Raw genomic sequence first — 501049 nt, forward strand, 5'->3', positions numbered from 1 at the left:
TTTATAAAAGGCAGTAACTATTATAAATAATTTAGTAATAAAAAGTCTTTTAAAACTGTTAATTATAAAAGACTTATTAGTTCTAAATATAATAATATTAATTAAAAAGTAAATAAAGCCCTTTAAATTTATATATAAGGCTTTACTATTTATTTTAATAAAGTATTTTAAAAAACTTTTAAATATATTAAAAGCCTTTATATAAAAGATAAAGTATAAAGTACTTTTACTTTAAAACCTTATTTTAATAACCTAGCTTTAAATAAATATTATAGCTTTATTAAATAAAATAAATAAGCCTTATATAAAGTATATGCAGAATAAAAAAAAAGATAGTAAAAAATAAAAAGAGGAGAGATTATATAAAAAAGGAGATTAGCTAAAAAAATATAAAATAAATAAAATTAAAAATAATATCCTTAATATAGTATTATAAGAAATATTACTTTACTTTAACTACTAGCTTAAGTAAATAAAGTAAATATAGCTAGTAGAATATATTTACCTTTTTAAATAGATTTATAAAGCCTTAAACCTTAACCTTAAAAAGCTTAAATTAAACTTTAAGGGGGAGAGCTTATTAATAAAGAAATCTATAGTAATAGTATTATTAATATAAGTTAAAATATACCTTTTATTAGCTATATAGGCTGCTGTAAATAATATAATAGTTTATATAAAGGTGCTGCTAACCCCTTTTTAAATTCTTAAAATAAGCTTATTTAAGATAAATAGGCTTATATACTTATATATTATAAATATAGAAATTACTTTAATAGGCCTAGAAGAGGTTTTATTAATAGGACTACCTTTATATAAGTAACCTTATACTTTAATTAAATATCCTATTATAAAAGTATTTTAGCTAGTTTATAAATAAAGATTATTAATAGTATTTTTAAAGAATTATAAAATAAAAATAAAAAAGATAGTAAAAGCTATATAAAAGTTATAAGATTTTATAAAAGAAGATAAAACTATATTTACTTTTATAATTATAAACCTTATAATTACTATATCTATTTTACTAAAGCTACCTTTTATAAACTTTATTAATATTATAATAAAGCTAGATAATAAAATAAAAGTAAATAAAAAAATAAAAGTAAATAAAAAAAAAACTAGAATATAAAGAATAATTTTTTATTAAATACTTTTAAGTATATTTTATTAATATTAATATAGCACCCCTTAATTTATTAGAAATAAATTAATAAAGTAAAAATATATTATAACTTTTTAATTTTATAATATATTTAGCTTATACTTAAATATATTTTAAAAGTAGCTAATAATAAAATATTAATACTATAAGGCATAACTATTCTACTAATTATTTTTAAAAAAAAACTAATTCTTATAGTATAAACTAGGATATTTAATTTATTAATCTCTACTTTTATAATTTATATATATAAAATAAAGTTTAAGGCCTTAATTAAAAATTAAATAAAAATAAATTTAAAAAGATATATAGTCTAGTATTATAAATAGTTTATATTAAGAATAAGATATAAAAAATCCCTAAATTACTTAAAAGCTATAGTAAAAAATTATATAAAAAGAGAGTAAAAAGATACTAACTATATAGTAAACCTTATAAAAAAGCTAGCTAAAAGGGTCTACCTTAAGCTTTAAGACTACCTGCTAAAACTTCTAATTACTTTAAAGTATATAATAAAAATAAAGGATATTAAGGTTAAAGGAAGCTACTATTTATAAAAAACCTAATATATACCTTATATTTATATTAAGAATAAAGCTATTACCTTTTTAATTTACTATTTAATAAAGTTACTATATAAATATAAAGGCTTATTTAGTATTTATTAATTACTTATAATTTAAGAAATAATTTATATTATAAAGGTTACTTTTTAATATTTTATAAAGTCTTTTAATAACCCTTTAGTATAGTAAATTAATTAAACTACTTTTAAAAAAGTAAGGCTAATAAAGATTTTAAATATAAATATAAAGGAAGCTAAAAATTAAATAAAGGATAAGGGATTAATAATTTATTTTAAAATCTTTATTTTATATTTAATAAAAAATATTTAAGGGCTGCATTTTTCTTTTTCCTTTATATATAAAGGGGATAGTAAGAATAGTAGGCTAAAAGCCCTTTTTAAAAAGGTTAGTTATATAACTATAAGGAAGGTTAATAAAAAGCTATATAAAGGCTATAAGGATCTAGTCTTTTACTTTTATATATACACTTACTAGCTAGTTAATTAATTAATTTTATTTTATTAAGACCTCTTTTCTACTAAAGACCCCTGCATCTTTATTATATAGCACAGGTACTTTACGCAATATACTTTATTTACATAACATACCTATTATACTAATTTATCTTACTACCTATAGTAGGTACCTGACGCTAAATCACAGGCAGCTTCACACAGCCTGGTACTTTCACTCGTGCCTAAGATATTAATTCAACACAGGATAAATCAAAAGAAGACATACAACGACATGTTGCTACTTCCATTGTCTTGTAAATTGTACATGATTTGTGAAAGTCGAGATGGCAACCACAAGCGAGTCCAGCCAACTGCTCGCAATTACCTAGCTGTAGATCTCGGCAATAGCCAGGCGGCTATTACTCCAACTCCGACTCCACGATGCTGCGAGTCCATGTTCAGAAACAGGTTAAACGGTAAAATTCCGTCGGGACTTCCGACCACAATGAAACCTGAACGCAATAAGCGGTCAGACGTGGGCACGAATGCCTTGTCAATACTGTGTAAGCCTAGGTACGAATATCAAGCTGGGACTTAGGGTAGTAGCATGCAAAATCGTGTCATCTCGGAGCGCATTACACCATGATTGGAAGTTGGGGGTGAAAGGAGCAGAGGAGGAGTTTGGCGTTTGATACTACATAACACGTTGTCTCTAGACAGGTTTAAATGTAACTAAAGTGCATAAAAGCCAACCACATTACTGCCTCGCATCAATATGAATATATATATATATATATATGTATGTATGTATGTGTGTGTGTGTATACATAGATCTATCATTTAGTTCCTCTAGCCTCGACTCGGGTTCCTTGTTGGCCCGAATCTGGCTACCACGAATAGTTCCTTTAGGTAATGCTTCTCCTGCAACTCTAGTCCAAGACAGCTTCTTCTCCAGGCTAGCATCGACACACCTTTTAGGTGATGACCATGATGCAGTGTCGAGGTGACGGATGCGTCTAGTTGCGGAACCGCCAGAATCAGTCAGCCTTATAGCACTGCCCAGATTAGACAATGGCCTGATACTGTTCTATTCCAAATGCTTCGTCTTACTAACACCACTCCTCTTGTATCAGACGGGACAACCATCCTTCCGGAATCCTACAATGCAGCCACAATCATAGACCAGAAAACGTGTTCACGCGGATACTCCCATCGGCCGTGCACTCAAAGCTTACCCATCTTGGCTGTCCTCTGCTCGAAGTAATACGCTCAGGCGTGATCCAGTACCGATCCAGCTACCTCGTGTGCCATCTCCCGGAGCCTCTTGACCGTGCACTGCAGTCCAATCCACCATTCCCGTAGATCAACCCCAGCTCCAGACATTATGAAAAGTCAATGTTGAGTAGCTTTGAAGTTAGAGTGCTGTAAACTGCGTTAGGGGGCTAAGCAGCCCCTTCAGCATATGAATTTGGGTGATTCGAACAACTAAAAACAAATGTAGAAGCCCTACTGGCCGTTCACCATGGTCCTGCTGCTGTTCATGGAGGCTAATTGGAAGTGTAGATGAAGTCTTCTCTATAGCAGTGCTTACACTACACACCGGCATCTATTTCCAGAAGTATTCGGCGTTTTGATCGAACCCTATTTATAAATTCATCGGTGTAGTCATGAGTAAGCTGGGAGAATGCCGAACCGGCGTCAAGATCAGTTCTTTGCGAGGTGAGACTTCACCATGGACTTGATAAACTGCATACCTAGGTACAAGCTCCTCTACAATGACGTACCGGTGCGGCAACGAGAAGTATATTCCGCAATGTCCAATATCCCGGAGGGCACAACTGTCTCACACAGGCTATCTAGTATACGAGTTACCCATATTCACTGGTTTCGATTCGCTTCGTGATCCAAGATCTTCCCGCCCCTGTCGCTTCATACCGTCACCCCCAACTTCCGGCATCCGGAATGTATAATAATCAACAAAGTCATATTCGCCATGCTTGAGTTTCCGAGGCCCAATAAGATATATATTACTAGTTCAACCTGGAGAGGCTGGAATAACCGATCGTACGCCAATGTGTCGATCTCCCTCATGTCGTATACGCTCGCGGTCTCACGACTGGCCATGGATTATACGCGCGGTAGAGACAGGTATACCCTTGTCCGCGCAAGATTCATCCAACAAGGACCATGGTGAAATACCCATGCACAAAATACGGACAGAATCATTTCGTCGCTTACCAACAGCTAGGGTAGTCTTACATGCCTTGCAAATATGTAGTCAGAGGACGTTGACATGCATGGATGTCATTAGAATGCTTCAACTTGAATTACTAGGCCATTTGTTATCAAGCCCAGATTCAGTAGCCATCAAACTATCACTCTACACCTTTCATTTAGGTGTGCAATTCTTGAATTGTAACATTTGCAGACACATCTCAGTTTGGACATAGACCAGCAAGTCAAACATCATGAATAAGATTCCAGGTACTCGCCCGGTTCCTAGACTTCAATGTTGTTCCGTTGAACGAATCCTGAATTCCATATTACAAAGCAGACCACATCTTCTCCTAATCTCATTTCTTATTTCCCTCGTCCACAGCCCATACTGTGTCCCATCAGCTTAGCCGGCTCTTTCGGAGCCCTCCGTTTGCACACTAAGATCCTCCCCGCCGCCTCGACGATCTCCCAGGATACACCCTGCTGTCACCCACGCGACAAGTGGAGCACGGATTTCCCTTCCTCTCGCCGGGTGGTTGGCCTCGGGCGTCCGGTGGCACAGACGGCGCCGCACAGCCCTCCCTCCCTCCCTCCCCTCCCCCCTTTCGCTGTTCGCGATTCGCTCAGGACTTTTGGGAGACCGGACCATCGGGTCGGCGCCGGCGTCAGCCTCTGTGGTCCTTGGTGGCTGTTCTAGTTTCCCATCTATTGCTTGTTTAAATGTGGGTTAAACTCAGCTCACCGAGCGTTCGGGGGACGCAATGAGAAGCCGGTGGTTTCCCTCGCGATGATTTATTCTATTCTATTCAATTCTATGTTTGTACGTAATTCGAGAGTCGTATGCGCCATTGCATCCCGATGACGGTATTGATTGCTGCTATTTCTCTCTCTCTCTCTCTCTTACAGAGGAAAAAAAAAAAAGATATTCATCAGCAAATCCAACGATCTGTCATACGACGAGGGCTGGTTCGGAACTCGATAGATGGCATGGGCGCATTCACGAAGACTAGAGTCATACAGCAATAGTAGCAGTATAACAAAGATGTATATGGATTGGTTCGCGGGGAAATGCTGGGTAGTCAATTCGAGGCGCTGGCTACCACTGTGATACAAGTGGTAGAGAGGCTCAAAGACTTTGCTTAGATAGACTCCTGCTGAAGATAAACCACCTAATGTCAGACTCATACACTGCCGCAGAAAAAAAATCCTTCGGATATATGCTGACGAGCTGGTCCCCCGAATAGCCATGTGTTCATAGTCAACCCTTGGTATATCGCCTATCGGCGTTCAAAGCCAAGCCACCAACAGCAGAAACAAGGAAAACACCCACCAAGTGCTTACAAGTGAAACACTTTCGATACTGGCTGTCACGACTATCGCTTGGTAGTGTCGGTAATAATCACAGGCTCTTATGTCGCTCAGCCAATTCCAGGGCTACAGTATTAGTACTAGGACAATCCCTGAGTCCCCGGTAGTCTAGCAAGTCTAGGTATGGAGTCGATCGAGTCCGTCGCTGCCAAGTCCGCAATCCAGGAGTTGCAAAAGCGAATCTCACTCCGCGCGTGTGTCGAACAAGACCCAGGGACGAATGTGGGCGATAGATCTAGTGATCTAGTGACAGCTTTCGACGACTCGCGTTCTTTTAGTCGGCGATTACTAGCGTCGACGATTGGGGTGTGCTTGTCTGGTCCTCTCACTTGCTGTATGCAACTTGTAAGTTCTTATGAATCATGCAAAGCAAACAGGCCTGGAGCATTAGCCGCTCTCGCCAAAAAGGCAATTGGAAATCATGATGACCCGCGGGACGCAAAGTCCATTGATCTCGGCCGAGAAAGAGTAGGGATGGTGATCCCGGGACACCTTCTGACAACCCTCCCTTTCTCGTACTTGTACTTGCAATGACCCTTCGTGAGACAAACCCCTAGTCTGGTTGCTCTGTGCCAACAACCACCGACTAGGAGGATCGATCAGGAGGGCTATTACTACTGTAATAATCGAGCGATAGTCTTGAGCCGGCACGACGATTCTGCGCGAGCAAGGGTATGCCACCCACCATCCCGTCGAGCGAGCCAAGCCTTCATGTGCGAGAATGTCATCGTCGCCCGCAAGGCAGCAAGGTTAAATGAGGGGTACAGTAGCACCGAGAGACCAACAAGGCTGGCAACAATCTTCCGAGTAATATCCCCCAAGGTATCAAAACAGCGATTATTTCTCGCACAGGCCACTACGCTCATAATGCCCAGGATTATATACTGTGCATCCTCTCGGTAAGTGGGCGGGGAGTCGACTCCGGACACTGCTATCATCACCGAGGGGCGGCGCGTTCTTGATTCTGGAAGGGGGGGGGGGGGGGGGGGGGGAGACCTTGAGGTTGACAGCTCGTTTGTAAGAGTATCTCTGTAGTTTCTAGACATTATTATGCAGTGTAACTGCTTGCAAGGAAACCATTCACGCGCACTTCGAGGCGGGACAGATTGTACGCGCAGCAGTATACCTGGTGAAACTGTCTCCCTCTAAGCGTCTCATGCCATTAACTAGAGAGCAGAGTGCTACTTCTCGCCAAGTAATTCGAAGTCTTGCAGTCTCTATTTCTGCCCTTTCATCTCCAAGCAGCCTTGATAAAGCTGGGTTGCCAGCTATTGTCACGTCAAGTTGTCTGCAGCCGGCAACCGTAGCCGAGCAGAATGAGACACGACATCGCTATCATTCCTACTATTGGAAGAAAGATTCAACGCCCAAAAAGCACCCTGAGCCATCTAGATGCTATTCGTGATTCACAAATGATGGAGGATTGTTGGCTTCGGGGTTGAGGTGGACAGATGACAGCATGGGGTATCTGTGCTGTATTCTCAACGGACTGCGCCAGTAGATGCCTGGAAATACTACGACGTGCATGAGGCTTCTGAAGCTTCACTTCGCTTGCTACTGACATACCAATGCCGACGACTTCGAGATGAACTCCCGCAAAGACCTGCAACGGGTATGTGGCAGTGGAGTCCCACCGGGGACACGGCTTCGCACTCCGACAGCATCGTCAAGAAATGAGAAACTCGCGTATAGTATCCCGCGAAAGCCTACCAACCCCGGGTATTACTGGATGAATCCTTCAGAAGATCGCTCTTACAGCTGCCTTGTCGTTGCCTAACGAGGCCTCTTCCCACCGGAGGGCATGGGGCCTGGAAAGGCAAAATAAGGCAAAAGACCTGAAACCAGGGGCCCTTTGCCCAGTCCGTTTTGACAAGCACCGCTTTTCGCAGCCTTGATGTAAATCACCGGTCCCGTTCCCACAGTCTCGGCAACACTCCGAGCCCAAAGTCGACGAGGGAAGGGGAGGGGCAAGATAGGGCCGTTTAGCGAATCCTGCCAACTGGGTTCTTGGGACTGGCTTGTCAGCCTGAAGACAGCGCTTGGGGCGAATCGGTCTGGTGCAACTGGGAAGCTGTTGGTTCTGGTTGTAATCACCACAAGCCCGAACCCGGCAGGCATCCGTTGGATTTCTATGCCAACTTCCATTGTCACACGGCTTCCGCCCCCTTTTTTTTTCTGCGAAAACCGTCAGCAGACTTGAAATCGCCGATGCCATTGACCCATGTCTAGCCATGTCAGCAGGCAAGCCCGTACCTGTTACTCCATGTTGGGCGGCGGTTTCGCTCGGAGACGGTGAAACTGTTCCTAGATGAACATCGTCGCCTATCACAAATGATACGATGCTTCTCCCTTTTCCACAGCCGATGTACGGGATCCATGATTGGGCGGCAATAATGCCTTGCAAATGCCGGGAAACTCCCCGTTTGGGAGGGATGGACTGGAAACTGTAACTCGGCCACATGCACTCTCTCTTTTTATGACAACAAGGCTGAGATAACGGCGTACATACATGCCTACACAGGGGGAGGGGGGGTAGAGAAGAAGAGACATACTACTCCTGCGAGCAAAGTTGTCCACCCAACAAAGATATTGGAGTACCCACAGGCCGACGGAGAAGAAGGACCCGTGATGATATTACTTCGGCCACTCCCCTGGGGATTGGGTGAGCATGTAATCTGACCGATCGACTGGAGTGCATCTTGGCATCCCTGGAGCTGCGCCGCGCTTGATATCGGATAACTTCCAGTTGGCTGATTCCTGCATGGCGTTGTACAGTTGGTACAGGCGCTGGTCGCAGTACATGTGCATGCAGTCTAGTAAGGGAGTAGTAGTACTATGCACATTCTTGATCCTTCCACCAACGTAGCTAGGTAATACTGAGCGAGTGTCCATCTCGTGTCGAAGTGGCAATTCGTATCGGCGACCATTCTGACAGGACGCCGTCCACTCGACCTCTGGGGGCGACTAGGAACCCTCAAGCTTGATGAGATTACTTTTTGACATCTGACGGCGCCCAGGGGCATGACAGTCGTCACATGAGCCAGCATATATCTGGATCAAAGCAGAGCGGTGTCGATTCCCGTGCCGCTGCTTGGCTTCTCATGAGGAACAGCGGCGGGTGTGTGAGGAGCGTTGGGCCACCCCAGCTGTGGAGATACTTGTACAGAAATCGTGGTACTAGCTGTAGTTGCCTTGCATGATGTGGTTGGGCTTCGGGGAGCGAAGTCGAGAAAGTGTTAGGCTCGCCCGAAGTGACAATGACAACAAGGTCACGCCGTACGAAGCTGTGGCCGGAGTAATTTAAGGGTGGTTGTATACTTGTGTTCACATGAAGACGCCTCTCCCTTGGTGACAGCTGATAGCCGGAGTAGTTGCGATAGATACGGGGTGAGTGTGGTCCCGGTCCGGCGTATCCATCTGCAGAATCTTGTCAAGAGCCCAACTTGATCCGTTCAAAGAGACACAAGCAGGAAATGATGTCACCGCGATTGCTGAGCACTCGCAAATTGCTACCATACAGGTGTTAGCTGTATGTAAGTATGAATGATAGAGAGACGAAAACAAGATTTACATCTCGTATTAGAAACTCACAGGGGGAGGACCACTCAGGTATACGTTCGGTGTAGACACGTCAAGTCCACAACAGCAAAGTATACTGTGTAAGGTGGTTGAGATTACGGGACGCGAGAATGATTATCTGGTTCAGTTGTTCGAGGTGACATATCATGGATAGAGATACATACTAATCACAGGCCACTAGATTTGGATAAATTGCTAATAGCAGGTTGTGTATAGGAAATGATTTATCATTAAATTGCTCAGATTTCTCCTGTGTAAAATTACAGAAGAGTAAAACAAGTAAAGAGGCACAATACAGGATATTGAATCCTTAACGAAGTCGCGGTTGAGCGTACCGATCCCATGAGGATAGGCAGTAGAGTTAGGAATTTTGCAGGAGGTCTCTCTGCTAGACACTAGAACTTTGGGGTATCAGATGAATTCTCATCTGAATTGGAAATTATTTTTGTGCTGTGTGAAGAGTGTGAGACAGACCAGGGCTTTGCCTCGTTTACACCGCCATTGTTTGGGGTTGCTCCAGGAATGGACCTTTAGTGTGCAATGGCAACTGACAGTTTATGCCCTTGATTCTCCCTCATGACAGAGTATACAGAACAAACAAATTAGAGGAAGAGATACCGAGAGAGCAAAGAAGAACAGCAGGGGATCTACTTTGGAATGTTTGTAGACGCTCTCGACTATCACCTGATATACAGGAGGTGTGTTTGAAAACCGGCCCTGTTATATTGAGGAGTGTGCAATATACATGTACATAATATACTGATAAATGCACGCAAAAAAAGTCGACTCGAGAGCATCTCTTATCTATTATTGAACTCTGATTACAAGAGAGCAATTATCCTCTGTTGGGTGCCTCGGGTAAGGTCTGGTCTTTGGTTCGAACTGGTCTGATCATGGGCAAGTTAGAGACGCATGAGCATGAATCATGTTGGTGGTTTCTCATCTCCATCCGATAATCTACTAGTGGGCAATACGTCAATCAAGCATTCAGCTCAGCTCAACTCGAGTTGAACCTCAAGACGCTTCACAACCATTACCACTCATTGCTGGTATCTATATGCATGTAGGTATTATATAGATCCCAACGCGATCAGATATCAATCTCGACACATTAGTTCAACATCTGCCGCCGCAGCCGCTGCGATCCGAGCCTCGGAGAATCGGACCACTGTTCCGGCGCCGGTCTCCCGCAGCCCCTAACGCGCGACTTGCGCCTTGGCTTCCCAGCTGGGGCTAGCGGTGACTTGTCATCAAGGCTGAGGCGAGATTCTGTCGAACTGCCTGGCACCTGTCACAGGCTCGCCAAAATTCACCCAGACATACTGACTGCTTCACCACCAGCCATTTGTCGTCCGAGTCCTGCCCTGTCATGCGTGGTCAGGCGCTCCACCGATCCCCTTCCCGGCGAGTGCTCAAGCGTCGCCGTCACCATGGGCTCAGGCTCAGGCTCCGGCTCTCCCTCCGGCTCTCCCTCCGGCTCCCCCTCCGGCTCACCCCCGGGCTCGGCTCCGGCTCCGGCCCAGCCCGTCCAACCACCCACCAAGCCGTGCCACAACTGCCGCCGCCAGCGGCTCCGATGTGATCGCTCGTACCCACACTGCAACAAGTGTGCCGCTGCCGGCAAGGAGTGTCTCGGCTACGGCAAGCTTTTCCGCTGGACGGGCGCCATCGCCAGTCGTGGGAAGCTCGCCGGCAGGACCTCGAGCGCGCCGGTGGAGGCAGGGGCACTGCAAGAGGCCGACTCCCGGGCCGGATCCGGATCCGAGGGCAACGGGGTGCAAGACGCAGGAACCTCGCCCAACCTGACTTTCAGGAGGGCATCGTCGGCAGTCTCAGGGACGCCAGGATCGCCAGGATCGCCGACATGGCCACTATCTCCCCGGCGGCCTGCCACTGCCACTGCCTTGGCCTTGAACCGTACCTTTGCATCGACGTCGCCAACGGGAATCTTCTCCCATCCCGCGTCTCATATTGCCGGTCCGAGCATTGCTCGAACGCCGGTCGATCCCTTGTTTCAAGATCTCAGCCCTTCCCATCGCTTCTACCTCGACTACTGTGCGTATTGAAAAAATTCGAATGAGTCTGAATGAGTCGCAAATGGCCATTCGGCTTTCATGTCGTCGCTGGGCTAACGTCACCCCACGCCAGTCACAACTCGCGTATGCAAAGACCTCGTGTCCAACGATATGCTAGGATTCAATCCCTTCCGTAGCCTGATACCGCTTACTGGCGCTCACCCGCTGCTGCAGCACATCATCGTCGCAGCTTCGGCGGCTCACATGTCAAACCTCATCAGCATGGGCCTGCCCTTTCCAGATGATGGCGGATTCATCCCCGCGAACCGCCCTGCGGCTTCGGCCAAGGCACTCAATGATGCCTTGGTTGCCAAGCATACAGCGCTGAAGCTCATGTCTGCCGCTATTCAGAATCTTCATGCAGTCGATGGTGATGTCGTGCTAGCAGCGTCGCTCTTCTTCATCAACGTGGAGCTGATCGAGTCTGGGAAGCACGGCTGGAGGGCGCATCTCGAAGGGGCAGCCAAGATCATGTCCTCCTTGCAGCTTACCCAGGCCTGGGATAGCTCATTACGGGACTACCTGCTCTCAGATTGCTTCATGTGAGCCTCCTATCCACCCTTACCTTTCTCTTCTTCCCTCATTTTGCTTTTGACTGACCGTCCAAGTTACTTTATCCTCGCTTCTGCCTTCATGCCCGCCCGGTATGCGACGTCGCTCCAATTTGAGTCTTCCCAAATACCCTTTGTGCTCGGAAAGACCGTGGCGAATAGTTATTTGTGTTGCCCACCGGAGTTGATGGAAATATTACACGCTGCTTCCCAACTGTCGAGTGAATTGGTCCATGATCAGACGAGCGAAGAAATCACCGCGGCTGCAATCACACTCGTCAATCGTGCCCAAGCGTACGATATCTATTCATGGGCGCGCGACACTTCAGGAGTACTCGAACTGCCAAAAGATGTCATGAAAAGCCGGATGCACGCGGGAGCCAGCCACCGTTTGGCTGCGTGCATATATATATTGCAGGCAATCCCGTCTGCTGGAGAGAGGCTTGGTCCAGCATTTGCCGCCTTCTTGGCGGACGACTTGATGGCACATCTGAATATGATGCCCGTGGATGACCCCAACTTCAAGGCAACCACATGGCCAACATTCATTATAGGCGCCGAGACGAGGGAGCCGGAACGACAAAAGTTTGTCATGGAGAGACTACGGATCATGACCACCGTTTGTCCTTGGGGCTTCATCCATACCGCCATGGAAACGCTCCAGGTAATCTGGAACCTACCGGATGAGGAAAGGGGGTCCAAGACCTGGGTACAGATGCTCAAGGATCCGGAGATGAATTTCTTGATCGTCTAATCGCCTGACATGCCGACCCGTCATCTCGCATGGACCATAGCACGGTCGAAACGGGGGTCAAGGGACCAGATGAAGCCTCTTACACAGCCTTGATGTGCTTTCGATACCCTCCGGGACAGCTCTTTTGTCGATTGAGCCTCGATCTGTCAGTTATAATGCTGAAACCGGGCTACAAGTCGGCGACGGACGGGTCCGGGGATTTCCAGCTGGGCCTTGCCGGATAACTTATTGTCAAGGCTGGCATATAGCAGTACTTTTCGCTGTCCTAGCATCAGCATGCCAAAAGCCTGCGAACTCAGGATAGGCGTCTTCATGATAGACATCCTGTACTGATTACAATTGCCTACGATGAACTTGGCGTGGCCGGATCTGTTATGTTACTGCCATGATCGTCATTATGGCGATGCCTCGACCGCTTCAGTCTTCCAGATGACGCAATTGAAGATGAATCTGGTCAAGAAGCCTATTGGGCACTGCTTCAACATGTGCTTCAACATGTGCTTAAACAACCATTCACCACCACTACTCAACTGATAGCTGCCCTCGACACAATCGTCAACACGCTCCACAGTTCTTCCGGGACGGCGAGCCACTGCGAAACACTCAGAGAAGCCGTAGAGCATCACAAGGACACAATCGCCGACACGCTCCGCAGTTCTTCCGGGACGGCGATAATCACCTCCGCACGCCTTTGGCACTTACGATGGCTCCGAGCAACGGCATACTCAGGCTCTTCGCATGCATCTTGCAGCACTGTTCTTATATTTCGATGAACTCAGTGCGAAATTTGACTTGGAATATACTGGTCGTTCAGTGAACTTCTATGATATAGGGATCTCTAGCCCTGAATGGAGTTCGTCCCATGCTTAGGATTCTAGGTCAGCGCCGTGAACTCTCGTGGGAAAAGCTGACGCCGGAAAACAGACGCGGAGGGACGATGCTGCTCATGGCACTCCCTGGACTTGACGAGACGCAAGGGTCCCGCGCCACTGCTTCCCGATCTGAAGCCCGAAACTATGCAGCGAGAGATGCTGCGAAAAGACATGCATGGTGTGTTTCTTCTTTTGAAGGCGGCGGCGAGGCACCGGCTGTGTGGACGGGGCCTGGGGGCTGCGGCGCATCTCAACGGGGATCCTGGTGTCAAGGTGCTTCTCTGCTGTGGATGGCGGCTTCATTGGCCGGCAACAAGGAGCGGTATCTTCTCTGCGACGATACGCAACGGTATTGGGCGGACAAGTGTGAATGCTTTGTGGAGAGGGTTCATTCGGGAGGTTGGACGAGAGGGAGCTTGAGGGGTGGCGGGAAGCGATGGTTTGGTTGCTTGAGGATGTGCGTTCCTGATACGGAAGGGAGGATATTCCCATCACTGCTTCATCGTTTCATATAGTAGACATTCATGATACTGTAGATCTAAATGCAAGGAGAACGATGGAAAATGCAATCTTTCTCTAATACCATTTTTTCCCTTACAATTTCTGAGCTATCTCGAGGTGAATCTGCTTGTACAGCTCATCAAAACACACTTCACCAACATTGTCGCACGTGAATTGCTGACGCGCAACTAAAAGCCTCGGTAAGAAGTCGAGAAATAACAATCTTTCTCGTCCTCTCCATCGTATCGTAGCCTCACACTGCGTAAACGAGATGCGTCACTGTGCAAGCAGTTAATTGGATAGGCTGATGCAATGATGCCTCAGCGTGAAACAAGGGGAGAAACAGTCTCTTGACGGCATTGAAACCTGGAACCCGCCGCCAAGATATCCATCAATAGTACTCCATACCAAGCGGCTTCAATATGCGTGAGATTAAACATCTCAGTAACGCGAGTTCAAGCTTATAGTCACATGCAGTGACGCCACCGTCGCACAAGCGCGCTGTGAGGCAATCGATTGATGCAACACAATGGCAGTCACTTGACTGGATGATGCTTCAGAAGGAGCCTGTACTAGCATTACTGTCATTGGCTGGACTTTCAAAGGACTTCCCGGGAGGGTGTCTTGAGCCGAAGGGTAACAAGCTCTCTGAAATTGAGAGGCCGAAGAAGTTCCTTTCAGAGAGGGTGTGCGGCCTTGTTCTAGAATGGCACGGCGCAATTAGGCGGTTCGTGAATAGAAGCCCGTTCGCAACGACGGAGGATCAGCCAAAAGAAGCGAGCTGGTAGTGGCACAATGATGTGCAGCTTTCGCAAATTGTTCGACTTGAGTGGCCCTCAAAGGAAGATCCTTTGACTTTGCCGAGCCAGTGGCATCAAGTTGAGCTAAAGGCGGAGGGAAGCTGTCATGAGGCTTGCCCGTGGTTACATGGGGCTACCAAAGGCATCAAGCTTCTGCACGCTGCTGCAAGCCGCGCAGCCGGCCGGAGGGTGATTTGCATAAGGGCCGCTGCAGGCGATCCCGCGTGCGCATCTGATGCAAGGCGGGCCGGCGCCCGATATGGCGGAGGCTGGATGCGGTGCGACTTGGTCAACGACGAGGAGCAACGGCTCTTGCGACTCGGGAACTGCGTCGGTAGTAGGGTCAGTGAGGCCCGACATGTAATGACAAGAGATAGGCATGTATTCGTAGGGCAAACGGCACGCGAGTCTGCCTTTACCAGAGAGACGGGACACTCGCTCCACAAGCAGGGCGGGGATGCGCAACCACGACAATGGTCCTGAGCCAGACAAGCACGCACTCATACTAAGGCATGTCATATATGACGATCGCGCATTCACCAAGATGGCACAACAACAGGGAGGGGCTCCTGGGTAGGGCAGAGGGTAGCCTCGGGCCAAAGGGGAACGGGAGAAGCGCATCTCTGGACGGGCTCTCGCATGTGCCTGTGCATATCCGTCGCATCCAAGATTCTGGCGGATGGGGTCAAGTCAGAGGAGAGGCAGCAGCCCGCGAGGCGACGTAAGGAACCGGGGCTGCTAAGGTACGGATAGTGTAGAGAGTATCAGGTACCGAGGCATAATGCTGTGGTATTGTGGCCCGCATGGCGCCACTTGGTGTTGCAGGGCGGGCGAGACGTATCGGCGAAGCGAGAGGAAAAGGATGTTGAAGCGCCCAAGATGCTGGACATGGAGGTGAGGGGCGGGTTGGCGCTTGTGGCCGTGACGGACGAACTGGTGGGCGGTGATGGCGATGGTGGTTGGGCCAAGCTGCTGCGACGGACGAGGGAGGCATGAATGGCCGTCCCAGGATTGTATCTGGTGGTGTTGTCCAGGGAGAGGACAATGCGAAGTAGACGATGTCGTTGGATGAGAATGATGGTTGTGATGATGATGATAATGGCGATGCTGGTGAAGATGATGGACAGATGAGAGAATGGCGGAGAAGGAAAATACCTAGGCAAGGGAGATGAAGAGGTGAAGAAGGGAGAGCTGGCGAGGTGGAAAGGACTGAAGGTACCTTGCTTCATGTACATGTAGGTATCTTGCAGGCAATTGATTGCGATGGTGCCGCTGCGGCAGGAGCCTCTTGGAACAGTCTTTCCCAGGCCAGGTGGAGGGGCCTGTCCCAAGGGCAGGAGCGTGAAAAGCAACGCCCCTCGTGATCGCCTCTCTTTTTTTCCCTTTTCCCTCCTCTCGCCCTCGCTTCTCCTCCTTGGCTCACCATCCGTAATTAATCTCCCCTTCTCCAGCTAACGTTTGGCGCTGACCGTCACACACCATCTTCTGGCCGTCCGGCCGTTTGGCTTCGTCCCGGCGCCCCCTTCTGTCTCAGAGCCAGCTTCCTATCCGGTCGACGATGGTCCGTATACCATGGTCTGGTTCCGGCCGGTTCCGTCTGTTATCCTCCAACATGAGAGAGAAAGAGAGAGAGGGTGGGCGGCGGTCTTCGTTGCCGTGTCTTGTCAGTGACGACGAGCAGCAGTTGCCGCATCTTGCAGGCTGATCTGATGCGACGCCGAGGCCACCAAGTCGACCGTGACCCCGAGCATGTCTCCAGCTTGCTCTGTTACTTCGTACCTACCTGGTACTTGTAACATGGCCGCTCTGCTCCGTCTTCGTAGGTACCAGCAAGCCCCTCGAAGCAAAGCATCTTGCAATCTCGGTGACGGTCCAGCAGAAAAGACCCCGCGAGCCATGGATTCAGCCTTTTCGACTCTTGCCGGGCAGCTCGCCCACCCTCCCTCAGCCAGCCAGCCTCTTATCGACGAGCAGGAAAACCGACAGCGCCAGACAGGTAGATTGCCATCTCGATGGGCGGAGCGCAAAACAGCCCCCAAAGACCTACCTATTACCCGGCGTGCAGCGGTTACCCCTGCAGTCATTGCATGCTGGTAGCCGTCAAGATCAAACGGCCTGGGGCTAGCTATTCGACAATGCTTCTAGTGCCATGTGATTGGCAGCCGTCCACAGCCCTTTGAACTCTGATACCTAGCCGCATAGAATATGCGAAAAATAGCTCCTGGCGGCGGGAGTGTAAACAAGCGCGGAGGAGGTTGACCCTTTGCGGCTGGCATCGCACTCAAGCTGTTCCGAAGTCGTGGTTCGGTCACTTCTGGTTGCTGCTTGACAGACAGACAGACAGACTCGGAGGGCATTCAGACACCTTTTGGCTACCTAGTGGAACGTGGGGTCGACTGCAGGTCCATCCATGCCTCAGACTCGCCTCTGGACACTAATACTTGGCCGCCCGCACCGCTGGAACCGGGCTGCCTTCAAACAGGCCATGCAAGGCCGTGTCCCGTCACTGGCGCCGGGCCATTCACCTCCTCGACCAGCCGTTTGAGCCTCCGTTTGGGCTCTCGCTTTGAGCTGCGGCTTCGTTTTCCTCTCCCCATCGACAGCAGAATCACACGCCTCCTTCACCATTGCCGGAGCACGGGCTGCGTCACTGCTGCGGCTCCTACGGTGAACGTCCGCCAGCCGCCGGCCAGAAGCAACGACCGCCTTTAAAAACCCCCCCACGATCCTGATTCTCCAATCACAAGCTCCCTGCCTGCTCAGAGATCCTTGGATAAGGTCTGCGCCAAAACCTGGCCACTCCGGGGGTTCAGTCTCAAACCACTCGCGCGCCGCCGGCTCTTGATCCAATCTGCGGTGTCATGCAAATCGCTGCCGTCATCATCCCGAGACCATGACCCTCGGTGCATCGAAACTGCCGGACAAGACGCCATCGTCACTCGAGCATTCATGCGCAGTCCTCATCTCGCTCTCCGTCGCAGCCCTCATCGTCCTACGGCATCATCGATCCGACTTGCTGTGTCGTCCACACCCACCGCCGTTACCATCGTTGTCCCATCCACCAGCCCCGACTTCGATTCTATAGCCATTCATTCGCCTTGCTGCCGCTGCTAGCCTCGTCACCGCGCCGCGGGTGGCTCTCCCTGTCCAGGAGGCGCCGTAGCGCCTTGCACGACAGCCAGCCATGGCCACCACAAACGCCGTGCCAGACACGCAACTGGGGCTCAGTGCCGAGGAGCTCCAGCTGCTCCGGCAAGGCCAGGCGGCTCTGGGAGGCGGCGGGGGCTCGGCAAGCTCTCGGGCAGCCAGCAGAGCCAGCAGCCAAGGCCTCCTGATGCTGGACAGCACGTCGCTCTCGGCTCTGGGGCGATACTTTGATCGATTGATGGCCGGCATCGAACAAAACATTCGCTATCTCAGCGAACAAGCCCAGATGTTCACTCAGGTCCAGTACGACCGAGCCGGCAACATCATTGACGGCGCCGATGCCGAAATCGCACGCTATACGGATATCCTGCGACAGCTCGATGAACTCGAGGTCGATTTCGACAGGATAGCCCACATCAAGGAAATCGTCAAGGGATACAGATCAAGGGTTGAAACACTGGAAAGAGACTTGGAGAGCAGCGGTGGCTCGTCAAGTCGACACAAACATTCACCGTCACATCACCACAAGCACTCCCACAAGCACAGCTCCTCTCGCCACAAATGATGGAGGGTGCCAATTGCACCATTTTTTCTTTTTTTTGCTTTTCTGTTTCTCTTCCTCAGTCGGGCTGTCCAGAGCGACCTACAGCCGATAGCTTTGACGGCCAAAACTTCGGACTCTGGGACTCATTGTATGAGACGATGAGGCACTGTGGGCTTGCCATGAGAGAGATCCCCGAACCCTGGAAGCCATCTGGCAAGTTTCCAGCGGACAATATTGGACATTTCACCAGGGAACAAGAAAAAAAAAAAGTTTTGCTTCAGTTGCCCTAGCAGGCCAAATTGGGGCAAATTGTGTATCGTTCTCGAGATTGCGGGATTACGGCAACGGAAGTTCTTTACAGATGGGTGAGGCCTCGCGGCTGGGCAAGAAGGGAAAAGCCTCACGGCTCGTCATTCAGTCTTTGATTCGGGTACTGTTGGTTTGGCGTTCAAGTTGCGGATTGCATTGATTTCGGATGGTTTGCTGTTCTTTTGTTCATGTTTCTTCTCCTTACCCTTTGGCCATATCCTTTGCTACATTACAGACGCTATCAATTCTTCTTGCCATGCGGGTCTACTCCCCATACTATGGAATGGAGGGATTGGGGGTGCCGCATGCATGTATATGTATGTTGGGATTGGCTTGGTTCACCAAGGCAAGCGAAGAAGACACACGGATATTGTTTATCAAGCGATACCGGAGATACGGCGTTTGCGGTTTTTTTCCTGCTATTCTTTTCTTCTTCTTATACCCTTGGGCAGGATGAGTCGGGGAGTGATTTTGGTCTCCCGTCAGGCGTCGACAGAAAGAGAGGCACAATCTCGCCTTGATTAGGCAGCGAGCAGCCTAAACGGATGGTGTTTCGACTCTTAGCTACCGGGACGCAATGCATCGATCCCCTCCCGCGGGATGGGGGATGGACCGCTGCTCACTCGGACGAGCGAGGGCGGTATGCGGGATGCATCGAGATGCGTTGCTAGTCATTGCTAAGTCTTCTAGAGTAGTGAACACGTAATGTTGAGCTGGCGCAGCTACAAAAGGCGCCGGCATAATCAGTTCCTCGTCCGTCTCCCACTTGCCCCTCTGGTGGTCGAGTGTCAATTTCGGTGTAGACCGGGATGGTGGTTGGCTGTGGAGTGTCAGTCACCGCATCGATGGCTGCATGATGCAGTTGTATCGATCCAATGGATGAAAAGCGTGAGGAGTAATAAAAGGAGAAGCAGAAGAAGAAGAGGGAGAAAAAAGAAAAAAGGAGAGGCGAGAGCGATTTCATCATTACCGCGTCGGGACTGAGCCGGGACAAAATGGGAGAGTTTTGTCTGCCATGGTGGTGATTGGGCTGCTGGAGGGGAAGCGCATATCAGAGCTGCCCGTTTCCCTCCCCCCCCCCCTCTTGTGTCTCAAATTATGATATAACAGTGCATCATGGGGGGATGGAAAAAGTTGAGGTCATGACTTGGCTCTGACCATGATCTGAGACTGGTGAAAGAAATGAAAAAAATATTACAGTTTCGGTGTCTCAAGTTTGGGGGATACCTACTATGGAGAGAGGAGGAAAAGGGGGGGGAGGAGGGGGGGAGGGGGGGATTAGTATGTCGTTTTGGTGGCTGTTTCTCTGAAGCAAGTCATCCTGGCCTGATGGATTGATTGATTAATTGGTTACGTCAATGGTTTGTCTCTTTGGGTCATTACGGTGCATTTAGGGAGGTAGGTATGTGCATGCGTGTGGGATACGGAGCTTATATACCTAGCCCTGACTTGGCTGATGGTGCATGATTGAATGACTGAGTCCGTCTTTACCCACGCCGAGCTGGGAGACTAAAGGTATGGAACGTGAGATGTGGCAAGGGCATGTGGGATATTCTTCAAGGTGTGTCTTCATCCCACAACGCCTTTATGGATTCCACTACATCTGTTACCAGTAATCGGCATCAAAGGAACATATTGTCCAATGACTCGAAAGTCATCAGGATCACCGCTTCTATATCCCTCTGCAAAACAATGCCGTCCTCAGCTTTTCCCATTATCCAAGCATATACCCAAATACATTACAGCACGGTATGCTTCTTTCCGGCAAGCAAGGGTACAGATTTAAAGCAGACTCAACATGCACCAACCACCAGACAGCTCGTTGAAGACAACGTCCTGTTGTTTCATGCTTCTTTCAGATAAATTCTGCATCATCATCATCATCATTTCTCTCCTAAACGCCTAAAAAACCAGGCCAAGCCAAAAGACACGGCATAACGGCCAAGACCAACAGAAACAGCAAAGAAGTGACAACCAGCCCCTCAAAACAGAAACCAGCCGGCTATATAACAAAAGCCCTTAACCCCCCCTTGCGCGCCTCATTTCTTCATAACAGACACTGACAAAACAGTGATCCAAAAAAAAAAAAAAAAAAAAAAAAAAAAAAACACACACACACACACACACACACAAAGTACATGACAAGAAGAATGGGAAACACAAAGTGAAAAAGAAGGGGGGGATGTGGAAGGGAAAAAGAAAAAAAAACTCCAATGGCGTGAAAAAATGCGATTGTGCCAGCTTCTGAATGACTTCCGCGTCTATGTGCATGTGCTTCTTCTGTGCACTTCTCCTTCTCCACTGGACCAACATACGGCAGAGGCATTTCATGGCAACTTGCGTCGTCCACGCATTCCATGCTTTGTCGTCGTCCCACAACTCCGGTGAGTGAATGCCAAAAGTACCCGCGGGTTCCATATAAGTAACAGAAGAGAAAAGGGGGAAAGAAGAGAATGATTAGAAAAAAATTGAAACACAGGAATTACAAGTCCATGTGTTTGATGCTATTTTTGTCATGCTGTGAATGATTCAATGCGTAAAAGGGGGGAAATAACGCGAGTTGCCAACGCGGATAGTGGCTGCCAAGTTATGCATGACAAAAGCAAGCAATGCATAGCCACATCGAAATGGCAAGAGACATAATGGTATCCATATGTATGTTGCTGACTCTCTTTTTTTCCCTCTGGTGATGTCGATGAGACATGTCCGTCTTGTTGACAGCCACGCGTGGGATAAAGTTGCACGACAGCAGCCCATCCAGGAGATAGGGGGTGAGCCACACTTGCAAAGTCGCCAAGGCAGCTCAACACAAGGCTATTTGCCCCTAATTTCGTCCGAACAAGCCCATCACATCAAGGACTCCTAGACCCTCGCAATGCGGCGCCGGTCCAAAAAGGGACTCGGCATCTCGTCCGTCTCCGGGTCCCACACGGCCACCGGCCCGTATCCGGTGCTGGCCACGCGCTCCCGATATGCTGCGATCCCGGACCTCTTAGGGCTCACGTTCTCGCCCAGCGGCACGCTCGGGACGCTCATCGGTCGACCTCCCGCGCGGGCCTGCGATAGCTCGATGAGCGTGCGGCCCTTAACGTTGCTCTTAGCTATCCTGCCCGCCGACTCGGCTGTCTCCTTCCTAGCAGACAGCCTGCGCGCCAGGCCGGAGGACGACGATGACGACGATGAGATGGGTGAGGGGGTGTTGGCCTCGCTGGCATTGGTCGGCTGCGTCATGTTGGCGACGGAGGGAATCTTAGTCAACCTGCCAATCGGAGACCGCTTCGGGCGACCTGCCTGGTTATTCGGAGGAATGGCAGCCTTGGACACGAAGCCGCTGGAGGTGGTCGCGGTAGTTCTAATACGAGCGGTAGCACTCGACGACTTCTGTGAGAGGAACGGCCGGTTCTTGCTGGTAAAGGGATTCTTAATCGATGACCTGTGCTGCGTCGGCGAGGGAGGGCTGGCATCTTCGCCGTCCGAGTCCTGGGCGGCGCCGTCTCTCGCCCAATCGTCCGGGTTGCCAGCCGCCTTGGCTCCCGGATTCGCAGCGAAGATGTTACCCTGGTGCGTCAGGAGCTTCTTGTGGCGGCGCGGCGACAGCGACAGCGACGCGATGGCCATGGGACTGGGCGACTGCATCTCGATGTCCATCGGAGTGCCCATCTGGCCGACATACATGGTCTGCGCCCGCTGAAAGGGCGTCCGCGCAGCTCGCTTCAAATCCTTGTTGAGGTCCGGGCTCTCGGCCGAGTACGACAGCTCCGTGATGTCCGTCGTGGAAGGGAACTCGTCGCCGCTCCCATCCGCGGACGAGTTGTGTGCCCGATCCGACTTTGCCATGGGCGAGTCAATCCGCACGTCTTCCACCGGAGGCGGAGGAGGCGTTCTCTTACGGCGGCTCTCCAGCTCCTTCTCCACGCGATTCCTGACCTCTTCTTCAAACTGCTTCTTGAGCCTCTCCACCTCGGCGCTCACCTGGCGGTCAATCTCCAGCCGGGCCTTGACCTCCCACTCCCTTCGAACCGACGCATCCAGCTCCTGGCGCATCAAATGCTTGTCCTTGTCCAGATTCACCAGCCGCAGGTTCAGGTCCGCCTCCTTTTCGCGAAGAATCTCCTCACGCGCCTTGAGCGCCCTGTTGAGGTCGACCACCTCCTTTTCCTTTCTCACGAGCTTCACAACCGGCAGCTGAAGCAGCTGTGCAGTATCCGGTCTTCTATCGGGATTGACCTTGAGACAATCCTTGATGACCTGGTTGAGCTCGGCAGAGTACATGTCGGGCAGGGGGGGCACTCGGCCCTCTTTAATCTTCTGCACGAGTTGGTAGTGCGACTTTGCGTTGAAAGGGGGCTCGCGAGCGCAGAGCTCGTAGATGATGCATCCCAATGACCAAATGTCGGACTTGAGCGTGTATTTCTCGGCCGCGCAGATCTCGGGCGACATGTAGAACGGGGTTCCGACGTATGTGGAGGCAAAATCGTGGGACTTGATCATCTTGGACAGGCCAAAGTCGCCCAGTTTGACCGAGTTGTCTTCGCCGAGGAATACTATGTTGTAGAAACATCATGTTAGAAGGCTTTGATGGCCACGAGGAAACCCCTCCCCCCAACGCTGCCTGAACATGCGCGCGTGTCAGGATGCTCACCGTTTTCGGGCTTCAAATCTCGATGCAGAATCGTCACCGCTCCAGCCGGAGTCTTGGGCGCCGCTCCGCCCGCCGTGCCCAAGACATTGCCGCCAACATCTGGAGGGTCTACTCCGTAATGGCAGCGATACAGGGCCAGGACCAGCTGGCTAAAGATGCTCCAGACGAAGCTCTCCTGCGCCCTCTGGCCCTTTGTCTGCAGCTCCTTGATCACGCGGCCCAAGTCGCCGTTGCCGCAGTATTCCATGTACAGGTGAAGGTCCTGGCTCGCCTTGAGGTGCTCGCGGTGGTAGTAGGCGACGATGTTGGGGTGCCGGAGGTGCGAGAGGATCTGGAACTCGGAGTGCAGCTGCTCGCGTTCTTTCTGCGTCATTCGGAGGTAGGAGATTTCTTTGCGGCACATGATGAAGCCGTCTGCCTTGCGGCGGACCTTGCGGATGATGCCAAAGGAGCCATGGCCTAAGGAGAAAATGGCGCAAAGCCAGCGTTAGCAGGACCCTTTCCGCAAGTCATGTGCTTTTTCGATCTCGTCGTCGTCGGTTCCCCGTTTGAGGTCATTCAATGGTGGTGGCTGGAGGATGTCGCTTCGGCGCTCGCACTCACCAATCTTCTCCAGCGTCTCGTATTTGTCCTCGGACGACATGTTGCGTCGTTATAACGGTGCTGCCAACAGTGCTTGTCCGCTGCCGAGCCCCATAAAGCAAATGATTCTGACGAGAAGAGCGATCCAAAAGTTATGCGGAGGTGAGTCGGGAGAAGAGAGAGGGGGGGGAGAGGAGGGGAGGAGAAGATGGGGAGGTAGGCGAGAGCGTGTAAGATCAAAGTCCTCCCCAAAAACTGCTGTTTTGCTGCGTAGGTAGGTCTCGTCTGACGTAGTAGTTCCAAAGCCTAGAAAGAAAGAAAGAAAGAAAAGGGCTAAAAAAAAAAAGGGAAAAGAGGAAAACGCTAGGAGAAAGTTTGTTCTGGCGATGCTGGCAATCAAAGGGGACAAAGAAGTGCACAATAATAGAAGCGGCTGGAATCGTCGGGTGCAGCGAGTCGTCGAAGAGGCTTGTTGTAAAAAATAACGTCGGCAAGGTTTAAGTGCAAGACAGCACGCGCACGGCAACGAAAGCAGGCGGCTTCTCACCACCTAAATGGACGGGGCAGGTCCCCTGTATCTATCTAGGTATTAGTTTAGCCCAGGCAGAATGACGGAAAACAGCTCCGAACCTGATCAAGGCCCTGTGTTTCCAACCCTCTTTTGCTTTGCAATAGTTTGCTTCTTCTGTGCTCCCCCTCTCTCTGTCTCTGCGTTGATTCTTTTGCTTTTCCTTTTGCTTTGGCAGCAGAGACAAATGGAACTGACTGATAGAGAGAGACAACAGCAGCCAAAAGGGATTCGAGACTGGATCCTTTGCGCCGCCAATTCGCTGGCCGCTAAAAAGCACCGTGATTCTCCGGCAAGCTGGACGTAAACAGTTGGTGTTGCTATAGCAACAATCAGATTTGCCGGGGTATACCCGCTTATCGATGGTGGAAAGCGACGATGACTTGCACGACTTAGTGGGGACCAAGAAATGCGTGGCATCCTGTGAGGCGTCTGTTTGCGTGTGGCGTCTGCGTGTGGCGTCTGCGCGTGGCAATGATGCAGTCGATTTGTGCTGCCGCGGCTTCTCGGCTTTAGGGTAGCAGATGAGCTGTCGAGACGGCAAAGACCAGCACAACCAAGCACAGAGATCTGATAAGATACGAATAGTCAAGAATCACAAGCATCGCATTTTTTCGACAGGCTGGTGATACAGGTACAAGAAGGCCGAGTAACAGCCTTACCGGCTCGGTTCCGCAATGGCAAGTTCCGGTGACGTGCAGACGATGATGAGCGGCAAAGTCGATTATCTCCGTGAGAATGAGGCGGGTTTACATAAGCCTGGACGACTTATCGCCATCTCTCATTTCTGTCTCGTCCCAACTTGTATGTAATATTGTAAACCTCTCATAGCAAAAGTCGATCTGTCAACTCTAGACTCATTCTCTCATTTCTTTTATTTGGTTTACATATTGTTTGTTATATTATGTCAAGTCTACAAAAATGGTGCTGAAGAAACACGAGCTAGAAGGCAAATTGGGCGAGGAAAGCCTCCTAATCAAGAGCGGCGTGCTGCGAGACGAGAACCCTCTCGATACAAGTGCAGAGTTCCACGAGTTCCTGCTGGCGTGTCGGCGTGGCGATTTGAGAAAGTGCCAGGAACTCATTGGCATGGGCGTCAACATCAACGGCAAGGACAAGTTTGATTATACGCCATTGATCATTGTGAGTTCATGTTTTCTGCATACATGTATCCCAAGTCTGGACCTGGCCGGGGGTATAAGACAGAAGACTGACAATGATATACGCAACAAGGCCAGTCTGTGTGGTCACTATGAGCTGGTGCAGCTGTTATTAGAGTCCGGTATGTTTCCTCTCTCAACGCCTCCCATATCTTGCCAGCAGAGCCTCGAGGCTGATGAGACAACGCTTTCGCAGGCGCCCTCGCCGAGAGAAACACCTTCCAAGGAGAGCGCTGCATATACAACGCCCTCAACGACAGAATCCGCAACCTGCTCCTCCAGTACGACTTCTCCAAGAGCTCAGACCCCTACGTCTACTGGTCCTCCCACATCTCCAACCTCTTGGGCCGCTCAAGCCCCCAAACGGCAGACATCTCGCTCGACGCCGAGACCCGGTCGTTCAACCTGCACAAGTTCCTGCTGGCCTCGAGAACCCCGTACTTTCGCAGGAAACTCGAGGCAAACCCCGAAACAGCGTCATGGAAGCTCTCGTCGACCATCCCCGTCGAGGCCTTTCAGATTGCCGTCCGGTACATCTACCTCGGTGAAGTCCCCAGAGATCTTGCGCCCCCGGGGAGCTCCGCCACGGAAGAAGACGTCGCCAAGGGCCTCGACAAAATCAGCAAGCTGCTTGAAATCGAACAGCTGTGGGAGGCCATCCTCGTCGGCAACGACCGTCGCTTGGCTCGCCAGCGGTACCAAGACGAAGTCGCCAGAGCCCTGGGCCAAGTGACCGACTTCTTCCAGCAAAGCGTCCTCGCCCACAAAATGGTCGTCGACACAGACCGCGTCGACCAAGTCCGCTGGCGCCACGACAACTCCATCTTCGCAGACATTCTGCTCCGCGCAGACGAGCCTTCGGCCGAGGACACAGACGGCATCCTCCTCGCCGCCGATTCACCATCTGCCAATCATACCAGCGCCGGCATCCCCATTGGGCCCTCTCATGAAGTAACAGCAGCAGCAGCAGCAGAAAGCAACGGCGTCAAGAAGCCGAGAAAATCCGTGCTGTATCCCGCGCACAAGGCTATGCTCATCCGAAGCGAGTACTTTGACAAGATGTTCTCGGGCGACTTTGTCGAGTCCAAGAAGTCGGACCATCTGCACGTCATCACCGTCGACTGCTCGCCGCCCGTGCTAGAGCTCATCCTGTCGTTCCTGTACACGGAAAACGCATCGTGTCCGCTTGAATACGCTCTGGATCTGCTATACGCAGCAGACATGCTCTTCCTCGACAGCCTCAAGAACAAGGCCGCCATCGCAATCAGCACCCTCGGAAGCGGCACGGCAAACGTCCTCGTCGACCGCACCCACAACAACAACAACAACAACACCGACACCCCAAACAACAACAACAACAAAGACCACCCCGTCTCCGAACCCGAGCAAGTAGTCGAAGTCGAGCCCATCAACATCTACGACGTCATCCACGCAGCCTGGGACCTCCGCGTCCAGCGCCTCGAAGAGTTCGCCGCCCGCTACCTCGCCCACCGCCTCGAGGACTACATCGACGAGCCCGACTTCCACGAGCTCATCCGCGAGAGCGCCGACCGCATCCACAAGCGCGAGGAGACGGACACCATTGAGCTGCTCGACGACATTCGGTATTACCTGTCCGAGCGGTTCAGGCTGCGCTTCGAAGATGCCGGGCTGGAGGAGATGATGGATGAGGAAGGGGAGATGAGTGCCGAGGTGGTGGCTGCGCTGGTGAATGGTTCGTCGGGGGATGCTGCTGCTGCTGCTGTTAATGCTGATGCTGTTGGGGAGACGAATGAGAAGAAGCTGGTAGATGGAGGTGACGAGGGACAGGGGCAAGAGGGTGTGAGGACGTTGAATGGAGAGGCGGCGGAGGATGAGTTTGCATCGGATGCAATCAATTACCAGATCTTGTTGCACAAGATTGATGCCATGTTGGAGGGACTAAAGTTGGATGCATGAGGTTGCTATCAAGAGAACAGGGAGATGCGTTCATATCTATCTATGCTATGTCTATAAGAGTTGGCCTCACATGCATTATACAAAAGCACATGGATACAAATACAGAGGCAGCAATTCTAAACACATCTGCATTCTGAAGTCATCGACTCGCTGTCTATACAACTTTTTTGGCATAAACCTTGCTCCTCATCACGGCATGTCATCCGCATCAACGACAAAGTCCATCTTTGCAATCCGCGCCGACAAAACAAGACAGAAAAAGGAAAACAAAGCAGAATCAGAGCACCGTCTCTATCGTACACGGAATACCCGGTCACTCAAATGCCCCCGCCTTATTGATACTTGACAAGCTTGATCCTCGCTCGCAACGCCTCGGGCAGCTCCTCCAACTTGACCAGCCCCAGCTGCACCACATCTCCCCAGAAAAACATGGCCCTGTCCTGGGCATAGCTCAGGTAGTCAAAGTCGTCGGCGCCAAGCTCCTCGTTGGCAGCCATTCCGTCCAGACCCGGCACCTTGGCCTGCACAATGCCCCAGGCGATCCACTGGGCGCTGTTGGCCGGCTGCCACAGCCGGGCCTCCTCGATGAGCTCCCGTACCTGCTGGTCGACCTGCTCCTCGCGCGCCTTTTCCACTGCGTTCCAGTCACCTCCGGGGTAGCGGGCGTCGAGCATAAAGTCAACAATCGAGCTGCTAGACGCCGTTGGGTGGAGCGAAGGCGTGGCCGAGCCACTGGCGGCTTGGCTGTCGATGGGCGTCAGGCGAGGCGTTGAGTTGGAGTGCTGGGAATAGGGGCGGTGTTCCACGTAGGCCTTGATGAACCGCTTTTGCTGCTCGAGGCTTGGGTAGCGGTCGGGGTTGCAGGCCCAAGGGACCAGCGGGTCATGGTAATTGTACATCCACTCGGTGAAATGGTTGGCAAACTCAAGCCCGGCGGTGTTGGGGGCCGCATATTCAAAGTCAATGACAACCAGCTGCTTGTGTTTGTTTGCCGGCTGAAGGAGGGGTGACTTTTCGTCGTCGGGGCGGATCCTGAGGATATTGCCGTATTGAGTCTGTCGTAGCTGTTAGCTCTCTGCAGCTGTGGTGATCCAAGCAAAAGAGAAGGACGAGTGTATACTCACATCGTTGTGTGCGAACACGAGCCGGTCCCTGATGGACCCGTGGCCCTTGTAGCAGTTGTTGAGATAGGCTCTATACTTGTTCACCATCTCTTTGAACTGCTCCCAGGGGACGCCGCACACATAGCCGTTGGCCTTCCACCCATGAACGAGAGAGTCCTTCCGGGCAGCTTCGGGCGTCTTCTCCAACTCCTGATCCAGGAAACTGGTGATGCGGCCGACATTGTCTACCCACTGGTCCCAGTTCTTCCACACGCCGGGCCCGCTCTCTCGTTCGTGCAGCAGCACCTCAACACCATCGTGCAGCTCTCGCATACGCTTCGCAATCTGCCTCGACGTTTCAGGCTCTCGCAGATCCGTCGGGGTCAGCGTCTGGGCATTGAAGAACTGCTCGAAGCGCCCATTCTTGAAGGTCCCCAGCAGCCGCGGACCAATCTTCTTGCGCGCAAGTCGCTGCAGCACCTGAAGCTCGTTCTCCCGATCAATGAGGTGTTCCACCTGCGGTCCGTAAACGCGAAGCAGCACCTTGGTCGGCGGCTTCTTGCCCTCCAGCTGGGGCATGTCGGCTGGCGGCGTAACGACATAGACGGCGTTTGTCAGAGCACCGCTCAGTCGCTCAACAGACAGGGCCTCGCCGCTGCCTAGTGGGATCCTGCGCCAGCCCTTGAGCCTCAGAGTATGGGCTATGCGTAGAATCTCATTCTTGAAAATGGTCCATGCCTCCCTCTCCTTCTCGACCTTGGTGACTTGAGTGGCTACATCGTCCGTGCTGATGCTGGCTCCTCCCGTGTAGCTCATCGTCTTGGAATTGTCCAGCCAGGCATCGCAGCTGGGCACAATGGCGTCGCCGTCGACATAGTCCGTGTCCGAGGAAGCAGCGCGCTGGAGCGACGTTCGCGAAGGCGGCCGCCGGGGCTTGTTGCCAACTCGCGGGCTGAATTTTGGCAGCGAAGTGAGTCCGATGGACGCCATTGATGTTCGCAGGATATGCTCCAGGCCGTCAAAGGAGATGTCGCTGGACTGCGAGCTCGTGGAACCCGATCGCTCGCGCGGAGATTGGCTGGAAGCCGGAGCCGCGGCGCCTTCTGCGGCCTGTGTCTGGTCGGACGGGGGAGACTTGGACTTGCGCCGACGGGGCTTCAGCTTCCTGGCGGCTGCCTTCTTGCGCTCGCGCTCCAGCCATTCTCCCACCTGGGCCAGGATCCTCTCGCTCTGGTGGTTTCGACGGTGGTGATGGTGGTGTCCCGAGAGAGTCGCATCGTCCACAGGGCGCAAGGCCGGCGACGCAGTGGCAGACAGCCTGCCGCTGAGCCGACGAGAGGGAGGAGCCGCTGCGTGGCCCCGGCGCTGCTTCGCATGGTGGGAATCGTCCTCGATGTAGTCCTCGGGGACGGGGTCGGCAATCTGCACCGCTGTTCGAGTCGTAAGCCCAGGTTCGCAAATCTCGCGTACGTTTGCCTCGCCCAGCTCCCTTCTTTCGATATTTCCGTGTTCATTTCCCTTCACCTTTGCTCCTCAGCTATGCAAAGCACAGCAGCGTAAATCAACAGGTCATCCACCCCACCAGACGAGCCCCGCGACAGCAAGCGAGTCCATCGTCATCGAACCACCATGGGCGGCGCACAAACAGCACGCGCAATCATCCTCCAGCGTTCGACGGCGGTTGACGGACATCTTCGTCCTTCCAAGCGATGCGTCTTCCTTCGACCCTTTCAACTGGATATATCCGTTCAAAGTAACGTACCTTTCAGCGTGCCACTAGCAGGCGGAGTGCGCACAGCCTCGTCGTCCATCTTGAGGGCGGAGCGCAACGCCGTGGGAGGGTGAGTTGGTGTCTCGGGCATGGCGGCGAGGACAATGCGCTCTCCTTATGTAGTCTGGCGAAGAGGATTATCCTTGTAGGTTGTTGCAGCCGAGGCACCTGGTCCAGATGATAATCCTCAAAAGATCGAAGAGTTTCGTCGTGACAACAATCAGAGAGGCGCTGCCTGATGATAGGGCGATGTCTCGAGCTAATAGAGATCCTGTTCCTGGATGAGACAGACCACCGGACGTCACCAATAACACAAAGAGCGGCTGAGCTGAGCAACAAGATTGAGTCCAATAAACGCGAAACAGTGTCTCAAGCAGCAGTAAGAATAAGATAAGGCAAGACAAAGAGGATGCAGGAAGGAAGAGGATCTGGGGAAGGACAAAAGAAGCCCTCGTGACCTGTGACGACGGCAGGCTGTGGGGGAAAAAGAAATCAGGACAAGGTTCTAGGCTCTCAAATGTTGAGGACACTAATAGCGGACGCCACGCTGTTTTATTATTGGGGGGGTGTCACTGTATTAGCCCCAGAAGAACATAGTCGATTCTCAAAGGGACCTTGAGAAGCTGTTTTGCTTGTGGTTGCGATAAGGGATTTTCCGACTTGTGAATTAATAGGCCAGTGCCCGTTTTGTGTGGTGGTTCGTTGGTGGTTTCTGTTAGTTGATGGATTGATTAGGGGGGGGTCCCTAGAAAGAGGATAAGTACCTAGACAGAGATAAACGACTCGGTGAAACACAGAGATAGTCGGCTTATGACGTAGGAAAGCGGCTTCGAATGTCATTTTGGTTTCTTTCGGTGAACCGACTCATGGACTCTGATATCATCATACTACTAGTATCTATCTTCTTAACAATGTTCCTCAGGCACCGTCCATCCTTTTTCTTACTGTACAAGGTTCAAGCCAAGGATCGACGGCCCGTCGCGCAGGCAATGAATGACAAGGTGTCCAATTTTGGTCGATTATTCGCTTCTGCCTTAGCTGGCGGACATGGAACCAACCAGCAGACATGTGATATTGGGGGACGCTATCCACAATTCATTTGTTGCTCCCTGTCAATGCATATTACCTTATCCATACACTCCCTTCACAGGTAATACGATAATAAGACGAAAACTATTACTACTACCTACCTAGTGATACTGCAGTATGTAGCAGTAGCTGAGCCTCCCCTCCTTGCATGATGCAACTGCATGTGTTGCGCCAAACATCCCTGGCAAAGGAAAAAAAAAAAAAAAAAAAAAAAAAAAACCATTGTTCTCGGTCGCCGCATGAGGAAATCCCAAGCGTGCCTCACCTGCATCCTCTGCTCGCGTGCGCACTTTGTGGTCCATGTAATACGAAGCATTGGCTCTAAAAGGGGGATCTATGTCGGCTCTATGTATGTGATGTGGCAGAGTCTGGCCATTCAGGGCTCAAGGCGGCAGAAGAAGAATGTGATACAGCAACAACTGTAGTAACTGTAGCCCAACAAAAAGAAAAAAAGAGAAAAGAACCACAGAGAAAAGGACATCCATCACTACTCACACCCAGTCCTCCTCGTTGGCCAGCCACTCCCTCGTCACGTCCACCCCCTCGTTCCTCATCGCCCACACAATCGCATCAACCACATCGTCCACCACCACCGCCGGCCTGTGCCTCGGCTCCCTCTGCGCCGCCGTCTCCCGCCACACGCCCGTCCTCACCAGCACCGACACCCACTGTGTCCCGTCCTCCGGCGCAAACTCGTTGGCGCCCCGGATGTCGCTCTCCGGGTTGTCGCCAATCATGTAGACCCTCCGCAGCGGCCGCTTCTTGTCGCCCTTGCCGTGCGGCTGCTCCGGCGCGTGGTGAAGCAGCCGGTCGTGCGCGTACTCGTACGTGTGCCGCGACGGCTTGCCCAGCGCGTTGAACTGCAGCTCCGCGCCGCCCGTCGACGCCGCCCACACGCCCTTGAGCGCCTCGACAAAGGCCCCCGTGCCGAACCGGTTGACCGGGTACTCCGTCTTCCACAGCAGGTCCAGGTTGGAGACCCAGAGCTGCGGCTGTCCGTCCTGCTGCCAGCCGTTGTTGGGCAGCTGCGCGTTGCCGTTCTTGTCGGAGATGGTGCCCAGATACCCGCGGTGCGAGATGAGCAGGTCGTGAATCACCTGGATGTCCAGCGACCAGTCCCGCGGGTCGTTCCACACCAGGATCTGGTCAATCTTGAGCGCGTCCGCCGGCACGTCCTTGCTGTAGGGGTCGATGTCGTTGGAGACAACCTTGCCGTCGGGCAACGGCCGCGACTCTCTGTGAAGGCTCTCCCGCAGGTTGTCAAACGGATACACCTTGTCGTTGGCCGCGATGATGTCCGCCGGCGTCACGGCCCTGGCAAACCCGTATCTATAAGTCTCCGTGTTAGTAGACATCCCGATAGTGTGTCGCAGAGAGAGAAAGAGAAATCATGGGGATGCACCGACTCGTTGGCCACCCTACGGGCAATCTCTGGGTGAGATCCCGTAATCAGCACCGTTCCATTCTTCTTGAGCTGCTCATCCCAGCCGCGCATCGGCGTGTGCGACAGGATGACCCTGTTGCGGATCACGTCCTCGTCCTCCGACAGCCCAAGGCGCTTGGACAGAGATTTGACCTTGGCATCTTCGTGAGTGCCGCCGCCGTTTGTCAGGAAGACGTATCGGACATCGTGAGACCTGATCTTCCTAAGCATCTCCCTGGCTCCGGGAATGGGCCTGTGGCCCTGGTACAAGACTCCATCGATGCTGTGATGTATATCTTGGTCATTATATGCTCTTAAGTGCAGTATCCATGAAAAAGGCAACCAGGGGTTTGTGAAGGCTTCACCACGTACTCGAACGCAAACGCAATCTCAGACAGCGCTTTCCGCGCGACGTCATCCACAATCCGTTGTTGAAGTGTTTTGGGAGGAGCATTGGCTTTCTCGTGTAAAAGCGATGCTGCATGGAATCGCCGCCTGTCGGTGCTCGCTCGAGCCGCACTCACGCCGAGGCTGCGGAAGGCTGGCCATGGCCGAGTGACGGGACTGAGGCGCGATGCGGACATCGGCCGGCATCGGCTCAAAGCCCGTGTGCGCGACATGTAGCTGATTCGAATTCTCCCAAGTTCAGGCCGTCAATCTGTAAGATGCAAAAAGATGGGGAGTCTGAAAGAGGACTTTGCAGTGAATGCGCTCCAGTGAAGATGATGTAAATGACAGGATACCTGATGCTGGGGCAAGTCCCAAAGTGACCCAGAAATGCAGCTCGCCGATACTGGCCGGGATTGCGCCGTATCCCCACTATGAGCTCTTCGGCAGCAACATCACCAAAGCCGAAGAATCCGCCATGGCCTCGAAACGAAGATACAACACTTGGTTATCACTCATTTGCTCGAAATACGCATTGTGTTGATGACACCATGAAATCAAATTCAAGATATATAAGGTATATACAGGTTGAGTGGTTCGTTGCTACCTTAGTTTGCCTTCCGTCCTTCTATGACTTGGTGTTACACTACTGTTACAGGCAGACTCCATTTTACATGGCTTCCCTCACCTCCGCAGCAGCAGTATCAATGGCTGCTCTTCCAGTCCTTGATATGGTCGATAATCAGCTGCGCCGCCTGTTCCGGCGAGTGCTGTCGCCCCAGCGCCTCCACGAAATCACCCTCTGGGTCCATCAGGTAAAAGTATATGCTGTGGTCGACCAGGTAATCCTGCCCGGGCTTCACATCCCGCGGCGTGCTAAAGTACACCCTATACTTCTTGCACAGGTCCTTGATCTGGTCGTATGTGCCCGTCAAGCCAATCAACTTGGGGTGGAACTCGGCGAGGTAGGTCTTGAGCGCCGCGGGATCGTCTCGCGCAGGATCGCACGTCACAAAGATGGGGAGCAGCTGGTTGTTGGGGAGCTTGGCGTCGACAATGTCCAGCATGCGGGCCATCTTGTCGAGCTCTTCGGGGCAGATGTCGGGGCAGCGCGTGAAGCCAAAGTAGACCTGGTCCAGTTAGACCGACCTGATCCTCAAAACGTAGTTCGTCCACTGCGAGTCTGCTTACCAATGAGTGCTTGCCCTTCATCATCTCGCTGGTAAAGGGCTTCCCGTTCTGGTCCGTCAGCTCAAACGTTCCTCCAACCTTGGGACGGCCGACACCCTTGGTTGCCTCCGCGATCCTCTTCCGCTGCATGCGCTCCTTCTCGTGCTCAAAGTACCAGACCAGTCCACCGCATGTGATCACGAACAAGACGGCCGCTTTCCACGAAAAAGGCTGCGCAAGGCATTAGTACAGCTCGTAAACCAGCAGATCAGCAAACCATCTCTCCATACCCCTGTGCTATACCGGCTCTTGGCCTGCTCGATCGTCTTGTACTTGGTTCGCTTCTGTGTAATCGGCTGTCTGGACTGGACCGGCGATCGAGGGACGACCGGCCGGAGCTGCTTCGGCTGGAATGCGCTGCTGGAGAAGCATCGCCGGCATTGTTGCGCGGGGAGGCTGCGCAGGGCGCCTTGAATGGCCCTTGACGAGGCGGCTGATTGCGACATGTTGTTTGCGCCTCAATGGTTGTTCCTGCGCGACTCTGATGATGGAACAAGTGAGGCCGAGAGCTTTCGGATTGCTAAATATCGACAGATGATGCCCCACCATGGGCTTCCGCGAGGTGAGCAAGTTTGCTGGCAGCAAGCATTACCTAATCACATGCACTTCTGGTGCTTCCCTTGCCACTTGGATGCTGAGTCAGGCTGAGATTCCCGTCTTTCAATACCTGGTACCTTATCAAACATCGTACTGGAACGCGTCTGAACGAAATTTCATGCAAGAGAAACTCATATAATTTGATAATCTATTGCCAGAGAGAGTTTGCCTTTCACCAAGGCGACAATGACTCTTGTGTGGCCGTGCTGAGTTCGTCCTGTGTTGCAGAAGCTTGGATCACTCAGCTCGCCTTTACAGGCTGGGCCAACTTACCTGTAACCGTTGATGCTTCTTCACTCACAACGCCTCTACCTTGCCAATGGATGCGGCGCGGACAGGCGCAGGACCGTTCATCATGGAGACCCGGTTCGAGCTCATCGACGAGGACATCAAGAGTGAGAGCGCGGTGAATTCACCCGCTCCGCTGCACTCTGATGCGCTTCCGGCCTTTAAATCCTCGACTCCCTTGCCCTCCACAGAAACCGCAGATGTCACGGACCCAGCACCTCCAATGGCCGGCTCGTCCGCAACAAAGAAGAAGAAGGGCACAGCTTCCACCGTCAAAAAGAACCCCAAGCGACCAAAGTCGACACGGGAGCCCAAGAAGCCAAAGTCGGCGCGCTCAGCGGTGGGGAGTGAGGCCAACAGCACCGCGGCGGAAGATGCATCCGACGAGGACGACGAGTCCGACAATGGGCCATACTGCATCTGCCGAGGGCCGGATGACCACCGCTGGATGATTTGCTGCGAGAGATGCGAGGACTGGTTCCACGGCGAGTGCGTGCACATCAGCAAGGACATCGGAGAGAGCCTCATCGAAAAGTTCATTTGTCCAAACTGCACGTCCGACAATCTGGTGACCATCTACAAGAAGACGTGCACGCTGGCCTCATGTCGAAAAGCAGCCCGCCTGACTCACAGTCCGCCAAGCGTCTTTTGTTCGGATGAGCACGCCCAGCTGTGGTGGGAGCGGATGCTGGCCAAGCTACCCAAGGCCAGGACAAAGTCTGCTCTCAGCGATGAGCTGTCACAGGAGGAATTCATGGCTCTGCTCAGCAGCGACCTTGCTACTATTGATGGCGATGGGTCATGGACTTTGCGGGCTCCTTTCTCAGGAAAGCCAGCAGAAGTGAATGGAGATGATACAGGTAGGCATCCGTTCAAGTGTGTAATTGCTGCAAGCAGCCGACTAATAACATCTCCCGATCAGCTGAAGAGCGCCTCGCGCATATTTTGACAGACGAAGAGAAAGAATACTTGGAGAAGAAGGCAAACGCGCGGTTCAAGCTTGCAGAAGAGACTCTGCTCTGCCAGAAGATGATAGCACTCGTCGAAATGGTGCATGAACGCCGCCGAGCAGCCATCAGCGCCGGCCGTATCGGAGAGGACATTTGCGGCTACGACCAGAGACTCGACTCCATCGGAGCCAGAGACGCGTTTGCCGCCTTTGTCAAGTCTCCCGAGGGTGAGGCCATTTTCCAAGCGTCAAAGGTCGACGATCCTCAGGGAGAAGGCGATGACGTTCGGGGCATGTGCGAGCGGAAGCGGTGCAAGATCCACAGTGGCTGGCATAAGATGCTGCTCCTTGCTGTTAAGTACCAGATCAAGGAGATGGCGGACCAAGCGGCCGAGGTTGGCGAGGATGAGCGCATCCTCCGGGAGGCTGCAGAGGAGAGGTGGAGGAGGAGACAGGCTGAGAAGAATTGGGTGGAGGTGCTGGATGGGTAGCTGTGTGAGGTGTCGAAGGGTTCGAGCCATGCATCGATTTGTTTCTACAAGGTTTGTTACAGACGGGTTAAGGGAGTCTGGCGTCGAGCACATGATGAGCTCGGTTGAACGAAGCATATGCTTCCTAATTGATCTGATCGTCTCTTATATCGTGTCTAAACTTTGTGTCTAAGTCGAAAGGCGCTGATGGTCTCTACTGCTCCAGTAGAACCATCGCTTGTGAAACACGAGGCAATACTAAGGTACCTTTTGTCAATTCTTGAGAACATCTCATCGCGGATCTCCCTTCAACGGTGATATCCCAGGCTCTTGATGTGCACAGAAGCAGTAGTAGCAGCAGCAGCAGCAGCAGCAAGCTACTCCCTGTTCGTACCTAGTAGGTACGCACAGGATACCTATGGTGGGGTTCTCGATCCAATGGCGGGGGAGGGGTCCAAGGCCGAAAAAAAAAAAAATTCCTTACAAGCATCAAGACGCCGGAAGATTTCTTGCTTATCAAGCAGCAAGTGACATCTTGGCTCAGCGGAAGGACCAGCTGAATCTTTATCCGAATCGCCTTATTTTCTTCTTCCTCTTGTCTTTTCTCTTGCCAAGCTCCTCTTCCTCTACTCCTTCACATCTATACGGCGCTCGTTCCTTGTTGCGCCTCCTCCAACACTTTCATTCTTCTTGATTACGCCTTCGCATCGCTAGAAAACAATGTCTGCTTCAAACCACGCCGACGACGAGTTGGACGACAACCTCCTCGACGCTGAAGAGGTGGGAGAGGTGGTCGCCAACGGCGTTGACCAGCATGGCCATGACGAAGATCACGAGATGGACTCTGACGATGAGGAGGAGCTCGAATTGCAAAACGACTCGATCGCATACTTCGACCTGCCCCAAGACTCCCTCTTCACCGTTGCACAGCACCCCGTCTGGGGCTCGCTTGTCGCTGTTGGCGGCTCTGCCGGCCAGGAAGACGAAGCGCCTGGCGCGGGCTGGATCTTTGATATCTCCTCGGCTCCCTCGCGACCGGTGCTGCCCCCGAGCTACGCCAGCGGCGCCGTTTCCGACCCCCAGACGAGCCGACTCGAGAGCCTCTTCTCCCTCGAGGGCCACACAGATTCCATCACCAGTCTGACCTGGACTCTTCCGCAGGGCGAGGTTCTGATCAGCGCAGGCTTGGATGGCAGGGTCAAGGCCTGGAAGACGGACGTGCAGCCGCCCATCGGTATTAAGGTGACTCCCCTGGGCGAGGCGCAAGAAGTCGACGAGGTCAACTGGGTTGCAGCCTGCCCTTCGCCGACACATCCCAACACCATTGCCCTCGGCGCCAAAGACGGCTCTGTCTGGGTCTACACAATCGATCCTTCCGACCCTTCCAACGCCCTCCAGATCGTCCAGTCCTACTTCTTGCACGGCGGCCCTTGCACGGCCGGAGCATGGACACACGACGGTCAGCTTCTGGCTACCGTCTCTGAAGATGGCAGCCTCTATGTTTGGGACGTATGGGGGGCTGCTGCTGCGCAGGGCCTTACCAACGACAACGGCATGACCATTGTGTCCCTCACAGCCGAGGATCAGCGATTCGAAGTCCTCGGTGGCCTTTACTCCATCGCCATTGACCCCAGGGACACGTTCATTGCTGTCGGCGGTGGTGACGGTTCCATCAAGGTCGTGTCCCTCCCCCGCCTTGGAGATGCGGCGCCAGCAAGGGCAACCGGCCGAGGAGGTCGAAATGCCCGATCTGGGGCTGATCCCACCGCTGGAGGACAGATTCTGGCCTCCCTTCAGAATCATACCGATAGCGTCGAGACGCTGTCCATATCGGTTGCTTCGACCAGCCCGCTCACCGTCCTGCTGGCCGCCGGCTCTGTCGATGGTGGCATCACCGTGTTTGATGCCACGCGCAGCTTCTCCATCCGGAAGCACTTGGTAGCCGTTCACAATGAATTTCCCGTTGTCAAGGTCGAGTTTATCCCTAACACGTGGGTGCTTACGAGCTGCGGCATGGATGGCGTTGTGCGGAGATGGGATGTGCGGGCGAGTGGTACCACAGACACTTCCAGCAGCGGCTTGTTGCGAGAGTGGAAGGGCCACAGGGGAGACGGTGATGGAGGTGGTGTGATGGATTTCGTGCAGGGAGGAACTGGGCAGCGAGTGGTGACGGCTGGTGACGATGGTATCTCATTGGTTTTTGAGTCTACATAGACGGCTTGGTGGAGGGGAGGGGAGTAAATCATGTGGATAATTTGACATTGCTTGTAATTTTGGCTCTAGATATTGGACCATGGCCTTGCCTGTTTTCACGATGCTGTCTGTGAGGGTTGGTGAGATGTACTCTAAGGGGAGCTGTTCAGGACCCGGGTCGACAGCTGAGTTCGGACCCGAGATGTGCATGTATCTCAAGTAATACCTCAATTCTACACAAAGAAAAATGTCTTCTTTGATTGATTGAGAATTCTCATCCGAATGCCCGAAATTATTACACCTTCATAAAGCAGGTGTGATTTGTCGCCTCATTGTTCGAGCTGCTGGAGCTGAGCGCCGGCTTATCGATTGTGTCCGGGGTTACTTTGTTCCCACAGCTCCCCGAGTGGGGGCGGCTGGTCAAGGCCGGGATTACATACGCTGCTGCTGGCTGAGGACGTCAGGCAGGTGCCTCTTGCGTTACCCACAGCAGCCTCGCCAATCAACCAAGCACCAACTCTCTCGTTCCACGTCCTCTGCAAACACCATCGAGTCGACTCTGGCACCTCAATCCGCGAACAAAGACGCCCAGGATCCGAATACGAGACACACACATACCGCACTTCTTCCCATCCTGCCAAGTCGACGCAGCACGCCGCCACAATGTCCGAGGCAACCCTCAAGCCCGAGAAGGACTTCTCCAAGGAGGTCGACCAGCAGCTCCCAGAGGCCGAGGCGCTGGCCAAGGTAACGCGCTCTCTTGGGGATCCGTCACTGGTAGCGTCCGTGAGCTGACCCGTTTGAGCAGACGAACCTCCAGGGCGCAATCGAGAAGCTTGCCGCTCTTGAAAAGCAGACCCGCCAAGTAAGCCGTCCAGCAACAGCTCTAGCTTCGAACGAGCTCTCCCTGACTTACTTGCGCAGGCCTCTGATCTCGCCTCAACATCCCGAATTCTTGTGGCGATTGTCACATTATGCAAAAATGCCGGCGACTGGAGCTTAATGAACGAGCAGACGCTGGTGCTGTCGAAGAAGCACAGCCAGCTCAAGCAGGCCATTACCAAGATGGTCCAGACCGTCGTCGGCTTCCTCGACGAAACGCCCGACCTCAAGACCAAGCTCTCCGTCATCGAGACGCTGCGAACGGTGACCGAAGGCAAGATCTTTGTCGAGGTTGAGCGCGCCCGCGTCACCAAGATCCTCTCCGACATCAAGAAGCAGCAGGGCGACGTCAAGGCGGCCACAGAGATCCTCTGCGAGCTCCAGGTAGAGACATTTGGATCAATGGATCGACGGGAGAAGACGGAGTTTATCCTGGCCCAAGTCGAGCTCTGCATCGAGAGCGGCGACTGGACGCAGGCGGCTATCCTGGGCCGCAAGATTAGCACAAGATACCTGGCGCGGAAGCCCAAGAAGACGGCCGAGCAGCTGGAAAAGGAGCAGAAGGAGCGCGAGAAGAAGAAGGCCCGCGGAGAGGAGGTCCCGGAAGAGAAGGAGGACGACACAACGGACTTGAAGCTGCGCTACTACGAGCAGCAAATCACACTGGCCAAGCATGAGGACAAGTACCTGGACGCGTGCAAGCACTACCGCCAGGTGCTCGATACTGAGGCTGTTGAGCAAGACCCCGCCAAACTGCGCCCTGTAAGACTCCTTCACCCACTGTTTCTTTCGATCATAAGCTAATTACGTTGTTTTTAACCTAGGTCCTGCAACGCATCATTTATTTTGTCATCCTTGCCCCATACGACAACGAACAACACGACCTCCTTCAGCGCATACACCGAGACTCCCGAAACTCCCAGGTCCCTCTCGATGCCGAGCTTCTCCGCCTCTTCACAGTTCACGAGCTGATGCGATGGCCGGAAATCGCCAAGAAGTTCGGCCCGCACCTGTGCGAGACCGACGTCTTTGACGCTCAGCCTGGACAGTCTGCCGATGAAAAGGCCAACCAGAGGTGGGAAGACCTGCGCAAGCGCGTCATCGAGCACAATGTGCGGGTCATTGCCAAGTACTACACGCGCATCCAGATGGGCCGTCTTACCGAGCTGCTGGACCTTGCGGAAGACGAGACGGAGAAGTACATTAGCGAGCTGGTGACGTCCAAGACTGTGTATGCAAAGATTGACCGGCCGGCACGAATCGTCAGCTTCGCCAAGCCTAGGGACGCAGACGATGTTCTGAACGAGTGGAGCCACAATATGAAGAGCTTGCTGGGGCTCTTGGAGAGGATCGATCACCTCATCACCAAGGAGGAGATGATGGCACGCATTCAGCCAACGAGCTCCAAATAGAAGGGCCAGAACCGGGGTAGGTGGGTAGTCGCGGCGTACTGCAAAAGGGAGCAACATCACATGAATACATGCACGTCTTTGGGTGGGGGGGCTTTTCGACAGCTTGTAACGATACAGGTTAGATAGTCCTTAGAAGAAAATCTGAGGCCATATAAACCATGACGATGCTTGTATTCCAGTTGTCTATACTATTCACCCTGACTTGCCTTTTTTCTTAAGGAAATGCCCTTCGGTAACAAAGTCTAACCTTCTAGTATATATGTCTATCTCTACAAGTCTCAGTTCGCACTCCCACTGACATGATTTCTGATGAACCCAGCCAGGGGCATCACCCACTCCTTTGACACGGGAACATGATGGCCCCCCGGATGAACCACCACTACCGGGTCCTCACACCTCTCCACCAGCGCCCGACTCCGACTCTCATCCACAACGACATCCAGACTCCCGATATAGTGCAGCGTCGGCGTGGCAATCTTGGGTTCATACAGCCACTGCAGCTCCTCAACGCCCGTAGCATAAAAGCCCGACCACGACACGGCGAACTTGACGGGCCTGCCACCGTTGGCATCACGCAGCTGACGGGCCCAATCACCGCTAGGACCATCGGGGACAGCGCGCGCAGGCTCCAGAGCAGCGGCGACAAAGGCCGCCATTGCGCCGCCCTGGCTGAAGCCGCATACGCCGTCTATGCCGCCTGCTTCGCGGATGGACTGGGCGATTGTTGCCATGCCCTCGTTGAAGAGGCGGTAGGTGTTGTGTGCTTCGTCTTTGCGGAACCAGGCCCAAGTGTCTGGGAGGTCCTCTTCTTTGGCGTCACCACCATTGGGAGAGTAGGAGTCGCCGCCTTCTTGGGGCGCGGCCGGGGTGAAGCCCGGGTAGTCGGAGGGGAGGAGGCGGTTGGGGGCTGTTGGGTAGAAGAGGACGGGGAGGAGGGAGATTGGGGAGAGGGTTTTTGCGAGGAGCTTTTCGAGGGCGCGGGTTTTGGCGCGGAAGAGGGGGCCTGATTGGGTGTATCCTGTGCGTGAAAAGTTGTTAGTATGTTGCTTGACTATCAGGGGGAGTGAAGCAGTGAAGACGACAGATCTCCCGAGATGAGATGATATGGGATGAGATGAGATGGGATGAGATGGGCAGCAAGATATAGAGCTTTCGGGAAGAGACAGGTAGGATGCTAGCTGGGAACTAGAATTGGCGGATATTATACGCATATCTACATACCGTGAATCATCAAGATCTTGACTTCCTTCTTTGCGCCATTCTTCTGAGCCTGCTGTTCGGGCCGAGGCGTGCCAATCGGCGTTGATGCGGATGACATTGTTCGGAAATGGAAAGTCGACGGGCGAGATGTATGTGGTATATATGCGCAAGAAATAAAAGAACAAGGCAGTCTATATATGCGCGATCGGGACAAGAAAGATTGCATTTACAGTGTTTCCCTGATTTTTTGTAAAAGAGTGTTGCAAGTGAGGGAGTGAGATGGTGTTTTGAGTTGATAAGAAGGCTGTGTGAGTCGGAGTTTGACTGACCTATCTTAGTAATACAGTGTTGGGTGAGGAAGGGAAAATTTGGGAGTTGCGGCTTGTTCCGTGGGGATTCCGAGATAAGCTCGGTGTGACTGACGACCTCTTTGCATGCACGGTAATATCTCAGCAGGGTATTATACTACCTTGATGGCCGAGAATAGGAACGTATTCCAGTGGTGCTTATTGGTTTTGATCTTGGAATCAGAATCTCAACATATGGTTTACTTTGTATAGCCCGAGACAAGGGCCAATTCCCAGATTCAAGTCGAAGTAGACGATATCACAGGGTAAGGTAGCTCGTAGCAAACACACATTCAGTCTCTGACGGTCCCAGTCTGCCGGCATTCCTTCTACTCAGGGAGCTCGTAGCAGAAAGAGAGGCAAGACCCTCAATTGCCGAGTTCCTGAATGCCCTGGATATCAAACGTCATGATCCGTTCCTCGTCGCTTGATCACAAAGGTCTATTCAGCCCTGAATGCGAGTCTATGATACAGTGCAGCGACAATACCGGGCTGCCTTCTGTCGAGTCGTCCGAGTATGCCCCCCCCCCCCCCCTCCTCCTTGCAGCCTCCGTCTCGATCCATTTTTTTGATTCCATCTGTTTTATAATATGACTTAGTGGGCCTTGTTGCCGGCCTTGACGCTGGGGTTGCGAGGGTCGTTCTTCCACTCGTCGGCTGTGTCGTCGTCGTCAGCATAACTGCAGCTCCAACAATGTGTGATTCAGGGTCGCATACAGGCCATCATGGCGTTCTGGGCAGAGTTGGCGCCATAAGCGATAACCAGGCCTGATTTCCCACGTTAGTCGAGTCTTGTTTCCCCCGAATACACCAGCAAATCCGGCACACAAATCGGCGCAGAGTCGGAAACATGTGCCGTCGAAATCCATCAATCGTAGTCGCCAATCACATACCGGCGGCGAAGAAAGGCCAGTAAGGCTTCACTGCAGCAAAGTTGTCAGTTCCCATCTTGTGTATCCCATGCTTTTTTGCTCGTTTCTAGGAGGAGGAGGAGGAGGAAGGAAAATGGCCCGCGGGACTCGAAGGGCGAATGGTCGGCAGACGTACGGAAAGGAGCCGGGAACTTCTTGAAGGGGGCGACGCCGAACCAAGACATGACTGCGGTTGTTTGCGGGAAGGACTCGCGCGGGGAGAGGCTGAGGAATTGAAGGCGAGGAGCGTCGGCGGAAGTTGCTTGGTTGAAGGTCTTTCGAAAACGAGCCTTTTTTCCTTTGGTCCAACCAGACAGAGGCTTTCCGAGCACAGTTGATGCGAACGGCTTAGCGGACCGGGGTGGTTTGCCTGAGGCACCAACTGGAAGTGAGCTGGGCTGCCGGTACGGAGGTACATGCATCTGCTGGGGGAAAGTACGTAGCTGAGGTGTCACATGCAGAGTCACATGACCACATCTTACATAATCAGAGCAGCCCCTGCCTGATGGGGCTAGTGTGACATCATGCCCCCCCCCCAATCCTGCTTGTGCCTTGTTCTCCGCACCGAAAAGCGGCCCAGCTGGTACAGTACAAACGCCCATTGGGAAGAGCTCCATCTTTCCCCAGGTTTCCTCCGTCCTTGTCTCGACTCTTCCTTACCTTACCTTGCCTTATATATTGCTCTTGACATCACGGTACCTGAATGCTCTGCGCCTCACCCTTCATTCATCCAATTGATTGCAACTCTCTTCTTCTTTCACGAGCAAGTTATTACCCTTCTGATACATTACTTGCAGCAGTGCCACCAGCTGCACCCTCTCAACCAGCCGCCGTCCAATCGCCTCGCAGGCATTTGATCGTGCGGGGTGAAGCTCCCCCGGCTGCAACGTGCCTCGCCTCCTCTTGGCTGCTCCGAGCTCCAACAACCTCCTCTTCCTGCCACCGCGCCTAGTTAACACCGTATCCAATCGGCCCTTCAGCCTGCCCTCCATCAACGCTGCCCGCCTTGTGCCTCCCGCCACTCAAACTGCTCTCTGCTCTGCTCCCCCCTGCTCTCTGCTCGCAGCTCGTTTAATCGACGTGCCGCCTCTCAAGCTGCAACCAGCAACAACCTGCGCCTCGGACGCTTTTAGGCTGCAGCTCTAGGCGACTTTTGTCTCGTCGTCTCTGAGCTCGTTCTTTGTCTCAAAGAAAGCCTCGCGCATCGCCCTTGCGTCTTTGCTCGAAGACCGCCACTTAGTACATACACTTGATTCCTCGTCGCGACCTCACCATGCTTTCTCAGAGGTTGTATCGCCACGCCGCTGCGGCAGCTCCGCGAGTCGGCGTGCGCGCTCTGGCCACGACAAGCCTGAAGCAGACGCGAGCGCCGTCCATGGGCGACATCAACCCCACACCGGAATCCATCGAGACCTTCAACGAGAGGCAGAAAGCATTCAGAGAGCAGCTGGTGGAAGCGCAGAAAGAACGGGGAGCTCGTGCGTTTGGTTCCCAGAAATTGCCTGACTCGACTACTCCTGACCAAAGCTCACCTCAAACTGCTGCAGGCGCCACAGCCGCTGTCAAGGACAACGAGCCTGATCGCAAGCAGGGCCCGCTGACCAACCTCATCTATGGCACCAAGGAGGGCAGGGAGATGGAGGCCCAGATGGAGGCCAGCTTCAGCCAGGTGCTTGCCAGAGGCAAATACGTCCATTCCATCGTCTTCCACGAGGTCCAGCCCGACAAGGTGGACGAGTACGTCGCGCTGACGGGGGAGTTCTACCCCAAGATGGCCAACACTCCCGAGAACAAGGTCCATCTGGTCGGCAGTTGGCGGACAGAGGTTGGCGACTGCGACACCTTTGGTAAGAGCGGCTGCGCGCATATATGTTGACCTCTACTAACGCTTGCCCATCACTTATACAGTTCACATTTGGGAGTACCAGCGGTACGAAGGCTACCATGAGTCTCGTTACTCCATCTCGCACCACCCCGAGTTTGCCGATTTCAACAAGAAGCTCAGCAAATTGATCAAGTCTAAGAAGATTTCCTTGATGCAAGAGTTCTCTTTCTGGCCCACCACGCCCCCGCGCCAGCTCGGAGGCGTTTTCGAGCTCCGATCATACACCCTGCACCCCGGCAACCTGCTGGAGTGGGAGACTCACTGGAGAAGGGGCCTCAAGGCTCGGAGGGAGGTCATGGAGGGCGTCGGCGCATGGTTCGTTCAGATTGGCGAGCTTAACACGGTTCACCATCTGTGGCAGTTTGCCAACCTCGAGGAGCGAAGGACGCGCCGAGAGAAGAGCTGGTCGGTTGAGGGATGGAGCGACACGGTGCACAAGACGGTGCCTCTGATTCAGTCCATGCAGTCTAGGATTCTGATTCCCATGCCCTGGTCGCCCGTAGCATAAGGCCCAGTCGCGCGCATGCTTTTGCATCCCATGTTTTATACGTTTACCTTGGTATTTGCGGCGTCATGGAGGGCTTCATGTATGAAGGAGTTGGCATTTTATATGCGACAGATAGGCATGACTTTAGCATCATGTGTATTTGAGACTTGTTTGTTCTTCTATCAGGTTGCTTCCAGTTAAATCAGAGCACCCAGCTGTTCCTTGCTGCTAAGTTTAAGTATGACAAGATGTCCAACTAGAATAGGGTAAGCATCTTTTGTTAAGGGGTATACATTTATCAACACGCTGCAAGCAACCAGAGAGGTAAGCTTAATTGCATATGTACAGTATCGCCAAGGCAAACATCGGCAACAGTCATGACTCCTCCGTGTACGTCTTCAACTGCACACTCATCACGGCATCCAAATTGCACCGCGCCTGCTCCAGCATGATGCTGAGATACCCCAGCTTCGAATACAGCGAGATGAGGCTCGGGTCTGCGCTTTCCACCCGCACCTTTTCCCGCACGTACACCTCCTCCAGCTGGCTATCCGAGAGCTTCCTCGACGCCGCCGGCGGCTCAACAGTGTGGTTCGCGGACACGCGCTTGGTGTCGGAAAGTTCGTCCCCGCCGGGCTTCCACTTGAAGACGATGTCTGCCTCGTCGTGCTCGAGGCGCCGGTACGTGCCGATAGCGAGACCGAGCTTGGTGCCGAAATGGACGGGCGCGTCGACGGGCTCGAGGGCGCGCAGGACGAGCACGATGCTGCACTCCTGGAGGGTGATGTAGAGGCTAAAGTTGGGTATGAGGGGCGGCGAAAAGTGTCCCGGCGGGCACGACTGCGTGGTCCATCTCGTGTCGGGCTCGTTGATGGGCGGGCCCTTGAGGAGAGCGATGGAGGAGGAGATGGAGTCGGCGAGGAGGCGCAGGCCCGAGGAGAGGGATTGCGCGGTGCTGTTGACGGTGGGGGCTTCGATGCCGCCGGGGGTGGGCGGCTTGCTGTTGGCGAGGAGGAGGCCGAGGAGGTCGATTGATTCGTTGAGGTGGGTGTGGACGGTGTCGAGGGCGTGGATGTGGATGGGGACGGAGTGCGAGAGGGTGAGTGCTTGGGGCGGAATTGTTTTGAATTGGAGGCCGAGAGTCTTTTTATATGTTGTCGCAAAGTATGACTGTTGTAAGTAGATGTGATATGGAGGTTAGTTTGGTTGTCGCTGCGGTCGACTCACCCCTTTGACGATGCGCGTCCCGACCCGCGTGATGGTGCCCTTAACTCGCTCGTTGCGCGGCGTGCTCATCACCAGCGTGCTCCCGGGATCGACCGGCGCCAGCAGGGCGTAGCAGTCTTCCAGCCCATGCTTGAGCTCCTCGCATATCTCGAGTGTCCTTTCGACGATCCAGGCCAGCTCGCGCCTCTTGAAGGATATTAGCATGTTGAAGACGTCCTCAGGTCTCACTTGCTGCCGCATCTGCTTGTGCCTTGCGCGCCTTGAGATGAATTGCGCAGTGTACTGACCTGGGTTTCGGCGACCTTTATGGCGAGCTCCTCTGGAGACACGGGAGGCCAGATGTCCAGAGACATGGCTGTTCAGCTCGTCGCGGGTTGGGAACGGTCGGAGCCTGGGAGACAGGCAGCCATTCCCTCCTAGCTAAGCACGAAAAGAGGCCAGTTTTCGAGAGGAGGTTCTTGGGAAGGGGAAAAGAAGAAGCTTCAGCCGGAAGCTCAACCAGCACAGGGAATGAATGAAATGCCGTTCCCGTGTCGCTACAGGTGCAGCGAGGTCCGCTAGTGGTGGGGCTGTGCGATAACGGCAGCGATAAGGAAAAAGCGGGTTGAGAAGAACGAGGTAGTAGGAGGCAGGTGCTAGGCAGTCGTCGATGAAAGTCTCCCTCATCATTATTTCATACCTACTAGTACCTCAAGACGACATTTCTTCACCATCACGAGAACTACACTTCAATCTATCACCATTCTCCCGACCATCTTCTTCACTCAACTTGCTGGGTTCTAGCTCAATCTGAACCGTGCATTTGCGATTGGGAATACCTGCATCCCTCGCTTAAACACCACCGCTGGTTCACTCTCACCATGACACAACCAGAAAACGCCCCGTCTAAGCTGGTGCCTGGGGAGACTAGGAAGATGGCCCCAATCCCAGACGGCAAGTTACACTTCTTACAGCCGATCGGGGACACGTTGAACTTTTCTCTGACAGACGGGCTCTAGGCGCCAGAATTCAGAAGCGTCCCCTCACCCGGCGCCAGCTCCCTGCGTCGTCCAAGACGCCCGTCATCTACGTGTCCTCAAGCTCCCCCCTCATGTCTGTCGTCAGGCGGACCAGGAAGTTCCTGGACAAGGCCCTGCGTAGCAATGCTTCTGCCGCCAAGAATGTGTCGCTGCACGCCCGCGTCGAGTCACTCAAGCGAGGCAACGGCAGTGGGACTGCTCGTGGAGCTGTGGTGACGGTCATGGGCACAGGAAAAGCCATTGAAAAGACACTGAACGTTGCGAGCTGGTTCCAGCAGCAAGGAGACTGTGTTGTTGAAATCAGGACGCGGACTGTTGGAACAGTAGACGATGTCGTCACAGGCGACGCGGACGACGCGTTTGGGGCTGACAGCGAAAGTCGACTCCGGAAGTTGAATTGCTTGGAAGTTGCCATCAGTCTTAAGTGAGCCGTTCTCGGACTCGGCCACCTCTTGGAAACCAAGAACATAATGGGGCTACTTGGTCAAGCTCGCTCAAGGACGATGTCTATTAGCGATGCGGACATGCAGTGAGCTTCGATGCAGCCATCATATGAATCTCGCTGACCAACCCGCCAAACAGCGGATAAGCATCGAACAAGGCCCCGGAGCCGAGATGAAAGACATGTTCTCACCAAACCCCGAGAACGTCTCAGAGAATCTCACATTGGCAACCAGCAGATGCCTTTAGAAGTGTCGAGTGAAGAAGAATTTCCGCTTCAAAGTCCAACCTGCCAAGCAAGATGCCGCCTCATTAAACAAAGATATGAAGAAGAGAGCAAAACAAGATCAAATAAAGGATCCATACTCCGATGCCGATGCAGCCATTTACCGCCAACAAATACCCAAAATTTCCAGAACAAACTCCTACGCTTCCAAACTCCGCAGATCTGCCGTCGCCCAACGAATCGTCGCAAAACCCGCAATACCGTTGAGGAAAATCGAAAGAAAAATCAATCCGTTCTGCGCCGCTTCCCTATGCTTTGTGTCGCTGCTCTGCCTCCAATCCGCGAGTCCTTCCAAGACATTTTCGTTTGATGCTCGCAGGCGTTTCTTTCCGATGAATGGTCTCATGGCGCCACGTTCATGTGAGGCGATAGGCGCTTGGATCCCGGTTAGCCCCTGCTTCGGAAACCGACTAACGGCAATGATCACGGCACGGTTGGGTGATTGCTGTTTCAACTCACTCGATAATCAGCTCTTCGCCTCGCCACACACCACTGGCGACCCAGAGCCCACAGTTGACGAACTCGGCATAGCGCTTGTCCGCAGTCTTGACCGTGGCAAAGGTCCGAAAGCCGTACTGCCGGGGATCGATGTTGTCCTTGGTTTCCCGAGCGCTGAGCAGGGTGTCGAGGATGTCACACGGGCCCGATAAGGACCCTCGCGTGCGCATCTCCAGCATGGCCGGAGGCTGGTCGGTGGTTTGCAGGACAAATGCGCCCTCGACGATGCGAATCGGACGAAAGCCCCGTGCCTGCCCGAGATCATACCCGCCCGCCTAACGATTTGTCAGCTGATGTTGTTCATTTTCCAGCAATACTGCCCTCCACGTCCGTCTGGGTCTGGGCCGGGATGGGTTCGGGAAACCCAGGGTGCATCATACCATGACTCGGCCGTTGCCAAATGAGCCGGACCACCTGCCTCCCTTGATGGTGGTGATCTCCTTTTGCACGCGGTTCTCGATCCGAGAGGGCTCCGGGTTGAGCGCGACGGCGATGCGAAAGTCAAACTCGAGAGTGGGCATGGAGAAGGAGACGCTCGGGCAGGGAAAGTGTTCGAGCGAGCGCTTGCACGCCTCCTCTACGCTCCTGTAGGAGGACAAGAGGGTGGATGTCAGCCAGCAATCGGAGCCCGACCTGCGCTTTGGAGGCCGATCGCACTCGTCAGGTGTCGGCTGTGCAACGCACTTGCCCGTCGCCGTGGCATCGCCTCCATGATCCTGCTGCTGTTGAGGCTGCTGTGTCTGGTGCTGAGGGCTCGTCGCGGAGTTGCTCGGGCCGCCCAGCTGGGCGGGAAAGTGAAGGCTGGTGGCGATGCCCGTGTCCCATTCATCGGTACACCACTCTCTCTTCATTCCGCGGCACTGATGCTCGTCGTGAGGCAGGCACGTTGACGCGGCGACCTCGGTAGGAGCCGTCGTGGTCGGCAGAGAGAGCGTCTCTGTGTCGGTCGCCATTTCAGAGCCCAGTCGAGGATGCGGTGCCGACCTTGTCTCTCCTTCTCTCTGTGCCTGTGTGCGCGTGGGTTGACGTTTGGTGAGCTCGAGCTTGAGCTGAGGTGAGCTGAGGTTGAGGATCGTCGGTTCGGCCTATGTGATTGCGCAAATCTCCCGTGTCACGGTATCCAGGACGTCCTCGGAGACGCGATCGAATTTGATCCGAGGAATCGCGATGGCACCCTTTACAATATGGTCGTCTGGCGTTGTTGTATGGTCAAGCGCATCAAGCCTCGAGGCGACGGGATGTGTGAGATGTCGTCTGTTTTTGGTAGGGGAGGGGATGGTTTATCGACCAAAGGCCGGTCGGCAGCGGAGAGATGGGTATATGAATCTCACAATCAGGCTCCGCTTTTGGATAATCCCGGTGGGGGGTATGAGCGAATGTGTACGAGGGTATGTACTGTAGCCGGTACGTCCCGGGGCAGAACACGCTTTATACGATACGGCCCAAAGAGGAGCTGGGTGCCGCTGTCGCTGCTGAGTGAGCGGTGCGTCGGTGCGTGGTTGGGGAATTGGTAATACTGGATTACTTTGGTGGAGGGGCAGCTGAGGACCTTGGGACGGGCTTGATGGGACGGGGGCAAGGTTGGAAGGGCTTGCAAGCTATTGCCGGATGTCCGTCAGTCCCGGCCGAGAGAGAGAGAGGACGAGGGACGAGGGCGAGACGGCGAGCGAGGGAAAAGGCTGGGCAGCGATGGCTTTTAGAAAGCAGAACAAAGGTGTCTTGGATGGGAAATCGAGTGGCGTGCCGTGTCTAAGTGGTAATGTGTGTGAGTGGTACGTGCGTGCATGCGTGTATGTGTGTGTGTATTTCTAAGGCACGTAATAGAGCAGAGCAGGCAGCTCAGGGCCCGTCGTGCTTTTTTTTGCCAGCGAAGGCGAACAAATCTCTTTGTCGGAGCTGGGAGGGTACATGCGGACTCGCGTGCCTTGGTATGAGGCAGCAGGTAGATAGGTAGGTAGATGGGTGGCGCCGCCGCGAGGCAAGTCAGATAAGGTAAGGCGGACGGATGGCCACCCAACAGCGCCTCGTACAAAGCTACCTAGTAGGTACTTGGCACAAAGTACGCGCGCGTGTTCAAGTTGTTCAGCCTCTGCCACTGTATTAGGCACCTCAGGTACCTAGGTAGGCAGGTAAGGCACTTGGCCACGGGCTTTAGGTAGGGTACTTGCCAGCTACCTGGATATAAAATCCGAATGATGATTTCAAATGCGGGTCGCGGATTGGCGCAGCAGAGAGGTAATACTAAGCGAAACTAAGCGCTACGTGTGCTGTGGCAGGATGGGGGGGATGAAATTAGCCTCTTTGCGCCGTTGATTGTGATTTTGATTTGATTTGAATAGGGAGGGAGACAACAGTTGAGTATTGACTATCGGGTGCGTTGTGTTGCGTTGTGTTGCGTTGCGTTGCGTTGCTGAGTGCAGGATGCAGGTAATAATGATACTACTACCGGAGTGCAGATGTCGAGGCCTAAAGCGTGTACTGTAGTAATAATACCTTAGGTACCTAGGTAGTAGTAGATGGACGGGCTGTTGGTGCTACGCTGGTTGGGCTGGAGTTGCTACTGTGCTATCTGGATGAAACTCTTACATGCAGGCGACCGATTTTTTGATGTCATGTCATTATGAGAATGGGATGCTGGTGGTGCTGGGTTTGAATCGATTCCGGTGGGTTGGGCTTCTGTAAACGGAAAGTACCTGGTCTTGAGGTTCCTTGTGCTATTCCCTCCGAGGCCAGTAATAGAAGAAGCTTGACTGTGGGATCTGAGACTTGGCGGTACCTGATGGGTACTTTAGATGCCTTTTCGTCTGTACTACCTACTACGAGTACTATTACGAGCTCTAGGTGTGTACGAGGCAGATGCAGCAAAAGATGGAGGAGGAGGAGGAAATAAAAAAGATGTCCGGTGTCCGAGGTGGGTTTGGCTTGCTTGCGGTGGGTGCGAGGTGCGGGATGATGGAGGACTGCGAAAGGAAGGGGGGAGGTGGGAGGGAGAAGAGAATCTCCACGGACTTTGTGGACTTGTTTTTTTGCGGCGTTTTATTTAGCGTTCTGTGGCTGAGATTTGTTACTGAGATTATTACACAGGATTTAGTTCTATTCAAGATATGAACACTACACTACTGCTTTTGAGAGTACAGGTGGTGATGGGTGAAGGATAGTGAGGTGAGGCGAGATGTGTGTGGCCTCTCGCGGAGTTACCTAGGGATGATATCCGTGCGGATGTAGGTACCTACGTAATACGTACCTACGTCTGAAAGAGCGATGTGTGCGAGTACGTGTGAGGAGACGATGAACCGGAGAGAAATACCTAGAGAGAAAGAGGAGAAAGAGGACTAAATGGAAAAAGTTGGCCGGTGCGGTGCCTTCGGGGTGCCGAACCGGCGGGTTTTGCGGACCGAGGATGAATGCGGTAATGGGGGGGGGAGAAGACTATGGATCGACCAAGCTGTGCCAAGTAATTCATAGTACATGCCTACCTTTAGTACATACTGACGAGGTATGTACATACATTGGAAGAGAGAGAGAGAGAGTGTGTGTGTGTGTGTGTGTGCACTGACGGGTTGTCATGGTCGGTCGAGATTCTGCTGTGACTGGTTTACCCCGGAATTTGAAGAGAGATGGGGTCATTTGGTTGACCGGCCGGGACTGAATCTCGCTGGGTTTAAGGGGAAACTTGAGATGGAGTTTATAGGTCGGTACGAGAAGAAGCATACCTTACCTTACCTTACCTTACCTTACCATGTACTGCAAGTAATACCTAGGACGTACCTTGGCATTTTTCCATCTTCAAAAGGGCTACTAAGGAACGAAATAGAATTGCTTACAGGGAAAGAAGGGAAGAGAGCATGGGAAAGCATAAAAAAGCACAGATCAAGTCATCTCCTTTGTAGCCTTTTTATGTCCCTACCTGCCAGGTAGGCGCGTGTATGGATGGATGTACCTCGTGCTATTTCGGAGGAAAAACACGACTCCAAAAGAGGATATTACATACCAACCTAGGTACCGATAATTCAGCAAGCAGCTGTTGGAGTACCACTTAAAGTGGCTTGCAGCGGCCGCGGATGGAAATTGTAAAAAAATGGCGGGCAAAGTACCGCAGCGGTACCTTTTCCACTTCTCCCCCTTTCGTCGGAGCATTCTCGACTTGAAGAGGTGGATTTCTCAGAAAGCTGTCTTGTCGGCGCGATTGTCGACCCGGGAAGTACGGACTGCCTTGTGTACCTAGGTACCCTTGATGGGTGGGCTGGGGGAGGAGAGAGAGAAGCGGGTAATCCCCGATGGCCCCAAGGCGGAGGTACTCGGAGGGTACTTTTGGGCTTGGGAACTTGGAGATGGAGATGGAGAGGAGGTTTTCAAGTTGCTGTTTGCTTCTTGGCATGATGGGTGAGGGTGTTTATGTGTATATGTAGATATTTGAGTATACGACGAGTATTCTTGCCGCTTGGACGTGGTTTTGGATCTTGGAGTTGAAGTACGGGGAGGGTACAAAGACATGCTGTGGCGTGGGACAAGGGGAAGGGAAGATGCAAGTTCGGAGTCCGAGATTGGGGGACATGGGATGTCGATGCGAGTACCAAGAGTAATCCTATGGGATACACAAAAGCATCTCCAATCAACACCTCATTGACAAAATGGATATTCTTTTCCATCCACATGAGTTGCATATACGTCAATCGACAGTATTTCGACAGTAGTTTGACAGATTTTGTTTCAAACAGAGCAGTCTCACCAGCAGCACGCAAGATACCTACCTTACAACAATAATACCTCCTTACAGTCAGAGATGGATTTAGGAGCAGTGACATGCCGGTCCCAGCAATTTGGAGGCGTCGGAGAATGACAGCCCTTCTCGGGGTCCATCTCCGCCTCTGGTGGCGCTTCCCAAGTACTACATATGTACTTTTCTCGTACCTGTGCCATCATCACGTCTCGTCTGATTCAAGCAAACGGGCGTAATAACTGTGTGATGCTGCAACCAGGCCCTGGCCCTTGTCCATGCTGTATGCAATAACTTGGTCTTTTTTTCTGATCAGAATCGTGGACCAGATCTCTCTCAGCTGGAACATGTGCATACAGTACATACAGACCCCCATGTTTTGTCGCTCGCACTTTTTCTTCCAATGACACTGCAATCCGATTCCGAGGTGGACAAAGAACAAGGTAGGTACCTTATACAGACAGTGTAACCGGCACCTCCTCGTCCTCTTTTGCTTCTCTCGCATACCTAATCGCTCCTCTCTTCGATACCTTACGTGAAATACTTTCAAAAGAAACCGGCTACATTTGCATGCATTGGCCATCAATCCTTCGCTCCATCGTACCGAAACCCAGGACTTGGCACACACTTTGACTCTCTATTTGCTCTTGTTTCCGTTGGCATCGTCATCTCGCCCTGTCGGCCTTTTGCCACATCCCGAACCGTTGCGGGCGGGCGGGCGGGGGGTCGATTGGGAATCTCGTGAGGGATGCGGGAAGAGTCGCCGACCGACAGCGAACGTGCGGGAGCTCTGTTCATTTGATAGATGTCCCTTTTTGGAGCTCGCTGTTGTTGCATTCAGGTTCATGCAAAGCCGGATGGCCGACGGTGATGTCTGTCCAGTAGCTGCAGCTTGGGGAGAACCGAAGCCGTCTATGATTCCGTAGTATGAGAGAGGGCATTCCGCTGTGCTACTGTACAACCCCCCATCTCATTAGGTACTACCTAGGTCGTGGTAATGCTGTAGGTTTCAATGCCGAAAGAGTGGCTTCTCGTGTCGGAATGAGAAAAGATGGCCCCCCAAAAGCCCCGGAATTACAGCACAAACTGCGGCGGCACTGCGCGACAACAACAAAGTCCGGAGCCCGATAGAGAGAGGCTTTACTAGGTATTGTTTCCGCCGGCTGACGTTGCTCTACCTGTACACACTGGTTTGTCTTGTGTGCTTTCGTATCCCGCCAAGTATTTCTTTTTCATCTTCGCTATTGCTAATAAGCCCCCAGACATGCCCGCCTTCTATGCGCCTTTCTTTCCGCGACGCCGTCCGGCTTGGCCATGCCTCGTCTGATGTGCTGCCGGTTGACGGTACCTCTGGGACAGCTGCTGGACTTGTTCCAGTCGTCGGCGTGCAGAGTCGAGAATGGTGTTTACGTCGCTGCTTGGAAGGACAAACGTCGTAACACGCAGAACATATGTGTATCTTTGAGCTCCTGCCACGGTCTGTTCTCGAGATGACTGTCGACAAGGCTTTTTTTTTTTTTTTTTTTTTTTTTTTTTGATGATGATGCTGCTCATACACACAGACCGTGTGCTGCTTGCTTTAATGCCCACTGAGTCGCTACGTTATATACACATACACACACTTACACCATGCGCACACACTTAGACGACAAGTGCAGAAATACATCGCTGTCTTTCTTATAGCCCGTTTAGAAGACGTCCAGCCATACATTCACGCTCGCTGATACATGAATCAATTAAGAAATGGCTTCAGGCTTCATTCACTAAATAAGTGCAGAAGCGAGCTATTCGCACCTTGGCACCGCCTGTAGGATTCCACCCCTTTGATGCGCGAGCTTGAGGCAAAAGTCAGTGAGGCGGGAATGGCTAGTAAACTTCTTATATAAAACTTGATTAATCAAGATTATTGATTAGAGCTGCGACAAGTTTATTGCTGATTTTGCCGTTTGTGGGAAAATGCGTCTGCGGCCTTAAAGAACGTGGAATCACGGGGCTTGATGAGCAAGGAGAAAGCAGTCGATCGATCGATCAGCTTGGCCTTTTCCCAGATCGTCATCTTTAATTATTTCTGCCTCGTCCTTCCTTTCTTCATTTCCCTCTCTCTCTGTCTGTCTCTCATCCTCGTAATGTGTTTGTCATGGTTTTAGGATTTACCGGGAGGAGCGGAGAAGCTTCTTGTCGGTGACTCTCTTTATATGTCATCCAGCAGATGCCAGAGGCCGATGAGCTTCTTAGTCTCGTGTCTTGGTTTTGCGTGTCAGAGTATAATGGAGCTTTACGCACCTATTGTCATTCATGGCCGAGTTTTGTTCGGACTTTTCTTGTTGCTTCTGCTTGGGAGAGGGACATGTGTTAAAATGTCCGGCTGGGCCGTGTTGTAAGCTCCGAAGCTACGTCTCTTCTGTGCCCGTTTGTATCTTTTACTCCTGTTGTTCCTTTTCCTGAGACGGCAATAAATCATTTCATTACTAGGTAACTGTGTGAAGTTCGACGACTTGCAACAATCGGTATATATGCATAGCTTATCTCTTGCTCCATGGACTTCCTATGCCAAATGTCTGGACGTGATGCCTTTCCCATCCCCATCATCTCCGACTCCTCGGATGCGGCAACTTCCGCTCCCTTTAACATCTAGCTGAGCTCAAGCTCCTTCAAGCCCCCCCAACTCCACTTTGCACTTTCGCTTTCATCTCCATCTCTCTGTCGGTCATTCAACATGCACACTGTACCTTCTCGTATAGGGAATCCTCTATTCTCCAAGAGACTTCTTTCTCCGACTCGTTGCCTCGGACATGTTGCTTGTTTCCGTCCCCCCCCCCCCTTAAGAGAAGACGGCATAGGTAGCCAGCCGTACTACATGTAGTCTTCCTCCTGCCTTCTCCTCCCCTCCACATCTCTCTCAAGGCGAAAGCATCGCCTGTTGCTCACGTAGAATGTCCAAGGCCTCCCTCCCTCCCTCCACATCTTTCTCTCTTGGGGGGCGCACGCCCTCACGCGACCTTCCTGGCCCCCCCTCACAAACAATTCCTTTTCACACGCAAGGCTAACTCTCTATCCCCCCCTCCCTCCCCCCCTCGCCTCACAGGCGACATATTTTTCCATCCACCAATCCTATGCCTCCTCACATGCTCCGTCGTCTCGTCAGATACTCACGAACCAAGAAATCGCCTAAGACGCCCCCCATTCATCCAACTTCTTCCACCCTAAAAGGCCGTTCTATAAAAACTCATCACCCCTCTCATCCCCCACCATCATCGGCACAACACCACACCGAACCTCAAAAGCAGATGCACAGACAGCAATCATGTCCGACTGCTATTCGCAAGGGACGGAAACCTTTAGCATCGGTAAGCCTGGTGGCCGGCGGGCGCACATTTCCCCTCCCCATAGTAATAGAAACAGGGCATTACAGTCGAGCTTGGTAGGGGTGTCCTCGAGACTAGGTAGCTGACACCATTACATCTCTCGGGGCAAACGACAACTTACGCCAACAGAGACATCATCTGCATCATTCAAAAAAAGACGTCGTCACACTCGTAAATGACATCACGATCCTCTTCTCGCAAAGACATGCCTTAAATATAAGCTTGATTGCATTCGTGCGTGCATACTATCTATGGCCATTTCATCTATTCACACAAACAAAGTATAAGCACCTCCGTGCCTCCATATATAAAATGAACCAAGAAAGAAAATTCCCTAGTGTCAAGGCCCTATGAGAACCTCCGTCGTCAACGCTCATCGAGGACAAGATTGTTCATCCATCGACGACGTCTTCGACAGCAGCCCCGCAGGCCCAAGAATCGAAATGCCCCTCCGTGCAAGTCCGGCACACCCGTTGGGCATCATCCCAGCCCGATAGCGCCCCTTTGCCAGCCTGGATCCGTCTGTATAACTCATCATAATCGACGCCATGCACATTCGAGTTTGATCGTGAAGCCAAGGAGATGCCACCGAGAGTCGGCCAAGAGAGCCGCTCCTGGCGCTTGTGGGAAAGGTGAAGTAATAAAATCAAGTCCAGATTGTCAAAAACGACATCGCGTAAGATACAATGAGAAGCGAAAAAGAGATTTCGTCAAACGTTTCGATAGTCCGAAACCCTAGCCATACGTCCTTCCCCGGAGCCCGACCGCCACCGTTTGCTACGACCGAGTCCCAACAAAGTCTGCATGGATAGGAGAATGAGGCAAGTGCCAGATGGAAGTCTCCGTCTCCGCTTAGATTCGGACGGTGGGCTGGCCCAGAGGCTTGAGAACGTTCTCAGCGTAACGGCCACCAAAGTTTCCTGAAATTAGACGGTCAGTTTTGTCAGAGGGCTACTTCGGGTCAAGGAGTACTCTGGACTTACCTGGGGGGCTGTAGTTGCAGACAGTGTACCAAGACTGCATGGAGAGGACGGTGCCAGCAGGGCACTTGGCGGTGTAGCATCCGACCTTGGTGGACGACTTCCAGATGAGCTGGGTGTAGTGGCCCCAGGAGTCCAGGTTGGTGCCCGAGGGAGGGTTGGCGAGGCCGTAGAAGGTCCAGTTCTCCATTTCGTCGTTGTACCACTGGTCGGTCACGCCACGGCGAGCAGCCTCAAGCTGCTTGTCGTCAATGTCGCCAGTGGAGCCCCAGCTGGCAAGGTTCTGGCCGTAGCCACCGCCACCCTCGCTCCTATAATCATGTCAATATCCCAATCTCATCTCGATTCGGTTTGTGTGCTCTCTACTTACATATCATGGGCAAACACGCAGCCCTGAGCGGTGATCTGGGCATATCCAGCAAGAGTGTCGTCCCACTCAAGGGCGGGGGAGGAGTGGTTGGCACGGTGGACGTTGTGCTGGTCAACCATGATGGAACCGTAGTCGCTTCCACCAGAGGAGGGAGCAGGAGCCGGCGCCGGCGCAGCAGACGAGGGAGCAGGCTTAGGAGACGGAGCTGGCTTGGAAGACGGGGCAGGCGAAGGCTTGGCCACGACCGGCTGAAGAGAAGGAGCCGGCTTGGAGGATGAAGCCGGAGCCGGAGGAGGAGACGGCTTCGCAGGGACGACGACGGTGGTGAACACGGGCTTGGGGGCTTCCGCTGGCGGCGCAGCAACCGGCTGGGGAGCGGGCTGAGGAGCGGGCTCGGGAGTCGCCGAAGGCTCGGGGGAAGCGGAGAGGGGAGGAGCGGGAGCGTAGACGGGCTTGGGAGCCTCGGCTACGGGCTCAGGAGAGGCGACGGCTGGCTTCTCCGAGACGTTCTGAATGAAGACTCCACCGGCGGTTGGCGTAGCAGAGGGGCTCGCATTGGGGTCGACAGTCACGGTGACGGTGACAATGTCGGTGACCCAGTCCGTCTCCATAACTCGCTTCTCAAGGGGCACGGCCGAGACCAACAGGGCACCCGCGGCCAAAAGAACGGCGGACTTCATGTTGAACAGCTGGATGATCTTTGCTTGGAGTTGTTGATGTCAAGTTGAACTTGCTAAGGAAAAGAGTTAGCTGTTGGGTTTATTCGAGGCGGCCATATCACAATAGAGACAATGCATATTGGGCTTGGTGCAGACGACGAAACCATCAAACAGCTGGCTATTATAGGGCTCTGAAAGCGACAGTGAATCACAGTAGACCTGCTCAATCAAGAGTTTGTGCGTCATCCCACAAAATGTCAGAGGCTGGTGATGCCCGCTGGAACGCGGGTTGGGCTGATGAGGAATGTAGCACCAGGGCACAGCCGTCGAAAACGGAACAATGTGCCACGGTCTGACACCGAGACTCTGGGGGGGAAAAGGATCTTGAGGAATGGACAAGGCGGTGCTGGGACAACTTGCGCACGGGCACTTGCTCAGCTGTTTTAAAGCCAGAGAGGAGGAAGGGGGAAGGATGGGGCGAAGAGGGTCATGAAGCCCTCACATGTAGGATGATGAGAGGTTAAGACTAGGTAGCTGATGGCTTGACAAAAGAATAACAGAAGCCAATCATGATTCGTAATAGATCTTGATATAGACAAAACAGGGTGTGAAGGAGTTGTCGATCACTGCCTTACCTTGGAGAGTTGATGATGCAGCGATACAAGGCTGGAATCCAAACGGGCGGTCGAGGAGGATTTATATCGGGCGTGCGTCAGAACCAGTCTGGGGCAGCGCTGCTTTCGAGGATCCGGCAAAGAGAACCGAGGGGCAGAGGGCGGACGCAGCTGCGGTCGGCGAGACAGGCAACTCAAGAGGCTCGACGATGTTCGTGGAGCGCGGTCGACAGAGAGAAAGGAGCGTGTTCAGTCGGCGGCTGGGTGCACTCGACCTTGTATGTAACGTGACGGAGGAACCGGATACCAGGCCGATAAATAACGAAGTGAATCAGATCGGGTCTCAGAAGAGGAGAGTGGAAAGGAGTGGAATGTGCCGTCGAGGACACGGAATAAGGAGCGTTTGTGGGAAGAAGAGGGGGGGGGAGGGAAGGGAAGAAGATGGTCGCAAAGGCCAAGATTTCTCGTCTCTGGGAGTGGAGGACAAGGAGACGCAGGATGGCGGCGGGCGACGTTAAAAAGGAACGAAAGGCGGATCGACGGACCAGGAGGCGCGCAGAAACGAACGAGGCGGCGGTACCAGGTAGAGTGCAGCAGCGTGTTGATGGCAGGGAAGCGAGAGGCACGAGGTGGAGGAGGCTACTGGGGAGGGGAGATGAAGCTGGGATTGCTGGACTTTGCAGTGTTTCGAGATGCGCACGCCCCCCGCCCGGGGCCAGGGGGGGTTCAATGCTCCAGGGCTGCCTTTAGGCGGCTCTGGGTGCTGGAGCACGAGGGATGGGGGGGTGAGGGCCCTGTAAGTGTACCTGCATAGAGGGGACGATTCAGCGATGGATTGCTGGAAGTGCTGCTGGAAGCCAGCTGAGCAGAGTTGAAGCCTCGTCTGCGCGTGCATCCAATCTGATAAGTGGGTGACGACTCGAACTCTTTCTCTCCACCATCGATCGTCCTGTTATTATAACTATTGCTACCATCCACTGCTTCAGACAGATTCATCAAAAATGCTCAATCAGAAGTTCACAAGATGCATTACGAGTCCCCATGGTCACACGCACTGACCAGCTGTTGGCTTAGACGACAATTGCAACGGACAGACAGACAGACAGACAGACAAACAAACAAACAAACAGAATGGAAGCCACCCCTCCCCATGCCGGCGTGTTCCTGGAAATCGCGTTTCTGTTTCTGTTCCTGTTCCTGTTCCTGACGCTACGAAACAGCCAAGTTGCTTAGCACTGCACCTTATTACTGTGGCCGGCTGGTCTAGCCTTGTTGGGCTCGCGGGGGAGGGATGCACAGGGCGTGGCTGTAGTGACAGCAACTTGAACTCGAGAGGGACAAAACACAAACACACCCGCCCGACAAAAGATGCGCAATTCCTTCGAGAGTCAGTCTGCTTCCGGCGTCTGCGCAGACTCAGCAGCTGCAGATGGGTCTCAGATTTGCTAACGATTCCCTGGTGCGTGCAACCTCGAATACGGACTGCAGAACCTTGGAGGGAGACGTGGTACGGTGCCCCTGTACGCCGAATAGGTCGTGGTACCAGCAGCAGACGACTCATTCGGACGGGTAACCCTCCTTGAGTCGATGAATGATATTACTATTCACAGTTACCAGCTGCGCCCACCATACGACAGTCATAATTCTTTGCTTTTTTCGGCCTCTTCAAGACTAGACGCATCCTTCTAGACGGTCCGCCTCCAGGCCCGCGCTCATCTTGCGCCGGACAAGGCTCGAGATTAAGACTGCCCCCCCCCAAATGCCAGCAATTACCGCCTTGGCCAGGTCCAACTGCCGGGGTGAGAGATTCGCCAAGCAAGCTTCTTCCTGACATCATCCCCTACCCATCCTTTATTTTTTTTCTTCTTTTCTTTCTTGTGTTTCTTTTCTTTCAGGACAGTCAGCCTCGAAAGCGTGGGCCTCTCGAGGATCACGCACATCATTGACGATACCTGTACTCTATGTCTGAGATCGGATGGCGCAGCCGCACTAGCGAGAGGGCAAGAAGAGGAGAAGGGAAGAGACAGAATGTCTCTGGGAAAGGTCTCGTGGAGCCCCGCAAGTCGACGCCATCACGTTTGCATCCTGCGTGAGGCTTGTACTTTGTATCTGAGGCAAAGGGCTGCTTCGTATCGCGAAACCATTGAGATGAGATACGCGTGGCTGGCACAGGTCGCTTTTCTGTCGTTGGCCGACGAATGCCTTCGGCAACTCTAGACGCGCCACTTTAGCTTCTAGACCTGCACTTGGATGATCAATGCAGCTTCTCCAGAGTTAAACTCTCCGTTTGCCATGCTCGCAGTCCGTGCTCTGCTTCGATCATGAGGCGCGCACGCAGATGATGGCATCGATCTGTTGGTGTCGTTCAAGTCCTACCCCTTGATTTTGGCCTGACCCGCCGTCTACCGAATGTTCCATTTCCCTTCCGTAATGTGCTCAGAGTCTGGAGTCTTTCTCAGCCCTGAATCGGCGCGATTATTCGCCGAGTCCGCCTTTCTCGTGTATCCTGCAAGCATGCTGGGGATCAAACGTCCCTAAGTATTCTGCTTGTAGCCTGGTCGTGGATGTGTGTGACCGCTGTCCAAATCAGGTACCAAGTATCGAGCAATATGGGGAACGTACCCATTGGAATCACCGCGGAGAGAGAGTCGCGATGCTGCATTCATAAGCAGTGAGCCCTTACCTAAGCATCATTGAGAAAATACCTATGTCACTACCTATACATGCAATGTCCATTATTTCAGCTTGCATCCAAACTGTCTCGAATTCCTCTGGCCATATCCCCAGGTACCGCTACCCGCACGCCCCCTTACCCTTGCGCCTGTCTGCTCGTACTACTCCGTACTCGTCCATCAGTGCTTTTTTCCTCCTCTCACAGCGCTGTGCCTTGCAGCAGCAGCTCCAGCGGCTACTTTTGCCCTCAGCCAACCAGCGCCGGCGTCTCCATCAAACAAGCTCCAGGCGGTCTTGCGGGACTTTTTATCCCTGAAACGGCACTAATCGCTCTGTGTCACCCCCTACCTCATCTCCAGCGCTCTTTGTCAGCCTATCGACGGCCTGCCATTGGGCTTTTATTGCTGGTCAACGGGGGGAAACCCTTTTTCTTTGACATGGACGACGGGAGGCATCAAGTACGAAGTATCCATGGAATGGGGCAGGAGGAGTGATGAATGTCACTCATTTCACCCTTGGGTCTCCTATTGATATAATCCGGTGCTGTTGCTGCTTGTGACTTTGGCGCTTGTCAAGCCTATGAGGGAGGTACCTAATACTGACCTGCTCTAGGTAAGTCTAAGAGGTACATGTAGGTATGGATCTTCTGGAGCATCGTTTCGACCAGCAAGAGAAGATTTGCGCCCCGGATACCGGGCGATGCAACGTGAAACAGCACCGCAAAGGACGCCGTTCCCAGCGGTGGGATGCGCAGGCCTCACAGGATCGAATCTGATGGGATGCATCGCTCCCGGCCCGCGTGCGCCGACATGCACAAACAAAGTTGCATTCTTGCGTCCTTGTACGATGCATGAACAGTTACCAGCGACTTCCAATTGACAATGCCAGACCAGACCGTATTAGACGCAGATCCCAATTGTCCAGATGCGGGGTCCGCCAAAACGGCAACCGCGCTTGGCAGGCTTCACCTTCTGCCAACAATATTTCCATTCTTTCCTCTCTCTTTTCTTTCCTTTTTACTTTTCTTTGCTTCTCTTCTCTTTTCTCCTTTTCACCTCCCGTCTTCATACATTCACTATGACGCCTTTGACAGTTCGCCTCGTTGCACGGACTATTGGTACCCGTTCCCAGGACGTGGCTTGCTTCAGCCTCTTTGTACCCCCGTCTCATCAAGCGCACCGTTTGGACACACGAGGCCGAGCGAGGCCCCAGCTCCTGGATAAACCAACAAACTGCCGCCGCCCTTTTTCCCACTTCGTTTTCCCTCCGTCTGCGCAAGTTGATTACCTAGGATGTCATCGATGGCTCCCCCTTGCCGCCGAAGCCGTCGTCTGGCGGGGCTCAACAGCACATGGCTGTCGGAATCCAGGGCAAGACATTTATTGTCTCCCCTTGCGCAGTCTCGATTCTGGATTCATCTACACCACTAGTGCTCCTTGTTCGTGACTATCTTGGCTCCATTCCGGCCGAGTAGCCGCCGTCACTCCCTGGTGGCTCCCTGATTCCCTCCGGCTGCACGCCGTCTCCTGCCCACGAGCACCATCACGTCTGTTGACTTCAGAGTTGTCCTCACTAATGAGGTAGCCCGTCGGTACGTCGGCCCATCTTGCCTGATGGTCCCACAGCCTTGATCGAGTGTATCCGCTTGATGCTTGCCGTGCTGTCTATCCGCATCCCCTGGTGAATCAGATAGACAACCGCTGCCACGATGCAGTGGTCCCTGGATCCCCTTGTCCGCGTCGCTCGGAAGCACAGCTCCTACGTCCGGCCCGGAGTGCCTTGAGTCGAGACCCGACGGACTCAGCTCCGCATCCACGGTCGAGATGTTCTTAGGGGCTCGTCAGAGTCTTACAGGCGCCTCCTTCGCCCGTCTACAGGACTACATGAATCTCAGCAGCAGTGTCCGTTACATCTGCCGCTAACCATCAGCATGCAAGACAGACGCCGCGCAGCTGGTCATCTCTTGGCGCCCTGAACGGATCTGCTCGCGTGCTCGACTCGAGCAGAATGTGTGTTGACCTGCAGACAAAGGCCGTTTGGTCTGCCGCTCCAGATTGAGTGTAAGATTAACTCCACCAACCCCACGACTTGTCATTTACTTTGATTGACAAGGTCAATTAGGCATTACCAAACCGAGGTTTATTTTTCTACGCTTTGCCTCGGACGCAATTAATCATACCACTGACAGTTGCTTAGCACTTCTAGCTGGAGACGCTGGCAGCTGTGTCTTGCGTAAATGAGAATCACGTAATGAAGGGATTCCAGGCAATTTCCATTCATATCCATCACGGTCAGGTCAGCCTCCTGGCAAGGTGCCCGGCCCTTCCAGAACATTGCCAGGACGGGCACGAATCCACCAATTCTGCATCCACGCCCAAGCCGATGTCGCCGTCTCCCAAAATGATTTATTAAGTTTGCTGGCTGGTGGTCCCCCGTGAAAGACAACCTGAGCCTCAGATATCCTCACGTTGTCGGCCAAAGCGATAGACGGCAACAATCCGAGCGGTCAACGCCCCCCCAGGCCACGGGCTTTCCGGGCCTGCGGGACTGGCTACGGGCCTATCTGAAACGAGCCGCCGCCGACACCTGTCTCCGCTTGGCCCTGCTTCACTCTCTTCTCGCTGTTTGCCTGTCGGCTCTTTTGACGTGGCTAGCCTGGCAAATATGGAATGCACATAAGCGCCGCTAGGAACCGATGCGTAAGTGATTGTGTCGCCCCCTATTCAGCTTCCTCGGCGTGGCTGCGTTTGTGCATGTTGAACGCAACAGCTGCTCTGTCCGTGCTGTCATGAGGAATCTATCCATTTCAGCTGAGTCTAGGAGCCTCTATCCTGTCGCGCTGAGGCTTGGATTCACACGTAGTACTCTATACAATTGTGAGGAATAGATAGGTAGTCGTTGGACCAAGTATAAGGTAGGCTGAATCGGAGCTATCCTTTTGCCACGGCCAACGGGTACCAAAGGCTCAGCCGGCGCGATGTGGCTGAAACATCAAAGACGTGTTGTTTCTTGCGGTCTCTCTTTTTTTTCTTTTTTCTTTTTTTTTTCTTCTTTGTTTTGGTGATCATTCTGGTGTTTTTTTTTTCCCGGCCCGTCTATTGATCTTGTCTAAAGTGTTGTGTTGTGGAACCAGGCGGTTTCATATTAAGCCATCGCTCAGAGCTTTGCACTCTAGAAACTATTTGTCTGTATCGGTTGCATCGTACCTTGCCTTGCTGTAGAGTAGGATGTCCCCAAAAGGTGCTAGGTTTGCCGGTTGCTGGCTTGGAAGGGAGGCTGCTTCGCGGATATGCGGAGAGCCTTGAGGGCAAAGCAGGTGGTGGTTTGCTGGTGGTTGAGCGCTGCCACGTATGAACCAGCAAATGCTACGGTATGACTACTTTAACAATGTAAATCATGCAATCTATTCATCGAGCTCTATATTTGTCATCGACTGCGTTTATTGAGTCCTGCCTTTGTTTGTGTGTTGCCCAGTGGCCTTACTTGGGTGTTCTGTAGGGTAGCAGTGCCTCCATGCAGTAACTCCAAGTCGTCCCCTTTGAATGACTTGACCCCTACGAATGCTCGAGTAGAACTTCGTGTTATTGCCATGCAAGAAATGACGATTGACTCATCTCAAGGCTCATGCATCTGCCCTGTGCCCTTTCTTATTTCAAATACGTAAGCCCCCCCCCATCGTGTTACGACATCTCCAACTGACGGCTGGGAAGGGACATGCATATGCGACGAAAACGCCAACGCAGACGTCCGTCAAGTCCTCGAGCCGAAGCCGAACAAATCCAAACCTCCCAAACCAGACAACAGCTCCGTTAAGCAAACCCCGCAGTTTTCAAATATGACGAAATTGATGCATGTAATTCTTGGCTGTCAGCTTTCCCCGAGTTAGATAGTGTCACCACCAGATAGAAGAAAAAGCGCTGTAGACATGTGTCATACGTCGTCCCTTGAGCGGGTGGCAGGAGTAGTGGCAGCAAGTCCCCGGGCCTGTTGACGAGATATATCTCGTGTTGAAATGTCTCGGCTTTAGTGATGCCAGTAGCCTATATGTGCCTTACTTACTTGGTACTTACGTGAATGACATTGACAGTTTAGCTTCAGCTCGTATACGGAAGCTTGCTGGTGACAAGACTCTCAGAAAAGACTGAGGGAACGAACCCCCTCATTTTAGGTACTGCTTTGTTCGGTCAATTTAAAGTTTGGCTGTTGTGTCAAGGTGTCATTCGTGATTCCATTCCCCCTTTCTTGTGATGCCGGGGGGAGGCTTTGCCCGACGACTGACGACGAGTACAACATGGCCGAGATCTTCGTGTGAACTTGGGGGAGAGGGGGAGGGGGAGGGAGGGAGGAAACTGAGTAATGGTCTTTGTGGATGTGTGACCTGCATGCACTATTACTATGACTTGACCCTTGAGAGCGGGGGTTTGAAGCCGCGTGCCGTAGGAGAGAAATGCGAATGCCCGCGGGGGGAGAGGGGAAGGGCTTTGCGGTCCGACGGAGGGAGGGAGGGAGAGATGCTGAGCTGTTCCGTGTAACACCTGGGGTTGGGTTAGGTTAACCTTTTTCTATTTTGGGTGTCGTGGGTGTGTTTGTGGCATCGATGTCTCTGCGTCAAACGGCGTTGCCTTCATGGTGTTTCGGTCCGGAGTTCCCAGACATTTCCTGACTGTCATGGGCTCTTCGTCAAGGCCACGTCTTCTTTTCACGAGGGGTCCGAGAGTCATATTGAGAGTCACATGTTGCCGAGCAAGTGAATTGCAAAGGGCATCGTATGTAATATGTTGGGTTATTTTTTTTTTTTTTTTGTCTCTTCAATTTCAACTCAGGTGGCGGAAAACTGTACACGAAGCAGCCCCTGGTTCCCACCAGTTCAACCCCCCCTCCCTCCTCTCTACTCTTATCCTTTCCTTCCCCTCACCACTCACTGTGAAGCGCCAGACTGCGCGGGGACAAATGGCTTGCCGTCTCCGGGGCCGATTCTCACGTCGGCGAAGATTTGTTTCGGCCGCAGCTCAACGGGGGTGACGTTGGCGGGCTGATCGGGAATCTTCTTTTCCAGTTTCTAATATTTGGCGAAATTTCGTTCAGTAAATGTTTCACGGGCGTATTATTGCAAATGGTGAGGAAGGGGGACATGTATATATGGGGAGATGTCGGTTGTTTTTTTATTAAGGGGAGACGTACCAGGTTCTCGTAGACGCACTTGCTGAGCTTCCACTCGGCGGGGCGGCATTGCCAGAGCTGCTGGTTCCGGTTGTCGAGGCATTCCCAGTGCTTGCGGAACTCGGCCAGGCAGTGTGTGTTGATGTCGGTGAGCCTGTATGCAATCTCGTCCATCAGTTATTCCATCCTTGAACAGGCGGATTCGGCCCCTCTCTCTCTCTTCCAAGCCCAGCTCTCCGGCATATATGTCTCGCTTCGGTCCTCCCGCAAATTGATGGGGTTTCGCTCATGAGCATCAAGAAGGAAAACGTACACGCTCTGGGCGCAGCGGGTGACCCTTCGGCCCTCCTTGAGGCAGTTCAGCTCGCCCTTGCCCGGGTTCTCCGTCTTGCACTGCATGTAGTCATCGTTGTAGTCGCGGCATCGGGCGCCGATGAAGAAGGACGCAGACAGCAGGGGCGCGGAGCTGGCGCCAATCTCCTGGACGGGGGGGATGCTGTCGGGGAGAGGCGTGGTGTCGATGAGCACCTGCTGGTGGAAACTGACGAGTTCTGTTAGCTGCTGCTGCTGGGTTCTCGCGGGAGGGGGGATTGTCGCCGGTATGGGGTGCCGGGACGACTCAATTGCGTCGCTGCTGGGTTCTCAAGGGGTTGGTAAACGTACTGAGACCGTCGTGATGCCATGGTTGCCGGAGGTTCGCGGTCGACACCTGTGTGAAGCCTGGAGGAGGATAATGGAGCTACAGTATGAGGTCTCTTCGGATGGGCTTAGTTGAAAGATTGTAGGTTGCTTGCGGCCAATCAGAGGCGACCGGGGGGTCAGCAAGCGCAGCCTCGTTGGTGTTGTCGCGGGGTACCTGGAATGCGTGAGAAATACCTGGCCTGCTGAGATGCGATTGTTTAGCGGGACCTGAAGCCTGCTGCAGCTGCTGATTTTGCCAGACTTTGCGCTATAATCTCTGTGAATTAGTGGTCGTGCGGTTGCTGATTAAGAGCGGCAGGTACTGCAAGTAGCTTCCATCAACGATGGCCGGAACTGCTGACTCATCCAAGTAAGAAGTCTTCTCTTGCATCAACTTCTTGCATCTTCCCTCATCCTCAAGTCCTATGAGAGGATATCGTTAGGTTCGGCAGAGATTGGACCCTCTCATTATACCAATCTGCAATTGCATCTTCTATCTGCATCATTCGGCTGTTGCGCCCTTCAGAGCTGCGTGCCGCGATTTGACGCTGATGACGAGCTGTGATTGGCTGAACGGTGGACAAGGCTGAACTGCGTGGCAGCTGGTACCTCCTGCATGTACCGCTGAGCGCGACCCTGGCAGCAATTTTGTAGCAACCTGAAGTCAACAAACTGCCCAGCGACGAGAAAAACATCCGCGCATCAACCTGGACGGCCCTTGACGCTGCCAGCCATTCGCCAAACGACAACCACCCCCCTGAACCCCGGAAACACGCATTGCAATACATTTTGCGCCTTGTCGCATTTCTTCGGCTATTCCAAAGCTCCTCTGAGGAGCTCGGCAGACACCCCTACGAGACCTGCGGTCTGCCTCTCTGCACCATGTCGCTGTTCGGACAAACGAAGCCTCTGGGCTCGGGAGGGCTCTTTGGCTCGGCCCAGACGGCGCAGCCCGCCCAGCAGACGCAGACATCCGGCGTCTTTGGCCAGACCCTGGGCGCAGGCCAGCAGGCGCCGGCGATTGGAGGTTCGCTGCTCGCCCAGCCCCAGCAGACACAGCAGGTGCCCGCGCTGTCGCAGTCACAAGCCCAGCTGTCGAGCTCTCTATGGCAGCCCGGCCAGGAGACGCCGCGTAAGTTTTCCTTGTTCCTTCTCTCATTGTTGCTTACAGGAAGTGTCGCGACAAACTACTGACGAGCCATGGTGATGTGGACAGACCAGAAGCCGATCCTGGAGCAGATGAAGCTGGTGACGGAGAAATGGGACCCTGCCAGCCCGAGCTGCGTGTTCAAGCACTACTTTTACAACAAGGTCGACGAAGCACACATCCCCTTCTACAAGCCCCAGCCGCACGAGGACCCTCGGGAATGGGAGGAGGCGCTGCAGAACAAGCCGGCGCCTGGCTTCATGCCCGTGCTGTGCGCGGGCTACACGGGCGTGGCAGACCGGCTCAAGACGCAGAAGCGCGCCATTTCCGAGTTCAACACGCGGCTGCACCAGATCAACGGCTGCCTGGATGCGCTGCTGCAGCGGCACGAGCTGGAGACGGAGACGCGAGCCCTGGCTGCCCGGAGGCGGCAGACGATGATCTCCAACCGGTGCCTGGCGCTGGCGGCCAAGGTGCAGATCCTGAGGAACAGGGGCTACGCGCTCAGCGGCGACGAGGACGATCTGAAGAGCAGGCTGCAGGCTCTGGAGCGCGACGTGCAGGACCCGGCCGTTGGCGCGCGGGAAGAGGAGCTCTGGAGCAGGCTGATTGTCCTGAGGGAGTACTCTGAGAGGCTGAACAAGGAGCTGGAGAAGCCGGCTGGGGCTGAGAGCGAGGGGCTGGACGAGGAGACACAGGCCAAGGCGAAGCGAGTAAGTCGAGGCTCTTGTCAATCGATGCTTGGGTCATGGGGGTATTTGGTGGCTAACAAATGGACTACAGGTACTGGAAGATTACGAGAAGCAGCTCCAGCATCTGAAAAAGGAGCTCGAGGCGCTCAACGCGGACTATCAGGAGTGGGAAAAGAGCAGGAACTCGACGTCGCGGTCGCGATGAGAGCTTCTTTCTGCGCAATCGAAAAGGTGTCGCGAGGAGGGGGCTTTGATTTCTTTTTACTGGAGGCATGATGCTACTGGTGTTAATCTGGAGACTTTTTTTTTTTTGTGTGTTTTTGACGTAAACCGGATGGGAACGTTGGTAGGCAGTTTTTGGTTGCCGTAGAAAGGCGGTTTGAGGCAACTTGGCTTTCAGCAGCTGTACCATGCTGTAGAATTGAATGAATCCAAAAGCGTCTTGTAAGGCATACGCCAAGTACTTGAGTGATTTGAACGAAGCATCATTTTCTCTTGGTTTGCCGAGTCGAGCGCTCCTTTCGAGTCTGTCACCACATATTCACCAACAGATATAGAGCATGTGGTTCTTGATTTCCCGTTTCTATCGTGCGTTTCGGTTCGTCCAATGTTTGTCCCAAATGACCCAACATAAGAATTCGTCTCTTGTCGTTCGACCTCGAGCGGTCAAGTCTATCGTACAGTGAGGAGATGAATGCCGTTGCTTGGAGTCGTAACCCCATCGGCAGCATTTACCTAGGTATCAACATTTCGCCAATCGGAAATACCGGCGCGGGCATCCGCCAATGGATCATGTGCCGGAGCGAGAAGCAATGTGGTGTAAGGTAGTGTTACATGATGTTTTCGTTGGTCTATATACGAATGTTTGGTCTTCTTTCGTGCCTTTTGTGGATGCGGGTTTAGAAGATGCGGCTGATCATGTCAACGGCGAAGGGAGCTGTTCATCTTGCGGTCAGCAACGGCGCACAATGTACGATTCATAAAAAGACATTGGTGCGCAAATAATAGGACATACAGAGGTAGAGCATGATGGCCGTGGCAGCGACCTGCTGGACGGTAAAGGTCGCTTCGGCCTCCATGGCGCGAATCTCCTCGGGCGACTGCTGCGGGGGGGCGACTGGACAAGGGCGAGAAAGACGTCGTCAGCACAGTTCACATGATCACGATGACGCGAGCTCATGAAGGAGAAATATTATCAAGTCTCTCGCCCATGATGCTGCTCTGTCTCTCGTGGCAGAGCCAGGGTTGGTTTCGGAGTTGGGCTGGATCTGATCGGGGTTGGGCGGCGCAAGGTAAGGTAAGGTAGGTACGTACATCCTCCAAACATGGTGATGTGATGGGTGCTTTGTTGTGGTTGTTTGTTGAAGTTTGAGTGCAAAAGGTGACGGATCGTTACGTAAAACGTGTGCGATTTCGGATGCGCGCCCACTAATTCTGCTGGGTGTACAAAAGCAATACAGTGTGCGATAAGGGAGAGAGAGAGAGGAAACAGAAAACAAGAGGCCTGGGGTTGGTGCGAAATGCAGAAGACAGGTCGGAAGAAGAGAGAGAAAAAGGTCAAGGTTTCTGGAAGAACTGATTGATGACCCTCACACATGCATCGAAAAAAAAAATATGATGCAGGGAAAAAGCTTGGTGCTTATCCGGGCTGGCGAATCAGATGCGGCGGCGTGATCGCTCAGCGTCGGGCCGTGAGTGGCCGATGTCGTTTGTGGTCAAGCGCGCACAGTGGAAAAAAAATTGGGAGAAGCTGATGATGGCAATGGGATCAAGGACCAACTGTCGATTATCATTTGTCTAACCGAAAACTTCTAGCCTGAGCACAAAAGAAAAGAAATGTTTTCGGAAGAAAGATTAAGCTGGCCCATTTGATGATGGATTTTTCTGATTGTTACTCGTACTACCAGTATTACTATCAATGTGGGCATGATTCATGGAGGGGCACTTGGACTATCTGGCGCTTGCGACTATGCTCCAAGCATATAAGTCAAGGGACTCTGCGGAGCCGAGCGGCTCCAGTATTTACGGAGTAGCAGTGCGAGAGTGTGAGATGCTGCCTGTTGTAGTAGTAGTTGTTGTTTGGTTGTATTACCTGTTATTGTATGTCCGGCTGGACAGGAGCTAGGACGGAGTACGGAGTAAGTCGTACAGTTGATATGCCGCGAGCTGATCCGGAGCGAGTCAATGCTGCCATATTCGGCTCTGGGGAGCCGCGGATAAGGGAGGGTAACGAGAGAATAAAGACAAAAAAGTGAGTTACAGAAGACAGTACCGTAAGACGATGCAAGGGACGGTGACAGACCGAGAAGGGCAAAAAAAAAAAAAAGTAATGAAAAAGTGAAAATGAGGCCCATCAAAGGCCCCCTGTGATACCCCGATCCCGTTCGGCGCTTTGTTGTTGTATTATCAGGTATTGACAGATAAGAATGGCCATTGATCCTCCGCAGGGCCAGCCAGCAGTCGGAGCGAAAGGGAAGGAAGGGGACCTGAACTAGAATTGGAAATAGCCTCACCGTCTTCTTCTTCTCTTCTTCTTCTTCTCATCATTTCTCAATTCTTCTCCTGCATCCTCCTCGCCTCCTCTAGCCTGCCTGTTTCCAGCCGCTCTCCCATCTCTCTCCAAAGTGGTCTGATCCAGCCCTTGTCCAGACGAGACCAGACGAATATAAGACGGGCTGCTCGTCGTCCTGGTCCGCTGCCGGCGAGGGCTTCCACGCTCTAGCGCTATCACGGCTGCCGGGCTGCCCCACGAAGATCCGCCACGGACAGCCATTCACGGGCCTGGAGAGGCGACGGTCATCTGAAATTTTCTGGGGGGGCCTGCGTGAGGAATTCGAGGCTACCAAGCGGCTACTCGAAATCGCGGCCGTCCGGGCGGCGTCGGTTCAAATTTCTTGGGGCTGGCGGCGGCTTGTGCGAGCGAAGTGAGTGAGTGAGTCCAGGCGCAAAGTGATTGTTTGTTCTGATTCTTATTCTCCTCCTTCTCCTCCTCCTCCTCCTCCTTCTCCTTCTTCTTTCTCTTCTTTCTCGTTGTCATTCCCTTGTCTAGTCGTGCCTCGTCCTCATCCTCCTCCTCTGCTTCGAGCTATCGAGGGAGACGCCTGCTTTCTCCGAGGCTCTGCTGCCGAGCATAGCATCTCTCTCTCTCTCACCCACACAGCCAGCCCGTCCCTCTTCCAGTGCCATTCACAAAACATCGTGGCTCGCCATGGCCTCCCGGCTGGTTCTCGCCCGAGGGGCTGCCCTTCGCCCCTCGCTCGCCCTGGCCCGCCATGAGGCGAGGCTTTGCGCGCCTCGTGTGGCTGCTTCTGTGTCTGCTGTCCGCAGCCTCACCAACACTGCCAATGCGGCCGCCGACTTGCACCGCGGCGACCGGCGTGCGGCGTACGAGGCGCTGCAGGATGACCCGACTTACAGGGAGATGCGCCAGATCCGCGCGGCCAACAAGCTGCCGTGGAAGGACTTCAGCGCCCGCCACATTGGCCCGCGCGACGACGAGATCGAGCAGATGCTCAAGGCGCTGGGCCCCGGCGCTGAGACGCTGGACGCCTTTGTGTCGCAGGTGATTCCCGCCGACGTGCTGGATCCGCCCAAGAAGACGATCCAGTCGCACGTCTACAGCGAGTCGGGCATCGTCAAGGCCTTCAAGAACATGAACGCCCACAATGACATCCGCGTCTGGATGAACGGCGGCGGCTACTACCCGGTCGAGATCCCGGCCGTCATCAAGCGCAACGTGCTCGAGAACCCGGCCTGGTACACCAGCTACACGCCCTACCAGCCCGAGATCAGCCAGGGCCGCCTCGAGTCGCTGCTCAACTTCCAGACCATGGTGTCCGACCTGACGGGCCTGCCCGTGGCCAATGCCAGCCTGCTCGACGAGGGCACCGCCGCCAGCGAGGCCATGACCATGTCCCTGACCAGCCTGCCCGCCTCGAGGCAGAAGCGCTCCGGCAAGACGTACGTCGTCTCGCACCTGGTGCACGACGCCACCATCCGCGTCATGCACGGCCGTGCCGAGGGGTTCGGCATCCACATCCAGGTGCTGGATCTGGGGGCGCCCGACGCCCAGGACAAGATCAAGGCCCTCGGCGACGACCTCATTGGCGTCATGGTGCAGTATCCCGACTCCAACGGAGGCGTCTCCGACTTCCGCGAGCTCGCCGAGCTGGCCCACGCCCAGGGCACCCTGCTGAGCGCCGCCACCGACCTTTCCAACCTGACGCTCCTGACGCCTCCTGGCGAGTGGGGGGCTGACATTGCCTTTGGCAACGCCCAGCGGTTTGGCGTTCCCCTGGGCTACGGAGGACCTCACGCCGCCTTCATGGCGGTTCAGGAAGGCAGCAAGCGACGTCTGCCCGGCCGTCTGATTGGCGTCTCCAGGGACCGCCGAGGAGACCGGGCCCTGCGTCTGGCTCTGCAGACGCGGGAGCAGCACATTCGACGAGAAAAGGCCACGAGCAACGTCTGCACTGCCCAGGCTCTTCTGGCCAACATGTCGGCCATGTACGCCATCTACCACGGCCCCGAGCAGCTGCGGGAGATGGCCATCAACAACCTGCGACACGCCCGCATGATCCAGGCCGCCGCCCAGCACTACGGCCTCAACGTTTCGACCCGCTCCGTCGACGCCGACGGCAAGGTCCTCTCCGACACCGTCGCCCTCCACTTTGACGACCCCGTTGTTTGCCGGGCCCTGCGCCGCGAGCTCATGGATCAGGGCATCAGCAGCGGCAAGGCCTGGCAGCCCAACGAGCTTGTCCTGGCCGTGCCCACCACCTTTACCCTCAAGCTCTACGTTCGCGTCGTCAAGGCCTTCCAGACGGTTGCCTACAAGAACCACAGCGACGCCGACCTCGACGTCTCCGCCAAGTACTGGAAGGAGGGATTCGCGCAGTCCTCGGAGGAGCTCATCCAGAGCCTGCCCGAGTCCGTCCGGCGACAGTCCAAGTTCCTCACCCACCCCGTCTTCAACTCCCACCACAGCGAGACGGAGATGCTGCGCTACATGTACCACCTCCAGTCCAAGGATCTGTCCCTGGTCCACTCCATGATCCCCCTCGGCTCCTGCACCATGAAGCTCAACGGCACCACGCAGATGGAGCTCATTGGCCTCGAGAATGCATCCAACATCCACCCCCACGCCCCCTACAGCTGCGCCAAGGGCTACCAGCGACTCTTTGATGCCACCTCTGCTCAGCTGGCTGCCCTGACCGGCATGGACGGCACGTCTCTACAGCCCAACTCGGGTGCTCAGGGTGAGTTTGCCGGTCTGCGGGCCATCCGCAAGTACCACGAGCAGCAGCCCGGCCCCAAGCGCGACATCTGCCTGATTCCCGTCTCCGCCCACGGCACCAACCCTGCGTCCGCCGCCATGGTCGGCATGCGCGTCGTGCCCATCAAGTGCGACACCAAGACGGGCAACCTCGACTTGGAAGACCTCGAAGCCAAGTGCAAGAAGCATGCCTCCGAGCTGGGCGCCATCATGATCACCTACCCCAGCACCTACGGTGTCTTTGAGCCCCAGGTCCGCAAGGTCTGCGACATTGTCCACCAGTACGGCGGTCTCGTCTACATGGACGGCGCCAACATGAACGCCCAGATCGGGCTCACCTCGCCCGGCGCGCTGGGTGCCGACGTCTGCCACCTGAACCTGCACAAGACGTTTTGTATCCCCCACGGCGGTGGCGGTCCTGGTATCGGCCCCATCTGCGTCAAGAAGCACCTCATCCCTTACCTGCCTCACAAGAGCACGCAGACGCCCGTGTCCAGCGCCGCCTTTGGCAGTGCCAGCATTGTCCCCATCAGCTGGTCCTACATCTCCACCATGGGTATGTTTACTTACAACCTTAGATCTTATTCATCGCTTGCCCCAACTGTCTGCTAACTAATTCAATCCCAGGCGATGCCGGTCTGCGCAAGGCCACCACCGTCGCCCTCCTCAACGCCAACTACCTCCTGACGCGCCTCAAGGACCACTACCCCATCCTCTACACCAACGACAAGGGCCGCTGCGCGCACGAGTTCATCGTCGACGCCCGCCCCTTCCAGAAGACGGCCGGCATCGAGGCCATTGACATCGCCAAGCGCCTGCAGGACTACGGCTTCCACGCCCCGACCATGAGCTGGCCCGTGCCCAACACGCTCATGATTGAGCCGACGGAGAGCGAGAGCAAGGAGGAGCTCGACCGCTTCGTCGACGCCATGATTAGCATCCGCAACGAGATCCGCGAGATTGAGGAGGGCAAGCAGCCGCGCCAGGGCAACGTGCTCAAGAACGCGCCGCACCCGCAGCGCGACCTCATCCTGGGGGATGCCGAGGGCAAGTGGGATCGCCCCTACTCGCGCGAGAAGGCGGCGTATCCGCTGCCGTATCTCTTGGAGAAGAAGTTTTGGCCGACGGTTGGTCGTGTGGACGACAGTGAGTTTCACCTCCCATTCAGCAGGACACTTTTTACTTCAGTGTGCTAACCCTTTGATAGCCTATGGCGACACCAATCTGTTCTGCACATGTCCTCCCGTAGAGGACACCACCGGTTCCGCTTAAACCTAACTTCTTGACCAACAGAAAAACTAGGCTCCGAGCCTTTTTCAAAAGGGTCTTTTCATTCATCAAACATTTCAGCAATCACGTAAATATCACTGCCACGACATACATAGAGAACTATTTCTTGGGAGGAAGAACAAAAAAACAAGGGAACGGGAAGGGGAGTATATAACCATCTTAACATGGTTCTGTTTTTTTCAACATTCATAAGACGGCGCATAGCGGGGATTTGTCAAAACTTGATACACAAAAAAGAGAGAGAGGGAGAGATTTTCGGGTGTATCTTTGATTTAACAGGTTTTATAGGATGGGAAGCGCCGGCTAATCTCAACATTGGGACATGGGATGATGTGAGAGATTTCGTGTTTTGATATTTGTTTTTACTTTTGTTTTTAGATGTATGGTGATGGGGGATTGGGTTCAATTGTTTTGACCTGATGAGCAATACAAGTTAAATCAACTTGAAGGATGACTGCGATTTGTGTGCTTGTGTTCCCGCCTACCTGAGACTAGTACCTAGTAGGTAGTTTGACGCTTTCGGCCCAGTCATCAAGTCACCTCATTGCCACAAGCACTCGGCATGGCCAGGTTGGGAAGTGGGATCTCAAGTCCACAGTCATCATGACTTGCTAGGATATATCCATCGTATATGTACACCCCAGTTCCCATCAACCAATCGTTCACAGACTTTGTGTGTTCCATACGCTTCCCATCCTTTTGATATCGATAATTCACCGCCAGCTACACTTTCATGAAGACGGCAAAGACCCTTTACCGCGTGCTGGTGCCAAAAGACTCGTGCAATGTATAGGGCACTCACTCTCGCACATCGTCAGACGGCACAATGACTCTCAGCGAACGTCCCAGCCTGCTGGCAACAACGGCCCTATGATCCCTCGGATTCGGCAGGGCAATAAACGGCCCTTCAGATCGCATGCTCGTGTGGCTTGGCTCTGCTAAGCTGATGGGGGACATGGACGCCAAAAGGGGCTCCGACGATAGCGACGTGGGCGAGAGCAGTGTGGCATCGGAGTCAGAATCCTTTCCGCGTGGAGATGCCAGCAGAAGAGACCCGGAAGCAGATTGTGTCAGAAGCCAGATCTGCGGCTTCTTGACCTCCTCCTCGTCATCCGCAGCTAGTGTAGCCGTGGTGTCGACCGATGGGTGCCTGTCTGCGTCTCCAAGAAGGCAAGGCGACTCTGCGCTCTCCTTGTCCGCATCATCCCCTTCGCTGCTCTCTTTTTCACGCCTCGCATTTCGGCGGCGTCGATATATAACGTAGAGGGTGAGCCCCAATGTGTACACTGTCAACATTATCAAAATGGGGATAACAACCGGTGCGGCCCAGCGACGGGGAGGGTGATGCGACTGTTCTCTGGTCAACAACTGATGCTAGTCTAGTGGCAGCGATTCAAACTCACATGTTCTTTCAGCCTCCAAGGCGGAGAAGCCGTCCAGCTTGCGCGAGAATCTCGAGAAGATGAAAGCCAGAGGGTATATAATTCATCATCCAAGTGGTTTGGTGTCCATAAACACGTCGCATTCGCATTATTCATACCATCTGAAGAAGCCAGTTAACACGAGTTTTGAGAATGATCAAACTGGAGGACATCGTGATACATACCTGTCAGATTCGAGACCAGCTCATATACAACATCGCCGTTTCTGGGGTACGTAATCCTGAATAGTCCAAGCTCAGGTAATCGATCTTCATCTAGGGACTGATTCCACTGAATCGTAAAAAGATGGCCATTCGAGATACTATCGTTCCATTCTTCATTCAGAAATCGAAGACCAATACCCTCGGCGACAGGTCCACTAAGGTGATCTGGTCTGTAGCTCATAATGCGAATATCCCAAGGTCATGTCGTGGAGGACCGCAGCTGCCGTCAAGGAAGCAGTGGGAGCTGTAGCCTGTAAGTCGTGGTTGAGGAGGCAGTAGGTACCTATTGACCAGTTTAATTCTGCAGCGTAGGTAAACACCGTGTACCAGAACTGGAACTGGCTAGGACATCGTAGCTGCAGAAACCAGGAAGCCCAGCTTTAAAGTAATGATCTTCACTGCGGCGGGCGCTGAAAGGCTAGCAATCGAAGAATGGCTGGTGCACAAGACGTCTCAGTCGACAAGGGAGAAGCACTGCGCATCTAGTCATGGAGTTAGGGCGTCAAGTGCCGGAAGGGGGGGTGTCGACTGAGAGCGGCGTAGCCGACTGAGAGATATCGTGAAGAAAGCAGACAAGCAAGACGGCGCATACGAATCGAGCGGCACAAGGCGCTTCTCTGGTTGGACGAGGTCACGATGGTATCTCATCGCTTGTTAGCTCCATGCAAAGAGACACAGGTCATTTCACGATGGCTTCGCTCGCATGCCTGACCAGAGTCACTAGCATATGTGCCGCAAAAGGTACCCCCAAGGGGGCTCGGGTTAGTGGTGCAGCCATTGGACCAACCGGAGGGACATTCGTCCATGACTCTTCACGATGCGTCCCAATTACGCCTCCCACGCAGACACATCCAAGGCAAGCTGTGGAAACATTGCGGTAGAGAAGGGGAGAGGCAGTGCCATACGGCAGCAACACGAGGCTATAAGTTTCGCCGATGCAGACGGTTCCACCGTTGGTCCCGCGGATCGAGATGGTTTACTCCGAATCTCGTATTGACTATAAGGATCTTCGCCGTCTTGCGTCAGGATGAACAATGAGTTGCCGAGATTCGGGTAAACGACGTTGGAACAAACGGCTGAGGGCACATCGAGACACCAGAGGAGAGACCTGGGACCGGCCGTCTGAAGCAAGGCTGGAGCAGGCTGCGGCGATGCTCGTCGAGAGCGCGTGAGGATGATGTGAGAGAACCATCATCTGGTATGTAGTGGCGACATTCCAGAGCCATCAAGCGCTGGGCTCAGGGATGAGACATGACGAATGAAGAGGGACCGTTTGAGCACTTGCAATGGGGGCGTGTGAAGCAGAAACAGTTGCTTCTTGATCATGGCAGGAGGCGTGTCTTTGAGCAAAAGAACCTGGAAGATGACGAGAAGAAGAAGAAGAGAGAGAGTACCTTGGGCAGTTCTAGATCTTGTTACTCTCAGCTCACGTGCTAGCAGACTCGAGCAGTGCCTTCCCTTTGTGGTCCTGTCGACGTCCAGGAAGGAGGCTAGTACCCCACAGCACCGCAGCGTACCTGCCGAGCACCGCGGCAGCTGGAGTGGGGCTGCTGCTAATCGACAAGAACAAACGGAAGGCGTGCATGTGCTTCTACTAGCACCAGATTCTGGCGGGGCATCTCGACTTCCAGTTCCTCTGTAAACATCAACATCCACCATCACCAGCTTCAGCTGTTCATGTCAGCATCGCCACCATTTGGCTCGGATTAAAGCAGAGCTGATACCTTGACAGCTAAAGAAGACTAAAGACGTCGATATCAAGAAGAACCCGGATACGACTGCTGGTAGTTGCTGCCCAGTTCTGGAGCCAACCGACTCCCAAACAGACACGCACACGCATCAGAGCGCGAGACAATACGAGACCGCCAATCTCCAAGCATCGTCCCCACATTCTCCAGCAAGACCCTGCCCGCGAATCGGGCCTGGGCTCAACCTTTGCCTCCTCGCCCTCCCAACTCCTCCCGTATTCTCGGCATCGTGAAGTCCGGGCCCCATGGCTTCCAGGACGGGCCCCCCCGGCGGCACAGCTACCTATGCCGACTGCGTCGATTCGCTACGCAACTCGCTCAAATTCCTCGAGGCGTCCGTGGAGACGATTGACCGCGGCGTATCGGACTTTCCTCGCCTCATGACCGTCCTCAAGACAGTCCGAGTATGTGCTCTCCCCTCTTGCCCGGCTTGCAGTCACTGCAATGCAATGCACTGTACAGCGTCGTTGACCTGGCCACCCCTCTGTGGTTACCGCTTATAGCATTACGAGCTCATTCCCCAACCCACGCTCGCTGCGGCAGAGGCTTCTCTGCGCGATGAGATTGGGCCTTACATCGCCTTTCTTCTCAGCCGTGCCGATGCTCAAGTCGAACGGCAGGAACGTCGCATTGAGACGCTTAAAGCTCGCGCTGAGCTGCAACAGGGACGGCTCGCCAGGTCTGATGACCTCATGCGTGGCGTGCCAAAGACGTCTAACAAGAGCCGGCAGCTCCGTGGCGAGGACAAGCTACGCGCCCGCATCGTGCGCCAGCGCAAGGAAGCCCTACGATATGGCATCGAGAGGTTGGAGCTGGAAGTGCTCCAGAAGGAAAGAGAGTTGAGAAAGCGTCTGGACAGCCGGTAATGAGGTACTCGGTATAAGCGATCAAACATCCCACGACACTCTAAAGACGGCTCTCTGGATTGCGCGACTGCAAGACTGCCCTCCCCCTGGGGTTAAGTGAACAACTAGAGACACTACCGAAATTACCATGGCACTCCCTCCACAGCCACCACGACCATCCCGCAAGGTCGGCTTTCACGATGCCTTCATTTCCGCGAAAATCTTGCCTGCATACCGGCCTGATGAGTAGTGTCAGCCCTCCGATTGCGCTCTGGCCTGACCCGCCTCCTGCGCGCTCGCGCCACTGGGGCGAGCCATTATGTCTCGCCCCTTCAGCTTGGAGAACTTGGATTGAGCGCTGTACTACTCCCTTGTCTCGAAAGAATCTGGTCTGGGCCCTTCATTTGCTTGTACGGAGTCGGCTATGGTGTGGTTGGCTTTGCAAGCGCCTCCTTGGTTAGATGAACAGACTGCATTTACCACACCTCCTTGCGTGCCTCGTGAGCTTCCGGATTAGGAAATCAGACTTGTTATGACAATGTCACTGGGCTCTCATTATCTCCCTTGTGTTTAACGATGCCAATGCTCCCTTGTATGGGTACTCCGTATATCTATCTAGTCGTTCTTTGATGAAAAATTGATTTCCTCCTGCAATGTATCCAAAGAGGGGCAAGAAAGATAGGGAATGCTTTATCGGTCGGTTTAAAGCCCGCGAGGCAACATTGACGTAAGACGTTCAAGATTGTAAACTCGAACAGTACTTAAGGTACCCTTGTTTCTTCACCAACCTACTATCGTTATTGGTAATAACAAACACTTGAAGTCGTTGGTTCGTATTTCAGAACTTGGCATTCACAGCCCAGTTCGTCCACAGACCTGGATATAGATCACTTCACGATAAACTCTCGTAGCACGCAATCCAAAATAAAAAGAGAATCAGGTATCATTTTGAACTGTCATTCCAACATCAACTCCTTCCCTCCCCCCGAAAAATCGCATGGTATGGGACAGACATTGCCCGCTTGACCTTTTGAACTTTTTCAACTTACCTACCTACCAAACAAGGAGACTGCAGCGCCCCGGGTTTTCCGTATCAGCTTGTCTCGATTTCTTTTTCCTTTCTTTTTATCCCCCTGCAGAGTCCCGAAGTGCTTGTGTCCTCGGGGCGAGACTTGGCATGCATGCATACGTGCATACACGTCTGGCCTCCTTTTTCCTCCTTGTCTGCCTGGTCCACGCTCTCGCCATAGAAGAGAAGAAAAGGGAAAAGTGATAGAGAACAACAATAGATCGCAGCCTAGAAAAGGGGGCTGAAGAAGAAACTGACCGCGCCTCGCTGCTTTTTTTTCTTTTGACGACACCGCGTTCAGTTGACTGGTCCAAGTAGAGTCAATGAACGAACGCAGCAGTAAATGGCAAGCGAACAAGAAAGGGAGAAATACACAAGGGACAAGAAGAACAGCGTCTCGTACGTCAATGATAAAATGGACAAAAGAAGAGCAAAAACAAGAAACGAATCAGCATTGAGAATAAGAAGAAGAAAAAGGAAAAAAGAAAAAAGAGACAAGAGCCCCCACAAAACAAGGGATGCTTCTGATCGCATTGCCCGTCCAGTAAGGCCAGTCTCCAGTAATTGGTCTCGTCCAAATATACTCCATCCAATATATAACCCTAACCCGATTGCGCAAAGAAATCCCCGGGAGTCGTGACTCGAGGCGTGAACAGAAACAACCAACGCGGCATCAACGGAGGCGAAAGAGAGAGCGGGAGAAGAGGGGAATAGGAGGAAAGGGTAGTATCATGAGATGAATGCGACAAGGGAAGCCCTGACACGTAGGTGTCCTGCTATCCCTATCCAGCGATTGCTCACATCTGGCAACCGTGGTGGCTTCATCTCCTCTGAAGGGCACTTCCCGCTCAATTCTTTCGTCATAGCTCATAACAGAATGAGATAATTGCTGGGCGCGATACCCGTCTCTCCAGTCTCTTTCCGCGCTTGCCACCATCGTCCGCTGACATCGGATACTTCCAGAATTTCGTGCTTCGCAAAGGAGATTTCGTTCGCGTCGTCGGGATTGGCTTCGTAGCTGTAGATCGCCTTTGCTCGGTAAGGGTATTCGGTGGGTGGCACTACCTCGGCGTCGGGGCCGGTCACCTTGATCTGCGCTGGCCCAGCACCTCCAAAGCCGGGCACGTTGGAACCGCGTCCGCCACCGACCTGGGAGGCGCCGCCAACAGGCGAAGGATTTTCGAAGCCATTGAGCTGCGCAGAGGTATACATTTGCGGCGGCTGGACCGAGTTGGACGTTTCGGGGCGTCCCATGCCTCCAAAGTTGCTCATGGTCTGTCGCCCCATGTTGGCAGTAGACTCCTTGGTCAAAGCAAAGGAATCCAGGAAAGCGCGGGGCGTAGCGGAAGGCGTCGAACCAAAATACAGAGTCCACACAATCTATGCGCGCGGCGCATGTTAGCATACGCGCAAAACGATGACGAACGACCTGACAACCGGGCAGAAAAGGCGCGTTTCCAGCTCGAGATGGGACAACGTACCACAACCATGGAGAGAAGGATGAAGCCCGCAGCCGCGGCCTCTCTGGCGCCGCTCTTTGAGTACACCAGCGAATTGACCGACGACGTCACCAGCACCATGCCTCCGGCAGTATAGCCCGTAATCGCCACATGGTAGGTCTGGATCGTGTCGCTGCCGACGACGTAGAAGATGCCGATGATGAGGAAGAAGCTGTATATGCTTGCCCACCAAGCGAACTTGGGGAATGGGTCGTCGGTCGTTTCCTGGATCTGGCCGATAACACAACCGACAATGGTGATGAGCCACGCAAGCTAGGGCTACAGTTAGCTCTGACGCTTACCACTTCGTCGCAGACCTGTCAGCGAGAAAGGGGGGGGAGGCAGCGGGACGGGACGCACAAATGCAATGGACGTGGTGGCGAGCGCAAACGGATCGCCCAGGATGTTGCCCGACTGAAAGCCTCGTCGCCTGTAGATGTTGGAGTTGTCCATTTTGTGAAGTGACGGCGAAGTGACCGAGTAGGGGGGCATAAGAGAATTAGCCAGCTTGTCGGTTTGGGGGGCGAGCGGCCGGATGCGACTGTCGACGCCGCGATTGGATGCGCTCAGGGCAGAGAATGTCGTCGAGCGGCGCGCCGGTTGTCGATCAGACGGCGGTTTGTCACTTGGAAGGACGTGTTTTTTACTTTGGGTCGATTGGAATCCGCGTAGCTGGTGTCCGGCACAGCCGAAGGGAGAACGAGTGAAAGAGAGAAGAGAAGGAAAAAGAAGGTAAATGCGACCGCGACTGAGGTCTCGCGTGGTTCGCCGGATCGTCAAGATGGAGATTGAAAGAAAGAAGAGAAGGGAAAGGAAAAATGGGGGGAAGTCGATTGCAAGATGGAGAAAGAAAACGGGACTGAAGGGGAGGAAGAGGAAACGAAACGGCTCCGGGCGAGATGCGGCTGGTGGAGTTGGTGCGACGGGGTCAGAAAAATACAGACAAAAATACAGGCAGCTGTGGATTTGAATGTTTCGCAGCAGATCCGCAGAGCCAGAGGCGGCACAGAATTCCTAGGGACGGCGCTTGTGGCTGGAGGGATGGATGGATTGGCGAGCAGCGCAGTGCAGGACCGAGGAAAGGAGAGCAGACGCGGCGACGATGCGGTCCCCTAAGCTGCGAGGCTGTTGCTGTCTGGTCCCTGGTCTGTCTGTCCAGTGTTTTCGCGAGGAAACAAGGAGAGGAGAAGAGAACAGAGGAGGGCCGACAGAGGAGAGAGGCGTTGCAGGAGGATTGGAGGACGACGAGAGTGGAGGTACACGCAGAGTACCTGGCGAGGGCGAGTGCGCAAGCCGCCAGGCATTGATGCAAGCACTGCAGCGGCGCCAGCTAGCGGCCTGTGCCTGGCCTGGATCGCTCAGTCAGCGCCCGTGCCTGGGCCTGTCCAGCGCCAGACACCACCAGACAGCACCCACTCGTGCCTGGACCGTGGCGGGTGCGGAGCCCTGTGCGCCGGGGCTAGGCAATTCACGAGGTACCGAGCAAGTACCTGCCATCAGCGCGGGACAACGCTGGCAACGCAATCAACCGTAACTGCGCCTGTAGGCAAGGTAAGATTCGGGAGGAGTCGGCAGCCCCGTAACGCTTCGCCAGCCGGGATGAGGCCTGGGCGGGCGGTTGGTGCAGGGCCTGGAGGTGCCGTTGATGCGGCAGGGTTCATACAGTGCCTAGGTAGTGCCAGCGTCCCGGTGCTCTGCAGGCTGCGGTTGCGTCGCATCGAGGCTGTGCGAAATGAAGGGCTCAACAAGCATGGAGGCTCTCTGTTGTGTCGAGTGCCTGTCTGGCTCAGGTATGGACGGGATAATTACCTACCTGGCGATACATGCAGGCTCTCTGATTAACAAGGTAAGATACATGTACCTACCTAGTAGAAGTATAGTAGGTAATCACACTTGCAGTGAGGGCCTTCGGACGCTCTGCGTTTCAATGTCGATGACATCCATTCTTCCTCATCCAATATTCATCGGCCATCTCGCGCTCCTCTCCATCCTTCCGCCCTGTCTTTCTGTTCAATCTTTGATGACATGTGAGACCATTGGATCTGAACTGATCCAGTCTCCCCCCCATGACGCGCCACGCGAACACACGGAAGTCAGCCTGGGCTAGGAATGACAACACGTGGAAGCTCTCCCGCCTTGGAGCTGTGCCCTCCCTTAGGAATGCACCCCACGATTGCTTCACCGCGACAATCGCCCTCCCGCGCCCGTCTGTCGTCATTCGCTTCTCCACCAGACGTGAGATCCGCAGCTGTCCACGCCACGCACTGCATGCGCACCAGCGAACCGCCGGGGAAACGAAGCTGCGGGTTGAACTCGAAAGATTCGCGCACGCCGCTTGTGCCTGTACATATGCCGTGCCCTGCCACACGATATGCGACTGCCGACTGGCCACGAGATGAGGCAAAATCGATACCTTACAATGCAGAGGCACATGCAAAGATGACACCAAGCAGTTGGACAAAGCCACTTGTGCTCCGTGCTGCGTGCCGACAGTCGTCGTCGTCAATGCTCTCCCGCGCTTCCGAGAATCTACTTCTCCTCTTCCTCCTCGCATGCTCACTGACAACCCTCCATCTCTCCAACCGCTCTGCCGCTCTCACCAATCGGACGATGGCCATGGCGATGGTTTGAGATTCGGCACTAACAGAAACAGGCTCACGATTCTGCGGGCAACCCCAGCAGAATGCAGGGGAGTTGAGAGCTCCTCCACCGAGTTTCATGCTTCGTCTGGGCAGCCCCACCGGACACGGGTCTGCAGACATGGAAGACTGTCAGCCAATAAAGTCGAGGCCTTGGACGGCTCAGCGATTGAACGGAGTCCATATGTACAAGTACGTGCATTGACGACTGTCACCGGCAGGGTGTTTCTCGACGATGCGCGTGGTGTGAAGCCGACCTGTGCACAGATACCACAACGGAAACTTCCTGCAGCCGTCGAGCCGTTTTCCTACCTACTGGCCAGCAGACTGTTTGATGGCGTCGAATGACTGGCTCAGACTGCTGCATGCCTGAGGCGGCTCACCAGATAATGCGCAGAGAGATGTCGTGCATCCCTTTGGCCCCTCTCCGTAGACGCTGCGGCAGGCATGAGACGGCAATACATAGCTGGACAGGTTCCAATGACTGCCACGCAACTGCACTGCGCAGCAGATCTGCATGAGGCGGTCGTACTGCCCGGCTTGTGTCCCGGCTTACAGGCGCTTGAGCTGAAGTATTGACGAAGAGCCATTGCGTGTGATCGCCAGGAAGACGTACTGACTCTAGGATTTCATCGAGGTTGTTTTGTGATTGCATGTGCGGTGGAAGCTCTGTCGATATTCTCAACTGCAACGTCAGCGTGGCAGTGGCACGCCGTGGCCGCGGTGCAGTACATACAAGTATGCATCCAGTGTGAGACAAGCACGCGATGAGCCACTCGTGGATGGTGATACGAGAGCTTCGATGCAGCTGGACAATGGCCATACACTTTGATGGAGGCCAGCCAGTATGCGCCATGTTTTTCCTGATCAGATGCAACTATTGGTGGTTTCGTCACTATCACAAATCAATGTGTTGCTCTTGGACGCACATCACTTCACAGACTTTCACCCCGTCACCACCCTCTTTCCATGTATCGTGATGCCAAATAACCTAATCAACTGGTGAGGATACTGGAGGATATTTGACTTTCCGACGAGAAGGTAACAGAAGCACCTAATTTAACCTGTCCGGCGCCCATCACTCAAAGATATCTCAACCTTGGCTTTTTCTTCCTTGCAGTACGATAAAAAAGTATGTTGTAGTGTACAGTACTCGTAGTCATCGAGCGACTTCAAACTCGCGTCGTCGAAATTGAAACTGGCCCCCGTTCTCCATCATACTTTACCTACCCCTGACTAGACCCGTTCGGCGGCCTCTTTTCAAGGGCTTCCAGTTTTCTTGGCCCCATGCGGGAACTGGGAGTACGTAAGCAGAATAAGCAAGCGATTTGTACGGGTACCTTAGTAAGTAATAAGCCGAGAACGAAGAAAACATGCGCTTACATGAAAACCAACCATGTGCACACAAATGCGACCTTAACCACCACAGACTCTACCCAAACGGTGCTCGTGTTAGTCTAGTGTGTGCCTAAATTTCCTCTGCACTCCCTCCCTACTTTTTTTGCAGAAGCCCGCCGGCCTTTATTGGCTAATGAGCAAGCACGTGTCAGAAATGGTGGGATGTTCTGACTTATTCCTCTTTGGAGGCTCAGTTTCGAAGCTTGGCTTTTTGCGAAAAGTAAGACGCCACCGTTCTTATTGTTGGCAGAGAACAACTTTCTTTTCCTTGAGTTGAACTTGTTCAGCCTTGGTGGTGGTGGGTGGTGAGAAGATTCTTGGTGTTTCTATTGTTGGATCTGTGAAGGATGTGTATCACGCGGTCTTCTAGACTGGGTAAGTCGGCAGAGGAGACGGACTTTAGTCGTGAGAATGGTGGGAGTCTTGCATTGCGCCTTGGGACCATCTCACTGTTGTCGGACGTGCCGAAACGCGAATACATGTAGAGAGGATGATGCATCGTGATGTTGTAGTTAACTGGTTCGGGCTCTGCAACATCTGCTTTGAGCAACATACTTGGCACAGGGTTTTATCGGCGTTGGAGGTTTGTCGCATCACATCACCCTTACAAGTTGATGTTTCTGTGACGGCATGGCCGGTTGGGGTTCTCATGAACGGATCATTCCGACTGGCAGAGCTGTCTAAAAGTTTGGCCGACGTCTTGTCCTGATCGGCCTTGGAATACATTGGAAGCGTGAATCGTGGCAGTGTCTATTCTATTGGGGGTATCTGTCTTTCATTATGCGTTTCTCCTTGTATTCAGGGCAGCAGTGCAACAGCTGTCGATGTCCATACGTCGTGTCTACGTTCTCCTGAGAGAACGCCCATGGTCATTCCTCCAAGCTGCTTGGAGATAGTCTCTGTCCCCTCTGACAGCCTGATCCGCTAGCTTACTTTCAAGCAATGCTTGTGATAATGCGAGTGCGGAGCTGTATCCGTCACCCTGATTGAAACATGGTCGTGACTGGACAGCTACAAAATCTGCTCAAGATAATGTAGCTTTGGTGCTCATGGTCGAGTAGTTAGTTGGTACCACAGCCAGCTGCCTCCGCTCATTCTTCGTGCTTCTCCTCTTCGAGTAATCGCTCTCTCCTCCTCACTTCACGCTCAATCCTCTGGATTCTGCTCTCCGAGTGCGCCAACACTTGGGAGCCCACCACTGCCCCGTTCTCGTACCACGATCGCACAAGCGCCTCGCTTCTACTCCGGAGCGCGGAAATCTCTGCGGTCTGGGCAATCTGCGTAGCTTCAATGGCCTTCATGCGCTTGGTGAGCGCGATCAGGCTGGCGCTGGCGGAGGAGTCGGGGATGGGAATGTCCTTGACGGCGGTGAGGGCGGAGAGCGTGGCGGGGAAGGATGACGCCGAGGAGAGGACAATGGATTGGACGGCGTCGGAGTCGAGCTGCGAGGGTGGCTGGGACGGAGGAGGCGCGTGGAAGAGGTCGGGATTGGACCTGTCTGCATTTGCGAAAAGGTCAGAGGCGATGCGCTTGTGTAAGGTAGCTTCGAGGATAGGTCAAGAAGTAGGCCGCGAGAAAGCTGCACTGACAGATCTTGAGAAGCTCCGCGTAGACGCGAATTTGGGAAGTCATTCTGGTAAATCGTCGCTCTAGGGCGTCCATCTTCTCGACCGCGGTCTCATGCTGGCTCTGGCTGGAGAAGGGAGAGGCGGTGGTGCCGTAGAGGAGATGCTCGATTCGCAGGAGGCGCGATTCGAGGAGGGAGATGGTCGCGAGAGTGGTTCTGTCGAGGGGGTCGTCCATTTCCGCCGACATTGTGCGCTGAATTATTGTGGACTGCGTATGAGGGTGACGATTGAGTGCGTTTGCTCTGTGGTTTGCACGGCACGGAGGTTCAGTGAAAGGATGGGAATATGGAACCAGTTTGTATGTCATTGGTTGCACGAGGTATGACGCTCTGGAGGAGAAGAAGCTGTTCGCTTTCGGGTTGAAGCTCCCCGTCCGGTAGCGGGCTAGTGCCGTGCGCTGTGATTCGTCGGTTTTAAGTGCGCGTTGATGCTTCATGCTGGTCCTTGAATACCTACCTCAGGTACCAAAACGAGCTTCATACAAATATAACTTCATGAATAAGTGCCTTCCATGATCATGAATAGGCTTTTTACGTAGTGAGAGCAATGTTGTAACCCCATGTTAGTCGTGGCATCGAAGGCTGTTACAAGATATCGCCAAGACTCGGTGTATCAGAACACGCGTGCCTCCTTTGATTCCGGCGCCTCCAGGTGCTACATGCATCTCCCGCCTTTACAGAGAGAGTATGGATCGCCATGAGACATGTCTGTAGACTACCTACATAGGTAGAGCTCCCACACAAATCAGGCACAGCCATTATACCGTGTTTTCGTGCGGTTCGTGGATTCAGATGACAGACGAGATGAGCCCTCGATTGCTGCTCTAAACATGAAGATACATAGGTACCTTACCGTATACAAACAAGTAAGGTACAAGAACAGTGGCATGTCTGCATGGAGTGGGCCATGGATAGTGACAACAGGTTCACTTGAAGCGCAACACGCACCCCGTTGGATGATGTCAATACAGAATCTACTCTCCATCAATTCTGTTCTGATTCTATCATCAATTTGGGTCAATTGTCTTTATCTGCCAGATGCATCATCGGACAGAAGACGGAGTGGCGCAATCGCAGTCGGGTTCGGGGTTCACTGAGTGCCACAGGCTCCAGCCATTCTGATTGGCTGCGGGTGCCGGCCGCCAGGGTCCGGGGCACACCCCCGCTGTAAAATGCACATGCAGTCCACTGGCCAGCCAGCACAGCGCCTCTCTGCCCCCCCGTCAGGGCCAATTTAGCAGTGAGCCGCCGTCACCTCTATCGTCAACCTCACCTCATCCTCGCCTCGCCGCACCTGGCAGCCAGACGCCGCTCGTTTGCCATCGCTGCCCGTCCCGCCGACACTCGCTCGCTCATCCGACAAACGACTCATCGCAGCGCCTCCGGACAGCGGCGATCAGATACCGCCGGCCCCTGCTGCTGTCGCACGATCGCGCTTCCGTCTGCTGCACCCAGAGTTTGGCATCGACCGCTGGTCACCCGACCAACTTCCGGCTGCGTCTCAGAGGCCGAGAGACACCTGCTGGGAGAGTACATCCAGAGGCCGCTGAGCAGCGCGACTGCCCGCCGTCTATGCTATAGCGAGACTGGCTATGACCAACTACCAGACCATCCCAGACAGGATCGCCTCTCCGGGGGGCTCCAGTAGCATGTCAAGGTGAGCAACAAGGCCGCGGTGGTGCGCATTCAGACGTTAAATGGCCGACTGACTGACTCGTCTCTTTCCGACTTACAGATCGCGGCGCCGAGGTGGAAAAGATGGCCATGGCGGGCAGGCCACGATGATCAGCAGCATCATCAACCTGCTGAATACCAGTTCGCGACCCCCCGCGTCCCAAGCTTCGATGGCGCATGCGCGAGCGCATACACTAACCTGACGGTGTGTAGTCGTTGGAGCCGGCACGCTTGCTATGCCCTCCGTCTTATCGCACATGGGAATCATGCTGGGAGTCCTCCTTATTCTTTGGTCGGGCTTCACCTCTGCGTTCGGCCTCTATCTCCAGTCCCGTTGCGCCCGCTACCTTGACCGCGGATCGTCCTCCTTCTTCGCCCTGTCCCAGCTGACGTATCCTAATGCGTCCGTCATCTTCGACGCGGCTATCGCCATCAAGTGCTTCGGCGTCGGAGTTTCGTACATGATCATTATCGGTGACCTTATGCCAGGCGTGGCGTTGGGCTTCAATAGCAACGCCGAGAAGATCCCCTATCTTGTTGACCGAAACTTTTGGATCACTGCTTTCATGCTACTGGTTATACCCCTGAGTTTCTTGAAGAGGCTTGACTCTCTCAAGTACACCAGCATAGTTGCCTTGGTGTCCATTGGATATCTCATCGTTTTGGTCATCTACCACTTCTCCGTCGATCCTCACGCCGATCCGAGCGACATCCGCGTTATTCAATGGGCTGGAGCCGTCGAGACGCTCAGTGCCTTACCGGTAGTCGTATTTGCCTATACTTGCCACCAGAACGTGCGTTTTCTGCTCTCTCATTTCCCCTGAATATCGCTAATTATTCCCAGATGTTCTCCATCCTCAACGAGATCAAGGACAACACCCCAGGCAGCGTCGTGCGAGTCGTCGGATCTAGTATTGGGTCTGCAGCGTCCATCTATGTTTTGGTGGCCATTACCGGATACATCACGTTCGGCAACTCCATTGTTGGAAACATTGTTTCAATGTGTAAGAACCTCTCTTGACCGGCACCATAAGGCCCTCCTACTAATGCGATGTGTCAGACCCCACTGGAGTGGCATCTACAATTGGAAAGGCTGCGATCGTTATCCTCGTATTGTTTTCTATTCCATTACAGGTCCACCCTTGCCGTGCCTCTCTCGACGCCGTCTTCAACTGGCGACCAAATAGGGGAAACACGAGCGGCGGCCGAGCTGGTTCCCCCCTGCTGACTTCAGCACCGGCGCAACGCGGTGACCATGGCAGCACTGCACCGATGTCCGATCTTCGATTTGCGCTCATTACTACGATTATTCTGACCCTAGCTTACATCACGGCTCTCTCCGTGAGCAGTCTCGACCGTGTCCTCGCCTTTGTGGGGAGCACAGGATCTACATCCATCAGCTTCATTCTCCCCGGCCTCTTTTACTACAAGATCAGTGATCCTGAGAGCATCCATCATCAGCGTTTGGCCAAGGGAGACGATGACATGGGCGGCTCAGATGAATCTGACAACGAAGACTCTGGCATGCTTGCCCAGAGCAGCCACAGCATTCACAGTGCCACCAGTGCCACGAGCAGCCAGAGCCCAAATGCATGGCGCTGGCGCAGAAAGTGGCGATGGGACCTGGAGCACCTCGAGCACGGCCTCTTACGCAAGATGGCATTGGCACTGGCGATTTACGGAATGATTGTGATGGTGGTCTGCTTGGTTATGAATATCTTCTTCGCCGTCTCTCATTAACTATGATACAGCACAGTGTTGCCCCTGTGGGGTCATATCCACATATCCACGGAGAGAGCGAAAGAAAGAAAGAGCGAAATTGAGAAAGAGCGAGAAGAGAGCTAGAAGAGAGTGAGAGAAGCTGGTTTATTCGTTTCTTTTTGGAAAGGCGTTTCTTCCTGGTCATGTTACAGTTTTATTGCAGAAGTTGTCGACATGCGTGGAGTTTAGACAAGGGTAGTCATTGGCGTCGAATCGTTTCCTTCATTTTTGCATTCCCTCCTTAAATTTCTGCTTTTGTTTCTCTTTTTGGACACGAAGGCATACTAGCTACGGGGAAAACGTACAGAGAACTATATACTTACAATTTTTCGGGGACGAGTTTCATGATGTCGCGGTGCTATGTGCCTTATCAGAGGAGACGTGGATTGACAATCATCAAGGTACTTAGGGAGAATGAATATGCTAAATGATGCACTTAATGACTGACTCAAATTAGCCATCGTTCTTCTGTCTTTTCCGTTATGTTAGCCTGAAAGACGATAGGGCAGCCTTCACCTCGAATAGGGGGTGTCCGATAGGGTGATCTCAGACATAACAGCTGCAAGTGGACGAAGCGATCTCTTGTATGGATATCACATCCATGTATGGCCAAACTGTGACTCGCTTCCCAACTTCTCTCAATAACGCCCATATCACATCGTGAGTGGTTACATGCCGCTTTCAACCCCCCATCAGATACAATCCAAGCCAGCTTCACACTGTTTGAAACAAGCTTCTTGTGGTATTCGCCCTCTATGTCAAACCGTACCCAACGCCGTTAAATGCCCAAAATCACATATCATACAGATCATCCCACAGTCGAATTTTCACATCCTCTCGCCTTGGACGGCCCTCCATCTCCTTGCCCTCTACCGAATCCTCACATCGCCCGCCTGGACACTACCCTTGGACTCGTTCTCTTTGGGAGCAAAGTTGCGCTTCGGCAAGATGCCAACCATGGAGAGCAACCGCCACGCCGTGTCGGTGGGCTGGGCGCCGACGCCGATCCAGTAGCGCGCGCGCTGGGAGTCGAGCTTGATGTCCTTGTGCAGCTTGCCGGAGTTGTCGTAGGGGTCGGGCTTGGGAATGGGATCGTATGTGCCAATAACTTCGAGGGGCCGAGAGTTGCGCGCAGTGCTGGGAAGGATCCCGTCAGTCAAGCTTCGGACTTTGAACTTCAATGGGAGCTGCCATCGTTCGAGGTGGAGTGGAGTTGATGCAGTTGAACATTGGCTGTGTACATACCGAGCATGGGCCACGACGATGTTGTAGAAAGGCGAGTTTCGGCGCCCAAACCGGGCAAGGCGGATCTTAACGACCATGGCGTATGTATGGTAGGGGCAATGCGAGGCGATGCTTCACGAGGCAGCGAAATCTCGGTAACCACAAGGCGATTGGCCCGTTGGTGGTGGTGTTTTGCAGATTGGCAGCAAGAAAACGTCGTTCGATCCGGAGCAGCAGTTTCGCCGCCCCCACCAATCACAGCGCACGCGGAGCAGGACCCGAAAATCGCTGACATCACGCTGGTGTTATTACGGAGTACTACTACCTTAGTATAAACGGCAAGTTCGCTTTCCACGACATCAATGACCATTCCGGGCAGCGACTCAAAAAGCAGCCTTTTCATCTTCAAGAGACACAATCGCTGAAATCGGAATCTCACAGCTTTACGACCTCAAAGACTGTCCGCACTCGTCCTTACCGGATTACACCATGGCTATCAAGGTCTGCCCCCATGCTTCTTCTCTCATGCATCTGCGTCGCTGCTTGGCGCTAACCGTTTTGCTGCGCAGACCCTCGGCGCAAAGGCCGCGGCCGCGCTGGACCAGGAGCTCATGAGCACTGGCGCCTTCTCCATCGACCAGCTCATGGAGCTCGCCGGGCTGGCGGTCTCGCAGGCAGGTGAGCGGCAGACGGTTCGCTGAGCGGGAGCATGACAGGTCTACGGTGATATGACCTGCACCCCCCCGGAATGGGATTGCTAAGGGTCACCTTGCTAGTCTACCGTGTCCAGCCCTTGGACAAAGGCCCAAGAATCCTGGTGGCGTGTGGGCCTGGGAATAATGGTGTGTTGTCCCGCGCCTTATCTCCTTTTTGCCGATGTGCAAGAGATCTGACCGAGATCTGGAAGGCGGGGATGGCCTTGTCGCCGCACGACATCTCTTCTATTACGGGTACAAGCCGGCAATCTTTTACCCCAAGAGAAGCAAGAATGAGCTCTACCAGGTAGGTCTGCCTTTTTTCTTGCGTCTGCTTAAGCTTGGCCATGCTTGTAGAGTATCGAATTTGCGAGCACATGCCATGTTTGAATAATGTTTCTTTTATCAATGTGTGCTTATAGGGGTATCTTGAGTGGTGTTTTGTCTATTACTCACCCGTCAAGAGTGAGCGTTGCTGGACAATGTTGGTTTTTCTGGCATTCGACTATGCGTCGTGGACGATAAAAAGTCGATGCCCAGTTGCTCTCAATCCTGCTTCGTGTTCCGTCCTTCATCCCCTTTTGACTTTCCCCTGCTCTCTGAATTTCGGCCCCCGAAATGGTTTCTCTTCATCTTCCCTTGCTCTTTCTCTGAATTTCACCCCTCCCAGAACGTTTCCCACGCAGTTGCCAAAGTTGCTAACCGTTGCTCGCAGCGATTGACGAAGCAACTCGAAGATCTCGAGATCCCGTTTGTGGATGACTTTTCGAAAGCCATGAACTCGACGGACCATGTAGTGGATGCGATATTCGGTTGGTGCCTTTTGCTTCGTGAAGCCACAAAAGATGGTCTTCTTTGATTGACGCTCGCTTCAGGATTCAGCTTTTCAGGTGAGGTTCGGGAACCATTTCCGTCCGTGATCCAAGCTCTCCAGGAGACCAAAATCCCCGTCACTTCAGTGGATGCGCCGTCGTCGTGGGATATCGAGAATGGCCCCCCAAAGACGGGATTAGGAAGTTCTTTCATGCCGACAGCTCTTGTCAGCCTTACGGCTCCTAAACCGTTGGTCAACCACTTCACTGGCCGGCACTTTATTGGCGGACGGTACGTACCTCTTGGCCGTTGTATGCGCTAATACGTCTCTCAGGGCTGGCGGGCTAACCAGCGGTTACAGGTTCGTGTCTCCATCGATTGCCAAAAAGTATAACTTCGAGGTCCCTCCATACCAGGGCGTCGACCAGGTTGTTGAGGTTGGGTCGTCTGAGCAGAAGCTCTGAATGAGCTCATCCAGGGGGTCAGTCAAATCCCGGCGCGTCCCGAGTGTTGCGTCCTTGTCGTGGCTCTCTGTATTTCCTTTGGTTTCGGCTGAACTTGGGTGTGTCTTTCCTTGATTGTAATCGTGCTAGTTGTTACATCACTTGGCAGCCTCCTCTCAGGCTGTTGGGACAGACGGGACTCGGACATCCGCCCTCACGCATTTCCTCGTTGACGATGGTGACCCCCTGAGGGCAGTCGCTGGAAGGCGGCCGGGAATCCGGACACAGAGCAACCAAGAGAAGATATTCTTTCCCGCAGACTGGGCATTCAGCCATATGCGCCGTGCACATTTATCTCGAGTAAATTGTCCGTCAAGCACGTTTGGAGACGGGGGTCAAAGGATGGTCAGGGGCAGGGCGAAGTTCTGGTCCTGGTGTTGGCAACATGAGCGAGACGACGCTTGGTTCCAGCTGCTAAGGAAGGTGGCCGACGAAGCGTGGCAGGATGGTGTATGCCCGGTAATACGGCCGTCTGAAGCTGAGCTAACCAACGAGCAAATGCGAGACAGGCTCTCCCGAGGAGATGGCCGGACCTGAAGATTTAAGGGAGGATCGGGGCGGGATGTGGCTTCAGGCAAGGAGGATTGCACTGGAGGTTCCTATCCGAATCGGAGATGGAGACGGAGACAGCTACCAACCGTTGCCACTGCCCTGGCTCCTCAACTCCTAGAGACAAGCCACAGCGGTCTTGAAGGGGGGGGGAGTGGACAGGCGGGCTTGCTTGCAGTGGCCGTGTCCCCTCCGTTGCGGCGTCCAAGATGCAAGATTCGCCGGCAGGAGGCACACGGGAGTTGCAGCGGCGAGGGAGAACCATTTTGACAGATAAAATCGCGGTGCACCACCCGCATTTCTTTGTGCTGGCTTGAGCCATGTGTGATCCGACGTCCAAATGGGACACAGCAACGAGCCCGGAGCAAAAGCTCCCTGCCCGCTGTGATAGGCCGGGGCGCCAGGCCGCGCTTACAAAACCGAGGCGAGCCCCAAGACGGTCCGCTTTTTCTAGAACTACCTACTGCCTTCAGGAACTTTTCATCATCTTATTCCCTCCGTTTCCTGCTCCTGACGGTACTGACGCCTTGCTGCAGAAGGATGGCTCCGGGGTCTGGGTCGGGGCTTGAGGCTTGGGCGTGGTTCGAAAGCCCCCCCCCCAAGCCCCCCTCGTGGCTGAAAATTCACCCTGGATGGACCCTGGCAGTCGCGAAGCACCGGCCATGCCATGCCGATCTGGATGTCCGGCTCTGCCCTCCTGGTGATGCCATTGGCGTCTGCCATGACATCCGCGGTCGGTGGCTCTTCGCAGCTAGCCATCGGCACATGTCTCTGGACGAAGCTGGTTGGGAGGGAGACACCGAATGGCTTACGCAGGTCGATGGCTACCTTGGTCGAGAACCGGGACGTGCTTTTGGTGCCTGCCCTGCAGAGCCTCGTGTGGCTGTCGAAGGGAACCATGGCGCCTGATAGCTACACTCGTACTACTACAGGACCAAGCTTGCTTCCTTGGCCAGGGTCGACCACCCCACACGGCCCAAGCCAAGCTATGGAATTGAAGGCGCCACGGGGTGGCGTTGTGTGGAGCTGTACCGCGTACGTGTACGGAGGGTGTTTGCACTCAGAGCAGCAGCATATGGCCCCCACCCGGTCGGTGTGTTTGGAGTCCGTTTGAGGAGCTGCTACAACCGTTCTCAAACGGTAGCCAGGGCGCGCTGGCTGACCGTGGCCTATCATGGGCAGTCGTCCCGTCCTCCTGCAGTCGCTAGTAGCAGCCCTGGTCGACGGACTGGATGGAGAATGAGGGCAGATCACCCTCGTGCGAGTATGACGATTGGCGCTTAACAACATCAGCATCACTTTCCATGAATGGTATATACCAGGTTCGACTCGCATCTTCGGCTTTCCCTCCCAACAGGCCATGTCTCATTGGGGCTACTGTACAGACGTGGTGATCAGACACAGGATGGCTTGGCAGGGTGTGATGAATGTGTTCACATGCTTCAGCCACAGCGGCGAGGGAGCATCGCAGCACAGGCATCAGCGATGGATGAGCAAATGAAGGATGCTACCTATGATTCAGTGCCGAGCAGTGCAGACGTACATACTGATCATCAGCTTGGCAGATATTTTCTAGGGCGACAGCAGCATCATATCTCTGTCTCTGAGGTCGATCAATGCCGCTCTCTCCAGCGCAATGACGCCAACGAGGAGACACATACGAGTATAGAAGAGCTGCACATCATCCAGCAGCTCATCAATACCGTTCTCGTATCTAGATGGCCATACGGTACATACGGGACGTGGACCAGGGACTAACGTCAGCCACATGTGGCGCCGAGCCGGGCAGCCCATCTTCCATATTGATCTACTCGATGCTAGATCCATCCAGGGACTTCCCGACTTCTAGCCAGGCGGAGTTCTCGAATTGGCTACGACATTCCATGGCCATGCAGCGGAACATTAATAATGGCGACCGTTGTGCCGGCGCCTCGGGACAGGTCGCAATGCAACTTCAACCTTTGTTCTTCAAAACTTGCCCGTGGGTTTTGGGCGACTACCGATCCTGAGTGCCTTGTCAGGATCCCGTTGGACCCCTGCAGGGGAACCCAACACAAAGCTCGACTTGACCACGGCGCTGCGTCCAAAATGGTCCGCCTGGAGCCAATCAGTGAGCGAGCTGGTGAGATTGCCCAGGATGTCGGCCCTTGCCTTGCGGTGTCTCACAATGCTGCCACTGCATGTGCTCGGTGAGCCTTGTCGCAGAGGCAGATCCGCGGGATTGTGATCAGACTGTCCGCACATTGCGGCAGTCTATGTATGCTAGTACTATTCTCGTGCTGAACAGCTTGCAGATCACGATCTCCTCAATCCTGAGAGTATCATACATACAAACATACCAACATACATACAACCATACTTACAGTATATACATACATACACACATACAACAAGTGCATACGAGGCCGTTTCGATATCCTCACAGGCCTTCCGTCTACCCACCCAATGAGCTGCCGTCACATGTCCTTCCGATGGCCATCAAGATGCCTCTGCCCGGCGATCGACAGTGGCGCCGGCTTGCCACCGCGGGCGCTATCAGAAAAATTTACACGGTCGCCACAAGTGCGGCTTGTCCCTTGTCCAGCTTGCGTGGCTTTGCAACCACATGCTTACAAGGCAACAAGCCTTCTCATCATCAGCCCATCAACAGCCCTCAGGACAAGGAACCGTTTGAACCGTTTGAACCATCGTCGAGCACCCATCCCGCCTTAGTCAGCCCCTTGGTCGAAGCTCCGTTTGCGCGGCTGACGAAATTTTACCCTCGTTCCCCCCCATTGGAGGGCGGAGAACGTCGCCGGGCTGGCGGTGAACTGGGGACTCGTTCTCGTTCGGTCTTCGGTTTTGCCCATCAATGCGCGCGTCTGAGACGGATCTCTGGGCGCCCGGAGGAATTGCTCCTTGCCTGCCAGGCTTGTACGCAAAGGGGAAAAACTTTTTCGCCGGCTACTGACGATTTTCAACGCCAGGGACGACGGTGATTACATAAGGTCGAGGTCTGGACTGAGACGGCTTCATCAACGACGGGGAACCGGGTGGATGGAATGTGAAAGCGCGAGTCTGGCAGAGCGGAAAGTGGGATATCAGCTACGGACCGAGGTCGCTCGTTGGAGGAGCTGTTCGATTAAGGTTTTTGCCAGGAAGGTGCCTGTGGCTTTGATTTTGACCTGGCTTCACTGGACGGCCCTTCAGGGGTGGGTCTTTATGAGTCTGCTCTCTCGAGGCTTATACGTGGCTAAGGGCTTCGTTGCCACGAGGTATCATGGCCTCATCGTGGCCATATTCTAGAACCTCATGGACGCAGTAACAGCAGTGTTAATCACACCGGGTGGTACAGTCGTTGAGGATGAACAGGTCTGGAATTGTCTCTTGAAACCCGACTGATCGACTTCCACGCAAACTTCGTCGTCAAAGGATGACGCCTCGAGCAACGGCTTCCAACCCCTGGTGGACACGAGCAAGCGGAAAGCCTCGCCTTTCACGTTCATTCCCTCGGCGGGATGCTCTTCTCTGGACTCTGCCATGTCGGCCAGACTGATCCGGCTTCAGGGATTATCAAAGCCGAGTGGCAAGCGGCCTCGGGTTGACGACCTGGCTGGAGAAACTTTGTCAGTTCTCTCTATGGAATTATACCCTGATGGCATATCTGGCCTCTTTTCCATCGTGTTGATGTGGCATGTATGCCGTACTTTGGTTTTGGTGTCGTCCCTGCCCCACTGATCATTTGAGAAGACGTGCCCTTAGCTGTTGACAGGCAGGATGGTTTCGCGTTACGGTTCTCCGACCGGACCTCATCTCCGGCTTGGATCCCAATGGGACGGCATATACGGTTGCATCAAGTGCTGCAGCACAGCCGATGTGTCAAACATGCCATCCATTGCCGCCGTCTCCAGTCGATTTGGCACATGACTGTGTGAATGAGTCGGACTCAAGGGGGCTTGCTAATGCTGCAAGGACCTTTCGGGGCATGACAACCCGCGTGCTGCCTACGGACACGGTGGCATTTGATGCCAAGTAAGAGCTTGAAAGGACGCTTCTTCCGGAGGATTCTCTTGAAGAAGTTGCTAATGCTTCTCCTAGGGCGTGGGAGGTTGATAGATGACACATCGATAAGCTTGGATTTGTGTGTTCCGCCGAGGCGGGCTTGCAGAGCGGTATCTTTCGAACGTCCTAATGACGGCCCTGAAGAGGCAACTCTTGCGAATTTGGAGGTGAAGCGAGGCATCCTTGTTGCCGCAAACGGCTACGTTTATCTTCAGGGACAAGGTCACTTGCCGTCGACGCCGAAGCCCCTCACGGAGTGAAGACTGCCATCGTGCCGTGGCGGTGAGTCCACTCGCTTGGGTTGCAACCTCTCGGCCGCTATCTTGGGCGCAGTGGGTATGAGGTGAGGAGAAGCCCTGACTTGCGAGTGCGAATCGGAACAGGAAGCCGCGCTAGAGAAGCAGTTCTGCCCAACAGACGTTGGCTTACGGGGAAGTCAGGGGGGGTTTGGTACATGAGCTCTTTTCCCTCTCGGCCCCTTGCAACGGCCGCCGTCTTCGCATGCGGTGGAGTAACTTTTGTAATGGGAACTTTCTCCTACTGACTATGTTTTGGGAGGGGAGAGGGAGGGGGGAGAGGGGGAAGGGTAAGCGTGGAAGGATTGAGGATGAGGAAGGACCTGTTGGGAGGGGACTTTTGCCTGTTGTGGGCTTATCAGATGCCGGGTGTTCAAACGGCTTGTTGCTCGATATCATGATGGGTGCTTACTTTTGGTTGAACGGCGAGGGTAGGTGGATGATACCGGGTGAATGGAGATTTGGGGGATGCTGAGTTATGAGGAAGGGGTTGTGAAGTTGTGTGATGATGGGGCTGGAGAATGCCGGGATGGTTGTCTCATTGCTGTGGTTGGGTGGGGATGAAGATTTATGAGAAGTGTATGGTTGGAGGCCGCCCTTGAGCAACTCTGTTTGCCGTTTCCTCATATTGATGCCCTCTTTTCACTTTTGAATTTTACTCAGATGAGGAGATATCATGTGAGGTTTTCTGATGTCATATGGTAGAGACGGATGGATCTTCATGGGTGAGGTGGAGATGCTGGTTGGTAGAAGGTAGGATCAATGTCCTGTCAATGTGGGCGACGCATATGATGGATGGTTGAATCGGTAAGATGGCAACTATCAGATGGCTACTCGTAGGGTCTAAGATGATGGTGAATAGACTGGACTGGCGTTTGGGAGAGAAATGCCTGTTCGGGCGGTCGTTTGACAACGACTCTCGGGAAGGCAACCCTGGGGGGGTGGGCTCAACGATATGCTTCAGTGGGATACGAGAAGCCGGAACTTTGCCTTGAGAATCTGCGTACGACTACTAAGAGGTGTATGAGCGGTTTGTGAAGTCAAGTATCGGGCATGAGTGATAGACATGAAAGCCAACCTTGTGAAAAGAGCAGACATCTGCTCAGCTAGGATCGCTTAGGTGACACATTTGTTGTCAAGACTTACAAGATGTCCCTATGAAAGAACAATGCCTAGCATACTCGAGTCCCCTTTGCCTTTGCTATTGCTAGCAGGCAGAATACGATTAAAATTGCCATATCTTGTTGCCTGGGGGCGAAAAGCCCCCTGCCGGACGGGTGAAAGACGGTCTCGGCGGAGGGGAAGTGGATACGGATTCGCCGTTGCTCCGTCCGGGTTCGGGGGGGTTGAAACGGCCCCGCCGGAGATGGGATGAGCGGAGGGAGTGGTGGGAGCGGATATACTTTGCGCTGCGACTGAGGTTTCACACTGTTCAATGTACATGTTTCTTTCAAAGATGGATTTTGTTATTTTGGGTTCTTGGGTTGTTTTGGTTTTGGAAGTGTCTTGGCGTGGTTGTCGTGTGGTTCTTGAGAATTGGCGGTTTGGAGAGGGTGGGTGGTTTACCCGGGAGGAGGACTGGCTTTGGAAGTTTGGGAAGATGTAGTGTTTGGCTGAATGGACGGCATCTTTTCTCTGTGTCAAGTATGTCTATCAAGTACTTTTCTTGTTTAATGCCAATTGACAGTATAGGTAGTTTTGTAGGTAAGTGATATACTGGCTTAGCCTGGGCCGTTGTATAGCATCTCTGGGATATCTGAGCTTGTGTCACTGACGTTCCTTGAAAAAACAGACAGACAACCCCAGACTAGGTCATGATAGGGGGCGTTGTGAGGCTCTCTCTTTTTTTTATTGCTAAAGGTAGCGGTTCTTCACCCAAATATGTCCGAATGTTCAGAGGGAGGGGGGGGGGCGTCATATGGTTCATGCTTACAGTACTGCTGATATGTGTTCCTTTTTAAAGAGTCAACTGAGTGTTTTGGACTTCCTGCTCTTCAATAGTCGAACCATTCAAGTTGAGACTTAAGGGAATGTGATTCCTTATGCGTGACGTTATTATCTGCATTCTTGGTCTATATTGATATGGGAAAGCGCATACAGCAGATCATGGTGCAAACATTGCTTGCAGCTCTCATAGGTACTATAGGACAGGACCGGTATATGAATGAAGAAAAGTCGAAGTGAACTAGACAAGGATCTCTGAAACATACCATTGAAGAATCTATTGAGTCGATGCATGAGCCTGTAAGGATGAGCTTTCGCTGCCTGGCTGGACCTGCTCTTGTGAGTCCATGATTTAGCGATTTCGTTTACCACTTTACGAGACTAGGGTTCTAGTTCTTTACTACAGCTCGGACGAATAAACGTGTCTTTTCTCTCTTCAACAAGCGAAGCGCAATGCAGCATCAAAGCAGCGAACCGTTCACGAGGGAACATGACTTCGAGAGGTCTCGCATCCTTTGATCACTTATATTGATCAGCACCCAGTTTGTCAGACACCTCGCCTGAGCTCATCTTGGCCAATCAGCCTTCCAGCCACACTTGACATTTGAATCTGCAACTTCTATCTTTTGCCAACTCGAGTAAATCATCTCTCATGTTTGATGCTGGTTCCAAGCCACAGACGTCAGGGCGTCGCGCACTAGTTGTTTAATATGTCTTAATCTAGGTAGTGGTATATATATAGCTTCGAACAACTCACCTCAAAAGAAATGCGACGAAGCAAAGCCGTGCAGCGCCCAGAATTAAGCGGAGCTGTCATTCACGCATATTATATACCTAGTGCTTCATAGAAGTACAGCCAACTACTTGTTCGATATGGCGTTAATGATGGCCCGTATGTGCTTCGTATACGCCATCAAAACATCAAGCTCTTCTACTACACACTGGCCAACCCTATCCCCCCTTGCCACTAAGTCATAACTGCACTTTGCATGGATATAATGACGCTTGATCGGCAGTTATCAGTATGTGTCCAAACATCCAGGCCATGGGGAAAAAGGTATGGATTCATTGTCTGGATGTAACAAGCAATTGGATAAGGCTGAGTTTGGAACGACATTACCCGCTGCAGCCCGTTCGTCGTCAACCCTGCTTGGAGAAAGGCGAGTCTCAAGTCACGAGCCAGAAGCATCGTAGGCCAATGCCGTATCGAAACCAGCCACTCTTGCACGTTCCCGATGACGTTGGCCAATCCCCAACACTGTTGGCACTTCTCCCACTCCCGTTCTATTTGCGCTCTAGCTACGTCTTTGGCATCCACTCCGTGGGTGCAGTATGTGGCCGCATTAGTTTACGCATCTGTACATTGGCGGGTAAGAGTATTTAGCATGATGTCAAGGGCGGGTTCATCAACCAAGGTTCACAAGCAGTGGTGTGATTATGCTACGAAGACAAACGGTTCATGATAGAAAGCTGGGGGAGGGGCGCATGGAAGCTAGAGACTCTGGATACACTGTAGAACCACAATACACCACAAACCTTTCCGAACTTCTGGGGCAATTTCAGGTGTTCTGTGACGATAGTAAGAGAGGATCTATGCCACAATCAGAAGAAGGCTGGTGGTACCGGTTGCCCAGACCTAATGCTACAACTTCCTGGTCACTGAAGATGAGTATTGTTCGCAGACTATGGAAGGAAAGAATGGTTCTAGAAGTCACACTTTGTAGAATCCTTGTTATACCTAGTCTGCTGCCGAGACCTTTTGTTTCCCCGCCCCTTGTCTCGCACTCACACAGGGACCCTCTAGAACTGCGTGGCAGGTCCGGGAAGTTGGGGCTAGGTGATGCTGGAGGATGTGCCGTCTCGCCTAATTGAGGTTGCACTTGTCGACGCCGTGGCTACCGGAAACCAACACATACACGAGAGCTCTTGAAGAGCTTCATGTTGTCTTTGAACCATGGAGAGATTTAGCACCAATTTCCATTTCGCGGCTCGGACGGCTTACGTTGTCGGGCTCGAGGGGTGCTCTCTATTTGCAGAGAGCGTCCTGTCGTTTCATCGTGTAACAACGTCAATTTGGTGAAGCTTGGCCGCCGGCGTAGTCGAGGTGTGATCGCTTACACCATTCATTCTATGCATTACTCGTGATGAGCCTGCTTGTCCTCAAAAGTGGCTCTGTTATTACTCAGGCTTGGTCAAGATCTCGATGAGCATCCCATTTGGAAAGAAAGGTAATACTTCCGGGACAGTGGAAGGCTACCGTTGCACCCAGCTCGGGCTTCCACTGGAGCGGTTCTTACAAGTATGCCGGTCCGCTGGCATGCAGTCAACACCGGATAAGTGCGATGCAGATGCACAGGCTATGTTACATGACAAGTGCATGGTAGCGGGTACGCGGTTGTTTAGGTATCTACCTTACTTACGGCATGACCACGGGACAAATTTGCTGTATAGCAGCTGCTGTTTCCCTGAGGTCATGGCGAAAGGCACAGGTACTGTAGCTTTGATGTGGAATAGCCTGCCGGCAGTTGGCCGTTGATTGCAATGTTTATGGAGCATGAATGCATTGATGCGGCGGCCGCATGATACGGGCTCCAGCCATTATGTGAGTCCGCAGTATGGGGATAGTCTTCGCCAATGGTCACCTCTCAACCATACTTTGTTCACCCTCTTAGTTATCACGTAGCTCATCTTCAAGACAATACGAACCCGCAGTGTAAGATGTATTCATAGTAGTAGAAACATTGTGGCTTTACCTAACACACACTTGAAGATTTACCCATGTGCCCCAAGGTCGTACAAAGGCATACGTTTACCGATGTGTAGCACACATAGTGATGCTTTCTACACAAAGACATGTTTTCCGACGCTTCCAGAGCCTTTCTGGGCCTACAAAGCAGTGACCGGGTACGGGCATCTCCGTGCTTGCAGGGTGCCAGGCAACCCGCCCAAACGGGCCGTTCAGGGGGGGACGGACCCGGCAACGGGGCGATGGGTCGGCCGCAAAGCTCCTCCATCCGTTTCAACCAGCCTCTGAAGACTAATCCTGCAGATCAAACTGACAAGCGAACAATCAGTCACTAGCTGCATATGATGCTTCAGAGTGTGGTGCTTTGCCGCTGCAGTAACAGGGATGTAGACGAGGTTAGCTTAGTACAAATCCCGCATAACGGGACACGAGCGAGTCGAGGGGATCAAGCTCAGGTACTACCATCACAGGCTGTATAGGTAATCAAGCTGTAAGAAAGGTCTGTTCCTCCGACAAACGCGAGGGTTGATATAGTCGCGCTTTGGATCAGTGGTGCTTTCCGTTGTAACAAGGTAAGGGTCATGCCAGCCCAATTTGTAGCTTCATGGTGCCTACCGAATGCGCCTTGATATTACATACTACCTACGTGTAGAAACCGGTTCGGCATGCATGCGTCAGTTGTCATGTTCTCAATTTTGGGGAAAAAACATCCCATAATGTCTTAACAAGGGCAAAGACCGACGCTCGACTTGTCCCTGACTTCTCCGTTTGGCAAATACCGCCGATGCAGCTGCAGGTTGGCCGAGAGGGAGGCCAGGAACAAGGGCGAAGAGCGGAGTTGCGCGGCATATTCGTCGGTATTAAGACGTTTTCTGGAGGCTGTGGATAATTTCCGATAAAAGCTGACGTGCAGATAGACACTGTCTGATCAACTGTGCTTTCGAGCGTGAGGCAAGACGATTTGCATACCAGAACTGACACGCCTTGTGGGCTCTATAGCTCCCACGACAAGTTCTAGCTGTGCCCACAGACTCTGGAAATGTCAGCATTGTGTCTGAATCCGTCGCAGAGCACGTTTGCATCACGACGGTCCGCCCGTATGACGAGTCGAGTCCGAGCTGCTCCGCGAACCCGGTCACCAACAGTCTTTGGCAGCGGGGTTGTGCGTTGGCATCTCACCTATGCGGCCGGCTTCCCAAGCCGCCGTGGCGGGATGCATGCAGTTGAAAGCGAAGGGAGCTTTAGACGGGCATGACAGGTCAAGATGTCAAAGATTGATACCCCCCGTCAGGGCTCGAGGTCTGCAACTTGAGGCACGCGAAGCTCCACTAGCAGGACGACAACCATCTGTTGAAGTCGACATGTCGGATGCAAGCAAGGGACCAGATACTGTACATGATGCTTCAAAAATACAAAGCACGCAGACTGCTGCCTCCAAGTTGCTCGGGGCCGCTGAAGCACTCGGGAGGCAACCCACCACACGCAGATAGCATTCTCATGGAAGGGACCTGCCGGGCTTCAGACCCTTCGACGTTCCTATCCGACCGTATCCTCGAACAAGACGAGTTGTCGCTCCGTCGATTTGATACATTCGATAGCAGCAGCCTGCCACAGCTACCTGGCATTTTGTCAGTCCAAGAAGGTGATGACGGGCCAGGTCAGTGGAGGTAAGCTGTTGGTCCTCCATCTACTCGATGATTCATGTCAGCCTCCCATACTGCTTCTCCATTACCGAGCATGCAAGTTGCCCCGTACACCATCCCAGGCATGCATGGGCGTGCTCAAATACGTGCATGTCAGACCAACCACACCCGGGGATTCCGTTCGAATCTCAGGACTAATACTCTCCCCCGTCCTCTCCGCCAGATGATGGAGAGCAGAGCTTCAGCGTCTTCCTGCAAGCTTCGTGCAAATTCGGTAACGACATGCAAACTGACTGGTAAATGCCATGCAGGAACAGGTCCGGTTGGAAACCAATAGGCGTGTTCGCTTGTCCTGAAATGCGACGGAATCCTTCATGCAAGCACATACATACAGCAACGCCAGTGCCTGCATGGCCTCAAGCAGGCCGATGGAGTATGAGTTTCGTATTGCAGACGTTGTGATGTTGCATTTGGCACCAGGGCCTCCTTCTGATCACTCCACTTACACATATATACATGCTTCATTTTAGCCACGACGCAGTACTGCATGGCCTGGGCCTGCCTGCGCCCTCGCTCGCCATTTACACTACGATACTACTCAACCCGTCTAGCACCCAAGCATGGGTGTGGGCATCGAATGAAGCTGATGTCAAAACAAGGATACTTATAACGCCTATCAACTTGTTTACTTCTCCATTGCTGGCAGCATATACAGCACCGTTATCCACAGACACCACAGTTTCCACACCACTTCGTCCCATCGCTGGCCTCGCTTCTGCAACGCGAGCACCGACATGGTGCTGCCAATGCCTGTCGATGCCGCCCATCCCCACAGAGACGCATCCCAGAACAACGGGCACGTTACAGACCAGAACATGACCATGGCTGCCAGCGAGGCTCGCGCCGCGGTCTCGCCGTACGTCAGGGGCATCGTGAGCCGCCCGCGGGCCATGTCGCCCTCAATGTCCGGCAGGTCTTGGGCGTGGACCGTTGTCATGATGACGGCCCCCGTCACCAGAATCCAAGCGAAGCCTCGTGGCAGCAGCTCGCCGCCGGAGAGCGTGGCGAGGGCACCCCAGCTGAAGCACATGAGGCCACCCGCGTTGAGGGCGTTTCGGATCCATATGCCGCTGCTGCTGCCTTCCAGGTCGTTGTACATCCAGATCAAGACCATCAAGGTGATGCTCGCGCTGTAGCCGCCAAAGAGAGCACTCAGCCCAACGGCAGCCATGATGGAGACGATGAGCCAGTCTCGAGCTTGCTCCGGTGTAAGTCGGCGTGAAGGTAGCGGTCTCCATGGCTTGTTGACTGCGTCTTCTATGATTGCCCCTTCTAGCCGTTGGTTGGCAATGTCTTCGACCAAGAGATTGAGCCATAGCCACGCAAGCATCAGAGGCACGCGGGAGACTACACCCCAACCCTTGGTGGCATCGGGCCCCTCTGGGCCTGCCGTTGTCAGCTGTGTTTTTGACAATGCTGCCGTAGCGGCGAATATGCTCTGTGGGACAATGACGGTCTTGAAGTCGCTTTTGGTGAAGAGGAAGAGAGTCTTCAGCTGGTAGAATGGGCTCCGCTTCTATAACAGGGTTGCAAAAGTCAGCCGCTGGCCTACAAGTTCCGAGAAGCAGGCGAAGGACGAATGCCAGCTCTGATTCAAATCCTACTTACGGAGACATTAAGGATTTGTCCAACATCTGCATCAGGGGTTGTGACACCCTTCTCCAACAAGAAGTCTCTACCCATAGCTTGCATCTTGAAGAGAAAAGCAGCTGCGGCTTGCCTGAAAACCAAAGAGCCTATGACGAGAGAAGATGGCGTTATGCCTCCAAGGATGAAGCAGATACAGTGTTGTCAGGATAAGCGGTTCGGGAGTGGCTATATGTAGTAGTATTCGTACCTTGCGCATGTTGGCTTCTACATCCGCCCATTCCCAGCAATGGCAGACCACGGACACCGAGAAGGATATTGCAGTACTTCACGACATGGCCCCGACTCTAACATGACCAGGGCCCAGAGTCTTTGATCCAGACTCGCGGTCCGGTATCCCGGGTCTGTGCCATAGAAGTACATGTAAGTAGGGGTATTGTGCACCCGACATGCGATAACTATGTTGGAGAGGGTTGGCGACGGCCAACGACGACTTCACAATCCAAGCTCTACCCAGGCTGTGAATCACTAGTGCCTCTGAGCTGAGGTGGTATTCTCATGCAGTGCCCGCTCCACAATAGACATGGACGGGGGCTTCTAGATGGGGTCGGATCAAGAGCCGGCTTGGGGTTTTTGATATGCAGTTGTCGCATCGAGCAGCCAACAATAATCGTGACAACCTACATGCATTGTGCGGTGAACCTTTCGACTGTGATACTGAGGCACAGACCTCGTCCTCCTCCTTCGCGTTTTATCTGGTTCATTCGTGATACTGTACGACGTACGGAAAGCAATGGCAGGGATCCCGGTCTTCCTGAATGGTTCACATGCATACTTCAGATCGTTTCTCGTACACCTAATATAAGAAATTAGCCCACCTCTGACCTTCCACCCCGGACTCATGCACTTTTCTCTCTCTCTCTCTCTTTACCACTCAAGTCGATCCCACAGTACTGTACCTACTCAAGACCCTTGACGAGACAAAGGCCGATCTCAGCAGAGGGTCAACTTCCTTCTTACACGAGAAGCAAAGATCACTTACTGCCCATGACAGCGGCTTTGTCGGTATCGTTGCATTGAGGAAAAGAATGTCACCCATGAATGCCTTTCACGCCATCCCTGCTTGCGGCTTCGCAATTGCCTGTCTAGGACTGAGCAAGCTGCTGTACTCTCACTTGAGACATTTCGAGCTTCTTGCCATTCTTTGGTGGGCGCAATTGGTGTTTCTTGGTCTTCTAACATGGGTATGTGAAATGCGCTTTAACTGAACGTCAGTCTGTCTGTCTCAACCGAGATTTCTATCACAGCCTATATTCTCTGTATAAGTCACTGGAGAGGCAAATTTAAGATCCATTACTCGCGCAACGGTACCGTGGAGCAACAGACGCATATGAGACTCCATTTCTCACTTTAATTGAGTGCCGCTGCGCATCACATCGATCATATCATCGGCGTGGGACCCTAGATCTGTATGTGGGCTAATTTTCTATATCCGTAGCTTTGCGGACGCTGTGTTTATAGGTTGGCCTTCCATCCTCTCGCCAAATATCCTGGACCCTTGATCGCCGCTCTCACAGACTGGTACACTGTTTACTGGATTGCTGAAGGGGGCCGCCATCTGGAGCTTGATAAGCAGCACAAGCGTTATGGTGAGCTTTCTGCGTCTCTCGATTTTCGATCCGCCGTGTTCCTCTTTCCGAACCATCGCAGTGAGGCTTGAAGCTGAAGGGAAACAAATTACCTGGTCATCTCAAGTCATCGTTGACTCGGATACTCTCTTCTGGGTCCCTTCTTTCAACGAGGTCATTTGCAACTGACCGGCTGTTCGTGTTGCAGGAAAACATGTTCGCTTTGGACCCAACCGCCTCTCGATCAATTCTGCACAGGCATCTAAAGACCTTCACGATGTCCGCAAAAAGACCAACAAGGCCGACGCATATGCCTCTTTCAAGCGTTTCTTTGGGGCCGAGATGTCTCTGACTACCGTGGATCATAAAGAGCATACATTCAGGAGGGCAGTCAACCAAGCCGCCATTACGCCTGCTGCCGTAAAAGACTTTGAAGACCAGGTAACGCCTCACGTTGAGGACTTTATCAGCATCATTGCTGAGGGGGCAGGCAGCAAGGCACAAGGCGAGAACGGATGGAGTTCTGGCAAGGACATGTCTTACGCCGTCGCTTTCTGCCTTGCCGACATCATGGGCTCTGTTACATTTGGCCGGACATGGAACGCCCAAAGGGATCCCCAGTATCGGCACTTTATCAAGGATTTGCCCAATGGTGTTGCTGGTATTCATTTGGTAAGTTGATTTTGAGACCATAAGCAAAGCCTCTCTTACTCCGGGCTTGTTGCAATGCCTTACTGACTGTCCTGGACAATCCAGGTCGGCCACATGCAATCTCTTTTTTTCGGCAACCTTCATAAGTTGTTGTTCAAGGAGCTCATCACCGGCGTGGGAAATCTGATGAAAGTGAGCAGATCCTTCGCTCTGTGGCGCCTCGAGCAAGAGTCAATGCCAAACAGAGATATTTGGGCAGCTCTTATTGCAGCAAGGGATCCCAAGACGGGCAGGAAATTCACTACTGATGAACTCATCTCGGAGGCCAGTCTCTTCATCATCGGTGGCACAGATGGCATGATCACTTCAACGACCGCAACGCTGTTCTACCTCACGCACAATCCTCGTACTCTCGAGCGTGTGACGCGCGAGATCCGGGAGGCCTACCCTCTGGAGGTCGAGGACATTGGTAAGAAGGCCTTGGACGTCAAGTGTCCCATACGGTTTGCTTCTGCAGAGCTCCAGGCGATTGACTACTTGACTGCTTGCATCGACGAGGCCATGCGCCTTTCGCCTCCGGTGGCAAGCATCTTGCCGCGCGAAGTCGGCCCTGACGGGCTCATGGTTGATGGCGAGTTCTTCCCGCCTGGTGTCAACTTGGGAATACCGCACTATTCCATGCACCACAGCGGAGACAACTTTGCTGAGCCGCTCAAGTACGCGCCTGAGCGCTGGATCCCCGAGGAGCGCAAGAGGGGGGCCAAGGACGGCTCCGTGCCTGTGTCGGGCAAGGAGCCTGCCACCATGAAGGCGGCGGCTGGACACACTGACGGATTCACCCCGTTTGGTGCTGGGCGGAGCAGTTGTATTGGGAAGTACCTGGCCTACCAGGAGATGTCCATTGTCTTGGCGCGTCTTCTTTGGCTATTTGATATTCGTCTGGATCCCAACAGCAACTTGGGCGAGGGGGTGGGGAATGACTTGGAAGGTCGGGGTTGCAGGAACGAGTTTCAGCTGTATGATCGGTTTGTGAGCTCCCAGAAGGGCCCGATGCTGCAGTTTCGGTACCGAGAGGAGTTGATTGCCTGACCTTGTGGCGCAGACTTGGCGAGTTTTCTTTCTTCTCTTTCTTGAAGGCTAGAATTATATCAGTATGTCAGCTGATGCGTATAGTTGATGATGCCGTGATTTGTGCTTCGTGCCGTATTTTGTGTCTTGGTCTGTGTTCCAGTCATTACGTATATGTTTCTTGATGCTATTCTTGAACAGTTTGGTAGGCCAGATGCTATACACAAGGCAAGTTTCCTTGTGTGTTGGTCTCTCTGGATCTCTCGATATTTGAGCCAATCTGCGGGTCCCGAAGTACTACTCGATCCTCATTACACAAGCCATCAGGTCCATGCCAATCACATCTGGACGATCGATGGCCATTGTTGTTGGTCCCCATCCTTCATTGTCAGGGGAAGTGGATATACCAGTTTCCAGGAAATTGGACGTCTGATGGAGTGAGCCCCAATGCTTCCCAAAGATTGGTACTCGCTTGATGATTCGCTGAGCGTGCCTCGTCTATGCGTCAGTGCTTGCATACCGCTGCGTGCGGTGTCCATAAAACTTCCCAGATACTTGGATTTGGGTATGGGGATGCGATGTGTCTTGTTGGCCTGTGGTATTTCGTGTGGGTTTGCGGCTGAAGCCTGATGCGTGGCATGCCTTCCTGAGGGTGTGCTACAAGTTCATAGAACAAATTTCTTTTAGACGATTAATATAACATACTGAGGTTCCGAATATTTACATGCAATGAGATAATAGAAAAAGTATTGACAGTGCTAGGTTCTCCTCGTAAAAAAAAGCCCGTTCATTGACGAGGAACAAATTCCTAGCGTGATACACCAGATACACAAGAGTAACCAATCCGCTGCTTGGATCTGTATCTTCGACTATCGAGACTCAAAACAAAAAGAGCATCCAACGACACGCACTTGGTAGGGGCCGTGCCGCATCAAGGCGCTACGTGATGCAAACCTTCGGCATGTCAAAGCAGGACCCGCCTTCTGGCCCGATGTCGATTACGCTGTTGGGCCTTGTTCTACTGTAGCTCAGATACAGGGACTAGCGGAGGGATTTTATTATGCTGTTAGTTGGTGTCGAGATACGGCACACTTGTGATAAGGCCCTGTCTTCCGCGTCCTTGGGTATGGTACTGAAGAGTGTGGCGCCTGGGAGATTTCGGGAGGGCTGTTCCTAGTAAGGTAGCTCGGGCTAGGTTGTTGGTCTTTGGAGCGATGTATCTCAGCTCAGGCTGCATGAATGAATGCTTCATCTTGAGTGATCAGGATTCGTTGAATAGACTCCTATTGTTGGTACCTTGATTGGATGATGGAGGCTAGTCGCTGAGAGTAATGACTTGTCCCTCTACAGCTTTGTGTGGATGAGTGTACAGACCAGGGCTCTCTATAACACAAAGTGCTCTCTTGATAGATGGTGGATGGTGGAAGCCGCCGTATACGATGTGATTATAGAAATACAACGGAATTTGCTTCTAGGAGCTGCACTCAGGCATCGAGAGCTCCCTGATAAGCAATGAACATTGGATGGATGGAGATGTTCATATTCTTTCTCCCGACAGACTTCCAGAACTGCAGAGCAAACAACTACATATCGGAAACTTTTCCCAGACGGAGGGCTGACTCTTGAGCCACCTGCATGAACAAGTGTCATTCCAAGCCCTCAAGGTAGGAGTACGTAGCAACATCTTTATTAGACTTCATGGACATGTATTACCATGACCTAACAAGTATACCAAGGTGCATTAGTGAGAATGAGGAGGGCCATTGTCAATAAGAGGAACTGTAACACTAGGCTCAGCTTAACGGCATCAGGATCCTCTTGCACTTCGAGGTTGACCCCGTCAAGGAACTCAATAGTTTGGCCCTGTCGTTGGGCATCTGTAGGTCGCAACACAAGATCTGCCTGTGACTGCTGCCTACAACCTTGTCTTTGAAGGGGAGAAAGAAGAGAGACTACCGATTATAAAGCTCCATCGGCTCCAGTTGAACCAGTATGATAGGTAGAGAACGTGGGATATCTGACTTACTGGCTTCAGTGACTCTTCGGTGGGGTTTAACTCGGGTTCCCCGGATGGCGAGACTTGGCAGGTTGGGTATTCGAAGGCGTGCATGTGGGCTCGCTTTGACGAATTGCTTCCCCAGCCTTTATAGTGTCCAAGGAGGAGCTTGCTCTAAAGTATCATCCGCAGTGAGAAGCGAGGACGTGTCAGCAGGATGTAAACATATGTTACCATGTGAGCACTTGGGCCAAGATCTGGCCTTGTTCCACGCTACGCATGAGCCTTGATCATTTAACAGGGCATTTAGTGGACATCCAAGACCAACTCAGCAGAATGTTTGCTATTAGGAAGGCTTCTTGACTTCCCAAAGGAGTGCATGGGGTAGGTTGATGTCCATAGTCCAACCAGTTACTCCCGAAAACATAGCCCTAGAATAGAGTTGATACTGCCGACGGCGGCCGCACGATCTCCCGGGTGAGTGAAAGGCATGCCTCATTATTGTCGTAACAGTATGTAACCGCACGATTATCACAAGTTCATTTTGTGACTGAAGCTTCATAAGGTATGTAGGCCGCCCATAGAATTCTGACTCACACCTTCCAAAGGCACTTCTTGACGTCGACTCACTATTTGGCTCGATTCGCTCCCCTGACACTGTGGCTAGGTATGGCAAAGAACTGAGTCAGTTACCTTGTGTGTTTCTGCTGGCGGGCATGCGTTGTCCTGTTGAAGAACTTGGTAAACCGAGCGGCTAAGTACTAATATATCTAGTAAGAGTAAGCATTGAAAGTCATTTCCAACAATTCCTTACCTACGCATGAGGAGGAGAGGGATGAACCAGACCTGGATTCTCGACCATCAACCGAATTACTGTGAGTAGGCCAAATCTGCATATACCTGATTAGGCAAGTGCCATTTCAAGCAACAAGCCTGTCTTCATGGCGCAGTTGGCTAGCGCGTCAGTCTCATATTCCTCAATATGATCCAAACCATTAGTTTGGGCAATCTGAAGGTCGTGAGTTCGAGCCTCACTGAGGACATTACTTTTGCCATTTCTTTCTTTTTTGCACCTCATTCCATGTTCTCAATATGTCACAAAGGGTTATGGGTCTCAATTCCAAACAGAAGCAGATATAACGCCATTGTCCAGCCTTTTCAGCATCCAGTTGCACCAGCATTGCCCCTCCTCCCCCACTTCATCTTCTTACCTACTACCCATGGGCGAATCTTGTCTGAAGCTGCTCATGCGAAGATGGGCAGCTGAGGAGTCGAACGCCGGCCCGGCCCGAATCTATGCTCTTCCTTGATATACTGTCTTTACTACTCTCGGGGTATCTTTTCAACGTGTCCCACCTCACCGGTGCGGGCGTTCGAGTTGCCATTGGAAAGCTCAGCGTCTGTTGTAAAAGAGCATCAGCTGGTGGCACGTCCCTGACGCAGATCTCGAAGATATTACCTACTGAAGCTCGGTTTAGCACACCACGTTTACTTATTGACCGGGAGTAGGGCCATGCGAGCTTCGGCGCTTCTTGTTTGCAATCTCCGACAGCTCCTGTACAACTCGGTCGTCGAGTAGAGGCACCGGCGTGGCCGTATATGGACGCACCTTTGATGAGGAACCGCCCGAGGGGTTGAGCTTCCTGGCGTAGTACTTTGCCTTGTCCTTCAGGGTAGGCTCGGGGACCTCGACCTGGGTCTTTTGATAGCAGTGCTTGCACATCACGTCTGAGATGTTGTCGGGACCCTGGTGGCGATCGCCACATGTCTGGTGGGCGACGAGGACCTTCTTGCAGGAGACTACGTTGCATTGTATAGTGCCATAGCACACGGGGCATCGGGTAACGATGATGAAACACATTTGTTGTCTAAGATCGACTGGCCACGGCTTTACAGGTAGACTAGCTGATCGATGGCGCGAGGATCCTTTTTCTTCCTTGGGCTCTATTGCAGAAGCGCTGCGGCGGGATATGCGGACTCTGAGCTCTACTGGTTCTCTTGATCCATCGACAAATGAAACGAAGCCACGAACGATGGACAATCAGTTATATTATAGCCTTGTGCCTCCGAGTGAGACGGTTCTGATTGTGAGCAAAAGGTAAAAGTTTCCCAGCTGTTTTGTGCATCATTGCTTCGTGCCTTTTGGTGTTGCTGAGGGCCACGACTTTGTCTGTTGTACCGCATTTGTGATTCAAGGCTCATGGATGCCAACGTGCTCCGATCAGGAGACTTTCTTCTACCACTTCAAAGGGTGCCGATGGGTCCCCATTGCGGGGTTATGGCGGGTGTAGCTCTGGAACCTTGACGTTTGACAACCACGGTTGTGGGAATGAAGAGCGAGTCGACTGTCAGGATGCTGTGGACGTTACACTGGCCAGCTGGAACGGGGCATACACTGTCAAACAAAGAGCTTGCTCTTATTTGAGGTGAAACGGGATCGTGATAAGCACTGATAAGTCTACTGTTCTCAGATGTAGCCTGTGACGGAACCGAATATCATTCGCTGAAGTCTCTGAAGCCTATCAATGAGAAGTTGTTGTGGTGTAACTAGCACACAGACATATGGCTTGTAGCCTGATGAGCAATATCTACCTATATACTGGTCAACTAGTGGCATATCTACTAGGTATCACTAAGATGAATTGTCTAGAGACAGCTTTGATCGAAGTAGTGCTACTCACTTCAAAACTCATTCTTGGCCCTGGATAGACGAGGAGCTCCTTGGTGATGATACCCTCCAACACGCGTATATGCGAAGGCTCTCAGCAGTTAGACGAAGAAACTTTCAGAGCAATTGAATTGAGAAGCTGCCGGATATGCTATTCGTCCGTCATTGTCTACAAGTGGAAAGGCACTAGATTACCTATATACACCTATGTAAATGAGGTATATACTTCCAACTCCAACAGATGCCGTCCCAATGATACAGCTCAATACGACCTAGCAGTGAAGCCTAAGATACAGCTTGTGTCATGTAAGTATCGGGCAGAAGACATCAGATAGATTGCTGCGCCTAGCTCCTGGCAGCCTTGGTGTGACCCATGCTCTTTGTATCCAGGGCTCTCCAAACTGGTCAGTGAGGATGACCTCAAGTGTTTCAGTCATCTAGCTCAACGCATCTGTGGAAATGCCAGGTAGGAGGGTCACAGCATCAGATACAGATTCGAGGGTGCAAATGTAGAGTGTGCAGCCACAAGGAATGCAGCGCACGGGAAGCGAAACTATCTTATGATTTGCCCTATTTCGAGTTGATTCACCATTCAAGGCCTGATGCGGCCGATGATTGTGATCATGTGTGGTTTGTAAATTTCTCAGCAGAGCTCAAGGCTCCTCACTATTATAACCATGTTGCGAGAGTCGGTTGCATCGAGTCTGTGAGTGCTGGCTTTCACATGCAGGATCTCCTGTCCCACAATTTCTGGAGTAGTGGAATCGAGGACAAATTCTATCGCCCATTGCCAATATTCTGGAACTGCGCAAATATACCACAAGAGTTCCCTTACAGACCAGCTTGACAAGCATTGCCACCGATCGACCTACAAGCTGAACTTTCAAACCGTAGCTTGACCACTCCAATCCAGAGCGCAGTCACAGACAGATGCGCGCGAAGGAGCCTTCTAGTATGTATATGTAGGGGGGCTGAGGGTGGATATTCGTCTGAAGACGAATCATCACGCGACATATCATAGCCATGTCCAAGGGCACACGATGAATGAGGCTCATAGAAAAGGGCATCCTGACTCACCTGGGAAGCTTAGGGGCCAAGCCACGCACATCTCACATAACCTAGCCTACCTAAGGCAAGTAATAAGTCGTAGCTTTGGAGAAGGGCGACGTGGCTATACCTTGCCACCCCGAATGAGCATCCATTCACAATGCTTTCGCCTCCGTTGTAAGGAGTATATCCTCCGCCCGCCTGGCGCGGCCCGCGTGAATCGGCCCGCCAATGCAAGGGGAAATAGGTGTAGCCGTCGTTGTCTAGCTTCTCTCACAAGGGCGGAAGACTCTCCTCCGTGGTGGTGATGTAAGATGGATTTTGGTGATGCCTCGATCTGTCATAATCAGCATGTCGCTCTGCCATGTGCCAGATATCACGGACAATGAGAGGCTTGTCTATCGTTCACAAGCAGTAAGCGTCACGTCAGGTCGTCTTCCCGGGGTCCCAAAAGAATGTCCGTCAGATGCCGAGCCTCCAAAGAATGGAAGCAATGCAACCATGCAGCAGCTACTGCCACAGGGCTCTCCCGGTGTGTGGGGGGGCGAAGTCGACTAAGATGAGCCACACACATTTGTCGATCGACAGACTGGCAGCCAGGGGCCGTGAATCCTCCAAACACTAATGCTTACATCTACTCGTATGCATACGGTGAGTGATCTATGACTGCTCCCCCGGGGCTATACACTCTAAAGCATTTGCCAACACTGATACTTCGTCAAAGTACTCTTGCCGGCGTCTTAAAGTCCAGTGATACGGAGGCCGCACGTGTTCTAAGACCTGAGAGGAATGCAAAGTTCTTCTTATTCAAGGCCTCCATGGCCTATCCAGTTGATAATAGAAGTTGAGATGGCATGTCCTTTGTCAGGCCTAAATGCTATCTTTACTGACGTTCTGTGAAGCCTGTAATGGCCGACAACGTAGGAATAATGCAGTGACTCAAAGCGCCCGGGCTCCAAATGCCGGGATTCACAAGACAGCCGAGCAGGATTATGCAATAGTCTGATCGTGTGACCCAGATGATCAGGATGTGTCTGATACAGCAAGATTTAGGCTCCCGAGCGACTCAGGAGATGCAAGGAGATAGATGTTGCTACCGTGAAGCTATTCGTATATGTGCTCTCTGCAAATAACAAGAGAATATATGGAGTTGGTACAGCAGGATATAAGATTCCCGAGACAAATAAGATTAACAATTACTTATGCGGAGCTGGTAGTGGGAGCCTCCTCTCTGGCGTGTCTTAGTTCCCGAGGCACATGGGCATTATTCTGAAGATCTTGAAGTCGTCAAGGCAGAGGATCGATCAATGTGTCCGTGGTCAGTTCTCACCGCTTGATGGAATCTGCAAGCGAGCCCGCTTCAATGTGTTCACCTTTCTGCAGCCACTTTGACTTAGCAACGCCACCATCGGCGAGGTTGAAACTATCAAGACACTTCAGACCGATCAGATGCTGCAAAGTCTCTATTAGCAGGACTGATCGACAAGACAATGCTTTTGGATGGACAATGGCGGGCTCGTGAGCCAAGGGACAGAGTCTGCCCTTGAACAGAGATGCAGAAGAGATCTCGCTAATCTCGTTCAATGTGTGGAATCAATGACAAATGCAACTGGAACCGGGCTCGCGTTATGTAGCAAGGCATAATGCCACAATGTAATGTATAACAGCGTCTGCCAAGTAGTCATATCGCCGTAGTCAGACGATACATTACCTCGGATGATACTCGCAGAAATAGAGGCCTGCACCTTTGTGACGCGATGTTGAGATTCTCATACACAATGGCATGCTTGCCACCCAGCACTCCATGTTATGTTGTAGCTGTTCACCAACTTCGCCTTCTCAGGTACGTCTTACCGTAATGCCCAACTTCTGACTACATGATGAGACGACATAGAGACTCAAATTTATTGGCTCGCGGAGTTTTCGAACGGAAGCTTAGGACATCAGTATCATCCGTCTAGGGCATTGCAATCGTTTACTCTTTAGCTCTTTACGATTGGACCCAGTTTGCCACTCATGCTTGTTGGCTTGGAAACCATTCTATGCTAGAAACCCTCAGTGTCTAAGGTAGGTCTTGTTAGTTGCTGGTTACAAAGAGGTTGTTTAGCTACTCGACTATCGTAAAAGACAGCGGAACTATCTGATGAATTAGAAACAGACAGTACTCAACTCGGAATTGATCGCATCCGTGTTGCTACAAGGCATACTCCCGGGACAGTTACTACCTCGTCAATGCACTCTGTAAAATTCGCTGCGGCTGACCTTTCTCACTTGCAGATGAGGAGTCGTATCCATGCAGCCACCAGTTAGTCCGCGGCTGAATACTGAGACATGCTCGATAGGTGGCGAGTTATGCCTTCCAGCTGGTCTAATTCCAAGAAAAGCCAACTGGGGTCTGAACTCGCAATCTGTAGGTCCCTTGCCATCTTGGTCACGATCCTCATGTCTCATGCGGCCATCCCCATAGTAGAAGCAACGAAGCTATCGCTCATCTACAATCATCCCAGACGCGATCTTGACATTACGTGAGCGTGCGGGATTGGCCCGAGCCTTGTCCCGTATACACTGACAGCTCCTGAGGATAACCCCGTCGTACCTTACAGGCCCTCCGCGAGCTACGGCGATTTTCTGAGACAGAACATCACGTTAAAACCAATCCCATCTTGCCTCGTACTTAATTACACTGCGACGATGCCACGCGCATCCCATAGGTAGGTAGCCAGCGTCCCGTACGCCGTACCTTGACAGCCGTTGCGCACCACCACCACCATCCACGACATGCAAGTCCCGGAAGCGCCATCGACGTTCCCACGTAATATCTCCGCGCGGCAGTTGTCAGACAAGGAGTCCGGCGTCCAGAATAGGCAAAGCTCGTGATACCCATGGCAGCCTTCGAAGCCGTCTGACGGGTGGTGGTGGAGAATATGCGGTCTGTTGCTGTGGAGGAGCTGCCAGCCTGACAGGGGGGAACCCCTTGGCAGTATTACTACCTAGTACAGTGCTTATTTAAGCATACTTTTCGTGCGAGCTCGGAGGAGCGACGGCCGCCAGTGTCTCTTGTTGCGTCGGGTGCTTCTTGTGTGAATGTAGGGAGTCTGCAGCTAGAGAATGTTGCTTCCCTTGCGTTGTTGAGATGAGCTGAGAAGCCACTGTTCCAGATGGTCCATCAAGGTTGACCATGGCTGCTTCGTATTCTCGTGGACCAGTCTAGACAAGCCATGTTTGCGATGCCTCCGAATTGCTGTCACGATTCGTAGAGTCCTCATGCAGGCAGGGGCCGATATTCACGGTGTTTCTTTATGCATCCGGCTGCCACGCCCTACTGAAGTGGTGTGCAGGATGAGTGTAGACTTGTGCTCTCAGCTCACGTACTTTTTGATGTTGTATGCGTGCACAAGTACCTATGATCCATACCTAGCAAAGATTGCGGAAGAACGAGAGTAGCCTTTCCATTATCCTACCTTCTATCAACACCACGCAACTAGTGCGAACCGACTCTACTGTCAACCTCGAAACATACAATTACCAGAGCTTTTCAGACTCGACAGACGGAACATGTAGAGTTTCGAATCCCGTGAGTGGCTGCAATGATGTATTTGTTGTGTTGCCGGTTGTGGTCTTGCGAAAACTGCAGGGTAGCCTTTACTCGATGAAAGTCCGACAGAGGCGCCTTGACTGAGCCAATCAGTTGCTCAACGTCAACCGATGTGTCAATGGAATGTGGATATGTACTTCTGTCGTCCAGTCAGACGAGAGTCGCTTCTTCCCATGTTGGAGCCTTGCCTCCAGAGTCCTCACCGAAGTACGAGTACCTGCTCATTGACTAGGTACCTTAGGTATGTGCTCTACCTAGGCGCCGAACCCTCTCTACTTCTCCGGAGCCTTGCTGTTTGGCGCCCGCCAAGCAACACACCTGCATAGACATCCCTGTCCAGTTTGAGTCGTCTCCAGTTTTCTCTCCCCGGCTTCATCTCCAGCTGGCCCGGGGGGACCCTGTAAGACCCTGTCCCTGAGAGGCAAAGCTGCCATCCTGCTTCCTGGGCTGCTCATCAGTGCTGCTAAAGCTGACTTGTTATTCACCGATACAGGTCGAATGCTGACTACGAACGCCTCTTTCTCGCATACATTGGTCCTGAACATTGTCTAAGACAACCACCCCCCCTTGCCGCGGCACAGCTGACCATCAGCCTAGAGCCAGCCTCCCGTCTGTGGGATCTGTGAGGGATCCTGCAATGGGCTGATCCTGGTTCTGCTTCTGGACTGAACCCCATTGAGTCTCACGCGGAAGAAAGAGTGTGCTACCTCGGCCAGGCCTCAAACACTGCTCTGTAGCTGTAATACGACTGCTGGGTATTATTATTGATGGCCGGGAGGAACCGAGCCAGGGCTGCACAGTGTCGACGGAGGTACCTCCTCGTGGGAGCAGCGTATCCGCTACGGATACCCCAGCATATGCATCAACCTCGTAATAGGTAGCGACTGATAGACTTGCATATTAATAATATTCGGTGTATACTGTCACCAAAGGCGAGACTGTGTCTCTGTATCATAATAGCGGTGGTGAATTGCTGCTTCGCCCAAACCTCGACTCTCCATATCGAGATTCTCGTTCGCCTAACGGGTACGCAAATGTGCTGCTTCTGAAGCACTTCGCCTTCTCTCGATTAAGGATCCCACCGCTTGGATCCAAACACCATTCAGTCGAAAAGACGGCCTACCGCCTCGTATCGACATCTACGCTTTCGATTGCTTCGACACTCGCTACTGTTTCGAAGAAAGAAGTAAGGGAGAGCTTGAAGAGGGATCGACATTCGAGCGAATCGATCATCCGTTAACAGACCATACGATTCTGATTAACGACGAACTCAACAGTCCATTTTCCTTTCATTTCTCGACATCTTGGAATACACATAATTGTTACAATATAGAACGGAAGAACATAAAAAAAGGACGAAGATAATTCTGTACAAATTTGGAGAAAAAAATGGCGCCGAACACTACGTACGAAGATGGGAACAAATCCCTCATCCCAATTGCCATCTGCGGCGTTGGCATCCGGCTTCCTGGTGGCATTCGCAATGCCGAGCAACTCTGGGAGTCCCTCGTCAACGACCGTGTTCAGCCGCGTGTGGATGGCAATGAAGAGGAAGAACTAGACGCTGTTGATGCTTCGTTCTTCTCCTTGACCGAGGCAGAGCTCGAGAGCTGCAGCCCTCTGCAGCGGAAGCTCTTGGAGGTGACTCGTGAGTGTTTTGAGGATGCGTGCGAGATCGACTTCCGGGGCGAGGATGCTCGTGTGGGCTGCTATGCCGGTAGTATTGGAGAGGACGATGTGTCGATGGTGTCACTGAAGCATGATTTGGGAGGCCCGAGGTTCGTTTACTATCCGGACTGCTGTCCTCCCTCCCCCCTTTGAGTATAATTTCTGGGTTGCTAACGAGTTTTTTGGGCTTAGCATGGCGATTAGAGAGTCGACGTCGTCATTTCTCGTGGCTCTGCATGAGGCTTGCTCCGCTGTTCGATCTGGCAGTGCCAAATCTGCAGTTGTTCTGGGAGCTGCCCAGAATGGCGCTGTGGGAGGCGAGGCCGTGTCAGCTGTATATATCAAGACACTGCCTGATGCCATGCGCAGAGGCAACCCAATTCGCGCCATCATTCGAGCTTCTAGCATTATGACGCTCAGTGGCCGAAGTTCTGTGGCTGAGGCCCATGAGGAGCTCATTCGCGAGGCCTACGATGCCGCGGGCCTAGATATCCGATCAGCCCTTGTAGTTGAGGTGGGTGTAACAATGACCTGATTGAAGCATCATGAACGAGAGAATGTCTAATATGCTAACTTGAATGATAACTAGTGGAGCGGAGATGCCGAAGCTGAAGTCTCTGCAATTAACAGCGCCTTTGGCGAGCAGGGTATCTATTTGACCAAGGGTGCGTCGGGCTTGACGAGCTTGGTCAAGGCCGTGGTAACATTGGAGAACCGGACAATCTCTCCGAATATTGTATCTGGTAAGTTTCATGCTGCTCAAGTCCGCCGAAAAGTCAGGCCCAAGTCTCTAACGTAAAGAAACATCAGCATCCTCTACCCCCGGAGCGCTCGTAGCTACGCAGGCCATTCCGTTCCCGCATGATCGCGCAGAGAGAGCCAGCATCATTGCCTCTGACGCTGAGGGACACAGCGCTCATGTTATCGTCGACTCTCACCCCCGGCCTACTCCGCGAGTATCTGAGTCCCGGCCGCAACTTGTTCTGTTCTCTGCGAACAACCCAGCTTCTTTGGCTAAGCAGATCGAGCTGCACCGCCTGTATGCTGAATCTCACCCAGACGATGCTGCCGACATCGCCTATACTCGCGCTCTCCGACGCGAGGCTCTGGACTACAAGGCATTCTCCATCCTTTCGAACTCATCCTTCGTCAACACTTCCAACTACGCCAAGTCTTCCGCGCGGGCTCCGGCCATCACCATGGTGTTCAACGGCCAGGGTGCTCAGTGGGCGGGAATGGGCAAGGAGCTCATCTTGACCGACTCAAGCTTCAGGGAAGACATCAGGAAGATGGATCTGGTTCTGAAGGGACTGAACATACCCGCAACCTGGTCGATTGAAGAGGAGCTTCTCCGTGATGCTGCCGACCCCGACAACAGGATCAACACCTCAAAGTTCTCCTACCCTCTCAGCACGGCGCTTCAGATTGCCCTGGTCAACTGTTTCAAACGCCTTGGTGTTACGCCCAAGGCCGTCGTTGGTCACTCCAGTGGTGAGATTGCTGCTGCCTATGCTGCGGGCTTTCTCTCTTTCGAAGACGCCATCACAGTCGCTTACTACTACGGCCATATTACTACCAGGGACCAGAAGGACGGTGCCATGGGCGTGGTAAGCTTAGGTGCAGAGGAAACGGAGGGGTTTCTCGAGCAGGGCGTGGTCATTGCTTGTGAGAACTCACCCACTAGCACCACCATTTCCGGCGACCGTGAGGCGGTTGAGCGAGTCTTGAAGTTTGTCAAGGCAGCAAAGCCTGAGGTGACTGCTCGTCTGCTGAAGGTTGATACTGCGTATCACTCTGAACACATGACTCAGCTTGCCGATGAGCTGCTTGACCTTTTGACGGCGGAGAAGATTGCTTCGCATGCAACCAGGAAGAGCGAGGCCATCTTTATTTCTACCGTCAGCGAGAAGGTTCTGAAGGAGAAGAGCGAGTTTGGAGCAGCGTACTGGGTCTCCAACCTGGTGTCACCTGTCCGCTTCAGCTCGTCCGTCTCCAACCTCCTCGGCATGTCATCTGAGGAAACTCTGTTCCTGGAAGTTGGACCTCATTCTGCCCTCTCCGTGCCTCTGTCCCAGATCTGTGCCGCTGCAGATGTCCGATGCAATTATGTCTCGTCCCAAACTCGTGGGGCTGATAGTGCAGTGAGCTTTCTCTCTGCTGTTGGAAGGCTGTGGCAGGAGTCGGCTGTGCCGAATCTCGCCCCTTTGTTCTCCCACGGCAGGGCAATTTCTGGGTTACCTCAGTATCCCTGGAGTTACGGAACCTCTGATGAGGACTCCGATGCTACTGCTCTATCTGCCCGTGAGAAGCGGGCTCGTGTCTTTGCAGAGGACAGCTCTCTGGAGAGCGAGCTCGCCGACGAAGAGGCTCCTACCACTGAGGTGGAGATTGTTCTTCGAGCTGTCTGGGTTGAGATCCTCCGGGATGTGAACCGAATCCGTAAGCAGGACATTGGAAAGAAGCACAACTTCTTCCTGCTTGGCGGCGACTCTCTCACAACCATCGAGCTTGTTACTGCTGCTTATCAATACGGCATTCGTCTGAGTCCGGCAGCCGTATCGGACAACGCTGAGCTTGCCCAGATGGCAGCTGTGGCAACCATCGAACACGACAGCGCAATGATGGCTGAGACAAAGCCCTTCAGCTTGATTAGCAGTGAAAAGGTTGATGATATCAAGCACCAGATCCGGAAGGAGTGCAAGCTTGCCCCTACCGAGACTATTGAGGATATCTATCCTTGCACGACTCTCCAGGAAGGTTTCATGGCCCTGGGTATGAAGCAGCCTGGCTCTTACATCCACAGAGTCGTGTACAAGCTGATGCCAGAAATTGATGTTGATCAATTCAAGGCTTCCTGGGAGGCCACCATCAGCCAATGCGGAAGCTTGCGTTCGCGAGTAGCCCTTCTCGGCGGTCGAGCTCTCCAAGCTGTGATGACGGAAGATATTGCTTGGGAGCAGCCTGCTCCAGGCCTGGACATCAACGCTTATCTCAACCGAACGCGAAGCATCAGCATGAGCTACGGCGAGCGCCTGAGCAGACATGCCCTGGTACGAGACAGCAATGGCGGCGTCTACTTTGTGTGGCTCATTCACCACGCCGTGTTTGACGGTCTCACCATGCGAATCGTCCTGGACGCCCTCTACAACGCTTATCATGGCAATGACGCCAAAGCCTTGCGTCCGTACTCCAACTTTATCCGCTATGTCGAATCCATTGATTCCGCCGCGTCTACCGAGTACTGGCAAAAGCAGCTTGATGGTGCTCAGCGCGCTCACTTCCCGCCCGCGAGACTGTCTGCCACATCTGAAGACCGAGTCATGAAGAGGACTATGCCTTTCCATAACGCGAAGACCTCTTCCGTGACCACCGCTACGATTCTTCGTGCGGCTTGGGCTCTCCTTCTTGCGCGCTACTGCGACTCTGATGATGTGTGCTTTGGTACTACACTGTCGGGTCGTCAGGCTGCGGTGCCCGGATTGAACGAGATTCCAGGACCCATGATTGCGACTGTGCCTATCCGAGTCAAGATTGATCGTGGCATGACTGTGTCCTCTTTCCTCGAGAAGATTCAGACACAAGCGGCAGACATGGTGGCCCATGAGCAGTACGGTCTTCAGAACATCTCGAAACTGTCCCAGGACGCCGAGGAGGCATGCGACTTTTCCAACCTCATCGTCATTCAGCCAAACAACCATCTGACGTCCATGGCTGATACTGCTTCTGATGCCATCTTGCAGCAGGGATCCCGCGAAAAGGCTCTCTCGGAAGAGGCTATGCGCAATTACTTCAACTATCCCCTCGTTTTGCAGCCTCGCATTGGCGAGGACAGCATCGAGCTGGACTTGACGTATTACGCTGATGCCATCACTGAGGGCCAGCTTGAGGCTCTGTGTGTTCACTACGAGCACATTGTTCAGCAATTGCTTGCTCCGACGGACATGCCCCTCAGTGACCTTTCGGTATCTGGCTCGTGGGACCTGGAAGAGGCGATCAAGGCCAACGACGAAACACCAGAGATTGTCGACATGTGTCTTCATCAGCTTATTGAGAGACAGTCGAAGGCAAACCCCGATGCCCCTGCTATTCATGCCTGGGATATGGAGCTGTCTTACTCGCAACTCGATCGTGCTGCCAACCGCCTCGCTCATCATCTCGTCAAGTCCTGTGGCGTCAAGGATCAGGACTTCGTCCACGTCTGCTTTGAGAAATCGGCCTGGTTTTTCGTGTCTGTTATTGCTGTCAATAAGGCTGGTGCTACCTGGGTTCCCTTGGATCCCTCGCACCCGCTGCAGAGGCAGCAACAGGTTGTCTCGCAGACAAAGGCGACGCTGGCCTTGGCTTCCCCTAGCAATGTCGAGATGTGTTCTGAGTTGGTCAATACCGTCGTTGAGGTGTCTTCAGCCCTGGATGAGAAGCTATCTAAGACCGAAGAGAGCTCTTACGGACCAGTACGCAATGTGTCACCAGATAATGCAGCCTATGTTCTGTTTACTTCTGGAAGTACTGGAACGCCAAAGGGTCTGGTCATGCAGCACAGGGCTGTCTGCACCTCGCAGACCGCTATTACCAAGCGCCTGGAAATGACCTCTAGCGTAAGGATGCTTCAATTTGCATCCTTTGTCTTCGATCTCTCTATCGGTGAGATTGTTGGTCCCTGGGTGGTTGGCGGCTGTCTCTGCGTTCCGTCTGAGGAAACGAGGATGAACAACCTGGTGGACTTCATCAACACGATGCAAGTCAACTGGGCCTATCTGACGCCCTCGTTTACGCGCACTTTGAACCCTGACGACGTTCCAGGCTTGGATTTGCTGTTGTTTGCTGGCGAGGCTGTTGGCCGAGATGTGTTTGAAGCTTGGTTTGGCAAGGTGCGGCTGATCAATGGTTGGGGCCCTGCCGAAACTTGTGTCTTCTCAACCCTCCACGAGTGGAAGAGCTTCGAGGAATCTCCGTTGACGGTCGGTAAGCCGGTTGGCGGATACTGCTGGATTGTTGATCCGCATGATCCGCAGCGATTAGCCCCTGTCGGAACCCTTGGAGAAGTTGTCATCCAGGGGCCGACGGTTCTTCGCGAGTATCTGGCTGATACTACCAAGACTGAGGCCTCGCTGGTGCGTAGCCTCCCCGAGTGGGTGCCAAACCGTACAGCTGCGCACTGGGATCGATTTTACAAGTCGGGTGACCTGTGTCGGTACAATGCGGACGGCACCATTGAGTTTGGATCTCGTAAGGATAGCCAGGTTAAGATTCGAGGCCTTCGTGTCGAGCTTGGAGAAATCGAGCATCATATCCGCGAGTCTCTGGAAGGCGTCAAGCAGGTCGCTGTTGATGTGGCAAAGGGAGATGGTGGCGCGATCATCGTGTCCTACTTCTCCTTTACCGACGAAACCCGCACTGCTGGCAAGAACTCCGAGACGAGCGTCAGAGATGTGTTCGTCCCGATGACTCCTGAGCTCCAGAGTCAACTGACAGCCTTGGTTGGCCAGCTGAGCGTTACACTTCCTCGATACATGATCCCGACGCTATTTATCCCCTGCCACTACATGCCCTTTATCACTTCGACAAAGTTGGATATGAAGCTCCTGCGACTGGCAATGTCCAATCTTGGTAAGGACGACATTGCGAGGTATTCCCTTGTGGATAGCAAGAAGCGTGCTCCGGAAACGGAGATGGAGACTCGTATCCAGGCGATCTGGGCGGATCTCCTGAAGCTGTCGCCCGAGTTCATCGGTCGAGATGATAGCTTTTTGAGAATGGGCGGTGACTCTATTGCTGCCATCTATTTTGTGTCTGCGGCTCGCGATGCCGGTATTTCCATCGCTGTGAAGGACGTTTTCGACGACCCCCGATTGTTCCAGGTGGCCTCCAAGGCTACCCTCCTCTCCAACGCGGGCCGTTCTTCTCAGACTGAGCCCTTTACCCTGCTTCCAGAATCGTTGAGCAAACTCATGCAAAGCGATGCTATTCGATCTCGCTACGGCCTGGGACAGCGCCAGACGATCGAGGACGCCTATCCTTGCACCCCCCTCCAGGAAGGTCTCATGGCCCTGACTGCCAAGCAACGCGGCTCATACGTCTCGCAATGGTTCTACCGAATGCCTAGACATATCGATACCGCCAAGTTCAAGGCTGCTTGGAACGAGGCCGTTGAGCGAAATGCCACTCTGAGGACTCGTATCATGCTGGAGGAAGGTTCTGCAGTGCAAGCTGTCATTTCGAATGACGGCGATTGGGAAGACACTGAGGGACTCAACCTTGAGTCCTTCAAAGACGTAATCTCTCAGCTGGACATTGGCTATGGAACTCGTCTGACCAGATTTGCTCTTGTTGAGGACCATGATGACACTTACTTTGTCTGGATCATCCACCATGCTATCAACGACGGCTGGAGCATGCGCATCGTCCTCGATAGCGTTTACAACAGCTACTACGGTCAGAAGGTCGCCTCCCTGACGCCTTACTCCAACTTCATCAACTACCTGAGTAATATAGATGGCGAGGCAGCGGCAAACTTCTGGCGATCGAACCTGGCTGGTGCTCAACGGCCTATCTATCCTGCTGCTGGCAGCTACTCAACTGCTGACAGCTCTGGAGACTCAACCCGTGTTGTCGATCGCTTGGTGTCCTTTTCCAGCCATGAAGACGCCTCCATTACCATGGCCACTATTATTCGAGCGGCCTGGGCAATTGTGCTTGGCAAGCATTGTGACGCCAGCGATGTCTGCTATGGCGCGACGGTTTCTGGTCGCCAGGCTGATATGGACGGCCTCTTGTCAACTCCCGGTGCTGTCATTGCCACCGTCCCAATCCGAGTCCCTTTGGAAGCTGATCAGCCTGTGAGCCAGATGCTGCAGGACTTGCAGGGTCACGGTCTGGATATGGTTCCCTATGAGCAGTATGGTCTGCCCAACATCGCCAAACTGAGCCCGGAGGCCCGCGAGGCTTGTGACTTTACCTCCCTGCTGGTAATTCAGCCCAAGGAACAGGAGAGCTCCATCTTCAACTCCAAAAATGGTCTGCTGCAGTCGGATGCTGAAGAAGATCACCTGTTGATTGAGTCTATGGACAAGTACTTCAACTATCCATTGGTCATGCTCAGCTACATGACAGAAGACAGCGTGAATCAGAGGTTTATATATAAGCCTGACATGCTGTCCGAGGCTGAAGTCGAGGCCCTCTCTTATCAGTTTGAATACGTCGTCCAGCAGCTTCTGAGTCCTGACCAAAAGCTTATCAGCGACATCTCTCTTGTTGGAGAGCGTGAGATTCAGCATGCCGCTGACGTATCTCGATATCGCCCCGCCACCGAGTCTTGCACTCACTGGGAGATTTACAAGCAGATTGAAGCCCAGCCAGATGCCCCTGCCTTTGACTCCTGGGACGCCAAGCTCACATACCGTGAAGTCGGTGTTTTGGCTACTCGCTTGGCCGCTAAGTTGCAGAGACTTGGTGTTGGATCGGACGTTATGGTGCCCATTTCGTTCCCCAAGAGCACCCCGGCCATGATCACCATGGTTGCTATCCAGATGGCTGGTGGTGCTCTTGTGCCGCTTGACCCTGCAGCTCCATTGGCCCGTCTGCAAAGTATCGTTTCTGATACGCAGGCGAAGCTCATCGTCACCCATCCTTCTCTCGAGGAGAAACTTCAAGAGCTTGGCGTGGACCTCCTGATTGTGGACCTGTCCATGTTGGATAAGTTGCCCGATCCCAGCACCAAGTTCATCTCGTCAGATGCCACGCCAGAGAGTCTTTACGCTGTCTTGTTTACGTCTGGCTCTACCGGCAAGCCCAAGGGCATTCGCATTCCGCATAGCAGTCTCTGCTCTGTAAGCGATGCCCATGCTGCGGAAACCGGCGTTGGGCCTGGCAGCAGAGTGTTCCAGTTTTCGGCTTACACGTTCGATATCGGCATTCTCGATGTCTTGGTCACTCTCATGCGCGGTGGCTGCGTCTGTGTGCCTTCGGACCACGATCGCCTCAACAACCTCGCGGGCGTCATCAGTGCTCTCCAGGCCAACTGGGTTTTCTTGACGCCTACTGTCGCCGACATGCTCAACCCAGCAGACGTCCCTTGTTTGACAACCATCAACCTGGGAGGCGAAGCCGTCAACAAGAAGTCATCCGAGAGGTGGCAGGGCTACACTACTCTGAACGGCCTTTACGGTCCTGCTGAGGCCTCGATTTGCGCTCGCAACGCGGATGTGCACAACGGTGCATCTACTAACTTGGGCTTTCCTCTGTCCAGTGCTTTCTGGGCTGTCGAGCCAAACGACCCAAGCCGTCTTGTGCCCATCGGCTGTATCGGCGAGTTGCTCATCCAGAGTCCTATCTTGGCTTACGGATACCTCAATGCCGATGCAAAGAATAATGCAAATTGGCTGGAGGATATGACATACGACTGGCTTCCAGCCAATGGGCCAAAGCGAGCCTATCGAACTGGTGATTTGGTTTGCCGCAACCCTGATGGCACGTTCGAGTACATGGGCCGAAGGGACAACCAGGTCAAGATCCGTGGCCAGCGTGTCGAGCTGGGTGAGATCGAATATACTGTCCTGACCAACCTTCCCGGCGCGAAGCAGATCCTGGTGGATGTCATTAACAATGACGAAGCCGGTCTCAGCCTCATCACCTATTTATGCTTCAACGACGACACCAAGGGCAGCGACAAGAACCTGGAGGATATCTTCCTGACCACCACTCCCGAGATGAAGCAGAAGTTCTCTGACATGCTTGGCCAACTGCACATCACCCTTCCTCACTACATGATTCCGACCATCTTCGTTCCGTGCAAGTACATGCCTATCAACACTTCAGCTAAGCTGGACCGCAAGGCTCTCCGCGCTTGTGCGGCTGTCCTGAGCAAAGACGAGCTGGCGGCTTACACGCTCTCTGATGATGAGGACAAGCAACCACCCGAGACCCCGATGGAAGCAAGGCTGCAGCAGATCTGGGCGGACACTCTCAAGATTTCGCCTGGCTCTATTGGCCGCGGCTCCAACTTTTTGCGCTTGGGTGGTGATTCCATTGCAGCCATTTACAGCGTGATGGCTGCGAATGAGGCTGGAATCATCTTGACAGTGAAGGACATCTTTGACGACCCGCGATTGTCAAAGGTTGCTCTCAAGGCTGTTGAGGTCAGTGGAGATGTAGCCCAGCAAAACGCCGTCATTGAGCCTTTCAGCCTTCTTGACGCACACAGACGCAACTGGGCCATGAGCGACGAGGTTCATGGCTTGTGCAAGCTGCTTCCGCACCAGACTGTTGAAGATGCTTTCCCTACTACCAGCTTCCAAGAGGGCCTCATGGCTATGGCTGTGAAGCAGCCGGGATCTTACATTGCAAAACACGTTTACAAGATCCCCAAGCATGTTGATCTCCAGCTCTTCAAGGAGGCTTGGGAGCAGACTGTGAAGCTGTGCGGCATTCTGCGTACCAGGATCGTGCTCAACCAGGGGTCGTCTATTCAGGTTGTTATCAAAGACGATGTTGCCTGGGATGTGACTTACGGCCAGGACGTAGTCTCCTATATCGACTCAACAAGGAACATTGAGATGACCTATGGCTCACGCCTGTGTCGCTATGCCCTTATCGAGGAGCGCAGCGGCGACAGATACTTTGTCTGGACCATTCACCACACTGCCTTTGACGGTTGGACGATGCAAATCATTCTTGAGACTCTGCAAAGTGTCTATCGTCAACAGAACCCCTCTCCACCTCGGGCATACTCCCACTTCATCCGGTACACGTCCGAGATTGACCAAGCCGAAGCCAAGGACTTTTGGTCTTCTCAACTCCAGGATGCTCGTCGTGCTGCTTTCCCAGCTGCCGGCTCGTCTTCCGCCCCGTCGACCACTCGCGTCATGAAGAAGAGGATCTCAATTCCCAGCCTGGAGGAGACATCCATCACAAAGCCATCAATTCTGCGCGCTGCTTGGGCTATTGTTCTTGGCCGGTATAGCGATGCCGATGATATCTGCTTCGGGACAACAATTTCCGGTCGTCAAGCTCCTCTGGCAGGCATGACTGAGATTGCCGGCCCTGCCGTAGCCACGGTGCCCGTCAGGGTCCGTCTCGATGGTTCAAAGCCTGTGGCCCAGTTCCTCCATGACATCCAGAGCCAGGCCTCTGAGATGGTAGCCTACGAGCAGTTTGGTTTGCAGAATATTGCCAAGGTCAGCGAAAGTGCTCGGGAGGCTTGTGACTTCTCAAGCTTGCTTGTCATCCAGCCCGGCCACTTCCTGCAGTATGGCGATGAAAGCACTGATGCAATTCTCATTGGCGACGACAAGAGCATTGAGGAGGAGGTCATGCAGAACTACTTCACGTATCCCCTCATCGTGGAAGGTGTCTTGTACGAAGACCATGTTGAGCTTCTTGTGATTTACAATGCCAACGTCTTGGCCGAGTCGCAAATCACTGCCTTGACGTATCACTTCGAGCATGTCACCCAGCAGCTTGCTAGCCAGGAGGGTCTTGTGATCGGGGATGTCTCTGTTTCCGGTTCTTGGGATCTGGAGCAGAGTCTCCAAGCAAACAACGAGGTTCCTGAAATTGTCGACTCTTGTATCCACGAGTTGGTCGAAAAACAGGCCCTCGAACGTCCCGGCGCCCCTGCTGTTGTGGGTTGGGACCGGGTTTTCACCTATGCTGAACTCAACGAGGCCGCTAACCGGTTGGCCCATCATCTCACGCAGACCTTTGCCATCAAAGCCGATGAGCTGATTCATGTTTGCTTTGAAAAGTCGGCATGGCATTTTGTCGCGATCCTGGCTATTAATAAAGCTGGTGCCGGATGGGTTCCCCTTGATCCGTCACATCCTGAGCAGCGGTTGCGCCAGATTGCCAGCCAGACCCGGGCAAGAATCATACTAACATCACCGGCCAATTTGGATATTTGTGCCCGTCTTGGCTTGTCTGTCATTGAGATCAGCCCGTTCTTTGATCAGAAGCTTATCAAGAGCGGCATGAATAGCAGCGCTGGGCCAGACGTCAAGGTGACGCCTCGTAACATTGCTTACGTCCTCTTTACCTCCGGTTCTACTGGTACTCCTAAGGGACTGGTCATGGAACATGGCTCTGTATGCACGTCACAGACCGCTATCAGCCGGAGACTCGGATTGACTGCCGATGTTCGTATGCTGCAGTTTGCAGCCTTTGTTTTCGATCTTTCTATCGGTGAAATCGTTGCGCCACTGATTTCAGGTGCTTCTTTGCACATCCCTGACGAAAACACTCGATTGAATGACCTGCCCAACTTCATCCAGAAGAAACAAATCAATTGGGCCTTCCTTACCCCCGCGTTCGCCCGCACTCTGAAGCCAGAAGACGTCCCTGCTCTAGACCTCTTATTGCTAGCAGGAGAAGCCGTTAGTCGCGATGTGTTTGAAAGCTGGTTCGGAAAGGTCAGACTTATCAATGGCTGGGGCCCAGCTGAGACGTGCGTTTTCTCGACTCTTCATGAGTGGAGGTCTATCAACGAGAGTCCCCTAACTGTCGGCCGGCCGGTCGGCGGTTTCTGCTGGATTGTCGATCCGGAACACCCTGACAAGCTGGCTCCCACGGGCACCGTCGGCGAGGTCGTTATCCAAGGCCCGACCCTGCTTCGGGAATACCTTGCAGACGCTGAGAGGACCAAGCTGTCGACCGTCTATGACTTGCCCGCTTGGGCACCCCGCCGCGAGTTACAGCATTGGAGCCGATTCTACAAGTCCGGTGACTTGTGTTACTACAACCCGGATGGTACCATCGAATTCTCAACTCGTAAGGATACGCAGATCAAGATTCGCGGCCTTCGTGTTGAATTGGGCGAAATCGAGCACCACCTGCAGCTTGCCCTTGATGACATTCGTCAGGTCGCCGTCGACGTGTTTAAGGGTGAAAGTGGCTCAAATCTCGTGGCCTACTTCTGCTTCAACGAGGAGAGCAAGACGGCTGATGCTCGTGTTGCGGGTGACGATAAGGGTCCTTTCATGCCCATCGATGAAGACCTTCAAGCCCGCCTTATTGCAGCCTCGGGTGAATTGAGGGTTGTTCTTCCGTCCTACATGGTGCCAACCTTCTTCATTCCCTGTAGCTATATGCCAACCAGCACATCGACCAAGCTTGACCGCAAGGAGCTGAAGCGGTATACCGCTGCCTTATCCGTCGAAGAGCTATCGAAATACTCCCTTGTCGATGGCAAAAAGAGGGCACCCGAGACTCCGATGGAAAGCCAGTTACAGCAGATATGGGCTGAAATTTTGAACATTCCTATGGAGTCGGTTGGACGCGATGACAGCTTCCTTGGCCTCGGCGGTGACTCTATCACGGCCATCCACTTGGTTAACGTCATGCGGGAAGAGGGTATCTCGTTGACCGTCAAGGACATCTTTGATGACCCTCGCCTGCTGTCTGTCGCCAGCAAGGCTATAACCACCGAGGAGGTACTTGAACTCGATGAGATTGAGCCATTCAGCCTCCTGGAAAAGGAGATCCGTGATGCTGTTCTATCAGAGGATCTTCGACAAGAACTCAAGCTCGCCAAGTGCCAGCTTGTCGAGGATGCTTATCCATGCAGCAAGCTCCAGGAAGGCCTTATGGTCCTTTCTGTGAAGCAGCCCGGATCATACGTCGCCAAGTACACCTATCGTCTTCCTGCCCATGTCGACCTTCAACGCTTCAAGGAGGCGTGGGAGTACACCTCGTCTGCTGTTGAAGCACTCCGAACTCGTCTTGTCATGATTGACGGTTCTTGTGTCCAGGTCGTCATCAACGAGGAGATCCCCTGGGAGACTACAAAGACGGATGATATTCGATCGGCCATAGCATCGGCTCAGTCTCTCCGCATGACATACGGCTCATCTCTGTCGCGCTACACAATCCTCGAGGACCAAGACGGCAGCAACTATTTCATGTGGGCTGTCCACCACTCTGTCCATGATGGTTGGTCGATGAGGATAGTCCTGGAGACGTTGCGGCGAGAGTATGAGGGCCGGGCATCGGCCCCGGTTATGCCCTACAACGGATTCATTCGCTATACCCTTGGTCTCGACCTGGAGGCCGCTGCTGAGTATTGGAGCAGCCAGCTGGATAACGCCAAGCGGGCCAGTTTCCCTGCTGCTGCCACTACCTCTAGCGAAACGAAGCACATCACGCGAATGATGACAAAGTCTATTCCATTCCCTGCTTCCATGAACCCAGCCATCACAAAGGCCACAGTTTTGCGAGCTGCTTGGGCCGTCATCCTAGCTCGTTACTGCGATACAGACGATGTCACGTTTGGGTCTACCATTTCTGGTAGGCAGGCGGCAGTTCCAGGCCTGACCGAGATGGCTGGTCCAGCTGTTGCCACTGTTCCCGTCCGTATCCGTCTCGATAAGCAGCAGCGCGTGTCCAAATTCCTTCAAGGTGTACAGAGTCAAGCCTCTGAGATGATCCCCTTCGAACAATTTGGCCTGCAGAGCATCTCCAGGCTTGGTGCTGATGCGAGGGATGCGTGCGACTTTACTTCCCTGATGCTAGTTCAACCCATGCAGCATCTTGCTGGCGAGGATCTCGACAGTGTCATGGTGCCTGCTCTTGAACAAGAGACACAAGAGGATCAATTGCAGAATTACTTCTCATACCCTCTTGTTCTGCAGGGCCATATCCATGACGATCGAGTTGAGCTCGTCTTGATCTACGACTCTGTCGTTCTTCCAGAACCACAGCTTGTTGCCTTGTCACATCAGTTCAATGGCGTTGTCCAGCAGCTTCTCAGCGGCAAGGATTGCAAGCTTGGCGAAATCTCAGTGGCGAGCCCCTGGGATCTCGACCTTGCACAGGCTTCCAACGGCGATGGCCCTGAAATCGTTGATGATTGTGCTCATCTCATAATCGAGCGGCAAACGAAGCAGACTCCCCATGCCCATGCTGTACATGCTTGGGATGGCTCACTCACCTACAGTGAGCTTGATCTTGCTGCCAACAGGCTCGCCAATCTCTTGATCCAACGTCACGGGGTCAAGGTCGGCGATGTCGTTCATGTGTGCTTTGAAAAGTCTCTTTGGTATGTGGTTTCGGTCCTGGCCATCAACAAGGCTGGAGCTGCTTGGGTGCCAATGGACCCGGCACACCCATTCCAACGGCTTCAACAGGTTGCCAGTCAAACTGGTGCAAAGCTCGCGCTCTCATCTGCTATCCACAGCCCCCTGTGCTCCAAGCTTCTGGACACGGTTGTTGAAGTGTCCTCAAACCTGGATGAGCAGTTGAAGAGTGACGAGACCATCAGTCATGTCAAGCCAACCACTAAGGTGACCCCCAACGACGCTGTCTACCTGCTCTTTACTTCCGGTAGTACTGGCGTTCCTAAGGGTATCATTATGGAACATGCCTCTCTTTGCACCAGCCAGCGTGATATCGCAAAGAGACTCGGCCTGACTAGCAGCGTCAGAATGCTTCAATTCTCGTCCTTTGTCTTTGACGTTTCCGTGGGAGAAATCATGCTTTCCCTTATGCATGGTGGTTGCATTTGCATACCATCTGACCACGATCGTCTCAACAACTTGGATGGATTCATCCGAGACGCCGAGGTGACCTGGGCATTCCTGACACCATCGTTTGCACGCACACTCCGCCCTCAAGACGTTCCATCCCTTGAGCTCATTGTCCTTGCCGGAGAGCCCGTCAGCCAGGACGTCTTTGACCTCTGGTTCGGTAAGGCAAGGCTTGTCAATGGTTGGGGACCTGCTGAGACTTGCGTTCTGAGTGCTATCCACGAATGGAAATCCGCAGACGAATCGCCGTTGACCATCGGACGTTCGGTTGGAAGCTTTGCCTGGATTGTCGACGCAGAGAATTCGAACCGTCTAGCCCCGGTTGGATGTATCGGAGAAATCGTCATGCAGGGGCCTACTCTCCTCCGTGAGTACTTGGCTGACCCGGCCAAGACGGCCTCATCGACCATGACCTCTTTGCCGAACTGGGCACCCCGCGCCAATGACAAGAAATGGGGTCGTTTCTATAAGACTGGCGATCTGGGTTTCTACAACCCTGATGGAACGATCCACTACTCTGGCCGCAAGGATACACAGGTCAAGATCCGTGGTCTTCGCGTTGAGCTTGGTGAAGTTGAGCATCACATTCGGAATGCACTTGAATCCATCCGACAGGTTGCCGTTGATGTGTTCCGAACAGAAACCGGAACGAACCTCGTCTCATACATCTGCTTTAGCAGCGAGACGAAAACTCCCGGACCAAACACCGACCCCAATGGTGATGACGTTTTCCTCTACATGACTCGGAACGTCCAGAGCGATTTGAACATCGCCATCAACAAGCTCAACGCCCTGCTGCCTAGCTACATGATCCCAACTTACTGGATTCCTTGTGACTACATGCCGCTGATTTCCTCCGGCAAGTTGGACAGGGTCAAGCTCCGCAAGCAGATGGCTGCGTTGACTCAGGAGGAGCTGGAGGCCTATTCACTGACTGATGCCGACAAGCGCGCTCCGGACACAGCCATGGAAGTGCGACTGCAAAGCATGTGGGCTGAGATCTTGAACATTCCCGCTCAGACCATTGGCAAGGACGACAACTTCCTCCGTATTGGTGGTGACTCAATCGCTGCTATCAGATTGGTCTCGATGGCTCGCGAGCGCGGCATCACCCTCACGGTCAATGGCATTTTTGAAGATCCGCGCCTGTCATCTATGGCTGCCACTGCCGGGGCGGCTGATGGGGATGATGAGCTTCTGACTCCTATTCCTGCTTTCTCCCTCCTGGATGACAGCACTCGAGACCCGATCCAGGCTCCCAGCATCTACCAAGACTTGGGCCTGAATGTCACACAGCGGATCGAGGACGCATATCCAACCACCAAGCTCCAAGAAGGCCTCATGGCCCTCTCCGCCAAGCAGCCCGGATCGTACATTGCCAAGTTCCTCTATCGTATTCCCAAGCACATTGAAGTCGCTCGCTTCAAGGATGCCTGGAGACGCACGGTTGATGCTTGTCCCAACCTTCGCACCCGGATCCTCCTCACCGAAGGAGGCCACAGCACGCAGCTTGTGATTAGCCACGATTTCGAGTGGGATCTCGTCGAGAATGAAGACCTTCACTCCTATCTCCAGCTGACTCAGGACTTTGAGATGGGTTACGGTTCGCAGCTTTCTCGGTACGCGCTGATCAAGCACACGGATGGCGAGACGTACTTCATGTGGAGCGTGCATCACGCTGTTTTCGATGGTCTGTCTACTCAGAACGTATTGAACATTCTTGAGAAGGCCTATCAAGGCAAAGACGTCCTAGAAACGCCTCCGTATGCCCGCTTCATCAAGTATACCCTTGGACTGGATGCAGAGGCTGCAGCAACATACTGGAGAGAACAATTACAGAGCTCTCGCAAGGCCACTTTCCCTGCGTCAAGTGAAGTATCCAACAAGCCTGGCGCCACTCGTGTCCTTGAACGATCCATCGAGCTGCCCAAGATGGCCTCATCGGGCATTACTCTCGCCACCGTTGTTCGGTCTGCTTGGGCCATGGTCCTCGCACGCTACAGCGATTCGGAAGATGTCACCTTTGGTACAAGCATCTCAGGCCGTCAGGCCCCAGTACCCGAGTTGATGGACATGGTTGGACCCATCATCGCAACCGTCCCTGTGAGGGTCCGCGTAGACCAAGCGCAGCTGGCTACTGACTTCCTTCAAGCTGTCCAGAGGCAGACACTCGAAATGGTTCCCTACGAGCAGTTCGGTCTACAGAGTATAGCCAAGGTCAGCGAAGACGCCAAGGAGGCTTGTGACTTTACTTCGCTCTTGGTGATTCAGCCTATGCAACACGTGTCCGACTCTGAATCCGCCGATTCTGTCCTTGTACACGCAGATGGAGCGCTAAAGGAGGAGGCCGAATCGATGGAGAACTATTTCTCGTACCCCCTCATTGTCCAGGCTCATCTGTATGAGGACCGCATCAACATTGTTCTCATCTACGACTCGACTATCCTGGCCAAGACACAGCTAGAAGCCCTCTCTCAACAGCTTGGACATGTTATGTGCCAGCTTGCGGCAGCCACTGACGAGAAATCGTTGGGATCGGTATCCATTACTTCTGACTGGGATCTGGAGCGCGCTGTTTCATTTAACAGTGACGTTCCTGAAATCGTTGATGCTTGTGTGCATGACCTTGTTGCACGTCAGGCTGAGCTTCGACCAGATTCTGTCGCTATATCTGCGTGGGATGCCGAGCTCACATATAGCCAGCTTAACCTCGCTGCCAATAGACTGGCGAACCACATCATCACAGCCTATGGGATCAAGCCTAATGACTTCATTCACGTGTGTTTTGAGAAGTCAGCTTGGCACTTTGTTGCCATTTTGGCTATCAATAAGGCTGGAGCCGCTTGGGTGCCTCTTGACTCTTCTCATCCAGAGCAGCGTCTTCGTCAAGTGGTTAGCCAGACGAATGCCAGGCTGGTTTTGACGTCTCCTAGCAACTCCACGCTTTGTTCCGGACTACTTGCAGACGTCCTTGAAGTCACACCAGCATTGGACCAAAAGCTAGCTGCAACAGTTGGCTCCCAGGCTCCCAAGGTCGCTGTGACGCCTGAACATGCTGTGTATGCTCTGTTCACCTCCGGATCTACCGGTACCCCTAAGGGCCTCGTTATGCAGCACCGAGCTGTTTGCACCTCGCAGACGGCCATTGCCAAACGGTTAGGTCTGTCATCGGACATTCGACAACTTCAATTCGCTGCGTTCGTTTTCGATCTATCCATTGGTGAGATTATCGCGCCATTAATCAGCGGAGCTTGCGTTTGTGTTCCTTCTGAAGACGTCCGGATGAACAGCATTACCGAGTACATTCGTGACCAGCGCATCAACTGGGCATTCTTGACCCCTTCGTACGTTCGTACCTTACGGCCAAAGGATGTACCTGGCCTGGAACTACTTCTTCTTGCCGGTGAAGCTGTACCTAAGGAGATCCTTAACACATGGTTCGGGAAATTGCGCCTTGTCAACGGCTGGGGGCCAGCCGAGACCTGTGTCTTCAGTACCCTGCACGAATGGAAGTCAGTCGACGAAAGTCCTCTTACCGTTGGCAAGCCAGTTGGAGGCTTCTGCTGGGTTGTCGACCCGGAGAACCCCCATAAGCTAGCCCCTGTTGGCACTTTGGGCGAGGTTGTCATCCAAGGTCCGACCTTACTTCGCGAGTATCTGGCTGATCCAGAACGTACCGCGGCTTCCTCAGCCACAGCCCCTGACTGGGCACCGCAGCCTGACTCCAAGCATTGGGGGCGCCTTTACAAATCTGGTGATCTCTGCTCCTACAACCCTGATGGAACTCTTGAGTTCTCGTCCAGAAAGGACACACAGATCAAGATTCGAGGCCTTCGTGTGGAGTTGGGTGAGGTGGAACACCACATCCAAACGGCGATGCGCGGCCTGCGCCAGATTGCTGTTGACGTTTACAAGGGCGAGAGCGGAACGAATCTTGTGGCTTATCTGTGCTTTACCGACGAGACCCGAGCCTCTTCTGCTGACCACAGCCCATTCATGTCCGTCGACAAGAAGCTTCAGAACCAACTGAATGCTTTGGTCGGCGAATTGGGAGTTACGCTGCCGCGGTATATGATCCCCACGCTTTACATACCCTGTAGCTTCATGCCGTCAATCACGTCGACCAAGCTGGACCGCAATGAATTGCGCCGTCGTACCGCCAGCCTCACCCGCGATGAACTGTCTCAATATTCCCTGCTGGGAGGCAACAAGAGGGCTCCGGAAACCGACGTGGAGCGCGCGCTTCAACGGATCTGGTCCGGCATCTTGGGCCTCTCGCCGGACGCAATTGGCCGAGACGACAGCTTCCTCGGTCTGGGAGGTGACTCGATTACTGCGATACAGCTTGTTGGGGTTTGTCGTGATCAAGGCATTTCTCTGTCGGTCAAGGATATCTTCAACGACCCTCGGCTTATCGCTGTGGCCAAGGCTGCTCAGTCGCTGAGCTCTGTTGACGATGTCGCTATTGAGCCTTTCGGCCTGTTGGATGATGAACTGCGTCGTCTCGCTACGAGTGAAACCGCCAGGGCTCAGTGCCATCTTGCAACAGAAGCCGTCATCGAGGACGCCTATCCTTGCACAAAGTTCCAAGAAGGCCTTATGGCTCTCTCCATCAAGTCTCCTGGATCATATGTTGCCAAGTATGCCTATCGGCTGGCGGATGATGTTGACATTGAGCAGTTCAAGTCAAGCTGGAAGAAGACCGTTTCTCTCTGCCCTACCCTGCGCACACGCATCGTGCTTCTTGGTGACCGCTGCGTGCAGTTGGTTGTCAAGGAGGATGCAGAGTTTGTATCATCTACCGCTTCAAGCTTCGAGTCAGCCATGCTTGAAGCTCGTAATGTGCAAATGACATACGGCACGCCGCTGTCACAGTATACTCTGTTCCAAGGAGAAGATGGCTTCTACTTCATCTGGGTTGTTCATCATACGGTTCACGACGGATGGACCATGCGTCTTGTGCTTGAAACGCTGCAGAACCTCCACCAGGGCTCGACCACCAGCTCGCTGAAGCCGTATTCAAACTTCATCAAGTATGCGATGGATGTTGTGCAAGACCCGGCTGTCGAGAAATACTGGTCGCAGCAGCTGGATGGAGCAGTCCAGGCGTCCTATCCCCCTCGCCCAAGGTCTGACAAGCAGCACAAGGCAGTTACCCGCATGATGACCAAGACTATCCAAGTGCCAAACAACACTCAGTCTTCAGTTACCATGGCGACTCTCCTGCGTGCCACCTGGGCTATCATCCTTGCTCGTTACTCCAACACTGACGATATCTGCTTTGCCACGACGGTGTCTGGCCGTCAAGCCTCTGTTTCGGACATCTTGCAGATACCCGGGCCTATCGTTGCGACTATCCCAGTGCGCGTACGACTCAATGGCCAGCAGACTGTGCTGGAATATTTGGAGAGTGTGCAGCATCAAGCTACACAGATGATTCCCCACGAGCAATACGGGTTGCAAAACATTTCCAGGATCTCAGAAAACATCAGCGATGCCATTGACTTCTCAAGTCTACTGGTCATCCAGCCTCGATCGCACCTGGACTCTGGCAATGGTGACGGAAGCAATGAGAACATTCTTATTCCTACCGTTGAGGACGATGAAGCTGTAGCAGACCTTCTGCAAGATTACTTCACGTATCCTCTGGTTATTCAGGGCAACCTGTTAGATGACCATATCGACCTGCTCCTGACCTACGATAGCACTGTCCTGTCCGAGGTCGAGCTCAGCCGATTGGCTGTGCAATTCGAACACGTTGCTCAGCAGCTCCTGGATTCCGATCATGTCAAGCTGGGAGATCTCTCGTTGGTGCCCCCGCAAGACGTTCAACAGGCCATTGCGTGGAACACAGAAGACCCCGAGATCGTTGAAGATTGCATCCACAAATTGGTCGAACGACAAGCCATTTCTACTCCGGATGCCATCGCCATCGACTCTTGGGATGGGAAGCTGACGTACGCCCAGTTAGACGAGGCTGCGACACGTTTATCTCATCACCTCATCAAGACATATGATGTCGCCCCTGATGATCTTGTCCTTCTCTTGTTCGGGAAATCGTTGTGGTACATCATCTCGACAATTGCCGTCAACAAGGCTGGAGCAGCCTGGGTTCCCCTTGACCCAGCTCACCCCATGCAGCGTCTGCAGCAAGTTACCAGACAGACGAAAGCTCAGGTGATTCTCGCGTCATCTCTGCAATGCGAGCTGGCTCAAGAACTGCTGAACACTGTTGTTGAAGTCAGCCAAGCCCTGGACGATGCCCTCACCACGGCAGGCTCCACGCTCCGCACTCCAGATGCCATGGTTTCCTCCAGAGACAAGGCCTATGTCCTGTTCACTTCCGGCAGCACCGGAGTGCCAAAAGGTATCGTGATCAGCCACGGATCTGTCTGCACGAGTCAAACTGCTATTTCTAGCCGTCTGGGCCTGCACAGCGGTGTTCGGATGCTCCAGTTCTCTGCCTTCGTCTTCGATGTCTCTGTTGGCGAGATATATGGCTCGTTAATCCGCGGCGCTTGCGTTGTTATACCATCCGACGAGATTCGCATGAATGACCTGACCAGATTCATGCGGGAGAAAGAGGTCACTTGGGCATGTTTCACCCCTTCATTCATCGAGACTCTTCATCCAGCTGATCTGGAAAATCTGGAGCTGGTCATCCTAGAGGGTGAACCTTCTAAGAGACATATACTAGAGGAATGGTTCGGCAAGGTCAAGCTGATCAATGGCTGGGGCCCTGCGGAAACCTGTGTATTCAGCAGTATGCACGAGTGGAAGTCAGCCACCGAAAGCCCTGTTACTATCGGCAAGCCTGTGGGCTGCTTTGCGTGGATTGCTGATCCCGACAATCATCATCGCCTTGCTCCAATCGGTACTGTTGGCGAGATTGTGCTCCAGGGTCCGACACTGTTGTGCGAATACCTCGATGACCCTATGCAGACGCAGGCCAGTATCCTCAAGTCAATCCCAAGCTGGGCTCCACGCCGCGAATCGCAGCACTGGAACCGGTTCTACTTAACCGGCGATCTAGGCTGCTATAACCCTGACGGAACCCTCGCGTATCACGGCCGGAAGGATACTCAAGTCAAGATTCGAGGCCTTCGCGTGGAATTGGATGAGGTCGAGCACCATATCCGCAGCCTGCTAAGTGATGTTGTTCATGTCACTGTGGACGTTCACAAGTCCGAGGCAGGTTCGAGTCTGGTTGCCTATCTTGCTTACACTGAGGAGAGTGTGGACGACGAGGATGCACTGTTCCTGCCCTTGACGAACGAGCTGCAAAAGGATCTGGATGCCATGTCCAGTCAGCTTAGTGTCTTGTTGCCTCGGTATATGGTACCAACTCTCTATATCCCGTGCTCGCACATGCCTTTCCTGTCATCTGGGAAGACGGATAGGGCTCAGTTACGCAGACTTACTTCCGAACTAAGCCAAGAGCAGCTCGAGGCCTATGCGCTGGACGATACCAAGAAGGAGGCTGCCGAAACAGAGGCTGAGTTGCGTCTTCGAGATGTCTGGGCCAAGATTCTGGGCCTTTCTGCTCAATCAATTGGTCGTCACGATAGCTTCTTGCGTATTGGAGGCGATTCAATTGCAGCCATCCAGCTGGTCACCGCTGCCAGAGAGGCCGGCATCATCTTCTCAGTGAAGGATGTCTTTGATGACTCCCGACTTTGGAAGCTGGCTGAATTTGCCTCATCCAAGACGGAATCGGAAAAGGTTGTGGAGGCCATTGCACCATTCAGCCTGCTTCGCACTTCCCTCAACGAGACAGCTGTAACTGCTATTCTGCAGCAGCAATATGGTTTGACCGACAGTGTCGTCGTTGAGGATGCCTATCCCTCTACGAAGCTTCAGGAGGGTCTTATGGCCATCTCTGCTAAGCAGCCTGGAACATATGTTGCAAAGCAGGTCTACGGCCTGCCTGAGCACGTTGACCTTGATACCTTCAAGGCAGCCTGGGAGCGAACAGTTGAGCTTTGTGTCAATTTGAGGACGCGTCTCGTCATCGCCGGTGATGCAAGTGTGCAGGTGGTTATTCGGAACGAAGAAATCGAGTGGGAGACTTGCAATACAACCGTGCAAGCCTACCTCTCCCAGCAGTTCAACATGGGATACGGTTCCCGACTGTTCCGTAACGGAATCGTTCATGAGCCCTCGGGGCAGAACTTCTTTGTCCTGAGCATTCACCATGCCATCTTTGATGGTTGGACGCTCCCGATGCTTATGGAGACACTGGACTCTGCGTATCGCGGCGTCGAAGCTTCCGCCCTCCGCCCATACGCTGAGTTTGTCAAGTATATCCTGGACATTGATGAGGCAGCTGCTGGTGACTACTGGCGAGGCCAACTCCAAGATGCCAAGCGTGCCTCGTTCCCGCCGTCGGCCCCGGTTCAATCATCTCAGACGATTACCAGGATCCTTGAGAAGCCCCTCAACTTCTCTCACTCAATCAAATCCGGCATCACCAAGGCATCAGTCCTCAGGGCTGCCTGGGCCCTGGTGTTATCCAGGTATTCTGATAGCGATGATGTGACATTTGGTGTCAACGTTTCCGGACGTAATGCCGCAGTTGCAGGCATTGAATCGATGCCCGGCCTTGTTGTCGCCACGGTCCCGGTCCGCGTGAGACTGGACCCCGAACAAACGGTTTCCCAATTTGTGGAAAGCATTCAGTCTCAATCGACTGATATGATCCCTTACGAGCAGTTCGGTCTACAAGACATCTCCAAGCTTAGCCCCGAGGCGAAGGACGCTTGCGATTTCTCATCCCTCATGGTCATCCAGCCCATGTCTAGCATCGCCAACAACAAGTCTGTTCTTGAGCCTCCCCCAGAGGACAAGGCTGCTGCTGAAGAGAGCTTGCAGAACTACTTCACTTACCCTCTGGTTATCCAAGCTCACCTGCATGATGATGGTGCGGTCAATCTGCTGCTGATTTACGATGCGAATGTGCTCTCCGAGGATCAACTTCAAGCACTATCCATCCAGTTTGATCATGTGGTGCAACAATTACTTGGCCAAGATTCCGGGGCTAAGCTAAGGGATGTCACCATTGCCGGACCATGGGATTTGCAGCAGGCTATGAGTTACAACGTCAAGGAGCCCGGGATCGTCAACGCCTGTGTACACGAGCTTATTGCTCAACAAGCGGCCCGAGATCCCCATCACGAGGCTATCTACTCAAGCGAAGGCACAGTTACATATGCCACCTTGGATCGTCTCTCCAGCCTCTTGGCCCACCACCTACATGCTCATGGAGTACGGCCTGAGTCGGTGGTTCCATTCTGCTTCGACAAGTCTGCGTGGGCCATCATCGCGATGCTCGCTATTCTGAAGGCTGGTGGTGTTTTCCTCCCCCTTGACCCCTCACACCCGCGCAACCGTCGTGAGGCTCTGATCGAGGAAGTCGGAGCAGAGGTCATGATTGTCTCTCCCTCGTCGTCTGTCACCTGCGAGGGTCTAACTCCCACCATGGTAGAGCTGACGACTCCGCTACTTGAGCAGCTTTCATCGACCTATGATGCCTTCCAGCAGATTCATCCCAAGCCAAAGCCTAGCAATGCAGCCTACGTCCTTTTTACATCAGGCTCTACCGGCAAGCCGAAAGGTGTCTTGATGGAGCACTCGGGCTTTGCCACCAGCACCCTGGGACACGGCCGGGTGTATAACCTTGGCCCGACTTCTCGTGTCTTCCAGTTTTCCAACTATGTCTTTGATGGAAGCTTGGGTGAGATCTTCACCACGCTCTCGTTTGGCGGCACTGTTTGTGTGCCCTCTGAGACTGAAAGACTCCAAGAAGCGCCTACCTTTATGCGCAAGTCCCGTGTTAATACTGCCATGTTGACGCCTTCTTTTGTTCGGACCTTTACGCCCGACCAAGTCCCGTCGCTCCAATTGCTTGTCCTCGGTGGTGAAGCCTCGTCAAAAGATCTCATCGAGACTTGGTGCGACCGCCTGCGTCTTGTCAACGGCTATGGACCAGCTGAAGCTTGCAATTACGCGACAACGCATGACTTCAAGCCGACTGACTCTCCTCGCACGATTGGCCGCGGCTTCAACAGCGCATGTTGGATTGTTGAGCCAACCGACTACAATAGGCTGACCCCTATTGGATGTGTCGGAGAGTTGATTATCCAAGGAAATGCTCTTGCTCGCGGCTACATCAACGACCCCAAGCGCACTGCAGACTCGTTTGTCACTGCTGTCGACTGTCTGCCCAGAGACATGATTTCCGGCCCTCACAGGTTCTACCTGACCGGCGATCTTGTTCGGTACAACTCCACCGGCGAAATGGAGTATCTTGGTAGGAAGGATACCCAGGTCAAGCTCCGCGGCCAACGTCTTGAGCTTGGCGAAATCGAGTACCAAGTCAAGCAGTCATTGCCTGAGATTGAGCACGTTGCTGTCGATGTGGTTCATCGCGAGACCGGCGATGCCCTTATTGCGTTCGTCTCGTTCAAGGACACGGCTTCTTCTGCTTCAAGTGACATACTCTCCCTTGATGACGAGATGCACTCTACCTTGGCCACAGTCATGGAGCACCTGAAGAGCTCTCTTCCTGGCTACATGGTGCCCAGCACTATCCTTCCCTTGAAGAAGATGCCATTCATTACCTCGATGAAAGTTGATCGGAAGAGGCTTATTGCTGTTGCAGCTGAATTATCGTTGGAAGAACTTACCTCATTCTCCCTTGTCAAGCGTGACTTTGCTCCGCCCACCACAGCCATGGAGAAGAAGTTGGCCGACCTCTGGGCTCAAGTCCTTAAGATTGATGTCGGCAGCATTGGCAAGAATGATAGTTTCCTTCAGATTGGTGGTGATTCCATCACCTCGATCCATCTGGTCACGCTTGCGCAAAAGTCTGGCATCAATCTGACGGTAGCCGGCATCTTTGACGACTCTAAGTTATCATCAATGGCACACTCAGCTGGCGAAGGCGATATTGAGCCAGTTTACGAGGTGGTGCCATTCGATATGGTTGCCACACACAATCTGAGCTCTCTGATGGAAGAAGTGCGCACCAAGTGTGGGCTGCCCGGTTCTGCGGTGATCGAGGATATCTACCCTGCAACAAGCTTCCAGGAAGGCCTCATGGCACTGGCCGTGAAGCAGCCTGGCTCCTACATTGCCAAGCAGGTCTATCAGCTGCCAAGGGGTGTTGACGTTGCTCGCTTCAAGGCCGCCTGGGAGACAACTGCGCGCATGTGCAGCAACCTCCGTACTCGGATCGTTCTTGCTGGTGATGCCTCTGTCCAGGTCATCTTGAAGGATATTGGCTCTTGGGAAGTCACTTCAAACATGACACTCAAGTCGTATCTTCAGGCGACTCAGAAGATTAACATGGACTATGGCTCTGCGCTGAGCCGCCACGCGCTCATTGAGCAGGCTGATGGCAAGAACTACTTTGTATGGTCAATCCACCACACTGTATTTGATGGCTGGACGACTCGCCTGGTACTCAACACCTTGCTCTCTGCATACATGGGTGAACAGATTGTCCCGCTTGAGCCGTATGCCCGCTTCATCAACTACGCCATCAATCTCAATATCGATGCCGCCAAGTCCTACTGGACCGAGCAGCTGTTGGATGCCAAGCGGGCATTATTCCCTGCTGTCTCCAACGAGGTTTCCCGCAACAAGACGTCAAACACTCGTGTGCTCGAGAAGGCCTTGGATCTGCCGCAAGTGAAGCAGACCTCGATAACCATGGCCTCGATCTTGCGCGCCACATGGTCCATCGTCCTTGCCCAATACTGCGATACAGACGACGTGACGTTCGGCACAACGGTATCCGGACGACAAGCCCCTGTATCGGGTATCACTGAAATGGCCGGGCCAGTTGTTGCTACTGTCCCTGTACGCGTTCGACTCGACAGAAACGCTTCGGTTCCAGAGTTTCTCAAGGGCATCCAGACTCAGGCTTCCCAGATGATTCCATTTGAACAGTTTGGTCTGCAGAATATTGCCAAGTTGAATGTTGAGGCCAAGGAAGCTTGCGACTTCAGATCACTCTTGGTCATCCAACCAATGAAGAAGCTGCTTGACACTGGCGATCGCGAAGCCATCATGGAGCCTGTTTCAGCGACTACCCGGGATGAGGAAGACTTTATGCAAAACTACTTCTCTTATCCCCTCGTCATCCAAGGCCATGTGTATGAGGAATCGGTCAATCTGGTCCTGATCTATGATGCGGACATTCTGCCTGAGCAACAGCTGCTTGCTTTGGCTCATCAATTCGAGCATGTCGCACAGCAACTTGTTGCTAAAGGCAACCGTACTACCAAGCTTGGAGACGTATCTGTGTCTGGTGCTTGGGACCTGGATTTCGCTCTGCGTCAGAACAGCGAGGTGCCCGAGCTCATCGACTCTTGCTTCCACACCCTTGTTGAACAGCAAGCTGTCGTACGGCCTGAGGCTCCTGCAATCAACGGATGGGATGCCAAGTTCACGTATGCCCAGCTCAACGAGGCTGCTAACAGATTGGCGAACCACCTTGTTGCAGAGTACGAGATCAACAACGACGAGCTTATCCACGTCTGCTTTGAAAAATCTGCTTGGTTCTTCGTTGCAATTCTAGCCATCAACAAGGCCGGCGCAGCTTGGGTTCCCCTAGACCCCTCCCACCCATCTCAACGCCATCAACAGGTTGTCAACCAGACAAAGGCCCGCCTTGCCCTCGTTTCGACCTCCCACATTTCGACTTGTGTCGACCTTGTGGACGACATTCTAGAAGTATCATCCACAACCGATGAGCTTCTTCGCAAGTCGCAGTCTTCTCGCCATGGTCCTACTCGCAAGGTCTCGCCGTCCAACGCTGCGTATGTACTCTTTACCTCGGGCTCAACCGGCACACCAAAGGGCCTTGTCATGGAGCACGGAAGCGTTTGCACATCACAAACAGCCATTGTGAAGCGCCTGAACATGACGCCCAGTGTCAGGATTCTGCAATTCGCTGCCTTTGTGTTCGATCTGTCGATAGGCGAAATTGTCGCACCACTGATTACCGGTGCATGCATCTGCGTGCCTTCAGAGCACGCCAGGATGAATGCGCTGCCTGAATTCGTTCGGCAGAACAACGTCAACTGGGCCTATCTCACGCCATCATACATTCAAACCCTTAGCCCGAAGGACGTGCCCGGCCTTGAATTGGTGTTGCTTGCCGGCGAAGCTGTGAGCAGGGACATCTTGGATGCTTGGTTTGGCAAGGTTCGTCTGGTTAATGGCTGGGGTCCAGCTGAGACGTGTGTGTTTTCCACTCTTCATGAGTGGCGGTCCAAGGATGAAGAGTCTCCTCTCACGATTGGCCGCCCCGTGGGAGGCTTCACTTGGATTGTCGATCCCGAAAACCCCCAGAAGCTCGCACCCATCGGAGTTCCAGGTGAAGTTGTAATCCAGGGACCAACAATCCTCAGGGAGTATCTGGATGATCCTGTCCGCACCTCAGACAGCACCGTTTACAGTCTCCCTCCTTGGGCTCCTAATCGAGGAACCAAGTGGAACAGGTTCTACAAGTCTGGTGATCTTTGCTCGTACAATGCCGACGGAACGATCGAGTTCATCAGTCGCAAAGACACTCAAATCAAGATCCGAGGCCTTCGAGTCGAACTAGGCGAAGTCGAACACCACGTCAAGTCTGCTTTGGACGTCCGACATGTTGCTGTCGATGTGCTTCGATCCAGCAATGGTTCGAACCTGGTGGCCTACTTCTGCTTCAGTGATCAGACGAGAATGAATGGTACTCGTGGAACTTCTGATGGAAGCGGATTGTTTGCTGAGATGGACGACGAACTGCAAACTCGTCTTACTGCCGTGATCGGCCAGTTGAATATTTCGTTGCCGCGGTATATGGTGCCGACTTTCTTCATCCCTTGCCAGTACATGCCTACCATTACCTCCACGAAGCTGGATAGGAACTACCTGAAACGGCAAACCGCGGCGCTCAGCCAGGAAGAGCTTACCATGTATTCTCTTCTACAAGGAGGGAAGAAGCGTGCACCAGAAAAAGACATGGAGAAGCAACTCCAGTCTATCTGGTCTCAGATACTTTCCATTCCATCTGAGAGCATTGGCCTTGACGATAGCTTCCTTGGCCTAGGCGGCGACTCAATCAGCGCTATCCGCCTCGTGGCTTTATGCCGTGAGGAGGCCGTCTCGCTTACAGCGCAGGATATCTTCGACGACCCACGCCTGTTTGCTGTTGCGGCACGCGCCCAGAAGATGAACGTAGTTGTGGAAGAATCTCTTGACATCGCTCCCTTCTCTCTCCTCAGCGAGAAGTCCCAGGAACTGGTCAAGGCCGATGATGTGCGCGCTCAGTGCAACCTGTCCTGGGAAACCGTTGTCGATGCGTACCCCTGCACTCCTCTGCAAGAAGGTCTCATGGCCCTCTCTGTCAAGCAGCCGGGATCGTATATGGCAAGATACGTCTATCGCATGCCTCGAACCGTGAACATTGCGCGGTTCAAGTGGTCCTGGGAGCGAACCGTTTCTCTCTGCGACAATCTTCGCACCCGCATAGTTCTCGTCGGCGGCAGAGCTACGCAGATTGTGGTCGATGGGCCTATTGATTGGGATGTCAGCCACGACTTGGAGGCGCATCTCTCGGCCATGAAGTCCATCAAGATGACCTACGGCTCTGCCCTTTCGCAGATCGCCCTGGTCAAACAGGACAATGGCGACATGTTCTTCACATGGGCCGTCCATCACTCTGTCTTCGACGGCTGGACAGTTCCCATCCTGTTCAATACCCTGCAAGCTGTCTACCAGGGCGTCAAGCCCATCCCACCCGCTCCATACGCTCGATTCATCAAATTCACCATGGGTATCGACAACGACAACACTGTCCAGTACTGGAAGGATCAGTTGCACAATGCAAAGAAAGCCACATTCCCTCCAGCTGCAGCCCAGTCGGGCTCAGTACAAGTGCTGGAAACATCGATCAACTACACACAGGCGCCTGGCTCGTCTATCACCAGAGCCACCATCTTGCGTGCGGCATGGGCCCTCGTCCTAGCCCGGTACTCTGAGAGCAACGACATCACCTTCGGCACCACGATCTCTGGTCGACAGGCGCCTGTGGATGAGATCACCAACATGGCTGGCCCAGCTGTGGCCACGGTCCCTGTGCGAGTTCGTCTTGAGAAACAGCAGACTGTATCTGCCTTCTTACAGGGAGTTCAAAGCCAGGCCATGAAGATGATTTCCTATGAGCAGTACGGTCTGCAAAACATCTCAAAGGTTAGCCTGGATGCCAAGGAGGTTTGTGACTTTACGTCCTTGTTGGTCATCCAACCCGTTGAGGACTTGGCGTACCTTGATGATGATGCTCTCCTAGTCAATGCCGGACCGGAACTCACTGGCGAGACAGAGATGATGCAGAACTATTTCTCGTACCCCCTCATTATCCAAGGCCATCTATATGAGAATAGCATCAAGCTGATGCTTGTGTATGACACTCAAGTCATTTCGACGGGCAAGATGGACGCATTGTCCCACCACTTCAACGCTGCCGTTCAACAGCTCACTCGCAATGGCAACGCCCTCCTAGACAATGTATCACTTGCGAGTGAGTGGGATATGGAGAAGGCAATCGCCTTGAATAGTGGCTCACCTGATGCTATTGAACGCTGTTTCCACGACATGGTTGATGAAGTCGCTTTAGTACGAGGTGACGCTCCGGCCCTTTCTGGCTGGGATAAATCCTTTACGTACAAGGAAATGACTGAGGCGACGAACCGTCTTGCTCACTATCTCGTCAATGATTATGGCGTCAAAGTGGGAGATATCATTCATGTGTGCTTCGAGAAGTCGGCTTGGTTCATTATCGCGACTCTGGCCATCAACAAAGCCGGTGCAGCCTGGTCAACTCTCGACACGTCTCACCCCATCGAGCGGTACCAGAAGATTGTCAGTCAGACAGGATCAAAGCTGGCGCTGGCTTCCGCTGCCAACTCGTATCGATGTGTTGGCGTGTTGCCTCACGTTATCGAGCTTACTCCTGAGCTTGATGCTAGGCTTGCCAAGAACACTTCTTGGAGCGCTTGCGGACCAGCTGTTGCAGTTATTCCCAGCGATATGGCTTATATCCTGTTCACCTCTGGATCTACTGGTGTGCCCAAGGGTGTGGTCATTGAGCACGCCACGCTTTGCACCAGTCAAACGTCTCTGTCACAGACTCTTGGTTTCCACGAGGAATACAAGGTTCTTCAATTCTCGTCTTATTCGTTCGATGCCGCGGTGTTTGAGATTGATTCAACTCTCCTGACTGGCGCTTGCCTGTACGTGCCCTCGTGGGACGAACAGATGAATGAGTTGGTGGGCTATATCCGAAAGCACACAATTACCTGCACGCTCCTGACTCCAACTCTGGCTCGAACCCTCCGCCCCGAGGATGTTCCGTCTCTGAATATGTTGATATTGGGTGGTGAAGCTCCCACTCGAGATATCCTCGATATCTGGTTTGGCAAATTGAAGCTCGTCAACGGCTGGGGTCCGACCGAGGCATGTGTTATCGCGTGCCTCCATTCGTGGACTTCGGTAGACGAGTCTCCCAGCGTCATCGGTCGACCAATTGGTGGCTCTATATGGGTTGTTGATCCGGATGATGCCACTCGCATGGCCCCCGTGGGAACGGTCGGAGAGATTGCAGTTCAAGGCCGGAACTTGTTCCGTGGATATCTCTCTGATCCCGTCAAAACGGCTGCTGCTACAGTGACAGGCCTTCCGGAGTGGGTTCCAAAGCGTGATTCCTCTGCTCACTGGGATCGCTTCTATCTCACCGGTGATTTGGGCTTCATCAACGAAGCCGGTAACGTCGAGTACTGCACTCGCAAAGACACCCAGGTCAAGATTCGAGGACAGCGACTCGAGCTTGGGGAGATTGAGCATCATATCCAAGCCAACCTCGAAGGTGTTCGACAGGTCGCCGTGGACGTCATCAAGTCCGATGCTGGTTCTACGCTCGTTGCTTTTGTTAGCTTCTCTGATGCCACGGAACCAATAGACTCTGACACATCGGCTTTCCTGCCACTTTCCGGAGATCTCCAAGCAACAATCACCAGCCTGGTGGGAACTCTGGGCACTCTGATGCCTCGATACATGGTGCCAAGTGCCTTTATCCCATGCGCTTACATGCCCCTCGCAACGTCCACCAAGTTGGACCGCAAGAAATTGAAAGAGCTTGCTGCCTCCCTGAGCCAGGATGAACTGTCTATCTACTCGCTCGCCAATGAACAAAAGGCCGCTCCTCAGACTGCTATGGAGAGCCGTATCCAGGCGATATGGTCCCAGGTCTTAAACGTCAGCATCGATTCTATCGGACGCGACGATTCGTTCCTCCAGATTGGTGGTGATTCTATCCTCGCTATTCAGCTCGTTTCCGTTGCTCGGGATGCCAACGTTAAGATTACCGTTGGCGACGTGTTTGATGATCCCCGGTTGCTCGCTGTTGCCGCAAAGGCCACTGAACTTGACGATAACGGCGAGGTCATTGCTAACATCGAGCCTTTTGGCCTTTTGGATGAACCCTTGAAGGACCTGGTTCTGAGCCAGCGCATCCAAGAGCAGTACAGCCTTCCAACTGATCGCGAGATTGAAGATGCCTATCCGTGCACGAAGCTCCAGGAGGGTCTCATGGCTCTCGCCGTCAAACAGCCCGGTTCTTACATTGCCAAGTTCCTCTACCGCCTCTCCAGCAACGTTGACGTCTCGCATTTCAAGGCTTCTTGGGAAGAGACCGTTCGTCTCCTACCCAATTTGCGCACCAGGATCTTCACTGCCGGCAACATGTCTATTCAGGCCATCCTCAAGGACGACATCTCCTGGCAACCAACAGAAGGCGACTCTCTGCGATCATACATGGGCTCAGCTCAGAACTTTGAGATGACCTATGGTTCGCCGCTGGCTCGATATGCCCTCATCGAGGACAATGGAGATACTTATTTCGTCCTGTCGATGCACCACGCTGTCTTTGACGGTTGGGGCATCAGGGTGTTGATGAGCGTTTTCCATTCTGTGTTCCGCAAGCAAGCCCCCGTTATCGAGCCGTATGTACGTTTCGTGCAGTACACCATGGATGTCAACAACGATGAAGCTTCAGACTACTGGCGGTCTCAGTTCCAGGGTGCGAGACAAACCATCTTCCCGCCCAATGCATCTGCATCAGAGAGCAGGAAGAACAGCACTCAGACGGTCGAAAAGATGATTGAGCTGCCTAGCATGAACAAGTCGTCTATCACAAAGGCCACCATGCTCCGAGCTGCCTGGGCTATTGTCCTTTCCAGGTATTGCGACAGTGACGATGTTACTTTCGGCATCACCATCTCGGGCCGGCAGGCGCCTGTACATGGCCTAATCAACATGACGGGTCCTGCTATCGCAACTGTTCCCGTGCGTGTTGCTATGGATCGCAAGACGGTTGTCAAGGATTACCTGCAGGCCATCCAGAGCCAGGCAAATGGCATGGTTCCCTTTGAACAATTCGGCCTGCAAAATATCTCTCGCCTTAGTGCTGAGGCTAAGGATGCCTGCGACTTTGGCAGTCTCCTTGTCATCCAACCCATCCAATCACTGGCCTACGTCGATGAGAGTGCAGACACTGTCTTTATCCCGCTTGACGTGGATAAGGAGGTTACCGATACCGTCCAGAATTACTTCAGCTACCCCTTGGTCATCCAAGGCCACATGCATGAAGACTTCATCAACCTTGTGCTCATCTATGACACAGGTGTGTTAGCAGAGAGCCAGATGGTTGCCTTGTCTCACCAATTCGAGAATGTCCTGAAGCAACTCGCGTCCAAGCCCGATCTGGAGCTGGGCTCTGTATCAATGGCTGGTGACTGGGATCTTGAATTCTCCAAGAGACAGAACAGCGAGGTTCCCGAGATCCTTGATGTTTGTGTTCATCAGCTTATTGAGAAGCAAGCCGCTGCCCAGCCAGATGCCCCTGCCGTCCTGAGCTGGGACCATAGCTTTACGTACAAGCAGCTCAACGAAGCATCCAACAGGCTGGCACATCTCCTTGTCAACAAATACCACGTCAAGCCCAACGACCTGGTTCACGTTTGCTTTGACAAGTGTGCTTGGCATTTCGTCGCAATAACTGCCATCAACAAGGTTGGCGCAGCTTGGGTGCCACTTGATCCCTCGCATCCTGAAATGCGACTTCGTCAAATCGTTTCCCAGACTCGGGCCACTCTGACTCTTGTGTCTTCATCTAATGCATCTCTATGCTCTTCTCTTACTGAGAGGGTCATAGAAGTCAATGCAAGCCTTGATAACGAGCTTCTGGCAGTGGAAAGCGGTGAATATGGCCCTTCTGTGGACGTCTCCTCGCACAGCGCCGCCTACGTGTTGTTCACGTCCGGTAGCACGGGCGTTCCAAAGGGTTTCGTTATGGAGCACGGCTCTGTATGTACGTCGCAGATTGCTATCGCCAGGAGACTTGGACTAGGACCAAACGTTCGGATGCTGCAGTTCGCTGCATTTGTCTTTGACTTGTCCATCGGCGAGATCGTTGGTCCGCTCATCTCAGGTGCCTGCATCTGTGTTCCTTCAGAAGACACTCGTATAAATGGCATCGTTGCCTTCATTAACGAGACGAAGGTTACTTGGGCCTACATAACACCATCCTTTGCCCGTACAATCAAGCCGTCCGAAGTGCCTCACCTAGAGCTCCTGCTACTGGCTGGTGAAGCTGTCCCCCGGGATGTTTTCGCAACTTGGTTTGGCAGCACTGTCCGCCTTATCAATGGCTGGGGGCCAGCCGAGACCTGCGTGTTCTCTACTCTCCACGAATGGAAGTCTGCTGATGAAAGTCCTCTGACAGTCGGTCGTCCGGTGGGTGGATTCTGCTGGATCGCTGACCCCGAGGATCCTAGTCGACTTGCAGCAACCGGTACCCTAGGTGAAATCCTTATCCAAGGACCTACAATCCTTCGGGAATACCTCTCAGACGTCGCCAGAACGGAGGCTACGGTCATCAAGTCCCTTCCGGAGTGGGCTCCCTTCCGCAACGAACCTGGCTGGGATCGGATGTATAAGTCAGGAGATCTTGGCTTCTACAACCCTGATGGAACCATTGAATTCTCCAGTCGCAAGGATACCCAAGTCAAGATCCGTGGTCTGAGGGTCGAGTTAGGTGAAGTTGAACATCACGTTCAGGTCGCTTTACCCGGCGTTAAACAAATCGCTGTAGACGTCTTCCAGGGCGAAAACGGTACCAACCTCGTGGCCTTCTTCTCCTTCAATGATGAAACCCGCCAAATCCATGAAGCAGATTCGTCCGGACCTTTTGAGCCGCTCGACGACAACTTGCAGGATCGCCTTACTGCTGTCGTCGGTGAGCTTAGTGTATCTCTGCCCCGATACATGATTCCTACCCTCTTCATCCCTTGCAAGTATATGCCGTCTATCACGTCCACCAAGCTTGACCGGAACGAACTCAAGCGTCGCAGCACAGCACTTAGCCAGTCTGAACTCGCTGTGTATTCGTTGCAGGGCGGAAAGAAGAGGGCTCCTGAGACACCAATGGAGAGCCTCATCCAAGCCCTTTGGTCAGACATCTTGCACGTTCCGGCCGATTCTATTGGCCGTGACGACAGCTTTTTGGGCCTAGGTGGCGATTCAATTACTGCAATCCACCTGGTCAGCATTGCTCGTGAGAAGGGCATTCAACTTGTTGTGAAGGACATCTTTGACGATCCTCGTCTCTTGGCCGTGTCCAGTAAAGCCAAGGAGATGGACATCGAGGCTCGACAAGAGCTGCTTGAGGTATCGCCGTTCAGTCTTCTGAATGCTGAAACTCATGATCTCGCTATCGGTCCAAGTGTCAGACAGCAACTCAATTTGCTCGAAGGCCAGACGATTGACGATGCGTACCCCTGTACCAAGCTTCAGGAAGGTCTCATGGCCTTGTCAGTTACTCAACCGGGATCCTACATCGCGAGATATGTCTACCGTCTATCCAGACAAGTCGATGTTGCTCGCTTCAAGTCCGCCTGGGAAACCACTGTTGCTCTGCGTGATATCCTACGAACGCGGATCGTCATGATTAACGGCACATGCATTCAACTGGTTGTCAAGGGTGGTGTCGTCTGGGATCTTATCGATTCCGAGAGTCTGGAGGAAGCTGCCCACAAGACGCACTCTCACACCATGACCTATGGCTCGCAACTATCCAGAACCTCCATCTATGAGACCAAGACTGGCGACAAGTACTTCCTGTGGACTGTTCATCACGCCATCCACGACGGCTGGTCTGTGCCTGTCATCTTCAGCACTCTCTATCAAGCTTATGAAGGTCTGGAACTGGGGACTCCCAAGTCTTACTCCGGCTTCATCCGATACACTTTGGAGCTTGATCAGGAGGCTGCTAGCAATTACTGGAGAGAACAGCTGCAAGACGCCAAGCGGGCCAGTTTCCCCAAAACCGGACTCACGACAAAATCCGCCGACAATGAGCAGAAGATTCAGGTCATGTCGACTTCTCTCAGCTTCCCTTCATCATCCAACGAAGCTGTCACTAAGGCTAGCGTCATGAGGGCTGCCTGGGCGGTTGTCCTTGCAAGATACTGCGACAGTGATGACGTCTGCTTTGGTGCCACCATCTCTGGAAGACAGGCACCTGTGCATGGTGTACTCGAGATGGCCGGCCCGGCAGTTGCAACTGTGCCTGTGCGTGTGAAGCTGGACAAGGGCCAGAGCATCCCTCAGTTCCTTCAAGTCATCCAGAACCAAGCCCATGAGATGGTTCCATATGAGCAATATGGTCTACAAAGTATTGCGAAGCTGGGAGCAGATGCAAGAGATGCTTGCGATTTTACGTCTCTCTTGCTGATCCAGCCTGTTCAGCGCCTTTCTTCGGGCGTTGCAGATGAGGAGGGCCTCTTGGTTCCTGCTCAGTCAGAGATCAAGGACATGGTTCAGAACTACTACAGCTATCCTCTCGTTATCCAGGGTCACGTATACGATGACCGAGCTGATCTCGTTTTGATCTACGACTCAACGGTTGTTCCAGAGCCCCAGATGACTGCTCTTTCTCACCACTTTGACAATGTGGTGCAGCAGCTGTTGGCTGTGGATGGCAAGTTGGGCGACATTTCTGTTGCTGGTTCATGGGATCTTGAGCTTGCACAAAAGTCCAATGGCGACGGACCCGAGATCATTGAGGACTGCATCCACTCCATCATTGAGAGACAGGTCCAACAGAGGCCAAACTCACCTGCCGTCGATGCTTGGGACGGACGTCTGACCTACAGCCAGCTGGATCACGCCGCCAATAGGCTCGCTCACCTGCTTGTTGATGACTATGCGGTTCAAGTTGGCGACATTGTGCACGTCTGCTTTGAAAAGTCGATGTGGTACATTGTGGCTATTCTCGCGATCAACAAGGCCGGTGCCGCCTGGGCACCCCTCGATTCTGCGCATCCTTTCCAGAGACTCCAGGCTGTTGCTAAGCAAACCGGTGCCAAACTGGCCCTTGCTTCGACTGCAAACGCCGGACTCTGCAAGCAGCTTGTGGATCGTGTGATTGAAGTGTCGGCAGCTCTCGACGAAAAGCTCTCGTCCAACGCCGTCAGCAGCGGAAAGGGACCTCAAGTCAATGTATCCCCTCTAGATGCTGCGTATATCCTGTTCACATCTGGTTCCACTGGTACACCAAAGGGTATCGTGATGCAACATGGAGCACTCTGCACAAGTCAAACGGACATCAGTCGATGGCTGGGCCTTGACCACACCGTCAGGATGCTGCAATTCTCATCGTTTGTGTTCGATGTGTCTGTCGGTGAGATCATGGAGCCGTTGATGAACGGTGCCTGTGTCTGTGTTCCTTCGGACCACATGCGTCTCAACAGCCTCGATGTCTTTGTCCGCGATTTCAACGTGACTTGGGCGTATCTGACCCCGTCATTTACGCGCACCTTGAAGCCGGAAGACTTCCCTGGACTCGAGCTTCTGTTGCTTATCGGAGAAGCCGTCACTCAGGATGTCCTCGATACGTGGTTTGGTCTTCCTAACACCCGCTTCGTCAACGCTTGGGGTCCTGCAGAGACGTGCGTTTTCAGCACACTGTATGACTGGCAGTCCAATACTGAGTCTCCCTTGACGATTGGACGAGCTGTTGGTGCGTATGTGTGGGTTGTGGATGCTGAGAATCCCCAGCGGCTCGCTCCTACAGGCTGCTTAGGCGAAATCGTCGTTCAAGGCCCTCCACTCCTCAGGGAATATCTTGCTGATCCTTCGAAAACGGCGGCTGCTACTGTGACGGAGCTCCCTGAGTGGGCTCCCCGACGAGAATTGACCAAATGGAACCGCTTCTACCGGACTGGTGACCTGGGCTTCTACAGTCATGATGGTCTGCTTCACTATGCCAGCCGCAAGGACACTCAAGTCAAGATTCGTGGATTGCGTGTTGAGTTGGGCGAAGTTGAACACCATATCCGAAGCTCGTTGGATGGTGTTCGCCAGGTTGCTGTCGACGTCTTCAAGACTGAGACGGGAGCCAACTTGGTGACCTACTTCTGCTTTACCGATGACACCAAGACTCCTGGCCCTGACACCGATCCTGAGGGCAAAGATGTGTTCATGTCTATTGACGCTGCCCTACAGGAGAAGCTGGGCAACATGTTGAGCAAATTGAACTCATCACTGCCTGGGTACATGATTCCAACACTCTTTATCCCTTGCGACTACATGCCTCTCATCTCGTCTGCCAAGTTGGACCGTGTCAAGCTTCGTCGCATCACAGCCGAGCTCAGTCAAGATCAACTGGAATCCTATTCGTTGCTTGACACCGATAAACGGGCGCCCGAGACGGAAATGGAGATTCGTCTCCAGAAGCTCTGGGCTGAGATCCTCAACTTACCGGAATCCTCGATTGGCCGAGACGACAACTTCCTACGAATTGGTGGTGACTCGATTGCTGCTATTCGTCTTGTTTCAATGGCCCGCGACGTCGGAATCAGCCTGACAGTTGACGACATCTTCAATGACGCTCGTCTGATTTCAATTGCTGCCAAAGCTGTTGATGGCGATGTATATAGCTCCATCATGGCGCCGATTGATGCATTCAGCCTCTTGTCACCCGGAACTGGAGACTTGGTTCTGCCCTCAGCTCTCCCCGAAGGGCAGGTTATCGAAGATGCTTACCCTTGCAGCAAGCTTCAAGAAGGTCTCATGGCTCTCGCTGTGAAGCAACCGGGCTCATACATCGCCAAGTATGTCTACAAGCTCCCAGAGCATGTGGACGTTGTCAAGTTCAAAGCGGCTTGGGAGCGCACAGTGGAGTTGTCCAGCATCTTGCGCACTCGCATCATCCAGATCAACGGCCGTTCGATCCAGGTTGTCATCAATGGTGATGTAACCTGGGATGAGACTGATGGCAGCTTGCAGCCGTGCCTTGCTCGTGCTCAATCTCTCGAGATGGGCTACGGTGATCGTCTTTGCCAGTACGCTCTCATTCGAGATGGCAACAGCACATATTTCATGTGGAATGTGCACCATGCTGTCATTGATGGTCTGTCAACTCAAAACATTCTGGCCACGCTTTTCAGGCTCTACAGCGGCATCGACGTGTTGTCAGTTCCCCCATTTGCGCGCTTCATCAAGTACATTCTCGGTCTCGATGAAGAGGTCACAGCCAACTATTGGAAGACGCAGCTGTCCAACGCCCGCAAGGCCATTTTCCCGCCCTCAAAGGATGCCTCCAATGACAAGCCAGAGGCTACTCGAACGTTGGAGACGTCTATTGATCTTCCTTCCAGCATCAAGAACTCAACCATCACAATGGCCACAGTTGTCCGATCTGCCTGGGCCATCGTGCTTGCGAGGTACTGTGAGACTGACGATGTGACATTTGGTACTACAATCTCAGGTCGGCAGGCTCCTATCCCCGAGGTCATGGAAATGGTCGGTCCTATTATTGCCACCGTGCCAGTCCGCGTCCGTATTGATCGCCGTCAGCTCGTCTCGGAGTTCCTCGAAGGCGTGCAGAAGCAAGCTGTGGAGATGACGGCCTTTGAACAGTACGGCCTTCAAAATATCGCCAGGCTGAGTGAGGACGCGCGTGATGCTTGTGACTTTGGCAGTCTTCTCGTGGTCCAGCCTATGCAGCATCTTGGTGGCGCCGGCAACGACGATGCCATCTTGGTCGATGCTGCAATTCCGGACAATAGTTCTGCTGAGTCTCTCCGGAACTATTTCTCTTATCCCCTTGTCATCCAGGCTCACTTGTACGATGATCATGTCAACCTTGTGCTGGTCTACGACTCGAACGTCATCCCAGAGGCTCGACTGGTGGCATTATCGCATCACCTCAGTCATGTTATGACACAGTTGACCACCACTGAGCCAGCTGCCTTGGACACTGTGTCAGTCTCTTCGCCATATGACGTCCAGAAGGCATTGTCATTCAATACTGAAGTCCCAGAGGTCATTGACGCCTGCATTCATGAATTGTTCGAACAACAGGCCAGTTTGCGTCCGCAAGCGCCAGCTATTGCCGCTTGGGACGGCAACTTAACCTACGACGAGCTTAACAAAGCAGCTAACAAGTTGGCTCACCACCTCGTCAACGTCTATGGTGTCAAGCCTAACGATTTCGTACACGTTTGCTTCGAGAAATCAGCTTGGTACATCGTCTCGATCCTTGCAATCAACAAAGCTGGCGCCACTTGGGTCCCCTTGGATCCCTCCCACCCTGAGCAACGATGGCAGTCTATCATCAGCCAAACAAAGGCCACTCTTGCTCTGGTCTCGCCGGGTAGTGTTGGCCCCCTATCACGCTTGATCGACAATGTTGTCGCGGTTGATTCGAACCTCGATAGCTTGCTTCCTGAACATGACGCGGCACGAGGCCTCAGTGTGTCAATCTCCCCTAGTACAGCTGCATACGTGCTGTTTACTTCGGGTTCAACCGGCACTCCCAAGGGATTCATCATCGAGCACAGGTCGATATGCACAAGCCAGAAGGCGTTCAACAAGAGGCTACGCTACCATGAAAACGTGCGCGTCTTACACTTTGCGGCTACTGTTTTCGATCTCTCGATTGGTGAAATCATCATGTCGCTTCTAAAAGGAGCGTGTCTATGTGTTCCTTCTGAGCACACTCGATTGAATGGCATCGTCGACTTTATCCGCGACATGAAGATCAATTGGCTCTATCTCACGCCCTCTTTCTTGCGAACGATAGATCCAAGCCAGGTTCCCAATGTCGAATTGATTCTCCTGGCAGGCGAAGCTGTGCCGCGCGAGGTTTTCGAGACCTGGTACGGACGCGTTCGTCTGTTGAACGGCTGGGGTCCAGCGGAAACATGTGTCACGAGCGCCATCCATGAGTTTGAATCTGCTGACGACTCACCGTTGACCGTCGGTCGCCCTGTGGGTGGCTTCTGCTGGATTGTTGATCCAGAGAACCCACAGCTTCTTGCGCCGACAGGGACCGTGGGCGAGGTCGTCATCCAAGGACCAACATTGCTTCGCGAGTATTTGGATAACCCCGAAAAGACGCAAGAGACAACAGTCTATGAGCTACCTGACTGGGCACCCCGTCCCGATGAGAAGAACTGGAGTAGGTTCTACAAGACGGGCGATTTGTGCTTCTACAACCCGGATGGCACTATTGAGTTTTCCTCTCGTAAGGACACACAGGTCAAGATTCGCGGTCTCCGTGTCGAGCTTGGCGAAATCGAGTACCATGTTCAAGCATCGCTGGAAGGAATCCGTCAAATTGCTGTGGACGTCGTCAAAACCGACAACGGCTCTCACTTGGTCGCTTATCTGTGCTTCAACGATCAGATGCGTCAACCTGACGAAGCTGAGGTCAACGGGCCATTTACCCCTATCGATGCTGAGCTTCAAGACAAGCTCATTGGCGCAGTCAGCATGTTGAATGTGACGCTCCCGAGGTATATGATTCCGACATTCTATATCCCGTGCAGCTACATGCCCTACAACACATCTGGTAAGCTGGATCGAAGGGAGCTCAAGACGCAAACTGCTGCTCTAGGCCAGTCCGGACTGAGCAATTTCTCACTACACGGCGTTGATAAGCGTGCCCCCGAGACGCCGATGGAGATTGAGCTACAGAAGGTCTGGTCAACGGTCCTGTCTCTCCCGACCGACTCGATTGGCCGTGATGATAGCTTCCTTGGCTTGGGCGGTGATTCAATCATGGCTATCCATCTTGTCAGCGCGTGCCGCGAAGCTGGCATCTCCCTTACCGTCAAGGACGTTTTTGATGATCCTCGCCTGTCCGCGGTTGCTTCTAAGGCTTCCCGCCTTGACTCTACGGATCAAGAGACCTCCGTCGCGCCTTTCAGTTTGTTGCCCGACCGTATCCGCGAGATGGCGCTCAGCAACGATGTCCGATCACAAGTTTCATTGTCCGCCAGCGACTCAGTGGAAGATGCCTACCCTTGCTCAAAACTCCAGGATGGTCTGATGGCCTTGTCCGTCAAGCAGCGAGGCTCCTATGTCGCACAGTATGTGTACAAGCTGTCGACCAGTGTCGACCTCGAGAGATTCAAGGCTGCTTGGGAGAAGACACTCCAGCTTTGTGCAAACCTTCGCACCCGTATCGTCATGCTTGATGGCATTTGCGTTCAACTACTGATCGATGGCCCGGCGGAATGGGACGACCAATCTCCAACGGACTTGAAGGCCACTGTTGATGCGACTCGCACTGACATGACCTACGGCTCTCGTCTTAACCGTTTTGCTCTTGTCCAGGATCCCGAGTTTGGCAACCACTTTGTCTGGTCATCACACCACGCCGTTCATGACGGTTGGACCCTTAGAATTGTCATGAATACTCTGTACGGAGTCTATCTAAACCAAACGGCACCTCGTCTTCTCCCGTATTCCGCCTTTATCCGCTACACAGTCAACATCAACGCGGACGATGCCAATGCCTTTTGGAGCGAGCAGCTGAGGAACGCGAAGCGTGCCACGTTTCCACCAATGCCCCGTATCGAGTCCCATGCTAGCATCACTCGCATGATGAACAAGACGATTTCCTTCCCTCCCTCCGTCAAGACAACGACTACGAAGGCTACTATTCTCCGTGCTGCTTGGGCCATTCTCCTAGCCCGTTACTGTGATTCTGACGATATCACGTTTGGAACCACAATTTCTGGCCGTCAAGCTCCTGTGCCGGGCCTCACGGAAATGCCAGGCCCAGTCGTTGCAACAGTCCCGATTCGCGTTCGCATTGATGCCAGCCAGCCAGTGTCTCGCTTCCTGAGCAAGATACAGTCACAAGCAACTGACATGATTGCCTATGAACAGTTCGGTCTGCAGAACATCATCAAGCTGGGTGCTGACGCTAAGGATGCCTGCGAGTTCTCTTCTCTTCTCGTCATCCAGCCTCGAACTCACTTGGATGCAATTGAGAGCAAGGAAGCTTCTGATCCCCTGATGACGACTTCGGTGGCGGCAAAGGGCGCTGAGCAACTCATGCAAGGCTATTTTACGTACCCCCTTGTGATCCAAGGCCACGTTTTTGACGACTCTATTGAGCTCCTTTTGACGTATGACTCGACCATCCTGTCGGAAGTCGCCATGGAAGCTCTTTGCCATCAATTTGACGTTGTCTCTAACCAGCTGGTCAAGGAATCCAATGACCCTCTTGGTTCCGTCGCCGTCTCTGGTGAATGGGATCTCGAGCAAGCAAAGAAGTGGAACGTTGAGAATCCCGACATCCTCGACACATGCATCCACAACCTCATCGAAGAGCAAGCACGCATCAGACCAGACGCACCGGCCATTTGCGCTTGGAATGGTGAGATGAGCTACAGCCAGCTCAACTTCGCTGCTAACAAGCTTGCCCATCACCTTCTCAACGCCGGCGTCAAGTCCGAGGACTTGGTACACGTTTGTTTTGAGAAGTCGCTGTGGTTCTTTATCTCCATTGTCGCAATTAACAAGGTGGGCGCAGCTTGGGTGCCGCTTGATTCATCTCACCCTGAGCAGCGTCTGCGCCAAGTCGTGAGCCAGACTCGTGCCCAATTTGCGTTGTCTTCTCCTACCAATGCCGCTCTTTGTGGAAGCCTCGTCGACAAGGTCATCGAAGTGTCACAAGGCCTCATCGACAGTTTCCCGTACGATGGTGCCAATGGACCGGCCATCAAGGTACCATCAAGCAACGCTGCATATGTCCTCTTCACTTCGGGCAGCACAGGAACGCCAAAGGGTCTTGTTATGCAGCACCAAGCCGTCTGTACCAGTCAAGCCGCCATCGCTAAAAGGCTTCGCCTGACGCCTGATGTGAGAATTCTCCAATTCGCCGCATACGTCTTCGATTTATCGATTGGAGAGATCGTTGCTCCCTTAATCCATGGAGCTTGTGTATGTGTGCCATCGGAGGAGATGAGAATGAATGGGCTGAAGGAATTCATCCGGGACGCATCCATCAACTGGGTATTTTTGACGCCTTCCTTTGTTCGAACGCTGCGGCCTGAAGACGTACCCAATCTTGATCTACTGCTCCTTGCCGGTGAAGCCGTGGGAAGAGATATCCTCGACACATGGTTCGGTAAGGTACGCTTGGTCAATGGCTGGGGTCCTGCTGAAACGTGTGTCTTCTCCACGCTACACGAGTGGGCTTCCATTGACGAGTCTCCATTGACTGTTGGAACACCTGTCGGAGGTCACTGTTGGATCGTGGACGCCGAGGACTCCAGCAAGCTGGCGCCAATCGGCTGCTTGGGTGAAGTCGTTCTTCAGGGCCCAACGCTACTTCGTGAGTATCTTGCTGATCCTCAGAGGAGCAAGGAGGCCATCATCACCTCGTTGCCGTCATGGGCGCCAAAGCAAGACAGTCAGCCTTGGAGCCGCTTTTACAAGTCCGGCGACTTGTGCTACTACAACCCTGACGGCACGCTCGAATTCTATAGCCGCAAGGATACCCAGGTCAAGATTCGTGGCCTCCGTGTGGAACTGGGCGAGGTTGAACACCACATTCGTGAATCGCTTGAAGGTGTCCGACAGGTGGCTGTAGATGTGTTGAAGTCAGAAACAGGTACTAACCTGGTCTCATACCTCTGCTTCAACGACGACTCTCAGCCCGTCTCGTCAGAGCTTCAAGCAAGCGATGTCTATCTCCCCCTTGATGCCGACATCCAGACTCGCATCACGGCCATGGTTGGCGAGCTTAGTGTGACCCTTCCACGGTATATGATTCCCACGCTGTTCATTCCTTGCAAATTCATGCCTGTCATTACCTCCACCAAGTTGGACAGGAAAACACTCAAGGCAATGACGGCGTCCCTAGACAGGGATCAGCTAGCACACTACTCGCTGATTGATAGCAAGAAGAGAGCTCCCGAGACCGAGATGGAAACCCGCCTCCAGGTCATCTGGGCCGACATCCTCGGTCTTCCTGTCGACTCGATTGGCCGTGACGATAGCTTCCTCCAGATTGGAGGTGATTCTATTACTGCAATCTACTTGGTGTCTAAGGCCCGTGAAGCCGGCATCTCGCTTGTTGTCAAGGATGTCTTTGAAGACTCGCGTCTGCTTGCCGTTGCTTCCAAGGCCGTCTTCTCGGAATACGCCCAAGAGGATCAGGAGCCCGTCGTACCCTTCAGCCTCTTGAACGAACAGACCCGTGCCCTCGTGCTTGGCGGCGAGGTTCGCAAACTGTGCGGCCTTGCTGAAGATCAGATCATCGAAGATGCTTATCCTTGCACGTCACTGCAGGAAGGTCTGATGGCCTTGACCGTGAAGCAACCGGGCTCGTACGTTGCCAAGTATGTTTACAAGCTTGCGCCCTTCGTCGACGTCGATCGCCTCAAGGCTGCGTGGAGCCGCACTGTTGAGCTCTGCGGCAACATGAGAACGCGAATCGTTCTGCTAAATGGCTCGCCTGTCCAACTGCTCCTTAAGGAGGACAGCCAGTGGCAGTCACTGGAGGCCGAGACACTTGCCTCAGTTGCCACGTCTTCTCGCGACTTGATGATGGGCTATGGATCACCTCTTTGCTGGTACGGAATTCTCGAAGAGAACGATGCTCGATATCTGGTGTGGTCGGCCCATCATTCCATCTACGATGGCTGGGTGATGCGTATCCTGGTGACTACCCTATACACGGTATATCACGGCGCGGAAGTCACGCCTTTGCAGCCCTATTCCGGCTTCATCAAGTACAATATGGAGCTGGATAGTGCTTCTTCCGCTGAGTTTTGGCGAGAGCAATTGTCAGGCTCCAAGAGGGCGGCATTCCCAGCCCGACAGCCCGCTGCCACATCATCGTCCTCAACGCAGATATTCAAATCCAGCATCAGCATTGGACAAGCCAAACAGAGCAGCATCACAAAGGCCTCTATTTTAAGGGCTGCCTGGGCTATCGTTCTTGCGAGATACTGCGATACCAACGATGTTAGCTTTGGTGCGACTGTGTCGGGTCGCCACGCTCCTGTGGCTGGTCTCGAGACCATGCCCGGTCCTATGATTGCGACTGTCCCAGTTCGCGTTCACTTGGATCGTGCTTCCACCAAGTCCCAGTTCCTTGCAAGCATCCAAAGCCAGGCCCACGAGATGGTTCCTTATGAACAGTTTGGTCTTCAAAACATCTCAAAGGTAAGCCAGGATGCTAGGGATACTTGCGATTTCTCAAGCTTGCTCGTCATCCAACCCCCTGCGACCACCATCTCAGAAGAGGACTCCAAGACCAACATCCTCGTCTATGGTGACGCGGAACAGAGCCGCACGGATGACGCTATGCAAAACTACTTCAACTATCCTCTCGTCATTATCATGAACACCTTTGAGGATCACATTCTGCAGCGCTTCTTCTACAACCCAGACGTCCTGGACGAGGCTCGAGTGTCTGCTTTGTCGCAGCACATTGGCCATGTTGTTGAGCAGCTTCTGGCATCAAGCGATGAAGCCCTCGACAGCATTGACCTCGTCAGCGACTGGGACGTGCAGCACGCTGTGGAATCCACACGGCTGAAGCCGTCAACCGAGTCATGTACGCATTGGCTCATCCGAGATCGCATTGAGAAGCAGCCCAGCGATCCCGCTATTGCTTCTTGGGATGGCGATCTCACATATGAAGAGTTGGGCGTCTTAGCATCCCGTCTTGCGTGGAAACTTCAAGGCCTCGGCGTTGGACCCGAGTCCCTCATTCCATTGTGCTTCCCCAAGTCTACCTGGGCAGTTGTTGCAATGGTTGCTATTGAGATGGCTGGTGGTGCCTTCGTTCCCCTTGACCCTAAGGCGCCTGTTGCTCGTCTTCGTGGTATCATTGAAGACACCAAGTCAACCCTGGCAGTTGCCAGCCCGTCATGCCAGGATGCTCTTCATGAGATTGGCATCGATGTGTTGGCCGTCGACGAGGCTCTCCTGCTGGAGTTATCCGACCCCGTGGAGGGCATTCAGTCAAAGGCAGGGCCAAAGGACGCAAGTGTTGTGTTGTTCACCTCAGGATCAACCGGAAAGCCCAAGGGAATGGTTATCCAGCACAACAGCTTATGCTCATCTGGAAATGCGTACGGCCAGGACCTCAACATCGGACCTGGAACGCGTGTCTTCCAATTCTCTGCCTATACCTTCGACGTTGGTGTACTTGACTGCCTCGTTTCTCTCATGCGGGGTGCGACGATATGCATTCCTTCAGACCATGCTCGCCTCAATGACCTTGCTGGAGCTATGACTGCAACCAAGGCCAATTGGGTGTTCCTTACACCTACGGTTGCGGATCTTCTTTCACCAGCAGATGTTCCATATCTCAAGGTCCTCTGCTTGGGTGGTGAAGCCATTAGCAAGAAGTGTGCAGACCGATGGATCAACTACACTGAGCTCCATGGCTTATACGGCCCTGCTGAGGCTTCCATCTGTGCCTGGAACCCAAGTGTTGGCAAGTCTGGGCGGTCAACCAACCTCGGAAGACCGATATCATCAGCCTTCTGGGTAGTCGAGCCCAATAACCATAAGCAACTTGTCCCCGTTGGTTGTATTGGTGAGCTCTTGATCGAAGGGCCAATGCTCGCTCGAGGATATCTCAACGTCAGTGCCGACGTTGCTTCCAACTGGATGGATAACGTCGACTGGCTCCCGGGAAGCGACAAGAAGAGAGTCTACAGGACAGGTGACTTGGTTCGCCGCAACGCTGACGGAACGTTTGAGTTTATGGGCCGTAAAGATACACAAGTGAAGCTCCACGGTCAACGTGTTGAGCTTGGCGAAATCGAGGCCCGTATCCACGAATTCCTCCCCAGTGACATGGCTGCTATCGTCGCCGTTGTCAAGGACGAACACGGCCATGACAGCTTGCTTGCTTTCATGTGGTACACCGAAGGGGTCGTTGCCTCTCGATCGACCGCCCATCTCATGGAGGTTGTCTCAGACGAGGCGCGTGCCACCATCTCTCATGTTGACTCTTCCCTCGAAATGGTGCTGCCTTCATACATGATTCCATCGTCTTATCTGGTATTCGAGGGCAAGCCTGAACAAACCGTCAATGGCAAAGTTGACCGAAAAGCACTGCTGGCTCACGCTCAGAACTTATCAACACAAGATCGTCTGCGATTCGCGCCTGTTGTTGGCAAGAGTGAGCCACCGAGCACCCCCATGGAGTTCAGGCTCAGAGACCTCTGGGCTCAGGTGTTGCAGATTGACGCTGAGTCTATTAGCAAGAATGATAGCTTCCTGCGTATTGGAGGTGACTCTATCAGCGCAATCCAGCTCGTCTCTTTGGCCCAGCAGAATAACATTGGCCTCACGGTAGCTGCCATCTTTAACGATCCTCGCTTATCCCACATGGCTGAGGCTGCCAACGTTGACGACATCATGCCCGTCTATGAGACTAAGCCATTTAGTATCATCCCGGCTTCGGCTATGGATGAGGTTCTCGCCCAAGTACGCTCTCAGTGCGACAATCTCTCAGAGACAGCCATCATCGAAGATGCTTATCCCTGCACTCGATTACAAGAAGGGTTGATGATCCTGGCTGTGAAGCAACCTGGGTCATACGTCGCCAAGCATGTGTATCGCCTTTCTGATAACATCAACGTCGCGCGATTCAAGCGCGCGTGGGATCAGACCGTTGAAGCCTGTGCAGCGCTGCGGACGCGAATCGTCCTTGTTGACGGCTCAGCTTACCAAGCCGTCATCAAAGACTCTGTGAAATGGCAGACAGCATCCGACATTCGTTCATTCTCCATGTCTCCGGACAACACTCAAATGGGCTACGGCTCCCCTCTATGCCGGTACGCGCTTATTGAGCAGAATGGTGAGAGGTACTTCGTTTGGAATACTCATCACACGGTATATGACGGGTGGACTTTGCCCCTGATCATGGGCACGCTTCACGCTTTCTACAGCGGCACTGATGCCCCTCCACTCCTCCCCTATTCTGGCTTCGTCAAGTATGTGACGGAAATGGACTCTGCGGCTGCTAGTGAGTATTGGACTCAACAGCTTGAGGGTGCTAGGAAGACTACTTTCCCTCCTGGAGCTGAAGCCGTCAAGACCAAGAAATCGCAGATGTCAACCAGGGTCATGCGCAACACGGTCCAATTCCCACGGTCGACTAATACGTCAATCACGAAGGCTTCTGTCCTTCGAGCCGCCTGGGCGATTGTGCTCGCACGGTATAACGATACTGACGATGTCTGCTTCGGATCTACAGTCTCCGGCCGCCATGCTCCTGTACCAGGAATCGAGCGAATGCCTGGCCTTGCGGTCGCGACTGTCCCTGTCCGCGTCAAGCTGGATCAGAAGCAGTCCCTGGATGCCTTCATGGAGGGTATTCAGTCGCAGGCCTCTGAGATGGTCGCATATGAGCAATTCGGCATTCAGAACATATCCAAATTGAACGCCAAGGCTAAGGAGGCTTGCGATTTCACCAGCTTGTTGGTTGTACAACCGACCCAGCACATCACTTCGACTGGAAACGCCAGCGAAGAAGCCCTCCTTACTGCCGCAGCAACGGACGACATTGCTGCTGACGAGATGCTGGACAACTATTTCAACTACCCCTTGGTCCTGCAGTGTTACGTGCTTGATAACCAAGTCGAGCTTGTCCTCGTCTATGACTGCGATGTCATTGCTGAGCATCAACTCGTTGGCTTGTCCCACCAGTTCCAGCATGTAGTTACCCAACTGCTTAGCCAGGATGGTCCTCTATCTGCTGTTTCTGTAGCAAGTGAATGGGACCTTGAGTTTGCTCAGGCGTCCAATCACGATGAGCCTGCTGTTGTTGACGACTGCATCCACAACATGATCGAGCAACGAGCCCTGATGAACCCCAACGCTGAGGCCGTCAGTGCCTGGGACGCCCGCTTTACCTACGCTGAGTTGGACCGGTCTGCTAATATACTGGCAAACCATCTGATCCAATCAAGGGGCGTTCAAGTAGGCGACTTGGTCCACGTGTGCTTCGAGAAGTCGGCTTGGTATGTCGTATCAATCTTGGCCATCAACAAAGCGGGTGCAGCTTGGATTCCACTGGATCCGTCACATCCTGCCGAACGCCACCAACAAGTGGTTGGGCAAACTCGCTCCAGATTGGCCCTCACGTCGCCCGCAAATGCTGCCAAGTGTGCCAACCTTGTAGCCAACGTTTTGGAGGTGACGAGAGGGCTCCTCGATGACCTGGAAACGCAAGTCAACCATGCAAGGCCAGTCACAAGTGTCGGTCCTCAAGATGTGGCCTATATACTGTTCACGTCCGGATCGACTGGTGTTCCCAAGGGCGTTGTTATGGAACACGGAGCTCTCTGCAGTAGCCAGACGTCCATCAGCAAGCGACTTGGCTATGCACCTGGTGTGCGGATGCTTCAATTCGCCTCGTTTGTCTTCGACGCCTGTATTGGCGAGATAATCGCTCCACTGATCTCGGGCTCCTGCGTCTGTATCCCGTCATGGGAGACACAGATGAACTCACTGACCAGCTACATCCGCGAGGAAAATGTTACTTGGGCCATGCTCACCCCGTCGTTTGCCCGTACCATGGATCCTAGCGAGGTACCTTGCTTGGAGCTCCTGATCCTGATCGGCGAGGCTGTCAGCCGCGACGTATTCGAGCTGTGGTTCGGCAAGCTCCGTCTACTCAACGGTTGGGGTCCTACGGAAACGTGTGTCTTTGGTGCTCTGCACGAGTGGCAGTCCATCGACGAATCTCAGATGACCATCGGTCAACCAGTCGGTGGTTACTGCTGGATAGTCGACCCTGAAGATCCGCAGAGATTAGCCCCTACAGGCACCTTTGGTGAGGTTGTTATTCAAGGGCCTAATCTGCTTCGCGAGTATCTTGCCGATGAGGTCAAGACGGCTTCATCAACTGTTCCTGTCCTCCCAGAATGGGCTCCCAACAGGCATTTGCGTCATTGGAACCGGTTCTATAAGACAGGCGATCTGGCGATGTACAACCCAGATGGAACCATTCAGTACTACAGCCGCAAGGACACGCAGGTCAAGATCCGAGGTTTGAGAGTGGAATTGGGCGAAGTCGAACACCACGTACGACAGAATCTCGACGCCGTCCAACAAGTTGCTGTGGACGTGTTCAAGACGGATTCTGGCGTCAACCTCGTTTCGTTTGTGTGCTTCAACAACGACACCCTCCCGGCCAGCATGACTGGCGATATCACCAGCAAGGACATCATCACGCCCTTGACGGGCGAGCTCAAGGAGAGCATCAACAGCCTTCTGGGTCGTCTAAACGTCCTCTTACCGGGATACATGATTCCTACGTTGTTCATCCCATTCAAGGCCATGCCACTCGTCACATCTGGCAAGCTTGATAGGAAGCTTCTGTTGAAGCTTACTGCTTCGCTTGAGAAGGAGCAGCTAGAGGAATATGCCCTCACTGGCGGTGACAAGAGAGAGCCCGAGACTGAGTTGGAATACCGCTTACAGGAGCTATGGGCTACTCTGCTGAATATGCCAGCTTCCGCCATTGGCCGCGATGACAGCTTCCTGCGGATTGGCGGTGACTCAATTGCCGCCATCCGCCTTGTCTCCAAGGCCCGTGAGAGCGGCATATCTCTCAGTGTTGATGACATCTTCAGTGATCCCCGCCTCCTAGCTGTCGCAGCTAAAGCTACCGACTCAGCAGCTGAAATCGAGGATATTGTCCCAATTGAGCCGTTCAGCCTCATTAATGAGGCTCAACACTCCATGGTCCTTAGCAGTTCCTCGGACTTGCACCTGTCAGCCGACATGGAAATCGAAGATGCCTACCCCTGCTCAAAGCTCCAGGAGGGTCTGATGGCTTTGGCTGTGAAGCAACCTGGCTCGTACATTGCCAAGTACCATTACCGCCTGCCTTCCCACATCGACGTGGCCCGGTTCAAGCGTGCCTGGGAGATGACTGTTGAGACGTGTGCCAACATGCGGACTCGCATCATCACCGTTGGTGGGATGACGATTCAGACGGTCATCAAGAACGACATTGCTTGGGAGGATACTACTGGTATGACTCTCATGTCGTATGTACGTGCCACCCAGAAGACCGAGATGGGCTACGGTTCTCGTCTCTGCCGTTACGCCTTGGTCGAAGAGGAGGGCCAGGATGTCCAGTTTGTCTGGAGCATTCACCACGCCGTCTTCGACGGTTGGACAACGCCCATCATCATGAGCGCTTTACACAGCGCATACAGAGGTCTGGAGATGCCCAAGATTGAGAACTACGCCAGGTTCATCAAGTATACGATGGACATCAACTACCAAGACGCCAGTGAGTATTGGATGAGGGAGCTTCACGACGTGAAGAAGGCTACTTTCCCGTCGTCTGTTTCCGTTGAAGCATCGGACAAGGGCGATGTCACAAAGTTCATGGAGACCAGAATCGACCTGCCCCGAAACGACGTCGGTGTCACAAAGGCCACTATTCTTCGTGCTGCTTGGGCTGTGGTCCTTGCACGCTACTGCGATACCGATGATGTTTGCTTCGGCACAACAATTTCAGGTCGACAAGCCCCTATTGCCGGGCTCATGGAGATGCCTGGTCCAGTCATCGCGACTGTGCCAATCCGCGTTCGATTGGACCGACAGAAGACCGTTGACGACTTCCTTCAAGGCGTGCAAGACCAAGCTACCAAGATGGTCGCCTACGAGCAATTCGGCCTTCAAAGCATCGGCAAACTGAGCGCTGACGCAAAGGACGCGTGTGACTTTTCATCGCTCCTGGTTATCCAGCCTCTCCAGACTCTGATCTACAACGACGATGACGAGCAGGCTCTACTGGCTGCTTCAGCAGCTGCGGCTGACACCAAGGACCAGGTGATGCAGAATTACTTCTCATATCCATTGGTCATACAAGCGCACTTGCATGACGATCACATCAGCCTGGTCTTGATCTACAACTCTATGGCCCTTCCGGAAGCCCAACTGTTTGCCCTGTCGCAGCAGTTCAAGCACGTCGTGGAGCAGCTAGTATTGGAACCTCAGCTTAGTCTCGGTTCTCTGTCTATTGCCTCCGGCTGGGACGTTGCACAATCTCTCAAATTTAATGCCGAAATCCCAGAGATTGTCGACTCTTGTGTCCATCAGCTCATCGAAAGGCAAGCTGAGATCCGCCCTGACGCAATGGCAATAAGGGCCTGGGACGCCGAATTGACGTATCGAGAATTCAACCGTGCTGCAAATCGTCTTGCCAACTATCTAACGGCATCCTACGACATCAAGCCGGATGAGCTGATCCATGTCTGCTTCGAGAAGTCCGCTTGGTTCTTTGTGTCTATCCTGGCCATCAACAAGTCGGGTGCCGCATGGGTGCCCCTCGACCCATCTCACCCAGAGCAGCGACTTCGACAAGTTGTGTCTCAAACGCGAGCCAGGATAGCACTTACTTCACCTTCGAACCGTGACCTGGTTACCGGCTTGGTTGACTCTGTTGTTACTGTGGACTCTCAGCTCGATGTGCAACTGTCAAAGGTTGACGAGCACAGCCAAAAGGGCCCGGAAACAGCCGTGTCGTCAGACAACGCCGTTTATGTTCTCTTCACATCTGGATCAACTGGTACACCCAAGGGCCTTGTTATGCAGCACGGCTCGGTGTGTACGTCTCAGACGGCTATTGTCAAGCGGCTAGGCCTAACCCCTGACGTCCGCATGTTGCAATTTGCTGCCTTTGTATTTGACCTTTCTATCGGAGAGATCATTGCACCCCTTATCACAGGCGCCTGTCTGTGTATACCGTCGGACCATACGAGGATGAATGGCCTTACACAGTATATCAGGGATACGGGCATCAATTGGGCGTTCCTTACACCCTCATTCATCCGGACAATCAACCCTGCCGAGGTTCCCGGCCTGGAACTCGTCTTACTAGCTGGCGAGGCCGTCCCGCGGGACGTCTTGACTACCTGGTTTGGCAAGGTCCGTTTGGTCAATGGCTGGGGGCCTGCCGAGACGTGTGTGTTTTCAACACTCCACGAGTGGCAATCAGTTAACGAGTCACCCCTTACGGTTGGTAGGCCTGTCGGTGGTTTCTGCTGGGTTGTTGATCCCGAAGATCCTCATCGCCTAGCTCCGACCGGAACGCTTGGAGAAGTCGTCATACAGGGTCCGACGTTGCTACGAGAGTATCTCTCTGATCCTGAACGAACACAGGCCTCTACAGTGTATGACCTTCCCAAGTGGGCACCTCGCCCCGACTCCAGACACTGGAACAAGTTCTACAAGTCCGGTGATTTGTGCTATTACAACCAGGACGGCACAATCGAATTTTCGACTCGTAAAGACACTCAAATCAAAATCCGTGGCTTACGGGTAGAGCTTGGAGAGGTCCAGCACCATATCCAACAGGCACTGCCTTCGGCCAGGCAGGTCGCCGTGGACGTGTACAGGGGCGAAAACGGTACGAACCTGGTCGCCTATCTGTGCTTCAGCGATGACACCCGCACGGCTGGCATCAGCGGCGGTGCATCTGACGGCCCATTCTTGCCGCTCAGCGAAGATTTGCAGTCGACGTTGGCGGCCGTTGTTGGGCAGCTCAGCATCTCGTTGCCCCGGTATATGATTCCGACCATGTTCATCCCCTGCAGCTACATGCCCTTCATCACCTCAACAAAGCTTGACCGTAATGAGCTGAAGAAGCTCACAAGCTCACTGGACAAGGCCCAGATCGCCCAGTACTCACTCCTTGGCGGCAAGAAACGCTCGCCAGAAACGCCAATGGAAGTGTTCCTGCAGAAGCTTTGGTCCGAGCTACTTGGTGTGCCGGTTGAGTCCATCGGTCGTGATGATAGCTTCCTGGGGCTTGGTGGTGATTCCATTACTGCCATCCACATGGTCAGCGCTGCCAGAGAATCCGGCGTCTCGCTTGCAGTCAAGGAAATCTTTGACGATCCGCGCTTATCGGCCGTTGCAAGCAAGGCTCGCGAGATTGAGCAAGATGAGCAGACTTCACTCGTCGACGCTACTCCCTTCTATCTGGTAGACGAATCTATCCGCCAGCTGGCCATTGGCGATGAAGTTCGACAACTCTGTGACCTGACAAACAACGAAGAAGTCGAAGATGCCTATCCGGTAACCATGTTCCAGGAGGGCCTCATGGCTCTGTCAGCGAAGCAGCCGGGCTCCTACATTGCCAAGTATGCCTATAGATTGTCTGAGCACGTTGATGTTGCTCGCTTCAAGGCCGCTTGGGAGACTACTGTTTCATTGTGCCCGACTCTGCGCACCCGACTCGTCCTTCTGAATGGCAAATGCACGCAGGTAGTCGTCAAGGGGGAAACCGGGTGGCAGTCTCAGGAACACACGGATGTTCACGCTGCTATTCAAGACGCTCAGACGGCTGAAATGACCTACGGCTCTCATCTTTCTCAAGCTATCATGGTCAACGATGCAAGCAACGGAAACAACTACTTCATCTGGACAGTTCACCATGCGGTTCACGATGGCTGGACGGTCCGTCTCATCATGACCACTTTGCAGAATGCCTATAACAACCTCGAGGTACCTGATCTGAAACCGTATTCCGGCTTCATTCAGTACCTGGGATCTATCAAGGCTGATGACACCATCAACTTCTGGACTCAGCAGCTACAAGGTGCCAGCAAGGCGTCTTATCCGCCATCCAAGCCAGCATCCGCACCTGAGTCGGTCACTCGACTCATCACCAAGACAATCCAAGCCAGCTCCTCGGCCAATGCTGCCATCACAAAGGCCACCATCATGCGGGCGACCTGGGCTATACTGTTAGCCCGCTACTGCGATACCGACGATGTCACTTTAGGTACGTCCATCTCTGGCCGACAGGCTCCAGTGTCTGGCCTCATGGACATGCCCGGCCCTGTGGTTGCGACTGTTCCCGTACGAGTCCGTCTGGACCGAAGTCAGACAATCAGCAAGTACCTCCAGGCCATCCAGAGTCAGGCCCACGAGATGGTGCCATACGAGCAGTATGGCTTGACAAACATTGGCAAGATCAACTCTGACTTCAGAGATGTCTGTGACTTTACGAGCTTGCTGGTTGTTCAGCCTCGAACGCACTTGGATTCTCGAAGCAAGGGCACGTCTACTGAGTCTGACGCTTCGTCGGCCGCTCTGCTTCTGCCTGCCAATGTCGAAGGCGGTTCGGTCGAGGACTTGATGCAAGGTTACTTTTCGTATCCCCTTGTTATACAAGGCCACCTGATGAGTGACTCCATTGAGCTGGTCATTACCTATGACTCTTCCGTCCTCTCCGAGGCATCCATGGAAGCCATGTGTCATCAGTTTGAGCATGTGGCTTCGCAACTCTTTGCGGACGAGGGACGTACATTGGGCGACTTGACGGTTGCTTCCTCCTGGGATCTCGAACGCGCGAGAGCCTTTAACTCTGAAGCCCCAATGGTCATGGATACTTGCATCCATCACCTCATTGAAGCTCAAGTCAGAAAAACTCCTGATCTGCCAGCGGTCTGGGCCTGGGATGGGCAGTTGACCTACCGCCAGCTTAACGAAGCGGCCAACCGGTTAGCCCACTATCTCATCAACGAGCACAATGTCCAGGTTGAAGATCTTGTCCACGTCTGCTTCGAAAAATCTGTTTGGCACTGGGTCTCTGTGCTTGCCATCAACAAGGCTGGGGCCGTATGGGTTCCTCTGGACCCATCACACCCTGAGCAGCGCCTTCGCCAGGTTGCCTCTCAGACTCAGTCCACGCTGGCTCTGACATCGGATACTACGAAGAGCCTCCTGTCTCATATTATTGATCGGGTGGTCGAAGTCTCTCCTGCATTGTTCGAGCAGATTGATGTCCGACTCGGTGAAAAGGAGCCTCAGGTCTCGGTCTCAGCCAGCAATGCTGCGTACATTCTCTTCACCTCTGGATCCACGGGTACGCCCAAGGGTCTGGTCATGACACACGGTGCTTTGACAACCAGTCAGACCGCCATCAAGAAGCGAATGGGCACCGGCACTCATACCAGAGCCCTCCAGTTTGCTTCGTACGTGTTTGACATGTCTGTCGGCGAAGGCTTCGTACAGCTTATTTCTGGCGCCTGCATTTTCATTCCATCGGAGCACACCAGAATGAATGGCCTGAAGCAGTTCATCACCGAACACAGAATCAACTCTCTGTGGCTGACCCCGTCCTTTATCCGGACTCTCAGTCCAGAGCAAGTGCCAACGGTTGACTTTGTGTTCTTGGCTGGTGAAGCTATTCCACGCGACGTGTTCACCACTTGGTGTACCAAGGTCCGCTTGTGGAACGGTTGGGGCCCTGCTGAGACTTGCGTCGTCAGCTCCTTGCACGAGTTTACAAGCCTTGATGAGTCGCCATTGACAATTGGTCGTCCTATTGGAGGGTACTGCTGGATTGTTGACCCTACGGACCATACGAAGCTTGCCCCTATCGGCACAATGGGCGAGGTCGTCATCCAAAGTCCCACGATTCTGAGGGAATACCTTGCCGACGTCGAGCGCACCAAGGCCTCTACGGTATATGAGCTACCTGAGTGGGCGCCATACCGAGACCAGGCTCCTTGGTCACGATTCTTCAAGTCCGGCGATCTGGCGTCATATAACCCTGACGGTACACTCGAATTCGCTAGCCGAAAGGATACCCAAGTCAAGATTCGCGGTCTGCGTGTTGAGCTTGGAGAAATCGAGCATCACGTCCGCAGCAGCCTCACAGACGCTCGTCAAGTTGCTGTTGATGTTTTCAGGACCGATGCCGGCACAAGACTCATTGCGTACTTCTGCTACTCTGATGTGACGCGCACTGCCGGCAATTCTCAGCCGGATAACGATGACATCTTCCTGCCTGTGACGGAAGACCTTCAGAGACAGCTCACCAGCATGGTCAGCCAGCTGCATGTCACGCTGCCTCGGTACATGGTGCCCTCGCTCTTCATTCCATGCCGTTACATGCCTTTCATTACGTCCACCAAGCTTGACAGGAACCGGTTGAAGAAGCTTGTTTCCGAGCTCAGCCAAGAAGACCATGCGGCGTACTCGTTAAGCAACGGCGTCAAGCGCATGCCTGACACTGAGATGGAGGCCCGTATGCAGGAGCTTTGGTCCGTCGTGTTGCACATGCCCAAGGAAGAGATTGGCTGCGATGAAAGCTTCCTGCAAATCGGTGGTGATTCTATTACTGCCATCCAGCTCGTTACCAACGCTCGTGAGGCTGGTATCTCAATTGCTGTCAAGGATATCTTTGACGACCCTCGCCTTTCGAAGCTTGCCCTGGTGGCTGCAGCCAACTCTGATCAGAGCAATGCGTCCACGATAGTCGAACCCTTCAGCCTCCTGGGAGACTCCCTTACTAAGGAACTGGTCACAGAAGCTGCCAAGGAGCAATGCAACCTCGCCGGGGATGACCTGCTTGATGATGCCTATCCTTGCACAAAGCTACAGGAAGGTCTCATGGCCCTTGCAATCAAGCAACCCGGATCTTACATTGCCAAGTATGTGTATCAAATTCCCGACCACGTCGATGTTTCCAGATTCCGCAAGGCCTGGGAGCGTACCGTCCAGAGCTGTGCCAACCTTCGCACACGCATGGTGCTTGTCAACGGCATTACCGTCCAAGTTCTGCTGAAGGACGACATTGAGTGGGATAACACCGACGATACTTCGCTCGAGACTTATGCTCGCTCAACGCTCCACATAGAGATGGGTTTTGCCCAGCGTCTGTGTCGCTATGCCCTCATTGAAGAAGAGACTGGTAACTACTTTGCTTTCAGCATCCATCATACCATCTTTGATGGTTGGTCTCTTCCGCTGGTGATGGGTACCTTGTCTGCGGCCTACTACGATCTTGAGCTTCCTTCTCTGCAGTCATATGCAGCATTCGTCAAGTACACCATGGAACTCGATCACGGCGTCGCTTCCGACTACTGGGAGAAGCAGCTCAAGGGTGCCAAACGCGCAAGTTTCCCGGCGCCGAGCGATAAGTCAGGGTCTTCTCAGACGCGTGTGGCGAACAAGACCATTGGCTTCCCCAAGTCAAAGACGTCCATCACAAAGGCCTCTATTCTGCGCGCCGCTTGGGCCATCGTATTGGCCCGCTACTCTGACAGTGATGATGTCTGCTTCGGCACCACAGTCTCTGGTCGCAATGCCAATGTGGCTGGTCTTGAGGCTATGCCTGGTCTTGTGGTCGCCACCGTTCCTGTTCGTATTCATGTTGACAAGCAGAAGCCTCTTTCTGGATTCCTGCAAGATGTTCAGAAGCAGGCCAATGACATGGTTGATTTCGAACAATTTGGTATCCAGAATATCTCCAGACTTGGCTCCGACGCAAAGGACGCTTGCGACTTCACCTCTCTCCTGGCTATCCAACCTGTCCAGCATATGAGTGCAGACAGCGGCAATCCTGCTGACCAGGGTGCTATTGTCATTCCCGCTGCCTCGCCCCATGTTAATGCTGAGGACATGCTGCAGAACTATTTCTCTTACCCCTTGGTTATTCAGTGCCACCTCATGGATGACCATGTGAATCTGGTCCTCGTCTACGACACTGATGTCCTTGAAGAGACACAGCTGAACGCGCTCATGCAGCAGTTCGACCATGTTGTCCAGCAACTGAGTGCCCAGGGTAATGAGCCATTGGGCGACGTCAGTATCTCAGGGCCTTGGGATCTTGAACAAGCTCTGCAGCTGAATAGCAGGAAACCCGACTTTGTCCACACTTGTCTTCACGACATCTTCTCAAAGCATGCGCTGAGTTCTCCTCACCACGAGGCTATTTACTCGTCCGAAGGCAGCCTTACCTATGGTGAACTTGACCACCTGACCGATATCCTCGCCACGCATCTGAGCTCTCTAGGTGCCGGCCCCGAGACAGTGGTGCCCTTCTGCTTCGAGAAATCGATGTGGGCGGTGGTTGCCATCCTAGCAATTCTTAAGGCTGGCGCCGCGTTTGTGCCCCTTGATCCTTCGCATCCAACCAGCCGTCGCGAGGCTTTGGTCAAGGAAGTCAGTGCTCGCGTGCTTGTGGCTTCTTCTAGCGCTATCGCCTCATGCAAAGGAATGTTTGAGCACGTTGTTGAGCTGTCACCCAGTGTTATGGCTAAGCTGGCCGCTTCTGTAACGCCTAGGATCCTGCCAAAGGTTGGACCGAGGAACACGGCATATGTCCTGTTCACCTCCGGTTCGACGGGCAAGCCCAAGGGCGTTGTTATGCAGCATGGCTCATTCAGCTCTACTACTATTGGATATGGCAAGGTGTATAACCTGTCACCGTTGTCGAGAGTGTTCCAGTTCTCCAACTATATCTTTGATGGTAGCTTGGGCGAGATCTTTGGTCCGTTGGCCTTTGGTGGAACAATCTGCATCCCCAGTGAGGACGAACGCCTCGGTAGTGCCCCTGCCTTCATGAGCACGTCAAAGGTCAACACAGCCATGTTGACCCCGTCCTTTGTGCGAACCTTTACGCCTGACCAGGTGCCGCATCTGACGACCCTTGTTCTTGGCGGCGAAGCTGCTTCCAAGAGCACCTTGGAGATGTGGGTTAACCGCGTCACTTTGTACAACGGATACGGACCAGCTGAAGCTTGCAACTACGCGACTACACACGTCTTCAAGTCAAGTTCCGAGTCTCCTCGTATCATCGGATCCGGATTCAACGGTGCTTGTTGGGTCGTTGAACCTGATAACCACAACATCCTTGCCCCTATAGGTTGCACAGGAGAGCTGGTTCTGCAAGGCCACGCTCTGGCTCGCGGCTATCTCAATGACAAGGCGAAGACAGAGCAATCGTTTGTTAGCGACATTAGTTCTCTTCCATCATCTTCGCTGCATGAGCCTAAGCGATTCTACCTCACAGGAGACTTGGTCCGCTACAATTCAAACGGTAAGCTCGAATACCTGGGACGAAAGGACTCTCAGGTCAAATTGCGTGGTCAGCGTCTAGAACTGGGTGAAATCGAATACAACATCACTCAGTCACTCAAGAGCGTGCGAGACGTCGCTGTTGATGTCATTCACAAAGACACCGGTGACTTGCTAGTCGCGTTCATTTCGTTCTCTGGCAACGCGGACGCTCAGTGGGATTCGGATAACCTGCTTCTGAACCTCCTTGCTGCTGATGAGTCCATGAGATCCCTGCTTGATGGTTTGAGAGAGGGCTTGAAGGCCTCTCTACCAGGCTACATGGTACCAAGCATCATTCTCCCTCTTCGATGCATGCCTTTCATCACATCAATGAAGCTCGACAAGAAGCCGCTTCTTTCGCTTGCCCACAGCCTCTCTATCGAGTACATTGCTGCCTACTCGGCATCCAAGAGAGAAAAGGTCGAGCCCGCGTCTGACCTCGAGTTCAAGCTCCGTGATCTGTGGGCGCAAGTCCTCAAGCTAGAGCCTGGCGAAATAGGACGCAACGATGCCTTCCTGGAAATTGGCGGTGACTCGATCTCTGCTATCCACCTGGTGACTGCTGCACAGCAAGCCGGAATTAGCATTACCGTTGCAAACATCTTTGCCGATTCTCGACTTTCATCTCTAGCAGCTTCGGCAAAGGTCGGATACGTCGCCAAGAGCTTCGACGTGAAGCCCTTCAGCATGCTACCCGGTATCAGCATCGAAGAACTGACCAGTCTGGCCCAAGCTAAATGCAATTTGCCAAACTACCTTGCCCTTGAGGATGCTTACCCTTGCACAAGTCTTCAGGAGGGTTTGATGGCAATTGCAATCAAGCAACCTGGATCCTACATCGCCAAGCACGTCTATCAGTTGCCCCCTCATGTCGATGTTGGTCGCTTCAAGACCTCCTGGGAGCGTACTGTCGAGGCTTGCAGCAACCTGCGTACCCGGATCATTCTTGTTGACAAGAAACATGTTCAAGTCGTTGTCAAGGATGACATCTCCTGGGACTCTGGCCTGGGCCACGGCCTGGAGTCTTACATCCGCGCTTCTCAAAGCCTTGATATGAAGTATGGATCGCGACTTTGCCGATATGCTCTGATCCAAGATGAGGAGACCGGCGACAACTTCTTCTCCCTCAGCGTGCACCACACAATCTTTGATGGTTGGAGCTTGCCTCTTATCCTCGGTACACTGAATGCTTTCTACCGCGATACTGAGGTCCCAGCCCTGCAGCCTTACTCTGGCTTTGTCAAGTACACCCTTGACCTTGACGAGACGGCTGCTGTCAACTATTGGACCACGCAGCTGTCTGGAGCTAAGAAGGCTGCCTTCCCGCCCACTACGGACGTCATCGGCCCCGACTCTGTCAAGCCTGCTTCTCAGTTCCTGAACAAGGTCATTGAGTTCCCGCGAACGACGAACTCATCCATCACCAAGGCGACCATCCTTCGAACGGCATGGGCCATTGTCCTTGCCCGCTACTCCGATTCAGACGACATCTGCTTCGGCACAACTGTGTCTGGCCGTCACGCGTCCGTCCCTGGTCTTGAGGCTACTACAGGCTTGGTCGTTGCTACTGTGCCTGTCCGCGTCCGCCTTGACACACAGCAATCGGTAGCCAAACTCCTCCGCGATGTGCAGATTCAAGCCTCGGAAATGGTCGAGTACGAACAATATGGCCTCCAGAATATCTCCAAGATTGGTGCCGAGTTCAAGGACGCCGTTGATTTCAGCAGCTTGCTGGCTGTTCAGCCTATCCAGCACATTGGATCAACGGGTGAAAGCTCCGAGGAGGCCCTCCTGGTCGCTGCTGATTCCGAACTTCTTCGTGCCGAAGAGGCGCTGCAGAATTACTTCAACTACCCTCTGGTCGTCCAGTGTCACGTATACGATGACATGGTCAACCTGATGTTCATCTATGACCCCAGCGTCTTGTCTGAGCACCAACTCCAGGCCATCTCACAGCACTACGATCACGTTGTGCAGCAGCTGCTGACGCAGAGCGAAGAAACTCTCAGTAGCCTGTCCCTTGCAGGCCCTTGGGACCTTCAGCAAGTCCTCGGGTGGAATGCCAGTGCTCCGGAACTTATCGAGGCCTGTGTCCACGACTTGATTTCCGACAATGCCCAGCGCGATCCCAACCATGAAGCGATCTTTTCGTCTGAGGGTAGCATGACCTATGCTGCTCTTGACCGGTTAACCGACGTCCTAGCAAGCCATCTTTGCCAGCTGGGCGTTGGTCCAGAGACGATTGTTCCCTTCTGCTTCGAAAAGTCCATGTGGGCTGTCGTCGCTATTGTCGGTATCCTCAAGGCGGGAGGTGTCTTCGTTCCCCTGGACCCTTCGCATCCGATCAACCGCCGTGAAGCCCTCGTCAAGGAAGTTGGCGCCCAAATCATCATTGCATCCGAGTCGGCCGCTGCCTCGTGTGCTGGCATGGCTCCTCGCATTGTCCAGCTTTCGTCCGACTTCATGGCTCGCTTATCTGCCCCAAGCCAAACCCTCGTCGAGCCCAGACGCCCCAGCCCATCAAATGCAGCCTATGTGCTGTTCACTTCTGGCTCAACGGGCAAGCCTAAAGGTGTGGTCATGGAACACTCTGCTCTGACAACAAGCACAATCGGTTACGGCCGCGTCTACGAGCTCAGCCCTGCATCCCGCGTGTTCCAATTCTCCAACTACATCTTTGACGGCAGCTTGGGTGAGATTCTCGCAACACTGACCTTTGGCGGTACTGTCTGTATTCCAGACGAAGTCGAACGTCTGCAGGATGCTCCAGGCTTTGTACGCAAGGCCCAGATCAACACTGCCATGTTGACGCCCTCGTTTGTCCGCACGTTTACGCCTGACCAGGTTCCCAGCCTCAAGACATTGGTACTTGGTGGTGAGCCTGCTGGTAGGGACATTCTTGATGCTTGGTGCGATTGTGTGAAGCTCATCAATGGTTACGGACCTGCCGAGGCTTGCAACTACGCAACGTGGCATCCATTTTCATCGAGCAGAGACTCGCCGCGTGTCATCGGAAAGGCATTCAACAGTTCTTGCTGGGTTGTCGAACCGAACAACCATCACGCACTCACTCCCGTCGGTTGTGTTGGTGAACTCGCCATCCAGGGCCATGTGCTTGCCCGTGGGTACATCAATGATTTAGAGAGAACCAGAAGCTCCTTTGTCACCGAGATTGCTTCCTTGTCGTCAGTCATCGCTGGTCCTCAGCGCTTCTACCTGACTGGTGATTTGGTGAGATACTGCAGCGACGGCTCTCTCGAGTATCTTGGCCGTAAGGACACTCAAGTCAAGCTTCGTGGCCAACGTATCGAGCTCGGCGAAGTTGAATATCATGTCCAGCGAGCTCTTCCAGATATCGAGCATGCGGCTGTGGACATCATCACTAGAGAAGCTGGACAAGCCCTTGTTGCCTTTGTGTCGTTTGCGGGCACTTACGACGACAATGAGACTACCAGCTTCTCTGATAACCTGATCAAGCCAAGTGACAGTCTTCGTGCTGCCATCGTCTCCCTTCTCGACAACCTCAAGGCTGTGCTCCCCGCTTTCATGATGCCCAGTCTTGTCTTGCCGGTCCGAAACATGCCCTTCATCACATCGATGAAGCTCGACAGGAAACAACTGCGAACTCTCGCAAGCTCTCTGTCTCCTGAGGAGCTCGCCACTTTTGCTCCCAGCAAGGCAGACAAGGTTGAGCCGACCACTGACATGGAACTCAAGCTGCGCGACCTTTGGGCCCAGATCCTTGGGATCCCGGCGGAAGAGATTGGCAAGAACGATAGCTTCCTACAAATCGGAGGTGACTCCATCTCAGCCATCCACTTGGTGACTCTGGCTCAAGAAACGGGCATCTCACTCACCGTGGCCACCATCTTTGCCGACCCGAGACTGTCCTCAGTTGCTGCATCGGCCCATCTCGGCGGTATCAGTGATGCCTACGAGGCTGAGCCCTTCAGTCTGATCCAGCATTCTGAGAGCGATGCCATCACTCGTGAGATTGAGCAGCAGTGCAAACTCTCTGCTGGCCAGTCGATCGAGGATGCTTACCCAACAACCAAGCTGCAGGAAGGTCTCATGGCCTTGTCCGTCAAGCAGCCCGGCTCTTACACAGCTCGCTACGTGTACCGCCTTCCTGATCACGTCGATGTTGAGCGATTCAAGGCGGCTTGGGACAAGACAGTTGAGGTTTGCCACAACCTTCGAACATCCATTGTTCTTGTTGGCTACACCGCTATCCAAGCCGTCATCAAGGACACTTCAAGGTCGCTGTGGGAGCCTGCCACGGGCGTTTCGCTGCAGTCCTACATGAAGAAGGCGATTGGATCCTTCAACATGGGCTATGGCTCTCGTCTCTGCCGCTATGCTCTGATTGAAGATGGCGGCAGCACTTATTTCGCCTGGCACATTCACCACTCGGTGTATGACGGTTGGACGCACCCGCTCATCATGGGCTCGCTCTACGCCGCTTACTTTGGCACCGAAATGCCTCCTCTACGGCCTTTCGCCCGCTTCGTAAAATACACGACGAGCATCGACCAACACGAGGCCGCAGAGTACTGGAGACGCCAACTTCACGACGCCAGGCCGGCTTCGTTCCCTGCCGTTGACCAGCAGTTGACTGCTTCGAAGAGCAAGGCTGATGTGACCCGAATCTTGAGAAAGGCTGTCGACTTCCCTCGCCTGACCAACTCATCCATCACCAAGGCCACAATCATGAGGGCAGCTTGGTCTATTGTCTTGGCTCAATACTGCGGTGTTGACGACGTGTGCTTCGGGACTACACTCTCGGGCCGTCACGCACCAGTTCCAGGATTGGATTCTATGCCTGGTCCTATGCTTGCTACCGTTCCTGTCCGAATCCGTTTGGCTCAAGATCAGCCAGCATCGCGGTTCCTGCAAGACGTCCAGATTCAGGCCGCAGAGATGGTTGCCTATGAGCAGTTTGGCCTCCAGAATATCGCAGCTCTAAGCCCTGACGCCAAACAAGCATGCGACTTTTCGAGCTTGCTGGTCATCCAACCTGCCCAACAGCAGATTTCCGACGACAAGGCCGTGTCTGAAACGGACATGATCCTATTGCCCGGCGACTCTGAAAACTCTGCTGAAGAATCGATGCAGAACTTTGCCAATTATCCCTTGGTCCTTCAAATTGCCATCATGGACAGCCATGTCGAGCTGCTGCTGATTTACGACACCAATGCTCTGACCGAATTCCAGGCTACAGCCATTTCTGAGCAGTTTGGCAACGTTGCAAGACAACTCGTTGCCCAAGATGAGACTTTGATTGGTGATGTCAAGGTAGCTGGTTCATGGGACCTGCAGAAGCAGCTGGAATGGAACCACGAAATCTATGGTCCTTCAGAAACCACTCTGCACGATCTCTTCTCGAAGCAAGTTGCTCGCAGACCTGCTCACCAAGCTTTGTACAGCAGCGAAGGAAGCATGACATACAGCAAGCTGGATCGACTGACAACTCAGCTTGCAGTCTACCTCAGCAGTCTTGGTGTTCGACCCGAAACCATCGTGCCTTTCTGCTTCGACAAGTCCATCTGGGCCATTGTCGCGATGATTGGTATTCTCAAGGCCGGTGGTGTTTTCATGCCCTTGGACCCGTCCTACCCAGCAAGCCGCCGCCAGGCCTTGATAGACGAGGTCAACGCCCAGTTCATGATTGTGTCACCCACAACCGCCCCTGACTCTCAAGGCATGGTTCAAAACATGATTGAGCTCTCGCCATCTCTGATTGCCTTCTTCTCTACAATCGACACCGGCGACCAATCGTTTATCAAGTCAGGTCCCAACAATGCCGCCTATGTCTTGTTTACATCAGGTTCAACTGGCAAGCCAAAGGGCGTCGTCATTGACCACAAGGCCATTTCCGCAGCCCTCCTCCGACAACGCGAGGCCTTTTCATTCAACGACGACACAAGGACGCTGCAATTCGCCAACTTCGTCTTCGACGCTTGTATCGCCGAGATCTTCTCCGCGCTGGTGGCCGGTGCTACCGTTTGCGTGCCCACAGAGCACGAACGTGTTCACAACACTGCAGCTTTCATCCGTGAGGCTCGCATCAACCACGCCTTCCTGACTCCGACCTTTATCAAGACTCTCTCTCCGGAGCAGATTCCCGGTATGAAGACTGTCATTCTTATGGGTGAAGCGCCCTCTCAAGAAATCATCGACACCTGGGCCGACGAGATCGACCTTCACAACGGCTATGGCCCAGCAGAGGGCTGCGTTGGTTCGACCAACAACACGTATTCGTCGTCGATCAAGGTATCAGTCACCAACGTGGGTCGTAGCTTTACCCACGGACTCTGGATTGTCGACCCTGATAACCACAACCGCCTCATGCCCATCGGCTGCGTTGGTGAGTTGCTGCTCCAGGGTTCGTCTCTGGCACGCGGCTACATCAACGACGAGGAAAAGTCAAGACAGTCTTTCATCGATCAAGTCGAGTGGCTACCAGCGAATGTCAATGTTGGTGAACGCCGCTTCTACAAGACTGGTGACTTGGTTCGCTACACTCCAGATGGATCGATCGAGTACGTCAGCCGAAAGGACACGCAAGTCAAGATCCGCGGCCAGCGTATCGAGCTTGGCGAGATCGAATACCACGTCAAACGCTCCAACGCTTCTATTGAGCACGTTGTTGTCGACATTACTCGACAGGCCGGCCGCGAGTCTCTTCTCGCCTTTGTGTGCTTCAGCTCGCATCAAGAGACGGAGAGTGCTTCCAAGGAGACTCGCCTCACGGAGCTCACCAGCGAACTCCGCGAGACGCTGTCTGACATTGCTACAACTATCGCATCGACGCTCCCTAGCCACATGGTGCCCAAGTATCTCATCCCTGTCGACCACATGCCTCACAACGCTGCCGGCAAGTTAGACCGAAAGATGCTTCTCGCATCCATTGCCAACCTTACGCCGGATGATCTTTCGAAATACCTCGCTGGCCAGCGTCTGCCCTTCCGTGACTGCTCTACCGACGTCGAGTTCTGGCTCCGTAACCAGTGGGCGTCTACGCTTGATCTTCCTGCAGAGACCATCGGAATGGATGACAACTTCTACAGTCTGGGCGGTGATTCTATCCGCATTGTCACCATTTCCAAGGCTATCCTTAGCCAGTATGATGTCTCACTCGGCATGTCCCTTCTCAACTCGAAGCATACCACGATTGCAAACATGGCCAAGCACATCGACAGCGAACGCAGTGGGCAAGACGGCGCAGAACTTGGAGTCGTCGATATCAACGGCGAGATCTCATCTCTCTCACGCTCGATCCTGGCTTCTGGTGATCTTAACGTCGTTTCCCACTCTAAGACTGAGCTGCCTGAGCAGGCCACCGTCTTTTTGACTGGTGCCACTGGCTTCCTCGGTCAAGAACTCCTCAGACAACTTCTCTGCAACGACTCCATTGCCTCCATCATCGCCCTGGTACGATCCAAGTCTGCCAACCACGGAATGGACCGTCTCCGCGACACTGCGAAGATTGCAGGCTGGTGGCGCGAAGAGTACACAAGCAAGATTGAGATTTGGTGTGGTGATCTGAGCAAGAAGCGCATGGGCCTGAGCAGTTCGCAATGGGCTCGCCTGGCCGGCCAGTCCAGCAACAACAACGTCGATGCCATCATCCACAACGGTGCCATCGTCAACTGGAACGCCGACTACGACAAGATGCGTGCCGCCAACGTTGATTCCACGGTGGATCTCCTCAAGGCTACCGTCACCTCGCCCGCTTCCCCCAAGTTCGTCTTCGTCTCCGGCGGCATCAAGTCTGATCCCACCACCGACCGCACAGCTCTGGGCCAGTATCTCAACAACTCGACTGGCTACATCCAGACCAAGTTCGTCTCCGAGGGCATCATCCAGGAGGTCATCAAGACCCTCCCGGCTGACCAGAACCGCATTTCCACTCTCAAGCCCGGCCGCATCATCGGATCTCCTGAAACTGGTGTGGCCAACGTGGACGATGTGCTGTGGCGAATTGTTTCCGCCGCCGCTTCTCTTGGAGTCTATCCTGCCGAGCCCGAGGACCATTGGGTCTACATCTCCGACGTTGACACTGTGGCATCATCCGTGCTCAGCCAACTTTACAGCAAGCAGGGCATCGCTCCCTACGTCAGTGCCACGGGCGGCATGCCGGCAACAGTCTTCTGGGATCTCATCAACAAGGAGCTGGACGTCCCCTGCGAGCCTCTTTCTCAAGATGAATGGACTCACCGTGCGTTGGAGTCGATGAATCAAGTCGGCGACAAGCATCCTCTGTGGCCTGTGCAGCACTTCCTTGGCAACCTTGGCACTCCTCGATCTGCTCAAGACATTGAGATCGAAGGCAGTGAGCACAAGCAGTGGCACATGGCTGTAAAGATGAGCATGCGCTACCTTATGAAGGTCGGCTTCATTCAGACGTCCACTGATGGCTTTGCTCAGCCTCGTCGGGCGGACACTTTCCAGCGCCATGGCTGAGGAATTGTGCCTGGCTGTTGAGTTTTTCTAAACTGTTCCTCAACTTTTCCTTTTTATTTCCTTCCTGTATTTTCACATTGTTTCTATTCCTATTTATATCAAATTGTCTTCAGTCGTGGATCTGTTATTTGGCACATGCATTTCCTTACCATCTATCTATATGAGTCTCAACACTCATCGATTTCCTTTACTCTATTTCTGTATAGTCCACTGAATCTCGGGTTCTTAGCAACCCGCAGTTTCTTAGTCTAGTCATATCAAATTGTTGTTGTTCAAATAACGTGCTTTGGATATAAGTGACCCTTATGGTAGATTACATGATCAGTTATTATTATACACAACCTCGTAAAAGTTCCTAACGCTCTCAGTCTGACGATTCCAAAATGCCCTCTTCAACAACAACCACCTTGACCTTCATTCCCCAGGGATCCTCCTTTCCAATCCAATGCTTCTTCTTCCCAACCTTTTGAATCAGCTTAACATTGTCCTCCAGCGCATGCTTCAGCCTTGCGGGATCGTCCTTCTTCTTCTGTACCGACAACGTCAGCACCAAGCCCTCCTTGTTCTTCTTCTTGCCCAATGTCCATGACCACTCTGATGAAAAAACCACCCTGGGCTTTTTGGTGTCGATTTCCCCGGATGGATACAGTCGCGTGATAAGGTATCCGACTCTGCCGAGATACGTTGTCCACCACACCTCCTCTGGCGTTATGAGAGAGCGCAGAGCCTCTCGGAATTCCATCTCTCGCGGTGGCAGTTCGCCTCGGTATCGAGATTCGAGCATCAATGCAAGTCGGGCGCGGTCTTGGTGGGACACTCCGTGCGTAGAAGACATCATGCCCACACTCGTCGAATAGAGCGCGGCTGTCGATGCCGTCTCCTTCGACATGAACATGTGAACGTATATCGTATTGGCAAACGAATTGATGACATGCTCTCCAAATTCGTCCGGAAACTTCCTCGTCTCGTGTCTCGATGGCGCTGGGATGGCTCGCTTGATCAGCTCTTGAATACTGCGATAGGACGTTGGCGCGAGATTCTGCGTTGCCACTTCCAGCGGCGATAGTTGCCGGATCTCTGGCGGCAGAGTGCGGAAGAGGTATCCTTCTCGCACACCCCCCTGGCAAAAGTGAGCCTCCCGGATGCCGTGGGGAATGGCTTCGGCCAGGACGTTGACTAAGAAGGCCACTGCGGGAACCTGCGAGCGACGGCGATCCGAAACCCGGAAGACGTCCTTTGCTGCCTTTGCAATCTCCTTGACTCTTTCTGTATTCTCGAATTGGTCTCGCCCGACTGTGTACCCATTGATGATGGAGATTGGATAATGCTTGCCGTGGATCTGGTTGAGATACAGCAGCAGATAGCCCCAGCCGCGGAACCCGCCACCTGACAGATATATGCGGAAGCCTCCTTCTCGCTCGGCCTTTTCGACCATGCTGTCCGGGATCTGCAGATGTTTGTACGCAGACCTAAACTTCTCAATCATCTCCTGACGAAGCTGTGCGACGGCGGCTTCCCCCTCATCCTTCTTCTTTCCCTTTCGCAACTCATGAAGCTGCCTCGACAAAGCCGCCGCTCCATACGGAAAGCTGAAGCTGCCCATAGGACTGATTCTGATGTAGCCTCCTTGGCTAATCATCCATGTAATCTGCGTACTGCCTCCTCCGAGGTCCATCACAAGGCCAGACAGAGTATCGAATCCGCTCGCGATGCCCAACGCTCCGACTTGGCCCTCAACCTCGCTGGCGAGCACTTCAACAGACAGGCCGGTCTGCTTCTTGATAGTCTCCAGGAATTTGGCTGAGTTGATGGCCTTGCGTGTTGCCTCTGTTGCCACGACATGGATATTCTTCTTCTCGACTCCCATGTCCTCGCACACGATCAGAAAGCGGGAAAAGACGGTCACTATGTGATCGATTACATGATCCGGGATGGGAACTTGCTCCCCAGTCTCGGGATCGAACTGCGAGTCATAGAGCGATATGCCGGATCGATAAGCCAGCACCGTCGGCAGGATACGCGCTCTGTCAGGGGTCAGGTCCGTGATTGAGAATCGAATTCCATTGCTGATTGCGCATAGTTTCGGTTAGCAATAAGGGAACCTGTAGGCGGTTGGTTTGGCTTGTCAGAATGGCTCGCCTTCCCATATCCACGATGCCGACCAGCTTGTCTCGTCGTCCCTCCCAAGGCGGACGAGGCCCATCGCCTTCTCTGTAAGATTTTGCAGAAACTGCTGGCGTCATGTAGGGCTCATCTGCTTCATTGTCGTCCTCGGCATCGGAACTGATTCCGAGATCTTCAAAGTCCGAGAGGTCCATGGCGGCCTTTGGCTTGATTGCAGCGATAATGTCTTTGATGGAGCCGGACAGTGCATCCGCTCTACGCGTTCCGGTCCTTGGAGGATCGCGATCCCTTATAAACAGAGCTGAGAAGATGGAACTCTATTTCTATGGAGGTTTCAGCGGTTTCAAGCCTTCGTGACGTCACATTCAGCGGTGAGAAGTCTGAATCTCTAGCATCTATCACCTGCGTCGTGATATCATAATGATCTTTGAAACCCTGTCCGAAATCTATCACGCGATTTGGCTCCATGCAGAGGCATTATCAACGCGATAACAATCCGCGTTTTCCGACGCGATGCCACTGGTTTTCTTCTTATTGCAACGTCAAATTGAAAAGTGAGAAGTTGTCAAATTGATAGAGCTCTTGTTATATGGAAGCGCTGACGGCTTCTGGAGATTGCTATTATTACCGGCTGCGGGGGAGATTCTTCTAAACACGCCGCATTCAGCCTCGCTGAGATCTCTAACCAATAGCAGGTTGAACGAATCAGCGAGTGGCGATGAAAGTCAAAGACTAGAGAAACCAGAGGCCTATAATGATATTCAGCTGTGAAGAGATGTAGAAACTCAATTCCCACGCCACTTCAGATGTTCGGTCAATTCACAAGTTATTGCGTTCAACTGCGATCTTTTTTGCCTTCATAATGCTCTTCACAACACGCAGCATCATGATGCGACGAGACAATGCTACCCTATGATCTATCTAATGCGGCAATCAACAAATGGCAGCTGCTCCCTCCGATCCCAGATATTTTACTCTACCAACCCCCGTCCTCAATCAAGATGTAGAGCAGCATCCTTCTCTCATGCCTGGCTCCGGTTCGTGTCGGCGAGGGCTTTGGGAGGTGGCCAGGATGCTCACGCCGGGCAGCTACTCGAATATACTCCTGGTCTTCATCCCCTTGGGAATAGCCTATGGTATCAAAAATGAAACCCCGGAGCTCATATTCTGGTTCAACTTCCTCGCCATCATCCCGCTGTCGAAGTTGAACCTTCGCAAAATCCGCCAGCTGTCGGCCGTGTTGGGTCCTATGAGTGGTGGTTGTCTACATGCGATCCTTGACAATGCACCTTTGTTACTCGTACGCAGTGTCTGAAAGATGGCTGAATGACCTGGAAAAAGGGTTACTGACAGTCAGCATGTAGGTCGGCATTGCTGCCATTCAGCACGGCGCGGCTCATATAGCACAGTCCTGCATCATGGGCAGTGTTCTGGCCAATCTTCTTCTCGTAAGTCACAGCGAAAGCCCCTACCTAGGTAGGTATGCTAATGCAAGTCTAATACCACGATGTGGCGGCAAAAGGTTGTGGGGTGGTGCTTCCTGGTCGGCAGCATTCGTCACCGAGAATTGATATTCAGTACGACTTTCGCATCGACGGCATCTTCTCTCATGATGGTCGCCTCCACGTCCCTCGTCGTCCCCTCTGCGATATCCGAAGTTCATTGCTCGGTTGACCCAGATTGTAAAGACAAATTGGTGCGAATGTCGCATTCCGTCTCTCTGGCCCTTCTGTTCCTGTTCGTTGTGTACCAGCACTATCGATGGAGGTCTCACCGACAACTATTCGTGGAAGCTGCGTCGCCTGAACTGGTTGACGGGTCTACTATGAGTCGAGTATTCCTAGGCATTGTCGAGGCATTGCTTCTCATCACCGTCTTGGGCATGGCGTCGCTATCATCCTTCTTCCTCATGCGCACCATGAGCTCAGTCACGGACTCGGATTTTCTCAGTAAACGAGTAGTGAGCTTCGTCCTCTTACCCTTGGCTACCGATGGGCCAGCTCGGATCGAAGCGGTCGCAGCTGCGTACAACAATCACATGACAACTGCCCTCGAGTTCGCCATCGGACGAAGCATGAATGTGGCTCTGTTCATCACGCCGGCATTGGTGCTCTTCTCGTGGGCCGCTCAGTCTAGCTATCCCATGACATTGCATTTCCCGACTCTGGAGACGATTTCCATCTTCCTGGGGTCGTTATTAGTTGCTGAACTCTGTCGAGACGGCAAAAGTGATTATCTGGAGGGGGCAATGTGCCTCGTCACGTCAGTCATCTGCCAAGTAGTGCCTATCCTTGAGGCTGCAACTTACCTTGTGCATAGGTATGTGATACTATCCTTCTCTTTCTAGTGGACCAAAAGACTGTCTGCACTCACGTCAACACGGTGAGTAAGCCCTGGATACACACACATTCATTGACAGGTATGTGCTTATGCGGTTGAGAAGGCCGGTAGCATGACATGCGCTGCAAACCCCTTCGAACCACAGCTACTCCATACACGCATCATCATCTTCCTTCCAAAGCATGTCTTCTAGCTCTTACGGAGGCGTGTTCCCCGGTCTCGTTGCCCCGTTGTGGGACTTTACAGAGTTGGTGGCGTCCATACAAGAGCCCGTCACAATGGGGCCGAGCTCTAAGGCTTGGTCGTCTAGAATGGAGCAAAAGGTGCTAGAAGTTCTATGCAGGTTGTAGCAGCATTTGTCGACGCCCACCCCGGCTGTCTACGGCTGTCTACGGCTTTGGAAGGGCAATTGGAATTAGGAAAAGCTGAATCCTTGATCCTTACTCACTTAAAACTTCGGTGGGAAAGCTCACATATTGTAAAGAAGAATAGTCGTTCGAGCGACCAATCTCAGCCTCAGGCGTGCTGAACATCAGACGGGTGCAGAAGACATGCCCGTTACACATAAGCAAAATACACGGGAAAAAAGGTCAGACGGATCGTATGATCAGTTCTTTTACTACCAAAGTACGTTTGCACACAACCCGCAGGTGCAGGTACAAGCATGTACAAGTCCCATCCCGGAGGAATGCAATAGGGTGCTGACTGACAAGACGAGCTGGAGTCTGAAATCTCGGCATCCTCCGGTTCACGCCACACAGAACGAGGCATTTGTTGTTCTCTCGCCATAGCACGCATGAGCTGCCTCGCTTGTCCATGAGCTCTACTACTAGTAGTAGTAATTCGAATCTTCCCCAGTTCTGACCCAGATCCTGATTAAAGTTGATCGAGTTCTCCGTCCACAGACTTGGGGAAACCTGGGGGAGATTGAGGGGGGGGGCTTTGGAGGCGGTGGGATCACCAGCTGTTAGTACAGACTTGCACGAGTAATGTAGTGTCAAGCTTCTGGAACCTTTCCTCGTCCGACGAACGGTCCGTCATGTGAACCATGAAGGCGGGCAACGGAAAACCGAGTGGCTGACGGCCATTTTCTCCGTCTCCTGTTGGCGCCCAACAACTAGCCCGGCTTACTGTAGATTTTGTGGCCAACAGCAAGCGGCGCACGCGCCCTATCGAAGGACGATGCGAAGGAGAACGACGCTCGGCCGCCGGCTTTCGTCGGCTTGTTTGGCGGATTGCTTGCTTGTCTCTTTGACTGATTGCTCAATGCGAGCCGTCAACGAGCCTTGCGCAGCGTTGAAGGACCGGTGTGTTGTGGAGTTTGTTTACTCTACCGTGAGTTTGCCTCTTGCTTCTAGTATTCCGAGGAAGCAAGCGACACAATGGCTCCCCTGAGAGTGTTGTTGTAGACTCAATTGGCATGCAATTCCCCGTGTCCCACGGTTGAGGCTTTCCGCAGTGAGACTGTCTGCCAATTCCCGTATGAGCATCATGCCAACCAATTTCAAGACGAAGTCGACCAAACACTCCAGTAGCACCAAGCAGAATCACAAGGAACCAGCCGCCTTTTTCTCTTCTGCTTCCAACCCGTTCTGCCGTACTTTCTAGCGGGTGGCACGAAGCTCAAGTGCTCACGAGTGGTGACCATCTTTGTACGTAACAGCTGAAGGGTGGATGTTCTGCGCGACTGAATCGTGTCTCGCCGAACCCCAGCCAGCTAATCCTTCCCACGCCTCCACTTCCCCATTCTCGACTGCGACAAGACAGACGGGAAAAAGATAAGGATGAACAGATGGTTTTCTCGCCTGTGGAGATGCCAGGCCCGTCCAGAAGTAGGTACTACTAGTATGTGAGGTATCGATACTCGTCCGGGATGAAACTCTCTCCTGCAATGGAAACGAGCACTAATGCACCCAAATGCAGGCACAAGACCATCAAAGTGTCATCGAAGAAGGGCTTCTCACTCTGTTTCTCCAAATGGGCGCATTCTGGAATATTCCCGCTCTCGTTAGCCTCGAATTTGCTTGGAGGCGGGCGGGACAAACCAGGAGAAGGGAGAAGAAAACGAGGCTTGAGCCTTAAATTCGAATAAGCAAATTGGAGCTCGGGGGCTTGAATGCCGACGCCACTTTCTGTAGCCGGTACTCGTACACCGCAATCTTGCTGTTTTTCTTTTTCGAGTGGAGAGGATGAAGATACCTAGATATTCCATTCATGGGGAGGATGGGCCGCTGTCTATGCGAAACGCTGATACGGGATGAGCAAGAACACATAGGAACACTAAGAGAGATCACCAGCCTTATCTTGGACAAACACTTTTGTCTCTCGCTTTGAGTCTGCGTTATCAGGCTCCATTCTCGTGATAACAACAGGCTCCGTACCCAGTACTAAAGCCTTGGACCGGACGGCTTTTCCTCCATCAAGTATCGGTACCTCCACTCCAATCGTCTGTTCCTTGAACCCTGTCCCCCTCCCCGCAGCAAACCAAGCTGAAAACAGCTAAAGAGGCGTCAATGTGCCGGGGATCATCTCTTTAGGGCGTCTTTAGGGCCTTGGAGACGCTTGGAGCAGGCGATAAACGGCCTTCTTCCTGGGAGGAACAAGCAGGGATTTCTATAAAGGCAGACCCTGCTGCCTTGCTCTATTCCTCCTCCTCTCTCTCTCTCCGTCCTGCTCCAAGCCTCTCTCGTCTCATCTTGTCTTCATCGATCGGCCGCAACTCATCATGGAGAAAAAGGGCAGCTCCGGACCCGACGAGGCCTACGACATCAACATCGAGTCCGCCAGGCAGGGTGAAACCACCGACTTCACCTTTGCCCACGATGGCGAGCAGCTCAAGCGAGGCCTCAAGAGTCGGCACCTGCAGTTCCTGGCCCTCGGAGGAGCCATTGGAACCGGTCTCTTTGTCGGATCCGGTGGCATCCTGGCTGACACGGGGCCTGCGCCGCTCTTCATGGCGTACATCTCCATGTCCATGATTGTCTACATCGTCATGAACGTCCTCGCTGAAATGACCGTCTATCTCCCCTTCCGAGGTGTCACCATTCCGTACTACGTCAGCCGCTTTGTCGACCCCAGCCTGGGCTTCGCTGCGGGCTGGAACTACTGGTACGCCTACACGATGCTGGTCGCCGCCGAAGCCTCAGCCGCTGCCATTGTCCTGGACTACTGGAAAGCCCACGTCAATGTTGCTGTCTGGATTGCCATTGTTCTCATTGTTCTGCTGGCGCTCAACCTGTTTGCCGCTGCCATCTTTGGCGAGGCCGAGTTCATTTTCGCCTCGATCAAGCTGATTGCCTTGTTTGTTCTTTGCATCATCGGCATCGTCTTGTTCTTCGGCGGTGGTCCAAACCAGCATCACGTCCTCGGCTTCCACTACTGGAATGACCCGGGCGCTTTTGTGGAATACAATGCAAAGGGGGACACGGGCAAGTTCTTGGGATACTGGCACGCCTTTGTCAAGGCCGGTATGTCTGACTATTCCCCATTGTCTTCAGATGTATCTCTGTGTGCGAAGCTGACACGTCTCTTGTGCAGGATTTGCCTTCATCACCAGCCCCGAACTGATCGCCATCGCCGCCGGAGAGGCCGTTTCTCCCCGCCGCAACCTGAAGAAGGCCGCCCGCCGATTCACCTTCCGCCTGGCCCTCTTCTACGGCGTCTCTTCTCTCATCATCGGCATCATTGTCCCTTCAAACGACCCTAGACTGCTGGGAGCCTCCAACGCCAGCGCCTCGCCCTTCGTCATCGGCATCCAGAATGCAGGCATCCCCGTCCTGAACCACATCATCAACGCCGTCATCCTCACCTCGGCCTGGTCTGCCGGAAACTCTTTCCTCTACTCGGCCAGCCGAGTGCTGTACTCCATGGCCATCAACGGCCAGGCTCCCAAGTGGTTCGCTCTGACCAACCGCCTGGGTGTCCCGTGGGTTGCCGTCCTGTTCACCTGGGCCTTCTCCCTCCTCGCTTTCCTCAACGTCAACAACTCCGGCGCCACTGTCTTCAACTGGTTCGTCAACATCTCGACCATTTCTGGTTTCCTGGCCTGGATCATCATCATGATTACCTACCTGCGCTTCCGCAAGGCCATGTTCTTCAACAACCTCTGGGGAGAAATGCCGTACAAGACGCCCCTGCAGCCATACGGCACATATGCCGCCCTCTTCATCATTTCCATTCTCACCCTCACCAACGGCTTCCAGATCTTCATTGGCGATAACTGGAACGTTAACGACTTCCTTGCCGCCTACATCACACTACCCATCTTCCTCGTTCTGTACCTTGGCCACAAGATTTGGAAGCGCACACCCCTCTGCATTAAGACGTCTGAAGTCGACGTTATCACGGGCAAGAAGGAGATGGACGAGATGGAGGCAATGGACCAGCCGCCTGTGGCCAAGAACTGGCTGCAGAAGGTATGGTTCTGGCTGGCATAGAGGACTGGAGTGATGATTGTGTTGTTTCTATATCCATCTGGATTTATGTATATAAAAGTGTCTGAAAAGGAGGCGGAGAGGCGACAGCAGGTCTTTGCCTTGAATACCCATCCACCGGTTACGATGTAGATGAGAGCTTTGGTTAATGACAATACTCAGAACCCATTTCTGGAAACTATCCTGATGTGAATCCAATGGAAGAGTATTAGGAATCAGCATATCTGCCCCATGGATCTTGACCCTGTGCTTATAAATGGTTTGTAGCTCAAGACAGTGGCCCAGTTACGGATCCGGACAATGCCCAGATTCAGCCCGCATGAGCGACTTGTACTGCGTCAGCGGCTAACTGGAATTTGCTCGATCTTTTTGGGAAAATGCTGGGCAAATGCTGCAATATTTACCGATGACATGGGTCTCAATAAAGAAGACAAAATGGTAAACAATTGCACTTCATGCAGCATCTTAGACTAAATGCCTCTTACTGGCTACTGTGACTTGCGCAAACGCTGTGATGCTTCGACTATCTGTCTCGACGGTGCTGCAGAGTACATTTGTGATATCAATTGCTGCGTGTTGTATCTGCGCTCCTGGTGAGCTACAATCTATAAGCGGTGCTGATGGAATAGAGGAACGCGAATCGTCATTTGCCTCTTCTATAAGTAGTCATGATATCCCTTTCGCCATAGACGTTCCAATTCTCACAGGTGTTCAATCTTCTTCTAAACTTGCACCTCATCAAACCATGATTTATCACATTTACACTGAAAGACCTTTCATCTCTCAATCAGTCAAAATGTCCACTCCTTTTGAGTTCCAAATCCTCGAGGCCCACGCCAAGTACGACAGCACCTACAAACACAGCGGCCTTGAATGCCCTCCTCTACGTAAAGCAGTCAATGGTTGGCCTCTTCATTCCTCAGCCAGAGCCCTTAACATCTAAGCCAACTTTCATCTCAGTCACATGCATGGACTACCGTCTCAATCCAAAGTCCGCCTACGGCTTCGAACTAAGGCGAAGTCACCATCATCCGCAACGCAGGTGCCTCCGACCGCGACGCCGCTCGCTCCGTCTTGCTCGTGACTCATGTTCCTGGAGCCAAAGAAGTCCTTCTCCATCAAACATATTCGATGCGGGCTCTTGGGCGTCCCAGAGGAGGTTGTGCATGGTATCATGACGAAGAATTTGGGCTTGACTGAGTCGAAGGATGTGGATGACTTTGGAGTGATGATTTTCCTAGAGTTGGGAGAGTCTACAAGAGAAGAAGTCGAGGGTCTTCGCAGTCATCCTGTCGCGTGGAAGAAGGTGCGCGTGACGGGACGGATCCATGACACGGACACGGAACTCCTGAGGAAGATTGTGGAATAGCCGCAAGTTGAAGTTGTAACAATGAAACAGCAACGGTACATAAGAAAATGGAGTTATGCAAACTATACAACTTGAACTTCATATTTGTGTGATCTTGAGTGTCGCTTAGCCATTGAAGAAGGTTGGCAATATCAATAATGCTTTTCAAGGGTAGGAGATCTGCTTACCACACACATCACACACGCATCGCATACCACATACACCACACACACACTGTGTATGCGGAGCGTATTGTTATGAACCTACACAACTGGCTTAAGTCACTTCTATCACTCACGGTCACGAAATGTATAGTCGTTGCCAGACACCAACAATCGAGGTTTGCTCGTTCAATGGCATAGCCAAGGGAAAACCAATGCTGCCATGAACGACGTGGAATTGAACGCCGGGCCTGTGATGTTGATAGAAGCCTACTGAGTAGTGCGCAAGCCCTGTACTTATGCAACGCTTTAGACCATAGATGATTGTTTGATCAATGTAGCTGCAGCTGATATCTCAGTCTGTGATCTCGTGCAGTTGTCGAATCGGATAATACCTTGCAGCAGCTGTATCCCTGTATGTCCGCATCGCGACCAGACGCAAAGTCCTGCTTTGCGGCCATCTTCAACAGATATCTAGCATCTAGCACGGCTTTAATAGGCAATTTCATAAATTTATCCATCAAGAGACCACTGTCATACTGCGGACATCTGGCATCAAACCGCAAATTGAGCATTTGAAAGCACCGCGTCCCGCGTCTTTATCCATCTCCGCACAGTAAATTCCGCCAGCTCTGTATTTACGATCAAGAACAGAGGCAATTGCATCTCAATGTACATCTCGATCTGGCTTCTTCGAGGAGCTCGTAAAGCAGATCATTCTGTCTTATCTTTGTCTTCCCTCTTCAAGACTGGCTGGGGCCGTTCGGCCAATAGTCAGCTGGCGGAGGAAGCCTCTGTCTTGCCTTATAGGGGCTAGTTGCCTCTCCTGTCATACCGAATCGGGCATATGGACAGGAACAGATACTACGAATGAGGCTTTACATACTTCACAATGGATTGCTGCGTGGTGATGGTTACACGATGAGGCTAAAGTGAGGGAACGGGCAAGAGAAGAAATATAACTATAAAAGCCTGTTGATTCCTCATGAGCAGCCAAGATACCATCCTCATCAGAGAACAGCAACAATAGCCACGGGCAGACCTTGACTTACACCCAAAAACTTTGGATTCATATCACGAAACGAAATGCCCCCCCAAAAGCCCAGAGCCATCCTAGGCCTCATGACCTACGGCCCCCCAACCTCCCCAGACAACCGCGTAACGACCATCGAAGAGTTCCAAACTCACCTCGACGCCTTTCAAAAGCACGGCTACAATGAACTCGACACAGCCCGCATCTACTCCAACGGCGACCAGGAAGCCTTCACCGCAAAGGCGGGATACAAGGAGCGTGGCTTCGAGATTGCCACCAAGAGCTACCCTCTCTTCCCCGGGCAGCACACAGCTGCCAATCTGCGCAAGGACTTGGAAACTTCCCTTGCGGAGCTCGGCACTACTTGTGTTGACATCTTCTATCTACACTCGGCAGACCGCTCTGTTCCCTTTACAGAGACGCTGGAAGCCGCGAACACGCTCTACCGGGAGGGTAAGTTTAAGCAGCTTGGCCTTAGCAATTACACGGCATATGAGGTTGCAGAAATTGTCATGCTGTGCCAATATCGAGGCTGGGTAAAGCCCACCATCTACCAGGGGCTCTACAACGCCATCAGTAAGTAGTTTTCGAAGCTCACCAGGGCTGCACAATTTCTGCAAGCAAGTCATCATATGGAATTGCAACTGACAATTTCCATTATAGCTAGAAATTTGGAGACCGAAGTAATCCCTGCCTGTCGCCGCTTTGGACTGGAAGTCGTCGTCTTCACTCCGCTCGGAGGAGGCCTCTTGACAGGACGCTACAAGTCCCCCGACGACGACGACGAACAGCAGGGCCGCTTCAGCAGGAACACCTTCTTGGGTCCCATTCTGCGCTCCATGTACTTCAACGAGAGTCTATTCAAGGCACTCGATATCCTTCGCCGCGCTGCAGAAGGCCACCAGCTGACCATGCCGGAAGTCGCCATCCGCTGGCTCGTCCACCACTCTGCCCTGAAATTTGCCCAGGACGGAGGGAACGACGGCGTCATCTTTGGAATCAGCAAGTTGTCTCAGCTGGATCAAAACATTGTGGATCTGCAGAAGGGGCCTTTGCCCGAGGACGTCGTCAAGGCTCTCGATGCTGCCTGGGTTATCGCTAAGGGCACCAGCCCGAACCCCTGGCATACGTCCCTCGAGTACACGTACGAGGGACATTCATAGGAATGCAATTCAATGTGTGAGCTTGAAGGCCGAGTGATGGTATAAGCGAGTTTTTAAAGCGTAGGTAGTGGCGTATAAAGATCATCGGCTATCCTGTGTCATGCCTGGTTCTTCTTTGAAATGTCAATGTGTTTCGAGGCAACGAATTCAGGCTTCTGAGACATCGCCATCGTAGCCCTCGACTGCTGAACAATTGTTGGTTTCATCTGGAGCAACTCGCAGATAATTTCTTGGAAGGAATACTTCCGGCTTGAACAGCCTCCCGCAGCAGCTGAGCTCTCAACGTCATCGCCATCGTGACCAACAAGCCCATCTCATCCGAGCTTTCCCTCCACTCTTCGACTGGGCAGTCCTCCAAAGATGTCGAAGCGAGCAAGTCTTTCCACTTCAGCTGCTTATACGACGACAAGGTACTTGTGCGTCTCTTCCAATCGTCAACGCTCTGAGCAGACCATGAAGCTTTCGAAGCTGGAAGCAGCATGCCCTCGGTGTCCCAGTCTAGCGGGCTGTTACACGGCAGCCCAATCTCCATGGATATCACGGCGTTTAGCGTGAAGTAGACGGCGGCAACGCGGACGAATGACTCGCAAAACACCCACTGCTTCCAGTCTCCTTGCGGATGCTGAGATACGTCTAATGTGCCCTCCACCTGAAGACGCCTAAAGATGGCCTTGATATGATAGTCAGCGTTTACCTATGGACAAGGATGGGAGTAGAGAAGGTCTTACCCCAAGAGTATAAAGAAGCGCAATATCTCCATTCGGAAAGGCTCGACTGTTTTGTCCCAGCTTTATCCTCAAAAGCACGTACACTGCGACAGCTTGTGCCGCGGACAGCAGCTCCCAAGTACCTAGAGTGCTGACCTGGTCAAAGTCAGTCACGATGCCAACCAGTTCCCAAGATAGCATTTCAAGGTCACAGGAAGAAAAGCCTCTTCTTGCCTTTGCATAAATCCATTCCTGATGCTGATGGATCATTTCCCACAACAGCTCTTGATCGACTGACAAGCCGAGTTTCTCACTCTTACACGAGCCGTACGCCCGCAACAAGTTCTGGCAAGTTTTGAGAGGACTCAACTTTGAGCTAGCAGACGCCGAGCCATTCTCAAGCTCCTGCTCAGAAGAAGGATGAATAAACGCCACGAGGGACAGATTGTGAGCCACCTTTGATGCTTGGCCACACATATACCGCAGTATGGAATTGCTTATCTGCATCAATGACGGCTCTGGGAATTTTCTCTGTTCAAAGAGGCTGAACTTGGGTACCTTGAATGCAAGTCACACGGTAAGATGACGCCTGCAGCCTGTTGAATTTCAGACAGTCATGGCAACTAACCAGTGCACACATCTGCGGACTCAGTCGCAAGTTAACCAAGTACTTCGGCATCATGGACGCTTCTGCTGCGTTCTCGGGAATGCCTGCCGCTACCTCAGCTTCATACCGCGATGCCTTTCTCTTCTGGTTCCGCCGCTTGTGATAGTTCTTCATCACCGCGCGCCGGATATAGGTGCGCCTTGCGCCCCGGCCCTGCGCGGGGTCATCGGTTAGATTCACAAAGGTGCGATCGAGCTCCGTGGGATTCATGGTATGTTTTGCTCACGTCGGTGATAAAGTCCCAAGCAAACAATGCTGAAGCGACTTCATGCAAGATCGAATGGACGAGCAAAGGGGGGAGGGGGGAAACAGGGGATATGCCAGATGAAGTAAAACACTGACGATACAGGGATTTTACATGCTGTTGAGCATCTAAACTCCGGCGCCATTTTAGAGGCTGCGGGCTTACTGACATGTGCAGGCGGATTTTCCTCAGCTGCGGGATTGCATTTGCTGTTATATGAGGAAGCTCAAGCTCGGTTGCTGACCTTTTGAGTCTTCTTCATTCACCTATTTGACTATTCTGACCATGTCCACTGATAGGTAAGTTATCTATCCTTCACTTATCGAGTAAAGTAGGTATATAGTCCTCGCAGACTTCGTGACGCCTTCATCACCGCCTCTCGTTTTCGCAGCTAGACAGTCTCAACCTCCACCCTGATGGAATCACATCACTCTGCTGATTGCTGTCCCTTCCCCAGAACCCTTTGCGAAAAATGGCAACATGTAATGCACGATATTCTTGAAATCGCTAAACGAAGCGAAATGGCCAGCATCTATAGGATGAATCTCTGCATGAGGCAGATCCCGCTTATACGCCATTGCGCCAGCAAGAAACAAAGCTACAGCATGAATCAGTCGTCACATTCTTCAGTGAGCAAAGCCACATCAACTTACAATTGGTCGTTTTCTCCATAGACAGCAAGAAGCGGCTATTGAAGAAATAATCCAACTGGAGGTCATCGACATTCCCTGGCTGATTATTCGAGGGTGCATATTCAAGCCACCATGATTCAGCTTCAGCTCTGTTGCAAACTCTCTTCTATCACGGAGTCCAGATGGCATCGAGCCTCTTTACAAACAACTACATGACTATAGTATCGTCTCGCCGTTCAGACCCTTCTACATCGACAAGCCGCTCACAGATGATACTTGAAATCCACCGCCCGGTCACCGCTCTGAACCTTTCTCGTATCCTCCCTCTGTCCACTGGCAATCCTCTCCTTCGCCTCATTCTGCCTCCTCAAATAAAACCACTTGGCAGCAATAATCACCTGCGCCAACCCCAAAGCCCCAACCGAAAACGCATTCCCCAAAACATACGGCGACTTTCTATAGATCTGGCCCGCCACAACACCAGCCGTGTTCCCCATACTAAGCTGCACGCCAATGGCCGTCGCCCGCCGATAATGCGGCGCAATATTGACATTGAGCCACGTCAGGTTCAATCCAGGGCCGCAGTACGTCGAGGCAGCGCAGAAGAAGGTGCCGAGGAACTTGACCGCGTTGCTGGTAGGCGCCAAGATAAGAATGTAGCCCACGATGCCGGGGATGTTGGAGAGCCAGAGGAACGGCCCGCGGATGCATGTTCGATCGGAGACGAAGGCGAGCGCGAGGAAGCACAAGCCGCCAAAGATGTACACCGGGATGCTGAGATACTGCGCTTCGATGGACGTGTAGCCCATGCTGACGATGATGGAGGGGAGGAACGTGCTGAAGCCGTACAGGAGAATGTCCTGACAGAACTGGATGCAACCACTGCAAGATAAATAGAATGTGAGTCAGAGATCTTCCTGTTTATGGGGCGATATGTGATCATCCATACCTGAGATACAGCTTCGGATCCTTGAGGCTGATCCAAATCTCCTCCCAGCTAAACTCCTCACTGCCCATATACTGCGCCCTCTGCGCCTCCCGAACCTTCATCATAGCCTTCTCCTCCTCCGTCAAGAAGTACGCATTGGAAGGATCATTCGGCAGCCCAAACCAGATAATCGGTGCAACGACGAAGCTGCAAATGCCCTCGATGATGTACACCCACCTCCAGCCCGCATACCCAGCAACGCCATCCATCTTCAAGATGGAAAACGCCAGCAACCCTCCAAAGGCCCCCGAAATCGCCGTGCACACAAACAGATACGAGACCCTAATCCCCTGCTCATGACGCTTGTACACCATAGTAAGGTACAAGTTCATCACGGGGAACAGTCCGGCCTCGCACGCCCCCAGCACCAACCTCACCGCGTACAGTCCAGCGACGTTATGAATGAAGCCCGTGCAGATGGTCGTCAGAGACCACACCACGCAGAGACCCGTCAACAGGATGCGCGGCGTCATCCACTTCATCATGACGCTCCACGGCGGCTCGAACGCGACGTACGTGGCATAGAAGATGGACACGGCTGTCGAAAACTCCTTTGCGCTGGCGCCAATGTCCTCGGGCATGCCTGCAACCTTGACGTTGCCGATGTTGCTGCGGTCGAGGAAGCATGTCAAGTAGACGAGCATGATGATGGGGACAAAGTACATGTCCAGCTTGAGCAGGAGGCGCTTCTCAGCATGGGGGTCGATGAGCGGGATGGAGGAGGCGAATTCGTCAATGTCTTGGGAGGAGACATCGCGGGAGGAGGGACGCTTCTCGTCGGGGTCTGTCTTTGAAGCCATGTTGGCAGTGATGAGGGAGCTTGAGATGACAGTCTCCCAAACGCAGCGGAAGAAGAAGAAACGAAGAAATGCGGGAAGAGGGGAGAGAGACTTGGATAGGTAAACGAGGAAGAGAATATCCAGATCCCAACCCCTGTTATAGAACAAGCGATCACGAACAACCCCGTGGGGAACCTGCTTTAAATGCAACCGTCAAGTGGAGAGACCGTCGCATCCCATCCCATCTAAACAAACAAGCCTCGCCAAGGATATATCCAAAACGGAGCCTCACGTCCGGAAACGCAAAAGGCAAGAAAAAGCAGACAGTAAACATCCAAACCCGCCTCATATGCCGTCTCAGTCTTCAACTGGCTACACAATCCCTAAGAAGCCATAGGCAACGAACTCCCCTCTAGCCCCCCTCTTATCGCCTGCCCCCAGAATCAAGTCCCGCGCCCGCCCAGTACTACGCAACAAGATCCTCTCCCCTCCTCCAGTGATAAGACAAGATAGGACATTATCCGTACGCTATCCAAGTTCCGCAAAGAGCCGTTTGTGGGGCAGATCGGAGACCCTCACCGACCCCTGGAAGCAAAGTGGCGATGGGAAATGGGGGGATTTGGCGAGCCTTTTCTTCTTTGATTTCCCTTTTAGACGAGAAATTCCGGGGATATTCTTGTTTACTTTGTGGCGTTTGAACTGGGGGGTATTCTGGGAGAAGAAGAGGGCTAGCTTTTGTGCGGGGAAGAAGATGGAGAAAGTCCCCCGTTGGAGATGGAGGAAGTGTTGAATGACATACTGTACAGTACTGTATGTAAGAGCGAGGATCTTCAATGATGGCGTCGTCATGGCGTGGGAGTGGGAGTGGGGGGGATGTGGCAATCATGATGTTGCATTGCATTCTGTTGAGTCAGTACATAGCGATTGTATGTGATATGTGGTAGCATGGAATCGAGGAGCATCTCGTTTGATACCGACTCTGCGGGTTCACGATAAAGACGCATGCAAGACAATCGCCAGATAGAGACAAAGAGTCAAGGAGCATCTGATTTAGATACCGACGATGTGGAATTACGATAAACACATAGAACCCTGCAGGATAGATACGATGGTGTGGAGAAGATGATATTGTAACCCAGCAACGTCTGTCCAGTCAATCTCTAGCCATCCCTCATCGACTCATCAACTCACTCATCTATCCATATATCTCTCTACGTCTGAAGAAGCTCTCAAACAGAACCGCCCTGCCCCATGAAGTCAAACATCCACTCCCGAATATCCGTCCCGCCAGCTCCCCCCGCCGCACCAGACCGCTGCCCAAAGTCCAAGTCCAGATCCATGGCATGATACGCAAACCCTTCCTCCCACAGCCCGAAATCCATCCCCGTACTCACGCTCTCGTCGTAAAACGGCTCGTTCAGCGCATCATTGTCCACGGCCGGGAAGTTGAACCGCCCACCTTCACTGCTCGCGGCCGTGTTGTAAGCGCTGATAGGGTACGCTGGCATCGGCATGTGCGGCTGAGCAATCCCCTTGCCATTGCCAACCATCGAAGTGCCTGCAGGCTGAAACCCAGACGGCAGCATGTTGAGATCCTGGCGAGGCGCGGTGGGAGACGCAAGGCTTGAGCCCGAGTGGATGTTGGCCAGCAGCTCGTATCGAGCACCCATATGGCTGTTGCCGCGCTCGCCCATGTTCCGCAGCAAGCCAAGTCCGGCTTCCATGGCCAAGTTGTTCGCAGCATTGTCAGGAAACGCCGCGCAGACCATGACGAGCACAATGGTGGCAGAGAAGATGTGCTCCCCATCCATGTAACCGTATGTTGCTATAATAACCCTGTTAGTCATCTCGTGAGAACTGTCAAATCATGACCCGGACAAGAGGAAACTCACCAACCATGTCGTGCTGCGCTACAATGGCCATCATGTTGATGACATCCTGCGCGGCCCCAATACACATGTCGATGACTCTCACCGTCGTCTGCGAAAGCCCTTCCTTCCAGTCGCGCTCCTTCTCCGCCGCCCCATCACCGCTCCGAATGGCCTTGAGACGCTTCTGCACGACGTGGAAGAGCAGCGGCCTGGCCGTCATGTTGATGCACTGATAGTAGTGCGCAAAGGCGCCCACGCTCTCGCGGCTAAACGTCAGCTGCGAAGGGTCGAAGCGCAGCTCATCGGGCAGCTCGCGATTCCACTTGGACAGCGAGAAGATGATGCTCTGCACCGACGCCATGAGGCTCTTGCCGGACTTGGGCGCAGCCTTGTTCGATCGGCGGTAGATGGTCATGTGAATCTGGCCGAGGATGCGAGACAACTCGGTGTAATGGCGCAGCACAACAGCAGGGCAATACTTGGGGTCTCCTGGTAGTGGCGACGGCAGGTCCACGCCAATGTCTTCGTCTTGGATGGTGATGGGGTTGCCGGACTTGACGCAGAGGATTCTGTCCAGGCTGTAGATGGACCACCAGACTCGTCGCCGATGCTCCCTCTCGGCCTTGTCCAGGATCGGGCCCTGCTGTGAGCTGTACTGAGGGCTGACCTCTTGATGCAAGCCAAGCGAAATGGCCATGCGCAAAGCCTTGCCGATGTACTGAAACGCAGCATCCCGACGATTCATGTTCTGCATGAAGTAGCCCGCAAGGGCCAGAGTCTCAACACACAGGATAGAGCCCTCCTCATGGGTCTCGGGGAGGAGGTTGAGCGCGTCTCGAAAGTAATCAAAGCCCGGCGGTCCTCGAAAGTCTACCCACTGATTCACCGAATACAACTGCCCAAAGGCGAGCACAATGAGCACCTTGGCATACTCCAAGCACGCAGTCTTGTCAGCAGGATCCGGCAATCCGCTGTATGCCTCGAGGAGCAAGCGCTCAAACGACTCCCGGGGATCTGTAAAGGCAAAGATAGTGCCAATGTACATGTACTGGGCTGCAAAGAGCCTCCGTGCCATGTCAATGGGTGGCAATCGCGAGCGTATGCCAAACACGACTTGTCGCCTCGATGGCAGAGCGTCGGGCTCATAAAAGTTGGAGACTAGATCGAGGCTCCCGTCGTCACCTTGGAAGCCGGATAGCTTTCTCACATTGCGGAGGAAGTTGTCTGCCGATGCAGGACCTTGGAAGCCTAGAATATCATCAGTAACCATGGCCAATTGCAGGCGTTGCAACAAAAAAACTTACTCGTAGAGACATTGTCGAGACTGAGCTGAGTAAAAGGCTCAAGCAGCGGCTGCTCATCCTCGAAATCGTCATCTTCGTCATTGTTGCGGTGGCGATGCGCAGCGGCCGAAGTGCCTGGCTGCATACCTGCATCACACGCAGTTTAGTACCTAGACGCAACCTCCTGATGAGATCCATGAGACAGAATCCACTTACTGTCTAAAGCCCTTGCTTTCGCTTCAAGCTCACGCAGATACGACTCGTTCACAAGAATCTTCCTGGCCCCCTCGTAGATGCACGTAAGTCGCGCATCACGACATCTCGAACAAGTCGGCTTCTCTTTGGAACAATACGATCGTCTCTGCCGGCAATTCATACATCTGAGCAGCAACATCCCACTTATAAGTATACAAAACGACCCATGGCAAAAGTGAGATGTGGAAAAGACTTACGCGACCGGCCTCGAGGTAAACTGCTCCGCACCCTGCCCAGCGGCGCCATCAGGAGAAGAGGTCATCCTTTCCATCTCGTGTTATGCCAAGTGACGACACCGCCAGCCTATGGAACCGCGATATCACCTGTCGTGAAACTTGTTCGACTCGGAGAACCCTGCGAGATGTGGGCCATGGAGAGGGAAACGACCCCGTCTCTCTGCCGTTATTTGATCTTTCCGGACCCAGGCGAGAGCTGCGAGAGGATCGCCCAAGAGCCTCAACATGGCCTTTGCGAAGAGAGAGCCCTGGAGGATCGTGTCAGGGCTGCAGGTGGTTGAGCTGCGGGCTGGTATCCCGACGTCGAGATGCGGAATCAGCCCTGCGTAGGTAGAGGCGCTTGTCTGCACGCTGCACAGCCGCTTCAGCCCTAAGGTACTATCTCTGCCGACACGTACTGTAAATCAGCCCTCAGTGCCTTGTCTGCCTTTCAGCCGTACAAGATAGCGGCAGTCTGCAGCATCTGCTCGCTCAGCTCCTGTATCAGCCGTTGTCCTTATCAGCCTCGGCTGCTCATCTCAAAAGACGCAAGACAGGCCTCAATCTCCAGCTCCCTTCTCTCCAATCCACGTCCAACCCAGCCTTCCCGCTTCTCCAACATCGGAACCCCATCCCCCATGGCCTGTGACCCGTTTACTAAGCCATTGATCCCCCTCCCACCTTTGGCCCTCGGGAATCGACCCCGACAGACGAAATCTCCTCCCCATTAGCCTCTTCCTGGCTTAGACCAGCTCTTGGGCGTCATCCCCGGCCCTGCGCTTCGGTTTGCGGGGACCCACACCGGCAGGCCAAAGCGGGATTCTGTGCCGCCGCATTTTGATTGATTGTTTGCAAATCATCGGAACCCAGAAGAACATCAAGTCTATCATGGGGATTCATTGGGGCGGAGAGGAGGGGGAGAAGGTGTCCGAGGCCGGTGCGGGACTGAGATACCAGACGATGGAGACGTGACGCGAGGGTTGATGTCGTGCTTCCGTTCTTATTCTGTTCCAATTATCAATCATTTTGCCTTCTCAACAACTCCTCGTCAAAGAACGAGATCCCCATCCTCCTCCTCCCTGTATAAAGAAAGACCTCTCTCAGCTGACCCTCATAGCTGAACACACCAACCACAACACCCAGCACACCACCTTTGATACCCCCCTCCACCCTCAAACACAATCTCCCCTCCCAATATGGCCATCAAATCCCTCCGCATCAGAGTCTCCATCGACCGAGGCGGCACCTTCACAGACGTCCACGCCTCCATCCCCGGCAGGGACGACATCATCCTCAAGCTCCTCTCCGTCGATCCCGCAAACTACCAAGATGCTCCCACCGAAGGCATCCGGAGGATCCTCGAGCTCGTCACGGGCGAGCACCTGCCCCGCGGCCAGCCCCTCGACCTCTTCCACTTCGAGTCCATCCGCATGGGCACCACCGTTGCCACAAATGCCCTCCTGGAGCGCAAGGGCGAGAGGGTCGCTCTCGTCACGACGAGGGGCTTCCGCGACCTGTTGGCCATAGGAAACCAGTCGCGGCCCCAGATCTTTGACCTGTCCGTGTCGCGGCCAGAGGTTCTCTACGACCATGTCGTCGAAGTAGACGAGCGCGTCACCATGGAAGACTACACCGAGGATCCAGACTCCGTCAAAACCACACCGACGCCGCAAGACACACAGCTCGTCGCCTCAGTTACAGGCGAGACCATCCGCATCCTCCAGGAGCCCGACCTCGGCGTCGTCCAGAAACAGCTCGCACAAGTATGGGACCAGGGCTTCCGCTCCATCGCCGTCGTCTTCATCCACTCCTACGCCTACCCCAACCACGAGCTCCTCGTCGGCAAGCTCGCTCTCGAGATGGGCTTCTCCGTCACACTCTCCTCAGAGCTGCAGCCCATGATCAACGTGGTGCCCCGCGGAACGTCCGCCGTTGCAGACGCCTACCTCACCCCCATCATCCGCAAGTACATCAGCTCCATCGAGGCCAACTTCCGCGGCGGCTTCTCTTCCGCAGACACCAGGATCGAGTTCATGCAGTCGGACGGCGGGCTGGCCGACTACCGCAAATTCAGCGGCCTCAAGGCCATCCTGTCGGGCCCCGCCGGCGGCGTCGTTGGCTACGCCCAGACGTCGTGGGACGAGGAGGAGAAGCGGCCCATTATCGGCTTCGACATGGGCGGCACGTCGACGGACGTGTCGCGATACGCAGGCGTCTACGACCACGTCTTCGAGACGACGACGGCCGGCATCTCGATCCAGTCGCCGCAGCTGGACATCCACACAGTCGCAGCGGGAGGCGGCTCGATTCTCTCCTGGAGAAACGGCCTCTTCAACGTCGGACCAGAGTCTGCATCTGCCCACCCAGGTCCGGCTTGTTACCGAAAGGGCGGCCCGTTGACCATTACAGACGCAAACCTCTTCCTCGGGAGGATCCTGCCCGAGTACTTTCCCAAGGTGTTTGGCCCCAAGGAAAACGAGCCGCTGAACCGTGAAATCGTCGAGCTCAAATTCGGCGAGCTCACGGACGACATCAACAAGGACAGAAAGGCCGCCGGCCTCTCCCCCTTTTCGCCAGAAGAAGTGGCCCTCGGCTTCCTGAAAGTCGCCAACGAGGGCATGGCCGGACCGATCCGCGCCCTCACAGAGGCTCGCGGCTACGATGCCGCCGACCACCATCTTGCCTGCTTCGGCGGTGCAGGCGGACAGCACGCGTGTGCCGTGGCCAATGTCCTGGGCATCTCCCGCATCATCATGCACAAGTACTCCTCCATTCTGTCCGCATACGGCATCTCCTTGGCCGACGTCGTCCACGAAACGCAGCGCCCCTCCGCCATCGTCTACAGCGCAGAGACTGAAGGTGAGATCCGGTCTCAGCTGGAGAGCCTCGCCCAGCAGGCCACCGAGGCGCTCGTCAGCCAGGGATTCTCGGTGGACCAGATCTCGCACAACTCCTACCTCAGCATGCGATACGTCGGCTCAAGCAGCTCGCTCATGATCCTCAAGGGCCACGACTGGGACTTCAAGCGCGAGTTCGAAGAGGCTCACAAGCGCAGCTTCGGCTTCCACTTCCCGGAGAAGGACATCATCGTGGACGACATCCGCATCAGAGCGGTGGGCCACACCGGTGCGAAGCAGACCAAGACGCCGTATGCCCCGATGAAGAGGATCGAAGGCGTCAGGGCCCCATCGCCCAAAGCAGACGGCACAAACCCCGTGTACTTTGAAGGCTCCGGACGCGTCGACACTCCCATCTACGAGCTGCAGAAGCTCCCCGAGGCATCGCGAGTTGCCGGCCCGGCCCTCATCATCGACAACACCCAGACCATCGTCGTCGCCCCCGGCACAACAGCCACCGTCCTCGACAGCTACGTCGTCATCGACGGCGCCCTCAACACCGCAAAGTCCAGGGCCAGCGCCCAACAGGAAGAGGAAGAGGAGGAGGAGGAGGAGTTCAGCCCCATCCAGCTCACCGTCTTTGGCCACCGCTTCATGGGCATCGCCGAGCAAATGGGCCGCACGCTGCGACGCACCGCCGTGTCGACCAACATCAAGGAGCGCCTCGACTTCTCGTGCGCAATCTTCAGCCCCGACGGCGGCCTCGTCGCCAACGCGCCGCACGTTCCCGTCCACCTGGGGTCGATGCAGTTTGCAGTCCAGTACCAGCACCGCCTCTGGGAGGGCAAGCTGCGCGACGGAGACGTCCTCATGTCGAACCACCCTTCGTGCGGCGGCACGCATCTCCCTGACATCACCGTCATCACGCCCGTCTTTGACGGACAGGAACTGGCCTTTTACGTTGCCTCTCGCGGCCACCACGCCGACATCGGTGGCATCCTCCCGGGCTCAATGCCCCCTACTTCGTCGGCGCTGTGGCAGGAGGGCGCCTCTATCAAGTCCACCAAGCTCGTCAGCCAAGGCCGCTTCGACGAGGCAGAGGTCGTCAGGCTGCTGCTAGAGGAGCCAGCCCAGTACGAAGGCTGCTCGGGCACCCGCAGACTGCAGGACAACATATCCGATCTCAAGGCCCAGATCGCAGCCAACGCCAAGGGCATCTCGCTGATCAAGGGCCTCATCGAAGAATTCGGCTTGGCCACCGTACACAGATACATGTACGCCATCCAGCACACCGCCGAGGATGCCGTGCGTGCCTTGCTGAGGGCAACCCGTGAGAAATACGGCCCCGAGCCCCTTGTTGCAACCGAGTACATGGACGACGGAACGCCCATCGCTCTCTCCATCAGCATATCACCTGATGGCTCTGCCGTCTTTGACTTTACTGGCACCGGTCCTCACGTCTTGGGCAACACGAATGCCCCCATTGCCATTACGCACTCGGCCATCATCTACTGCCTTCGCTGCCTCGTGTCGTCCTCCATCCCCCTCAACCAAGGCTGTCTGTCACCCATCAAGATTGTCATCCCGGAGGGCACTCTTCTCAATCCAGGAGACGGCCTCGCCGTTGTCGGTGGCAACGTGTTGACGTCCCAGCGTGTCACCGACGTCGTCCTCCGCGCATTCAACGCCTGTGCCGCCAGCCAAGGCTGCTGCAACAACCTGACCTTTGGCACCGGCGGCAAGGATCCGGTCACGGGAGAGCACAAGGAGGGCTTTGGCTACTACGAGACCATTGCCGGGGGCTCCGGTGCCGGCCCCAACTGGGTCGGCCAGAGCGGCGTGCACACGCACATGACAAACACGCGCATCACCGATCCCGAGGTGTTTGAGAAGAGGTATCCGTGCATCTTGCGCCGCTTCGAGCTCCGCAGAGGCTCGGGGGGCAAGGGCCGCAACAGAGGCGGTGACGGAACGGTGAGGGAGATTGAGTTCCGCGTCCCCGTGCAGTGCTCCATCCTCAGCGAGAGGAGATCGCGTCGGCCTTATGGCATGGAGGGCGGAGGCGACGGCGAGGCTGGTCTGAACTGCATCAAGGTCGCGGACCCGGCAACTGGGCGGAAGAGAGTCATCAACATGGGAGCCAAGGCCACCACGAGGCTCAATGCTGGGGAAAGCATTGTGATTCAGACGCCTGGAGGAGGTGCTTGGGGGAGAGTCGAGGCATGAGCAGGAGTACCTTTTGTATAGTATTCATATTAATTACACCATGATGGCAAGATGTCAGGAGCAATCTATGTATTAGAATGATGATGACTCTTCAAGTGATAAGCCCCCCATTGGCAATTTGTGGAAATATTTCCGCTGTCACTAGGTACCCGAGTATATACTGTATACTCACTATACTATGCAATTTCACCGACTCGAAGAGCAAGAGACGTTGAAATTGCAAAGTGATGGTCATTTTATCAATCTCTGGGGGGGCGATGCCGGGATCTTGTTAGCAGCGCAGGTCAGCGCTTGGTTGGTGTTATGTAGTCTGAGGTGTGCTATTACGAGTACCTATTAATCTTCAAGGTTCTGCAACACTGCCGGTTACTATTCGTTAGTAAAATGGCAGCAGCCGATGGCGGTTCCACGCGAGATGGGGATGAAGCCGTTTAAATGCGAGAAGCTGCTTGCAGGCGAGGAGGGCCAGGCTCTCTGGTGCTGGGTTTCAAGAGCAGCGTGGTGCGACACGGTGGTGGCGATGCCTTCATATTGCGAGCAGGTACCTATAAATTGCATCAAGCATCATCTCTCAGGTTTCACCGTGACGGATTGACCAAGCAAAGGCGCAAGTACTTTGAGAGCTGCATGCTGCACACGTGCTCAGTCCGCCGTCAACCTGGTCATAGTGATACCCTAGAATCAAAAATTTATCAAAATGGTCATACTACTAATCTCGAGTATGTAATGATGACTCCCGTGCGTTGAAGTCATCCATCTGCAGGGAAGCCTCGCATCGTGTTTGCCATTGAGGGCTCAACATGACGGGATGGAATTGGTTGAAGCTTCTGCTGTCGCCTCAACGCCTTCAGGGCATCTGCAGGCACCGACAAATCGCCTTCAGGGCGCCCTGGACGCACTAACAGCGCTAAGCGATTATAGCGTTCCCGCTAAGAGACACAAGCGCCAGGGACCATGCAGGAACAAAATCAGAGGCCACCAATCAGAGGCTGCGCGGAAATGAGGGCATTCACAGGTTGCGCACCAAAGAGCCCCCTGATGGACTCACGTTTGTCGTCGCTTGTTGCTCTGCATGTACCTGGGCAGCATCGGTTGTAGCCAGAGATACCTCGCGTCGACGGTGCAAGGGGCGGGGGGGTCCAAGCACGGTCCAGCGAGGGCATGAATTGCAGCGAGTCAGCGGCGCCGGCTCTGCTTCTTCTCTCTCTTTCTTTCTTCAGGACCCCTGTGGGCGAGGTCGGGGTTAAGATCGGTTCTGGTAGCACCAGACGAGAATATGTGCGGAGGAGGGGCTCGCTTTCGACCGTTGAGATGCAGATCGGACCAGCTTCAGCTAGAGCGAGAGGCGATTTGCCCTGTCAGCCCGTATTTTGGGGGGTGATTGGACGCGGCCAGACGAGGAAAAAAAAAGAGGCGGCTGCGGCGGCCCAAGTTGGGCGACGATGGGGCTGGGCGTGGTGTTGTGAGCGACTCAGCAGAAACGGTAATAAGCACGACTCACAAACTTGGCGAGAGATGGATGGAGTCTGCAGCAGGGAGAAGCAACCTAAGGTACGCAGCTGCTGATTCAGATTGATGGAACGAGACGCTGCTGAATCGTCAACAAAGGAAGACGCGCCAAACAATGGCCGGTCCTCAGCAGCTGAAACCAACTGGAGGCGTCGAATCAAGATTGACCGCAACGCATAAAGTGCTGGAGCTGCGACACGCCTGGCGTCGACAGCAAGCAGATTTGGGCTTGGCTCGGGCCCTGCTTGGGCTGGCCCTTGTACTACGTAGGTACTAATATGTACCCGGTTCGACACACCTTAATCTCGAGCCCTTGCGTGCGCGCGTAACGGCCCAGTCCCGAGTACCTGCGAACACCATCAATTAGCCATACAGTCATCAAGTCTCCCCTACCAGGACAGCCCTCGAGGCGGGCCCCGGTTTTGTTTGGGGGGCACCTCGTCGCCACCATTGGGCGCCCTTGTTTCCCTCCACTGGCTTGCCCTCGAGTCACTCGGCCCTGCGATGGCGCCTTGGCTCAAGTAGTATTTCTCGCGGCTTGGCCTTTGTTTCGTCTCGCTGCTCCTCTTCCTCTCTTCCTCCTCCTCACGCTCCCGTCCGTTTCACCAGCTGTGCCCGAGCAAACAAAAGACTTCGTTGGCAAAGTCTTGTCCATTCATTCCCTTCAACCAGCGCCGCAACTCTTGGATATCGACTGTCCGCTGCACATTCTACCCTCACGCTCCTTTGCACCACGCACAAGAACAAAGCACATACTACCTTACCTACCATCCTCTCTGCTGCCTCTCGCGCATCCAGTCTCACGACCACCTGCATCAAGTCACCAACAACACCAACAACACCAAACCCACAGAATCAAGATGAAGTTCTCCCTCTTCGCCGTCGCCGCCCTGCCGGCTCTTGCTCTCGCCCAGTCGACCACCACTGAGACGTCGACCACCGTCCTGACCAAGACGGTCACGCTCAAAAAGGTGCACACCGTCACCTCCGTCTCCTCGTCTGTCAATGCCACCACCACGCACGCTGCCACCATCTCGTCGCACTCTCTCGTCGGCACTGGCGTCACCACGACCTACTACCAGCCTACCGCTCCGCCCAGCACCGGTGCGCCTGTCGCCTCCGCTACTGCCACCAAGGGCCCCCAGAACGCTGGTGTTGCCCTCGAGGCCAGCAAGGTCGCCTTGGCCGGTGTTGCCGGCATGATTGTCGTCGCTTTGATGTAAATCCAAGCACGCAGCGTGGACCTTTCTGAGAGAGGATGACGGGGGTGGCCTTGAGCCATCTTGGACATATCATCGCTCATCTTTCATTTTCTTTGTCATTTTGAAAAATAAAACCCCTTTTCTGTTGTATGACAAGCTACGACCTTTCACGACCCGCCGACGATTCGAAACCGTGTTTGGCTGAAAACGGGACCGGCCCTTTTCGTCCACAATGGCCTGGCGGTCTCGATTCGATTCTTTGTTAATGCGCGCCCACGGCGCTGCTGGGCTCATCAAGTTCTTTGATGCTTCGTTCTCGGACATCTTTACTTTCCCGCTGCTCCAGCTCGGTCATGAGATGGCGCCTCACCTTCTCAACCGAGCCGGAGTCGCACCACGTGTGTGCAAACGCGCCTGGCTGGAGTCTGAGCTTCTATTCATTCATCTTATATTCTACCCTTTTTTTGTTTTATTGTTTCTACCATCACCTGATACCAGGCGATTCTTCATTCAAAATCTTTGGATCTGATACCATGGGCATATACATTCAGCATGCTGATGTACATTTTACTTCACGGGTGAACGGGAACTTTTTCTTCGCTTCTGTTGGTGATACCCCCTTATTTTACGTTGGTGATGGATGGTCGAGGGCTTGATGAGGCTTGCAACGGCCGAGTCCTGCCCGCGGCCTGACGGCTTGTAGTCTTTGGCGCATGTCCTCTGGGGATTCATTCGGATGCTGGAGTTTTTTGGACAGACGAGGCTTGGTGTTGCTGGGGATCAACATGCGATGGTGTTGCCTGTTGGATCTTTTTCCTTTTTTTAAGGCTATACAATACATGTTGTCTGTACATTTGATATGATCCTCACTGTGATGCCGCGTGATATATCTTCATGTCAATTGATGATTGGCTGATCTCGAGGTTCGAGAAGGATGTCATAGTTGTTCTGGCGATGTCGAGAGTTCTGATATGCGCGCATATATCTACCTACACGCACGTTGCATACCTTACATATAATGGCAGCTTCGCCACGTCCATCTACATGTCCCTCAGCAACCGCAGTGCCTTTGATAGAGCACAAACCACACAGATCAAGCCTGATTACCTACTCATCTGATCAATCACAATCTCGCCGTCATCCATCTGCTGAGTCAAGCAAGATGCTCGCGCCCAATGGCTGCTGACCAAAGACGATCCCCCATTGGCGCCATCTCAGCTCCGGCTTGCGGCGCCAGGCTGCGGGTCCCATCGGCTCTCCAACTTTTTTTCCCAACGCTTTAGTAACTCTTGCAATTATCAACCTCCAGCCCGCCATCCAGCACCAGCACCAACAGGCGGGATTCTCGGGAAAAGAGGCCTCTTGCATCTACATACACCTTCATCCCTCACAGCGCCGACATCTCACAGAATCGCGCACAACCGCCAGAATGGCCTCCCTCGCCCCGTCGCTGCAGCGCGCGCAGATGCCTGTCCGGAGGGCCCTCGCAGCCTCGCCCGCCCTCCGCTGCCTCGCCACCCTCCCGCCTCATCCCGACCCCAGCCCAGCCGCCAAGCCGTCGTCGTCCCGCCCGCGGACGTACTTCAAGGACAAGACCGTCGGCGACTTCTCCGACTTTGTCGCGACGTCGTCCCCGACGGCGACGCTCTCGCCCAGCGACGCCTACGAGCTCAAGACGGCCGAGGTCGGCCCCGCGGGCAAGAAGCGCACAATCACCCGCCTGCCCGAATGGCTCAAGACGTCCATCCCCGCAGGCAACGACAACTACAAGAAGATCAAGTCGGACCTGCGCGGCCTGGGCCTGCACACCGTCTGCGAGGAGGCCCGCTGCCCCAACATCTCCGAGTGCTGGGGCGGCTCCGACAAGAGCGCCGCGACGGCCACCATCATGCTCATGGGCGACACGTGCACCCGCGGCTGCCGCTTCTGCAGCGTCAAGACGAGCCGCGCCCCTCCGCCGCTGGACCCCCACGAGCCGGAGCACACGGCCGAGGCCCTCGCCCGCTGGGGGCTGGGCTACGTGGTGCTGACGAGTGTCGACCGCGACGACCTCGTCGACGGCGGCGCGCGGCATTTCGCCGAGACGATCCGCAAGATCAAGCAGAAGAAGCCGTCGCTGCTGGTGGAGGCCCTGACGGGTGATTTCGCGGGCGATCTGGACATGGTCAAGATCGTGGCGGAGAGCGGGCTGGACGTGTATGCGCACAATGTCGAGACCGTCGAGGGCCTGACGCCGTATGTGCGCGACAGGAGGGCGACGTTCCGGCAGAGCTTGAAGGTGCTGAACCACGTCAAGGAGGTGCGCGGCAACGAGGGCATCATCACCAAGACGAGCATCATGCTCGGTCTCGGCGAGCAGGAGCACGAGCTCATGGATGCTCTGAGAGGTACATATAATTTCTCACCCTTTTGATTCGGAAACAGAAAGATCTGTTATAGCTAACGTCCACCAACAGAGCTGCGAAAGGCCAACGTCGACGTCGTCACCTTTGGCCAGTACATGCGCCCGACCAAGCGCCACCTCAAGGTCGAAAAGTACGTCACTCCCGACGAGTTCGAGATGTGGCGCCAGCGGGCCCTCGACATGGGCTTCCTCTACTGCGCGAGCGGGCCCCTCGTGCGGTCTTCCTACAAGGCCGGTGAGGCCTTTATCGAGAACGTGCTGCGGAAGAGGGCCGGCGACAAGGCTGCCGCCGTTGCGAGCGAGGGTCTGGGCAAGACGGTGGCCTTGGATGCCACGAAGCTGTAGTGATAGGGTTGATGAGAGAAGGAAAAGCTTAGGGGCTCGTTTTTGTTTTTTGTTTTTTCTTCTGTGCATATAGGCGTTTTCTTTGCAAGGTTGGATTCCTGTAGAGGGTTCACGGTTCAACGATGGAATAGCGAGAGGCCTTCAACAATGGCTCTGATAGATGTTAAAGTACCTACCTATGATGCATGGTAGAAAGGGGGGGTTATAATATAATACATATCAACCCTCCATCAAGCAATTCTTTATATAAACAAGCATGAAACCGTCTAGAGACAGGGTATCAACTCTATCCCACCCGCCTACTCACTCATTCTCCCATATCCTCTTCAACGCCATCAACCCAATAAACACAGCCTCCTCCGTCCGTATCGTCCTGCTGCCCTGGTTCGGCATGACGTCCACCCAGTGATCAAACAGCTCCCTCGTCTTGCCCCCCTGGATCCCCATGCCGCCCAGCTCCTCGTCGTTCATCGCCGCATACTCAATGCCCCTGGGGCCGCCAAACACAATGAGCGCATGGTTAAACTGCACCCTCTTCGAAGCGGGAAACTCCTTGGACACAGGCGACCCCCGTTCCGACGTGCCAATGCTCAAATCATAGCCATTCTCATACGGCGACTCCGTAAACACCGCCGACAGGGAATTCGCCTGCCGCACCGTATACCCCCAGTAAATGCCCGCCTCGGTCCGCGGCGCAGCCGGATGCACGCACTCGGCCGGCTCCCCTTCCTCCTCGGCAACCTTGAGCGTGACCCTCGTCTTGGGCGGAATATCTTCTTTAATCTCCACCGGCTTCTCCAGCCCGACATCCACCAGCGTGCCCTCTCCAGACCGCGTCATGCCCGCAATCGTCACGCCCTCCCTGTACTGCATCCACTCCTTGATGTGCGGATGATGAGGCGTGTCCAGGCCGGGCAGCGAAGACGTCATCCGCAGGTTCGGGTGCAAGGGGAAAAGCGCCTTGCGCATAAACGGCGGCGCCTCGAGGTACGACAGCACGTGCGTCAGGAAGTGGCACGGGTCCGTGTCGCCCGTGTAGGCCGTCTTGTCCGTCTTGTGCGGGCGCGTCTTGACGGGGGAGTCGTCGTAGACGATGACTTCGTCGACGGAGAAGATGGCGAGGGCGCGCGCGATGCGGCTCGGCACCGCGATGCGCTGTTCGGCTGTGGCTAGGCTGTATTTTTGACCTTGTGAGCTTTTCCCGTTTTTCTTCTGAGCTGGGTGAAGGGCCTGAATGCTTACGTTGCGATTGTGCTGCTGGGAAAGGCCACCGAGACGGTCCATTCTCTGCCCTCGGAGGCTGGCGCACTGGCTGCTTGGCCGAATGCCTGCTGCGAACCGCCATTGTGCGCCGTCTTTCGCTTCTACACTTGATTGTTAGCACGCTATTCTATATCCATAGTAAGCTTGAGGAAGTTTGACGTGTTTGTTACCTTTGCTTCGCGCTCTTGATAAGACATGGTGGATGTGACGTTTGCTACCTACTGAATCGCCTCTGCCGGTTCAAACGCCGAAGCTTGGAGTTGTTCAAAATATTTTGGATTCTGCCGCCAGTGGCCCACTCGGCTTCTTGACCGCCTCCTCATACCGCCTACTTATTTTGGGCCGGAACCTTATGTTCTTTAGCGCCGACGGTTGTTGCATCACCACTTCTTGGTTTACTTCTACCCTACAACACTTGACCTCATACGGCCTCGAAGGACTCGACAACTCGACGATTGCGGGAAGAAAGCAGAGTTCCAAAAGATCTGGGCCACATACAAAGCCTCAGAATACCCGATCTACAAACAACCATCGGCGAGCTGTCGTCATCACTGATTACTCGCTTGTATAAGGCCAATGTGTTGATACTGCCAGCTATCAAGTCCCTCAGTGGAACATCGGGATCGAGACACTGCAACTTTGATGCTGGTTTGATACGGCATATGAACATCTTGCCTTTTCCCGGTCACGGAAAATGTCTCCATCAATCCTTTGATGATCCATCTCGAATGGCCAATGCATCTCCAACCGGACAACGACAGGAGAGTAACATCTTTCTGGATACCTAGACAGTGGCCATCATGCTGTGAGTCTCAGCATATTCCTGTCTGCATTCCTTCATGTTCTATACTGCGGCCAAGTCCAGCATCTCTCCATCATCTTCCATGCAACTATCCATTCAGACATGGGCGCACATTACGTTTAAAAAAGGGCCTCGACGATGTTACAAGGCAGTTTTGAACAAGCGGCGGCACACTGGCAACATGTCCCAAGCCGAATAGTTCTCCGCCTTGATCATGCGAGAGTCACCTCCTGCATCCTCCTATGAAAGAGCAAGGCGGCGTGAAAAGCTGCCAAATGGTTTCGAGGGCAACTATTCACCAGGAGTTGCCAGCCCGGTTGACTGCATCTAATGCCATCTCCCGTTCTTGACTGCATCCCCTGCTGAGAAGAGAATAAAGAAAATACTGTTTATCACCCGTCTGCCACCGAAATCCAAGGCGACCCTGTTTCTCACTACCCCTTGCATCCTTCGCCCATGACAACTGCCGGCTGGCTTGTAGGCCTCCCGCAGCTGTCCGACACTCCTCTGCCAGCTGGAAGAAAATGGAGTCTCTTTCAATGGCCTTCCGCCGACAAAGCACAGAGTGGATACAAAGCAAACGGACAACCAGTACTCGAACATAGATCTGGTTCTTCTCCCCCATCAGCTTCTTTCTCCTTCTTCAGCCCGCCGGCCTTCTCTTCTTTGGTACACTGAGTGCTTCTTTGCAACATCACGCTTCGCCATGGGCTCCGTGAGTAACGGCCAGTCAGGCCAAGGCCTTGGAAATCGAGTCTTCCTGGACAAGATCGACAAACTCCGCGAGCTGAACATCTCCAAAGACGTTCCTCTGCCCCAGGTGAGCTACCAAGCAATACTGCATAGCCGAAGCCTCACTGACTTGTCAACAGATGGTCGTCGTTGGAGATCAAAGCTCCGGCAAGTCAAGCGTCCTCGAGTCTCTCACAGGATTCCAGTTCCCTCGCGCAGCCACTCTGTGCACTCGACACGCCACTGAAATCGTCTGCCGACGAGAGCACACCGAGAGCGTCGTTGTGTCCATCATCCCGCACAATCCGTCTCCCGAGCGGGAGAAGCTCGTCAGGGGCTTTCGACGATCAACGGACAAGATTGCCTCTGATGACTTCCCCAAGATCTTCGAGGATGTAAGTACCCATGTCTGTCCTCGTCCTGTCACTCCTCCATCACGTAAAGCGTATTGGCTAAGACGAATCATGCAGGCTGCCAAAGTCATGGGCATCAAGCTGTCGGAGACTGACGGTGACGAAGGCAGCGCCTTCAGTCTTGACGTCCTCAAGGTTGAAATCAGCGGCCCTCACGCTGACCACCTCACGGTTATTGATGTCCCCGGCATGTTTGAGACTGTGACTCCAGGAGTCACCACGGAGTCCGACATTGACCTGGTGAAGAACATGGTCAGGCGATACATCGAGGAGCGCCGAACCATTATTCTTGCAGTGGTTCCCTGCATTGTAGACATTGCCAATCAAAAGATCCTCCGTCTCGCAGCAGAGGTCGATCCCGACGGCAAACGAACGTTGGGAGTCCTCACGAAGCCCGATCTCTGCATCGAGAATGCAACCAAGGCCGTTGTCTGCGACCTCGTCAACGGCAAGCGGCGCGATCTGCACCTCGGCTACTGCGTAGTCAAAAACCTCGGCGCGGATGACGTCTCGGGAAACATGCACAGTCGCAACCAGCAAGAACAGGCTCTGTTCGGGCAGGCTCCTTGGAACACCCTCCCCTCCGATCGAGTGGGCGTCGCCGCGCTTCAGACGCGCATCGGCCACCTGCTGCAGGACCGAACTCGTGCAGAATTCCCCCTGGTCCAGAGCGATATCATGGCCAGCCTCAAGAAGAACAAGAAGCTTCTCGCCGGCATGGGCGAGTCGCGGTCCACCACGGACCAGCAACGTGCCTACCTGGGCAAGGTTGCCTCGGACTTTGCGACCCTCAAGAACTACGGGCTGGATGCCTACTACACGCGTCACGACTTTTTCGACGACTATGAAATGAGGCTGATTACGCGCGTCCGTACCATCAACGAAGCTTTTGCCCTCGTGATGCATGAAAAGGGCCACTCCATGGAGTTTGACGACGATTCTGCTGGCGGAGATGGTTCCGGACTGGACGAGCCAGACGAAAGCGATCTGGCAGCAGACCGGTCCCTGCTGTATGGCGACAAAGTCGAGCTAAAGATCCCGAAGCTCGGCGAGGGAGACCTGGGCGACATTGTGTCGGACCCGTATTGGTGTGCAGAGCCCAAGAGGGGCGACATGCTGCAGCATATCCAGGAGCTCTACCTCAACTCGCGAGGCTACGAGATGGGCACTGTGAGTACTACCTCTACTAATGTTATTCTGAAACCAGGATCCTGACGAGAGAAATGGTGTAGTTCAGCAGCGAGATGCTGTCTCGCACCTTCAAGGAGCAGGGCAGCAAATGGCGAGGCATCACGCTTGCACACGTCTCCAACGCCATGCTCATTGTCCATCAATTCATCCACCGGGCCCTGGAAGAGTGCTGCCCTGATCCCACCGTCCGCGAGGAGCTCTGGGGCTATCTCCTCTACGGCCACGACGGCGCAAGCGGCCAAAAGGGACACGAAGGCCTGCTCAAGCGCTACCGCCGAGCAATGGACAATGCAGAGTTTCTCCTCTCTGTCGAGTTCCAGGAGCGAGCCATCACCCACGACCCTCGCTTCGACGAGCAGCTCAACAAGCTGAAGCTGGGCGGCGGCGGCAACAAGAAGGCCTCCTCGGAGGATCCCAGCAACGACAACCAGCCCGCCAAGGAGGAGCCGGAACAGGGCCCCAGCTCTTCGCTCGAAGACACGACGCGGGGCATCCACGTCCTGCTGCAGTCGTACTACGGCATCGCGCGCAGCCGCTTCATCGACGTGGTCTGCCAGCAGGCGATTGACTACTTTCTCCTCCGCGCCAAGAACGGCCCGCTCGAGGTGCTCTCGGACAAGGTGGTCCTCAACATGTCGGCGGAGCAGCTCGACGTCATTGCCGGGGAGGACCTTGCCGTCAAGGAGGAGAGGGAGAGGTTGGCCAAGCAGGTCGAGTCGCTGACCCAGGCCCTCAAGATTCTGCGAAGCTGAGGGCCATTGGTTCTGTCATCGATTCGAGGCTTTTGATTTCAGGAGTGTGCTGTTTGTGCACTGCACTGCGGACGGCGATGGATTGACGGATACCTAGGTATTGGGAAGCTGCTGAGGCCGTTCATGCGTTTAGGCGATTCATAGAGACTGCGTTGATGGACATAGACACCTCCATAGGTAGAGTGATGCTCAATGTATACTTGTCATTGACAGTACCAAAAGAAAGAACCCTAGGCATCTAAAGCACCCAGCAGAAAACGCAAACCGACCTCGCACAAAAGAAATCCAGTACAAAGCCCATCAAAGACAGAAGTTTTCCCGTGTATTCAACGAAAAACCACCCTCCCAAAACCACCCTCCCAAGCCCAAGGAATCTTTCATTCCTAGTAAATTGCCCAGCCCAGCCCAGCCCAGCCCAGCCGACCCCCCCCTTCAAGAGCACCTACAATCGCCACACGTATCCATCGCGCTCGACGTAAACCTCCCGTCGGCAGTGCACCCCGAATGGATGTTGGACGCGGAGCAAAAGTCCTGGACCTTTGCCGGGCACGAAAACTTGCGGTTCGGATCGATGCTCGAGTTCTGCGCCTGTTCGGCCGGCAGGGCGAGGGCGAGGGCCGTGGAGGGGAGGAGCAGCGTGAGGAGGAGAGATGGGCACTGTTCATGCGTTTTTGTTGTCAGCTTTTTTTTTTTTTTTTTCTTCTATTGCGTTTGGATTTATTGCTTTCGGGAGAGGGCATGTGGAATGTGTTGATTGTTTACCTTCATGTTGGATTATGGATGTGGGATGAATGTATGTATGTATGTGTGTATGCCTCGTATGATGTGGGTGATCAAGGCACATCCAAAGGACAAACAATAGGCAAGATCTTCGCGCTTTCGCACACCCGTCGCACCTCGGGATCGACAATGATGTAGCTAGCAATTAAGTAGCAAAAGACGATGATGATATGGCAGGTCAATTAAAAGGAACAAAAAAAAAAAAGAGGAAATCCGGGGAGGCGACCTCATCGCCCCCTTTTTATGCAAGCACTCAGATTGGCCACCTCTTCCCAAAAAAAAAAACACGCCCTGTTTGCAGCACCACTCACTCTCACATACACGAATCCGTAACCAAAGTCTCATTCTCAAGTCAAATTTTCTGCCGAGGTTCTTTTTTCTCAATTTCTTTCTTTGCCTTTCCATTATCAGCATGTATTTAAAAACTCTCTCTTTTTTTTTTTTGGAGGTAAAAGGAAAAAAGAATGTCTCAGAACGCCACCGCCTCCAATCAACCCCCTTTTCTCGGGACCATGGCCTTCTTGTCGTGAAATGTTGGACAAAGGCTTGGGGCCTGGCTCAGCTGAACAAGTCTTTCTCACACGTACTAATACTAGTCTTCTTCTTCTCATTCCTAGAATCATACTTGCATCACAGAAGAAGAGGGCGACAAGTTACATACGCATGATACTAGGCAGAAAGCATAGATCACGATGAGAGACACATCCAAAAAAGAAAAAGCGGACAACACAAGCGAGGAAAAAAGAAAGAAAAAAAAAAGCCCAATGCAAGGGAGAGAGATATCGCTAACTCAAACCGGTCACGCCCGCCTCTTTTTTCCCCAAATTTCATCTCGTTCTCATCATGTCATGTCCCAGTAAAAGTAAAAAATATGGTCTTTTCTTTTTCGTTCTAGATGCTGCACAGAGTAACACGAGGTGAAAAAAGGTAGACAATGTCTTGGAAGTCGGAGGTGACCGGCACCCCCCCATCCCCATCCACGGTGCAGCACATAGTCAGTCATCACAGCCCTTTTTACTTGGCCATTCCCGGAAGACGGTGATACCGACAAGAGGGAGACGAGATGCGTCTGTCAGTGTCTGTGCAGAGTGCGGAATGCCTTGGGGAGCTGCAGATATAGAAGCTCATAAGGCTGGATACTATTACACGCGGGTAGCAAAGAACACAGATGACAAGACAAACGCGGCCATCCGCTCACAGCTTCAAACACTTTCTCCTACTAGATAACCTCTAGCTACGGAGCATGTGAGAATCGCCAAAACAAAGCCTCATCGCAGACGAAGTAGTAAAGCTCCCCCAACACCATCAAGTCTTGAATCAAAGTCTATAAATATCACCTAAACCACCCCCATCATCCCTCGTACCAACCCTTGCTAAAAATAAATCCCACCCCCGGCCTCACACCACATCTCAATCACCCTCCCCAATACTACTACATACTACGACCCATCAAGTCGTGATACTAGTAGTACAGTAGTAAGCTCAAAAGGTGGTGGTGATTCAGGCGAGAGAAGAGCAACGTGGGAAATCAGCGGGCAAACCAAGAGCAAAGAATTCCAGACTCCCATCTCGCGTAGCCCATGTCTGACTTCAGCTTTCTCGCAAAAACTCCTCGTTACTAGTACTAGTACTAGTATTACCAGTCACTTGCCATCCCTTCAAGCCGAGCTCGACTCCCTTGTATGCCCCCAACACCAAGTCCGCAAAAGAACCTCCGGGCGTCCTTTCTCCCATGGCTCGACTCGTCGTCCGCCGCGCCGATAACTCCTCGTACTAGTCTCACGATGCAGCTTCATCGCCTAAAAGTCCCTGTGACACTAGCCTCATGGAAGCAAGCACATTCCGCCCAAAGGTTGACTGTAACATTTCCTTCATTCATGCTGACACGCTAAAGCTATCGAGAAGAAACAAAACTGGACGAGTCCCCATGCCATCCTCACATCCATCGTCAACAGAGTGCTCATAGCCGCCTTTGCAAATGGAGCAACCGACAATTCACACGTAAAGTACCCCCTCCATACCAAGCACCAGAAAAAGAAGATAGTCGTCAAATGGATCTGAGACGATGAAATGAACATGTAGATCCTTTCATCTGCAGTAAGTTGCAAAGCCCATATTCAACCATCCGAGACCCTCAAAGTAGAAAAGAAAAGAAAAGAACAGATGATGGGCTCCCAAAATGCAATCAAAGCCGCCAAATTCATAAACAAACTCGCAGATTCTGTGTAGCTCGTCCATATGTTTTCCACATCTAGTGTCCTCGTTATGTCATAAGTGCCATGTTGGCGAACAAAGGAGAGGAAGAAGTAGAAGAGTAAAGAGATTCGTCAATCAATAAATAGACGTGATAGAAGAACAAAGTTATGGAAAAAAGAAAAAGAAAAAAGAGGTATCGTCGCGTCAAAGAACAAGCAGATAATTCAATGACATCGATCAAAGAGCATCCTCCCACCCAGCGTCAACCTCCACAGTCGTCCCCAGAGCAGCTCTGCCCTGTCGAATCATGTCTTGCAGCTGCTTATTGAAAGCCGCCATGCGCTTGTCGGTATCGTCCTCTTCCATCTGGCGACGAGCGGCCAGCTGCCTCGCCTCGGCATCCAGCCGCGGGCTCGCATCAATCTCAGTGGCTCTGCTGGTGGCTACGGAGGCCACGCTGTCGCGCCGGCGGCGTCCGGACAGGGGCGACGGCTCGGCAACCGCCGGCGCAATGGTGTGTCGGCGTCTCTTGCCCTGGTCAAAGGTGGAGAGCGCGGCCGACGATGCGACAACGGCCGAGGAGTTGGCCTTGACGGGGATCCTGCTCTTCGCCGGCGACGGCTTGGGAGGAGCGCTCACGGCCGCCGGGGCTTTGAAGGAAGCAAAGGAGGCTGCCGAAGCCGGCTGCTGGGTTCGGAACAGGCTGGCGGCATCCGCCAACCGACTGCCCGGACGGCTCGCGGCGCGACTGGCTGGGCGCAGGGGAGCAGGGCTCGAGGTGGTGGGGGGCGTCGCGAAGCTGCTGGGAGGGCCCATGCGGTGGTCCTCTGCCAGGGGCGTCTGCTGCGCGCGATGGCGAGGCGACACGCGAGACGAGGTGGACAACTTCCGCGGCGTCGTCATCTCCGGCTCGCGACTGGGCTCCTGGATCATGACCCAGCTCTGGCCCAGCTCGCTGCCGCTCTCGGTGTGTCTGCGCTTCTTGGATGCCGGGCCGGTGGGCGTGGACGTGCGGCTGTCAAACGAAGAGTCGTAGTTGCTGCTGTTGCTGTAGTGGTTCCGCCTGGGGAGCTGGTCCTGCGCATGCCGTGACCTGTCTCCTCGGCGTTGCTGGTGGTGATGGTGATGCCGTCTGGGCTGCTGCAACGGCGGCTGCTGATTGAGATGACGATATTGCTGCTCCTGCTGGTCGCTGCCTTGAAAGTAAAACGTCTGATCCCCGCTGGACCCCGTCTCGTCGACGCTGACACCCGCAGTCGTCACCTTATACGATGCACCGCCTCCTGCATAAAAGCCCTTGAAAGCGCCGGCCTTGCAAAACTCCCACACGCGCCCAACGACATCGCCAATGGTGGACAGGGAAAACGTCCCCCAGATGCCCGATTGTGAAGACTGTGAAGGCTCGGGCTGGCTGAAGAGCGGCGTCGGCCCGCCGGAGCTGTCGTCCAAGTCCTCGCGCGATCGCTTGGTGCCGAGGGCCCGCCTGTAGTCGGAGTCGGAGTACATGCTCTCGCCCATAGCGGTATCAGCATCGCCATCACCGTCCCCGTCGACATCTTCAGAGTACCCGCCGATGACGGGCGTGTGAAGCTGGCCGGCCAGCGCATAGGTCCTCGACCTCGCCGCAGCGGCACCACCAGCAGCAGCCGGGCCGCTCTCCATGTAGACGTCGTGGAAGAAGCTGCCGGTCTGGACGCGCGGGACGCTGCTGCGGCTCCATTTGCGCTTGGATGACTCGGCGGCAAGGGTCGACGACGGGAGGTAGTCGGTGCTGGAGCTGGGCGAGGCGGGCGGGCGAAACAAGCCGGGATGGACGCCGTCGTGGAACGTGCCGGACATGTGGAAGTGCGAAGGGAATGTCATGTCGGGGCTGACCCGAGCTGAGCTGAGCTGCGTCTTGTTCGGCTTCTGTCTAGGTATGTATTTGTCTCCGTCTCTTCGTACTAATTGCTGGTCGGTCTCTGTCTCTGTCTCTGTCTCTGTCGGGTGTCTCGGTGTCTGGCTCGGGATCGGAATCGCTGTCGGCCTCGCTGTGGCCTTCTTTTGGGCGCTGCTGTGGAATGAATGGCTGCTGGAATCTGCTGCCTCGGTGTCGCCGGCCAATGATTCACCACGAGCACTGGCTCAACTCGAGACGCCCCGAGTCTAGCTGAGCCGAGCCGAGCTGCAGCAACGAAAAAAACAAGAAAAAGAAGGAAAAGAAGGAAACAGGCAGACAGGCGGCGAGTGAATGGGATGTGGGCGGTGCCCTGCTGACGCGCCGCTGCTTTCTCAGGTAGGTAGTAGTCCTGCAACGTAACCAAACGATGGTGGTGCCCTCCAACTTTCTCTCCTTGTCTCTCTGGCCTCTCTCTCTCTCTCTCTCTCTCTCTCTCTCTCTCTCTCTCTCTCTTTGCTTGGCCAAGGGGCACGTTTCTGCCCTCTCGACTCACGGTGCTTGTGCTGCCTACCAAGTGGCCACCCCAAGTGAAAAAGTGTGTCTTGCAGGTTTTCCCTTGTTCCTTGTTCCCTGCTCACCGGCGACTCGCTCGCTAGGTATTCCTTATCGCCTCCGCCTCGTGACCGACCCTGTCGCAAAGATGGCTGCCTTTTTTTTGTTTTTGCCCTTTCGTCACACACCCTCTTTTTAATTAACGTCGACTTGTCTTGTTCCGCTGCTGCGCCTTGGAATGGCGGAGGTGGAGCGTCTCTCTTTCGATAATCGGCTGGGGAGGGACAATGAGGTGAGGAGAAAGTAATGAGTAGGAGTAGTAGTTAATAGGTAGGTAGTGGTAGGAATGAGGCCTCGGAAGACGCAAATCGCCAGAATCGAGGTGGATGATCGGTGAGGCTGGTCCGTCCCGATGCAGCTTGCAGACCCGCCAAGGTAGGTACAGACAGGTACCTGTAAGCTGCCCGATAGCTGCCCTGCCCGTAGCTGTGCCTGTACTGTAGTACAGAAGGTACCTATGAAAGTACACAGCAGCAGCAGCAGTCTCGTCGCAATATGACAGAATCAACAGCCCAAGTTCCTGCAGATGCAGAAAATGAAACAACAAGAGAGGAATCCAACCCGTGATATATAGCCCTGCACGTCAAGCAAAAAAATAATCACCGAATTTGCTTGCTCCTCTTTCAAAGGCGTTTCCCCTCAATTGTCTTGAGAATCCCGGCAAGTACGTGCAAGTTGCAGCAGCGGTGAGCAGAAGCAGTCAAAACACCACACACACACAGAGACAGACAGACAGACAGACAGACAGACAGACACTCGGACGGCTAATCTGGGACGCCCGACAACTCCAAAGTGGGTGCTTTTGTTGCTTTGCTTTGCATTCAAGGCCTGCCTGCCCCGTCTCTGTCCTTCCCAGCCTCCGCAGTTTTCTGCTCCCTCTTCCTGGTAAGCCCTGGTCGCTATTATGCATTGATTGACCTGACCAGCCTCTGATGAGAAGGCCCGGCTATCAGGTAACAGACATCCATGCAAGAGTACGAGTAATACAGACAACTCTGTAATTGACGCAGACACACAACATCACAGCTACACATCACAGCTAAACATCACACATCACACACCACACACACACACACAAAGTAGCACATCTAGAGCAGCTCTAGCTTGCCTCTCCAGACTGTGCATGTGCAGAACCATCAACCACCCCAGCGGAAAGCAATCCGGTTCGCCTCGACGCTCCCCCTCTAGGTAAAAGGTATGGAGTCCTTCTGGCGGAGAAAATCGGGCGTTGCTTTCTGCTTCCCCCCACAAGCGCACATACTTACATACTCGTATGCACTGGACCCGAGCCGCCGCCGCCGCCGTTGTTGGGGTCACCAGGCACCACCAAAAGCCCGCTATGTGTTGCCAGGGGCAATCACGAGGTGCTTTTGCAGTGACTGTATCTGTATCAATCAAGACGGTGCTGGTGTTGGCAGTGACAACACTGACAACTCGTCAAACACCACAAATAGACAATGTATATATGACTCTCTATGATTCCGATCCCGAATGTGAATTCGCCCAACCTTCTTTATACACGCCCACAGAAGAACAGTAAAGCAAGCAGTAGAAAAACCCTGACACAAAAGCATCGCACATCACCCCCGATTGTAGTACTCCTCCTGCCCGCGGCTCGTCTCCGCAGAAACACCCCCCTCGGTGCCCTTTTCGCCGTGAACATGCTCCTTGTTCTGCCAAAAGGCATCCCTCTCCCGCAGCAGCTCCTCTGCCCACTCCCTCATCTCCGGCAGAGTCACCTTCCTGGCAACGTACGCAAACTCGCCCAGGTCCACCAGTCCCTTGCCCTGCTTTTCGTACTCAACCATCTGCAGCATCAGCTCAATCTTGTCCACGTCGTGCACAAAGTGGCTGTCCAGCGTCTCCGAGTCCTCGTACTCCTGCCATATCGCCCTGATCTGCGCACCCACATCGCCCCCCGCAACGCCGCGCAGCAGGTTCTTGGTCAAAAAGTCCATCGTTTCCGCCTCGCGCCGGTTCTTCTCCGTCTTGGGGACGCCGTCAACGGGTGTAATGTCGCCGACCAGGAGCTCGGCCATGTCGTGGATCAGCGCCATCCGCATGCACTTTGCGAGATCCAGCTTCTTGGCCAGCGCAGGCGGCGCAAACATGGTGATGAGGGACATGCGGTACATGTGATCTGAAATCGACTCGCCCCTACAGTTGACAAGAAAACAAAACCCAGTTAGCCTTGATGTCCCAGCAACCGCTATTGTTGTGACCTCGGCCAAACTCACCTCTCGATTCCAAACCGCCGCCATCCCTCGCGCTTCGTAGTCTTGAGCCGCGAAAGCATGTGGAAAAAGGGAATCGGAGAGCTTGACCCCTCGACGGGCGTCTGGTCGGGGATCTGCTCCAGCACCTTCTTGACGGACCATTCCCCCGACAGCTTCACGGCCGGTGCAAAGCCAAGATCTGCATCGCCCGTCAGCTACAGTCGTTATTTTGGAGGTGTAGGAAGCATAAGGGTTCGAAACGCACTGGCAACGACTTCGGAGGATTTCGCGCCATTGGGCGTGTCTGGTCGTGATCCCATGACGAAGATTGTTGTGTGTTTGTTGTTTTCTATGATCTATCGTCGTTTCTCGCTCGCTGACGGGGTTCCAAGTTGTTCGTTTGTTATCGGCAATCTTTTTGTCGCGGGGCTCGTGGCGACAGAGCGGGACGAGGCTCGGGAACAGAAATGCGCTGACGGAGGAGGGATTGCACAGGAACAAGGAAAACAGGACGAGAAGAATGTTCGTCTCGTTCAGAGTAGAAGCTGATGTATGTTGGAGATGAAGAAAAGAGAGTCAGAGGGAGAGAATGGGAGGATAAACACAGAATCAGAATCAGGTATCTGCATCGCATCCGGCCGGAAGCCGCCGCCCTCAAGCTCTTGCCCACCGGAGGCCGTCAGGCCAAAGTGGGCCCAACTATCGATTGGGCACGGCTTAGCGGACTGGTGCTCTAAAGCTCAGCAGCAACAACAGTTGTAACAACAACAGCAACAACAACAATAACAGTAAGATGATAAGGTACCTACCTACTCGAGGAGGATATAAGGTAGACAAGGCATTACCTTGCAAGATGTCATTTCTCGCGAAGCAGAGGTAAAATCTCAGTGTCACTGTAAACTATTGCATTCACTGGCGCTACCTGACGGCTATCTCTCGACAAAAACACTACTGGAACCAAACTACAAACACCTAGAAGATGAAGAGCATCGCGAACCAAACACCACCAATGCCTTCAACATCTTGCACTTTAGACACGCCAAGCATTCCGTCTTCTCCAAGAACCAGAGAGCTTCAACGCAAGAAACCCTAGACAAAACAAAACTGTATAAAGCGCCAACTCCAGTCGATCCGAGACAACATGGCTCTAACCATAGTGACCACCAGAAGAGACCCAATAGGACGACTCTGAAAGCCATCGATACCTACTCTCCGAGAAACAACTTCCGATATGCACAAGTCTAAAGACCACCGGGCAATTACCCAAGTCCTGACTTCACACGTCTCAGTCCGTCTCCGAGTTGGTGTGCTCTGAAACCCGGTGTAATCTCAGCAATAATCTTGGCGTCCTGGGACGAGGATTCGGCGCCTCCCATGGCCGTGCCTTTGCCTTCTCAGAGAGTCGGTGATTTCTCTCAGACTCGGTTTCAGGTGTCGTCGCCCGTGTGGTATCGGTGTGCGGAGGTGAGCCCTCATCCGAGTAGCCTGTCTTCTCCGTCGAGCCGGCTGTAGTCTCATGGAGGGATGGCGACTGCTTCCGGATCCTGATAAAGGGCTCAGACTTGTCCGTCAAAGGGGATGAAAGCTTTTCCTCCGAGGACGATGCTAGGTCCTCTCCTGAGGATGCTGTACTCATGTCCTCGTTTGTAAAAGATGCAACTTCCACCTCCATGGAAAGATCAATGTCATCGTTTGCGGATATCAGGCTCATGTTCTCCTCCGTGGCGAGCGTTGGAGTTCTCTCGCTCCCGTCCGTCAACGACAGCAGCCGACTGTGCGATCGAGCATGGTACTTGTCGCTTCTCTATGGCTCCACTACCAAGCGCCTTGCAGGCCGGTTCTCTGAAGCCTTGGACATCTCAGACAAGCGCAGGTCAGGCCTCGATCCCCGTGCTGGAGATGAAGGAGACAGGAACGGCTGCGGCGGGGGCGTACGTGGTGCACCCAGGAGCTCTCGTACCTCTGCCGGTATAAAGACTTGTGGCAGTGGCTGAATGATGGGCGTCTCTGGCGGCACAAACACCTGCTGGGCGCCTGGGGGCTCCAGCGGCATGAACAGCTGTGGTGATGCCATTGCCTGTTCAGTCAAGAAGAATGCCGGGAGTGATGCTTGCGTCGGAAGCGGTGCCACAACCGGCGCTGTCTGTTGAGACCGGTATTCGCCTTTCTCCATGGCCACAACGTCCTGGTCGGCAACGGCGCGATAGTCCCTCCAGAGCGAGCGGCAACTTTTGAACGCCAGCCGGACGCCGCGATCGACATAGTAGCATGTTCCCGTCACGACGAACGGGAGGACGAGGACGAGCGCAATGACGGCGACGAGGATCACAGCGATCACGACACCCTCGTTTTGGCTATGATTTGCAATGTTAGCTCTCCAAGAGCGCGACTGAGAGACGAGGCAAGAAGCTTACGCCGCAAGCCACTCAAAGGGGCCCATGGTGCCGTCGTATCGTCGGTGTCTTGGGAAAGGAAAAGTCAGTTTGGCAATGATCCGACTGAAGAAATCTGTGTAAAGCTATCACTTACGGACGGTTGTGGTCTAAAGTATGATGTTATGCGGAGAGTAAGAGAAGAGGAAGCTCGAGGCCCAGCGTGTTTGTGTATTTGTTGAGAGGACAAGACTTGGATCGCAGCTTCTGTGGGAGGAGGCCAGCACTGCGACCTTTATAGGCTGGCGGCTTCTCCTTTGAGACGGACAGTTGAGGCTTGGGCAATAAGCTTTCAAGAGTGTAGGTTTGAGGCTGCCAAGCTTATACAGGCTCTGCAAGTCTCCGGGTTGAAAGAGTTAGAGGCTTTCTCTGGCGTTGTTTGCAACTCTTGAGCCTCACTTCTTTCCCAGAACCTCGGAAGGGTAGGTATAAGTGAGGCAAGGCAATATGACTCAAAGCATACCCAGGTAGGTAGGTAGACACCCTCACAGGTCAAGGTCGTTGAACAGCTGTAGGTACCTACCTAGTCCTGCAGCATCAAGATACCTACACCAAATGAGCTTCTCTACCTTGACCAATGCATTCCTCATCGTACCTAAAGAGAGCACGCTTCTATTCCTGTAAAGAGCCATCCTCATTCGCCAAAATCCCCCAAGAGCTTCTCCGTTGCAGCATAGGTAGTCTTCCTAAGCAAGCAAGTTCAAGCCCTCACCTCCAAATCTCCCTCCGAAACCCCTCCGTCAACCTCTCATCCTCGCCATACTCCTCCTGCCAGCCCGTAAACCCCCTCTCCAGCAAAACCACCTCCTGCTTCTCCGCCAGCGGCGCCTCCCCCAGCGCGGCCAGCAGCCCGTCCCTCTCGCGGAGGTACTTGAGCGCCGCAAGGGGTCCCCGCTGCTGGCTCAGCGCGCAGTGGAAGACGACCGTCTTCTTGTCCTTGAGCTTGCGGATGAGCGTCGGCATGAGCGCGTCGAGCTGGTTGCAGGGGATGTTTGTTGAGCCCTTGATGTGGCCGCCTATGTAGTCTGTTTATAAGGTATCTACTGTTAGCATTGATGTGAAGGGTATCTCGGGGACAGATTTGAATTCCGATGTCTCCGGTAATGGGTGACCATCTCCAACAACACAGGTGAAAGTGAAAGTGAAAGTGAAAGTGAAAGTGAAAGCGGAAGTGAAAGTGTAAAAGTGTACAGCGTGACAGAGAAAAGAGAGCTGGACACAACTCACCGACATCCCGCACATCAATCACCGCAAAACTCGGTTCCGCCTGCTCCGCCTCGGCAAGAATCTTCTCAGAGAGCGCCTTTGCAGACACTCTCTTGAGCGACGCAATAGTCAAAGCCGGCATCTTGATGCTCCTCGGGGTGGTAAAGCCTCTCGTCGTTTGTGAAAGGATATGGAACGGGCGCATACGCTTTACGCCTCTTAAAATCCCGCTTAAAGGAGGAAATAAGAAAAGAGTTGACTGCTTTCTTTGAGAATGAAAAGAATGAAAACAGAGTCTATAAAGAAATGATTGAGCTGCTTGCAAAGTTGCCGAGTGAAAAGTTTCAATGCCGTGGGAAGAAGTCGAGATCGATGTATGATTGATAGCAGATTTATACGCAGAAGCCTAACCCGAACCTAATAAAGCCAACAAGCCGCGACATATAAAAAAGCCTTGTCCAAGCCGTGCGAAATTTGTCCTACTACTACTACTAAAAAGAAGAGCGAAAAGGAAAGGAAAAGAAGGGCAGACGTGGCGCTCAGTGGGGGCCGTACGTCCAATCGCAGATCGCCAGGTTGACGGATTTGTCGTTGCTATTTTTTGAGGGCATTCGCGCTGCTTGTCAACCTGACGACGACGACGCAGTGTCACCAGGTACGGTTGGGTCAAGGTACAAAACAAATGGTTATCGTTAAATTGGGCGGAAATGGGCGGGCGAGAGAGAGAGAGAGGGATATGTAAGAATAGATCCAGATATATTGCGACTCTTTACTCCAGGGTATTTCTCTGCTTCAAACCCCCCCTTCTACTGCGTTCCCTTGCAGCTATATAGAACAAAATAATGGTATAGCAATACAGAATCGAGGAGGAAAAAAAAAGTAAAAAGAGCAAAGTGAAGGGAGGACAGCAGCATTTCATGATGCAGTGGACAGCTGCAGTTGGGCACTTGAAAGCAGAGTACAGAGAAAACAGGAGCAGTCAGGCAGCCTGCAACAAAACAGAAACTTAATACGCCCTCGTACGCCCTCGTACGCCCTCGTACGCCCCCCAAAAAACTCCAACATGAATCCATTTCATGCCTTACCAACCCACCCTGCGTTGCTGAAAAAGTCAAATAGTCTAGCACCCTTTTGCGAGTCGAGGCGGCATATCTCCTTGGCCTGCTTCTTCTTGAGCGTGCCGTTGCCCTTGATGGCCTCCTTGATGATCTGCTCCTTGATCATCAGGTACGGCTTGGGCTGCAGCCGCAGCACCTCGCACAGCTTCGCCTCCTCCGGCGTGAGGAGGTGGTAGTCGGGCGCGTTCTCCTGCGTCAACTGCAAAGGCGGCACGCCCGAGATGGGCTGTGGAACATACTTTTGCTTGGCTGGACTGTGGCCATTGACGCCATTGGCCTGGCCATTTGTCAATGCCTTGCCGTCTTCTCCGTTGGCCTCTCCATTAGCCTGAGCTGAGCGGATGGGCAGCTCAGGGGCGACGAGAAGAGACGCTCCACTTGGAGGCTCCGGGGGAGGCTGCGCCTTTGAACGCTGGCTGGATGCCAGTCGCTCTCTGTCCATGGATCCCATGGGTATAGCTTTCTGTATCCGGGCTGCCTTCTCCGCTTCGTACTTTTCACCGCTCCGTAGGTCTCCAATCTTCATGCTGCGCCATTCTTGCAGCTGGGCGATTGCCTGCCTGAGATTCAGCTCGTCTTGTAAGCCCTGCGTAAAGTCTTCGAAATCCTTGTGGTTCATGATGCGAGCAAACGGCTTCGCCCTCTGCAGCAGGTCTCTCTCTTCCTTGGTCTTCCTCTTCTCCTGCTTGGTGTTTTCCCGGTAATCGAGCAGGTTGTGCTCAAAGATGACCTTTTTACGCTCTACACGCTGCGTCAGCCTGCAGTTGTAGATTTCCATGACTGTCAGTTTCAGCTCCATCTCGGGCTCGAGCTCTCCCGTCTTGGGGTTGATGCCATCGCCAGGATCAAACTGCATGAGCTGCACCGCCTCTTCAGCCTCGTTGGCATACTCCGTCTCAAACTCAAGACGACCAGGCATGTAGCCCTGGATCTCGTGACAGCTGGGCACACTAGCCGTTGGCTTGGTCTTGGGCTGCAGAGCTGGCGCATTCTTGGATGCCTCCCTACGTTCCTCGATGCGCCGCTTCTTGCGAGCCTGAAACTCTTCTCGTGGGATCTCGTTGGCGAGCTCGTTGTTGTGGGGGCTGCATCTCTCGGGCAGCGGGAAGTTGGGCGATTCGATGTAAGTCTTGAGGTAGTGGTCGCGCACCTCGTCCTTTTCGCGGAAGCCTCCGATGTGGTCGGCAATGTCCGCCCACGAGCCCAGCCCGTAGATCTCGGCGCCCTCCAGCAGCAGCAGCTCCTCGTCGGCGCCCCATTCGCGGTCGAAGATGGGGAACGAGTTCTGCTCAATGACCCGGAAGGCGTGCGTCGCGGGATCGTGGGCGTTGCGAGACTCGCCCTTGCCGAAGCAGGGCACGCAGAGGTCGAAGTCGGAGCATGCAGGGTCGGCGCATCGAATGCGGACCTTTGGGGAGGGGAGGGGGGCACATGTCAGCCTCGGCGCCCGGGACCAATGACACGAGGAGCGGGCACCAACGCCCAATTGGCGCTGCAGATGCATGGTGAATCACTTACCGTCGATGTAATGTCGCACGAGCAGACGTCGCATACGTACTTGACGCCGCCTTCGCCGCCCCTCGTCGCCGTCTTCTTGCGGATGACGCCCATCTCGGTCGTCGCAGCACCACGGCGTCTGGCGCGATGCCTGCCCGCCTAGGATTGGTGGAGCGGGCCGGAAAAACAGCGGCAGCCGTTGGGGGAGCAGCAGGCGAGGTAGAGCGTCGAAAAGGGAGTCTGGAGAAAGCGCGCGTTCAGGAGAGGAGAGTGACGGGAACTGTTTGATGGATTTCGCAGCGTTGCGGCGGCGGCTGATGGAAGTCGAGGGCAGCGATCGCGGGCGGAGGATGATGGGATGTCGCGATCCGGTGGAGCCGTCTGTTGATGGCCCGTGAAGTTCGCTGGAGCTTGCGCCGATAAGGCAGAGGCGGGCGAGGCAGGTGGGTGGGACGTTGTATATCACGTGAGAGGTCACATGATAATGATGATAGACCAGCTCTTGCAGCTCTTGGAGGGGAACTTGACAGCTGGAAACTACCTTATGTACCTATAATAGAGCTCAGTTCCTGTTCGCGCCAAATAGTTGGTGCCTAGGTACTCTGAAGAATGTGTGCCAAATTGAGAACCATCTTGGTTGTGTTTGATGCTCAATTTACAAGATACCGTTGACCTGCAACTTGCAGGACGTTAAACTGACAGCTCATTGTAATCACCCAGCATCTCAAGCATGTGAAATCCCCCATGTGATGCCTCCAAAGGAACTGGTCAGAAATGGCGCATCACCTCATTGAGTAACCCAGACTCGATCCAACGTGCTGTAAACCGCCGTTGATGCGTCCTAAGCGAGACGATAAGAAGCCAAGGCAACCGTTTCCAATTACCCCAAGCTGTCACTTTCAAGCAAAGAGCACTGGAAGGAATCGTCAACAGACCCTCCTCTGTTGGCGCGCTTATAACCCCGAGACCCGCTCTGCTCCGTACAAACTCGGCCCTTTCAAAGGCGGCCCAGCATTGAATTGACGTCAAACGGGAATTAGCCCGAGTTTTGGTCCTGGATGGGAACCCCCCCGACATGATCCTCCGGCTTTAGCCTCAGCTTTAATATTCTCCGAGAAGAACGACATACAGTAGACCTTTAATCCCTCTGATGATTTTTCCCTTCTTTCACAAAAACATACTCGTCTGATAATTTCCCCGCAAAACCGTCTTTGACTGTCTGGGAAGCACCAGGATAATTCCCTACCATGCCTGACAAGATCCTCGATGACATCTCCCACCGGAGGTACAACCCACTCACAGACAGCTGGCTGCTCGTCTCGCCTCACCGAACGAAGCGGCCCTGGCAGTAAGTAGACCACGATGACTGCTTGCGACCTCTTGACTTGCGCTCTCATGTACTGAGTCTTGGTTGCTTGACAGGGGCCAGCAAGAGGGTGCTGCTGTGACGACGCTGCCCGAGTACGACCCCAAGGTACGCAGCTTCATGCAGCTTCAAGCTCTACCTGGCCTGGCTGGCAGCATCTAACAACTCAACACAGTGCTACCTCTGCCCCGGCAACTCTCGCGCTGCCGGCGACCAGAACCCCAACTATGAGCAGACGTTTGCCTTTGTAAACGACTACAGCGCCGTCAAGGAGCAGCAGCCCGACTACGAGGTCGACCAGTCGTCGGATGGTGAGTTGTTTGGTGCCGTTCGTCTAACTCCCCTTTTGTTGAGTTGCTAACCCAAGGGGTATGCAGACCTGGAGTCGCTTTTGCTGCGCGCTCAGGGCGTCAAGGGAGTGTGCTACGTCCTGACCTTCTCGCCCAAGCACAACGTCACCCTCGCCGACATGTCGGCCAAGGACATTCTCCCCACCATCAACCATTGGACCCGGCTCTACGCCAACCATCTGTCGCCGTCAAACCCGCTCTCGGCAGTGGCCGCTCAGCTCCAGCTGCCCATCTCCAAGGAAGAGGCCCCCGTTCCCAAGGACAACTACCGCTACATGCAAATATTTGAGAACAAGGGCGCGGCGATGGGCTGCTCTAACCCGCATCCTCACTGCCAGGCCTGGACGACGTCGACGATGCCCGAGGAGCCGGGCAAGGAGCTGGTGCAGATGGCCAAGTACCGCCAGCAGCACGGGCGTCATTTGCTTGCAGACTACATCAAGTTGGAGCTCGCCAAGGAAGAGCGCGTGGTCTGGCAGAACGACTCCTTTGTCGTGGTGTGCCCGTGGTGGGCCATCTGGCCATTCGAGGTCCTCGTCCTCCCCAAGCGACACGTCCGGGCCCTCGTCGACCTCACCGCCGATGAGCGGCTGCAGCTTGCAGAGGCCATCCAGGAGGTCACTCGGCGATACGACAACCTGTTTGAGTGCCACTTCCCATACAGCTCGGGCATCCACCAGGCTCCCCTGGACGGAACGCCGGAGGAAATCGAGAATGCCTACTTCCACATGCACTTTTACCCCCCGCTGCTGCGGTCCGCGACAGTCAAGAAGTTCCTCGTGGGGTTCGAGCTCATGGCGGAGCCACAGCGAGACATTACACCCGAGCAAGCAACGATTCGCCTGCGAGCGTGCGATGGGGAGCTCTACCGGAACAAGTTGAGCTAGACATCTCAGCCTGTATATAGAAACATACAAACATCTTTTCATCATGTGATTATTTTTCCAACCCAAACATTTATACATTTCAACGTTGTAACCTTGATCCCGCAATACCCAGCATATCTACTCAAACTCGACGTAGTGGCTCCGGACCAAGGGCATCCAGATGAGCGCCGTCGTAGCCAGCGTAAACGGAAAGATCTGAGGCAGGCCAAACGTCATGCTCTTGAACACAAACAGCTCGCTGGCAAAGTGGCCCAGCGCCACCACGTACGTCCAGATGGCAATGTTGTAGACAGGCCCCAGGTGCAAGTGGTACGCCGCGTAGCAGCGCACAATGCAGGTGATGAGCGTCCACGTCCCGAAGAGCCGGCCGGCGAGGGGCGTCAGCTGGTCCGTCGCCTTGGGGTCGTTCTGGGCGTGCACCAGCTTGTTGGGCGAGTCCTCGGGGTTGAACTTGGCCGAGGCCGGCGGCAGCTTGGGGTTTCGGATGAAGCGGCCGTTGTAGACGCGCCGCGAGAAGTGCAGCGTCGCGTAGGCCTGCAGGGAGTTGCCGATGGACACGACGGAGAGCTGGAGGGAGTTTGGGCATTCGTCAGCGATGGCGCGGGAGATTTTTGGGGCTTGCTTGACTTGTTCAACATACGATGAGCATGTAGTAGGGCAGAATGCCCTTGGCCGGGGGCAGAATCGACTTGAGGAGGTCCATGGCGGTTGAATTGGGGGCAATTGAGGAGATCTGAGCGGGAGGTTGAGAGAGCAGAGCTGTGTCAAGGCCGGACGGAGTTGGTCCTTGTTAGAGGTACCCGTACTACTAGGTAGTAATACCAGGTCCACGGTACCTGTGGTGGGCTGATATCGGTCTAGTACCTAGGTACAATTCATCTAGTAACCCAGCAGCAGTGGCCCCGGATGTATCGACAATTGTCTCTTCTATCATTTGTAGACCAATTGAGATGTGATTACCTAGTACTCAGAATCAATCACCTACCGGATAACATCACCTGTAAGCACACTATTCATTGTACTTCATCGAAGCCTCATGCCTTCGGGACCTCAACTGATTTACCTTTGGGCTAAGGCCGCCCACGGCTAACCGGGAGCTGCTGTGACTTTTCCATTGGCCAAGTGGCGTCGTTGAGCTCGCCCACTAAAGCGCAAGCTCCCGCCAAAATCTCCTCCCTCCTCCGTTCTTCCACCCTTACACCAGAGCAGAATCCCGCGCCATCATGGAGTCCATCACGAGCTTCCTCGACAAGGTGCCTCAGTCTGTGCAGCTGGCTCTGGCTGGAATCGGCGCTCTGTACTTGGGTTCCAAGTTCTTGAGCTATCTGCAGCTGATCTTGAGCTCGTTCCTGCTTCCCGGCACCAACGTAAGAAATGCCCCTCCTCACGCGTCTACAGTTCCAATTGAATCGGCAATTGCCCGTCGTGTTACTGACAGCAAGGCAGCTTCGAAAGTATGGAAAGCCCGGCACCTGGGCCGTTGTCACCGGTGCCTCCGATGGCCTCGGCAAGGAATATGCCACGCAGCTCGCCGCCAAGGGCTTCAACCTCGTCCTCGTTTCCCGAACCCAGGCGAAGCTCGATTCGCTTGCCAAGGAGCTTGAGCAGAAATTCACCGGCAAGGGTGGCGTGCAGATCAAGACGCTTGCCATGGACTTTGCCCAAGACAACGATGCCGACTACGAGAGACTGCGGGAGCTTGTCCAGGACCTGGACGTTGGCATCCTGATCAACAACGTCGGCCAGAGCCACAGCATCCCCGTGCCCTTCTTGGAGACGCCCAAGGAGGAGCTGCAGAACATTGTCACCATCAACTGCCTTGGAACATTAAAGGTCACGCAGGTCGTCGCGCCCATTCTCCAGAAGCGCAAGCGCGGCTTGATCCTGACCATGGGCTCGTTCGGTGGCTGGACTCCCACACCTTACCTGGCGACATACTCTGGCAGCAAGGCCTTCCTCCAGCAGTGGAGCAACGCCTTGGCTTCTGAGCTATCCGATTACAACGTTGATGTCTACCTGGTCCTCAGCCATCTCGTCACCACCGCCATGAGCAAGGTTCGCCGCACCAGCCTGCTTGTCCCCAACCCGCGTGGCTTCGTCAAGGCGGCGCTGGGCAAGGTTGGACTCGGCGGCTACCAGACTGCGCCCAACACATACACCCCGTGGTGGAGCCACGCGTTCATGCTGTGGGTGGTTGAGAATGTCGCGGGCGTCAACAGCCCCTTGACGATTTGGTACAACAAGAAGATGCACGTTGACATTCGCCGGCGTGCTCTCCGCAAGCAGGCCCGCGAGGCCAAGAAGCAGTAAAGGTTCAAGCCGGCATCGGGATTTGGTATCAAGGTCAACGGCTATTGCACTTGTAGTGCGGTGTAGCTGAGGGGAACGGGTTGGCACGGGAGCCTTGGTACGCTGGATGTAGAATAGCCAGGATCCCTGGGCTCAAGGACATAATACTACTTGCTTGTGCGTTAAGATAGAACATAGTCTCAAGTCGCTGGGTTTCACCCTTGTTGATTCGAAAATAGCCCACAGATGCTAGGTAAAGATGACCGGCGAGGATACCCGGGAAGTGAGCAGATGGTGAATCGTCATGGATTGAGTATATGTTTCGGACGTGTACAGGCTGATGAAGCGTTACTTATGAAGAAGGACGTCGACCTCAGGCAGTACGCGGCAATCTCGCATTTGACTTTGCAAACGTGAATCTACCAGGTAATACGCTCAAGAAGGTTGCAAAAGACCAGAGATTATCAGTATCAGTGTAAACAAAGAAACAAACAAGGAGCAACATTGTCGTGGCCTAAGAGGCATCATCATAGAGAATGGCTGGCTGGTGATATCACACAAACTACTTGATTACGTAACATTTCAAAGTCGCTCGGCCACCGCGCCAAGCCCGGATCCGGCCTAGCGCGCTTGCACGCCCAGGCACGAAAAATACAGAGCTGTACCAACCTCCCAGAGCAGTGCTACAAAATAAATCCAAACTCGATCAATCTTTTTGCTCTGGCCGCTCGCCCATCGCCATCGCCTCCTCCGCCCGCCCTCGACGCCGCCACTCAATTAGCGATCGCGGCAACGAGCTTCCGTTCCAGACGCGCAGCTCCCGCTTGCGCCCGCCTCAGCAGCACGCTCGGCTCGTCCTTGATGGTCTGAGCAGCGCGTTGCTCCCACTCCCCGGCTCTGGTTGACAAGGTCAAGGTCAAGGTCAAGGTCAAGGGCAACGTCACGATCCCACCGCCAACGGGCCTTGACGCAGCTTCTGCCACGGCACGACACGATCTCCTCGAGCTCTGCCCGCCATGTCGTTCCCTCCAGCTACGCCGCTGCGCCCAGTGCCGGGCGCATTTGTCAACACGCCGGCCGTCGTCTCGCGCTACCAGACCTCGTCGCACGACCCCGTCCGCCGGACGCTGTTCAGCTCTGAAGCCCAGAATCCTCAGACGGCTGTCGCCACGACGGCAGCTGCCCATGGCACGGTGGCGACGACAGCGTCGACTGCAGTGACGGCGGCGGCGTCCAACGCAGAGGGGGCAGGCCTGGCTTCGCTGACCCCGATGCCGCCCCCACGCGTCGAAAACATGCCGCCCGTCCTCAAGGCCGCAAAGGCCATCAACACCTTCTTGCAATCCGACGAGAACTTCCCCGACCTGGACTCCTACTGCAGACGTAAGTGCTCGAGGTGATTGATGACCGGGATTGGCCGACAGGATAGACTAACCAGCTTCATCCGTTGCTCAGAGGGAGCTTCGTCCGACTATGAGCTGCCAGGCGCCGACTCCGCCTGGGCTCCCTTCCAGAAGACCAACATGTACCCGATCCCGAACCAGGTCTTTGACCACTACAACTCTGGACAGCTCCAGACCCTCATGGGCCTCTTTGCTGAGATCAACCACGCCTGGGTGGTGATTGACAACTCGCTCTTCCTCTGGGACTATACCCACTCCGATCCCGAGCTCATTGGTTTCGAAGACCAGCCGCACACAATCCACGCTGTTGCGCTCGTGCCCCCGAAGCCTGGCATCTTCGTTAGCACAATCACACATATCCTGGTCGTCGCGACGTCATCCGAAATCATCCTGCTCGGCCTCTCTGCTGCGGATACCTCTGCTGGAACAAAGACGGTCACTCTGTATCAGACCAAGATGGTCCTGCCCACTCGCGGCAGCGACATTCGCGTCATCAGCGGCTCTGCCGATGGTCGCATCTTCTTTGGCGGGTGCAGCGATACCGACATCAACGAGCTTTACTACCAGTCGGAAGAGAAGTGGTTTTCGAGTCGGTGTGGTAAGGTCAACCATTCGAATCCGGGCTGGTCCTCCGTCGTGAGCTTGCAGGCTGGCTTGTGGCCTCAGAGGGATCCCGAGCACCTGGTGGACATTGTCATCGACGACACGAGGAAGCTGGTCTATACCCTCTCTAGCGCATCGACGATCCGAACATATCACATGGAGACTCCCGAGCGACTGAATAAGGTGATTGAGAAGACAAAGATCCACTGCCTTCGGGATATTGCGCACATGATTACACAGTCCAAGCTCTTGACCGATCGAACCAACATTGTGTCTATCAGCCCCATCTCGAAGCAAGAGGCTTCGAAGCTGCATCTCATGGCGCTGACGGACACTGGCTGCCGTCTCTTCTTCAGCGCCACCAACGCGTCTTCTTACCTATACGGCTCCCAGGCAAACCTGGCCCCTCAGAGCATGCAGGTCCAGTTCATCAAGTTTCCTCCTTCAGCAATTGCCCGGCGATCTACCCAGATTGGGCTGAACGGCCAGCCCTCGGGAGAGGCTGTGGTCGACCTCGACTCAACTATGCTGATATCCAGCAGGCAGGGCGCCCGATTCCCGCCCGGATTCTTCCTAGACTTTGTGACCAGGAAGGAGGACCCCAATTGCGACTCGCTGTTCGTGGCTGGTCCTGAGACTGGAAGAATCAAACGCGTCTCACCCAACACCCCCCTGAGATACTTTGAGCAAGCGAGCTGGATCGACATCGGCAGCCGAGCGGAGGCTGTTGGTTTGATAACGCAACCATTTGCGGCCGCTAGCCAGCCGATTGGATTCGGCAACGAACTCGCCGTCCAGTTTGACGAACCGCCCAGCGAGTTTGCCGTTCTCACCAACACTGGCGTCCACGTCATCCGAAGGCGGCGGCTGGTGGATACCTTTGCGGCGGCCATCCGGGATGCGCCGGGAGACGAGGCCTTGGATCTCATGTGCCGTCGCCTCATTTCTCTCTACGGCCGCGTGGAGACTGTCTCGACAGCTCTGGCGGTGGCCTGCGGTCACGGCGGGGACTCGAGACCAGGCTCCGTCAAGGCCATTGATCAAGTTACGGTGGACCGAGCAAGGGCATTGTTTGTCGATTTTGGCGGCCAACCCACAGTAGCGGAAACAGACCCGACGTCACTCACAATCGATTCGATCAAGCTATCCTCTCGACATGATGCACTGGCGCTATACCTGTCGAGACTGGTCCGCAAGCTTTGGAAAGCCCCTGTGATCCGGTCAACCGTTGCGCCCAACGGGACGATTTCCGTGTCTTCAACGATTCCTCAGCCCAAGCTTCTGGCCACCCAGGAGAACCTTGAGCGCCTCAGGAAATTCATCGAGTCGAACAAGGGCCTCATCCAGGGAATGTCAGGCCCTTCCGACTTGCAGCGAGTTTCCAGTCGACAGGAAGAGGTGGCACTGCAGGCCGAACACCAGGCACTGCATGCCCTGCAAAAGCTGATGGAGAGCATATCAGAGGGCATCTCATTCGTGCTCATGCTGTTCGACGAGCGGGTATCGGACATTTACGCCAGATTAGACGACACGTCTCGACAGCACCTCAAGGAGTTGACATACGAGAAGCTGTTTTCGCAGGCGGACGGCAGGGACCTGGCTAAGCTGCTGGTCAAGGCCATTGTCAACCGCAACATCGAGAGCGGCTCAAACGTCGAGACGGTTGCGGATGCGCTGAGGCGGAGGTGCGGCAGCTTCTGCAGCCCAGACGATGTAGTCATCTTCAAGGCCCAGGAGTCGCTCAAGAGGGCTTCGGAGCAGCCCCTAAACACCAACCAATCCCGGATTCTCCTCAACGAGAGCTTGACCCTCTTCCAGAAAGTGGCTCGCAGCCTGACGTTTGGCAACCTGCAGAATGCCGTGGCCCAGTACATTGACATGAAGTACTATGCCGGCGCGGTGCAGCTGTGTCTCTACGTCGCCCGGGAGCTGGACAGGGGCAACGCTGCCTTGTCGTGGATCAACGACGGCAAGCCTGCGGGCGATCCCCGCGCCAACGCCTTCAACGAGAGGAGGCGAGTCTACGACCTTGTGCACGAGGTTCTGCGACAGCTGGACGCCGCCGCCAGTCTCGAGCCGCTGACGGTTGATGGACGGCCGACGCTGATCGCGACGAAGAGAATCGAGGCGTACGAGGTGGTCAACGGATCTGACGACGAAGTGTTTCACTTTGACCTGTACGAATGGTACATTGAGCAGGGGTGGACCGAACGGATCCTGGGCATCGACTCTCCGCACGTTGTCACATTTTTGCAGCGGCTGGCGAGCACGAACGTGGAGCATGCAGACCTCTTGTGCCGCTTCTACACCAACCGAAGTCGCTTCTTCGACGCGGCCGAGGTTCAGGCTGAGCTGGCGAGCTCCGACGTTGCGCTTGGCATCAAGGACAGGCTGCGACTGCTCAGCCTGGCCAAGGCCAACGCCAACGTAGCAACCGTCGGTATCAGCCGCCAGCAGCAGCAGAGGCTCAATCATGAGGTGACGGATCTGCTCGAGGTGGCCAATATCCAGGATGATCTGCTGGGCCGCCTAATGGCAGACGAAAGGATTGATGCGGAGAGAAAGTTGGAGATTGAAAAGGCTCTGGATGGTAGGATCATCAGTCTCTCCGAGGTAAGACGCTCCTTTGCTCATGATCTGTCATATGTCGCATCTCATCTACATATGCTAACCAACGCCTTCTACAGCTCTTCAACGACTACGCCGATCAGGCCGGATACTACGACCTGTGCCTGCTGATCTACCACACGGCAAACTACCGCAACCCCACGACCATCTCGGCGACATGGGAGAACTTGATCCAGCAGACTCACGACGAGGTCATGGCGCGGCATGACGCGCTGGAGGCGGGCATGCAGCCACCCCCCATGCCATACGAGGTCCTGACGAGCAAGATCCAAAACATTGCTCACCACACGTCGCTCGACAGCTTCGTCTTCCCGATCCAGACGCTTCTGCCACAGCTCTGCCGATACGCCGTCACTTGCCAGCAAGACGCGACGATTGGCGCCGACCCTACGTGGCCGGTGCAGCTCTTCCTGTCGCTGGGCGTGTCGCACGACATGATTGTGCGCGTGCTGGAGAGCATATTCGACACGCAGGACTACGGCTTTAGCGGCATGGTGCGCAACCGCGTCATCGAGATCATTGTCTACGTCGTCAGCGATTGGGTGGCCGAGGTGCGGCGACGTGGCGGCGCAGCCAAGGGAGGCTCGCTTGGGCCGTCTGTCAGCGACCTGCTGCAGCGTTGCGAGGCTGCGCTGCCGCTGCCGGGCCAGGGCCACAACAATGGCGGCGCGGACCTGGCGGACGTGCGACGGGTGCTGAGGATGCTGCGGAGAGAGGTGGCCGGGTTGGTGGAGCGGCTGCCAACGGCGAGCATGAGGTTTATGTGAGATGTGAAAGATCTGAGCGGGGTGGCCTCTCTTTCTGTTTTTTTTTTTCCTTCTAATTATTTTATACTCTGTTTGTTTATGGTAGCTACGTTGGAGGAAGGGAGAAAGGAGGAAGAGGGTAATCATTGTGTCTAGCTTTTCTCGCCCTTTTGTTTTTATCTCCAGGTGTCTTGGTGTCTTGGTTCAAAGCCACGTCCAAAGGAGAGAAACAAGGCACAAAAAAGGGGGCAAAGAAACGTGGAAGGAAACGGTAAGGGGGGAGATCATGGAAGTTGAAAGGAGGGAAGAAACGACGTATGTGATGGGGCGCTGAAACGAGTAAAGGGGGGAGGGAAGGAGGGGGGGTCCAAGTGTCTGATGAATCAATTGTATAAGAAAGAAAGAGAGTAAAGAACGAGAACAAGAACCAACAACGAAGCAAAAACACCCACACATCCACACGCAGACACACCCACAAACACTCACATGAAAGGGAAGGGGGGAAAAGAGTGCGTGCGTGTTACAGGAGTATGCGAAAAAGGCTGTGGATTAAGGTGAACGTATAGAAAGGTACATGTAGACGGATAGCTTTGGGGCAAATTCCCAGATAGATAGTATAGGAAAGGTACCTAGGTAAGGTAGGTCAGGCATTTTTTGTGGTGTTAATGTGTTTAATTTTTATGATGTTGTATGATGCATGATGTACGCTGTCAGATACGTGTTTGGATCTGTTGTATGTTCGTGTGGTTTTGTGATGGCCTTTGTAGCGTTGTCTGTTTGATTGACAAGGTTGCCCAAGGGAGGGAAAAGATAATGCGGGGAGGCGTGGAGAGGAAGAAGCATGAGAGAGGTGGCCAGTAGGACACACGGCGCAGGCGCATCTCAAAGGGAGAGAGAGGTCGGGCGAGCGGTATGAGGAAGCGAATCAGGTGAAGGGGAAAAGAGAAGAGTGGAAAGATGGCGGACGTGGACGTGGATGTCGGTTTCTGGTGAGGCCAGAATGGGAGGATCATGTAGGATGATACCTACGTGGTTTGGATGGAGGTATACTTACCTACACAAGGAGCGAGGTGGAATCACGACGGTACTCAATTCACATTCGTCAAGGTTCCTACCTAGGAGTTGAACATGTACTAGTTGTCGGCATCTCTTTTGGTCCTGTATAATGCGTCGCTTTTCATTGTGATATGTGGGTGACATGGTAAGTGACTGTATCATGAACATGACCTATTCGGGGCGTGGATGCAGAGGAAAGGAGGAGGGTTGTGTACCTAAGCGTCTGTTACCCGATGGAGAATGACGGGCCACCGGGAGGGACGTGTACTGTACGTACGTACGTGGCATGGCTTGAGTCGGCCAAGCTGCAGGTACCTGCATTTTCGACAAGGATCCTGTTGTTGAAGAGTTCCATGTTTGGCTTGCATACACGTGTACTAGTATAGCTTTGCGCAGGAGGATGGCGAGGATGTTTGATACATACTATCCGATCTGTGGTGAATATTGGGATGAGACGAATGGGAGAGGGTTGGGTGATAATTTGGTATTCCGGCTGGGGCGGGTTTGCGGGTATAAGAGGAGGGGGGAAGGGACTTGAAGTCTCGCTTCTTCTTTTGCTTTGTATTCTTGTTTGTGGTTGTAACTTTGCTTCCTGATCACTCTGGAGCACAGGACGAGATGTGAATTTGTGTTAGACTCTTTGCCAGCTGGTCTGGTCATTACATTCATTTCTTATATATCACGCTACCATTTTACATACTTCCTTTGTTTGATACCTTTCGTTTGCAATTCATGTCGATTTCCACTTTCAAGTTACGATACCCGCATTTGAACATGCAACTATACAACATATACTCTTCTGACCAAACAACATGGGCATCAGTCAGCTTTCCCGACTTCCATGATGATGCCTCATAAAATACGTTTCCTGGCCGGCCCCTCGTGCCCGTCTCCCGGCCCCACCACACTTTTCCTTCGGCCCCGATCTTTTCGTCCTCTAAAGCGTCGGAGCGATCGGCCGAAGATGCACGTTTTTTTCCTACCTATAATACCCCGAGCCATTGTGGAACAAAAACGAACATTATCTCTAGAATCTCTTCGAGATGGCCGAGAAAGGCTTGTTTTTCTCTCCTTCTTCAAACTGGCCACTGTTTGTTTTCAAACTTGGGGTTTCGTGGGGCTTTTGGGGGCATGTCTGCCAGGTCTCCCGTAGGCTGGACAGCCAAAGCCTCACTACAAACAGGCAGTTGTCAATAGATTGATGTCTGAGATGGATGGTTTTATGTTTGGGGGAGGTCATGTATGTATTTATCTATATTTGCAAAGATGATCCATGAGTCAGACTTGCACAGGTTTCTGCTGCGCTGGATAAATCTTGTTGGAGTGCGGGTGAGGTGGTGGATGGCATTCAACCCACAGCAACACTTGCCCAGGGGGATGTACTGCAGCGATTTGTTTCCCTTCGAGTATTAGATGATGATGCCGAACAGACAAATTTGAGCCTCGCTGCTCTCGGATGTCGGGTTTCTCTTGTGTGCCGGTGATGTGTGATGGCCTGGCCCGCAAAGAGAGCGAAAAACATGCTCAAAATGTAGCACACGGCGACTTCTCGGACACTTGCGTACCTTGAGAGACAAGCAGACTACAGGGATGACGAGTAATACGACAGAGCGATACGACACAGCTATACGACACAGCTAAGAAAATAAAGGTATTAGTACTACTAATTGATTACCTACTACCTAGATATATACTATACCTTATATTTTATATGTGTGTGTGTGTGTATGTATATGCCTTACCTTATGCTTCGCAAAGAAGAGAAACTAAAACGCCTCCTGGCTACCTACCTACCTCTACCTTGTAAGAGATGGAATAATGTGGCCGCGCGTAAAGTAGGTACTGGATATACAGGTCCTGAACATGGCCCTGAATCCTGCCAGGCAGCCACCTCACCCCTTCCGCAGGTATTTATGTAGCCCACAGCTCCTCCAGAGACGATGCCGAGATGCCTCATGCAGTCTACCTACAAAGCCAGCAGTTTCACGCTTGACTCTCACTCTTGATTGAATTCCCTCCCTCCCATAATACCAATTGGCGTTCAACGATTGCCAGCAGAATGGCCGCCCAACACGACGTCGAGGCCATGGCAAAGTCCATGTCCGACTTTTTCAAGGACACGGCCCAAAAGCAGGACTCGACCAAGCATGACTTTGTCCAAGCCTCGCACGGCATCATGAGGGCCATTGTCGAGCCGCTCGTCACCCAGATGGGCTTCCGCGAGACCCTCACCGAGCCCGTCGTCTTGCTCGACAGCGCGTGCGGAGCGGGCGTGCTGACGCAGGAGGTGCAGGCGGCGCTGCCAAAGGAGCTTCTGGAGAGGAGCTCGTTTACGTGTGCGGACAATGCCGAGGGCTTGGTGGACGTGGTGAAGAGGAGGATTGATGAGGAGAAGTGGGTGAATGCAGAGGCCAAGGTCCTTGATGCCCTGGTGAGTATATACATATATATCTATATCTATATAGATATATATATGCCTTTGACTCCCCCCTTTACATGTCCTACGGCTGCTGATTGATTGATTGATGTGGTGATGGTGATGTCCCAGAACACGGGGCTCCCAGACAACTCCTTCACCCATGTGGGCATTGCCCTGGCACTGCACATCATCCCCGATCCAGATGCCGTCGTCAAAGGTAAACAATCACCAGCGTCACTGCAAAGAGAGATTACGGGATATCATATACTGAAACCAAAGCCCAGACTGCATCAGAATGCTCAAGCCAGGCGGCATCTTTGGCGCATCGACATGGCCCAAGGCCAGCGCCGACATGTTCTGGATCGCCGACATGCGCACCGCCCTGCAGTCGCTCCCCTTTGACGCGCCGCTGCCAGACCCGTTCCCCATGCAGCTGCACACCTCGGGCCACTGGGACGACGCCGCCTGGGTCGAGAAGCATCTCGTCGAGGATCTGGGGCTGGCCAACGTCTGTGTGAGGGAGCCGGCGGGCGAGTACAGCTTTGCGAGCGCGGACGAGTTCATGGCGACGTTTCAGATGATGCTGCCGTGGATTATGAAGACGTTTTGGAGCGAGGAGGTGAGGGAGAAGCATTCGGTCGACGAGGTCAAGGAGTTGGTGAAGAGGCATCTGGAGGACAAGTATGGGGGGAAGGGATGGACCATTAAGTGGCGGGTGATTACCATGACTGCGACTGCGAGCAAGTGAGGGAGGGCATCTGCTCATGATTATGTGACAGCGAGCCAGTAGAGAGCCATATTGTTGTCTTCAGAATGTGAGGACCGTGATGGTTGGTGTTTGTTGGAGTGATAACTCGTGGGTGTTGCTATTTGCATGTGAGACGATGAACCATGCGCACCAGCCACAATCACTGTCCCCCACCTTACCTACCAACTTCAAGTTACCACCTTACCTTTACCTGATCTAGCACTGTGGCGCAGCTTGGTTTGACTGCTAGGTACCTACCTAGTAGTAATCAGGTACATTCTTCATCCCTGTGTCCTGGTGTCGCAGTTGCAGCTTGTCTTATCGCTGTGGCCACGCATCGAGTGGCAGCATCTTCAACTTCAAGTCCCGTCGGTCGCACTCTGGCCACGTCGCAGATGGATCGCAGCGGGATCTGAACCGCTCGCTCGGCAACTGATACCAAGTCAACAAACACACGAGACGACGGGACGCTGATATAAGGGGGAGGAGGGTAAGAGAACTCTACGAGGGGCGGAAACTTGGTCCGACAATTTCCCTCCCATCTTCACCCTCGACTCGAACTCGAACTCGATAGCCGCACCCTCGACCGATTGCCCACTCGTCCTCCAAGTCGCCATGCTGTTCGCCGTGGTCGCAACGCTTGTCGGCGGCCTGTCGTCGCTTGCCGCGGCCAATCTGCCGGGCACGCTGCCCTCGTACCACTACGGCGCCCCGATCCACGTCGAGTGCATGAACCGAAGCTCGTGAGGAGTCCCCTACTACCTATATATCATATCTACAGGAACCAGGCTTCATGTGGCGATAGCATCAAGTCCAGGTTTATGCTAACGCTTCTCTCCTCCTCGTCCGCGCAGTGACACGGGCGAGCACGTCGAGCTGGCCAACCACCAGCTGCAATGGATCCCGTTCCCGACGTGCAACGAAACCGGCGAGCCGCTGCAATTCCAGTACGGCGTCGAGACGGAGCTCAACTGCACCATCCCCCTCATCACCGACCCCTTCTTCCACCTGCTCGAGTTCTACATCCACAACGACGCGCCCCTGTCCTGCCGCCTGCCCGCCCGCCCGCCCGCCCACGTCGAGGTCGTCGGCGAGAAGCTGCCCGAGCAGGAGTACATCCCCCTCATCTTCGCCCTCGCCGGCACCCTGCAGCTGAGCCACATGCACATCAGCACCCACATGAACGTGCTGCTGCACAGCATGCCCAAGCACCACCCGCACCACCACGACAGCGGCGTGCTCGACTCGGCCGTCTCCTACAGCACCAGCCCGCTCAGCCACATGACGGGCTCCTTTAGCAAGAAGCTCGTCATTGGCGATCCCCTGCCGCTGACCTTTTCCGTCCGCTGGTTCCCGACCCCGATGCTGCCCAAGACGGAGGGCAAGGTGGAGTGGCAGGGCCTGGGCGGGCACATTTACGCCAGCACCGTCTTTTACAGCCTCGTTTCGTTCATCGCTGGCATGCTGGTGGCTGGCATGTACACCATGGGCGTCATCCTGCCGCGGAGGCTCAAGGGACGGTCCATGGGCGGAGCTACGCCGCTGGGATACGGGGTGGGCAATGGCTGGGGATACTCTAAGAGGAAGGACTAAAGGTGGTTGAGGAAGGGCTGAGTATAGTGTTTCTTTTTTGCGTGTTCCTGTATGTAACGGATATGGCGTGTACTTGTATGAGATTGACGGTGACTGGAGTTTTGGGTGGCTACGCGTTAGAGAAAAAAAAGGGGGGAACACTTTGATCACTCCTGGTTTGGCTTCAATGCGATCGATGTATCACCGCTGATTGTATTTGCTCTTCCCATCTTGTAGGGTATCCAGACCAGGGCTCCTATATATTGAATACTTGAATGACCCATTACTGCGTCTTTGCCTTGGCATCAGATTGTTGGACCCGAGGCAGCAGCCGCAGAGACATGTCCACAGCCAACACAGCAGCTACACACAAACATAAATCAGTCTCATATCACACACGAGACGTGATAGAAGATGGGGGGGGGGACAAAAACTTACGGATGACAGCAAACGGGAGATACGTCCCGTACAGCAACGGCCCCTTCTTGTCCGCACTCACCACATCCTCGCCCATATGCCACAGCTCAGCGCAGCACGCCGCGGCTCCCATGAAGGTGACGCAGCCAAACGCCAGGCCCGCCAGTTCCGCCGGTCCCGACGTCGGTTTGTTTGACGACGACGCCAGCTGGGAGACGAGGTACGCTGCGAGGGGCAGCTGGACGAGGGCTTCGATGCAGAGGAAGATGTCGAACCAGGGCTGGTGGGGGGAGTCTTGGGCGAAGAAAGGGTCGCCGGTGGAGGAGACGTAGAAGTTGCGGAGGGTGAGGAGGAAGTGCAAGGGGGAGGAAGGGTGTGCGTAGAGGGCTTTTGGGTAGAAGGATACGAGGTCGAGGGCTTGGGGGTTTTTCAAATGTGTTAGTTTGACTGTATAATCATGTGGAAAAGGGGGTTTGAGGTTTGAGGCTGGGTTTACCTAGCATGCCGAAGAGTTGGATGCTGATGATGAAGAGATACAGCCAGTCGCGCAGGGCTTTTCGTTGCGGCGCCATGGTAGATGGATGGTGATATACTTTTGTTATCGTTCTAGATGATGGTTGAGGAAGAGATTTCGAAGCTGTTTCTGTGCTCAATCTGTGGTGTGAAGCCGAATAAAGTGCTGACATGTCATGAGATGTGATGAGATGGAGTTGAGAAAAAGTACATACTAACAAGTGGTGGGGGGAAAACGTGGGGTAATCCGGACGGAGCCTTGCAAATATGTAACATCCCTGTCGACAATGCAGATGAAAGATACACGTACGCTGATGATGGAAATGATAATGCCAGCAGACGGATAAAAGAGTTTGTTAATCCCTTGAGATTCTTGAGACTTGTTTGTGGGTGATGATATGCCCGAGGGACATGCTTATAACATACGTAAGTTCTAACAGAGCCTTGAGTCCTTGACGATAACAGAGGGGATTCAAAGGGTATCTCAATGTTCCTTCCAACTTGGTAATATCTTCACAATTGTTGCCGGCATGCCTTGTATTTCTTGAAATAACAATGACTACAAGGGGATATTTTCAATGCGCCACTAAGCTGCATCTTGGTTTGACTTGCAACGCAGATTTGACAAAGTTTTCGGCGACTTTGTATTATGGTATCACAGGAGCTCACCTCAAGCCATGAAGACAATGACTTACTCCATCAGATTTTACTGCCAGCTTCAAGGGCTAAAGCAATAGACCGAAGCAAGTCATACAGTGAGCAATAGACAGCCTGATGAGCCTGCAAAATACGGTCAAACATGTACAATGCGGCTAATGTTTTTCTTCTCTTCCCGCGAGGGAGGCTCTTTCGATCTTTCCATCTGTTGCAAATGGAAGATTCCAGGGTAGGTACTGTAGGTAAGCCTCGAGTATATCGCGTATCCAACCATAACACAACCTTCACAACGGAAGCCATCCGAGCGTTTCCAGTAATAAGGTAATCCATAGTAATCTATGTACAATCTCGGGCCAGTCACTCCTTGCAGAGAAAAAAAGAAGAAAGCAAGAAGAAATCTCATCCCCGTGCCGCGGCCCTGGATCCCCCCCTCCTCCCCATCCCTTTTCATCGAAACGATCGACACCAAAGGGAGAAAGACGGCTCATGCAAGCACTCAAGATTCCCCCAGAAACATCCCACCGGACATATCTCTCACTGCACCAGAACAAAAAGGAAAAGAAAAAAAGAAATCAAGCAAATAAACAGAGGGCGAAAAGGGTTAGAGCAGGAGCTTATCACTGCGCCTGGGCAGGTGTGAGATGAGGCCCGACAGGAGCCTGCTCCGTAAACAGACAGGGCACTACCTAGCGAAAGAGTACACGATGCTTCTTTTCTTTTTGCTTCCTAAACTCCGCCGGTTCCTTATAGTCGCGAGACAGAGAACCCTGTGTTCGGCGACCTCGGGACATACCATCGAATCCCCGAAAACTCACCCGCTGAACAAAAAAGCTTCATCTGACCATTGAAAAGCTAGACACGGCCCTGCACAAGGGGGCCAGTCCACCATATCTGGCAAATGAAGAGCACAGACATAACAGTGACAAGTGTATAAGCGTTGTTCTCTCATCACCTCAAGGGAGAAGGTAGGTATAAAATATGACCGGGCACTATTGCTCCACCGGGTAAGAAAAAGAAATGTTCCCGAAGCCGCCTAGAGAGGAAAAAGAAAAGAGGCGAAGCCGCCCTTGTGTGATCTATCAGAATAGCATATTTGCTGTGTAGATTGGTCTAACAAGCACGCCGTTTCCCTTGCGGCCGTGCCTTTTAGCGTCGCTGTGCCGTGCCCGGATGCTGAGCCGGGTCTTTGGGCTCTTGGCTCGAAAACACCCCAGGAATGGCCGATGGACCGGAGCCTTGGTCAAAGGGTCTTCTGGTGAAGGGGGTGAAAGGGACAGAGTAGGTAGGCATCGTAACTGGGCCGTGGGTGTAATGAGCGGAGGGGCGCTGGTCCATGGCAAACATCCAGTATCCAATATACTCCCATTCGATGGTATATCACTCCTGTCAAGATCTGCAGATTGGCGACGTTTCCAGAAGCGTAATACACACCTCTCAGACATTGCACTCACCCATTCACTGGGATACAAACCGTGTCATCAGATATGATGTGGCATTTCATCATCTAGCCAAAGTCAGCAAGCACTCAAACTTGGCCATCAAACCAGGTGCGGCCGAAGGAGCGGCTCGCGCTCCGAATCGCGAGATCCCATCGAGCCCCCCCCCCCCCCTTGTCCATCTGTCTCAGTCAAAAACCCAGCAGTCAGTCACCCACGAGCAGAGAAGAATCACCTGATTTTTCTTCGTTTGTACTCACTCTGACTTCAAGAAACAAGGTGAAGGGAAAAGAATCTCGCTTGCTCTGCCTCGAGAGGGAGTTCAAGAAGCGTAAAAGAACTTAGCGAGCGACCCCTGTGTCTCCAAACCTGTGTACAAGCTCCCGGTATCGAGACGATCTGTGTCATGGCTCGGGTTGCCGAATGCTTGATGCTCATCCATGGCTGTGACTTCTTGGTGCTTCAATGTGTGCCAGACGCATCCAGGCCAACTTCTGCATGCCTAGCCGTCGACAGGTCGCTTGCTGCCACTAGTGATATCCCCAATACCTGGTGTACGGGATCGTCTCAGCTCCGCGGCCCAAAAGGCGGCCAAGCGTTACACACGTCCTCTTGATATCCCACGGACAAAGGAACGGAACAATATCCAAGTTCCTGGTAGCACCGATCCTGGGGTGCAAACTCCGGGATCAACCCCCTGAAGGGTGTGCCACCTACCAGGGGGGGTGACAAGTGGTATATGGTGATAGTATGTAGCGGTAATGCGCGCACTACTGGTCCTTCAGCGTGCTCGTGGGCAATTTCGAGTGTCTCAGCGAATCATGGTGCGGGAATGTGATGTGTCTGAGGCGCATTTGCCGCGCTGATCTACTTCGAGGATACCACATCTTCCTCATGGTGGGTTGCCCATGCGGCACGACAATTCTCGGGACAGGGTGGCTCGTGATAGCAAGGGAGGGTGTCCATTGGCACACCACAGGCAGAGAAGCGCGAGAGAGGGTGTGAAAGGGATGGCAGCAGTGACATATGCAGGCTGTGCTGCTCAGCGGACGGGCGGGGAGGTTATGTCTAGGTCAACTGTCTCAGATGAGCGGCGGTGGAGGAATGTGGCCGTGGTACGATGCTTAAAGCCACCAGGCTCCGGCCGGGGATGTCCCTGAGTCTTCCGGTGTCTTGATCTTGGCTTGCGCCGCGCTGTGGCGACAGGGCTCACAAATATAGAACAAGGCCTTGCCATGCCCGACCTGCAGCGATGCAGATGCGGCAGGCTAATATAGCACAGATTAAAGACACAGATGCGGTGTCGCACTATCATGTGATCTGCATGTCTCACCCGGAACTCAGTGCAGTCAGGATGTGGTGAACCTGATGGTCATTGGAGCAAGCCGTCGTGTGCCAGGTCTTTGTTGGGTGCGTGAGTTGAGATGGATGGTGGTACAACCTCGGAGCCAATCCGCGCTCCTTAGGGCATCTGGCCCATAACCCGGTTTCGTGCTGCTCGAATGCCTTTTGATGGCTGTGTGCTCTGCCGTTTTTGCCATCTGCAGCAAGGACTCGACGTCGCGGCACCTGCATGAACGCAGTCAATATGTCGCTCGCCGTTCCGGCTGCGGGTTGCAGATGCGTGTCTCGGGGCTGAACTCACCGGCATCCCGGCGGCAACGCTCTGCTGGTATCTTATTCTAAGCTCACAGGCACATGGCCCGATAGACGTATCGCCGCCGTGATCCGTGCCGCAGGAGCCTGTCATGCCGTCTTTTGCCGTCTGCCATGGGCCGGTATGATGACCTGTATGTAGCCGCAAACCGAGACTGAAACACGTCAGAACTACTTTCAGAAGTGAAAGCTTCAGGCTCATTTGTCGGTATACGAGAGTCTCACTTTCTGTGGGGTGCTTCTGTCGTCTGCAGTCCCGCAAAACAACGTTTGCGGAGTCGCCTCAATGTTGCTTCATTCTGCGAAGAGGTGTGAACCATTGGGTTATTTTCCGTCGATGCCACTGTATGATACCATGTGAGTCTCTGAACTAACGGTGCGAAACCAGTACTTGTAAGAGAAACAGATCACTCTAAGCTGAGAACACACTTAGGCTGAGATGTTGGCAGGCTGAGGCCCTTACCACCATAGGCAGTGATGCTATCGTGGGAAGATACAGTAGGGGTATCAGAGGCATATCAGGAGAGGATCAACACCACGAACACAGAGACAGGCTATGAGCGCACTTTGAAAGGATCAACACTTGCAGCACGTATATGTGCTGCTGCTTGCATAACAGCTTCATATTTCTGAAAGAATGGCTTGACTTTGCGTGCTAACACTCCGGGAGCACATCATGGGCAGTTGGGTTCTCTGTCATTCATTGAATTGGTGAAACGGATAGACGCTTGATGGATTATGCAAGCCTTTCAGCCAACCACTTCAAGGCTTCTTGAGGAATCCATTGACACCCTTTTTCTTCTCCTCGGTGCCGAAAGTGATGTAGTAGAGAGTCCTCTCGAACTCGTCATCACGTCCAAGGCTATCAGCTGTTGATGGAGAAACAAGACAGAACGTTGCGTCAGCGATAACAAAGATGATGATATTGACAAAAGTTCGAGGAAGAATCAGGATACTCCATACCTCGACAGATGGCCTCTTTCGCAAGCTGCATCGCTTCGGTTGCATTGGCGGCCAGGTCTGCGGCCACTTTGACGGTATTGTCAAGAACTGTTCCGTCCTCAAACAATTGGCAAACAAGGCCATGTGAAAGTCCTTCCTCGGCAGTGATGGGCTTGGCTAGGAGAATTGTCTGCATCGCCTGGATTGATGTGAGCGGTGTTGCATAGATCGAAGAGGTAACTGTGGCCGGTTCGGTCAAAGTTGACGACAATTGCTCCGGCATACCACACTCGAGGTATTATCTTGCGTGACTGCAAAAGTACCTCGACTTCTGCAATGGAACAGCAACCACACCAAGGCAAGAAAGATAAGAAGAAAGAGAAGTGTCTGGATGAGAGACGTTCAGAAATTTGTCGTTGAAGTCATACCTTGAACTTGCCGAGTGCTGCCGTGAGGCGCTGTGTGCCTCCGGCACCCGGAATCAGCCCCCGCTTGACTTCGGGCAACGCAAAGTAAGTTCGGGTTTGGGATGCGAATATCAAATCACACTGTGGACGCTCATACGTTAGCATTGCGAATCAAGCCCATTGGCTGATAGAGATATTCGTAATGCTATGCATATCTGTATGTTTAGAAGCGACGTAGAAAGGTGTGAGGGTGTCGGCGTAGGGCACTGAGATAGGAAGGACGAGATGCGTCCGACGTGGACTTTCACATGCAAACGAGAAGGAAGACAGCAGGAATGCAATGCTACTCACCATGAGGGCGACCTCGAACCCACCCCCAAGCTACTCCGCCAAAAGAACCATCGTAAATCAGCACGTCTTCAGGTATGTGGAGAGTCCAAGGGAATTTCCTCGCGGGGTGTCATGCATACTGCAGGTCCTTCAACAGCTGCCAGAAGAGGCTTGCGTACAGACGCCATGCCATGGCAGAGATCCTCAAGATATCGACATGATCGGGCACCAGCTGCGTCCAGCGCGGCGATATCCTGGAGATCGGCGCCGGCTATAGTGCAGAGGCCAGGGGCCCCGGTAATCATCAGCTGGGGTTCATCTCCAGTGGGTCCCTGAATCACATGGGAGGAGAGGGGCCAACTGGACAGACGGAGAACAAGAGGCACTCCCAGGCCTACCAGTGTCGTGATATCCTCAAAGTTGAAACTCACCGGAAAAGAATCCTCCAGAGCCGGTAAGAATAATGACCTTGACCGCCGCGTCTTTGGAAGCTGCGGAGAGTTCGGCGAGAAACCCAGCCAAGAGCTCAGTGGAAAGGGCGTTGCGCTTCTGGGGCCTGTTGAATGTGATGACTCTGACACCACTGGCGGGGGAGGATGTCTGGATGAGTTCTCCGAGGGAAGATGTAGATCCGGACATTTTGACGAGATTGCCGATCAGTCCGCTTTAGCCGGGAACCTTGTACAATGATACCCAAACGACTGAACTGGAGAGGTCGCTGGCGCAAGAGCGAGGAGAAAAGGCGAGTCGAGGGGAATATGATAGGGATTTGGGTTTCGGCGATTGGGCTGCGAAGAAGACGAAGCTGGCGGAAACGGTGCTATATAGGACCATACACACAGAGAAGGCGAATGGTAAGGTAGCATTCCGAGCGCATCACGCGCTGGACTCCACTGATAGGTCGTGCATAGCTGTGCCGCGAGCTCTCGATTCGTGTGCTTCCCTTTGCCACCATTGACTCGGCTAGCTTTACCCCGGGGAGATAAAGAGGTAGCATATACGGATGGTACAGTATTGCATGCATAGCGTGCAGCGGCTTGCCAACAGGAGACCCGATTCGCCCTCTTGATTGTACCCAATTGGAAGTCGCAGCGAAGGTGAGAGGGCGGCTGGTTGGTTGCAGCTGTAGGTGACGGTATGAGGAATCTGGGAGTCAGGATATCGTGATTGAGGGCAAAAGGCGCGATGCTGGGCTGCACTATCGAGCACTTGCTTGGCTAGCTCAGTCGGTGCTGTCATCTGGTCGTCTCTTGCACGATGCCTGTAACATATCACATCAGAGCAAAGCCCTCGCGGAGCGTCCAAGGGCGGCCGAGGGCGCACGAGCCTGGCTCACCGGCGCCTGCTAATTTCCTTGTGTTATTATCGCCATCGTCCGGCTGCCCTGGCGCGGACGGGGAGTCATGACGCACCCCGAGCGGACGGGTCTGGGATCAGCCGGGCAGGCATCTGCTGTGTGCTGTGCTGCAAGAAGAGGATTGGGGAGGCCACAGGGGGGGCAAAGGGCCCAAGCTTGGTGATGTGCAAACTGATGCTGTGATGTGATTTGGTGGAGAGGTAAGATCACCCAGAGACAGCAGCGAGGGCGGTGTGTGGGAAAAAGAAACTCAAGGAAAAAAAAAAAAAAACAGGGCAAAAGCGGCAGAAAAAGAACAGGCAGTCGGTGCTGAAGCTTCCTTCCGCCCACGATGGACGGAATTTGCCCACTACTAGGTACTGCCCCATTGTGTTCGGCCGCACCTTCCACGGCCATCAAGGTCTAGAACTGATGAAAGGAACCAAAGAAGTCTCTCGTGTGGCCTCAGGCGTCCATTTCCAATCCCCCTCTTCGTCTCGTCTCGTCTTCGTCTTCATCCCACGTCCACCGTCTTCGTCTTCGACGCTCAGAGACACGCAGAATCTCAAATCATCCACGACACGAGGCAAACGTCCCAGCATCACCACCACCACCACCACCACCACCAGCAGCATCACCGGCATATCTCCATCGCCAGCACTGCGGCCAATCACTGCGGCCGCCTCGCTGCACCACCTACTACTTTCATCCGCATCCGCCGCCGTGGGTTACCGGGGTAGTGGATCTGCCATGCCATCATCTGCACAACTCTGCACGCTTCGAGTCCGAGTAGCACGGGCTACGAGGTACCTCCCCTCACAGTCTGCGCTTTTGGCCGGGGCGTGTGCGTACGGCTGTGGGGTGGTACCTTTTTTCGACTCCCTCCGCTTCTGAACCCCTTCCCAATGGCATGGGACGGACAGAGCAGAGAAGTCAGTGTCTCGGTTGGTGGAGAGTCGCCGGGGCAGGCGTGCGCACCAGAGACGGACAGAGGCGGTTGGCTGTGCCCAGCACGGCCGGCAAAGCGTTGACAGCGGCTGCAGAGCAGCATATCTGCATCTCCCCAGCGCTGCTCCACGACAAACAACAGGGGTCCGCCCCATCGACGAAATGTGCTCTTCCTTGCTGAGCCTTCGGGCGCCAGAGACATGCACCATCGTCTATGGACAGACGCAATTGTCTCAGCCAAGCCTGGCTCTCAAAGTCATGATTCTGGCCTTGAACGGGGATCACCCGACTGGGCTGCACGCTATACTGCTCGCTTCCCTTTATGTCCGCTGTAACCAACCGTGGCATTCCTCCGCTTCCGCCTTTGTCTCTGTCCTTTCTGTCCCTCTTTTTTTTCCCTCTTCCCTTCTCCAGCCGGCCGTGTCTCTCACCCATTGGTACCGAGCTACGCGGACCCAGTTGCTGGCTCGCCTCTCGAGATGTAATCCTATGTGCATCCGTGCGGGTACGTGGCAAGGTACTTTTCACGCTTCCAGAGTGGGCTTCTGAACAGCTTTTGCTTGGATAGATGTTAGTGACACGGCGAGCAGATGTCTGCTCAACAACCTCGTCTCCCTCATGTTCATCCCTCTATCCCTCATAGTGCCGTGTCTCTCCCTTTCCCGAGCTCGTCTGTTTGACCACCCACCGCTGTGGCGTTTTATCCTTCATCCTTTCTCCTCGAAATGTGACGGTAGCCCAAGCGGCCCTCACGCTCCTCCTTCTTGCACCTGATAATCAATAGCATCTTACCATCATATTTCTCCACTTTGTTATGAAGATGAGGGGAACAAGAAGAGGAGAAACGGGAGAATTAACAAGGCGAGGAGTAGCCCTAGTAGCAGCTCCTGTGGTCAGTATGATCGCAATCGGATACTGTTCAGGTGGACGTTGACTTCTCGGCCGCAGCATGTCTGGACCCGGCACGTCAATGCGGGAGCTTGTCCAATGATGCCCGGTCTGCGTGCCACCAATCCGCTTCATCATCTCAAGAGGTACGTCAAGATCCTGGTATGCCGCTTCGTACCATGTTGTCTTTGGCCTCGTTCTCCCCTCCTAGGCCCTGCCTGTCCCTCCTCCGCCTACACCCCCTCTTTTGTATCTCTCGATGTTGCAGTTCCTGCCCTTGACCCTAGCTGGTCTCAGCCGCCACGCGTATGAGCACGGGTGTCTTTTGCATCGGGCATCAGTATCTCGATGGGTCTTTTGCCCAAGACCACTCACACACATTCATCTGCGAGCGGCCGCGGTAGTCGCCGCTGTCAGAAGCCGACTGCGTATATGCTGAATACCTTCCATCCGTTATGATCCGGTTCAGACTAGGGCTACAATCCATGGTTCGTTATCCACCATGAACGGAACCCCTCCTCGACAAGGCTCCGCGATACGTTCGCCATTGGAAGAGGGGAGAGGCGAGGGGAGAAGGACTAATCTCTGCTCTCGAGTATATATATCATGGTCTACTCGGCCTCTCCGTCAGGTTGGACGACAGTAACACACATCGGTCTCATTGCCTTCTTCATTACACAGCTCTTCTTTGTCCAATCAATACTGCTCACCCGCAAATTCATCCATCCATCCATCCATCTGTCCATCTGTCCATTCCCCCATCTGTATACAGATATTGGCCACCATCATGGAAATGTCAAGTCCAAGCTGGGACTACACTGCTATGCAGTTTGGTCCAAAGATTCCGTGCCCCTTCCCAACTGTCACAGCATCATTCTATCACCATGTCAGGTCCTTCCCAGACAATGTGGCCCTCCATGACCTGTCTGGTGAAACCACCCGACTCATCACATATCGCCAGCTGGCTGTTCGGGCTCAGGCTCTCGCCGCCCAACTCCGCAGCCTTGGCGTTCTTCCCAACATGAGGATCCCTCTTGTTGTAAAGAGGAGCGCCGAGATGGTGGTGGGCATATGGGCCATCCTGTCTTGTGGCGCTCAATACGTGCCTCTCGATGGAGGTGTCGTACCGGACTCAACCATCCGCCACGTCTTTGAGCAGTCGGGAGGCAGCATTGTTTGCTGTCTACCATCCACGGTTCATCGCATCCGCGACCTCTGCCCCGGCGCCACCCCTGTCATTATTGAACAGCAACAGCTCGATAACAAGACGCATGATGAGAGGTGGCTCGATTTGGCTACCTCTGATGGTGGATGCTACATCATTTACACATCCGGTGAGTGCATTACTTAGAAGTCTCACCAGCAGCGCAGCGCCGAGGCCGCTGCTACATGCATCCTCCCTTCTAGCACGCAGCTGAATTCTGACACTTCCGAATAGGGACAACTGGCAAGCCCAAAGGCGTCGATGTATCACACAAGAATGTTGCCAATCTTGTCTGTATGTCTCCCGGAAACCTGGGGATTCGACCAGGCAATCGAGTGGGACAAGTCCTCAACATCAGCTTTGACATGGGTATGTTGCTTCCTTGGTGATGATTTCCTCCATCCCTTGACCGGATTCTGCTGTGGATAAAGGAGTTCACATTACTAATGACTGAGTGACAGCCGCCTGGGAGATCTTTGCGTGCCTGTGTAACGGTGGCACCCTTGTCATCCGGGGTTCCAAGTGGGAACCCGCCATTGAGCTGGTGAGTGTCCGAAGGGGGAAGAAGGGAGCAAGAGCCCACGATGATGGGACTACAACATGTTGTTACACTGGATGGTGAACATGGGCTAATATTGATTGAAATTGACCGATTTAGCTCGACACACTCATCTGCACACCATCTATTCTGTCCAAGTACCATCCTACTAAGTATCCCAAGATCAGAGTCGTGGCTACTGCGGGCGAGCCAACCTCACAAGAGTAAGTCAAAAGTCCCATCCACCCTCGTGTTGGTCCCTTGCAAGTCTGTCTCCTAACTCACCTCATCCTTAGTCTGGCTGATCTGTGGGCGACGCATGCGACGTACTGGAATTGCTGTGGTCCTACGGAAACAACCATTGTCAACACTATGCAGAAACACATCGTTGGAGACGGCCTGTCTATCGGCTCCCCTACCCCTAACAACAACGTCTACATCCTTGACGACAATGGAAAACCGGTACCGGCAGGTGAGCCTGGTACTATGTGGGCCGGGGGAAGCGGCGTGTCTCGCGGCTACGTTGGCCTCGAGACCAAGACAAAGGAGTCTTACATTCCAGATCCCTTTGCGAACGATGGGTGAGTTCTGTCAAGGGAGTGTCTTCGAGAGCTCTCTCTCAGCTGGGGCCCTGCCAGCTGGGGATCCTTTGCAGATTGAGTAAAGTGACTAACACGCTTGTCGTGTCTTACAAAATAGATCCAAAATGTACTGCACCGGCGATCTGGGTCGATGGCGACCCGACGGCTCCATTGAGATTCTTGGCCGTGTCGATGACCAAGTCAAGGTCAAGGTGAGTACTCGGTTTCTGAGTCTTGCCCTCGGGGAAGCTCCTTGAAAGTATGGAGTCTAACATGCTTTACAACTAGGGTTTCCGCGTCGAGCTGGATGGCGTCTCCTCGTCCATGGCCTCAGCGCCTGGTGTCACCCGTGCCTGCGCACTACTAATTGATGGCGAGATCCACGGCTTTGCCATCTCTTCGAACCAGGATTCTGAAGCCATTTTGAACCACACTCGCAGACTTCAGCCCTACTATGCTGTGCCGTCAAGCCTTCATCTTCTGGATGAGTTCCCTACGACCGCCAATGGGAAGATTGACAAAAAGGCTCTCCGTTTGCTGGCTACTGTCCCTGCCTCGCCTGCAATCTCTGAGTCTTCGACCGTGTTCAGTTCCACGTTCCAATCGGCTGTTCTTCCGAGAAAGGACAGTGCTACTTCGGACTCTCTAGCTAGTCTTCGATCTGTTTCTTCATTCTCGACCCTAGCGGCCGCTTCTGACAAGGAAGAAGACAGCAAGATTAGCGAAAAGATTGACTTGTCCGCGTCAATTCCCGAGAAGAAGTGGCCAAAGCCCTGGAGAGGCCTTTTGAAGCGTGTGCTTATTGTGTACCGCGTTCTCTTGAGCTTTGTGGGCCTCATCAACATTGGAGTCCTCATCGCTGTCCTCCTTCTCAACCCCAATGTTGAATGGCTCGCCACCATCACGGCAGCAAACCTCGTCGCTGGTGTGCTCATCCGCCAGGATGCTGTCATCAACATTCTCTATACCGTTTGCTGCTCTGTTCCGAAATCCTTTCCCTTCTGGATCCGCCGCCGCTGTGCCAAGATATACCATCTCGGCGGTATCCATTCTGGCGCTGGTATCTGTGCCACTGCTTGGCTGCTGGCGTCTACTATCCAGGCTACAGTTGCCCGGTTTCAGCATGGGCGGCCATCTGGAGCCTCCTTGGCCAACCTGGTGGTGTCGTGGCTGCTTTGTGCGCTCTGCTTTGGTATCCTCGCCTCGGCCCTGCCCATGTTTCGCAAAGCCAAGCACAACATGTTTGAGAAGATGCATCGCTTCATGGGATGGACCGCACTTGCACTCTTCTGGGCCAAGACTGTCGTCTCTGTGTACGACTCTACCCCGGCTGGAGAGGACCTTGGCATAGCGCTGATCAAGACACCGTCCTTTTGGATGCTCGGTGTGGCCACATGCAGCGTTGCCTCCTCTTGGGTCTTCCTCCGCAAGGTCAAGGTCAACGCCGAGCCGCTGTCCGACCACGCTATCCGCCTGCACTTTGACTACACCGTCCCCGTCAACGGCAGCTTCACTCGCGTCTCCCACCGCCCGCTCCTCGAGTGGCACTCGTTTGCAACAATCCCGGCGCCGCAGCCTGACATCGAGAACGGGATTGAGTCAGGATACTCTCTCGTGGTATCCAACGCCGGCGACTGGACCAAGGCATGCATCCAGAACCCCCCTACAAGCCTCTGGGTCCGTGGGGTTCCGACCTGCGGTGTCATGCGCATTGCGACACTGTTCAACCGCGTGGTAGTTATTGCTACAGGATCGGGCATTGGCCCCATGCTAGGCCACATCGGACAACCGAGCTGTCCCACTCAGCTCATCTGGTCAGCTGCCTCTCCTGAGAAGACGTTTGGCAAGAGGGTCATGAATACCATCAAGGGAACAATCCCTGGCGCTGTCATCCACGACACCCGCACTCAGGGCCGGCCCGACCTTGTCCGCATGGGCTACAACATGGCCAAGAGCTTTGGCGCCGAGGCCGTCATCATCATTGCCAACGAGAAGATTACTAAAAAGGTGGTATATGGGCTGGAGACGCGAGGCATCCCTGCTTACGGTGCCATCTGGGACAGCTAAGACAAGGCGTCCTCTTCTACGAGTGCCTTATTCCTTTGAAAAGCGTGGTGTCTTGCCACTCTTCTGCTTTCTTTTTCTCTGGTATCATTCTTACATTCACTGCACATTAAGTTTGTCCTTTCTTCTTCGAATAGTTCTTCCTTTTTCATCTTCTTCACTGATTCTCTGTTTATATCTTGTTTTTTTTTTCTATTCCTTCCATCTTTTACCTGGTATTTCAGGCTACTCGTGGGTGGTTGTGTTTTTTGATCCAACAGGAACGGAGGCATGCAATCTTTTACAACTGGCAAGGCAGCCCTCGTCTCTGTCCTTTTGGCCGACTTGGTGGGCCATTTGATACCTGCTTTCTTTTACTGCGCAAAATTAGTCGGCACATGTAGCTATCCTGAATTAACTTGCGATTTACAGCCAGCCGAACCTCATTGGTTCCTCTCTGGTGACATGGTGCATCGTGACATTGGGGCTAATGATCCGATTGCTCGTGCGGCAGTCAAGATGCAAGATCGTGCAAGTCACGGCCCCAGCCGCCCAGTATATGGATCACGGCATCGACACCGTGCCACAAAGTCTCTTTGCAGTCCGAAAAGACAGGGAGGTTGCCCCTTGTCGAGGTGACGCGCCCCACAGGCTCCCCTGGACGAGAGAAGGTGATCGGTAGAGGCCGATCGTCGGACGGGCATCGTCGGCGTGTTGACGTGGTACGGGAACCTGTATATCGGTGACGAAGCTGGTCATTGTGATCCTGGCGTTGACTTTGGACTTGATATTGAGAATTGGACAGGCATTTGTTGCTTTGGCTGCGTGAAAATGGAGTAGGTATGAGGATTATGATGATGTTAATGGGTGGCCCAATCTTTCTGGTGTTACAACATGCGAGGATAGCACCACTTGCACGTTTCCGCTTGTTTGCATTCATTGTACGAGGCCTCATATCTGGGGAGGTTCTGGCCGGGGTAAAGTTGGACTACGAATACTATAATGGACACAACCGAGAGGGGAAGCAAAGCAACACGTGGACGGGTGGCTACGCATTTCCGGGGCGCGGATGTATGAAGATGCATGTATGTATGACGAGAGACAGTCTCTTTTGCTTTGGGGGGTCCACGGATGAGGAGTTTCATGTATGTGGTATGTTTAAATTTGCTTGTCTGCTTGTTTGTCTGTAAGGAGACGGATTGGGACGAGACTGCTGTTCTGGGGTGGGTTCCGAGGCTTGAAGCCTCTCAAGGATACGAATAATGGCTGGATCAGGGCGTTCAATAGGCTCTGTGTTGCTTGAATCAGGACTCCTTTGGCTCGTCGACTCGTTGGTGTGCCAAACACCTGGATCCCGGACAAGGATGTGAATGGCATGGATGTGTTTCCGTAGCGGCGGGAAGGTACATGACTCGCCCGGGGGGGGGGGGGGGGGGGCAGCGGCCGGAAAGAAAAGCCGAGGATGAAGAGAGAAAATATTTCAGCTCAGCTGAGTGTGACGATCGTCTTGTGTTGTCTTGCGGTAGTAGTATATGCGGACGCTTAGCTGTGATACTGGGCTCTTGGCAGTTCGAGGAGCTACGGGAGGGTCTCGATACTACTATGGGGGAGTGTGATTTGAGAGAGGGGGCGGAGGGAATAATAGTCGGATGCAACTTGGACCAGGGACGGCTTTTAGGGCCGTAGATCTTGGGATGTTAGTTGAACACCATCCAGGCGGGTGACTCTTGGGGCAATGCTTGGCAGGTTGCCTCTGTTCAATATTCCGTAGCCGCCGGGGGGGCATACACTCCTCCTCTCGTGGGCTTATCGCCGATACCACGGCGGATCTCCCGGCAATGTGAACGGAAACTACTCATCATCACACATGGGTTTGTAGATCTTCAGCTTGTACTGTAGTAAGTGATGCACATGTGTGAAGGGCATCGTCATCGTCTCACCCCTGCTTCAGTGACAAGGGATGCTTGCAATATTTGCTGGGAAAGAGCCTGAGGGCCTGCTCACCTGACTGCTACGATCTCAGTTGTGGCTTGGAAATTCGCTTGTCACGTTGGGGTGGCAGATCGAGTTGCATTCGATCAGCTCCCATGGGGGCGTGTAGATGAAGGATATCGGCTGGGTCTTCTTTGTCAACACTATTCCGTATACTTGACTATAGGCAAGTCAAGTGAGACATACATCCACTGTTGAAAAGTTGAATGATCACCTGGTGACAATAGGCGTGTCAGAAGTCGGCAATCTACAGCACAGAGATGACGGATCCTGTTGACTGATTGTTCGTCGTTTCTGCAGTGGATGTCTTTACTACCTAGTTAGTTGCTCACGATGACTTGTATAAACGCACAATTACGCGGTTGTGCTGAGACTGTGTTTCTCATATGATCAAGTCCTTCGTCTCTTGATATGCAACTATTAATGCAGACTTGCCAGTGTAAGCCGACCACAATGTGCCAGGATTTGCCTGAAGTAGTAGGTATGTTTGTAGTTCAGCTGTGTTGAGCGTCAGTACCTGACCAAATAATGGACTTTAGGCGATTAGACAAACACACCGCTGAATTCTCAATAACTCTACGTTCTCAACTCAAAAATTCTTTCCGATTAATGACTTGTTTTCATGACTTTTACTAAGCTGAGAAAAGATGCAGCTACCATACTGATCTGGATGAACTCTCAACACAATGCCTCTCGAGTCCCCAGGCAGGGCATACCTGATGGAAAAGCCTTAGTAGAAGTGTCTATCCTTGGCAACGGCAATGGAACAGTCTGCTACCAGCCAAGGTCGAAGCAGTGAACTTTGTGTTGCATAACCAAAAGTATAATGAGTTCGGAGACTTCAAGGAAGAAGAAGAAGACAACGATGGTGATGATGATGATAAAGATAATGGCCAAGTTACCTACAGGTGAAGCAAGGCGAGTAAAAGTCCGGCACCGGTAATTATACAAAATCCCGGAACCGTACATGGCCGCACGTGTTTCCCAAATAAGGCAAAATATCGGGCTCCGGACATTAAAATGATGCCCGGATATCCGACAAACTTCCTCCTCGACGAGTCACGGCTACAGACTTCCACAGAAAAGACTCATAGTGCCGATGAGTTCTGAGAAGCCTTTTGTGTCTGGATATTTTGAACTTCGCAAGCACGGTAAAACCAGCCATAGTCTCCGATCCGTGAGCGCAGCAGCCATGGATGGCAATTGTCCTACCGCCGGAGATGTACTTACAGCCAACATGACCGCCAACGGAGAAGTCGTTGCTTCCGATCATCTTCCCACGGCTTCGGAGGCTATCAAAAGCCGGGCTTGCATTAACTGTGCCCGGCTCAAGATGAAGTGTCGGTGGCCGGCTCCTGGGACCGGGCAGGAGGAGGGAGGTTGCATTCGGTGAGCTTTTGCGTGTTGTTGTATCAGCAATAGGATGTTGCGTTTGACGCTGACTTGGCATCGGACCAACCGTCTAGATGTGCTCGCATGAAGATTTCATGTCATATACCAGCGCCTGTCCCGAGAAAGAAGCGAGGCAAATCGACGTATGTCTTCTGTCTTTTCATTGACCTGCAGCCATGAGACTGCCCGGTATAAGTGCGTCTTCTGATGGGTCCATGTTTGAGAATAGGCGCGTTGCCCAGTTGGAGAAGAAGATTGACAGCTTGGTGTCCATGCTTGCATCAGCACAGCACATTCAGTCCTCCGGAACGCCTCCCCTGACTCCAGAAAGCCACGACGCAGATATAGAAGCCAGAGGCGTGCCGAAAGAACCAGCCTCAAGGCCACTACAGGAGGCAATCTCGACCATCCCACAGCCCAAAAGAGCCGTTCGCGAAGCTCCTGACATTCCACTTTCCGTCCCATCTAGCCCAGAGACGACATTCCAGTTGATACCGGGCTTCAGCTTTACCCTTGAGGAAGTGCTTTCGTACTTTGACATTTACCGGCGCGAATACATGCCCAACTACCCCTTCGTCATCATACCGGAGAATCTAGATCCTCGGGCGTTGTATGCATCTTCGCAATGTCTCTTTTGGACCATCATGGCTGCTGTTGCGCCACAGTCGTCGGCCACTCAGCAAGGCGTCGAGACTTGGTTCCGGCAGTATATCGCGGACCGGATGGTTGTGAAACAGGAGAGGAACTTGGGCATATTGCAGGCTCTGCTGCTTCACTTGGCTTGGTGAGTCCCCTTGAGACTCCGTCAGCGATACTTATCAACCCGTCCCCCCATCTGCTAACGTGGAAGCAAATAGGGGCAATTTTCATTTCTACCTGAATACAGAATCGACAAACTTGGCTCACCTAGCCGTGGCCATGGCTCTGGATCTCAAGCTTGACAGGGCTCCAGAAGTTACTCGGTCGCTCCCAGGCCTCTTGGGCGAGGCTTGGGCTACGATCAATAAGAATGCGTTAAAGCAGAGGCCCCATACTGTCGATGAGAAGCGGGCTGTCCTTGGGCTTTATCACGTCACTTCGCTGTGAGCACGATATTACTTGATCCCCTTTGCTTTCAAGATGCTGATGCTTCCCTCTGCAGCATCTCTGCACTGTTCAAGCGAGGCCACTACTTCTCTTGGAACAACTATCTCGCCCAGTGCTGCGAGTCACTGGCCGAGTCTTCTCTGGAATCAGACCTGTTCCTCGTCGCTCTGATCAAGATGCAACGTGTAGTCGATCGAGCCAACTGCATGCTTCCCGGCTGCGACGTTGTCAATTCAACGCTCAGCACATATATGTCGCCAATGGACATGATCATCAACAACCTCCGTCGAGAACTACACGACCTGATGAGCAACCAGCCAGAGTGCGTCAAAAAGAAGGGTAAGTCACAACAACACCCTTCTCTCCCACATAAATACCCACCAACTCACACAATATCACCAAAAGACTTATTCAAAGCATACTACCACGTCACGCTCATGCGCTTCGCCGAGCCCGCAATCCCCATCCCCTCTGCCGCCGACTTGGCCACCCTCAACCCCGAACCACTACAACGCTTCGACACCCTCTGGAAGTGCCTCCTCTCAGCCATCGACTTCTTCGACACCCTGCTCTCCTTTCATCCTAATCAACTCCCCGGCCTTCCTACATCAGTCACGGGGTTACTTGCCTTTGCGATAGTAACTACCTCGCGTTTACTTCTCTTGGAGCCATCGATAGGCTGGCAACCCGCCATGGCACGCAAAAAGCTCGACTTTGCAGACGTTGCAAAGCGTCTTGGCGATCGCTTCGAAGAAGCAGACGTCTGGGCCAAGGAGGCCGGTCGCAGGCGCCGCCTATTGGAAGCAGGAGGCGCGCAATTTTGCAGGTTCAGCTTCAAGTTGCGGTGGATTCGACAGTGGTATCTTTCACGGGTTCCTCAGGAGGAGCAGCAGCAGCAGCAGCAGCCGGCTGCTACTGCTGCGGAAGCTCAGTTGCCTGGTGGTTCTGGAGAGGCGTTGCAGGATCTGGATGGAGTGTTCTGGGATGAGCTTGAGCTTGGGGATGCGCTGTGGCCGGACTTTATGACTCTGTATCATCCCAGTTATACTACGGCTACTGTTGCTGAGACGTGATGGGTGATGATGATTCATCTTGTGAAGAGGCGGGAGGCATGGTCCAAAGGAGACTACATTGTACAGAGACTTTGATATTGCAGTACAGAGTGTTACATAGTGAGCTTAATGGAACAGATACTGAACGGTTCGGAAACAAGCATCATCCATCACCTTTGAAATAGCTCGGAACGCAGTCTATCAGCATACAGCTGCATCCCTCACGGTAACAACCCCTACCAACTTCCCCTACTATCGCCAATCACCCAAAGTCCAAAATGGCACGCGATCGCAACAACGCGGCAATTCATCACAAATCGAAAAAAAAAAAGATCCCATCTCGATCATCGAAACCCGCATCTCCCTATCCCTAGCCCCCTCCCCTCCTTAACCCTTCACACAACAACCGAGGCTATGCAGCCCCATGACTCAGTCAAGCAGCAAAACCCTCGTCCATAACTGCATTCTTTCAGCTGAAAAGTGTGCACACAGCAAAAAAATAAATGCAGATTGTAATTTCACCCTCAACCAGGAGATGGGGGAAGGATGTCGACATGCTTTTGTCTTTATCCTTGCGTTACAGGGTTTTTCATCGTTGTTGCAAGGATGAAGCCCCCAGTCTGCGGTGAGTGAGGATCATGTGCGCAAGGATCTTTCAGCTCCCATTGTCAATACCAGGGTATGGGATTTCAACCAAAACTGTCGTCATGATCTAATCAATAATATTATAATACTAGGACTCTATTCTAAGGATGTCTTTGAGTGTGTCATCAAGTCGACCCTCCATGTCATGTCCGCAATCCATACGAATTCATCGTTGTAGCGGCTGTTATAAGTATATCGTGTAGAAAAGATGCAGCAACGTGCTCGTATCTGAATGTTCAAAGGCGTTCCTGCCTCCGTATACTCATCAATAACAATAGTATCTGTTTCTTCATCACAAAGGAAAGGGTATATATCTTCATATGAAACCGCCTTTTATATAGAACTCTTTGCTCAGGGTTCAATGTTCATCGGCTCAGTTGTTACCGGCCTCAGCGCTGGCCAAGTCAAAAGACCGCCGCTCCTTGATAAACTTAGGCCATGTGTTCGTCAAGACCAGGTACTTGATGCTCATCTCCGCATCGTCAAACACATGCTCGTCAAAGTCGGCCGGAACATCGCCCCCGTACCGAACGTCAAGAGTACTCTCAGAGTCGTTTCGGTGGGGGATGTCGGCAAAGGGCGTGCAAGGGTCGGGACTGCTGCGTTCTCTGCCGCAAATGTCGCTCGCAGCCTGCTCAAAGATAGTTTGGAGGGCCTTGAAGTCTGTTGAGGAAAGGTTGATCTGGAAATCGGCGTGGGTCGCGCTGATGAATTCGACGTAGATCTTGAGCGCGCTCTCAAAGCACTCGCGAGGCAGAACCTTGGCCGCGCCATCCTCCTTCTCCGTGTCCTTTGTAGTGGTGGGAAAGTAAGTAGCCTTCCATTCCTTGACGCTCGTAAGGAAAGCAATGTTCTCGCCAGAGAAGTCTCGCAGTGCGGAGAACTGTTGCAGCGGCTCAGGGTTCTTTGATAGTGTGTGCTCCAGGGCTTCCATGGTCAGGATGCTTCCGCCAGAGGTGCTTGTGTGGACAGATGACGATCTTCCGTGTCTTCCTCCCCATGACGATCTTGTAGAGTCTGAGTTGATGGACTTGTTGCCGCCATTGAATCCCTTCTTTTGGGACTCCCAGCGCGCAATGGAGTTGAGCGTCTCCTGGGTAAGAGCTTTGTGCTTCCACACCTCGATGATGGGCACGAAGACGGTGAAGATTTCGAGAAGCATAACGGAGACGGCGATCCTACAATGGCCAGATTAGATGCAGTTCCATAGCATGCATCAGGTAACAAGACAAGATACTCACCATTGCGGAGGGATAAAGTATGTGTTGACTGGCTCCATGGCGGGAACGTACAAGGCAATCAGCCACATCGGGGCGGCGTGAAGACTATCAAAACTATTAGTGGCAAGCCCAGATCACGAATTGAAGGGCTACATACTTGGAGATGCAGCAGGCAATGGTCTGGAGCCTCCAGCCTTGAGTGTCTCGGAGTTTGCGAGCGCGGAAGAGGATATAGGGAGCAAAGATCCATGCCCAGAACATCTGCCAGAAGATGGAGGGAAACCTATACAATCCATTAGCTCGATGTGATAAGTTAGATTACTTCGGCAAGACTAACCATTCCCAACCGCGGCCTTGAGCCACCTTTCGCTCCATGAAGCTGCCATGGACCTCAGTGCCGGAGACGCCAAATGAGCTGTGAAATTTGCGCGATACGAGGAAGACAATGGCGGTCAAGGCGAGCTGATCACGGTGTTAGCCATCAATTCCTCCAGAAAGCCCAACTCGAGGTTCAACTTACCTGAAGTCCCATGCAGCTCAAGATCAGGATGAGAGACCGGCGATTGTGGTCCATCTTCCGCCATCGAGCCAATAAGCCCCCTTGGCTGACGGGCGCGGATAGAGTCTCGGATCTCTGAAGAAACTTCCTCTGGCCATCGGCAACGTAGAGGAACCTGCTGTTGGAGGCGTGGAAAAGCGCGATCCCGAAGGGAAACCAGACGCCCATGATCCAGAATTCGGCGACTTCAGGCATCAACGCGCCATACCAATAGGCCAGCTGGACGGCAAGCCAGTATGTATGCATGAAGGTGATTGCTGCAAAGGACAGCGGCAAGCCCCGGATCCTCAGGATGGGCATCTCACGCCGGATCCAGAGGAATATCATTCCCGCCAAGAGAACAGCCGTCCATAATGCAGCAAAGACGATGTAAAAGATGCCCACAGCTCCGAGACGAAGCTCGGGCTTGGTATCCTTGTTGATACCAAACTCGGTACCCATACTGAAGGCTTTCGGTTGGTGAAGATTATAGAATAGTCATCAATAACGGTAATGTGAGACAAAGGGGACAAGTATAACAAGGACGAGAAATGATAGTAGTATCGGGAATGTAACAGAAGCTTTTTGGAAAGGGAATGAAGAAGTATCCAACCAAGGAAGGGCAACGAGGGAAACACACGGGTTAAGTAGTAGGCGATGAAAGAGGGTTGAAGAACCAAAGGGCAACATGAAAACCTCGTGGCTAGTGGAGGAGTAGGTCTTTAAGAACACGAAGGGTTGTCGAGCACAAGTCTAGGATCCCCGTCTCCCTGGGCTGGAGGAAAGCTTCCGACACGTGTGGTATCAGACCTCTTCGAACTAAATCGTGGCTAACCAACGCCCTTTCACACGTTTCTGTCGATCATGGTGAGAACAGAGAATAGTGTCCAGGGGAGAGCGGAAAGGGGAGTCGAGGCTTGCCTTGGCGGGCCTGGGAGCAAGGTGGGAAGAGGAAAAAAGAAAAGCAAATGAGCAACCGGGAAGAGTGTGGGAGCGTAGTACGAGTACCGTCAACGACTCCCCATAGTTTTCAAGTAGAGGCAGTTCCCTTTGCAAGGGTCTTGCGTGGAGCCAACTCACTTCCGAGGGAGTCTTGACGCACAGCTGCAGATTTGCTCCTTGCGTCAGTCCCTCCTTTTACCGGCCCTTGCACCGGCGCGTGTGCGTCTCTGACCCGGTGATGTGAATGAGTCTGCCCGGCAATGATTGGTAGCGACTCAACGGTCCACTCATCAGTCAAGCTCCTTGATGTGCTGTGGCCTTTGTTGATTCGAACCACACTGGTCTAGACAGTTGCTGCTCACGACTCAGAGCGCCCCAAGATATCGAACAGCCACCAGCTGTGAGACACGGCAAGGGTGCACATGTAAGTATCCTGGACGGGGCTTGCTGCCGCTTCCATGGCCTTTTGTCGCCCAGTAGTTGTTAGTCACCACGCCCTCGCTTGTCTGGTTGTCTAGCCATGCTGACATGGGACGCAGTCCAGCAAAGGTCTGACTGAAGTCAGCCCGATCATTTTGTTTCCACAGATGGCGGCATGGTTTGTCCAAGGTACAGCTGCCCTCGCAGCAAAGTGGACGTCAAACTTTTGGAGTTGTTTTGGCCGGCTCCCCCTAGCGGGCTCCACGATATCAAATCGAAGCTGGGGCGATCTTATGAGAGACCCATGTTGACGGGGACCTGTAAGCCCGATCTAGTTAACCTCAACCAACATCTTCCGTGCCTGGCCTGCTAGAACTCGCAGCAATGGCAGCTAGCAAGGATATCCTCACCTTAGCGCAGGTGTGAGAAGCCATGAGCCGCCGGGCAAATGCCATGGCCGCGGTGCGACAGGGCGGGCCGTCACTCCGCCAAGCCAACCATCCAGCTCAAGTTGGACAGTGTGAGCCAGCCATACCGTAAGTGTCGTGACACTGGCTCTCATTTCTCTCTCAGCCTGGAAGAGACGAGGTTGATCTCAAGTGGTTGGCCAGGAGGTGATGGATGGTGATGAATGACATCGATCTCCCCCTGTGGAGATTATCTGACAGGGCCTCTTCAGCCTCGCTCGTCAAGCTTTCGACCGCGCCCGCACGCCGACGCTAGCATCGTCCTGTGCCCGTCTGAAGGCAAGTGTCCACAGGCACTGCTCTCATTGTAAAGTAGTCGATGATTTGCTTTCGGCGATCGCTCTTTCACGAGAAGAAAGCCACACAGGGGAGGGTCAGTCGATTCCCGGTAGATGCTCATGAACATACATATGTGTTTCGCCTATCTAACTCACTCACAGACGAGTTTCACGCCCACGCATAGACATAGAACAGGCGAGTGTTTGCAGCTTCTTGGCTCAATTGTGGGTTTCGACTTCAGACAGGGTAACCGTACGCGATGATGCTCTTGCGTCGTGTCGCCTCCCTTGCTTCCAACGCGCCGCTGTTGCGCCCTTGCAGCCCGTTTGTGATGCTGAACCGGGAAATTCAAAGCCAGTCGCTGCTCTTTCTGATCACTTCCTCGTCGGAGCGAACAGGGTCGGATATCATTTTTCATCACCGATTGATGGACTGGTAATCTCTGATGCGTCCGATCGTGGTTGGGCGAGAGCATCGCCCCTAGCCATGATGCCCTGTAGTTTGGGTAGCATTGCGGCCGATGCCGACGGCCGACTCGAGCTCGTGAGCGGTGGAGGCGCTCTGCGGAGGTGTTCTCAGCTCCAATGCAACCAACGTCATGACCCTTGCTCTCCCCCGGCTACCATTCACTTCCGCAGCTAATCCCTGCCGAACCGCGGTTGCCATGGATCGGCCGCAAGCTACTCAGTGGTTGTCGGGAGAAGCTTGGTCCTGTTTTCGTCGTGATAGCGGGCAGCTTTCGGCGAGCAAACAATAATTTCTCTCAACGGATCGTAGCAGGGTTCCAACATGACGGTGCTATCATGTTTCGCTTACACGGTCATCTCCCGGCCATTATTCGCAGGCTGGCTCGACGACCGTCCAGACAATCCATCCGTGGTCACATCCCTTCAGCCAGCCTCTTCGCAGCCAAAAGTCGGCGCTATCAACTGGGGGCCTCGAAATACTATGATCCACGGAGCACGAGAACAGCGGTCGATTTCTCCTACACGGAATTCCCCTTTCCATATTCACGATAGTATCCGTGGCGGCAGGAAAGCAACCGCGTCGTGACAGGTCGCATTTGGGGCGTCGGAAAGAACTCCAGCCATACAAGTGGGCATGAGCAGCAGGCATAGATGTGGCTGTGGCTTCTTGAATAATGACAACTCAGCAAGGCGAGTTGGGAAGCCCGCAATCTGTGCTCGTAGCTCCCGAATCGACGGCCAACGCCAACTGTCTGTCTTCTTCCCACCATGGACTGCACGTATGTATGCTCAATTGTCGTGGTTTGTGTTCGGGTGCCTTCTCGAGACCATTGCGCAGGTGAATCCCAAAGAAAAAAAAGGAACATTACACGCTAGGTGCGCATCCCGTTGCTGTCCAGGTTCGTCACTTGTCACGAAGTGCTGTTATGAGGGCCACCAGATATATCATTTATCATTTGACTTTGGCCTTGACAAACGGTTAGACTGTCTCAAATGCAGTAAACAGAAAGCGCCCTATTGGGTATGGTGGTTCTTTGACGCCGAAACCGTTGAAGCAAGGGAGATGATGCGTGTGATAACGGTTGCGTCTCGTGTGACGAGCGAGGCAGAGGGTCAAACTAACGCATTGCCTCACCAAAACCCGTTTATCACTGCACGGTCTTGACCATCTCGGGCCTCCGACAGGGGACTACCGAGCCCATGTTCATCAGTGTTGCCCATGGCAGTGCAGTATTGTCATGTGAACTGGAACGTCAATAACTCCCAAACTAAGAAGATGATGTGCCTTGGTGATCGGTGTCTCTGTTGTACAGATGTACCAAGATAGACAGAATCAGGTCTTCCGTCACACTTCTGAGCACTGATATCATGGGGAAGGGGTTATAACGAAGAATGAGACAACATGTCCGCATTCTGATGCTTGGTTACATGATGCTAAACAAGCGGGCCAACGTCGAGGTCTGCTTGACGAAGTGGTGCCGCTGGGTGTAGTATCATGGACATTGCTCCAAATGTCAATGAAAGTGATGTCCGTCACTCATCCCAGATAGATAACTGTATGCAGGTTCTTCTGTATACAGAGGCTCCATAGCCATCCTGCTCTTGCCGCTGAAGTCTGAGACATGGAGAACGTGGAGAGCTTCGCTTCAACCGTTGTAGACAAAGAGGTCACACCAAGTGTGGAATATCTCGGCTGTTTTGCCGACATTCTCAGGTGGACGTAAGATTAAAAAGCCAGATGTGATGATGGAAATTTCCAGCGCTGTGGCCTAACATCGGCAACATCGATACTCACGTGGCGATGCTCGTGGCAGACTCGACTATGGACACAAATGGGTGCGTGCATCTGGGTGCCACTATCGCGAAGAGATGGGTCAGCGAAATGGACTTGAGAATGGGGGAAAGGGGCGGACGAACGACTTGATTGACATGCTATTGTGAGCTCTGAGAGCAGATAAAGATGCTCTAGAACGAGTGGCAACTCATTAATATCCGCAAAAAGCAACTTGAGGTCCAGCAAGAACCAACAGACCGGCCAACGTACCAACAGCAAAGCACATCGGTTCGGCGAGTTTCCTTGAAGCACAGCCCTCGTGCAGAATCTTCAAATGTTCGCTCAGAGATGCCGCTTCAGAACATCCGGGCTCCGCGCCGCATATGCAAGAGAGAGGGTCGTGTTCCCGAAGCCTGATATCGGATTTGTTGACTAGCAGCATGTTGAATGTCTTCCAAGTTGTTGTCAAGCCAGATGTGTGGATGATGGAGGTTCAAAGTTGCAGTCAATCTTGATGCTAAGTAGAGGTACGATAGTAGTAGTAGTAGTAGTAGTAGTAGTAATGCTTTGTCATTCGCCTTCCTCGTCGACGCAATCTGCCTCCCTCTTTCCTTCTTCAATACCAACGACGTTAGTCATCACCTCCATCAACTACCTGCCCCCTTCTTCGTGTCATCATCTTCCAGCTTTGAACCTCCTTTACTTGTTGATCAATTATCCTTCACAAGAGCAGAACAACACACTTCGACTCGGTCATATCGATCCCAAGTCTGTGAGGGTTGATGCTGTTTCGAGATGCCGGAACTGACCAACTGACGACCGATACGGAGTAGTATATACCCGTCAAACGGAGTATCAAGCATCGAAGAAGCCCAGCTCCAGCTGATCAAAATCTGCAAGTCACAGCTGAAAAGAGGCTGGGGATTACAGGGTAATCTGGCTTCCTCTTAGAGAGGCTTGGCTTTGGAGCAAGGACAAGTTGACCCTCAGCCCTGGGCATACTGAATGCCTACATGGTTCTCCTTTATGCTAACCAGAGAATGATGCCGAGTAGCTTGGACATTATATGCGAGCCATCGGATGTAGTTCATCGATGAATCAGCGTTCGGTTTCCCATTGTCGTGAGATCGAATGAGTCTGCAAGTGTGCAAACACCTTTTCATGTCGACGCAAATGCTGCTGCCAAATGGGGGCATCTGAGAAAGCGGGACATGCGGCTGAGATGTTGCTGCCGCCAAGAGGCAATGTCTCGTTTGTTCCCTGCATCACATCCCCATTGTCACCCGCAGCTTAAAGCCTGGAGGACAGCTGCTTTCCTGGCGATTGTCTCTCATTGAACTCGATCGGTTGGAAGGCGCCCTATGGCCTATGGATGCACAGGATCAACTGATCAGATAACACTCCAAGCAGCTCGGATTGGTGTAATGGCGCTGTGGCTGCAGTGTGAAAAGAGCCACTCGCTGGCGGTACAACCTCACATGCATGCGATGTGCATATCGCATGCAGGGTTGCCAACGAAAGCCCAATAAGACGACGCAAAGGACAGCAACCTCCTACGACCCCGGCCTCAGCTCTCTGAAAACCAGCCCTCCCTCTTCTCTGTCCTCTCTCCCCCTCTCACACAGCAATTCGCATGTTCATTTGCTGAGGCCTGTGCTCAACTGGCCGCTCCGTCATCCTCGGCGCTGTTTTGTACTGTCCTGTTGGCCTCGCCATCTTGGCCGCCCTGATTCAGGCCTGTGCTCTCAATGCCGATTCGCTCGCCCAAGCTGCTGTCACCTATCCCCGCTCCCTGTCACATTCCCAGATCGCGTGATCTCCCTCTGCCAGTTGAACTCCCCTGGGTTGCAGCAAGCATTTGGTGCGCAGAGGCAATCCTACGCCATCGGGACAGCCATGGGAAGTCCTACGAGAAGTTCTGCAGGGAGCAAAAGATCCAGCCGAAGTGACTCACTGGCTGGGGCTGCACCTCGATCGAGCCCCGTGGGCAAGTTGAGTCCTACAGGCGTTGCAGGTGAGTTGCAGTGTAAGCCGGCCACTCATGCTCTCATTATCAAGGAGCGAGCGAGCCAAATTGTCGTGATCTACTTTCTCATGTACCAGAAGAGTCCCAGCTGTGGAACCCATGTTCCTTGCTGAAACTTGTTGTATCCATGTATCGGTGCAAGTTGGTTGACACTTTGATGACCTAGATGAAGCGGCCGTAGGAGAGCACCAGGGGCTCTTGCACGGCAACGCCGTCATTGAACCTGGCGGCAGTGATGAGGAGGGCGAATTCTCACCAAGCGAATATGATTCAGCGTCGATAAGTGACCAATCCGACTTTACATCGTTGGGATCGAGCATCTATGACCACAGTTATGTCAATGGCCGACGCTATCATCGCTACCGACACGGCAGATACCCAATCCCCAACGATGAGGCGGAGCAGAACCGCGAAGACATGCTGCATACCATGATGCTAGAGGCGACAGACGGCAGGCTATTCTACGCCCCGATTGGAGACTATCCGCAGAAGATTCTTGATCTGGGCACTGGTACCGGCTTATGGGCCATTGAGAGTGCGTTAACACTGCGTTGTCATAGACGGACATGAAACCCGAACAAGTTTTTTAACACAGGATGGCAGTGGGCGACAAATATCCGAGTGCTGAAGTTTTGGGAATTGACTTGAGTCCCATTCAACCCTGCTGGGTGCCTCCAAACGTCAAGTTTCTCATTGACGATGTGGAGGCCGAGTGGCTCAACGGCGATAACTGGGACTTTGTCCACTTGCGCAACATGATACCAGTGATGAAGTCGCCCGTCGCGCTGCTCAAGCAAGCATACGAGTGAGGCCTTGTCATTGCCAAAAACTCTTTGGAGATGGAAGATGGGGACACAAACTGACTCTTTCCGAAACTTAGCAATATCAAGCCCGGTGGCTGGGTCGAGATACAAGATGTAGACGGAGATGTCCATACCGACGACAATACGGTCCCGGACGACTGGCCCCTCAAGCGGTTCACCGAACTGATGCTCGAGGCGTTTGCCAAGTTTGGCACCAACGCTCATGCTGCCGTTTTTGGAGGGCAGTACTTGGCAGAGGCCGGCTTCGTCAACATCCAGCACAACTACATCAAGCTCCCATACGGCACATGGCCAAAGGATAAGTGAGCCGAGCCGCCCCTTTATTCCCTTGGACTTTGGACGTCGCTGACACTTTGGTCTGCAGAATCATGCGGTTAGTTGGCATGTATTACCGCACTGCCTGCGAAGAGTTCTTCCCTGCTGTCGGAGCCATTCACTTTCCTATGCTCGGATGGGACAAGGCAGAAATGGAAGTCTTCTTCATGCAGTGCCGCCAAGCGATGCGCGATCCCACGGTCCATGCGTACGGCAAGATGCACTTTTGGAGTGGGCAGAAGCCGTATGATGCGGATTGAATGGGGTATTCCACAGGAGGATGACCTAGGGGAGCGTTGGCGTAGAGGGTTCGACTTATATACCCCGACTATAGAGGAGGAATTGCGAAGCGGGAGTCTTTTCTTATGGGCGATTTCAAAGTCTTGTTTCTTTGAAATCATCTTTCTGCCAGCGGCTAGATCGTGCTTTGGGGGGTTTGTGGTTGATGGATGCATACAGATTGGCTTCAAAGCGCTGTGGCATTAATACGAGATGTTTTCTCATCCTTTGACTATATACTCCTGTACAGACTTGACTTGTGCATACAATCAATGCAAAATAAACTTGTTTCTTCTACCTTGCCAGCATCCTCTTATCTCTCTTGATTGCTTCACCGCCGCCCCTTCTTACTCTTCTTATCCCGCGGCTGATCCTCCTCATCCCCCCCAACCGCCATCTTCCTCTTCTTCCTGCCCTCATCCAACAACTTCTTCATGCCCTCCGTGGCCTTGAACTTGGGATTCGAAGGATCAATCGCAAACTCGTGACTGTCAAACACGGCCTTGAACCGCTCATCCTTGACGTCAATCTCGAAATCCTCCTGCAGGCCCGCCGGCGCATCACCGGCCCCCTTGCCCTTCTTCTTCTTCTGGTACTTGGCCTTCTTGCCCTTTTGCTTCTCGGCGCGCAGAATCTCGTTCATGTCAAAGTGGTCGAGGTGCTCCGCCTGGTTGCTGTCGTTCTTGTCCTCGGCCATGACCTTGGCCAGGTGGGCTTTTTCCTGGGCGTCGAGGGCCGCTGCGGCTTCGCGGGCCTCGCGCTTCTTGCGGCGCTCTTCCTTGCGGATGGAGGATTTCGTTGCGGGGGCGGGGTCTGCGGTTGTGAAGAAGGGGTCGTTGAAGCCGAGGTCCTCGCCGTCCTCGTCATCACCACCACCACCGTGAACGACGTGGACGTCGTCGTCGTCGTCGTCGCTGTCGTCCTTACCACCGTTGAGGGCCTCGCGTTTGGCCTTGGCAGCTTGACGCTTCTTTTCTTTGCGCTCGCGCTCTTTGCGGGCGTATTTCTCGATGGTCGTCTCTTCTCGGTCCTCCTTCTTGGCTTTTTCGCCTGATAGGGCTGGGGTGAAGGTGACTTCCATCTCGCCCACGGGGGCATCCTTGGATTTCTTGGTGGCCTCTGGTTCGGCCGCGAGACCGAGGGCTTCGCGCATCTTTCTCCGGGCCAGTTCCTTCTTGCTCAGCTTGGGTTCGCCATCGGCAGCTGCGTCACCGGCATCGGCATCGTCCTCTTCGTCTTCGTCGCTCTCGCTGTCCCCGGCCAGGTAGGCTTTCAGATCCTGCTCGTCGATTTCTGCCCTGCTGCCCTTGAAAGCTCGCTTGATGGATTCTTTCCGGTTGATCTCTTCGGGGTGCATGTCCCAGGTGAGCTTCACCTTTGAGCTTTGCAGCGCGTTGGTGACAAACTCGATGGGCTTGTATGACTCGGGGACCTTGTCGCATTGGTCTCTGGGCTCGTCGTCAAAGGTGACGTCGTCCGGAACGAACCGCAGATCGATAAAGTTGGACGAGGCCTGGTACTCTGTTCCGTCTGTCGCTTCGTAGATGGCCTGCGCAGTGCTCTTACTGGAGCAGGTCATAACGGCATAGTAGTACCGTAATCTGTCGAGCTGATATGCCCTCAGGGCGTCGCTGTCGAAATCTTGGTCGTCGCCCTCCTGGATCAGCTTCTTCTTGATGGCGGCCTCTTCGGCTTCGCTGTCAGATACACTCTCGTCGTCGTCGGATTCCTCGTCCTTCTTGCCCCTCTTAAACAGCTGTCTGGGTGGGCCCTCCAGCTCTTCCTGCTGCATGCGCTCCTTTCCGAACTCGCTTGGGTATATGGCCACGTTGAGGACTTTGCCGCCGTCGTTGGCGGGGATGAAGCTGGAGAAGAGGGCCATCAGGTCGGTGGACTTGACGTGGTCCCAGTCGAGGTTGACGACGGCTATCCGAGTTGTGACTTCTCCGGTCTTGATCTCCTCCTGTTCAAGCCGCTGCATGTCGCCGCCGGTGGCGAGATCCAGCACTGATTCTTCGGAGTCTGAGTCCGAGTCTGAGTCTTCGGAAGAGGAGAAGCCTCCCTCTCGGGCGGGATCATACTTCCGAGACCGTGAAGCAGCGCGTAGCTCTCTCTCGACGACCTTGTCGTCTTCGACCTCGATATCCTCCTCCTCTTCCTCGTCTTCTTCACTCTCATCTTCCTCGTCCTCTTTGTCCTCTTCCCCGGCCTTCTTGCCCTTTACTGGCTTGTCGGCCTCGTCCTCGTCGGAATCGGCTTCCTTGTCCTCGTCCTCGTCATCGAGCTGGTACAGCCTCTGCAGGGCCTTCTTTTTGGAGTCTGACTTGATCTTCCGTCCATACTTGTCTACCTTGGCCGTGGCGGTAAAGTCATCGTCCTTGAGAATGCCCGCGAATCGCTTGTCGACGGTCGTCTTGGTGTGCTTCCTCGACGGCAGCCGGAATCGAGGATCGGTCTGGAAGCTGGCGAACCGCTCGTCGGAGATGGGCGCCGGAGCTGCGCCGCCAGTCTTCTTCTTTCCTTTCCGCTTGTCCATGTCGAGGGTCTGGGGATTATAGGTCGAGGTATGAAAGAGACGGGGTGAGGCGCGCAATTCCGGTTCGAAGCCTGTGATTGATGATGGTCGCAACTTTTTCTTTGGGATCTGGACGGAAACTTTTTGGCAGGGATGCTGCTATCGGCTTATCGCTGGCCAATGACAGCGCTCAATTTGGTACTGCTTTTGGTGTAAATTTAATATGGGTCGACGGACTCGAGCAGAAAGGTACAAGTGCACTTGTACTCCGTCTAATAAGAGCCCCAATAACGCGCATCACTTACAGCATCAACGTTGGACGACTGGAAGCAGTTCTTCTGACTCTTGGATAGAGACGAATATCATTCTTGATATTTTGGTGCCTCTTTGGTCAGGTAGATGGAGCTACTCGACTTTCGACAGAGGACTCGCTATCTCATACAAGGCAACATAGACTAACGCATGACACACAAGGTCGAGATCAAGTCGAGATTGCGGAATTCCGCAGATGAGGCATCATTGATTGGTCAAAGGAGACCGTTTGAGCATTTAGTATGACAGGGAAGAGTTCTCACTCATCGAACTCGAGGTATCGTGAACAGTTCGTCCATGTTCATCAGGCAAAATTCACGATGACAAAACACTGCCATTCGCGGGCTATCCCCCCTCTTACAATGTAATCTCCAAGGCCATAAGCCATGTGTCTCTCTGTCTTTTGATCTGAAAATCGAATATAAATAACAAAGAGCTTCCTATCGCTTTTCACGAGATCGTCATGCTCGGCATTAACACGCTAAACTCAGGCTTCATCACTCACAATGGGATTCGCCACGCATGACACTTCTTCCCAGAGACTCTTGGTTAGTCCCTGAAGCAAAATGATGACATTTTTAACCCAATTTCGACTAAATTACTGTACAGATCACTGGAGTCACGGGCTTCATTGGCTTCAAAACCTTGCTCGTCGCTCTCGAAAGGGGATACGCTGTTCGCGCCGTCGTCCGACATGACCGACACATCTCAGAGCTTGCGGCTAAGAGTCAACTCATTTCCGAGGCACATGAGCAAGAGACTCTGGACTTTGCCGTCATTCCTGACTTTCTGGCCTGTGACAAGTGGCCCGGAGTTCTAGAGGGAATCACGAGCATCATCCATATCGCATCCCCGTTGGCGCGCGAGGTAGGCGCTCTCTTGTTCCCATCGCTTGACCATACATACATCTTTACATGGCTCACACAGCACAATCAGAGTGAAGACTATGAGCAAGACATTGTAAAGCCTGCCATCTCCATGGTAAACACTGTCCTCGAAGCAGCTGCCAGAGTCCCTTCTATTCGGAGGGTCGTCATCACCTCTTCTTGTATGTTCTTCACAAGCGCCATCACTACCTGACATATGTTAATGATGGATAAAAAGGCGTCACATTGATCCCTTTTGAGTGGAACTTTACCCCCGACAGCGAGAGACTATACACTGGTAAGAACTTGCTTGTGTCTCTATAACATCAGCCACTGACAGTTGGCAATAGTGTCGGATATCAACTCCCACCCCAAGAAGCCCTACGGCAGCGCAATGGAAGCCTACTGGGCTTCAAAAGCCTACGCAAGACTTGCGACACGATCCTTTGTCGAAGCCAAGCAGCCACAGTTTGACTATGTCCACCTGCTTCCCTCTGTCGTATTCGGCCCTGACGACCGTATCCCCCCAGATGGCGCTGCTGAAGAACTCTTAAAGGACAGCCGGGCTGCAGTCATTGCTCCGGCACTCGACGGCTCGACAAACTCCCCGTTTCCGTTTGTCGGCGTGCCTGTCCACGTTGCCGACGTGGCTCGCGCCCATGTCGATGCAGTAGACAGCACACGAATCCCAGGAAACAGCGAGTACATTACCAGCTCCGACACGCCTGAAGGCATTGTCTGGGACAGAGATGCGGCAGCTGTGGCCAGAAAATACTTTCCGGAAGAGGTCGAAAGCAAGGTGCTACCGCTTCAAGGGACATTGCCGTGTATCAAGTTTCGACTGGACGGCGCCAGCACTGAGAAGGCGTTTGGGTGGAAGTTTACGAGCTTTGAGCAGACGATGAGGGAGCTGCTTGAACAGTATCTGAGGCTCAAACGCAATGCCACAGCATAGGGACTGCCATCATGATAAGATTGAGTCAACCTTTGACGATAGACAGGATATACATAGATTTTTAACGTTACATGATTCAATAACTCCTAGAATATAGTAACGAGCGAGCCAATTCGATTCAGCATCACCAATCATTAAAATCCCACCTCCGTGATGGGCTTGATAGGCTGCAAAGTCCACATCATTGCAGGAGAAACCTGGGGATCCTTCAGCGACAACCCTCCGCCAGAGACATCGGCCGACAAGACCAGCGGCCCAGAATACGAATTCGACAGCTTCCAAGTCCCATTACCATTCCTCACAACGCTCCACTGCTGTCCCGAGTAGTTTCCAGCAGTGGCCAAATGCGGCTTCGTCTTGTCATTGCCATACACGTCCAAGCACTTGCCCGCTCCAAGCCACATGTTGCAAAGATTGTAGGCTCCGGGCTGGGTTCTAGATGGGCGAAGCTGCCAGTGCTGGCCGCTGAAATTGCCTTCTGCGGCCATCTGCACCTGTCCATCTTGTTGCTGGTTGCCGTCGTTGACAACGTCAATGGCCATTCCAGGCTTCGCCGGGTTGGTAATTCGGTACCACGATCTACTGTCTAAGCCAGCTGGGTTCGACTGTGTGGTAGGTTGTACCCCTGGTGGTACTTGGACTGGAGCCGGCGCCCCCTTGGGCGGCAGGGGCTTGGTGATTCGTATGCCGATATAAGGTTGGAAGTTGTTGGGCAGCGGCACAGAGCCAAGCGGCGTCTTGAGCTTGCGGTGGTACGTGAGGATGCCAGCCTTGACCCCTAGTCCGTTGATGTCTCGCTCTCCAGAACCCCCATTCTGTACGAGGCTTCTGAGATACTGCGTTGCTTCTCTGACAACGTCGTCGGAGACGGTAGCGAGACTTTGGTTGAACTTTTGGACTTGGGCATCGACTTGGCTGGACACCCAACCGGCGACGGTGCCGGTGGGAATGGATATGACGAGCTCGGCTACATCGGCCTCGTTGATGAGATCACCGTAGACGATGGTCCAGTCGCCCTCTGCATTGATCCTCCGGCGCTCGTTACGATCGGTGACTTCAGTCATTATGGAGTAGTGAGTGGATCAGGTATCATTAGAAATCTCAAGCCTCTGATTTGCGTGGCAAAGCAAAAGACGAGGTTTACGGGACGGCACTTGGCCTTTCTTATAGAAAGGGGAGATACATACTGTCTATCGGATCTAATGAAGAGCTGAAACCGCACCGCATACCCTTCCTCTGAGCTGAGCAGCTGTCTCTGGAATTGTAGCTCAATTGACTTCTCATTGGCTATGACGCCCAACCTAGTCTTCTGAATACCAGAAAGGCTGCAATGAAGCAGCGGAGTAGAAGCTGAAATAACCTTATTATTTACATACCTAACGCTAGGGGCGTGTGGCTTGCAGTATAGAAAACTATAAAGCAATACGAATGGCAAACACTCATGCGGGGGAGTGAGCGTGGCTCGTGATTTGCTCCAAGGAAATATATGCCATCTTCAGCTGAGGAAAACAGTAACGAATCTGATGATGTGGCTTGAAGAGACTCTCGAGGAGTGCAGTAGCTTGCAGCTTAGCGGCAGCAGCCGGATCTGCAAAGAGGCTGGCTGGCCTTCATGACAAGGGACTGATATCATGTTCAAATAAGCTACACATCAGCACGGGAACGGACCTTGGCGAGTGAAGCTTGATGCTCTTAGCCGTCGCCCTGCTTGTTGCTTCCGCCTGTCTCTCAGCTGAGCTTCACTCGCAACTCTATGCCTCTTTTAGTCACAGAAAGACACCCCTTTGAATAGCCCATATGAGTCAATGGCTACCACCCATACTCGTAAATTCCCAGCCGTTATACACAAGAGTTTGCAAGCCACCATTCCAGGCCGTCGAGCAACGCCGCTAGGCAATACCATTACATTTCCTGCCCGGACACTTTTCCTTGCGGTCCTGCTTCAGCTGACTAGCTGTAGCTGCAGCTGATTCAAATTGCCGGCTTGGATTGCTTCAAGCGAAAAACTCAGTCACAAACGGTTTTCCCAGCAAAGGATTTCACTTGAACTTACATTGACTTTATGTGCGCCGAACAACCGAACTAAATAACCCCAAAGCTATGCAGTTTATCGCCCGCTCGTTGGCTTCTCACGGGGACATTCCCCGACTCGAGCCGCACTCTTCCCGGAACGAATCTTCGCATGTTGCCTCTCCCTGAGACGTAGCACTAGAGACTATGAAGGACAACAATAATCCCAGCTCTTCCGCTTCGTCCGGGGGTTCATGTTAGCAACTGAGTGTGAATTACAATCTCCTCTTCCTGACTGCAATGTGAACGGTGGAAACTGATTGTCTTATCTGAAAACAATCCATGTACGCTGTTGACGATGAATATGTACACTCTCGGTGCCCCCTTTTACACATGTATATATTCGGTCTCGGGTCCATCCTAAAGCTGACACCACCATGGCAGATTGAGCGGAAATGCTTCATTCAGCCGCCCTAGGTATGCTAGATCAACACACTACATGAGCCTTGTTGAACATGTCCCGCCTTGTGCTCCAAAGCCAGCGGTATTATTCGGCATAGGACGCATGGGAACTTAGCAAGCCGAACCCCTCGATGTTGTGTTTACCGCAACCAACTGTCCCCCTATAACAACATTCCCATTCACCGGCGTCTCCATTCCACCTGCAGTGACAACATAGAGAATATTCTTGTCGTGCGGCCCACGACCAAAAGCACAAGACGTCGGCTCCGCAATCGCAGTAGAATTGAGATTGCCAGCAACGACAACCTGGCGCTTCCCATCCGCGGAAATCATCTCAATGGTGTTTTCGCCTCCCGTAACCACAAAGGCGTTCCCGTCACAGTCAAAGGTAAAGTCATCGTATTCGTGAAGCGGCCCGTGGTTATGGGCAAGCGTCGTGACGGGCCCTGCTGGCGTTCCGTCCCGGTTGATGGGCATCTTGTTGAAGGTGCCGTTTCCAAAGTTTGTAAAGTAGACGAAGCCATCGCGGACATGGAGACCGTCGACTCCTGACGCGGAAAAGGGCGTCGCTGGGTAGAGCTGGGTGTAAGTGTTGTTGATGGCGACCTCGTAATGTCCCGTCTTGATGTCCAGCCTCCAGATGACGCCGCCGTTGACGTCGCCGACAAGGAGCGTTTGGTCTTGCTCCGAGAGAACTGAAATGCCATTGAGGAACTGTGCGGCCTCAACATGCGCAATCTTCTTCACTGCAGGCGGCGATGCAAGTAGTCCCACTTGGCCGTGCGTTGAAGAGATGTCGACACCGCGCAAGTCGACGCTCCAAACGATCCATGTCCCAGCACTGGGGACGTCACTTGTGAAGGAAGTATTGCCTGTGATGACGGCGAATACGTCTGGCTGATACTCTGCGATGCCAGCAAGGCCAAGAGACTCTGTGAAGTCGTGCACAAAGACGGGTTTCTTGGGTCCCGAAGCTGAAGGGTCGAAGAGGGTGAGCTGTGAGGTGCTGAGATCCGAGATGAGAATCTGGCCGTTGCTTCGGACGGCCAGGTTCTCAATGTAGGAAGGGTTGGGGAATTCGAACAGAGTGCTGACGGGTCTAAGTGGTGGTGCTGACGGTCCGGCAAGGGAGACGCCACAGAGGGCGAACAATGTAAGGGATCGGAAAGCCATGTTCAAGGCGTGAATGAGCGATATGGAGGTTTGAAGATGACTATTGATCAAATTGCTTGCTTTTCTGCTGCTCTGTTCTTTTGACACGAAATACTCCCTGAGCATCACTTACACTTATACTCTATTACACCCATGCGCTTGGGGTACGTTGAATCTACCCCGAGCCGAAAGATGGAGCAGATTGGGGTCGATACATGCTGACAACGTCTGAGTTGCAAGGATAATTTCGGCGATAATGATGCTGTCCTTGCAAACATCGCCGCACAACGTCGTTTCTTCGGCTGCTGATCTGTGACGGGGGGCTACTCAAAGGCATGGCCGGCGATTGTGACGCTGAGTTCACGGACTTAGCGGGGACAAGTTTGAGGAATCGGAAACAAGGCTGACAGTCAAGGTCAGTGATTGTACGGAGGACTATCTGAAAGGAGTGACCATGTCTGCAATGCCATGCCTTGGGAATGGACTGCGGTGTCGATAGTCAGGCACCTTTCAACAGGTAGGTAGTCAAGACACTTCCTGATCCCCCAGATAGTACACTAAGCCACGGATACCCAACATGGCCAATATCCTACTCGAATAAGAAAGCAACTGGTCATACACAAGTGGACGAAAGAGCCATGACAGACTGCTTCATCGATAGTATAACATGATCTCCATCCAAGCCAATATTTGAGGCCAATTCAATAGTTTCTCTACGTCACTGGAAAAGACTGCCTCTAAACGTCGTGTCACCAGCCAACCTCCCGAGGAAGCCACGAAAGGACGATTGCCAGCACAATTCAATTATGAAGGTGAATGCTTCATATTGGAATAAAGATTCCACTCTTTGAGCCAGATTCATTCCAGATGATAGCGTATAACACAGTTTAGTTAGGACAAATATCATTAACAAACTGTGTGCGTGCTGAGACAGCAGCTTGGTCATCTATGTCACCTCCGTTCATGCTCATATTCTCCGACATCGAATGCATATTCCTCCTTCAACATGTACTGCACCTGCAAAAGATGAATCATCCGGCGAGTTATTGTACCATCGACGTCAAATTTCACCCTGATGTCCCTCTGCATGCCGTCAAACCGTGATTCCTGCACCTTGTTCTATCCACTCCAGGGTAGCCTCTGCCTCCCACCTACATGTACCGAGTGAAAAACGCGCTCCGACTCCGGCGCTGCCCCTCCATTTGACGTGCTCGCCGGTGACTCCAGTAATAATTGGGCTATTACTGTATAGAACTGCATGCAGCAGCATTGAACTCTTAGCTTGACAGACGCCACCAACCAACCAACCAACCGCATCAAGTCATATAACAAAACAGAGGGCTCCATCAAACTTTTTTTCCCCTTCTAAACCTTCACCATAGCTCGCCAGCAGATACAGCAACAATTCCCATACGCCAATTGACCTCTGACAGCTGCAAACATGGCTCCCCAACGTGCTCTGATGCTGTAAGTGCGACTCCCGGAAAGAAATACAATCAAAGAAAAGAGAAGAAAAGAAAAGAGGCGAAAAATGCCACCACCAGCTGCTGCCCCTCCCCCACTAACATATCCGGCTTCACGATAGCGGCTCCGGCTTCGTTACCAAGCCCACGCTCGACATTCTCAACGATGCCGGCGTTGAGGTTTCCGTTGGTGAGCACTGAAACAATCCCTGAAGAAGAGAGCCTTGAGCCTCTTCGAATATCATCTCCTCCTCCTCCTCAACCTCGAACCACCACCCCCCAAGCTAACAAACAAACCCCTTCCAGCCTGCCGAACCCTCGAAAGCGCAAAGAAGCTCTCTGCCGGCGTCAAGCTGGCCACGCCCATCTCCCTCGACGTCAACGACGACAAGGCCCTCGATGCCGCCGTTGCCCAGCACGACGTCGTCATCAGCCTCATCCCCTACACCTACCACGCCGCCGTCATCAAGTCCGCCATCCGCAACAAGAAGAATGTCGTCACCACCAGCTACGTCTCGCCCGCCATGATGGAGCTCGACCAGCAGGCCAAGGACGCCGGCATTACCGTCATGAACGAGATTGGTGTAAGTGGGAAGCCGACGCTGCTGCTATGCCCGTGTTCTGGGGACGATAACTGAGCGCATTTGTATAGCTTGATCCCGGTATCGACCACCTCAGTGCCGTCGAGACCATCTCCAACGTCCACGCTGCCGGAGGCAAGATTCTTTCCTTCAAGTCATTCTGCGGTGGACTGCCGGCGCCCGAGAACTCGGACAACCCTCTTGGCTACAAGTAAGCGAGACAACATCCTCAACTGCCGGCAATTGCTAACATTGTCTGCGTTCAGGTTCTCCTGGTCGTAAGTAGCCCGCAAGTCCATGTTCCGATGCAAGCGGGCGGCTCGTCAAGAGTTCGCATGCCGCTCACTTTTCGACATTGAGAGCGTGGTATTGCTGGAGCTCCATCTAACATCTGAAAAACAGATCCCGAGGCGTTCTCCTTGCCCTGCGAAACGCTGCCACCTTCTACGAGGACGGAAAGCTGGTCAACGTTGCCGGCCCTGGTAAGTAAATCAATGGACATGGCATGTCGATATATACAAACTAGACACCCTAACACATCTCATAGACCTGATGGCCACCGCCAAGCCTTACCACATCTACCCCGGTAAGCACATCCCAATATCAGGATTTCTATCAACCCCTCTGACCATTCCCAGGCTACGCCTTTGTCGCATACCCCAACCGCGACTCCAGCGTCTACAAGGAGCGCTACAACATCCCCGAGGCCCATACCATCATCCGCGGAGTAAGCAGAAGAGTTACAATCCACACAAGCAAACATTGAGAGACTAACGCATCGTACAGACCCTGCGCTACGCCGGATTCCCCGAGTTCATCAAGGTCCTCGTCGACACCGGCTTCCTCAACGACGAGGAGCAGGACTACTTCAAGCAGCCCATCCCCTGGAAGGAGGCCACCCAGAAGCTGCTCAACGCCCCTTCATCCAGCGAGGCCGACCTCGTCGCCGCCGTCTCGTCCAAGGCCACCTTTAAGGATGACGAGGAGAAGGCTCGTCTGATCGATGGTCTCAAGTGGAGTATGTCACACACCCCCCCCCCCCCCCCCCCCCCCCTTTTTTTTTTTTCCTCTCACCCAAACTTGATTGCCTACATCTTCGCTATTCCGTATCGTCCATGTTCATGGAAGCAAGAACGCTAATCTCGTCTGACAGTCGGCATCTTCTCCGACGCCACCATCACCCCCCGCGGCAACCCCCTCGACACCCTCTGCGCCACTCTCGAGGAGAAGATGCAGTACGAGGAGGGCGAGCGCGACTTTGTCGTAAGTGCTCTCTACCTTTCCCCTCCAACGCCCTCCCCAACACTTTCATTCACACAAACACACCCTTTTATACGCACCATAACATACCCACCCCAATGTATCAGAATCAAGCCAGCTGACCTTTATCCCCCCCTCCTGCAGATGCTCCAGCACAAGTTCGAAATCGAAAACAAGGACGGCTCCCGCGAGACGCGCACCTCCACCCTCGCCGAGTACGGCGCCCCCGTCGGCTCGGGCGGATACTCTGCCATGGCCCGCCTGGTCGGTGTGCCCGCCGGTGTTGGTAAGTCCAGCGAATCCCACGAGATCCCCTCTCAAGCCCATCCAACGTGACATGAATGGAGGAGTAAATGTTTGGAAAGAAGGAAGATGTGCTCACTGTTTTGTGTGTTCCGTACAATAGCCACCAAGCAGATCCTCGACGGAACCCTCTCCGAAAAGGGCGTCATCGCCCCAATGAGCCCCAAGATCAACGATCCTCTGATCAAGGAGCTTGCCAAGTACGGGTAAGTCTTACAAAGCCCCCCCCCTTTTCTCCATTCCCCTTTATTCTCTCTACCCTTTCTCCTTTCGTCCTTTGGGAGGTAAAGGAAGACAGAAAGAAAGAAAAAAAAAACTGATAGATATATGTCCGTATAGCATCGCTTTCAAGGAAAAGGTCATCAAGCACAGCGCTTAAATCTAGAAATAGAAGCGTAAAAAATAAAGCAGTTGAGTGAATAAATACTATTGAACTCGGGAAGGGCAACCGTTGTTGCACCATTGTTGGACATTAGAGTGATATGCCTTGAAAAGCCTCAGTAGCTTTACCGCGTGAAATACTGAAACCCTCGGTCTCCTTAACGGACAAGAGTCGTTCATCACCGACATGTCACGCCAAGCAGCAGCACTCAAAGACACTCATGAACAATTTGATCCAATTTGCACTAGTATCATCTAGCATCTAATAGTAAATCTAACGGAAACCTCACGGACAAAAGCCGTAACCAGAAGAAACAACCTCATCTAGTACTCTCCAATGCGAAGGTTGGGAGCCCACATCAAGCTAGTCAAATCTAGCCAGATTCCATCCGCATGTTATTTGCAGACACATTGTTGTTCGCCTATTCATCTCCAACTTCTAAGGTAGCGTTGTCATTACCACTCTAGGGGGTCATGCAGGTTTCTTCCCAATGGTATATCCATCTCAAATGCGTCCAAGAAAAGAAAAAGAGGGCAGCTTGGCCCTTTGTCAAGGGGCTGAGAAGAGAAAGAAGGAAGTAAAGAAAGAAAGAAAGGGTAGAAATATAAACAAGGAAGAAGTGAAGAAAGACAGACGTCATCAAATCGTACAACCTCGTCTGAAGGAGAGTGTAGAATGCAAAGAAAGAAAAACGCCCATCGCTTGATGATTGTATATATATACATGTGTCGTGAGATATGTGCTGAGAAAATTGCGATAAAGAGATGGGAGGAAGAGGAAAGGATTGTCTTCCTCAAGAAGCAAGTCTATCCGTCTTTCAACAGGGAACCGACATCCTGCAGCTGCATCGATGGGGCCATAGGAGGCCCTCCCCTGTCGATACGACCCCAGCCTGCTCCCCAGCTGGGCACTTCTTGCTGCATGTATTGTGGCCGGTATCGCGAAGAGCTCGCCGCCCCCGGGGCCAGAAAACCGTCCGTCAGGGTGACCTCGTCCGACGCGGCAGCCTCGTGAAAGCTGCTCGGGCGACGGCTGAGGGCAATCTCGTCCGTCCTAACGCTTCTCTGGGACTTTCTAAATCTTCTGCGCCAGAATCGTGACCTTTGTGAGGCCGGGTCGGAGGCATAGATCTCGGGAGACTCCATGATTCCGGGGTGAGGGGAGCGTCGGCCGTTGACAAAGGTGCTGCCATGCGCCCGCGGATAGAAGAACCCGGCTGGCCGGCCACCGCTGAAGGGGTTCCACGGTCGCAACTGGGGCGAGGGAATGTTGATGCTGCCGTTGCACCCGGCATTGTAGCTGGTACGGGCCTCTCCTGACAGCTCCTCCAGCGTCAGCCCCTTAGTCTCCGGAACCAACAGCGAGACCAGCGTGCCCAGTAACATGAAGAGGGCAAAGAGCTGCAGGAGGCGGTTGAGATGTGGCGAGCACGAAGTCCCCTTGCAGTCAGCTGGGGCGTCCTTGTTCAGTATGGGAATGCTAATGACCTGGGCAACGATGGCGCCGACCTTGCCCGCAGCTGCAGAGAGGCCGTGGCCAGTCGATCGGTATCGCGTAGGGAAGCATTCTCCGGGAATGATGAAAGTAGTCGTGTTGGGGCCGGCGTTGAACAAGAATTGCGCAATGATGTAGAGGACAAGCATGGCCGTCTCGCTCAAGGCGTCAAAGCAGAAGCCGAGAACGCAGAAGATGACAGTTAGCAAAAGGAAGCCAACGAACTGAAGGGGCTTGCGGCCGACACTGTCGATGGTGAAGACGGCGGCCCAGTAGCCAGGAATGGACCCGGCGCATGAGAGAATGATCATGCCAACGGCCTGGTTGTATAGCTTGTGGTATAACGTGCGTCCATCAGCATAGCCAATGGCACTGAGCACTATGGAGTTGTTCAGGCCCAGACCGTAGTATGCGAGATCCTATCCATCCAAGGCAGTCATGTTAGTAGACCAGCGCCCCGGTGAGGACGGAGTGGTTGGGGCATTACGAACCAAAAAGAACCATGACATGGTGGTACCAACGAGCACCTTGAAATTGCTCCATGTCCCAAAGTAGCTCATCAAGTCTGGCCATGACGCTGCGGGTACGTCGAGAGGCTGTTCGGTCGTCAGGGTCGTCGAGCGGGAGCGCTTGATGGAGTAGTCGCTCTTTGACTTGCTCGATACATAAGCCCGGATGTCGGCATCGGCCTTTTCGATGTCGTTCTGTACATCAAAGGTGTATCGGGGCGTCTCGGGAATGGTGATGCGGTAGTACAGGGCCAGGCAGGCAGGGATGGCCCCGAAGCCAACGACGATTCGCCACGAGCGATCCGCGGCCTCCCTGCATGCCAAATCGCAGGCTCCTTCCGTGGGGATGTCGATATAATGCTTCTTGAACGCCACCGTGGTGACAAGCGCGACAACGGCGGCTAAAAGCTGACCGAGGCCCTGCATGGAGAAGACGGCAGCCATCATGGCCCCACGCCAGCGTGTCGGTGCAAACCTAGACGCAGTTAGTGATTATGGCCGGAGCAGCGACATCCGGGATGGATTCCGTACTCAGAGGTAATGACTGAAGAAAGGGGGTAATCGCCCCCAATACCGATGCCCTGGAAGCTGCGTTAGACTTGTTTGATCGAACTGGAAGAAGAGGGGCGGCTTCCATACCATCAGGACACGCCAGAAGATCATCAGCCCGGCGGCACTAATCGTGGGACTCGGAGACGCAAGAGCACATCCAAACGTGCCAACCGTGATAATCATCAGCTCGACGCCGTACATGCGGCGACGACCAAGCGCACTAAAAGTCGCACAATCCGGTCAGCATAACCACGTCTCTGCGAGGAGGTAGTTCTCCCTCATGACGGCGAAGTGATAAGTGCCAGACTCACTCGGCAAGCAGACCAAAGATGAGCATTCCCAGCACAATACCGCCGCTGGTCGAGGCCTTGAGCGCTTGGTTGACGGTGTCGGGCAGAGCACCACCATTGCCTCCGTAGCCGTTGATGTGATCGTCTCCGCTGTAGAAGACGAGCCCAAGCAGGGTGGTAATGAGGTTGATGGCAAAGATGTCGTAGGAATCGAGGAAGAATCCGGCTCCGGCGACCAGCACGGCTCGAACATCTAGATTCAGTCAGGAACAAAGTTACTTCAACGCTGGGAAGCCCCCTGATAGCCAGTCGCATGTCCGGGGTTGGGAAGGGTCCAACGTACGGTAAAACCCAAAGGGAACCTTGTCAATCTCGGAAAGGGCCAGACGCCTCCTCAGGTTGGGGTCGGTGATGTGTGAATAGTCGTTGTAAAAGTTGTGGAAGGCATTGTTGCCGCCGTAGGTGTGGTGATCGCGGCGCATTGATGCTGCCGGCGGCGGCAGCATCTCGCCGTCGAGAAAGGTGGGCATCGTGGACGAGCGACTGAGCTGTGTCGAGGCGATTCGATTTGATAGATATAGCAAGGACGAGCCCTGTTTGCGGCTACGGAGAACACATGAGGGGGAGCCGGCGCCGACAGAAGAGAACTCGAGACAAGGGCGAGGTTCTCGAACTCAGTGATATGACGATGCGCTGATGTCGGTGATCTTTCGTGGTCTGGTGATGGACGTTGTCGTCGAGCCAGGCAACAGTCTGCTGCGGTTCGTACTCGGGCGCCGGTGGTTCAGGACAAAGAGACAGCTGGGGGATGCCGGCATCGACCGCACGAGCGTCGAAGAGTGTGCCGCGTTCAGGGCCGTACAGGCATCTATGTACGACCAGCGTGTGCCCTGAGCTTGGCGTAAGGCTGAAAGCGCGCAGACGGAGACTTTTGCTTTATCAAGGCGGCGAGCGAGGCGCGGATAGTATACTTCTGGTGCAATGTGTGATGCAAGCCGTCAAGGCAATGGCGAAGGCCGCGATCAAGTAGGCACCTAGGAGCCCGAGTCTGGAGGTACGAGTGCGCCGTACCTGTAAGCCATGGACCGGCCAGAAGCAGGAATCCGGCGCTAGACGGGCAATAGAAGGCCTGGCCACTGGGGACGGAGGCGCTGAGGATTTGGGAGGGTGAGACGAGGCAAAACGCAAGAGTCCTTTGTTTGCTGGAGGAGGGCGACTTGTATGTATGTACTGTACTGTACATGCGGCTGGGTGGGTGGATGGTGGATGGATGGATGGGAGCCCACACACAGCGAGCCGCCACCAGCCCCGGCGACGTGCTGCCAAGGTCGACAGCTGAACGGGCTCGTCTGGCAGGTCAGCGAGCAGCTCGTACGAGGAGCATGATCGGGTTACGTACAAGCAGCCGGGAGGAGTGGGTGAGTCGTGGAGGCCGGCGAGGCGAGTCGTGCCTTTGTCGTATTATGTATGTACTACCTTGGTAGTATCTGCCTGCCCCGGTCTGACGATCCGGGTCTGATGCTGGATAATGGTGGCTGCGCTGGATCGTGGTGTCAATCGATGAACCGGGTCAGCGTCTCAGCGATGCATACATACAGTGAAAGGCGGGCGATAGACAGCTGTTGATGGTTGTGATGATGCCTCGAGCAGCAGAGTTGCAGCCTGAAGAGAGCAGCCCGGCCGTGGTTGTAGGAATACAGTGAAACTTGAAGCGACACCCCCTCCCTCCCCTCTTTCGACAACGGGAAGAATCTACCTATCCATCCATCCTCAGCAGAAAAAGGCTGGGCTGCCCGGGCTTCCAGGCTGCCCCTGTCCAGCAGCCCCGAAGGTGGATCTGCTCGTCTACAGCAGGTACATCCAGCGCCTCCACCGCTGCACGTGCATGGCTGGCCGGTTCTCGAGGGCTTCCAGAACGCCTGAGCAGCGAACCTGAAGCCTCTGCAAGCCCTGTGGCAGCCTGTGCCTGTCGCGGCCACAGCGCTAGCGAGCGCTAAAACAGCGCTGGAACCCCCTCACGGCTTCTGTTGACGATTCTGTCCCTTCGGCTCTGCGCCCATCAGACGCCGGCTCGCCACTAGCCTCCAACCTGTTGCATCACCCGCGTTTGATGTCGAATCGAAGGCTGAGGAGCCCGTTTTTTTATTTCCCTTTTATTCTTCATCTTCCATCCTTTTTTCCCTCGCCTTATCTTTCGGTCGTCTTTCGTCTCCCGCTTTTTATTCCCGGTCTAGTACCTTCATGCAGGAATCACAAAAGTATGTACACCAACACACCATTTTCATCGTGGATTGACTCGCGCACGCCAAGCGCAGTCATTGTGGAGCGGCAACGTGCGAGATTAAATGCTGCGAGAATTGCCGTCGCAGGCCCAGTCAGCCATTCGTGCTCCCCCCATACACCGCCAGAACTCGCCAGAAAACAAAATGTCACAGATTGAGCAGATGGGCGACTCGCGTCAAAGAAAGGCCGATGTCGCGAGATCAGCTTCTCGTACGGAAAGCCGAACGCGGACGGGAATCGATATCGCTGCCAGCGACTCCGTGTCCAGATCACTTGCTGATACTGTACTCGTAACGACCTGCAGGCATCCTGCATGTGCTTTGTTCTGAATGGAGCTGTGCCTCAAAGAGCAAAGAGCTTCCACCGTCGAATCAGCAGCAGTCGGGTTGCATCGACAAAGAGCTCGAGCTGCTGCCCAATGCCCGGATGCAACCCTGAAAGAAACTTGCTTGCTGCCTGCCCTGTCCTGGCCAGGACCGAGAGGGTTCATGCACCTCTCTCTCTCTCTCCATCAGACAGCAAGGATCGTCCCCCTTGCTAGCCACGCCCTACGCCCGCTTGTCGTTTCGTCCGTCCGACGCTTCGCCAGCTCCTCACCACCAAGCCCCGGAGCGACGAGTCGGGACACAGCTGAGAGACAGCTCGTGTTGGTCGTTGGTTACACCCCACGTGGGAGCTGCTGTGGCTTGTGAACTTGGCCGTCTCGCCAGGCTGCGTGCATGCCGCCAGCCTCGAAGCGAGATGCTGCGTGGGGAGTGCAATCGCGAATGAAGTCGACAGTTCGGAGTCTCGAGCCTCAGCGGCGCATACAGTAGGGCAATAGCCAGCTGGACGGGCGGCGGGCAGCTCAAGTTTCAGGGTTCTGCAGCGCATCGTATTATCGTATTGTATCATACGTGAATACTACTACGATGGTGCATCCCTTTTACAGCATCTGATCTGGGCTGCTGGGGTCCCGTCGTGTGCTGGCCGCATACATAGGCAGGCCGTCAGCACTGTGTTGATCAGCCCGGAAGAGGCTCTGCTGTGCCATTCGTATCGACCACCTGCATCTGCATCAAGCGCTTCCAGCTCTGGTCGGGTTCTTTTTGCACTGCTTCCAGCTGTCCGGTTCGTTGGCAACAGAGCGGCGGCAGCGGGATGCTCGATGACATACCTCCCCTGCTTGCTCAGCAAGGTGCCGGTGGGTATGCCGTCGATCGTCGAAGAGCTTTGACTCTGCGCAATCGTCCCAATGAACCTGATGCCGCTCCCACTTACCTGGGTTCCGCTTCCTCTCCTTGAGACGCTTTTGGCAGTCAGAGACCAGCGTCCACTGCCAACAGTGATGCTCATCAATGCCGATGCGTAGAACCATACTATAATGCAAAGGCATCCCGATCGTTTCAAGCGGCTCTCTCACTTCAGATCGGGGCTCCTCAATCCCCGAGCATGAAGTTTCCAAACTGATACCTGACACCGCGGCAATTTGATAGTATCAGCTGGCATCCTTCTGCACAGCTGATGCTCGTAGATTCCTCTGCACTTGTTTTTAAGCTGCCGGCAGGATCTGAACCTTGAGAAAAGCCCGTCTGCTAGTGTCTCTGCATCATCATGCCGCCGTTCAATGCGGTCTTTAGGACAGAGCAGAAACAGACCTCAAATAAGATACTGCGTCATAAATCATCTGCGTCTAATCATATACAGGGTTTTTAGGTATTGTGAATTATGATCTTTCAACTAGTCAATGGTTAACAATCAACAACTCAGAAGATCAAGCGGTCGGGCCAGGCCATTGTCTAAACACCTCAGTCCATCCTCTTTAACAGCGTCTTTGCAAGCCGATGTCGAAATTCATCAAGGTTGTCAAACATTTCCTCTTATTGAGAGCTTTGTGAGCTCGCCGCTTTGCTAGGTAAGCCCCCATGGACTGACGAAAGGCATGCAAACGCCATATTGATTCTATATCTACTTAATTGATGGGTGCTTACCCTATCTCTAGTTCTCATGATCCTGGTCGAAATTTCAGGCTTCGCGTTTATGAGAGGAGTTTTGATGTTGCTTCTTATGGGTCCCTTGGTTAGGATATCGAATCTATTGCAAAGTAATGCCTGAAGAAGTTCTAAATTAGAAGTAGTAGTTACATATCGCATTCATGTTTCTGAATGCAGTTCACTTCTTCACTGTCAAGATACCTCATGCTCACAGCTCCCACCAACCAGCAGTGTACCACTACAATGTACGACCCAAATGCGCTTCTGTCAGCTTCATAGAGTTTGGCACAGGTATGTCTCGATACAGCTAAAGAAGAATTCCATTGCATTCACATCTACATATACACCTACAGGCGACCTGTTGCGAGCTTTTGGCTCAACCCGGAACTCTCCTCAAATCCGCCCCCACGCCACACTACCCAACCCACGATATCCACTGCCTGCTCATTTCTATATTTGGACTAGCGTCCCAGACTCGCGAAGCCATCACGACCAGATATCAAGCTCGCCTGCTCGTCTTCCCCTTCGTTCGATTGCCCATAGAGCTCACGGCATAGTGTGGTATGTGGGCAACTAAGCATTCACACATATTATGGCTTGAGCCATACACTTCATATCACTTGTGACAAGATGGATAGAAAGCCAGCATGCCACGAAAGCAAATTGGTACCGCCTAGTATTGCTCGTCAAGATTTTTTTACCCACGGCGTCATATGAGCCCATATACGACCGCCTATATACACGACAGCGGAATGAATACCACCGTTACCATGCAGTAATGTCTTCCACCTCGGCTTCACCAAACGTGCTCGACTTGGTCAGCTGTCCCACACCGACCTCCTCAGGAGCGTTACCCTCGACGGACATGATGTCGGGCAGAATCTCCTTCAGAAACTCCAGCACGTAGCGGTTAACCTGCTCAAACTGCAGCAAGAAGGCGTCGTGGCCCTCGGAGCTGTCGATCCGCTCCAGCCGCGCGTTCTTGACGTGCTTCGCAATCTCCTCCTGTTCAGCAAACGTGAACAGCCCGTCGCTCTCGATGCCAAGGACAAGCATGGGCTGCTCAATGAGCGCAAGAGCCTCGGGGATCGACGCCGCGCGGTCCCTGGACACATCGTGCGTGTCGAGCTTCCGCGTCATGGCAATGTAGCAGTTGCTGTCGAACCGCTTGACAAACTTTTTGCCCTGATAGCGCAGATACGACTGTGCAGAAAAGTACGTCGACGTGGGAATCTTTTCGCCTCCCGTCAGACTCTCCTCTTGGTCATTTCCAGGGCCATGGAACTGCGGATCAGCGTTATCGGCTGACCGCGAGCCCGGGCTGCTGGTTCCGGAGCCGGCCTGGCTGTTTTTGCGCGAGACCGATGTCCGCTTGACGTTGTGGCCGTCGTTGTGGATGTGAAAGTGCGCTTCCGAAGGCGTGCTTGGACGCGGACGCTCTCGAATCGTCTGCACCTTGGAAGGGTCGGGAATGTTGCGCCCAAACCGGGACTCGAACGAGTTCCGGCTGCGGTAGGTGAGTAGGGCAGACATGCGAGCCGCGCCGAGGCCAGTCACGGGCGGATCGTCAAAGGAGTAGTAGCCGTCGTCATACTTTGGGTCGGCGTAGATGCTCTGGCGTTGAGCCTCGCCCCAGCTGATGCCCCATGCGCTGTGCCGGCTGGACGTGGCAATTGGCACGACGCAACGCACGTAGTCCTTGCCAAAGTATGCCCACTCCAACACGAACATGCCTCCGAGCGAACCACCGATCACAGCAGCCACTTGCTTCACGCCCAAGTCATCTAGAATGAGCTTGTGCAGGCTGGGTCCAGGTCAGCCCATCTGTGCCGTGATGACTGGCGGCGGGGGGGAAGAGGGGAGCAGATATAGGGGGGCGTCTTACTTCACGTCGTCTCTGATCGTCGTGAGAGGAAACTCGGGCCCATAGCGACCGTTCTTTGGATCGCCATCCTTGGCCGTGACGGGACTTGCGGTTCCGTAGGGGCTTCCCAGGCTGTTCATGCACACAATGAAGAATCTCGACGTGTCAAAAGCCCTGCCTGGGCCACCGAGCAAGGGACCCCACCAGTCGCTCACATCAGCGCTGCCGGTCAGGGCATGGCAGATGACCATGGCATTGTCGCCAGTTGGCGAGAGTTTGCCTCGTGTGGTGTAGGCGACAGGAACATTGTGTAGCGTGACTCCGGATTCGAGAGTGAATTCCGGCACAATGGCTATTTGCTGATCGGGGATGAGAGCCGCAAAGGGGTTCTCGGGTTGCGATTGGATTCTTTCTTGCAGGTATTCAGCCACCACTCTTGTCAAAGTTGTGATATAGAAGTGGGAATGGAGGAGAATGCTATGGCAACAGCCTAAGCCAGTTGGGGGCCGGGATGCGTTGAGGGGAGAAGTTGGGAATAAGAGACAATGGAGCCCCTTGATTAGGCCAATTGAGGAGAGAATGTCGCTTGAATAAGGAAGACAACTATGGAGTGCAAGAGAGCATCACAGTACTGACCGTATTTGTATATGGCTTTGCCATTGGCGCCTGTTGTCTCGCTCATCTTGAGAGTTGCGAGTTGCCAATTGTTTGCTGAGAGTCTGGCCTCCGAGAACGGAGTTGCAGCGCAAGCAGTGAGGATGGAATCCCCGGCAGCTGAAACAACGGCAAGGACAATGCGACAATGCAACGACAAGGCTGAAATCGAACCACCCTATGGTTGCACAACAGCAAATGGTGAGTGAAAAGTGAATCAGAGCAGAATTAGCTCAGTGCAAAGTGAATCAAAGGTCATGTGTGGAGGTTGAGAATGTCGCCATTCTGCCCCCCCGGTTCGTTCAAAGACGCTTGATCACTGCCTTATCTCTACCTATCGCGGCGCGTTAGTCAGCGACTTGGTGACTTGACGCACCAATCACGTGAGCCAGCGCAAGCACCGAGCTTCGGGTACCTCGTGCTCCCTACAGCGCGCGCCTGCAGGCCGTGTACCTCCTGTGCGCCGAGTCGCCGGGCGCAAGGCTGGCCTGGTCCGTGCACAACTGCTTTCGCATCGTCACGACCTTCACGCGGAGCCTCTCCAGACTTTGGTTTTGATTCGACGCTGCAGCTTTTCCAGCGTCAATCTCCAGCCTCGACACGCCGGTCCCGTACGGCGCTGCTCTCACCCACAGAAGCTCGCCTTGGCTCGACTCGTCTTTATCGAATTGATCTTTATCTATTTCCGTAGGCCTTTTGGCCTTCTTCTTGTTTACCCTTTGTTTGCTTGTTGAGCCTTCCACTCTTTTTTTGCCTCCCGCATTTCTGTCGCAGCCAGCTACGGCCCAGCTCCCAGCGCTCGCAACTTCGCCCAGGTCACCGCGTGATCGCCTCGCCTCTCTTCAAAGGATTCCACGCAGAAGCACGCAGATGATCTGATTAAGCTGCCGCTAATGGTATAGCACGCGCCATCCCTCGCAGCATCTTCGAGCGTCATGCCCGCGAAGCGAAAGCGACTTGATCGATCTTCAGGCGAAGGAGGCAGACCATCGCCGCATAATCCGGGCGACGCAGCTCTTGCGCTCCACGAACGAGACGACAGCATGAACCAAATGAACCAGGGTCAGGGTCAGGGCCAAGGCAGAGGCCGAGGCCGGGGAGGCCATCGGGGGGTCGATCGGAGGAACTCGTCGCGTGTCCAGAACGGTCGTGGTGGTCCTCAAACCCATCAGCAGAACCAAAACCAACCCCAGTTCCAGAACCAAGGCCCGAGCCATGCCCAAGCCCAGGCTCAGGGCCAGAGCCAGCCTCCCGCTTCGCGAAGGCCCAGCTCCTCCTCCCAGCCGACACCGCAGCCCTCTCCAGCACCTCGAGGAGCGCCCAACCCACCTCCAGTAACCAAACCACCGCCGCCTGCCTTCTCGCGGCCTCCGCCAGCTTCACCTCCACCAACTAATGTTTCTCCCGCCGAATCTACATCAGAAACCGCCCCTCCCACAGGATCGAAGTATCACTATGATAATCTCACAGAGGAAAAGATCCGGTCATGGGCTGAACGAGGGCGTGAAGAGATTGTTCGGCATGGCGTGCAGTCGCGAGAAGACGTCGACATCACGGAACTGTCCAGCTTGTTCCAGGAGTTTATTTATGCGGTTGTTGAGAACAGGCTGGATGCCACAGATGCTGGAACGTGTGTCAAGGAGATTTTGGGGGACGAAACGACAGAGGTTACTAAGGATTTCTATGTCGCTCCTCACACGCTACTCCTCGACTCGCTGGCTATTGTCATGGACAACCAGCCCGATTTATACCGCCCGGCTCTTCGCAACTTCCTCATTGCCACCGAAGTCTCTCCCGCGCTGATGCGACAAGTGCTTGATGCGCCTATACTTCAGCAGCTTGGCCTCATCAGAGATACCTTTGCTAGACTTGGTGTCAGGCAGGCGACAAACCTGTTGTACCGTCAAGCAAACTACAACCTTTTACGAGAGGAGACGGAGGGATACTCAAAGCTCGTCACCGAAATCTTCACAACGAGCAGCATACCGTCACCGTCGCCGGATCTTGCAGAACAGACGTTTGAGAGGGTCAAGGCTCTGATTGGAACATTCGACCTGGACGTCGGGCGAGTCCTCGACGTCACTCTCGATGTTGCTGCTGCCGTTCTCATAAAGCAGTTCAAGTTCTTCGTCAAGTTCCTGCGAATCAGCTCTTGGTGGCCGCGCTCGCATCTTATCCTCAGCTCCTCGGCCCATGCCGTCGGCGGCTTGCCAACCTGGGCTCAGCCGGATTATCCACATTGGAACACGACCGCAGAAGACGAGGAGATCAATGCACAGCACAGACTTGCTCGAGACGTTGCCTTCTGGGCTCGAGCACGGGAGGTGCATCTGGCAGCGTTCTTTGAACTCGGGGGCAGGGAGGTATCTAATCTGACGGCCTATCGACCGAAGCTCGCCAACGGCAGCAACTCGAGCGAATTACCTTCTGATCTTGATCAACAATGGATCGAAATTACCAAAACCCTTCCGCCACCCGGCAACAAGGTTGCTGCGCAGCTTCTGGGCTTCAAGCTCCTCTTCTACTACAGCGATCTGCGGGACCCGACCGATGTTCTCCCCGCCAATCTGCTCTACTTGGCGGCTCTCCTCATCAAAGTCGGCTTCATCTCCCTCGCCGACCTCTACCCTCACCTTTCACCCCCGGATGAAGCGATGGAGCGCGTTCGCGAGGAGCAGATGAAGGTCCTAGAGAAGGAAGAGAGAGCGTCCCGGGGAGGCCCTATGAATGCGCTACTCATGGCCGGCGTTCTTCCCCAAGGCGACGACGATAACCCTGTGTCTTCCAACGTCCCCCGACGAGAACTACCGAAAAAGGTGGAACCCGAGCAGAAGCCAGCCACCACAGAAGCGGCCGAGGACAAGAAGCCTCTCCCGGAGCCCATGGAGCAGAAAGTGAGGCTCCTCGACCAGCTTCTCACCATTGGCGCCATCCCAGAGTCGTTGTTTATCCTTGGGAAGTTCCCGTGGATTCCAGAGACGTTCCCAGACATTCTATCCCGAATTCACCGCATATTACATGTCTCGATGGAGAAGGTATTCAGCGAAAGCCGCCCAAGGCCTGTTGGTAGCGCCGAATGTCCAGCCAAGGAGATATTTTCTGCAGACCAAACGGGTGTCGCCAAAGGCAGTGTCCGGCTCGTCAGGCCGCCCGTCAAGAAGATATGGCGGTGGCCCTATCCTGACAAGTTTGACACGAACGAAAGCCAGAATTATCGATTCTACTGGGACGAATGGGCCGATAACATCCCCGTCTGTCAAACCGTGGACGATATCTTTACCCTCTGCAACACCTTCCTCAACATCTCCGGTGTCAATATCGGCAAAGACGAAACTCTGCTTTCCAAGCTGGCCAGTATTGGAGCAAAAAGCTTGACCGAGGATACATCCGAGTCGAACTATGCTCGCTGGCATGACCTTCTACGCAGGCTCCTCGTGCCGGCGCTTAGCCACACCAAGGCCAATGTGGCAGTGGTCAACGCAGTGTGGGAATTACTCCGTCGATATCCGCTGACAACACGATACTCGATATACGCGGAGTGGTTTGAGGGACAGATCTCTCGGCTGCCGGCCATGCGATCGGCATTTGCTCGTGCAACTGCAGAAACGCGAGGAACGATGAAGCGGTTGTCTCTCACCAACATCAGCGAGATGGCCAAGCAGCTGGCCAAGACCAGTTATTCTTCTCCTGGTATCGTGTTCCGAGTTGCTTTCGAGCAGCTCGAGTCGTACCCGAACCTGATCGAAGGCTTTGTCGAATGCGCCAAATACTTCACCGACCTCTCCTATGACGTCCTGGTCTGGTCTCTGATGAATTCCCTGGGCAAATCCCGAAGCCGCACACAGGCCGAGCATGCCCTCACGACAAGCAAGTGGCTTCAGGCCCTCTCGAGGTTCTCTGGCAAAATCTTCAAACGCTACTCGGCCATCAATCCTATTCCCGTTCTCCAATACGTTAATGACCAACTCCAGCGCGGCAATTCAACCGATCTGATCATTCTGAAAGAGTTCGTCAATTCCATGGGCGGCATCGTCGACTCTGTCGACTTCAACGACGCCCAGATCCTATCAATGGCTGGCGGAGAACGACTGCGTCGTCAAACGCTGATCCGTGGCCAGGATAAACGCTTTGACAGTGTTAGGAGCTCAAAGCGACTCATCCAGGCCCTCACGGACTCGAAGCTTGCCGCCCGGCTGCTTCTCAACCTCGCGCAGTATCGCCAGTCAGCTATATACAAGGTCCCCGAAGACGAAGCTCACGTCAAGTACTTGTCGGCCCTGGTCGATGATTCCCATCAGATACTGGTGTTGTATCTCGACTTCATCTGGAGCAATCTGGAACCTTCGGCATTCGACGCTTTGGTCCCCTCCATCAACGAGCTGATTAGTTCCTACGGATTGGACACAAGCATCGCTTTCCTGATTGGACGCGCCAGCCTGTCTCACCGACTGTATCCTTGGGGTCAGAAGGAGGCAGAAACTGCAAAAGAGAACACTCAATCTACGCAACAGGAGGCTACTGACAAGGAGGGAGATGTATCTATGAGCGATGAGCCCAAGGATAAATCGGGTGTGGCTGCTTCTACAAACGATGAGCAGGTGGGAACTGATAATCCTTCAACTGGCCCGCGTGCCGCAGCTGATACGAAACACAAGCAGAAATCGGACGATGCGACGTTGACGCTCGCGCCTCTGCAACCCATTGTCGAGGTGCTCAAACAGACCGTGCGGCCCGAGGTCTGGCAAAAGATCAACCCTGAACTCTATGCTGTCTTTTGGGCCCTGCAGCTCGGCGATGTTTTCTGCCCCGAGGAAATGTACAAGGAAGAAAAAGACCGTCTCGAGAGCGAAGGTCAAGCCATCCTCAGGGATCGATCGGACATGTCTCGCAGAGGCCAAGAGCGAAAGAATGAAAAGAGACAGGAACTCTTGAAACAGCAGCTCAGCCTCTCGATGGAGCTCAAGGAACACCGCCAGCGAAAAGCGAAATGGATGGAGTGCTTGGCCGAGCAGGTCCAATCGCTTTGTCCCGACCCCAAGATCAAGCCCGATAGCCTGTCAGACATTCTTCTGGAGCAGTGCTTCCTCCCTAGGGCCCTTTTATCGCCAGCAGACGCCGAGTATACCTACAAGTTCATCATAATGCTGCATGAATCGAGAGCGCCCAATTTCAAGCTCATGTCCCTCTACGATCGACTCTTCAACGCCAACCGGCTGCGGTCTCTCGTCTTCACCAGCTCCGTCAGGGAGGCCGAGTACCTCGGCCGATTCCTCAAGCTGATCCTCCGAGACCTGTCCAGATGGCACAAGAATGAGCCGACTGAAAAGGGCAGGCCAAGCAAAGACCAGCCACGTCTGGGCGCATACGACAAGGAAGGAAAGGGACCTAGTGACCGGCCATATCTCGGATTCGCTGTCAGTCTCAAGGAGGACGGAGCACCGGATACTTTGATGGAGCACGCTCAGTTCAAAGATCTCCTGTTCCGCTGGCATAAGAACTTGAATACAGCGCTCAAGAGTTGCTTGGCTGGGACGGAGTGGATGCACATCAGGAACGCCCTTACCGTTCTCAAGGCCGTCCTGGATTACTTCCCTGCCATTGATTTCATGGCCACCCAGTTCACCGCACAGCTTCAGAAGATTACCAAGCAAGAAGCTGCATCCAAGACAGCAGCCGAGAATGAGGAGGGCCACAGAGTGGACTTGTCTGTGGCCGCCCAGGGAGCCATGTCGGAGTTGCAGAAGCGAAAGTCGAAATGGGTTATGGTCCAGGCTTTCCGACCCAATGCAGTGAGTCCTCACCTTTTGCATTCACAGCATGTGCAAGGCGCCGTGACTAAAACTATCGAATCAAACAAGGGCGGCGCTCCTCAATCCGATGCTGATAAATCGGCTGCGTCGAATTTGCGTGCTACGGCTTCTGATTTCCAGCCACAGACAACGAGGTACTTTTACTCACATGTCCCCCAGGCTTTGCCTCCTACTAACAGCCAACGCTACAGATCACCTGCAAACAGACCCCCTACGGCTGAGAAAGAAGATGGAGAAGTTCCAGATGGAAAAGCCCAGCCAACCTCTGCCATGTCAAAGGACACCTTACCTGTTAAGCCGTCCGGTCCTAAACGAGACGTCTCCATGTCTCGAGATGATGGGCCTCCACGCTCATCTACTCCCATGGGCGGTCAAGGTTCAGGTCCTCATGGTTCAAGAAACGACACTCGCCCCCACACTCTCCCCGACAGGCCCGCACACAACCTTCCCACGCGACCCGATGTTCCTATACCGAGCCACTTTACCCCAGAACGTTATCCGCAGAGTCGAGGACATGACCGTCGCGATGCGAGAGACGGCAGGGATAGTCACAGAGTGCGTGACAGCCGAGATCCACGAGAGTCTTGGGAAAGTCGTGACCCTAGAGAGGGCAAAGACCACCGTGACACGAGGGATCCTCGCGAAACCCGAGCTATGGAGGTGGACAGACCTGATCGCTCTCGCGAATACCTGGACCGCCGTGGAAACGACATGGCGCCCCGCGACGCTGGCCCGACAGACCTGCCGCCTCGCCCGAGACAACAGGAAAGAGAGTGGATGCCAAGAGACTCCTGGACAAACAGACCCCAGGACCGATTGGGCGACATGCCCTCTCAGACACCTTCGGCTCCTCCCGGCCCTGCTGATGCACCCGAGCCAGCCATGAACCCCCAGAGGGCGGCATTGTTCGCCCAGGATGACGGGGACCGACCGCGACGAGGCCCGGAGCCAGATCGAGGACCCCGCAGCCGACGACCCGGGCCGCAGGATTCGATGGAATCGATCAACCCGGAGCGCGCTGCATTGATTGACGAACGCGATGATGCTGCGCATGGGCGGTTGAGAGAAGACGTTCGAGAGAGAGGAGGACCTAGGGCGCAGTCTCCTCGGCGCAGCGGCGGACGATATGGGCACGAGCATGGACCCCCGTCTGGACCCTACGAGGATCGGCACGGGCACCCCTTCCCGCAAGATGTCATGCGGCCTACCGGACGAACTGCCCGCGAACGTTCACCACCCGGTGGAGAGAGCTATCGCGGCAGCAAGGGCATGGAGCGCGACGGGGAGAGAGCCCATATGGACAAGATGCGGGATGCCTCTTCTTCTTCAGGCTTCCACAGATCAGCGCTCGGACAGGAGGTAGAGCACAGGCCTCCTTATCAAGATCAAAACTACGGACGGCTCAATCCGGTGCCAGCCGCTACTAGTACTCCGGATATTCCTCTCGGTCCCCGTGGGCGAGGCCGGGGTACAGCAAGGAACAATCCACCAGGGCCGCTTCCCGCGATGCCAAGTCGGCCCGACAGTCGATATGGAGTTTCCGAGGCGTCTCGACCACCCTCGCAAGAAAGGCACCCCCCTTCAGGTCCTGCATCCGGCCGTGGCCGTCGTGGCTATGAGCCCGGCGGTAACAGCACTGGGCCGTCGGCAGCTCCCTCTGGAGCTCCAGGCGGACCACATCCCGATAGGATGAGGAACTTTGGCGGCGGCGGCGGCGGCGGCGGCGCACAGGAGAATACACCTGGTGGCCAAGGCCAAGGCAGCAGCACAGCGGCATCGTCTGGAGTGCACCCCGATCGACTTGCGCAAATGGGCGGCCCCGGATCCAACGCTCCGCCACCGCCTCCCCCACCTCCAGGACCTCCGCCGTATGGGCATGGCAACGGACCCGTGCGTCACTCCATGTCTTCCTCTGGCAATGACAGGCCGGGACCTAGGTCGTCCGCCGGCGCTCTCCCGTTGGAGCCTGCTGTGCCTACTGGCCCTGCTTCCTCTGGCGACAGGTCGTCAAGATCTGGTGGCGGGAGAAGACAGCTGGCAGGCATCAATAACATGCTTCAGCAGGCTCAGGCGGCCATGCCGAATGAAGGACGCCCAAGCGGCCCCCGTGTCAACCCTCCCCGACAGATGCTCGGCCACTCGGACGCTCAAGTTTTGGCGGGAGGAGACATGACGCCATCCGTGCCTGACCGCTCAGATGCACAGTGGCATGAATCATCAGCCCGGAGCGGTCCCCCGAATGGGGATGACGGGCCAGGGCGTGGAGAGCACGACCGGAGCCGACGAGATCGCGGCGATGGCCGAAACGACCGATCCAAGCGGTCATCGCGCCGAAGCAGCCGCGAACGAGAGAGAGACGGCAAGGAGCACAGCGAGCACCGTGATCGACGATCCATGGCTGGTGGTGTAGAGGGCGCGACCCGAGAGGATAGGGATGCTCGCAGGTCGGCCCGAGATGGCGGATCGAGAGACGCACCAGCAGCGCCGAGCAGCGGCCGCGAGTCGCGGCACAGGGGCGAGGGCGGAATGGGAGCCAGGGGCGGGGACGAGCGCAGCGGCAACAGGAGCAACCGAGGGACGACGAGGGACGGAGCACAGCGTACGGAGGAGCAGCGGAGGGAGCATAGAGATGACCGAGGACGCAAGAGGAGAGGCGAAGAAGCCGACGGAGCCTTGTCAAGCGATCGTGAGAAGCGAGCACGACGGTGATCCGGAGACTGCGGGAACGGAAGCGACGAACCTGCACATGGCATCGTTTGCCGAACAAAGACTAGGTAGTCTGGATAGCCAGGGGAGGAGGTCAAACATTTGTTGTTGATACGACCGGCCTTTGGATCCAAGATTGTTGTTGTTGTTGTTGTCTTTGGAGAGGATGGGAGCTTATTCGCCCTTTTCACCCACGCTGCGATCGATTTTCAGAAATTGTCAGATACGGAGCTACATGTTCTTCTCTTAACGCTTGTCTTATTACAATCTATTCTTTGTCCTTTTTTACGACAGCTGGTACGGCCGAATGGAATCGATTCAGCAATCATGATGCAGATGGCATCTTATCATCTTTTCCGCCTACTACGTGCCTACGTACCTACCTAGGTACCTACCTACCTTTTACCTACGCCTGCCTTTCCGGTCCTTATAATACCGTGAGAAGGTCAGCTTCGAGCCTCGAACCAAGATTCCTTGTATCAAATAAGTGTATCAATATTGCCGTTCCGGCGCAACAGATAAGTGCAGAAAGATGAACGCAAAGAAAAGGGGAGGGGGATGAAGCGAAAGAGGAATTATACCGACAGTCGATGCGATCATTTGCGCCATGGTTTTTACGACTTTTTACTACCTTGTCTCTGGTTTGATGAATTATGACGCCCGCCATGTACGATAATGTAAAATCTGAAGGAAGAAAACAAATCGGGACAGAGGAAAGAAGAAATGGAAGCTAGAATAGATGGAATCTTTGTACGGGTATATCAAGTCCTACCAAGGTAGTGAGGGGGGTTGGGGACAAGTGCTGGATGGCATTTGTCCTACCCTTAACAATGAAACCCTTTATAAATCAGCATATGTTGAAATTTGACTACATAAGTACAGGGAGAAGAGCAACTTGAATGTATAGAGTAAAGGTTGTATAAGCAGGCCATACCGTACCTTGTGGTGGTTCTTAGTAAGTGCTATTTCTGGCTACCTTACATGTACCTTAATACTGCATGGACAAGTGTCCGTCAGTGAGGAGGAGGCTGTACATACATGTGGCGACCAACATGATAAGATGGATTAGGATGGCGTCAGAAGTCTATTTTTTTTTCAAAGCAGCTGTGCTCCAAAGTTCAGTATAGACATTCCTATTCAAGACTCATCATTTATTACCTTCTTTGCGAATGATTGATGGATCAGTAGTATAACAAATCGCAGACAAACATGTCATCATCGTACTTTTGACTTGGAGCCATATGATAGGGCGGCAAGCAGCGGACAAAATAAACCAACCTATAACCATACTCGTACATGTAGTTGGAGGGAGGGGAGTGTGCATGTGAAAGAAGAGGGCTGTGTCAGATCAGATGTGGCTTGCTTGGAACGCAAAAAAAAAAAGGCATCTTGGCGCATGATGCAAGATTGCCGATTTTCCGGGCGGGAAGAATTGGGAGGAAGGGCGGGGGGTTGGATGATGACATTTCTCTGGATGTTTTTTTCCTTTGAAAGGGGTGTCGGGTGTGGGCGCGTATTTGTCTCTGGTGTTGAGGGTTTATACTATACTATGGAAAGGAAGTTTGGCGAGGGTGTTTAAAAAACCAGAAGAGGTTGTTGATTAGCTGAGCAAATGTGCAAGGTAGACTATGTCGTATAATGATAAATTAGCATTACATAGTTAGGCTTTTCAGAATATTTATTCCGACTATGTCTGTGGTTTGGCTGGATGCTCCGAGATGGAGGAGATTGGATTTTTGATTGAGTGATCAATGCGGGCAACCCGGGTTTCGGGGTCGGGCGTTATTCGCGAACCTTGTGGGAAGGGGGGGGTCCTGGCCAAGAGGTGCACTCTCTTATTTGTCTTTTCTGCGGAGAGAGAAAGAAATCATTTGCCCTGCCTTGAAGTGATTTGTTTGCTCCAGCTTGGGTCGGAAGCATTTCCGTTTGGCATCATGAGTCAATGGGCTTCTTTTGTTGGCTTGCTTTGTGATGATGCTGCCAGAGTCCAATACCTCCAGCTAGAGCATGCAGACAGAGGGGCGTGTGCGTAAGAGAATTTAGAGTACGTGTACCGAAAAGTACATGTAAAGAAGAAGAAAAATCCACAGTGACGTGACGCCGTTTGCGCATCGTTATTCAAGGGAAGCCCCTGAAAGGGAGTTTCGGCTGGTGACCAAGGTGCTATTTAGGGGCAGTGGCATAAGGTAAGGTACATGTAGCTTGTAGGTAAGGTACTTTGGGGCTCGAATTGCAGGTCCTGCTGTGGATGGGGGATCTGCAGAGGAGCGGGATGGAGCTGGGTTCAAGTTTGAAAGGCGGTGATCGCTATGAAAGGCAGTATGTAGTATGGACAAGAAAAGTTCGAGAGTACTATTTGTATCGTGAGTTGCTGGATCAAGATGAATGAGATGAATGAGTGAGTGAGTAAATGCATGTACATACATGTCGAAATGAGGCGCATTTTCATGACGCGCGTTCCTGGGCTGGGCTTGGCTTGGCATGCCTTGTATTTAAATAATAAACGGGTGCGGGTTACGTGATAGTAAGGTACATGTATGTATGGATTGATGTCTGTCTATTCCGCTGCTCGTCCGCACTCCGATCTCCGGGTCCGAAGTGCTAAAGACGTGCAGGACTGGGCTTGGTCCGATTCAAGTTAGCAAAGAAAGGGAGATGCATTCACTAGTCGAGCGGGAGGGAGGCCGCCTTTTGACGAGGGTATCTTCATCTTGTTGTCTTTAGCATCCAATGCGCCTTGTGTGGATATGCAGATACGGTATGTAGTCAGACATGGTCGATAGGCGAGCAACGCTCAAACACCTTGGGGTGGCCAACACCCGCAGTGTTACAGCCCATCTTCGTGGCCTTGCTATGACTAGGTAGTAGCAGCACCTAAAGAAAGTTCGTCACGGCAACTATGAAACGAGGCGTTGATTGGGAGAGAGAGGGAGAGAGAGAGCGGGAGAAGAAGGACAGACACTCAGCCTCCCACCCCCCTGCCACACAATCGCCAATCACGAGCCGCTGGGCGACGCGGCGATGGAGACGCAGCCCGTCCATGTGAAACGGCCTGGCCTTTTTTTTCTTCTTCTGCGGTTTTGCTACAGATACTACACTTGGGCGCAGCATGACAGACGAATGCTTGACGCGGCCCAAGTTACGAGCTTCATCTGTGAGAGGATGTCTTGTTTACGAGTACGTGTATCTTAGGACAGTACATGCAATCATTAATACGTGCATGTCTGAAAAGGGCAGCAAGATGCGGGAGGACTCCATCCAGGTGCAAGTCGAGTCTAGGTAAGGTACCTACCTTGATCCACGAGGGCGTCACATGAATGTCCAACGGTCCCCCATGCCCTGAGTTACAGGCACCACCCGCTACAGCCACCCGCTACAGCCACCCGCCAAGCGGCCTTTCAGCGGCTATCCAAAGCCCCCGACACTCCGACTTTTAGCGCTCTCCTACCTCCTACTGGAACGAGGCAGCCTACTTAGTAGGTAGGTACCTAGAAAATGACAGCCCGGGCAGCCTTTGCATAGGTACATGTCCTTTTTACTCTGCTCACCCCCCCCCTCCCCTGCCTGGTCGGGGTCCCTTTCTCTACCTCTCTCTCACCTCGTTCTTCTTTTTCTGCACCTCTCTTCTTTTGTCTCTCCTCTTCCCGGATCCCTGTCCGCACTTTGTTCTGCTTCTTATTTCTCTAGTCCAGTCGATCGCTCTCGCTGCCCGTCTTTTTACCCACTCGCGACATTCCTTTCCATTCCTTTTTCTCCTCTTGTTTTCGATTTTCGCTCTTCACCCTTTGCCTTTCCATTCGCTCCATCTTCTCTCCATTCTCTGCTTCGCCGCTGCCAGAGGGTCACGACGAGACACCTTCTGTGCCGCTTCTCCTATACGAGGCACGACGGGCTGGCTTCGTTTCCAATACGAACACATTCCCGACCCAGGCTGGATCCGACCAAATCGACCCAGAATTCGAAGCCCCGGGGTTTCCGCGACCGAGAGAAGGGAGGAGTGTGTCGAGACGCACAGGGAGGAGGAGAAGAGCTTTTGCGGGCGACTGTCGACGGATCCTCAGCTGCGCGCCCCTTGTCCCACGACGGCCGACGACACAGCCCTTTGTTCGCATGATCCAGGAGGAGTCGGTCGCACGCTGTTGAACGCATCGCCGGGCGAAACCATCCACCGAGACGACGAGTTGATTCTGCGCGCACGTCGCTGGCCACAGAGCTGGCTATTGCCCCCCTCGGAGGGCTCCCATACGAACCACGACTGACCGGCCTCGACGCCAAACCGCCATCATGAACCTCACGTGCAACTCGACGTTGGAGGAGATGAGGAGTATGTCTCTCTTGCGCCGCCATGCGTCTTCCGTCGTCCCCCTTTTCTCCGCGACGACAGCCCGGATTCGTTGCACAAGACTAACGCTCCCGCAGTCTCTCCGGGATCCGAGATCAAGATCGCCGGGCCTCTCAACTTCCACGACCTCGCCCGCGTCATCGCCGCCGGGTCCACGCTCATCGCCGTCGTGCTGAGTCTCTATCTCATCTTCATGCACGCCACGCATTACACACAGCCCAAGGAGCAGCGACAGTGAGCATGCCGGAACAATTTGTCTTTGACGCATCAATAGCACACATCCGGCTAACCTCGGCAGCATCATCCGCATCCTCTTCATGGTCCCCGTCTACGCCATCTCCTCGTACATGCAGCTGGAGTGGTACTGGCGCGCCACCTACTTCTCCGTCATCTCCGACTGCTACGAGGCCTTTGCCATTGCCTCCTTCTTCGGCCTCATCTGCCACTACTGCGCGCCCGACCTGCATACGCAAAAGGAGTTCTTCCGAGGCCTTCGCCCGATCCAGGGCTGGGTCATGCCCATCAACTGGTTCGCCAAGTGCTGCGGCGGCGATCGCGGCCCCTGGCGCACGCCCAAGAGCGGCCTGACCTGGTTCAACATCATCTGGATCGGCGTGTACCAGTACTGCTTCATCCGCGTTGCCATGACCGTGACGGCCGTCCTGACCGAGCACTATGGGCGCTACTGCGAGAGCTCCAACTCTCCCGTCTTTGCTCACATCTGGGTAAGTAACCAGCACTCTGGCCCCTTCGTACATGATGGCACAAAGAGCTATCTGTCTCTAGCATCTCGGAAGCGTCTAACATGACTAGGTCCTCGTCATCAACGCCCTGTCCGTCACCATCGCCATGTACTGCCTCATCCAGTTCTACATTCAGCTTGCCAAGCCCCTTTCCGAGCACAAGCTGTTCCTCAAGATTCTCGCCATCAAGCTCGTCGTCTTCCTGTCCTTTTGGCAGGCCTCGGCCATTTCCGTCGGCACATCGACGCTCAAGATTGTCAAGCCTGGCGAGGTCCTTGCCTATCCGGATCTCAAGGTGGGCATCCCAGCCCTGCTGCTGTGCGTCGAAATGGCCATCTTTTCCTGCCTGCACATCTGGGCCTTCCCCTATCAAGTCTACCGCCGCGGCGCCGCCTCGTCCTTTTACCCGAGCCCCGATGCGTCCAAGGGCACCATTGGACTGGAGAAGCCTGTTCTGCCCAACCGCGGCGGCTTCCTCGGCCTGCGGGCGCTGTGGGATGCCATGAACCTGTGGGACCTGGTCAAGGCCTTTGTGCGAGGCATGCGCTGGCTCTTCTGCGGCATCAAGAGGCGCAAGGAGGACGTCAGCTACAAGCTGGGCACCGCCAACGACGAGGCGCTGAGCCTGAGTAACCTCCACGAGCCCAAGCCCGGCCAGGACGCATACAATCCCGCTTTCGAGGACCCCACGGCCACCGCGTACCACGGCGTCGGCGGAGGCGGCGTCATGTCCCCGATCGGCGACGAGAGGGTCGGCCTGATCTACAACGCGCAGCCCAACCCCGACTCGAGCATGGGCGCGTCACCGCCGTCAGCGTACGGCCAGCAGCACCTACAACACGCGCAAGCATATTCATACGATCCGCCCCCATATGGCGGCGCTGCGCACGCGCAGTCACCCTACCACTCATACGATCAGTCGCCCCCACAGCGACCATTGCGGCCGTCGGAGCAATACAACCAAGGAGATTGGAGACAAGGTTGAAGAAATTAGACGAAAGATGATCTTTTTTCCGTCTAAAGAAGAAACACTTAGAGAAAAGGAGGATGAAGTCTCGTTCCATTACTACAATCACGACGGCTGTCTTGTTTACGATACCAACGGTAGGGAGGGCGCACAGGTGGCTGAAGGTTCTTTTTTTTTTTTTGCTTCTTTTTCTTGTCATCTTGCGCATCTTGTTTTGCATCTGCGCTTACGCATTTGTTTTTTTTCGAAACCCCACCCCATCTGAAAGGAGAAGAAGAGGGTGATATCCCGATATCATGGGCATTTTTTTTCCCCACTGCTTTGCGCATTTTCCTTCTTTGACTTAAAAATTGATCATTTTGTTGTTCGGCTCGAGGGGGGAGGGGGTCATGGGTCAGCGAGCGGGCACGCCTGTACATAGACTGGGTAAATCAGACATAGAGGAAGAATGAAAGAAGAGAGAGAGAGAGAGAGAGAGACAAAGAAGATATTTTGAATGGCAAGGATGGACAAATATGTGATGGTATGTATGGCTTGATGAGCAAATACCATTGTTTTGGTTGTGTTTGCCGTCTTAATCTTTTCGTGTCTTTGTTCTGAAGCTTGGTAGTCGTTGAATAAGGAAGCTGTTGCTGTGGCTGTCTGTTCTTCTTGTTCCTGTTCCTGTTCGAGTTTCTGTATGTACCGTTTCTCGTCAGTGGCGTCCCACAACCCCTACCCAAGCCACTCCCACCAGGACCCACACCAACGTGTTGACCTTATGCAAGCATGTGGTCTGCACTATAAATAGCACACACTACTATCCGAAAAGAGACCTACACTCACAAAAAAAAAAAAAAAGCGCTCCTAAATATGGCAAAAGGTGTATAGTGGGAGTTAGAGAGCGAATCTTACAACGAAGCACAAAAGGCAGAGTGCCAGAGTGGTTAATGGGTATGACTAGAAATCATATGGTTTCGGCCTCGCAGGTTCGAATCCTGTCTCTGTCGAGGGTCACTTTCTTTTTTTTGTTTTTTCTTCTCCCTTTTCTTTTTTTGTTTCTTTTTCTTTCTTCTCTTTTTTCCTTTTTTCTTCTTCTTTGTATTCTCATCTACTTTCCATCTCACTCATTAGCATTTTTTGATAAGGTTTTGATGCCGTTTTTCTTGAATGGATGAAAATGCGAAATGGAAATGCTAATAAGCTGCAACGAGATGGCCCATTGCGTTTGATAGTGTGTTGCGGCCAGCTGAATTCTTTCGACTTCATCAATACCAAGTCGCTATTAATCCAGGCACTTATAATAGCATCAGCATCAGTTCACAGGCCGTGTCCCATCCTCATCCATGTCAGCAATTCAAAACCAATATATATTCTTGCAGCATCCGCTCAGCTTTCCGCCTCGCTGGACTGCCGCTATCGTGTGCGCTGTATGTCTGCTCATGCCCATTGTTCCAATATGTACACCTATCCAGCCAATCGTGCCTTTGAGCTCTTCCTGCTCAAGCCCCATTATCGCAAAAACCCGTTATGCCAAACGTCGGCTGCTGTCCCCTCGAATCCAAAACGACTCAGACGCGATTATTACGACTCCGTAGAGGCACCAAAAGATGTCGTGCGTGCGTCGGTGCCAGTACTATGTCGAGTGCAAGTGCCCCCAGGGGTCCGTCGTCGTTCGTAATCTCGCCTCGTTTTGCCGAGCTTCTCATCTCGACCGCAGAGACGACACGTCCGGTTGACCACCCCCTTTTTCTTGCCTTATCCCCTCCAAAAATACAAAGGGAAAAAAAAAATTTGCCAACGCCATCCTGGTATCTCGAAAAGCGACAAGACCCCAAATCTTTTGTTTTTGTCATGTGTATTCGAACCCGAGCGGCGAAGTTCCATATACGCGGTCATGACACTCGGATCGTTCTAGAAAAGAGAGAGAAAAAAAAGGCGCAATAGGGAACCATCCAAGGCAAAAGAGAAAAGTGACGAGAAAGAAAAAAAAGCCACCTATGCACAAATGATTTGAAAGAAACAGGCATGTCGATGACTGCCTTAGGGCTCTTCGGGATCCGGGTTGACGGCCCGTAGCACCTTGGGCGGCTGGATGCGTCGAGAATAGTCGTGGTCGTCGCGCAGCGTGTTCAGACTTTCGTGGCTACCGCGGATGTAGAGGCCTTGCTTGAATGGGTCCATTCGAGGATCGATCTGGATCGTGCTGTTTCTGTTGGCAACCGAAACGGGCGAGGCTGGCGAGCCGCTGTTGCCCGTCAAGTCTCCGGGAATCACGCCCACCATGCCGGATGAGCTGCCTCGCACGCTCGGGTCGTTCTGGTACTCGTCCTTGCCCTGTCTCCTTCGTCGGAGGAACAAGAACAAAAGAGCACCGGCGAGGGCCAGCACGCCGAGGACCACGCCAACTGCGATTCCGGCGATCGCCCCTGTGCCCAGCCCCGACTTCTTGGACCCGCCGCCAGCGCTGCCGCCGCTTTCATCCTTGCTTGGATCGGCTGTCTGTGAAGGAGTGCTGCCGGTACTGCGGCTTCCACTGCCGCCGCTGCCATCGGTAGGCGTGGTCGTCGGAGTCGATGATGGCGGCGGCGTGCTGGTGGAAAACGTCGTTGAGTCGCTTGTTGACTGTGGACACACGTTAGCCCTGCTCTCTCACCGCGCACCAAGTTTGCATGCAAAGTTCCGCGGCGCAAACCACGGTCAAGTCAAGTCAAGCCATACAGAGGATGAGCTACTTGTAGAAGTAGTCGACGTCTCTGATGTGGAAGAAGAAGTGGAGGAGGAAGAAGAGGAAGAAGACCAGGCGGAGGTGGAGGTAGCCATGGAGGTGGAGGACGTCGATGCGGAGGTTGAAGCTGTGCTCTGCACCACAGTCTTAGTCACACTAACGGTCATGATCACGATACTCGGTGGATGCCAGGGATGTCTGTCTTCATCCCACCGGTTTTTCAGGGACAACAAGGCTGGGGTGTTTGGACAAAGAAGAGGCAGTACACAAGGGTGGCCAGGCAGTCAAGAGATCTTGTTCCTCCAGGTCGCAGTTGGGCTCTCGCACCATGGGTTCAGGGATGGGATCAATTTGCAACAGAAAACGGGCTCAAAAATGCAAGAGTCGGGAGCATCGCAAGAAGATCATCATAGACGTACCTCAGTAGGCGTTGATGTGGAAGCCGGTGCCGTCTTGGTGCCGGACGGGGCGACTTCGTTGAGGGCGAGATAGCCATACAAGCCACGGCCGCCGCAGTACTCGTCAGGCCAGGCAGGGCAAGGCACGTTGCACTCCTTGATGCTGACTGTCGAGGCCTTATCAGGATAGTAGTTGGAGCACCAGCACGAGTTCTGCTGCGTGATGGCAAAGGCGTAGTTCTTGTCTACACACCAATGCGTGCACAGCCCATTCGTTTGGTATATGCTGACATCTGCGAAGGGGTTAGAAAGGCCGTTTCTTGAGTTCCGCTGCTGCCAAACTTACTCAGTGGCGTTTCGGCCGTGTTGAAACTAGAACAAACGTCGACCGTTATGGCAGAGATTAGAGTTGAGAATGCCAATAATAGGAAAATAGCGTAGCCCTGTTGCAGGGCAGCGGTCCTAAAGACGAGCATGGTTGATGCTGGGGAAGAAATAAGAGAGTCTGGAATGGTGTCCTCCTAAGCGCGACTTTTCCAGCGGTCGTGAAAGTCTGAGATGGTCGCTCCCTCAGGTCGGTCGGTGACGTGACTTTTGTTTCTCCCCGGAGGGTTCCCTTCACTTTGTTCGTCGGTCAAATGGGCCCTCGGGAACAAGCCATAACCGTCCCTTTGATCGCGTGTTGAACAGCTCGCAGCACACGGGCTGGGCGAGAGGAATTGCGCGACGCAGTTCTTGTGACGCACGAACGAGCCGGCGTGTCAAGACCGTTCAGGGTCGAAGTTGTCGAATAACGGAAAAAGAAAAAGAGACAAATCCAAGTCGTGCTCGGCGCGGCAGTGAAGTAGCCAAGTCTCGGTGGATGGTGTCTTGGCCGAGGTTGGGTGAAAGCCGACAAAGGCTTTGACGGGAGTCAGAGACACCACGGTGCTGCTGAACCAGAAACCGACTGCTGGAATGCTTCGATGACAACCGCGACGGTAACTTCAACACCGAGTAATTCGAATCTTCTCTCGATCTTTCTGGGGCGGGCGATGTTGTAGATTGGAACGTGCAAGCGAGACCAAAGCAGGGCCGAAGCGAGCGTCGCAAGCAGCTGAACGATGCAACGCAGGGAACAAGAACAAACGGCGCGCAGTGCCGAATAGGCAGCTTGTCTCAGGAGCACAAAAGCTCAAGTTGGAAGCCCAAAAAACAGGAACAACAAACCGAGGACTAGACCAAGAAAACCAGAACAGGATAAAGGAAAAACAAGGAATTAGAACCAAAAAAAAAGAAGAGGAAAAAGGAGGATGGGACGGTCGGCCAGGAACAGCGCAGCCGGGGAGCGGAGACGATGAGAAAATGTCTTGGACTAGACTAAAAGGCTGCCGAAGATGCCTTTTTGTTCAAGGTCCGGGGCTGTTGAGAAGCCCAGATTGCCCAACCGCCTTCGGAGATGATTGACAGTGGCTGGTGGCAGAGGAAGGCCGAGTGTTGCTGTACTGTAGTCTAGGTTGTAGGAGTGTTATGGCGAGTGACTCTGGCGCGTTCGCTCTGGCTGTTGAGGCGCTTGGCGACGGTGCTGGTGGCTGATGATGGAGGACGGCACTGGCGCTGCGTGGGAGGTCGTGTTATAGTCGGGCCAGGCAGTGCTGCGCAGGAGGGCGACAGGGCGACAAGGCGTAGGATGAGAGGCGAAGATGAGGAGAGCGTCGGGTGTGTGAGAGGTGTGAGGAAGCGGGAGGGAGAGGGAAGAAGTCTGGAGATTTGCAGAAGCCTTTGGCTGGACGGCACAAGCATGGAAGTACAGGTACAGGTACGAGTGCAGCTGCATGTAGCGTGGACCTCTTACACGCCGCGCTGCTTCTGCAGGCTTCTCTCCAGGCAAGGTACCGGCTTCCAGCGTCCCGGGGAGGCGATCAGGCCCAAGCGCTGGCAGTGACAGGCGTCGCCTGGGAGTGACTGGGGGTACCTAGGTTATTAGGTTCCTAAACATGCAATGTACCCATGGGTAAAGGACAACCCGTCTTGCTGTTCGGTGGCGACGGGCTATTGTGTTCCGAGTACGGGTATTGCTCTCAATGGCTCTTTCGTTGAGAAAACAAAAAATAGAACAGCCTGCAAGCATCGTTCCTGATGTTCATTTCCATGATCTTCGCCCATCCATCCATCTGCCCAGCCCGTGCCTGTGGCTGCTTCTTGGTACCGGTACTTCGTAAAGCAGCCACGCTAGAGCCCGTCCTGACCCCTGACCATGGCGTCACTGCGGCGCTACGGGCGACGGGGCAGCTGATGGCGGCATCTGGCCAGCGGGCCAAGGGCTGCTGGAGCCCCGCTAAGAGGCCGCTAGAGGCGCCGTGCGCTCGAGGTTGCAGGCAAGCCACAGTGGGCGCCTCGTTTGTAGTCGGGTAGTAGTGGTATCATGTCTCGCTACCAGGAGGACGAGTCGCTCCAGACATGGGAACCGCTGCTTGTGAACTCTGCGCTTCCGTTTGCGATCGATCTTGCCAGAATCTCTGAAATCCCAACCCTTGAATCAACAAGCACATGGTGCGTACGGCCGGACGGAGTGGTTGCAGGTTGCGGCTTGGGCTGCAGGCTGCAGGCTGCTCGTCGCGTACCGACACATGCCCTACCAGCGGAAGTACGGCTTCTCATTTCGCGATCGAGCTGTGGCTGACAGATAAGGTCCCTTAGTACAGGTACAGCAACACAGACGGCAGTACTCGTGCCTAGTTGTACATGAACATCACGCCTATCCGTGGAAGGAGAGCAGTCGAGGGCTTGTGTACTGTATGTACTAGGTATGGCATAATGCGTTAATGCTGCCAGCATCGCGGTGCTTTCTTGCATCTATGACGCGACTATGAGGGCAGAGACCTGCATTGTGCTGGCAATACGTTGCATCACCGGCCTATCGTTCATAGCAGGGGGCGATGCTACCTCCAGTTGCGTGAACGTAAGGTAAGGCAGTCCAATATCTCTACAACTTCAACTGGATGTTCACCAACGCGTTGGAGACGGCTGATTGATAAAGCTCAGACTCGACGATATCAACATCATCAACGGGCTGGACATCAAACGGAGCCCAACCCGGGTCGATGGCGCTCAACTTTCGGTACGTACCGTCAGCAGTGCCGTGTGCGGGCTTGTTCGAGGCTCGAGGCTCGAGGCGTGGCTACACTGGCGCTTGTACCGGTACGAGCGGACAGCGACCAAGAAGAACTTGGAACCTTGAACCAAACAAGAACCAACTCGCGCTGCCACTAATATTGCTCGTAGCACCACATGGCAGGAACGAACTGGAAGGTGCCATTGGAGCTCCTAGCGGATGCTTGTATTCTCCGCCGCCGCCAATCTCTCCCATCTTCTTTCTCCATTCATCTCCATCTCCTCCATCGCCCACAGAAACAGTCACGATGCCGACAAAGAAAGAACATCATCAGACAAAGGGTCACGATGGCCGTGCAGAGTCACAACCAACCAGTACTACTTAGTACATGGGCCACTCACGAGGGAACAGCCAAGAGCACGCAAAGGTCACGGAACAAGACAATACGAAACTGATGTGCTGCTCTGCACTTGTGCCTGTGGCCGACGAATACGAGCAGCAGATGACGGTGTGTGGGCTGCTGCTCGTACGGAGTAACCAGTCCTCAACCTGTGGTTTGTGTGGCTCGCTCAACCTAGGTTGACGATTGGGGACCGCCTGCGATTCCGTTGGCCCACGGCGAGCTGCGGCCAAGGAGCTTGCAAAGGCTCCAGAGGGCACAATCTCCACCATCGACAGCGTGCCCACCCACACCCACACCCACAGCAAGTACAGATTCTTTCGTTTGTCTTCCTCTCCATCTGCACAGGTGGTACAGTACAGTACTAGTACTCGTACCCATTGCCCGCTGCGCTGCGCTGCGCTATGCCTCTCGCGGCATGTATTTATCTGGTAGTATCTCGTACATACGGCGGGATCGTGGAATTGACGGAGTTGACGAGCAGTTGGCAGTTGGCAGTCGCCGGAGCAGATGCGATACGAGGACGGGATCACGCGGTGGAAACATCCCCGGCTGTCGAGTGATGGCCACGGAGCAATTGCCGCTATCTACGCAAGCAAGTCCGCCCTAATCTCGTGGGCATCTGCCATACATACTAGATGTCGTGAGCGATTTTGACGAACACACAGCGCACTCTGGGTCCGTGCTGGATGTTTCAAATCGGATCCATCAAGAGACACACATCTTGGGGCCAGAGGGCAACTGTCTCAAAAGCTCAGTCCTCGCAACCGGCAGCGACAATTTCCTGGGTCCGTGACGATGGCACGTCTGGCTGGGCGGGAGAGCAAGGACCAGGATGCGGCCGGCAGTGGGGAAGGTGTGGCACCGCCCTCACAGCATTGCTGGATCGAGGCATTCGTCCTTTGCCATGTCTGCCGCAGAAGAAAAGCTCGGGTGGTGCTTGGTGCGTGCTCCAGATGCCCCTGTAGGTACGGATCACCGATCGAAGCCTCCCCAGAGCACGATGACTCGTGGCTCTGCATGCCGTCTGCGGTACGTATCGTATGTACTTCCATGAGAACTTCCCAGCATGTCGCAAGAGACCTGAACTGGCCTGAACTGGCACTTGGAGGCGAGGCAACTCATGGATGCGCAATGGTCGACAAGAGCAAGTGTCTGGAGTTTAGCCGTGTCGATGGTATCTGTGGCAAAGGGCAGCATTCAGGTTTCGTGTCTTGTACGTATGCAATTGCCGCCCCTTGGCAAAGCAGATGCATATCGTATGCACTTTTGCTGGCCACAACGGAACAAAGGACTGCGCTGACAATGCCTTGATTTCGCTCTCGTGCGCCATAGGGAGCTATGGGAGCCATGGGAGCCCTATCGAGTCTCTCTTGGGGCAAGGCGAGTCCATGAAGCGGATCGTCTTTCCAGGATGCTAGTATTCACGTCCAGTTCGCCTCTACTATTACTATCACTTGTTGAGCTGCTATTTATACTTGCACCAGCCACACCAGATCTGTATCTGGACTGTTTCTGGCTTGAATCTTCGAGGCGAGGTGGCAACGATGTGCCTGTACAGTACTGTGCAGTACATACTATTACATGCTCATACACACATACGAAGAGGAAGCAGCAAGTCGTCTGTCTGCAGGGTGCAGAAAGCGCAAGCAAGGAGCAAGACGTCGACATCTGATCCCCGCATGAGAGGCAGAAGCTCATTCGACATGAGCTCTCCGCAACCTCTGCAGGACCATCCCCGCAAACTGCTCGCACACACACGCGGCCTCACACTCGTACAGACAAGCCACAAGTCCCATTTCAGAGGCCCTTTCCGAAGGGCAACTGTCTTGCATTGGCCAATCGCGAGATTATCTCCCCCACGGTTCGTTCCCCCCTCACCCCAACCTCCTTACCAGCCTCCCATATAATACTGTGCAGTATCATGCAGCCAACCAAAGGGAAAATGAGGTTAGGTCTCAAATCCGGGACACCATCATGCAAGTGTTACGAGACCTTTTGCGGAACCTCAACGACAACCTGATGGTCTATTAGCGGTGTTTCCCTGGTGGTGAGACTTGCTCGTTGGCCTCTCGTTGTGTCGGATGTCACGGCGTTGGCCTTTGGGAGGGATCGGCGCTGGTAAAGCGGTCGACTCGGCATCGCATCGTTTTATCATACGATGGGTTCGTCACGAGCAGACTGTGGGGAGGTTCCTGCGCATATTACGGCAGTTGACTGTGGCATCGAGTGCCCGGCATGCTCATGCCTGCCTGATCTTACAGGATGGTCTACAGAGGCAAAAGAAAGCCTTGCTTCAACTTGACACAGCAGCGGCCTTCTTGTAGCCGTGTTGGAGGAGGCGCCAGCTCGATATCATTATGCCCATCTCTTCTGCTCTTGGCAGCGTGAGAGGCGTTGGAAATAGCAGAGATATGAATCGACGGCAAAAGTCGCTGAACCGACGGGAAAGCGACTGGGACAGACCTCAGCCATCTTCTGCGCCACAAATGACGCCTCGTTTGCTGATCTCTGTACAGCTCATGAAGGGATCGACAAGCTAGGACAATGGATCGTCACGGATATTGGGAGCAGCCGAACGGTTGTTTCATCAAAGCAGTAAGTATTCTCCATTGGCCATGTGAGGAGCAGCAAGGGCGGCGAGCCATTCATACGAGCGGTCGCTGTCCAAAGCGTACATACAGATACATCATCGGCAAGGCATATTCTTCTCTTCTCCTGTGCGCAAAGGGTGTACACACGGCCATCTTTGACGCTGCAGCTGCTAGCACCATCACGAAATGCATTGCGGTGACCAATTGGGTGTCTGAACTGCCATACGAGAGCGATGCAACGCCCTCGACTCGACGCAGCTCTCGCCATGTTAGCGCGGCTGCTCCTCCGCATGTTTGTACTGACGACAAACGAAGAGACTCCATTGCCAAAAGGCACGCGGACACCGAGTCAGTCAATCGGTCCATTCTCCAGCTTTGTTGTTGCCTGAGCCTTGGCTTCTCGCGACCAAGGGTTTGATGCACAGAGTTTACGCCGCCGATGAACGCGTAAGTCGAGCAAATACGAGGAAACTCTGACAGGGAAGCGCTGGCTCTGTCTGATGAGTCTTGGTATGTACGACGACAGATGGCCTTGTTGCAACGGGTCCGCCTTGTACCTGTACTAGGTACAATATCCGCTCACTTGTCCAAGAGATCGAAGTCGATGGTTCTGTCATGGTGGACCGAGTGTTGTTTGAAGCTTGTGGATGTGGCTCTTCAGCCTCAGCTCCAGCAGGAGACGATGGGACAGTACAGTGCTCGCTTCCAAGGTTGCGAGCTTCAGCCCCTATTGCCTCAAGTCTCTCTCAAAGGCAACCAACAATCCTTCATGTGCCTCGAGCGATGGCTTGACATGTCCAGGGTCCATCCCTCGAGCCAAGTGTAAAGTCTAAATCGGAAAAGCGACCCCAGATGGCGACATACACTCCTTTCTTGTGCCGGAGCATTTTCTATCTGGGGGCTCGGGCTGAGCTCCCTCCCGCGCCGCGCCAACCAGCGCCCGCGAATACGAGCAAGCCGCGTTGAGCTATGCATCGACGGAGGGTCTGCTCTAGGAGGCGGTAATAGTGCCGTGGTCCGGGGGCGTCGCAACTGCCCGGCTGTTGTTTGCCCCGGACTGCGTATCTGAGCATAGGTATGGTAAGGCTCTGCGATGACATGTGATGGGATCAAGGTTGGCAGGTTGCTGCTGGGGATGAGGGCTGGAGAGGACCCTGCAAGCTGCGTTTTCAAGATTGGGATTCGTGGCCCAAAGTCGGTTGTCGTCGGGGAAAGTACATGTAACTGAGCGTCAGCAAACGTGTAGGGGGTTTCCTTGAAAGTGAGATCTGATATGCGGGATGTGCAAAGTACTGAGACTTCCTGGGTGAGCATCAGAGAGAAGCTTTCCAGTAGCAGCGAGATTAACAAGCCGCGATTTCTGGGTTTCGCCTTGGCTTGTTGGAATCTACTACTTGCCTATCTACCTAGTAGGTAGTCAATTGTCAAGAGTAACCTACTCAGATGTTAGAAAACGCCATGAAACGAAGTGGCGGATATGCTAAAACGCCCAGATTCGGATGGCCGAAGGATTTCGATGGGCAAGGGTGGCTGATTCTGGAGGCTTGCGTGTACTGTAGTATTGAGGTTGTTACACGTGGGCTGGGCTGGGGAAGTGATGAGCCATTGAGCTGTTATGCTACAAGGAGATACTTCCTCAATGGCGGTATCAGGTGAGCATTACGACAATGGTTTAATTTGCAAGATGTTCACATTGATAGAACCTGTCTGCACAACAGATTCAGAAGAGCTCAAGCTGTTAATTCGTACATAGTGCATCTCGAAGAGGCAACTTCACGATCTAGTCGGCGTGGCCAATGCCGGTCCGGAGAGAGTTGATAGCGGCGCATCTTCGGGTCGCGATAAGTCTCACTCACCTCTTGATGTCCGGCTCCGATTACATTACAAAACAAACATCCAACCAGCATCAGATTCATTCATCATTCCCAGCAGCAGCGATTTGTGAAACCCGCATTCTGCCGCACTTGTGCAGATCAGGGGCACAGAGTGAGGGAGAATCTCTATCACGGCTCGTCCTTGATGCGGGTCACGCATGTGACTGTTTGCTGCAGCCCGTGTCTCGACTTACCGGAGCTGGAACCGCATCTCCATCTCCATCTCCATCACCATCAACCTCCTCCTCCTCCTCACCCTCACCCTCACGTCTCACCGACTGCAGACTCGCGGCCGCCCTCCGATCCGACACTCGACCGCCGTTGCACCGGTCACACGTTTCAATCCTCTCCGAACGACCCGTATCTATCTATCCCGACCTACCCACGTCTCCCCACGCCCTCTACGCTTCTCGACCATGGGCGCCATCTCGCTGCCCGTCAAACCTCCCCCTCCGCCTCGCCGCCGCCGCCGCCGCTCCCTCCTCATCCTCGTGGCGACCTGCCTCCTCGGCGCAATGGCCCTCCTACACATCCTCATCACCCTGGCGCCCTGCATGGTCGGCGCGACCTGCTACCGCGGCTACCAGTCCGCCTACAGCTTCGACGCCGGCGACAGCCCTCACCCGGACTGGATGGCCGCGATCCCAGACGACGTGCACCTGACGAGCCTGAGCATCCCGGGCACGCACGACACCATGACGTACGGAATCGCGTCGCAGACGCTACAATGCCAGAACTGGAACCTGAGCACGCAACTGGCCAGCGGGCTGCGCTATCTCGACATCCGGGCGCGGGTGAGGGACGACGAGCTGCACATTTACCACGCGAACGGGTACACGGGCTTCAGCTACGAGCAGGTCCTGCTGGACGTGTTTGACTTTTTAGATGCGCACCCTTCGGAGGCGATCATCATGCGTGTCAAAGAGGAAGGGGGCCCGATTGGGACCAACAACTCGGCTTCGTTTGAGGATGCGTTTCGCTATCACCACTGGGCGTCTCCGACGACGGCGCCCGGCTCGGCGAAGCACCTGCATACTTATGACTTCGCGGCGCCGATACCGACCCTCGGGGAGCTGCGCTCGAAAGTCTTCATCCTGCAGAACTTTGACGCGCGGGACGGCGGGCCCTACGGGCTGCTGTGGGAGGGCCCCGAGATGGTGCTCGAGGATCTGTGGGTGATTCCGGACGTGTACCACCTCGCGGAGAAGTGGACGGCCATTCGCGACGCGCTGGAGTACGCGGCGCTGGCGCCCGACGACAACAGGTTCCTGTATCTGGCGCACCTGTCGGCGTCGGTGGGTGTCTTGCCCATCGAGGCCGCCGCGGGGCCGATGAACAGGACGATTCAGGGCATGAACGACATGACGGGGCAGTATCTCGAGGATGCGTCGGGCAATGACGACCTGGCGAGGGTTGGGGTCGTGATTGTGGATTTCCCGGGGAGGAGGCTGATTGAGACTGTGCTCAGGTGGAATGCTTGGTTGCGGTGATGATGGTAGTATGTACTACTAGTACTGCCATCTACCTATATTGTGCTTGGCTACTGGTTGCATTCTTGGGTTGAGACATGGCGTTTGTTTGTTTACTTGGCGCCTGGTATAAAAGGCACTGCTCTCGGTGTACTATGTGTACGATATACTATATAAGCGGACAACTGCGGCATCGAAATAATGGGAATATGGCTGGGACTTGGAGTTGCATTTGGGCTTGGACAACGTAGGTATGTATATATATTCATACGTCTCCTTGTATGGCATCAACATGGTTACATTTCTTCATCTCTCGCTCCGTTCCCATCCTTCCAACGCTTCCCCCCATCTGTCCTGGAGCATCCATCCGTCCGCCGATATCATCCATCTCCCATGCCATCCATCCTAGGCTGCTAGGCTATATACAAGAAATCGCCCACTCGCCGCCGCATCTCCAACCAAAGACCCAAACCAACGCAAACGCAATAAAATAAATCAGAACGCTCAATTTACACTCCAGCAAAACGAGAGAAGATGGTGATATGAACCCCCAACAACAAATTCTCCAAACCAATGCAATATCCCAATATCCCTCCTTAAATTAAATAACCCATATTCCCCTAATCCCACCCTGCCCTCCTTTATCATCCTACTTTCCCCCCTCCCCTCGGTAAAGTGTCATAGGTAGAGAGTTTACTGCCTCTTCAAATCTTCATTCCGCAAAGACTTCTTGCTCTTGATGCTCCGTATCCCTGGCGTCCCCGCCCGACTCACCGAGGGACTGCTGTCCTTGCTCTCCGTCCCAAAGCTCTCGAACCGGTCCACCATCTGCAGCACCCTCGTCTTGGGCCGCTCAAACGTCATGGCCTCGGCCGTGTACACGCTCGCCGACCGGGCAAACGACACATCCGTCGCAATCGAAATGGGTCGCTCGCTCCTCGTCATGTCCGTCACCACCGACAGCGGCCTCTCGATCCTCTCCGCACGGTCATCATAGTCGTCCTGGTCGACCCGAAGGAAGCCGTCGTCGCGATCGCCTTCGTCCACGGGCACGCCTCCGCCCTCGTCGTCGTTGTGGGAGCTGAGCTTGCTGGTGCTGCGGAGCGAGGCCTCCATCAGGGATGACCGCTTGTCCATGTCCACGAGCTCCGCCGTCTGTGGCATGTGAAGTGGCAGTCTTTCGTCGGTGCTCGTGCCGTCATCGAGCTCGTCGGCATTGACAACGCGGAGGCGCTCTTTGGGAACGGTAAACATGACTTGAACCAGGCGGTTCTCCACGGCTCTCTCAATGTCCCATTCGTTTTCTCTCTCCATGGCGCTGCTGCTCTCGCCGCCCTCCCAGTCCTGGCGCCCTTGCTTCCTCTTTAGAAGCTCGCTGCCCAGTGCTGAGAGCGGGGGCTCATAGTCGTGGCTCAGCATGTCTGTGGAAATCTCCCGTGGGGCTGGTCTGTCCATGGCAGGCGAGTCACTCGAGGGAGACTCTGAGCCCGAAAAGACGCGTCTCAACGAGCCTAGCCAGCTTCTCCGAGGCGGTTTCGATTTCGATGGCGAGCTGGGCTGCTGCAGTTCGTCGTCCTCGTACGGACTCCCGGGCGTGGTTCTGCCGAGCAGCAGGTTGGGACCCTCGGCCTGCAATGCGCCGAAGCCCGACTTTGCCGTGTTGTAGCTGCTCGAAGAGGAGCTGCCAGGCTTGCCCGGCTCTGTCGTGGGCGCAGAACTGCCGCCAAAGAGGCCAGCCGTAGCAATAATGGCGGACCATCGACCGGAGCCGGAGCGGCCCAGCCCATCTCCCGCGCTGCGGGTAGACTCTGATATGCCAGAGTCCATATGAAGATCCTCCTCATGCATGCCAGATGAGCGCTGAGAGCTTCGCCGCGTGGGCGATGAACGCCCGTGTTGGCGAGTGCTATTATACCTCGCCAGCATGGCATCCGCGGCGTCGACATCCGATACCCAGTCCTGCACATCTGGATCGTGCTGAAATGGGCCATCTGTGCTGGGCCCAGCCGTGCTCTGGCCAGGGGGCGGAGGCTGGAAAACTGGTAGAGCCCCCGAGGCCACGGCAGCTGTTGGCGTCATGAAGGGATCGGAATATGCGTCCGACGTGGGCGTCGTGGCCTCGGCGGGATTGGCCTGTTGGTAAGACAAATCTTCCTCGTCGTCCTCCATGATGGGGTGAATCTGGCCCGGAGTATGAACAGGGTTATTGAGCGGAGCGTTGGCCGGCACATAACCGCCACGCATCTGCCTAGCCACTGGCTTCCTCACGACCCCTGGTACGACAGGTGCATAGCCGCCATACGAGCCACGCATGCTTTCATATCCAGAAGATCGGTCGTCTCCATTTGTCCGGTATGGATCCTGCCCACCATTGTACCAGCTTCGATAACCCCAGGGGAAGGTATCAGGTCGCTCAGCCATGTCAACGCCGTCGTGTACAAACATGCTGGCGTCTTGGGCCATGGCCCTGATGGTCTCGTCGCGAGCGGCCCGTCTCCGTTGCTTCTTGCGCCAGTAAAAGAAGCTGACCAAGGCCAACATGAAGAGGATCAGCCCACCTCCAATGCCGAATCCGAGACTCAGCCCCAACACTCTTGACTTGGCTGCATCAGAGGTCTTGCCAGGGGCATCTTCCGGGTTTTGGCCACCGGTCTTGGCCGGGGTAGGATTGCTATAGGTCGTCGACCACGTCATATCGGTCAGGTTCAGAAACAGCGGTGCCGTGGTGACGCCAGACTGTCGCTTCATCTTGCTGGACGTGTCGGAATCCTTAATTTGCCAGCCACCGTACACCATCATGACATTTCCCGGAAGGATCGCGGCTCCGTGCCCATAGATGCCGGCCTCTGCAAACTTCGGCTGTTGCTTCGGTATCGTCCACCTCCACGAACTGTACGCCTGGCTCATCTCCAAGATGGCCAGCTGCGGCTCGGCTGCATTCGTCACATCGCCAACCCAACCCCCAAGCACAATAATGGAACGCCCATCCTGGCTCAAGACGGCTGTATGACCAGATCGACTCTCCACGCCATCGGGGCTGTCGGTTGATTGCTGAACGTTTACGTAGGACCAAGACTCCTCGGGGAGATTCCACACAGCGGCGGTGCTCATGTTGATGAAGGCTTGTTTGGTGTGGCCGCCGAGGATGACGTACGCCGTCTGCTGTGTGACGGTACCGGAAATGTTGCTCATGGAGCTTTGCAGCGCGGTGAGGCTGAATCCAGCTATGGGCGTCTTAGGCCCAGAGCTTGAGGCGATATTCTGCGCGTACGACCTGGAGGAAGGGCTGCTGTCGGCTGGGGCGAGAGTCAGCATGCCCGTGGAGTAGTTTGCCGCAGACTGCCAGCCCTTTGAGCTGTCCGAGGGCGTATCACACATGCCACCGTAGCTGTATATCGTCGGCTCGTCCAGCAGCGGTGCAAGCGTCGCGGAAAAGGCAATGGTCCCCCCAAGGAAGTACGGCCCTCGCGACGAGCTGCCCTTTTGCGACGTGCCAAGCGTTGTCGCATGCTTCGTCCAAGCCGCATCACCGCTACTCCCCGAGGCAGCCCCCTCTCCATACGTCCACACGCTTCCCGGCCCTTTGTCACATTGTCCAGAGTATACCAGCACAGCGCCTTCTTCTGTCCTCACCGCGCCAAATGCCGTGTTCTTCGGATTGTCGCCGCCCACAAAGGGTAGGCTCGTCGTGACGGGGCTCAGCTTGGTGTCGGCTCCCACGGTGCTCGAGATGTTTAGCGACAGGAACTGCACATTGTCGTCGCCGTCCTGGGTCAAGATGTATGCCAGATCCGGGCGGTGGCACGCGCTCTGGTTGAAGCACGCATCGGGCGCGAGGATCTGCGTCGGGACATAGGGGAAGCTGTGCGCAGCGGCCGCCAACGGAGCTCCCAGCAGCAGCAGCAGCGCCGCGGTCCCCAAGAAGCGACTCGACGGCGCACATCCTGGTGTTGCGCGATGCGGATGCGCGCGTCCGCGAGCAAACGGATCTGGTGGTGACACGGCCATTGATCGGGTTCGCTCCGAGATCTCGCTTCGCGCGCCGAGGTGCTCGTTGTTTGCTGAGTTTGTTCTGGGGTATCTCTGCCTTGTCGTCGCTTGTCGATCATATCATCGTGGCATGTCGATCTTGGCAGCCTCGTCGCAACCGTGAGCCTCGGGCTTGGTGAGCTTCCTTCTCCGAAGCTGGGTTGATGCTGTTCGTGCCTGGCCCTCGCCAGCTTGGAATCTCATCCACCGCCTGCTGCCCAGTGAGTCGTGACGTTGCTGCAGCTCCCCCACAAAGGATCGAGGGCGCGCAGTGGTAGAAGAAGAGCTGAAGCCGCGGAGCCAATCTCGCTGGTCTCACAATACGAGGCGGCGCAAGAAGCGAAGCTGGGGGGAGTAAAGCAAGGATCGATCGGTATGAGGTCAGCCGCCTTCGACCAGCTATTGACTCGGCGCAAAAAAATTACAAGGAAGAAGAAGCCAACAAGAGCAAGCCGAAGAGCCAAAAGGCGCGAGAGATGCAGGGAGGAACCTCGAAGTGTTGGAGTGACAAGGAATACGATCACAGGCAGAAGGCAGAAGGCAGAAGAAAGACGCCCAAAGCGGTGGGCTGGACCCCGGCTTTAGCGCTGGCCGAGAGCAGCAATGCTTCCTTCCCAGTCAGTACCTTACTGTCAGTTGTCAACAGCAGCAGAGGAAGGCGCGGCACACGGGCGACTGACAGATCCGGGCTCAGGCTGTCAACAAGGGGGCGGCAGGAGCCAGTCGGACCCGATGGCGAGGGAAAGAGCTAGCATGTGCAGCTGCAGCCGGCCGCTGTTGCCGTGCTTTGTGGGCTGCGGGTTGGACCTGCGCAAGGCTTTAGCCGCTGGCAATCAAGGCAGGTGCGGTGCTGGTGCTGTCCTTTGATGTTAGTATGTATGTACCTTCTTTGATGATTCACAGACATGGTGCTGCCAATGCTAGTTCATAAGACTTTCTGCCACGATATATTCTACAGCATTCTAATACATACCTTACCATTATACTCATTCCTATAACCTAATGCTATTCAAGACATTATTATCGACTCCGTCACTAATACTGTACGATATCAGAAATAGCTGACCACCACAACGCTCACAGCTACCTGCATTTCCACATCACTTATCCTCTCCTCCCCCCACTTCTCCATTTGTTGTCAATCAGTTCAACCGCTGTTGCACGGAGCAACCAAAGCTTGGCCCTCTTTCCGCTGCCCCAGTTTGGTTTAGACCCCTCTAGCGGCTCCAGGTCCCAAATTGGCATCTGACCATTTGTGGCAGTATTCAGTTATTTTTGCCTGCAGGTGCTGAAAAGAACATGAACATGCTATTACCTATCCTGCCTTGAGTTGAGCAATGGTAAGCTGATAAGATGTTGTTACTAGGTGCTTCTGTTATGACTGCAGGGAACTGTGAACAGGAAATGGAATCGAGAAGACAATGTGCTGCGTCTCACAGAGGTCACTGCTGTTTACCCTCTCGTCAGCCCAGTTCGTCTCCCGAACTGCCTTCTTGGGCAACCCTCACCCCAGCCACCTATCAAAGAAAAAACAAGCACATGTGACGCACCGAGGGGCTGGGCAAAGCACGATCACCTCAACGAATCAGCGTGTTTTACTCACCAAGCCCGTCCAGCCACAATCTTTGGGAAACAACAGATGTTGTGCAGCCCAGATCGATGCCATTGGACATGTCCATTTCAATACGACGCCCATCTTTTTACGGTGTAATAGTACATGTTGAACTTCCACTTGAAAGAGGCAAGACTTGTTGTTGTATGTAATTCAGGCTTATCGTGTACTATCATCTTCAACGCGTGCTGACGGGCATCTTCTCCATCCATCGCCTCAGCCCCCACCGCTGGGAAATGACGAGAGCCTAGAAGCGCCGTTCGCCGTCAACTAGCAGGGAAGAGGCGGCAGAGGAAATGGACATGCCGGTTGTACATATCATTTATCGGGCAGTATTGCCTATTGTTACTAGTATTCGCTTTTTGTAAGAGTCAAAACGAGCATTCAGTGCACATAGACGGCATTCGCGATTATTCTCTCTATTCTAGACGATATTGACCTGAATCGAAAACCGCAAGATGCTGTAGCCTGCGTGTTCTGGCCCTCTTGATATCACAATACAAACTCGTCTACTACCTTATTCTCGAATTGCTGCCTCATGTCGTCGTCTTACACTGATATCATGCTAAAACTTATCCTTAAGACATTACAACCTCTTCTTTCTGTCTTTTTGTTACTTCTCTTTCCTTTGAACTCGACGCAACAACGAATCTTCATGCAGAATAAAAAACAGGGCCAACGCAGAACGCAGGCAGAATGCAAAAGCCGGTAGGGGTATCAGGTAAAGTATTAGACCGCCTTATCAATAATGAATCTTCTCTTCCCAGATCGGCGGTCGAGCGCCCTCAGCATCCCACTTGATATGGTTCTTCTCGTCAAGCTCCGCACCCTCGTCGGTAATGGGAATCACCTTGCTCGTCGCAGCAACCTCGTGCTTGGACAAACCAGCCGGGTCCGCGGGGATCCAAAGAATGGGCGTCTTGCTCGCGACGGATGGTGGCAGATACGCCTCGGCCTCAATCTCTTCAGCATACTGCGTCGGCTGGGCAAGGTGCTCCTCAGTGAGGAACAGTTGGCGCAGGGTGTGGTAATCCGCGTAGATCCAGGGCTTGAGGAACCTGAGGATGAAGTTGCCCCGCTTGGCAGATGCCCTGGGCGCAAAGTTGGGGACGGATCCCTTGCCATTGGTATCGTCGTGCGATGCATTGTTCGAAGCCAAGCCCTCCTCCACGCTGGTGCCAGTCTTGCCGGCGGTGCGCTGCTCAAGAGCTTCCTCTTCCGCCTGGAGTGTCCGTGGCAGGCCAAAGAGGAGGGGATCAAGCGTTCTGGACAGGGTGATGTGGTACAGAATGGTGAAGACGAGGAAGATGGCCATGAGGACGGCAGGTCCAGCGGCCTTGGAAACGGAAAACAGACCGACCATGCAGATTTCAGCCAGGTAGATACCGGCAAACAGCTGCTTGAGGGCACGAGGATAGATCAAGCCGTGCGTATCGATGCGAGTCTCCGTGACGAAGAGGACGTTGTAGCGATAGGCGAGGTAGAACAAGCCCATACTAATAGTTGACCAGAACAGAATCAGGGGAGCAATGACTGAATATGTGATGCCTGTGACGACTGTTAGCGTATATTTCTAGTGTAGAGGCAGCCAGGGGTTGTGATGACATACTGATGACTGCAATGTTGGTGTAGACAGGGAGAAGGCTGCCCCAAGAAAGAGCGCTGAGGCTGGTCCACTTCTTGTACATGGCTCGGGGCGTCTTGGCCAACAGCTTGTACAGCAGGGTAAAGACGAAGAATCCGACGACCTGAGTGACGACGCTGGTGGCAATGGTAAGGCCCTGGACGATGAAGTACGAGATGTAAAAGTTTGACGCAGTCGGGAGGGCTGAAGAGAGGATGTTGAAGACTTGTCCCGGCTGCTGGGCGATCTGGACAAGGGCAGTCGAGGCGGCGTTGGTCAAGGTTTGGATCAGGAACACTTGAATGAGCTGGAAGAAGAAGTAGGAACTTTGGGTAAAGAGCTCGACGCGGGACTGGGACACCTCGCCAGCCAGTCGAGCGCAGAGGCGCATGATGACGGGGACCAGCGACATGAGGACGGACAAGGCAACTGCTGGCAGAAGGCCTGAAATAACGCCGAGAATGGGCTGTTCTGGATTAGCATACACCGTACAAAGTAAAACGGGACGGAGACAGTACTCACCTTGGGGATATCACCGATCCAGGTCAGACCAGGAATACTCTTGAGCGTGTTCACCTGGGCAATCAAGCCGACAATACCAACGGGAATGGCCCAGAAGATGATGAGCGCCGCAATGAAGCCATATACTATGTAATGGCGGATAATGACTTGCCACCAAGGGAGGGCCAAGTTCTTCCAGATGACCTCACCAGGCTGGACGCCGATGGCCTTGGGATCCATGTGCAGGGCTTCGTGGTGGGTTACGGACTGGTAGGCGAACTGGGCTTCGCCCTGGGTTTCGAACTCGACAAAGACGGCGCGGACCTTCTCGTAGTTGCCAGACCTCCAGTCAGCCTGAGCCTTGTCAACCTCGGGAATCAGTCGCTGCAGCTCAGAGCGGCCCCATTCGATGGTGTCGACCTTTTTGCCAACGAGGCCCAGGGGACCGAGGCGGTGGTGAGGGCGCTTCTTATCCGGGATCCAGCGCGAAGCAATGTTGCCCGTCTCGATATCGCCATCTTGGGTGTTGGCGGAGGCGGGGCCTTCGGGCTGAACCTCTCCCTTCTTCTGAGCCTTGGTACGAGCCTTGTTGACGAGCTTCAGGAGACTGATCTCGCCCTTTTCCAGCTTCATGGCGGCTTCATCTCGCTTCTCCACCAGGTCGTCGAGCTCGTCCGTCTTGCCGCAGACCCAGACCCTCTTGACTCCGCTGAACATGCCTCGGATACGCTCCTCATTGTTGTACTCATCCGGAACCGACGTGAACAGAACGGTGCGGGCAGAGATACGTTTGGCGTTGTGAGGGTTGATGTGATGTGCCTGGCGCAAATTGATGTAGAAGATGCACTCGCGTGTAATCATGTACATGAGGAAGCCATAGACAGCCCAGCCGACAAAGGTGTGGGCGTAGAGATAGTCCTTGTGAATGTTGATGTCGATATCGCTGTAGGACAGGATCTCGAGCTGGGACAGGTGCTTGCCTCCGGTGGCATTGATGGGGAACAGGATGGGCCAGGTGATGAGCAAGCTGACGAGGCAGACGATGAAGCAGATGCGCAAGAATCGAAGGAAGAGGTAGGCATCGAGACTCTGGTGGGTGAGAACGTAGGCGTCGGGGATCTTCCAGAAGGCAGCGAACCAGGTCAGCCAGTTGCTTGGCACACTTGGCGTTCGCTCACTATGGGTCGTCACCGTCAGTTCTGGATCAGGCAATAGAAAGCTTTTGAGCATGGAGAGAAGCAATACTTACTCTTCGCGTATAGACCCTAGATATGTACGTGGTGCATAGAAGCGCCGCTGGGACCTCCTCAAGAATAAGAAGATGATGATGTAGATGCTCGATACTACTAGTACGGGTATGAGAGTATCAACCATGCCTGCAGCAAAGCACAACGTCAGTCAGCCATCCAAGAGAAAGTCTCATCGATTCTATAGCGAAAGCACAACTCACCCCATGCCGACTGTGGCTGGGTTTCCCGCGCCGAGCCCTGGTTCTCATCGGGAGCCAAGTTCTTGTTGAGCCAACTGATAAAGTTGCCCATCTTGACGGCGTCGTGCTCGCAGCCGATGCCGCGCGCGTCAGGCGATGCTCGAGGCCGTTACGAGAGATGGATGGCCGTTCCGGGTATATCGTTGCGTCGTCCGTAATGAGTGAATGGAGTAAACGAGCGACTCGGAATAGAGGGCTGGCTGCGCAGTTTGAAGTGAACGCTCTAAAGACGTGGATTGAAGAGATGCAAAAAGCAGGGGTTTTGTGAGATTTGATAGAGGTCTGCCAAGGTGGAGGGAGGAAGATGAGCGAGACAAGAGGCAGGCCCGTCTAATAACGCCAGCCGAGAGCACTAGAGCGCTTGTCTCGTGCCCGTGCTCTGTGAATCAATGCTAGTCGCAGAATTGATCAACAATCGATCTGTCGATGGCGACACAGATGGGACAGGGAAGGCGAGTTCCGAGCAGCCAGCTGAAGCTGAGCGGCAGTGGGTGCCGGATCTGAATCGTCAAGTATAAACGCGTATCTCCTCGTCGAAGAAATGCCACGAGGAATGCGCCCCCCTTGATTAGCACCAGGTACTAGTAGTAGGATTTCTACCTCTCTTTGTCGTCTCGTCTAGCCTAGAGGTAGCTCGTATGTCTCTCTTACTCTTCTCCCGCTCTTTTGACTTGACGTTTGATTGTTTCCTATCAACCCCCCCAGAGCTGAGCTGGGCCCGGTGATGAGCTGGCCGTGCTACTAATAAGACACTGTCTCAGCCCGGCAAGGACCCGGCTGCGGCGCCAATCTGCTGATCTAGCCTATGTGGGCTCTCCCTCGCAGAAGCTTGGAAGAGAGGGTTGGGCGTTTTGGATGGTCTGGAAACCTGCGTGCTTGTCCAGCTGCGATTGGATCTCGTGCGTATGTGGCTTGGGCGGTTAATGAGCGGACTTGGCCGTGCCAGACGACCGGAAGGGCGAGAACAAAGAAGTCGATAATAGCGAGGGACAAGAAAACGGAGGAGAAGCACAATGCAAGGTCGAAACAAGCTGAAAATTGAAGAGAACTCCGAGACTAGCTGCGACTATCATTCATTGCCTGCAACGTCGATATGCAATTATTCGCTTGCAATTGAAGGCCTTGCGCCTCCCCTACATACTCACTGGTGCACCACAAGACCCTTTTCCCCGGTAATTTGAGCAGAATTTTCTTCTCGTCCTTTGCGGCTCGGCCCTCTCTCGTCTTTCTTTGCAGGTCCTCCCTGCCTGTGCACCGAGTTTCAACTCGCAATCTCATTTCCCACGAGGGAGGGTCACCGTTCGATAAACTCAATGGGGACGTGGCTTGTGGATTCAGCGCCGCCCCCCTGCTCGGCTGCCCTCTCTGCTTGTTGATTAGCTTGTCTTTGTGTTGGAAAAAACTTGGCTTGCAGCTCACTCACTCTACTAGTACTGCTCTTCTCCTCTCTCTCTATGATCCCTGCTCAGCTGTATCTTATGTGGGCCAAAGGGAACGGCGCCAGTCACACGCAGGCGTGGGTGACAAGCAGCTGTTTTGTGTCTTTACTCAATTTCAATCTCGTCATACTACCCCTTGGCTGTCCCAAAACTTGGTTTTGCAGCCGGGTCTAGACTCGGTGCTGGCCACGCGGTTCAGTCTGGTTTGAGCTGCGTAGTGTGTGGATGATGCCGACCGTTCTTTGGCTTCGGAGCCTGATTGAACTTCATGTCGTCTTGATGAGAATATCGGGCTCATTCTGGCTCAGCGGGATGCGCTTCCAGGGGCAATGGTTTAGGCACCTACCTACCTTGTAGTTTCGGCGCATTGTGAAGTCGTTGTGGCGTCAAGTTTTGTCAAGACTCGCCTGATTTCCCCCACGGGCATCATGAGCACGGCCACAGAAGATGAATGCCCCTAGGATCTGTGGCCCAAGGAGTATCAGAAGTTGTTCGTACACTTCCACTGTGCATTCTACCGAGGAGCCATCCCTGCCATGCTCGACTTGTCTGTATCTGTTCCGTTGTTGGCAGTTGTATATGCTTCAAGGGAGTCTTGTGAGAGCACAGAAACGGAAACATGCATTCTCGTTAATTTCACATCCGCTTGGGATCATATCAGAGCGGTGCAGGTACGGCCGGGTCTTCGTTCGCCTAAGCCCAAGGTTGCAGCCGCTGTGCTGCGACCATCCGCGAATCTGTCTCACTCAAGATGCATATGCTGCTGGATGCATCGAGGTTCGACTTCAAGGCGGCCTCCTACCCGTCAGCTCTTCTCCGGGTTGCCCCTCGAATTCACATGTTCTTGGTTCGCTATGAGCAGCAGGGTATTCTGCCCTCTCCCCACGATTCATGACAAGTCTGCGAATCATGGCCCTTGAGTGACCCCAGCTTCCCCCGACTGGAAAATCGAGATGATCGCCGTTGAAGCTGGCTGGTACTGTACGCATACCGTGTGGGTGGTGCCACACTCCAGCTGTCCTGCGTCATCAGCTTCTCACCACTCGATGACATAGTCCGCCATTGTTTTCTCAGGAGATTGCCGGACAAAATTCGGCACTCTGGGCGGCTTCTATTGTTAACCCAACTCGGCTGAAACAATCACGCGATGTGAGGATTTGTCAACTCAAAATATAGGGTAGCATAGACCAAACTTGACGAGCCTTCATGGCCCCTCAACTACAGTCAACCTATCTGAAAAGCCTCGATCGTCTGACCTCTTGAATTCATTACAAGACCAAGGTTATGAGGCATTGCACACGAGAGTTGCTTTAATCTAGAAAGTTGATGTCGCTTCTAGCTACTATGTCTTTGACGCACTAGATTTACCCCAAATATTTGACAGATGTCGAGCAGGCCTTCCATTTGAGGTATTCTGCCATATCTGGACGTGAACGTTTTCCTACTGCAAAGTGTATATCAAGGACCATGGACCATTTCAGATATCGTAAATACATCCAGATTGGGCGGCCGTGGGCAGAATCCCGACATATAGCGTCAATAGCACCCATGATATAAAGGCTCGGAAGCTGTTTGCGTTACGCATAGCGCATAGTGGAAGGGGAGAGGTGGAAGGAGAATTGCTACGAAGAACGAGAGCTACACATCATGGAGCAGGCCGAGGCTGACTTGTGGCACGAGGGTTCATATCTAGAAAGCATGACTTGGCATTGTATGAACTATCTCCTGATTCGTTATCGCACCTCAGAAGCTACATGTATCTCATACGGCCAGTTTGATACCTCTCTGATATTGTGTCTTGCGCCGTGATGTAATGTTGACAACTTTCCCAACGATGAGACATCCCAAGTCAGATTGAACGGTGTTCTTCTATTGCTGATATGGCAATGAGGAGAATTGGGAGCTAAGCGGAAGGAAGCGTCAAGATTCGAGTTTTGCGGACTTCCTCGCCAGATGTTCCAAAATATCGACCAGAGCGGAAACTGTGAAGCCGTTAACACATATCAATCATGGGGTTTCTGGGCCACGGATTCTCTTACCTCCAGTGAAGATTGCCAAGACCCACGTTACGACAAACAACCAGATATCTGCGCACCTCTTGGTCGATTCCTGCCCCCCAAACTGGTAGCTCATCCATTGCGTTGTACCAACTCTCATAGCAAGCGTCGAGCATTCTGCCTATTTTGTCCATTGCCTCCTGATCGGAGAGGTTCTGTGCCTTGAGTATTGTGACTAGATTGTTCCCTGCATCATTGAGCTCCTGGGAGAGGTTAGTAGCATGTCTCAAGAGCATGGAGAACCTTGTGGGAGACACATACCACTTCTTTCTTGTATGATAAGATGTCATTTGAGCTGAGAATTGGTTATTGAAAAGCCATCATCGGTGATTATGTGATATTGACTTACAGAATCACGAGATCTACAATCGTTCGAGTGCACAACTGCAGTGCCGGGTGATCCATCTGAGCTTGGGAAAGCTTGATGTTCTCTGCATATCTATGAGAGACAAAATGTTAGGGATTGTATATCTCAAGGGACGAAAAGAAGACTTACTCAACCAGTCGAATAGCCAATATAACACCGATCGTTTCCCTTCGGTAACTCATGTATTCATCCACGCTTGCGGAGGCAGCAGAACCAAGCTTTGTTCGCTGAGTTTGATAGATCAACCCCTCGACGTATTTCTTATGGGCATCTTTCCAACGTTCGCGTACTTCTGCTGACTAGTTAGGGCTTTTTCTTGATCCTGGGATGAGGTGTTTGATTTGTTTTACCTGGTGTGGCACCCTGTGATGCTGTGGTTAGCTGTGAACAATCAGATACGCAGAGGTCTACATACCGCCTTTATTCTGTCCCAAATAGACTGAAAAGCATATATGAGTGGCTTGTCGGTCTGAGCAAGAGTTGGCTTGTCATCCAGGATGGCGAGTATGGAATCAATCTCTGCCTGCGCCGCAGCTGGATCGTTTGCTAGATGTCCTTCATCGAATTCTATTCAACGAACGTGAGCTGTCTTCTCACCATATTCTGAGATCAGAGTGACTTACGATCATCAAAATAGAATATCTAGGAACATTCGTTAGACAATGAGCGATATCAATAGTAGGCAGTACAACTTACCCAATTTGCCCAGTCGACAGCTGTGCGGAACCTGTCCTTGTCTGCTGAAGGGGCCCATACAGCAGCTGCGAATCCAAAGTCGGTCTTGTTGAAAGTCGCCTCTGCTTTCCCTTTCAACTGCAACAAACTAATTCATGTCAGCCAAGCTGGCACCGGAAGAGGTTGGGCGTTTCCGTCAAAGTTACCTTTTGAACCACGCATCTGCTTCGGCCTTGACATCTTTGTAATGAGGATTGATGGTGGGCTCAACAGCCATGATCGAGGAGAACAAATCCGGAATCACGACCTGGAGTTGCCTGTCTGCTTGCTTTGGTGATTGTAACTTGACTGTAGGTGCGTCTAGCCGCAAGGTAGGCTCCAGAACTGTTAGAGTAGACATCGTAACACAATTGCTGCACTGTAGGCTGCGTGTTCGTCAACACAATAAGCTTAAATCTTTCTTGTTGGTCGTCTTTATGATACATCATCTATGTTGGCTCGGGCTCTGACGACTTAAGTAGATATCAAAACAATGACAAAACATTCCCAGACCCAGCAGCGAGCAATCTTAGGGGTAGAAGCTCGTAGAACAGAAGAGGCCCCTTCGCTTCTGCTGATGCCCTGCCATGTTGCTCTTCCCAGTCCTCCATCCTCGCAAGAGTAAGATATCAGACGGATCTTCTCCGTATCTGCCCCGGCAATGCCATATATCCTGGGCTGTATCGCAGATCTTCTGCTGATTTCGAAGGCGGCATCGTACTCGTTATTTGGCTGTATACGGATCTGGTTGTCGGACGTTTTGCGTAGCAGCTACGGTTACCTATATCCGACATGTGTAATACTCTTGGCTTATCTGCTGCGGGCTGCGGACCGAAGTGAACTTCTCCTGTTGCTTCTTTGGGAAGTTGCTGGTTTTCCTGGGACGTCTTGACAACCCCGGACAGTCCAATCTCACTGCCTTTTTCAGACGCGGCACTTGAATTAACCCCCTGTAAGACAGATGAGAACATTTTACATCCTCTATACGCCGCCGTATCCCGGGTTTCGGTCTCCATCTTCCGCCACGTCACATTGCTATCAAAGACGATGTCGTCGCTTTGTTTGATGACAAGGGAACAGAAATATGACGGTGTAGGGGTAAAAATCCTTCAGCAGCGATCGGATCGCAACCGAGGCGCACAGCCTCGAACTGTCGGCTTGACGGATGACAGCGGCACTTGATGACCGGGGAAACATTACCGATCATACGCGGCAAGTGAGTGGGAGGGATCATCCACTTACATACATACAGAAGTAGGTGTGGACTTGACTTGTCATTTTCCAACTGCCGGGCCGAAGTAATCCTGGATTTCCCCTTGAGATGACGGATATAGCCATTTTAGCGACCTGTGCTTCAAACGACACAGGCATACCTGAGTACCAACAATATCTATCATCTTTCATCGGGGACACGGAAAGACGCATGGTGTTTACTATACGACTGTTGTGCTCTCTGAGTCTCTGCATCTACTTCATATCGAAGATGCTACCTGACACATCGTCCGCAGCAAGCCTACTCCAGCAGAGTGCTCTTGGCAGGATTCTGCCCATACATCTACTGTCAGCAAGTTGCGATAGAGCTTCATCCCGTTGGGCACGGAGTACACCTCGGCAAACCTGGAGCATGGGCTGCCCGTGTTGTATTTTCGCTTACTATCGAGAAAGTTCCAAAGGTTTGCTAGACCTTCCTTGCCTGTCGAGGCGCTTAGAGAATGCCCACAATGCTCTGGGCTCATGGACCCTGGATACTCGAGTCTCCACTGACATGGCATCGAAATGTCAAAAGGCCTTTCAGTCTAGGTAGGTTCTATAGTACATATACACCCTACAAGCATCACAAAGGTTAGCTCGGTACGGATCAACAAAAGTCGCCACAGGTAGAGCAACCTGTAGAGCAGTCGATCGTAGTATGGGCAAGTAGGTTGCAAGACACTAAACCCTGGTATTTCTCGTACCTCACGATGTGCAGAGCTAACCTTTGTGATGCTGGTAGGGTGTATACTATTAGTACTCCTATAGACCCTGAGCATGGTTATCCCTTTCCTTACCAGGTTGCATTTCTAATGCTGTCACTTAGTGGACCAAGATGGTGATCATCTTCCTCTTATACACCCCCTGTCCGGGTCGTCAGTGCCGAAACGCGCGCTCCCCTGCATTCTGGGTTTACGTCATTTCGCTTGCGCGATGGGCTTTGATATCACTTAAGAGCACCTATTGCACCCAAGTTGACACTGGAGTGGTTATTCTTTTGTAATGGAAGGCACAGTACTGAGCTGGGAGTGAAGATTCCGACCTGTCAGCGGATACTGCGAATCGCAATCACCTTGATGTTCATAACAATGGTGAAGACACTTGAAGAGGCACTGAGGAGATCATTGACAATTTCAAAATAGCATCATTCATGTTCTCATATGGCCTGATAGCTTGCAGCACAAATGCCTTCTTCGGCCCAAGGTTCTATGTACAATTTGAAAGGATATACCCAGGGCTAACCAGCACCTCAACCTCCCCAAAATGACCATATGAAGCGTTGCCGTAATATTCGACAACCAAATCTCGCAACGGCCTGCTACTTGCTAGGACAATCAAGGAGGAGGCGCGCCGATGTAGACCGTGAGCTTCTCAGGAGTCCCCGTAGCCAAAGTTCCCGAAGCGTTCTCCTTGTCATTAGGATTGACATCATCATAGGGGAATGCATAACCACGCCCATCAACCTCGTAGTGGTGAACCAGACGGCTGTAGTGGTTGGCAGGGTTGGTCTTGTAGTACTTGGATCGGCTTACTCCAGGCTGAACGTCGCCGCCGGGAATCAGCAGGGTAGCTCGAACAAAGGCAGCACACAGGCGCGGAACAACGGCCTTGTGAAGCTCATTGTCCCCAGCCTTGATGGCAAACGGCCCGCTGTTGCAACCCCAGATGTCATTGGCACTTGGCTTGCTGTAGCTGCGGTTGTCGCCATCGCACTGGAGCTTGCCGTCCTTGACCTTGCACTCGACCTTGCCGGCAGAGGATTGCGTGTTGATGGTGAGAGTGTTGCTGGAATAGTGGTCCCAGACTTTGTCGACATAAGACTTCCAGTAATTCTTGAAGCCGTTCTTGTCGATGTCGCTGTAGTCGCCTGGTGCCAGGGCGCGGAGAAGTCTTCCCTCGGAGTTCCTGATGCACAGATTGGCCCAGGGGAAGCCGTCTTTGGCCGTCTGTTTAGCCAAGTCTTTGCAAATCTCACCGAGTGCGTAGGAGTGAAGACCTCTGGTAACCTGGGTGCTTCCATCCGTGGAGCTCAAGCTCATGCTGAGGATCATGCCAACAAAGTCGACGTAGCTGATGTTCGCCCAGACAGCCTTTCCTTCGGTATAGGAAAGCTCGACGAAGCCCCAGTTGATACCCGCGCTGGGGTCCTTGAGGTTTGCCGGAGAAGGCTGTACCAAGCCGTCGCCAGTAGGGATCTTGACGATGAAGAAGGGGAGAGTGCCTTCGGCGAAGTAGATGCGAGCAGACGTGATGACAATGGGGACAGTTACTGTGAGGGACTTGCCCTTTGCAGGCAGAGAGATCTTGATCTCGTCGCTGACGGGGACGGGGATCTCGGAGCCTCCGGAGCTGGGATACAAGAGGCTGCCATCGCCCTTGACGAAGACGACCCTGTTCTCAGAGTCGAGACCAGCAATGTACGCATTGACGTGACCGCCGCCGAAGCTGTTGACGAGTTTGATCGGGAGATGCCCAGACTTGGGATTGGCCTGGTTGGCGAATTTGTTGGGGCCGGTTGTTGCTGGGCTGTGGTATGTGCCGTTGAGGATGTTGTTCCCCGTGACGGAGATGTCGTCGATGCCTCCGGGGCTGGCGACGGAGAAGGGGGTTGCAACTCTTGTGATGAGAGAGGGGGCTGCCGATACTGCGCCCATGAGGGCAGTGAGGAGAGTGAAAGTACGCATGATGCTGTATGCGTACTTTCAGCAAAGAGGAAATCGTAGTGCGAGCAGGCAAATCCTTCAGGTAGAAGCAGACGGTCGCCTCTATTAGTCTCGAGGATCTACTCTGTTGCTGAGACTTTCCATCGATAATTCATGTCTGGAAGTCCTCTATATATAAGCGTCTTCATAACACAATGCGGGTTCAGGCTCTTGAGGTTGAGTCTTGCTCAATCTCGACATCTCGAGCCAGATATCGGACCGAACTTTGAAGCACGGGGATGGTGAGCTCCGCAGTGCCGCGCATTGTCCCCGGGGAGGATCCTGCAACAGAACCACTCATATTGTTGGGCTTCCATCTTTTAGTTGCTGGCCCGTGTTCTCTTCTGCTGCCTAAGGTGTGTCCAAGGCCGAGTTGAAGCAACTAATCACTCGGTGAGATGTCGCAATATGTGTTATCTCGAAGTGAATCTCGTGATCTATTCCTGTTCAGAACTGTCCACCTTCTGGCCGAGAAGCAATGGTCATAATCAGGGGCATCAAGTTACACGGCATACAGACCAACAAACTTCCGGACCGAGGCCTTTCAAATTACTGCACTCCCAACGGTTCGATTGATCAATACTGTTCCATCAGACACATTTCGGCAGTTGATAGTGCCCAGTTTCATGTTAAGCATATTCTTTGCTTAACGCCACTGCCTCTACAAGATACCCTACAAGAGATGCTCCTTCGGTTGAAGTCGGAGATTTGAGGTTATTCTTCTGGCCATCGGTGAAGTTGTGCCTCCGCACCAACGACCAACACTCCCAGCTAAATCAGGCACAAGACGCTGCACCCCACACTTTTGACCAAGGCATTATGCACAACAGCCATTGACGAGGTTATTGCTGCAACGTGACAGGTTGAGGAGGCGGGGAATCGGTCCATTAGTCGAAGAAACCCCCCACGGAGGATGAGACGAACGATCCTGGCTCCCGTCCTGTCCATACAAGCACATTCTAGAAGCTGATATATATAGACACGGGGGCCTAGTATAGCTGCTGCAGCGTAAGAAAGTACAACAATTCAATACATGCGAGTCTAAGGTTACAGGGGTGACTCAAGGATGGTAATATGGACGTTTGATCTAGTGCTGGATAAACTGAATCACCAGTCAGTTCATGACACGCTTGCAGACTGGCTTCGGGCAGACCATAGCCGTTGGACTCCTCATTTCCAGGATCATAGTCGGCACCGTTGTCTACAGCGGGGCTTTCAGGATGCATGCAGGTGTTGCGATATTGCAAAGCTTCAACAACAGACACGAAAGACGATCGTCATTGGCTACCAATGGATGCACGTGGTGAGTGCAGCCAGAGAAACATTTCCCAATCTCAAAGCCAACACGTAATTATAGCCAGATGTGCTTGTTACTATGGTGTATGTTATCTAACTCTAGGAGACATATGCCAACAATGACTCTTGATTCTCCCCCTTACTTTCGAGTACGACTCCACTCCAGAAGAGCAAGTTTGGGCAGACCTGGGGAAGTGGATTCAAACAATACCCACTGAGGAGACATTGAAGAGTCGCATTATGATTAGCAAGAATCCGTGCCACAGGTCCGTGAGGCCTGCAGCTGATGGCGCGATGATCTTCTTGTCACCTCTCATAAACCACAGGGTCAAAATACCTCACCCAGCACCGCCCGTGCGCAATCCGTGCCCCCTTATAGTTGCGAGTGCAGAATATGCCATCTACACGTGATAGACCGAGTTCTTGATACCTATAGAGTAATGCAGTAGCGAACATTCAGCTCGAAGAGGCTTCAATAACAGAAGTAATGTCTTATTCTTCAGTGCAAAAGCACATAAACGTTCTTGTGGAGGTAAAGGTCTGGTCCAGCTAAGGTGTATACAATTGTGCACGATATCTTGACCCCCGTTCAGCTGAATAGGAAAGTAGCCGACTTAGATCACAGCTGTAGTGGAGAGAGCACAGGGGCGGCGACAAATGAACCGTTATGTCCTTGGTCCATCATCTGAACTAAACCAGAGCTTGACCAACATGTGTTCAGTGCATTGACCATTGGCCGGGGCAAAAGTGATACTGAATGCGAATTGAAGGGTGAGGTCTGATATTGGCCACACATTGCAAAGGCCCATGTTATCTATGTGTATCTGCAGAGATCAGCGCGTGTAATAAGTGGTGCACTTTCTAGATAAGGATGGAAGCCTGACCTATTGATATAGATGAGATAACTGTCTTAGTTCGGAGTGATTCATATGCTTCCGCTGCCATGCCAGAGCACTAGCAATAAATACAGCAGAGGGGACCAATCTCGGCGACAGTGGGGTTTGCAATGAAATCCCAGTGCTCGACAATGCAGCTTCCCTTCTTTCAATGGGCATCGATGATTGTGATGGGAGAGTTGTAACCTCATGATGGTTCACGACGGCACTGTTGTTGGCAAAGATCTGGTGAACAACGGCCGTACCGGTCTTTGAGTTGTTGGAGTGGGCAGCAATGGCGGTGCCTCGGCCCTGTTGGATGAAAAGACCATGTTGGATGTAGTCGGTCCAGACATGTTTGTTCAATTTTTTGAGGATATCCATCACGAGGAAGAACTCCATTGCCAGATTCATAGACAATTCTCCCCTGTCCTTCGGGAGTGGAAGGTTGAAGTGGACAGACAAGAGGAGTTGTTTGACGGGCTTTGGCCGAGGGGAAGACAGATGGAACGGAAGCGGTGAGGATACTGAGGAGAAGGAGAAGCTTCCTCTTGCACTTTGTCAGATGAAAAACCTGGAGTCGGTTGCGGAATGCTGAAAACTGCAACGCATTGGAGTTTATTTGCAACAAAGGGAGATAGCTGCAAACTTTGCAATGGCATTGCAGAATGTGGAGGGAGACCTACGACCGATCTGCCTGTCGAAATAACATAGAAAACCCATGAAGCTCAGCGAATTGGAATTTTGGAGATACTATCGGACACAGAGAGAAGTACGACTGACACTCCGGTCGGCCTCTTCGCCCTGAAAACCCCTTCAAGAAGCACGATGCCTGTCGGATTGTTAGTATCTTCCCGATATGTAGCAAGTGTGCTGGCGCCGATACCGACTTGCTGATAGGGTGAGCTTTCGGAACTCTTTGGAGTGCCGAGCACCGACATAAGGCCTGTGATTCCCATCATGTATGGGCCTCATGCGATTATCAATTACACGGAAGATCAGCCTAACTCCGTAGCTTTTGATACTCTCCAACGAAAAGATTCGGTAGATGTTCACGGCTATGTTTATAATGTGCCGTCTAGGCCAGTATATAAATGGTGCTGGAGGCATGGAATACTAGATATGCCCTGGAATCTGCCAAATAGCTTTCAGCCCATCAAATCCCTATTTCATTTCTAGTAAGCGTTCCCATTACAATCACACGATTTCTTGTGCAGATTGCTTCAGGGGAACTATCCACGAGGGAACTCCAAGAGGCAAAGAGGAGACATTGCATCATGTCCTCACATATATCGCCGCCCCCGAGACGCACTCGAGCAAACTCACGGGACAACCAGCAGAAGAGGGCGGCAGCACATCTCTATTCGATGCTCACTTCGTGGCGCACCCAGACGGCCTTAAGGTACCGGATGACTTGTGTGTCGCAGCCAGCCGGTTCAGAGTCCCCGTCAGCCTTGCAGTTGGAGACCCTGACATGGTGTTGTCCAAGGCAAATATTGACAGCATTGAACGCGGACTGCGGAAAGCTTTTGAAGGAGAGACGGATAATAGTAAGACTTGTCTATCACAGTATTGTAAGGCTAACAGAATGTAGCTATATAGCAGGCTCTACTTTTCACTTAATAGACGCGACAATAAGAATAGTAATTTGCTAAAAGGCTGGACAAACAGGCTAATTTCTGTCTCTGTCTCTCGCTTGCTTGCACCCTATCGCGGCTATATCTGCCCAGGCGGCTCTTCACATGCGCAGCAACTGCAAGGCTCTGCCTATCTAATGCTAATATCATCTCACTATCATACATGTGTCAACCTCCACATCCATATCCATGACCACTCATCTCGTTTTCATACAGTTAGCTTACGCTTTGTGCTCATGAATATAGCTAGTCGTCCTCATTCATCAGCAAACCGAACTGTGAAGAGACTCTACTATCTCGGCCTGGGATTGTCGGCCGCCTTGATACGCGCGAAATACAGCTGTTGAGGCTTCTGCGGATTACCGTCTGACAGGACTGAAGCCATGACACCATGTGAATGCCTATTGACCAGCGATTGTTGCTTGGTTTTACGAGCTTCGAGTAAATGGACTTTTGACTTTATCCTCTCTCTGTCTAACTTAGTTTGGGAGTCTTGATCTAAGATCTCTGCAACTTGCTGGGTATCTACGAGTATTTACTCGACCGGCCCCTGAGCTAGGCAAGGGGATAACGGCATTGTCATGGAAGATTTCTCGGGACGGCCCCGAGACGACCTTATAGGTAATCGCCTTCCAGGAGCTCTTTAGACACAGTTGAGAAGCATAACGGTCTTATGTGGCGCTGTTACGCAAGCCTGACGAAGCGCGTCCGAGCACGACACTCTTTGGCCCTGCCGAGAGGAGCACAAGTGATTTCACTGCGATTTCTTATCAATTTACAAGACATGCCGAATTGTCGACTTACAAATATATATGCGCAAGGGATCGGTTCGCTCACTCGTATCTGCTCGTGACTATTTATCTGGAGATCCATGATGGATTCCCAGATCTGGTGTGGTTCATCTTGCATGTAAAAGCCCCGCGCGGGCCGCAGTGGGCCGAGTATCGCAGGGGGGTTTGCTTGTGATGCTATTCAGGGCACATAGCTTGCATTGTTCTTAATCAGTCGATGCTTCGGCTCGGTCTTGTTTCAAACACTTACTCTGGTCGTTTGACATGATTCTTATAGAGCTTAGAACTGTAGTATACTCTCCATCTCGCTCATACACGGGAACTCCCCGGTAGTTGTGATGGCCATCTTCGGCACTCGGGACTCCACAAGCCCTAGCGTAGGTAGCTGACGACCTCGGATCTCGATGCCGAGAGCGGTACATCATTGGCTGGTTGTTGAAGGGCGTGACGGATGAGAGCCTGGGACGAGGTATGACGCGCCCAGACTTCAAGTCCCTGAAAGAGCATGCTTGTGCCTACATTTCAGCAGGTACTGGGCGCTCTTACAAGAGGGCTGCTGTTGTCGACTCAACCGAGATTTCGGATAAACATTACCTCTAAACCTTTCGTGATTTATGCTTTAGCACGAGGCCAAAGACGGGTAGATTGGAGTACCAATCAGCTACCCGTCTCCCTTGGGCATTGGTTGGGTATACACACATTCAACGGTGTATTTAAGGGCAGATCCATTGTTTCAGTAGGTAGATGGATTGTAACAACGGTCAACATTCCTTGGCCCGTAGCTGTCGCAGATTCTCCCGGCTTGACGCCCACAGCCTCTTCCTTCATCTGACGCGTTTGCATCAACCTCCTCTACATCGACCATATTCATCCCAGCCAACATGGGCGATAACAGCACATCTGATATTGGCGACGCGGCCTTGTACCACCTGGAGAGGTTCAAAAGAAGCCTCGACGCCCTCGACGGCAAACCAACGTGGGACCTCGCGGACACGGCCGACTTTGATTGCATGCACTATCTCGGTGACGTTGCTCTGGAGAAGGCTGCCAAGGCATTGGATCTGAAGCCTGGTCAAACTGTTGTCGACATTGGATCGGGCTTCAGTGCCACCGGTCGCTACTTGAGCAAGCACTACGGTGTCGACGTCACAGGAATCGAGCTCCAGCCCGAAATCCACGAACTCGCCGAGCTGATTACTGCACGAAACGGTCTCTCCGAGCACGTCCGATCGGTCAACGCCGATTTCACGACACTCACTCTCGATGCTCCGGTGGACCACATCATCTCGTTCTTGTGCATTCTGCACATTGCCGATAGAGATACCTTGTTCAAAAAGGCCGCCAGTGCCCTCAAGCCGGGAGGCAAGATGTACATTGAGGATTACTTCGCCCGGACAACGCTCAGCAAAGACGTCCGCGATACATTGCGCAACATCGCGTCCTGCCCATACCTCCCGAACCGCGATCAGTACATCGCAGACCTGGCAAAGGCAGGGTTTAAGAACATTCAGTTTGAGGATATGACGGAGGAGTGGGCCAAGTTTGTGCATGAGCGGGCAGTGAGCAACAGGCAAGGGGGGACTACCGCGGCACCGCTTACTTTGTTTTACGATACTATTGATGCATTGTTTGCTGGTGGCGAGTTGGGTGGTGTGCGCATTACCGCCACCAAGGCATAAGCATCTTTCTCTTTGGTCAGATTATAATAATTACGAGGAATTCTATTTATCTAGACTGGTCAAGCTCTAGCATTGAAATTACTTACCGAGACCCCAGGTTTAAGTTTCTGAAGGCTTGTCTAGCCGTGCTGGATGAGAGGTCGAAAGCGATGGCATCACGACACTACGAACTTGTTCCCATCATCTAGTATTCTAAGTGCCCTGGGGGTAGAATCTTTATGCATGTGCTCTTCTCCTATAACCGCATGCTTCAGTATAATAGAAGCTAATGTCATATCATTTAGTAAGCTAATATAGTATAAGAAGAGAAGATGGACAAAAAGGAGAAAGAGTAAGAAGTAAGAGAAAAAGAGAAAGAGGAGAAAGCTGCGCTAGCCTTATTACAGGCCATAGCCTTATTATAGCCTGATTATAGATAGACAACTTATTACTAGCAGCGCCATGCCGTTATTGCCTTCATTATTACTGCGGAGGGCGAGGGCAGTATTGTTTATGTCGCCAGGGAGCGCGTTTCCGGGAACAGATCGGTCGCCCAAGAACGAGGGCCCAGGGACGGGCGTGTTAATCAGCTCTGGGGTCTATAGTGCTTTGAAGGCGGCCTTGGAAAGGAATTTGCCCGTGACGGGATCTCGAGGACGGGTGTTGTTAAGGTTCCTCTTCTTCGGCATGAACGAACGGCTCGTCTTCGTCTTGGTAGTAACTGCCGCTACGTCCTACGCTCTCCTCACTCTACAGCTGCTACTGCCTTAAGGCTAAGGATAGAATAGCAGTAGCAGCAGCAGCAGTAGTAGAAGTAGTAGCAGTAGTAGCAGGGCCTTATCTAATTTTTCATAAGTTCTTATTTACAGCTATTAATCTGTATTAGCCCTTCCATGTTAGTATTAAACCTCTATTATGTCTTCTACATTATATACCTCCTTACTAGTGTTAACTGCCAGTGTTAACTCCTAGGCCTTAAACAGGGTACTCAACAGCTGCAATAAGACTCTAAACCCGCTAACCAAAGCCCTATGAAGAAGAGATTCAAGTAGCTGAACTCGAAGATGAATGAAACCCTGGAGCAGTAGGCTTATCTTAGACTGGGCCAGAAGTGATATGTGTGTCCTGCGGTCTCTTCAAGAAAGCTCAATCCGGTTTCCGTAGGTGACCTGCGATTATGGATGGCTTATGTTGGCCTATCAGAGAGAGAGTAGCCAGCACTGCCTGCATTCTCGGCCTCCCCCATCCAACGACCAAAAAGGGCTGCAGCCAACAACAAGAAGCATGTACCCTGCGAATGCTCGCCCCCTCAGACAACACTATCTGTCATGAATTGTGACTTGGATTGGGGCGGTGTACGAGGATGTGCATATACTAGCAGTCAGGCCGCAGCGAGGCAGGCCGCAATCCTTCGCGAACTGCAAGGGCTTCATCCTTGCCCCAATGATTCCCACCTATCAGTCCCCCCCGGCATCTAATGCAGCCCTCTTGATACTTGTACCAAAAGACCTAAGCCTTGTTTTCTCCTCTCAGCCTCAGTGCTTCTCACCGACATCTGTCGACACTGAGGCATTCTATGAGGCTGGCTGCGGGGCATATATGCAAGTGGTGCGGACTATGTTGCTCTGTACTTTGTAAGACTTTTACCTCAGCTCTCATGCATGCGGGTGATATAAAATTGGCGTCGTGATTTTTTGCTCTGGCTTGCCCCGTTATCCTGTTGGCATTTGCAATTGTGTGGCCATCCAACAATAGCCTGGTTCCTCTGACGCCCTTCTGTCACACAGTCAAGTAGTAATGCGCCTCTTACAGATTGGACAGGATGGCGAGCTTAAGTTCACTAGGAGATTCGCAGGCGGGGATGTACCTCAGTATGCTATACTCTCGCACACGTGGGGGCCGGACGATGAGGAGGTCGTCTTCAAAGATGTGGAAAACGGGACGGGGATGAACAAGGCTGGTTACAGCAAGATACGCTTCTGCGCCGATCAAGCAAGCCGCGATGGCCTCAAACACTTTTGGGTCGATAGTTGCTGCATCGACAAGTCGGATAGTGTTGAGCTGTCAGAGGCCATCAACTCAATGTTCCGTTGGTACAGCAATGCCGCTCGGTGTTATGTCTACCTCTCAGATGTTTCAATTGCCAATCCTGAAGAGGCCAGCGAGCTCAAGCTACTATACGAATGGGGGAATAATTTCGAAAACAGCAGGTGAGTATAGCCGCTTCGGTGTGGTATCGTCGTTCGCTTCAGCCATAGGTACTTTAGGCCGATGTGGACTCAGATGTACTTACTTCGCACCCCGATCCAGGTGGTTCACTCGCGGCTGGACACTCCAAGAGCTCCTTGCCCCCAAGACGGTCGAGTTCTTTACCAAGGAAGGCTGGATGCTTGGCAACAAGGGACTCTTAGCCCAGAAGATTCATGTGATAACGGGCATCGCCATTCCGGCTCTTCTTGGTCAACCTCTGTCTACCTTTACGGTTGAGGAAAGACTGGGATGGGCCGAGAAAAGATCAACCACACGCGAAGAAGACTGGGCATACTCTCTCTTGGGCATTTTTGGCATCTTCATGCCGCTTATATACGGTGAGGGGAAGGGCAATGCGACGCGCAGGCTCAAAGCCGAGCTCAATGACAAGATACTTCGTGAAGACGCCTCTCACCGTCTGCAAGGTAAGCAGAACCAGGTCCCCAAATGAGCTTCACTAAGGACTGCGTGATCTTACTTACCGTGTCTGGGGAAGTAGGTGCGGGTGGACTCGCCAAAACCGGGGAAGCAACCCGCCTGTTCTCAAACCCTCCCCCTGGTGCCGAAGCTGTCGGTGCTCCTTCAATCGTCTATAACCGGCAGGACAATAGGCCTTGTAACCTTCACCGGTTCGTCGTTGAAAGCCAGGTTGCATTCGGAAAGGAACTAAACCATGACGTCTACTCTGTGATTTGCCAATTGTGCAACAAAGTCCGTAAAAGTTGCCAATTCTCTGCCTCCTCATCTCGCTAATGACAACATGTGGCTAGAATTACGCGAAAGAACGTATCGATCTTCTTCCAGGTACTTCCGAAACCAACGAGATGCGTGGGAAGCAGATACGGAATGCAGACATGCAGTTCAATTGCTACAAATCACTTGATCATCCACACATCGTTCAGTGCGTTCAGTGTGAACTCAGCGATTTCATGGGGTACCAGCTGAACGTTTACATGGAAGATTGCAATTACGGGAACCTGGAAGAGTTGTTTCAGCGTGGACGGGTGTGAGCAACAATCGAGCACTGTTAAGGTCATCTTGATCGCAAGTTGACGACACTGACGTTTTATGTAGGAACAGATCTCGTCTCGACGTATTTGCGTGGAAGGTGCTGGAAGCTCTTGCATCTGCTCTGGCTCGCTGCCATCACGGGCTTGCGGCATCCCACATCGACGGCGTTCTTTCGGAATATACCGACTTTCAGGATGGATGGACCACTATTCTCCATCGACATATCAATCCAAGAAACAGTGAGCTACACCGACATCTATATACAAATCCGGGTCAACAGTAACAGTTGAGTTTAGTCCTCAATAAATTCCAAAACCTGGAATTGGTTCCTAAGCTTGGAGGCTGGGGGGCATTGTTCAAAATGGAGGACGATTGTAATTTTCCGTTGACTCAACAGACTCGTCCCAAAACCTACTGGGCACCGGTAAATCGGCCTCAGCATGAACTTCACGCTTGCAGTGGGTAGCTGACAAACTTGACAGGAAATTGTCAAAGAAGCGACGTTGTTCAGTGGGCGAATCACCAATTGGTCCACCAAGAGCGATGTATGGGCCGTTGGTGCGGTGATATACTGGATATTGACGGGACAGGCACCCGTCCAAGACCCAGTCAAGGGCCATTTAATGAACTCTGGCAGCATCCTTCTATCTCTCGCGGGTTTAAATGACGATCCTACTTCTATGTCGACGTCACTCGGCCGGCTCGTTATTCAATGCCTCGACAGCTCCCCAGACGCTCGGCCCTCAGCACTAGAGCTTCTGGCTGTCGCTGTCAATGCGGATACTTCAGGACAAAGCTTCCGCAAGAGTGTCAGCTTCTGGAAAGCCCTGTCGACGCACACAAACAGGGAGGTTGTAGCCACGGTCACAAAGCACTTTGTATCCACTCACCTACCAATCCTAGCAAGAAGCCAGACGGTGTTCGATCCCAAAGAAATCGCCATCATCATGTCGCTGGCAAAGGCCTATTGCCCCGAAAACCTTCGTGAGTGTCATGACGACTTGTGCGCAGGACCTACGTATAAGAAAAAGGGGAGCACGGCTTTCCATGCTCTGGCTTGCATCGAAGTCGAGGATGAGGAAACCATCCGCCTTGCCGTAACCGATTCAAAGTGGCCAGAGACAGAGGAATTTATGCATCTAGCGCTTCAGAAAGACAACCGTGGACTACTCCCCAGTGCTCTGGCTGCATCAAAGCAAAATCTACCACTTTGTGCCAGCTTGACAAGCATTGAGTAAGCTTACAGCGTGCGGTTGGTTGGGTTAGATCAGTGTAACTGACACGCAGTGCAGGGACCGGTGCAGAGAGGCGATATCTGATCAGCTCTTGCAAAACCAGATAAACGCTCTTAATAGCCAACATGAGGACGAACTCGGCCTCGTTTTTGAGCATCTGGCAACTAGATCAGGTGGTCAGCTAGACATACCAGCCCCCCACGCAGCCACGATGATGATTCGAAGCGCCAGTCGGGGCTCCTCATACGTTGTGCGGAAGCTTGTCGAATGTGGCATTCGACCGTCTGTCCAGGACGGAACGGGCAGCAGCACGGTACTGCACATTTTCTCTGCTCGAGGAGACCTGCCAATGATCAGCTTTCTCTTGGGCCACGGGGCGGACGTCGAGGCCAGAGACAGGAATCACCGCACTCCTCTGCATCAGGCTGCTTTGTGTGGGCACACTGACGCAGCGCGAGAGCTGCTGAACAGAAATGCAGACCTAAATGCTCAAGATCGACAGGGAAGAACACCACTCTATCTAGCTACGTTACGAAAGCATGCAGATGTGGTTCGATTTCTATTAACTGTTGGCGCTGATAAGTCACTCCGTGGAGGGTCTCACAACAGAACGCCGCTGGAGGTGGCCATCAGCACCGACCAAGTGGACATATTTAAGATACTTGAAGATAACGACGACGGGAAGTAGCTGCGAGTTACAGTGTTGTATTCAGGCCTCATTAGCTTGAGCTCTGCGCAGCAATACAAACCATGGAGCTTACAGAGGGGGAATCATCACATAGCATACAAGTATGCTGAGAATATTTATGCAGTTGAGGCTCGAGCACCTTAAACCATCCAACTCTATACACCTACAATCCAAGACGGCTAGTCGTATCCCGACGCAGGTCATCACTGCAGAGAAATCAAGGATCAATTGTATTTCAGAATATTGCAAGCCCTTATCAAGCCGGTACTGAATCATTGTTTTATTGAGAGGATCGAGTGTTCCGTTCTTGATGAGAACAAACAACGTTCCGACTTTTATCCCTGAGTATCATGTATCTTTAGTAAGCGAAAATCTCATAATACGAGCAATACGGCAGTACGCCGTTGTCCTCCTATTTTAAGCAGCGGGATTCTCCTATTTACTGCACTTTATTTCAAGCTGCCTCAGCTTCTCTTCTCGCCAGTTGATTAACCTTTGGCACTCTTTGCAGACGTCCTCAATGCCTCCCGCGGCTCCTCCCAAGACAAACATTATCAATGTTTTCGCTCGATGGCGGCGGCTCGCTCAATCGGAAGCTGCAGAGGGCACAATTGATTACAGCACAAGTTCCACGGATTCCCACGGCCTTTTGTCAGTATCCATAAGCGGAGGGAATTCAGGGTCAACTCAACCATGGACGAGCCCCCCAGCCTTCAACGCCATCTTCAACCCCGAAGACGACAACGGCAAGGTTTACAAGTCCATTGTGGCGCCTGCCATACCTCATGTTCTGCGAGGGGGGAGCTGCAACTTCTTCGCATACGGCCACTCTGGGAGCGGCAAGACACACACCATTATCGGCTATGATTATGAAGACGAGAGAGAGCTCGGGCTTTGTCTCGCTGCTGCTCGGCAACTTTTCAAGGTCATCGACGATCTGAATGCGAAGAACGCTGGAGAGAAGCTGGGAGTCGGCTTCAGCCTGTTTGAGATGCGCAAGAAGTCGGCCTTTGACCTTCTCAACCGGCGCACCGAATGCCACGTCAGAGAAGGCCACGATGGCAAAGTCCACATTCGCGGAGAAACCGAGATGCTAGAAGGTGGAAAAGTCAGAGTCTGTCCGATTGTCAAGCGACCCTGCTGGAGCTACGAATCTTTCCGACAGGAGCTGACGCAGGCCATTGGCACTCGAGCAGTGGGCTCGTCCAGCGTTCACAACCAGAGCTCCAGAACTCACGCAATCTTGGAGTTGGAGATCATCTGCCAGTCGCTCGTGGATGCACGCCAGGCTGTAGTTGATCGACAGTCGGAGCTCGTCCCTGTAGGGAAGCGGGCGACGGACATTAGCATTGAAGAGCAGATGAAGGCTCTCATTCCCCTTCCTGGAGGGAAATGGGCCCCCAATCCTGATTACGAGATGAATCAAGAGCGAATTGATGCAGCTGAAGCTGAAAAGTCTGAGCACGAACGTCGAGTTGCTGTTGCAGAAGAGCTTGTCGACAACATTCTCAAGTCATCAGCGACCCCTTGTTTAGGTGCCAAGATGGTATTTGTCGACCTTGCTGGCGCCGAGTATCACCAGGAGAAGGGCGCACAACAACTACAAATACCGAAGCAGACTCCTCAAGAGCGCCAGGAGGGTCGCCAAATCAATACAGATCTGTTAGCACTAAAGGAGGTCATGAGAGCCTGGGCTACGAATCAATCGAGAATACCATTCCGCTCGTCAGCTCTTACAATGGTACTTCGTGAGCATTTCTTGAGCTCTGAGAAGGGAAATTCTACCATGATTGTCACTGTCTCGCCTGCCAAGGAGCAATATGCAGCTACCTTGAATTCCTTGAAATATGGTAGTCTTGTTGGGGTTACAAGGGCTTAGTTAATTCTCATTTTTGTTCTTAGCTCGTTAGGACTTGAATGCTTGGGACAAGAAGGATAAGATAACCCTTTACTTGGCTGTTATGCATGGATATGCGGATGTGGTACATCTTGAATTGTCCATTCTATAGATGAGGTACAGTGAGAATCCAAGCCGGAGAGTCATACGCCGACGCTGGCAATGAGCGCAGAGAAACGAAGGCTTCCAAAACGAGATACACCCGCGCAACAACATACAAAGTCCCTCCTATGCAACACAAAACGTAAATAAGAACATGACTCCTCTTTCGCTCCGCCCCTTCCAGTATACCGTACCAGAACCACCATACCGAGCCGGACAAGTGGCCCATGAGGTTCAGCAACGACCACAACAATCCGCTGAAGACAATGTAGACGCCCGACGCTCTCCAAAACCAGGACTCGATCGTCGTAGGGAATATCTCGTTCCACCCGGCGATGTGAACGGCGCCGTATACTGTGCTGGAACTCCATAGGATAATTCCCATTAAGTGGCCCTGCATGTGACGCAGCAGGTCATCGCCGGGCCAGTTTCGGGGACGTTCGACGACGAGCTCTTCTGATATACACCACCAGCTTAGGTTTGGGTTTGCCTTAGCATGGTCGCTTGGCTTGTGGCCGCTTGGATGCTGGCTTACTCTATCTGGCATCTCAGGATATAGTCGATGGGCCTCTCGATATCTCAGTTCAGCCTGGTCACATGGAGGGACGTCGAGACGTTCGTGAATGGCTGGGTATCGTTCGATAGCGTCGCAGGCGAGCTGCCATCTGACGTCCCGCATGGCCGATGTAGTCGTCTTGGTAACGGCATCCTCTATGTGAAGAGTCTGCCCTGATGCTTCAAATTCATCGTTGAATGCCATGTATCCTTTCGTTGCAAATGCCCTGTTTGGTGGCGTAGATTGAATATCCTCTTCGGATCCTGTATGGCAGTGTATATCCTCTGAGCTGGAGTGACTCGGTGTGTATAACACTCCGCTCATTTCCGTCTTGACGCCAAAGTCGCGTAGAACGTCTCGATTGGCCCTGTTCTCCTGACTGACTTGGCTAGACATGTACATGAATGCACATATCTCTCGCGTCCAAGCTCCCCTTAGTATCGTGGGCTCTTTGATCCATTTTGGCTTATACCACCAGAGGACATAGTTGATCAATGCACAAACAACGTGTCCGATGGTGTTTGTTTCGAGCGGCATTATCGGAAGACCCGCTGCTACTCGCACAATAGCTTGCACCACCATCCAGCCGACTTGGATACAGCAGATGAGCTTTCCCGACCCGTCGGTTTTGCTTTTGTCTTTGATCTCTTCGACGGAGATGTCGGGCAGCAGGCCGCATCTCGCGAGGAGCTGGATCCCTCGTGGGGTTACATGGAGACGCCGCTGGGGTATGAATGGTGGACCGTGTAGCATTTCCGGGGTGGCTGTATCGAAGACGAAGCCACCCATGCCTGCATAGAAGCCATGGACCATGGTCCACCGCTGTCTCCCGCTCATGTCTGGGCCGTTGTTGCTGCTCTAGTTAAGGAGCTTGTTAGCAATGAACATGTTGATTGCGCAAGGACGGCACAACCTCCTTGATAAACTTGGTCAGTGTACGAGCGGATATGAACTGGCGCCATGCCGCCCAGATGACGAGCTCGGGCCCAAATATCCCCAGTACGCCCCATTTCAGATATCTGTAGGTGTACTCAATGTCGCTCTCACCGTATGGTGGGAGATCCAAGTGGATAGCGGACCAAACGCACAAACTGAGCGTCAGGAGACATGAGAAGAGCAGCGAAAGAGTGCCGCGACCATCTGGATTGGGCACATAACCGACAAAAGTGTAGTTGACGAATTCAGGGCGCTGAATCTCCATGGATATATTCACATCTGTGAAGGAAACCTTGGTGACGAGTAATGGAGTTCGGATTGGAGGACTGTCATGGCAACTCAACTTCAGGCCTTGGGGCCACCGTTCAATTCATATCCTGGACTCTTTAGCAAGGTAAGACGTAACAGAATGTTGATTGCGCACTCGAGTCCGGCTGAAGATGCTGCTACAGGTTTGAAGCAGTGAGCCGATCCTTCAGGAAGGGCTGCCTGGATATCCATCCAACCAGAGTCTCGCGTGGCTCGCGGGAGAACGGCTGCTCCCTAGCTCTGGCTTCAAACTCGTTCCAAAAATCATGCAGCCAGGCGTTGGTTGGACCAGCTGTAGCTGTGCTTCCCCTCATTGGATCGCGAACCGCTCCGCTGACTTATGACAGGGATTCCTAGCGGCTCTTGAGGGAAATCCTTCCTCGATATTTCCGTACTTCATCCTTCTTACACTCCATCCTCTTCTCTGACGAACTGGAACCTGCTGTTGCTGGATGCCTCGTTTGAACAATGTCTCTTCGGAAAGGGGCATCGCAGTCCGCTTCGCAAGTGAGCATGGAAGAAAGGAATCCGCTTGTGAAGGACAATAAGCCGGGCCATCTCTGGCTGAGGGTGCCGAGGTTGCTGTACTTTCACGAGATCCCCAGCTGGCAACAAGACAATGAGTATCTGTTGTCTGGCTATAGGTCAGTGTGCCGTCTACCTAGTAGCGTCGTTGTTGTCTTTGCTCATATCTTTGCGGCAGACCTACGTCTGGCTCTACTTGGACTTCCATTGCCGGCTTATTCTATCTACACAACCAGACGATCAACATCTATTCACATCTAGTCGGCGCTGTTGTGTTTTGCGTACTGCCGTTTTACTTTTACTGGAACTTTTATCGCTTCCAGCCCAATGCGCACCTTGACGATGTGATTGTCATATCCACTTACTGCCTTGGAGTTGCAGTCTGCTTTACCTTTTCTGCGACGTGAGTAGAGGCTCTAGCCCATCCATTGCTAGCTCGAGTTGCTGATGTTTACACAGTTTTCACATCATGTGGAATCACAGCCAGCCTCTGACTTCGTTCTGCAATAAGCTGGACTATCTCGGCATTCTTGTTCTGATGTGGGGAGCTGGAATTCCCACGATTTACTATGGCTTCTTTTGCAACCAGAACTTACAATGGCTTTACTGGATGACTGTAAGTTACAATTGTTTATCGTGACCTGTTATGTGAGTCTAACGCCTTCTTCATAGACATCCAGCACCGCACTTCTCTGTACCATAGTTACGTTGCACCCGCGATTCATCTCGCCTCATTTCAGGCATTGGCGTGCGTGCTTCTACGCCGGCTTTGGGCTGAGTTCTGTCATATTCGTCGTTCATGGCTTACTTATCCATGGGTGGGCCGTCCAAAAGGCTCACATGTCGTTGAACTGGATGGCATGGATGGCCACCTCTAACATCCTGGGCGCAGCCATCTATGCAGCCAGAGTAAGACCAGTCATCTCTTGAAGCTGCTTGATATTCTTGGACCTCGTTACGCTGACTGTACACAGATTCCGGAGAGGTGGTTTCCTTACACATTTGACATATTCGGCGCCAGCCACCAGATCTTTCACGTTGCCGTCATGGTTGCCGCCGTGATACATTTCTGCGGCCTGCTTCAAGCTTTTACTATCATTCGCTCAAACGCTGCAGTATGTTTTAGGTCATAATGCCTGGATCGGTAAAACCGATGGGTAGATTGAGGAGTTATAGACCTTGGTTCACATCTTCGTTCAAGGCTGTGTCAAAGTAAGCTTCTATCTAAGCATTCAGCCACTCGGCGATGCCACAAACCAACGTAACCGAGACATTCTGCCGAGGTTATAATGGACTAGATGATCAGTGAGAGCAGCCTCAATTAGGTACATTAAATTAAAGAAGACTACCTAGACTCTTATAGTCAAAGGTGACCTGTTGGTGGGCATGGCTCACCATAGAAGTACTTTAATTCCCATGCCAAGTACTTACCGTCTGTAACTCAGAGCCGTGGGCTCAATACATAAGACAGCTATGGCCCAACATGTGGTGAATTGCAGCTCTGTTGTGAGACACATCACAGCAGTTGTTTGGGTGACGAGCTTCGCCACGAGAAAAACGCCTCGACCAACCTTGAGACGCCAGCTTCATTTCTTCCAACACAGATAATGCACGGTTTCTTCATCATCACGACTGCTCTCTTGGTTTCTATCATAGGCTTTCTAGACTACTTCCGCAGACGCCGTCACGTACGCCATACGCTGCGAACTTTAGGTCATGCAGCCCAATCGAGCCAGCCTATACCAGGAGTCATTCTTGAGCATGAAGGCGATTCAACCCAGCCAATGCTGCCCTCATACCAACAAGCAACTGAAACAGTCGACGACACAGCTTGCCACAGTACATCTCGTCTTGACTCACCATGTGTCTGTCAGACTCATCAAGGCTGTTGCCGAAGCACAGCTCATTGCGGTCGCCTCATCGGAGCTTCGTTGGGCAATCATCCAGCTCCCTCCATTTCCAATGTTTCACTTCCAGTGAAAGTGACGTTTCGAAGACGAAAACTGGAGACAATGAGACTGAGGAATCTACACCTGGGCCGCAATCATCCCTCACGATTACGCCTGTACATGCCGTCATGGCCTACCACCTCTCACTAGACCACCTAAGTTGCATCCGTGGCCGGCTTGCCCCTGGAACAAAAATGGCCTTTATCCCGGAGCTTTCTTACGAGGATCACTGTGTCTCTGAAATCAGCACTAGCTATTGTTTGTCAAGTGAAATTTACTTTCATCGGGGAACCTTTTTACAGAAACAGGAAGTAGACTGTTACCTACATCGACAGGAAGAGAACCAACCGGAGCATTTCACTACCTGTCCGCATCAGATCTTGACCGTCTCCGCCCCCCAATTCACTATCAGTAACAGCATGCAAGAGGTATCATCACGGTTAACAAACAACCCACCCCGGTGCGCGTCTCATGGAAGCGAGACATGGAGCAACACTCAAGGACAAGATGCTCAGATCGTGAGCTGCAGAATCTGCCACTCAGAGGCAGAGTGTGTTTTAAAGCTACATTGCCGCAGTTTGCGCATCAGATATACCTGTTACAGAGACCTTGGCCCTGGAATGGATCCCAGCCATCCTAAATGGCTTGCGCTGCTTACAGGCAAAGGGACCCTAGTCACCAGGAGCACGAGCTGGAAGTATATACAAGGGTCTGGAATACGGCCAACGACTTGCGGCGACGTGGTCTGAATAAGGTCAGACACCAGTTGCCAAGCGGAGTGTTTGAGAGAGGTACTTAACAGATCATACTCAATGATGAAGAGCAAAAGGGAGTCATAGCAAGGGAGGATATGGGTACTGGAGAAAGAAAGCTATAGAGAAGGAGATAGCGATAATAGAAGATATAAGCTACCTAGGTATAGACAAATAATAGTAGGGCGTAGCGATAATAGAAAGGCATAGCTTCTTGGAAGGGGTTCCTAAAGCAATGCCAGGATAGCAATAACAATGTTATCCTTATTAGCGACTCTCCTTACTCTATGCTCTCGCATCCCCTTTCGATCATGACTCCAGGCCGGTGGCTTAGTCGGCAATGCTGATGGCGACCTCGCTGTGCCAATGGGGGCTGCTTTTGGCCGTTGCGTCTGGGCTGTTGTTTGTTTGTTTGCCTTGGTGTAGATGTCTTCAAGTATAAATATTCGCATTAGCAATGTTGCCGTTGCTGCTGTTCAATCCAAATTTCCTCCCGGTGCTCTTGTTCATACCCAATTCCCATGTGTATATCTCCACACTATCGTGTACTGAGCCTGACCAATGTCTGTACCACGATAAGCAACAACCTGCGAGGATGAGTTGAACATCTGCTTGAAGCATACGGGTGCTTATGTAAAAGACTGAGAAATATCCGATTGGGTATTCGTATTCGTAGTATTGCCTGGTACTTTGCGTATCAGGCATCAGCCAAGGCTTTGGGCGTGATTTAGTTTTCTCTTTTCTCTTCTTTTCAACTTGCATCGCAGAGCGAACTTGCCATTCACAATCTCGGCCTGCAATCAGCGACGTTTTCAGCTATTGCGAGGTCAGTCAACCCTCTACATACCTACCTCCTTGCCTTATCACTTTCCCTCACGTCATGTCTGATGCCCTGCTGGAGATTGAATGCTCTATGTGCACTGCTTTTGAAGACGTACTTTCTGGAGAACAGAAAGAATTCGAATTTGCCATTTGGGACAACGTATCCGCGTGTAAGTCCCATACACCCATGCTCGAATGGATTCAGGAAGATTATCATAAATGGATGAAGATTATGGCTGCATCTGGGTTTTTCAGGACCGAATACCCTGCCCATTATGTGAATGTATGCCAATCTCGAAAGGGCATGCCGACACTTGAGATTCTCGACTATAAGAGACGTGACAAGAAATCCTACGAGTTTGGAGTGCTGCGATCAAAGCCGAACGTCGACACATCAACTGGAGAGTTTACGATCAATTCATCCTGGGTAGACACGAAGCTCGCGACTACGTGGAAAGACAGGTGCATCAATCATCACGGATCACCTTGCCGAGATTCGAATCAAGCGGTCTTGATAGCCCCAGACTGGCTCATCGATACTCACGATAACTGCGTCGTGCGTGGCGAGATCTCCATGGAGTTCGTGGCTCTGAGTTATCGATGGGGTACATCTGTTGGGCCTGGAGTAAATAGAGATGGCCTGAGGGAGCTACAAAATCGAGGTGGTTTATCTAGCGACTTCGCCGCCAGGCTACCCATCCTCAGAGATGCAATGCATGTCGTCCGGAGCATCAATGAACGTTACCTATGGATTGATGCAATCTGCATCATCCATGATGACAAGGATCATTTGGCACATCAGCTCCAACATATGGGAGAAATCTACGCCTCTGCTAAGCTTACCATCATCGCAGCCGATGGCGATGGTATGACGGGGCTCCCTGGTCTCCAAGGCTGTTCTCCTCCTCGAGAGCTGCCCAATATATTCTCTTGGACAAAAGGTCGGGAGATTTGGGTCAGAAATTTGCCTGACTTGGGTGGCGGAAAGCACATCACTTCTTCCGAGTATTTTCAGAGAGGTTGGACCTTTCAAGAGTATACACTATCTCGAAGACGCCTCATATTTGGGAACCAGCAAATTCATTGGGCTTGTGGCTGCGGAACGTGGCATGAAGATCTTCCAGACACACAGGCTCGGCCTGAAGCTACGCAATCCTCGAGCAGTCTACGAAGATGGCCCAATTTCGGGTTGCTCGATAGGCTCCTACGAGCGTACAACGCTATGAACATGACTTATCCCGAGGACGCTTTACCAGGAATAGCAGGACTTCTTGAACTCTTCAGCTTCTCCTTTGACGGTGGTTTTCTCTTTGGGTTGCCCGTCATGTGCTTTGAAGCAGCCCTACTATGGAATTGTCAGTTTTTTTACAAGTCATTCAATGACTTTGAAATGGAAGGAGTCGAAAGGCGAAGTCGCTCCAGCAGAGCTCATTCTCTTCTTCCCGACGCTGAGTTGCCCTCTTGGTCTTGGATTGGGTGGAAGGGGAATAACTTGAGTCTCTTAAAAGAAGAAGAAGACTATCAAGTCGTTCAAGCTGTGCGATCGCGTGGAGCTGTGGAGAAATGGATCACGATATCGACCGCGCAATGGTATTGCCATGACTTGCCAGCATCGGATACCAAATATCGCATCTGTTCTTCTTGGCACTCCGTTTCTCGTGAGGTTCCCAAAGGCTGGGTAAAGGAGAAATATTCGGCTTGGAGAGGTCATGAGAAAGCAGAGATGCGTAGCTTACCATTTGGAGTCATTGGGGATTTCGTCTATCGTCACCCTAAAGTACCGAACAACATATATTGGCGGCCATTTCCGGTTTCTCCTGATTCGGATCCCTCCGCTCCCTGCCAAATGAAACAAGGCAAATTCCTATCATGCAGAACGAAGCGAGGCTGGTTCCGTTGTCTGCGAGCCAAGGGTTACTCATTTGATGTCAGCATGGACTATCACCTCAAGTTGATAGGCGAGGAAAATCACGTCTGTGGTTGGGTCCAACTCTGGCATTCGGACGCGGCATTGCCTAGACTCTTGAGGCAAGCGAGTGCCCGTCTTCATGACAAATCGAGAGATGACACCGATACCTCATCAGATACCTGCTCTCTCACTGACAAAGGTTCAGCAAGTGAGCAGGAAGTTGTTGAGATTGTCATCATTTGCGAGCGTCTGAGGTCGAAAAGCTATTGTTGGGTGGAGGGCAAACCCAAATGGTTCGACAAACGAGAATATCGCCATTATTATGGCGTCCTTTGTGTTGAATGGGACAACGGTATTGCATACCGGAAGGGCTGCGGATACATCAAGAAGGAAGTTGGGGAGCAATATGAATTTGAAGACATAGACTTGATATTGGGTTAGCCACAGGGTGAAAGGAAACACCGCCTGTCAGCCGCTGTAGATCCAGGGAGTCGTTATCCAGCACCTCCGGTTTAGGCATACAGGCTCTGAGCCCAGTTTGAGATTGTTTTATATGGTATATGTATAACAAGATTGAGGTACTAGTAGCTTATCTTAGGACTAGATTGACATAGCGATAGTAGCAGAGAGTATAGAGTATAGAATATAGAGTCTTTTGCTAGGTAGAGAGCGAGCCACTCTCGGTCTAATTTGTATGTGATGGGCGGCGGTTTTAAATTTCAACCCCTTTGGTTAGGTACTTAGGTGAGGTTGAGAGAAATGAATACTGAGACTTTCCTGGCATATCGAAAATACACCGCTCGGATACATTCAGAAGTGTCACGACAATCCAGCGTCTTGCCTGATATCCGTTGATACAGACTATATACGCTACAGACCGAAACACATCCAGAAATTACATGATTAACGACTCCTTAGGTCGCGATATGACCCGAAGCGGTGTTGAAGCTGTGCTATAGCTATGTAAAGTAAAATAAGAAAGACAGTTTCAACAAGAGCCGCCTGAGCTCAACCGGCGTCTATGATTGGTCAATGACCAGGTCACGTGACTAGTGGGCCCGGTTAGCTCAATCGGTAGAGCGTGAGACTCTTATTCGAGAACACGTTCTGATGCAATCTCAAGGTTGCGGGTTCGACCCCCGCATCGGGCTTTTCCTATAATTCAGTCACCAGTTGAGATTAGGCGGTTGTTTTTTTTGTGTCTTTTTGACACATTTTCCTTGGTTTTGCATGTATTCTTTCTTATATGCTTTCTTGTATCTTTATGTACATTCTTATTTTTTTGCCATATTTCACGCATTACTGGCATGATGACCACCACTCACTCGTGGCAACGCACTTGTACGGGGCCACACACTGCGTAGGACCAGTGTAACCATCACCACCGCACTATCAAACAGTCGTTAGCTTTCACTTTTCCTTCAAAAACTCATTCATGGGTAAGGAGACTCACCTGCCCCCATTGGGGAACCGAACCGCCTGAAGGGTTCGACGGAGTAGAGCTGGCCGGCGGGGGAACCGCGGTAGTCGTCGTCGAAGGAGGAGGGCTGGATTCTCCTCCACACGCAGTGCCAGTGAGAAGGATGTTCTTCGCTTCTTGGGCGTAGTTGCAGCCGTTGTTGACGTTGGAGTCAGAGTAGCCGGCGTCCCAGAGCATGATACCGCCGAAAAAGGGGCTGGACTTGACGCTGTTGACGATGCCGGCCAGCTGCTCAGGCGTGGCGTAGTACTTTGCACCGCCGGCATTGCCATTGGCTCCCAGAGTCGAAGCAGGAGCACCGACAAAGAGCTTTGCGTTCTTCGAGGGGGTCGTTGAGATGAACGAGACCCAGTCGTTGAAGTTGAAGGGGGCGTCACCGGGGAGACCGAGAGAGCACACGGGGTTGTTGTTGTAGAACTGCACCCACAGGTAGTCGAACTGAGAGGTGCTGATGATCTCGCCCATGTTGGGCTCAGGGATGGGGCACTGGGGGGCACCGGTGATGTAGTACGTGTTCTTGGGGTCGTTGGCAAAGTTGGACCGCAGGGTCGAGATCAAGTACTGGTAGTACTGGCTGCCGGCGTTCAACTCAATGTCAAAGTCGAAGCCGTTGACGAAGACGTTGCCAAAGGGCCTCTGGACGGTGGTGTTGCCCGAGTTGCCGTATGCGTTCCAGAGGTACTGGCCGATGGCTACAGCCTGGGACTGCGACTGCAGAGAGTACGAGCTGGCGGCGCCGCCAAGAGATATGATGACTTTGATGCCGGCGGCCTGGCAAGTGGCAATGGAAGACGCCAGGTCATCGCATAGCTGGGGGACGCCGTTTGTGCCGACATAGCACGAGTTGCCCATGTTTCCGGAGGGAAAGTTGCCGGTGGCGCCGTAGATGTCCAGGAATGAGAGGATGACAATGTCGATTCCGGAGCTGGCCGTGCAGTACGTAGACAGGTTGTCGTTTTCGTTGTTGGTGGCGCCCCAGTACACGGCATTCTGGCCTCCGGGAGCTTGACGGGTCTTGACAGTTTGCGAGGGAGCGGCGGCTGCAATGGTCGTGAGACCAAGGGCAGTAAGGAGAGTGCGTGACAGCATGTTTTGGCTGGTAAATATAAAATAACAAGTACAAATATATACAGAGAAGAAGAGCCGCCCACAATATGAACTCAAAGGAAGGTGTATGGCACTGGAGCCTGTTGAACTATTTGCGTTGGGAAAAACAGAGACTCCTCTTCCTGGGAGACACACAGGGCTGATATATATGTATCTGGGCCGAACGGATGACCTGCAGGCCCGAATCTCACGGCGGCGGCACGTTCGTCAAAGGTAAATGCGGAGTAGTGATACCCATTGCAGAAGCTCGCCGGTATCTCATGGAGAATAGGTATACTACGAGGGATGTTGTTTGTTTCACTTACACGGTCACAAAAGGCGACGTTACATGGCCATGCAAACAATTCGGTTCTCACCCGCCAACTGGTGAGATGAGATTAACCGGCCCACTTCTGCTCCCGTCGTTGCTGAGATATATTATATCGAAGAGCACATGGCCGGCCATGTCCTGCTGATATGGGAATAGATGGTGGCATGAACAGACAGGTGATTGCGGTATAATATGCAGGTCGGTTTCATAGGAGAGGAGGGTGGGAGCGGTTATCAAGACACGCGCGTGAACCATGTATGGAGAGGGACATGGGAAACAGATCCGAAAAGCGCATGCTGCATGCTCACGCGAGGGCAGATTGAGATGTATCGAGTTTCCTGGTTCGGCAGCTTCAGAAACAATACCACAATCCCATCAGAGCAGCGGTTCAACGATGGATGTCTCTATATCGTCCCGTTTAGGCAGGTCTATAAGTGGCCCGGCATCTTCAATCCGCGCAGCCGCCCAAACCAGCGCCTCGCCATGGCGAAGACACAATCTGTTACACCTGATAAGGACAAGTCTGTAACACTGGCCAGAATGACAGGAATCGTAGCCGCTGAATGTCTGCTTATCACCGGATGCAAGATACAACGTTCCTGCGCTAGCACGGTGCCAGGGTCCGCCATACCAGCGACCCCCTTGTGAGCATGAAGGGTTCCTGCATCTGTCATGAGATTCTATGTGGGGGAAACGACGGGGAGATGAGATTCCGTTCTTTAGCCATCACTCGAATGCCCTCAGTTCTCAGAAGAAGGCGTACACGATGACCCAGGCATGTCCTAGTCAAACAGTCCGCCTTTACAGAGAGTATACGTAGAATTCAAGGTTGCCCTATCGTAAAGCATCGCAATCGTGGGCGGCAAATGGCTCTCTATAGGTGCCTTTTGCGACAACATCTACTAGCATTGCTTTGCGCTTTCATCAGATACTGCACCTCCTCCCTGAGTAACCATACAACTACCTACCTGACTAGCTAGTATGCCATTCAGGAATCTGCAAAGAAAGAAGATAGGCACAATATGCCGCTCCATCATGCAAGAAGGATAGCTACTCCTCCTGCTGCTGCATACTTGGTCCAAAAGAGCTTTAGCTCAGGAGTTTGGGGCTCTACCGAATGAGCTGTCGGAGCGGCGATATTTCACCATCAAAATATCGCCGCAAAATATCGCCGCTCCGACAGCTCTTCGGTCGAGCCCCAAACTCCTGAAGCGAATCGGCTGACTACGCGTAATGGAGCATTCGGGGAAGGGTGTACAAGTCACAGACACCGAAACTATAGGGCGCAGCAGGATTGAACTGTCAAGCTGTGAGATTGCAAGTAAAGCGGCAACAGATGATATGAAGAGCAAACGTACAGAGTTAGAGTTCCAAGCAAGGGATTTCATGAACTGTATTAGTGTATCTCGTCGCGATGGCAAAGATGCAGAGATCATAAACGCATGCGAGGAAACTTGAGTAAAATCCGGCTGCAAAATGACCGATCACAAGGCTCAGGACTGGTGCTTGATACATTATGCCCAAGATGAGATTTCAGAGACAGAACTTTCGAGGATCTAATGATGTTAGTCATATGCAGATGGAAGAGTTGGGCTGACTGAGAGACTGGCGCTGGCTTACTGCACGACTTCAGCTGCTGGGATTTGTATGCGTAAGGTGAGAGCGCACAGACGAGGTCGGGCCATGTGCTTCTCGGGGTGGGACGGCATGCATTTGCCTCCCTTGATGGTACAATTGGACAAGATGGGCTTCAGAACAGGATGCGCATAAGAGCAAATCGAGAGGAACGCGATCTGATGAGTTAAGCTATATTGAGTGTTTCACACGCATTAGGCGACTCAAAGCTGGATATGCCTGGATGCCATTGAAGGCCTCAAAGCATAGGGGTGCTTGGTCTCAGCCAAGGATGCTGGATTGTGCCAATGTCCCGATTGGCTAACCCGCATTACTATCCGTATGCAAGTCTCACATCCAGTCGTCAGCCTCGATAATCTTAGATTGTCTTCACAAGGGCAAGATGTGGAAGGATTGAAGCCCGAAGAAGAGGCTGAGCGGCAACTCTGTAAGAACATGTATTGACGAATGCCGTAAGACAATGTGTATTACCCCATGGCCTTGGGCTACGACGAAGGAGAGACATGGCTCTCTCTTGCTATTCATCCAATGCTTTCTGTTCCGTGTTTCAATGTTACAAGCCCTTCTTTGCTCATAGCTGTTGTTCGTAGCTATCTGCTGTTTCTGTTAGAGAATCGACAGAAATAGAACAATGCCGTCGCATCTTCTCCTCAAGGCTGCTGCTTCGTCCACCTCGCCCGTGATACGACGGGCCAAATTGCCTTCCCACTTCCGGCAACTTCGCCTACATGCTGCCCTCTCCCCCAATTGCGCTGTACCTGCACTCCACAATCATGTCCGATTACAGAGTACCGTTGCAGAGCCGCAGAAGAAGAAGCTCCGATGGTACTGGAAGCTGCTGATCACCCTCGGAGCCACCGCCGGTGTGACAGCCGGCGGCGTCTTTGTTGCAGACAGATACTTCATGGGAGGCATCTTAACACGCAGCCTGCGAGCATATGCGACTCTCGCGCAGGTCGGCCTCGACTACAAGATGCACTCTGGCAAAAACCCCAAGCAAGGCCGCGTCCCCATTGACGAACTACACGATCGCAACGCCAAGCGCGTCGCCGACATGATCAAGACCAACGGCGGCATGTTTCTCAAAATCGGCCAGGCAATCGCCGTGCAGGGCGCCGCTCTACCGGAGGCATATCAGCGAGAGTTTAAAGACATGTTTGACGACGCTGCGCAAGAATCCTGGGCCGACGTCCAGGCTGTCATTAGGGAGGAGTTTGGAGCCAGCGTGAGCGAAGTATTTGGTGATGAGGTGGAGAGGGAGCCGAGGGCCTCTGCCTCGATTGCGCAGGTTCACTATGCAAGGCTGGGGGATGGGAGGGAGGTTGCGATTAAAGTGCAGAAGAGGAAGCTGGCGCAGCAGGCGTCGTGGGATCTCTGGACGTTCAAGTACGACACAAGCTTGTTAACATACGTATTCCTATTATTGATATGAGCTGACTGGATATTGTGTAGGGTCATGTGTGACTTGATTGGCAGAACGACCGATATCCCCATCCAAGGCATCGGCGACTACATCATGAACAACATCATGAAGGAGACAGACTTCCAGAACGAAGCGGCGAATACGATACGAATTGCTGAGCTTGTAAAGACAGACCCCGATTTGAGCGCCCGAGTGTATATTCCACACGTCTACACCGACCTCACGACGAGGCGCGTCTTGACATCTGAATGGATTCACGGTGCCAAGCTGTGGGACAAGGACATCATCACCGGCCAATACAGCGGTTCTGGTGAAGTCACTTCGGGAATGGGCCTGAATGAAGCCGATATCATGACGACTGTCATTGACCTTTTCTCGTCGCAAATGTTCAAATGGGGCTTCGTCCACTGCGATCCTCATCCCGGCAACATGTTTGTTCGGCGCCTGCCATCAGGCAAGCCGCAAATTGTTCTCATCGATCACGGCCTCTACGTGTCGCTGTCAGATGACTTGCGGCGGCAATACGCTCGCTTCTGGAAGTCTCTTCTTACAGGTGACAAGAAGGGACTGGATGAGGTGTCAGCTGCCTGGGGCATGAAGACGTCTGACGCCTGGGCCGATACGTTCATGTCTCGCGACTCGAAGAAGCCAGAGCCGACCGATGAGACGCCCGAGGAGCGGTCCGAGCGACTCATTGGCGAGGCTGCGGCCTTCTTCGGCGAAGACGGCCTCTATCCTCGCGAGCTTATGTTCCTGGAGCGGAATCTGGCCCTCGTACAGGGAAGCAATCGGTTCTACGATTCCCCTGTTAATCGACTGGGCATGATTGGTCGCTCAGCAATGCTGAACCTGCGCGACGACAGCGAAGTGACTTTCTCGCAGGCGTTGGGCTCGCAATGGGCCATGTTTGTGCTCGATGCGGTGTTTTACTTGAGTCGGTGGAGGCAGTACATGGGCTGGGGGAAGGGCTTTGAGGACGAGTTGAAGGAGGCAGAGGAGAGGATGGCGCAGGATATGAAGGATTCTGTGTCTGGGCTATGGGAAGTTGACAAGAAAGAGGCGTAGAGCAAAGGTTGAGGATGCTACCCTGTTGTACATACAATACTCGGCTTCTATCTCTTCTGTTGGGCGCCTGACAATATACGTAGACGATGTGTGTCTATGAGCGATCTCCTTTTCTACTGTATAATACTCGCGCATGGGTTTATTGATAGTTGTGCAACCTGGTTCTGGACTTTCTGTGTCATATACGTCAACATAAGCATTATCCTGAATTTTCATCAAGCAAATGCCTGAGATGTGCCATTCTGTAGTAAGCGCATGTGCCACACCTAAGCTAACAGCGCAAGGGAGAGACACCATGCTCGGGAAACGTAATACGGAAAAATCTCTTCATACCTTAACCACAGGCGGAAGTGCTAGAATATGATTTAAGTTGCATGCTCGTTATAAACTATCTCAGAATGCTATACATGCTCTTGCCTGTGACACAGAAGATCTTGTTCAGCAAAGGCATTAAAACACTTTGTTTCTCACGGGGCCCGATATAGAATATCGCCTGTTTAGCCGACTTCGCTTAAGTAATACCTGCATATGCAGATGTGATTATAGGAATGCCCGCTTCCGCAGAGACCTTGCAACATGTATAAGTAGAAAGAAGTTCCCGAGTCTCGCGTCTCCGGGCCTGCAACAATTCATACAGTTCATACTTTTGGTCTTCGTTCTACATGACTCGGGGCCTCTCAATAGGTAACCTGAAGCCCAGGGATTGATTGTAGGTACCGCGGGTAGTGGGTCGATGATGTGAGCAAGAGGTGTAGGATCACTGGGTACTCATTAAGGCTACTACGGCTATGTTCTGACGCAGTTTAGATTGAATGACTAGCAGACAAGATAGAAGAGGTACCAGACTTCAAGTCTTTACAGAAATCAAAATGATTTTTTTTCATAAGTATAGACTCATGATCTGAACTTGATATAAATAGCAACTGAAAACCAACCGAATACCTCTGTGCGAGTAAGGAGCGCTTCACGTCGTACTGTAGTCGCCAGACAAAAGCTGTTCTTAATTCCTCTCAAGCTCTGGAGTATCGGCAAACAATTGGCCAGCCATACTATAAGTAGAAGTTAGCATCCAAGCGAAAACGTAGCAGTGGCATCAATATTTGCACTCACGCGTCAGAATATCGGCCCCCGGTAACTTCCGTCTCATCGATTGCCTTGCGAATCTCCTCCTCCTCCTTCTTTGTGAGGGTAACATTAACAGCGCCCAAGTTCTCCTCGAGATACTTGATCTTCTTTGTACTGCTTACACCATCAGCCTATACGGTTCCATACATGGCTATTCATCTCATGACAAAAACTTACCCAGGGATGGGAAAGATGTCGTCTCCCTGCGCCAGCAGCCACGCCAGGGTCAACTGTCCAGGCGTGACGCCCTTGCTAGCGGCAATGCTCCCAATCTTGTCCGCCAGCGCCAGGTTCTTTCCAAAATTCTCCTTGGAGAAGCGAGGCAGAGTCCTGCGGAAGTCGTCTTCGGCAAAGTCGTCAGGGGACTTGATCTGCCCCGTCAGCATGCCTCGTCCCAGGGGACTGTAAGCGACAATCGCAACGCCGAGCTCCCTGGCCGTCTTGAGCAGGCCAATCTCAGGCTTCTCAATGTCAACGGAGAAGGGACTGTATTCGACTTGAATGGCGGTGATGGGATGGACGGCATGGGCGCGGCGAAGGGTGGCGGCTGAGACTTCGCTGAGACCGAGGTGTCGGATTTTCCCTTGCCTGTGTAATCCATGTGTCAGCTTGTTTATATATAGATTGGCAAGTATACTGACTCTTTCAACTCTGCCAGAGCCTTGATCGTAAGCTCAATAGGGGTCTTCCTGTCCAGCCGATGAAGGTAGAATAGGTCAATGTGAGAAACACCAAGTCTTTGGAGCGACTTCTCACACGCCTGTCGCACGTATTCCGGATCCGAACGAACGGAAAACCCCCCAGAAGAATCAAGGTAACCACCACATTTCGTGGCAAGGAAGATTCCGTCACGCTTCCCGGTACGCTTGAACCACTTGCCAATCAAGTCCTCATTGTCTCCGTAGACGTCTGCCGAGTCCCAGAAGGTGCTGCCCAGCTCGTAGGCACGATCTAGGACCTTGAAGCGTTCTTCATCAGAGCCTGCGGGACCGTAACTGACGCTGAGACCCATGGCCCCGAAGCCCAAAGCTGGGACAAGAGGGCCGTTGCGGCCAAGAGGTCTGGTGGGAAGTGCTGTTGCCGCCATCGCTATGAGTCTCGAGGTGTATCGAGGAGAAGATGTAAATGCTTGTTGAATTTGATCTGGATGGAATCTAAAGTGAGCGTTCTCATTATATATATATACGTACATCTTTGTCTATGGAAAGCCTAATAAAAGTCCCGCCTTGGATTAAGTCCGGTCTTCGACGTAGTATCAAGACATAGAAGACTATCCCTTTGCAATAGGGATAGGCCAACATGTATGGTGGGCCACGGTCATTACCGGAGATAGGTGGTGTACTATTGCGATTCCGTCAAACTCCGCCAATACTATGCGGACTTGTACGATGCCGTGTCAGGTTCAATGCGACTCAATTGCCAACTCTGTACTATACAATTGGACTTCTTTGGTGCAGATCTGCCGTCAATTGGGTCTCTGATGCGGCCTGCTTATTTCAGTATGGCCGAGTTGGTCCTTGATGTCTTGATTCCATGTCAGCAGCCTTCAACCAAGAGCTAGCCAGCCTATAGTCCATTCGTAAACTGCGGTTCAGCTGGCACTTCTCTTGGATACCTTAGTATACATAAGCCTGCCTACCTAGTCTTCTAACCAACCCAAGAGTTCCTGATCAGCTCTGCTTATTCAACCCAAGTGGTGGATCATCTCCAATCATCTGCTCACCTCATCGCCCCCCCTAAACAACTCTATGCTCACCACATCAATCGCCGGTCGACTCGACATCGCCCTCCAGCTGCCATCATCGAACCCCCCACGCTGTTGTTGTTTCGCTGCTGTCCGTTGATGACGGCACCCTCGCGTCAATCGCCATGGAGTACATCAACGCTTTGACAGCAGATAAACAACAATCTGCCGATACGCAGATTGGCGATGATAGGAGCAGCAGCGAGCCGACTTCAAAGGAGCCCACTATTCCCAAAGTACCGACGGAGGCGCCGCCGAAGCTCAAGACGTCTGAAAGAAGACGCATCCAGAACCGCCAAGCGCAAAAGACTTACCGTGAGTATAAAGCCGTATCGAGATAGACTGTCCGCCTAATGCATCGAAACAAACAGGGGAGAAGCAGAAGAGGAGGCTACAGGCTCTAGAGTCGTTGGCCAAGTCCAAGACACTCGCGAAAGATGCTCCAGCTTCTGGAACACCAGGCGCCACAATCGGCCAAGACATGGCTGGCATCCTGGCCGCCGACTCGCCAATCATGGTGGGCTTGTCCGGGGTAATGCAGCCTCAGGAGCTCGGTCCAGCTGCTGGCCTAGGTATGGGAAGCCTCGTAGGATGCGGCACGACCTTCAATGCTACTGCTTTGAGCTACCAGACAGGCGCACCAGCTCCCATGTACAGATATACACCGAATCTGGACTTCCACCAGGCGGATACCACCTTGAATTCCGGACGATCGTTCCGGGAGGATCTGTTTTCCGCATCAAATCCGCTGGTTGCCCAATCAGGATCAATTGCTTTTTCCCCAGGAGGCGATCTTGACTCGCCTTCTCTGCAGCAAGTTGCTCCGTCACACACGATTGCGCAAGACGGCCAATTGGCAGAGAGAGATGATACGGACAGCTTGCTTGCGCAGTTTCTGTTACAGGACGACACTGCCTTGAGTACATCTCTACTAGCAAACATCCGCAAGAACAAGATCACACTCAAAGACGTCATTCGAAAAGGTCTCCAATCGCTGGAAAGAGACTCGCACAACACGACAAACCCAGCTGAGAGCTCGATGCAAGGGCGCGTAATCTACAAACAGATGCAAGGTGAATCTAAAGGATAACAGCTTCTGTCTCGCATTGCTAACAAGCGCATAGTGCAGCTTCCCGACCTCCACACCAATACCATCCGCGTCACGCAAATGTCGTTTGTAGCAGCAGTCCTACACAACGCAACCATGCTCGGTGTAACCGCCACAGAGATGTTCGAATACGAGTCCGAGTCCCCCTTCTGTACACCCCAGAGAACGCCAGACACAAGCACAGATGGACTGGCATTCACTGAAATAAAAGACGACTTAAAGCCCACTCAGAACCAGCTCACACAGCGCCATCACCCCTACATCGATGCCCTCCCGTTTCGCGCTTTTCGCGAGCGATTGATCGCCTTGATGTACGCTGAGCCGCCCATCATCAACAGAGATGAGCTCTGTCACGATCTCCAGAGTGACGGAGTCATTTGTTGGGGTTCCTTCGCCGGAGCTGGGACCGGACACTCTGGTGCCCCGTGGGATATTCGAAGCTGGGAAGTTCGGCCTTGGTTCCTGAAGAAGTACTGGATGATCACAGAGGGAGCGCAAGGGGAGATGTATCAGCAGGCGAGATGGTGGTGCGAGTTGAGGGGTGAGGATGTGCCGACATTGTGGTGATGCAATTCGTCTTTCCCTTATACTGGTACTACTCCTACTTTGACACATTATCTCCCACGTCTTCACTTATGCCTAGTTACAGCTTCAGTCATTTGGACTGCGCCATCAAACGGCGAATCCAATTCAGCCTCGCCTGAACCGCATCTTTCGACACCATGGCTTCCGGGGCATAAAAGTCGAACCCATGCAAACCACCCGCAAACACCATCAACTCAGCCTGCACGCCATGTTCCCACAGCTTGGACGCATACCCAACAACGCTGTCTCGGAAGGGCTCAGCGGACCCGACTTCGATATACGTCGGAGGGAGACCCGAGAGATCCGTTGCCCGGGCCGGCGCTATGAATACAGGGACATCATCTGTCCCGCGCAGGTCGCCCAGAACCATTTCGTAGCTGAACTCGTCCGCCTCGCCGGTATAAGATCCGTGGTGGAAGTACTGCCGATGAGAGACGGTGGTGGCCCGGTCATCCAGCATGGGACAGACGAGGATTTGAGCACACAGCTTGGGGAAACCCTCATCCCGGGCCTTGATCGCGATGGCGGCAGCAATGCCACCGCCTGCGGAGAAGCCTGACAGAATCAACTTGTCCGGGTCGAAACCGAATCGGTCTGCTTGTTTCGCGAACCAGACAAGGCCTTCCCAGGAGTCCTCAAAGGGGGCAAGGCCGGGGTGCTCTGGAGCCAAACGATAGTTGACTGAGGCAACGATGCCACCAATCTCTTTCATCCAGGATATCGCCGAAGTAATGGCCGTGTACTCGTTGCCCATGACCAAGGCTCCCGGATGGACGTTGTAGATGGCCGGCCGCTTTTTGATGTCTGAAGCGGCATCTTTTGGTCTGATGACAGACAAGCGAATCTCTCCACTTGGCCCAGGAATGAAGACTTCCTCCACCTCGAGTGTCGGATCGGAGAGGATCGCGTTCTTCTCAACTTGCGCGACTTGGTCGGCTGCTACGCGCATGGCGGCAACTCGGATGGCGGCATCGGTGGGCATGGCCTTGGAGAGGCTTCCATCGACCATGCCTGGGGGAACGCCTTTGGCGACTTCGGGGTCAAAGGGGGGTTTTATGGGAGATATGATGGCCATTGCTGTACTGTATGATCTTGTTCACTACTCTGATATGTGTAGTAGAAGTGTTGAGATCCGAAATGGCGGTGTCCATGGAGTTGCAGCATAGGTTGATATAGGATCTTCGGCTCCTGGTTATTTACATACTGGACCTACGGTGTAACTACATGGTGATGCCCAACATACTGTGGTATATCCAATTGTATATCCGGGACCAATGCCAACGAGATGGTCAAAGTTTCTGAAGACTGCGTTTATTGTAGAGCGGCCTTTCGGTCTTCCTGAGCATTGCTGTCAAGGAGAACATGGAATGCAGCACGTTGCAAGACAAAATACAAAGAAATGGCACACTCGCCCAAAAGTTGCTGATTCTAGGAGCCGATGTCACAAGTGTATTCAAGCCAAGTGACTAGTCAAGGATCAGGATCCTATAGATATAGCTAGTAGAGCCACAGGCACCTTGAGCAGACTCATCTGCCAGCTCAGATGCAAACAGCCAAATACGACACCTCCACCGCTTGACATCGACTATCCTCCCACGTCACCGCCTCGACTTCAAACGAAGACCGCCCCAGCGTCGTGGTGATTTCCAGCCGCGGGTTATGGCCCTTTTCAAATTCAAACTTGGAAACAGCGGCATACACGCTCTGAGGGCGCCATTCGTCGAGTTGAATCTGCTTGGCCCGATATTTCTCTTTGATATGATGCGGGTTGGCATCCGCATCCCGCTCTTTGAAGTTGTGGAACTCGATCTTGCCGGAGCGGATGCCAGGAGGGTCCTTTTCGTAGGCAATCCACGACACCTCGGCACTTTCAAGGGCAGCATTGTCCCATGTTTCGACGTGCAGCTTGAATCCGGTGCTGGTAATGTTGTCTGCTGTGGCATGGAGATTGAAGCATTCTCCTGATTTGAAGTGGAAGCCCTTGAGCCAGACAACAACTTCTGGTACCGTGTTGAAGGCGTCTTTGAACTTGATGGGTGTCACGTACTCCACGCCGTCTTGAGTATCTTCCCGGCTCGTGGTGTAGCAGCCGGTCTGAATGGAGGAGTTGTGCTGCTCGCTCGCCAGAGAGATTGCTGCGGCGGCGTATAGACGGCCGCTTTCCACAGAGCTGAGGTTGAGATTGAAGCTCGTCGTCTCGATGGCATCCGCATATGCCTTGAGCTGCACATCTTGTATTCCATCGTTACACTCAAGATCGAACTTGGTGAGTCCAAGCGTAATGTCCAGAGCTTTGTCGTCTGGGTTCTGAAGTGGAACGCTCTTGACATGGTGTAACTGAGGCTTCTTCTTTCCTCCCTTTTCTTGCGTATCGAAGATCCCAAACTCCGTCGTTCGCTTGTTGGAGCGGTAGATCCTCTGGATAAGCATCTTGTCCCTATCAGACAGCTCATTGGGCCAATCGATGTAGGGAACGTTTTGTGCCCACCCCGGACATATGCGGTATATCATGATGGACCGATTGTCAAACGTGGACGTCTGAATCGAGGGGCTCTTTTGGTAGTGTTTGAAGATGTTGTTTTCGACCCAACTTGCCGACAGTTTCTGCGTTGCATACCATTTAATGACCTCCTCTTTGTTCCATTCAATCTCGGCTGCTGGACTGGAATGCTCATGGATACAACCGAGTGCATGGCCAAGCTCATGTAACGCCGTCCTTCGAAACAGCCCATCATCCAATGTCAGGCCCAACACCATTGTCGATTCCTCCTTTGGTGTTTCATCTCGTCGATGTCTTCCAATGAACGATTGACCCCCCTTTAACTTGCTGTCAAAGAGAATACGAATCTCGGCGTTTTCTGCATTATCAAACACAAAGTGTATGTTTGCATACTTTTCCCAGATCTTCGCCGCGTCTTTCACCATTTTCTCGTAACGAGGGTTGGGTTCCTTGTTCATGAAGCGCACATGGAGCCACGCGCCGACAGGCCAGAACCACTCCTTGCTGACGGCCAGGGACGTGACTGCAGAATCATCTTCAGCATCTCCCTCATTCTTCGTAAGGTTGCTGGGAGGCAGATCTGAAAGGTCAGTTGAAGGCATAGGCCAGCAACTTGCCATTACGAAGTCGTCCATCTTGGTTTCGGCAGGCATGGTCAATCGTTCGCAACAGGAGTCCGAGTGCTCGACAAATGATTCGCAACTTGTTTACACCAACCACGGGTTAGAATGCGATACAAGTATTTATGCAACCCAAGGAATAAAAGCTCCGACCTTGAAGATATGATATTCAGCTCAACAAGACTCCTCATGCTCCATCAACAACATTGCGGCTATCATACAGGCACTTGATTCAGCTTTCAGCTTGCTAAGCATACTGCAATCCCCCATTGCCGCAGAGCTGAGATGTACATTCTCAAACCTGAAACTATAGTATGTGACAGACATGCATGCAATCGCCGGAGCACATTCGACATACTAGTCTACTGTACCCTCTTGAACGTCTTACAGCTGGTTGGCCTTATGCATACCTTGTCATTGATGTCCCGCCGCCCAACTGCCACTATTGATTACCTGCAGTTCCCCCATGCCAATCAGCCAGCCTCAATAGGACCTTCTGAGCCAATGATGTACGTAAAAAGAGTCAATCCAGTTAATTGCTCGTCCCATGCGTAGTTGCCTGAGAAGCTCTGGACTCTGCTTTCTATCCTCGCTTGGAGATGATAGGCCATCTACTTTTCCCATCCAAAACGTGAGACTTGAATCCTTTCTGCCTAGTAGGTCCAATAGAAACGGTCAATTGGACGCAGGTCCCCGTGTTCGGACCCTGCTGTGCCGTCCTCCGCACGAAACAGATATGCAAATCAACCTGATGAGAACCAACTGATGCGACTCCGGTGCATATGTAGTAACGTATACAGAATTCAGCACAACCATTTATTTAGCAATGTATCTCTCAGTCGAATTTACCTACGAAAGCTTTGACTTAGCATAGCTGGATATTCAACCCTGACATACTCATCATAGTCCCCATTACCTTCGGCTACACGGCAGAGCCCCATAAGCAAGACGTTAGATACGTCGGGTGGTAAAAACCAGCTGTAGTATTCCCTTCTAGGCGGATTGGTTACGGCGCAAGCTGAGGCTGAGGTACAGCGATTTATTGGCATTGTGGCGGGCTGAATGCATCAGCAGGTCAAGTCGAGCCTATTAGAGGCCTCGAACGGTCCTGCAAGGGGAAATATTGTCTGCCGGGTGGGGAGCCAGCCCATCCTTGGAGACGGCATGTCCGACTTATTGAAGTTGAAGAAAAGACACGCATACGGTAGACACACCCAGGAAATATCACGAACGTAGCATATTGGCAGCGTGGTGTTTTGCTTGGATTCAATCTCCTCATCTCAACATTGAAGCAGGCTGTATAATGATTCGGACCGCCGTTGCAGAGTACTATAAGAATAACCTCCCTGACGCGCCCTCCATTCCGTCCCTTTCTCTAACAACTTACAGCACAATCCATCCAGCACACTCATCATGTCTATGCCATTAGTCTTCACCCCTACTGAGGAAATCGTTACGCCTCAGAAATGGTACCATGACCTGAGCCAAAATGCCTCCGCCTACAGCAACTGCTTCGTCCGAAGAATCACGCACGTCAAGAACCTCAACTCCTCTCTACTTCACGAATATCTCCAAGTCATTCTCGAAAATACCGGCTCCAGCTCCAAAGACCGCACCCGCGTGCTGACGGAGCGCCAAACGGAACAAGACCAAGTCATTATTGGCCGCTGGTCGTTTGGCGCAAAGCCCTCGGGAAAAGCCTTGATGAGCTCGAGCTCCGGTAGCTCTGGTTCTGGTTCAGGCTTCTTTCAGCGCATCACGTCGCTCTTCGGGGGATCTGCCTCGTCGTCTTCGTCGTCATCCAAGGACCTCCTCCCTCTGCAGCTTTGGTCGCTGACCTTTGACGACAACAACCTCAACGTCATTGCCCTCGCCGAAATTATGCGAACCACTAGCGACAGAATGGGTTGCTATAACCTGGTTCTGAGAAACTGCTACGTCTTTGCAAAGTCCGTCTATGAGACTGTGCTGCAAAAATACAAATGTCAGCAAAACAGCTGGAAGTTTGCCCATCTTCAAGGAACTCTGCCATTCCTGCAGTTGAAAACCCAGGAGATGAAGGTAAGAGGCAGTTCTGTATTCTTCTAGCAAACCTGCTGACCGGATTTGGCAAAAGGAAACGGCGCACCAATTCGACGAAGAGCTGAAGAAGGACTTCCAATGGGCTCCGGCAAACGAGGTCGAGGAAACCCTGGGCGTCTTATATACAGCTGCCATCGAGTTCCTGCGCCAAGACGGCATCGAGCTGACTGATGAGGAAAGCGAGGAACTCATCAAATATTGCAAGCTGAAAGATCTCGCAGATCATTCGACAGAGACTTCTCTAGCGACCGCAACTGCCAACGTCAAAGAGGTACGTTTAAGAGTTCCATGTTGTAAGTGTCGATGCAGCTAATAAAGTATTGCAGTTGGACGAATCGTTCAAAGACTTGGTCGACAAGGTGCTTGATGAGCCACGCAAAGACGACCTCCTGGCCGTATACCAGCGATACAACGAGAATGCCCCTGTATGTGACGTTCAATTGAACCCTCTGTTACTTACTATGTGCTGACTGGTCCTACTCTAGCCGGCAATCGCTGCGGAACCATCAGCCGAGCCGCCGCCTGGCTTCGAGGTGCACAGAGTCTCGGACGAGCTGTGGCAACAAGGACAAGATGCAATCAAGGTGCTTGTGGGCAGCATCTTGGAGGAACTCGAAAGAAAGGGCTCCGACAATTGAGAGCAAATGTCGTCTTTCGCCGATGTGTTGTTTACAATTTGATGGTGAGGGCGCGTACCGTCAGATTGCACGTATATTGAGGTAGCACCACTATGGTCATTCCTACCCTTTCTTCCTCCTCTTCATTGGCCCCCAATTGACGTAGCTGGGAGTTACCAGAAGTAACCAGCTGGTCAGCATTGTCAGCCTCGTCGCATTCCTCTAGCGACGCAGAACTCTCCACACGCGCAGAACCGAGAGACGCCGATTGACTCTCATGGGACTGAAGTGATAAAGTCCGCCTTTGCCGGTATTTGGTCAATGGCCGAGCAGATCTTCTTGAAGAGATCCGGCATCCAATTGTCATAGATATTCCTGGTAAGCCGATAGGCAGTCCACTTATCCCGTCCATCAAGTCCTGTAAAGTCGAATTTATGGATGGGGTGGCGGTAGTATTCAGTGTCATTGCCGTCGATAACTGGGTAGTAGCCATAGATGCGTACTGACTGGTTGTCGTGCGAGATGGAGAATGCCAGAATCTGTCGATGGACCTCGTTTTGGCGTCCCACAAGACGGAATAGCTCGACCACGCCTCGGGCCGCGAGGGTCATGGAATGGGCGTTCTGACGGTCCGCAACGTCAAGCGAACCAGCCCCGGACTGCACTTCGCAGGCGAGAAAGGGAGAATACATGTAGTAAGTGGCCATGAAGAAGGACACGTCTGTGAAAATATCCCCAATGAACGGCGATAATTTATCAAGCTGTTCCTCCGTGAATGCCTCTCGCGAGAACCCAACAGATTAGTCTGGCTGCGGACGGGTCCCGGTCAAAGGGATCGAGTTATTCCAGCCTTCGTTAACGCTTTCTCTCAGTATGTCGAGGTGTGTAGCGCCATATGTTGCAAGATTCTCAGCGGAAGGTACAATAAGGCGACTTATATCTTTGAAAATTCGCTCTTCATTTTTATTTCGAATCTTGCGGCAGGTTACGCCAAAGATGTCATCCCGGAAGAGTGAGTTCTCGGGATATGCTTGGTGCCCCTCGAGTAGACTCTCGCAGAGGGCTTTGCTCTCTTGGGCAACATCCAGCTTTGATTTGACCATATAACTGCCTTTGGTGGCAAGCAGTGTCTCATAACGCGAGTCTCGATACTGGGCAGTCTTCTCTTCACGTGGCCTTTGGTCGCTTGGCGTCATAAACGTACACGAGGACGAGGGCGAGGACGAGGACCGCCTTCGTGCAAGCAAGTGTTCTATACCGGGCTCGAAGAGCTGGATTGGCCAGCGATCCCGTTTCACCCAAAACTCTATGGGGTTGCTGGGGTCATCGTCTTCCGCTGCAGCATCGTCGAGCTTCCTTTTGGCGGCTACCTGGGCTCGAGATTGCTCCATGGCGGCGACGTATAAGGGGGAAGAAAAGGTAGAAGATTTATGAGACTGAGAAGGATGCCTAGCTCATGGTTGGCGAGTATGCGTGCCCGTCCTGCATCTGTGTCTCGACCCAAATAGCTGGAGTTCTGGGCTGTCGAAAGATCAGAAGAAGAAGATGATGATGATCATGTTTGACCCCACGCGCCTTGCGGCCTGAATCTGATAAACACGGCTTCACCCTTGTTCCTTCTGCACCAATCATATGCCCGCGCCACCGATTGATTGGCATGCCTCGATTCGGCAACACCTGCTGTAGCACCAGTCCCAGTTACCATTAATGAGAAGGCCGGAAGGTCCCTGTATCTATTGCTCGTGATGGGAATGGCAGCCAGATTTGACTGTTATTGCCAAGGGGAAATGACACGTCTGTATATTGACTAGACTATCTAGCATCTAGAGTAAACAGAAACATATAGTAACAAGCTAGTATCTCTACTGTTTACTGGAAATTAAGCAGGATACAAAGACTAGAAGTGTGTAGTCCAAGTAGCAGAAAGTAAAACCGTTTTCTTCTATATCAATGGAAGTAAAAGTATTTCATAGAGGATATATAGATAGATCTGCTAAGATGCCAGACGACCCAGGGTGCTGAGTACATGTAGGTAGCCAACTCACACATGATGTACTAGCTCAGTGATGGCATCGTGTACTTCCACTCCTACCATTTAGATTACTATATCGATTTCCTCAAGGGTCATTCCCTTTACTCTCTGCAAGACGTCATCTGCTTTCTGTGATAATAGTTTCAGCTCACGTACGAGAGGACAAGTCTCCCCCGCTCCACACAGATGTTTGTGGTCTCCCCGGGCGTATTGGAAACGCTCCTGAATACCCGACAGATCTGTTGCGGTGAATGGTTTCAAAGAAGGCCACAGCTCACAACGAGTTAAAGTCTCGAAATATTCCGCCACTCTGTGGTCGCTGGTACAGGTTTTTGTTAATAAGTCGGTATTGCAGCATGGATGGCATTTCTTTGCCTCGCCCGGAAGCGTTCTGCCACAGCGGCTGCAGATCAGGCCATACATTGAATGGCAGGCCTTTTGTTCCCGTAGTCGCACTTCTGTACTCTGGAGCAATTGGTGCAGTTCCCTTAGCCCGCCAGCGATTTGATCAGACAGTGTATCTGTAGGTTGTCAGTTGGTAGTCTCTAGCCAGGCAGAATAAGACACAAACCCGTGATTGTTTCTGGCAGGAGTGCCAGTTCCTCATGCTTTTCCCAGATGGAAGCAAAGTTTGGCGTTAGCTGTCTCACAGCCCTTGAGGCTATCTCGGAGAAGCTCGGCGAACGGAACATGTATGCAGCAAGCAACATAAAGCCATGGTCTTCAGGCGCGGTGACTTCTTTCATGTTACTGCACCACTGAGAGGCCCATGGCCTGAGAGCTTCGTTGCAGTAGTACTTGTCGGCATGCATCGCAAGTGTCGCGAGTTCTTTCGGTTCCATTGCCAAGGGGACTTGTGCACACTTGTAATGGAGGATACTAAGGATCAACCCCATTGCCTCGGGATCGTCTTCTTCCAGGCTGATGCGGGGGCAGTCTCCTCGTCGAATCTCTTGTCCCTCCTTGAAGTTGGGGCCGAACATTTTGGAAAAGACTGGCGATGCCAAGCTGAGAACTCTGGAAGAGACAAGGTAACTCTTGTCGCCGTCTGAGCCCTTGATGCTGAGGACCGCGTCCCCTTCAGGGTCCAGTTGCACAGTCTCGGACATGTTGGGTTGGCTTTCGACCGTGCCATCCAGTGGAAAGGCGGTAATTGACTCTTCATCCATGTTGATGCGTCGGTTGGCTCTTTGATGGCAGACTGGAATCACTTTCTCGACCTTGGTCGTTCGTTTATATCCTCCTGGGCAGCCCTCACGAGGTTGGGCGCCGAGAATATGACGAGCACTCTGACAAGTTGGAGCCCAGTCACTGTGATGTAATGAGGGCTGAGAGTTACTGCAGGTGTGCTTGACGAGACCAATCGGCTGTTACCCAGAGGGCACTTGGTGAATGTAGTGGTGGTTAGGATGGTAGGCCTCCCACAGGCGTTTCGTGAAGTATTGATTGGCCAGAAGAAGAAGAAGAAGAAGAAGAAGAAGAAGAAGAAGAAGAAGAAGAAGAAGAAGAAGAAGAAGAAGATCGTTTTCTTCACAAGTCTTGCCATGCAAGCATTAAGGATAGCAGTGACTTCATCCTGCAACATACATGCAAACGCGGTTCATCCCCATATCGCCATGTCAACGTTGTCCAAGATCCGGACTCGGCATGAAATGGTTTCACCAAGAGTGACGATGGACCCTGTGAAGTGCTGAAACGTCACCAAGCTGCCGGTACCCTGCATATGACAACAACATAAGGCAGGTGAGCGATAACCTTTACTGCAACTCCATGCTGATTAGATCATGATCATCCCCAGAATTATCTTTGTCTCTCTTTCACTCTCTCTCTCTCTCTCTCAGCTTTTTCCCCTAGAACTAGTACCAGAGCTCAGCTCAGCTCATGCAGCTTCAATGGACTCCCCCGCCAAAGCTCTCCCCCCACTAACGCCGAATAGCGCTCGGATAAACCCGCCGATCTTCGGATCGCGACATGACAGAAACCTTCTCTCTAAAAACCGACTCCAACAAAAAAGTTTCTCTCTTGCACAAGGCCCGCCAGTCGCACCCATTGAACGCCGCCCGCCATGTCAATCCGCACTCTGAGAATCGGTAAATCCCCCAATTTCCTCGTTCCATCCAACGCCAGCGTCAAATCCACCACTGTCCACATGCATCACCATCAATCCCAGCTAACAAACACCACCCCCCCCCTCCAGGGCTCATCCCCGGTGACGGCATCGGCAAGGAAGTCATCCCCGCCGGCCGCCGCATCCTCGAGGCGCTCCCGTCGTCGCTCAAGCTCAAGTTCGACTTTGTCGACCTCAAGGCCGGCTTCGAGGCCTTTGAGCAGACGGGCTCCGCGCTGCCCGACGCCACCGTCGACGTCCTGCGCAACGAGTGCCAGGGCGCCCTCTTCGGCGCCGTCAGCTCGCCCACCCACGCCGTCAAGGGCTACTCGTCGCCCATTGTCGCCCTGCGCAAGCGCCTCGACCTCTACGCAAACGTCCGCCCCGTCAAGACCGTCATGACCGCCGCCAAGCCCATCGACATGGTCATTGTGCGCGAGAACACCGAGGACCTCTACGTCAAGCAGGAGACGACGCGCGACACCCCCGATGGCAAGGTCGCCGAGGCCATCAAGCGCATCTCCGAAAAGGCGTCCTTCCGCATCGCCGCCATGGCCGGCGACATTGCGCTGCGCCGCCAAAAGATCCGCGAGAGCGGCGCCCCCAGCATCCACAGCAAGCCCCTCGTCACAATCACCCACAAGTCCAACGTCCTCTCCCAGACCGACGGCCTCTTCCGCACCGCCTCCAAGAACGCCCTGTCCGACCCAAAGTACTCTTCCGTCTCCGTCGAGGAGCAGATTGTCGACTCCATGGTCTACAAGCTCTTCCGCCAGCCGGAGGCCTACGACGTCATTGTTGCCCCGAACCTGTACGGCGATATCCTTTCCGACGGCGCCGCCGCTCTTGTTGGCAGTCTCGGTCTCGTCCCCAGCGCCAACGTCGGCGAGGGCTTCGCCATTGGCGAGCCTTGCCACGGAAGTGCTCCCGATATCCAGGGAAAGAACATTGCCAACCCCATTGCCACTCTGCGAAGCGCTGCTCTGATGCTCGAGTTCCTCGAGGAGCCCGAGGCTGCTGCCAAGATCTACGCTGCCGTTGATGCCAACCTGGAGGAGGGCAAGCTGCTGAGCCCCGACTTGGGTGGCAAGGCCACTACTGATGAGGTTGTTGAGGATATCCTGAGGCGTCTGTAGATGGCTCTCTGAGTCAAAATTGTAAAAAACTTGGCGAGCAATCAAAGAGCGTCGCTACCCCAAATCACTATGTAGGAGAGGGAACATCATGTGTAAAAGTCATCTGATTAACTCACCTGGATATAGAGACACACCCAGGCAATTTTTGTATAAAGCAAAATAAAACTTTTGATTGCAGGAGATGCTTGTTGACTGATCTAAGTCAGCCAACTTGAGTATAAGCTTAAAGCAAAGATTCTCCTTCCCTTTCCCTACCAGACTAGGAGTATTAAGTCAAATGACCGTAAGATCGCAAATCCTCAAATATCCACCCCTCAAGTCTGAATGTCGAAAAGCTAGATATCTCGCAAATGTCGCCATAGAACCGATAACCGAGTAACTGTCGTCCCGTAAATCCGAAGCCTGCCCAACTCTCAAAAGTACCTCACTGCAAATACCGTTCTGCGCGATATTCTCGTGCTCATGATGGAAACTAGGTAGAAAAGCAAAAGGCTCTCATAAGCCCAAAAGTAAACGTTGCCGTTCTGAAAACTGCTTCAGCAAGACACCTCTTCTTATTTCTTCTTCGCCGCTGGAGCCTTCCTCTTTCTCTTCTGTTTCTTTGCTTCTTCTTCCTCCTTGGTCCGGAAAAACGCCTGTTGCAGCTCGATCTCGCTCACCGCGGGCGGCGTGTGTCCATCGTCCTGCAGAGCGTAGTCGACATCCTCTGCCTTCTTCTTCTGAATCGTGTGAATTTTGTCGTCAATCTCTTCTGCGGTCCTAATCTTCACCAGGTGCGTCACCTTTTCTTGGCCCATTCGAGTGACTCGCCCAAAAGCCTGTTGCTCAGCCGTCTGGTTCCACCAGGGGTCAATGATGATGACCCGATTGGCGACGGTCAGGTTGAGACATTGCCCACCGGCCTTGAGGGTTGATACCTGAGAAGCAAAGACGTTCGTTAGACACCTTGCGCGGCTCTGCAGAAGACAGTCGGGGAAAGAATTCACACTAACCATGACTTTGACTTCCGGCTTTGTCTTGATCGAGTCCAGAGCTCTTCGCTTTTGGCCCAGGGGAAGACCGCCATAGTAGTGAACAAACCCGACGCCCAGTGTTTGGAGCATGTATCCCAGGATCTTGGCCGTTCCAGTGAATTGAGTAAAAACTGCGAACAAATGCAAGGTCAGACTAGATTTTCCACCATCGCGCACACTTCTCCGGGTCACTTACTGAGAATCTTGTCTTCAGGGGCCTCGTGCAGCCAAGTCAGGACAACAGCCATTGCTGCTGTTGTTTTCGTGCTCGGCACAACTGAGGCACCATCCAGCATTACGCCGCAATTGAAGAAGCTATTCCGGCCATCTGCCTGCTGAACAGCCGCTCCATTACTGTCTCGACCGGGCTCACGATCCTTCTTGGTCCTTTTGTCCATTTCGGACTGTAGCGTCACGATGGAATCCGCAGCACCGAACTCGTGTCCGCAATCTTCATATGGGCATTTCTAGGAGAAACGCTGCGTTAGGGTAAACTTCTCGATAAGCTCGACTGTAGACACTTTACTCACCGGCTTCTGAATGCTTCCGAAACTGTCTCCATAGGCTTTGCACAGACAGCTCAAGCAGAATATATGGTTACACTGTGCAAATCAGCAGCCATTCTCCCCAAGTAATACCGAGCATTTTCTACTCACAATTGGTAGACGCATTGGCTGTACTGGAGGTGTTGCGTCGTTGCAGAGACGACAAGTAATGTCTCTCACTGCGCTCTCATCCCTTGCTAGGATCAGCAGTTGGTCCATGTCGAAGAACTTACCGAACACGGCCTCCTTCTGCTGCTGCAGTTGTTGAAGCCCTCTTTCGTACCGCGAGATATCGTTATGCGTCCCTATTGGCGAGCGTATCTGTTCAAGAATGGTCCGTTTCATGGCGACCTCCCTGAGCGCGATTCTCAGATCTTCGAGATCATCTGGCTTGAATGAACCTCGAAAGAGCAGCTCGATGGAGAATGCATGAGAGATTGCTTGCCTCTTGCGGATCTGGCTTGCCCGCCCCAGTTTCCAGGCGATTGTCCTCGCAAGTTGGGCGGCCCTTTTCGCTTGATTTTCTTGTTCTTTGTTGTCGGCTTCTTCTTCAGTCTCAGCCACCGCTTTCGAGTCTGCTTGTCCAGCACCCTTCTGTTGCAGGCCATCCACTTCTTCCAGGCCGTCAACTGCCGCTTGGAGGGCATCTTGTTGCAGCAAGCCTTGTTGCAATTCTGCTATCTTGTCTTTGTAAAACTTGTTTACTGCGCTGTGAGAAAAATTAGTATCGAATCCATTGCAGTTTAGAGAGCACAGGAGGTGAGAGAGGGGGTTGACCAGCGTACTCGACAATGATCTGTTCCTCCGCAGACAGAGGAACTAAAAGATCGGTTTCTTTCTGTTCGGGAAGATCAATGATCTTATGCCCCAAGAACTCGTCTTTCAGTGTCCTAGATGCTTTCAGCCCATGCTATCATGCAGTATCGCAGACTTCCGAGCTCACCTCCGAACCATGATGAGGCTGATTAACGCTTCGAGTTTGCCATTTACCCTGCCCTATGATCATTATGTAAGTTGCTCTTCGTTCTTGCGACTCCCTTTCCTGGAATCTTACGTGTTTCGTATACATCCTTTTGAAGTCTCTCAGGCTCCATGTGGCTTCACATTGTGTGAACTTCAAGTAGGGGTACATCTCTGTAGAAGTTAGGTAGTCAGTGCCTACGCACACTCGACGGAATGACGGGGGCGGCGTTACATACCATAGGATGTGTTTGCCAGCGGCGTGCCAGACAAAGCCCAGCGATACTTGCCCAGGATGGCACAGCAAGCTTGAGCAGCTGGATAGGAGAAGGAAGAAAAAACGTCAGTGGTTGATCTGATTTAGCTTCACCCAAGAGGAGAGATGACATACTGCGGCTTTCAACGTTCTTGATAGCATGCGCTTCGTCGAGAATGACGCGATACCACTTGATCTTAAACAACACGCCAGCCTTAGCCTGGAGCTCGCGTTCATAGGAATTGACATCGCTGCCAAATCGTTCCTGTAATTCATCCAGGATGCTCTTGCTGGGGTATTGGGATAGTAACTCCTTGTACGTGGTGATCCTTTATTGCGTCAGCCATGGTCAAATTGCGGGAAGCAGGTTGAGAAGAAAGGACTCACACGATGTAAGACTGTTTACACCTTCTAATCTGCGGGTCGTTAGATGGATCATATATGAATACCTTGTCTCCCACTGGGCCTTTGCAGTGTTTCTGTATGTGTGGTTATCGTCAGTTAAAGAAGGCCCATCGACAGGCGGTGTCTTGAGTTTGACTTACGTGCACTTCTCGTTCCCACTGCTGCCCATCTGATTTGTTACGCACTACAACGAGGGTGGCATTGCAGTACTCTCGCCGGTGCTCTGGGTCTGCTTGATTGCCCACGATACACGCAAGGCTCATAACTGTCTTTCCCATTCCCATGGAATCCCCCAGAAGCCCGCCATATGGCTTCGCGCGAGCCAGTTCCCTCTTGACCATCCATGACACAGCTGTCAGTTGATAGTTCTGCAGGCAAGTGTTCATTCCTTTCAGCTTCCAGAGGCCATTCACAGCCTCGACTCTTTTGTATCCAAAGAGCTTTGCAGCTTCACGCAGATCTTGGGCCTGCGACTTCTTGCGCCTCGTATCGCAATTGTGCGGGATCTGCGCTTTCAGTCGGGCAAATTGCTCCGCGTGAGTCTTTGCCTTGATAGGTTCCATCGTAGGTAGAGGATCGCCGACTGAGGCTGAAGCATCACCGCCAAACCTTGACACTTCAGTCAATTCTCTAGTCTTTGGTCCCTTGCGAGGCCAATCATCAAGCTCCGTGGCTTTCCGTTTGCCTGGAGGATAGTTGCTGCTTTCTTCTTGTTCCAATTTTTTTGCATAGTTCTTGTCTTCTTCTTCATGCAAACGAGCAACATACTCGCGCGCGTTCCGGGCAAATGATCGTCGCGGTTTGCTTTCTTTGGGTTTCTTTGACGAAGCACAATGTTCTTCCTCATCTTCGTCATCTAGGGAAAGAGACGGATCGCTTCCTTCTTCATCCTCAACACCGTCTTCGTGATCTGAACCATTCCCGTTCCCCTCACCATTTTCGTAGTCAGAGACAACCCCATCACCAATATCAAAAGAGCCGTCCTCATTGATGGGATGCTCATGGTCATCTGGCAAATCCTCATCGACCATGTTCAAATCTTCAGATATAGCAGCTTGGAGAATCCCAGAAACTTTCTGGTCAATATCTGCTTCCTCTGCCGCTTTTGCCACAGGGCTGATTGCATTGATGTGAAGAGCTAACTTGACCGATTCATCTCCAAGGAACAGAGCTCTTTCTCCCTCTACCTCCATAGCATTGTGAGCATCTGCTTTGGTATGCAACTTGCCATATGCGTCTTGGCCTTCATCATCTGATGGAGTTTCACCACGAAGGTTGAATGTATCTGTTTTGCCAGCTACCTCTGGCTTATCGCTGTTTGTCGGGTTCGATGGAGCTGGAGAAGGCTGTTGCAGAGAGACCAGCTGATGAGGAGACTGCAGCGTCTTTGGCTCTGCATCCATGATTGGTTCGGCCTATGAGGCTATTAGCTAGACTGTTTCCATCCACTTGGGTTACTCACCTTGAGAGAGATGCAAGCCATGCAGGTGATGTTAAAATCACTCTTGATGAAAAGCTGATGGGGCAAAATCTCAGCGACTTGATCGTGCGCTTTGCATGTCACGAAAACACGAGGAGAGGTTGGCGAATGTGGGCTGGCAGTGAAGCAGAAGAAGAGAGGAGGTGAAGAAAAAGAAGAGCGGAGGAGAGGAAGCGAGAAGGAAAGCAGAATAATTTAAATGGGCAGGCACTTCTAAACGTAGGGCGGTGAGGATGTAGGCAGGTATGTACTTCACATGACTTCATTGTTGAAATGTTCTAAATCGTCTCATAAGTAGGTATATCAGGGTACTCAAGGTAGTAGGTATCTTCGGAAACTTCTTGCTCCAGTTGGCGCAGCTGGCACTCCAATTCTGGGCAATGTCAAGAATCCGAGAGTCACTTTGTTTGCTATACAGTCTGCCCAAGAACTGCCGAGCACGTCATCAAACTCGAGGCGAGTTGCTTGAAGTCTCAACAAGTGAGGTAGGTATTGAAACAATGCTACCTACCTACCTATAATAACCAAATGCATGAGTTGCCACCGAGATCATTCCAACAAGGTCGCTACCATATCTTCCAAATGTTGTTCAGTCTTGATTTGGAGTTCGATAAGTGGGAATAGATCAAGTGAGTCCTCGCATTATTTTGCTATACGTTTGCATAATGAGTAAATAACCATGGGGTTGAAGATATTGCCGTCTGATGATTTGTGGCAAAGCCTCGTTGAAGCACAACATTTGGTGTATGCCTGAGTTTGAAAAGTGAAGTATACAACTCTTCTTTTGCTTCCCATCATATGATGTTGCCTTACACTGTTATACCGTGAGGGCACTACTTTATTCACGTTCGTGGCTGTCTAGCCTCTATGCAAAGCTGTCCCCGAGATTATCCAGGTATCCCTCGGAAACTTTCGAGCTTCTACTAGGTAGTCTTGAATGTTGCACTACCTGTCGAGGTTCTATCATTTATACCATCGCACTATGTACCAGGATCTTCTCCGATATCTCATCAATATCATTTCGCGACCAGAGATCGAGTCCTTGGTTCCACATCATGGCCCAGTGCTGAATCAGCTCTATTTGAGAGAGGCCTGATTTACAAACATTTGGCAAAGTGTATGCATGGTGGTAACCACGTTTAGTTTGTAAGATTTAACGAGGAGATGGGTGTCTCTAGCTTTCAAATAAGTCAATATCAACTCCTTACCGCATCATTTCTATCAGCAGCCACATACACAGCGTCGCAAATAAACACCTGCGGTCGGTAATTGTAATGATCATGGACCCATCGTGCCACCGAAGCTGAAGCGTTAAGCAACTCCCAGCCGGAAGAGCGAAACACCGCCATCAGTGATCCAATCCGTTCTTTGGCTAATTGCGCAGAATGAGTCCATCTGGACTGAAACTCCTCGCTGGATTGATGACGGGCATGCTGATGCTACAGCGTTGTTGCAGCTGCTTACAATTCATCGCGGTGTTTCAGCAAAGTCGGCTATGTTACCCTGCACGCCAGTTGTAACATGAAAGTAAGCGGCCCTTGGAACTGCAACTGTTCCCTCACAACTGCATCATGACGAATGAAGATAGAGCCATGATCCCCATCCGTCACCTCTTTTGAATGACAAGCTCGGAGTATGATAAACAAGTAATACCGGTACTTGGTCGGCGCCGCAGCATTTGAAGCGTCAAGAGTCACGAAGCGAACACTCATTTAGTGGCGGCAACTCGAGTCTACGGAACAGGGGAGGGCTCTTGTTGGTAAAAGTTGGACGTAAAGAGGCGCGATGCCGAGCTATGCGTGACGAGGGGCGATTTATCGTTTGATAGGAAAGGCTTGTGCAATGCGCGCTGTTGGTCCTGCTTAAGAATGGTAGATGTGAGCCGTACCAGTGGGTGAGAGTCTCGTATCATCTGTAAGGAGACCTTTCTCCTCTCTTGTCGAGATATAACTCCGATAGAATAGCATCATCCTACCCGAGACGGCTTCCATCATGAACCAGCTCTACCAATTTTCATTTCCCTGGCTACATCTGTGGTGCAGTTGTCATTGTGGGGTTCATCATTCCAGTGAATTACCAGCTTTACAACACTTGATGACCGCTCCCACACCTCTTCAAGTTGCTCCGTTACCACATCCACGAAATCTTCAGAAAAGAAGTTTCCAGACCATGGTACACCAGATGGACCTCACTCATTATCAGATACCACTGGTCAAAAGGCAACAAAGCACAATATCAACACGAGGTGCACCTCAAATACGGCACAACCTCTCTTCCCTTCTGCCACTCCATAAAGCCAGACACAGTTGCAATCAAAGGCCCCCTCGTCCGCCTTTGACAATGCTTTCAGGACGCTGGAAATTGGCGAGGTGAGCGGGTATACAAAGGACCTCGAGGACTTGGGCTGCATGGGAGCCGTGCGCTCAGCCTTTCCGGTGATAAGCTGCCTGGCCAAGTATCCTCTTATTCCATTCTTCAAGCGCCCCCCTTTCAGGCAACAAAGAACATGATTCGTTATGCATAAGAGTCAATCACCCGATACAGGAGCCTTCTCGACTCGGATCCCACGAACTTCAAATGGACTCTCTTCATCATGGTGTTTCAAGACAGCGAAAAAGACAAAGAGGCCCTCACACCGATCGAGCTCCGGCCAACGCATGAGCCTACAATGTTGCAGGCAATGACTACACAGCTGTGACACTGGTGTACCTCATCTGGTCCGTCTGCGGCCATCCCCACAGTCAAAGCCGCTCTCCTCGAAGAGCTACGGGCTCCCCCATCCGACTTCAATCTGTCCCACCTCTGGGGACTGAGTTACTTGAACCAGGTGCTCAACGAGACACTGCGCCTGTACTCCGGCATTCAATCACCTTTACCTCGTCTTGTATTCAAGGGTGGTGACAATGTTGCCGGATACCAGCTTCCTGGCGGCACGATCGTCTGCCCTCAGGCATTCAGCATGCACCGCATGGCCAGCGTGTTTCCGGATCCGGACGCCTTTGATGCCTCGCGATGGGCGGAGCTGACGAAGGAGAGATGAAAGAACCCCTTTATGCCTTTTTGCAGCGTCTCACGGAGTAAGTCTCTTTGAGGTCTTGATCGTTGCGGCCTGTTGTATGCCGAAACTGCCTTTATTGTCCATAGTCTGTATCGGGCTACATCTTGCACCGACAGAGCTGCGCTATGCAGTAGCCAAGGTCTTTCTGATGATTCTAGAGGCTGGAGTGTTGGCACTTGAAGGCTTCAGGGATGAGGGACATGGCTCCTAGGATATTATTCTTCGGAGAGACAAAGGCCAAACAATGCTTCATTTAGAGCTCCTTGACATGATTCCGACATGGCGACGCTGTAGTTATCCCGTAGAAGTGAATCACATCGCATGGATGGTAATATAAGCAGATTTGTGCCCACTGTGGCCATCCTCACGAGTACGCTCAATACCTGGGGACAACTCACGCAAGGGAAAAATGACTCAAGACAATGTGGGAAAAGAATCTTCAACCGTCGTGCTGGTCCAAGCTTCGTCGTAACGGCTGACGGATTGGTCCCAAGTGACAAAGGCACAACGCCGCGGGTGACTTTCCAGTCTCTGGTTTCAAGCCTTTGTCTTCACTCAGTCTCACCCTACAAACCTCGTTTCATGTCTAATTATGGCCATGATTGGATATGGCTGTGAAGTGGTGAGCTGACAGAAGACAAAAGGCATCGCCTCGCCCGAGAGTCATCGACTCTGTCGACTTCGAGTCAATCCTCTGTTTTGCTTCTGGAAGAAATCCGCGTGTGAAAATAGCTGTTAAACAATTCGAGATACACTGGGCATCACGCCATGTCAGACAGCGACTGCAGCACAGACAGCAGCTCCAGCTGCGATCACGACTCTGTCAGCGTCCAGAGCGACGGCGCACCGTACGGCATAGCAGCAACCGAATATGCGACAGCATGGGCTTGTACATGGAGCGATCCCCAGCTCGGCATACTGACCGAAAATGACCTGCAGCTTCTCAGACACGTCAATTGCACATACCTCTCCTCAGGCAGGCCGCCGACGCTGTTGGCGTTGAAGCAGCACGCCCAGGCCCTCGCGAACCTCATCAAGAAGATATGCATCAGCGACACGTTTGGTGTCATTGATGGAAGGAGAGGTCGACATCCTGCATTTCAGAAGAATGAGGCGTTTGACTGGCTCAACAACCTGGAGGAGGTATACACAAACGACGATGAAAATCATCACCTACCGCTGGAGGCTCTGGCAAACCACATTGAGCACCAGGATGAAGAGACTGGGATCGAATGCCATTGCCCCCTCAAAGTTGCGCGCAACTATGGGCCCCTGGATCCTGGAGAGGGCGCCCGCCGACCATACAGCAGCCATCACAACCTCGTCATGCATGCAAACTCTTGTCTAGAGATTCTGGATCACGAATACAGCGCGACAGGCGGCCTGCTCTCGCTGCTCCCCTCTGGCAACGAAGACGACTGCGAGCAGATGGCAGGCGTGCGGAATACGGTGCTGGGACAGTGGCTGCTGCACCAACAGCACCTGGTTGCGCGCATGCACGAGCTCGAAATCAACTACGCCAACGCCCTCGATCTTCTCAAAGGCGAAGCCGTTGTGCCCATGCAGATGCTGGGACAGTTTGGCCCAGAAGGACGGGCCAAGGGACGCGAGGCGGTCTATCCTCAGGACCGGTTCGTCCTTGCCAATGCGGGAGAAGACGTCTTCAGCCTGCTGCATCGCCTGATGGATAAGGCAGAGTCCGACATCCAGGCCAAGGAGCAGACCTGGTGGGAGTCTGGAGTCAGCGGCGAGCGCATGTGGGCAAACACAAAGGGCGGCGACTGGTACTCCCGAGGGCTGGTTCCCATCGACATGATGACGCGGTTCGTGCGTCTCAAGGATCAGGGAGGAAGATCGACAATCTTTATGCTGCCGGCAATCGAGCATCATCCGGCCACGGCACAAACGCGCAAGATGGAGAAGCGGCCAACCGTCGTCTCCGTAGTGGCTCCAACCTGGCCGGAGCGAGCGTCAGAGCTCGAGAAGCGCGTCAAGGCTCATCGCGACGAGGCAAAAGAGCTCGCTCGAGACAAAACGGAGATGGAGACGCAGATGGCGACGCTCTGGGCGGAGCTGCGCAGGACGAAGCAGGAGGTCAAATTCTATGAGGGCACCTCTGAAGGGAGAACGAGAGACGCAGTTCTCGGCGAGCTGGAGGCAATGAAGCGGCAGATGGAGAAGCTGAGAGAGGCGCTGCCGAGGGAGTATCACCACCTGCTGCAGGCTGAGGAGGAGGGAGTGCAGAATCGATGAGGCACGTGTGCCGAGATGGTCGATCGAGTGCCGGTGATTGTCAGGTGCAGGGCCCCCTAAGGGAGCCGAGAGTGGCGGATCGTAGGTAGGTAGCGGATAGAGTCGATTTCCTGTTTGTTAGTGCTTCTTATTTGAGTTGCCCGATACTATTGACAAATTGTGTTTGCTGTTGGTTCTTGCAGACATGAAATTGGAGTGCGAGTCGTTATTGATCAATGGGGGAGGATAACCACCAGATGAGTTGCTGCAGGCGTTGCCGATGATTCATCGTTGGGTATGTACCTATCGAGGCGGTCTCTCCGATAGATGCATTTCGCGTGATAAGCAATGACCCGGACTTCTACAGCTCATGCACGACATGATGAAAGAAAGCAACCACTCCACCACCGCATCGCATCACATCACATCACTCCCGTCATCACCAACAGTCCGTCTCTGCGTTGTCGGCCCAGGAGCGGGATTAATTTTCCGGGTTCGACATCAACGCCCAGACGTGCAACAGCTCCTGCAGGGGCCAAGTCCGAGTTATGCTTGCCCTCGCATGCGTCTCAGCGGCGCCATGGCCTCCCCATTCATGAGGCATTGTCTTCTTCAGCGTGCTCCATCTGTTCCCCGGACAGCTCGGCGACGCCTTCATCTCGCCCCGCCGTTTCTGCTTGACAACTACACGCCAAGATACCTTGGGCTGTCGTCCAGGGACGCCGCGAAAAAGCGCTCGTTGGCCTACGCCCACCTGCGCAACTGCAACCTGTGCCCGAGACAATGCGGCGTCAATCGCCACGAGACGACGGGCATGTGCCTCATTGGCGACACGGCCAAGGTCAATGTGATTGCGCCGCATTTTGGTGAAGGTCCGTCTCCCAGCCCTCGGCTTGCCCCGAAGTGCGGCTGAGAGCGAGCAAAGAATTGAGGCGCTGCTGAATACCAGTAGCCTCGATCCAGCACTAACAGGACGCCCACGGGGAACGAGCATACCAAAAGTAGAACTAAGACATGCTAACGCCGTGACTAGAGCCGTGTATCCAGGGGCACAATGGCAGTGGCGCGGTATTCATGAGCGGGTGCAACATGCGCTGCATTTTCTGCCAGAACTACGACATTGCCCACCAGCGCAACGGAATGGACCTGACCCCGGAGGCGCTGGCGGAGTGGTATCTCAAGCTGCAGGACGTCGGCAATGTGCACAATATCAACATTGTCACCCCCGAGCACGTGGTGCCCCAGGTGGCGCTGAGCATCCTGCACGCCGCCGAGCTTGGGCTGAGGCTGCCCATCGTCTACAATACGTCGAGCTACGACTCGCTTGCGTCGCTCGAGCTCATGGATGGGCTGGTCGACATCTACCTAGCCGACTTCAAGCTGTGGGAGCCTAGCACGTCCAAGCGGCTGCTCAAGGCAGATGACTATCCCCAGACCGCCAGAGAGAGCATCAAGGCCATGCATAAGCAGGTTGGTGACCTGTGCTTCACGGGCGATGGCATTGCCAAAGTAGGACTGTTGGTCAGGCACTTGGTGATGCCTGGAAGGGAGGCCGAGGGTGCAGAAATCATGCGATTCTTGGCATCCGAGGTGTCTACCGATTGTTTTGTCAACATCATGGAGCAGTATCATCCAGACGCGCACGTGGGGAAGAAGAAACGGAGAACAAAGGCATCCGGGGCCGTGGAGGGGGCCAAGGGCCAAACCGAGCCGGACGAGGGCGATCCGGATGTTCGATACAGCGACATCAACCGCGCGGTAACGAACGAGGAAGTCTCAGTGGTACGAAAAGCGGCCATGGAGGCTGGCCTCTGGAGGTTCTGCGACCCGCCGAAACACGGTGGGTTCGTTATCTGATGGCGCGCATCACGGTTATTCTGCTGAGCCCTCTGGCTGCTCTGTGCTTCCATGTGGCTTTGAATTTTGGCCGTGCGTTTGGTCGATGTGGACATTTCGACATTCGCCCGTTGTCCTTCTTCTTCTATTTCGACTTCAGCCGCAGAACCAATGAGGCGCCAGGGGCGATACGACCCATGACCGTTATTCTGGGCCAGGCAGTTCGACTGGAGACGAGACTGATTTGAGTTACAGACTACGAGGCTAGGCGAAAGCACGGATGGAATAGCGCTGTGTTGGTTCGTCCCCGTCAATGTGATCGGGGAAGATTCGATTGAACAAGCCACATTGTTGGTGGCGGCATCGTATCACCGCCTGCGAAGCAACAGTCAAGCCCAGAATCAAGGTCCAGAGCCCCCATTCCAGAGCCGCAGCCTCGGGTTCTCGGTCCCGGTGAGGGTCAAGGATTGTGAGAACAATAGCCGTCTATCGACCTTTGACATGGCAAGCTGAGTGGGCTCTCTGGTTTGGCTGCTTGGCCGGCCTGCCTTTTAATCCTGGGTCCTTCTCCATACACTGGGGAAATGTTTACTGCAACGATTCTCTCGGCAGATACCAATACGTCAAAGTGCAGCACAGATCGAAACACCAATGGATCTGGACTCAATAGCAATTGCCGAAGGATCGGCGGGAGAGCTTCCTCGAGACGTTTCTCCGTCTTCCCCGTCATCCTGCCGCACCTACTCGCTCGACTCCCGCTCAACCGCCTCTACAAAACCTTCGTCAAGGGGGTCCTCGCCTGCCACCAAGAAAGACATCAACGATGGTGCTCGGGGGAGAAGCCGACGCACCTCCCAGCCAGTCGGCCCGTCCTGGAATTATCTGCTCCACCCGCGATCCTATGAAGAAATCTATGCGGAGCGAGCATATCTCACCGCGTCTCTCCAGGCCTACTCTCTCAGAGCAATCGACATGATTCACCAGTACTCCTTGATCGAAGAGGAGCTTCAGGCCAGGGACCATGTTGGCAAAGAGAGGCGAAAGCTCCGGAAGCAGATGAGCTTCATCAAGGTGAAGCTGTCCGAGGCGTCACGCCAAGAAAAGGCCATCGTCCTCAGGCTGAGCGAGCTACACATGGAGCAGTTGGGGAGGGACGTATGGGATCAAGTACAGCGACGCAGGCTGTTCTACTCTAATTTCCTCCCTCAAATGGTCAAGTCGCCGTCCAAGATGCCGGAACAGCCGCTCAGTGCAGACTCCAAGGAGTTTGTGCCATTGGCCACCCAACGGGGTAGCTCGCCCACCCATGCACGCCCCTGTGCGTCAGAAGCAGAGTCTAGGACACTTGATACGGTGCTCGAGGGCAACGAAGGGGAAGAGGATGATGGCGAAAGCCTCGACAGGCCTCAGGCTGCCGTGGCTGAAGAAGCCGGAAGCAGATCAGAGGTAGACTTGCAGGATGCCGAGTCGCGCAACCATGTGCTGGAATACACGTACCGAGGCTGCAAAGAAGCGCCGGAATCGCAGCTGCGGCCACTGGATGACAAGCAGAAGGTGTCTGCACGCTCAGAAAGGCGAAAGAGTCTCCCAAACTTGTGCTCCGTATGGCCCGAAATGAACGGCCATGCATAAAGGGAAGAACAACTGGAAAGGCGACGCAGGGGGGAATGAATTGGGTATAATAAAGAGAAGGAGTCTATGGATCTAATTGGTGCCTTTTTTTTTCTTCTTTTCTCTGTTCTCTTTGCTGCGCTGGAATGCCTCATGCATCATGGTTAGGTAGCGGAAGGAGGAAGAGCATGGCGAGTCTGAATAGTACATGTACCAAACGCGTCCAACGGGATGCAAATCAAACCATTAATGCCTACTGAGAGAGGGTGTTGTCCAAGTCCTGCTGAGGTAGTCATGCACTGCGCTTTTGTTCACGATTTAATTTCTATTCCTTCTCTTTCGTCGTGCCCTGATCACGTTACGCAAACTCTCCAAACTGGCCGTCGTCGAATCCCAGGTTCTTGAGCGACCTGCGCTTCTCTTTCACGTCCGACGTCTTGGGCGGCGGCGGCAATGAAAAGCCGCCCGCAGGCGGAGGCGGCAGCGCAAACGACTGCAAGTCGGCCGAACTGCTGCTCGACGTCGACGAGTCCTCTGCGTTGTGCGGCCGTCTGCGACCAAACTTTGTGCCGCCGAGGTTGACCGTGATGGTCTCGCCCTCCTTGAGGCTGTAGTCCTTGGTTTCCGTCTTCTTGGTGGCCTTTGCGTCAGCCGAGTTGTTGCTGCTGCCGCTGCCGTGCGCCTGTTCCGACTCCCAGCCGAGGCTGCGCCGGGCCTCTTGCAGGGAGACTGCGAGATCAAAGGCCTCGGAGCGCTCCTCGAAGCCAATGCCAAGAACGGCTTTCCTGCCCTGGGGGTCCTTGACGGTGACTGCGAAGAAGCGGCTGCTGTCGACGACGGGCTCGACGGCGCTGGGGTCGAGGTAGGGGGCTGCGGCGAAGAGGGCGCCTGTGGAGGGGTCTTCGAGGACGAGGTCGATCTTGATGCTAGTTGAGGAGGAGGAGTCGGTGGCGGAGGAGGAGGAGGTGCTTTCGAACGAGGTTTCGACGACGCGGAGGCGCGCGGTGAAGATGTGGCGGGCGGGGTCCTCGGTCCAGGAGGAGGCGGAGTGGCCGCGCATGGAGGTGAGGGGGGGGATGTTGTAGACGTGGACGGGGGTCGCGACGAAGAGGATGCGCTGGATGGCGTCGCTGGGCAGGGGCTGGCCGGTGGTTGGGTCGATGGGATCCATGGTGGTGGTGATGCTTCAATTGGTGGTGATGGTGAGAGACGAGATGAAGGTTTAAATAGAGGGTTGGGAGTGACTGCGGAGGTTGAGGCTGGAGTTGGGCGTGGTTGTCGTAGGTGGTGATGCTGGCGATGGTGTTGAGAGATGCAGAGAGGGAGAGAGAGAGAGAGAGAGAGGAGTGTGTGGTGGACTCTCTGTGGTGCTGATTCCCGTCAATGCGTCTTGTTTGTTCGGAGCAATGGATATTGATGGTGGACGGAGATGCTCTGGATCTCGCGGGACCTCTATTGGGCATCCAATCTGCCTCGCTGCCCTATAAAACTGCTGGCGCGATGCAGCCGGGGCGGATGGAGGGGCTGATTTACAGGGGGTCTTCCAGTGGCTTGCGCCTGGAGCTACGGGGGAGTTACCCCGCCAAGTGTGGCTAGTGTGGGCGGGAAACCTTAAGGTACAGGTGCCGTCAACTGAGCTTTGATAGCGGCAGACGAAATCTCCCACTTTCTCTTGAGTCACATCAACAGACAAGAATCGTCATCTCGACATTGCGCCCGCTCTCTGCCCTGGTGATAGCCTCAACTTTTTGGTCGCATTATCCAGTCCAAATCACTGCGCGCAACAATGTCAGAACCCGAAGCTGGTGCGCTAACCTCCTCCTCCTCCTTCTTTGCGCTCCTCGATCTTGCTGCTGATGCTGTCTCTCTCTCTAGCCGTTGCGCAGCAGACGACGGAGCTTCCTCTGCGAAGCCAGCCCAACGACTCGACCTTTGAGTACGCTCATCTCTCTCTTTTCCCTGCATCATCCCCATCTGACTCGTCGCCCCTCCCAGCATCGTCGCCACATACAGAGACCTCCTCGCCTCCGACCCCGACCTCACCAAGCCCGTCGCCGCCATCGAATCCCTCATCGCCCTCCTCAACACCGTCCCCTCCACCACCGTCTACGAAACCCTCGACACGGTCAAATCCCACTCGGACCTCCTCAAGGCCTCGGTCGACAACCCGCTGCCCCTGCAGGCCGGCACCGACCTCTTCCTCCAGTACCTCGTCGCGTCGCTCAAGCAGCAGGACGGCAGCTTCGACGCCGTGCGGCAGCACCTGCTGCGCAATGGGCGCCTGTTTGCGAGTAGGGCCATCGCAGCCAGGAACGGCATTGCGGAAGCCGGGTGGCGCTTCGTCCGCGAGGGCAAATGCGTGCTCACCCACGGCGCCTCCCGCTCCGTCACGGGCCTGCTGGAGCGCGCGGCCAAGAACGGCGAGGGCAAGTTCCGGGTTGTCTACGTGAGGGACGAGGTGCGCGCCGAGGAGAGCGATCGCGTCGTCAAGGAGCTGCGCAGCAAGGGCATCCCCGTCGCGGAGATTCCAGAGGCCGCGGTGGCGCATGTCATGGGCTTGCTGCGGCAGGTTCACATGGTGTTTACGGGTGCCGAGGCCGTGACGCAGAACGGAGGCATCATTTCGCGCATCGGCACGTATCAGATTGCCAAGCTGGCGGCGCAGGCCAAGATTCCCTTTTACGTGGCGGCCGAGACGCACAAGTTTGTGCGCAAGTTTCCGCTGGACCAGAGGGACATCGGCTACAAGCAGGAGGTGCTGGATTTCTCGTCTACGGGGCCGAGCAAGCAGCCCAAGGATGCTGTCGACTATACGGTCAGTGCTGTCATGCCCACTTGTTCGTTTCCAATAGAATTCATATGCTGACAATCAGTTTTTTCATAGCCGCCCGAGCTGATATCAAACTTGGTGACGGAAAACGGCGTTCATCTGCCCGGATACGTGTTTGAGCAGCTCCTCGATATATACGGTAGCTTGAACGGCTGAGTATGCGGCTAGATAGGAGAGAAAATAAACAAAAGAACAAGAAAAATTAAGAAAATGATACGAAGATTACCTTTCTTCCGGTTCCATGGTTTGACTTGGTGATAGCTGCATTAACCCATACATCCTTGCAAATGCGACAGATAGGAAGGTTCGTCTCAACGTCGAGGTCGATGTTTTGTGCCGGCTCTTTACAAGGAGCTCCCCTCAAAAACATGGCATTGCTTCTTGCACATTTTCCCTCCCTTTCATGATATGATATTTCTCAAATTGATTGCTCGATGTCAGTCCAGGGGGATTTTCTCTTTCCGCTGAGCAAATCATAGTCGTATGTCCGTTTATCCCCGTTCGGGTCGTCGCCTACAGAAGGGACTCGGTCTTTTGTTGCAATCGCATTTCCTCGGCGATACCTTGACTCTCCATCTAACTGGCTGAATATTCTCAGTCTGTCCCGAGTAGTAGCTTCAAGATAGCTAGCTGTAAGATGAAGTTGATCTCTTTTTCCTCTATAATAAACACGGCTTTGAGCTACGCAGCTGTTGCAGCAGGTTGCTGACCGAACCATGCCGTTCTGAATTAAAGTTGACAGGAACCCGGCCCCGAAAGATGGGAGTATTATTAGCTCGTCCGGCCCGCAAAGTTCGGATGCCCTCCCCGGACTTTGTGCAGAATCATGTCCGGGGGATTCGCGTCAGTGGGAATTTTCGGACATGTGAGTCAGCTGCGTCGGCGAAAGAGGATGGGTGCTGCTGTTCATCAGATGGTTGATCGAGCCTCCATGGAGGCTTGCGTATGCTTTGCACACCTACCTACACAAGGTAGCTGTGGAGGGGGCGACTTGTTCCTAGAACAATGCCTGTACCTGGTGGTGAGTATGAAGTGATGTAGGACCTCTTTTTCGTCGCAAATGTGTTGTACGGTGTAGCATATAGGTGATTGAATCTTTAAGGAAGCTACATCATTTACGTGAGTCTCAACGGACAAGAGTCTCTGTTAGGGCCCATGGCGAGGACCAGCGGATGTTGTTTGTGTGCCGTTGAAACATCGTCATGTACATCGTCATGAGAGGTTTCATCAGCAATATAGGTAAGTAAGTAGGTACACAGCTCTCTACGTATGTATACATTGACCCGACAATGCCCCAGGCATGATTCAAAGAGGCAGATTGACGAATTTAGTCCCATCAACTCTTTCGTCAAAGGCTGGCCTTGGGAAAAGCTAGGCAGGCTATGCTATACCTGCATGATGTGCTCAGAGCACGACATCCGCATAACGCCGTATCTCCGAGGGATCAGGATCAATCGTGAGGACATCGCCTCTCCACGACCTTGATATAAGTCGTGTGTACTGCCCGTTGAGGTAATAAGAATCAGTCACATAACTCAAGCAGCCAAAGCCAAAGTCAAGAAACAGTCAGACATATACCTATACCTACCTTACCCAACATGGTCCGAGAGTACACCAAAGACACCACAGCCGACGAGCTCGTCAAAGACCTCGCCGGCGAAATCGCCAACAAGGTCGTTCTCGTCACCGGCGTCTCCCAGGGCACCCTCGGCGGCATCTTCCTCGAATACATTGTCAAAGCGAACCCATCCCGCCTCATCCTCGCCGGACGCACCTTGAGCAAAACCCAGCAGACGGCAGATGCCCTCAAAGCAGCGCACCCGAATATCGACATCCGCACGCTGCAAGTTGATCTTTCCTCGTTGGCTGACGTGCGCGAGGCTGCTGCCAAGGTGAACTCGTGGGAGGATGTTCCGCATATTGATGTGTTGGTGAACAATGCGGGCATCATGGCGATTCCGTACCAGGTGACGGTTGATGGGTTTGAGATGCAGTTTGGGAGCAACCACCTGGGACCATTCCTCTTTACCAACCTCATCATGGATAAGATTCTGGCTTCCAAGGCGCCACGCATTGTCAATGTTTCTAGCAGTGGACATCGTCTCAACCCGATTCGCTTCTTTGACTACAACTTCGGAGTTTGTCTCCCCCCTCAATCTCTGCAAAGACTCGCTGCTAACGGGGGTTTTCCAGGACGGCGAAACGTACAACAGATGGCAGGCCTACGGCCAGTCCAAGACAGCCAACATGCTCATGGCCGTCTCTCTGGCGGAAAAGCTGGGCTCCCGTGGTCTTACGGCGTTTAGTCTCCATCCGGGTACGATCATGACGCATCTCGGCGAGCACATTGACTTTTCAGTCGAGTTTGCGACATTGGGTAGGCACTTCCATCTTTCTCTCTCGATCTTTGTGTACATGTATCTTTGTGATTGTGTCTATGTGCTGACGATGTATGGTGGTATAGCTGCTGCCGATAGACTTCTGGGAAACGCCGAGGGATGGCTTACTGAGTTTGACTTCAAGACGCCGGATAGGGGCGTGGCAACGCACATTTACGCGGCGTTTGAGCCCAGTCTCAAGGGTATTGTCGTCCCCTGTTCTGTCTGTCTGCTTGGGACGAGATGCTAACTCTTGGGGGTGTAGAAGTCAATGGTGTATACCTGGAGGACGCACATGTTGCCGATCCGTTTGTGCAGACGGTCAAGCCATGGGGCACGAGTAAAGTCGAGGCTGAGCGCCTGTGGAAGTTGAGCGAGAAGCTGGTTGGACAGGAGTTTTCTTTTTAACCGGGATACCTGAGCCTCAATTATCGAGAAACGGGCAGCGATTACACTGCTAGCATCGAGATCGATGGTCATTGTAGTAGAGATGCAAGGGAGACGGGCTGGAGAAGCACCGGCAGATAATATGAAAGGTCAACTCAACTCACTGAAGAACAAACGGAGGGAAATCACAGTCCCTGATGCCTAACACGGTGAACTGAGATTCGTCTTCTATCAGAACGCTACCGTGGTCGTAGCAGTGAACCTGGCTCCACTTGCTGGGTGCTCCTGGAGGCTCTGCAAGCAGTGGCAGCAGAGATCTATGCGACATGGCCATCTAGCCCACTGCTGCTTGCTCATAGAAGTTCAAGGAAGAGGAGACGTCAAGACTGCGGCCTTGAGAATCGGCCTTCAGAAGGCTCCTGAGCGTAAACAGCCGAGGTCAGCTCAGCAGTGAAGCAGCTTGCCCTACCCAAAAAGCTGCAATGCCATTGCCTTCAGTATTCCTCTCCGCGTATCAATATTCGTTCGACTCGGAGGGGCTTTGCTCGAATGTTCAAACCGGATAGGATCTAAAGAAAATAGTACCAGCATCGTCCGCAACTTCATTTTGTCTGATTATAAGATGTTCAACATCTCGGGCAATTTTTCGCGACGGGGGACACACACACAGGCGAAGCTTCGACTAGGAAGAGGCTCCGCAAGAGAGCATGAACGTAATGCCCGCCCTACTCTTGTTTCCGAGCTTGGCGCGCGATAGGTCAGATCGGATCCGGAAGCATCATGCAAAAGAGACCATTTGCTACTTTGAGATGATCTCGATATCGGTCGACTTCCGGGTTCGTCCGGAGTCCCCCATCTTTTAACAACAAAGGCCCGTTTGCTGCTTTAGTAACCCGAGAGGGGGGTTTTCGATTAGTCGTTGGAATTGGCAGAGGATTGATGATATCGGAGAATTGATATCGGAGAATGGTCAAGTAGAACGGACTTGATTCCCCCATCCGGTTCGACTTTCGAGGGGTCTGACTTATGGGGCATGGAAATCGACGACTGCCTGGAGCTTCGAGTTGACTTCAGCTGCGTGTACTTGGTCCCTGGGGTCGTTTGGTGAGGATTTATTAGAGAGTGACGCATGCGGGGTTCGTAGACATGGATGGACAGGTGGGCGAACGAGGAGCCATTTTTTGATCAAAGATAATTGATCGAAGGTATGCTGGATGGACGAAAGGTAGATTGATAGTAACTTGCCTGTCGAAAGGTCAGGAAAATCAAGAAGGCGGAAGCAAAATGGGCAGCATATAGATGGAGTATATACGTGGTTGAGCGGGCTGCTAGCGGTTTGCTTCTCATTCAGGGTCCATATGGCGTTATCACGGCTAATGGAACGCCTCCAGGCACAAAAAGAGCCTTACACCCATCTAGAAGATCAAATCCTAGACCTTGTTCCCACCAAGCACTGTATGTATGCCCTCGAAGACTCCCCATCTACGACTGCTCTATATGCCCAAATCGCACAGGACACGAAGCTACATACAAGCGTTTACGATCACGATCGTCAATGCAACCACGGTAAACCGAAAGTACATACACAATCCACCCTCAGGCGGAACGAGGCGGAGCGGCTAGGGGCGGCTGAGATGGGCGAGCTGATGATCACGACCCTTGCCTTTTGCGGCCTCGGCACGCGGACACCTGACACACACACGATCACCACGACCAAACACAACGACAAGAGAGAATGCAAGAGGGTCAAGAGGGTTAACTGGTGCTGATGCCTGATGCCTGCAAGGTACAGCAGAGCCTTTGCAAGAAACCGACTCCCCAAGATGGCCGGAATTCCGCGCCTAAATAGAACTGCGTGAAGGTAACATTGAAGATACAAGTCACAATCGACGCAATTCACAGTGCTGAAGCCTTTTAGCTGTGAATTTACAGCAATTAGGCGCACTGTATCGTGAACGAAGGACAAGTAGCAGATGTAGATGTGAGAACGACGAGATGAAGCTGCTTTGGAATCCACGCTGCCGCCTCCCACTCAGCTCCATCCTTCGGCTCGTCGCACCTTGTCCAAGTGACAAATCCAATATTCATGCGCCGAGAACAAACAGAGTTCGGACGGCATCGTTTAGTATCCCAGCCCAGGCCGCAGTGAGGGTGAGCCCATACTCTACATACACGGGCCTTGTCCTTGTCCGGCTACATGTGTGCAGAAAGCAAACAGCTTCAGGGACATGTACTAACTTGTTCCTTTTCTCACTCATCACCGACCTACTAAAAAGTACTCTCTCTTTCTCTCTCTGCTATTGATGATGAGCATTGCCTCGATTGAGTTCCGTTACGTGAGATGGGTTCCATCTCCGTGGAGCTTCTCCTCCCGCTCAATAGCAGCTGGCCCCCAATAAACGCGGCACGTTGGCTCCCCTCTAGCAACCCGTAGATTGCCAGCCCTGCAAGGATTCGAAGCGCAAGTTCTCCTCAGAGCTGCAGTGAAATGATTCCAAACAGTGCGGGGACCAGCATCCGACGCCCAGCGATCCCGCGAAAATCAATACGGACCACAGCAGCCGAATCAGCAGAAGCCCCAAACAGAACAAGAAGCCCGCAAACAAGGTTGGCCCTCTTACCACCCCTCCCCCCTGAACTTGGCTGGGGGCTGCTGACCATTATCTTGATCCAGCTTCTGGCGCGCCGTCTCCAAGCCATGGCGTTCCGGCCGGTGGTTCCACATGCTTTTGCCCTTGAGTCTTGCTCGGCCGCCGGTGTCTTGCATCATGGCTGCGTAGCGGACCCTCTTGGGGGAGAAGCTCCTGACTGAGAGCGTGGGCTTCGGCATGTCGGGGAGGGGAAACGAGTCCCAAGGAAGATTTGGAAGGGGGGGGAAGCATGTTGGTTTACCTGTGCTCTAGTTTCAGTGCTTAACCGGATAGTACTGTATTGCAGCATTGCAGCATGCCTCTGTGGCATGTTAAATCGTTGAGGTAGCACACATTGACACCCCCCCATGAGGCGGGCGCATGGGGGCAGCCGGGCTAGAACGTAGCGAAGCTGTAAAACATGTACATGATGTACACGCTCACAACCTGGCTGGCGATGCCGGCGTGCAGCGGGTGCCATGTATCAGCCCGGTATGCCCTCCCCGGCCGGGCCCTGGTCTTGGTTTAGGATACCAAGCCCGGCTCCAACATTACGTAGGTAGATCGTGGTTCGACACGTCGCTTGGCGTCTTTGCGGTGCCTGGATTCGTTCGACGGAGCGGATAGTGACCTGTATATTAGATGGATAGCCTGCCGAGGGGGGGGGGGGGGGGGGGGGGGCGTCATGGCTCTGCCGTCCACCCCCTCACTGCGCCGCCTGTGGTTACAAAACGAGCTGGATGACATCCTGATATAAGTAAGACCTGATATTATATATATATATACAGCCTTTGCAGAACGAGTCTTTGTCACATCACATCACATCGCTCACGCACACGCCTGTCCCGTCCCGTTTGTCCCGTTATCCAGCGTATCGTTGTTGCTCTTGGTTTCCGTAAACACCATCACCATGTCCGCTGTCAAGGAGCCCGTCCTCCTTGTGCAGCAGCAGCAGCAGCAGCATACCGACGACGCAATGGCGCTCAAGTCAGCCACGACCACGACTACCACCACACAGAGGGCGCTCGACATCATCGACATTCAGAATGCGCGAATCGAGGTCAACCTCAAGGACGAGATCCTTGCCCAGATGAATCCCGAGCAGGGCCCCCGCACGCTGCCCACGCTGCTGCTCTATGACGAGCGCGGCCTGCAGCTGTTTGAAGAAGTAAGTCTGCGAGAGCCCATTGATCCTAATCCATCCCTCCCTGCCCCGTAGCTGTTTGTGCAGAAGTGTGTAACCGGAGTATGGATTTTGCTGCCAGATCACGTATCTGGACGAATACTACCTGACCAACTACGAGATTGAGCTCCTGAAGAAATCGGCAGCCGAAATGGCCAGCCAGATCCCCGAGGGAGCAATTGTGGTGGAGCTGGGCAGCGGGTTAGTTTTCTTTCTGGCCTGCTTTGATTCCCAATCCCGCCCCCCCTGTCCCCCTTCTTCGTCTTGTTGCTGTTTGTTCCTAACGTTTGAGGTGCTTTCTTTGCTTTTTTCCTGTTGGTGAAGAAACCTGCGCAAAGTCTGCCTCCTCCTGCAGGCGTTTGAAGATGCCAAGAAGAAGATTGACTACTTCGCGCTCGACCTGTCCCAGAAGGAGCTCGAGCGCACGCTGGCCGAGGCGCCCGTCTTTGAGTACGTGAGCTGCCGGGGCCTGCGAGGGACGTATGACGACGGGTGCGAGTGGCTGAAGCAGGAGGCGATTCTGGCTCGGCCAAAGTGCATTTTGCACCTCGGCTCCAGCATTGGTATGAATGGATTCTGTGACTTGATGAGATCTGTCGATATTGTTCGATTTGGCTAATGCTGCTGTTTTTTAGGCAACTTTACGCGCGACGAGGCGGCAGAGTTCCTGAGGTCATTTGCAGAGGTTCTGCAGCCCTCGGATCTGATGATTGTCGGGGTTGACTCATGTCAGAACCCGGACAAGGTGTAGTGAGTGCACATAAGTGACATGCAGTTACAATACCCGCTGACCAAGTTTGATACCTAGCCATGCATACAATGGTGCGTACTCTATCAGATGGCTGTTTCATTGACAAGAAAATGGATCTCGCTGACAGCAGCTCAGACAGCAAGGGCGTCACACATCAGTAAGATGATATATCCACACATCACTTATACTGGGCTCATCAACTAACGCTACGGGCAGATTCGTCCTCAACGGCCTCACTCACGCAAACGAGGTTCTCGGTCAGGAAGCCTTCAACGTCGAAGAGTGGCAAGTCATTGGCGAATACGTGTACGATGTCGACGGCGGCCGTCACCAGGCCTTTGTGTCGCCTCTCGAGGTCGCCTCGGTCCTGGGACACATCATCAAGCCCCACGAGCGCATCAAGATTGAGCAGAGCTTCAAGTACTCTGACGTCGGCCTCGACAAGCTGTTCAAGACGGCCGGCCTCGTCGAGGTTGCCAAATGGAGCCGCCAGGGCGAATACGGTACGTCCTCGCAGTCGTTTCCCCCCCCCCCCTCCCCCCCTTTCCATACGAAGCCAATTGTTGATATCTGACATATCATGCCATTCCAGGCCTTCACATGCTCAAGAGAGCCAAGATGCCCTTCCCCAGGCTCCGCGAGCTTTACGCCAGCGACACCCTGCCCACCTGGGCCGACTGGGAGAACCTCTGGGCGGCCTGGGACACGGTCACCCGCAAGATGCTCCCCGACGCCGAGCTCAACGAGAAGCCCATCAAGCTGCGCAACGCCTGCATCTTCTACCTCGGCCACATCCCGGCCTTCCTCGACATCCAGCTCAAGAAGACGACCAAGGCCGGCGGAACCGAGCCGCTCTACTTCCACACCATCTTTGAGCGCGGCATCGACCCGGACGTCGACAACCCGGAAAAGTGCCACGACCACTCCGAGGTCCCGGACGAGTGGCCTCCCCTTGAGGACATCCTGAAGTATCAGGACCGCGTCCGCGAGAGACTCCGCAAGCTGTATGCCAGCCCCGATGAGCTTGTCGGAGACGTTCGGCGCGCCGTCTGGATCGGCTTCGAGCACGAGGCGCTTCACCTCGAGACGCTGCTGTACATGCTGCTGCAGAGCGACAAGACGCTTCCGCCGCCGCACACGGTGGTGCCGGACTTCCCCAAGATGGCGCAGAAGGCGTATGCCGCGCGGGTGCCGAATCAGTGGTTTGATGTCCCGGAGCAGACGATTACCATTGGCATGGACGATCCTGAGGATGAGCACGAATCAAACCGGCACTTTGGATGGTGAGAGATGTTCTGTAAACATGCTGGAAACTTTTGCACTTACACAGAGGGATAGGGACAACGAGAAGCCTGCCAGACAGGAGACTGTGCGTGCCTTTCAGGCCAAGGCCAGGCCCATCACCAACGAGGAGGTAAGCCAATGTTTGCCATTGGATGCATCCAACAATCAACTGACTCTCGTCCAGTACGCCAAGTACCTCTACTCTTCTCACATTGAGAACCTCCCGGCCTCTTGGTCGGTCATCCCTCCCAACTATCACCACAACACCAACGCCACGACGCCCGGGAAGCCCATCTTGAGCGAGCTCCCCGAGAGCTTCCTCCACGACAAGGCGGTGCGGACCGTCTACGGGCTGGTGCCCCTGCGCTACGCCCTCGACTGGCCTGTCTTTGCGTCGTACGACGAGCTTGCCGGCTGCGCGGCGTGGATGGGCGGCAGGATCCCGACGATGGAGGAGGCCAAGAGCATCTACGCGTATGTGGAGAGGCAAAAGGATATTGCCAAGCAGAGCAAGCTCTCCAACAAGGTTCCAGCCGTCAACGGGTGAGTCCACTCAAACACGTTCATCAACATCGCTCACCTCGAGCAGAAGGAAGAGAAGAGCAAGAGACGCTGACATCAAGCTACAGGCACCTCGTCAATGACGGCGTCGAAGAGACTCCCCCATCCAAGCCCTCCCCGGCCTCCCTCTTCGTCGACCTCAGCACAACCAACACCGGCTTCCTCCACTGGCACCCCGTCCCCGTGACCCCCAACGGCGGCTCCCTCGCCGGCCAGGCCGAGCTGGGCGGCGTCTGGGAGTGGACGAGCTCCGTGCTGCGTCCGCACCAGGGGTTCCGCCCGATGAGCCTCTACCCGGGCTACACGGCGGACTTCTTCGACGACAAGCACAACGTCGTGCTGGGCGGGTCCTGGGCGACGCATCCCCGGATTGCGGGCCGGAAGAGCTTTGTCAATTGGTATCAGAGGAATTATCTGTATGCCTGGGTTGGGGCAAGGTTGGTGCGAGATGTTTGAGAGGGAGTGTGGAGGATGATGGGGAGGTTAGGGTGAGTTAGAAGGTGAATGGGGTGAAGGGGGCTTTTGCAGGAGCAGGGGTGATGATGGTTGCTCGATGGAGGACTACGGGATCTACGGATGGTATAACAGATTGTCACAGACCAGTATTGCAAAGGACGGGCTAAGGGAGAAAGAGGAATGATCTGGAAGGGGGTGATGAATCGAGTTACGGGGGCATCCACGATCTACCTACGGAGGGAATCACAGATTGACAAACAAACAGGAGATCAGCACATAAGGAAGAGAAGGGAACATTGGCAGCGTACCCAGCGCGGACAGTCGTTACCACAGCACGACATATTGTCTTGCCATATCATATCTAGGTAGTCTCGAGACGAGCCTAGCTTCGCCTCGCGCCACTCCTTCAGACAATTTCAATACAAATCAGCAGCGTCATTCCTTCTAACAGGTGGAATAACAACCATGCGTGAACACGATTAGACGGACAATTTGTCAGTCGGTGACAAATGCAATTCCGGAGCGTGATGGAGTAATCATGCAGGCAGGCCCTTGTGTGGAGCCTCTGGTGTACATAGGTGAAGCGTGGTGTTAATCGGTGAAATTTGATTTAAAGGGGGAAAGGGGGGCTATAAGGTGTGTTGACTGCACTTTTCTTCTGTACTTCTGTTAGTTGAACGTGTTTCTGATATTACTCGATGTTACTCGAAAGCTTGCCTTGTCATGTTCATTTATTACAATCTCATTGGGACAATGGCATTGCCATGTAAAGCCTCTCATCTAACAAACTCCAACCCAACAAGTAAAACCAACCATGATGTTGCACAAACGACTTTTGACGCCAACAGACAACCCAACAGCAAATGGAGTCAAGAACATGACCTGAAGAGCCCAAAAACCAAAGCCAACCAAAAGAGCAAAGTTACATTGGCGGCATCTGCACCACCGAGTCGCGAATCGCCTCGTCCACATGCCCCCTCCGGATCCCCGGACACGGCCCCAAGCATACGGCCTTTGACGCCAGCTTGACAATGAGGTTGTCCAGGTTGACCATGATGTTGATGTGGTCTGGGTTATTGTTGTTGTTGTTGCTGTTGTTGCTGCCGTTGTTGGCTTGGTTGTTGCGCATAGCCATGTCTATGGGTATGATATTGGCGGAATCGTCGATACTCCAAGCCGTGGGCGTAAACATGCGCAGTCCCGAAGGAACCACCTGGACGTCGCGCTGCTGCCCAAAGATGGTGTAGTCTGGGTTGATTGCGGCGAAGTTGTCGAAGGACGGCTGCTGCTGCTGCTGCTGCTGCTGTTGTTGTTGTTGTTGCTGATGGTGGTAGTGATGGTGAAGAAGATGAGGAGCAGGAGAAGGACCAGAAAGAGGACCAGGCATGATGACGGAGGAGGAGGAGGAGGAGGAGGAGGATGCCTCATCGACCAAATGCGGGTGGTTGCGGACCATGCGGACGGGGTTCTGGCGGTTGACGTCGTTGAGGTCCGTCGCCTGAAGGGACAGGCCGCCAGCATCGGCGTCGACGTCGAGGACGGGGATGGCTAGATGCAGCGTGTCAGCGTCTGGCGCGTCCTGCCGGATGAAGATGCCCCTCTGCTCGAGATACTCCTCGACGTCCGACGCCTCCAGCCACTCGCCCTGTAGGTCCGGCAGCGCCGTCGACAGCACCGTCCGGGTGCGCCCGAGCTGCAGCCGCTGCAGGTTCGGCGGCGGCCTTCGCGGCACCAGCGTCTGCGACTGGCCCTCGACCATGCGCAGCATCCGCGGGAGGTGCCGCTCCGCCAGGGGGCTGTGCTCGTGGTCCAGCGTCAGGGCGCTGTTGCTGCTGCTGCCGCTGTTGTTGTCGTTGTCGTTGTTGTTATCAGCGATGCTGAGGTAGCGCATCGTCCGCGAGAGCAGGTTGTCGCGGCGGTCAAACTGCAGCGGCAGCAGCATCGCCGGCAGCAGGCACATGACGGGCGACGAGGTCAGGTGCAAGATGTCGGCGGCGCGGTCGATGCAGGCCCGGATCAGGCGCTGCGAGATGGTGACGGGCTTGGGCCGCAGCGGCTGGCGGCGTCCAGGATAGGGGCCGGAGGAGGAAGAAGAAGAGGTAGTCCCGATCCCGTCCTCCAGGATGTAGATGGAGGAGCCGTCGTCGTTGACGCTCTTGTTGTTGTTGTTGTTGTTGTTCTTGTCCTTACCGTGGTATGAGGGGGCATAGCCACCGCTGCCGCCGCCCATAGACGACGACGACAACGACGACGACGCCAGCAGCCGGTCCGCGTGGTCCAGCACCGGCCAGTCGTCCGCCTGCGCGCTCCGGGCAATGGCCATGATGTTCATGGCCGTCCGGTTGAGCTGCAGCACAAAGTCGGACGGCAGGTCCTTCTCCTTGCCCGACGACAGCTCGTGGAAGCGGATGAACTCGTCCAGCGAGCTGTTGAGCGCCTTTTGCAGCGCGTCGGCCCGGGCCTTTGTCGTCGCGAGCTCATTTTCCTTGCGGCTACGGTAGGACCGCTGGGCGAGCCGCATTCGAGACCGGCGCTGTGATAGGGGGTGGAAGAGGAGGCACATGTTAGTCTATTGGTTGTTCTCTTGGCTCAAGTACTTTGTTCCATCTCAGCAGCTCCTGTTCCTATCGTTGCCCCCTTTTTGATTGTATAGTCCCTTTCTCCAGTCTCTTCTCTTGATTTCTGCTTTATCTTCCTTTTTCTCACTATTTTCTTCTCCATGTTGACTCTCTGGATGGATTGCCAGCAGAACAAGGGGGGAGAAAAAGAGGAACTAGATAGCAGAGACAAGCTTGTCTTTGTTTGGTTGTTTCGGCAGCAACTGGGCCTGCAGAAGGATTCACGGGCTCGCTAGTTGGCCTCCTCCATCTCGCCCTCTCGCCCCCTTGGCCCTCTTCGCTTGTGGAAATAAATTGGAAACTCACCGAATTGTCGTTGGGATCCGCGGGCAGGCTGTCCTTCATGCGAGGACGACCGGGCCGCCGCTTCGTGGGAGCATCTGCTCCTGTAGCAGTAGTAGTGCCTGCACTCGTCTCCGCCGTGCTGGTGCTCCCACTCGCAGGATTCGTGCTCATGGTCGTTTATTGTAATCAAACAAAAGACAATTAATATGAGGGGGCAATCAAAGGATGGTGGACAAAGCCTCGGAAAGCGTGTTGTGTGATTCGACAGGATGTAGCCGAGCAGGAATGGGGGGTGGATAGGCGAGGAGGATTCAATGTTTTGTCGTCGATTTGTCCACCTTTTTCAGAACCGTCCTATCTTGCACGATTCATCACACTGGATAAAGCGTAACAAAGTAACGGTTCATCCTCTCCCATCAGACAGAAACCTGCTGCGTGTGATGGCTCTCGCTCCTGGATATGAGAGGGAGGACGCAGATGACAAATATCGCGGTTTTGTCTTGCGCAGACAAATTAATTCGTGCGAGAGCCGCGTATTAGCTGCGGCTCCGGCCTTTGCTCCTCCTCCTCCCTCCCTCCCCACTTGTCCGCCACTCCGCTCAGCAGGACGGAGCCGGAGCTGAGGCCGGAGTTGACCGGGGCAAGAAAGAGTGAAAAGCGGCGGAGATGCCGCTTGTGTGTTGATGGATTTGGCCGAGGTATTCATGTGTCGCCGGCTCTCTGGATTCGACTGGACGATTCGATTTCGAGTTACTTGCAGATGGAGCTTCGGACATAAGCGGTTTTTGCAGGCTTGGCAATGGGGGGCTATGACGCCGTTTAGATATGGATGAAGGGGGGGGGGGGGCTGCTTGGGTTGAGATTGTGTGTGAGGGTGGCGGACGGACGCCGAGTTATGCTAATATAGGACAGCGGAATAGGGCGGAATAGATGCTGGGCGTTCGCGGTGGAAATACATGATTCGATCCTGAAGTCATGGAGGGATTTGGTACGAGCGTCGGACTATCGCTGTGTGTATTTCCTTGAGAGATGAAACCGTGTATGCAAACATATATATACCTTACCTACGTAGATGCTGTCCTGATGGTATATCACAATTTTCATCAACAGATCTAACAACCACCATCAATATCAACACTTCTAAAGCTTCCCACAGTCTTACAATCAACTCCCTTCAAGATGCCTGCCACCCTTACTCGCAAGCTGGGCAAAAACGGCCCCGAAATCCCTGCAATTGGCTTCGGCCTCATGGGCATCGGCATCGCCTGCTACGGTGCAACCGGGTAAGATATCCACTCACACACTCTCTCTTCCTTTCTCTACTCCGTTCCGGAGGACACAAGTTTCTATAAGTATCTGAAACCCGGTCTAACGTGAGACGCACCTCAGCGGTGACGAGGAGCGCCTGGCCGTGCTCGATCGGGCCTGGGAGCTCGGATGCACCCACTGGGACACCTCCGACGTCTACGGAGACTCGGAGGATCTCATTGGCAAGTGGCTGAAGCTGCATCCCGAACGCCGCGCGGACATCTTCATAGCCACCAAGTTTGGCATCAACGTTGAGACCAAGCCTGACGGGACGTATACGGGCAGCGTCAACAGCACTCCGGAGTACGCCAAGGAGGCCTGCGCGAGGAGCCTGAAGCGCCTGGGGGTCGACTACATTGATCTGTACTACTGTCACCGGGTGGACACCAAGACGCCCATTGAGAAGACTGTCCAGGCCATGGTTGAGCTGAAGAAGTAAGCTTTTCTCCTCCACCTCTTCTCCTTCTTTTTCTTCTTCCTCTTCTTCTTCCTCCTCCTCAGTTTATATCCCATCTATGAACAACTCTGGCTGAACGAGAATCAAAAACAGCGAGGGCAAGATCAAGTACCTCGGCTTCTCCGAAATCTCGGGCGACAGCCTCCGCCGAGCCCACGCCGTGCACCCCATCTCGGCCGTGCAAGTCGAGTACCACCCGTGGGCCCGGGAAATCGAGGGCCCCAAGTCCAAGCACCTGCTCCGGGCGTGCCGCGAGCTCGGCGTGGCCACGGTCGCCTACTCGCCCCTGGGCCGGGGCATCCTGACGGGCCAGTACACGTCGACGTCGGAGCTGGACGCCGGCGACTACCGCAAGAACCTGACGCAGTTCAAGGACGACAACCTCAAGAAGAACCTGCAGCTGGTGGACAAGTTCAAGGAGGTTGCGCAGAGGAAAGGGTGCAGCCTGTCGCAGCTGGCGCTGGCGTGGCTGCTCGCTCAGGGGGATGACATCTTGCCCATCCCGGGCACCAAGAAGATCAAGTATCTGGAGGACAACTTTGGGGCGCAGGATGTGCGCTTGACGGCGGAGGAGGCGGAGGAGATTCGCAAGGTGGTGGATGAGTTGGGGGTTGCGGGCGAGCGTGATGTTGCCTTTAACGAGTATGCCGATACGCCTGCTCTTTGAGGGGGGGGGGGGGGGGGGGGGGGGGGGGGGCCTCGGGGGTCGCGATGTGTTTATAGCAACAAACCGCTGTTTGAGCATAGGATTCGTTGAGCGTGCGAGCCAGTTGTCAGTTATCGATCATGAGCAAAACATGAGGCTGTTGATGTTCTGTTTCTTATTGGATCATGTGCTCTGTTGAGTGGTCCCCACCTGATGACTCAGGACCACCCCACAACACCACAGGCCTTAGGCCCGTGATGCGTTTATAGCCGTTTGTTTGTTTTCCTTTCTTTCTCTTTCTCTTTAGCTAGTCTTCCATAGAAGAAGAGAGCTCATCATTGCACCTTTGTCATGCTCTATAGCACCATCTACTTTACCTACCTACCTACCTATACTAGGTATTGCCGAGGTACGAGACTCCATTCCCTGTGAGTGGGTTTGGCAATGCGACTCTACACGTGCAGTAGCCTGTATCCGCAGCTCATGCAAGCATCCTCTGCCCATCCATTCATCCCCATCGTTCCACGCAGCATAATAACCCTCAATCAAGGCTCTGCGATCCTGATGCTATATTTAGCCTTCAGCTGGTTGAAAAAGCCTCAGTTCCACAGCCAATACGTCCTGACGTGTGTGTGTCCATGTCTCATCTACCTACTCCTTTGAGATTTGGCAGACAAAGAGGGAGAGCCAGATGGCGTTTCTTCCCTTCATTTCAGCGCATTCGAATCTTTGCTTTCCAGACCTACGGGCAGCAGATGGACCTGATGCCCCTAATATTCCTCGATCCAGCACTGAGCCGTCTTGATTTCCATCCGTTTCCTTTCCACCCTGGTGCCTATATACATGTAGCCGCCTCGGTGACTACATGGCATTTCAACGCTGTTGGCCTCTGCCGCCCATAGCTCGCATGTACATACAATGTAGCCCAATAATAAGTTCAAGATCCAATGCGATAAAAACGATGCAACTTTGCCGCCTTGCAAAACAAGCTGGACGCCTTGCGGGCGGTTTCTGCATCGTCAATCATTTCCCCTTTGCCCTTTGCCTTGGAACCAACCGCCACAGCCTCCTTCTTCCTCACTTCGCCCCCCCTTTTGTTTCCTGAGGGCTATCGCAACACTCTCTTCACAAACCACATCCTCTTACACAAACCCTCATATGCAGCATCAAAACAACAGACAGTTTTCCGTTCAGACTACATATTATCACTCCTGACATCCATAAGAGAATCCTCAAAGGGAATGTCACGGCAACTCCCGCAGCGACTCGCCATCGCCCCGCACGCCAACTCGGACAGCAGCAGCACCACCAGCAGCAGGCAAATAGGCTAATTGCCCAGATATTCATTCACCCCCGATCAATCCCGACAAATAAAAAAAAAAAAGAGGCCAAAACAAACCCGCCCAGGGCCAACAATATCGACAACGAAAAAGACCGCCAAAAGGGCAGTCAGAAGCCCAGCCCAAAAGATGTGCACCTTTTTCTGGTGCCACGTCCTCTGCCCGTGCCCGTACGAAAAGGACTGCGCCCTGGCCCGCAACCGCATCGTCTTCTGGGACGGCATGTGGCGCCACCAGACGGCCAAGCAGGCGCCCGTGCCGGACTCGGGGACGACGTGCGAGCGGCGCAAGGACAAGTTTGGCGAGGACGCGGCGCCGGACTGGAAGTGTCCGTATCGGGACCTGCTGGGCTGGATGGTGGAGCTGACGTACGTCGTGGACTCGAAGCCGTGCGCAGAGTGCCGGCACAAGTGCAAGACGAACTTTGAGAGGAGGATGGAGGAGGAGGAGGAGGGGAGAGGGGGAGGGCGAGGGGAGGAGGCAGTTGTGTCGTAGGTAGAATGGGGAGGTGACGGTGAGGGATAAAAGGGGGGGTGGTTGGTTGTAGGAGATGATGATGATGAGTATCATGACATTATATGATAAGTATGACCTGGCATTGGAGGACGGATAATGAGGAGGACGAAACGAGATTGGGATGGGGTTATATGATGGTATACCAGCGCCGTCCCTTTTTTTCCCCCTCGAGTATCATGACAGTCATGAAGCAGCCCCAGGCATGTTCTTTGCAGCAATTAGTTCACGATATACGAATGCACGCATATTGTTCAAACGCAGCTCACACTGCCGTGTTGTAACCTGCTGGAACCTCCTCACTCTTCTTGATATATACTGCTTGATTCATTGAATTGGGCTTGCTTCCAAGAGCTTTCACCATCACAATCTCTCTCCATCTGCCCTCCTCCAGAGGCATATGATATGACAGCAGTGGCCACTCGATTCTCCTCACAGCACTTCACGATAGCTTCCTCTGCCTAACTACACAATCGTCCAACAGTGACGTCACAACTCCCTGTGCCACTCAGCATCACAAGGCCAAATCGTGAGAGATACTAGTACAGGTCCTACTCCAGGGCCATCCAAGTCCGAAGCGCAATCAAGTTCACCCTACGGCTTAACCCAGACCCTAATCCGACGCTCCCCAGGAACCGGCCACCCCAGACCTGCATCAACCGATCCACCAATGCAGGGCTGATTCATCCCCTAGTATGCCAAAAGATCCCTACAAACTCAGATGCTCCTCCTCCTCTTCCACCTCCTTATTGCGGTACTAAACAGACTTCTGGTCCATATAAACAACACAGAATCCCATATGTCTTGGCCCGGGAATTTCCCCAGACGGCATGGGGAGAAAAAATGCTGCTAGAAGAACCCTTGTTGTCCTTGACTTCCCCCGCATAAAGTTGAACCACTCGACACGGACACTTGACTCCATGGGCCCCCCGGACGGCGGGGAATTTGTGTCAATGTTAGATGTCGATCCAGCCAGGCCCTTTGTTTGCTTTCAAGGAGGGACAATATGCCGAGACCCAGTTTTCAAGCTATGAGAGGTTCTTTTTTCTAGTAGTACCGTGATGTGAGACCTTACAGCATGGTTCCCCAGAGTTTCTCCCGGGATAGAAATACTTTGTGGTAATACATACATACATACTGTACTTGGCATACGTGGAGAAGGGGGCAAGTTGGCCCAGCATGGAGTGTTATTTTGTGTGTATGGTGATCCCCCGCAGCAGCCGTTCCAAATACCCGTCGGGTTGAGGCGATCTATGTATACACATATAAAACGTCGTGATGGCAGATCTTTCAGAAGTATATCTCATCTCATGAGAACAACTTCCTCCATCCTTGAGGACCACAGGCCTGAAAAGCTCAATTCATCATGAAAAAGGTCGCCGTTGTGGCCGTGCTGGCCATGAGCCAGACCGGCGTCGCAGCGCGCAAGTTTTGGACTTTCAAACCGGCTGATCCGGGCAATGTCCTGATGACGGCATACACCATCGGCAACGGAAGACAAGGAGGTTTGTTTGTTCAACTCGAGGATAGGGATGACGGCTGGCCATTGATGTTTCTTTGGCTTACACAGCGTTTGCACTAAGGCCTGCCGCTGGGGATACCCGGAAACGACTTGCTCTGCCTCAACGACGACAGTCTCTGGCGCGGGGGACCGTTTGCAAACTCGGTGAGAATACGCTCTTGCTTGTATTGCAGCTACCTCATCTTGGGGCATATGATGCTGAATGAGATGCTTCAATTGTCAGAGTTACACGGGAGGAAACCCCTCGTCTTCGCTGGCGCACTTCTTACCCGGGATCCAAGAGGCCATCTTCCAGAACGGAACGGGAGGTAAATCTATGCTTCCCACGTCAGACAAACACGTATCAAAGACCGTTAGATTGACAATCATGAACAAAATTCGGCAGATGAATCTGCTCTGTATGGCGGAACAGAAGACTACGGCTCCTACGAAGCCCTCGCGAACCTCACCGTCTCCATTGCGGGCGTCAGCCACTACCCCAAGTACAAGAGGACGCTGGACTTGCAAACGGCATTGCACAGCGCCGACTTTACCGCCAATGGAGCTTCTTTCTCTACGTGTGTTGCCACAGTCAAAACATAAACTCGAGGTCGCCAGTCCATGTCCATGCTAACTTGGCCCCTGAAGTGTCCAGTTCTGCTCCTTTCCGGACCAAGTCTGCGTCTACCACGTCTCCTCCAACAAGCCCCTCCCTCAGATCACAGTCGGCCTCGTCGACAACTACCGCACCAATCCTCCCTCCGCCGTCACATGTTCCACCGACGGCGTTCATCTGAGCGGACGGACCGTGGCCGACGAGGGCGAGGGCCTCATTGGCATGAAGTTTGATGCCCAGGCTCATGTTCTGTCTTCCAGCGGCGTAAAGACTTCATGCAACAACAATAAACAAATCGTTGTTCACGCGAACAAGGCAAAGTCGGTTACTGTTGTGGTGGCTTCGGGGACAGAGTATGATCCCAAGAAGGGCAATGCTGCGCACAACTACTCCTTCAGGGGTGTTGATCCGTATCCTGGGGTCTTGAAGACGATCAAGGCGGTTTCCAAGAAGAGCTACAACACCGTCTTGCAGAGACATGTGAAGGATCACGGCGAGTGGTTCAACAAGTTCACCCTGGACCTGCCTGATCCCCATCACTCGGCCAGTGTCGACACGACTGACCTGCTCACCAACTACAAGACGGACAAGGGCGATCCCTTTGTCGAGAACTTGCTGATCGACTATGGAAAGTACATGTTCATCGCTTCGTCACGGCCTGGATCGCTGCCCCCGAATCTGCAGGGTTCGTGGGCTCCGGATGGGAATCCGGCGTGGAGCTCCGACTATCACATTGACGTGAATGTGCAGATGTAAGTGCCGGATCTCCAAGATCATTACCTGGGCAGTGACATGTGCTGACCAAGGCTCGAGGAATCACTGGCACGTCGAAAAGATGGGCTTGGGCGGCTTGACCGATCCTCTGTGGGACTTTATGACTTACACCTGGGTTCCTCGCGGGACAGAGTCGGCTCGTCTGTGGTACAACGTCAGCGGATGGGTGGCCTTTACGAACCTCAACACCTTTGGCCACACTGGGTGAGTTGAAATGTCGGATCTTTTGTGCAGCTTCTGACTGTTAGATAGACAGATGAATGATGCCACCTGGTCCAACGTTGCTCATGACATTGCCTGGATGAGTAAGTTGCCATCTGAGATATCACGGACTGTCTGCTGATCAGATCAACAGTGGCTCACGTCTGGGACCGCTACGACTATGGCCGCGACGAGAAGTGGTACGCCTCTGTCGGATACCCCATGATGAAGGGCGTGGCCAGCTTCTGGGTGGACATGCTGGTGCAGGACAGGTACTTCAACGACGGCACACTGGTTGCCAACCCTTGCAACTCTCCTGAGCAAGGCCCGACGGTATGTTGCTTCAAACTCCTGGATCGTTACTCGATATGATCATGTTGACACATGCCACGGCAGACTTTCGGATGCTCTCAGTTCCAACAGGTCATCTGGGAGCTGTTTGACCACATCATCAAGGACTGGGACGCCGCGGGCGACAAGGACACGACCTTTTTGAAGCGAGTCAAGGCGTCGTACAGCAGACTGGATCCCGGTGTCCACGTCGGAAGCTGGGGCCAGATCCAAGGCAAGTGTTGGCATAGCTATTCCAATAGCCGTAGTAGAAGCAGAGGCTGACTGAACCCTTGCAGAATGGAAGATGGACATTGACGTCAAGAACAACACGCACCGCCATCTGTCTCACCTGTACGGCTTCTACCCCGGCTATGTCATCTCCAGCGCCCACGCGGACAACAAGACCGTCATGGACGCCGTCGCCACAAGCCTCTACTCGCGCGGCAACGGCACCGAGGACTCCAACACGGGCTGGGAAAAGGTCTGGCGCGGCGCCTGCTGGGGCCAGCTGGGCGTCGTCGACGAGGCCTACAAGGAGCTCAAGTACACCATCGACATGAACTTTGCAGCCAACGGACTGTCCGTGTACACGACGGGCAGCTGGCCGTACGAGGTGACGCTGCCCTTCCAGATCGACGCCAACTTTGGGCTGTCGGCGAATGCGCTGGCGATGCTGTACACGGACCTGCCCAAGAGATGGGGAGACGACAGCGTCCAGAAGGTGATTCTCGGGCCGGCGATTCCCAGGGAATGGGCTGGTGGAAGCGTCAGGGGCGGGAGTCTGAGAGGAGGCGGAACGGTGGACTTTGGCTGGGACGACGAGGGCGTCGTGAATCGGGCGGTGCTGCGCGGGCGGAGGCTGCCGATTGTGGTGGTGAATAAGCACGGCAAGGTGCTGGCAAGACGCTGATTAACGATGGTGGCAGAGGCATCGAATTCGAGAGGGTATTTGTGTTGTTGTTATTGAGCACCTCAAATGGTTGACTCTGGTTTGTGATGTGAAATTCGAAGGTTGAAAGATGCAGGTGGAGATAAGGTGGATTGAGTGCCCGTAGATACATGGATGGCTTTAGCGGACATCCCCTGGAACAGCCACTGAAACGGAGACGCGAGGCGCTAAAGCGTAGCGCCTGTAGAACCTGTAGAAGCTTAACTTAGCGCCGCTTGTGCCTTGCGCCGGTGGCGAATGGGTGACGCAGCCAGCAAATCACCGCCAGCCGGCGCTTGGGTGGCCAACCACGAGGCGCCGTGATGACGTTTGCATGTGATGGCGGCGCTGCTCAGGATAAAGTCAGGATGAGGCCAATCTATCATGAACTTGACCATTTAATATTCTCTCAGTCATTGATCCTGTCTCTTTGTCTGTTGGTGCTGCCACTTTTTGTCAACCGAGTCATCACAAACAGGGGTTTAACAGTGACAAACCCCCCGCCTAAATTGCCTGCAGCAGTCAACCCCGCGTCATCACATCACCTTGCAGTTGATCGCATCGCATTTGATCGCATCGCAATCAGCTTATACTCCTCTCCCTCGTTACACCTCTCTCCTCCTCTCCTCCTCCTACTGTGCCACTTCTACTAGTCTAGTACATACAATCATCCTCATCGCCGCCATGGCTTCTTCACATAATGTTTGTCTCGTCCCTTGTACAGCAAGAATATCCCCATCACAGCTAACCAACCACTCCTCCCCCCTTCCAGGACCCCAAGCTGCTCTACTCGGTCGAGGGCATCAAGGCCTACCACATCGCCAATGGCGTCGAGCAGTCCCTGACGCCCTCCGGCCCCCAGACCCTGTCGCTGCTCATGGTCCCGACCTCGTCTGGCTTCGCCGACCCGACCGGCGTCGGCAACGGCGAGCAGGACTTCTACCTCCACCTGCATCTGCCGCCCGAGCTGGACCTCCCCCTGCCCGCGACCACGCAGATCTACCACCAGCCCCCCAGCAGCTACCTGATCCCGCGCTGGGACCTCGGCCCCGGCAACGGCGCCTTCACCCGCCTCGAGTTCCCCGTCGTCGGCAGCCGGCCCGGCGTCCAGGAGGATGTCGACACCTTTGAGACCATTCTTGCGCAGTGCACCGCCTTTCTCGAGCGAGCCCCGGCGCCCCCTCCGGAGAAGCGCCCGTCTGCCCAGCGCAAGCCGTCCGATGCGGCCAGGGCAAAGGCCAGAGAGGCGGGCAGGGACGAGCCTCCCGCCTACAATCCGGCCAACTTTGATCCCGGCCAGGGCTATGCTCAGGGGAGCCCCAGCTCCCACGTACCGGGGAGGATTGTGCTTATCGATGAGGAGGATGGTAGCGTTATGGGCGAGCTGAGCGAAGGCTTCAATGTCGTCGAGGACAGCGCCATCAAGCCCGGTTCCAAAGGTGCGTAAATCCTCTCACACTTTTCTGACGTGTCTTGATGATATCCAGCCCACTGACACACTTGCCCTTAGAACCCGTGGAAATCATCCTGCCCGCCGATGGCAGTCAGAACATCTCCGTCCAGCCCGCGTACGACTACATCGAAGACACCATGCACCCCGCCTACAAGAAATCAACCATTGTCTCGTCAGCCTCCAAAGCCTCGCGGCTGCTCATCACCACATCCGACTATGTCGCAAAGGCACTGCAGAACCAGGCCGACAACTTCACAAAGGCCACCAAGCCTGCCGCAAAGCCCATGACGTTTGCCCCCACAACGCACGACCATATCCGCCGCATCAACCACTACTCGAACAAGGTCGCGACCCTGTCGGCGCAGACGATTGGCTCCATCAACCAGTTTGCCCAGAACTTTGGTGCCGGCATGTCTAAGCGAAAGGACGGCAAGGCTCGGGGCTACGACAAGGATGGAAACGTCATTGAGACGTACAAGCCGGGCGTGCTCAACAAGAGTTTGATGGCCTTCAACACGGTTGTCGACGGCATGGAGCAGGCTGGAAAGACGTTGCTTTCCGGGACGACTTCGAGCATGTCCACGGTCGTTGGTCATCGCTGGGGCCCTGAAGCTGGGGAGCTATCTCGAAACCTCGGCAGCGGGTTCAAGAATGTCGGCCTTGTGTACATTGACGTGACTGGCGTCTCTCGCCGCGCCATTCTCAAGAGCGTCGCCAAGGGTATGGTGGTCGGCAAGGTCAAGGGAGGCGGGCAGATTATCGTTGGCGGCGACAACAACGGGACGAATGGAGCTGTTGTCTCCGGAGGCAATGGAAACGGCGAATCGAGCACGATACACAACACCTATGGCGGAGACGTCAATGTCCCAGGGGCAAAGGAATGGAGTGGGAATGGCAACGGAAAGGGAAATGGCAATGGCAATGGCAACGGCAATGGCAATGGGAAGAAGGCGACCTGGTGATGCGACTTGAGAATATCATTGTTGTGCGTTTTGAGTCTTTGTTCTTTGTGTTAGCACCTACCTACCTCCTTACCTTACACATGTACCTTATGACTTGGTACCGAGATACCACCGACATGAGAAACGGCCAACTTTGCGACTTCTTGTGGGAATTGATGGAAACAAAAAGATAGTTCAGGTAGTAAATCGTGTGAGTAATTGAAGCAATAATTCCTGTTCACCAGAGACATCTGGTACGAGTACAGCTGCAACAGCAATATGGGCGTGCAGCAGAGTCGCATCACGTGCCCACGTGGCGATGACGGCACAATCACCGAAGCTTCCCTGTCAATCCGGAGAGCTTCCACCAACAACCGCGTCGGAGAGGCGCTTTTCTTCTCTCTACATCAACCTCCTACTATTCACCATGCGACAATCGCGAGGTTTCAATCTCTGAACAGGCCTCAAGCTCTGAATACGTCTTCCAGGCCTCACTCCGAGCGCCCCCGCCTGCAATTGCTCCCACCTCGAATGCTTCGCCAGCTCTTCCGCCCTCGTCCGGCTTGAAACCCCCTCCATCACCGAACGAACAGCGTCCGTCCCTCGATATAAACACCAATCCTCGCACTTCAAGAGCAATCAATGTGCCGCTTTGAGCTGCTGGGCGTCGTCATTCTTATCGTTCACCGCATCAGCGACTCGCTCAGGGCCCGAAAGGCCAGAAGGAGGTCCAGATCTTCCAAACCAGAGCCATGCTCCACGAAATCCTCCTCTCGCTCTCGGGCCATCCGTCGCCTCTCCTCCGAGCCGGAGCTGCCGAGTCGGGATCTGCATCTGGCGTCACGCCCTCGGAACGGCAGCTGCTCGCGCAGGCAGCGCATCTGAGCGACATCCACATCAAGCTCATCAAGTACGCCGGCCAGATTGCCGGCGCGCATCCGTCGCCGATATGTCGGGCCGTGGGGACGGCGATACAGTCGATACACTTGTCTGCCTTTCAGCGCAAGATTCTCGAGGTGGAGGAGAGCATCCTCAAGGAGGACCCTGACCTGGTGGGCGAATACAATATCGTGCCTCTGACGGCCGTCATGGGCGAGTTTACGCAGTGGACGCGGCTGTTTGAATGGCTCTGGGATATCGTCCAGTTCATGATGACCAAGGACGAAAAGGGTGCCTGTCGGGGTTCGCAAATCATGAACCGCCTGCGCACCGAGCTGCTTAGCGGGTATTCGGACGTCGAAGAGGCGGCCATGAGCTTGGTCAAGGTTGCGGAGACTGCGTGGCTAAAGCAGGTGTCGGCTTGGGTTCTCTATGGAAGACTGCCGAACCTGGGAGGCGACGACTTTTTCATCCAGAAGGTGGACGGGACTGCCGAGGTATGCAGCTCTTACTTCGAGCTTGGATTTTGACTGTCTGACTTGGTGGTATAGTACATCTACGAACCAGAACTGCTGCCGGGGTTCGTCACGCCAGCTACAGCGGCATCGATGCTATTCATCGGCAAATCGCTGAACCACACCCGTGTCAGAGCCACGGTCGACTCAGGCATGGGAGGGCTCGATCATCTGTCGACCAAGCTGCAAGAGCTGGCCAGCCTGTCGTTTCCCGTCAACGGCGCGACGTTCGCGAGGACGATTGTCTCCATCCGGCTATCACTCTCACAAAATACCCTCCAAAAGATCCTACCCACAGCAAAGGTCATTGAGACGCTGCAACTGCTGCGGGAGTTCTTCCTCCTCGGAAGAGGAGAGTTTGCCATGGCCCTAACCCAGGAGGCGGACGATAGGATTCGAAACCGCTGGCGCAGAGCGGGCAATCTGGCACACGAAAAGGACAGCATGAAGAACATTACCGTTAAAGACGGAGAAGTCTCTGCCGTCTTGGCGAGGACGTGGGCCGTCTTGGTAGCCATGCAGCGGAACCAAGTCGAGGAAGACGAACTGCTGGAGCTGGCGAGAGACCTGCTCCGATTACACCTCACGAAAGCCACTCTTCCGCCCGTCACTGTTAGTCCAGGCCTAAATGCCGAAGAGGCCAAGCTGTTGGCGTCGTCGCCATTTCGAAACCTACTCTTTTCAACTCCCGCAACTCTATCCATTCAGCTCCCATCTCCGCTCGACATGGTCATTTCACCCTCCGATCTCCAACTCTACTCCTGCATCAACTCCTATCTCTTATCCATGCGCCGAGCCCACATTCGTCTCACCGACTTGTGGAAGATTACATCCCTACGACGGCATCATCCCTCCCCCCGCGGAGCAACCGAGTATGCCGGCATTCTCCGAGAGCGGTGGTCAGCCCGCGCAGCAGCTCTCCGAAGCTCGTGGACGACTGCCAGCGCCGCCATCTTCTTCCTCGCCGAAACAGAGGCCTTTTTCCAAACTGAAATCGTCGAAGGGCTCTGGGAAGGCTTCCTGACGTGGCTGACGGGCAAAGAGAGGCGGCGAGAGGGCGGTCGTTCAGGCGCTGCCACTCCAGCGGCACATTCAGCCAAGCACAGCACAACCACAATGGACTGGCGGCCGAGCTCCTCCAGCAACGCCGCCGCCGCAAACCCAAACGACGTGTCCAGAATCCTCTCACGGCCTGCCCCCGATCCGCAAACCCTCGCCACCGCTCACTCTCTGTATCTCCGCACCCTCGTCCACCGGCTTCTCCTCACGCAGCCCACCTTTACCAACCTTCTCTACACACTCCTCAACCACATCGACCATCTCATCACACACATCCAGAGGCTACACTCCATCTTCACATCCATAGACCTCGAGACCGACGCAGGCGTAGTCGACTCCTCCATGGACCTCGGCCACGAAGAGCGCCAGACAATGGCTCTCCTGCGAGGCGTAGAGGGCAAGATCCAGCGGGGCATCGAAGACGTCATCGCCGCGCTGCGGGCGCTGGAAGGGGACGTTGAGTTTCTGGGGAGGTGGGAGGGGCTGGACGGGACGGTCGATGTGCAGGATGAGTATGGCGATGGGGAGAGGTATGTCCCCGTGAGGGTCGGGGGGATTAACCGGCTGCTCATGAAGTTGGATTTTGGAACGTGGATTGCCACGCAAGGGGAGTATGTCTGATGTTATTTTTTTTTTTTTTTTTTTTTTCAAGAAACCTCTTCGTGGGCTCCTTGCTCGGTATGGTTACATAGCTGGGTGTTTTGTTTGTTTCGGTCGTATCTTCATGTTATATTAGAAAGGCTCTGTCGGTAGTTTTCACGTCATATCACGATAGAAGAAGAAGAGGCATCATGTGCATGGAATCAGATGGAATGAAGAAAAACTTCGTATTCGAATCCAAATCAAGGGGTCCCAAAATTCCCCGACCAAATCTATCTATCAATGTTTCATATATACGTTAATTCCAAGTCCAGAAATGCAAAAAGAAGAAGAAAAAAATGCAAATGCAATCAATCATATGCCATATCCCATAATATCCATGCAGAAGAAAAAATCGCGCATGTCATCAATCTTTTGCGCTTCAACCTCCCGAAGAAATGTTTGCGTGAATGAGAATTGAAGGTGAGGAGGAGAAAGAAAAAAAATGATCTGCAATTCCAAGTCCCGAAAACGCCAAAGAAATGTATATGTTGTATATGCCCCGTTGTATGTAATGTCCATCTCCTTCTGCTTCCATGTATGCATGCAAAGTGAAAAAAGTCATCGCTAGAGTTCCCAAATGTGTTTTTGTGTTCGTCCCGCTCGCTCGTCAAATATGAAGGTTGCGCTTCATGTATCAAAACCAAGTATTCATCAAAATGCAGTAAAATTCCAAAAGAAATGCAGACGCTCGCTCATGTTGTGGTCATCAATGTGAGGTGAAAAAGAGAAGAAGAAAATTTTGTCTTTCCGGCCGTCAGGGCGTTGTACAAAGGAGAGAATATTCGACAAAGAAAAGATTGAAAGAGTGTGTGGGTAGAGATTGGAAGATGAGGTATATGGATCCCATCGGGTTTTCATAATTCATGGTTCATGCTGTTTCGTGTGATTCAAGGAGTCTGTGAGTCGTGTGGCTGTCTTCTGTTTTGTTGTATGAAAAATTGGTAGTCATGTGTGTGTCTGTCGATATCGGGGTTTAGTAGGCGACAATGGTGTGTCCCCTGAGGCGGAGCGGGCTCAAGGTGTGAGCCTTGTTCAAGAGCCCGTGGACGAGCATCCTCGGTCGCGTATGAGGAGCAGAGACCGTGGTGTTCTTGTTCACGACAATGCGAGGAGCAGTGACGGTGGTGGCCGTTGCGCTGGGAGCCGTGTGGGGCCGAGCCGGCGTGACGGGACGGGTGTAAGTGCCGGCCTTCTTGGCGGGAGGCCAGCGGCTGAGGATGGAGTCGTCGACAAGAGCCATGAGGCCGGTGGCGATGATGATGCTGGAGGGGGCCCGGGTTAGTTGAATTGGCCTGCGCAAGAGCAGATAGGACAAGAGAGAAGAAACTTACTCGGCAACGTCCGTCATGGCGTCAATGACAGTCTTGTCGCAGATCCACATGTAGCACGGGGGAATCCAGTTGCCCGCCATCTGGTCGGCCTCGACCTGGTTCGGGCTTCGGCCCTCGGGCACGATGATGGCCACGGGCTCCGTCTCTCTATCGCGGAGCAGGTGGAAGGCAGCCTTGCCCAGGGCCTTGTCCATGACCCGGCGCCATGCGTAGCCGTGTCCCCACCACTGGAAGTCGTACTGCTTGCCTGGGCGGCGCACAATGTCCACGCGGGCGTAGTTGCTAAACTCCAGCTTGAGCGTGTTGAGAGGGATGGGCCGCGCTGAGGGCAGCTTGGGCTCGTCCGAGTCGGAGCCAGCGGCTTCCTCGGAGTAGATGGAGCCACCGCAGCCCCAAGAGTTGTTGCTGCCAATTGACGGGCGGCGAGGGTTGGGAGCGGTGGAAAGGGCGGCGGCCTTCTCGGCCGAGGCACCGCTGGATCGTCGGAACGAGGTCTTGACGGTTCGCAGAGCGCTGGTGACAGAGCGGGAGAGCGAGGAGGAGGAGGAGCTTGTGGCGCGCTCACGGCGGGGGTTGGCCCCCTTGGAGTTGCACACCTCGCGGCCAGAGTCGCGGCAGTACCGTCGCAGGGAGAATTCCCGCTTGGCAAGGTCCTGCATGCGCAGGTGGAAGAGCTGGATGGCGACGGCACGGCGACGGCGTGATGACAGATCAGGCACGATGGCGTCGACGCGGAGGTTCATGTTGCCATCGGCCGTTCGGTCATCATGTCGGATGGACAGGCGGTCCATGGACGGGAAGAGATGCGCGAACGTCTCGGGGTCAGAGGACCGGACCGAGATCTCAGGCACCGGCATGCAGTTGTAGGGAGGCAGCGTTGACGGCGGGATGCCCGACGATGCGTCACAGTCGTCTCCCTCGGCGTCCTTCTTGTCATGCTCCGAGTCGTGGTGAGACTCGGAGGACCGGTCGTCTGAGTAGGCGGAGTCGTATGTGTAGACAGACGAGGACGAGTCTGAGCCGGTGTCGACGATGGAGGGCGGCAGGTCCTCCCACGTATCGCGCTCCCACGTATCCCTCGACGAGTGGCGAGAGTCATCGTAGTAAGAACCCGACACGTAGCTGGACGTCTGATCGTGCTGACGACTTGACGCATAGTAGCGGCTTGAGGCTGTGGTGGAATTCCTGCTACGAGCCATGCTGGACGCCGTGGTCCTACTAGCCCTCGACGCCGCACGAGCCTGTCTCCGTGTAGGGACGGCCATTGCTGATGGTTGCTGTGCGATGGGAGGGAGGGGAAGGAGGTGGTTGAATGTGTAGAAGAGGGGATGACGGTTGTTCGTTATCAGTGAGACTTGATCTGTTGAGACGATTGATGATTGATGTCAAATGGTCTTATCGTTGTCGTTGATATAGGAAGGGGGGGTGGCCTTGGTATAAGTGAGCTTGGCTCCTGGTGAGTGAGAGTCGGTGTTGGCAGTTTATATCAAGGAATTGACCAGAGCGACAGCGACCCAATCATGCAATTGTGCACATAAACTGCAAGCTCTATCGAGGATTCGGAATATGGACGGCAAGGGACGTCATTAGAGTGCAGGATCAATGTGTGTCTTTGGTTGGCAAAGGGTCGAGGTGCTGCTGCTGCGTATGTCCAGCCTTGAGGTCTTCGAGTCTGGCAAACGTGAGATGATTCTCGCACCCGTGGTGTGATATATGTGCAAAGGCCAACCCCCTCCGTTATGTCATCTCACTTCGGGATGCGCCAGTCACTCTTGCATCCAAGCGGATCTCTTAGGCGGCAAGCCACTCTTGAGCCTTTACTGTGTTCGGCATGCAGGCCTTTGGGCCAAAGAGAGGTACAGCAAGGCATGCAAGCACGCACGAGTAGGGGAGGCATAATAGAGAGGCACCGAGAGAAAGAGAGAGAGAGAGAGAGAGACCAGAATGGACGCCATAGCCTGGAGATGGCTAACGGGACGAGGGGCGTGTGAACCGGGTAGAGACCAAGGCCCGCGGGTGGCTGTGTGCTGAGCGAATGGGAGCGGGTTGCCAGCTCGACAGACAGCCCAATACCGGCTTGCTGGCAAATACGGGGGAGTGTGCGGCGCCGTCAAAGCACAAGCAAGGAGAGAGCGAGCAGAATTTTCACTCCAAACAGAGGCCCCGAATCAAACCCCCCCGGCCGGTGGGCGAGCAAGCAACGGCCCAAGGAAGGGCCTAGAGAGACGACGCCGCCAGCGCAATGGGCCGCAGCCGCAGATAGAGGTCGAGGGTCGACAGCCGCGTGTTCAACCGTCTCAGTGGCAGACCCTGGCTCGCGCAGGTCGATGGATACCCTCCTCTACGCCGTCGGCCTCTCAGCTTCCGTCCAGCTTCGAAATTCGCGCCTGTGTCCAATCGCAGCTGCGGCTGCACGATGCAGGAGCTTAGAGCCCTTGGGTCTTGGGTCTCAAAGACCTGCAACTGCTAGAAGGCATGTACTTGTCGTACCGCATGTACAGGTATTTGACTTCCTCGGGGGACGTTCTGGTCCGGGCATGGCAGCTCTGCATTGCAAGCTGCACCAGCCGAACTTTGCGAGTGCATATTCCCCCTCTTACATGCCACCGAGAGAGAGAGCAGCCCAGAGCCGCTGTATCGGCACCTCGCAACAACAGTCGAGAGGCTTCTGCTCCATTGATAGATAGATCCCTGCGGTTGGGGTAAGGTAATCAGAGACTTTCTTTCTCTGTCCGTGCAGATTCTATCCCTGTTGCTGCCATGGGCCATCACCCAGAGATGCGTCCACAGCGTTCTGACACATATGAGATCGATGACACCATAGTGCTCCGCCGATGTTGGTTGTAGCAGGTAGCACCTTGTAAGTATCATGTATGCGAGGCGTCAGCAGCAGTATGCTATGCCCAGAGCGGCTTCTCTCTATGCTCCTCATCAGTTCTGCGTGCAATTTTTTCTCCGTCTTTCCCCATGCCAGCTCTCCTGGCCCGATGTCCCTGTACCGTAGCATTGCTGCTCGTCGTTGTCGTTTCCGACTGTGCCCGGCTCGCCAGTAACAATACCTGGTAGGTGAACCCCCATGGCCGGGCCAATACCCCGGTTCGCTTCCCGCTCTGCTACGTGGCCGGCAACAGACCACGATGGAGATGGAGAGGACTTCATACCAAGCCTCTGGGATTTCGTAAATGTCGTACTTCTCTCACTTGTCGCATGCGCTAGTTTCTGCGTAGTTGATGGAGCAGTGAGGAAACAAAGGAGAGGAGAGACGATTTTTGTTCGTTTTCGGCCATGTACTTGCGCAGTTCTTGGTCGCTCACCGTCGGCAAACCCCATATGGATGCTGGATGATGATGATGATGACCTTGTTGCAAAGTCCGGGAAAAGGACTCCATCTCCAAGAGGCTCAGTGCAGTCGTCGGCCTTCACATGGCAGCCGGAGCGGTCCCTGGTGTAAGCCAACAAGTCCCCGGCCCTGTCTCAGACGCCTGGCCGTAGGAATCAGTACAAGTATGGCGTGGCTTGCGCCGCAACAAACAGCACACGAGACAGCGCCAAATAAGTCACACGTCCACTGCCAGCCTCTGGGCTGAGAAACGGGTGCGCCGCCTCACTGGAAATAGCACCAACCTGACAGCAGCAGATCTTCGTGCTGTGTCTAGGCAGACCTACACCGTAGTGGGAAAGGAGCGCCCGTCTCGCTGTGTCGGTCTCTTGTCAATCTCTCCCGCTTTTCCGCTCTCTCTCTCTTTCTCTCTCTCTCCCTCTCTCCCTCACTCCCTCATCATGACAGAGCCTGTTGTTCCCTTCTCTTCCCCTGGACCACACGGGCCTTGGCGCTGGATCTTGGGTGGCACCAGCGTGAACAAGTCACCGCCGGAGCGCCGCTCTAAACCCAGGCTGGCCGCTGCCGAATGCGCTGGCAGGCTGATTGGACGACAGCCCAAAGGATAAGAGGCTGGCCGTTGACACATCAGCAGAGTGTGGCTGCAGCTAGATGAAAGGAGCGAACAGCAAATCCGCATCGGCACGATCGATGGGGGCGCCCCATGGATGCCCAACTCCAGGCAACATGAAAGACAAAGACCACTCGCTCGCTTGAGCGTGTCTCTCGGAAAATAGCACCTGGGGCGGGGGATTCGATTCGACATGTGCGGCCTTCATCCCGTGCCCGTCTTGGTTTGTTGTCTCCTCCTCATTCATCGCTCAAGTGAACTGATGACACGCACCCAGGCCCGACGATGCAGAATTTTGCACTGTGGTCTAGATGCAATGCATTGCGGCTGCATAATCATAAATTCTTCGACCTGACGAGGCAGCGCCTCATTGGCCTGACTGCTCGGGAAGAAGACGAGGGAAAAGGAACACGAGCATGGGCGTCCATCAGGGTAGCATTCTGTATCGCAAGATAATCACCAATGGTAGAGGGCAATTGGGCTATCCTGATGCCGTGCAGTCGTCAGGAGTCGAATGTCCCTCAGCCTTGCCTATCACAAGCTCGCAACGATGCTGCGATGCGCCGCTTTTCGCATTTACCCTCTGCCGGCCTCATTCGCCCGTCATTCTGTGCACACATAATCATTCGATGGAGCTGCAGAGGGCAGAGGCGAGATGCAGGTATTCCCAATGCTGATTGTCCCGCGTCAATTATCGTACAGTGAGCGAAATGCAACGGCTCGAGAGGACAGGAATACGACGAGCTCCAGCTCCAGGCCGTCGCCACCAGCAGCACATTATCCAGGCGAATATTACCCAGTTGGCTCGATAAGAATAGCGAGCGTTGCATCAATAGCCTGTGGTGCCAGCAATGGCGTGTGTCGACCAGCCATTCGTCCACTCCACGCCACCTGCGAGTCGTGCCGGCAGCACGATGCGATGCGACGAGCTGGCCTTGACCATCCGAGCGGCAGCGGTCCCACGGGCTGAAGGCTAGGAGTGTCAATCACGGGCTGGGCGAGGACTGCAGTGGCCACCGCGTGATGCCGTCGTCAGGGCATATCGAGATCTGAGATTTGGGACTCAATTCCGGGCGGCTGATCCGGCAATGGCCTGCTTGGCCTCATCGTCTTCTCCATCTTCCCATCCTCCCTTCTTCCATCTGACCTTCACACCGCGATTTGCCACCATGGTGCTGAGCAGACGTCGTCTCTCATCAGCCGAGCTCTGAAACCTGATAGAGCGCATGTGGGGGAGAGAGGCTTCAAAGGCCAACCACAAACGCACCCCGCATAATTACATGTTGCACTGCAGGGAGGGGAAAGACAGATGACCTCGGGGGAATGCCGTTTGTCGAGGCGTCTGGAGACGGGGGACAGCGTGCGACTCGGACGACGGCGACATGTGCACTGGTGCAGCAGCGCGTGCAAGTGAATGTACCTACCTACATAACCTGGAAGGCAATGCCTCCTAATGAATGGCCTGCTGTCCGGAGAACAGCAAGTGATACAGCATGCGCACCACATCATTGCGCGTCTGGCGAGAGACGCAGTGAGAGAGCGGTTGAGTGCGACTGTACGAGGCACGGCAGCAGGCGAGAAGTGAGAGAATGAGGCAGATTGGGAGAGAGAGAAGAGGAAACAGAGAGAAGGATTCGAATTGTCTGCAGATGCACGAGACAGAATCAGGAGATGAAGCAATCACTACAAGGTAAGGTAGATAAGTTAGGTAAGGTAGGCAGGTAATACTAGGTAGGTATGCAGTGCAGTGCAGTGCATCGTGCTTGCAGTTTCCGGGTATCAACGACAACTGGAAGCTGCCGCCGTGCCCAATCGTTATCGATAGCGCCGTCAGCCTCGGTTACTCGAGGGTCAATTGAGGCCATCGTCGCGTTCCTTGGTTCCCTCGTCTCCCAAGCCCGAATCCTTCGTACCTGAAGCCGCGATGCTGCCTGTACATGCAGATACACAGCAGCGAGTACTCCGTACACTATCACGAGTCGAGAGAGGTAGGGAGAGCGCACAAGTACTTGACGGGCAAGGAGTGCGAGGTATGCCATGGTAGCATCCACCAGGCCTGTGCTGCTCCCTTGATAATCCCCTAGAGTCCCCATCGCTGACGTCTCCTCCTTTCCATCTCGCCTTCTAGAAGATGGACCCCCCATCCAACGTTGCCTCGATTACGGACTACGGAGGACGGAGCTCGGACCGCTGCTCACATTACGGCTCCGGCAGCCCGGACACGGAACGCTGCTCAACAACCTTGAACATGGTCCAGACACAGACAGACAGACAGACGCTGCCTGCTGACTCGGAGCATGTGAGAGAAGAAGGACGGAGCGCTCCGAGCTAGTAATACTTGTTTCCCCCCCTCGGACCAGCCATCCATGCATGTGGGCGACATGATATGCCGCTATTCGGATAGCCGCATGCCCTGCTGCCTCCTCGCTGCTGCTCTGCCTGTGTGTCTCTGAATTCCCCCGTCCATGCGGTGCTCGTGCTTGTGCCACCACCTCATCCAGCGTCACCGCGTGCTCACTCTGCCAGCTGCATCAGGCTCTATCAACTCCTCTCTCTTCTCTATCTGCGTCTGCCAGAGCAAGCGACCATGCCGGTCAAACACGCGCCGCGTCGCCATTGGCCCGAATCCCGGACAGCCTGCAGCGCTATTCTCAGGAACCGACGCCATGGCGAGATCCGATTCGCCTCTTCTGCCCCGGAACAACATTGCCCCTGTCCCGCCACCACCAGATCCCTACACCGTCTAATCGCCTCTCACGTCCTCCTGCTTCACGACTCCCCCGCTATCGGCCGCGATACTCCACGATGCTCCACGATGCTCCACGATTCGGACGCCCGAGGCCCAAGCCATTCTTTGCCATTCTCGCAGGCCAGACGGGAGTACTAGCAGACGGCTCCCTTGCTTGGACCCCCTCCTCGTGATATCGCTCTTCTCCCGTTCTGCCGCAGGGTCGAGCCATTCCTTGGTCTGACGCATCTCTGCCGCCCAACCAACTTTCTTCCAATAATAACCACGGCTGGAGTCCAGACACGCTGTGCGACTAGTGTCCCCCGTGCAACTGTTACTGGCTTTTAAGCGAACAGATTCCGCTCCGCTCCGTTCTAACCCCCCTTTTTCTCTTTCGAAGGAAATGACGGCCGAAGCCATCTCCGGGGCCGGCTCTGGGCCCGCATCCGGCTCGTCCCAGCCTCTCCGGCTGCTCATCCTCGAGGCCGACACGCCGCAGCCGGACACAGAGGCCAAGTATGGCGGCTACGGAGGCGTCTTCACTGCGCTGTTGACGGCGGCGGCGGAGGCCATGGATCCGCCGCGGAAGCTGTCAGAGGTGGCCACGGTCACGGCGCACAACATTGTCGAGGACATGCATGCGTACCCGCCGCTGGACGAGGTCGACGCCATTCTCATCACCGGGTCGCGTCACACGGCTTATGAGGATGACCCCTGGATTCTCAAGCTGGTGGAGTACACAAGGCAGGCCATTGACTCCGGCCGCATCAGAGTCGTGGGCGTGTGCTTTGGCCACCAAATCGTTGGCAGGGCTATGGGTGCGCGCCTCGGCAGGAGTGATAAGGGCTGGGAGGTTGCTGTCACCGAGGTCGACTTGACCGACAAGGGCAAGGACATTTTCAAGCTCGACAAGATGGTGAGTCTCTCTCGCAGATGTCACTTTTCACTTGTCACTTCTCGCCTTTTTCCTACTAGAATCACTTGCGCTGACGTAAATAATTCTCTGCAGCGCATCCATCAAATGCATCGTGATGTTGTTCTAGAATACCCCAAGGGTTCCATCCCTCTGGGTGGCAATGACATATGCCCAGTCCAAGCCATGTACAGCCCTGGCCGGTACATCACCGTCCAGGGACATCCCGAGTTCACAGAGGAAATCGTCTCCGAGATCCTCACCAACCGACACAAAGCCGGCATCTTTACCGATGACATGTACGACGAGGCCATGAAGCGCGCGCCTAACGAGCATGACGGGGTCAAAATTGCAAAGGCGTTTCTCGACTTCATGAGGCACGGTTAAACGCCTCGACGAAGCCAGGGTAGCTGGAGATGAGATGAGATCCGAGGCACGCTTGTGAGAGAGCTAGTGCAACAGCTTAATGTACATACTCATGGGTGAGGTTACAGTCAGGGCTGGCAAGGTTATGTACAGGTACTTGTTATGCCTGTTCTCGCTTCTAGCAATCATAGACTGATCACATATGACAAAGTGCGGTGAGATCTGGCCTTCAGTGGGTGTTGAGTGCAGTCTCGTTCATACGCCCACGTCCGCACCCGGAATCTTCCATTCTATGGTTGCATTAGAGCAGAGCCGCATCGAGCTGACACATTGAGCTAGCGTAGATGAGGTATGGATATGCTCGGTTGGGAGCTGAGGACCCCTAAATTACAGTGAAGACGATGATGGCATCACAGCCATCGCTAAGAAGTCTTGAAACGTTGATCTTTTCTGAGGACGTTGATCACGGGAGCAGATTCTGTTCATGTCCTTGAACTCATGATTCGAGCTCTGTCTAGGTTTATGACGAGGCCCAGATGCCGATCAAATCCCATCTCACCGCCGCGGCCATTCCGAGACGATCAAATTTGAAATGTAGCCACATCCCATCTTTGGCTGATACCGAAATGAAGCATGAATATTGAAACATATGACATCTACTTTTATCTGATGCTTTGTTTTTCGATGGAAAATAAGCCAAACTGTACTACCACGAGGGCCAAAAATGAGTCAAGCTGCTTACCCCTAGATCTGGGGATGATTCGATGATGGCCTTGTACCGTGTGAGCTTCCTGCTGTCGAGCTGTTTTACCCAACAACGGTCTAATTATATCGGCAACTTCAGAATGGCTAGGCTTCTCGTGCATGATAGACATTGCTATTGAGCCCAAACAATTCAGATAATGAAATGACCGGTCATGGCCAGGTTGAGTGTAGGGTAGGCGCAAAATGTTGGCGGCTTTGCTTGAGATTCTTCTAACTGATGTTCAAACTACCTTACACTATCTGGCATATCATGTTTTGCATGATACGCGTTATCTATTGATACTGATCTTATGGTCCTTCTCTTTATGCGCGGAGAGTTGATTGATTTGTCCCGATAATGGCATGTCCCTATGTTTGCCCTTAGTCCTCATCGTCTGGGATACTCGATCTCCAGCCGCTCCCGATATGCGACGTAAAGTCTGCCTACGTGACACCCTAGGATCCACGGTGCTTAAGAGATGATAGAATTACATGTATTTTGGGTACTTCAACCATTTTCTTGCCTTGTAGCAACTCCTGAGACGTTGCGAACCAGTTGGTATCAGGTCACGCATCGTAGTGTAGGAAGGCCGATCACACTCTTCCCAGATCCGGCATCTGTGCACTACGTTGCCTCAATGTCCGGACAACTTGCAGAGTTGTTGCGAGGGGGATCGATCTCTTACAGCCGCCTTGGCAATGGATTTTACCCTGGCACGAGTACGGCCCTTGGTCAAGCACGCTCACTATCATGACCAAGAGGCTACCTACTTCAGATGGGAGATGAAACAAGACAAGAAGTCGTTGCATAGTGCCTATCTAAGGACTTGCAGGTGGAAATGAAGCTTGTGCAGTTTTTTTAAGCAAAAGAAAGGAAAGAAGACTGGTATTCGGCTGAGAAGTCATCAGACTCACGCAATTCCTATGTAGCAAAGTAGGTAGTGGTCATACTTCTTCCATATGCTCTGCATGATAAAGTATCTCAACAGCGACTTCGACTTATAGAGACTCTGCCTCAGATGTCAGTGAGACGACTACGGTACTATATGAAGCTAGCTTCAAGATGCAAGTGTCTGGAGGAGATATTCCTGGCCAAGTGCCTCACCAGCTCCGGCAGTCCTGTTTTACACGATAATCGAATGCAAGCATTTCTAGTCCTTTACTGCCAAGACATCATACGTTACGCTTGCTGATGTCTACCGTCAGCAAGAGCTTCGCCAGCGAGCATATATACAATCTCCGATGTTACGCACCCACGCGCGTGCACAGGCACAACAATGGCCTGATGTCGTGTACTTGTTGCTCGATATCATGGGGTTCCGATGACATCCCTGCGCTTACCAGGCATCACCCCTGTCTCAGATCAAACTGTTGCCTGGAACCGAAACAAGCCCTACGACGAACCCAAAGGCCAAGAAACTCTTCTGTTGCTCTCATTTGTCAGCTGTTTGAGTTCTCTTCGAGTTCTTCTGGAAGATCTGTTCTCCATCGGACACGTCTGAGATCTTCTCCTTGGCTGTATCATCTCCAACGAGCCATGTCAAAGCGTTTTTTCTTCCGTCTCCGCCAAACAGCCTCAGAAATAAGCTGATGTAGATCAACATGTTCGATGTAAAACTTGAGAGGGTTTAACTTCTTATTTAGGCAATCTTATAAGTCCAGGGTCCTGGGAGTAATCCGCTACTACTCTCAAACTACATCGAGCGCTAAACACCAAAGCAGAAGCTCCAAGATCTCGGCGATGATTTGACCGAGCTATATCTTCTGAAACCGCAAGGAGGATGCCGGCAAGGCCGTTTGGCAGGATTCAAAGGAGAGAGGCTGTTCGACTTCATGAGGCAGGTTAGGAGACGATGCGAACAAAAATTGGTATATAAGGGAGTGACCATGTCTGCTTTCATTCGGTCTCGTTTACAACTTATCTCATAGCAAGACTACAATCAGAAGATCAATAAAACAACTCCATCAACTCTCAGGATGCAGTTCTCTCTCGCCGTCGCCGCCTCCGTGCTGGCCTTGACCACCTCCGCGGCTCCCACCGTCCAGACCCGCGACATCGCCTCTGGCACCGACCAGAACGGCTCCATCTTCATGTTCGGCGACCCAGCCGGCCCCCGCCAGCTGCTCTTCCAATTCGGCGCCTGCGGCCTCAGCACCTACTTTGCCAACCAGGTCGACCCCAGCATGCCCTTGGTCGCCATGCCCGCCGGCGTCTTTGACCAGTTTGGCGCCGCTCAGAACAACGCCCTCTGCGCAAAGGTCATCACCATGACCAACAACGGCGTCACTCGCCAGGCTGTTGTTGCGGACCGCAATCTCAGCGTTGACAACTCCATCGATATGACGCTTGATCTGTGGGAGGCTTTTGGTGGACACGACAACGACGGAACGCTGATCCGTGGCTTCAGCTGGTCTATCAACTAAGAGAGTTGATGTGGTAGCTTGTGGTCTAAAAGCCTGCGTGGCTTGTATACATTTTCATTCAAGTTCTGATGTACATAGTCATCATATAGAATCTCCGCCGGACGGGAACAAATGCCTTGCCTGAGCCTGAGCAGGGACAGGTTCGGATGAAGAGGGGGGGTTAATAATGGCTTGTGTATTATAAGGATTCATAGTATACACTGTTTACAACCAGCTCGTCTCTGGTAGAGAGTGACCTATTGAGAAGTGTATACCTCGGCTGAGATTGAGTGGAGAGACTGGCAACTTGAGCCCGAACGTCGTCGAATGCAGTGAAAGTAATCAGCCTCTTCAGACTACACTGTCTTGTCAAGTCATGAATAAGTTATACATATATTGTATTAGTACTCCATTGATGAGTGCTGATAGCACGTAGAAGGCAATAAAAGGCTCGCGCTGCATGAAATGCTATATGAGCTAGGCTCTTCTGGAATAGACTTGCAATGTATTGCAGGAGTGAACTATTTGCTATAAGAGATCGTGTCCAACGTGATAGCTACCATACAAGTGATGGTAAATTCTCTATCTGCACACCAAATACGCAAGATATCAATGTAGTCTCTAACATACCACGATATATGTAGGTGTATATGTCCTCTTGAAGAGAAAACCTCAGTTATAGATTTATTAAATGCATGTAAACTTTGCAGTGACATGCATAGCAATGTGCACCTTAGAATCCAGTTGCGCTCGTTTCCATGCCCGTGTGAAAGGCGTTGACTTCTGGGACAGGCTGCCAGCTGTTCACGACAGACATCTCAATGAAAGGCTCTCCCGTGAAGAGGGCGGTCAAATACATACAAATACATACGTCTGGAGAGAAGAGAGGTGAGTGCAGCACAGGTTCACCGCCCGATACTGCCAGTCTTTCCTCTTCTTCCACCTTGCTTCCACCTCATCTCTCTTCCCTTTTCTCTTCCTCATCTCTCCTCCTTCCTTCAACTTATATTTCATCTTCTCTTCTCCTCTCTTTTCACCTCTGTTCTTCTCACACCTTCCTTCACGTCACACCGTCTGCACTCAACCACTCTCTGGATCTCACATGGCCTGCGCGAGGTTGGCGCTCTTGTGATATTTAATTGTTGATGCAGCATTTCTTTTCCCTTTTCGTTTACTCTAACGTTTTGTCACTTCTTCTGCTCTATCCAGGATAGTAGAGAAGCACACATACCTATTTACAAGGTGAGTTCTTCTCCACACATGACTCTGGGCTGCCTCCTAGGACTTGTGTGTCATGCTAGGACGCTCCGGCGCTTGAACAAATACAGGCTCTTACTGATCCTTTTACTTTCTAGCTCTTGACCCTTCACACGCCTGCGTCAACTTTGCCAGCTTCCCTAACGTCGACAGCCTGGAGATCCCGCTTGAAAAGACACTTCAATCGAACTGCGACTCGGGAGACTTTGCTCAGCCAAACGCATATGACAAAGATCAAAAAGCAGAAGAAACACGAGGCGATGAATGCTACAAGCCCTCACGAAAACCTCTTCTCACGATTCATGAATCAGGTCACGGGCAGCAGTTCACGGGAAATGGAAACCGCCAGAAATACTGCGAGTACACATGAGCACAAAGAAACAGCGGCGCCTGAGGATAATGGGGACTTAAAGATCACCGCTGAAGCAAAGGTCCGCCATGGAACCTCGACCATTATCAGCCCAGATGGACTCACTGTGGTCAAGTATTCGTCACTTGAGAAAGTAGAGGACACCGCACCAGAGCAGGAACAAGACGATCAAGGTGGTCGCGCCCCAAACACAGGCAATGCTGATCCAGATGAGGGCATCTATACCAAAACGCAGCTAGTCGACGGCGATATGGCGCCCGTCTGCTCGCCAGTTCAGGCTCCAAACAAATCAGATAACACGGTGCAGAGCAATGAGAATACAAGAACTCTGGGAGCGTCATTGGACCAGGAAGGACAAAATGCCACCAATGATGACAAGAACACCGATGACATGGCTTCCAGGAAAGCAATTGGAGTGGCGAAATACGATGAAATGCAAGAGGTGAAACCTCCAGTCTCTTCGCTTGATGTTGAGTCTGCGGAGAAAATCGACAAACAGGGCCGAAAGGAGCATTCTTCGGAGAAGAAGCGCAAAGAGAAGCGACCACACAAACGCTCCAAGTCTGGAGACCACTATGCAGAGTCATCCAAGCGAGCCAAGACAATGGAAGCGTCCGTCCTGAATGGCGAAGTCGAGAATACCAAGGTCAGTGGTCCTGGTAACCATGCAGAAGCCAAAGGCGTCGAGCAAGCGAGGGCGAGAATTCCTACAAACTGCAGCATTCGCCACGAGTATGACCAAGAACAGGAGCTAAAAGACGGGAAAAAGCTGGCCAAGTCAAGAAGATATACGAAGTTTATGCGCACAACACTCGAGGACCATCAGCTCACCGCCTTGTCGTGGATGGTGAAAAGAGAGAAAGAATTTCCGAGGCCAGCAGCCGGCGGTATTATCGGCGATGAGATGGGACTCGGAAAGACTGTTACGAGCTTGGCATGCATTGTCACCAATAGACTCAACAAGTCAGAGCGAACGAATCGCGCAGAGGCAACGCTCGTGTTAGTTCCCAACAGAAAGAATGCCCTACAGTGGAGGGATGAGGCGAGAGTGAGTGTCGGAGTCTGCGTCTATCCCTTGACTTTACTATGCTTCCCCCAATCTTGCTTCTCAAAGAGATAGTGAAAACCTGGCTGACACTACGTTATAGAAACATTTGACCGAGGAAGCGAGCCAGAATGTAATCGTCTACTCCCCTGCCAGTGACCTTGGACCAAAGCATTATGCGAAGCAGCGGATCGTGTGAGTGAAGTACTTCAAGCAGTCTGAGGCTGGAAACTTCTGACAATTTCAACAGCATTGCAACATATACCCAAGTGCGGAACCAATACCCCAGCCAAGCGTTCATGGATGCCCTGGATCGCCAATACGCGGATGAGCCTCGAGCGCATCGGCGCGAGTTCCGCAAAGAAGCCAAGGAGCTCTTTCTTGTGGATTGGTTCAGGGTGATTCTGGACGAGTCTCACGAAATGACCAAATGGAATGGACGCAGTAAGTGTACACTTGATCCTAGTAATATTGCAAACCATGTGTCTCTTAACTGATCCAAGCAGCTTTCAGAGCATGTTGCGCGATCGAGGCGCAACATCGTTGGGCCTTGAGTGGCACTCCTATCCTGAACAAGCCAATGGGTGAGGCCAAGAATTCCAAGGGGGACTGGAGGACATGGGCTAATGAAAGTTTTGGCAGAGTTTTATTCGTATGCGACTTTCATCTGTTGCAACTTCATCGGCAACCGGCGCGTCTTCAAAAACGACTACATAACTGAGGTAAGTGGATATTCGGAGTTGAGCTCCCAAGCAGGAATTAAGGAGCTTACCTTGCTGCTGTAGGACGCGACAAACAATTACTTCGATACTATAGCCAGTTATCTCATGTATCGGCGGTAAGTCTCTCTCATAGACCGGTAAAGCGGACTCTGCTGACGAGAAGCAGGACCGCAGGCAAGAATCTCAACATTCCACCGACGACTCATCAAGAGTTATATGTCGAGGTTTCGGCGGAAGAGGAGGTCCTATGCAAGTACGTATACGCATCTTGATGTCTGAGCTGCACGCCTTGTCTGCAAGAGGAGACTAACAATAGCAGCGCTATCAATGCCTTCTACGAAAGGCGCCAGAAGGAGCATGAAGAAGGCAAAGAGAACAAGGGAATGCCTCTCTTCGAAGACGAATACGGCGTGGATGAAGTTGAGGACCTCATGCCTGAGCAAGGCAAAACAGGCGAGAGAAGCAAAGAGTCTCCGGTGAGGTCAATCCAATCATCGAGACAACTGCGTCTCAGGCAAGCTTTATCTCATCCATATTGCTTGGAGAACTTCTTGATGAGTCAAGACTACCTCGATCAGAGCGAATTTGGATCCCTATTTGAGAATCTCAGGTCAGTCGCTGAGGAAAAGACGGTCATCGAGCAACTCGAAGCAGATCCAGATTGGCAGCAGCATCTTGGCAAGTACCAAAGCGGCCTCGACATCCTCAAGAAACGCGAAGAGGTGTCTCTAGGGGGTATTTTCGATATGAACAGCATCATGAGTCTCTTGTTGGTTCAGCGTGTTGTAAAAATGTCCGAATGTGGAGGATCTGAAGGTCACTCTCAAGACCTATGCCGATACAAAGTAAGTTATCCGAGCGAACTCGTTGCGTGACTGTAATGGCTAACTCAGCCTCAAACAGTGTGGTCATATATACTGCAGTACATGCTTGACCCGACTGATGGTGCAGAGGAGCAATTTGCCAACAGAGCAGCAGAACGGGGTGAGTCTTTACCTGCACTGCATGAAGCTCATGTACTAATGAAGCAATGTATGATCATCCAAGGTTATGAAATGCTCTGTTGATGACTGCGGCCAGGACCTCCTGTTGGGTCAGCGAGTAATGACTCTGGAGATGGTGGCCGCCAAGGCACGGGCGGACAAGAACTACGTGGAGATTGGAAAAGATGCGATTGGAACCACTGTCCAGCCTAAGAATGACTCGTCGGTGTTCTTCGTTGCGAGTTCATTCTATCGCGAGGACGCCATTCCCCCGCCGAGCTCGAGGCTGACGGCGACGCTGGCCGTGGCCATGACTTGGCTGACCGAGGCGCCTCAGGACAAGATCATCAGTAAGAAGACTCCAACAAATGAGTACACTGATTGCTGACGATATTCCATCTCAGTCTTTACACAGTTCATTCCGACACTGAAGATGCTAGGCTACCTCTTTCAGATCCTGGGGGTCAAATTCGTCTACTATTCGGGAGCGTTGCCCAAGCAGAAGCAGGATCACGCAATGAATGCTTTTCAGAATGATCCAAAGACGATGGTCATGGTACGTATCCGCGTCATCCTCAGATCCTGCCTTCAATGAACAGCTCTCCTGATCCTTCTCAATAGATCTCAACCATGAAGAGTGGTGGCCAGTCACACAACCTGACCGTGGCCAACCGCGTCATCATCGTGGACCTCTGGTGGAACAAAATGGCCGAGAAGCAAGCCATAAGCCGCGTCGCTCGAATGGGCCAGACGAAGGAGACGTTTTCGGTACGCATCGTGACGAAGCACAGCATGGACGACCATGTCATTGAGGTGCAGAAGGCGAAGGAAGAAACTGTCGCGCGAATGCTTCAGGACGATGGTCATGAGCGGACGGAAGTCAACGACGAGGCCCTTGAGAAGATGTTTGAGCCCAAGTCGGTCGAGAAGGAGAAATCGAAGAAGCGGAGAGGGGTCAAGGCGTCAGTGACAGATATGATTTTCAAGGAGGAGTCGCCCGAGTAAGTGCGTGGGTGCGGGTATGGCGGCTTTGGGAGCGGAAGGAAAATGTTGGAGTTGATTACAGCGCCAAGCAATCATTTTGCTTTTTATTCGGGTTGATATCTGGAGCATATGGAGGCCTTGGTCAACATCGGGAGTGGACGCGATTTCGGAAAAAGATTTGGTGGACAAGATGGGTTGACGCGGTTCATCACGGATTTCGAATGGAGTTGGCATGATGAGGCATCCATCGAAGGGCGCTTGGCTTTTCATTTCTCTTTCTAGGAATTTGCTTCAACATGCGTCGGACACGAGGCGGCATCTCCTGAAAAATACCTAAAGTAAGCTATTACGTACGTAGGTAGGTAGTCATTGAAATTGAAGAGTTCGTTTACAGACGACACTATCTGGTGTCGACTTGTATGACCCATCACCAACTGCACCTGAAAGTCAGACATGGCCTCACAAATCTCGGATAGTATCAATAACTTAATTGACTCTTCTCTATCTGAAAACCCGAGTGCAACAAAACCAAGGAGGCAGATAGAATGAAAGTCACTTTGCAAAGTTGATGCATATCCGCAGCGACTCGCATCAGTCACCCAGTTATGAGGATGTATGTGCTGTCCATTCAAATGATGAAGCACGGCACAAGTTCCGTAACGATTCACTTTGTGAAGTTTTGAAAGTCAGAATTATGTGAGAGACATGCGGCGTGAATATGAATTTCGCCTGGAATATAATTACTGGCTTGATCGGAATGCCTACCAGCTGCCCAAGGGCTTTGCCTATTAGACTCACCTTTACCTCACTCTATTCATGACTTTCTTCTCACTTTCTCTGGATTTCTCTAATCTTTTCAGAGCTCCCCCTCTGCTCATACGTACTAGCTCGACAGACTTTATCCGTTTGCTTTCGTGCCTTGACATCTTCAAACGAGTCGGATTGACATCGCCATCGACAGAATGACTGAGTTCCTGCCCCCTCCCCAGTTCGAAATCTCCGATCTGAGCATACCTGAATCAGACCCTCGATACGCCGCCGCTGTCAAATGCGTCCAAACATACTGGAAACAAGCGACAAGTATGACAGAGTCGCAAATTCTCAGATATCTGGGATATTTGAGCCGCTGGAATTTGCCAGAGTATATACCGCTTCTCTCACAAACGGCCGAGCCAAACTCTCTCATGGCGAGGGCGTCTACCCATAAGCTGTATCCAAAGCGCACTGCCAAGGGCGCCATTGTCAAGAACTCGGGTTCTTGGACCGGATACGTGCTGATTTCGTCGCTCTATGAGAATCTACCATCGGAGTACCTGGAAAGCATACGTACACGCTTTGGCAGCGCCACCATAAAGGACCATACCGATGAGTATCGACGCCTCTACCCAGCACCGATCGCCCAGAAAGAAATCACCCCAATCATTATCGATATCACTACACCGGTGATCGATATTACCATGTCTGCAGAGACTACGACTACAACACCATCGGCTACGCAGTCCGCTGTTCCCGGCGCATGGAGCATTGACAACGTCATCGATACCATGTCTCCCTCGAACAAAAAGAGGCTTGGCTGCGAACCCGAAAGATCTGCTGCCAAGAGAGCCAAAGCAGACAGCAATGAAATGCTTCAAAAGGTCAATCAGCAAGCCGAGGTCATCCAAAGAGCCATCGACATGCTGCAGGCGAATCACGACAAAAAGCTTCAGGAAATGCGCGAGGCCATCGAAGAGAACAAACAGGCTCTCAACGCCATGCAAGGCGAGTTGCGCCAGTTCATGTCTGCCGTTGCAACTACGCTTCGAGATATTCAGGAGCGCTTGGACGAGTGATGGCAGGTCGGCGGGCTCTTTTGAAGGGGTTTATCAGAATTTGAAGTGATTTGAGCATTCAAAGGCTATAAGTGTGTTGTCGCTCATGTTGTTCAAGGTTGTTGATATTATCTCGTCTAGAGGATAGGGGAGAGGAACATGTAACTAGCACTTTGCCAACGGAACGTCACAAATGGTGCAGGGAAACATATTTGGAATCGAACCTGTTTCTACTATCTATCACGCCAGTGCAAGTGGGATGATTTCCTGACCACGGTCCGAGTTTCGCGAGATGTTGTTGGTGCGCGACATCTTCACGATGACCCCTGACACGCTTCACATAGGGTTTTGCAGGGGTCACCTCTGATGTTGTAGAAAACCGTGAACCTCACAAACACGTTGCAGAAACTCTTTTCAGCTCCTGATTGAAACCCTACTAACCAGCCATGATCGACGCATTGCAGCATCACCTTTAGGACCTATCTTCTCACAGAAGCTCATTCGGAGACCTGGGCAGACACACTCAGAAAGGTAGCACTCATTCAGGGGGGGAAGCCAAGAAAATGAACACCCTGCAACACGACCAACATGCAGACACCTCGTGCCTCTCGTGTGCTGCGACGGGCCAATGAAGCCAACGGCCAACCGACATCTGCACGTCGTCGGTCACCACATCCCATCCTCTGCAAGCCTCACCGCACCCTCTGCCCTCGCCAACACGTCCAAACCTTGTTTTGGACAGCTATTCCCGTCAACTTGATGCCACAAGCCGCGATATCTCTCCGGGGAAGACGCAGAAATAGAGGGCCATCAGATTCTGTTATATCTCCAGCGGTAGGGTATGACAAGGGGGGGCCAAACCATCTGGCGAGACTCGGTCAAAAGGGGCTTTCGTTGCAGACCAACATACAGTCGCATCACTACAGGCTTCGTACATGGGGGAGGACACGCACATCACATACTACATGGCACACGCGGAGGACGTCTAGATGTCTGCTTTTGGAAAACCAGTTGGAGCAGTGGCGGGCATGGCGGGAGATTATCCGAAATGAGCATCTCTTAAAAGAAAGGTGTTGCCTCCCTCGGTTGGGAGTGATGGCTGTTGACGGGAGACAGCATGAGAAGACTTGACCAAGAGAGGAAGAGGAAGACGGACGATATTTGCTGTCCCTCCTGGGTGAAAAACTGAAAAAGAGTGAGAGAGAAAGCGGCATTTGTCGTCCTCCCGTTCCGTCTCGACAAACACGGATCTGGACTCCGAGCCCTCCCGCTTGTGCTCAGGCGGAAGCCATCTCGGATCATCTGAACCAGACGAGTTATGAAAAAGGAGAGACGTATGTTTACCTGGAGTGATTGCTTGCTGCTGCTTCCCCAACTGACACAGAGATTAGCATCAACATCAAATTCGACATAGACCATCTGTTGTCAGCCAGTGTCGCTGCTCTTCTTGTTCAGGGATCGAATCCAACGTTTGTGTCAAACCAAACAGCCCTCAGAGCAATATCGACCGCCCAGCAAGGCCACAAGCACAGTCCACGCGCAAGCAGAAGAACATCAATCATGGGCAACCCCATCGTCGACCTGGGCCTCTCGTGCCCCAAGGGCGGCCGCTTCTACATCTGCGAAGACCAGCCGACCAGCTTCGTGGGCTGCTGCACCATCGACCCGTGCACCACCGCCGACGGCCTCTGCCCCGACAACCATCTCCAGCCGTCGTCCTTCGACCCAGACGCCTACAGCGAGATCCGGGCGCAGGACTGCCTGGACCCGGGCTTCCTCTGGTACACGTGCCGCGACTCGTCGCCGCCGTTCCTGGGCTGCTGCTCGCAGATGGCGTGCGAGCCGTCGGGATGTCCGGCGAGCAAGGTCGGGGCCGCGAGCCTGGCGGGCAACAAACAGCGAGCGGCCCCTTTTCTGTCTGGAGGCTCGTCGTCCTCGAGGGAACCATCTTCGTCGACGACGATGACGACGACGAGCAGTGAGTTGGTTCCCTCGACGACGCTGAGCACGGCGGTCCTGAGCACAGCTGCGAGCACGACTGGAGGCGCTCCTCCGACGCAAGACAGCACCCAGCCTACTGCTGCCGTGTCACCTCCAGCGCATCCGGGGCTGAGCAAGGGCGCCGTCGCAGGCATTGCAGTGGGAGTAATCATAGCGGTAGGATGCGTGCTGGCCGGGCTGTTCTTCTGGTGGTTCAAGCAGCACAAGAAGCGGCGGCCCTCTGCCAACACCCTTACGGATGGCGGCAGCAGCCGCAAGGACGAGTACGGAGGGGAGGATTCGCTGGCCGAGCATCACGACGGCAGGCTGCTGGGGGCCGGACGAGGAGGAGGAGGAGGAGGAAGAGCAGGGCATATTCCGCAGGCAGAGCCTTCGCCGGGGCTCGAGTCGGTCATCTCGGAGCTGCCCGCCACGCCGTCGCAGCAGAGCATCACGTCCCCGGGGAGGCCGGTTGTGTCCATGGTGAGCTCCAGCGGCGGCGGCGGCGGCGTGACGGGCAGGGAGAGCGACGCTTCCGGCTATACCGCGAAGCTGCAGCACTCGCCATTGATGCACCAGACGCTGTTTGAGCTCGAGGACTCGTCGACCGGGGCGAGGTAGCGCGAGAGGTTATACTCGTACATGGGCTTTCACGACGGGATTACCTACCTGTCCAACGGCATCTTCATCTTTCCCTTTTCTTCTTGTACGACTTCCGTGCGTCCATCAATTTTCACTAATTCTTCCCTTTCACTTCACTCTTGTATGCAGATGATTCTCGGACTCGTACGGAGAGGTGCATGTATACGTGGCAAAAGGGGGGAAGGGGGGGTGTTTGTCTGGCCTGGTGTTGACGGGCTGTGGCTGACGGCTGTTTCGGGATACGAGCGACGGGCTTACGATAGTCTGATAGTTTTCGAGGGGCGGACTTTTTGAAACACTGTTTTCGGACTTTTTTTCCTTGTTCTTGTCTCGTATCGTCACTCTCAGCTGCTTTCTTCGGGTTTCTTGTTGGTTTCCCCCTTGTTCTGTTCGTCTTCCCTTGACAGCTGGTCCGGCATTGACTCACGGCTGCCTCATCTAGTTCATGTCTAGCTGCAGCTGCCTCTTATTATGCATACGCCCTCCTCGTGCTCTGTTCCAGCTCCAGCTCAACTCCCTCGTGTGAACTGTAGTGCTAGTAGTACTGGTAGTAGTAGTAGTAGATCGAAATACAAGACATGTCTTAGCATCAATCTACAGACACATTCGAACATGGCAAGTCTCGCAACAAGGGAATGCGCCTCAATTCCACGGGCGGCTTGCGCGTACGTACAGTATGGGACGCAGCATGTAATGTAATGACGAGTAGTACCTTAGTATCGTATGTACTACCTCACGAACCCTCAAGGGAGGTGACCATCGTCTTCTTCACTTCTTCACAAGCAAAGTACCACTTATCACGGGCCCAATCAGAGCCAACGCTTGACCAGAAGCCGTTACGAGAAGCAAAGTCACGGCAGGCTCTGAGGCGATGGGAAGCAAATGAGAGGCCGAGAAAGCAAAACTTGGAACAGGGAGAGAGATCAAAAACGAATATGCTTTCGAGCCGCTCCAACGCCTCACCTGCTCGGTGACGCCTCCCCATTAGCCAGGGTTTTCAGCCGCGTTTTTTCTGTTTCTTTCTGAGAGGCTTCTTTCGATTTTTTTTTCTTTCGGTTGCTGGCTGGCCAGGCGTTAGGTAGCTGCTCTTTTCGTCGACCCGGAGCAAGCATGAAGCGGATCCATCCGTCTGGTTGGCATTCATCTTCTTGTTTTCTCCCGTCTTCTGGTTTTTCCCTTATTATTCCGCACTTCTGGTTCGGGGCGGGTCATACAGACGTCATGATTCCATACGCGAGACTTGGCCGCCTCTTTCTTCCTTGGTTCTTCTGCTCGTTCGGAGTAGTACTTGGCACCGACGGATGTACCAGGCCTTACGCCGCCCCCCTCTCTCGAACGAAGAGAATAGGTAGGTATTGGGTAGGTAGTCGCAACAAAAGAAGCACGAAAACAAACAAAGGACCAACGGCCAAGGGAAAGAAAAAAAAGAGGTCAAAGCCACGGGGAAGCGCAGGGCTCTGGTCCACACCCTGAGGCGCAGCGGATTACGACATGTAAGACAAACAGCACTGTACTGCATAGTACATGTAGCAAAAGAGCCAGAAGCAAGGCAAGGCAAGGCAAGCAAGCAGCTTACGGTACGGAGTGCTTGCTGTATACAGTGTCTGCAAATTCTCGGACTTTGCCCCTGCTCCGTATTTCCATCTCCTGTGTTTCTATTTCTGTTGTTTCTGTTATGTTATTATTTATGCCTGTTTGCTTTGCACAGGGCAAGATCGACGATAGGATGCTAGATACACATCGTATACGAGGCAGAGGGCTCGACTTTTCTGTTACCTACATGTAGGTATCCAACCATCTTTTGCCATTGCGTTGCATGCACAGCAAAAGCAACCCAACCCTGGCTGCCCAGTCTGGCAGGATTGCCTAATCTGGACGACATCATCGGCGTTGACGCAATTGCATGATCAGAAAGACGAAAGCAGCTGCTATTCCTATTCTCTCGAACGCCCTCTACTAAGAAAAGAAAAAAAGACGAAAACAGAGAGACAAGGACAAGGGAAGAAACAATAAAATCCATGAATCAAAATAGATTAACACACACACGCACACACACACACATACACAAGGAACATCCTAGCTTTTGCATAGCTAAGGTAAGGGAAAAAAAGATTTCGATTTCGATTCACCCCTCCGATCGCCGGGCAATTATGCCATCCCATCTGCTGCAAGCATCATTCTTTCCTCTGCCTCTCCTTCTTGGCGTCCTTGTTCTTGTGAATGGCTGCAAACGCCCGCAGAGCCGGGATGCCGAGGATACGTCACCATTACCGCGTCCTGTCTCCTCTCCGCGTAACGCCCAGCGCCGATCGGTTGCAAGCCACCGGGAATAATCCCTGCAAGGACGACGAGGACGGGCTGCTGGTTCGCTGCCTGGGCCTTGCTGGCACACAAAAGCTGGGTGAGCAGAAGGCACAAAGCGTCGTGGTTGTGTGGGTGGAAGTGGACATTGGGGGGAGGGGGCTTGGTAGGAGGTAGGTAAGGTATGGGAGGCATGCTTGTCTCGAGCCACGGCGTACGAGTAGGTACATACTTGGACGTGAATACGGTCAACGACTCGGACTGTGATACTGTATGGACATGCAGCTTTCCCCCCCCAGCCTCTTTCTCCTCCGCCCCTTGCTCGGGCAAAACGACGTGTGTGGATGCGGTGTACCTCGTCTTACTGACGTGCCCCGGAGAGTACCCTTTGGTAGCCCGTCCGTTCCCCGTGGGCAAAAGGTACGCCGCCTCGGTCTGGCCACTACGTCAACACACTGTGTATGCTTCGTATGGGAAGCTGTGGTGTGTGTCTTCCGTCGTCGTCCTCTCTCCTGCTTTTCCTGCTATGTACTTCATCGCCCCCCCGTGGATCCACGCCAGCTGTGGCTGTTGCATGATTTTCCTTGTTGCGGACGTGGACAAGGGAGGGTGAGGTACTGTAGACAGAGGAAGCTGGGCTGGTTTAAAGAGCTGGCGGTCCTCCCTCGATCTTGATCCCGTACATCTCTCTTGTTCATCTCACCCCCTTTGCTTGCACTCACCAAAAGGCAAACTTATATACCCCCCCATATATAAACACTCGAGTCCATCCGCTCGCCAAGCGTTTTGACTTAAGTCTCTCCATACACACTCTCGCTCTTCCTCTCTTCAAAAGAAAAAAAAGCCAAAAACCAAACACAATCGTTTTCACAATGAAGGCCCAAACCCTCGCTGTCGTCGCCCTCGGCCTCTTCGCCGGAGAGTCACTCGGCCAGTCCGTGCCCCCCATCGTGTCGTCCGTGTCGGCCGAGATCTCGTCCGCCATCGCCTCGGGCAGCGCCATTGCCTCGAGCGTCGCCTCGCAGGCCTCGTCCCTGGCCAGCAGCATCGAGAGCCAGGCCTCGTCGGTTGCGTCCAGCGTCACCGGCTCCGGCACCACCGGCACCGGCGCCAGCACCACCACCAGCTCCGAGACGACGCTGACGACGACGGTGCCCGTCAGCACCACCGTCACCTCGGTCGAGTCGGGCACCACCGAGCCGGCCACCACCATCCCCGGCACCACCAACAGCCAGACCACCCGGGCTGCCACCACCATCCCCGGAACCACCATCTCTCCCACCACCCGCGTCTTCACCACCACCTCTGCTTCCACCTCCACCTCCACCGGCCTGGCCATCGCCCCTACTGCTGATGCCAAGCTGCTGGCTCCCATCCTCGGTGCCGCCGCCGCCGTCCTGATGCTGTAAACAACAAGCCAGCCAGCATGCAAATAAAACAATATAATGAGGTGGTTGTCTGATACCAAAGCATCGATGATTCCCTTCTTTCTGTCCTTAATGGTTACATATTCAAAGGAGGAGGGATTGAGGGAAGTGTGAAATAAGAGGGAGAGGAATAGGGGGGGAAACACGCCTGACCAGATTATTCGAGAAAGCAAAGAAAAACAGAGAGAATCTACGCATACACAGGATCTACTAATTAATATGTGCTTGTCTCACCGACCGGACAAACACGCGGCGGCGTTAGTTTCTGTCTTTTCTCTTCTAATGGATGTTAAATTGTTTAATCTTGTCTTTGTTGTTTCTTGGAAGATGTGAGGTGAAGTAATGGCAGTGGTTGTGTGAAGTGGTGAAAAAAGAACTAGCAGTCGAATTGTATGGTTAGTCCAATAATTCAAAAACTATTATCGAAGCAATACTGGCGGTTTTGTCCACTGCATAATCGTGACCTCAGCTTGCCAATTGACTCTAGCTGAGTGATTGAATGTTCCCTCTAAATCACATCATTCAGATCATTACGTAGATGACCTTGGGAGGACTCGGAGACGTAGCCGAGACGATGACTTCTACCTAGTCGGTGCTGGTTCGGCGGTATTACGCCTCTCGTGTGGCGGGATTCCCGGGAGTCGGTTACGACAAGTGATGGGAGGGGAGAGGGATCCCAAGTCTCGTCAGCTGTAGGAGAGGATGACGAACGAAGTTACAATTGCTGTTGCATGGCGACGACGATGAAAAAGTGTTGGCCATAGGAGAAGAGAAGAGGACGAGATGATTGATGCTGTAGTAGTAGTAATACCTACCTAGTATTTAGATACTTATGCATGGCAACGTCTTGGCATCGCTAATCTGTGTTGATGGAGATGCTTATATATAAGCCAACGCCTGAGCTTATTCTTCTCTCTATCCAGGCTGCACACGCCCATATTACAACGTATTCCGCTGGACAGCCCAAGAGCTCGTGTAATGGAGTCAGTCCTTCAGCCAGGCAATTGAGTCCTACGGCAGGATAGGTAACCTATGGGCATACCTACCTAATGGTATCGGGCAGCTATACGGCAACAGACATCATCGGCAGCGTGCCTTGTGACATGCATACGAAACAGTCACAGTTACTGCCTGGAAATGCCACTGAAGCTATTCTGTAGTTGATTTCTGCTTGCTGAGGATAATCCCTAGGTGTTGTTGAGGCAGCTTCATGAGTGCAGGTGACATTTGGCGGTGTCAGGCAGCATGAAAATACCTACCTAGAACCAGCTGCCAGCTGTCAAGCACCTGCCAAGCCTGTTGACTTCTCTCACCTCAGGCATCAACATTGATATCTGTTCTTTTGCTCTAGAACCTTTCTCATCTTCGCATCTTCGCATCTGCTTCCCAACTGCCCACGTCTCCTTCACCTCAAGAATCAGCCTCATCGCAATACCCAAGATGGCGCCCCCAGATCAGGACGGTGACGATACCCTCATGAGAGACGCCACGATGAGCGAGCCCATGCCCGAAATCGACGAGAGTGTCGCGCCGACAAAACATCTCCTGCCAGTCGAGGTCGCAGCAGAGTCCGAAGACGATGCCTATGACGATGTCGAAGACGACGCTCCAGATGCTCCCATCACTCCTGCTCAGCTTTCAGCGCCTCGGAAGAAGAGAAAGAGAAGCAAGAAGACGACGGCCAGCAGAGGCCCAACTGCGCTGCCCAAGAACCGCGGAAATGGGTTTGAAGGTATGGCGTGTCCTGGTCAATGAACTCGAGGCGTACCCGTGATACTAATCGGCACAGAATACTTTGCAGACCCTCCCATGACGCCCGCGGAGGCCATGCAGGAGAAGCAGGAGATTTATGCTCCGTGAGTATTACTACACAAGTCTGAGCCCGAAGTCAAGCTGACCATTACCACAGAGACATCCCATTCGAAAGGTATAATCAACCGTCTCGACCACTTGTCATTGTCACTCTCGTAACTAATCCGATGTGACACGTTGCAGGCGAATCGAGTCGTGTATCCAGCGTTACCGCTCCCGTCGTCGCATCCAGGCTCGCAGAGCCACCTACTTGAATGACTACCTCTTCCTCGGCGGCGTCGATACCAACCCAAGCGCCTACACTGGCCTCGATCAAAAGGACCTCAAGCAGCTTACGCCCGCCCAGCGTCGCGAGGCCACGGCCAGAGACGTCGTCTACAATGGCTCTGGAGCCGGCGATCGCTTCTACGACGGCGACAAGACCAAATGGACAGTGGACTTTGCTGGCGTTGCAGCGGGCTTCTTCTCCACGAGGCTCATCGTTCTGACAGGTCTTCATCCCAAGCCCATGGAAGAGGCAATCTCCGTCGTGGAGAATTTTCTTCGCTACGTCCTCCACCACGACGTCTGCCCCGAATACGAAGAAAGTGTCAAGAAGGCACTTGACATCTGCCAGATGGCCAGAGATGAATGGACGTCTCTGAACACGTTACAGACTGCGCTTCCAGGAGTCTTTAACCCAGCTGCGACGGAGCTGTTTGTTGAGTTTGATCCCTACTCGTGGGACTCTTCTCAATTCAGAGTTCCAGAGGGATTCGATGCCAAATCCGTCTTCTATTCGTCGGTTGCCATGCTGGATGACAACAAGATGTTTGAGCACCTGGCTGGCAGAGCAGTCGAGCTCGTCAACCAGTACGAATGCGCTCTGGAGGTCACGGCGGTTCATCTCCCGCCCGAGGAGGTCATTCAGCGATTCAAGAAGCTGGCCATTACCGCACCTGGAGACAAGACATTTCGACTCATGCCCCTAGGCAAGCTCACTCTCAAACCAGCCACCATCGAAGACGGGTGGGTTCAACGAGGCACGGTGCATCCCCTGCAGGGCAAGGAAGTTGACCTGTACTTTGAGCAAAACATACTCAAGAGCCTAAGGCCGGGCATAAAGATGGTGCTCGAGATTGGAGACCTTGGGGCCGACGTTTGCTTTGTCAAGAGTATCCAAAAGATTATGCCTACGTTTTACACGTTTCTGCCCCAGGAGCTGATGGTGCAGTTCAAGCTTCCTCAGGAAAACGACCGGCCGGCACCATCGGTGCACAATCCTACGATGGAAGACAACCAGGGGGCTGAGGAATAGTCAGGGATGATGTTTAATCTCGCAATGGCCTGGGAGTGTTATTAGGTAGTGGGTGCTATCAGGACCGTGGTGCCATCTACAAATAGCTCAGTAGAGATGGCCACCAATGGTCGAAACGGCTCCTAAATCAAAGAAACGAGGCCAAAACCTTGACCAAATCATGTGCTATAATCCCTAACGCCTCAAAAGCTAGTCAATATAGATCATTAACGAAGTAGTGAGAGGACCTCGGTTATAAACAAGAGTCTTGAAGAGCAAACACCTCTCTACTCTCTATTCGCCCACACTTCGCTGCAGCATATCACGCGTCTCCATCGCCGCCACGGTTTCTGCCTCCGTACATGTGTATTGGGGTATCATTTGACATATTCGGGCTGATGGCGGCATACGATCATTATCTCTTTGTCTTCCATTAATCACGCGTCTGCACCTTGTGGTCGCCAGCAACGACCTCAGCATACGAAGGCGGCACACCCTGGTGATGATCAGAGCTGCCCTCTCCCGAGCCCGTCACCCCATGCTGCTGCGGCTGAGGCGACGGGCTGTGGTGTTGTAGCTGCGAGGTCGTCCCGTAGTTCATGCGGCCGTTGCCGTCCTGCGGCTTGGGCTGCTGGTGGTGAGGTCCGGGAGGGGACTGGACGTAGACGTAGGTGACGCGGTTGCTGCCGTAGCGCTCGTCGTTGGGGACGGCGTCGTATTCGTAGGGCGGCTCGGGGAACTTGGCGATGATGTACCAGGCGTGGAGGAGGCCTGGGATGAAGCCGAGGATGCAGAGGAGGATGTTGATGAGGGAGTCTGCGCTGCAGATGCCGCGCTTGACCCAGACTGCGGGAGAGAGATGGAGTGTTAGTTAACACTCTATGAGTCGCGAGGAAGGATGAGGAGGGTGATATGAAGGGTACTGAGATGGGATTTGTGGACGTACCGGGCAGCGGAGGGAAGAGGATGGCGAGGACGCCGAGGAAGATGTCGGCGGAACACATGGTGGCTTTGCTCGAGTTTGTTCTGTTTATTTGTTCTGTCCTTCTGTTCCGCTTGTATCGATGGAATGAAGAAGATGTATTAGTTGAGGGTAGGTAGATAGATGAGACGGCGATGGAGAGGATGAATCCAAGGGTCTTCTTGTCTGGTTTGCGCGGCCTACCAGATGGGCTGGATAACGAGATAAAAGAGGGCGAAAGTGGGCTTGTGACGGATGATGACGATGGTGGTGCTGCTTGGGGACAAGGTTGCGTAATGGCATGGCTGGAGCGGGGGGCATGATTGGCTGGATGAGGGAGACGGTGGGGTTGCTGTGTGAGTACATGTACTTGCGATCTGAACTCGAGATTTGGTCATCAGTGAGTGGTATTCAGGGTAGGTGATGATGCATGCTTGATGTCGCAGAAGGACAAGGTCCTGTTTGGATATCGTGATGCTGTCATTGTTGATTCAAGAGGAATAAAGCCTCATTGATTCTATGGCCTCAATAGTTGGATACTCATGGAGAAAAATCTGTAAAGGGACAGGGTCTGGAGGTCTGATGTTGAGTCACGCGCGCAACAGCAGACAAAGCAGTTCAACTTGAGGCCTAGAACACAAATGGTAATGCCTGGTACGCTGCTACTGTACCCCAGATCATGGTCTTCCTTCATGGTGGCTACATAGATAAAGTACCTAAGTATTCACCATCAGAAGCACTAGAATATTCGTTTTGAGCTTCGCCATTCATTACAAAGCACACTTCGTGCACAGCCTGCAAAGAGGCGACTCGCAGCCTCTTCGTACCTGTACTCCAGCTGCACGCCCGCATCCAAATGGGGCGTATGCTCGGTCAAGGCCCCTCACCGAGACATCCCGACATTCATCCGCGGTGAGAGCAGGCTGACCTTGACTTTTCCACCAGCAGCCTTGCCGCTAGCGCGCGTCAATCATTTGATTGTTCCATCTCGTAACTTTTTCTCAACATCAATCCGCAACCATGGACGACCTGTTGAACCTCGAGCTGCTGTCGCTCGTGTCCAAGGTCACCTCGGAGCTGCAGAACCACGTCGGCATCAGCGACAAGACCCTCGCCGAGTTCCTCATCGCCCAGCGCCTCGAGAGCTCCTCCAGCGATGACTTCCGCAAGAGGCTCGAGGCGCTCAACGCCGACTTCCCGCCTAGCTTGGTCGACAGCCTGGACCGCCTCGTGGTGGCCATGCATCCCAAGTTCAAGGGCCAAAACGGCGATGCGCACCACGACGAGCCGCACCATCACAGGACGCGGGAGGAGAACGAAAAGGTCTTTAGTGGACTCGCTCTGCCCGATAAGAAGCCTGCGTATGACGACGGCGCAGACGCCATCGATGATACGCTGGCGCTGCTAGAGGGGCTAGAGGGCAAGGCAAAAAAGGAGAAGACGTCAAGAAAGAGGAGTAGAAGTCCGGAAGACGGGGCCAGAGAGTCAAGATCACGGCGGCATCGATCAAGGTCTCGAGACGGCCGGAGGCGGGACAAGTACAGGTCACGATCACGGTCACAAGATGCCGGCGACGAAGACTGGCGGGACGGATTCCGAGAGAAGAAGTCGCGAAACCGAAGACGATACGACTACAATGACGACATCGACGAGCTCAGCCGGGCGCCCGCACCCGAGGTGGACGACGAGCCGATCATGAACAAGGTGTATCAGGGCCATGTCACCGGAATCAAGGACTTTGGCGCCTTTGTGAACATTCACCACGTCAAGGGCAAAGTCGACGGCCTGGTCCACATATCTCGCATAGTGTCCGGTCAGCGTGTAAACCACCCCTCCGATCTGCTGTCTCCTGGGCAGCAGGTCTGGGTCAAGGTTGTCAGCATCGAAGGCCGCAGGGTAGGGCTGTCCATGAAGGATGTCGACCAGGAGACGGGCCGAGATCTCGAACCACAGGCGAGATTGACTACTGGCGCTAACATGGAAGCTCTTGGTGGTCGTGGAAGAAACGGATTTGTCGATGATACACCCGCGATGCCCCGAGATTCCCTGGGGCCCCCGAGACGACAAAAGAAGCGAATGACTTCACCAGAACGCTGGGAGATCCGGCAACTCATTGCGTCCGGTGTGGCCAAGGCTTCAGACTACCCCGACCTTGAGGAGGATTACAATGCGACGCTCCGTGGAGAGGGTGAGTTGGAGCTGGAGGAAGACGTTGACATTGAAGTTCGAGAGGAGGAGCCGCCCTTCCTGGCCGGCCAGACAAAGCAGTCCTTGGAGCTTTCTCCTATTCGAGTGGTCAAGGCTCCTGATGGATCCATGAACAGAGCGGCCATGGCCGGAACCGCGCTGTCTAAGGAGAGGAAAGAATTGAAGCAGAAGGAGGCCGAGGCCGCCAAGGAGGAATCAAAGGAAAACCTCTCCGCCCAATGGAACGATCCGATGGCCGACCCCGATAAGCGCAAGTTTGCTAGCGATCTCAAGAACGCTCGAATGAATGCCAAGACGGAGGAGGAGCCCGAATGGAAGAGGGCAGTCATTCCCAAGGGCCAGTCATTGGGCAAGCGCACCAACCTCAGCATCAAGGAGCAACGGGAGTCTCTGCCCGTCTTTGCGTTCCGTTCCCAGCTGATTGAGGCGGTGCGTGAGAATCAGATCTTGATCGTGGTTGGAGAGACTGGCTCCGGAAAGACGACCCAGTTGACCCAGTATCTCGCCGAGGCCGGGTTCGCTGAGGACGGCATCATTGGCTGCACGCAGCCTCGTCGAGTCGCCGCCATGTCGGTTGCGAAGCGTGTGGCAGAGGAAGTTGGCTGCAAGCTCGGCGAAGAGGTTGGATACACCGTCCGTTTCGACGACTGCACCAGCCCTGCGACGCGGATCAAGTACATGACGGACGGTATGCTGCAACGAGAGATTCTTGTGGATCCAGACTTGACGCGGTATTCCTGCATCATGCTTGACGAAGCCCACGAGCGAACCATTTCTACCGACGTCTTGTTCGCCCTGCTGAAGAAGGCATTGAAGAGGAGGCCCGACTTGAAGGTCATTGTCACCTCGGCCACCCTGGATGCCGACAAATTCTCTGCTTATTTCAACGAGTGTCCCATTTTCACGATCCCCGGCCGAACATATCCCGTCGAGATCCTGTACTCTCGCGAGCCCGAATCTGACTACCTCGACGCCGCGCTCGTCACGGTCATGCAGATCCACCTGACAGAGCCCAAGGGCGATATTCTACTCTTCTTGACCGGCCAGGAGGAAATCGACACGGCGTGCGAGATTCTATACGAGAGAATGAAGGCTCTTGGACCGAGCGTGCCAGATCTGCTCATCTTGCCCGTGTACGCACAGCTTCCGAGCGAGATGCAGAGCCGTATCTTCGAGCCCGCTCCCCCGGGCAGCCGAAAGGTTGTCATTGCCACGAATATTGCCGAAACCTCCATCACGATTGACGAGATCTACTACGTCGTTGACCCTGGCTTTGTCAAGCAGAACGCCTACGATCCCAAGCTCGGCATGGACTCTTTGGTTGTCACGCCCATCTCCCAGGCACAAGCCAACCAGCGTGCCGGTCGTGCCGGTCGAACGGGCCCTGGAAAGTGTTTCCGCCTGTACACAGAGGCCGCTTACCAGTCTGAGATGCTGCCGACAACAATCCCCGAGATCCAGAGACAAAACTTGTCGCACACGATTCTCATGCTCAAGGCCATGGGCATCAACGACCTCTTGCACTTTGACTTTATGGATCCACCGCCGATCAACACAATGTTGACGGCCCTGGAGGAGCTCTACGCCTTGAGCGCGTTGGACGACGAGGGCCTGCTGACCCGCCTGGGACGCAAGATGGCAGACTTCCCGATGGAGCCGTCGCTGGCCAAGGTGCTGATCGCTGCCGTTGACTATGGCTGCTCCGACGAGATGCTCAGCATCGTGGCGATGCTCAACCTGCCCAACGTCTTTTACCGCCCCAAGGAGAAGCAGTCGCAGGCCGACCAGAAGAAATCCAAGTTCCACGACCCTCACGGCGACCACCTGACGCTTCTCAACGTGTACAATGCGTGGAAGAACAGCGGGTACTCGAACCCGTGGTGCTTTGAGAACTTTATCCAGGCGCGGTCCATGCGGCGGGCCAAGGACGTGCGGGACCAGCTCGTCAAGATCATGGAACGCTACAAGCACCCGGTGGTGTCGTGCGGCCGCGACACGCAAAAGGTGCGGCAGGCTCTCTGCACGGGCTTCTTCCGCAACGCGGCGCGCAAGGATCCCCAGGAAGGGTACAAGACGCTGACGGAGGGCACGCCGGTGTATCTGCATCCCAGCTCGGCGCTGTTTGGGAAGCAGGCCGAGTGGATCATCTACCACACGCTGGTGTTGACGACGAAGGAGTACATGCACTGCACGACGAGCATCGAGCCCAAGTGGCTGGTGGAGGCGGCGCCGACCTTTTTCAAGGTCGCGCCGACGGATAGGCTGAGCAAGAGGAAGCAGGCGGAGAGGATCCAGCCGCTGTATAACAAGTATGCGGGCGAGGATGACTGGAGGTTGAGTGCGCAGAGAAGAGGAGGGAGGGGTGGTGGTGGTGGTACTTGGGGTTAGAGGGACGGAATGTTCTGTCTATAATTTGTTTATGTTATGCATGGAGTTTCAAGGGCTCTTTTTTATGTTGAAAAGATGTGCATTGATTCATAAGAATGAGCGATGAGTTTTTGGGATAGGGGTGGTTTTTACAGTTAGATGGTCGAATGCAAGACTGTGGCTCTGGTTGATCACTGGATATATGCTCGTACAGTAAATGATGTGCTGATGATTGAGAGTGTCTTATCATACCCCTTCACTGCCTTTTGACTGTCTTTGCGATGGCCGTTAAGCTGCTTTGTCCGATTCTACGAAATCAGGCAGTGGAAGACGAGGAGCTCAAGAGGAGCCCCCGAGTTTCTGGGCACTGCCGGAAGGCAATTGTACATATCGACGATCATGCGTAGAAGTGTATCCATCCTGTTACCTACCTATCAAGCAGTATGCTTGGAAACAAGCAGAGAAGATTGCTCGGAGCACCCCGGGTGAGCGAGTGTTTGCACCGCTTTCTGAATTTGTACAGGCAAACTCCATCATGGCTGCCTGGGTACAACTTGCCTGCTTTAAAAATGTTGCTTACCTGTCCATGCCCCTTGCATTAAACGATTGGCACCCAAGAAGAGAGAGGTTTAGGCAGGAATCTGTACAAAGAGGGAGTGCGAGTGCTGGGCTTAAACTTGACATGCACGTTTGTAGGACAGACGCCCATCACCCCATTCCAACGGGCGTCATATCACGTCTTGGTAACAGCCTGCAATGAATGACCTGCATATTAGCGCCTGCGCTTGTCAATCTCAAACCCGCTGAGCTTTCCCCCTCTTTTTGATCATATGGATTCGAGAATTGCCAGTTGAATTTTGTCTGGGAGGGCTGAGCAGAAGCCTTGCGATGCAGGCTGTCAGCGGCTAAAACGGAGCTTGGAGAGAGGCTCAGCCCGTTTTTGCTGCCTTCTAACTAATACATCCCCGTCCGGTAGGCTCTCGGTGCACTATTTTTACTGCTGAAGTGATCCAAGGTGAATGACACGGCTATAGAGGCTATAAGAGGCTGTCTGGAAGGAAAACAGTTCGCCGAGGATGGGGCTTTGGGGTTATTCTTCAGCTTAGAGAGTCAAGTGTAAGTAAGGTATCTAGCAAGTGCAGCTGACTGAGCCAAGGGCTAGATGACGCTCTTGTGAGCCGTCTCGTTTCCACCTGCTGTTTGGTATCATACCCAGGGGGGTGGTGCAAAGGCAGGATGAGGGCGTGGCTGTGGTTGAGGAGCTGACACGTATCTGGCATGTCAAGTGCGTGGAATTGGGGTCTGGGTTTTGCTGCAGCATCTGGCACCCTGTGGTTGGACATGGCCGTGCTAAAGGGGTCACGCGGGAGTGCAGGAAAAAAAAGAGAAATAGCGAGCCAACCTGAACAGAAGGGGGAGGAAAGAGGACGAAGAGAGGAGCGAGCAGTTGGAACGTGAAGGCGAGTGAGTGTCGTTGGTGGTGCAACGGGTGATGTTTGCGAGATTGGTTGGTTACCTTGATCGTCATAGTAGGTGGCATTGGCTGTGTCATGTAACAGACGGTGAGATATTTGCCTCTAAGAATGTCACATGCGGTGTCATTCGAGACTGATGGAGGCAATGGAAGAAGCCGGAGAGACACAGGAAGAGCAAGTGGTGAGGATAGAGAAGAGGAGACGAGGGGGAGAAGAGGCTGAGCATCGAGAGGCTGCCTGCAAGCTGAGCACTTACTAGACGTAGACGTTGAGTGTATTTTCGGTGACTGTCACAAGAACCCCTGCAGCAGCAGACAAGCCCACTAAAAAAGAGTCAAAACATGGAATCTCGTCAAATCATTTGGCGCTCGCCATCGTGTGAAGTTTTGGAATCGAGCACTATTACGTGCATGCTTGCCGCGTGGGATCCCAGGAAAGGAAAACATGAAATCCCGACCGAGAAAATGCGCCTTACCAGCAATCGGGAAGATGCCCGCGCACTGCCATTGGCTGGGGCGGAGGAATGCGCTGAAATGTTGAGACTGTTTGGTGGCTCAGCTGCCTTGGCTTTCAATGCTTGGTTGTTTGCTGCTTGATGACTCGGGAGCGCAGATGCAGATGGCGAGAGAGAGAGAAAAAGTCAGAGACAAAGAGAGAGAGAGAGCAAACGGCAGGAGAAGCAGCATGAAGCCAAGGAGAGGAGGCGATTTTGGTACATGTAGGTGATCAAACTGAAGTCAAAATTGCCTTGGGGCTTGGGGGGGTCAAAGCCCGGCGACTCGGCACCAGACGGCACAGCAGCACCTGGGCAGCTTGGCAGTGGACAGCACGGCGGTCAGAGCTCCCTGTGGCTCCAGGGGACTAGCCGCTGTAACTGCGTGCTAGCCACGGGCTGAACAGGGCGCCAGAGGCCGTCGGGTGCAACCAGCCAGCGGGCTAGGCCGGGCCTGGTTTGGTGGCGGGAACAGGTAAGTTGGGAAGAGATCCATTTCATTTCATTTCAGTCATTGATCGTTACCGGTCAGAAGCCGCCACTCTGTTCGCCCGACGCCCTTGACCGTGTGTGTGTGTGTGTGTGTGTGGCTTATGCCGGTCTCTCTCCAACTCCTTTCACTCTTGCAGCCCTCAGCAAGGCACATTTTTTTTTCCATCCTCGCGATCCGCTGCCCTACAAAAGCCCTTGCGATCCCCCCCCGACCGGATGCTCGACATGGTTGCGCGACTGCTGTGACTGCGACGCCCCTCCGACGGTCCTGAAACCCGACAGATCAGATCCCGTCATCAAAAGCCATCCCTGGCAGCCTGCAGCCGTGCCTTACCTTACTCACTTGCCCTGAACCCGGCCTGTCAACGAGTAACGACAAAACAACGATCCTACTCCCTAATAAGGAGCCTCTTTCTGTTCTTCTCAAGTATTATCGCCTCCTCTGCCCACCACGGCTAGACAGGAACAGACGCGGTATCCCTCCATAGAGACGAGGGATTCGGAGAGAGAAGAAGAAGAAGAAGCAGCAGCAGCAGCAGCAGAAGGAGACCGAGAAGCAGCCGTAACGCTGGAATCAGACACAGACGCCGAAGCAATGGGCGCAAAGAAGAGGATCCCCAGCCCCGACGAGCTGCGCGACTACGACCATGCCGTTGCCGGACAGTGAGTCGATTCTTACAGACTGACAAGTGTCGCTGCTCCATCGCTACCTTTGTGCTGACCATCCCCTGCGCGCAACCACAGTGCGGGCACCTTGTGCGACGCCGACGGCGAGCTCTTCATCAAGCCCTGCACCCAGACCGAGATCGACTTCTACCAGGCCGTCGAGGCCAACGGCTACCGCGACTTTGCCGAGATCATGCCTCTCTTCATGGGCGATCTGCAGCTGAGCAACCCACAGGACGTGCCTCTCGACGACGCGCTCCTCGGCGTCGTGTCCGACGCCGGCATCGAGACCAACAAGGACAGCATTGCTGCCAAAATAGTAGAGCAGGTGGCAAAGGTGGTGCCCAGCGCCGTTGCCGACTGCGCCGCCTCGTGGGTGCCGACCCAGGGCAAGAAGATCAAGACGGACAGGTCGGTGGTGCTGGAGAATGCCTCGTTCGGCTACAAAAAGGCAAACATCCTCGACGTCAAGCTGGGCGTCCGGCTGTGGGCCGACGACGCCCCTGCCGAGAAGAAGCGGCGCTTTGATGCCATTTCCAAGCAGACGACTCACGGGAACCTGGGCTTCCGCATCGCCGGCATGAAGGTCTATCACGGCTCGGGCGACGAGACCAAATGGGACAAGGAAGGCTACATGATCTACGACAAGGACTTTGGCCGGCTGACAGTCAACGACGACAACGTGGTCGACGCCTTCCGGACCTTTATCTTCAACAAGACCGCCGGCATTGACCAGGCCCTGGGCAGAGCCGTGTGCGCCGCCTTTGTGCGGGACCTGGAGCGCGTCGAAGAGGTCTTGAGCAACCACGAGACCCGCATGTACTCGTCGTCTCTCCTCTTCATCTTTGAGGGCGACGGTGCCGCTCTGAGCGCGGCGATTGAGAAGAACAACGAGATCATGGAGCGTGAGTCGGCCGAGGCGTACACCTGTCCGCCGGTCTCGCGCACAAACATTGGCTTGGACAACCGCATGGACAGCGGCATCGCCTTGGAGGATGAGGACGACTCCGCCAATGGAGACGAGGACGAGGATGACCTCCAACTGCCCAAGATCTATACCCTGAAGCTCATCGACTTTGCGCACGCAGAGTTTACGCCCGGCCTCGGACCAGACGAGAACACGCTGACTGGAGTCCGCAGCCTGTTGCGGATATTCAGAGAGCTGGCCGGCGAAGATGACTAGGTAGACGACTAGACTCATGCACGGTGGCATGGCTTGCTTTTATTGGTCGCTCTCGCGGGTCTGTATGTACAGCATTGCTACGAGCCGGAGGGCAGACCGCTGGCGTTGGTGGAGTTGACGGCTTTCTCTTGCGAACATCGAGGACGGGCATTATTACTTGCGTCTTTTTGTTGTGTCGAAGAACATCTTCTGATACCCCCGGAGAAGTCTGAGTGACGATGGAGCTTAAAAAAACGGGAAGCCCAAAAGGGGGGCAGTCCCCAGATCGGGGTGTTTGTGGTATTTACTTGGCTGGATGGTTGCAAACTGCAAAGGGTAGAGCGTGGCTCCGCATGGAGATGGGAAGAAGGCATCCGTCTTTGATTTAGCCTTGACGACGACATGATGGGTTTGGGCGCAACAGGAGTGTTTTTTCTTTTCTTTTCTTTTTTCCCCCTAGGTAATTTAGTAGTTCTTTTCAGTTTTGGAGTTGGGGAGGCGGAGCGACTTGAATGCTTGACTTGAATGCATGGATAGCATTGTTCGGCGGGCTTTAGAAGAAAAAGAGTACATTATCGTCTTTGCAGGTAGCACAAACACGCGAGACAGCAATAGACGCTTGCAAGGTGCCTGTCACTACCAATACTACCTACCTTACCTGTTGATACCTATACTAGTATCTCCGTTGATGCCTAAGAGAGAGAAACTGATGCCCTTGACGATCTGCTCTGCTGCACCGGAGATCGATCTGGGCTCTAGTTTCAGCGCTACACATGCTGAAAGACGTCAGCTCAGCGGGCCGTTACGCCTATCGGGTTAGCGGAACGACAACCAAAGTGCTAGCAGCTACCCGGTCCTCCATGCAAGTGCAGCAGGATGGACATGTATCTCTGATCAGAAAAGTCCGACCCCACGCATCGCATTGACTTCCATGTTCCCGCCTTTGCCTTTTCCCGCTATCGGCTCTATCGCAAGCTCAACCCGGAAGCTTCATTTTGCAGCTCCAGCTTCGAGCAACGGGAATTCTGCCTCGTGACTTTGTCCTCTCTTTATGTAGGTAGGCGGCCATGTCCATTCCCGGCCTTGGGCAGATCCCGGTACAGGTGCGTCATCCAAGAAAGACTGCCTGTGCACTCCTCCTCCAAATAAATCACTGACTGACAGCTCCATCATCATCACCACCATCACAGGCGGCCGTTTCCTCGACGCGAACCATCTCCCTCCGCCCGGCGTGGGAATGGCGATTCCAGGTGCCCGCTGGCGGCTCCATCACCGTCAAGGTGCTCTCCGGCACCGCTGAAAAGGACGGCGTCGAGCTGCCGCTGCGCAATGCCTACACCTTCTCCGGCATCAAGTCCAAGATCCTCACCTGGCACGGCTGCGAGCTGGAGGTGGAGGGCCGATGCGACCGCGACTCCGTGGCCGAGTACCCTAACCCGGTCGCCAATCCGGCCACTTCACACATCAACCTGCATGCGCGGCTGAGCGACATGCGCGTCGACGCCACACGGCAGCGGCGGGAGGGCCCCAGAGTGCTGGTTGTCGGGCCGCCCAACTCGGGCAAGACGACGCTGGTCAAGACGCTGACGAGCTATGCCACGCGCCAGGGATACCAGGTGATTACGGTCAATGCGGATCCCAGGGAGGGCATGCTGAGCCTGGCGGGGACGCTGAGCGCGAGCGTCTTTGCGACGGTCATGGACCCCGAGGCGGTGGACGGCTGGGGGTCGACGCCGACGAGCGGGCCGAGCACGGTGCCCGTGAAGCTGCCCATGGTGTTTCACTACGGGAGGGAGTCGCCGGAGGAGGACGAGGACTTTTACCGCGAGCTCGTGGCGAGGCTGGCGGGGGCCGTGAGTGGGCGGCTGAGCGAGGATGAGGAGGTCCGGGGCTCGGGGGTGATTGTGGACAGCATGGGCATCAGCGAGGGTGGGCAGGTCGGAATGGATCTGGTTGCGCATATCGTCGATGAATTTTCCAGTGAGTGTGGCCCAATATCCCTTTAGCATCGGTGGTTTTACGAGGCGGCTGATTGGTGTTCCTCTACAGTCAACATAGTGGTGGTCATTGGATCGCCCAAGATCCATGCCGACCTTACGACCCGGTTTGCGAGCGAAAAGACGAGCCTTGGGGAACAAATACAGGTGGTTGCGCTGGACAAATCAGATGGCGTCGTCGAGAGGGACGAGGCCTTTCTGCAGCACTCTCGCGAGGCTGTTATCAAAGAATACTTTTTTGGGGACGCAAAGAGGACGCTGAGTCCGCAGATTCAGCAGGTTGATTTCGACGCCCTGACCATTTACAAGCTGGCAGACTGTACGTTTACGCTTGCCAGCAGGGCTGCTACATCCGTTACGCAGGGTTACTAACGATGTCGTTGTACAGATTCACCCGATGAGAAGCAGAGCTTGGTGACGGAAGAGCCGTCATCGCTCATGCAGCACTGGACCTTTGCGGTGATGAACGCCTCGGTGCGTGACAGTCCGGACGTGGTGCGCGCGGCCAGCGTGCTGGGCTTTGTATACGTGGCCGACGTCGACGAGGACAGGCGCAAGATTAAGATTTTGGCCCCGGTGAGCGGGAGGCTGGGGGACAGGCCGCTGGTCTGGGGGCGGTGGCCGGAGCCGTACATTAATCTGTTGGGATAGACATTCTGAAATGGACGGACGAAAGCAAAGACTGCATGTCCCTGCCGTGAGATGTTGATGGGAAGCATGGTGTGACTTTTGCGTGACTGTTGGTGTCTCACCGAGTTTGACAGGTGACTCTAGGCTTGACTTGTGTTGGCTGTGTAAGTTAATAACTTGAAGGTAGTATGTCTGTGAGAGTCCCGGAGCACGGGGGTTTAGAAAGCCGCAGATGCTGGACGAACTGCATCTCGATTCGAAGCGTCTGGTTGTTGGTTGGCGGCCTCTCTTGGAGGACTTGCGATTGCATTACTCGTGGGGATGCTTGATCTGATGTACGAAAGGCATCAGGTGGCATATGCCAAGAGACACCATATGCAGCAATGGCATCACATGTGCGTCCTTGTTTTAGACGGGTTTTTAACGTAATGGCAATCGAGACCGAAGCAGAACGCCGTGCTGTACAGTGCATCGGCAAGGGGGCGGGGGAGCAGGAGGCTTAGCAGATGGTTCGTGAGTCGTTAGAGGGAAGAAGAGCAGGGCTTCTTCCATTGCTTTCTGTCTTTGTCTCGAGTTGGGTGATTGGCTGTATTCCGTCTTTGCTGGGGGAGATTTGGTGAGAACGCGCGTCGAGCCAAGACTGACGGAGGAGGAAGAAGGGGGGGGGGATGAGAAGCTCCGTGGTCTGGGGAGGCTTAGCAGGACCTGTGGCTTGGGGTGGCGGAGGAACCGGAGGCGGGATGCTTGGGGGATTTACTTTTTTGAAGCGAGGTTGATGATGATGATGAGCATGAGCATGGAGTTACTTTTGATTGGGATCACTGATGACGGTGAGAGAGGAGATGAAGATGACGAGTTCTTGAAAGTTCTCTGAATGTTAAAAGATGTATGCAGTTGAGCGTTGTCTACCTTATTACTGTACGGTACCTGTATCTGCGGTGCTCCTGTGGTGGCTTGCAACTTTCCAGGCCGTTCAAACGAGTCTAAACACCACGGCAAGTTTGCTTGGTATTGGCGGGACTAGGACTGAAGGAGGCAAGCCTGGATGGAGAGGTCGAGCACGTGTGTGCCGCCACAGGGAGGATACGTAAGATTGACGGGGGGGTTTCTTTTCATGGGAGAGAGTGATGGGTATTGAGTGTGTGTCTGCCAAGAGTATTGGCGTTGATGATGATGGGGTTTCTTGGGTGTGTTTGGGTGCGGGGTTGATGGATGATTACGGATGCTGATACTATGGGTGGTGAAGGATGGTGAAGGGGGATGCAGAGGATGGTGATGACCTGTGGTGTTTGATATCTCTGGCCACATATCCGAGATGAGACTTGACATGATGGATCTCAGCAACATCAACAGCAAACAGACACAGAAGAGAATTCGTGAAGCTATAGTACGGAACCGGTTGTATGAGAGATACGACGGTCATCAAGATGCTTCCTCCCCCGGTCATGCTCAAGCTACATGTATGTACGAGACGGCCTGCAAGCCACTGACACGCTCCACTCCCCGTGTTACTCTGGCTGTGCTTCCCCACGGCACGGCGGCAACGCACAATCATGTCATTGCAAACCGACGGGCGCTTTGCCGAACCTGGGCCGTGACCGTCGGTTGACCACCCAAGCACACCGGCGAAGAGAGAGAACCAGGCCAATCGGACTGGACCATTTTATTTGAGTGAGGTGTCTTCCCCCCCCCCCCCCCGCTCACTTTTACCCCCGGGATGGGAGTTGGAGGGGTTGCGGCACGTGCTGGTGGATGTTTGGGCGGGAGGGAGATGGAAAATGGGGGTGGGATGTTGATGCTGATGCTGGATGTAGATGCTGGATGTAGATGCTGGATGTAGATGGTGATGGTGATGGTGATGGTGATGGTGATGGTGATGGTGATGGATGGCATCGATGTTGAATGCCAGGAGAAGACGGAGGATATCATCAAGCTCAGGTTATCAAACGGTTGGTGTAGATGTTGGGGTGGCTCTTGATAGGTAGTAGGTAGGTAACCTCCGGCCCCTTTAGATGCCTCAGAGACAACCGAGACAGTACATGTAATAGCTCATCGACTCTATTCTCGCCGAAACTCAATCTCACATCGTCATCATAGTGTCTCTCAAACTGCATCACGCAAACAACATGCAGCCCCTGCTATTAACCGATGACAGTTCACCAGTGGCCACAGTATGTACAGCATCTAGCCCAGCACCAACCGCATGTGGACGCACGCACCTCTGCCTCCAAAAGGAAACCGGCGTCCCTCGTCTCGTCTCCCCTCCCACACCAACCTGCACATCATGCTCTATCTGGACAGCTAGGCTATCCGCCGCCTCCGTCTGATAACGGCTCGCTCTAGCATCTCGCCTCTCTCTGCTGTGATTTGCTGGTCCATTCCGTCCATTCAGCCAGGCGCTTCTTTGCCCAGATATACTTCCAATGTTTGTATAAAGTGGCGTGGGAAGCTACGCTTTGTGAGGATGTACTTGCTCTCCCTCGCCTCCTCCTCTTCTTCCCTCTTACCGTTTTCTTCTTTGCCTTACCCAGGCTTCCACCTTGGCCCTTGTTTCTGATTTCTTCCCTGGACCGCCCCAGGTTGTATTGTATAGCAACACAACGTTTACCTATATAGCCAGCCCCGGACGGTGACTGAAGGAATTGGACACTCTCTTCACACCCCCCGTCTTCTACAACTCTTCTGCCCTACTTTGTTGACTTCTCTCTCACCCACCCACCCCTTTTTCAAAACTGTCATTCGCCCTTGATCCCGCCACACCAGCAACGGCAGAGGGGCAACGAGGCTAAGCCAGACCCTCGGCTTCTCATCCACAACACAACCTTATCAGGACAACATCTCTACAGCAAAGACCTCGCGTCTTGTCCCGGCTGGAAACAGCTTCTCGATACCCGTTCGATGGGAGAGACCGTCATCGTCTTCACGAATGGTGCACAAGACGCCAACGCCTCGTCGGACTCGTCGACCCTCTCCAGCAGCGGCCAGGACGACCAGCCCCCTATAGCGGAACCCCCCGACATAGCATCATCGTCATCGTCATCACCCGCAGCTATAGAGAAGCCGCTCTGTCCTCACACCCTCTCCGCCCGGCGCGTCGCCGAGCTGCTCCGGACCGACGCCGAAGATGGACTAAGCGACGTCGAGGCGGCCGCCCGCCTGGCTCGGGACGGCCCCAATGCCATCAAGGGAGCAAAGGGCATGTCCCTCTGGGAGATTTTCCTCCAGCAGGTCGCCAATGCGCTGACGGCCGTGCTCATTGCCGTCATGGCCCTGTCCTTTGCCATTCACGACTTTGTCGAAGGCGGCGTGGTCCTGGCTGTCATTCTACTCAATATCATCGTGGGGTATGTTGCAAACAGGATGCTGACGCAGAAACGACCTGCTCTAGAGATCTTTCCTTTCTTCCTGTCCTCCTCCTTTCTTCTTCTTATTCTTCTTCTTCTTTATCTCTGTCTTCATGCATTGCTTACCATATACATGAAACTACCTGCAGATTGATCCAGGACTACCGCGCTGAGCAGACGATCCAGTCGCTATATGCCTTGTCCACGCCGAAATGCAAAGTCATTCGCAATGGGATCAACACCACCGTCAAGGCAGAAACCCTGGTCAAGGGCGACCTCGTCTGGCTCTCCACCGGCGATGTTGTTCCCGCCGACTTGCGTCTGGTGCAAGCCATCAACCTGTCCACGGACGAATCCCACCTCACGGGCGAGTCCGTGGCCATCAGCAAGAAGCCAGACGCCATCTTCAACGACGCCGAGCTCCCCATGGGCGACCGCACAAACCTGGTCTACACCGGAAGCTCGGTGACTCGCGGCCGGGGAACCGGCATCGTGATATCGACCGGCATGGACACCGAGGTGGGCCAGATTGCCCAGCTGCTGCGTCAAAAGAAGAGGCAGAACACTGGCTCTGGACCCGTCAGCAGGTTCTTCATCAACTGCTACCAGACGACGAGGAGCATCCTCGGCCTCGAGGGGACGCCCCTGCAGGTCACGCTCAGCAAGTTCGCTCTGCTGCTCTTTGGCCTGGCCATCCTCCTGGCCGTCATTGTCTTCTCGGTCAACAAGTGGGACATGGACGACAATGTCCTGCTGTACGGCATCTGCGTGGGCGTTGCCGTTATCCCGGAATCCCTCCTTGCCGTGCTTACCGTCACTATGGCTGTCGCTACCAAGGCAATGGTCAAGGGCCATGTCATTGTCCGTCAGATGCCGTCCCTCGAGGCGGTCGGCGGAGTAACCAACATTTGCTCCGACAAGACAGGCACCCTCACCCAGGGACGCATGATTGCGCGCAAGGTCTGGCTGCGCGGCGGCCTCGTGGGCCTCATCGAGGGCACTGCCGACCCGTACGATCCCAGCAGCGGCACCGTGACGTGGTCCGGGTCGCTCGCGGGCACCTGCTTCAACGCCTTCCTCGACACGCTGTATCTGTGCAACAACGCCACCGTCTCGGACGGTAAGAAGGAGCTCGAGACGGACTCGAGCAGCGTCACGACGACGGCCCTGGGGTCGGACGAGTGGAAGGCCGTGGGGGAGCCGACGGAGATAGCTCTCAAAGTGTTTGCCCTGCGCTTTGGAAAGAATAAGTCTGCCAGCGATGAACTCATCGCGGAACATCCCTTTGACTCGTCGTGCAAGCTCATGAGTGTCGTCTATGGTGGCGGCCTTGATGCCACGTGCCAAGTGTATACCAAGGGTGCCGTCGAGGTAGTCTTGCCAAAGCTGGACGAGTCCGAGGAGCTGAAGCACAAGATCCACGCTCAGGCGGAGGAGCTCGCTGCCGAGGGCCTCCGAGTGCTGTGCATTGCCAGCCGGACCCTGGACCGCGAAAAGGAGGACGCCCACGACCGCTCCCAGGTGGAAGCCGGCCTCCATTTCCTGGGCCTCGCCGGTCTCTACGACCCTCCGCGGCCCGAGACGGCCGGCGCGGTGGCACAGTGTCGCCAGGCCGGCATCGCCGTGCACATGGTGACTGGCGATCACATCAAGACGGCGACTGCGATTGCGTACGAGGTCGGCATCCTGTCGCACAAGGTCCCCCTGAAGTCGACGACCGTCATGTCGGCAACCGACTTTGGCAACCTGACGGACGACCAGATCGATGCCATGGAGTCGCTCCCGCTCGTCATTGCCCGGTGCAGCCCCCTGACCAAGGTCCGAGTCATCCAGGCGCTGCACCGCCGCGAGGCGTTTTGCATCATGACGGGAGACGGCGTCAACGATTCGCCCGCGCTGAAGCAGGCTGACGTGGGCATCGCCATGGGCGATAGGGGCAGCGACGTGGCGAAGGAAGCGTCGGACATGGTGCTGACGGACGACAACTTTGCGTCCATTGTGACGGGCATCAAGGAGGGCCGCCGGCTTGCAGACAATATTCAAAAGGTGAGGCTGGAGTTCTCCCCCTCCCCTTCCCTTAAAGGGCAGGCTTATTGGTGGTCCTGTGACTGACTTGTTGTGTCTAGTTCCTCCTGCATCTCCTCACTTCCAACCTTGCCCAGGTCATCCTCTTGCTGATTGGGCTCGCCTTCAAGGACGAGAAGCAGGTTGCCGTGTTCCCGCTGTCGCCGCTGGAGATTCTCTGGGCCAACCTTGTCACCTCGTCCCCCCTTGCCCTTGGCCTGGGCTTGGAGGAGGCGCAGCCCGACATTCTGCGGCGTCCGCCCCGCAGCCTGCACAAGGGCGTCTTCACCCTGGATCTGATTCGGGACCAGTTCATGTACGGCACCTTTATGGGATCCCTCTGCCTGGCGGCGTTCATGCTGGTGGCCTATGCGGCCTCTGGGCATGGCTTCCACAATCTGCCTGTCGACTGCAACGAGCGCGGCCACGACGGCTGCGGCCCCGTGTTCCGTGCTAGAGCGGCCACATTTGCCACGCTGAGCTTCCTGCTCCTGGTTACCGCCTGGGAGGTGAAGCATTTCCACCGCAGCCTGTTCAACATGGACGAGAGGTGGAAGGGGCCCTGTTCCGTCTTCAAGACGGTCTATCACAACCACTTCTTGTTCTGGTCCGTGGTGGCCGGCTTTGCCATTACCTTTCCCGTCATCTACATTCCCTACGTCAACAAGGTTGTCTTTAAGCATCAGGCGTTGACGTGGGAATGGGGTGTCGTCTTTGGCTGTGTGGCGGTGTACATTGTGCTGATTGAAGCCTGGAAGGCCGTCAAGCGCCGCTTCAGCCTCGGCATCGACAGGCATCCCCACGAGGTGACCGTCTCGCAGGTCTAAAAACCGGGTCTCTCTACGCGTGTGGCGAAGTCTAGCTGCAAGGCATACTTGGGGAGGGGGGAAAATAGCAGCAGGGGTAGTCTTTCTTTCTTACTCTCACTTCTTCTTACTCTCTCTTTCTTGTTTCTTGCTTACTCTCTTTCTTTTCTAAACGCTCAACAAACAGATTGGATCTACATTATCAGAATGTTCTACTTCATTAGTTATGCAGTATTAGTTATTCACTCGTTAGGCAATAGTGGAATTCGAGAGCGAACTGCTTGGCTGGTGAGGTTAGGCAACGCGTAATGTCATTCTAGTGTATGCGTAGTTGTGCGTAAGTGCGTAGGCTATCTAGAAGCAAAACAAACGATTTCCAAACGATCCGAACAATGTAGATGAGCAGACAATCAGGCAGGTAAAGCAAGTAGCGAGCAGCAAGCAGACAAGCAGTCAGGTGGGCAGATGGATAGACAGAGACAGGCAGATAGACAGGTATGTATGCAGGCAAAAAGCTGGTCGTGAAAAATCCGTATCTAATGCTAAGCGAAGGGGGTTGAAAAGCAAAAGTCAAAATCAAACGTCAAGATGGTATATAGTTGGTATATCGTGGCATATGTATGTTCCTCTCATGTGTGTTGTTTTGTGTCGTCGTCGTCGGTGATGTTTCATGGCAAATGTGTCTCATGCGTAGTGGTGGTGGTGGTGGTGGTGGTGGTAGTTGTCGTCATGTGAGAATGGTCGTGTAGAAGTCTTGAGTGAGTTTGGGTGGAGAGCCGATGGGCTGGAATATATTGCTGCTTTTTGTGATAGTGCGATGGCTTTTTGATGGGCGATGGCGTTGCTGTTGTTTGGGTTTGGTCTGAGAGATGACTTGAGTTTGAGTTGAGATGAGATGAGATGAGATGAGATGAGATGAGAGGTGGTGGGTTGGTTTGCGTGGTTTAGATGGGTGTGCCGGGGGGTGTTGCGGTTTTGATGTCTGTTTGGATGACCTATTTTCGTTGGTTGTCAGTCTGACTATTCGAGTATGAGGTGAACGCGGGAGGACTTACAAAGTTCCAGCCGCTGATGCCTTCCCATTTGCCGCGGACGTACATCTCATAACTGGTGCTTGGAGTTAGCTTTTTGTGATTACGAAGGAAGTCCTGAAGAAAAAAAAGACAGGTTTGCTGTGGATGATAAGGGAGGAAAAGAGGAAAAACTTACCACTGAGGCTCGCTGATGCGGTCGACGAGAGTCTGGATGTGCGGGTACTTTTCGATGGCCTGGGGCCAGTCCCATGGGTCTGCGTTGGAAGCCGCCTTGTCCTGCCCCTTGATGTTAATCCCGGCTTGATTCTCAAGACATGATGGTGATCCATTCATCTGTTGGTGAAGAGAGCGTTGGGGTGATGTACCTTGATCTCGTCGGCGGGGCCGTTGGGAATGTCCGCGTAGGAGCGCTTCTTCCTCTTGTCGCCCTTGAGGAAGTTGCCCGTGTCGTTCTTCTTTGTGATGGCGCGGGTGTAGCCTTTCATGATTGTTAATACCCTTGCTTGGGATTGTGAGGGGGGTGAAGAAATTTGAACTGACCTCCTGTGAAGGTGACTTCGGGGACAAGCCTGAGAACGAATCGTTAGTTTTCTCTGATGATGAGAGGAGAGGGATGGTGAGGTGGGCGGTTTTTACTTCATCTTTGCGGTGTACGTGATGGACGTGAGCTGCGTGTAGCCGGAGCAAGTGACGGTCGTTCTAAGGTGACTGTTAGTATTCATCTGACGAGAGGATTGAGGGGGGGAGAGGAGGTTTGGACGTACGCTCGGTTGGCAGGGCAGATGACGGGGTGGTTGAAGTCAATGTCGAGAGTGACCTCGTTGCGCTTGACGTCTGCAAAGGCGTCTGACGCGTGGAAGGCCTCCTGTTTGTGTGTGTTAGTTACGCGGAACGAGTGTGAGGTTTTGTGGGTGATGAAGCGTTACCTTGATCTTGGCGCCGATGACCTCCTCGATGCCCTTTGTCGCGGCGTATCTAGGGCGAGTTTTTTTTAGTCTTGCCTGGAGGTGATTTTTGTGAGATTGGGAGGGATATGGCTGGGGGGCTTACTCGTTTTGAGCGGTGAACATGACGGCGTTGGAGTGGGTGATTGTCTCCGTCTTGGTCTCCTTGATGGCGATGTTGACTTGGGTGCTGCGTGCGACAGTGAGTAAAATAGCAAAGACGAGATTTGAAAACAAACCGATGTAAGGAGTAACTCACTTTTCATCCTGAGCTGGCACTGTGATGGTTTTCACCTAGATTGTTTTCATCTCTAGTTTAGCATGACCTGACGTAGGATATTCGAAGGAAATGGTGGTGGTACGGACAGTAAAGGGCGAGAGCTCCTGGACAATGGGCTCGTCGAATACGAAATCGGAGAATTCGGCTCTCCAGTTGTCGAAGCGAAGGCTTGTGCAGTGTTTGTTCTGCAAAAAAAGCCATCAGTTAGCCTTTCTTTTCGTTCTTTCTCTCCCCCCCCTGAAACAGTTCCAGGGTAGGCATTTTGTGTGTGTGTCTTGTGGTCTTGAGTGTGTGTGTGTTTCTTCATTAATATATGTACATACGCCGTATCCCTTTGGCTTGCTCAGGTTCTTGAGGAGATATGACCTCGATTTGCCTTCGGGGCGGAGCTCATGCTGGAATTCAGACCCGCTGGAGATCCAGGACATGCCGAGGAGACTAGCGATTATATGTGAGTAGGAATCTTATCAACCAGATGGCGGCCGAGTACAGAGATTTTTTGAGGAATCTGAGCAGCCAGATTACGGCGTAGTAAGGAGACAATTTTGCATACTTGGCTAGGTCAGCAAAGGGGCGGCTTATTCCGTGGATGACTTTGGATTCCAGCTCCGAGGTCGTCGATTCGTAGCTGATGCCCTGGGGTCGGTGTTAGTTGCGGATGAAAGAGGAGACGAGAGGAGAGAGGAGAGAGGAGAGAGGAGAGAGGAGAGAGGAGAGAGGAGAGAGGAGAGAAGGAGAGAGAGAGAGAGAGAGAGAGAGAGATGCTTAGGCGGTGCTGGTGGTCGAACCTTTAACTTAAAGACAGCTTGGGCGCGTCTGGACAAAACTGTTAGTATCCAGCAACCAGTCATGGAACACAGAGCGAAGGAGATCGAGACTCACCGAATGTTGTCGTACAAAGTGTCGGCTTTTCGTTCAAAAGTCTCCCAGGTCTGGAAGAAAAGATTTCTTCACGTCAGCAAATTTCTCGCTTTCCCCCTCCCCTCAACAAAATGTCGCGGGAAAACTTTACCTCGGCCTGCTTCGTCGTCTCGCCACAAGCCTCGCCAAAGTAGGCCATCTTGGCCTTGCGCACGGCCTCCTCGAGCTTCTCGGGGGTGTCGAGGGTGAAGTCGACGACGCCGGAGAGCACCTCGTTGACGCAGCGGTTGAGCGCCTGGCGGTTCCACTTGTTGACGAGCGAGTCGAGCAGCAGCAGCTTGGCGATGTGGTAGTCCGCAATGCCGGCGGCCAGGCGGTTGCGCGCCTCGGTCACGCGCAGGCGGGCCTCGTCGGTGGTGAGGCTGAAGTGCGAGACGCTGCGCTCAAAGGCGGCGCGGGCGGCGGACTCGCAGGCGGCCAGGTGCGATGTGATTTTGTCCTTGGAGAGGAAGCGCGTGATGGGCAGCGTGTCGCTCTGGTTCTTGAAGTCCTCGATCTGGGCCTTGACGATGCGGTCGAGCTCCTCTTCAATGTACGACAGGAACTCTTTGAGGACTAGGGGAGGGGGGGAGGGAGAGAGCGTGAGCATGTAGATTGATTATGGGATCAGTGAAAAAGGGGGGGGGGAAGGGGAGGTCGGGGAGATGGCTTCATACCTGCTGTGTACTTGTCGCCAAAGGCGCTCTTCTTGGCCGACAGCTGGTTGTCAAACTGGTTCAGGTAGTGGTCGTACAGCCGCGTGCTCATCGGCTGCTCCTTGAGGAAGGCTATCAGCTCGCTGCGGCAGGCCGTGGTGTCTGTGATGGCCTTGAAGTCGCCCACGTCCTCCTTGGGCAGCAGAGACTCGTCCAGCTGTCTCTGGTAGGCGGCGAGGTATTTCTCTGAAGATAAAATCTGTTAGCCTCGAAGTGGCATTCAAACGGGGGAACTGGAGTGTGAGAATGTTTATATATACCCAGCTCTTGTTCGACCAGCTTGGCCATCTCCTGCTCCCGAACCGCCACCTTTGCGGCGACGAGGTTCTTGGCGTTGTTGGCCTTTTCCGTGTAGTTGGCCTTGATGGCCGCGGCATTGTCCCACAGATACTCGGTGTCGATGGTGTTGTAGTAGTTGGACAGGTGGGAGCTCAGCTCCTCATCCGCCCTCGTCTCCCAGATGGACTCGTCCCCGACGAGGCTCTCCTGGTAGAGCTTCTCCAGCGCGGCGGCAATCTGCTCCGCGCTCGTCGTGTCCAGCTCCACGAGCCACGAGGCCCAGGCAATGTTGAGGTTCTGCCTCGCCATGGCCGCGGCCGTGAAGAAGGCGCGGTCGTACGTGACGGAGTAGTTTCGCACAAGAGCCTGCTCGTCGTACGAGGCAATCTTCTTCTTGTACTTCTCCAGCAGGTCGCCGTGCAGCTGGTCCAGGAGCTTGTCCGCGGTGTCGACCGAGATGGTCTTGAAGTTGGACACGGCGTCTGTCAGAGTGTCCTGTATTGAGCCGACGAGCTCTGTGAGCTCCTTCTCGGCAAAGGCTTCAATCTTTTGCAGGTTGGCGGCGAGGACTTCGTTCCTCTGGCCTTCTGACTCTTTGGTCAGGCTTGCACAGGTGTCCCTGATGGTTTGCTGAGTGAGATATCTCAGTGAGCCACGGACGTCGGTCATGCATTTCTGCGTGATGCGATCGAGTTTCTACAGCTGGTCAGATGCGGCTACATTGATCGAGTTCGGAGAGGTGCTTACCTTGTTGCACTCCTTGGTGCTTATCAGCGACGTGTCCTGGGCCAGCCTGTTGCACGCTTCTCTAAAGTCGTGGTGGAACTTGATGTGAGATCGGTTGATGGCCTCGTTCTCGGCAGCCCGCCAGATGTCGGGGACGTGCAGCTGGCCGTTCTGCTCAAGCCGGTTGATCGACTTGACGATGCTCGACACGAAGTCGGCAGTCGAGGCACCCGTCAAGGGTGCGCCGGCAACGAGTCGCGGCGTTCGAAGCATCTGGGAGAGCTGCGCTCGCAGGTTCTTGAAGTCCTTGACGTAGCTGTCGTTGAAGTCGTCGAGGACAAGGAACTCCTTGGTCTTGTCGTTGATCTTGGCCTGGACGCCTTCTTTGAGAGAGTTGCCGCGGAGGACGTGAACCTGTGGTGTCTGTGAGCCTCTTGCACAATTTTCATTCATGTCTCTATGGGGGCGGCTTTACTGTGACATCTTCAAACTCGGCGGCCAGCTTCTCGCGGATCTTGTTTCTCCTCTTGATGGCCTCGGTCCTGCCAATCTCCTTCCTGAGGATGTTCTTCCGGACATCGTCCACTAACGGGGGGGATTAGTTAGTTGGCAGGAAAAAACAGCTGCACCTCAGTTGAAAAGACTTACCAGAGCCTCCAAGATCATATCTGATGAAGTGTTAGAAAGATAATCTTCTCGTTTACGCTGAAATGACGGCCAACTCACTTGTTGATGATAATCACCAACTGGCCAAACTTGGGCCCAGTCGTCTTCTTGTCGCCGCCAAAGTTCAGCTTATCGGCAGCCAGCGTCATCATGGCCAAGCTGGTCAGAATGGTGTCCTTGGCGACGTCTGTGGTGTTGAAAACAATGACGCGAGAGCACAGAACCGCGGGAGTAAAGAGCATGATGCTGTCATGTATGAATTAGCAGGCTTCATCATCACAAGCGAGACAACAAAGGGTCGGCGCTACGAACTCATATAAGTCACCCTGGTCACCATGGCCTTCAGTGTCCAGGAAGGCCACCTTCTGGTTGGTATTCATGGGCACCTCGACGCCGTCGTCGAGTCTGGAGAACTCCTTGACGCCCATGATCTTGTTGCCCAGGTTAGTGCCTGTCCATGATGTCAGTACAGGTAAGCCCAGCAGCAAGACGTGGTGATGGCTTCAGTACCTCTTGTCCATGACTCGGCACCGGGGCTGGTGGAAAACAGCGGCTCATCGGTGCATCCGGCGAGGAGGTTCATGAGGGTTGATTTGCCGCTCCGCGTAGGACCCATGATGCTGATGAGGTTGAGGGCGTCATTGATCTGCCGCAGATGGTCGTTGACGTCGTCGTGGCATTGGAGAACATAGTTTGTGACCTCGTCGGGGTCAACGTCAGTAGCATCGTCGAGGTTGACCCTCTCGCTGGCCGTCTTGACGCTGACGGCCTTGAAGCTGGTGGTCCTGGACCGCAGGCTGGGGGCGGCTTCGCTGGCGGGAGTCTCGCCGGCGGTCTCACCGTTGACGGTCTCACCATTGGCGGTCTCACCGTTGGGAGTCACGCCGTTGGGAGTCTCGCCGTTGGGAGTCTCGCCGTTTACAATCTCGCTGTCACCGTTGACGCCGTTGGTGGCGGCCTCATCGTCGGCCTCGGCATCTTCGCCGGCCGGCTCCGCATTGGAGACGTCCTCGCTGGGGGTCAGTTCACTCGGTGTGTCGTCGTCCTCCTTCTTGACGCCATTGTCAATTTCGAGCCATCGCAGCTGGTCGCTGGTCCCGCCTGCAACCAACTGGAAGCTCTCTTCCTCTTGCAAACTACACGGCAATAACGAATGGCTCTGCGGTTAGTTGCTGTTTCTGCGGCCGCGTCTGTTGGTTCAATGGATGAGGGGAGGGGAGGGGGGAGGCCATACTTTGAAGGGTCATTGAGCTCCAGGCTGTTCATCCGATCGGTAGAGGTGCTAAAGCGCCCATCGCTCTTGGAGAGTCTGTTCTTCTGCTCTACAGATGGTGCGGGCGATGAGTATCAGAACGGGCTGCTAAGATTTACGCGATGACGCGGCGAGTGAGGATGAGAGAGTGAGAGAGGTTGATGGCATACTGGTTGATTTGGACCACGACGGCATGCGCTGAGACAGCGACCTCATTCTCATAACCATGTTGAACGGCTTGGTCGTGAGCTGTGTCGCTCAGCTCAGCTTGTGCGTCTGCGTCTTTCTACTCCCAGGCGTTTTCTTTTCTTGTGCTTCAGCTTCGGCTTCAACAATTGGGATGATGAGCTCTCGAAGCCGTGACTGGCATTGTATAAAATCAACTTCACGCCATAACAAAGCGGTAAAGGGAGTGGAAGAAAAGGCTGGCAGGCAACCCCCCCGGGAAGAACTGAAACGGCTTAGCCCGGGGCCCAGGATATGGATATGGATATGACTGGATATGAGTGGCATGGTATGGATGCAGCTATGGATATGGATATGCCGACTTGTGCTGTCGTCCGAGTCCACGTCAATGCAGGCCTTGGTGTGAGGCCGCGGCATGTGATAGGTCGCGGGCAGGGGCCCTCTGCTTGGGTTGGGCTGCCATAACAAGTCGTCCTGCAGTGCCTGACTCTTGGTAATTATCGAGGCTTGCACAAGCAAGAGGCGTGATTGTGTGAAGCAGAGTTGTGGGTGAGCGTGTTTGCGTGCGTGCGTCCATCCCTCCCTCTTCCCTCCCCCCCCTGCTCTGGCTGTGAAAGGGGTCCATCCATCTATCCCGTTACACGTATTATTTGGGAGATCAGGCGGTCACACACGTGGAGACTCGCTTCACTGACTCGCCGCTGGAGCTGGTGTTTAGGGACTAGGTGCGTAGAACACGTCAACCCATGAAGGCCAACCTATGCCTGAAGCGTGATAACGTCGCTCTGCTCACCATGCACAACGATAAGGCGGGGAGCCGGCCATTGGCCTGTAGGGCTTCCGAGACGGTGGCGACGGGGGGAGAGGGAACAAGGAATCGATTCATCGCAAGGACGGGCAGCAGTCGTGCAGCGAACGTTAGGGGTCATCATGCACATGCAACCCTTTTAAACCATCAGGATGTTTGCAGGCGCCGCGGATGCCGCCCGGAAACCCTTTTTAGCTTCTTGTTTCCTGCTGCTTTTTTTCTTCGCCTTCGCCATCATGAGTGGCCGGAGCGTCGTTTGGCATTTGTAACGAGTAATTCCTCGAGTCACCTTGGTTGGTGGTGGCCAACGGCGCGGCCTGCGAAGAAACTGGGCTCACCTCCTCTTCCCCTCTCCTCATTCGTGCCCCCCGTTTGACGACGTGCATGACAAGGGCTCAGACTTTTTTTTGCCTCCTTGGCTTTGCCTCTCTCCTGCTGGTATACAGTATCAATAAGCCCTCGCATCGACGATTCCGCAGGTCTGAGCAACGTGAATCAGCAGAAACGCGCGTTCGTATAATAAGCAAACGCCTGAGATTGTCCCGTGCAAGGGGGTAGGGGGGGGGACTAAGGCCCGAGCTCCCGCGCGTTAAAACATAGAAGCGGCCGCCGTCTGTTCACCGAATCTTTTGGAGTCGTCTTTGCACAATTTGTACTAAAACGCAGATGCGAAGATGCTAGCGGAACCACCCGCTTCTGTTACGGCGGATGTGGAGGAGACAATTGGCGTCGTCGAGCTGACGGGGGGGGATTTGAATCTGCATTGTTCCCACTTTTGCATCTTGTTCTTTTGTTTCTTGCACTTTTACGGCACACCGAGATGACGGCGATCACTATCGGATTAAAGCTGCAATTACCTAGCCTGTAGGTCCTATAGGCCGCCTAATAAGCAGGCGCGACCTATATAGGCTGCTTAATTAGCTTAAGGATAAGAATAGGCCGCCTAAAGATAAGCTATAATAAAATTAGGCTGCTTATAAGCAGCCTAGAAGAAGAAGAGATATATTTAAGTACTTAATAAGCACTAGCTGCTTATAAAGTGTATTAATTATATATAATAATTATAAATACTACTAAACTACTGCTATAAGTATTAAAAAAAAAAAATAATTACTTAAGTATAGTTTACTATCCTTCTTTTTTAGCGCTTAAATTTTATATTTATTATAAATTAAATTTAATTTAAACTATTAAAAAGTATATACTTTAAAGTAATAATTTATAAAAGTAATTATAAAAAATAAATATCCTTTAATATAATAATAATATATTAAGTATAAATAGTATAAAAATTAATTACTAAGAGAATATTAATATAAAGTAATAATATAAAATAAATATTATACTTTAAAAAAGTTTAATTAAAAGTGTTTTTATAGCTTTTTATAAAGTGCTAAAAGTATTAAAATATATTTTAAGGTATTTATAAAAATTAGCTTTATAAATAGTATTTTTAATAAGGTATATAAATAGTGCCTTAAGTAAGAGAAATTAAGTAATTTACTAAAATATTAGGATTATAATATATAGTCCTTATAAAAAGGCATAGTTTTTAAAAGGAGTTTAATATAAAGTTAAATTAAATATATATAAAGTTATAATAACCTTAGTATAAAGTGCTTATAACTTTATAGCATTATTATAGCTATAAAAAAAGTAAACTATCTCTTTATTTTAAGGAGGTTTAAAAATAAATATAGTTACTTATAAACACCTACCTTTAAAAGTAATTATATAATTAACTCCTAGACTACTTAATAGTAATTAATAACTATATATTAACTTTTTATAACCTTAATTATCCTCTCTCTTTTTTTACTTTTTTATATTATATACTAGCTTTAATAAGTTTATTTTTATTAAAGGATAAGGAATTATTAAAAAGAAGGATAGTAAATATATAAAATAATAGTTATAATAAGTTATAGATTTTATAATCTTATAGTAATAACCTTTTAATAATAAATAAGAAAAGGATAAGCTTTTAATAAAGTAAGTAAAACTTAATAATAAAAATAATAATATAAAATTAAGCTTTACTAAAAATAGCATAAAATTTACTTATAAATACTATAATTTAAAGAATATATATAGTTTTATTAAACCCTGCACTTTTAAAAATATTTATAAAAAAGTTATAAAGCTAGGTAAAAGAATTAAAAGAAGTATAAAAAAAGTAATAACTTATTAAATTTATAAAGAAATTAATATAAAAAGAAGACTTAAAATTAAATATATTTATACTAATAAAAAATAATAAAAAATAACTTATAAAAAAGTAAGTAAATACTACTGCCTTTATAAAAATTACCTTAATATAACCTACCTTCTTAAATAAAAGCTAGGTTAAATACTAAATATACCTTTAAGCCTTAAATAATTAGTTTAATATAATATTATTAATATTAAAAGAGAATAAAATATAACTTATAGTATTATACCTTTATAATAAGCTAGTAATAAAATAAATAGATTTTTATATATTTAAATATAATAATTATAATAAAATTCCTTAAAAAAGATATCTTAAATATTATATAAGCTATTTACTAAATAAGAAAATATAAGTAATAAAAGCAGCTTTTAAACTTACTAACTTATAATAATATAATAATAAAAAGTTTATAATATTTTTTTATTATTATAAAGTTATTATAGTAAAAGTAGCTACTTTTATACTAAACCTTTTTTAAATACCTTTTTTCTTTAAGAAATGCTTATTAAAAATCTAAATAAGTATTTTTAATTAAGGTATTCTTAAGTTATAGGCTAATATTTATAATATAAGCATTTAAGTAAAATACTTAATATAAAAGAAATAAAATATAATATTATAAAAATAATAATAAAAAAACTAATAGCCTAATTATTAAGGAACTAGTAATAACTCTTATAAAAAACTATATATTAAGTAGAAGGATACTTTAGCAGTACTAGAATAATATTATAATAGCACTATTATACTAAATAATATAAACTTAAACACTTTAAAGGTTTTAAAAATTACTTTATTATATTAAAAATATAAGAGATATTATTTATAAAGGATATATTATATTAAAGACTATATAATATATAGTAATTATAGCTATATTATAAAACACTATAGTAATTTAATAAACTAGTAAAAAAAACCAGCTACTATATTAAATACTAAGCTAGTAAGAACTTAATAATAGGATATTAGTTTTTATTTACTTAGCTCTAGGCCTAATATAAGTCTATTNCTTTAAAACCTTATGAAGGTAGAGTGTAAGGAGGATAGTAAAATATAATAGCACTTTTAAATAATAAAAGAAAAAGTTAATATTATTAATAAAAGGATTATAAGTAATATACTATTATTACTTATTAACTTTATAATAATAAGTGCTTTTATTATTATATGAAAGAAATCTATAGCTAAAATAAATAAAACTTATNNCTT

The 501049-nt window shown here is 53.3% G+C and overlaps 124 protein-coding genes across 124 annotated transcripts; 69 read left to right on the forward strand and 55 right to left on the reverse strand.

The window, feature by feature from the left end:
* Positions 1-10780: 10780 nt before the first annotated feature.
* Positions 10781-12730, forward strand: TRIREDRAFT_111013 (uncharacterized protein; the record flags this gene model as incomplete). The annotated part of the gene is made up of 3 exons (XM_006968514.1): positions 10781-11405; positions 11499-11967; positions 12034-12730. 3 exons carry the CDS (start codon positions 10781-10783, stop codon positions 12728-12730), a joined length of 1791 nt encoding a protein of 596 aa, XP_006968576.1.
* Positions 12731-18099: 5369 nt separating this feature from the next.
* Positions 18100-18558, forward strand: TRIREDRAFT_33482 (uncharacterized protein; the record flags this gene model as incomplete). The annotated part of the gene is made up of 1 exon (XM_006968510.1): positions 18100-18558. A coding segment is annotated over one exon (459 nt), but the record flags the coding sequence as incomplete, so codon positions are not given.
* A 3207-nt stretch (positions 18559-21765) lies between these two features.
* Positions 21766-24188, reverse strand: TRIREDRAFT_68364 (uncharacterized protein; the record flags this gene model as incomplete). Its single annotated transcript, XM_006968571.1, has 5 exons — positions 21766-21867; positions 21925-22025; positions 22461-23447; positions 23546-24004; positions 24149-24188. 5 exons carry the CDS (start codon positions 24186-24188, stop codon positions 21766-21768), a joined length of 1689 nt encoding a protein of 562 aa, XP_006968633.1.
* Positions 24189-25585: 1397 nt separating this feature from the next.
* Positions 25586-27821, forward strand: TRIREDRAFT_51558 (uncharacterized protein). The gene is made up of 4 exons (XM_006968515.1): positions 25586-25838; positions 25929-25977; positions 26052-27148; positions 27242-27821. The coding sequence occupies exons 1-4, from the start codon at positions 25617-25619 to the stop codon at positions 27791-27793; spliced, it is 1920 nt and encodes a 639-aa protein (XP_006968577.1). The 5' UTR covers positions 25586-25616; the 3' UTR covers positions 27794-27821.
* A 153-nt stretch (positions 27822-27974) lies between these two features.
* TRIREDRAFT_51562 (uncharacterized protein) lies at positions 27975-30734 on the reverse strand. Its single transcript, XM_006968572.1, has 3 exons — positions 30659-30734; positions 28918-30326; positions 27975-28848 (listed from the first exon to the last, which is right to left on the reverse strand). Exons 1-3 carry the CDS (start codon positions 30705-30707, stop codon positions 28126-28128), a joined length of 2181 nt encoding a protein of 726 aa, XP_006968634.1. The 5' UTR covers positions 30708-30734; the 3' UTR covers positions 27975-28125.
* A 1513-nt stretch (positions 30735-32247) lies between these two features.
* Positions 32248-33763, reverse strand: TRIREDRAFT_68178 (uncharacterized protein; the record flags this gene model as incomplete). Its single annotated transcript, XM_006968573.1, has 3 exons — positions 32248-33085; positions 33163-33462; positions 33552-33763. The coding sequence occupies 3 exons, from the start codon at positions 33761-33763 to the stop codon at positions 32248-32250; spliced, it is 1350 nt and encodes a 449-aa protein (XP_006968635.1).
* Positions 33764-34145: 382 nt separating this feature from the next.
* Positions 34146-35272, reverse strand: TRIREDRAFT_123588 (electron transport protein). The gene is made up of 3 exons (XM_006968574.1): positions 35027-35272; positions 34758-34967; positions 34146-34696 (listed from the first exon to the last, which is right to left on the reverse strand). The coding sequence occupies exons 1-3, from the start codon at positions 35240-35242 to the stop codon at positions 34271-34273; spliced, it is 852 nt and encodes a 283-aa protein (XP_006968636.1). The 5' UTR covers positions 35243-35272; the 3' UTR covers positions 34146-34270.
* A 632-nt stretch (positions 35273-35904) lies between these two features.
* Positions 35905-37121, forward strand: TRIREDRAFT_111022 (uncharacterized protein; the record flags this gene model as incomplete). Its single annotated transcript, XM_006968516.1, has 2 exons — positions 35905-36541; positions 36634-37121. The coding sequence occupies 2 exons, from the start codon at positions 35905-35907 to the stop codon at positions 37119-37121; spliced, it is 1125 nt and encodes a 374-aa protein (XP_006968578.1).
* Positions 37122-37937: 816 nt separating this feature from the next.
* TRIREDRAFT_111023 (uncharacterized protein) lies at positions 37938-39314 on the forward strand (the record flags this gene model as incomplete). Its single annotated transcript, XM_006968517.1, has 1 exon — positions 37938-39314. One exon carries the CDS (start codon positions 37938-37940, stop codon positions 39312-39314), a length of 1377 nt encoding a protein of 458 aa, XP_006968579.1.
* A 642-nt stretch (positions 39315-39956) lies between these two features.
* Positions 39957-41587, forward strand: TRIREDRAFT_68304 (uncharacterized protein; the record flags this gene model as incomplete). Its single annotated transcript, XM_006968518.1, has 4 exons — positions 39957-40040; positions 40099-40158; positions 40218-40937; positions 41000-41587. The coding sequence occupies 4 exons, from the start codon at positions 39957-39959 to the stop codon at positions 41585-41587; spliced, it is 1452 nt and encodes a 483-aa protein (XP_006968580.1).
* Positions 41588-41865: 278 nt separating this feature from the next.
* Positions 41866-42905, reverse strand: TRIREDRAFT_5460 (uncharacterized protein; the record flags this gene model as incomplete). Its single annotated transcript, XM_006968499.1, has 2 exons — positions 41866-42605; positions 42809-42905. 2 exons carry the CDS (start codon positions 42903-42905, stop codon positions 41866-41868), a joined length of 837 nt encoding a protein of 278 aa, XP_006968561.1.
* An 824-nt stretch (positions 42906-43729) lies between these two features.
* Positions 43730-44662, reverse strand: TRIREDRAFT_111027 (uncharacterized protein; the record flags this gene model as incomplete). The annotated part of the gene is made up of 5 exons (XM_006968575.1): positions 43730-43791; positions 43852-43902; positions 44028-44057; positions 44182-44488; positions 44528-44662. The coding sequence occupies 5 exons, from the start codon at positions 44660-44662 to the stop codon at positions 43730-43732; spliced, it is 585 nt and encodes a 194-aa protein (XP_006968637.1).
* A 656-nt stretch (positions 44663-45318) lies between these two features.
* Positions 45319-46438, forward strand: TRIREDRAFT_68338 (uncharacterized protein; the record flags this gene model as incomplete). The annotated part of the gene is made up of 2 exons (XM_006968519.1): positions 45319-45892; positions 45954-46438. The coding sequence occupies 2 exons, from the start codon at positions 45319-45321 to the stop codon at positions 46436-46438; spliced, it is 1059 nt and encodes a 352-aa protein (XP_006968581.1).
* Positions 46439-46792: 354 nt separating this feature from the next.
* TRIREDRAFT_111029 (uncharacterized protein) lies at positions 46793-47997 on the reverse strand (the record flags this gene model as incomplete). The annotated part of the gene is made up of 3 exons (XM_006968576.1): positions 46793-47587; positions 47645-47830; positions 47932-47997. The coding sequence occupies 3 exons, from the start codon at positions 47995-47997 to the stop codon at positions 46793-46795; spliced, it is 1047 nt and encodes a 348-aa protein (XP_006968638.1).
* A 377-nt stretch (positions 47998-48374) lies between these two features.
* Positions 48375-49091, forward strand: TRIREDRAFT_81328 (uncharacterized protein; the record flags this gene model as incomplete). Its single annotated transcript, XM_006968520.1, has 2 exons — positions 48375-48577; positions 48643-49091. The coding sequence occupies exons 1-2, from the start codon at positions 48505-48507 to the stop codon at positions 49089-49091; spliced, it is 522 nt and encodes a 173-aa protein (XP_006968582.1). The 5' UTR covers positions 48375-48504.
* A 754-nt stretch (positions 49092-49845) lies between these two features.
* TRIREDRAFT_81329 (uncharacterized protein) lies at positions 49846-51065 on the reverse strand (the record flags this gene model as incomplete). Its single annotated transcript, XM_006968577.1, has 3 exons — positions 50522-51065; positions 50269-50470; positions 49846-50163 (listed from the first exon to the last, which is right to left on the reverse strand). Exons 1-3 carry the CDS (start codon positions 50839-50841, stop codon positions 49846-49848), a joined length of 840 nt encoding a protein of 279 aa, XP_006968639.1. The 5' UTR covers positions 50842-51065.
* Positions 51066-58661: 7596 nt separating this feature from the next.
* TRIREDRAFT_81331 (uncharacterized protein) lies at positions 58662-60997 on the reverse strand. Its single transcript, XM_006968578.1, has 5 exons — positions 60615-60997; positions 59842-60053; positions 59321-59622; positions 58954-59261; positions 58662-58890 (listed from the first exon to the last, which is right to left on the reverse strand). The coding sequence occupies exons 2-5, from the start codon at positions 59998-60000 to the stop codon at positions 58823-58825; spliced, it is 837 nt and encodes a 278-aa protein (XP_006968640.1). The 5' UTR covers positions 60001-60053; positions 60615-60997; the 3' UTR covers positions 58662-58822.
* A 6662-nt stretch (positions 60998-67659) lies between these two features.
* On the reverse strand, positions 67660-69109 carry TRIREDRAFT_111033 (uncharacterized protein; the record flags this gene model as incomplete). The annotated part of the gene is made up of 5 exons (XM_006968579.1): positions 67660-67801; positions 68189-68325; positions 68448-68580; positions 68740-68967; positions 69090-69109. The coding sequence occupies 5 exons, from the start codon at positions 69107-69109 to the stop codon at positions 67660-67662; spliced, it is 660 nt and encodes a 219-aa protein (XP_006968641.1).
* A 748-nt stretch (positions 69110-69857) lies between these two features.
* Positions 69858-71151, forward strand: TRIREDRAFT_123598 (uncharacterized protein; the record flags this gene model as incomplete). The annotated part of the gene is made up of 3 exons (XM_006968521.1): positions 69858-70239; positions 70324-70967; positions 71038-71151. Exons 1-3 carry the CDS (start codon positions 69990-69992, stop codon positions 71149-71151), a joined length of 1008 nt encoding a protein of 335 aa, XP_006968583.1. The 5' UTR covers positions 69858-69989.
* Positions 71152-71681: 530 nt separating this feature from the next.
* TRIREDRAFT_111035 (uncharacterized protein) lies at positions 71682-72273 on the reverse strand (the record flags this gene model as incomplete). Its single annotated transcript, XM_006968580.1, has 3 exons — positions 71682-71797; positions 71962-72063; positions 72261-72273. The coding sequence occupies 3 exons, from the start codon at positions 72271-72273 to the stop codon at positions 71682-71684; spliced, it is 231 nt and encodes a 76-aa protein (XP_006968642.1).
* A 2094-nt stretch (positions 72274-74367) lies between these two features.
* Positions 74368-77870, forward strand: TRIREDRAFT_81339 (glycine decarboxylase-like protein; the record flags this gene model as incomplete). The annotated part of the gene is made up of 4 exons (XM_006968522.1): positions 74368-75705; positions 75769-76777; positions 76849-77367; positions 77429-77870. The coding sequence occupies 4 exons, from the start codon at positions 74368-74370 to the stop codon at positions 77491-77493; spliced, it is 2931 nt and encodes a 976-aa protein (XP_006968584.1). The 3' UTR covers positions 77494-77870.
* Positions 77871-78309: 439 nt separating this feature from the next.
* On the reverse strand, positions 78310-79337 carry TRIREDRAFT_111038 (uncharacterized protein; the record flags this gene model as incomplete). Its single annotated transcript, XM_006968581.1, has 3 exons — positions 78310-78879; positions 78915-79054; positions 79118-79337. The coding sequence occupies 3 exons, from the start codon at positions 79335-79337 to the stop codon at positions 78310-78312; spliced, it is 930 nt and encodes a 309-aa protein (XP_006968643.1).
* Positions 79338-80845: 1508 nt separating this feature from the next.
* TRIREDRAFT_81343 (uncharacterized protein) lies at positions 80846-81770 on the forward strand (the record flags this gene model as incomplete). The annotated part of the gene is made up of 2 exons (XM_006968523.1): positions 80846-81308; positions 81408-81770. The coding sequence occupies exons 1-2, from the start codon at positions 81150-81152 to the stop codon at positions 81768-81770; spliced, it is 522 nt and encodes a 173-aa protein (XP_006968585.1). The 5' UTR covers positions 80846-81149.
* Positions 81771-83685: 1915 nt separating this feature from the next.
* TRIREDRAFT_5466 (uncharacterized protein) lies at positions 83686-84770 on the reverse strand (the record flags this gene model as incomplete). Its single annotated transcript, XM_006968500.1, has 3 exons — positions 83686-84198; positions 84300-84590; positions 84678-84770. The coding sequence occupies 3 exons, from the start codon at positions 84768-84770 to the stop codon at positions 83686-83688; spliced, it is 897 nt and encodes a 298-aa protein (XP_006968562.1).
* Positions 84771-89445: 4675 nt separating this feature from the next.
* TRIREDRAFT_68208 (uncharacterized protein) lies at positions 89446-90157 on the reverse strand (the record flags this gene model as incomplete). The annotated part of the gene is made up of 2 exons (XM_006968582.1): positions 89446-89852; positions 89944-90157. The coding sequence occupies 2 exons, from the start codon at positions 90155-90157 to the stop codon at positions 89446-89448; spliced, it is 621 nt and encodes a 206-aa protein (XP_006968644.1).
* Positions 90158-91315: 1158 nt separating this feature from the next.
* Positions 91316-93395, forward strand: TRIREDRAFT_81348 (uncharacterized protein; the record flags this gene model as incomplete). Its single annotated transcript, XM_006968524.1, has 5 exons — positions 91316-91638; positions 91717-91796; positions 91869-92449; positions 92500-92659; positions 92716-93395. The coding sequence occupies exons 1-5, from the start codon at positions 91574-91576 to the stop codon at positions 93393-93395; spliced, it is 1566 nt and encodes a 521-aa protein (XP_006968586.1). The 5' UTR covers positions 91316-91573.
* Positions 93396-94063: 668 nt separating this feature from the next.
* Positions 94064-94788, reverse strand: TRIREDRAFT_123604 (uncharacterized protein). Its single transcript, XM_006968583.1, has 2 exons — positions 94662-94788; positions 94064-94553 (listed from the first exon to the last, which is right to left on the reverse strand). Exons 1-2 carry the CDS (start codon positions 94736-94738, stop codon positions 94286-94288), a joined length of 345 nt encoding a protein of 114 aa, XP_006968645.1. The 5' UTR covers positions 94739-94788; the 3' UTR covers positions 94064-94285.
* Positions 94789-95206: 418 nt separating this feature from the next.
* Positions 95207-96722, forward strand: TRIREDRAFT_51603 (uncharacterized protein). The gene is made up of 6 exons (XM_006968525.1): positions 95207-95318; positions 95417-95482; positions 95548-95642; positions 96051-96147; positions 96211-96439; positions 96510-96722. Exons 1-6 carry the CDS (start codon positions 95252-95254, stop codon positions 96610-96612), a joined length of 657 nt encoding a protein of 218 aa, XP_006968587.1. The 5' UTR covers positions 95207-95251; the 3' UTR covers positions 96613-96722.
* Positions 96723-97867: 1145 nt separating this feature from the next.
* On the forward strand, positions 97868-100439 carry TRIREDRAFT_123608 (uncharacterized protein; the record flags this gene model as incomplete). Its single annotated transcript, XM_006968526.1, has 5 exons — positions 97868-98293; positions 98599-98929; positions 99032-99389; positions 99566-100113; positions 100167-100439. 5 exons carry the CDS (start codon positions 97868-97870, stop codon positions 100184-100186), a joined length of 1683 nt encoding a protein of 560 aa, XP_006968588.1. The 3' UTR covers positions 100187-100439.
* An 8116-nt stretch (positions 100440-108555) lies between these two features.
* On the reverse strand, positions 108556-109776 carry TRIREDRAFT_111048 (uncharacterized protein; the record flags this gene model as incomplete). Its single annotated transcript, XM_006968584.1, has 3 exons — positions 108556-109446; positions 109539-109622; positions 109768-109776. 3 exons carry the CDS (start codon positions 109774-109776, stop codon positions 108556-108558), a joined length of 984 nt encoding a protein of 327 aa, XP_006968646.1.
* An 829-nt stretch (positions 109777-110605) lies between these two features.
* TRIREDRAFT_111049 (uncharacterized protein) lies at positions 110606-112885 on the forward strand (the record flags this gene model as incomplete). Its single annotated transcript, XM_006968527.1, has 4 exons — positions 110606-110761; positions 111016-111166; positions 111354-111817; positions 111902-112885. The coding sequence occupies 4 exons, from the start codon at positions 110606-110608 to the stop codon at positions 112883-112885; spliced, it is 1755 nt and encodes a 584-aa protein (XP_006968589.1).
* Positions 112886-116352: 3467 nt separating this feature from the next.
* TRIREDRAFT_111050 (uncharacterized protein) lies at positions 116353-116698 on the reverse strand (the record flags this gene model as incomplete). Its single annotated transcript, XM_006968585.1, has 2 exons — positions 116353-116660; positions 116692-116698. The coding sequence occupies 2 exons, from the start codon at positions 116696-116698 to the stop codon at positions 116353-116355; spliced, it is 315 nt and encodes a 104-aa protein (XP_006968647.1).
* Positions 116699-123559: 6861 nt separating this feature from the next.
* Positions 123560-193077, forward strand: TRIREDRAFT_23171 (uncharacterized protein; the record flags this gene model as incomplete). Its single annotated transcript, XM_006968504.1, has 8 exons — positions 123560-123948; positions 124031-124266; positions 124348-124352; positions 124503-124633; positions 124716-131098; positions 133886-133890; positions 134359-184893; positions 188140-193077. The coding sequence occupies 8 exons, from the start codon at positions 123560-123562 to the stop codon at positions 193075-193077; spliced, it is 62622 nt and encodes a 20873-aa protein (XP_006968566.1).
* Positions 193078-193441: 364 nt separating this feature from the next.
* On the reverse strand, positions 193442-195395 carry TRIREDRAFT_111053 (uncharacterized protein; the record flags this gene model as incomplete). Its single annotated transcript, XM_006968586.1, has 2 exons — positions 193442-195040; positions 195180-195395. The coding sequence occupies 2 exons, from the start codon at positions 195393-195395 to the stop codon at positions 193442-193444; spliced, it is 1815 nt and encodes a 604-aa protein (XP_006968648.1).
* Positions 195396-196225: 830 nt separating this feature from the next.
* On the forward strand, positions 196226-197548 carry TRIREDRAFT_68169 (Ca2+ transporter; the record flags this gene model as incomplete). The annotated part of the gene is made up of 3 exons (XM_006968528.1): positions 196226-196501; positions 196566-196649; positions 196724-197548. The coding sequence occupies 3 exons, from the start codon at positions 196226-196228 to the stop codon at positions 197546-197548; spliced, it is 1185 nt and encodes a 394-aa protein (XP_006968590.1).
* Positions 197549-200216: 2668 nt separating this feature from the next.
* TRIREDRAFT_123611 (amino acid transporter-likeprotein) lies at positions 200217-202096 on the forward strand. Its single transcript, XM_006968529.1, has 2 exons — positions 200217-201008; positions 201079-202096. The coding sequence occupies exons 1-2, from the start codon at positions 200267-200269 to the stop codon at positions 201975-201977; spliced, it is 1641 nt and encodes a 546-aa protein (XP_006968591.1). The 5' UTR covers positions 200217-200266; the 3' UTR covers positions 201978-202096.
* A 2473-nt stretch (positions 202097-204569) lies between these two features.
* On the forward strand, positions 204570-205679 carry TRIREDRAFT_111058 (uncharacterized protein; the record flags this gene model as incomplete). The annotated part of the gene is made up of 2 exons (XM_006968530.1): positions 204570-205092; positions 205180-205679. The coding sequence occupies 2 exons, from the start codon at positions 204570-204572 to the stop codon at positions 205677-205679; spliced, it is 1023 nt and encodes a 340-aa protein (XP_006968592.1).
* Positions 205680-205881: 202 nt separating this feature from the next.
* TRIREDRAFT_111059 (uncharacterized protein) lies at positions 205882-207263 on the reverse strand (the record flags this gene model as incomplete). The annotated part of the gene is made up of 4 exons (XM_006968587.1): positions 205882-206349; positions 206408-206453; positions 206490-206944; positions 207015-207263. 4 exons carry the CDS (start codon positions 207261-207263, stop codon positions 205882-205884), a joined length of 1218 nt encoding a protein of 405 aa, XP_006968649.1.
* Positions 207264-208192: 929 nt separating this feature from the next.
* On the reverse strand, positions 208193-209717 carry TRIREDRAFT_68122 (uncharacterized protein; the record flags this gene model as incomplete). Its single annotated transcript, XM_006968588.1, has 2 exons — positions 208193-208811; positions 208879-209717. The coding sequence occupies 2 exons, from the start codon at positions 209715-209717 to the stop codon at positions 208193-208195; spliced, it is 1458 nt and encodes a 485-aa protein (XP_006968650.1).
* Positions 209718-211297: 1580 nt separating this feature from the next.
* Positions 211298-213244, reverse strand: TRIREDRAFT_68254 (uncharacterized protein; the record flags this gene model as incomplete). Its single annotated transcript, XM_006968589.1, has 4 exons — positions 211298-211521; positions 211589-212815; positions 212860-212997; positions 213067-213244. Coding segments are annotated over 4 exons (1767 nt in total), but the record flags the coding sequence as incomplete, so codon positions are not given.
* Positions 213245-214516: 1272 nt separating this feature from the next.
* TRIREDRAFT_68230 (5-oxo-L-prolinase) lies at positions 214517-218383 on the forward strand (the record flags this gene model as incomplete). The annotated part of the gene is made up of 1 exon (XM_006968531.1): positions 214517-218383. The coding sequence occupies one exon, from the start codon at positions 214517-214519 to the stop codon at positions 218381-218383; it is 3867 nt and encodes a 1288-aa protein (XP_006968593.1).
* A 2135-nt stretch (positions 218384-220518) lies between these two features.
* On the forward strand, positions 220519-221115 carry TRIREDRAFT_123614 (uncharacterized protein; the record flags this gene model as incomplete). The annotated part of the gene is made up of 1 exon (XM_006968532.1): positions 220519-221115. Exon 1 carries the CDS (start codon positions 220753-220755, stop codon positions 221113-221115), a length of 363 nt encoding a protein of 120 aa, XP_006968594.1. The 5' UTR covers positions 220519-220752.
* Positions 221116-222435: 1320 nt separating this feature from the next.
* On the forward strand, positions 222436-223843 carry TRIREDRAFT_81362 (uncharacterized protein; the record flags this gene model as incomplete). The annotated part of the gene is made up of 2 exons (XM_006968533.1): positions 222436-223481; positions 223551-223843. Exons 1-2 carry the CDS (start codon positions 222524-222526, stop codon positions 223841-223843), a joined length of 1251 nt encoding a protein of 416 aa, XP_006968595.1. The 5' UTR covers positions 222436-222523.
* Positions 223844-224146: 303 nt separating this feature from the next.
* On the reverse strand, positions 224147-225303 carry TRIREDRAFT_68154 (uncharacterized protein; the record flags this gene model as incomplete). The annotated part of the gene is made up of 3 exons (XM_006968590.1): positions 224147-225038; positions 225086-225207; positions 225277-225303. 3 exons carry the CDS (start codon positions 225301-225303, stop codon positions 224147-224149), a joined length of 1041 nt encoding a protein of 346 aa, XP_006968652.1.
* A 1311-nt stretch (positions 225304-226614) lies between these two features.
* On the forward strand, positions 226615-228996 carry TRIREDRAFT_68192 (uncharacterized protein; the record flags this gene model as incomplete). Its single annotated transcript, XM_006968534.1, has 4 exons — positions 226615-226728; positions 226781-227035; positions 227111-228223; positions 228286-228996. 4 exons carry the CDS (start codon positions 226615-226617, stop codon positions 228994-228996), a joined length of 2193 nt encoding a protein of 730 aa, XP_006968596.1.
* A 185-nt stretch (positions 228997-229181) lies between these two features.
* On the reverse strand, positions 229182-229915 carry TRIREDRAFT_123616 (uncharacterized protein). The gene is made up of 2 exons (XM_006968591.1): positions 229759-229915; positions 229182-229653 (listed from the first exon to the last, which is right to left on the reverse strand). The coding sequence occupies exons 1-2, from the start codon at positions 229838-229840 to the stop codon at positions 229439-229441; spliced, it is 297 nt and encodes a 98-aa protein (XP_006968653.1). The 5' UTR covers positions 229841-229915; the 3' UTR covers positions 229182-229438.
* Positions 229916-232209: 2294 nt separating this feature from the next.
* TRIREDRAFT_23173 (uncharacterized protein) lies at positions 232210-234132 on the reverse strand (the record flags this gene model as incomplete). The annotated part of the gene is made up of 3 exons (XM_006968505.1): positions 233183-234132; positions 232612-233014; positions 232210-232506 (listed from the first exon to the last, which is right to left on the reverse strand). Exons 1-3 carry the CDS (start codon positions 233833-233835, stop codon positions 232210-232212), a joined length of 1353 nt encoding a protein of 450 aa, XP_006968567.1. The 5' UTR covers positions 233836-234132.
* Positions 234133-236043: 1911 nt separating this feature from the next.
* On the reverse strand, positions 236044-237206 carry TRIREDRAFT_123618 (uncharacterized protein; the record flags this gene model as incomplete). The annotated part of the gene is made up of 3 exons (XM_006968592.1): positions 236945-237206; positions 236701-236878; positions 236044-236620 (listed from the first exon to the last, which is right to left on the reverse strand). Exons 1-3 carry the CDS (start codon positions 236997-236999, stop codon positions 236044-236046), a joined length of 810 nt encoding a protein of 269 aa, XP_006968654.1. The 5' UTR covers positions 237000-237206.
* A 2613-nt stretch (positions 237207-239819) lies between these two features.
* On the reverse strand, positions 239820-240459 carry TRIREDRAFT_68274 (uncharacterized protein; the record flags this gene model as incomplete). Its single annotated transcript, XM_006968593.1, has 2 exons — positions 239820-240136; positions 240339-240459. 2 exons carry the CDS (start codon positions 240457-240459, stop codon positions 239820-239822), a joined length of 438 nt encoding a protein of 145 aa, XP_006968655.1.
* Positions 240460-241031: 572 nt separating this feature from the next.
* On the reverse strand, positions 241032-243046 carry ada2 (transcriptional adaptor-like protein; the record flags this gene model as incomplete). Its single annotated transcript, XM_006968594.1, has 2 exons — positions 241032-242843; positions 242954-243046. The coding sequence occupies 2 exons, from the start codon at positions 243044-243046 to the stop codon at positions 241392-241394; spliced, it is 1545 nt and encodes a 514-aa protein (XP_006968656.1). The 3' UTR covers positions 241032-241391.
* Positions 243047-244034: 988 nt separating this feature from the next.
* Positions 244035-245583, forward strand: gal7 (galactose-1-phosphate uridylyltransferase). The gene is made up of 4 exons (XM_006968535.1): positions 244035-244280; positions 244355-244406; positions 244474-244609; positions 244676-245583. The coding sequence occupies exons 1-4, from the start codon at positions 244180-244182 to the stop codon at positions 245533-245535; spliced, it is 1149 nt and encodes a 382-aa protein (XP_006968597.1). The 5' UTR covers positions 244035-244179; the 3' UTR covers positions 245536-245583.
* A 69-nt stretch (positions 245584-245652) lies between these two features.
* Positions 245653-246238, reverse strand: erg28 (demethylation complex subunit; the record flags this gene model as incomplete). Its single annotated transcript, XM_006968595.1, has 2 exons — positions 245653-246102; positions 246176-246238. 2 exons carry the CDS (start codon positions 246236-246238, stop codon positions 245653-245655), a joined length of 513 nt encoding a protein of 170 aa, XP_006968657.1.
* Positions 246239-246758: 520 nt separating this feature from the next.
* Positions 246759-248015, forward strand: TRIREDRAFT_123627 (uncharacterized protein; the record flags this gene model as incomplete). Its single annotated transcript, XM_006968536.1, has 2 exons — positions 246759-246902; positions 246982-248015. The coding sequence occupies 2 exons, from the start codon at positions 246759-246761 to the stop codon at positions 247843-247845; spliced, it is 1008 nt and encodes a 335-aa protein (XP_006968598.1). The 3' UTR covers positions 247846-248015.
* An 825-nt stretch (positions 248016-248840) lies between these two features.
* Positions 248841-253225, forward strand: TRIREDRAFT_68326 (uncharacterized protein; the record flags this gene model as incomplete). The annotated part of the gene is made up of 3 exons (XM_006968537.1): positions 248841-249207; positions 249280-252443; positions 252518-253225. The coding sequence occupies 3 exons, from the start codon at positions 248841-248843 to the stop codon at positions 253223-253225; spliced, it is 4239 nt and encodes a 1412-aa protein (XP_006968599.1).
* Positions 253226-256358: 3133 nt separating this feature from the next.
* Positions 256359-257427, forward strand: TRIREDRAFT_111082 (uncharacterized protein; the record flags this gene model as incomplete). The annotated part of the gene is made up of 3 exons (XM_006968538.1): positions 256359-256691; positions 256809-256896; positions 256964-257427. The coding sequence occupies 3 exons, from the start codon at positions 256359-256361 to the stop codon at positions 257425-257427; spliced, it is 885 nt and encodes a 294-aa protein (XP_006968600.1).
* Positions 257428-257801: 374 nt separating this feature from the next.
* TRIREDRAFT_123629 (uncharacterized protein) lies at positions 257802-259089 on the forward strand. Its single transcript, XM_006968539.1, has 2 exons — positions 257802-258170; positions 258282-259089. The coding sequence occupies exons 1-2, from the start codon at positions 258043-258045 to the stop codon at positions 259018-259020; spliced, it is 867 nt and encodes a 288-aa protein (XP_006968601.1). The 5' UTR covers positions 257802-258042; the 3' UTR covers positions 259021-259089.
* Positions 259090-259390: 301 nt separating this feature from the next.
* Positions 259391-259988, reverse strand: TRIREDRAFT_68207 (uncharacterized protein; the record flags this gene model as incomplete). Its single annotated transcript, XM_006968596.1, has 2 exons — positions 259391-259803; positions 259913-259988. 2 exons carry the CDS (start codon positions 259986-259988, stop codon positions 259391-259393), a joined length of 489 nt encoding a protein of 162 aa, XP_006968658.1.
* A 4452-nt stretch (positions 259989-264440) lies between these two features.
* On the reverse strand, positions 264441-265996 carry TRIREDRAFT_111085 (uncharacterized protein; the record flags this gene model as incomplete). Its single annotated transcript, XM_006968597.1, has 6 exons — positions 264441-264547; positions 264642-264819; positions 265049-265168; positions 265379-265408; positions 265498-265628; positions 265789-265996. The coding sequence occupies 6 exons, from the start codon at positions 265994-265996 to the stop codon at positions 264441-264443; spliced, it is 774 nt and encodes a 257-aa protein (XP_006968659.1).
* A 3356-nt stretch (positions 265997-269352) lies between these two features.
* On the forward strand, positions 269353-272919 carry TRIREDRAFT_68204 (non-ribosomal peptide synthetase; the record flags this gene model as incomplete). Its single annotated transcript, XM_006968540.1, has 8 exons — positions 269353-269863; positions 269968-270102; positions 270195-270277; positions 270392-270495; positions 270568-270852; positions 270971-271064; positions 271141-271436; positions 271482-272919. 8 exons carry the CDS (start codon positions 269353-269355, stop codon positions 272917-272919), a joined length of 2946 nt encoding a protein of 981 aa, XP_006968602.1.
* Positions 272920-276124: 3205 nt separating this feature from the next.
* Positions 276125-278438, forward strand: TRIREDRAFT_111088 (uncharacterized protein; the record flags this gene model as incomplete). Its single annotated transcript, XM_006968541.1, has 6 exons — positions 276125-276276; positions 276354-276422; positions 276476-277063; positions 277137-277361; positions 277421-277704; positions 277771-278438. The coding sequence occupies 6 exons, from the start codon at positions 276125-276127 to the stop codon at positions 278436-278438; spliced, it is 1986 nt and encodes a 661-aa protein (XP_006968603.1).
* A 688-nt stretch (positions 278439-279126) lies between these two features.
* TRIREDRAFT_81383 (GPCR, GprK-like protein) lies at positions 279127-281442 on the reverse strand. The gene is made up of 5 exons (XM_006968598.1): positions 280803-281442; positions 280620-280744; positions 280440-280565; positions 280304-280387; positions 279127-280240 (listed from the first exon to the last, which is right to left on the reverse strand). The coding sequence occupies exons 1-5, from the start codon at positions 281280-281282 to the stop codon at positions 279436-279438; spliced, it is 1620 nt and encodes a 539-aa protein (XP_006968660.1). The 5' UTR covers positions 281283-281442; the 3' UTR covers positions 279127-279435.
* A 6053-nt stretch (positions 281443-287495) lies between these two features.
* On the forward strand, positions 287496-288594 carry TRIREDRAFT_68348 (uncharacterized protein; the record flags this gene model as incomplete). Its single annotated transcript, XM_006968542.1, has 4 exons — positions 287496-287730; positions 287799-288000; positions 288076-288321; positions 288384-288594. Coding segments are annotated over 4 exons (894 nt in total), but the record flags the coding sequence as incomplete, so codon positions are not given.
* Positions 288595-288944: 350 nt separating this feature from the next.
* Positions 288945-291149, reverse strand: TRIREDRAFT_68184 (uncharacterized protein; the record flags this gene model as incomplete). The annotated part of the gene is made up of 2 exons (XM_006968599.1): positions 288945-290784; positions 290905-291149. The coding sequence occupies 2 exons, from the start codon at positions 291147-291149 to the stop codon at positions 288945-288947; spliced, it is 2085 nt and encodes a 694-aa protein (XP_006968661.1).
* A 797-nt stretch (positions 291150-291946) lies between these two features.
* TRIREDRAFT_111093 (uncharacterized protein) lies at positions 291947-293261 on the forward strand (the record flags this gene model as incomplete). Its single annotated transcript, XM_006968543.1, has 4 exons — positions 291947-291988; positions 292050-292488; positions 292545-292604; positions 292657-293261. The coding sequence occupies 4 exons, from the start codon at positions 291947-291949 to the stop codon at positions 293259-293261; spliced, it is 1146 nt and encodes a 381-aa protein (XP_006968605.1).
* A 134-nt stretch (positions 293262-293395) lies between these two features.
* Positions 293396-294325, reverse strand: TRIREDRAFT_111094 (carbohydrate-binding module family 13; the record flags this gene model as incomplete). Its single annotated transcript, XM_006968600.2, has 1 exon — positions 293396-294325. The coding sequence occupies one exon, from the start codon at positions 294323-294325 to the stop codon at positions 293396-293398; it is 930 nt and encodes a 309-aa protein (XP_006968662.1).
* Positions 294326-295844: 1519 nt separating this feature from the next.
* Positions 295845-296906, reverse strand: TRIREDRAFT_111095 (uncharacterized protein; the record flags this gene model as incomplete). Its single annotated transcript, XM_006968601.1, has 1 exon — positions 295845-296906. One exon carries the CDS (start codon positions 296904-296906, stop codon positions 295845-295847), a length of 1062 nt encoding a protein of 353 aa, XP_006968663.1.
* Positions 296907-298284: 1378 nt separating this feature from the next.
* On the forward strand, positions 298285-300934 carry TRIREDRAFT_123631 (saccharopine dehydrogenase). Its single transcript, XM_006968544.1, has 13 exons — positions 298285-298352; positions 298471-298538; positions 298655-298932; positions 299001-299140; positions 299196-299207; positions 299332-299411; positions 299477-299515; positions 299568-299656; positions 299716-299947; positions 300083-300192; positions 300334-300475; positions 300596-300698; positions 300832-300934. The coding sequence occupies exons 1-13, from the start codon at positions 298327-298329 to the stop codon at positions 300869-300871; spliced, it is 1359 nt and encodes a 452-aa protein (XP_006968606.1). The 5' UTR covers positions 298285-298326; the 3' UTR covers positions 300872-300934.
* A 689-nt stretch (positions 300935-301623) lies between these two features.
* On the reverse strand, positions 301624-304249 carry TRIREDRAFT_81389 (uncharacterized protein; the record flags this gene model as incomplete). Its single annotated transcript, XM_006968602.1, has 6 exons — positions 301624-302787; positions 302860-303352; positions 303409-303458; positions 303517-303565; positions 303741-303972; positions 304063-304249. The coding sequence occupies 6 exons, from the start codon at positions 304247-304249 to the stop codon at positions 301681-301683; spliced, it is 2118 nt and encodes a 705-aa protein (XP_006968664.1). The 3' UTR covers positions 301624-301680.
* Positions 304250-308662: 4413 nt separating this feature from the next.
* On the reverse strand, positions 308663-310676 carry TRIREDRAFT_123633 (homoserine o-acetyltransferase). Its single transcript, XM_006968603.1, has 3 exons — positions 310476-310676; positions 309861-310251; positions 308663-309779 (listed from the first exon to the last, which is right to left on the reverse strand). The coding sequence occupies exons 1-3, from the start codon at positions 310519-310521 to the stop codon at positions 308741-308743; spliced, it is 1476 nt and encodes a 491-aa protein (XP_006968665.1). The 5' UTR covers positions 310522-310676; the 3' UTR covers positions 308663-308740.
* Positions 310677-311428: 752 nt separating this feature from the next.
* Positions 311429-319012, forward strand: TRIREDRAFT_23181 (uncharacterized protein; the record flags this gene model as incomplete). The annotated part of the gene is made up of 5 exons (XM_006968506.1): positions 311429-311627; positions 311723-311827; positions 311934-316282; positions 316352-316437; positions 316510-319012. 5 exons carry the CDS (start codon positions 311429-311431, stop codon positions 319010-319012), a joined length of 7242 nt encoding a protein of 2413 aa, XP_006968568.1.
* A 4415-nt stretch (positions 319013-323427) lies between these two features.
* Positions 323428-324686, forward strand: TRIREDRAFT_27948 (seven transmembrane receptor, rhodopsin type; the record flags this gene model as incomplete). Its single annotated transcript, XM_006968509.1, has 3 exons — positions 323428-323585; positions 323650-324076; positions 324165-324686. Coding segments are annotated over 3 exons (1107 nt in total), but the record flags the coding sequence as incomplete, so codon positions are not given.
* Positions 324687-326707: 2021 nt separating this feature from the next.
* Positions 326708-328642, reverse strand: TRIREDRAFT_123636 (uncharacterized protein; the record flags this gene model as incomplete). Its single annotated transcript, XM_006968604.1, has 4 exons — positions 326708-327665; positions 327762-327902; positions 328188-328411; positions 328513-328642. 4 exons carry the CDS (start codon positions 328640-328642, stop codon positions 327084-327086), a joined length of 1077 nt encoding a protein of 358 aa, XP_006968666.1. The 3' UTR covers positions 326708-327083.
* An 8001-nt stretch (positions 328643-336643) lies between these two features.
* Positions 336644-337618, forward strand: TRIREDRAFT_111102 (phospholipase C; the record flags this gene model as incomplete). The annotated part of the gene is made up of 1 exon (XM_006968545.1): positions 336644-337618. The coding sequence occupies one exon, from the start codon at positions 336644-336646 to the stop codon at positions 337616-337618; it is 975 nt and encodes a 324-aa protein (XP_006968607.1).
* A 672-nt stretch (positions 337619-338290) lies between these two features.
* On the reverse strand, positions 338291-341605 carry TRIREDRAFT_111103 (uncharacterized protein; the record flags this gene model as incomplete). Its single annotated transcript, XM_006968605.1, has 1 exon — positions 338291-341605. The coding sequence occupies one exon, from the start codon at positions 341603-341605 to the stop codon at positions 338291-338293; it is 3315 nt and encodes a 1104-aa protein (XP_006968667.1).
* A 2210-nt stretch (positions 341606-343815) lies between these two features.
* Positions 343816-347049, reverse strand: TRIREDRAFT_51650 (uncharacterized protein). Its single transcript, XM_006968606.1, has 5 exons — positions 346814-347049; positions 346613-346739; positions 345385-346540; positions 344848-345328; positions 343816-344786 (listed from the first exon to the last, which is right to left on the reverse strand). Exons 1-5 carry the CDS (start codon positions 346902-346904, stop codon positions 343981-343983), a joined length of 2661 nt encoding a protein of 886 aa, XP_006968668.1. The 5' UTR covers positions 346905-347049; the 3' UTR covers positions 343816-343980.
* A 3277-nt stretch (positions 347050-350326) lies between these two features.
* Positions 350327-351790, reverse strand: TRIREDRAFT_68401 (uncharacterized protein; the record flags this gene model as incomplete). The annotated part of the gene is made up of 8 exons (XM_006968607.1): positions 350327-350551; positions 350613-350643; positions 350698-350787; positions 350845-351004; positions 351115-351282; positions 351339-351357; positions 351412-351538; positions 351597-351790. 8 exons carry the CDS (start codon positions 351788-351790, stop codon positions 350327-350329), a joined length of 1014 nt encoding a protein of 337 aa, XP_006968669.1.
* Positions 351791-353910: 2120 nt separating this feature from the next.
* Positions 353911-355364, reverse strand: TRIREDRAFT_123639 (glycoside hydrolase family 64; the record flags this gene model as incomplete). Its single annotated transcript, XM_006968608.1, has 1 exon — positions 353911-355364. One exon carries the CDS (start codon positions 355362-355364, stop codon positions 354015-354017), a length of 1350 nt encoding a protein of 449 aa, XP_006968670.1. The 3' UTR covers positions 353911-354014.
* Positions 355365-358381: 3017 nt separating this feature from the next.
* Positions 358382-359472, forward strand: TRIREDRAFT_111108 (uncharacterized protein; the record flags this gene model as incomplete). Its single annotated transcript, XM_006968546.1, has 4 exons — positions 358382-358395; positions 358733-359103; positions 359180-359196; positions 359437-359472. The coding sequence occupies 4 exons, from the start codon at positions 358382-358384 to the stop codon at positions 359470-359472; spliced, it is 438 nt and encodes a 145-aa protein (XP_006968608.1).
* A 361-nt stretch (positions 359473-359833) lies between these two features.
* TRIREDRAFT_111109 (uncharacterized protein) lies at positions 359834-360403 on the reverse strand (the record flags this gene model as incomplete). The annotated part of the gene is made up of 3 exons (XM_006968609.1): positions 359834-359920; positions 359995-360158; positions 360232-360403. The coding sequence occupies 3 exons, from the start codon at positions 360401-360403 to the stop codon at positions 359834-359836; spliced, it is 423 nt and encodes a 140-aa protein (XP_006968671.1).
* Positions 360404-360862: 459 nt separating this feature from the next.
* Positions 360863-361660, forward strand: TRIREDRAFT_111110 (uncharacterized protein; the record flags this gene model as incomplete). Its single annotated transcript, XM_006968547.1, has 1 exon — positions 360863-361660. One exon carries the CDS (start codon positions 360863-360865, stop codon positions 361658-361660), a length of 798 nt encoding a protein of 265 aa, XP_006968609.1.
* Positions 361661-363499: 1839 nt separating this feature from the next.
* Positions 363500-364271, forward strand: TRIREDRAFT_41660 (uncharacterized protein; the record flags this gene model as incomplete). The annotated part of the gene is made up of 2 exons (XM_006968513.1): positions 363500-363849; positions 363950-364271. Coding segments are annotated over 2 exons (672 nt in total), but the record flags the coding sequence as incomplete, so codon positions are not given.
* A 2150-nt stretch (positions 364272-366421) lies between these two features.
* Positions 366422-366697, forward strand: TRIREDRAFT_33723 (uncharacterized protein; the record flags this gene model as incomplete). The annotated part of the gene is made up of 1 exon (XM_006968511.1): positions 366422-366697. A coding segment is annotated over one exon (276 nt), but the record flags the coding sequence as incomplete, so codon positions are not given.
* A 646-nt stretch (positions 366698-367343) lies between these two features.
* TRIREDRAFT_72408 (kinesin-like protein) lies at positions 367344-368702 on the forward strand (the record flags this gene model as incomplete). The annotated part of the gene is made up of 1 exon (XM_006968548.1): positions 367344-368702. One exon carries the CDS (start codon positions 367344-367346, stop codon positions 368700-368702), a length of 1359 nt encoding a protein of 452 aa, XP_006968610.1.
* A 349-nt stretch (positions 368703-369051) lies between these two features.
* TRIREDRAFT_68358 (uncharacterized protein) lies at positions 369052-370579 on the reverse strand (the record flags this gene model as incomplete). Its single annotated transcript, XM_006968610.1, has 3 exons — positions 369052-369330; positions 369430-370234; positions 370284-370579. Coding segments are annotated over 3 exons (1380 nt in total), but the record flags the coding sequence as incomplete, so codon positions are not given.
* A 557-nt stretch (positions 370580-371136) lies between these two features.
* On the forward strand, positions 371137-372281 carry TRIREDRAFT_68212 (mPR-type GPCR; the record flags this gene model as incomplete). Its single annotated transcript, XM_006968549.1, has 5 exons — positions 371137-371267; positions 371327-371551; positions 371608-371764; positions 371821-372057; positions 372123-372281. 5 exons carry the CDS (start codon positions 371137-371139, stop codon positions 372279-372281), a joined length of 909 nt encoding a protein of 302 aa, XP_006968611.1.
* A 2694-nt stretch (positions 372282-374975) lies between these two features.
* TRIREDRAFT_68131 (uncharacterized protein) lies at positions 374976-377021 on the forward strand (the record flags this gene model as incomplete). The annotated part of the gene is made up of 1 exon (XM_006968550.1): positions 374976-377021. One exon carries the CDS (start codon positions 374976-374978, stop codon positions 377019-377021), a length of 2046 nt encoding a protein of 681 aa, XP_006968612.1.
* An 858-nt stretch (positions 377022-377879) lies between these two features.
* On the reverse strand, positions 377880-379149 carry chi18-16 (glycoside hydrolase family 18, chitinase; the record flags this gene model as incomplete). Its single annotated transcript, XM_006968611.1, has 2 exons — positions 377880-377969; positions 378034-379149. 2 exons carry the CDS (start codon positions 379147-379149, stop codon positions 377880-377882), a joined length of 1206 nt encoding a protein of 401 aa, XP_006968673.1.
* Positions 379150-381971: 2822 nt separating this feature from the next.
* TRIREDRAFT_68371 (uncharacterized protein) lies at positions 381972-383600 on the forward strand (the record flags this gene model as incomplete). Its single annotated transcript, XM_006968551.1, has 2 exons — positions 381972-382498; positions 382565-383600. Coding segments are annotated over 2 exons (1563 nt in total), but the record flags the coding sequence as incomplete, so codon positions are not given.
* Positions 383601-384600: 1000 nt separating this feature from the next.
* On the reverse strand, positions 384601-385812 carry TRIREDRAFT_68336 (uncharacterized protein; the record flags this gene model as incomplete). Its single annotated transcript, XM_006968612.1, has 4 exons — positions 384601-384649; positions 384711-384839; positions 384903-385313; positions 385367-385812. 4 exons carry the CDS (start codon positions 385810-385812, stop codon positions 384601-384603), a joined length of 1035 nt encoding a protein of 344 aa, XP_006968674.1.
* Positions 385813-386594: 782 nt separating this feature from the next.
* On the forward strand, positions 386595-387559 carry TRIREDRAFT_111119 (AP1-like basic-leucine zipper transcription factor; the record flags this gene model as incomplete). The annotated part of the gene is made up of 2 exons (XM_006968552.2): positions 386595-386784; positions 386841-387559. 2 exons carry the CDS (start codon positions 386595-386597, stop codon positions 387557-387559), a joined length of 909 nt encoding a protein of 302 aa, XP_006968614.1.
* Positions 387560-388232: 673 nt separating this feature from the next.
* Positions 388233-389111, reverse strand: TRIREDRAFT_68161 (uncharacterized protein; the record flags this gene model as incomplete). Its single annotated transcript, XM_006968613.1, has 1 exon — positions 388233-389111. One exon carries the CDS (start codon positions 389109-389111, stop codon positions 388233-388235), a length of 879 nt encoding a protein of 292 aa, XP_006968675.1.
* Positions 389112-389701: 590 nt separating this feature from the next.
* TRIREDRAFT_111121 (uncharacterized protein) lies at positions 389702-391315 on the reverse strand (the record flags this gene model as incomplete). The annotated part of the gene is made up of 1 exon (XM_006968614.1): positions 389702-391315. One exon carries the CDS (start codon positions 391313-391315, stop codon positions 389702-389704), a length of 1614 nt encoding a protein of 537 aa, XP_006968676.1.
* A 1380-nt stretch (positions 391316-392695) lies between these two features.
* On the forward strand, positions 392696-394002 carry TRIREDRAFT_111122 (uncharacterized protein; the record flags this gene model as incomplete). The annotated part of the gene is made up of 4 exons (XM_006968553.1): positions 392696-393343; positions 393399-393635; positions 393691-393789; positions 393850-394002. 4 exons carry the CDS (start codon positions 392696-392698, stop codon positions 394000-394002), a joined length of 1137 nt encoding a protein of 378 aa, XP_006968615.1.
* Positions 394003-394274: 272 nt separating this feature from the next.
* TRIREDRAFT_51654 (uncharacterized protein) lies at positions 394275-395468 on the reverse strand. The gene has a single exon (XM_006968615.1). It carries the CDS (start codon positions 395370-395372, stop codon positions 394782-394784), a length of 591 nt encoding a protein of 196 aa, XP_006968677.1. The 5' UTR covers positions 395373-395468; the 3' UTR covers positions 394275-394781.
* Positions 395469-395850: 382 nt separating this feature from the next.
* On the reverse strand, positions 395851-397182 carry TRIREDRAFT_111124 (uncharacterized protein; the record flags this gene model as incomplete). The annotated part of the gene is made up of 4 exons (XM_006968616.1): positions 395851-395878; positions 396027-396069; positions 396166-396534; positions 396585-397182. The coding sequence occupies 4 exons, from the start codon at positions 397180-397182 to the stop codon at positions 395851-395853; spliced, it is 1038 nt and encodes a 345-aa protein (XP_006968678.1).
* Positions 397183-398078: 896 nt separating this feature from the next.
* TRIREDRAFT_23184 (uncharacterized protein) lies at positions 398079-399256 on the forward strand (the record flags this gene model as incomplete). The annotated part of the gene is made up of 2 exons (XM_006968507.1): positions 398079-398103; positions 398211-399256. The coding sequence occupies 2 exons, from the start codon at positions 398079-398081 to the stop codon at positions 399254-399256; spliced, it is 1071 nt and encodes a 356-aa protein (XP_006968569.1).
* A 554-nt stretch (positions 399257-399810) lies between these two features.
* Positions 399811-403918, reverse strand: TRIREDRAFT_111126 (uncharacterized protein; the record flags this gene model as incomplete). The annotated part of the gene is made up of 13 exons (XM_006968617.1): positions 399811-400400; positions 400466-400736; positions 400800-400871; positions 400926-401011; positions 401048-401523; positions 401600-401704; positions 401758-401810; positions 401869-401948; positions 402014-402091; positions 402166-402359; positions 402418-402509; positions 402576-403850; positions 403898-403918. 13 exons carry the CDS (start codon positions 403916-403918, stop codon positions 399811-399813), a joined length of 3393 nt encoding a protein of 1130 aa, XP_006968679.1.
* Positions 403919-407810: 3892 nt separating this feature from the next.
* On the forward strand, positions 407811-409094 carry TRIREDRAFT_38573 (uncharacterized protein; the record flags this gene model as incomplete). Its single annotated transcript, XM_006968512.1, has 1 exon — positions 407811-409094. A coding segment is annotated over one exon (1284 nt), but the record flags the coding sequence as incomplete, so codon positions are not given.
* A 706-nt stretch (positions 409095-409800) lies between these two features.
* On the forward strand, positions 409801-411062 carry TRIREDRAFT_68291 (uncharacterized protein; the record flags this gene model as incomplete). Its single annotated transcript, XM_006968554.1, has 3 exons — positions 409801-410077; positions 410239-410795; positions 410832-411062. 3 exons carry the CDS (start codon positions 409801-409803, stop codon positions 411060-411062), a joined length of 1065 nt encoding a protein of 354 aa, XP_006968616.1.
* A 630-nt stretch (positions 411063-411692) lies between these two features.
* On the forward strand, positions 411693-412673 carry TRIREDRAFT_111129 (uncharacterized protein; the record flags this gene model as incomplete). Its single annotated transcript, XM_006968555.1, has 1 exon — positions 411693-412673. The coding sequence occupies one exon, from the start codon at positions 411693-411695 to the stop codon at positions 412671-412673; it is 981 nt and encodes a 326-aa protein (XP_006968617.1).
* Positions 412674-412864: 191 nt separating this feature from the next.
* On the reverse strand, positions 412865-413823 carry TRIREDRAFT_81405 (uncharacterized protein; the record flags this gene model as incomplete). The annotated part of the gene is made up of 2 exons (XM_006968618.1): positions 412865-413578; positions 413630-413823. 2 exons carry the CDS (start codon positions 413821-413823, stop codon positions 413011-413013), a joined length of 762 nt encoding a protein of 253 aa, XP_006968680.1. The 3' UTR covers positions 412865-413010.
* Positions 413824-414438: 615 nt separating this feature from the next.
* TRIREDRAFT_111131 (Hypothetical protein) lies at positions 414439-415638 on the forward strand (the record flags this gene model as incomplete). Its single annotated transcript, XM_006968556.1, has 4 exons — positions 414439-414457; positions 414528-414588; positions 414648-415467; positions 415537-415638. The coding sequence occupies 4 exons, from the start codon at positions 414439-414441 to the stop codon at positions 415636-415638; spliced, it is 1002 nt and encodes a 333-aa protein (XP_006968618.1).
* Positions 415639-417080: 1442 nt separating this feature from the next.
* On the forward strand, positions 417081-418268 carry TRIREDRAFT_68279 (uncharacterized protein; the record flags this gene model as incomplete). Its single annotated transcript, XM_006968557.1, has 4 exons — positions 417081-417620; positions 417676-417859; positions 417947-418063; positions 418126-418268. 4 exons carry the CDS (start codon positions 417081-417083, stop codon positions 418266-418268), a joined length of 984 nt encoding a protein of 327 aa, XP_006968619.1.
* A 3585-nt stretch (positions 418269-421853) lies between these two features.
* TRIREDRAFT_81410 (uncharacterized protein) lies at positions 421854-425112 on the forward strand (the record flags this gene model as incomplete). Its single annotated transcript, XM_006968558.1, has 11 exons — positions 421854-422045; positions 422143-422261; positions 422385-422623; positions 422696-422810; positions 422869-422882; positions 422947-422968; positions 423028-423314; positions 423404-424094; positions 424150-424225; positions 424280-424621; positions 424699-425112. 11 exons carry the CDS (start codon positions 421854-421856, stop codon positions 425110-425112), a joined length of 2511 nt encoding a protein of 836 aa, XP_006968620.1.
* Positions 425113-426034: 922 nt separating this feature from the next.
* On the reverse strand, positions 426035-428186 carry TRIREDRAFT_111135 (uncharacterized protein; the record flags this gene model as incomplete). Its single annotated transcript, XM_006968619.1, has 2 exons — positions 426035-427645; positions 428037-428186. The coding sequence occupies 2 exons, from the start codon at positions 428184-428186 to the stop codon at positions 426035-426037; spliced, it is 1761 nt and encodes a 586-aa protein (XP_006968681.1).
* A 1008-nt stretch (positions 428187-429194) lies between these two features.
* On the forward strand, positions 429195-430447 carry TRIREDRAFT_5502 (uncharacterized protein; the record flags this gene model as incomplete). Its single annotated transcript, XM_006968501.1, has 3 exons — positions 429195-429298; positions 429405-429758; positions 429874-430447. 3 exons carry the CDS (start codon positions 429195-429197, stop codon positions 430445-430447), a joined length of 1032 nt encoding a protein of 343 aa, XP_006968563.1.
* Positions 430448-431895: 1448 nt separating this feature from the next.
* On the forward strand, positions 431896-432261 carry TRIREDRAFT_111137 (uncharacterized protein; the record flags this gene model as incomplete). The annotated part of the gene is made up of 1 exon (XM_006968559.1): positions 431896-432261. The coding sequence occupies one exon, from the start codon at positions 431896-431898 to the stop codon at positions 432259-432261; it is 366 nt and encodes a 121-aa protein (XP_006968621.1).
* Positions 432262-433645: 1384 nt separating this feature from the next.
* TRIREDRAFT_111138 (uncharacterized protein) lies at positions 433646-436614 on the forward strand (the record flags this gene model as incomplete). The annotated part of the gene is made up of 8 exons (XM_006968560.1): positions 433646-433784; positions 434187-434358; positions 434429-435148; positions 435210-435374; positions 435423-435475; positions 435526-435704; positions 435795-435911; positions 436009-436614. The coding sequence occupies 8 exons, from the start codon at positions 433646-433648 to the stop codon at positions 436612-436614; spliced, it is 2151 nt and encodes a 716-aa protein (XP_006968622.1).
* A 790-nt stretch (positions 436615-437404) lies between these two features.
* On the forward strand, positions 437405-439047 carry TRIREDRAFT_68130 (uncharacterized protein; the record flags this gene model as incomplete). Its single annotated transcript, XM_006968561.1, has 2 exons — positions 437405-438071; positions 438143-439047. Coding segments are annotated over 2 exons (1572 nt in total), but the record flags the coding sequence as incomplete, so codon positions are not given.
* Positions 439048-439466: 419 nt separating this feature from the next.
* Positions 439467-442100, forward strand: TRIREDRAFT_81416 (Hypothetical protein; the record flags this gene model as incomplete). Its single annotated transcript, XM_006968562.1, has 2 exons — positions 439467-440402; positions 440457-442100. Exons 1-2 carry the CDS (start codon positions 439779-439781, stop codon positions 442098-442100), a joined length of 2268 nt encoding a protein of 755 aa, XP_006968624.1. The 5' UTR covers positions 439467-439778.
* A 994-nt stretch (positions 442101-443094) lies between these two features.
* On the reverse strand, positions 443095-444767 carry TRIREDRAFT_123648 (uncharacterized protein; the record flags this gene model as incomplete). The annotated part of the gene is made up of 2 exons (XM_006968620.1): positions 443453-444767; positions 443095-443413 (listed from the first exon to the last, which is right to left on the reverse strand). Exons 1-2 carry the CDS (start codon positions 444715-444717, stop codon positions 443095-443097), a joined length of 1584 nt encoding a protein of 527 aa, XP_006968682.1. The 5' UTR covers positions 444718-444767.
* Positions 444768-449768: 5001 nt separating this feature from the next.
* TRIREDRAFT_5504 (uncharacterized protein) lies at positions 449769-451430 on the forward strand (the record flags this gene model as incomplete). The annotated part of the gene is made up of 3 exons (XM_006968502.1): positions 449769-449774; positions 450591-451046; positions 451140-451430. 3 exons carry the CDS (start codon positions 449769-449771, stop codon positions 451428-451430), a joined length of 753 nt encoding a protein of 250 aa, XP_006968564.1.
* Positions 451431-454130: 2700 nt separating this feature from the next.
* TRIREDRAFT_111144 (uncharacterized protein) lies at positions 454131-454577 on the forward strand (the record flags this gene model as incomplete). Its single annotated transcript, XM_006968563.1, has 1 exon — positions 454131-454577. The coding sequence occupies one exon, from the start codon at positions 454131-454133 to the stop codon at positions 454575-454577; it is 447 nt and encodes a 148-aa protein (XP_006968625.1).
* Positions 454578-455280: 703 nt separating this feature from the next.
* On the forward strand, positions 455281-460279 carry TRIREDRAFT_111145 (uncharacterized protein; the record flags this gene model as incomplete). Its single annotated transcript, XM_006968564.1, has 15 exons — positions 455281-455444; positions 455771-455798; positions 455912-457231; positions 457332-457423; positions 457479-457672; positions 457735-457812; positions 457871-457950; positions 458014-458066; positions 458117-458203; positions 458294-458795; positions 458854-458934; positions 458998-459283; positions 459338-459489; positions 459555-459934; positions 460276-460279. 15 exons carry the CDS (start codon positions 455281-455283, stop codon positions 460277-460279), a joined length of 3501 nt encoding a protein of 1166 aa, XP_006968626.1.
* A 600-nt stretch (positions 460280-460879) lies between these two features.
* On the forward strand, positions 460880-461749 carry TRIREDRAFT_111146 (uncharacterized protein; the record flags this gene model as incomplete). The annotated part of the gene is made up of 1 exon (XM_006968565.1): positions 460880-461749. The coding sequence occupies one exon, from the start codon at positions 460880-460882 to the stop codon at positions 461747-461749; it is 870 nt and encodes a 289-aa protein (XP_006968627.1).
* A 567-nt stretch (positions 461750-462316) lies between these two features.
* TRIREDRAFT_123649 (uncharacterized protein) lies at positions 462317-464683 on the forward strand (the record flags this gene model as incomplete). The annotated part of the gene is made up of 3 exons (XM_006968566.1): positions 462317-462567; positions 462865-463062; positions 463120-464683. 3 exons carry the CDS (start codon positions 462317-462319, stop codon positions 464327-464329), a joined length of 1659 nt encoding a protein of 552 aa, XP_006968628.1. The 3' UTR covers positions 464330-464683.
* A 2699-nt stretch (positions 464684-467382) lies between these two features.
* Positions 467383-468507, forward strand: TRIREDRAFT_123650 (uncharacterized protein). The gene has a single exon (XM_006968567.1). It carries the CDS (start codon positions 467524-467526, stop codon positions 468058-468060), a length of 537 nt encoding a protein of 178 aa, XP_006968629.1. The 5' UTR covers positions 467383-467523; the 3' UTR covers positions 468061-468507.
* Positions 468508-469581: 1074 nt separating this feature from the next.
* Positions 469582-471222, forward strand: TRIREDRAFT_81420 (uncharacterized protein; the record flags this gene model as incomplete). The annotated part of the gene is made up of 4 exons (XM_006968568.1): positions 469582-469810; positions 469868-469934; positions 469988-470005; positions 470074-471222. The coding sequence occupies 4 exons, from the start codon at positions 469582-469584 to the stop codon at positions 471185-471187; spliced, it is 1428 nt and encodes a 475-aa protein (XP_006968630.1). The 3' UTR covers positions 471188-471222.
* A 21-nt stretch (positions 471223-471243) lies between these two features.
* On the reverse strand, positions 471244-472208 carry TRIREDRAFT_81423 (uncharacterized protein). The gene is made up of 2 exons (XM_006968621.1): positions 472113-472208; positions 471244-472012 (listed from the first exon to the last, which is right to left on the reverse strand). Exons 1-2 carry the CDS (start codon positions 472168-472170, stop codon positions 471600-471602), a joined length of 471 nt encoding a protein of 156 aa, XP_006968683.1. The 5' UTR covers positions 472171-472208; the 3' UTR covers positions 471244-471599.
* A 939-nt stretch (positions 472209-473147) lies between these two features.
* Positions 473148-476723, forward strand: TRIREDRAFT_5506 (uncharacterized protein; the record flags this gene model as incomplete). The annotated part of the gene is made up of 1 exon (XM_006968503.1): positions 473148-476723. The coding sequence occupies one exon, from the start codon at positions 473148-473150 to the stop codon at positions 476721-476723; it is 3576 nt and encodes a 1191-aa protein (XP_006968565.1).
* Positions 476724-479757: 3034 nt separating this feature from the next.
* Positions 479758-481011, forward strand: TRIREDRAFT_123655 (uncharacterized protein; the record flags this gene model as incomplete). The annotated part of the gene is made up of 2 exons (XM_006968569.1): positions 479758-479825; positions 479907-481011. The coding sequence occupies 2 exons, from the start codon at positions 479758-479760 to the stop codon at positions 481009-481011; spliced, it is 1173 nt and encodes a 390-aa protein (XP_006968631.1).
* A 1022-nt stretch (positions 481012-482033) lies between these two features.
* Positions 482034-483638, forward strand: TRIREDRAFT_23190 (uncharacterized protein; the record flags this gene model as incomplete). Its single annotated transcript, XM_006968508.1, has 4 exons — positions 482034-482093; positions 482181-482970; positions 483040-483306; positions 483376-483638. Exons 1-4 carry the CDS (start codon positions 482058-482060, stop codon positions 483636-483638), a joined length of 1356 nt encoding a protein of 451 aa, XP_006968570.1. The 5' UTR covers positions 482034-482057.
* A 2877-nt stretch (positions 483639-486515) lies between these two features.
* Positions 486516-490089, forward strand: TRIREDRAFT_81430 (cation transporting ATPase; the record flags this gene model as incomplete). The annotated part of the gene is made up of 3 exons (XM_006968570.1): positions 486516-486961; positions 487111-489007; positions 489124-490089. 3 exons carry the CDS (start codon positions 486516-486518, stop codon positions 489850-489852), a joined length of 3072 nt encoding a protein of 1023 aa, XP_006968632.1. The 3' UTR covers positions 489853-490089.
* Positions 490090-490651: 562 nt separating this feature from the next.
* TRIREDRAFT_123658 (uncharacterized protein) lies at positions 490652-496856 on the reverse strand (the record flags this gene model as incomplete). Its single annotated transcript, XM_006968622.1, has 26 exons — positions 490652-490826; positions 490887-490938; positions 491041-491141; positions 491231-491343; positions 491406-491434; positions 491502-491564; positions 491630-491730; positions 491792-491840; positions 491916-491999; positions 492069-492103; positions 492176-492274; positions 492413-492527; positions 492643-492725; positions 492878-492905; positions 492972-493021; positions 493102-493565; positions 493667-493891; positions 493966-494680; positions 494732-495133; positions 495186-495295; positions 495359-495378; positions 495437-495622; positions 495689-495827; positions 495887-496512; positions 496611-496698; positions 496799-496856. The coding sequence occupies 26 exons, from the start codon at positions 496854-496856 to the stop codon at positions 490776-490778; spliced, it is 4086 nt and encodes a 1361-aa protein (XP_006968684.1). The 3' UTR covers positions 490652-490775.
* Positions 496857-501049: the final 4193 nt, after the last annotated feature.

Source organism: Trichoderma reesei, assembly GCF_000167675.1.
Source record: "Trichoderma reesei QM6a unplaced genomic scaffold TRIREscaffold_24, whole genome shotgun sequence".
In the NCBI taxonomy this organism is placed as follows: domain Eukaryota; kingdom Fungi; phylum Ascomycota; class Sordariomycetes; order Hypocreales; family Hypocreaceae; genus Trichoderma; species Trichoderma reesei.

What these genes read in the sequence shown, in the direction of transcription:
- TRIREDRAFT_51558 (XM_006968515.1), top strand. Translation starts at nt 25,617, where the DNA reads ATGGTGCTGAAGAAACACGAGCTAGAAGGCAAATTGGGCGAGGAAAGC. An exon ending in ATTATACGCCATTGATCATT is followed by an intron (nt 25,839 to 25,928) that starts GTGAGTTCATGT and finishes ATACGCAACAAG; the next exon opens with GCCAGTCTGTGTGGTCACTA. An exon ending in GCAGCTGTTATTAGAGTCCG is followed by an intron (nt 25,978 to 26,051) that starts GTATGTTTCCTC and finishes ACGCTTTCGCAG; the next exon opens with GCGCCCTCGCCGAGAGAAAC.
- TRIREDRAFT_51654 (XM_006968615.1), bottom strand. Translation starts at nt 395,372, where the DNA reads ATGGAGCAATCTCGAGCCCAGGTAGCCGCCAAAAGGAAGCTCGACGAT.
- TRIREDRAFT_123629 (XM_006968539.1), top strand. Translation starts at nt 258,043, where the DNA reads ATGCTGTTCGCCGTGGTCGCAACGCTTGTCGGCGGCCTGTCGTCGCTT. An exon ending in GAGTGCATGAACCGAAGCTC is followed by an intron (nt 258,171 to 258,281) that starts GTGAGGAGTCCC and finishes TCGTCCGCGCAG; the next exon opens with TGACACGGGCGAGCACGTCG.
- TRIREDRAFT_123650 (XM_006968567.1), top strand. Translation starts at nt 467,524, where the DNA reads ATGAAGGCCCAAACCCTCGCTGTCGTCGCCCTCGGCCTCTTCGCCGGA.
- TRIREDRAFT_51562 (XM_006968572.1), bottom strand. Translation starts at nt 30,707, where the DNA reads ATGGACGACGAGGCTGTGCGCACTCCGCCTGCTAGTGGCACGCTGAAA. An exon ending in TGCTAGTGGCACGCTGAAAG is followed by an intron (nt 30,327 to 30,658) that starts GTACGTTACTTT and finishes CGACTCGAACAG; the next exon opens with CGGTGCAGATTGCCGACCCC. An exon ending in TCGTGTTCGCACACAACGAT is followed by an intron (nt 28,849 to 28,917) that starts GTGAGTATACAC and finishes CAGCTACGACAG; the next exon opens with ACTCAATACGGCAATATCCT.
- TRIREDRAFT_51603 (XM_006968525.1), top strand. Translation starts at nt 95,252, where the DNA reads ATGAGCACTGGCGCCTTCTCCATCGACCAGCTCATGGAGCTCGCCGGG. An exon ending in GCAAGAATGAGCTCTACCAG is followed by an intron (nt 95,643 to 96,050) that starts GTAGGTCTGCCT and finishes CGTTGCTCGCAG; the next exon opens with CGATTGACGAAGCAACTCGA. An exon ending in TGTAGTGGATGCGATATTCG is followed by an intron (nt 96,148 to 96,210) that starts GTTGGTGCCTTT and finishes CGCTCGCTTCAG; the next exon opens with GATTCAGCTTTTCAGGTGAG.
- TRIREDRAFT_81331 (XM_006968578.1), bottom strand. Translation starts at nt 60,000, where the DNA reads ATGAAGTCCGCCGTTCTTTTGGCCGCGGGTGCCCTGTTGGTCTCGGCC. An exon ending in CTACGCCAACCGCCGGTGGA is followed by an intron (nt 59,623 to 59,841) that starts GTCTTCATTCAG and finishes GTCCCTGCGAAG; the next exon opens with CCGTCTCCTCCTCCGGCTCC. An exon ending in CTGCAACTACAGCCCCCCAG is followed by an intron (nt 58,891 to 58,953) that starts GTAAGTCCAGAG and finishes GTCTAATTTCAG; the next exon opens with GAAACTTTGGTGGCCGTTAC.
- TRIREDRAFT_123604 (XM_006968583.1), bottom strand. Translation starts at nt 94,738, where the DNA reads ATGGTCGTTAAGATCCGCCTTGCCCGGTTTGGGCGCCGAAACTCGCCT. An exon ending in ATCGTCGTGGCCCATGCTCG is followed by an intron (nt 94,554 to 94,661) that starts GTATGTACACAG and finishes GATCCTTCCCAG; the next exon opens with CACTGCGCGCAACTCTCGGC.
- TRIREDRAFT_123633 (XM_006968603.1), bottom strand. Translation starts at nt 310,521, where the DNA reads ATGAGCGAGACAACAGGCGCCAATGGCAAAGCCATATACAAATACG. An exon ending in CAAAGCCATATACAAATACG is followed by an intron (nt 310,252 to 310,475) that starts GTCAGTACTGTG and finishes AATACCTGCAAG; the next exon opens with AAAGAATCCAATCGCAACCC. An exon ending in ACGATCAGAGACGACGTGAA is followed by an intron (nt 309,780 to 309,860) that starts GTAAGACGCCCC and finishes ACCTGGACCCAG; the next exon opens with CCTGCACAAGCTCATTCTAG.
- TRIREDRAFT_123611 (XM_006968529.1), top strand. Translation starts at nt 200,267, where the DNA reads ATGGAGAAAAAGGGCAGCTCCGGACCCGACGAGGCCTACGACATCAAC. An exon ending in GCACGCCTTTGTCAAGGCCG is followed by an intron (nt 201,009 to 201,078) that starts GTATGTCTGACT and finishes TCTCTTGTGCAG; the next exon opens with GATTTGCCTTCATCACCAGC.
- TRIREDRAFT_123588 (XM_006968574.1), bottom strand. Translation starts at nt 35,242, where the DNA reads ATGTCGCAATCAGCCGCCTCGTCAAGGGCCATTCAAGGCGCCCTGCGC. An exon ending in AGAGCCGGTATAGCACAGGG is followed by an intron (nt 34,968 to 35,026) that starts GTATGGAGAGAT and finishes TGCCTTGCGCAG; the next exon opens with CCTTTTTCGTGGAAAGCGGC. An exon ending in TGAAGGGCAAGCACTCATTG is followed by an intron (nt 34,697 to 34,757) that starts GTAAGCAGACTC and finishes TAACTGGACCAG; the next exon opens with GTCTACTTTGGCTTCACGCG.
- TRIREDRAFT_51650 (XM_006968606.1), bottom strand. Translation starts at nt 346,904, where the DNA reads ATGGGCAACTTTATCAGTTGGCTCAACAAGAACTTGGCTCCCGATGAG. An exon ending in GGATCGGTGATATCCCCAAG is followed by an intron (nt 345,329 to 345,384) that starts GTGAGTACTGTC and finishes AATCCAGAACAG; the next exon opens with CCCATTCTCGGCGTTATTTC. An exon ending in CACCAACATTGCAGTCATCA is followed by an intron (nt 344,787 to 344,847) that starts GTATGTCATCAC and finishes CAGTCGTCACAG; the next exon opens with GCATCACATATTCAGTCATT.
- TRIREDRAFT_123616 (XM_006968591.1), bottom strand. Translation starts at nt 229,840, where the DNA reads ATGTGCCTTGATCACCCACATCATACGAGGCATACACACATACATACA. An exon ending in ATCCATAATCCAACATGAAG is followed by an intron (nt 229,654 to 229,758) that starts GTAAACAATCAA and finishes ACGCATGAACAG; the next exon opens with TGCCCATCTCTCCTCCTCAC.
- gal7 (XM_006968535.1), top strand. Translation starts at nt 244,180, where the DNA reads ATGCCTGACAAGATCCTCGATGACATCTCCCACCGGAGGTACAACCCA. An exon ending in CGAACGAAGCGGCCCTGGCA is followed by an intron (nt 244,281 to 244,354) that starts GTAAGTAGACCA and finishes GTTGCTTGACAG; the next exon opens with GGGCCAGCAAGAGGGTGCTG. An exon ending in GGTCGACCAGTCGTCGGATG is followed by an intron (nt 244,610 to 244,675) that starts GTGAGTTGTTTG and finishes AGGGGTATGCAG; the next exon opens with ACCTGGAGTCGCTTTTGCTG.
- TRIREDRAFT_81423 (XM_006968621.1), bottom strand. Translation starts at nt 472,170, where the DNA reads ATGTGTTCCGCCGACATCTTCCTCGGCGTCCTCGCCATCCTCTTCCCT. An exon ending in CCTCTTCCCTCCGCTGCCCG is followed by an intron (nt 472,013 to 472,112) that starts GTACGTCCACAA and finishes TCTCTCCCGCAG; the next exon opens with TCTGGGTCAAGCGCGGCATC.
- TRIREDRAFT_123631 (XM_006968544.1), top strand. Translation starts at nt 298,327, where the DNA reads ATGGCTCCCCAACGTGCTCTGATGCT. An exon ending in CCCATACCATCATCCGCGGA is followed by an intron (nt 299,657 to 299,715) that starts GTAAGCAGAAGA and finishes CGCATCGTACAG; the next exon opens with ACCCTGCGCTACGCCGGATT. An exon ending in AAGGAGCTTGCCAAGTACGG is followed by an intron (nt 300,699 to 300,831) that starts GTAAGTCTTACA and finishes ATGTCCGTATAG; the next exon opens with CATCGCTTTCAAGGAAAAGG.
- TRIREDRAFT_81383 (XM_006968598.1), bottom strand. Translation starts at nt 281,282, where the DNA reads ATGGGTACCGAGTTTGGTATCAACAAGGATACCAAGCCCGAGCTTCGT. An exon ending in ATTGCCTGCTGCATCTCCAA is followed by an intron (nt 280,388 to 280,439) that starts GTATGTAGCCCT and finishes TAGTTTTGATAG; the next exon opens with TCTTCACGCCGCCCCGATGT. An exon ending in TACTTTATCCCTCCGCAATG is followed by an intron (nt 280,241 to 280,303) that starts GTGAGTATCTTG and finishes TGGCCATTGTAG; the next exon opens with GATCGCCGTCTCCGTTATGC.